This window comes from Bos grunniens, chromosome 8 (genome assembly GCF_055505025.1).
Source record: "Bos grunniens cultivar Pamir isolate PY7600 chromosome 8, Bosgru_T2T1.0, whole genome shotgun sequence".
In the NCBI taxonomy this organism is placed as follows: domain Eukaryota; kingdom Metazoa; phylum Chordata; class Mammalia; order Artiodactyla; family Bovidae; genus Bos; species Bos grunniens.
In genome coordinates this window covers 43,829,715-44,406,430 of record NC_141172.1, presented here as the reverse complement: position 1 = coordinate 44,406,430, position 576,716 = coordinate 43,829,715, and the positions used below count along the sequence as shown (strand labels likewise).

General features: G+C 42.5%; 5 protein-coding genes and 2 long non-coding RNA genes across 29 annotated transcripts in view; 3 read left to right on the top strand and 4 right to left on the bottom strand.

Moving 5' to 3' along the window:
- Positions 1-227,969, top strand: part of APBA1 (amyloid beta precursor protein binding family A member 1) — a 233,165-nt gene extending 5,196 nt beyond the window's left edge. For 2 of the 4 annotated variants that reach the window (XM_086415467.1, XM_086415468.1), the window contains exons 2-13: positions 144,443-145,705; positions 186,429-186,524; positions 190,851-190,890; positions 194,271-194,416; positions 205,665-205,697; positions 206,720-206,806; positions 207,698-207,883; positions 211,411-211,590; positions 214,071-214,283; positions 224,787-224,906; positions 226,878-227,018; positions 227,747-227,969. In XM_086415467.1, coding sequence (XP_086271593.1) covers positions 144,512-145,705; positions 186,429-186,524; positions 190,851-190,890; positions 194,271-194,416; positions 205,665-205,697; positions 206,720-206,806; positions 207,698-207,883; positions 211,411-211,590; positions 214,071-214,283; positions 224,787-224,906; positions 226,878-227,018; positions 227,747-227,818 — 2,508 coding nt within the window. In that variant the 5' untranslated portion in view covers positions 144,443-144,511 and the 3' untranslated portion in view covers positions 227,819-227,969. Of the gene's footprint in view, positions 1-144,442; positions 145,706-162,266; positions 162,705-186,428; positions 186,525-190,850; positions 190,891-194,270; positions 194,417-205,664; positions 205,698-206,719; positions 206,807-207,697; positions 207,884-211,410; positions 211,591-214,070; positions 214,284-224,786; positions 224,907-226,877; positions 227,019-227,746 lie in introns of those variants that run through there. The other 2 variants (XM_086415469.1, XM_086415470.1) reach the window with 2 other exon arrangements.
- LOC147367000 (uncharacterized) lies at positions 182,842-185,120 on the bottom strand. Its single transcript, XR_015169699.1, has 3 exons — positions 184,875-185,120; positions 184,439-184,585; positions 182,842-183,272 (listed from the first exon to the last, which is right to left on the bottom strand). It is a non-coding gene; the product is annotated as an uncharacterized LOC147367000 (long non-coding RNA).
- A 45,202-nt stretch (positions 227,970-273,171) lies between the features above and the next one.
- Positions 273,172-384,190, bottom strand: ENTREP1 (endosomal transmembrane epsin interactor 1). 4 transcript variants are annotated; one of them, XM_086415451.1, is made up of 11 exons: positions 382,736-384,190; positions 336,043-336,099; positions 305,697-305,807; positions 292,512-292,640; positions 290,934-291,041; positions 290,667-290,800; positions 282,506-282,635; positions 282,268-282,346; positions 280,181-280,333; positions 277,659-277,951; positions 273,172-274,037 (listed from the first exon to the last, which is right to left on the bottom strand). In XM_086415451.1, the coding sequence occupies exons 2-11, from the start codon at positions 336,052-336,054 to the stop codon at positions 273,834-273,836; spliced, it is 1,353 nt and encodes a 450-aa protein (XP_086271577.1). In that variant the 5' UTR covers positions 336,055-336,099; positions 382,736-384,190; the 3' UTR covers positions 273,172-273,833. The 4 variants fall into 4 exon arrangements, with proteins under 4 accessions (XP_086271577.1, XP_086271578.1, XP_086271575.1 ...); XM_086415452.1 differs by lacking the exon at positions 382,736-384,190 and adding an exon at positions 355,470-355,644; XM_086415449.1 differs by lacking the exon at positions 382,736-384,190 and adding an exon at positions 349,418-349,911.
- Positions 384,191-391,115: 6,925 nt separating this feature from the next.
- TJP2 (tight junction protein 2) lies at positions 391,116-519,070 on the bottom strand. Of its 15 annotated transcripts, XM_086415436.1 has the most exons (24): positions 518,930-519,070; positions 489,741-489,861; positions 430,351-430,404; positions 427,383-427,507; positions 426,612-426,714; positions 424,623-425,184; positions 420,872-420,975; positions 420,086-420,239; positions 418,015-418,123; positions 417,776-417,909; positions 416,179-416,245; positions 415,208-415,358; positions 411,307-411,415; positions 409,961-410,171; positions 408,943-409,130; positions 407,982-408,077; positions 407,188-407,267; positions 406,574-406,784; positions 399,309-399,409; positions 397,891-398,103; positions 396,517-396,627; positions 395,016-395,345; positions 393,455-393,540; positions 391,116-392,045 (listed from the first exon to the last, which is right to left on the bottom strand). In XM_086415436.1, exons 3-24 carry the CDS (start codon positions 430,393-430,395, stop codon positions 391,880-391,882), a joined length of 3,456 nt encoding a protein of 1,151 aa, XP_086271562.1. In that variant the 5' UTR covers positions 430,396-430,404; positions 489,741-489,861; positions 518,930-519,070; the 3' UTR covers positions 391,116-391,879. The 15 variants fall into 15 exon arrangements, with proteins under 15 accessions (XP_086271562.1, XP_086271565.1, XP_086271563.1 ...); XM_086415439.1 differs by lacking the exon at positions 396,517-396,627; XM_086415437.1 differs by lacking the exon at positions 489,741-489,861 and having other exon boundaries at positions 518,930-519,061.
- LOC147366997 (uncharacterized) lies at positions 471,051-471,866 on the top strand. The gene is made up of 2 exons (XR_015169691.1): positions 471,051-471,449; positions 471,621-471,866. It is a non-coding gene; the product is annotated as an uncharacterized LOC147366997 (long non-coding RNA).
- Positions 518,736-520,505, top strand: LOC147366995 (uncharacterized). Its single transcript, XM_086414643.1, has 2 exons — positions 518,736-520,000; positions 520,361-520,505. Exon 1 carries the CDS (start codon positions 518,736-518,738, stop codon positions 519,891-519,893), a length of 1,158 nt encoding a protein of 385 aa, XP_086270769.1. The 3' UTR covers positions 519,894-520,000; positions 520,361-520,505.
- A 39,133-nt stretch (positions 520,506-559,638) lies between these two features.
- The window catches only part of FXN (frataxin), a 22,375-nt gene continuing 5,297 nt past the window's right edge, over positions 559,639-576,716 (bottom strand). Inside the window, exons 3-6 of one of the 3 annotated variants that reach the window (XR_015169680.1) lie at positions 572,250-572,370; positions 570,265-570,342; positions 565,722-565,819; positions 559,639-560,628 (exon numbers count right to left, since the gene is read on the bottom strand). Coding sequence is in view for 2 of the 3 variants with exons in the window: in XM_086415465.1 (XP_086271591.1) it covers positions 563,421-563,646; positions 565,722-565,819; positions 572,250-572,370 (445 nt within the window). In the remaining variant the exon portion in view is untranslated. Of the gene's footprint in view, positions 560,629-560,736; positions 563,647-565,721; positions 565,820-570,264; positions 570,343-572,249; positions 572,371-576,716 lie in introns of those variants that run through there. The other 2 variants (XM_086415466.1, XM_086415465.1) reach the window with 2 other exon arrangements.

The following is a 576,716-nucleotide window of genomic DNA, read 5'->3' as shown; positions in this document are numbered from 1 at the left end:
TAGCTCCTCCTTCCCATAAACTCAATGAAAAGAGAAAAATCTTTGCCTTTAAAATTAGCTGAATAAAAGACCCCACCTGAAGTATTTCCTATAAAGATTTTCTCTCAAGGATTGCTGACTTCAGTAAATAATGGAGGAAAATATAAGTGTTTTTGAAAAGATGAGCTTTCCCTATCTGCAGTGCCAACATATGGCAAAAGAAAAATCAAATATAGCTCTTCTCCCAACACCATGCCTATTGTAAGTGCTCAGTAAAGTTTTTTTGCATGAATACATGAATAAATTAATTTTTTGGTAAAGATAGGTATAGTATCTAAGATCTAAAATTTCAGGATTTCTTTCTTATTTACATCATGGACATTGAATAAGTTGCATTCCATGGCCTGTTCAAGTTCATGACAGCATTAAAACTTTTATTTATTCATACCTGCTACATACATTGAAGCTTTACAAATTTTTTTTCACGAAATAATTCTGTATGCTTTAGACCCTCAAAAGGGGTCTACAGGGTCATGTGTGATTCCAGACAAATTTATAGAAATCTGACTGTGGTGAGTGTTGATTTTGAGGTTTTAATGTTGAAATCATTTATTCATTCCTTCAACAAATGTTCTCTGAACATCTTCTCTCCACCACTCACTATTGTTGGTGCAAAGGATAGAGCAGGGGCAAGAAGGTCCCTACTACCACCGACCTTTTAGAGGAAGGGATTAAAAAATAAATAAGCACATATATTTCAGGTGGCAGTGAGTGCTATGAAGAAGAAAGCAAGGAAGGAGTAGAGTGTGGAGTGTAGGGGTGGCTGTTACTTTATAGTGGGTGGTCAGGGAATGCCTTGAGCTCAGAGCTTAAAGAGTTGAAAGAGTGAGCCATGCAAGTATTTGGTTGGCCAAAAAGTTCATTTGAGTTTTTCTGACTGATGGGGCAGTAAGACCCGAACAAACTTTTTGACCAACCCAGTATTGGAGGGCAGGACCTTCTAGGTAGTGAATGTCAAAGGGCCTGAGACAGGAACATGCTTGGCATAATCAGGTAAACCTTGCTGGTTTCCTTGCTTCTCCTGGCCATGTAGTGTCACACAGATACATGGAGCTGTCACTTAGGGACCCTGCAATGTGATGCTTTGCCTTTCAGTATTGAATCAGTCACCTGTAAGGCTGTATCACACTACCGTGTTCGGGCTGACCTGTGGGTGAGTCGGTGCTGGGTTTTTAAAAAGAGAATATGTCCTGAATCACACATTTGAGTTAGAAAACTTGGAGAGTAGCTGTGTCTGAGTAGTGCTGAAATACTAGTCAGCTGGAAGTGGTCCCTTTCTTGAAACTGCACATTCACTCTTCTCTGGACTGAACTGTGAAGATGGCCATAGGGTTTCTTTTCTTCTTCCATATTTCATATCTCATTCTTAGGTCTAAGACCTTTGAAACTAGAGCTCTGTTTTGTTCATCTGGGCATAGAAAAACCCTACAACCCGTAGAAAAATTCCTTGCCTTAGTAAGGTATCATCAAATACTCATTGCAAAGAATGGATGAGACATTTCCAGGTATAAAGAATGGGGCTAAAGCTCTTTGACCTTGATCCCTGCAGACAGCTGTTTTTAAAAGAAGACACAAAATTTCCCCTTGGTGCTAAGTAGTTTATGCACTCATGGCCTGAGACGAAGACTTGGGTACAAATAGTCTGTTTGGGAGGTGATCCCAAGAAGCACAAATGAGGAATGGGAAAAAATGAGACAGGGAAGGAAGGAAAACAGGGAAGTAAGAAAAGAGGCAAGTTAGTGAGCAGATTACCATTGTGGGCAGTGGAGGCGCTAGTCTTTATGATTGTCTACCAACCAGTGGGGAAGGTGGGATTTTATCCCCCATTTAATCCTGGGGGCATCAAGTCCCAAGCACTTTAATGCTGCGAACTTTGTAGGCACTGCAGAAAACCCTTGTGGGTAGCTAAGCAGAGAGGCTGAGAGGGTGGAGGTAGGAAACCAGCAGTGTGTGAGGGGAGCTGTCCAGCAGAGCCACCCGTGAACTCACAGGTGGGCTAAAAGGGCATGCTGCTGTTGCTGCTAAGTCGCTTCAGTCGTGTCCGACTCTGTGCGACCCCATAGATGGCAGCCCACCAGGCTCCTCCATCCCTGGGGTTCTCCAGGCAAGAACACTGGAGTGGGTTGCCATTTCCTTCTCCAATGCATGAAAGTGAAAAGTGAAAGTGAAGTCGCTCAGTCGTGTCCAACTCTTCACGACCCCGTGGACTGCAGCCTACCAGGCTCCTCTGTCCATGGGATTTTCCAGGTGAGAGTACTGGAGTGGGGTGCCATTGCCTTCTCCAAAGGGGGATGGGGGCAGCACAACAACATCTTCTTGTGCACATTGGCACAGGGATAGCACAGGGAATTTTTAATAGTAAGAATTTGTGGGATAGCAGTTACTGTTATTTTATTTTAGGGGTTTTAATATATTGTAGCAGCTTCCTGCTCTTCAAATTTACTCATAAGCCAACTGTTGACAATCCTCAATTATCTGGGATGCACATTACCATGTATGCCCATGTATAAAGTACCCTGGATTATAAGGTAGTACCCAGTTTTCCAGCGAGGTAGTTTTTAGAAGTCTTTACATCAACTTGAATATGCACAATGTAGTGATATAGGTAAAGGATATTTTTTCTATTTAATAAATAATATTTTGTTAAATTTAATTTACTATAAATGTTTATACTATATTTAATAATCTATATTTATTAATTCACTTGCATATATTTTAAATCACCTTATTATAAAAGTAGTCATTTTAAAATATGACATTCTTCTACACTCACATTTTACAAAATCATTTATTCAAATGTTTTACATGCTGCTTTGATCAGCGTCTTTTTCATCTGTAAACACCACTTTTGGCATATTCACACCTATCTAACTTGTATGTCATAGAGTACTTTTGAATGTGCATGTGATGCTGTCCTTCCATGGGACGCCGCCCTTAATTCTAAGCCCTGTATGCCTATTCACACAGTGTAAAGACAGTTGTTTTTTTGCTGTCTTCCTATAGGTATATATTCATGCCCTCTACAACCCAGCCCTTCTGCATGATTTGTGTAAAGTCATCCAATACAGGCAATTATGAAGGAGTATTTACTTAAATTGGTGTTAAAATCTTGACTCCCTTCATTCATTCACCTATTCTGTTTCAATCCCATGACCTCTATAGGCATCCCTATCTAGTTTTGATTGCAGTTGTTTCTGGCTGTCTACTCCAAACAGTTCTCAGGTGACCTCTGAAACCTACATCTTTTCATAAAACCTTCAGTCTTACTAAGTAAATTTTTTGACATGGCTTTTCCCTTTAAAATCAGTGGTCATCACATCCATTATTAATTAATTGCTTGATTTTAATTCCTGTTATCTTTGAGATAATAAGCTTTTTGGCATTCAGAAGAGAGTAACTGAGAGAATGGCTCTTAGTAAGGGAGACTTTATATGGAGTTAAACACAAGATGACTTTCTCTTTTCTGAAATCTCACTTTTTGGGGAGATTAGGAATCTCATTTTGTGTATGCCATGTCATCATGGGAGGTTATTGAGGTGTGGTGATCCTTACCTAGTAAGTTTCCTCTCCAACCTCCTGCTCTTCTGCTCCATGGTGGATTAATTAGTGTGAAAAATACAGTAATGATTTTGTTTCACTGAGCAGTTGATTAACCGTTGTTCTGAACAATGTGACCATTTACGTTTCTGACTTTCGATAAATTTTGTATCTCACGTTCAATTCCATATTGATTGACAGATACACTTTATTTTCGAGAAGAGGTGTACTTGACAAGATGTGCATAAATCCTTTTTCTTGTAAATGGTAGCATATCTTAAATTCAGAGGAAGAGCTTATCATTGAAAGAGATTCCAATTATCAGCAATAATTACCCTCTTATGTGGCTAGTCAATGAATTAGGATTTTTATACTGGACTTACTATGTGGATCACACTCTATTTCAGTGCCTTTAAACTTGTTTAACCAAGACCTCTCGTGAGAATATAGTTTATATCATAGCCTAACAATATAGATGAGTGTGTTTAAACACACACACACACACACACAAACATATCACTGAAACAAAAATTTCACTTGACAATACTGGTCCTTTATTATGTGTGAAGCACTTGGATATTTTCTGTTCTTTTCCATTCTATTCTATATGATTGTCAACTCACTAAGCTTATTTCAATTCTAATGGTTCCTGACATGCAGTTGAAGAAACACTGTTCTATTGTATTACATCCATCAGAAGAGTGCTTGTTTCCTTATAGCATGAAATAATTTCACATCAGAGGATTTTTAAAATTTGTTTCAAATTATTAGCATATCTGTATATTTGGTAGTGTGAGTGTAGCAGGTCACAAGAATACTAAAGGGAAATTTATTTTTGAGTAGATGTTTTATTTCCAAAAGAAGAAACTATTAGTGTGAAAAGTGGAATCAGACAAGTGGATTGGTTCTTAGATCTAGTGGCTTCCTGGGCTGTACGAACCATGCTCAGCTTCTGGGTCCTGACTGCGTGGCTGGACTGGCCGGCATTCCCAGTCTGGCTCATCTCTCCTCACAGTTCTTTCCTGCCCCCTCCTTTCCTGCTTCTTTCCCAAGCCACCACCCCCAAATCTCAGGAGTGCTAGATATTCAGTTCAATTACTTCCTTCTCAATTTCAACCTAATATATTTCTTCCTAGATATGAAACTACTTTTTACACCCACTTCTCTTCCAAATAACTTGAAAGTACAGGAATCTTTTTTTCTCATACCTGGCATGTGTGTTGGGGGCAGGGTGGGGAGGGGGACCTAAAGAAGCGAGAATTTGTTCCACAGGTGGAATGTTTCCATAGTGTTAGGTGGTATTAAAGTCTAATCTAGTCTGGTGTTGAGGTGTGATTACACTCTTTATGGCTCTCCTGTTGTCTAGTAGAAGGACATGTCAGTTCCTATTTTCAAAGCCTAATAGGCAGGAATAGAGACGCAAACATAGAGAATAGACTTCTGTACATGGGAAGCAGGGAGGGAAGGGGAGTGTCGGACAAATTGAGAGAGTAGCATTGACATATATACACTACCACATGTAAAATAGAGAGCTAGTGGGGAGCTGCTGTATAGCCCAGGGAGGTCAGCTCACTGCTCTCTGAAGACCTGGAGTGGTGGATGGGAGAGTGCAGTGGGATGGAGGCTTAAGAGGGAGGGAGTGTATGTAAACTTACAGCTGATTCACATTGTTGTATGGCAGAAACTAACACAACATTATACAGCATTTTTACTGCAATAATGAAGGAAAAAACCTCAATAGGTTCCCCATCCAGTAAATGAAAGCAAGTTAACATCATAGCTACAGAGTGCCAGGCGTTGTGCTGAGCACTATACACAGTTAACTCACTTGATTCTCATACTGACCTCACCTACTCTTCATAACCGTATCAGAAGACTTAAATTACAGATGGGACTTGAGGCTCTCAGAGGTTCTATCAGTGACTAACGGACAGGGCAAGAGGGCCTCACCTTGGGTCCAGGGATGAGAGCAGGCCCTGACGGCTCCTGTCCCCTTTGTCCTGGGGCCCAGCAAAAGCCCCCCACCCCACCTGCCCAGCTGGACGCCCTTGTTTGTGATGCCTTGTCCCACCTGGGATGTCTGTGTGTGGGGAGCTGTTGCACCAGCGTCTCGCCAGTCTCTACCTGCTGTGATGGAAAGGCTCAAAATGGATGGAGCGTGGTGCTTCCATTCATTAGCTGCCAACATTGATCAAGTCTCTCTTGACTGAGCTGAGCCTCAGCTTCCTCAGCAGTAAAAGGAGGGATGATGAAACCTACCCTTCCCTTCTCTTCCCACACAGGGCCACTGGGCTGTCAAGGGCTCTAGGAAAGTAAGGGAGATGTGTCACTCCCCTCATGATGACCTTGGGCATAAGTGACATCTCCCCACTCTAAACCAGGGGTCAGCATATTCTTTCTGAATGGGCCAGATAGTAAAAAAGGTTCCACGGGGCCGTACAGTCTCTGTCACCTGTCACAACTTCTCAGCTCTGCTGTGGTGGTACAAATGCTGTGTGCAACGTGTAAGGCAGCGAGCAGGGCAGTGCTCCAATAAAACTTTATTTCTGGATGCTTAAATTTGAATTTCGTATCACTTTCACTTGTCACAAAATTTTGATTCCTCTCTTGATTTTTTTCCAGCCATCTAAAAATGTAAAACCATTCCCAACTCCCAGGCACTGGGCCAGATATGTTTCCCGGAACTGAGCTCGCTGACTCCTGGTATAAATGCTCACAGCCCTGGGTACCACTGGTTAGAGAGCAACTGCAGTTCACTTTGGACTGCAGCACTGTGCTTACTTTATTCCATCCCTCTCTTGTCCTTCTACAATATACACCCACCCACTGACCTTTTTCTCATCTTCTTTAGCACTGCGAGAGCTAACAGCGTATGGATACTCTGCACATACATATATGCACATATAGTATATGCTGAATACATATTTGTTGAATATATGGTCTACATAATAAGAAAATATGTTGCTTTTCTGTGTATCTTATTTTTCCATCTTTAAAAGGAATTCTGTCTATTCTCTAGTGAACCTTTAGGAATGGTTGAGTTAACATTTTGTAATTAAATTTAAGGGCTTTAGCAATCATGTTCCCCCCTCCCCCACTATTAACCAAAAAAGGAAAAGAATGTCAGGGAAGAAAGAAGAGAAAAGCAAACAGACAAAACAAAGCCAACATTTCAACACGAAAAGGGCTTATTAGAGAATAACTGAAGTGGCTAAACGTTTAGCTTTGGTCCCTGAGGCTTTCTGTCACTGTTGGAGCTCTGGAGGCTGATGTGCTTTGAGCCTTAGCTGCCAGCAGCCCGGCTTTTTGCTGTGCTTTACCCAAAATTTAATTCAGGGGTCAGAACTCTGCATTAGGCATAAATAAAGATAGAATGGTAAAATGTACTGTGTCTTTTCATCTGTATTTTCTCAACATGTATCAAGGAGTCACGTCTCTTTAAGAGCAAAGCCTTGAACACAACTCCCATTTTATTTCTTAGTAGGTATGTAGGACAAGGAAATGGCAGCCCACTTCAGTGTTCTTGCCTGGAGAATCCCAGGGACGGGGGAGCCTGATGGGCTGCTGTCTGTGGGGTCCCACAAAGTCGGACACGACTGAGCGACTTCAGTTTCACTTTTCACTTTCATGCATTGGAGAAGGAAATGGCAACCCACTCCAGTGTTCTTGCCTGGAGAATCCCAGGGACGGGGGAGCCTGATGGGCTGCCGTCTATGGGGTCCCACAGAGTCGGACATGACTGAAGCGACTTAGCAGCAGCAGCAGCAGGCTCAGGAGTGGAAGCATTAGGAAATACATAAATCTAAAATTTTCTTCTCAAAATGAGATGGACAAAAGCTGGATGGTGAAATTACAGTGTGCATGTGTGTTATTTTTCCAAATAGTCTGTTACTCTGTGTTCTGTCATGAAGAAACTATATATGTGTGTGTATGTGTGTGTTTAAGGGGTGAGAAGAGAGGAATGTGCTAGAAAGTTGTAACCAAAATCATTAATAGTCTATACCCCTTATTAAAATTTGTTAAGGAAAAGAACAGTTAGGTTAGCTTTCAAATAAGCCCTTATCTTTTTTAGCCTGCCAAAATGTGTTAACCTGGAGAAAAGATCCATGGCTGATGTAAAAGAAATTACTAAGTGTGCTTTCAGCTTGGTATAAATTGGCACTGCTCTGGTAGATGCTGTCTAGCCTTGAAGACAGAATGTTAAGCCAGTGTTAGAGGTGCATATTACATTTTAGTTGTGTGAGGTATTTGAAGCCTGCTTGGGGACGAATGGAGGCTGAGGGGCTTAGGATGTTGTTTGCTATTGTGTCTGAGCTGCTCCCAGTGAGACACAAAATACCACTTACTGGCAGTGCAAAGACTGATTTCAAAATTGTTCTCAGTAGATGAAGGCACAGGGGTCGGGGTAGAGGCGGGCAGGCTTACCTGAGAACTGCAAGGTGTGGAGGGGGTGTAATTAACCATCTGTCTGCAGTTTCTTGTATGGAATGAGGCTCCCCTTGACGAAGTAAAGAGACTGTACTTATGAAGGTGGATGATTAAGGTTTTGTTCATTATATTATCTGCACAGTGAGTCTTACTTTTTCTTCTTTTCCTGAGTTAAATTTTTTCCTCTCTTAGCACCCCCTCCTTCTTTTTTCCATTCGGGGAATTACAGCGGGCTTGTTTATATCTCGCTTATTTGGATGGCTCCCTTCCATGCCAGAGGTTTTCAGCTAATGTCTGGTCATCATGGATTGTCCATTCATATTAGGGCTGTGACATGGGAGATAGCAAAGCGTCTGTATTAGTTGGCAGGGTTTGTAAAGGTCTTAGGTTGGGCCCCTCAGAGCAGAAACTCAGAAGAGGGTTGGTATGTTCAGGCACTGCTTTATTAAGGAGATGCTCTGGGAAGAGAAGCAGGGTGTGGGGGCGGGGAGGGTGTCCGTCAGACAAGGGCATGATCTCAAAGGCTTGAGGGTGGGGAAGTTCTGGTATGATGTGGTCTCAGGACTGTCCCGACCAGAGTCGGTGGCTTTGGTGGTACGCATTGCATACCTGTCAGTCACTGGGTAAGGGTCTTGGGCATTGAGACGGGACTGTGGGGAGGGGAACATACATCCTCAGGTATTTCTGGTTCTCTATATGAAAAGGCAAAGCTGGCCAATGAGTCATGGATGCTGGCTATTGACCAGGTGAGGATTTGGATGTGATACCAACATTGTCCACCACCAGACCAGTAGCTGCTTTTTACAGTGGTCAACCAAGGAGCCAGTTCAGCGCTTCCCTGGGAATCCCCATATGCCACTCTCTTTCCTGAGAAGTGGCTGCTGGCTTCTGGTGATGTGTGTGTGTCACATGGAGCAGAGGTCTGGGATCCAACTGTCTGGTTACAGGAAAAAAGGCCTGTTTTCCAGAGCCTTGTGTACCTCCATCCTTTGCCAGGCCTGTATGCCTGGCCAGGGAGTCTACAGTCTAGTCGTTTCCAAAGAAATGTGTTAAAAATCTCTTGTTTGTGGCTATTCTCTCTCTGTTTCTCTTAATAAAATGTATGTGGTCAAGTTGCCACCTTTAACCAGAGCTACTCAAAATAAAAGCTAAAGCAGAATTGTGGACTGAAAAAACGTATCTGTTTTCTCAGAGGATCTGTTTTCTCTTCCCCATTGGAATATAATCCTGCACAGGTCCTTTAGATTTCCCTCTCTTGAGTGGTGTGAAGTCAAAACCAGCTTATTAATCACATAATACAGTCCAGTGTAATAATAAAAATTCCAAACCCCTGCCTCATTCTTGACTTTTAAAAATTGCAGTGAAACCTGAACACAGTACAGAAATCTCAAGTGTGCAGTTTGTTGAATCTTGTGTATCTGAAAACCATATAATTGGCACCTAGATGAGACACAGAACACATCCTGCCCCTCCTCCACTTCCCCCAAGCTCCCTCATGGCCATTTCTAGTTAATATCACCTGCAGCCCAAAGGTAACCACTGCTCTGTCTGACCTCTATCACCATGGAGTATTTTGCTTGCTTTTAACTTCATACACATGGAATCCTTGAGTATGTAACCTTTTGTGTCTGCCTTTTTTGTTCAATATTTTTTAGAGATTCATCCATGTTGTTTTATGTATCAGTAGTTCATTCCTTTCTGTTGTGGTTTGATAACCCATTGTGTGGGGTTTCCCCAGTTACTCAGCAGTAAAGAATCCTCCTGAAGTATGGGAGATGCAGTTCGATCCCTGGGTTGGGAAGATCCCTTGGAGGAGGGCATGGCAACCTACTCCTGTATCCTTGTCGGGAAAATCACATGGACCAAGGAGCCTGGTGGGCTGCAGTCCATGGGGTCACGAAGAGTCAGACACAACCGAGCATGAGCATGAATCTGTTGTGTGAATATACTTAGTTTATTCTCTGATCTTCTATTGGACACTTAGGTTGTCTCACTGAAGATTCTTAAACATTTTGGTGCACATAAGCATTCATTTCTGTAGGAGCGAAATAGCTAAGTCATGGAACAGGTAAATGTTTAGGTTTTGAGATATGGCCCAAAGGTTTTACAAAGTGGTGGACCAATTTACTCCCCCAACAGCAGCTTATGAGAGCTGTGGTTGGTCCCCATCCTCATCAGCACCTGGTCTCATATCATTCATTTAGTTCTAGCCATTCTGGTAGGTGTGTTGTTGTTGTTGAGTTTGTAAGTCATGTCTAACTCTTTGCAACCCCATGGATTGTAGCATGCCAGGCCTTCCTGTCCCTCACTGTCTCCCAGAGTTTGCCCAGGTTTCTGTCCCTTGAGTTGGTGATGCTATCCAACCATCTCATCCTCTGCCACCCTCTTCTCCTTTTGCCTTCAATCTTTCCTACATCAGGGTCTTTCCCAGTGAGTCAGCTCTTCTCATCAGGTGGTCCAAGTATAGGAGCTTCAGCTTCAGCATCTTTTCTGGAATTCCCTTGCTTTCTCTACGAACCAGCAAATGTTAGTTCCTCTGCCTTTTCTGTACATCTTGAAGTTCTCAATTCAAGTACTGCTGAAGCCTACCTTGAAGGATTTTGAGCATAACCTTACTAGGATGGGAAATGAGTGCAATTGTCTTGTAGTTAGAACATTCTTTAGCACTGCCATTCTTTGGGATTGGAATGAAAACTGACCTTTCAGGTGTGTAGTGGTGTTAAATATGTCTAGTGTTAAACTTCTCCTCCAGCTCAAGCAGGCTGCTTCCATGGAGCCCACAGGAAACACACACTGCTGTTCCAGTGGCAGTTGATGTGCCTTTTGTTTCAAAGACAGCCCTCTCTCTCTTTGCCCTGCTGGTTTTGACTACCTTCTTGATTTCTCACAGCAAGAATCAGACAACATCCTGGGTCCCACAAACTCCAGAGAGCCCACATCAAGCTCCAAGAGTTTTTCTTGAAGCCTCTTTACTTGCTGTGTTAGTCTACTAGGGCTGTCATAACAGACTACCGTAGACTGAGTGGCTTGGCCAACAGAAATTCAGTTTCTCACAATTCTAGAGGCTGAAAGTTGAGGATCAAGGTGTCAGCAGGCCTTTCTCCTCAGCTTGAAGACCGCCACCTGGTCGCCATGTCCTCACATGGGTTTTTCTCATTAGGGCACATACTTGATATCACCTCCTCTTCTTAAAAGGACCCCAGTCATGTTCTGTTATGTGTCCAGCCTTATGATGATATTTAGCTTTAATTACCTCTTTAACGGTCCTATTTCCAAATACAGTCACGCTGCGGGTTGGAGCATCAACACGTGAAGGGCGAGGGGCACACAATTCATTCTGTAACACTTAGTTTGGTGTGTACATGGAAAGAGCTGTCTGCCAACTCTGCAGCAGTGTGTGAAGAACTCAGATGGCGGTCAGTTTTCTTAAATCAGTGTACAGTTGGTCATGATTTAAACTATTAGGAAGATTTTTTTTAATAATAGGAGTTAAACACATACGGTGAGGTACATAAAGTACATATGTCTTTGTGTACAGTTTAAGGAATTTTCCATATGTATAAACCTGAGTAACCACCCCCCAGGTCAGGATGTAGAACACTGCTAACACCCCATAGATTCCCCCCAGTCTATACTGTTCCTGTCTCCCCAGACGCAAACACTGTTGTGATTTCTACCGTCATTTATCAGATTTGATGATTCTTGAACTTCATCTAAAAAGAATCACTTACGTACTTCTTTTTTGTACAGATTATTTTACTTGGCATAATATCTATGAGATACGTGCATTTTATTATGTGTAACAGTGGTCATTCTTCTCATTGCTATATGGTATTCAGTTGTATAAATACATAATGATTTGTTAATCTCTGCCTGCTGATGGACATTTGAGTTTTCAGTGTTTTGACTATATGAACAATGCTGCTATGAACATTCTTGTGTATATCTTTCTGCCTTTTTTCCTATTTTTTGAGTACGTATTTAGGAACAGAATTCCTTGATCATAAGGATAGGTGTGTGTCTAATTAGAAACATTTTAATCAATTGTTTTTGTGAATACCTTTCTGTTTGATGTAATCTTAACATATCCTCTTCACAACTCAAGGATAGATATAGGTATACTACTCTGCTTTAAGGCAGAGATATGTTTTGTTGATTCTTTTCTGATTAATTTTATTGTCTCCTTCAGTTAACAGAATGTGATTTTGTTATTTTATATATCAAAGGTAAATGAGGCATATGCTTGTGAATTCACTGGACACTAAACAGGTTATTCATGCATATTTGAAGAGTGTTTTTGTCACACTCTGTTAAGAAGTTAACAACCATCCACTAACACATTTTGTTTGCTTTATCTGAATCAACAAGGTTATAGATTTGGAATACTTTCATTGAAAATAGTTTTATGTACAACAGAACAAGCCAGTGCATATTTTAGTTTTTAGCATCTTAGCTTTAAACATTAATTGAGCCCCATTCTAATCAAAGTATATTTATTTTCACTCGAATACTGTAAAACAGCTTTAAAAAAAAACAGTAATAATAGAAAGGAAAACATTTATATATTAAGTCATATATTATGTTAAGTAACCTAAAACACTGCTCAAAGCACTTGATGTACATTAATTCATTTAATTCTCACAACAACACTTGCTATTATTATATACATTTTATAGATGAGGATACCGAGGCACAGAGAGGTCAAGTGACTTGCCCAAGATCACACAACCAATAGGTAGCCAGGATCCAGAGTATGTACATATATAACCACTATACCATGCTGCCTTTTAACTCATTTTTTTATCTTTCTGTTTATACATGGTGGAGGGGGCTGTGGGAAACAGCATTCCTGCTTTCTCAGTTCTTAGAAGTTTTCTCATTTTGGATTAAAGCTGTTGCAGTTAAAGTCTTTATTATTGAACAGATTCCATTAATCAGATGCCTAAAGGATGCCAACCTGCTCTCACTGTCTTGGAAAAAAATCACATTAAAAGAATATCAACAGAAATAGAGTTGTGCATGCATGCTCAGTCACTTCAGTCGTGTCTGACTCTTTGTGACCATATGGACTGTAGCCCTTCAGGCTCCTCAGTCCGTGGGATTCCCCAGGCAAGAATACTGGAATAGGTTGCCATAACCTCCTCTAGGGGATCTTCTGACCCAGAGATCGAACCCGCATCTCCTGCATCTCCTACACTGCAGGCAGATTCTTCACCACTGAGCAACCAGGGAAGCCCAGAAATAGAGTTGCAAGTATAGAAAGCAAACCTGTGGTTACTAGAGTGTAAGTGGGGGAGGGATAAATTGGGAGACTGGAATTGACACATCCAAACTACTACATTTAAAACATAACTAATAAGGACCTACTGTATAGCACAGGGAACTCACCTTAATACTCTGTAATGGTGTATATGAGAAAAAGAACCTAAAAAAGAGTGGGGGGGGGAATATATATACATATATATATATATACAAACACACCTGGAACTGACATGAGGCTGTAAATCAACCTTACTCCAATAAAAATTTTAAAAAAAGAATACCTCTCTCCCTCCTTCCCACACTTTAAGCCTTTGGGTTATATTGGGGAAATCTGTTAAGGGAAGAGCCTGGATGTTCCTGCAGATCCTCTACAGCCCTGAAAGACTGACCTCCGTATGGCTGGAGAATGATGCTCAGCAACAGAGGTCTTAACCCCCATGATCTGAGCACTAATCCCTTTCTCACGTTCACTCTTCATCACATTCATCCTACACATATTTGGTGGGCGTGGACAGTGAGCCAACCCTGTGCAGGTTCCAGGGGTTTATTGGAGTGAAGCCCTATTCTTTAGGGAGCTAATTTAAAGTTGAGCACAGGAAATAGGTACTTACACAAACCATAGAAATGTCATTGCTGTTCTTACACCTGATGTGTGCTGTGAAGGACAGTTAAGATTGCTTGTGTGTGACAGGGAGCCAGCCCTTCTGGGGTCTCTCAAGAAGGGCTTCTGTATGTGCAGAAGTAACTGAGGTGGGGAAGTAGTCACAGGCAGAAGGGAGAGGGTGCACCAGAGTCCTGGGAAGGGGAGGGGACAGCTGCCTGCACACTGAGAACAATAGGGAGTCGTCTAAATGTTTCAAATAAAGGAAAGCCATGGTCAGATGTGTGCTTTCTGAGATACTAGGTTGGGAAGAGGGCCCAAGGGAAAGCCCATTTGTAAACATTTTGCAAAAGGGAAGGTGATTCCCATTAGAGCCCATCACAGACTCTAAAGGGGGAGGTGGTGGTTTGGGAAATGTTGGCAGAAGAGCTGGGAGATGGACAGACAGGAAAGATATTGAGCAGGTAAAGTCATCAGGACCTGGGGATGGAGGCAAGGGCATCACAGCCTGCTCCTAGGTTCTGTTTTGTGCTTCTAGAGGGATGGGGTCTCCAGTTACTGAAATAAGAGATGGAAAAATGGAAAGTGACTCATTGGGAGAGTGGGCAGGGAGCCAAGAGGACACTGACTGTAAGGTGTCTGTGCGGTCTGCAAGAACAGGCGAAAGGTGGGTGCTTGGATATGGATGTCTAGAACCTAACGAGAGATCCAGACTAGAGATCATGCTAATCAAGCTTTAGAAATGAGATTCTTATCCATACAGATGCCTTGAGTTTGGGGAGATCAAGTGCTAGTTTAAAAAAAGTGTGGATGAGGGCTAGAGCAGAGAACCAGGAGTTAGGCTAGTTGAATTGCCCTCTCTGAAAGCTTCACTCCTCTAAACTGCATCTGGCGTCCTAAAACCATGGCACTCTATCAGAGCATGAGTGGTCCAAGCTTTTCAATTGCTCTTCAACTGAAAATTTGTTAAAGTATTTGACTGATTTGTTTTTAAAATAGATGCACAGTTTGTGTAAATGTTTATAAACATGTTTACATGCAAACTTGCTGATAGTAAAGTTTATAGCATCAATTGCTGATTAATTGGAAAGATTACTTCTATGTCCTGGGCTTTAGGTATTTTAGAGCTGCTTATTCAAGTACTCCTTGTAACTTTGTTGTGAAGTTAAACCCATCTATGTTTTCTGACACAGACTCTGGTGTAGTTTTGTTCCTAACTTTGTTTTCATCTTCAAACTGTGGTGCTGGAGAAGACTCTTGAGAGTCCCTTGGACAGCAAGGAGATCAAACAGGTCAATCCTAAAGGAGATCAACCTTGAATATTCATTGAAAGGACTGATGCTGAAACTGAAGCTCCAGTACTTTGGCCACCTGATGCAAATAACTGACTCATTGGAAAAAACCATGATACTGGGAAAGACTGAGGGCAGGAGGAGAAGGGAGTGTCAGAGGATGAGATGATTGAATGGCATCACCGACTCAATGGACATGAGTTTGTGCAAACTCCAGGAGATGGTGAAGGACAGGGAAGCCTGATGTCCTTCAGTCCATACAGTCACAAAGAGTCGGACATGGCAGTGACTGAACAACAACCCTTTAGACTTGACCCAAGGGCATCACTCTAGGTGAGAAATGGTGAGGCCGAGGGTCTTGTGGCCAGACTGTGGGAAGCCAGCACAGACAACTTTTACCTGTGGTCTGATCTTCCTGGCAGGTTACTAGCCCTTCACCCATGAACACACTGTAAATAAGGACATCTGAGCGCCTTCGAGTTCCGACCCAGACTCACAGAGGGCTAGGACAGGACTCAGGCCCAAGCAATGTGGCCCAGCCTTCAAGGCCTACCTTGGTCACCTCCATGTTCCTACTTCCAGAGAAGCCGGAACCAACATCCTGCTGAACAGTGTGCTCTTGTTATTAAAATAAACTTATTATGAGCTTCATTGGTCATTTGGAACCTTTTGCTTGATTTCCTGGAAGACAATGCTGTCAGAAACATTTTATCTAAAGATTTTAGATATTCAATAGTATCATTTCATTTCTGTGTATTTTTGTGTGCTTGGGTCTTAATATGTTAATAGTGTACATTCTGGTACATTCAGGAAGCAACTTTTAAAGCTTGAGTGTTTTGAGGTTTGTTTTTCTGTTTAATGACATGCATATCTTAAACTGTTGCTTTCATGACCTTGAGTTATAACTGAAGAATAAATTTGAGAAAAATATTGTCAGGAAACCCGAGAAAGAAGTTATTGTCTATCCTGAAAGCTGTCAGATAGAGATTACATGTAATATTTGGAATTTGGCTGGCTCCTTTACTGTGGCTTTTAAAGCACTTGCCACATCCAGCTACTTTGCAAAATACTGATAAACTCTTGGGAAGATGGATGTGTTTTATATGGCTTGATTTTAAGGGTAATGATTTATGAAACTTAGATGTTTTATCTGAAGGAGGCGAGGAACAATAAAATAGCCAGGGTAGAACAGCAGATTTGAGATTCTATAATTTGCTTCCTTTTCATATACTTTGTGAAGGAAAAGGTTAAGATCAATGGATAAGTTTTATACGCTTGCACAGTGCTTTCTGAACAAAAAGAGCTGTAGTCCCTTTAAAATGCCTGGCTGCTAATGAAACCTCAGGGCCTGGCTTCAGATATTTTGATTGCACAGGTTATGTATTGCTGTAGCTAGGCCTTGAGTCCTATTTGGGAGAGGGTGGTTTCTGAATATTAAGTAATGATATATCTCCCCAAGAAGCACAGGAGAGAGGCTGGCCAGATGGGCAGTGCATCTGGGGTGCCTGTCTTCTCCTCAGTGACGGGGGATTCAGTGGAACTGTCCACCACCTTGTGTTCCCTGTGTCCTGGGACTTACGCATGGAGGGCACCGAAAAGCCTGGAGAAATAGTGCTCATCACAGGTCCCTGGGTGCCTGGAACCACTGAATCACATCCCACAACTCCCCTCCCAACTGGAATCAGGTAAGAACAAAAGGCAGAAGACAAATGGAGCTCTGTTACTGACAACGCCAGTTGGAAGCTGTGCCTTAGGTGTGCCACCACCTAGGACTGACTGAAGCCCATCTCATTCACACCCTCCACCCTGCCACAGCAGGTAAACTCACTCAAGGCAGAGAGCAGATGGCAGTGCACCCCACTGTGGGCAGGCAGAGGTGAGACAGAGGAAGAGTTGAAGTTGGGCGTGCTCAGGACTTTCTCCCAACTCTCCCACCTCCCACGGGACACACCCTTTCTTGTGTCAGTTCAGTTCAATTCAGTCTCTCAGTCGTGTCCGACTCTTTGCAACCCCATGAACTGCAGCATGCCAGGCCTCCCTGTCCATCACCAGCTCCTGGAGTTCACCCAAACCCATGTCCATTGAGTCAGTGATGCCATCCAGCCATCTCCTCCTCTGTCATCCCCTTCTCCTCCTGCCCTCAATCTTTTCCAGCATCAGGGTCTTTTCCATCAAGTCAGCTCTTCGCATCAGGTGGCCAAAGTATTGGAGTTTCTTGTGTAGGGGAATGAATGTTGAAGTGTAGGGTGGGGCCAGGGAGGCAGAGGAGGGTTACTCCCTCAAAAATCCCTTGTGGGAATATTAGACCATGGGAAGGCAGTTGTTCTTAAAATGAAGAAAAGTCATGATTGGCATACCTGCAGAAAAAAATCAGACATGTTTGTAGGTGTTCTACAGTGACCATTTATCATATGAGAGTTACACACACAAGGTAGAAAATGTATAAACTGTTTATAAGCAAAATGCAGGAAATCAGCATCGCTCTTTATCCCACTAGCCCAAGGCAATGACCGTTCAGGTTATGGTGTAATCTCTTCCTGTGTGTGTAACAAAAATACAGCATGTATGCTATTTTGTATCCTGCCTCATTTCACTTAACAATATCATAAATTGTAATAAATCTAGAAGATGATGCCTAGGAGCTTATCAAACTAAAACGTTTCCTGTTTTCAGCTTGTTTATATGTTGGAGGAAGTGCTTTAACTGGTTGTAAGATTAGTGAATGAATATATACATGTAGGATTTAGAGCAAAATATGTGACATGTATAGTGTTAATGTTTATCAGTCAGGGTTCTTAGACACGAGAAATAGACAGTGATTGGCTGACCAAGCAGAAAAGTTACAGGATAGCTTGCAAAAATTGTTTGGTGACCCAAAGGGGTGGGATGAAAGTTGAGTTTCCTGAACAGCCCTCACTATCAAGCCTCAGAACTGGTCTGACGAGAAAATGCTACCAGTTCTGAGTTCTTCATGACACAGGACTTCTTTGCCAGGACCTTAACTTTTTCTTTTTTTCTTTTTTTTTTAACTATAATTGACCTGAAACACTACACTAGTTCCAGGTGTATCAGAAAATGATCATGCAGGACCATAACTTTCTCACAACAGCTGGGCCCACAATCGCTGAAGCTATCTGTGTGGCCGGTCCTCAGCCAAGGGGCCACGACCTCTGTTGCCACCACTGAGGAGAAAGTGAGCTCCCTTCTTCCCCTTTCATATCACGAGCTCTGAGTCTGCCTCTGTGCCTGCTTGCCTGGTTGATAGAGCCCAGGTCATATGCCTTTTCTCGAGCTACAAGAGAAACCGGGCAAGCCAGTATCTAGTTTTTTTCTCTCATGTTCTTCGCCTAACCTGGACTCATAAAATGGTGAACTCACCAAATACAGACTGAAATCCAGGCAGGGACAGCCCAATGAATGAAAAATCTTTTACATGAGTCACGTTGTTTTGAGTCCTTACTTAACTGATGCTTTCAAGTAACTGACTGAATTTCTCTCTTGAAGAGAGAGATTGACTTCAGTTCTTTTGGCTCATGTGGCTTAGACAAGTTACAGTCTTTCTTACCTGCCTATGTCAAAAATAAGGAGAAAAATGCTTTGGAAACAGTAAAGAAGTAAATTACAATTATTCATCCCTTCAACCAATTTCTTTATATCTCCTTTGCAGTCTAATCACCATCCGAAACTGTTAACTTTGATGATTATCATGCATCTCCTAATAGACAATCCAATGGCTTCTGACTTCACTCTTTGGCAGCAGTCTGACACCTCTCCCTTCCCCACACACACTTCTAGTCACTTTCCAGTCTGGATATATTCTTCCCCCAGTGTTGTTCTCTAGAGTTCCATTTCCACAACCCTATTCAGGCCTTACTCAGAATAATGTCAGCTTCCAAGGGACTTCACCATTAGGACCCAGACTCTCCAGCCAGAATTATTTCACAGTATAAACAGATATCCCCAACTTCCTCTACTCAGACTGATTACTTGTTGTCTCCCAAATATGCCCACCCCCAGGTTTTGCTCACATCATGTCCTACCCCTGGAGTGTAGTCCCTTATCTCCTTCTGTTAAGACACTCTCCACTCTTTTATTTCTAAACCTCAGCGGTGTCTATTCTCATTTATCCTTTCATATTCTGTTTTACTTGAATCTTTACTCCTTTTTTCTTGGTAGTCTTGGCAGATGTCTATCTTATCAAACCTTTTAAAATAACTATCTTTTGATCTTACTAATTTTTAAATTTTGTTTTTGTAGTTTTCTAAGTTATTGATTTCTACCTTAAATATTTCCTTCTTTTTGTTACTTTAGGTTTGCTCTCAGATTTTTTTTCTCCCAACTTTTTTTGAGTGCTTAGTTCATTTATATAAAAGCTTCCCTTGTTTCCTGATTCTTATATTTAAAACTATAAATTTTCCTCTGAGTACTGTTTTAGCCACAACTCCATATTTTTCACATGTAATGTTTATCTGCCTTTTAATTCAGTTCTAAATATTTCTCTTCTCCATTCTTGAAGGTTTTTTACATACTTCCTCCATTCTAATGCCTCCCTCATCACACATCCAGAATCTGTTTTACTCTACTCTCCTTGACTTTGAGCCTTTTTCCCCTCTCAGTAGCCCCCTTATAACCTACCTTAATAGTTATTTATATGGATGTTTTAATTCCTGCACTGAACAGTCTGTCCCTTGGCAGTGTCTAAGGACTGTGGATTGTTCATCTCTTCTGGCTCCAGCCCCCACTACAGTGCAACAATAGAATGTGCTCACTATTATTAAATTGTCTAGAACAAAGGTTTTTATTTTTAGTTCTTGTGTACTGAATGATCAATCAGTAACTCTCAGTCTACGAGCACTTGCTAAGCATATTTTGTTTACAAGTTACTGTGCAAAGTCCTATGGGTGAGTCTAAAGAAGTTTCAGTTCTTGAGGTCCCATTTAAGACATGGCCAAGTTGGAAAGAAGAATAGGGTTCCTTGATCTGTGAAAACAGAACTCCCTAGTGAGAGCATTTGAGTCTTATGGATAAAGCCAAACTGAAGCTGCCAGGATGTGATGAAATGGTAAAGAGGAGTTAATTTGCACCTCTTATTGAGAACTAACAGCAGACTTTGGGGGAATGGACAAGAACTAGATCAACATTGAAAGAGTAGAAAATATTGGCATAGACACAGTAGGAAATACCCCACCCCCCATGGGAGATTATCAGTGGGGATAAAGGGACTGTGATGGTGGTCACTGAATTAAACTGGGTATGTAAAAATGAATTAATACTTTATCAAACATAGTTATAAAGTGTTTCCTCTGTGCCTGATGCCAAGAGTTATATTGATACAGCAGGGAACATAACAGTCCTCACTCCTGTGAAGCTTACATTCTAATGGAGAAAAATAGATTAACGTATGTGTGTGTGTGTGTGTGTGTGTGTGTGTGTGTGGTTTTTACAGTGCTCTGAGGACAGATAAATCAGAGTAATGGCAAAGAATTTTGCATACAGGTTGTTGTTTTAGATATTAGAAATGGCAGCCAGGGAAAACTTGAACATTTGAACAGAGAGGCCTGATGAAGTAAGGGAGTCACCTTTGGGAATATCTGTGGGACGAGCCTTCTACACAAAGAGACAGCAAAGACACTGAAGCCAGGAGCATGACTGGAGTCCTTGGGAATAACAAGAGGCTAAAGGACAATGGTGTGAACAATGGTGGTCAGCATGAGCTCAAGCAGGACCTCACAAATCAGAAAGCTGACCCCCTTCCCCAGGAGTTGTCTCCTAGGCCAGCCCCTGCTCACCAAACATTGGAACTTGGGGTATGAGCTCTGTGTCCTTAGCTGAATAGAACTCCAGATGAATCAACTCAGTTCTTTCTCCTGAGAATTTGGATGTGAAACTATGTAAAGTGATAGGAGACCAGAAAGGATCGGGCTGGCCATGTTTGGCTCCTGTTTCTGAAACAAGATAGAAGAAGCATGAGGTAGATATGACTGGGGAGAAACAGATACGAGAGAACCCTGGGTCTTGAGGAGAGATGTGCCAGTTCTTGGTCTCAAACCTCCCTGTACTTTCTGCATCCAAATTCCATAAAATATCCATGTCCTCATTAGTAAATTCACATATACTTAAGCTCGCTTGAATCAGATACTATTTCTTTAGACCCAGTGGGCATTAAGGCAGACACCATTCTGTGGCACATATGAGGTATGGAAAGGGGGCTCTTGACAATGAGGAGGGCAAGGTCATCAGGTCTGGGCAGATGAAGAAAGACCTCATGAGCCTCAAAAACTGAAATATTATAGGCACTTTTGGAGGTACTTTCAGTGTTTGTGATGCTTACTGCACAGCTGACTTAGGCTTATTATAAAAACTGGGGTATAATATGCATACAAATAAAATCCATATTTGTAAGTATACAGTTTGACAAGTTTTAACTAGTATATGCAGTTTTGTAACCTCCACCACAATCAAGATACAGAACATTTATGCCACCTGAAAAAGTTTTCTTGTACCACCTTATAGTCAATCCCCTCCCCTCCCTCACAGCCCCTGGCAACCACAATCTGTTTTCTGTCCCTATTGTTTTGCTATTTTAAAGAAAGCATATAAATGGAATATTATATTAATAGTATATAATCTTTTATGTCTTCTTTCCCTTAACATAATACATTTGGGATTAATCAGTGTTGTTGCATAGATTAGTAGTTCCTTTTTTGTCATCTTATTTTTGTCCTATTATTTAGACATATCAATTTGTTTATCAATTTACCACTTTATGTGCATTTTGGCTTTTTCCCATTTTTTACTATTGTGAATAAAACTATTAAGAATATTAACATATGAGGTCTTTGTGTAGATATTTGGGTTTTTTAAGAAGGGTAAATCCTTAGGAATGGGATTGCTAGATCATATGTAAGTATATGTGTAATTTGATAAGAAACTTCTTATACTAGAGTTCTCCAGAGAAATGGAACCAACAGGATATGTATATATAGAGAGAGTGACAGATTTATTTTAAAGACTTCATTCATGTGACTGTGGAGTCTTAGTAAATCTAAAATTTGCAGGGTAGGCAAGCAGTCTGGAGAACTGGGGAAGAGTTTGAGTGAAAAGGCAGTCTGCTGATAAAACTTTTTCTTGCTCAGGGGAGGTCAGTTTTTGTTCTGTTAAAGGCTTTGATTGGTTGGAAAAGGCTCACCCATGTTATGGAGGGTGATCTGCTTTACTTCAAAAAAAACTGAACACTAATTTAAGTGTTAATCTCATCTGAAAAACATCTCTACAGAAACATTGAGTATAATATTTAACCAAATATCTGGGTACTAGCCAGTTTGACACACAAAATTAACCATCATACTGCCAAACTGTTTACCAAAATGGCTATACCATAGTGATTTTTTCATCAGCAACAGATGAGAGTTCCAGTTGCTTTGCATCCTTCCTTGCCAACACTTGGAATTTCAGCTTTTTTTTTTTTTTTTTTTTGCTACAAATGGCAATATTTCATTTATGGCCAAGTAATATTCCATTATACACACACACACACACACACACACACACATATATGTTGTTGTTGAGTTACTAAGTAGTGTCTAACTTTTTGTGACCCCATGGACTGCAGCATGCCAGACTTCTCTGTCCTCCACTATCTCCTGGAGTTTGCGCAGGTTCATGTCCATTGAGTCAGTGATGCTATCTAACCATCTCATCCTCTGCTGCCCCCTTCTCCTTTATATATGTATACACACACACACACACACACACACAACCACATCTTCTTAAACCAATCATCTGTTGATGGGCATTTGTAAATAGTATTCCTGTGAGCATTCTTGGTCTTGGTTATTGTAAATAGTACAGCTTTGAGCATTGGGGTACATGTATTGTTTAGAATTAAGGTTTTTTAAATCTTTTTAGTTATATGCCTAGGAGTGGTATTGCTGGATCATATGGGGGTAGCTCTATTTTTAGTTTTTTAAGGAAGCTCCCTACTGTTTTCCACAGTGGCTGTACCAATTTACACTCCTACCAACAATATAGAAAGGCTCCCTTTTTCCATTGTAGACTTATGGATGATGGCCATTTTGATCAGTGTGAGGTGATGCATCCCTGCAGTTTTGACTTGCGTTTCTCAGTAGCTACTGATGTGGAGCTCCTTTTCATTTGCCTGTTGGCTTCCCAGGTGGTGCCAGTGGTAAAGAACCTACCCGGTGGGTAGATGTAAGAGATGGAAGAGACAGGTTCAGTCCCTGGGTCAGAAAAATACCCTGGAGGAGGGCACAGTAACCCACTCCAGTATTCTTTCCTGGAGAATCCCATGGACAGAGGAGCCTGGCGGGCTGCAGTTCATAGGGTCACAGAGTTGGACGTGACTGAAGCAACTTAGCACGCATGCATCTGTATATATTCTTTAGCGAAATGTCTATTCAGGTCTTCTGCCCATTTTTTAATTGGATTGTTTGATTTTTTTCGTTGTTGAGCTGTATGAACTGTTTGTATATTTTGGAAATTAATCCCTGTTGATCACATCATTTGCAAATATTTTCTCCTAGACTGTAGGTTGTCTTTTCATTTTGTTTATGGTTTCCTTTGCTGTACAAAAGATTATAAGTTTGATTAGTTCCCATTTGCTTATTTTTGCTTTTATTTATTTTGTCTTGGGAGACTGATGAAAGAACATACTGCTGTTGTTTGTGTCAGAGAATGTTTTGCTATGTCCTCTTCTAGGAATTTTATGATGTCATGCCTTATATGTAGATCTTTAAACCATTTTGAGTTTGTTTTAGTATATAGTATGAAGGAGTGTCCTAACTTCGTTGATTTATATGAGACCATCCAGCTTTCCCAGTACCATTTGCTAAAGAGACCATCTTTTCTCCATTGTCCTCCTTTGTCAAAGATTAATTGATTGAAAAAAAAGATTAATTGACTGTAGATGTCTGAATTTATTTCTAGGCTCTCTATTATTTTCCACTGATCTATATGATGTCCATTTTTGTGCCAATATCACACTTTTTTTAATCACACGGTTTTGATTACTATAGCTTTGTAGTATTGTCTGAAGTTTGGTTTATGAGGGCTGTGCCTCCAGCTTTGTACTTTTTCCTCAGGTTTGATTTTAGCAGTTCTGACTTATAGTGATTGGTCTGCTCAAATTATCTGTTTCTTCTTGACTCAGTTTTGGCAGGCTGTATGTCTAGAAACTTGGATTTTTCTTTTAGGTTGTCCAATTTGTTGTCATATAACTGTTCATAGTATTTTTCTATGATTTTTTGTATTTCTTCTGTATCAGTTGTTATTCTATTGCTCTTTTTAAAGAACCAACGTCTGGTTTAATGGATTTTTCTGTATTCTGTTAGGCTTTAAGATACTGTTTCCTCATCTCAAATTCTGTGCTGTAATATGATCAATATAAAATCTCATGTTCACTAGGAGATTCCCAGAATGCTTCTGAAGGATTTGTTTTCATCCATCAGATACTCTACATCAAATCCTGGTTAAAAGCCGTATATGTTCCACATATATCTAGAATCCAAGATGAGCTGATCCAGCTTTTCTTGAAGCAGAATGGTGAGGTGGTAAAACAAAATCACAAAATTTCTGAAATCATGTACTGGATTCACCACATACTAGCTATATAGCATTGGAGAAATTACTCCCTTTCTTGTGAGAAATAGAGATAATAATGCTTGTTCCTATGATTGTTATATAATATACAAAAAATATTCAGCATAGAACCTGGCATTCGGTAAGAAATCAATAAATACTGACTCTTCATAATAGTATTATATACATTAAATATTTTCCAATTTTCCAAGTATAAACATATTTTAATATAATTTGCAAACTTTTGAAAATTATGTAACTCCCAACCATCCTAAACCTCCCCTACGGGGTGCTGTGCCTTATTTGAGGATAACTATCATAAGTTTTCCAAATTTTCTTTATTTCCCAAGTGTGAGGGCTCACAGTATGTTCTATGATTTCCCAGTCAAAAATATGATATTCTAAATTTGTAATAACTTTGGGTAATTTTAAAGCAATTTTTGGCTTACGTATGAATATAAGACATCTTTTTTTCTGTGTGTGTGTGTAATGGATTTAAGTTGTACATATACCTACTGGGCAACAATAGACTGTACATATACATACTGTGTATATATGCACTGTACATACACATATACATACTGTGTTGTACATCTACATACTGTGCAAAAGTTGTACATATATATACTGTGCAACAATAGGCTGGTATGAAACCTGAATAAACCTTGTTCTCGTTCACACTTTCTGTTCTCTTTCTTCCCTTTACAATTTATTTGTTGAAAAAACAAACAGGTCCAATCTCCTGTAAGTAGTCCCAGAGTTTGTATTTTGTTGACCATTCCCTATGATGTCATTTAACATGCCCTCTGGTCTCTGCATTTTATATAAATTGGTAGCTTCATCAGATTCAGTTTTGATTTTTTTGCAAGACCATTTCATAAATGGTTTTTCTAAATCTATTAATTTATTGGGCATTACAAAATGATGATATTCTAATTGTATAATTTTCTCATCAATAGATGCATGTCTTCTATAAAGAGGAATTTTCCCTGTCAGCTGTGTGGTTACTATGAAGTACAGTTCACACTGACAAGGCAGGCTAATTGCTTAATTCTTTTTCTTTGTTTATCAGTTTTCAAAGTAAGGCATTGGTTTGCTTACACCCTCCAGAGGTAGCCAGAGGAGAGATTTGTGTTGTTACTGTTGATTTTGTGTGGTGCATGTGTGCTCATGTCTTCGCAACCCCATGGACTATAGGCTGCCAGATTCCTCTGTCCATGGAATTTTCCAGGCAAGAATGCTGGAGGGGGTTGTCATTTCCTAGTCCAGAGGATCTTCCCAACCCAGGGATCAAATCCACATCTCCTGCGTCTTCTGCGTTCAGTTCAGTTCAGTCCTCAGTCGTGTCCGACTCTTTGCGACCCCGTGAATTGCAGCACGCCAGGCCTCCCTGTCCATTACCAACTCCCGGAGTTCAGTCAGACTCACGTCCATCGAGTCAGTGATGCCATCCAGCCATCTCATCCTCTGTCGTCCCCTTCTCCTCCTGCCCCCAATCCCTCCCAGCATCAGAGTCTTTTCCAATGAGTCAACTCTTCCCATGAGGTGTCCAAAGTACTGGAATTTCAGCTTCAGCATCATTCCCTCCAAAGAAATCCCAGGGCTGATCTCCTTCAGAATGGACTGGTTGGATCTCCTTGCAGTCCAAGGGACTCTCAAGAGTCTTCTCCAACACCACAGTTCAAAAGCATCAACTCTTCGGCGCTCAGCCTTCTTCACAGTCCAACTCTCACATCCATACATGACCACAGGAAAAACCATAGCCTTGACTAGACGGACCTTTGTTGGCAAAGTAATGTCTCTGCTTTTGAATATGCTATCTAGGTTGGTCATAAACTGTGCCACCTGGGAAGCACATTGTTGACTTCAGTGCCATGAATTTAAACACATTTGTTGTGTTTTCATTCACTACGGTTTGGCCTGTATTCTTTGGACATAGTCTTACTAGTCTTCGATGGCTCCCTTTCTTCTGGTGTGATAACATACCCTAGATTCATCTCTCTCACATTTCCTGCTCCATACCAAGATTCAACTATTTCTCCTAAGAACACTGGTTCCTTTTAGTGAGAAATGGTAAAGACCGCAGTGTGCTGGGGCTACTCATTGCTACTGGCTTGCTCATTATTTCCAGGCCAGTATAATTGGCAGAGTTGGAAAGTGCATATTTTTTTAAAAAAAGATAAAACACGTCATAACTTCATGTTGATCCTTCCCATTCAGATTTAACACTACAGGATTATAACTACCTTTTAAAATAGAAAAATTTGCATAGAACCATATAGCTTCTATAAGCTTTGGACCTCAGTTAAGAATAAATGAAAATAATATTATAAAAATATCTTTCAACTACAAACTGTCCCTACAAAGTAGAGGGTGGTTTTTTTTTGTTTTTTTGTGTGTGTTTTTTTTGCATTTATAAATAATAAGATGATTTAGTGCAAGTGGTGGGAGTAGAAGATTGGATTATTATAGAAATGAAAACCTTTGTAAATCTATAGTTCTAGCACAGAGCATGGACTCTCCTGTTTGAGAAGCTCTGTCCTAGGCTAAATCTCTACATTATTCTCTTGTGACTTCATTAAAGGTTAAACGTTTTATCTGTATGTGTGTGTGTGTGTGTGTGTGTGAACATTCTGAATGGGCCCGGACAGATCTGAAGTATAAAAGATTTTTCCATGTCTTTGCTTAGACTGACTCTAGCATGCATGTTCTCAGATGCTCAGTCATGTCTGACTCTGTACAATCCTATGGACTGTAGTCTTCCAGGCTCCTCTATCCATGGGATTGATTCTCCAGGCAGAAATACTGGAGTAGGTTGCCATGCCCTCCTCCAGGGGGTCTTCCCGATGCAGGGATCCAGTCTGCCTCTCTTATGTCTCCTGAATTGGCAGGTGGATTCTTTACCACTAGCACCACCTGGGAAGCCCAGACTGACTCCAAGATGGTCTTTTCTTAGTAAACATTTGATATGATTTTTAACTACTTCAGAGTCTTTTGCTGACCTGAACCAGAGATTCTTTACACTGTTTAACCCATATTCACGCATACCCACATGCATCCCCACACAAACCAACTGCTTAATCTCATACACATGAATGAAGAGAGGGCTGGGGGCAAGGGCTTTATTATTCTCTTTACGGAGTATTCACTTGAGTGTTTCATGCATGAAGCTGGATCCCCTAGTGCATTTGAAATATGATTCTCTGTACAAAAATCTGATTTGTACGCAGCTCTTCAGCAGCATCTCTCTTGAGTCAATAAAATTATAGCTCATCAGCTGTGCTGTGTTTTGGAAGAAACGACACAATTTTCAGAGGCTGCTAATGCTACTCAGTTGTGGATTTTGCAAAAAGGGATTCATGGTAACCTGATGATTTGTAAAACATGTGCCAGTCTTGGACATGTTTTAGACAATGCAGTCAGACTGATTTTCCTGAATTTTCTTTATCTCATGTGTCCTGGCTCTCTTTTCTTATGTTAAATGCTTCTTCTTTAACTCCATTTTTAGACCCGTTATCCATTTTTCCTAATCAGATGTCATTTCAGTATTATTCACTAACCATAATTTTTAATACAGTGTCAATATTGAAGATCTTAATATTTTATATCACCTTTGCTCTTAGGTCTATATTAAATGGATACAAAGTGTTATACACAACAAACAGCTTCTCTGCATGGGAAATTCTCCATGTTAGAACTGCCTCTGCTGCTCCGGGCTATTGAAATGTACTTTACCCTTTTTATTTACTTGGGCCAATGGTTTATCACTAAGCAGCCCACAAACTTTTATTGAGTCATTTTCTCCTATAGAGTATGACCTAAAGATGCAACTAATGATTAATTCATATGGTGAAGCTGGTCACTGCTGCTGGTGTCACCTTCTAAAATTAAGCTCCTGGATATAATTAAGAGCTGCAGCCTCGGGGCATTCAATATTACTGCTGCCTTGATTGTTAATAGCGAGAGCTCCAGAAAGCATTTTTCAACTCGTTTCTGAAGGCCAGCATGGAAAAGGTGAGTTAGTGTTAGAGAAACTTGCATTTGAACTTGTTCTTAAGGACATGGTAGCAAATGCCTTGGTGGATTGTATGCAGATGGAGAGGAAACTTGAATCATTTGAGAGATGGTGTATCAACAAGTCCTCTTATCCTGCAACTTGTCAGAGGGAATAACATTTACGTGATCATAACCCTGTGTTACCTCCTTCCTGGACTTCTCAGGTGGCGCTACTGGTAAAGAACCCACCTGCCAATGCAGGAGTCATAAGAGATGTGGGGTTTAATCCCTAGATCAGGAAGATCCCCTGGAGAAGGGAACAGCTACCCACTCCAACATTCTCGCCTGGAGAATCCCATGGACAGAAGAGCCTGGTGGGCTACAGTCCATAGGTTCACAAAGAGTCGGATACGACTGAAGCGACAGTGTGCACGCACCTCCCTCATAGCACATTCCCCACTCTGACTGCCCCAATTGGAATCGTGACCCACTGCCCCTCGACATACACACTTCTAATTACCTTTATCCTGTTCTTTCTCTCTCTTTAACATAGCACATATCACCTCTTAACACAGTGCCTAAATTACCTGTGTTTTTCTTTCTCTCCCCTGGTAGAGTGTGATCTACATGTGGGTAGAAATCTATGTTTTGTTCACTGATGCATCTCTAGTGGTGGAGCACTGCCTGGCAAAAAATTGGACCTCCCTAATATATGTTCACTTGAATTTACTTCCCACTGTATGAAATTTGATCAGTTTTGGCCTGCTTGTTTATTATTTGTCCCACAACTGGAATGCAAGCAGGGACCTTGTCAGTCTTACTTGTTTCTATAACCCCAGCAGTAGAACTGTGCCAGTATGTAGCAGGTGCTCAATAAATATTTGTTCAGTGATTGATGGTTACATTCCCTAAACTGAATGAACTCCCAGACTTGACTTTTGATTTGCCTTAAGTATTACTAAATCGAGATTCTCAACCTGGACTCTTATTTGCCATGCTGTGTCCCTCTGGAAGTTTCTGGAACTTCAACATCTGCAGTAACACAATATAAATTCTGGCTCCATTTAATGCAACTTGTTGTCATCATTATATGGATGATATTAAATCTGTTTTTACTTCTTAATACCTATATATGCTGAATAAATATGACTCAGAAAGTAAAATTAATCATGAACTATTAGCACTCGAGTTATTCTTAGAGGTTATCTAAATCTATATTATGTATAATGATTGATATCAGGAACTGGGCTAACATTAACATCAGCTATCTAATTAAAATGTGTAGTAAAAACTCAACTAAGAATTGAATATTCCAGATGTTATATAACTTTGTCATTAACCAAATACTTGACACTGACATAAAATAAGTGAAGGAGAAAAATCCTGCTAGAATTCTGAACATATAATGGATATATTTAAGAGTTATCATTGGTTTCAATTCAGACTTTGTCATTTTTTCATTTATGCTCCACTTATTACACAGGCTACATATTCTAAAGTTACCTTTTGTATAGTTTCATATAAGCAATCTTCTGTGATTAATTTTTAAAGTTGCCTTCCTATAAAAAAAAGATATAAAAAATTATTGAAAGTCTAAGAAATGTAATTAAGCTTTAACATAGATAGAGATTAACACATGAAGTTTTACGTCCCTGTAAAAACACCTTCAAACCAGAAGGCCACGTTAGGTGTTCTTTTTTTATATATAGAATTCATTTTTATTCCAGAACTATGATGCAAACTCACAGGTATAGAAATTTAATGGAAACTCATTTGCAAAACCTTGAGTTACATGCAGATGAAGAAAAACCGGTTGTCTCACTGTTGTGCATTTCCAGGAATTTTAAGTAAAGCTACTTAGAAGTTCCCTGTATAGTATAATAAGATTTTAGAACATGTCACTATGCCCATTATTTTTCATTGTCTGCTTAAGAAGCTCCTCTCTGGTTAATAAGCTTTCCACCGTGGGACCCAGAACATCTAAGAAGCTAATAGGCATCCTTTGGAAAGGTTGACACAGCACTCATCTGGCTCTGTCCAGCTCTGTCTGAATGTTTCTTCCTGGGATTATCTGTACAGGAGAGGGGTTAGTAAACAGCTGTGTAGCCAGACTTAGAACGACCTCAATTCCTTTTCAGGGTGGGCACAGAGAGACTTGTTTCATTTCTTCTCTCAGTGAATTAGATTTCTGTTTCTGCCAAACTGATTACCACAAACTTGACAGCTTGAAACAACATATGTTTCTTACCTCACAGTTTCCACGGGTCAAGAGTTGAGCAAAACTTTGCTCAGTCCTCTGTTCAGAGACTCACAAGACTTCACTCAAGGTGACCACCAGCCTAGGTTTGCATCTGGAGGCTTGACTGGGGAAGAATCCACGTCCATGTTCACTCAGGTCATTGATAGAATTTATGTCCTTGGGGCGGTATGACTGAGGGCCCAGCTTTTGCTAGCCTTGAACAGGAGTCCACCTACAGCTCTTTACCATGTGGACTTCTCAACATGGGAGCTGACTCTATCAGGCCAGCAAAGAAAATCTCTCACTATATCATGGTCATAGGAGTGACATCCTCTCATCCTTGCTGTGTTCTGTTGGTTAGGAGCAAGTCAACAGGTCATGCTTGCATTCATGGGGAGAGGATCACACAAAAGTATGAACAGGAGGAGGCAGCATCACTGGGCTCATGTTAGGATCTGTCTGCCATGCTCTGATATCTCATTCCCACACTGATGCTTTTGCCTCAGTGAGTCATGGCTTTTGCTAAAGTGAGTGGTCGCATAAAATGGAAGAATTTGAATCTTAATTTTCTTCTAATTGTGAGACTAATTCATGTTGTTTCTCCAGCTTCTTTCTGTGTTCTGGGGTCTCTCTTGGTTACTTTGGGGGTGAGAAAGAGTCTTTGAGGGTGAAAGTGGAAGTTGCTCAGTCATATCCAACTCTTTGCCACCCCATGGACTGTACAGTTCATGGAATTCTCCAGGCCAGAATACCGCACTGGATAGCCATTCCCTTTTCCGGGGGATCTTCCCAACCTAGGAACTGAACCCGGGTCTCCCACATTGCAGGCAGATTCTTTACCAGCTGAGCCACCAGGGAAGCCCCCTTGGGCGTAATGGAAGAAAATCAAAGACTTTGTTCCTCAGGAGGGAGAAGTTTGGCTCCAGAGTGTTGGGGTAGCTGTCGTCTGTGTTTCATGTGGCATTAGCAGTTTCCACTGGTTTCTCGTTTCGTCACTGAGGAAAGAAGTCCTCTGGGTTACAACAGTGAGTTGACACCCAGATGGCACACATACTGTCAAAAGAATTCTGCAGTCAGGGTGGGAGCCAGTCCAAATGAACTCAACGAGCATATCCCACCCACAGATATTCTGCATGTGCCGTAAAATTAGAACGTCTCCCCTCCCATGCAGGCCAGTTAAGGAAGGATATATTCCCCAGAGATCTAGTTAACGGAAGAGCTGTTTTTCAGACTGACAGAGAGAGAAGGAAAAATAAAAACCCTAGGGTGACTGTTAACTGCACTGAACTATAGTGAAGCTAAAAACAGTGTTATTTGATAACCAAAAAAACCCTAAACCAAACCAGCATAAAAAGGGACCCTTCACAGTTTAAAAACATAGTAATTTTGAGACATTTTAAAAATTCTGTCACATTGAAAACATTCATATTTGTGGTAAATATGATGAAGTATATTTGTGTTTACATTCTTACTTATGACTTGCTTTTGGAGTGCTTTAAGAAATGCCCACAGAGTGCTTTAGCGTTATTCAAAATAAAGAATAGATCAGCTGTGTGCACCATTGTATGGAGGGTTTTGAGTAGTGACTGGAAGGCACTTTTAAGCACTGACAACCAGAATTAGTGAGGTAGAAATCTGCAAAAGAAGCATTATTGAAAATAATACTTCTGAATTTATCCAAGTTTTCTTTTTTTTCCCCTTGTAAGTGCTGCTTTTCTCCCACTGGCCTCAGGATTATAAACTTTGCAGACTTAATGGCTGGCGTTGGTAGGTAAATAAATAAGAGAAGAGATGCCATTGGCTTTTATGGATATTGGTGTGCCTTAGGACATGAACAGAAAATCATAATATTTCTTTCTTTTCTTAGACTTTGAAAGCTTATGTTCCTATTGTACTCTCTCAAGGAGGTTTGGCCAAGTCTTAAAGAGAATTTATATCAACAGCCAAAGGTCCCAGAAATCGGCTGATAGACAGAGAGCAGCACATCTCATTTTTCATATTCCATGTTTGAGGAGATGTTGATTTATCCAGTGTAGCTTACAGCACTTTCTTACTTTCTTGTGCATTGTCATAAAATCTGTGACTCCTAGTCCTTAATGGGAAGCATGATAACATATTAATATAGAGAAATATGGATTTGAATTTAATTAATTGGATCACCACTGTTGGCTTTTATATTATCCTTTTAAAATACTAACAGCTCCTAATGTATGTTTGTCAAAAAATAGTTTATTCCTATGCAGTAGGAAGACCTCTGTGGCCAAGATCTGAGCCAGTACAGATGCTCTTCACGTTTTGGTAGATGCTTATGGCTGAAGCTCAGTTTGTCATCAGCATAGCTGCACACATCACTGGTATGTGTGTTGCCCTTCACTGACCTTATAAGCTTGTGAACAATATTTACAGTCTACCAACTGGTCCTGGAAAAATAGCAACTTCATTTTAAAGGCTTGAATGGAAATTTGACATAACCTGTACTTAACAAATTGCTTTCTAGACCTAGAATGATATTTAAATGGTAGTTGATGTTTGAGTTTCCCCCAGTATCCAAGTTAATCCCCTTACCAAATAACTCAGATAAAACCTTTTCAGATGATCTGGGTAGCACTGGATATACTGCCCATATAATGTGCTTAAGAATTAAGCTGCTGAATTTATTCCGAGAGTAATTTAGGCAGTGATGAAACTCAAGCCCAGCGACATACGTTACTCTCTTATATATTCAACTTTATGGCCGTGCATTGAGTCAGAACCTCTTATAATTGTTGGGATATGTTTCAGACTTTAGTAGCACTTCTCTAATAAATATGATTAATGTTAAATTTTACCAAGAACAAACAAAAAGTTTGAATTATATTTTAACTAAATTAGCCCCAGCAGAGGACAGCAGTTTAAACTGATTGGTCTATGGGTGACATATCTCTAAGCCCAGTTAATGTAGCCTCCTTGTTCCCCCCATTCCCATGTCCAGTAAATATTGGTAGGTCGACTGTGCCAAGGATTGTTCCACGTACCGGGGGTAGTGCAGTGGTCAACTGAGAAAAGATCCCTGGTCTTATGGAGATTACATTCCCTCTGAGGAAGAAGACAATAAGCAAAAATAGAAATGTTCAAGAGAAGTATCAGCCAGAGATAAGATAATTCTATGCAGAGAATTAAATAAGGCCTCATGATAAAGAGTGATCAGGCAGCTACTTCAGATAGGCTGGAATGGGAAGGTCTCAGTGAGAAATACAGGCTTTAAATGGAGAGCTCAGTGTCGCAAAGGAGCAGTCCTGGGAAAGATGAGAGGAGAAAGCATTCCAGGTGGAAGGGACAGCTAGTGCAAGCCCAGGTGTTTAAGGCCGGGGAGAAGGCCTTTGTGGGCTGTATGCACTAGGAAAGGGAAAGGTGGCCCAGAGTCAAGGCCAGGTTGTACAGAGCCCTGTGTGGTAGGGAAAGGAGCTTGCATTTATATTAAACACAGAGAGAGCCCAAAGATCCCTGGAATGGAAGCTCCATGAAGGCAGGGTGGAGGCAAGGGACCTCCATGCTCCTCCTCAGACTATGGCTGTGGTTTGGTTGTCAGCCATTATATATTTCTAACAAAGGCTGGCCATGACCTATTTTTTGCTTTGAAAGACAAAAAGAAAAACCTGGAAAAACATGTCCTGCTTTGACAATGGAGAAAGAATTTAAGACATTTTAAATTTATTGTTGACATCTACTTAAACTCAATTTCACATCTGGATTTCTCTGCATTTATGAAATCTTAAACTGTAAATCATGCTTTGTTTTAAAACCCTCGCTCATGAACAGAGTTGTGGGCACACCCTTTTAATTGTGTTGTGAAGACTGATGTAATTTCTTGGAAGTTTGATTTCGGTGGGTTGTCTTCTAGAATTAAGGACATGTTTCACCTTCCACTGAAGGAGGAAGGTCCAGCTTAGGTGAGAGTGCAAAACCAGGTCTTTAACCTGCCAGTCACCTCACCTGAGCAGGTTGGGATGGGGTGCTCTATTCAGCTTCTAAGAGGCCAGCAGCAGGAACTGAACATGGACCCTCCTACTCTCAAAGAAGAATACCATTTTGTGGGTACTTTCATTAGCAATTAATCAGGGAGGAAAATTAAAGAAATTATTAGAACTATTAAAATCATTTCAAAATTCAGTGTGTTCATTTGGGTTCTCTCTCAGTCTGAGAACATTGTTTGTACAGTAAGAATAAGCATCATTTGTCTGTAAGTGTGTAGATGCTTTCATCTGAAGTGTACCTCATCCATCTTTATGTTGATCTTATGCAGTATGATTACTCTTAAGACTCACTTCATCATAAATTCATGCTTCTCTTTATTAAATTTAGAGGCTGTTTGATTTTCACCAGAAACTGGCTCAGACTATACAGTATCCTAATTTGGGCCCCCAGAACTTTATGTTTCAGATCCACAATCCCTCAGAAGCAGTTTGCCAGCATGTTCTAAATACAGGTTACAAATGAGTAAATGAAAAAAAAAAAAGGATTATGATAATTTATGTTTTACCTTTTATGTTGCGTTACATTCCTAAAACTACATTCACACCTACCTTATTTTCTCAAGATACCCACATGAGAGAGGTATTAGACTCAGACGCATTAAGGTGATCTACTTAAGGTCACAAAGCCCAAAACAACAGAACTGCCCACAAGTTATGTTTCTCACATTGTGAAGGGGGTTGGGCTATGTTCCCCAGTGTCAGGGTCAACCACGTGCATTCAGATGGACATGGAGCCTGTCCGAATGCAGGTTTGGGGCCCCACGTCAAACCTAAATCACTTTCTCTAGTGATTGGGGTTTGGAGCTAGAATCTGTATTTTTCAAGCACCATGGCCCAGCTCACTTTTGTATGTGGTAAAATTGAGAACAGTTAACAGGTCTAGTCAGTCAGCCCTTGGCAAAATCATGAACTTGGGGATGATTTTCTGTGACCCATCCACTTCCTACTCCAAATGTTGTACTTCCCTTTGAGCCATTAATCTTACTCACCACTTTCTTTTATCAGACCCCATCTGAGAAGAGGATGTGCAAGAGCTAAAAGTACCACTCCTCCGTAGGATTTTTGCCTTGTAACACAGAGACCTTGACCTAAGTTTAAAAGAAAAGGAAAAGAAAGAAAGAAGAAGGTCTTTTGGAGAAGTGGAGAAAGCATGTAGGAATCAAGGAGAATGAGGTCCTCCCTGAACCTCTAGCATTACCTTCATATCACCTATTCTGTTGCCATCTCCAGTCAGTTCTGGGTACAGCACTCACCCACAAGATGCACATTTCCAAACAACAGCAGATTGATAATGTAGGTTTTGGGGGTAGGGTGCCTATGAGCCTATCTTGAACTTGCTGGTTCCCAGACTTTTCAAGTGGACTTCGTTGGTGGTGCAGATGATAAAGAATCTGCCCGCAATGCAGGAGACTTGAGTTTGATCCCTGAGTTGGGAAGATCCCCTGGAGAAGGGAATGGCTGCCCACTCCAGTATTCTTGCCTAGAGACTTCCATGAAATTCTAATTTGACTTTTCAAATAAAGCTTGGCTGTTTGAGCCAAAGATCATGTCAGACACTGGCGCTTTCATAACAAAGCCTGATTCTTCTCTTTCTAGTGGGACCCCCTTAGGGACCGCCTTTGGGACTCTCCAAAGACTTAAAGAGTCTTTGGAGATGACCCCTGGCTATGCCACGGGTGTGGACACTTGAGTCATGAGGTCATTGTTGCAGATTCTGTAGCTGCCTGTGTTAATCATGAAGACAACACATGCTGTTTCTGTGGGCTGTGATTGCCAAAACCACAGCTGACCATGAGCTGCTGTGCAAACATTAGAGGAGTTCATCATGAGTGGTTGGAAAATTGTATTCCCCATCGTTACTGACACCTCCAGGGAGATATCTTTAGCTTGAGCAGGAATTAAGTTCCTGAGCTCTGAATAGGCTGTTATAGGACATACAGAAGAACATGTAATTGCAAGAAGATCCCCAAAGGCTGCTTGGTATAAAGAGGTATAAAAACAGGCCTTGGTTTCATCACGCTGGTGTTAAATGCTATTGGTACTGAATGACTTCACAGGCCAGAAATATTTGTCAATAGCATTTCTCTATGCAAATGAAAGAACCCACGAAACCTAGCCAGAACCTCCCTCTTCTTGTAATGAACTTGACACAGATGTACTCATGTCTAATCACCTTTGGAGATTAAGCCCCCAGTGTATGATTCATTTCTTTGTTTCACTTTCTAGAGATGGCTTTGTTGGAGGAGACATCTGTGACATGTGTGAGCCTTGGTCTGTCTTTTACTGACTCTAAATCTTGTGGGAGGTGGGCTAATTCTGCTCAGACTTAGTTTTATCATCTTTGACAGAAAGAGAATGGAGTGAGTCAGCAGATCCCAAACATGGAAGATACCAGATTCCTGGAACCCATCCCAGACCTCCTGAAACAGAATCGCAGAGTCTGGGCCCTGGGAATCCATGCTCTCCGGGTGTTTTGGGTGTGCTTCAGGCTGGGTGGTCACTGCATCAGGTGATCTTTCAGAACCCTCTGGCTCAGATGGACTAGGCAACACCTATCCTGTTTATTGGGTTGCCATTTGGGACAGGAGAACATGGTTTGTAGCTTATCACAGCCAACATAGGGTTCCAATTAATTGCTTTGTTTCTGCCAAAATGCTGTGGTTTATTTGCTAGTAGAAATCCGGTTAAAGATCACAAAACATTTGCCTACAAAGCATGCTGAGCCTGACTCACTCCTATTTTCCTATCATATTCATAAAGCATAGTTATAGTGATGGCCAATACCCAGTGTTGGGGGCCGGGTGTTCTTCTAAGTATTTGAGATACATACAGGTACTTGAGAAACTATGAGTACTCGTTTGATCCTCATAACCACTCTATGCTGTTGTTCAGTTGCCTAATCTTATCCAATGCTTTGCAACCCCACGGACTGCAGCATGCCAGGCCTCCCTGTCTCTGACCATCTCCCGGAGTTTGATGCACTCATGTCATCAGTGCATCAGTATTTCTCATGATGTGCTCAATGTGTAAGTTAAACAAACAGGGTGACAAGGTGTTGTACCCCTTTCTCAATCCTAAACCAATCAGTTGTTCCATGGAAGGTCCTAACTGTTGTTTCTTGACTTGCATACAGGTTTCTCAGGAGGCAGGTAAGATGGTCTAGTATTCGCATCTCTTTAAGAGCTTTCCACAGTTGTTATGATCCACACAGTCAAAGGCTTTAATGTAGTCGATGAAACAAAGGTAGATATTTTTCTGGAATTCCCTTGCTTTCTCTATGATCCAGTGAGTGTTGGCAATTTGATCTCTGATTCCTCTGCCTTTTCTACATGAAGCTTAGACATCTGAAAGTTCTTGGTTCACATAATGCTGAAGCCTAGCATGTAAGATTTTGAACATAACCTTACTAGCCTGAGAGATAAGTGCAATTGTCTGATTCTTTAGTACTGCTCCTTGGGAATTGGGATGAAGATTGACCTTTTCCAGTCCTGTGGCCACTGCTGGGTCTTCCCGATTTGCTGACATATTGAGTGTCACACATCTTCTATTATTTTGAATAGCTCTACTGGAATTCCATTACATCCACTAGCTTTACTGAAAGCAGTGCTTCCTAAGGCCCACCTGACTTCACACTCCATAATGTCTGGCTCTGAGTGACTGATCACACCATCGTGGTTATCTGATTCATTAAGATCTTTTTTGTACAGTTCTTCTGTGTATTCTTTCCATCTCCTCTTGTTCTCTTCCGTTTCTACTAGGTCTCTACCATTTCTGTCCTTTTTGTGCCCATCTTTGGGGAAAATGCCCCCTTGATATTTCTGATTTTCCTGAAGAGGTCTCTAGTCTTTCCTCTTCTGTTGTTTTCCTCTATTTTTAAATTCTCCTTCTTTGTTGAAGAAGGCCCTCTTGTCTCTCCTTGCTGTTCTTTGGAACTCTGCATTTAGTTGGGTGTACCCCTCCCTTTCTCCCTTTCTTTTCACTTCTTTCTTCATCTATTTGTAAGGCCTCCTCGGATAACCACTTTGCCTTCTTGCTTTTCTTTTTCTTTGGGCTGGTTTTGTTCATTGCCTCCTGTACAGTATTATGGACCTTCATCCATAGTTCTTCAGGCACGCTGTTTACTAGATCTAATCCCTTGAATCTATTTGTCACCTCCACGGTATATTCATTTTCCAGTCTATACTGTGGGACTTATTATGGTACCTATTTTGTAGATGTGGAAACTGAGACAGAATATATAACTTCCTCTAGCTAATTAGTAGTGATGCCTGGAGTTGCACATGCCCTGGAGAAGGGAATGGCTACCCAGTCTAGTGTTCTGGCCTGGAGAATTTCATGGACTGTATAGTCCATGGGGTCGCAAAGAGTTGAACACAACTGAGTGACTTTCACTTTCACTTGAACTTGCACCCGAGCAGCCTACTCAAGAGTGGTACATTGAGCTGCTGTGCTAGTACAGTCTCTCTGTGGATAAGAGTTTGTCTCTGGCTTGTCTGCTTTTACTGCAGACTACTAGGCTGGTTGAGTAGAAGGATGCTCAAGACAAGGCAGTGGAGGAGCCATGGGTTTTCCAGGGAAAGATCCATTTGGCAAGTAGAGTTTGAGATGTATCATGGATCTTGGAAAAAGTTGACTCTGAAGTGGAACCATGGGTAGAACAGAATGAGGGCAGTACTAGAAGGAACATGGGTGATGGAGGTGAGGAGATGGATACAGAGTGCTGGGGGAAGCAGAGAGAACCACCACCATGAGGATTGCCCCCTTCTGTCTCAGATGGACAGGGAGCTGGCCAAGGGCAAAGGAACAAAGAAGAAACGGGAGAACCATGGGGCTGCAGGTTGAGAAAACCAAGAGAACACAGATTTTCTCAAATTAAGGAGAGAGAAACAGTGTCAGATGGAGCAGTGTCAAACAAATAGAAAACTAGCACTTCATTGGTAACTTTTTAGAAGGGAATTTAGGGTGTTGAAGTACCAAACAGCAAGGAACCACGTTGATGTGCTGTATTTAACTTAATTACTCTACAAAGTAATACTTTCAGAGTTAGTACTTGAAGAAAATCCCACCTGCATCAAGATGACCAGCTCACAGGGAAGTCAGCACCTTTTCTTTCAGCATCTGTAGTTAAGCTCACCTTGTTCGTGATAATAACTGTCATTTGGTGAATGCTTACCCCAAGCCAAGCACTGATCTTAGCAAAAATTCCTACCCACCCCCATTTTACAGGTCAGGAGATTTTATATAACTTGCCCTGCATCTGAGTTAGAAGACGGCAGGGCTGAGACTCCAGCCCAGCCCACACGTTCACCCCCAGCGCCACCACCTCCTTCTGCTGCTTTTGCCTTGTGCTGCTCCAGCTGCCTCCTCCTTTCGGGAGCACTGTTGTTCACCTGTGCACAACACAGGTGTGGCCAAACTGGCCTGGCCTTCCCCCTCTCACCTGGGCCTTCCCATGCAGAGATGGAGCGAGTGGGTGTAAAGCACCAGAGCAGGGTCCTGCGGCCACTCTCTGACCTGTGGGGTTTCTCCTTATGTGTCACAGAATGAAGAGGGAGTGTATCACCTCCCAGCAGTCTAGGGACAGACTCTTCATCTCACCCGTTTCCTCGGGTTAGCATGTCCCCAGCAGCCTCTCCTGTCCTTCCTGAGGACTTTGCAGGGGAAAGGGGGACTAGCATTTATGCCAGGCTTTGCCCTGGCTTATAGAATAATTTTTTTAGACGCCCTAGACTACCCTCAGGAGAAGTTGCAAAACACCATACTAACTGCCAGATCTAATTCAGGGAGAGAGAGGAAGAGGCAATGCTAGTCACTGGGACCTAGTATTCCAGAAGATAGGCAGAGCTTTGAGACCAAGACATCAAGGGAAGACTGCTTTCAGTTCGGTATTTAATTGCCTGTTTTTCAGTGTGTTGGGAAACTTTTTATTTTTCCCAGTGTTTGAGAGATTTCAGGCAACTTTTTGCAGAGAAAGCCAGAATAAGAATTTATATTTTTAACCAGAGAATTTTGTTGGCCCTGCAAACAAGGAATGGAAAATTTGCTATTTATGTCATTAAGCATATGTCATTAGGTCAGGACACATCTATTAAAACCCAGAATTTAAGGTATCAGTGTGCATCAGACTCAAACTTCCTCATAAAGCAGGTTTTAATTTGCTAGCAGGTAAAATTTCATCTCAGAGAAGGCAATGGCACCCCACTCCAGTACTCTTGCCTGGAAAATCCCATGGATGGAGGAGCCTGGTGGGCTGCAGTCCATGGGGTCGCTAAGAGTCGGGCATAACTGAACGACTTCACTTTCACTTTTCACTTTCATGCATTGGAGAAGGAAATGGCATCCCACTCCAGTATTCTTGCCTGGAGAATCTTAGGGATGGAGGAGCCTAGTGGGCTACCGTCTATGGGGTCACACAGAGTTGGACACGACTGAAGCGGCTTAGCAGCAGCAGCAGCAAAATTTCATCTTGGCTTTTCTGTTTGTCCTAATCTAAGCACAGGGAGGGGCCTGTATTTTAATAACTGAGAGATTTTGGTGTGCCCTTCGAGGTGATGGTAATAATGATGATGATGACTTGTCTTTATATGCTCTTGGCGGTTGGCAGGGCCTGTCCCCCCACATTATTTTGAGTCTCTTAACACCCATGTGAGATAGACAGAAGAGAATGCAATCTGCTTTTCATGGTTGAAGGAGGAGAGCTTCAGAGAGGTTAAGCAATTTGTGTAAGGTCACCCAGCTAGTAAACAGAGGTTTGTTTACTAGCTGTGAAATAGTGAATATGTTTGTGGTATTTATGACTCTCCTGTTATGAGTCTCATATTTCCTTCCCTGATCTATGGAGATCTTCCTTCCCTAATCTACAGAGATCTCTCCAGTTGCTTCACTGGTCCTCTCAGGCTTCACAAATGACTATTGGGCAATCACTCAGAGAGTATGTTTCTAAAGTAATATTCATATTATGGGTTGCTTTCCATGAATGTAATTTCTTTTCTGATGGCTCTTGAAGATATATATTTCTTTTTCTTCACCACTGTATGAGTTCCTTGAGAGTGAGACCTAAGACTTCAATCCCTTTTGAATTGCCTCAGAGCAACAAATCCTGTGCTTATTTCAATAAATGTGCAGTCCTCAGAAGTCCCTTGGATAAAGGGAAACTGAAGTGTTTTTTAAGTACCTACCATGTGCTGAATCCTTCAATGCTGCTGTACAGACTGCATCTCAATTAACTTTCACACAGCCCATCAAAGTAGACATTATTGTCCCTGCTTTGTAGGTGTGACATTCAGAGAAGTTGGGAGACTTAACTGAGGTCCCCCAAGTAAGTCTAATAGGTGGCAGCTTAGGATTTGAACCCAGATTTTTCTGGGTCCAACATATTTGTACCTTTCCTCTATATATCTTTAAAAAACAGCATATACATGTACACACGGCTATATTTGAAATGGATAACCAACAAAAATGTATCGTATAGCTCATGGAACTCGATTCAATGTTATATACCAGCCTGGATGAGAGGAGGGTTTGGGTCAAAATGGATTCATGTATATGTATGGGTGAGTCCCTTCACTGTTCACCTGAAACTGTCACAACATTGTTAATTGGCTATAGTCCAATACAAAATGTTTTTGGTGTTAAACTATAAATAAATAAAAATAAAATTTAAGAAAATAAAAACAAAGGCTAAAAGTATTTGCTAAGAATTTCTTGTGACACTTGAGCCTTCACCTCTGTCTGTGTTAGTGAATCTGACTTCAGCCTAAGCCCTGTGCCGTCGATCATACTTCTCTTTCTCCCTGGGTCCACCCCACCTCTCACCTTTGCCTGATCCTCCCAAGGTTACAACCCTCTGATTTTGTTTAGCCCAAATTGATCTCAGTTGAATGTAACAGGTGATACTGACTTGCTTTATACCTTCATTTTTTGTTTGTCTTTTTCCATGTAAAGTCCCGTATCTTTCCGAACATAATAATTATCCTAGTACTTGCCGTAACCTCCCTCCACGTTGCAAGCTTTAGGGGACTAGAACTTATCCTACTTTTCATTGCAGCATCTGGAGCAGTGTCTCTTGCATAGGGCAAGAATACACTAAATGTTGGGCAAATTAAATTGAATCAAAAGAAGCTGAGTGATTCCTAGAAAAGAATCGGTGCCATCCCAGCTGCTTATACCTGCAGTCATCAGGGAGGCTGAGAAGTGGTGGGGTGCTGCACAGAGCTATTGTCTGTGGCTGTGTGCTTGTCAGAGACTGAGCTCTGTTCCGTTTTTCTGAACCTGTACTAAAATGACTAGTCCAAGGATGACAAATATGGAGCATCCATGCTGCCATTCCACCTCCCACACAGCATTCCAGCAAGTATTACCAAGCAATTGAAGTTGACATTTAAGAAAATGTGGTTGCTGCTCCTGTTTTGGTCTACCTAGAGGGGTGTGTGTGTGTTTGTGTGTGTATGTGTGCACACGTGTGTGTGTCTGAATTTTATAGTAAAACATTGAGAGGCTGGAACTTTAACATGGCCTGTTTTAAGTATGTCAGTAAACACTCAGATTTGATCTTCTCATTGGCAGGAAAGCAGTATTTAAAAGGAAATATTTGTTGTTGTTGTTTAGTCACTAACCCATGTCTGACTCTTCTGTGATCCATGGATGTAGCCCGCCAGGCTCCTCTGTCCATGAGATTTCTCAGGCAAGAATACTGGCGTGGGTTGCTATTTCCTTCTCCAAAATAAAGTATAATTTCATAATACTGTGAATGTACTTAATGCTACTGAATTCTAAACCCCCAAAATGGTTAAAATGATAAATTGTATATTGTGTCTATTTTACCACAGTTAAAAAAAAAGAGGTACAAGTTCCAGATATTTGGTGTTGACAGTTGCATGTCTGAGCTCCAGGGGTGAATACAGTTTAGGGGGGTGGGGGAGGTATAATCCCTATTTCTTCTCGATCAGACTTCCAATTCTAAACAGTTTTCTAAGCCTACAGCAGATATGCATCATGATCTGGGGTACATTCATTATTAAACTGTATTTCTGGATCTTAAAGTGGGGTTGTGTGTATAGAGAATAGTTAATAAATATTTGTTGGTGATAATGACCACATGTAGGTGGAATACATACATACTCACTAGACTAGATTCTGTCACTAGTTATCCAGTATGAATACAATTGCTCAGTCAGTTTCTGCACTGTGCTATCTTGGCACTGTGTAAGTCTTCTCCATCTGGCTTTAGGTTCTCTACAGATGGGAAATAAGTCAACCACTGGAAGATGAACCCTCCAAGACCTGAATTGTCATTACTGTTATTTAATATCATTTCTCTTTCCCACTCCCGAGGATAGTACTCAGAAGGAAATAAGTGTGAGCGTTTAAAAAAATGTTGAATGAAGGAACTGAATTGGCATTTGGTTTGTTTTTATGTTCATTTCAGTGCCTAGCATAGTGTCACACATGCAGCACTTTACTTGTGTTGTAAGTTAAACTGCTATTTTAAATGGAAAGCTGATCCCTTACCACAGTGGGTATCACCTAATAGCACATAAGAAAGGCTAACTAAATATTAGTAGTTGTTGTTAGATTATGTCTAGAAAATATTAAAGCTAACAAAGTGGCACAGGATGGAAAAAAGTCATATCTTTAGAGGAGGAACAGAGGATGATGGAAGCATCACATAATTAGGAATCAAAGTTGGTATACTTGATGGGAGTATGACCAAAACCTAGGTTCTCAGCATGGTGATGGTGGTTTACTTGCTAAGTTGCATCTGACTCTTGCTACCCAATGGACTAGGTTCTCAGCATGGATACTCTTTACTTCTGTTTGCTCTAAGTAATTTCAGGAAATTACTACTGGGTCTATATCACTGCTTTTAAGGAGGAGAAAATCAAAGAGGACCTCTTGAAGATAATGGTACTTAAACTTTACTTTGTGATCTCTCTTCCCTGTGTATCTTGAAGTAGTATGTTGGAAACACTGTCTCTATGAGGGCCAGTGCCTTAAAGAAGACTTGTGCATGTAATGGTCTGTCTTCCCTTCCCACAGTGTCACTATTCTTTACCTGTGAGGGGTTTTTTTAGCCCTTTTGATATTTTGAAGTTAACTGTGTGTATTGTTTATAATTCCACTCTCTGATCCACCTACCCTCCTTCACTTCCTTTTGAGTAATTGGATGATGGTATAGAGTTTTTATAAAAATCCTTTCAGTTAAAAAATAAAAGAGGAAATAGGATGGATTAAGATGTACCTGATCTTGTGTGTGGGTGTGTTAATTCATCACTGTAGCAGTTTCTACCTTGGTAAAAACATTTCTATTTTTTACTACCAAGTTTGCAGCCAACAGTTTTCATCATTATAATTAAAAAGATTTTGTGATTTCTTTTCCAAATATGATGCTAAGTGTTCTTCAGGGACTACCACTGCATATAAAAAGGGTGAATTGTAGGGTAGTTTACAGTATGATGTACTTCCAATTAAGCGATGGTCTCCTGTGGTCAGAGGAATCTGAAAATAGACGTGGCTTCTTTCTACCCTGTGCTACCTTGTTAGCACTAATATTTTCCAGGCATAATCTAATGATAATAACTGATATTTGTTTAGCTGTTATTATGTTGGGTTTCCCTGGTGGCTCAGACAATAAAGAAACTGCCTGCAATGCAGGAGACGCAGGTTCAATCCCTGGGTTGGGAAGATCCCCTGGAGAAGGGAACGGCTACCCACTCCAGTATTCTGGCCTGGAGAATTTCATGGACTGCATTACAGTCCAGGGGGTTGCAAAGAGTCGGACATGACTGAGCGACTTTCACTTTTCTTATGTTACATGCATGGCTTTATGTTATAATGTTACATGCATGACTTCAGAAAGATCTTACAAAAGAGCCACTAGTAATATCTCCATTTTACAGATAGAGAAATTAAGGATTAATGAACTTAAAATATTTATTCAAGGTCAGTCAATAAGAGACGGCACCAAACTTCTAACCCACTCAGTCTGAATCTGGAGGCACAGGTCTCATCGCTGGTTAGTACTGCCTTCCATGCTCCGTTGGTTGGCACAACCTGACCAGTTTTGGTCCCATTAATGCTTTATTTAATAAGTCAAAAGCTAACGCAGAATACTTTGGGGAAACATAAGAAAAATATGTGCTTTTATTAGAGATGAGTACTACAGCGTATTATTCAAAGTACATATGATAAAGCTTAGCTTTGAAGGTCAGAGGAAGCTTGAAGTAAAAACTACAGATGTGCCCATTCGCTGGTTCTAGAGGTAAGTGTGGCTGCAGCTGCTGCTGCTTCTCTTTTTTCGCTCCAAGGGAGGTGATCACTGGATCAACTAAAGGCAGAACTCCTCATTTTTGAAGCAAATTAAATTCTGGTTGAGACTGTGAGGGCTTCTTTTAAAGAGCTTCAAACTGTGTTTCTTAGAAATAATTGTGGCAGTATCATTTTATTTTTAATCTATTCATTTACCGTCATCCACATTTTTTACTTCTTGCTTTCTTGCCCTATTATCGCCATGAATCATTTCTTTTTTTAAAGGTTTTTTTTTAATATGGGCTATTTTAAAAGTTTTTTCTTTAATTGGATTTGTTACAGTATTGCTTCTGTTTTAGGTTTTTGACCCCAAGGCATGTGGGACCTTAGCTTCCTGACCAGGGGTCCAACCCACACCCTCTGTGTTGGAAGGTGAAGTCTTAACCCCTGGACCACCAGGGAAGTTCCCATGTGTCACTTCTTTTAGGAAGCAACATGGCGTGAAAATAGAGAAAGGACTGTAATTGGACAGACTTGGATTCAAAACCGACTTCCCACTCACTTGCTGTGTGAACCTTATTTAACTTCTATGATAACAAAGCCTAATGGGTAGAGTTCTTATGAAGTTTATATTAAGTGAAGGATGGTGAGTGCCTATTACAGGGCCTGCTGGCCTGTAGTGGGTACTGATACAGCACACTTTAGGTCCTGCCTCTCTCCCTCTTCTCTCCCTGCTCCTTTACACCACCGTTTGCCAGTGCTGGGCTTTGTTAATCAAAAGCAATTATCTGCTAATGGATAGAGGGCAAGGAGCTCTCTTTGCTGCACTAATACTCTAGAGGAAGACCAATCCATTTGCTTGCACACCAGTGCTTTTTATCAAGGTGTGGCTATAAACTCTAGTACGTATATGTGGAATTCTATGTATATTTACAGTTGTGAAGTCTGTTGGTGGGACCCTTTGCCTGTATTCTTCTTTCAGATTCCAGGAGACTGAGGACCATGGATATTTCCTATGGTTATATGAGTTCTTTTTGAGAATTTTCCATTCATTCACTCAGTCATTCATTGAATAAGTATATATTGAGTGCTAGCTATGTACTAGGGTATTCTTCTTTTTAATTTTTTAAAAATTGAATTATAGTTGATGTACAATGTTAACTTCTGCTGTACAACCATGCGATTCACTTGTACATATCTAAACACTTTTTAAAAATATTATTTTCCGTCATGGTTTATCACAGGATACTGAATATAGTTCCCTCTGCTTTACAGTAGGACCTTATTTGTTACATCTGATAACCCCAAACTCCCACTTCATCTCTCCCTCAACACCCTCCTTTGCAATCACAATTCTGTTCTCTATGTCTGTGAGTTGGTTTCTGTTCCAAAGATAAGTTCATTTGTGTTATATTTTAGATTCCACATGTCAGTGATATCATATGGTATTTATTTTTCTCTTTCTGACTTCACTTAGTATGATAATCTCTAGTTGTATCCATGTTGCTGCAAATGGCGTTATTTCATTCCTTTTATGGCTAAGGAGTATTCCACTGTATATCGTACCACATCTTTATCCATTCGTCTGTCCGTGGGCTTTTAGGTTGTTTCCATGTCTTGGCTATTCTGAACAGTGCTGCTGTGAACATCGTGGGCATGTGTCTTTCTGAATTATTGTTTTGCCTGGATATATGCCGAGGAGTGGAGCTGCTGGGTCATATGCCAACTCTGTTCTTAGCTTTTTAAGGAACCTCCATACTGTTTTCCACAGTGGCTGTACCATGTCACAGACCCACCAACAGTGCAGGAGAGTCCTATTTTTTTCACATCCATTCTAGCATTTGTAACTTGTAGACCTTTTTAATGATGGTCACTCTGACTTGTGTGAAGGGACACCCCATTGTTGTTTTGATTTGCATTTCTCTAATAGTTTGTGCTAGGCATTCTACTAAGTGCTGGAACACCACAGTCAATAAAGCAGACCTAAATCCCTGACCTCATGGAGCTTACGAGGGTAATGAAATTCATTTTTATGATAATTTAAAAACAAATTTAATGGCAGCATGTCCCAGACTCAGTGGATAACCACCTTGAAACTAAATGCTGCTGCAAGATCTCGTGTTCACAGTGATGTATGGTCCTAATGCTCTGGCATCAAGTGGTTTTTCTTTAATAGTGGCTCAAGGGGCAGAGGTGAATATGATCACAAATGATGCCTTCCAACTAAGGCAAGGCCAGATGACAATATGAGGCAGTGTTTGTGACAATGGAAGCGGCACATGGAGCCTGAACAGGAGAAAGTGGTTAGCGCATTGAGTTATCACATCATATACAATAGAAAAAGAGGTCAGACTTGAAAGAACCAGGCCACAGTGTGGAAATCTAATTTCAACAGTATTTTACATATCAGATTAGTTAATGTGATTCATTTGGATTTTATTGGCCTTGTGGGTTTGTTTATATTATCAGTTATAAATTTGTTCTGATTTTATAGCTATACTAGAACTTAAAACATAAGGAATTTACAGCTTTATAATTTTTTTAGTTAGCCCAAGAATGGGGGTTGCTGAGATAATTTTTTGTTGTAAAGGAAGCCAGTACCATTATTTAAGTGTAGAAATGTTCCAGAGAAAGTGTCTCTACAGGTGAAAGTCTTTGGAAATATGGACAGTTTAGCAAGAACTAGTTATATCCTTGCTTTCACAGAACAATTAGAAAAAGGCTATGTGGAAAGGTTGTACCTATTGTTTGTACCCCCATATCCTGCAGGCTATTGTTTTTATGTTAGTCATGACTGAGTTGTCATGATTGTAAGTATTTCTCATTAATTCTTTTAGAAGAGAAAACATGTACACCAACTTCTTTCGTCCTTGCCGTGCCTGTCCACTTATCCACGTGTGTACACGTGTTTGTACTCGTGTGAATACATACTCACATGAATGTCGACCTATAACCTTCTGACTGAATTAAATTCATCACTTGTTTATTCTGGACCTGTCCTCATTATGAACTCATTGTGCAAGGTTACAAGACTTGTTTTCAAAGTATTGGTATTCAGGATGACTTGAGCCTGTCCAAGAAGCATTAAAGAGCAATCATGAGATTATATATTCATAGTAATTAGCATTTTCTGCTATGTAATATAGAGTATCTGATCTCTCCTTCCAGGTTCTAGGCTCCAGGGTAGGACTGGGAGGTAGTTCTGCTATGATTTGGTGTGATGCCCATACACAGGGTGACGTGTCCCCCCATTTGTCTGCCACTGTCCAGACTTATGTCTGCTATCTCAGCTTATTAAAGGTGTCCACTTTCACTCTCAGAAGTATCTTATTTGGATAATAAATTGCAAGGTATTCAAGTTACACAAGACACTTTGGCTCTATGATCTTACTAGATCCAAATAAAGAAACTGCTTCACAGACTCAGTTTAATCACTAATTCTCTTTCTTCACTTACTCCTAAATATAGATCTACGTTTGAGTTTTCACAATTGGGAAATGTTTATGAAGAAAGGTATGGTGATATACATGTACTGGTTGGTAGCAAATCTCTTAGGGATAACAGCAAGTTTTTCATAGAAATGGTGGGGATTGTTAAGTTTGGAACAGTGATTGTCTGAGCTTCAGCAAAACTTTGTGAAATGTGAACTGGTCAGGACTTTTCACATCCAGGAAGTCAAATCCTGCAAATCCTATTATAGTGAACTTCTAGGACCTAAACACACTCCTCAAAAATTAAAAGTGAAATTGTTTCATTGTGTCCTGCCTTTAAAAAAGCATCTCATTGCCTGCGTCAGGCTCAGAAATTAAGGTTGGAACCTGCTATTTTGGATGATAATCTTACCTTTGTCAGAAGGTTTTAAGGTCTTAAGCTGGTTTGGGGGTTCAATTGGTGGTTTGTGGTGTAGGGCACATGGACACAAGATGAGGAAAGACCTTTGGGCGTTCTGGAGCCAACTGTCCAATCTGACCATGGTTCAGAATGTGCTTCACCTCCTGCTTCTTGCTCTTGAGCTGTTTCCTTTGATTCTTGCAACCCTCTCAGAGGACCAGAAGGAAGAAAGAAGGGGAAGCTTCTACACATCAGTTTTCTCAAAAAGGTCATTGATAGAAAAAAAATGTTTGAATCTGTTTTGCGTATTTTCATGGTATGCATGTGTGTATATGTGTGTTTGGGTTTTCTTTTTTATCAGACTGAGAATATACTATTTTCTTGCTTGTATTTCCTTCTCACTAATATATATTGCTTTTAATTTGGTGAAATGCATGTAGTCACTATAAAAAAAGTTCCATTTAGAGGAAACTTGTGGCCTATTTTATTCACCAGTCTGTCCCCCTGTGCCTAAAACAGCACCAAGTACTGAGAAAATGCTCAAAAATAGTAACAAATGACCAACGCAATACTGTAAAGCAACTAACCTTTAACTAAAAATAAATAAAATTTCACAAATAGTAATGAATGAATGAATGAATCATAGACAGAGATTGACTTGCGTCAGGGGCTGAGGTAGAGAGAGAGAAATGAGAATGATTGCTAATGAATGTATGGTTTTTGGAGGGTGATGAAAAATTGCTGGAATTAGATAGTGGTGATGGTACCCAACCTTGTGAATGTACTAAAAACCACTGAATTGTGCATTTTTAAGAGATTTAGTTTATGGAATGTTAACTATATTTCAGGGCTTCCCTGGTGGCTCAGTGGTAAAGAATCCACCTGCCAATGCAGGAGATGCAGATTTGATCCCTGGGTTGGGAAGATCCCCTGGAGAAGGAAATGGCAACCCACTCAAGTATTCTTGTCTGGGAAAGCCCATGGACAGAGGAACCTGGTGGGCTATGGTCTATGGGGTCACAAAAGAGTTGGACATGACTTAGTGACTAAACAACAGCAATTATATCTCAGTTTTTTTAATTGCAAAGAAAAGAGTGAATGAATGTATGAATTGTATGCTTTACTCATAGTTGCTGCTGCTGCTGCTAAGTCGCTTCAGTCGTGTCCGACCCTGTGCGACCCCATAGATGGCAGCCCATCAGGCTCCCCTGTCCCTGGGATTCTCCAGGCAAGAACACTGGAGTGGGTTGCCATTTCCTTCTCCAATGCATGAAAGAGAAAAGTGAAAGTGAAGTCACTCAGTCGTGTCCAACTCTTAGCGACCTCATGGACTGCAGCCCACCAGGCTCCTCCATCCATGGGATTTTCCAGGCAAGAGTACTGGAGTGGGGTGCCATTGCCTTCTCTGTACTCATAGTTGGTGCTTAGTAAATGTATGTTTTGAATGAATGAATGGCTGCTTTTCTCTACCAACATAGGCTGTGTAAATGTTTCTCTCTAAGCATAGTGTGTGTATGTGCAAGTTTGTGTCACATGGCTTGGTAGTTATCTGGCTAAAAACATTTGGGTTTAGGGCTTACTGTGGTGCCTGAGAATCATCTGGGATTAGAGGGAGTTTGGAAAACGTAGGAGAGTCTCTATGGGAAAGTAGTTTTGTTTGTGAGTCCAAGATAAGAGAATTGCCTGTCTGCAGAGACTTTGATTCTGGCACTACCAAAGAGCACTGCAGTGTGATACTTTCTGAATATTTTTTAATACTGGAGGAGAGAGGCTTCTGTCAGATGCAGTTTCAGTTCAAATCTTTCCAGCTCTTTTAATTCTATGCTCTTGTTAAGTCAGTTTAAAGTCCCTATAAATCTGTCACTCTTCAAAGAGCAAAATCTGTCAAAACAGATTAATGTCATCACCCAAAACATTTGACTGTATGGTGACCACTAACCTGGAAGGATTGATCAGAATTCATGTAATTTAGCCACTTACTAGTTGCCAACAGGTAGTTATATAGTCAACAAGTCAGCAGATGCAGTTTGTAGAGATGAGAATGGTTTTATATATTCTTTAGCACAACGTCATGTTGAATTCTTTAAAAAAAACCAAACACTTTCCTGTACTTCAGCTAATTTTCTTATATTTTCTTTTCTCTGAGATATTAAATATGAAATTAGTTAAGAGAGTGTTTACCACTATAAGAATATTGAATAGTATGGTTTTTATTCTGTCTAAAGAACAATGTTCAGAGAAACTTACCTGTTGATCCAAACAGGAGTTTAAGACTCTTTGGGTTTGGAATATATTAACTTTTTGTGTTTGAAAATTTTTATGCAAGGTGAATATTCTGTCTCGTTCATATTAAACCAATGAGCTTAATAGCTTACATCTCTTCCACTATTAAAATATCTAACTCTGCTATACATGTTGTTATGTTACCAATTTTTCTCTTCTCTTTTTATGTTCTGAAATTATACTAAGGATACCTATACACTATAAGCTTTACTCCTACTGCTACTATTACTCTTCCTAAACATTTATCATTTTTTACCATGTCTAGGAAGTGTGCTATGCCCTTTATTTATACTGTCTCATTTAATCCTCACAACAACACACTGAGATGGAAGATGGATTGATATCCCTATTTTTTTCATTTATTAAAAAATTGTTTTCTGTTTAGGTTCTGTACTTTGTTATATTTACTTCTAGTTGTCATTTTTTATGACTGTTTTATGACTATTTATTTACTTATTTGGCTGCACTGTTTGACCCTTGGCAGTGAAAGCATGAAATTCTAACCACTGTAGTCTACTCCAAGGAATTCCTGACACCCCTGTTTTGAAGTCATGCATAGCTGATATGTGGTAGAACTGGGACTACTTTCTCATAAGAGGCTTTCACTTACATCTTCTTGAACTACTAAAGAACCCTGCCACTGCCATGTTACAGATGAGGAAGTGAAGGCTCAGGGTCAAGTGGTTAGTAAGAGAGAAGCAAACTTAAACTGAGGTCTTCCAGCCCTGAAATCTGGTGCTTTCTGTATAGAATCACCTTAAGCATGGTCAGTAGAAGCTGTATGTAACCACAGCATGCCCTCTTCATATCCTTCTGTGAGCTTCTGTGAGGCTTCAGTGGGGGGCTGACAGAGGTCCTGGTCTGTGTGATAGCCACAGTGGTGAAATATTCTCTTTCCCTGGTCCCTACCAGAAGGTCAGCAGGGGAGCACTCCATTCCTGCTGCTCCCCTGACACAAACCGGAAGGTCAGTGTGGGGAGCTTCAGTCTTGTTTCCTGGGGGACATGAGGCTATAATCTGATGAGACGTTTGCAGAAATATAGAGTGAACCTTTGACTTGTATTGGGTCAGTCTTAGGAAAAAGCTTCTGAACCCCCAGAGAAGAAGCATATTGGCCTTCTGACTGTGCTCACCCTTCTAGTGACCATGCTGGTTTTCAACACTTTGGAGGTCATAGACCCTTTAAAGCAGTGAGTCTCAAACTTTAGCATGCTTCACAATCCTCTAGAGGCTTAAGAAAATAGAGACCTAGGTGACTCTTGCTGCTAGTTCTTACAAGAATGTGGTCATCTTGAAGGTCCCAAAGCTGAGCTGAGTCTTGGGCCCCCAACCTCATCTAACCGTTTATGAATTTGGCAGACACTTATTCAGCACACACTAAGTGCCAGGCCCTGTTCAAGGTACAGGGACCTGGAGGGGAGCTGGATTCCCTATACTTCCTTAGGCCTCTCTCTACCCCCAAAGCTTGCATTGAGGCCTGAGACATTCAGAGAGTGAGAAACGCTGCATCAGGTAAATTTACTAGGTGTTGGAGCACATGACTTTAAATGTCATTCAAAACTTTTAACCATGATGGGAATCTTTCCATAGTGTATCTGTCCTCCAATGTTTTAAGAAGAATGTGGCAAACATAATTTAACCTTCCCTCTATAACCAGGTCTGTGTTTCACTGTACAGTAATTATTGGTTTGTTCCCCCACTAAATGGCTGTGAGCTGCTGCATTTAACTTAGCAGTCACTGCAGTTTCAGCTCTCACTTTTCAAGGTGTCTTCATAGCCCCTTCTAATTTGCTAGCTCTAGGGAGACCTGAAGAGAAAATCAGATATTTCAAACTTGAACCATCTAACTGAAAATAAATTGTGACAGAAGAGAGATTTTTTTTCTTCAATCTCTCTTTCTACTCTAGATGTATAGAATTCCCAATATTTAGTTGGACATGGGATTACTAAGGGCTTCCTAAGTGGCTCCGTGGGTAAAGAATCCTCGTGCAATGCATGAGACCAGGCAGTCACGAGTTCAATCCCTGGGTCGGGAACATCCCCTGGAGGAGGGTATGGCAACCCATTCCAATATTCTTGCCTGGAGAATCCCATGGACAGAGGACCTGAGACCACATTTCATAGGGTTACACAGAGATGGACACAGCCGAAGCGACTGAGCATGCATGCACGTGGCCACTAAAATAGGGCAGGCCACGTTTCCCAGCCCCACTCGTGCAGCCAACATGACAGTGCTAGCCAACGAGATGGAGACAGAATGCCTCTTCTGTAGAGTGTTCTTAACCAATGGCATGTAACCTTCTTCAAACATGCTTAGTACGTGGATGTGGTGGCTGAACTCCAGCTTAAGCCATGAGGATCAGGAAAACACATTTGGGAAGTGGCACATGGTCCCACATAACTGGTGCTGTTGTGTCAGCCATAATCTGGATTTTTATGTGAAAGAAATAAACTTATACCTTGTTCCTTCACTATTACTTTGCACCTCAGCTACTTGTAGCTAAACCTCATTGTAACTAATACATAGATAAATTTGATGAAAAAAATTATATGTCTGGAAAATAAAAAGTTCTGCATCAGTAGTTTAAAAAATGCAGCAGAACCCCAACATGGAAATAGATAAAAAGGAAGCAGTTCTGATTGAGTGGAGGTATCCAGAGTCCTCATGGCTCCGCTTTCCTTCCTTTCTGCTGGGACTCTGAGGCAGTTCCAGTGATGAACTGCTGCAGCAGGACATAGTTTAAAAATGGCATGTGTGACCTTCGGATCTCTTCCCAAGCTTAGAGGTAAATAGAGCCATCCCTCAGACCACTCTAACTGTTGAGCTCACCTTAGGATAGCTCCTTAGGTATCCAGTTTTTATCTTTTTTTAATTAGAGTTTAGTTGCTTTATAATGTTGTGTTAGTTTCTGCTGTACAGCAGATTGAATCATCCACATGTATACATATTTCCCTTCTTTGTCACTGCAGAGCATTGAGTAGAGTTACCTATGCTATATAGTAGGTTGGTGGAAATGTAAATTGATACAGACCTCTGGAGAACAATACGAAAATTTCTTTAAAAACTGAAAATAGAACTGCCATATGACCAAGCAATCCCACTCTTAGGCATAAACCCAAAGAAAACCATAATTACAAAAGATACATGCACCCCAATGTTCATTGCAGCACTATTTACAATAGCAAGGACATGGAAGCAACCTAGATGCCCATCAACAGAGGAATGGCTAAGAAGATGTGACACATACGTGCAATTGAATATTGCTCAGCCATAAAAAAGAACCAAATTGTGTCCTTTGCAGAGACGTGGATGAATCTAGAAACTATCATAAAGAAGTAAGTCAGAAAGGCATCTTGTTATTATCATCATGTAACACCAGCCCAGTGCATCTGGAGTGTCTAACTTCAGTGTGGATATGGCTAGATTTAGCCATAAACTGGTGAACTTTTACCAATTTAGCCATCTGTAAATAGTCTAGGAACCTATGAATAAACAAAACTATGCTTGATAATAAAAGGAAATTGTTATCATCCAGCCCATATCCTTTATTGCATGGGAAACATGGGGCTACCTTCAGACTGCCACCAGTGGACATAAAATGGCATGTGAGTTAGAGGTCCTCTTGCATATTTCCTGAAAGAGTGACATAGCCCCAAGTACAGGAGAACAGTTGGACTAGGTAATATCAGAGGTTTTTGCCATTCTAACAAAATATGATTCTATTAGTAAGCAGAAAGGCAGAGGTTGGGAACTAAGTGGATTTTCTTTAGTACATAAGTACACCCGCCAGTGCAGGAGACCATGGGTTCAATCCCTGGTCAGGGAGGATTCCACATGCTGAGGAGCAACTAAACCTGTGAGCTACAGCTACTGAGCCCGCGTGCTGCAACTGTTGAAGCTCATGTGCCTACAGTCCATGCTTCCTCATAAGCGCAGATTTACATGGAGATCGAACTAGGAGAGAAAAGAAAGGGGATTTGAAATATTAAATATTTAGTTAAGTATTTATTGAAAATATGTAATATGTTTTAAAAAATTAAATATTAGATAAGTATTTCTTTGACTTACTGCCTGCATGATATTTAGTATTAGAAAGGAAAGTATTAGTCTCTCAGTCGTGTCCAGCTGTTTATGACTCCACAGACTATAGCTCATCAGGCTCCTCTATCCATGGAATTCTCCAGGGAGATTTGATCCCTGGGTCAGGAAGATCCCCTGGAGAAGGTAATGGCTACCCACTCCAATATTCTTGCCTGGATAATTCCATGGACAGAGGAGCCTGATGGGCTACAGTCCATGGGGTTGCAAAGAGTTGGACAGGACTGAGCAACTAATACTTCAGTATTAGACCTCAGGCCAAAAGGCAACATTGCAGACATTACCTGGATACTCAGTGGCAGCTTTTGTACAAGGTTTATTTGAGGTTCAGTTTTTCACCTCATTGCCCAGATCATCACCTCAAGGGTGAACTCTAACAATACGTGGTTGTAGAACCTAGATTGTATCATTAAAAATGTTTACAATAGTTGTTATGAGTTGAGTACTTATTCTGTGCCAGGCTTTATGTTAAGTATATCATACCACATTTCTCATTTAATTCTTACAGTTAAATTGTAGTTGTTAATATCTCTTTTGACAGATGATAAAATTTATGTCCAGAAAGGTAACTTGTTTAACTAATAAGAACAGAGTGTAATTCTGGCCTCTTGTCAGCCTCTGAAGCAGTGTTCTCTTTCCCCACCAGAAAGTATTTTATGATTGTTTTGGATAATGTCTGTTCATTAGAAAAGAGCTAAAAAATGTTAGGTTGGAAAGCATTTCAGATCTCTTTGGGGACTTCCCTGGTGATCCAGCGGTTAAGAATCCACCTGCCAATGCAGGAGACCATGGATTCAGTCCCTGGTCGGGGAGGATTCCACATGCTGAGGGGCAACTAAACCTGTGAGCTGCAGCTACTGAGCCTGCCTGCTGCAACTGAGCCTGCGTGCTGCAGCTGAGCCTGCCTGCTGCAACTGAGCCAGCATGCTGCAACTGAGCCTCCGTGCTGCAACTGTTGAAGCTCACGTGCCTACAGTCCATGCTCCTAAACAAGGGAAGGCACCACAAAGAGAAGCCCTTTGTTGTTTAGTCGCCCAGTCCTCCCCAACTCTTTGTGACCTCATGGACTGCAGCACCCAAGGGCTCCCTGTCCCTCCCCATCTCCCAGATTTTACCCAAGTTCACATCCATTGAACTGGTGATGCCATCCAACCATCTCATTCTCTGTTGCCCTCTTCTCCTTCTGCCTTCAGTCTTTCCTGGCATCAGGGTCTTTTCCAATGAGTCAGCTCTTCGCATCAGGTGACCAAAGTGTTGAAGCTTCAGCTTCAGCATCAGTTCTTCCAATGAATCTTCATGGTTGATTTCCTTTGGATTGATGGGTTTGATCTTCTTGCAGTCTAAAGGACTCTCCAGAGACTTCTCTTGAGAAGCCCATACATCACAACGAATCAGTGTTTTAAAGAACACTCCCTTCCCACCCCCACCCCAGGTGAGTTTAGGCACCTTAAAATTTGAGAATCAATACTGTTGTCTATTGCTGCAGTCATGACACAGCACAGCTAATCCCAAAGGCTGTTTACAAGTGGAAGGGATGCGCAGAACCAACAGGAAGAAGACCCAGAGCCTGTGACCCAGCTCAGGGGAATGATAAACCAAGAAGAGGAGAGACTTCTTCTAAATAAATAAAGAACATTATGGAATCTAACAGCAAAAGAAACAGATTTTTGCACAGATACAATTAAAACAGAGTCAGCCCAACTTGGAAACTACAGAGAGTTAGATAAGAGTTGGGTAATCAAGGGCATTAAAGTCATTTAAGAGAATTCATTTAAAAGAGCTTCACTAAACAAAATTTCTTTTCCTAAGTAGTGAATTCTTCAGGGATGAAAACAGCCGATGAAACAAAAAGTTTCCCTTTTTCAACAGTAGATTTTTATTTTATTTGCTAAATATCTTAGTTTTTTTTAAAGTCCTAACCTTCTTTTCTACTTTGGCTTTCATCGGGGCCAATAGGAGTGTGAAAGAAGTGACCTCATTTGAAATTTCCTTTCAGCAAATGGTCAAACCTTTGTTTTCTGCTCCATTGTTTCCTAAACTGGTGCATAAAAATAATGCTTCTGCTTCAGGCATGTGCTTGCTATGTTAACCTCCCGTAATAACCTGAAACACATATTATGTCTATTCTTTGATTACACATGAAACTCTGCTCCTCCCTCTCTTTGGGTCTCCTCTGTGCACTTTCTCTTCTCTCTCTGATGATTGATAATCCCTTGAATTTTTTTTTTTTTTTTGATGGTAATTGGATGAGATCTGAGCAAGTGAGATACCACACACTGCATTTTTCCTACCAAAGTAACCCTATACCATGTATGCATGATAGCGTGGTTGCTGATTTAAAAACCAGCTCTAGAAGAAGAAATATCATGCTTCCCAGAGATTATAAATGACTAGACAAAGATAAGTACAGGTAAAACTATAGTTTGCTATTTGACTTCAATGGATACATTTTTAAAATGTAATAGAAATGCAGACTCTTGACTTTGTATTTTAAATGCATTATCTCCAGAAAATACTTTTTTGTGTGAGATAGACACTGCAGTGCCAACAGTTAGGGTCTTATAACAGTTATCATAAATATAGTATTTGAATGACTAGTAAATTTCTTATATGGCTTTTTATAACCCTTCTTCATTGCAGAAGCCTTTATCATTTTACTTCATTCAATATGGTAAACTGACCTACCATTCCTGTGTATGTAGAAGACTTCAGGCCCTATTAATGGACTGTAATCATATTTGCAGTTCAGTTTCAGGACAATGATAGTCTTGACAAATGAAGAAAAGCTTATATGAGAAACCATGTTCTTTAGCACAAAAATTATATATGCTTTGTGGATCCATAAGCATGAAGCTATCATGAAATATTGTGACTATAGGATGTGGAGGAACTTTAGTTTTTTGTTCAGCAGTCTAAGAGGGGTAATTTGGGTAAGTGCCTTTGTAATTATTGAAAATGATAAATGTATCTACAGAAAAGGAAACCAAGCAAAAAGATGTAACTTAGTCAGAACACAGTCTGTGAAATTTCTATCAGCAATGGAAATTAAGGTGAAGACTGGTCATTATCATTAAAAACACCTATCCCATCAAAGACAGTCAGCAAGCATGAGCATGGCCTGAGGACTAGCTTACTGAAAGCCACTGGGCTTTATGTTGCTGATGGCTTGTGTGTTAGGCATTCAAAAGTGGCATACTCACCTTTGGCTTTGAGGGGTACACTTAATTGAAGAGATTGGACATTTTATACATTAAGACATTTAAGAATATTTGTGAGCCACCTGTATTTGAAAATATAAAGTGTTATTCTGCTGGGAAGTTTTTGTATTAACTGGATTCAGGAATCCATAGGAGGAAAAAATATTTAAAAGATAGAATTAAGAGAAGGAAAGAAGTGATTGGGAATGTAGTATTGGGAAGCATCAGGACTTCAAATCTGAAGCTCTGTCTTGAAAGCATTCAGGAAAATGGAGTTGAGTCGGCAGTGCATTCTGTCTGCCCAGAGCCATCCCTGGCCTCACAGAGGAAGCATCACATGCACTTTTTCATCTCTCACAGTCTGGAAAAGGGATCCGGGGCCCTCCTGGAGTCATGGCAACTGTGGGAAAGGTTTTCTTCTTGGATCTGTTCATATTTGATCTTGGCCAAAATCTTTCTGCTGAAAGCCCCCAGTATTCCCTTAGGACTTTGGTCTTAATATTGAGCTTGGAACCAGATCTAGGGATTAAAATATGCAGAATATTCTCCATGCTGTTCAGCTGTGTGCAGTGCATGCCAGAGAGCAGGAGGCTGCTTGCGTTGGATATCCGGGCGTGTCTACTGCCCGTCATCACTCTAGAGGGGCAGCGGGTGTGGTTCTGGGATGGGAGGAAGCCAGGAGAAGTGCCTGAGAGAGACTGACACAATTAATAGACATTAGAACATGAGTCTCTGTGTGGAAATTGAGGGTGATTATTTCTCCTTCATTGTGTGCGACATCCTTTAGGGATCATTTAGGGAGGGATTTTGTCAGACTGGAGAATTGTGATTAATGGTGAGGGCCTTGTCGAGCCAGCCTGCATGAATGCATTATCCTCAGTTGCTTTCCCATCTGTGCACACAGTTCACTCAGTTCCAGAGTATTGAGGCCTTCAGGGCTGAGCTGGTCCAGCCCCATTATTTTGGCTGATGAACAAACAGGCCCAGAGAGAGTAAGGGGCTTACTCCACAGCACACAGAGAGTTGGCCCAAGGCCAGGACTTGCACCAGAGTCTCATGGGTCCCCAGATTCCCGTTCCCCTGACAACACAATGCCAGACTATGCACCGTTCAATTCAACAGCTAGTTCTTGAACCTCACTGTATCTTACTGAACTGGGGTTTATAAGATGAGTAAGACGCAGTTCATGAGGAACTTCTAGTCTGGGAGGGAGAGTGAGATTGATAGCATATCTTATCATTTTTCAGAAATTAACACAAGAATGAGTATATGCATAGCAACACAGTGGGAGAGCCATCCTAGGTGAGCTTCAGGGGATGCCATTAGAGCTGAGGCTGCATGACTGGCGAGGGTGAATCTGGTGAGGAAAGGTGAGAGGGCCATCCAGGAGAGAGGCAGCATCAGCCTCTCCATTAGGTCTTCCTGCCAGACCACGGAGAAGGCGATGGCACCCCACTCCAGTACTTTTATCTGGAAAATCCCATGGACGGAGGAGCCTGGTAGGCTGCAGTCCATGGGGTCGCTAGAGTCGGACACGACTGAGCGACTTCACTTTCACTTTTCACTTTCATGCATTGGAGAAGGAAGTGGCAACCCACTCCAGTATTCTTGCCTGGAGAATCCCAGGGACGGGGGAGCCTGGTGGGCTACAGTCTATGGGGTCGCACAGAGTCGGACACAACTGAAGCGACTTAGCAGCAGCAGCAGCCAGACCACTCCCTGTGATCCTCTACTGAGAAGCAGTATGGATTTCATTGTGGGTTCAGTAACCTCATATCTCTTAAAATTGTAGGTGCAGGGTGTACTAATTGTATTAAATTATTTGTTTCCTATTTCATCAAGTCAAAGATTGACCTAAAGTGTTTGGCCAAGCAGAAATAAAAGAGCAATCCTAGTTTGAATTACTTGAATCTGGTTCAGTCAGGATTGCAGATCTTCCTGCTTATGATTTCAGTGTTTTTGGAAGCTACATGAGTTTACAGAGCAGTACAGAGTGAGTTTTGGCTTTAATGTATTAAAGACAGCCCCAGTAACTTGAGATGCTTGCTTGAAAACTGTGGGTTGTGTGAGCTACTGAATGGAAGCTGTGTGCTAAGTGACTCCTGCCAGCCCATGTTTGTGGTGATGTCATGCTCCAAATTTCGTCATGAAGTACTGTACACACCCCTCCGTGGAGTGTTCTAAATGTTTATGAAAGAGGAAGAGGGCCCAGTGGGTCAGAAGCCTGTTACAGGGAGGTGAGGAGAAGAAAAGAGAGAACTAGAGGGAAAATTGTCTTGTTTGGGCCTTGCCTTATGCCATTTGATCTTTTCCCATGAGTGATGGAATTGAGCAACAAGTATTGATTGAGCATCTTGTAAGGGCAAAGTACTTCAGGAATGTAAAGAATGAAAAGACTGTCCTTCCCCAAGCACCTTATATTCTAGTTCAGGAGATACAGTACACTTTATGACAAGGTCTCAGGCCACCTAAGGTAGAACTCTATTCCTGATTTAGTTGGTAGCCATGTCACTATTGACAAAGTATCTTACCAAGTCTGAGCTTCAGGTCTCTAATCTGTAAGATGGAAATGTTAGCTTAGAGGGATGTGGTGAGATTAGTAGAGATAGTCTATGTATCAGTTCAGTTCAGTTCAGTTGCTCAGTCGTGTCTGACTCTTTGCAATCCCATGGACTGCAGCATGCCAGGCCTCCCTGTCCATCACCAGCTCCAGGAGTTTACTCAAACTCATGTCCATTGAGTCGGTGATGCCATCCAACTATCTCATCCTCTGTTGTCCTCTTCTCCTCCTGCCCTCACTTTCCCAGCATCAGAGTCTTTTCAAATGAGTCAGCTTTTCACATCAGGTGGCTGAAGTATTGGAGTTTCAGCTTCAACATCAGTCCTTCCAATAAACACTCAGAACTGATCTCCTTTAGGATGGACTGGTTGGATCTCCTTGCAGTCCAAGGGACTCTCAAGAGTATTCTCCAACACCACAGTTCAAAGCATCAATTCTTGAGCACTCAGCTTTCTTTATAGTCCAACTCTCGCACCCATATATGACCACTGGAGAAACCATAGCCTTGGCTAGATAGACCTTTTTTGGCAAAGTAATGTCTCTGCTTTTTAACATGCTGTCTAGGTTGGTCATAACTTTTCTTCCAAGGAGTAAGCGTCTTTTAATTTCATGGCTGCAATCACCATCTGCAGTGATTTTGGAGCCCCCAAAAAATAAAGTCTGTCACTGTTTACAGTGTTTCCCCATCTATTTGCCATGAAGTGATGGGACCGGATGCCATGATCTTCGTTTTCTGAATATTGAGCTTTAAGCTAACTTTTTCACTCTCCTCTTTCACTTTCATCAAGAGGCTCTTTAATTCTTCTTCACTTTCTGCCAGAAAGGTTATGTCATCTGCATATCTGAGGTTATTGATATTTCTCCCGGCAATCTTGATTCCATCTTGTGCTTCATCCAGCCCAGCATTTCTCATGATGCACTCTGAATATAAGTTAAATAAACAGGGTGACAATATACAGCCTTGACATACTCCTTTTCCTATTTGGAACCAGTCTGTTGTTCCATGTTCAGTTCTAACTGTTGCTTCCTGACCTGCATACAGATTTCTCAAGAGGCAGGTCAGGTGGTCTGGTATGCCCATCTCTTGAAGACTTTTCCACAGATTGTTGTGGTCCACACAGTCACAGGCTTTGGCATAGTCAATAAAGCAGAAATAGATGTTTTTCTGGGACTCTCTTGCTTTTTCTATCATCCAGCAGATGTTGGCAATTTGATCTCTGGTTCCTCTGCCTTTTCTAAAACCAGCTTGAACATCTGGTAGTTCACAGTTCACGTACTGTTGAAGCCTGGCTTGGAGAATTTTGAGCATTACTTTACTAGCGTGTGAGATGAGTGCAATTGTGTGGTAGTTTGAGCAGTCTTGGAGAAGGAAATGGCAACCCACTCCAGTATACTTGCCTGGAGAATCCCATGGACAGAGGAGCCTGGCATGGTCCATAGAGTCGCAGAGAGTCAGACATGACTGAAGTGACTTAGCACATTGAGCATTCTTTGCCATTGCCTTTCTTTGGGATTGAAATGAAAACACCTTTTCCAATCTTGTGGCCACTGCTGAGTTTTCCAAATTTGCTGGCATATTGAGTGCAGCACTTTCACAGCATCATCTATTAGGATTTGAAATAGCTCAACTGGAATGCCATCACCTCCACTAGGTTTGTTCGTAGTGATGCTTCCTAAGGCCCACTTGACTTCACATTCCAGGATGTCTGGCTCTAGGTGAGTGAGCACACCATCATGATTATCTGGATCATGAAGATCTGTTTTGTATAGTTCTTCTGTGTGTTTTAGCCACCTCTTCTTATTATCTTCTGCTTCTGTTAGGTCCATACCATTTCTGTCCTTTATTGAGCCCATCTTTGCATGAAATGTTCCCTTGGTATCTCTAATTTTCTTGAAGAGATCTCTAGACTTTCCCAGTCTATTGTTTTTCTCTATTTCTTTGCATTGATCACTAAGGAAGGCTTTCTTATCTCTTCTTGCTATTCTTTGGAACTCTGCATTCAAATGGGTATATCTTTCCTTTTCTCCTTCACTTTTCGCTTCTCTTCTTTTCACAGCTATTTATAAGGCTGCTTCAGACAGGCATTTTGCTTTTTTGCATTTCTTTTTCTTGGGGATGGTCTTGATCTCTGTATCCTGTACAATGTCATGAATCTCCATCCATAGCTCATCAGGCACTCTGTCTATCAGATCTAGTCCCTTAAATCTATTTGTTAAATCTTAAGTCTTAAGTCTATGTATAGCACCTCACATAATGTCCGCTGCTGCTGCTGCTAAGTCGCTTCAGTCGTGTCCGACTCTGTGCGACCCCACAGACGGCAGCCCACCAGCCTCCCCCGTCCCTGGGATTCTCCAGGCAAGAACACTGGAGTGGGTTACCATTTCCTTCTCCAATGCATGAAAGTGAAAAGTGAAAGTGAAGTCGCTCAGTCGTGTCTGACTCCTAGCGACCCCATGGACTTCAGCCTACCAGGCTCCTCCATCCATGGGATTTTCCAGGCAAGAGTACTGTAGTGGGGTGCCATTGCCTTCTCTGACATAATGTCTAGCATATAGTATATGCTTAGTAAATAGTAGCTGTCGCCATCATCATCATCAGAAGAGGACAACAGAGGATGAGATAGTTGGATGGCATCACCGACTCAGTGGACATGAGTTTGAGGGGAGATGGTGAAGGACAGGGAAGCCTGGCATGCTGCAGTCCATGGGATTACAAAGAGTCAGACATGACTTTTAGCGACTGAACAAGAGCATCAAAGCTCTGACATCTAAGCTCTGGTGTCTACATTAGTATCTTCGCATGACTCTTTAACAGGAAGGTTAAACTAAGCAGGTCTGAAAATGGAAATCCTAATTACTTATGCCCCAAAATAGTTCTTTTCTCATCTTACCATCTGACTAAATGACATCACCATCGAATCAGTTGTACAAACCAAAGACTTAGGAGACCTCCCTTCTTCTGGTCCTTAATTTCCAACTACCCAGCAAGTTTTGTTTATGTTGCTCTCAAAAATTATCACGAATTTGCCCACTTCTTTCGTTGTGTCCATTGCTACTGCTCTGGTCCAAGGCCCCACTATCTCTTGCCTCAATCACCAGGTCCTGCCTACCCAACATAGACTGTGGGACGCTTTCATTCTCCTGCTGTCACTAAGCTCCAGTAACACTAATCCCTTTTCTGTTCCTCCAGGATAGCAAGCCCTTTGTTACCTCGGAGCCTTGGCACTAGCTGTTTTACTTACTGGGAATGTTCTTTCTTCCTCTCCTCTCCCCAGTACTAGCTTCATCACTTGCTTATATTTGCATATCAGGTCTCTGTTCAAATATCATTCTCACAAAGAAGTCTTCCCTGGCCCTGCCTCCCCACTCATTCCCCATCCAGTTTTGTATATCACAGTGCTTTGTTTTGTACTTCCTGGAACATCTCCAAGGGTACTACAGAATGGGAAGAAATATTGAAGGATCTCAGTGCATTTGGGGGAAAGGGCTTGGAAAAAGCTTATTTCAGTTCTATACATGTTCCTTTAACCAGAAGCCAGTCTCATAGACCCTACCTTCCAGCAAGGGAGGCTCAGAAATGTAGCTTTCTTGTGTGCTCAGGAAAGGGAAACAGTATGGGAACACACATGGTTGACTGCCACAGCTCAGCAACTGAGGGTCCAAGTGTGTCGTTTTTGTCAAGATACAAGTGACACCAGGATCCTTCTGTCCTATCTTATCTCCAGACTCTCTTTCACTTTGCCTCCTTTCTCAGATAGGCTTTCCTCTCACTGAAGTGAGGTGGGTGCAGAAGCTCCACGTCTTGCCACCTACAATGATAAAGAGTAAGACCCTTTCCTAGAAACCTCAGCAGAAGTCTCACTGATTCTGAGTGAAGTACCTTCCCATCACATAACTAATTACTATGACCAAGGGAATGCGTCTTAGATCAATATTACGTTCTCCATCCCTGAATTTGGGAGATGGGAGTGCAGCTGAACCACAGTGGATCAAGATTTGGGAAGAGGTGGAACTGAAATGCTTCTTAAGGGTGTAGGATAATGAAATGCCAAAGGCACACAAAAAATCAAACATTCACTACAACCGCTCATAGCATTTATTGACCTACACAGTGCAATTCTAAATACTTCCCAAATTAACCTATCTCAGGATCAATAGGCCACATTTTTAGAAAGGTGTTTCTTCTTAAATTACCTCTGACAGCAGTGGTCTCTACCAAAAGCTATATTGTTCACGGCCACAACTATTTGTGAAAGTATGTGGAAACTCTTAGTTCTTTGATTGGTCTCATTTTAGCCTGAATTTCTTATTGACCAAGGATAAACCTCAGTGGCTTCATTTCACTTAAAAAATAAGTATTTTGAGTTGTAGGTTACCATGAGCAGTGAGGATCTGCCTTTATGACCCCACCTCTGCTGAGGTTACAGAGGATGCAGTTATAGCTCATGGTAAGGTTGAGGGTAAGACTGAGTGGCTGAAGGTGATACCAAGATCATCAGAAGAGAAAAATTGGAGTCATGGTATTAGTAGGATCATCTGCTTGTATATTGAAATCACCCAGGACTGTGATGGCAAGGGCATCACAGAATCCAAGGAATTAAGCTCAGGGACTCAGACTTGTGAATGACTGAGTTGTAGTGACTAATTTATTGTGTGATAGGGTGAGTTTCAAAGCTGAAGAAGTTTTAGGGAGTAAGGAGAGAATTATCTGGAAGCAGAAATGATTGAGTAAGATATCAGCTGTTCCTCCTAGCCCAAGAAAACAAGGGTTGTGGTAAAGAAAGCTAGCTACCATTTGAGAACCTTAGAGGGACAGCTGTGCCTTTATAAGATCACCAGGTTGTGCTTAGAAAAATAATGTTCAACAAAAAGATTGTTTTAAGATCCTTTTCCCAGAAGCCAGTTTATCAGGATTTCAGCTCAAGTATAGGCTGAATCAAGGGAGAGTGTTGTCTGTTAATCAGAGACCACTTCTCTTGGGGTGCCAAGAGAACTGTTAAGTTCAGCAGGTACAGTATGAGCAAAGCAGATGTGGCCCCTGTCCCCATGGGGTTTACAGTCAAGTAGAGAAGGTAGGCATTAGTCAGATAATTAGACAAATATTTAAATAGAAACTTTGATAATAGAGGTGTGTAGACATTCAGAGCCTAATATGGAGAGTTCTGATTCTGGGCTGATTCTACGCAGGAGAGAGCAGGAAGAGAGCAGGAAGGTGTCAATCTGGATACAACTACATGGTGCTTGGAGTTACTAGTGCAGTGGCCAAGTTCAACCACTACACCTGTCTTTGTAGTGGTTATGATGTTTATGTTGGAGGGAGAGGAGGGCCGTGTTGCAAGATGGCCCAAAATGCTTGCCCCAGCAGAAGTCCTGGTGAGCAGTCACAATAAGGGTTCAGAAGCTCCAAGGGAACAGAGCCAAATTCATGGGCCAATCAGTCACTGTGGCAGGGTTCCATTATAAAGTGACAAGGCAGGCATAGATACCAGTGAATGGTTCAGAAACAGACCCAACTTGAAAATGCTGGGAAAGCATGGCCCACCCAGGGCTTTATGAGAGATGTGTGATGAACAGAAGAAGATGCAGAGACTCCAGTCTAAGGAGTTCTGGAGTGCCCTGTAGGTGGCCAGAATGGGCTTTGGTACAAAACCGGGAATCCTGTCACTAGAAGTGAGTCACTGATTGCGAACCAAGGCTCACGAAGAGGGAGGAAGACCACTTTTCAGAGCATGAGTACAGATCAGAAATGGTCGAGGGGATCTGGATACTGGGACCCAGATGTCAGACCAGAGCTCCAGCAGTCCCACTACCAGCTGGTCAGGAATAAGATGTGGGGACTTGGTTGGGCTGAGCCTGTAGCTGGAGGTCAGATGGTATCCCTAGGACCTGGGGAGAAACGCAGAAGTTGGGAAGCACAGTCAAGGCTGGCCTAGTCCCTGCAGTACTCCCCTTATCTCCAGGGAGCTTTGACCTTGGCCAGCCTCCCACCCCTCTAGGGGTGGAGGAAGCCAGCACACACCCCTTCCCCTATGGCCCAGGTTCTTCTCTTCGTCTCTTTTTCATTCATTCAGAAGATCCCAGCAGAGGTTTGGAGTCAAATAGCTGAGCTAGTGACCTAACAGATTATTATGGTTTAGAAACTATTTTAGTCTTTAAATCTTTCCCCTCTGCTTCAAGTATTTTTAGAGAAAGATAATTTTGCAAGTGCAAATGTAATATACTAATTAGACATGGTATTATCACTCCTTACATGTTATTATGTACTTAACCTGTTTGCTGTCTACATCAACTAAAACAGTGCCAGCTCCTCGAGGGCAGGGACTTTGTTTTGTTCACTCCTGGGCCCAACAGTGCCTAGATCAATGTCTGCCACAGAGTAGATGCTCAACATGTTTGCTGAGTGAATGAATGAAGAAAGAACATTCCATTCTAATAGGTATCAGTCAGTTCAGTTCAGTTCAGTCGCTCAGTCGTGTCCAACTCTTTGCAACCCCATGAATCGCAGCACACCAGGCCTCCCTGTCCATCACCAACTCCCAGAGTTCACTCAGACTCACATCCATCGAGTCGGTGATGCCATCCAGCTATCTCATCCTCTGTCGTCCCCTTCTCCTCCTGCCCCCAATCCCTCCCAGCATCAGGGTCTTTTCCAAGGAGTCAACTCTTCGCATGAGGTGGCCAAAGTACTGGAGTTTCAGCTTTAGCATCATTCCTTCCAAAGAAATCCCAGGGCTGATCTCCTTCAGAATGGACTGGTTGGATCTCCTTGCAGTCCAAGGGACTCTCAAGAGTCTTCTCCAACACCACAGTTCAAAAGCATCAATTCTTCGGCACTCAGCTTTCTTCACAGTCCAACTCTCACATCCATACATGACCACTGGAAAAACCATAGCCTTGACTAGACTAACCTTTGTTGGCAAAGTAATGTCTCTGCTATGTCATGCTATCTAGGTTGGTCATAACTTTCCTTCCAAGGAGTAAGCGTCTTTTCATTTCATGGCTCATGGCTGCAGTCACCATCTGCAGTGATTTTGGAGCCCCCAAAAATAAAGTCTGACACTGTTTCCACTGTTTCCCCATCTATTTCCCATGGAGTGATGGGACCAGATGCCATGATCTTCATTTTCTGAATGTTGAGATTTAAGCCAACTTTTTCACTCTTCACTTTCATCAAGAGGCTTTTTAGTTCCTCTTCACTTTCTGCTAAGGGTGGTGTCATCTGCATATCTGAGGTTATTGGTATAGATAGCTCTATTCTGTCTGTAGACACATTATACCTGAAGGAGATAATTTACAGGTTCAAGCTTGTTATGAAAAGGTTCCTCTGGATGTTGTAGGCAAATGATGACTATTTCATCCTGGACAGTAAATGAACATTCCTTTGTTTTCTTTGCTACTCTGAACATAATCCCAGTCTTTATGTTAACTCTAACTTTGACCCTTTTTTCTCATTTTCCTGCAATAGAGGAAAGGTAAGCTTTTCTTGTTTGTATTCATAATCATCGAGATGGATATAGAAGGATATTATTTCCTCTTTTGGATGGACCTGTGGTAAAGTTTGCTAAAATTTACTGAATGACTACTGTGTGTCTGGCACTAATCTAAGTCCTATACTTCATTCTTTATCAGCAGATCTTTATAACAGTTACATGTGTAATTATTATTGTTATCCTTGTTTTATATTAGAGGAATTGAGGTACCAGGAGGTTAAGTAACTTGCCTAAAGTCATACTGATAATAAGTAAAGGAGCCAGAAGCATTCTTAACTAGTAGACAGTACAGCCAACAATGGTGTGTTGGTAACCATCACCTTAGTCTTCATTAACTGAGTGCATAGAGACTGAATAACACATATTGACCACTTCATAGGCTTCTTGTGAAGATGAAATAAGTAATACATGCAAAGCAATTAAAACAGTGTCTATCCTATGGTAAGCACTCAATAAATGTTATTTATTTCCATTCACCATCACCCTCCAAAAGCTTACAGTATTGTACAGGTGACAAACATGGATATCTGTGCTTTATAAATATCTATATATGGGTATATCTATATGGGTATATAGATATTTATAAGTATCTACGGATTTTATATTTTTATACCCCTATGGATATATGTACCTATATATATATTTTATTAGATTTTTATTTGGGCTTGGTCAGTACTTCAATGGCAGAAGGCGGGGGGAAAGAGCCAGTGATATTAAATGAAGTTTATTTAGCAAACACACAGGAAGGGAATGTGAAACACTACTAGGGAGATTGCAGATCTTAGCCATTCTTCAACTAACCTGATAAAAAGCATTTTACAAGCAGAAAGAAAATGGCTGACATTTATTCAGTGTTCAATGTGGGCTGGACACTGTGCTAAGTACTTTACATGGATTATACCCTTGAATCCTCACCACATGCCTTCAGATTAAATACTGTTATCCACATTTGGGAGATGAAGAGATGAACGCCTGGAGAGGCTAAGTACTGGCCTGAGGTTCCCCAGCTGGCTAGCATATATGACAGAGCCAGTGTTATCAGTGATTCTGCAAAACCACCCAATACAGCATTCACTGGGTGAGAAGAGTTTGGGCATGAAAACTGCCACTGTCTAAGACATTTTATAAAATGTGGGGTGTAGTCAGAATGGAAGCCCTGGTTATTTTTTTTAAACTGTATGATTAGAAATCTCTTTTATGATGATTTTTTCCTTTAAATCCATTCATTTGCTGGATATTTTCTTGAGTTAGCTCTAGCAACACCACTTTAGTGTAATTACTTGAGATATAGAAGCTTAAGATAGGATTCTTAAGAACAGTGTCTGATTGATGACAGGTAATTTTGTAGTAATAGATTTAAAATAAATCCCAGTTGTCAAAACCATTAACAGCCAGGATTTCTGTACAGGCTCGTTGTATATGTCTTCATTCATTTGCTTCATTCATTCATTTATCCAGCAAATCTGTATTGTGAGCCTACACAGGATCTGTTCTAAGTGAACGTGACAGATTCCAGCTTGCCTGTATCTTAACTCACTTTCATAGCTGAAGGAGCCAGGAAAGCGAGTGAAGGCAGGAAATTAGAGGAAAGGAGGCAGGGTAAGCCCCCAATTAGAAGAAGGAGCCCCTAGTGGTGGGGCTAGTGAAGTGAAGCCAAGATGAGAACAGCCTAAATGGGAAGAAAAAGCCCGTGGGGTAGAAGTCGAGAGGAATCTTAAGGAGACAGCAGGATACATCAGTAGTATTTCCCTCATTTTATCAGGGAGGAGAGGAGACTTGAGAGGTGGGATGGGAAGCAACATAAGCCAGAGAGAGTAACAGGCATTGTGCCTTAAATCTGTGAAAATACCCAGTTTACTTATTCCGTCATCTAAAAGTCTGTGGTTTAGCTTGATGGGCTGTTGTATCACCGTCTCTAATTATTGAGGGTAGGGAGCAACTGGTCCTGACGGGGAGAGCTGTTTGAGCTGTGCTCTAAGTAGTTTGGAAAATGCAAGATTTCACTTCTATAATGTACACTGAAAATTTTGTTAAGAGGGTAAACTCATGTTAAATATTCTTACCACACACACACACACACACACACACACACAATTTCACTTCTTTGTTTGGACTCCTGCAGTATCTAAAAGGGAGAGCTTAGCTATTAAAGAGCCTCGCACTATTGGTTTATCTGACTTTCTATCTGATTGTTTAAATCAGAAAACAAATTGTCCTGTGGGTTGAGTGATGGGTTGAGTGCTAGCTTAGATGCCCAGGGGCACTTAGAGTCAGCATGTCTGGTGGCTAAAAATGTAACTTCTCCTTTCTCTCCTGTGGAATTAAGGAGGTCACTAAAGAAAGGGCCTCAGACCATTTATAAGAGTCACACAGAGCAGCAGCACATTTTTTTTTTCTGCCGTGTAAAGCTGTCTCTGTCCCATGAGGACAATTAACACATTGCCTTCAAGCCAGGACTCCTTTTATCCACTCACTAGACCCTACTAAGCATGGTCCCTGTTTCACAGATGACTTTCACTTTTCCCAGCTTGCCCTCACTTTACTTCTGAGAGAGAAGCCAGCCCTGTCTTTATCCTCAAATTACCCTCAAGAAAACTCAGGCTCAGTGAGTGAGGTGACTTGACCCAGCCACGTGTCCAGGAAGTAAGACATAGGACTTCCTCAGATCTGCTGCTCCTCCAGGCAGCTGTCACCCTGCACCCTGCTCATTCCCTTGGCCATTGTCAGAAGGAGTAATCTTGCTGCAGAGGCTTTCTTCCACTCATTAAATATTTGAGTACCTACTGTGTCCTGGGACTGTTCTGGGCTGGTCACGCCTCTGCCTTCTTGTTCTAAAACCAAATTGCAAAAAGCTAAATACGAGAGTCTTTGAAATGTGAAAGTCCTGTGCAGTCAAGCCCCTTCTCTGGTCAAACACATGCACCTGCAGACTGTATATTTTCCTAACCCCTTATATCAGGGGTCCCCAACCTCATGGATCTAATGTCTGAAGATCTGAGGTAAAGCTGATGTGATAATAATAGAAATAAAATGCATAATAAATGTCATGAACTTGAGTCATCCCCAAACCAACCCCTCTCCCAGTCTGTGAGAAAAATTGTATTTTATTAAATGGGTCCCTCATGCCAAGAAGGTTAGAGACTGCTGCCTTATATCATTGAAGGAGTCAGAATTCTTCTTTTTGTTTGTTTTTTTTTTTTTCCTGACCCCAAAGAACTGTGATGAGTTAAACTTTTGGATACACTAAGGGAAATGTCAGGGATGTTTTCTCAGTGACTCTTACTGGCAGATCTTATTTTTGCTTGCAGCAAGAATAATAACTGTGGCCATGCTAACATATTATCCCAAGATGAGGAAACTGCAGACCGGGTGAGGGGAAAATGCATTTTGACACTCTTCCTTTGACTGATACTATTTATGTGGCCTGTTGCGAACCTGAATTTGATTTCAGTCAGATGGCTTAGGAAATTCCAACTCCAGGAAAGGGTACCTGGAGATGATGCCATCTTCAGGGCACTTCAGTGGTGTCTCTGATCGGGGCCTTCTTTGATCTTTGTCACCTGCTGCTAGGAAATGAGTGACTATCAATTACATAAACTATCAGAGGCTCAGAGGCTTGTCAAAGATGGATCCAGGTCAAGATACCCGTCAGGAATCTGGAAAAGCAATTCAAGTGTTCAGTTTAGGGACAACTATTCAGCTCCTAATGGGGCTTCATTTTCTTTAACTGCTTGACAACAACACCATGAAGCTGCCAAGGTGACATGAAGAGAAATCTGTGAAGTGTGTTGGTGGGGAGCCGAAGGTACTTTATATAGCCCGCAGGATTCTGTAGGCTCAGCCAGTATGTGTCATGTGGAACACCCATTCAGTGGACTAAAATGCATTTCACGCTTTTGGTTTTTCAAAGGACTCCTGTCAGCAGGTTTCCTAGGGCAAAAAATAACTGTGCCATAGTTGAACTTCACTCAGGGTCCTATCCAATCAGATAATGTCATCCCACTAGGAGGAGGAATTTACAGCTTTTCTGGGATAATAGGATTCTAATCACTGCCAATAGGATTTGTTAACACAGGCCAGGACGGTTGTCCATGAACACTGGCATCTGGATTTTTACCCTTCACACAAAGTTCATCTTCCTTTCTCAATGCCTGTTGTCTGTCCTGAAGTCAGACTGGGTGCAGAAGAGGTTGTGCTCTGGTGCTCTGGTCAATATGAAGGTTTCTAGGGCTTAATTTGAAGTAAAAGACACATTATATGTTGAGTATAGCTTCAATGTAGGCACTGTGCTAGAAGCTTCCCCACTATATGCCCTTGGTAGATATTGCTAATTGACAACAATACTCGCCCATTCAGCCTGGATTCAGGCTCATAATCCTTAGCAAATCTCGTGGCTGCCACAATCAATCAATGGGGGTTGGCAGGAAAAATAGCAGCTGGGTGCCATCCGGGTATTTAAAGTGATTTCCTCAAGGACAGAGACCACGGTTTCCTATCTCTTCACTTATGTTTGGCTACATTCACTGCCCAGTTAAAGGTCTGATGTTAAATTAGGAATTGCATTTTAATGGTACCCACGGGCAGATGTAACTGTTTTTTTAAGAAAGTGGAAGGAAAAAGCCCTCCATATGGAGCTACAGATAGCCACAACTCTGGGTCAAAGTCTGGCTGACACAGTCGAGTGTGCACACTCATAAAAACCACTCTGCAGCTAATTGGCCTTTGAAAATGGGGTAAAATGAGCAAGAATCAGATCAGATCTACTCCTAAATTGGCTTTTCTCTGTTCTCTCTCCTTTCCTTCCTCCTCTTCCACCCACTCATTTACCTCTCCCTTTCCCTCTTATTTCATTTCTATTTATGGGAATCAGGTAACATCCATTAATTGAAATCTACAACTTTTCTGTGAGCACCTCAGTAGTTTTGACAAGATGCTTATGAACTTCGGGTTAAAAGTCGAACTGTTTCTATTTGCTTCCCTCACTCTCTCCCCTTACTAGCTGTAAGACCTCAGCCAAATTAACTTCTCAAAACCTCAATATCTCCGTGGTAGCACAGAGCTGACACCCGCATCACTTTATTGTGAGGCCAGTAGATGATTTTACTGTCACAAAGATGAAGATAAAGCATCAGTTCAGTTTAGTAGTTCAGTCGTGTCTGACTCTTTGCAACCCCATGAATTGCAGCACACCAGGCCTCACTGTCCATCACCAATTCCCGGAGTTCACTCAGACTCACATCCATCGAGTTGGTGATGCCATCCAGCCATCTCATCCTCTGTTGTCCCCTTCTCCTCCTGCCCCAAATCCCTCCCAGCATTAGAGTCTTTTCCAATGAGTCAACTCTTCGCATGAGGTGGCCAAAGTACTGGAGTTTCAGCTTTAGCATCATTGCTTCCAGAGAAATCCCAGGACTGATCTCCTTCAGAATGGACTGGTTGGATCTCTTTGCAGTCCAAGGGACTCTCAAGAGTCTTCTCCAACACCACAGTTCAAAAGCATCAATTCTTCGGCATTCAGCTTTCTTCACAGTCCAACTCTCACATCCATACATGACCATTGGAAAAATGATAGCCTTGACTAGACTAACCTTTGTTGGCAAAGTAATGTCTCTGCTTTTGAATATGCTATCTAGGTTGGTCATAATTTTTCTCCCAAGGAGTAAGTGTCTTTTAATTTCATGGCTGCAGTCACCATCTGCAGTGATTTTGGAGCCCCCCAAAATAAAGTCTGACACTGTTTCCACTGTTTCCCCATCTATTTGCCATGAACTGATGGGACCAAATGCCATGATCTTTGTTTTCTGAATGTTGAGTTTTAAGCCAACTTTTTCACTCTCCTCTTTCACCTTCATCAAGAGGCTTTTTAGTTCCTCTTCATTTTCTGCCATTAGGGTGGTGTCATAGCCCCTGCTTATGTGCTAATTGAGGAATTAGATTGGCAAAATATAAATAAAACAAAAATGCAGACATTCCTCTTACGGTTGGAGTTCCCATAAAGCGCTGATACATGAGTGTCCATAATCTGGGGCTCATCATGTCCATCAAGTGGCTTTTGTCAATGATGACCTAGTCTTGATCAGGAATTAGTACCATCCCTAGGGATTAAAAAAATGCCACTCCAAGTGCAACCCAGTGGCACTCTTTGTGTGACTTTGTATATTATCACTCCAGTGTGTAGATAATGCTGTGCTGACTTTGATTCCATTATGATGGGTGGGAGATAAGAGAAACCCTTAACATTGAGCTGCATATTAACAAACACTGAGTTTTCTTAGTAACACTTTGTAATTTTTTTTTTTTGGCTTACCCTTTCATGTACAAAATGCTTATTGAAATTTCTATAGGAAAGAGAGCTCAGTTATTTCTAGAACTCTGGTCCCTGATCCCATTTTACCCATTGAAAGAATGATATTTGATAACGTAATTTTTGATAGCCCAAGGTTTCTCATTGATTCATCCATCCTCTTCCATCCATGTATCCATTTATGTATTCATCCACCTATCTGGCAGAAATTTAGTGCCTAATATGTGCTAAAATGGTGCTAGGTGCTGGGTACAATGGTATACACACAGTCCCTGTCCTCGTGGAGCAATATAATATTTGCAGAGTTATAATGAAATTGCATTTGCTAACACAGAGATTATTATCCTGTGGTAGCAGACAGACTGCCTGTGCCAAACTTGACTCTAAAGTCTAAAAGGGGAAGAGCAGAGAAGGTACCAATTGGTGGCCAGGGGAGAGGGCTGCGTGCTCCCATAAAATCCACCATATCTTCCCTCTTCTGTGTGATAATATTTCCAATTATAGACAATTGATTTATCAATCTTTAAAGTAGGAATAAGAGGATTTTTAGAAACCTTCAGTGTTTTTTTTTTTTTTAAAGCATATAAACTAAGTAAAAAACAATGTACTTACTTTCAACCTGATTGTCTCCTCAAAGCCCCTTCCATCCAGAAATTCTGGGTAGAATTTAGGGAAAGGAGAAATCAGTGAAGGTGAGAAGACAGGGAATGGTCTGTGAATTGAATCCTCAAAAGATGATTAAAATCTTGACCCTAGTCGCCCTAGGCTTCTATGCACAATCAGCACAGGATCACAAAGAAAGCCGCTGGGTGCCCAGGCATGTCCTGGCTTAGAGCAGTAGCATCTATGAGGACCTAGTGGTTGGATTCTGTGTTCCAGGCTATAGGGCTTCCTCTGCTTCTCGTGCTGTGCTGGGCCTTGCCAGGGGCTCCCTTGACTCTGCCACTGAGATGCTCTAATTTTACTTGGTTGATTTAATTCCTCATTCTAGAGGAAGAAAGTACTATTGATGTTTTCTAATTTGCCTCTAGACTCCTTTAGCAGTTACCTTCGGCACAGCAGATCTGAGGCACTTCACTTTAGATCAGCTTAGAGGCTCAGAGGAGAGTATTTACAGAGTCACTTGGGACACGAGGATTTCTCCAGCTGGGCCAGTTCTGGTGACTGCCTGGGCTGCTGCTACACCAGGGGTGTCATAGTGGAGAAGTCCAAAGACGTGGATTCCAACTGTGTGAACTGGGTCAAGTCACTGCACCTCTCTAGACAGTATTTTTCTCATCTGAAATATAAGGAGCCTAAATTAAAATTTCCTCAACTGTGCTGAGTCACATCATTTCAAGTTTGGCTAAAGGATAAGCATTTTTTTTTACTAGCCATATATTTTCATGGTCCATTCCACTTATGTTTAGTGATACTGGATTTTCATAATAATGATAATCATTTCTTTAAAATAATTTTATTTTCATCATGTGATTTCACTCACAAGCGGACCATGACTCCTTATTTGCCCTGGGCCTCCGGCCCTGAATTATAAAAACCCTCCAATGTCCTTTCCAAAGTCTTCTTCCTGCCCATTCATTTCGTGATGGTTTTGAGAGAAACTGTTTACTTTGTGTGTTGAGTGCTAGACGGGCCCTTATTAGAAAATCAGACAGCCACTTGGGTCTCACATAATGTGGGGTTGGCCATGCAGGGCTTCCCAGCCACTGTTCAGTTCCATCTGGCTTTCACAGCTGTTGCCATATCTGTGTGCCGTGTCTACTAGCAACGATTTGATATTTTCTTCAGATGGGCTGGATTTACTTCTTACTCAGAATTATTTGTGAAGTTCTTATAGATGTTTTTCACATATACCTGAAAGAAGAGTAAAACCAGCACACCAGCCCGAAGAATGATCATGACCCTTTACAGTCTTTAAACTGTAGTTCCCTAGAAATTTCCCTAGTTCCCTAGGATCTCTTTTGCCAGAGTTTCAATGAGATCAATAAATTCATTTGCTTTATGGATGGTTATCTATATAGATAGAGGCTTAAATTTTTTTTTTTAATTTTGTAACCTGGACCTATTCTCCTGTATCCAAAATTTTCAAATGAACTGAAACAAGTGAAGTTGTCAGTGAAGAAAAGATGCATAGAAGAAAATGGGTTCCTTGAAAATTGAAGTAAGGGTAAGTTTGAGGCTGGGGAGACAGTCACTGTATCATAGTTATCACAAAATAAGCTCTCATGTAATGATTTACACACTTTAGCAAGCTCAGAATTTTTCTATGACTTAGTAACATAAAAGAAATCCAGTTAAAAATGAGCAAAAGACTTGAATAGACATTTTTATAAATATATACAAAGAGACAACAAGTACATGAAATTGTATCGAACATCACCATCATAAGGAAAATGCAACTCAGAACCACAATATTGCCTCCCACCTGGCTATTATTAAAAAAAAAAGAAAAGAAAATAGGAGATGGTGGAATGTGGAGAAAAGGGAATGCTTATATACTGTTGATAAGAATATAAATTGGTGGAGCCACTATGAAAACCAGTATAGGGTCCTCAAAAAATTAAAGATAGAGCTACCATATTATCTCCCAGTCCTATATCTAGCAATATATCTGGAGGAAATGAAATCACTTTCTCAGAGATATCCGCACGACCCCCGTGTTCATTCCAGCAGTATTCACAGTAGCCAAAACATGCAAACAACATAAATGTCTATCAATAAAGGTTGTATATCTATATTTATGCTGGAATATTATTCAGCCATAAAAAAGATGGAACTCCTGCCATTTGCAACAACATGGCTGGACCTTGAAGGCATTATACTAAGTGAAATAAATCAAACAGTGAAAGACTATTACTTTATGATCTCACTTTTATTTGAGATCATTAAAAAATTGCTGAACTCACAGAAACAGAGTAGAATGTGATTTCCATGGGCTAAAGGGTAAGGGAAATGGGGAGATGTTCCTGAAAGGATACAAACTTCCAGTTACGTACGAGATGAACAAGTTCCAGGAAGCTCGTGTTCAGCATGGGGATAGTAGTTGACATGACTGAATTATGTCCTCGAAACTCGGCATGTGAATAGAGTCCTAATGTTCTCACCATAACAAAAATATTATAATTATGTGATCTGATGGAGTATAAACATTTTACAATAGATATACATATTAAGCCATCAGATTGTATGCCTTAAATTTACACATGTTATATAGGTCAGTTATATCCCAATAAAATTGGGAGGGAAAAAGAGCTTTTCTGGGAGCATTTTAAATAAAGATCCCTGTGCCCACTCAACAGGTAGGTGTGGCCCCAGGTGATCCTTACACAAGTCCAGGGACTGGACCACACTTTAAAGTTCTCTGCTGCTGCTGCTGCTAAGTCGCTTCAGTCGTGTCCGACTCTGTGCGACCCCATAGACGGCAGCCCACCAGGCTCCCCCGTCCCTGGGATTCTCCAGGCAAGAATACTGGTGGGTATAAAAGTTTACCATTTTAAAGATATTTGGTAGGGGAGATTTTTGTTTTTATCAATAAAACATGTATTTGGATATACATTAAATATGCACACACATATATACAGAACTGTTATTTGTTCAGGATAAAACTGTTTGAAGATCACCAGTTTCATATTGCCTGATAAAATAAAGTTCAAAAGAATGTGTCATCACTGGGTCAGAGGAAAGGAGATACCACTGAACCTGAAGGTGGTGAAACCAAAGTGTTGCTTTCTAAGCCTCTGAACTGAGTTGCAGGAACTCCAGCTTTAGTCACCTCTGGGGCCTCTGCAGGCAGAAAATTGAAGGAAACCCAGCAGCTCCTTCCCCTTACCCAGGCCTGGTGGCTGCGGGTGCCCCTCTGGGTGGAATGTGTGTGTGTCATCAGGGCCCCAGGTTCTGCATCTGGGGAATCAAGGAAACCCTGAGGTTCTTCAGCAGGAAGGCCACTTTACAGGGCAAGAAGTCAGTACAAGCAATTGAGTCGATTCATTGAAAGGACAACAGCCATAAATGTAGGATGGAGAAGCAAAGCACATGTGCTCAGTCATGTCCAACTCTTTGTGACCCCACAGACTGTCCACGGAAGTCTCTAGGCAAGAATACTGGAATGGATTGTCATTTCCTCCTCCAGGGTCAGGGATTGAACCCACATCTCTGGTATCTCCTGCATTGCAGGTGGATTCTTTTCTGCTGAGCCACTGGGGAGACTTTTAGGATGGACATTGGAATCTAAAGATACAAATCTCTCCATTGCAAGTCAACAATTCTTTACCTTAGATCTTCTCTTTTTTAAAGAATAGGATTTCTATATTAGGATGTTCCCTGCAAATTGTATATTTACAATATGCCCCCATCCTCCCACCTGCCTCCCTGACCAGAAGAGGATTATAATAGAGAATGGTTAAATAGATTGTAAAGCCTATAGCACAATTAAATATTATGTAACCACTAAAGTCATATTTTTAAAGATGTGTGACATGGCAAAAAGCCATTGAAGCATTCCCCATCTTGTGGATCTGCTGTGTGTCAAACCCTGTGCTAAAGGCTTGGGGTGGAATCCACAGCTCTGACCTGGAGGAGAGAGAGGAATAAACAAGCAAGCATAGTGTGCATGCTGTGCTCAACTGGAAGTGCTTGCTAGGGACTCTGGGACATCTCCCTAAAGAGGGGCAACTAACTCAGACAAGGAGTCCCAGCAGGATGACAAAAGGATGGATACTTGAACTTGGTGGGCATGAGTCAGCCCCAGTAGAGATAAAGTGGAGAAGCTTTCTGGAACAAGAGTAATACACACAACGGCAGTAGAAGCTCAAAAGGGGGTGTTATTCAGGCAAGCTGGAATGATTCATTCTATCTGGAGCTTCAGGTGACTGAGGAAGGGCTGGGCATGGGGAGAGAGAACCACAGTAGCAGGAGCCTTCTCTGAGTGCCCTCCATGTTCCAGGAACTGTGTATCCATGTAGAGTAACATATTGTTTCATCCCCTGAACAGGCTATGAAGAAGTGCCAAGGCAAAGTTTTGACCAGAACATTGAACTGCAATGCCTGTGTTCTTAGCTTTGCCCTGAGGCTGAGCAGCTGACCAAGGTCAAATTATTGAGGCCTCATTTTCCATGTAAAGCAACTTGGATGTGGAGTCAGGGAGAAATTCAAAACATGATCTATAATAGCCTGCATTTCCCCACAAAGAAGAATTCAGCAAAAAAGTTATGTGCATTCAGTGGAAAAGTGTGCAAGCATTAAAATGATAGTTGTCAACACTAGAAATATGGACAATGCTTAATCTAATGTTTAGAACTTTTTCCAGTATAAAATTGATAAATATTCATTGTAGAAAGTGAAAAATTCAGAAAAACTGTAATAAAAAAGTAAGCCTACTTTCCAAAAATAACTACTTTTCTTCTACATGTTTGTATATATATGTGTGCATACACACAAAAAATTAGGTTTGTAAGTTGTATAGTTTTATATCTTGTCCCATTGTATTAAAAGCATTTTCCCATGCTTATCATTAAGTATTCTCAGAAAAACGTACATTTTAATAAATGCATAATCCGTTTTATAGACAATTATTTAAATGGATAAAAGACAAGAATACAAAGTTGTAGGACTTTTGATTGCAGCTATGTAAAATTGGCATAAGTAACAAATGAATAATGCTGGGGTTATGAATTTCTTCTTCTATTTTCTCTAATGTGGTTATTTTCATGACTTAATTTTTAAAAAAACTTTCAGCTCTGGGCATTAACTCATTCAGCAATGAAAAATGTTTCATCATTTTACAGTTGCCAAAATCACCAATTAATAATAAAATTGTACTTCAGTTTGACATCCCATTCTGGTTTTGGGTTTGAAGGAAATGCACATTGAGAGAGAAAGGAGGGAAGGAGATAGAGAAATTCTCCACAATGCCCTTTCAATGTTGCTGCTGTTGAAAACACAGTGTGACTATGACAATGTGGCTGCAAAACACTGGGGAATTATGCTTTCCAGTAGAAATCCCAGTGTGGAGATGGAAGACTGCCTTACAGCACCCACTCCCACCTGAGAGATGGAGAATTACTTTGTCAATATAAAAAGTAATAAAAACAAGAAGAGACTTGTTTTATTAGGCTGATATTGTTCATGCCGATTTATTGTCTGATTTTTTTTTTTTCCTTCTGAACATAGTCACAAACAAACCAAAGGGAAAATTGAGGATTCTAATCAGGGGCTTTGGTGATCCATGGCTCTGAGAGTGAAATGTAATTCAGTTTATAGCCTGCTCACTTTGGCATCTACAACATTTCGTAGGGAGAGAAATATAGAATCTGGGCTATAACAGTGAGGATATAATTTGTTAGATGGGCGAGAGGTGAGGGGGAAACGTGACAGAGAACTACTCTATCAAAATATCTCCAAAAGTTCCTTGAGCTACAGAACTCTTAGGAGGTAGGTCTTTTCTATTACAAAGAATTTATTTACCCCTCTTTTAGGAAGCCAGTTCAGTTCAGTCGCTCAGTCATGTCCAACTCTTTGTGACCTTATGAACTGCAGCACACCAGGCCTCCCTTGTCCATCACCAACTCCCGGACCCTATTCAAACTCATGTCCATTGAGTCGATGATGCCATCCAACCATCTCATGCTCCATTGTCCCCTTCTCCTCCCACCTTCAATCTTTCCCAGATCAGGGCCTTTTCAAATGAGTCAGTTCTTCGCATCAGGTGGCCAAAGAATTAGTTTCAGCTTCAGCATCAGTCCTTCCAATGAATATTCAGGACTGATTTCCTTTAGGATGGACTGGTTGGATCTCCTTGCAGTCCAAGGGACTCTGAAGAGTCTTCTCCAACACCACAGTTCAAAAGCATCAATTCTTTGGCAGTCAGCTTTCTTTATAGTCCAACTCTCACATCCATACATGACCACTGGAAAAACCATAGCTTTGACTAGACAGACCTTTGTTGACAAAGTCATGTCTCTGCTTTTTAATACACTGTCTAGGTTGGTCATAGGTTTTCTTCCAAGGAGCAAGCGTCTTTTAATTTCATGGCTGCAGTCACCATCAGCAGTGATTTTGGAGCCCCCCAAAATAAAGTCTGTCACTGTTTCCACTGTTTCCCCATCTATTTGCCATGAAGTGATGGGACCAGATGCCATGATCTTAGTTTTCTGAATGTTGAGCTTTAAGCCAACTTTTTCACTCTCCTCTTTCACTTTCATCAAGAGTCTCTTGAGTTCCTCTTTGCTTTCTGCCATAAGGGTGGTGTCATCTGCATATCTGAGGTTATTGATATTTCTCCCGGCAACCTTGATTCCAGCTTGTGCTTCATCCAGCCCAGCGTTTCTCATGATGTACTCTGCATATAAGTTAAATAATCAGTATGACAATATACAGCCTTGATGTACTCCTTTCCCAATTTGGAACCAGTCTGTTATTCCATGTCCAGTTCTAACTGTTGCTTCCTGACCCTCAAACAGATTTCTCAAGGGACAGGAAAGGTGGTCTGGTATTCCATCTCTTAAAAACTTTTCCACGGTTTTTTGTGATCCACACAGTCAAAGGCTTTGACATAGTCTGTAAAGCAGAAGTAGATGTTTTTCTGGAACTCTCTTGCTCCATGATCCAGCGGATGTTGGCAATTTAATCTCTGGTTCCACTGCCTTTTCTAAATCCAGCTTGAACATCTGGAAGTTCACAGTTCACATACTATTGAAGCCTGGCATGGAGAATTTTGAGCATTATTTTACTAGTATGTGAAATGAGTGCAATTGTGAGGCAGTTTAAGCATATCTACTTATATATCTCTAAATGTAAAAAACAAAAACTAATGGGCCACAATATCTTTGGGAGGTCACTTCGAATTTAAGATGAAAGATTGTGATATTATAAACTGTATAAGTAATCCTATATGACAATGAGAAAACTTAACTTTATACCATCAAAAATGTATTTGTTTGCTGGGCCCCATCCATCTTTCCAAGGATCTCCAACTAGTCAATCTTAAACAAAATCAGTCCTGAATATTCATTTGAAGGACTGATGCTGAGCTGAAACTCCAATCCTTTGGCCACCTGATGAGAAGAACCGACTCATTGGAAAAGACCCTGATGATGGGAAAGATTGAATGCAGGAGGAGAAGGGGACGACAGAGGATAAGATGGTTGGATGGCATCACCGATGCAATGGACTTGAGTTTGAGTAGGCTCTGGGAGTTGGTGATGGACAGGGAAGCCTGGTGTGCTGCAGTCCATGGTTTTGCAAAGAGTCAGACACAACTGAGTGACTGAACTGGACTGATCCATCTTTCCAGCAGCATCCCCTGGAGTATCTCCTCCCCTCACACCAGGACACTCTTTCAGCTCCAGAAACCCAGTATTGAGCTTCCTGAATCTGCTGTGCCATTTGACACCTCAGTGCCTCTTCACAGCCATCCTCCCTCAGTCCATTGAATACATCTGAAAAATATTCTTCATCCTTTGGAACCCAAGAAAGATATGCCCTGTTCCAGCATGCCTTCCTTGAACTACCCCACACTATGACTCCTCTGCATTTTCTCTAGAATCCTGTGAACATTGAACTCTAGGTGTTGTGACACAACCCCATCGTTGTTTTGTTGTGGGCCTCTCTACCGTGAGCCACTGGAGGTTAGGGGATGGGTCTCACCTCCATTTATGTCCTCACTACCTGTCACACAGTAGGCACTTAATACATTCTATGTTGAATCAAAAGCTTCCATTTCAGAAAGCAGGTGACTCATTAAATTGTGCTAAGGAGACTTTAGGTCCTAAAATCTGGGCAAGTTCCCAGATCTGAATGACACCCATACCAGCCCCCTCTTTGCTAGAAGGAGAGGTAGTGAGTTAAGTGCTTTCTCAGGCTTCTCAGAAGCCCAATTAATATTTTCTGATTTTCTGTCTTAGAAAACACTCAAACTTCTCCTTTAGTTCTGACCTACCTGGCAGGGGAACAAGAATTTATAGCGTCACTCACTCACAGTGAAGATTGCATGCTTGGCAATTTGATTTAATTATTTCTGGAGCTTGATTCAAACTGTTCTTGTGTGCTTAGGAAGAAAAAGGACTCTAATAAGTTTCTTGTCCACTTTAGAATCAGTGCTATCCCAGAGGAAAGCAGGGATAATTGTTTTTCCTTTTTAAGCCTGGCATTCACCTCCACAGTAGAGTTTTATTTCACATGAAGAACGTTAAGTCTAGTGGACAAACTTTGTTTTTTCCTGATAATAGCAATCTGTACTGTTACCCAGGCTTCCCAGCTGGTGCTAGTGGTAAAGAACCTGCCTGCTAATACAGGAGACGTGGGTTTGATCCCTAGGTGAGACAGACTCTCTGGAGGAGGGCATGGCAACCCACTCCAGTATTCTTGCCTGGAGAATCCCCATGGACAGAGGAGTTGGTGGGCTATAGTCCTAGGGTTGCAAAGAGTTGGACACAAGTGAAGCAACTTTGCATGCACTGTTATCCAGTCACCTTCAATAATAACAGAAATGTATGTGAATATATTTTTTCAGGATTTCTCAACCTTGGCATTGTTGGCATTTAGGACTGGCTAATTTTTTGTGGGGGAGACTCTTGTGCATTGTGGGGTATTTAGTAGCCCCCCCTGGATTCTGCCGACTAGATGCCAGTACCCATCCCCCAACACACACACTTGTGACGATCAAAAATGTTATATAGATACAGACAAACATCACAAGGAGATGGGGCAGGACAAAATTGTCTCCAGTTGAGACCCATGGATACACATACACACACACTAATATATAGAAATTTGTACATAAACACATCTGGTCACAATCTCATACAGCCTTGGCACTTGGCAAATCCCATTTGGCTTTCATTTCTTATATAAAAATCACTTCTTTTAGAAATACTTGTCCAGTTTAGGGATGTGACCTAGTGTAGGGTAATGTATGTGTCTGTGTGTGTATGAAACCACACCCAAGTGAAAAACTTAGTCTCCATAGCAAGGTGACCAAATTAACTTTCCCTTTAGGGGAAAGCACCACAGGAGGTAAATGGACACACTGCAGGATGCCTGTTCCATGACTAAGTGACTCAACGAGGGGTTCCGTATTTGCTCTTTCCTGTTTCCCCTCTCTTGGCGTTGAACATTCTTTTCCATAGCTGGATTTGGGGAATTTACTGGATTGTAGAGATTGAACCTTCCGGAAATATCCAAGTCTTACACACTGGCTCACATTTACATCTGACGTACTTAGCTGGAAGTTGCAGAGCTGTTTTTGCATTGTTTACTGCGTGCCAGACTCTATCCTAAGTGCTTTACCTATATTATTTCTTTTGGTTGTTGTTCAGTCGCTCAGTCATGTCCGACTCTTTGTGACCCCATGGATTGCAACACGCCCAGCTTCCCTGTCCTTCACCATCTCCCAGGGCTTGCTCAAACTCATGTCCATTGAGTCGATGGTGCCATCCAGCCATCTCATCCTCTGTCATCCCCTTCTCCTCCTGCCTTCAGTCTTTCCCAGCATCAGGTCAGTACTTGAACCAAGAACTCCCAGATGTACAGGCTGGATTTAGAAAAGGCAGAGGAACCAGAGATCAAATTGCCAGCATCTGTTGGTTCATAGAATAAGCCAGAAAATTATTTCTTTTAGTCTTCACAATAGTTTCATAATGTAGGCGCTGTGACTTTCCCAGTTAGACATGTGAATAGACAAGCATAAAACGCTGAACACAGCTAACCCTTGACCACTGCATTGTGTTACCTTCCAAAAGATCGGTAGATTTGCTTCTCAAGAACCTCAAATGACTACATCAAAAACTACTCCAATAGATGGCTTTTACATTTTTATGTGATCTTTTCTGTTGTTGGTTGAAATAAGATAAGGCTGGAGGAGGTGAAGATTTACTTAAAATTCTGGTAGAGGAGAGCAGAAATGTGGTTGGGGAGGCAGATTCTCTTTCTGTTGGCTACATATGATATTATGCATACTTTCCAGCTGTACTTTTATATTAATTAAGCAAAAGTTGTAGATTGAAAGTGTTAGTCACTCAGTGGTGTCCTACTCTGCAACCCATGGCCTGTAGCCTGCCAGGCTCCTCTGTCCATGGAATTCTTCAGGCAAGAATACTGGAGTGGGTAGCTAGCTATTCCCTTCTCCAATGGCTCTTCCTGACCCAGGGATTGAACTTCAGTCTCCTGCATTGCAGGCAGATTCTTTACCATCTAAGTCACCAGGAAAAGATGTAAATGGTGGTTATGGTCAGTCACTAATTCGTGTCTGACTCTTGTGATCCCATGGACTGTAGCCTGCCAGGCTTCTCTGTCCATGAAATTCTCCAGGCAAGAATACTGGAGTGGTTTGCCATTTCCTTCTCCAGGCGATCTTCCCAACCCAGGGATCAAACCCTGGTATCGTGCATTGCAGGGAGATTCTTTACTGACTGAGCTATCAGGGAAGCCCAAAGATGTAAATAGTTTTCTTCTAAATGAATAACATATTAAAGCCCTAAAATGCAGAGTACAGGCAGAATATTTCTCCCCAAATTTAAATTTTCAAACGAGAGAGTGATTCACCTGAGAACTAAGAGAAAGCTCTGGTTCAACCATAAGGCTTAACCCCCACCCCCATATCCCGGTTTGTTGAAGTGTTATCACCAGCTGACCCTGGTTAGGAGCTTTTGAGAAATGAGAACTTTCGCTTAGGACATGTGAGACCTTCTCAGGAAATCCCAGTGACTTCTGTTGCTCTTCTGTAACTGGAAAACCTTAAGACAGTTTGGTTGTTCATCCAGGGCTGGCCACCCTTACCAGAATTCTCAGCACAAGTCCAAGGTCTCCATTATTTGTCCCACCTCCTTCTAGGGGCATGCAGCACTCCCCCAACCCCGGGACACAGGTCAGAGAAGCTCAGCACACAGGGCCCACCAATACAGAGGATGTCCAAGACCCTCCTTGTCTAAAGCAACTCTGCTTCCTCTAGCCCCCTCTCATTTTCAGTCAGCAACCTGGGATTCCAAGTTAATGAAAAGTGTTAAACACTCAAAGTTTAACAATTCGAGTTAAGTTGGGTAGGGGTGAGGGTGGCAGGAATTTTTTAGTGTTGAAAGAAGCTTTCATACCCCTGGACCTCCCTGTGCAAGTGCAGTTTTCTCTGTAGCTTTTCCTTCCCTGTCTGGGAGGTATCTTCTATGTGGAAATGGTTGAACCCTTCTCTATGCTTTACTGCCATGTGCAGAATCCAGAAATGTTTATCAAGTAAATGGCTACTTCCACACTAGAATCTATATCTTTAAAAATTTTATGGAAATATAATTGATTTACAATGTTGTGTTAGTTTCTGCTGTACAATGAAGTGAATCAGCTATATGAATACATATATCTCCTCCTTCTAAGGACTTCCCTCCCCTACCCACCCCACTCATCAGGTCATCACAGAGCACCAAGCTGACTTCCCTGTACCTACAGCAGCTTCTCACTAGTTATCTGTTTTTCACACAGTGGTACTATTATAATAAACGGTCTTTGTAAAAAATACTCAAGAAGTACTGATGTGTATACACCATTCAGTTTTGAGCATTCATCCATCCACTATTCATTCATCAAATAGTTCCTGCACATCTACTGGGTGACAGGCATTGTTCCAACATCTGGGAAAACAGGCGGGAGCAATATGATCAAAATTTCAGCCCCCTCAAACTTGACATTCAAGGACGATGAGGCAGGCGGTAAACAAAGCAAATATATGTTAGATAATAATGCCCCATGAAGAAATACAAAGCAGGGCAGGAGAGCCCTGAGTGATGGGGAGTGAAGTGGACCTGGTGATCTTCAAGTCAGACTGGGCAGGGAGACATCTGAGCAGAGGCCTGAATGCAGTCGTGGAGCCAGCCATAGGGATCTCTGTGAACACATGGTTCCACGTGGAGGGAGTAGCATGTGTGAAGGCCCTGATGAGGGCTTTAGAAGATGAGGTCAGATAAGTAGCCAAGGGCAAATCATGAAGAGCTTGATTGGCCATGAAACGGACATTGAATTTTATTCTAACTGAGATGCAAAGCCATTGAGCAGGAAAGTGTCAGGCATTGACTTGTGTTTGTAAGCATCACTTTCAGAGCATTTTCATGACCTTCCCTTCACCCAGCAATTACCAAGCACCACTAGTGCCAGGCCCTGCCCAAGATACTAGGCGGTGACAGATAGAAGACGCAGTGTGTGCTTTCAAGAAATGTGCAGTCTGGTGTGGAAATCACTAGGCAAATGGACAGCTCCACACTGGGTTATTGTCGTGGTCATCATGGTGGAGGGCTGTGGAGCTAGGATGAAGAAACCCAGGGCAAGGGCCGGCCAAGGACGAGCTTTTCTAGATGAGGTCATTGTCAATGATGGCCCCAATCTGTGTCGGAAAAGCAGGAGCATCTGTTGCTGTGGGGATACGTTGCTATGGGGATACGTAAGAGGATGGCCTACCTCAGTCTGTGGAAGGAAAGGGAAGAATCTTTGAGGAAAGGATTTTTAGGATTGGTTCTGAAGGATTAGCAGTAGCTGGTCAAGCCAAGAGGGAGAGTTCAGATAACTGCCCAGCACAGGGCAGGGAGACCCAGATGGCAGCAGGAGCAGGAGAGATGAAGCCGGGCTGATTGGGGTGGTCTGAGTGTGGAGGCCTTGAGACCATGGTCAGGGCTTGGGTCATTACTCAAAGAACAGTGTGTGTCGGGGGGGAGCATTTTAAAGAAAGAAGGGGTATGATTAGAGTTGCATTTAAGAAAGATCAGTCTGGCTGCATGGTAGAGAATGTTCTAGAAAAGAGCAGGGACAGGAAAGAAAACAGTGAGGGGCTAACCTGTGGCCTAGATGACAGTGGACATTGTGGGAACGGGGCAGAGTGCTGGATTTGAACAGCATGTAGGAGATGAAGCGAGAGGACTGGGCAAATTATTGGATGCGTAGGACAAGGAAGAGAGATGAACCGTCAAAAGTGCCAGGTGCTGCTCTGGAAGTGGTGGGCGTCGGAACTGTTGATGGAGATAAATGATACGATACGGAGAAGAAATGTGATGGGAGAGAAAGACAATCAGTTACTCCTTGGTCTTTTTAAGACAGCTCCAGGGATGTTCTGGTAGGAAAATCCACAGAGCATCCTTGGGAGAATTAGCATGCAGGTAGTCAGGGTCATGGGAATGGATCGCTCAGGGAGAGTGTTACCGTGTGTGTGTGTGTGTGTGTGTGTGTGTGTGTGTAATTCATGAACACCCATATTTGAGACCACCCAAGGACTCTCATCAGATGTCTATTTAAAGTCTCAGACCCATCACAGCTCTCACAGTAGCACTGGCTCTGGGCACAGCGGAGGCTGTGCAGCAGTGTGCATTCTGCGACTGCAGAGCAGGGCAGGCACCTGGCAATAGGGTCCTGGTAAAGGTTGCCTCAGGATGATAAATGAGCTCAGGTCTCCACCTGACAAGTGCCTCCCATCACCTTTTCATTTCAGCTATTTGGAGGCTTTTGCGGGAGAATAATCAGTTTTGTTTTCTGTTTCTTACTTCAGGATTAGAAAGAGTATTTTAGAATGTTTTCTTTTCTTGGCCACATCCCCATCCTGTATGAGGAACAACAAAGGAAGATGTGCATTTTTTTTCTTTCTTACAGACTTGAGCTGTGGCTTTTCACTAAATTCACATCAGCAAGATTTCGGGATGGCTGAAGGTAGTCCAAAAATACTGACTTCCAGTTATAAAATGAATAGATTCTGGGGATGTGAGGCACAGCATAGTGACTCTAGTTAACACTAGTGTATATCTGAAAGCTGCTAAAAGAGTAGTTCTTAAAAGTTCCCACCACACACACACACACTCACACACAGAGATTGTAATTTTGTGAGGTGATGGGTATGCTGACCTTATTGTGGTCTAAAATCATTTTATAGTATATGCATTTATCAAATCAGTATGTTGGTACACCTTAAACGTATATAATATTATGTATCAATTATATCCCAATAAAGCTGGAGAAAAATATTTCATACAACTTCAAAAGGGTTACTAAGTGTAACAGAGAGTTGAGATTTCAGAGGTATAGCCATGAAAAAGCAAACATCTAGTGAACCATATTTGGCCAAAGCAGAATTGATCATTCTTGGTAAATCTTGATTGTGGGGATATTTTTTATTCTGATTGCTCAGAATGAGAATTGGTTCATTCCTTATTTCCACCCATAATAAAATCAATGTGGACTTTCATGCTGCTGCTGCTGCTGCTGCTGCTAAGTCGCTTAAGTCGTGTCCGACTCTGTGCGACCCCATAGACGGCAGCCCACCAGGCTCCCCCATCCCTGGGATTCTCCAGGCAAGAACACTGGAGTGGGTTGCCATTTCCTTCTCCAATGCATGAAAGTGAAAAGTGAAAGTGAAGTCGCTCAGTAGTGTCCAACTCTTCGTAATCCCATGGACTGCAGCCTACCAGGCTCCTCTGTCCATGGGATTTTCCATGCGAGAGTACTGGAGAGGGGTGCCATTGCCTTCTCCGGGACTTTCATGCTAGTCCATTCGAATACCAGGCACATTAATATATAGTAGGTCCTCACAAATCCTTATTCATGATCATTATTGTTGTTTTGTTATTATTACATTTTTTTGTACAGCATGCTTGTCTGTTGCCCCCACACAGGGAAAGATTCTAGATGATCTTGTTATGCCCTTAGGACTAGCAGAGTCCTTGGCACAGGGTAGAAATAAAGTATTTTATATTGTATGCTGATTGTTCTTGTTAGTAATTTTTTCCCAATTTGAGGATAAGCTCCTTGAAGACAGGAATGATGTCTCCTACTACTTACTTCCAGTAATTCTAGCCTTGTTTTGAATATATGGGAGTTACTTACTTGTATCTATCTAAAAACTGACAGATTGAAATAATGAGTTGACTTTTGCCAGTTAAAGAAGAGCATGAAGATTATAGAAACACTTCGTGACCTCTCACCCTAGCAGCAAAAGCAGTGTCAAGTCCACCTTATTGAAATGCACATCCATTACCTGTAAAAATAAGGGTACAATTTTTACAATTTAAGAGATACCACAGTCAAAAGTGAGGACATACATTTTGTTTTTAAATATTCCTCTTGGATCAGGGTATTAATATTCATAAAACTCTCGAAAGAAGATTGTCATTAGGTGTTAGAGCCATTAAGGTCGTCACCAGGTTTCAGAGCATTGCCGTGGAGATGAAATTGGCCCTGTGCCTTCACTGCTCTTCAGAGTAACTGCATTTGGTTTGAGTTCCCTTGTTCATTTGCAGGCCTGTGCTTCTGGAATTGGGAGGTATGATTAGAAATGCAGAAGTCAGGAGAGAATGCTTGCAAAGAGCATCTGGAATTCATAGTTTGTGGAATTGCATTTTTGTGTGTGCACTTTATGGGGATAATGTCACTGGGATTAGAACACTACCACAAGAAGGCTCTCTTGCTGTCACATGAATGCAGCCATACACACTTGATTGGGAACCCCCTTTGAGGATAGGCTGCACTGTGTGTTTTCAAAGACTGTAGCTTGTATTTCTTGACATTTTATCCCAGTGACTTTTACATTAACAAAAGCCAGCGGGTGCTATGGAAATAATCAGTCTTTGGCGAAGCTAGAGACCTCCTGTTGTCACAGGCATCTTGGAGAAAGCTGTCCTTCTGAGGGACAGGAACCCCGGGATCCAAAGCAGGTCATCTAGAAGGATCTGGTTTCTTCAGCGTGATCTGAATCTTGACGGCTGGATGCACAGGCAGGTCTCTCTAGCAACTTTTTACAAATTAAAACCAAGTAAGCAGTAAACTTGGAATACTGTGAGCCAACATATTCACTATTGCAAAGCCGAAAAGGTTAATTTAGGGAGTTGCTTGGTGGCTTATTTGGTAGCCACACAACCATGTACTAATTGGTATATTTACTTTTGCTACTTTTGTACTTAAGAATTTTTTTTTTAATTTCAGAAAATGCAATGTAGGTCTTTAAGTTGGATCTTGATGAAAATTGTGCTAATCTTGGGACAGCTTTTCCCTTGTAAGCATTTAAGAAGAGAGATTTTGTTGGTATCTCCTTTGCTAGTGAAAGTGGAAGAGAAATTTAACATTTAAGTCTTTTTAATTTCAAATATCCACTTTTGAGTGGATAGAGAAAACAGTTTAAACCAGAACTTGAAAAGTTAGATAGATATATACTTTTTCTTAAATTTATTAAAAGTGATGTATAACCAAAAATATAAGAGTACATAATTCAGATTTTAAGAATTTTTCCAAATTTCAGTGACATTATGTTATAGATTAAGATAGACTTGAGACTTGTTGCGGGGTAGGATTCAGTTTACAGATGGACTGGCCCAGCCCAGAAAATGTCACCCAGAGCAAAGATTAGCTGAAGGCTTTTACATATCATACTGCTACTGCTAAGTCATTTCAGTCGTGTCCGACTCTGTGTGACCCCATAGACGGCAGCCCACCAGACTCCCCCATCCCTGGGATTCTCCAGGCAAGAACACTGGAGTGGGTTGCCATTTCCTTCTCCAATGCATGTAAGTGAAAAGTGAAATCGAAGTCGCTCAGTCATGTCCGACCCTCAGTGACCCCATGGATTGCAGCCTACCAGGCTCCTCCATCCATGGGATTTTCCAGGCAGGAGTACTAGAGTGGGGTGCCATTGCCTTCTCCGATAAGATGACTTTAAATTCTGTCCACGATTTAGAAAACAGTCATCTACAAAGTAACCAGGTTAATTTTGTGAACCATACTTCTTGGAATTGATAGTGATAGTGAGTTTTTAAATAATTTTCTACGCATTCAAGTCTAACAAATATTGTTTTATCAGATTGTCTCTAACTTCATTATTTTAATAAATATTTTTAAAGATCACATATTTTATTTTAAAGCCCAGAATTAAAATTTTCTATTTGGGCAGATCTAGAATATTCTCTTTACAACAAGCCAGGCAGACACAACATGTTGTAGGTTTTGTTTTTTTCTTTTTTAGTCCATAAATTTGATCTTTAAATGTTCGAGTAAGCAAAAATTCAAATAGAATCAACAAAATCTGCCATATTTTGAGAGTCAGTAATACTTCCATGATAGGCTTTAATATTCTTGTGTTCTGATTCAGTTCAGTTCAGTTCAGTCGCTCAGTCATGTCCGACTCCTTGCAACCCCATGAATCGAAGCACTCCAGGCCTCCCTGTCCATCACCAACTCCCGGAGTTCACTCAGACTCACGTCCATCGAGTCAGTGATGCCATCCAGCCATCTCATCCTCTGTCGTCCCCTTCTCCTCCTGCCCCCAACCCCTCCCAGCATCAGAGTCTTTTCCAATGAGTCAACTCTTCGCATGAGGTGGCCAAAGTACTGGAGTTTCAGCTTTAGCATCATTCCTTCCAATGAACACCCAGGACTGATCTCCTTTAGTATGGACTGGTTGGATCTCCTTGCAATCCAAGGGACTCTCAAGAGTCTTCTCCAACACCACAGTTCAAAAGCATCAATTCTTCGGCGCTCAGCTTTATTCACAGTCCAACTCTCAGATCCATACATGACCACTGAAAAAACCATAACCTTGACAAGACAGACCTTTGTTTGCAAAATGATGTCTCTGCTTTTGAATATGCTATCTAGGTTGGTCATAACTTTCCTTCAAAGGAGTAAGCGTCTTTTAATTTCATGGCTGCAATCACCATCTGCAGGGATTTTGGAGCCCAGAAAAATAAAGTCTGACACTGTTTTCACTGTTTCCCCATCTATTTGCCATGAAGTGATGGGACCAGATGCCATGATTTTAGTTTTCTGAATGTTGAGCTTGAAGCCAACTTTTTCACTCTCCACTTTCACTTTCATCAAGAGGCTTTTTAGTTCCTCTTCACTTTCTGCCATAAGGGTGGTGTCATCTGCATATCTGAAGTTATTGATATTTCTCCTGGCAATCTTGATTCCAGCTTGTGCTTCTTCCAGCCCAGCGTTTCTCATGATGTACTCTACATATAAGTTAAATAAGCAGGGTGACAGTATACAGCCTTGACGTACTCCTTTTCCTATTTGGAACCAGTCTGTTGTTCCATGTCCAACTCTAAGTGTTGCTTCCTGACCTGCATATAGGTTTCTCAAGAGGCAGGTCAGGTGATCTGGTATTCCCATGTCTTCAGAATATTCCACAGTTCTGATTATAAGACTTAAAAATATTGCTTCTGAATTGGATTTCATGTGTGATTTGACCTTACAGAAGCAATACAATACCTTCTGAATGTACATGGGAAATATTATTAGATCTGCTTTGGAAGTACAACAGGTCATTCCAGCTGCTGCTTTTTTATTGTAAATTAAAGAAAAATGAGAAAAATTATCACCTTCTACCAAAAAAAACTCAAAAACTTGTTAGACGGCAAATAGCAGAAATGAGTTCTGTGGTAATCATAGTCCCCTTAAAAGGACTGGCCCCTAGACCCACAAGTGATGAATTGTAGGATTGACAAATCCATATAGGTCCCAAAATCAATTCCAGTCAAGAATCCAGTGGACCCCTGGACTCTATAGCAGATATTGATTTGTTTATTAAACACCAATAGTGAACTTCCTTTGAATATGTAGCATAATTAATTTTGTTCTCCATCTGAGCTTATCGCTTAACTCAGATCCCAAGCATCCTTTCCTGAGAAAGGGCACCTTTATTCCTATGTAACAATAATAACACTCTTTACAGTGGTGCTAATGTGGGCTTCCCAGGTGGTACTAGTGGTAAAGGATCCACCTTCCAGTGAAGGAGCTGCAAGAAATGCAGGTTCAGTCCCTGGGTCTGGAAGATGCCCTGGAGTAGGAAATGGCAACCCACTCCAGTATTCTTGCCTGGGAAATCCCATGGGGAGAGGAGCCCAGTGGGCTACAGCCTGTGTTGTCTGAGCACACACATGTCCCTAAAGCCATGCTGTTCAGAGTGTGATCCTTATACCCAGTCAGTGAACTGCTTGTTACTGCTCTGCAGGGAGTTAAAGGAGCTCACACCCCCGTGGAAACCCACTCCATCACTAAGCACACTGTTGAGTTCATCTTGCATTATGGCGACTTCCTCAATGAAGGAAACAAATGCAGTGACTTGCATCTTGGGGAGCAAGTGCTAGTGTTCTCTCATATAGTGTCCTCTCTCTGACTTTCAAGGGTTTTCTCCAAACTTGGAAAGTTCAACTCAGAATGTATAAATTATGAGAACATGAGATTTTTACAGGGCAGTATTTACAAAGAGCAACATTCTGTATCCCACATATACAGAGTCTATATTAGCATGTTTAGTTATTATTCAGTTTATTTCTGTTTCATAAAAGATACATTTCTGTTTCTGTATAGCATCAACTTGTACATAACTTGACTCCTAAGTAGACAAATCAATTAATCAAATAATATTGTGCAATGTTTCATAATATTAATAGTTATTGACAAGTGCTTACTAAGGAACTCTGCCAAGTACTTTACATGCATTAGCATATTTTATCTCACAACAACTCTTTGCAGTAAGATTTTGATCATCTTCTTTTTTGAGATGAGAAAACTAAGGCTTAGAGAAGTTAAAGAAAGTTACCCAGTATCAAATAGCTCATCAGTCGTTACAGCAGTGATTCAAAATCAGATCTACTTGGCTTCAGGGCCCTTGCTCTTAGTTACTCAGAAGTCCATATGGGCCAGCTGGCTAAATGATAAATGAGTGAATCAGATTCAGATTCTGGCAATGTGGTGGACAAACCTCATGCAAAACAAATGGAAAAATTGCTTAAGATGTACTTTCTAAAAATGTTGTAACATCTGAGATTGAAAGAAAGTCCCCAGTTTTAAGAAAGAAAGTGAGGCTCAGGGGAGCCTGATGAGAAAGCTGCCATTAGGGCCCTAGGAGTTGAGGCCCCCTGGATCTGGAAATAGACCCTTGTGTTAACTTCCAGGCATGCAGCGACTGGCCCTCCACAAGCAGGGAGCTACAACTTAAACTCCATGTGAAGACGAACTCCTCAAGGGTCCACCTTTTTTCAAGAAGGGAACTTGAAAAATTCCATCCATCAAACTCATTCCACATACTGATGTGGAGTCCAAATCTACCCCAGTGAGGCATAAATTTGGAGAGATTGTTTATACCCAAAGAGTCATATCCTTCAGATTGAGGAAGCACACTGATTTCTGTCCATTCGTCTAGCATTACCAAAAGCGGATCCTCATTCTGACATAATGTATGGAAATCTCAGAACAACAAGGATGAAAGGGGCATTTTAAATATAAGCATAACCAAAAGAAAGAAAAGCAAATAGGAAAAAAAGATAAAGTTACTATTAAAGGAAAAACAATTCAACTGCCAGTAATACTTCTTTTTGGCAACAATAAAGTCTAAAAGACATTGAAATAACATCTAATTTTAAAAATTGCTATCACCCTGGAATTCTCTTCCTGGCAACCCATTGTTTAAGAGTGATAATGACATGGAATACACAGTGATATGAAAAACTCCTGATAAAAACAATAATCTCACAACCATTATGTTGAATGTTTGTTAGAAGCAGACACAAAAGAGTACCTACTGGATAATTCCATCTGTATGAAATTCAAAAAATTAAATAATCAGTAGGGGAAAATGTCTGAATAGTGGGGGTGAGTACTGAAAGAGAAGGGGCATGAGAGTACCCCCTGGTGTGATGAAAATATTATAAATCTTGATCTGGGTGGGACTTGGCTTGGGTGTGTACACATGTGAAAATTGAGATAAGCCCTTTACATGCATGTGTATTATGTACCTCACTGTATATATTTTGACCCTCTCCAAGAAGAATATATCTTTAAAAACAGGGAAGACATAATAAAGACTTTTAGTTTGCTTCTTATGGATGTCACTAAAGAATTGCTAAAGATGTATTTCTGTGAGAATGAGATAGAACCCAGAGGATCAGAGTGGGTTGTAATAATGAAGTAAGAAAAGAAAGTGGTAAATAAGAGGTTTCTTTTAAACAAACATTGACTCACAAAAATAATAATGACTTTGAAGAGTGGGAACTAAAAGCAAGATGGAATTAAACCCTATGTAACAACCAGTGAATGTGGTGTTTGGCAGTTGGAGTTAAAGCATTGTTAAGATTCTTGCTTTTTTCTGGAGGAGGGTAGAAATGTAATTAACTTTGAGTCAATGTTAGAAGTTTAAGGTAGTAACAAAAATAGTACAGACAGAATATTTAACTCTCATGTTAATTGATTGTAAAATAAGAATTAAGAAGTTATTCAATTGTTAATAACCACTCCTCGGATAAACCTCACTGGCTACAATATTGATATATATACACTGCTATGTATAAAACAGATAACTAATGGGAACCTACTGAATAGCATAGGGAACTGTACTCAGTCTCTGTGATAACAAAGAGGGGATATGTGTATACGTATAGCTGATTCTGGCTTCCCAGGTGGCACTAGTGGCAAAGAAAAGTGAAAGGTAAAAGTTGCTCAATCGTGTCTGACTCTTTACGACCCCGTGGGCTATCCATGAAATTCTCCAGGTCAGAATACTGGAGCCTTTCCCTGAAGGGGATCTTCCCAAGCCAGGGATCGAACCCTGGTGTCCTGCATTGCAGGCAGATTCTTTACCAGCTGAGCCACAAGGGAAGCCAAAGAATACTGGAGTGGGTACTCTATCCCTTCTCCAGCTGATCCTCCTGACCTCAGGAATCGAACCAGGGTCTCCTACATTGCAGGCAGATTCATTTACCAACTGAGCTATCCCACCTGCCAGTGCAGGAGATGTAAGAAACTGGGGTTCAGTCCCTGGGTCAGGAAGATCCCCGGGAGGAGGGCATGGCAACTCTAGTATTCTTGCCTGTAGGGCTCAAAGAGTTAGTCATGACCGAAGAGACTTAGCATGCACACATAGCCGAAACTTAGCTGTACAGCAGAAACTAATGCAACATTGTAAAGCTACTATGCTGCTGTTTAGTTACTAAGTCGTGTCCAATTCTTTGCAACCCCACGGAGTGTAGCCCACCAGGCTCCTTTATCCATGGAATTTCCCAGGCAAGAATACTGGAGTGGGTTGCCATTTTCTTCTTCAGGGGATCTTCCCTACTCAAGGGTTAAACCCACATCTCCTGTTTGGCAGGTGGATTCTTTACCACTCAGCCCCCTGGAAAGCCCCAATAAATAAAAAAAGAACTTATTCAATGTAATAGTAAGCAGGAAAAGAGAAAAATAGAGGCAAAGTAAAGGCCTAGTAATAGGAAAAAATTATAGAAGAAATATATTCAATTAAATTAGTAATTATAAATATAACTTATTAACAGATGTAATTTTTTAACATGTGAGAAGACAGAGAATCTACCATATTATTTATAAGCAAGATTCCCAAACCAGATTATGCAAAGCCACAGGGATAGAATGTGATAAATTAGGAAGATTTTTTTTAATGAAAGTTGATATAGCTACATTAATATCTTGCAAAATAAACTTTAAGGGAGAATATATTTTTAGGAATAACTCATCAGGAAGATATAAAAACCCTAATCTTGAACCCTGAAAGTAAATCAAGCATTATTTGATAGAATGACAAGAAGAAATAGACAGATTCTTAAACATAGTAAGAGATTTTAACACACATCCCACAGAAAATGGTACCTTAAGCAGAGAGAAATGAGCAAATATGTGGAAGAGTTGAACAATACTGTTAATATACTTAATCTTTTGAATATATAAAGATCCCTGCCCCAGTATTTGGGCAATACAGATTCCAAGGGACATACATCATTTATAAATCTGAGCATGTATTATTGATACAAAAGAAATATCAGTAAAGGTAAATCAGACAAAGTTTAAAACAACTGGGAGTGTTGAGGCTTGTTGCAAACGAGAGTGATTGCCTTCTTAACAATAAAAAAAAAAAAAGAATGTATTTTGGTTTCTCGGTTAGAAACTTCTAAGTGATTGCACTATTCTGGACTCATCCAAGCACAGGCCTTTGCTGCTGCCTTTCCATCTTGTTGCCTGCTCTGATCTTTTGACAGTTCAGACAGCTGTATTCATAGAAGGGAAAGGCGTTATCAGTGAATAAGACCCTGTCCCCCACAATCAGTCATCAGAAGTCAACACTTCTGATGTGGGGTGACAGGGCATGGGGGCTGAAGAGGCTATTGTCTCAAATTAGGTTTAAAGATTCTCTGATGAATTTTGGATTATTCGTTGTCCCTGGTCCTCAGAAGGTCACCTCTATAAGAGACTGTGTGAAATATTTCTCTGAAGATGTTGAAGAATTATCAAATGATTTTCTTCTTGGATTCAGATAAGACTTTATTTATGTATTGTACACATTAAGTAAGAGCCTGCACTTTGTCATGGCTGAAAGAATTTTGTGACCCTGAGAAATCCTGGACATAGATTCTCTGCGAGCTGGGTGAGTGCAGAATTTGTCAGAAACGCTATGGGACTTCACTTAGACATCTAATTGTCTCACCTCCTCTTCTGTGGTTTATGAATAATGTTCAATATTGTTCAGTATCACGGCTGTAATACTCTAGAATTGGTGTGTATCCTTTTAATTTGTTAATCTATAGCAGTCTTAACCTCTTACAAATGATTCATGATAGCTTCTCATTTTGTTAGATTTCTATGTGTCTTTTTGCTGACCTAGAAATTCTACAGGCAGCTCCATTTTTAGGCTGATGAAATGCAGTGATCCCTGAAGCGATCTGAGCAGTCTCCCACAGGTAACCTCCTTCAAGCTTGAAATGATTCCATTTATTACCATGAATCCCTGCCCTTGAGAACATATTAGCTGAATGTTTGCTAATTTCCTTCTCTGCTCTGCTTTTGCATACTAGATATCAATCTGTCTTCTAAAATCTTTCTTAATTTTTTAAGTTAAGGCTTTGATCACTAAATTATGTATCCCATGAGTGTTTTTGGTTGACAAAAGAGAAATAAAACAACCCATCATAGTTAATTTTACAGTGTAATTGAAGAGCTGAAGCAACCGTTAATGGTTAGCATCACGCCTAGCTCTAAGGAATAAAGAATGCTTGGGTTTGTATGCTTTTCTAAGAGTGCTAACCATTGATCCCTTTGCAAAGAGTAATAAACTACAACTGTACTTGATCACAAGCTCACATTAGGCATCAGAATTCTTGCCACAGAGGGAGTCATCGTTGACTGCACCTATGTAAAATCTGACAGTCTGTCAGCCCAGTTGTGTTCACAAACTTGCAGTCTTGGTATCTGCATCCAGCATCTGTCCGGTTACCCATAACTACCCCTAAGATTCTAACGAGTGCACCGAACAGAGATGTAAATACTTTGGTTTGCCCTTGCTCAACACCAGACCAAAGGAGAGCTGGTGTTGTTGCAGACCTGGATATATTTGAACTGATTCAATATTTTCCACTTGATATAAAGTAGGGGACACAGTGTGATACAGACAGATTTCTCTGGATCATGTTTGTGTAATTGCTGTGCCTTAAGGGTTCCTATGAAAGACTTCATTCACCACATGTGAGTCCCTAGTTGATGAATTACTTAAATACTTTTCTGATTTAGGTTCAAATAGCAATTCATGTTGAGCTATAAATATGAAAGTGATTTGGTTTTGATGTTTTCTTTTTTCTCTCGCTCTCTTTTTTTACCACTTAACTGCTTTCCTCATTTCAGGTTCATCAGTTTAAAGCTTAGATTAAAATAGGCACCTGAGTCATAAAATTTGACAGTTAAATGGACAATATCCTTATTACATAAATAGCTTATATAATTGTTATGAATAACACTAAGGCCACAACAGTTAAGTGAGTAGAGGACATGAACAATTCCCTAAAGTGAAAAACCAGATGGCCAGTATGCATTTGAAAAACTGTTCAGCTCACTAATAAGCATAGAAATGTCAGTTAAAACAACCACAAAGTATCCTTTCTCATCTTTAAAATTCTACTTTGGTAGGTTAGTCAAGTTTTTCTAAGACTTTTAATTATAACGAGGCATTAAATATTTTTATGTACCTTGCTGAATTAATAGATTTTAATGTATGTTGCTAAAGGGTTTGCTAAAGTATTGTTACCAAGTATACTCCCAGGTATGCCAGTACAGGGAGGACATGCCTGTCTCTCTACACTCTCGTGTACATTGAGATGATCCATTTTTAAAGTGCTGTTGATGCATTGCTGTACAGCAGAAACTAACACATTGTAAAGCAATTATACTCCGATTGAAAAATAAGTTAAAAATGCTGCCAATGAGAAAAGAAATTATTGTATAACTATATAATACTTTCATAAATAGATGAATATTTATGAAGATTTTAAGTAACACAGAGGAGAGGCTTATGAAAAGGACAAATGACACTTTGCATAGCCCCAGCCGCACATCTTACATAGTCAAGTAGGGTCTGTCGCTACTGCTGCTGTTTAACTGCTCAGGCGTGTCTGACTCTTTTGTGACCCCATGGGCTGTAGCCCGCCAGGCTCCTCTGTCCATGGGATTTCCCAGGCAAGAATACTGGAGAGAGTTTCCATTTCCTTTTCCAGGGGGTCTTCCTTACCCAGGGATCAAATCCACATCTCCTGCTTGGCAGGTGGATTCTTTAACCCTGAGCCACCTGGCTGCAAATAGGGTCTAAGGGAGGATAAAAGGTGGGTGGTATCAAGCGCCCACTAATCACCAGGGTGGTCAACCATCCCTTTTATTCCCACTTCATATAGCCTAAGGAATGTTTAACACCTGGATGAAGCAGCCTGGTGGTATAGCTCACTTCCCCCCATGCACTGGAAAATGGTTGTACGAATACTAAAACTCATTTCCTTGGTGAAATCATCAACTACTGTTTGGAAGAGACCTGGATTATTGTCAAGGAAAATGAGTTCCTGATGTTGAAACATTCTTTCCTGCAGTGCCTCGCTTAATTTTGAATACTTAAGTTATGGAGATATTTGCACATTTACAGGACGTCGGAGGGCTTCCCAGATGGTGGTGGTGGTGGTGGTGCTGCTGCTGCTAAGTCGCTTCAGTCGTGTCCGATTCTGTGCGACCCCATAGACAGCAGCCCACCAGGCTCTGCCGTCCCTGGGATTCTCCAGGCAAGAACACTGGAGTGGGTTGCCATTTCCTTCTCCAATGAGTGAAAGTGGAAAGTGAAAGTGAAGTCACTCAGTCATATCCGACTCTTGGCAACCTCATGGACTGCAGCCTACCAGGCTCCTCTATCCATGGGATTTTCCAGGCAAGAGTACTGGAGTGGGGTGCCATTGCCTTCTCCACCAGGTGGTGCTAGTGGTAAAGAACTCCCCTGCCAATGCAGGAGACATAAGAGACTCAGGTTCGATCCCTGGGTCTGGAAGATCTCTTGGAGGAGGGCATGGAAATCCATTCTAGCATTCTTGCCTGGAGAGTCCCATGGACAGAGGAGCTGGGCAGGTACATTCCATGGGGTCATAAAGAGTCGGATGCAACTGAAGTGACTTAGCACGCACGCACACAAGACATCAGAATCATCAGTCATCCTTCAGCTCCCTTAGCTTATCTCTGTCCTGTCATCTGTTTGTGTCTGTGACAAATTCTTTAGAAACCGCCCTGTGAAGACAGCCCACCTTTCTGCAGGTGTCCTTACCACTGAAACAACGTGAATAGAGACAGCTCTCAAAGAAAGGCTTACCTTCGGAATCTGAGATACTGCCGTGTGTGTTTCTTTCAACCTAAAAATATCTGCTATTCTTTGCTATTTCTAAAGGGTGTGCCTCTTTCAAGAGGCAGCAGCAAAACCTCACAATCAACATAATTTTGTTTTTAAGGTAGAAAAAAATTAGAGATGATGAACCGTTTTGACTGGCACGTCACTGAAGCTCCAATGAAAGCTGTTCTCGTAAGCACATCAGATAAGTCTTTGTTGTATATTTAAGCTCCCTGTGAGTGAGTGGTGCTGATGCAAGCTTTGAGCTCTGTTTGTGTGCTGACACTTTGGGCATGGAAATGTTAGAGGTTTGGATTCCTCTCCATCGAAAACTGTGAGTGGATCTCACATGAGCCAGTTGCATCTGTGTCTCACTCCTCAAGGATGGGATTTATGGTGCCCACAGATTTTATAAAGATGTCTTGGCCTAAAGAGGTTGGGTGGACTTTGGACTGTGTCACCCGGGGGCCAAATTCTGGCTCTGCTAGAAAATAGCTACTTAACTTTAATTTACTTAACACAACCTTGCATAAGGTGAAGTTTGATTCTTCACCTGACGTGGGGAATAACAACACTCACTTGGCAAAGTTGTGATGATAATGATTATATATCTGATATGTAAGAACCAACATGTTAATTAATTAATAGTTCCTTAGCATTTTATTAATATTGTATGAGGAAGTATGTGAATAAGCTGCTTTTTTAATGAGTTTGTGATTCACCTAAATTAACCGAGTGCATTTTGGGTTCAATTTCTAGTCTAGATGTGGGATTTTTCCAGGTGGTTCACAAGACTGTTTCCACCAGCTTTGTGCCCTATGGCATGCATTGGTGAGATGGTCAGGGGAGGGGGATGCTCCCTATTGTTTTCTGAGACCTAGGGGTGGAGCTCTTCTCACCACAAAAGCCAACAAGCCCATATAGGATACAGTCCACAATTCTGTATTCATTAGCACCATGCTGAACCAAATATATTTAATTGGATGCTTAATAATTCTGATTCAGACACTTTATAGGATGTGAGAAAGATATATTCTATTTCTGCCAGGAACTTGTAATATAAAGTATCCAGAACACTCAGTTAAAAAAAAAGAGTCTGTGCTTATAGCTTAGGTCATTTCTTATACCTGTCTAACCCATTCTTAAACTCATGAAGATCTGTCAGAAACAGTGTTCACACTAGAAACAACCCAAATACACATCACTAAGAAAATAGATGAACTAACTGTATATTCATATGATGGAATATTACTCAATGGTTAAAAGAATCTGTGCTATGAAGACATGCAACAACATAGGTGAATCTTAAATACATTATGTTGAGTCAAAGAAGCCAGACACAAAAGAGCATATACTGAAGCTTTCATTTTTGTGAAGTTTGTGAAGAGGCAAATCCAGTCTGTGAGGACAGAGGTCAGAATGGCAGTTCTCTGGGGATGAAGCAGTTATCTCTGGGATAGTGACTGCTGCTGCTGCTGCTAAGTCACTTCAGTCATGTCCGACTCTGTGCGACCCCATAGATGGCAGCCCACCAGGCTCCCCCGGCCCTGGGATTCTCCAGGCAAGAACACTGGAGTGGGTTGCCATTTCCTTCTTCAATGCATGAAAGTGAAAAGTGAAAGTGAAGTCGCTCAGTCATGTCCGACTCTTAGTGACCCCATGGACTGCAGCCTACCAGGCTCCTCCATCCATGGGATTTTCCAGGCAAGAGTACTGGAGTGGGGTGCCATTGCCTTCTCTGGGGATAGTGACTAGGAAGAGGCAAAAAGAGATTTTCTAGGGTGATGGAAATGTTCTGTAGCTTATAGATAACAAGGTGTGTATGCACACACACACACACACACATATACATGTTTGTCAAGCTGCGCACTTAAAATCTGTCCATATACAATATGTAAGTTATATCTCCATTAAAACAAATTGTCTGAATAGAGCACCATTTTGTTTGGAGAAAGTTAAGGTGAGGTAAGAAAGAAATCAACTCTTAAAATAACAAACTTTCTAGAGTTTACATTTTTATAAGCTCTGTTTCTGTAAAAATGAATCTATCATCGAATTCTGATTTTAAAACTAAAACTTATCAGGGTAGCTCCCAGTAGATGAATATATTGGATCCCTTTACTTTTCAAGTAAAGTTTCAGCTGAGACTGAATAAACAGTAGCAACAGTACTCACTTTCCCAGTAAGTTCCAGCCTGAAATGTCAGAAGTTTGACTTTAGAAGGAATATTGATTTTAAATGTCTCTGGATGAATTGACAGTTCAGTTCAAAGAGAAGAGCACGTGATGCTGTAGATGCATCTTCCCATCTTGGGTTTGTTAAATTCCATGGGAGAAGCAGGAGGATAAATTACTCAGAGTTGAATGTGAGAGTTTTTGAACTCAAATTGATTTTCATACAGGACACCTTCATTTTATGCAGAAAGAGTGAGTCATTTAACTGATTCCTCCCCTTTTGCTCTGTAGTGTGCTTTTTTTCTGAGGCTGAAGAAAGAAACACATGAATGAATGAATCAATTAAGGGGTGCGGGGGGGGGACATATCCAGGTGTCACCTACATAAATACCCAGCTTATGAAGATCATCTGAAGGCAAACGTCAGCTGTGTCACTTCACTTTTTTCCTTAAAAACATTGATTGAAAAATCTGTAAATGACTTCTTCTGTTGTACTGTTCAAAGCCTTTCATGATCTTTTCCCTCAGTCTTTCTAGACATGTCCCCTCACTTTTCTGAAGGGATCCCTACCCCTAGCTTTCTATCTGCAATGAACTATAGTGATATTTCTTTAAAACTCTCCCAACAATTATGTTCTGGCCTCTTCCACGTGCTTCCCACCTCTAAATTAATCACAAACACCATGCTTTACACAGAACAGGCATTGAGAGTTTACAGAATTAAGTGAAGAGAAAGCCTGCATCTGAACAGTGAAGATGAAAAGAAACGATGAAATGTTTCAGATTTACCATTTCATGGTACACAGGTTTTGCACTAAAAAGGATTTCACGGAACCTTTCAAAAGCCTTGTCTTTTCCTGACTTCAGAACTTCATAATACTGAGTAATTAAGATTTTTGTTCCAGGAACGTAAAAGATCACCCAGACTTCTTGTAACAAAATAGTTTAACAGTTGCAGGAAAAAAAAAAAAGAGAGAGATTGATTCTTAAACTCAGTATGCTAAAATGTAAAGAGTAAACAGATTAAATTTAAAATATTAATGTTAAGTTTTAAAGCCCCACACTCTGCTGTGAGCCACAGTGTGTGGCAGCGTTATGAGCTGCTGTGACCTTGTCCCCTGTAATCTGTCACCAAGGCCTAATAGCTGGTGAGAGAGCCAAAAGATGTCCATTGAATTATTTTCCAGACATTTTTCTTTTCACAAAAATGTGTGTTTAATTAACATTATTTGAAGGTTGAATATGGCAACACTACTTTGCCTCATAGCCAAAAATTTAACATAACTTCTGTTAAAGTTTTATTTTTCATATATGTATTAATATATATATGTATGCATGCATGCTAAGTCACTTCAGTCACGTCTGACTCTACGACCCTTTGAACTGACGCCTGCCAGGCTCCTCTGTCCATGGGATTCTCCAGGCAAGAACACTGGAATGAGTTGCTACATCCTCTTCCAGGGGATCTTCCTGACCCAGGGATCAAACTTGAGTTTCTTATATCTCCGGCATTGGCAGGTGGGTTCTTTACCGCTAGCACCACCTGAGAAGCCCATTTTACTTATGTACATATATAATATCTATATTATGTATATTATACATATTTACATATACACCTAGTGTGTACCTACACGTCTGTGAGATGACCAATAAATTACTTACACATGATCCGGGGGACAGTATAACGCTCATCTTTGCTCCTGCCTCGGGACCTCTGAACTTGCTTGTTTGTTCACTCTGTCGGGAATGCTTTCCTCCTAGTAACTGTGTGCTCAGTCTCACATCTGTATCTTCATCCTTCTTTGCTCCCTTTACAGTCCTTCTCAGAACTCACAGTATATGTATCTGGTTACTTGTAAACTTCTCAATGTGGGATCCACAAGGGCTAGGGTCTTATCTGTTCTATTCATTTTGTATCCCTTGTACTTAGCACACACATACAGGTGCTCATTAAATAGTTGCAAAATGAATGTTGAATGAATGACTTATAAATCATCAGCCAACCTTCTACCACACACGTGAATTCCCTCTGTATCATTCCCAATAAGAACCTACAATCACATATTAATCAAAATTCACTTGGAAATAATATGGAAACAGAGTCCAGAGAGGTAAAAATAAAATAAGTAACCATCCAAGTTGAGAAAGAGGAGGAGGAAAATTTCGAGAGCATTTGAAAGGGAGGAAGAAGAAATCAATCTGACCCATTATTTTATCTGTATTATATATAGAAAGATGGCTGGTGGGTATAAACTGCATCATTTGTCCCAGAGTTTATATTATTTTTTTTCCTTAATCCATGAGAAAATAATATCTGTGTATTACAAATACAGTTTATGACATTATTTATAACTGAGTGACTAAATAAAAGCAGGTCATGTGAGAAGTAATGATGAGAGTATATTACATGCTGAAGAGTATAAGGTCCAATATAGCAAACACTGCATGATCTCATAACAACCAAATCAATGATACAGGTATAATTACTATTCCCATTTTTCAGATGTGAAGACTCAGTCTCAGAGACTTTAAATGACATGTATCTTACATCTAATGCATACCAGATTTCAAATTTGATGCCAGACATTTAGAATCTAAGGGCTTCCCAGGTGACTTGGTGGTTAAGAATCTGCCTGCCAATACAGGAGACTTAGGTTCAATCCCTGAGTCGGGAAGATCCCCTGGAGAAGGAAATGGCTACCCACTCCAGCAATCTTGCCTGGAGAAGTCTGTGAACAGAGGAGCCTGGCAGGCTACAGTCAATGGAATCACAAAGAGTTGGACACTGAACGACCCACTCCAGCATTCTTGCCTGGAGAGGTCCATGAACAGAGGAGCCTGGCAGGCTCCAGTCAATGGAATCACAAAGAGTTGGACACTGAACAACTTGAACTTCACTTCACTTCCCAGAGGGGCTTCCCTGGTAGCTCAGAGGGTAAAGCATCTGCCTGCAATGCAGGAGACCTGGGTTCGATCCCTGGGTCAGGAGGATCCCCTGGAGAAGGAAAGGGCAACCCACTCCAGTACTCTTGCCTGGAAAATCCAATGGACAGAGAAGCCTGGTAGACTACAGTCCACGGGATCGCAAACAGTTGGACACGACTGAGCACTTCACTTCACTTCACTTCACTTCACTTCACTTCACTTCCCAGATGGTACTTAACTCTGCAAGTACTCCCTTTCCCCACAAGAGGGCACTTACAGGCCAGTGAGGCCAAGACCACTTGAGGGGTTTATGAGAAGTGGTAAAAGAATTGGAAAACTTAGAGACCATGTCATGACTCCTGGTGTGAAGCTGATGACTCATTGGATCAAGGTGGGAAGAACGGAAATATCTGTGGGTTTTGGACACCCTTGGATGAGAGAGTAGCAGAATACAAGAGGACAAATAGTGCAGAGGACTCAGTTGGCAACAGTTAACCTTGACATAATTGATGTCTTAGGCAAACACTACTCTGATCACTGGTCAATCTAGTCAAGGCTATGGTTTTTCCATTGATCATGTATGGATGTGAGAGTTGGACTGTGAAGAAAGCTGAGCGCCGAAGAATTGATGCTTTTGAACTGTGGTGTTGGAGAAGACTTTTGAGAGTCCCTTGGACTGCAAGGAGATCCAACCAGTACATTCTGAAGGAGATCAGTCCTGGGTGTTCATTGGAAGGAATGATGCTAAAGCTGAAACTCCAGGACTTTGGCCACCTCATGCGAAGAGTTGACTCATTGGAAAAGACTCTGATGCTGGGAGGGATTGGGGGCAGGAGGAGAAGGGGACGGCAGAGGATGAGATGGCTGGATGGCATCACCGACTCGATGCACATGAGTTTGAGTGATCTCCGGAAGTTGGTGATGGACAGGGAGGCCTGGCATGCTGCAATTCATGGGGTTGCAAAGAGTCGGACACGACTGAGCGACTGAACTGAACTGAACTGAACTCTGATCACCTACAGTGTTTCAGGCTCTGTGCTGGATGTTTGAACAATGGCAGCAAGGACACAGCCCCTTCTTCCCCCAAACTCACTGTCTAGCAGGGTGACTGACAGCCTGTGCCCACTGATCTCTGGGTTTTGCTTTAGAGATGAGATTGCAAGCAAAAAACTTGCAATGGCCTGCAGCTGGCTGTGTTTGGTGTTGGCCCACATGCTGCCCCATACCTGTTACAGTTTGCTTTATTGTAAACCTAGCTGGTTCCACTCTCTTTACATTAACTGCCTGGTTCCTGTAGACATTTGAGTTTTGTCCCTGTGATTTCCCTGTCTGTCCTCTTTCACCTTGCCCACTGTGAAAACAAGCCCTGTCTACCCCTAGGCTTTGTGTGTGTGTGTGTGAGAGAGAGAGAGAGAGAGACAGAGGTACAGAGGTTTGGTTACCACTGCCCTGGGCATTTCAGGCCTTCAGCTGCTTTGCTGCCTCAGCAGCTGCTATAACAAAGGAGGTGTCAGCTACTTCTTCTCCAGATGAGATCTGAGGTTAAATGACCTTGTTTGCCTCAAAGAGAAGAACCAAGGGCTTTGTGGGAAGGAGGGGGGCCAACCGATGAGCAGGATGATCTAACTGGAGCATCTTGAACGTGGCTAGCCCTGAGGGCACCCGTGGCCAAACGTTGGTGGCACCAGACAGCCACCAGTGGCATATGGGACCCTGTCCTTTTTCTTCCCAGGTGGTTTTTCTTTTTATCTTTTCCTTTTTCTTATTTCTTACCTTATTTCATTGTCTTTCCCATTTTACCTCTTTCATCCCATGTTATCTTCTCATTGCTTTCTGCTCCCTCCAGTGGCTCTAATAGAAACTGATGGAAATACAGGGGTGGTGGCTCAGATGCTAAAGAATCTGCCTGCAGTGCAGGAGGCCTGGGTTTGATCCCTGGGTCAGGAAGATCCCCTGGAGAAGGGAATGGCAATGCACTCCAGTATTCTTGCCTAGAGAATTCCATGGGCAGAGGAGCCTGGCAGGTTACAGTCCATGGAGTTGCTAGAGTCAGACACAAATGAGCAACTAACACTAACACAGGGGCTGAATTTGATGCTTAAGCAGATGTTGTTTGGCTGGTGGTATGTTTTAACTCAGTTGCATTTGAAGCTCTTTGGACATTGTGTGCTGTTCAGTTCATGCCACAGTCCCTACCACTCAGACAGTCACATACCTACAGCTGCATTCATTTAATTTACCTGCCTAGCCCCAGCTCTGATCCCAACTTGTGCTCCAGAGGTTACTTAAATGAAACAATGCATGTGATGCCTGTATTACTACTAAGATGGGGCTCTTCTAATGCTTGGGAATTCAGGTATCACCACCTCTTTTTACCCTTTAATGCTTTCCATCTGTTAATTTGTCAGAAGCTGTTCCTGTGCAAGTAAGGAAACATATTGCTCACAAATATGAAGATATTATAGACAAGCTTGCAGCCTCTGTCTGAAAGCTGTCAACCCACTTGTGTTATGTTCCTGTTGTGCTGTAACATTATCACAAACTTATCAACTTAAAACAACAAAAATTATCTTGCAGTTCTGTAAATCAGACACGAGCCCCACGGGGCTGAAATCAGGGTGTCTTTAGGGCTCTGTTCCTTGCTGGAGGTGCTTGGGGAGGATCTGTTTCTTTGTTCATTCAGATTGTCAGCAGATTCAGTTCTTTGAGGTTGTCAGACTGATGTCTGCATTTCCATGCTGGCCAGCAGCTAACAGCCCTTCCAGCTTCTAGAAGCCAGTTCATTCCTTGGCTCAAGCCTGCCCCGCTTCATCATCCTCAAAGTTAGCAATGGGGCTCCAGTCCCTCCAGTTTCCAATCTCTCCTCCTTATATCTCCTCTCTGTGACACAGTTGGAAAAGATTCCATGCTTTTAAGAACTCAAGTGATTAGGTTGGGCCCACCCAGATAATCTAGGATAATCTCCCCCATCTCAAGGTCCCTCCCTTTAATCACAACTACAAGTCCCTTTATCATATAAGGTAACATCTGCACACATTCCAGGGATCAAGGCATGGATGTCTTTCAGAGCCGTTATTCTACTGACCACACTGCTGATCCTGGCTCTTACATTGGTAGGAACCTCACATGGTAATTGTATTTGAAACCAGATGTGGGGTGTCCTGCTTAGTAAAGCGCTTGGCCAGGGATGGGGAAAGCTTAGATTTCATCCCAGTCCTGTGGTCATGACCCCAGCCAAGGTTCTGAAGCTTTGTTTCTTTCAGGATGCTGCCAAGATGGCCAGCTTTAAGTTGACTTAGAAATCGAAGATGAATAAAATTGACGTTCTAGTAGCCAGAATTTTCTATTATTGGTAGGACAGAGACCTACTGACTCTTCCTTTCTTAATTGCTGAGAGAAACCAGGTTTTATTTGAGGTAGCAAGGCGTACAGCCAAAAACCAAACAACAAAATCTGTGGCTTAGCGCTTTCCTCGCAGCTAGAGGTGGTCAGTGCGACACGTTTTTGGTTGAGAAATAAATGGAAATTACTGAATAGGAATTCCAGGAAAGCTCTGTAGCAGGAACTGACTTAGCTGGTACACACCCTTTCTTGCCCTGTGCCCTGCCTCATCTACCTGCCCGGATGCAGACATGACGACAAGCACTCAGGCTGCCATCTTGGAAGTTGTGGATGAGAGACAAGCCCTAAGCATGGCAGACTGGAAAGAGCCAAGTGCCCAACGAGGTTGCTGAACTCCCATACCAGCCCTGGACTGCCCACTTCTAGATTTCTTTTCTATGAGAGAAAAAGATGCCAATGACAGAGTTAGAGGAGAGAGGAAGTAAGAGGTCGTTTGTTTCTAAGCCGCTGGATCCAGTTCCTCACTGGTCTCTGTATTCTCACAATTGGTTATTACTCTAAGAATTATCACCAGATTCGGAAGTATCCCCTGCCAATAGGAAATGAGCTATGAAAAATAACCATTTCTTAATATATTTAACTCTTATCAAATGATTTCAAAACAAAAGTAGGTATACATGTATGTGTAACATACATTTAAAAAACTGCAATATCATTTTCAGACACATTATCTCATTTTATTATCAGAATAACTCCATGAGGCAAGTAGGTCAGACACTGGCATTTTCATTTGCAGTTCAAGAAACTGAAGGCTTTAGTGGCCTTCTTATGGACCCCAAGTCCTTATTTCTACTTTTAAGCCATTTGCTCTATCCTGCTTCTTGCTTCATAATATTTATTTCTTAATGTTAATATTTTTAAAGAATCGCTAACATAGGATGTGATAAAAGGACAAAAATTGTTTTCTTTGCCTGTGATGTGTATTTAACATGGAAAAACTGTAAGATTATCCTTCTTAAGGCTTCTCTCCCCCCAACATTGGGCAACTTATGCACGCTGGTTCTAATGAAGGAGGAGTTGGTCAGAGCCAGAGGGACCTTTTGGAAATGAGGGTGGCCAGGCCCTACATGTTGATCTGTGACCCCAGAAGCCACTAGCAAGTATCACCCCATGGTTCTCTGACTTCCTCCAACTCTCTCCACCTCCTCCTCTAATTAAACCATGGAATCTACGCCAAAGAGTACAGTGACAGCCCCCATCCGAAGGACTGAAGAATTCTCAGTACAGATTATGAACTTTTAAAAGGTAAATGTTATCTTGTATAATTTAAAAGATCATAATGCTTTAGAAAATGTATTAACTGAAGAGGAGAAAAAGAGTGTTTCCACCAGGCAGAGCAGAGGTCACTCTTCAAAAGCCTTTCTTTTCTTTAAAAAGGTGACAACTGTGACCTCGATTTTCTATGACGTTTAAAAGCCCCTATGTTGAAGGTCATTTGTTGGTAAATTACTTGGCTTAAATATCTTGTTTTCAAATTCTAGGGCTTTTTTTTTTTTTAAGTATTGAAAATAATTTCTCATCTGAGTCAAAATGAGAAGATTCAGGACACTGAAAAATCATCATGATGCTTGCAAATTTATGGAGAGCTTCCTGCACATGTACATTATAAAAGGCACCCTGAGAGTTCCTAATTGTAGCGGAGGCTTGGTCTCTACCATGAAAGTATTTACAGTCTAAAGCAAGAGATAGACTAAACACTTGATTAAAAAAAAAAAAGTGATGCAGTGCTTTATGACAGTTTACAAGCATTTTATCTGAATTAGCAGATGTCTCCTGCCTAACATGATCTTGTTTATATCGGTTAGGACTATTGGTTGTAATTAACAGAAACCAAGGCAAGCTAGATTAAGGAGGGAAGAAAGTAAGATTAAGGAGAAAGCTCAATTAAGGCGAGAAAGTATACTATGTATGTAGTGTCTTTTTATTATTATTAAAGTATAGTTGATTTACAATGTTATGTTAGTTTCTGGTGTACAGCAAAGTGATTCAGTTAATATATATTTTTCTCATATTCTTTTCCATTATGGTTTATTACAGGATACTGAATATAGTTCCCTGTGCTGTATAGTAGAACCTTGGTGCTTCTCTATTTTATATATAGCAGTTTGTATCTGTTATTCCCAAACTCCTAATTTATCCTTTCCCCATTCTCTTCCCCCTTCAGTAATCATAAATTTGTTTTCTATGCCTATGATTCTGTTTCTGTTTTGTAAATTAATTCATTTGTATCAATTTTTTAGATTCCACATGTAAGTGATATATGGTATTTGTCTTTCTCTGACTTCATTCAGAATGAGTCTCAAAGTCCATTCAAGTTGCTACAGATGGTATTATTTCCTTCTTTCTATGTCTGAGTATTCCACTGCGTGTATGTATATGTATGTGTGTGTGCGTGTGTGTGTGTGTATATACATACATATATGTATATATATGCCACATCTTTATACACCTGTCGATGGACATTTAGATTGCTTTCGTGTCTTGACTATTGTAAACAGTGCTTCTATGAACATTGTGGTGCATGTATTTTTTTGTATTATTTTCTCTGGATATATGGCCCAGGAGTAGGTTCTGCAGGATCATATGACAACTCCATTTTTAGGTTTTAAAGGGACCTCTGTACTGTTTTCCATAGTGGCTGCACCAATTTACATTCCCACCAACAATGTGGGAAGGTTCCATTTTCTCCACACCCTATCTGCTGCTGCTGCTGCTGCTGCTAAGTTGCTTCAGTCGTGTCCGACCCTGTGCGACCCCATAGACGGCAGCCCACCAGGCTCCCCCAGCCCTGGGATTCTCCAGGCAAGAACACTGGAGTGGGTTGCCATTTCCTTCTCCAATGCATGAAAGTGAAAAGTGAAAGTGAAGTCATTCAGTCATGTCCAATTCTTCGCGACCCCATGGACTGTAACCTACCAGGCTCCTCCGTCCATGGGATTTTCCAGGCAAGAGTACTGGAGTGGGTTGCCATTGCCTTCTCCGCCACACCCTATCTAGCATTTGTTATTTGTAGATTTGTTAATTATGGCCATTTTGACCCATATGATTCTGACCCATATGAGGTGATACCTCACTGTAGTTTTGATTTGCATTTCTGTGATAATTAGTGATGTTGAACATCTTTTCATATGCCTCTTGGCCATCTGCATGTCAAGAATATGTAGCATCTTATGGATCCCAATAACATGTAGCCTGACCACAGAAGGGGAAAACTAGCAAGAATCCAGGCAGGTGTTTGTTTTGTCTTTTTTTTTCCCTCACTCATCTACTATTTCTCAGTTTCAGTCTATGACAGTTAACACATCTTTTACCAAGCTCCTTTTGTCCACAATGACTAAGTTGGGTTTTTTTTTTTTTTTTTCCATTCATGCAACCAGCCCAGAGAACTGAAAACTCTTGGTCCCACTTCTGAGTTTCTGCTGAAAGAACTTTAACCTGTCGTGGGTAAGGGACTCACCCCTGGTCACTTGGCTAAGTTCCAGTGGAATTAACGAGACTAACAATGGGCTAACCCGTAGGAACATGTGGATGATGTAAAAGCAGTTCTAGAGAAGGTAGGGTTGTGATAAGCTGTCTTCTAGTTTGACTGAAGAACAGAACATTGGTTTCTAACCAGTGGGCCAAGACCGTGGGTGGGGAATGCAGGTGGGAGTATAGAGTCTCATATTTATTAATGGCTCGTTCCTTGAAACCTGAGCATATGGGTGTAGGTGGTTTTTAATTGTGTGTAGATGCTCTTATAATTAATACAATTTTAATTCTTTACATGTGTTAGTGAAGTCATCCTGTCTTTGGTCATCCTGTATCTTTTTCAATCAATGGACACTGGTAGTAAGGCTCTTCTTGTGTGAGAGTCCCTTTTAGGGAAAATAGTTGAGGACCCCTGTGTATAAGTTTAGGTACGGACTGAGAGACTATGTACATAATTGTAGGTGTTGGCTGTGATAATCACAGCTTATTTACAGGAAGCTTGACACATGAATTTTATTTTATTCATCCTTCCTTTATTTTCTTGTATTGTCATGAATTTGTCTATAACCACCTTACTGGACAGAAGTGCTTCATATCCACGATATAGTAAGTTGGTAGAAAGCCCATTCTGATTAATAAAGAATATTTAAATTGATTTTGTGTTACTTTCAACTCTGTTTAGTGACAGGAACTTAGCCAATAAAAGGGTTAATAAGAGAGGAACTTTGTAATGTGCCATGAGCAATATTTAAGCCCGGCATGTAATTGCACGGTGATTGTTGACACAGGAGCAGATGCTTTTAAAGTGTTTTAAAATGTCCCTTAAAGGTACCTTAAATACTGAAAGTACTATTTGAAGCATTTTATTAGAAACTCTCTTACTAGATATTGCAAAGGGAAAGTTTCCCTTTCAGCCTAAAAATAACAGTAATAATAAAATAATAGTAGAAGCTAGTATTATTGCGGCAGTTTCTTGATACAAGAATTCCACACTTTATAAGCATGTTTTCATCTTATTTTTGCAACAAATGTCAATACCATATCTACCCCTATTTTATAAGGAAGGAAGTTGAATTTGAGAAGCCTGCCATTTATGTCAAATTACTTGGATCCAGATGTGTTTTTACTGTTTGTAAAATACTCCTTTGAATGGAAGAAATGTTGACAGAGATCCAATTAACCCATTAGGTTAACTGGGGAAAATTCAGACATTGCTGGAATGTTGAAGAGACACATAGCTTCATCATTAAGACTGGATCCTGGAACAAACCAGACCGTGCACATTCAAATCCCAGCCCCACTGCTTACTTGCTTTGTGACCCTGGAAAAGTTACTTGACCTGTCTGTTCCTTGGTTTCCTCTCTCTTAAATGAAGAAGAATAGTAACTCTTTCATTGAGTTACTATGATGGTTAAATCATATTTAAGTGCATAGAAGAGTTCCTGGAACACAGGAACTACCATCTGGGTGCTTCTGATTGGCCTGGAGGTGCTGTGCACTTGGGGTGTTAGCATAGCCAAGGGATCTTCCTGGGGCTACTTCTGTCAGCTCAGTAGCCAGATTAATGGGGCCGTCTGGAAAGGTAGTGTGGTACAACAGCAGGTACTCCTTCAGCCTCGTAATTCTCCATGTACTAATGGTTTCCAGACGTCTTTGCACCAACACATTAGTGAGGAGCCCAGGCACTGGACTGTGGAGGACTGGCCAGGCGGAGCAGTCCCAGCGTGGCCCACAGTCTAGGCTCCGAGACCTGTCGGGGCCTCCCTCCAATTAGCAGCTGCTGCCCCTTTCAGGGCGGCCACACTTCCATTTTAAATCCATCGAGTGCCATCCTTAGAAACTAAGGAACCCTAACTAATTGGACAATAAAAGAAGATTTTGGTCTAGAGACGACGGCGCGCTTAATGGAGTTTGGAGAGATCCTGATTGCACTCCTGCTCTGCAAGCCAGCCGTCTGGGGCTGCAAAAGCCTCTTAACCTTGTTGTGCTGATTTTCCCTGCAAGGGAAATGAGAGCCCACTCACTTGCCCTCTCTCCTCTCCCCAGTCGTCCACAGATTAATAGCTACTTGGAATTCATTTTGACTTGGCTCAAAAAAATACAGCTATATAGAGATACTAGAGTTGGGTGAAACACTGTTTTTCTGTAATTCATGAGAGATTATCTGTCTTAAATAGAAATAACCATTCAATTTAAATTGGATAAAATTTGGACACGGGAATGAAAGGAGGCGCTAAGCATAATTAAAATTATATAGATTTTCTTGGAAGACAATTTAGCAGGTTCTGGATGAAACTAAACACACTCTTAACATATATATGATCTAACAATCATGCTCCTTGGTATTTACTCAAAGGAGTTTAAAACTTATGTCTAAAACTTATGGATGTTCATGGCAGCTTTATTCATAATTGCCCAAACTTAGAAGCAACCAAGGTGTCCTTCAATCAGTGAATAGATAAAGAAACTGTGATATATCCAGACAATGGAATATTAAGCATTAAAAAAAATGAGCTATCAAGCCATGAAAAGATATGGAAGAACCTTAAATGCATATTACTTAAGTGAAAGAAGCCAATCTGTGAAGGTTACTTACTGAATGTTTCCAATTGTATAATATTATGGAAAAAGCAAAACTATGGAGACGATGAAAAGATCAGTGGTTGCCAGGGGTTAAAGGGAAGGCAAAGATGAGAGGTGGGATACAGGGGATTTTTAGGGCAGTGAAACTATTCTATTTGATACTATAATGGTGGATGTGTTATACATTTATCGAAACATGTAGTGTGAACAACAGAAAAAATAAACCCTAATGTTAACTATGCACATTGGATAATAATAACATCTCAGTGTAGATTCATTGGTTGTAACAAATATTCCACACTAGTGGGAGATATTAGGCTGGGGCAGATGAGTAGGAGGGAGATATGTAGGAACTCTATACACTTTCTGCTCAATTTTGTTGGGAACCTAAAACTCTAAAAAAGTAAGGTCTATTATTTGTTAATTATGTAATTTTTGTATATATGTATTAATCAGTTTTATTATAGATAGCTATATTTTTAAACTATTTTCAAAAATAAAATTATTTTTACAAAAGTAAAATTCTTCTGTTAAAAAAAAAAAAGGTATCAACTGGGATTATCCCAAAGAGCAGAGATGTGTGGTCATCTTTCTTAAGCAACATTCTCTGATTTGGAACTAAAAAGAAAATAAAAGATAGCATGTTTATTGATAAATTGTTTTTCTATAGTGTATTTACCTTTCTTTTGCAAACATGCTGTTAAACTTTTCTCCTTTTTTTTCCAGATTTTCATTACTAATTTATTGAGCAACTCACATTGTGCCCATACTCTATTAAATGCTTTACATACATTACTTTAGTCGTTACTAAACAGAAGCTTCCAGAGAAGGCAGTGGCACCCCACTCCAGTACTCTTGCCTGGAAAATCCCATGGACGGAGGAGCCTGGTAGGCTGCAGTCCATGGGGTCGCTAGAATCAGACACGACTGAGAGACTTCACTTTCACTTTTCACTTTCATGCATTGGAGAAGGAAATGGCAACCCACTCCAGTGTTCTTGCCTGGAGAATCCCAGGGACGGGGGAGCCTGGTGGGCTGCCACCTATGGGGTCACACAGAGTTGGACACTACTGAAGTGACTTAGCAGCAGCAAACAGAAGCTTGTTCATTCATTCTCTCAAGAATGTACTGGGCACTTGTTAATTATCACACTGTGTTCCAGAAAATGGGAGCATAGCAGTGGAGGGAAGAAGGACAATAAACAAACAAATTTGTCCTATGTCAGGTGAAGGCAATGGCAACCCACTCCAGTACTCCTGCCTGGAAAATCCCGTGGATGGAGGAGCCTGGTAGGCTGCAGTCCATGAGGTCGTGAAAAGTCAGACACGACTGAGCGACTTCACTTTCACTTTTCACTTTCATGCATTGGAGAAGGAAATGGCAACCCACTCCAGTGTTCTTGCCTGGAGAATCCCAGGGACGGGGGAGCCTGGTGGGCTGCTGTCTACGGGGTCGCACAGAGACGGACATGACTGAAGTGACTTAGCAGCAGCAGGTGAAAAGTGCTGTGAAGAAATGAGAATACAGTAATAAAAGTAAGAAACACAATATAATATTAAATAATAATAAAGATAAGAGAAAGAAACAAGAAAGTAAGGTAAGCAGATAGTGATAGGGGAACTGCAATTTTAGATAGATAGTTGGGGAGAACTGCTCTTAACAGGTGACATTTGAGCAGGAACATGAGGAAATGACAGAAATGAGCTATGTAACTATTTGGGGGAAGATCCTGCTAGACAGAGGGAACAGAGAGTGCAAAGGAACATGTTGGCATTTCATGGAATATCATAGAAGCTAGGATGGCTGAGCAAACATCTAGCTGAGGAGAGCTTGGAAATGGAGACCAGAGTGGCAGTGGGGACCAGATTGGATAAGGGAAGTCATTGTAAAGATTTGGGGATTTTCTTGATAGAGTGCAGGAAATCACTGGAGGAGATACAAGATCTAGCTCATGTTTCAGCAGGATTCTGGAAGCCTGGACACCCATTATGAAGCTGTTGAAATGTCCGGGTAAGATTGGTGGCGGTGGCATTGGAGGGATGAAAGTGCTTGGCTGGTTCTTGATCTGTTTTGAAGGGAGGGAGGACATGAGTTGCTGACAGATTTGATACAGAATATGAGAAAAAGGATTTAAGGATGATGCCAAGGTTTTACCCGAGCAACTGCAAGAAGGGCCATCGAGGAAGATAGTAGAAGGAACAGGTTTAGAAGGAAAAATCAGAAGTTTGTTTATAGACATCATTTTGAGGTGGCTGTCAGATATCTATGGTGAGTTGTTGAGGAGGTAGACGGTGTCAAGCGGAGTCCAGGGGTGTCAGCCTGAGCTGGAAATATAAATTTGAGAACTGTCATTGTATAGATGGTTTATAGGCTATGAGCCTGCATGAGATCCCCTCAGGGGATGGTGTATGTAGATGGTGAAGAAAAGGATCCAAGGACTGACCTCTCTAGTGTAGAGAGCCCTGGGAGATGACCCAATCAATGTGATGGTGAAGAACAGTCAGGGAGGGGAACCAGGAGAAAATAGTGCCTGGAAGCCAGGAGAGAAGAGTGCTTAGAGAGGGAGAGGCTGTGATCTGCTTTATCAAGTGCTGCCCAACAGTCACGCTCAATGATGGCCAGCTTGTGCAACGTAAAACTTGTAGATGACCTGGACAAAAGCTGATTCAGTCGGGGAGTAGGGGGAGAAGCTGACTGGAGCTGGCTGACAACAGAATTGAAAAAGAGAAAGAAGAAACCAAGAGATGATCTCAAACAGATTACTAAGTAGCAGAGCCAGGATTCTAACTCACATCTTTCTTACTCCAAAGTCTGGAGACTTTACAACAGGGGAAGAGATCCTGAACCAGAAACCAGTGGGGCTTTCACACTTGCTGTGTAATCTTGAGAAACTCATTCAACAAACTTCTCTGAAGTCCTACTATGTGTTAGGCACAGTGTAAGGTATGAGGGCTACAGAGATGAACATCAGACTCCTGACCCAGACTAGGGATTAGAAAAGGAGATAGGGATGGCTCTAGAGACAGGAGGAACAGCCACTTTAGCTCTTCTTCTCGTTTCTTAAACAAAGAGGAGGTTGGCTGAGGAAAGCTCTAAGAGCCTTTATTATCCTTAAATTCCATGGATTTGGGATATAAGCAAATCCTGTCACCTACAGACTGAGGAAGGGAAAATCAGCACAAATTTCCCACCCCTTCCAGGGTGTATCACCAAGAAATTTTAAAGATGTCAACCCTTAATTAGAATTTTAAATTGGGAGAAATGTGTGTGGGCATTTTAGGTGCAATTAGTGCAGTAGATTAAAATCATTTTGAAGTGACCTCATTCACTCCCCAAACTGTTTAAATTGATTTTACAATTTTCTGCCCATGTAAGTGGCCAGATGATATACAGATAGCTGGGGAACTACTAGAATATTTTAATGAGATTACCCTTGTCAATCGAGAAAAAAAAGATAAAAACTATTATAGCTTGTCTTTTTACTGCATCAATAAAAAAGGAGAAGGGGGGCTTCATACTTTTTCAATGGGCTTTTACAGTATTTTCAATAAACCTGGAATGCCGAAATTCTGTTGTATTTCATCACAACAAAGCAGCCCTTATCTCTGCTGAGTGGCACCACTAAATAAAAATTTTGTTTCTCTATAAAAAGAGAAACTATACATCCAGTCAAAAGGCTAATAATACATTAGGAGAAGATATTTGCAACAGTATGACAGTCAAAAGGTTAATATTCTTCACTCTTTTTAAAAAATCCTCTTCCAAGTGGGTAAGAAAAGGACTTGATAGAAAAGCAGGCAGTTCACAGAAAAAGAAATGCAATGGCCAATAAGCCTGTGGAAAAGAGGCCACTCTGTTAGTTGTGAGGGAAACTCAAGGTAAAACAGGACATATCAGATTGGCAAAAGTGAAATATATTGATAACAACTATTGTTTTGTTATTCAGTCACTAAGTCGTGTCCAACTCTTTACAACCCCATGAGCTTCAGCATGCCAGTCTCCTCTGTCCTTCACCATCTCTTGGAGTTTGCTCAAACTCATGTCCATTGAGTCAGTGATGCCATCCAACCATCTCATCCTCTGTTGCCCCCTTCTCCACTAGCCCTCAATCTCTCACAGCTTCAGGATCTTTTCCAGTGAATCAGCTCTTCACATCAGGTGGCCAAACTATTGGAGCTTCAGCTTCAGCATCAGTCCTTCCAATGAATATTCAGGACTGATTTCCTTTAGGGTTGACTGGTTTGATCTCCTGGCTATCTAAGGGACTCTCAAGAGTCTTCTCCAGCACCACAACTGGAAAACATCATTTCTTCAGTGCTCAGCCTTCTTTATGGTCAACTCTCCCATCCATACATGACTATTGAAAAAACCATAGCTTTGACTATATGGACCTTTGTTGGCTGTATAAAGTGATATCTCTGCTTTTAATGTGCTGTCTAGGTTTGTCATAGCTTTTCTTCCAAGGAGCAAGTGCCTTTTAATTTCATGGCTGCAGTCACCATCTGCAGTGATTTTGGAGCCCAAGAAGAGAACATTTGTCACTGCTTCCACTTTTTCCCCATCTATTTGCTATGAAATGTTGGGACCAGATGCCATGATCTTAGTTTTCTGAATATTGAATTTTAAGCCAGCTTGTCATTCTTCTCTTTCACTTTCATCAAGAGGCTCGTTAGTTCCTCTTCGCTTTCTGCCATAAGGGTGGTGTCATCTGCGTATCTGAGGTTGTTGATATTTTCCCCAGAAATCTTGATTTCAGCTTATGTTTCATCCAGCCTGCCATTTCCCATGATGTATTCTGCATTAAGTTAAATAAGCAAGGTGACAATAGACAGCCTTGATGTACTCCTTTCCCAATTTTGAACCAGTCTGTTGTTCCATGTCTGGTTCTAACTGTTGCTACTTGTCCTGCATATAGGTTTCTCAGGAGACAGGTAAGGTGGTCTGGTATTCCCATCTCTTTAAGAATTTTCTACAGTTTGTTGTAATCCACACAATGGCTTTAGCATAGTCAATGAAGCAGAAGTAAATGGTTTTGGGGGAATCCCTTGCTTTTTCTATCATCTGGTGGATGTTGGCAATTTGATCTCTAGTCCTCTGTCTTTTCTAAATCCAGCTTGTACATCTAGAATTTCTTGGTTCAAGTACTGCTGAAGCCTAGCTTAAAAGATTTTGAACATAATCTTGCTAGCATATGAAATTAGTGCAATTATATAGTAATTTGAACATTCTTTGGCATTGCCTTTCTTTGGGATTAGAATGAAAACTGACTTTTACCAGTCCTGTGGCCACTGCTGAGTTTTCCAAATTTCCTGGCATATTGAGTACAGGACTTTAACAGCATCATCTTTTAGGATTTGAAATAGCTCAGTTGAAATTCCATCACCTCCACTAGCTTTGCTCATAGTAATGCTTCCTAAGGCCCACTTGACTTCACACTCCAGGATGTCTGGCTTTCAACATCTGTTGAGGGAACAATATTTCTCTGTCTCAAGATCCACTGTGGAATAACACTGGTGGCCCCTCTCCTTGGCCCCCATTTCCTCCTGCCTAGAAGAGGAGGACTGTGTCACGAATTTGAGAAAGGAAACTGTGTTGGATCAGTGCCATCTCTGTCTCTTTTCCAGCTCTGCCTGCCTGCAGTGTGTGTATTCTGATGTGCTCCAACCACTTGGCAAGCTTCCCCAGACAGGCACAGCACCTGTGAGGGACACCTGTGTTTGACTGATATCCCAGTGACTTGGTGGGGTACATTTATTTAATGCAGGGGTGAAGTGTAAGACAATTTGGCTAAAACTATACAGACAAATTATCCAATCCAGCTTTTCAGATGATGTTTTAAAATCTCTATTTGTGTGGCTCCTCTATCTCTTTGCTGGCTCAGAACTTGAAAAGAAAATAGAAGAATGTTTATTGATTCCTGTATGCCCCTCTTCCCAGAGGAAAAAAAAGAATACATATATCCATGACCACACATGGGAAGATTGAGATTCCTTGGAGTTGGAAGGGAATAACTAAAATTTAGGGGGGGAACACCTAGCACTGTTATCAAACCTAACTTGTATCTATTCGCCCAGTAAAGCCAATCTACTGATACTGGATTGTGGTGAAGGAAAGTTCAGCATACATTGCAGGTGCCAAGCAAGAAGCATGAGCAAGCAGCTCATGCTCAAAAGTCCTGAGCTTCTCAAAGACTTTCAGGGTAAGGTCTTTAAAGACAAGGTGAGGGAAAGAGTTGCAGGGTATGTGATCAGCTCGAGGACGTTCTTCTGACTGGTCAGTGGTGAGGTGACCAGAAGTCAGTATCATCAGCCTTCTGGTTCCAATCAGTCTGGGGTCTACATGCTCATGGTCAGGACACAGTTAGCTTCTTCCACCAGGTAGGGGTTTCAGTATCTGCAACACAGCTCAAAGGACATGACTCAGATTACTGTCTACAATCTTTGAGGAGGAACTAAAGTTACTTGACTTTGTTTAATGGCCAAACTATCATTATTTTGTCTTGCTTGACTGTTTTCCTTTGTTTCTGCATTTTCTCACTCCTCTGATCAAGTTTATTCTTTGAACTTTAGAGAAAGCCTAGGAGGCTAAGGTTTTTCTACAAACAAGAAGCAGGGCGAGGGTGAGGGGCAGGGGGTCTATCACTGGAAGGCCCCATAGGGTCCTGCTTGGTTACAGCTGTTTCTATTAATTGAACATGTATACATTTGAATGGGCTTCCCTGGTGGCTGAGAGGGTAAAGCGTCTGCCTGCAATTCAGGAGACTCCGGTTCCATCCCTGGTTCAGGAAGATCCCCTGGAGAAGGAAATGGCAACCCACTCCAGTATTCTTGCCTTGAGAATCCCATGGATGGAGGAGTCTGGTGGGCTACAGTCCACAGGGTCGCAAAGAGTCAGACACGACTGAGCGACTTCGCTTTCACTTTCACATTTGAATGATGTGATTTGGTCTCTTTTATTTTCTTCAACATAATCCAAGAGGAGGGCACAAGTGGGTAGAGGTATGGAAGCATCGAAAGTGTCCTTTTTCATGTCTGCAAGGTTTTACATCTTCTCAATCAAATTAAGAGAGTAGTTACACTATCCTCTCTAGCTTTCTATGTGTTTTACATTTTCCATAGTAAAAAATTGTTTTAGAATGTGTATTACTTTCAACTAGCATTCTCACTTTAAGGAATATTTTTCTTAGAAATAACTGCAGCAGTCCATATGGATATATATCTATGAGGATGTTTATTAAGACACTGTATAAGAAAAATATGGAAATAAGCTAATAATCATTAATAAGAAAATAATTATGTAAATGACATATATGTTGACCTAATTATTAAACAGAGTAAATTGGGGGAAACAATCTCGTATAGCATCAAGCAAAATTCACACCATCTACTTAATCCTTTTTTCTTAAGTATGAACAGACAGGAACCATCAAATACATAGGGGAAAAAAAATAGCATCATGAAAGAGAAAGGGCTAAGATAAACAGAAAAATGGACCCCTAGAGGAAGCAAAGACAATCCAGGAAACTTCAAACAGCCCCACTAGTATGTTCAGAGTGATCCAAGAATTCATAATATCCATTTTAAAATGACATGAAATCAGACAATAGAAAAAGAAAGAGCTTTTAGAGATTAAAGATAGGCTGTCCAGAAATCTGGTAGAAGACCTTGGGGAAAATAAGTGAAGCAAAAAAGAGAAAGAGATAAAGTTAGTGGAGAAAACAGAAATCTCCTGGAGACATCTCTGTACTCCCATGTTCATTGCAGCATTATTCACAATTGCCAAGATATGGAAAAAGCTACATGTCCATTGGATGATGAATGGATAAAGAAATGTGATATAGATATATAAAGAACCATCTATATATATGCATTTTATATATAATATACATCCATATTTATATATACCCATATATACATATATGTATATATAAGTGTGTTATTGTTGTTTCTCCTAAGAAACCTGGTTTGATTTCTTTGCAGTCCAAGGAACTCTCAAGAGTCTTCTCTGACACCAGTTTCAATTCTTCAACACAGCCTTTATGATCTAACTCTCACATCCATACATGACTCACATCCATACATGATACTGGAAGTGTTAGCTGATACTATAGTGGTAATCATCTTGCAATATATATAAGTGTAACAAATCAACATGCTGCACACCTTAAACTTACACAGTGTCATATGTCAATTACACCTCAGTATTAAATGCTGGAAACTCACTCTTTGAACAAGGGCCTCAGACCAGCAGCGAGATCAGCACCTGGGGGCTTACTAGAAATGCAGGTCTCAGGCCCATCCCAGACCCATCAGTCAGGATCTGCATTTTAAGAAGATGCCCAGGTGATTCATATGCTCATGGACAGGCTAGAACATACAGGATCATGACTTCATGGTAAGAAAAAAAAATTATTTTGAACTTATAATTCTATCCCCAATGATCAGTCGAGTGCAAGGGCAGAATCAAAGCACTTTAAGGCAAAATGTGTGCATGCATACATTCTCAGTCATGTCTGACTCTTTTGCAACCCCATAGACTGTAGCTTGCCAGGCTTCTCTTCCATGGAATTTTCCAGGCAAGAATACTGGAGTGGGTTTTCATTTCCTTCCCCAGGGAATCTTCTTGATTCAGGAATCAAACCCATGTATCCTGCATTGGAAGGTGGATTCTTTACCACTGAGCCACCTGGGAGGCAAAATTAAAAAAAAAAAAAAAAAAACAAGAAATTTGCCCTTCTGGTTAGTGATATAGATAATGTGGGAGGCTGTGCATGTGTGGGGGCAGGGGGTAAATGGTAAATCTCTGTAGCTCCCTCTCAGTTTTCTTACAAAGCTAACTGCTACTGATGCTGCTAAGTCACTTCAGTCGTGTCTGACTCTGTGCGACCCCATAGATGGCAGCCCACCAGGCTCCCCGCCCCTGGGATTCTCCAGGCAAGAACACTGGAGTGGGTTGCCATTTCCTTCTCCAATGCATGAAAGTGAAAAGTGAAAGTGAAGTCACTCAGTCATGCCCAACTCTTAGCGACCCCATGGACTGCAGCCCACCAGGCTCCTCTGTCCATGGGATTTTCCAGGCAAGAGTACTGGAGTGTACTCTAAAAATACTCTTCCTTTTTTTTTTTAAAAAAGATAGTATTTAAAATTATAAATGCAACCAATAAAATATAATTATTAAACATTGGGAAACTAAAGGAAAAGGAGATTAAGTGAACTGAATTCTCATTTTTCATCATCTTTCATGACAAGAAGTCAATAGTTGGTGCCTAAATTAAGTCAGTGAATTGTGATACATATTAATATTATGTAGAGCCAAGGAAGTAACCTGTGGAAGAACTAAAAATAGTAACAGGATATTTTTCCTCCTGTTACTCAATGATTCTTTTTTAAAGCTGAGAGGTAATAACTTTGTTTGAGGCCTCTCTGAAATGGACCTGTGCATGGCTTGATTAGAATAATAGAAACAAACTCCAAAATTTTACGGTTGTAACATGTTAAAAGTTAATTTACTAACAGTTGCAGTCCAGTGCAGGTTATTTTTAGTCTGTAGGCAGTTTTCCTCCATGTGGTCAATTCAGGGATCCAGGCTGCTTCCTTCTTGTGATTCTGATATCCTCCAGGCCTCAGACTCTTCTGCATGTATCCATGGATGGGGAAGGACAGCATGGAAAGGGCAAACTCACTTCCTAAATGACCTGGCCCGAAATGACATCCTCACTTCCACTTTCATTCCCTTACGGAGAACCAGTCGTGGCCCCATCTAGATGTCAGGAGGGCTTGTAAATGTAGATCTTGGTGACCGTTCTACATCATGGAGGATGAACTCCAAATTTTGGTGGGAAGCAGAAACAAACCATTTCAGCCACACTCTGTATCCTCATAGCTAAGTATAAATGGCGTGTACCCCTTGCACCTCCTCCGAAGGGCATGTGGATTCTGGACACTGCAGAATCAAGGGCCCTGCAGGTAGAAAGGCTGGTGTGTTGATCAGATTTGCTCTGAGTTGTTAGAAAATTTTTAATTCCTTTCCTTTGCTCTGATATCATATAACCAAGCACGTTTCTATAATCATTTCCCTTAACTTAGTAGATCTGTATCTTTTAACTGGAGAGTATGTCCTCTTTGTAAATTAATAAATCAGTGTTATTAACATAATGGTACAGTGCTGCAGTTCATGGGGTCATAATAACTCAGACTTGGCTGGGCGACTGAGCAGTGAAAGGAGAAACTGGGCAATATGCTGCCCCCTAGTGGCAGCTTCATTAACACGGGTGTGACTTTGAACTGGTCAAATAATCTCTCCACCCCTTGGTGTCCTTATCTGTAAAATAAGGGACTTGGGTTTTGCCAGTCCTGTCTGTTCTTACTGTTTATTCCTTTATAATTCTATCCATCAGTGAACTTATAATACTGAGTTTCTGGAGTGCAGACAGAGTGACCACAGTCTGGACTAGAAGTATGCTGCTAAGTCACTTCAGTCGTGTCCGACTCTATGCGATCCCATAGACGGCAGCCCACCAGGCTCCCCTGTCCCTGGGATTCTCCAGGCAAGAACACTGAAGTGGGTTGCCATTTCCTTCTCCAGTGCATGAAAGTGAAAAGTGAAAGTGAAGTCGCTCAGTCGTGTCTGACTCTTTGCGACCCCATGGACTGCAGCCTACCAGGCTCCTCCATCGGCAATGGCACCCCACTCCAGTACTCTTGGACTAGAAGTATAGCAACTCTTAAAGTCTTCACCATACCCATCCCTGCAACCCATCACAGAGACTTCACTCTTGAATAGTGAGGCTCAAAGAAAAACAAGGTTGAGACACAGCGTGGTAGCAAGGAAGCAGACTCATGGTGAGAAATCTCCATCAGTGCGTGCATGCGTGCTAAGTCGCTTCAGTCACGTCCGACTCTTTGCAACCGCATGGACTGTAGCCACCAGGCTCCTCTGTCCATGGAATTCTGCAGGCAAGAATTCTGGAGTGGGTTGATTCCAGAAAAAAAAGGTTTTATAGGGATTCAGCTCATTATCCCCACCACAAACCCTCTTCAACAAGACAGGGTGATCAATTTTTCCAGGCACTTTACAGTTCATAAAGCCATCACCATCCCTATAGGGTAAGCAGGGCAGGTGTTATTTTCATTACAGATTTAATAGTTTCATGGTTCAAACATTAAAAAGTATAGAAAGGCATGTCATGAAATGTCCCCCATTTGTCCAGTTCTCATTCTTCATCCTCCCACCTCCCAAAAGAAATAAGTACTTGTACTAGTTTTTTGTCATTTTAGAGACTGTCATGCATATATATTCTTTTCCCTCCTCTGCGTATAGCACAATACTCATTAGACCCTGTTCTGACCTTGCTTTAATTTAATATATCAGGGAGTTCTTTCTATTATCTGTACATAAAAACCACTCTGTGTTTTATAGCATTCTATCTAAAATTTATTTGTTTTGTTTCTAGCCTTTTGTGAACACAGATTATGCTTTAGTAATTTAAATAGAGTTGTACATAAGTCATTTCATACACTTGCATATGGATATATACATAAATGGCTCAGAGTGATAATATTGATAGATACTTTCAAATTACCCTTCATTGACCCATTTTATAGATGAGGAATAGTGGTAAGAATTTATAGGTGCAAATCATAGGCTGTATCCAGCTTGCCTGCTCACAAGTGTAATTTTCCTGAGTCAGAACTAGATGGCTGTGATGGGTCCGCTATTGTGAGCTGAGGGGGGCTGCTGTGAGGTGGGCAAGCAGAATAGCTCACCAGAGTGCAAGCTGGAAGAATGAGGCTTGGTGACAGTGGAGCACTGGGAAGCCACAAAGCAAACGTGAGCCGAGCACAGCCAATGTCAGAGCAGGCACTTTGTGAGCCAGAGCTCAGGGTTTGGACACTGGCTTGTAGAGGCTCCAGAAATAGCAGTTCCACTCATCACAGGGTAGTCTTTGAGCCAGGTGGCCAGGGGTTGATTCTCTGTGCCAGTCAGCTTCTGCCACCCACAGCAAGCTTCACTGGGCCTTAGACTGGGGATGTGGATAGCTCAGTGGCAGAGTTGTGACCAACCATATCACTTAAGCTTAGTGAGGGATAGTGGGGTAGTTTTGTTAAAATAGAGCAGCCTTGCTTGCATATTTTAAATAATAAAATATGTATATATGTGTGTGTGTGTGTGTTTATTTATATATTCCTATATAATATGATGGCACCCACTCATTATAGCTCAGATGGTAAAAAATCTGCCTACAATACAGGACACCCCAGTTTGATCCCTGGGTCGGGATAATATGATGTTTATGTTGCTGCTGCTGCTGCTAAGTCGCATCAGTCGTGTCTTTGTGCGACCCCATAGACGGAAGCCCACCAGGCTCCCCCGGCCCTGGGATTCTCCAGGCAAGAACATTGGAGTGGGTTGCCATTTCCTTCTCCAATGCATGAAAGTGAAAAGTGCAAGTGAAGTCGCTCAGTCATGTCTGACTCTTAGCGGCCCCATGGACTGTAGCCTAGCAGGCTCCTCCGTCCATGATGTTTATGTTAGGTATATTTAAATATTTTACATATTTATGTTACTTATATATGTCACATATATAATTATACATCTATATTTTTACTTATATAATATATATAATGTATAATATGAAGTATATTTTAATATATATGCACATATAATTACATATACAAATAAACATATAGAATTTTTTTTATCTGTCCAGTCACTCAGTCGTGTCTGACTCTGTGACCCCATGGACTACAGCATGCCAGTGTCCTCTGTCCTTCACTATTTCCTGGAGTTTGCTCAAATTCATGTCTGTTGAATCAGTGATGCTATCTAACCATCTCATCCTCTGCCACCCCCTTCTCCTCCTACCCTCAATCTTTCCCAGCATCAGGGTCTTTTCCAATGAGTCAGCTCTTCACATCAGGTGGCCAAAGTATTGGAGTTTCAGCTTTAGCATCAGTCCTTCCAATGAACACCCAGGACTGATCGCCTTTACAGTAGACTGGTTGGACCTCCTTGCAGTCCAAGGGACTCTCAAGAGTCTTCTCCAACACCACAGTTCGAAAGTATCGACTATTCAGTGCTCAGCCTTCTTTATAGTCCAACTCTCATATCTGTACATAACTACTGGAAAAACCATACCTTTAGCTATATGGACCTTTGTTGGCAAAGGTCTCTGCTTTTTAATATGCTGTCTAGGTTTATCATAGCTTTCCTTCCAAGGAGCAAGCATCTTTTAATTTCATAGCTGCAGTCACCATCCACAGTGATTTTGGAGCTCAAGAAAATAAAACCTGTCACTGCTTCCACTTTTCCCCTTCTATTTCCTGTGAAATGATGGGACCGGATGCCCTCCCAGGAGGTGCCGTGGTAAAGAATCCACCTGTCAGTGCAGGAGACACAAGACTCAGGTTTGATCCCTGAGTCAGGTAGATCCCCTGGAGCAGGTAACGGCAACCCACTCCAGTATTCTTGCCTAGAAAATTCCATGGACAGAGGAGCCTGGCGGGCTGCAGTCCATGGGGTCACAAAGAGTTGGACATGACTGAGCATGCACAATAGAAATTATACATACATGTAAATTATACATATTTTATATAAATTACATTTTAAATACATATTTAATAAATATTTAAGTAATGGAATTTTTCATATACTTTATTTTTTAGAGCAGTTTTAAGTTCTCAGAAAAATTAAATGGGAAGTACAGAGAGTTCCCATAAACCTTCTCTCACACATATGCATAGTCTCCCCCACTAACAACCTCCCACAGCAGAGCAGTACATTTATTACAGTTGATGAACCTACATTGACACGACATTATCACCCAAAGTCCACAGTTCACCTTAAGACTCACTTTTGGTGTTGTACATTCTGAGGGTCAACAAGTATATTTTTTATTCTTGTTCTTAGTGCTACATTAACACACTACCAGCAATCCTGCGAGGTAGGTGCTATTATTACACCCATTTAGAGAAGAGGAAGCTAAGGCACATAAAGTTAAGTGATTGGGCCAGGGTGCAGTTCACCAGCTCAGTACTTGCAGCTCCCAGGGTCTAGAGCAAAGTGGTTGTGGTGCACGGGCTTAGCTGCCCGGTGGCATGTGGGATCTTCCTGGACCAGCGATTGAACCCATGTCCACTACATTAGCAGGCAGATCTTATCTACTAGACCACCAGGGAAGTCCCAATTTTAAAATAAAATAAATTAAAAATAATTCCTTTTGGAGAAATTCATGAATTCTCTTGAGGTGACTAAAAGCCTCCAGATCCTAAAAAACTGTTTGAATTTCACTGGTCTACATTTGGGACCTAAATGAAACCAGTAAATTAGAAATTCTGAGAGTTAGATACTCTACCTCTTTACATTCTAGCCAGCATGTCCAAGGAACTCTTAAGAGTTTCCAGATTATCTGTGAATCATTTTTAAGAGAAAGTGGTTTTCTTCTTTCCCCACTTGATGGTTTTTTCCCTGTTAACTTGTGCTAATGTGACTCAATTGAGAGAGTCGATTGTCCAGGGAGGCTTTGAATCAGTATGAGATTTCTGGCTCATCAAATTCAAACTCAAATCATCACCAATGTTGCCACCTAATAGTTGCTTAATGGACTTTTGTTCTTTGGGTGTTGTGAAGCTGAATTGTCAGGGAGCGATCCTTCCTGGATACAGCTGTTTTTAATCATCTATTGTAACCCTTGCATATCAGATATGAGGCATAACGGAAAAAATGTCTGAGGACAGTGGCCAGAATGCCTGATGCTGTCTTCTTGTGAATAAAAAGAATGTCAGAGACAAGAATTTGATTTGAAGCTTCATAATTAGGACTGTGGCTGACATTCTGGCATTAATTTTTGGGAAGGAAAATGTTAGAGGAAGTTACAGAAAACTTGAGGGAATAGAGAGAAGCAAGTTAACGGACTTCCTAATGAGCCAAATAATTTATAAAAGTGATATTAGCAGTAAGTTTGAGATGATATCGTCTCAAAGGAAGGACTATATTTTAATGAATTACTGTTCAGTTCATCCTGAGCCGGTATTTCCCGTTTCCAGGATGAAGTAATGAGCCTCTGAAAACTAACATGGCTGAACTGATTTCAGAGATTTACTGTCTTTAACATGAAAGTGTGGTGTGTCCATGGCTTTCTGTATAATAACAGAAAAGAAATACCAGGAAAATGGTTCAAGTTGATTGTCACTGGCGATTAGTACCCCAGAAGTGAATGTCGTGTACCACAGAGATAGTAAATGCAGTGGAGGGCGAGGAAAGGAAGTTATGTATGGGGCATGAAAAAGAGGGATTATAATGAGGGGAAAATGCCAATTTTGTGTAACCCGCAGTAAATATGGATTATGTGGCTATGGCTGATTTTATACCAGGGTCATTTCCCAAAAATTCAGATAGACTTTAAATCAGCTTTGATTTCCAGACAATGTCCCTTGAGTTTTCTATAAAATTTACAAGATTTTCCCTCTGAGTTTGCATGATTGTCTTAAGCTTATTTCATGCATTTTATTGAAATCAAAATGATAAATGAATGATTTGATTGTTAGAGTGTTAGACAAAGAGCCAGACAATCAGGTAATCTGCATCCATTCAGAATTTTCTCTTTCATCAAAGGCTGGATTGTGATCAGAGCTTTGAGGTCGGAGTGACTAAATTCATCCAAGTGAGTGAATTAATTTTCCTGCCTGTTTGGTGTTAGCCACAATTATACAGATTTCAAGGTGGATGAAAATAATGAACCTGTTTGTAGCCATCACACAAGAATGTATTGCTTCAAATGGCCTCAGTTCCTCTGTTTACTCTGCAAGGATAAAAGCAGATGTGAAAAATGTGGCCATTGGCCAAAACAATATTTAAAGCCCTCTATTGGAGTAGATTTCAGAGCCCAAACAGAGTCTTTTTAATAATCTTGGCTGTCGCATATCTTCATTCTTTAGGGATGGATTTGTATTTGGAGATCATCAAACAGCATTCATAGCCAAATTTTGTAAATAAAGTGGAAGATAAATTTGGATGACACCCTCTGAGGTCAAACATCAGATGTGACTAGATATGATAGAATATTGAAAACAGTTTGCTGGTAGCTTCAAATACCTCAAATTAACTTTGAAATCAGTTCCAATAAAGGAGTGGCTAAAGTATTTTGAGCAAAGACAGTGCCCTTGGAACATGTAAGTATAGCGTCTGCCAAGGTGACTATTTCAAAAGGGATTACACCAATTTAGATGTTTGTTTAAAAAAAATCAATCGCATCACTTTATGAGTGCAGTGCAATGTAATAGGAAGAACAGCAAAAAGCCAGAGGGATCTACCTTCACTTCTTCTGGCTCTGAGTGGCCTTGGACAAGTTATTTAAGCTATCTTAGCTTCTGCTTCAAAATTAGCAATTGGAGATAATAATTCCCACTGAGGCTGTTGTGAGGGTTAGAAATATAGTATGTAAAACACCAGAGAAGGCAATGGCATCCCACTCCAGTCCTCTTGCCTGGGAAATACCATGGACGGAGGAGCCTGGTAGGCTACAGGCCATGGGGTTTCGAAGAGTTGGACATGACTGAGCGACTTCACTTTCACTTTTCATTTTCATGCACTGGAGAAGGAAATGGCAACCCACTCCAATGTTCTTGCCTGGAGAATCCCAGGGACGGGAGCCTGGTGGGCTGCTGTCTATGGGGTCACACAGATTCAGACACGACTAAAGTGACTTAGCAGCAGCAGCAGCAGCATGTAAAACACCACATATATTGGCCTACATGTAGTACAGCATTTGTGATTATTTGATGGATTTATTTATACCCAGCCTGCTTCAAAATTGATTAAAGGGAGCTTAACTGTATGTTTTCCACCCCTACATAGTTTTATTTAGGAAAGGGTAATATTAATAAATATAAGTAAGCCATGTGCCCTAGTCATTTATATATATATTTTTTAATTTATTTATTTTAATTAGAGGCTAATTATTTTACAATGTTGTATTGGTTTTGCCATACATCAACATGAATCTGCCACGGGTGTACACATGTTCCCCATCCTGAACCCCCCTCCCTCTAGTCATTTATATTAACTTATTTTGCTTTTTAAAAATGCTGTATTGTTTGCTCAATACTAACTATAGTGTGTAAGAAAATGCAGTAATGGATGTTAAATAACCCTTACAACATATCAGACATTGTTCTAAGTATTATATATATATATATCAATTTGTATTACCCAGTAACCATCAGTGGCTCAGATGATAAAGAATATGCCTACAATGCAGGAGACCCAGGTTTGATCCTTGGGTTGAAAAGATCCCCTGGAGAAGGGAGTGGCAACCCACTCCAATATTCTTGCCTGGAGAATTCCATGGACAGAGGAGTCTGATGGGCTATATATAGTATGTAGGGTCACAAAGAGTCAGACACAACTGAGCGACTAACACTCATTCATATACTGGACTACCTGGGTGACTCAGACGGTAAAGAATCTACCTGCATTGCAGGAGACCTGGGTTTGATCCCTGGGTTGGGAAGATCCCCTGGAAGAAGGCATGGCAACTCACTCCAGTATTCTTGCCTGGAGAATCCCCATGGACAGAGGAGCCTGGCGGGCTACAATATATAGGGTCACAAAGAGTCAGACATGACTGAGTGACTAAGCACACATACTGGTTTTAGAAATGGTAAAATGGGAGCATTTTCTGTGATTAAGTCATTCAAAGTCAAAGAACTACTAAGTTGAAAGATGAAACTAGAATGCAAATTCAGGCAGTCTTTCACCCACACCTGTCTCCTTAACCACTACCTGCCAGCCTGCCTGCTAAGTCACTTTAGTTCTGTCTGACTCTTTGTGAACCTATAGACTGTAGCCCACCAAGCTTCTCTGTCCATGGGATTCTCCAGGCAAGAGTACTGGAGTGGGTTGCCATACCCTCCTCCAGGGGATCTTCCCGACCCAGGGATCGAACTCACATCTCTTGTGTCTCCTGCATTGGCAGGCGGGTTCTTTACCGCTAGTGCCACCTAGGAAGCCCCTTAACCACTAAAATACCTCATTAAATATAGTGAGTGACAAGAAGATCTATTAGGGATAAACCTGGTATTTAAAAACTAATAAGCACCATTTATAGCCAACTCTTGTAAATAAGGTGGGGGATAATCCTTTAAACTCAAAAGTCAATATGACTACATATTAGAATAGAATATTGAGAACAATTTTCTGGTAACCTCAAACCCCATAAATTAATTTCAAAAGTTGTTCCTGTAAAGGAGTGGCCAAAGTGTTTTGAGCAATGGCAGTGGCCTTGAAACATGCAAGTATCGAGTGTACCATGGCTTGTTGAGAAGGCCCAGGACCCACTAACCTGTGCTGGGCAGGTGCTAGAAGGCAAATTCAGCTACAGTATGGTCAGACATGTAGTCCAGCAGGTAGTCCACTATCTCTAAGGGATCGAGTGGCCATCCAGATAAGTCATTGGCATTCTTAATCCAAAAAAAGAGTGTCTAAGGTGGTGAGGCAGCCAACATTGGAGCAGTCTGTCCACAGAGAAAGAACACAAGTCCCTGAATGGAAGATCAGGAAATAGGAAGATCCACCAGAGCTTTCCATTGGCCAAACCCAAAGATAAGCCAGAGGAATAGGGAACCGTTGATGCAGCCCAAGGAGGCCAGCCTTGCAGGGAACAGAGTAGGGAAGGGAAGGTGCAGAGTGAATCTGGAGAGAGAAATGGAAGATGTCCAACCCCCGTGTCTTCATCAAAGATGCACAGGGTCAAGGATACAGCCCTGAATTCCAACCACAGAGACCTCACCCTGGTTGACATCTGGTACTCAGCTCACTTTGAAACCATTACCAATACAATCTGCCAAGCCATAGTTCACAATTTCAGGCACAAGGATATCAGAGAAAACAAAATAATAATTTGTTGAGGCAAGATAACTCTATGTGAGGAGGCTTTTTCTGACCATCTGAGCTTGTTTAAACTGACAATGATTTTAGGAAGGTGAATGTGTATTCCATATCCATCTTGGCTCCCAGTATCATTAAATTTAATTTCTGGATGATTCAAAGGAGATTAAACTTTAATGAATTCTAGTATTTTATAGGGAGAAGGCAATGGCAACCCACTCCAGTACTCTTGCCTGGAAAATCCCATGGATGGAGGAGCCTGGTGGGCTGCAGTCCATGGGGTCACGATTGAGCGACTTCCCTTTCACTTTTCATTTTCACGCATTGGAGAAGGAAATGGCAACCCACTCCAGTGTTCTTGCCTGGAGAATCCCAGGGATGGCGGAGCCTGGTGGGCTGCCGTCTATGGGGTTGCACAGAGTCGGACACGACTGAAGCAACTTAGCAGTCTTTTATATTTCTGGCTTTTATCTGACTCTTATAAATAGATGTGTTTTGTTTAGAAAAGCTGATGATTTGAGTGGGGTTCTTGATGTCCTTTGGATTCCATAGTAGATGCTTCATGACTGATTTCACTCATGGAAGGGAAACCCATTTATACAGTTGGGAAGGTAGATAAGAATACCTGGGTATTCCTATTCTCTCATCTTTTTTTTTTTCCTTGAATGAAAACCATTAATCTCCCAACCTATGCCAATTGTGTGTGTATGTGTGTCTACATTACATATAGGACATAATCTTGATCAGCAAGCCATTTCTATGGAAATTATCAGTGATCGTCTCAGTGTCATTGACGGCCCTCCAATGGCTTGATGTCAGACGTCATGTTGACTGGAACAGTATGTGTGCAGGTGGATTAGGACAGGCTGCCTGGAGAATCCCATGGACAGAGGAGCCTGACAGGCTACAGTCCATAGGGTCACAAAGAATCAGATATGACTGAGCGACTGAGCACTCATGCATGCATGCAGTCCCAAGATATAGGACTTCCCTTCCAACTCCAGCAGGGGAAGACAAGCAACATTCATTAAGTCCATGAGAAGCATTGTACTCTTATACTTTAAATACATGCAAAAGTATAAAAACTTATATAAATGGAATCGTTTTGTTCATTCTAGCTTTTTCAGAGGAAAGAATGGCCAGTACAGACTTTCTTCTTCTTCTCCCACTCTTCTCCCCTCCACCTTCGTGTGTCTTCCCTACAACTGCATCACTGCTCCCCCCTCCCCCTGTACACACAGAACTCTCCAGATTAACAAGCTTGTATCATCCCTTTTGCTACTGTTTACATTTCATTTTGTCTTCAGTCTGACTACTGAACTACTAAAACTACTTCTGAATGTGTTAAAAGGGACAATCTACTGGAAAGTCTTCTTAACAACTACATAAGGACAGATCAACCAAAGTAATTTATAGCCTCCCCTTCTTTTCATCCCAAACCAGCATGAGCCTTAGCTAATGTTATGAGCTACCTGGGTTCAACTGCTGAATCATGAAATGCTTTATTTCTAAATGGTGTGCTGCAATGGATTCCCTCCCTTTATTCACTTTTTCCAACTCAGCTGTAGAACATTCTAGAACCAGGAGCCAGAAAGCCACCAGTGCTTCACTACAACTTGAATTCCCTGACTCCTGCAGCCAAGATGCCACAGCACCTCCTTTTCATGTTACCTGGTCGTGCCTGCAGAGGGGTCTGCCTTGCCTGTGTCTTCCAGGTCATCCAGCCTTTTTGTAGAAGGGGAGGGATTCTCTTCAACCAGCTGTAACTCCTCCCTTCTACTCTCCCAGCCTCCGGGGGCACATGGGTCATAATCAAGGACTCTGGCTAGGTAATGGCAGTCATCGCTTAAGCCTTAGTTCCTAGGACTTTACCAGCTGTGAAATCCAGAACCTGTAAGAACAGCAGCACTTACATGATTCACAAAGGTGATGCAGTGGTTGTTGTTTTAACTCTAGCTTCCTTCTGTAGCTTGGACCTGTTTCTGCTTTGCAGTCATCACCAGGTATTACAATTACTGAAGCTTGTCTGCCCTTGAAGGCTGGGACCATGGTTTAGAAACTTGCATCCCCCTCACCTTGTACAGTGCCTGCTACTGGATCAATGCCCTCAAATGCAGGCAAATGTTGAATCACTGGAGTTCTTTGGGCACGTAAAGCATCAAAAGAAGATAGATAAGGTTGCAGGGGTGGATGAGGGCAGCAGAGATTCAAGATGGAAAGAAGAAATGAATTCTCAAAAGGCTAGGCATGCCAATGTCCAAAAGGCCCCTGATATTGAAAAGTGGGAAGATAATTATTTTCTTTTTAATCACTAACAATTTATTGACTACCTACTATGTTTCCTCTGTACTACGCACTGGGGAATCAAAGATAAATGACCTGTGCACTTTTCTCAAGGATTTCATATTTATAAAGAATTGCTACTCAGAACAACAGGTGTTATGATATTTAGATAGAGTTCAGTGAGGATGATGGGAAGGGTTAATCAGATTGTATTATTCCACTGCTTAAACCTTCCCCAGTACCATGCCCATGGACTGTAGCCCACCAGGCTCCTCTGTCCATGGAATTCTCCAGGCAAGAATGCTAGAGTGGGTAGCAGTTCCCTTCTCTAGGGGATCTTCCTGACACAAGGATTGAACCTAGGTCAAACCCTGCATTGCAGGCAGATCCTTTACCGTCTGAGCCACCAGAGAAGCCCAGTAGCATGCCAGCGCACTTGAAATAGCTTTGCCGTGACATACCAGGCCCTGCCCTGCTGGCCCTTCCCATCTCTCCATCCTCACCTCCTACCACATCATCTGTTACTCAGTTCACAAACATTATTTCTGTCTTTGAACACTGCAAGTCCTTTCTCACCTCAAGGCCCTGCCCTTGAATCTTTACTTGGCTCTTTCTTTATCATTCAGGCCTCAGCTCCAAAATCACTTCCTCTGGCCACTATATAACCCTCTCTTCTCAGTCAGTTTCTCTGCCATTACCCTGTTTCATTTTCTTCATAAGACTTTTTGTTCTCTGATGTTATCTGATTTGTTTATTAACATAATCATTGTCTCTTCCCCTTCTCCTTCCCCTTCACCCCCATGCATTAGAATGGGGGCTTCCCAAGAACAGAGCAGCCTTTCTGGCTTGGCCACTGCTCTGCCTTTATGCCCAGAATATTGCCTGGAGGCTGGCACATAATAGACACTCATTAGGTAGAAGTGACTTCCCCTTGCTTTGGGGAAGATAAGACAGATTCACCAGCAAAAAATTATAAATGAAAAAATATGCTAGGGTAGGGAAGGCAGCCAGGGCCAGTGTCAGGACTCTGGGTATTAGACTGCAGGATACAGATGAAGCATGAAGATGAGGCTGGAGGAGAGATGTGGCTTCATTTGTTTGATGAAGCATCAGGAGTAGGACTCCAGCACCCAGAGCCTAGAGCCAGAGAGTATGGGTCAGACACCAGTTCTGCCAGGTACATGACTGGGCAATCACCTAATACCACTTGCCTCCATTTCCTCATTTTTAAAACAGCTGACAATAATCTCTATAAAGACAATAGGAGAGTACGTTCTTCATAGGCTAGTGGGAGGATGAAATAAGTCATTATGTGGAAAATGCCTAGTAGTGTCTGGTAGATAGCTAAGCACTTTCACCATGTACTACACAGAGGAGGGTCACTGAAGAGTTTAAGAAATAGGGTTATGGGATTCAGGTTTGTATTTAGAAAGATGAGCGGGTTAGCAGTGGTAAGGATGGATTAGAGGAGACTGAGAAATTAGTTAAGGAAATAATTTTGTAGACTAGAGGGACCAAGACAATGTAGCGGCACTGAGGATGATGCGAGAGTTATTAAGACAATGGACTTGGTCATCAGTTTGGGGAAGGAGGTGAGGGAAAGAGACAAGTCAATAATAATTCCTGGATTGGGAACTTGGTGGTGCCTTTCACCTGAACAGGAAACACGGGGGTGGGGTGGGGTGCCAGGTTTGGGAGCTGGAATGGGGAAGGAGGTTGTGGAGGCATGTTTTGTTCAGCTGTGGCAGGTAGAGGTTGGGTGCCATGGGAACACCAGGTGGAGCTACCCAGCCAGAAGGTCCCCCCACACCTTCCTGGATTGCAATACGCTGAAGTGCTTATTAGCTCTGTACTTATTGATACTTAATGCTAGTGCTTAATATTTAATGTTTATCTTTGCCTTTTAAGCAAATAGCATGAGAAATATCTTTGTCCATATCTGCATTTTTCCTTTGAGATTTCTGTAAGTAGAATTACTGGGGCAAATGTATATTACCTTTTGAAGATTTTAATTCATCTTGCCAATTTCTTTTCAAAAGGTGGTACCAATATATAATCCTACAATAACCTGGGATTCTTAACAAAAACAAAAAGAAAACAGCTTGAGTGAGGTTTTTTAAATAAGCAAATTTGCCAGTGTATAGGGAATAGTCCTCTCGTGTGCTACCAATGGACCTGACCACCAGTGTCAGCTCCATCTTTAAAAGTTGGTAGTTGCCTTTGTCCTAGGGAATCCCTCAAATTGATGCTTGTTATTAACATGCTGCTGCTAAGTCACTTCAGTCGTGTCCGACTCTGTGCGACCCCATAGATGGCAGCCCACCAGGCTCCCCCGTCCCTGGGATTCTCCAGGCACGAACACTGGAGTGGATTGCCATTTCCTTCTCCAATGCATGACAGTGAAAAGTGAAAGTGAAGTCGCTCAGTCATGTCCGACCCTCAGCGACCTCATGGACTGCAGCCTTCCAGGCTCCTCCATCCATGGGATTCTCCAGGCAAGAGTACTGGAGTGGGGTGCCATTAACATGCTGCCAACACTATAACCCAAACTATATTCTTGAAACCAGGATGGTTCACTCTGTGTGTGAACATTCCCCTGAAGCTGGGGAAGGGGTATAAGGACCATACACCCAGTGAAAGGAAAGCTTCAATGTATAAAAACTACCTTAGTTTAACATATTTTCCCCCAAAGAACTGTTTTTTGGTCACTTTCTTTACATGACTCAGTGTATGGACATGCACAGAAATCACATTGCCTGTGGATCAATCAGTGCTCTATAAGACAGCACTATTTCCTGGTCAGACACGATTTTAATCCAGAATAAACTAAAATCTCTTTTTGATACATATATCAATAGATTTTCATCAGGCTAGAAAAGAAAGTGCCATTTTCACTGAAAATGGAGTTTTGGTCAGTTCTGCACGTGGTTATTATGAATTGCTGGCCTGCTCATGTGTTTTGGACAGTGGTCGTTGCATCTCTAACTGACTACACACAGCTGACACACTGCAGGGCAGTTGCCCTACCCAGGGAAGTATCTGGCGTGTTTCATATCCCTCCATTATGAATGCTTGCTTTGTGCTCAGCAGACTTAGATTTGAATGTGAGTGTGGTTCTTACCTGTTGTCTTTTCCAGAGAGTCCTTATGAAGGAAACTTGGGTAGACTGTTCTTGTCCATGCCTTGTATGGAACTGAATATTTGTTTTGTATATTTCATGCACCACTGGAGGCCATCTAACCTGGGTGCTGTCAGCACCAATATTTGCCTCCTCTGTTACGTGCATTAACCATCTGGTCTGAACAGAAACACGTACTTAGAAAACTTTCTTATACCTTGTCCACAGTCACCGTTCTCAGGGGTTAAATAAGAGGAAGCCACAATTTTTCAAAGACGACTGGGTCTAATTTGTATGAAGTGGGATTCTTGTCAAGGAGGAAAGCATTACGGATTGATCATCTCTGCTAAACCATAATTGTTTTCTAGTGAGTGTTAGGGGTGGATCCATCAAAGAAGGGGGTAAAGATGGTAACTACTGCTTTAAGATGAACTTGGCAGCTCCAAAATGGCCTCCTTTACGACTGGGGCTATCACCGTGCTTGAAGGAAATTGCCATCGTTACGGTGGGAGCTGAGTAGAATATAATGCATCCTAATATTAGAGTCCATTAGATGTCCCTGGTCCTACTGGGGCTTTCTACTTTTACATTAAAGAGTTCATTTCCCAGTTTTGTCCATGTGTAAAATGAGCCCCCCAAAAGGACACTAAAGAAAGTTTACACACATTGAACCCATTTACAACTGCCTTAAAATCATGGGGATCCTGCCTGTTTTTGTTGTTCTTTACATCCCCTGCAATTATTTCCATACACTGTATGCAGATTATGCTATAAAGCTATTTTAGATAAGAAGAAACCAAAATACTGAATTTACCAAATACCAAAATACCAAATTTGATAGTGGTTGAAACCAAAGCCATCTTTGTAGTCACAAGTCCCTCTGGAAATAGGGAAAGAGACATACCCGTATTTTAAAGAAGTTAGCATGTTGTAAAGTATCAGCTATAATGCTAACTTACAGAATCAAAGAATTTTAGATCCAGGGTGTATGAGGGGAGCGAATATTAGAAATTAGCTAGTCAGTGTTTTAAGTGCAGTTGTCGGAAGGCTGGCCTCTAGGGAAAAGGTGTTTCCCAGTCAGACAAGTTGGGTAACCCCTGCATCCTGTATCTTCCTCCGCTTGCATATTCACAAGGAAAGTCAACTTAAGTCAGCATCTCCCAAACTTACTTGAGCAGGGAGCCTTTTTACTCTGCCTAATAGCTGTTAACATCCTGCTGCAGGAAATGAGTCCAGTCTCATGGTGGAGGTTCAGAAAATTAAACCACTTAAGGGTAGGTGACACAGCCAGTAATGCCAGGATGAGAACCCATTGATGGCTGAAGCCTCCCTCAGAATGGCTGCATAATTGTACTGACAGCAGTGGATTCAAAACATCCCAAGGTTTTTTTTCCTCCTTCTCCCTGGCCCCGCAGCATGTAGGATCCTAGATCCCCCACCAAGGATTGAACCCTTTCCCCCTGCAGTGAAAGCTCGGAGTCCTAACCACAGGATCACCAGGAAAGTCCTTTTTTCCCTTGAAATTTATTTTTAAAATCGTTTCTAAAGTGTCTAGGATCCTAGTTTAATTTAGAGAGATTTATCTCTTAGCAGATGGAAAATGTGTCAATTGGCTCATTCAATGTGGTAGTACTCTCTATTCATATGCATCAGAAACAGAACCTGAATAGTAAGCACGGTGGGGAACTTAAAGGCTCAGAAGGCTGTCGATCTTAGGGGTGGGGAAGAGAGAAAGCCAGTAAGCAATGAAACAAGGAGACATGTAATTACAAATTACGACACGTGCTACGAAGATGATGAACTATGTGCTGTCAGTTTGAGCTTAAATTTGCAATCACTTTTTAATTGACCGCGATTCAGACGAGATCAATAACAGCTGTTTTTATGATTATCTTGGTACTCGGCTTCTCCCTACAGTCTGAACCACGTAATAGCCCCTCCCCCTTCTTGTTTTTCCAGCCGGGTGGAGCAAAATGAGAGCGCAGTGAGCCGGCCCAGCCTCTCTCCCAGCCGTCCCCGACGCCCACCATGAACCACTTGGAGGGGGCAGCGGAGGTGGAGGTGACGGACGAGGCGGCAGGCGGGGAGTTGAACGAGTCGGTGGAGGCCGACCTGGAGCACCCCGAAGTGGAGGAGGAGCAGCAGCAGCAGCAGCACTATGCGGGTCGCCCCCGGCGCCGCCGCGCCGTCGAGGACCCTCGCGCCCAGCCTGGGCAGCAGCAGCAGCAGCAGGAAGAAGATGAGCATGGGGAGTGCCTGGCGCGCTCGGCTAGCACAGAGAGCGGCTTCCACAACCACACGGACACGGCCGAGGGCGACGTGATCGCCGCGGCCCGCGACGGCTACGACGCCGAGCGCACTCAGGACCCCGACGACGAGAGCGCGTACGCTGTGCAGTACCGGCCCGAGGCCGAGGAGTACACGGAGCAGGCAGAGGCTGAGCACGCCGAAGCCACGCACCGCCGCGCGCTGCCCAACCACCTGCACTTCCACTCGCTGGAGCACGAGGAGGCCATGAACGCGGCCTACTCGGGCTATGTCTACACGCACCGGCTTTTCCACCGCGGCGAGGACGAGCCCTACGCCGAGCCCTACGCCGACTACGGGGGCCTCCAGGAGCACGTGTACGAGGAGATTGGGGACGCGCCCGAGCTGGACGCGCGCGACGGTCTGCGGCTGTACGAGCAGGAGCGCGACGAGGCGGCCGCCTACCGCCAGGAGGCTCTGGGCGCGCGGCTGCACCACTATGACGAGCGCTCCGACGGGGAGTCCGACAGCCCGGAGAAGGAGGCCGAGTTCGCGCCCTACCCCCGCATGGACAGCTACGAGCAGGAGGAGGACATCGACCAGATCGTGGCCGAGGTCAAGCAGAGCATGAGTTCGCAAAGCCTCGACAAGGCGGCCGAGGACATGCCCGAGGCCGAGCAGGACCTGGAGCGCGCCCCCACCCCGGGCGGGGGCCGCCCCGACAGCCCCGGGCTGCAAGCGCCGGCGGGGCCGCAGCGGGCCTCCGGCGGCGAGGCGGTGCAGCGGTACAGCAAGGAGAAGAGGGATGCTATCTCCCTGGCCATCAAGGACATCAAGGAGGCCATCGAGGAGGTGAAAACCAGGACCATCCGTTCGCCTTACACCCCCGACGAGCCCAAAGAGCCCATCTGGGTCATGCGCCAGGACATTAGTCCCACCAGGGATTGTGACGACCAGAGGCCGGTGGATGGCGATGTAAGTGTGTGCGGGTTCGGGCTCGCTCAGCTCCACGAGCGGCCAGGAGGGGAGACGGGCCCTGGGTGGCGTCATTTGTCATTAGAAATGACTTGATGACAGAAATGATCTCTGGGCATGCTCAGAAACAGCTTGCGCTTAACAGCCGGTGAGCGAAAACTAGGTGGGAAGGAGTTAATTGTTGAGAGATTGCGATAAATCAGTGGTTCTCAAACTGTCACTGGAGCACGTGTTCAGAACCTGGTTTCTAGGCGCACCTCTTTCCATCCCCTAGTTTCACACTTAGACTTGGGGCAGGGCCTGCGAATTTGTATTTTTTAACGTTAAATAAAAAACAAGTCTGGATTGAGGAAGGAGAGACTTCATTGGAAAGTTACTGTTGTAACAGGAACTCTTGGAGTAGAACTGTGGGATCTGCAAGGGTCTCTAGGGTTAGGCAAAAGGGGATTCTTTCGTAGGTAGGAGTAAGCAAGGCCTGAAGGGACAAGATGTGAAGAAGTGGGATGAAGCATGGCTTGAACGTACTGCCCTTGATAGTGTTTTAATCTGAGAACAGCCTTTTCCTAGGAGGGGCTGCTGAGGAGGGGCGGTAAACTGGCGAAAGTCCAGGTACCTTGAAGAAGGTGAGAAGCTTAATCAAAGGTTGGTTAATAAGCATTCCGTTTTGACTAATCAGCTCAGCTAATCATTTCTCAGGCAAAGAATGGGAATTTGAGGGGTCTGTGTCTGGCCTTGTCATAGGTAAACAAAGGGGCACCTGTGAGTTACTCAAGTCCTATGGGAAAGAGGTTCTTTGCATAAGTCATATTCACAAACGAAATGGGAGGATTGGGGGGTCTTTAACCTTTGCTGTTTTCTGGGATCTCAGGGCTCATGTTAAGTTCAGCGTCGTCACTTATAAGTTCCTAGGTGATACTGATGGCTGCTGGTCCCAGGACCACAATTTGAAAACCACTCTCTTAAATCAACCCCTTATAGGTTTAAGATGAATAGTGGCCTTTTTAGAGGAAATCAAGGAAATTCTTCCAGGCCCTTTCTAGCCAAGGGGTGTTTACAGTTTGTTTGCCTTTTTTTTTTTTTTCCCCTTCTCTGTGACTTACAAGAAGGGCTTAATTTTCATTTCTGGTGGTACCAGAGAGGGAGCTTCTCACCTCACAAAGACATGCTTTTGAATGGAAGTAGACTTTCTTGTGAAGAGCTACAGAAAGCTGTTGCTGCCTTGTCGGCCTTTCACTTTCCATTTTTGAAATATCCAAGAAATTTGATAACTCGGCAAGCTTGGGTGTCACAGTCTACTCAGAAATAAATCAAGAAGGCTAACCTTTGCCCCCACTACCTGACTCTAAAGATTCTCTTTCTCCTCCAACTCTCACTTTTCCATTCTCTTGAATAATTTTTAAGCACTTTCATTTAAAATGGGAGCTTGGAGTAAAAGAAGGGTCAAGAGGTTAAATTTGGTTTCATTTAATTCTGCATTTTATGATTGCACCTATCTATTTCTGAGTATACCTTTTGGAGTGAGAAACCATTATTGGAAGCTGTTTGTTCATTTCACTTATAGGTAAAAGGCTGTGCAGGTCAGAGATGTCATTTGCCTCCTCTTTTAGTAACAGTCAGCATGGGCTGTTAACTGATTAAATCACAGGCACCTTTAAATCATGGGCTTCCCTGGTGGCTCAGATGGTAAAGAATGTGCCTGCCATGCATGAGACCCAGGTTTGATTCCCAGATCAGGAATATCCCCACTCTGGTGTTCTTGCTTGGAGAATTCCATGGACATAGGAGTCCATGGGGTTGCAAAGAGGCGGACTCGACTGAGCAACTAACACTAAAGTGAAATTTCAACAATGGCTGTTAGCTGATTCAATCACTTTTAAGGCAGGGTTGGAACAGGCTGGAAAAGGATCTGCATCCTCCCCAGCCAGGGGGTGGCGTTGGGTGAGTTCAGCCTCCTCGATATCTCCCCTCTGTAGTCCAGGCTTCACATTCAAACAGTTTAAAATAGGTGTGCTCCTATGCAGGATTCTGAGTGACCTCCAGTCTCTAACAGGTTTCTCCTGGCTTGGAGGGATGGAGTGCAGCTAGCATTTTTGCAAATGTAGTAGAAATGGAGCAGGCTTTTAAAAGTAGGGAGCTGGCAGGAGACCAGGTTCTAAATCCTTTTAGAAACTTGGAAAGCTGTTGGAAAAAAGCCACAGGAGCATTTGGTACAGATGCTGGCCTCTTCCTTCAGCTTTCTCACCTGTACCAGCTCCGTGAAACGACCTGCTTCACCACCTGGTCCCTGCAACCTGATGATGAACCCACCACACAGCCTCCACTAGGGCTGGGGGCTTGCTGTTATCCATTTGAACTAATAAAACAACCCTCTTACAAGTTGTTTCATTCAGAAGGTAGAATTGATTTTAGAATAGTTGGTGATGCTTTAGAATCCCATCTCGTCAGAAATTCAACTTAACACTAATAAATTGGTGAATAGGGCTTTCTGAGTTATTAATAGTTAATACAAAGCAAACCCCAAACCCTGTGCCTTAAAGTAATCCACCAGTTGTCTTTAAACCGTCTGAATTTGTGCGTTGCATTTCATCTGTCATGCCATAGGAAAGCCCTTCATTTGCTACCTCTTTGATGATATTATGGGGGAAAATACAAGTGTATACATTCTGTTAGTTTCCACCTCAGCATCAAAAAATATTTACTGAGTACTCATTTCATGTATACTGTTGTAGAAAATGGAAAAACACTATTAAAAGCACTGTGGTCTGAAGTCTTTCTGGAAGGTACTTGTTAAAAATGGCATTACTACCTTTTCTTTCCAAACCAGAATACCTTAGGTGGGGTCCAGTGACCTGTTCTTTGGGTTTGTTTTCCTTGCTTTGTTTCGTTCTGTAAATTTTCCCTATGATTCTTGAGTATGTTTAAAAAAAAAAAAAAAACAACCACTGATGTAAAAGACAAGTATCATGTGTGTAGTTTTTCCATGTAAGCCCCTATGGATTAGAGACCTAGCTAAATCTCATATTAACATGGGTGTGGTTTCCTGGAATGGTCTCTCCCACTCTGGTTATGGTCAACAGGCCTGGGGAAGGGGCGCTGGAATTCTTGTTACAGAAGCAGTGCATTTTCAAAATAGCATCATCAGAAACCATAGTGATGCAAATAGACAGAAATAAAAACCACCTGTACTACTACCTGCCAGAGATACCTGCTGATAGCTAAATTTGTTCTTCACACTACTTTTATTCTCTCGGAACTTTAGCATTTTTCTCTTACTTGGAGGAAACTGACATCTGCTTGCTACTGAATCCTACAAAATGCAAAAATAGAACTGCTCATTAGCAAGGACTTACTGAATACAGACTAGATGCTCAGCAGTGAGTGGAAATTCTGAAAAAAAGTACTTTATAAATGCTTTGCTTCTAGTAAAGTCTCTTTTCCAGGTATATGTTTGAGAACTACCTTCCAGTCCCCTTCTTGAAAATATTGTTAATGAATGACTAGTTCTGAAAGTCCCACAGTCTACCCATCTCTCTCTTTTAAAAAAAAAATTATTTTTAATTACAGTATAATTGCTTTACAATGTTATGTTAGTTTCTGCTTTACAACGAAGTGAATCAGTTATGCTACTGCTGCTAAGTCACTTCAGTCATGTCCGACTCTGTGCCACCCCAGAGATGGCAGCAGCCCACCAGGCTCCCCCATCCCTGGGATTCTCCAGGCAAGAGCACTGGAGTGGGTTGCCATTTCCTTCTCCAATGCATGAAAGTGAAAAGTGAAAGTGAAGTTGCTCAGTCGTGTCCGACTCTTCTCGACCCCATGGACTGCAGCCCACCAGGCTCCTCCATCCATGGGATTTTCCAGGCAAGAGTACTGGAGTGGGGTGCCATTGCCTTCTCCGGAATCAGCTATACGTATAGCTATATCCCTTCCTCTTAAGCCTCCCTCCCACCCCCACCCTCTCCCAACTCTTCTAGGTCATCACAGAGCACCGAGCTGAGCCCTTCTCTCTTTAGGCAGGAGATTCACTCTGAGTAAAGAACAGAGTCATGGTAGAATCAGAGACATGGATAGGAGCAAGCACACATCATAAATGGGAGCGTTTTGGCTACTTGGAATAGTGTGTTGTGTGGCTTGAATTGGTGTTTATCTCTACTTGCTCTTTAAGCTACGCTAAAGTGACAGTAAAAATAGTAAAAATATGTAAACCCATAAGTGCCAGGAGACAGGAAATGGCAGCAGGTGAGAACAAAATTTTGGAACACCAAAGTGGTGGTTGGCTGTGGTAGACATTTGTGCCCCCAACCCTGTATTGCCGGTTGTTCTCTGCGTTCTAGCCCAGGGAGGACTGTCCTGCCCCTCCTGATCCCCTCAGAGTGAGATGCGGCAGTGGCATGGGCGCACTGCAGCGTGATGCTGCTTCTACGTGGGAGCAGCTCAGAGCACCGTCTTCTGCCGAAGCGTCAGGCAGAAGTGCTGGTGTCACAGGATGATAGAGCCTCTGTCCACCTGGGTGACTGATGAGCAGGGCTCCCTGCTGCCCCCGCAAACATGTAGTGTGAGAGAGGACTCAGTGTTCGTTGCTTTAAACCTTGGGGGTTTGGGGTGGTTCATTGCCACAGCATAGCCTCATAGCCTGGTGGGTTCTCACAATACACTGATAAGGGTCCTGTGTTCCCTACTCTGCCTAGTGTCTCTGAGGATTTGTATTGTAGGCCCCTTAAAAGGCTAAGGAATGAAACACTGGATATCTCAGATGGCAGGAGTATGGCTGAAAAAGAAGAGAGGATTGTTCGGAGTTGTGTCATGGGAGAAATTAGACTCCAAATCTGTTCTCCAGCCCATGCCACCAGATTACCATTCCTCCCTCGCCTCCACAGAAGGTGGGAGGCTTACTGGAAAGAAATTGTGGACCAGAGAAAAGCTGGAACTGGGGACACTAGCCACGGCAGAAAGTGGGTGTTAGGGGTGCCTTATGGAACACAGGGCCACTAATCATTGGGCCTGAGAAGGTCTTGCAGTTCTTAGCGATCAGGCTTAGAATTTACCCTCTCCCACCCACTAGCCAGAGATTAGAATATTCCTCTCTGAGGAAACAAAAAGGCCCAAGAATAGACACCTTCAGTTACTAATGTTTGGGTGCTTTCCTGCAAAACTCTGGGTCCCCACCTGATCACCCCACAGTGCAGTTTACTGCCACTTATGGATCTTCCAGTAGGCTTTTTGGGGACCCTCTTAAATATGAGTGGATATCCAAGGATCGCTGGACATTTAAAGAACATCTCTAACATGAAAGACACACAAAAAGCAAATGGAAAGGAACTTGGAGAAATAAAGGCAGTGCTTAGAGCAGGGAAAAACTATAAAACATTCACTAACACTCTCAAAGAAGATCAGTTCAGTTCAGTCACTCAGTCGTGTCCACCTCTCTGCGACACCATGGACTGCAGCATGCCAGGCCTCCCTGTCCATCACTAACTCCCGGAGTTGACTCAAACTCATGTCCATTGAGTCGGTGATGCCATCCAACCATCTCATCCTCTGTCATCCCCTTCTCCTCCCGCCTTCAGTCTTTCCCAGCATCAGGGTCTTTTCCAATGAGTCAGTTCTTCGCATCAGGTGGCCAAAGTTTTGGATTTTCAGCTTGAACATTCAGGACTGATTTCCTTTAGGATGGACTGGTTGGATCTCCTTGCAGTCCAAGGGACTCTCAAGAGTCTTCTCCAATACCACAGTTCAAAAAATCAATTTTTAAGCGCTCAGCTTTCTTTATAATCCAACTCTCACATCCGTACATGACTATTGGAAAAACCATAGCCTTGACTGGATGGACCTTTGTCAGCAAAGTAATGTCTCTGTTTTTTAATATGCTGTCTAGGTTGGTCATAACTTTTCTTCCAAGGAGTAAGCATCTTTTTATTTCATGGCTGCAGTCACCATCTGCAGTGATTTTGGAGCCCCCAAAATAGTCTGTCACTGTTTCCACTGTTTCCCCATCTATTTGCCATGAAGTGATGGGACCAGATAAGAAGATGGGGAGCCATAAATTAAAATAGGATGCCATTTTAAAAGAGAACATTCCAAACAAAATTTAATTTAAAAAAATGGCAGAAATTTTTAAAATCCTTCAGTGGGATGATTAGAAGACAAAGTAGAAAAAAATCTTCAAAAAAGTAGAATAGTTAAGTCACTAGATGGAAAGAATTAGGAACATAGATAAAATGGAGAAATTATGAAAAGCTATGTCCTCAAGGCAAAGGACATGACAGTTTCCTGATTGGAAAATTCTACTAGGTACCTAGAACAATAAAAGACCTACAGAAATTTCAAAACAGAGGAGGAGGAGGATATCTGCCAGGCTTTCAGAGAGGGAGAAACAGGTTACAAATGATTAGGAATCACAACAATGGTATACGCTTCAAAAGCAACACTGGAAACTGGGAGGCCGACACCCAGTCTCAAGTGTGAAGGTGGAGTAAGACTTTTTCAGTTACGCAGAACCCCAGAACATTTACCTCCCTGGCACCTTTTCTCAGGAAGCTGTTCAAGAATTGCTCCCTCCAAAATGGGAGTGTAAATCAAACTCAAGAAAGAAGATGGGACTGGGAAACAGAATCTCACACAGGAAAGAGACCAGGCATTGCCTGTGATGATAGGGGAGGAGATGGTAGGTGTGTAGAAAGACAAGGTCTTTCCGCAGCAGCCAGGCCAGCTCAGGGTGGACTGGAGTTTGAAGGGCTCCACTTGGGAGGTTTCCAGAAAACACGGAAATGAGAGATTTCCTAATATTTTAAAAATATTTTAAATCTATATTTCACTAGGACTTTTTATCTTTGAAGGATATGCTACTTTAAAATTTTTTTTATTTTATATTGGAGTACAGTTGATTAACAGTGTTGCTTATTTTCAGGTGTATGGCAAAGTGGTTCAGTTATACAAATACATGTATCTATTCTTTCTGAAATTCTTTTCCCGTTTAGGTTATTGCAGAATATTGAACAGAGATCCCTGTGCTATACAGTAGATCCTTGTCAGTCCCAAACTCCCAATTTACTCTTTCCCTGAACCTTCCCCACACCCTACCTACCCTGGTAACCGTAAGTTAGTTCTCTAAGTCTATGATTCTGGTTCTGTTTTGTAAATAAGCTCAAATAACCATTTGTATCATTTTTTTAAGATTCTGCTTATAAGTGATATCAAATGATACTTGTCTTTCTCTGTCTGATTTCACCTAGTGTGACAATCTCCAGGCCCATCCATGTTGCTTCATGGCATTATTTCATTCTTTTTAATGGTTGAGTAATATTCCATTATATGTATGGAATGGTTGAGTAATATTCCATTATATGTATGAAATGGTTGAGTAATATTCCATTATATATGTATACACACACACACACCACATCCACTTTATCCATCCGTCTGTCCATGGACATTTAGGTTGCTTCCATGTCCTGGCTATTGTAAACAATGCTGCAATGAAAAATGGGGTGCATATCCGTTCAAACCATGGTTCTCTCCAGAGATATGCCTAGGAATGGAATTGCTGAGTCATATGATAGTTCTGTTTTTCGTTTTTTAAAGAATCTCCGTACTGTTCTCCATTAGAGGCTGTGCCAGTTCATACTCACATCTGTAGGAGGGTTCCTTTTTCTCCACACCCTCTCTAGCATTTATTATATATAGATTTTTGATGATGGACATTCTGACCAATCTGAGGTGATATCTCACTGCAGTTTTGATTTGCATTTCTCTAATAATTAGCAATGTTGAGCATCTTTTTATATGCCTCATGGCCATCTGTATGTCTTTGGAGAAATGTGTATTTAGATCTTCTGCTCATTTTTTGATTGGTTGTTTGGCTTTTTGATATTAAGCTTCATGAGCCCTTTGTAAATTTTGGAGATGAATTCCTGGTCAGTTAACATCCTTTGCAAATATTTTCTCCCATTCTGTGGGTTGTCTTTTCATTTTGTTTATGATTTCTTTTGCTGTGCAAAATCTTTTGAGGTTAATTAGGTCTCATTTGTTTATTTTTGTTACTATTTCTATTACTCTAGTAAATGGATCAAATAAGATATTGTTGCAATTTATCTCAGAGTGTTATGCCTATGTTTTCCTCTAAGAGTTTATACTGTCCCATCTTACATTTAGATCTTTAATCCATTTTAAGTTTATTTTTGTGTATGGTGTTAAAGAATGTCTAATTTTTCATGTAGCTGTCTGGTTTTTCCATCACCATTTATTGAAGAGACTGTCGTTTCTCCATTGTGTATTCTTGCCTCCTTTGTCATAGATTGGCCATAGGTGAGTGGGTTATTTCTGCACTTGCTGTCCTGTTCCGTTCATCTATATTTCTGTCACTATGATACTGTTTTTTGATGACTGTAGCTTTGTAGTATAGTCTGATGTCAAGGTACCTGACTCCTCCAGCTTCCATTTTTCTTTCTCAAGATTGCTTTGATTATTCTAGATCTTTTGTGTCTCCATACAAATTTAAAGTTTTTTTGTTCTAGTTCTGGAAGAATGCTGTTGGTAATTTGAAAGGACTTGCATTGAATCTGTAGATTGCCTTGGGTGGTATAGTCATTTTGATAATATTGATTCTTCTAATCTAGGAACAGGGTATATCTGTCCATCTATTTGTGTCATCTTCAATTTCTTTCATCAGCGCCTTACAGTTCTCAGAGTACATGTCTTTTGTCTCCTTAGGTAGGTTTTTATTCATAGAAATTTTATTATTATTGTTGCAATGGTAAATAGGATTGTTTGCATAATTTCTCTTTCTGATCTTTCATTGTCATATAGAAATGCAAGAGATTTCCATGAATTAATTTTTTATCTTGCAACTTTACCAAATTCATTGATGAGTTCTAGTAGTTTTCTGGTAGCATCTTTGGATTTTATATGTATAGTATCACATCATCTGCAAATAGTGACAGTTTTACTCCTTTTCCAAATTACATTCCTTTTATTTCTTTTTCTTCTCCGCTCTGGTTAAGACTTCCAAAACTATGTTGAATAAAGTGTAAGAGTGGGCATCCATGCCTTGTTCTTGATCTTAGAGGAAATGCTTTTAGCTTTTCACCATTGAGTGTGATATCAGCTGTAGGTTTCTCATATATGGCTTATGTTGAGGTGTTAGTGACTGAACAACATGTTAAGGTGCTTTCTAGAGAGTTTTTATTGTAAGTGGGTGATGAATTTTGTCAAAAGCTTTTTTCTGTGTCTATTGAAATGATCATATGGTTTTTATTTTTCAGTTTGTTAGTGTAGTGTATCACACTGATTGATTTGCAGATATTGAAATATCCTTGCATCCATGGGATAAATCCCACTTGATCATGGTGTATGATCCCTTTAATCATACACCGTGTCTGTTTATGTGTCTCTGTTCATCAGTGATATTGACCTGTAATTTTCTTTTTTTGTGGTATCTTTGTCTGGTTTTGTGGTATCTTTGTCCTGGTTTTATCAGGGTGATAGTGACCTTATAGAATGGGTTTGGAAATGTTCCTTCCTCTGCAGTTTTTTGGAATAGTTTCAGAAGATAGGTGTTACATCTTCTCTAAATGTTTAATAGAATATGCCTGTGAAGCCATCCGGTCCTGGACTTTTGTTTAAGTTTGTTTTTTTTTTTTAAATCACAGTTTCAGTTTAGTACTTGTGATTGATGTTCGTATTTTCTATTTCTTCCTGGTTCAGTCTTAGAAGATCGTACCTTTCTAAGAATTTGTCCATTTCTTCTAAGTTGTCTATATTATTGGCACATAGTTGCTTTCAGTAGTTTCTTATGGTCGTTTGCATTTCAGTGTTGTCCATTGTAACTTCTCCCTTTTTCATTTCTGATTTTACTGATTTGCACCCTCTCCCTTTTTTTCTTGGTGAGTCTGGCTAAAAGGTTTATCTATTTCATTTATCTTTTCAAATAATCAATTTTAGTTTCATTGCTTTTTTTTTCTATTGTTTTCTTTGTCTCTATTTTTGCTGTGATCTTTATGATTTCTTTCCTTCTAACTTTGGGTTTTGTTCTTTCTCTAGTTGCTTTAGGTAATAAGGTTAGTTGTTTATTTGAGAGTTTTCTTGTTTCATGAGGTAATCTTGTATTGCTATAAACTTCCCTCTTAGAACTGCTTTTGCTGTGTGTCCCATAGGTTTTGGATCATCATGCTTTTGTTTTCATTTGTCTCTAGGGATTTTTTTGTTATTTCTTCTTCAATTTCTTCAGTGATCCATTGGTTGTTTAGTAGCATATTATTTAGCCTCCTTGTGTTTGTGCTTGTGTTTTTTACAGTCTTTTTCTTGTAGTTGATTTATTTTGTAGCATTATAGTGGGAAAACATGATTGATACGATCTCAGTTTCCTTAAATTTACCAGCACTTATTTTATGGTCCAGCTTGTGGTCAGTTGTGGAACATGTTCCATGTGCGCCTGCTGCTTTGGGATGGAATGCTGTATAAATATCAATTAAGTTCATCTGGTCTAATGTATCTTTTAAGGCCTGTGTTTCCTTATTGATTTTCTGTCTGGATGATCTGTCCATTGATGAAAGTGAGGTGTTAAAGTCACCTACTACTATTGTATTACTGTTGGTGTCTCTTTATGGCTGTTAGTGTTTGCCTTACATATTGAGGTGCTGTTGCACTGGGTACATGTATATTTACAATTGTTGTATCTTCTTCTTGGCTTGATCCTTGATCATTATTTGTGTCCTTTGTCTCTCTAAACTTTCTTTAAAGTCTATTTTGTCTGAGTATTGCTCCTCCAGTTTTCTTTTGATTTCCATTTGCATTGACTACCTTTTTCCATATCCTTAGTTTCAGCCTGTATGTTTCCCTAGATTGTGAGTTTTTTTATAGACAACATATGTATGAGTCTTGTTTTTGTATCCACTCAGTCAGTCTGTGTCTTTTGGTTGGAACATTTAAAGTAATTTTCAATATATATGTTCTTTTTTTTCTTTTATGATTATTATTTTATATTCTCAAGGTATAATTGACATAAAACATAATGATGTATATATATTTGTACATATTGTGAAATGATCACCACAATAAGTCCAGATAATATCTGTCATCATACAGAGTTACAGAAATTTTTCTTGGGACGAGAACTTTTACAACCTGTTCCCTCAGCAACTTCCAAATACGCAACACAGTATTATTAATAATTATTAATTAATAATTAGGGCTCAGTGGCAAAGAATCCACCTGTTAATGCAGGAGACACAGGAGACGTGGGTTCAATCTCTGGGTTGGGAAGATTCCCTGGAGAAGGAAATGGCAATCCACACCAGTATTCTTGCCTGGAAAATTCTGTGGACGGAGGAGCCTGGTGGGCTACAGTCCATGGGGTCACAAAAGAGTTGGATACCATTGAGCAACTAACACTTCACTTCACTTCATACCATCAGTATAGAGACATTATGATGTGAAAAAAATGTGCACTTTAAAATCAAAATAGAAAATACACGCCCAGATCACTCATCTTGCCAAAAATACTCATCCTATTCATAGACCTTCAGGGCCTCTTTTAATGTTGTTTTATTCTGTTGTTGCTTCTTTCTCTTATTTCCCTCCCTGGTAGTTTTTTGGCCTGAGGTGACCCAGCCCACAGGTCTAAGGGCTTTATGGTGGGGTTATTGGCGACCTCCAAGAGAGTTTATGCCAAGGGGGGCCTTTCCAGAGTGCTGCAGCCAGTGCCCCCGTCCCTTGGTAAGCCGCTGCCAACCCACACCTCCAGAGGAGACTCTTGAACACCAGCAGGTGGTTTTGGCTCAGTCTCCTGTGGGGTCACTGCTCCTTTCCTCAGGTGCACCCAAGGTTCTGTTTGTGCCCTCCAGGACTGGAGGCTGTGTTTCCCCCAGTCCTGTGGAAGTCTTGTAATCAAATCCCACTGGCCTTCAAGGTCAGATTCCCTGGGGATTCCCAGTCTGTCTGTCAGATCCCCAGGCTGGGAGGCCTGACGTGGGTTTAGAACCTTCGCAACAGCAGGAAAGCTTCTTTGGTATTATTGTTACCCAGTTTATGGGTCACCCACTGGGTGAGTATGGAATTTTATTTTATCATGATTGTGCCCCTCCTATTGTCTTGCTATGGCTTCTTCTTTGTCTTTGGAAATGGGGTATCTTCTTTGGATAGGTTCCAGCATCCTCCTGTTGACGATTGTTCAATAGCTTATTGTGATTTTGGTGCTCTCACAGCAGGAGATGACCACACAGATTCTACTCTGCCATCTTGAACTGGAAGCTTGGTATCTATGTTCTTACTGCCATTTTGTTGATTGTTTTCGATTTACTTGTGTAGGTCTTTTTTTTCTGTTGTGATTTGATTACTAACTTTAGTGTTGTATTAGGGTTCCTTTAACTTTTGTGTGTGTGTGTATCTGTTGTAGATATTTGGCTTGCAATTACCATGAGGTTCAGTCATGTCCCACTCTTTGGGACCCCATGGACTGTAGCCTACCAGTCTCCTCTGTCCTGGGAATTCTCCTGGCAAGAATATACTGGAGTGGGTTGCCATCCCCTTCTCCAGGGGATTTTCCCAATCCAGGGATCAAACCTGACTCTCCTGCATTGCAGGCAGATTCTTTACCATCGGAGCCACCCTTTTAATATAGAAGTCTATACATAAATAAGATTGTTTTAAGTTGTAGGAGTTTTAATTTCAAATGCATTTCCGATATCCTGCATTTGTACCCTCCCTCCTCTTCTCACAATTGCTAGTTTTGATATTGTGATAGTCAGTCGCTCAGTCATGTCCAACTCTTTGTGACCCCATGGACTGCAGCAACCAGGCTTCTCTGTCCTTTATTATCTCCCAGAGACTGCTCAAACTCATGTCCATTGAGTTGATGATACCATTCAGCCATCTCATCCTCGGTCTCACCCTTATCCCCATGCCCTCAATCTTTCCCAGAATCACGGTCTTTTCCACTGAGTTGGCTCTTCGCCTGAGGTAGCCAAAGTATTGGAGCTTCAGCATCAGTCCTTGCAATGAATATTCAGGACTGATTTCCTTTAAGATTGACTGGTTTGATGTCCTTGCAGCCCGAGGTACTCTCAAGAGTCTTCTCCAGCACCACAATTTGAAAGCATCAGTTCTTCAGTGCTCAGCCTTCTTTAAATTCCAACTTTCCCATCCGTACATGACTACTGGAAAAACCATAGCTTTGCCTATATGGACCTTTGTCTGGAAAGTGATGTCTGTATGTTTTAATATGCTCTCTAGGTCTTTCATAGCTTTTCTTCCAAGGAGCAAGCGCCTTTTAATTTCATGGCTGCAGTCACCATCTGCAGTGATTTTGGAGCCCAAGAAAATAAAGTCTGTCATTGTTTCCATTTTTTTTCCACATCATTTGCCATGAAGTGATGAAACCAGATGCATGGTCTTAGTTTTTGAATGTTGAGTTTTAAGCCAACTTCTTCAGTGTCCTCTTTCACCTTCATCAAGAGGGTCCTCTTTCACCTTTTCACCTTTATCTTTAGTTCCTCTTTTCTTTCTGCCATTAGGATGGTTTCATCTGTGTATTGGAGGTTATCACTATTTCTCCCAGCAATCTTGATTCCAGCTTATGATTCATCCAGCCTGGCATTTCACTGCATAGAAGTTAAATAAGCAGGATGGCAATATACAGCCTTGACATTCTCCTTTCCCAATTTTGAACCAGTCCATTGTTCCATGTCCAGTTCTAACTGTTGCTTCTTGACCTGCATACAGGTTTCTCAGGAGGCAGATGAGGTGGTCTAGTATTCCCATCTCTTTTAAGAATTTTCCACAGTTTGTTGTGATCCACAGAGTCAAAGGCTTTAGGAATGAAGCAGTAGAAGATATTTTCCTGGAATTCTCTTGCTTTTTCTGTGATCCAGTGAATGTTGGCAGTTTGATCTCTGGTTCCTCTGCCTTTTCTAAATCCAGCTTGAACATTTCAGAAATTCTCAGTTCACATACTGTTGAAGCCTGACTTGAAGGATTTTGAGCATTACCTTGCTAGCATGTGAAATGAGCACAATTGTGCAGTAGTTTGAACATTCTTTGGCATTGCCTTTCTTTGGGATTAGAATGAAAACACTTTTTCCAGTCCTGTGGCCACTGCTGAGTTTTCCAAATTTCCTGGCGTATTGAGTGCAGGACTTTAACAGCATCATCTTTTAGGATGTGAAATAGCTCAGCTGGAACTCCGTCACCTCCACTAGCTTTGCTGTGGTAATGCTTCCTAAGGCCCACTTGACTTTACACCCTAGGATGTCTGGCTCTAGGTGGGTGACAGCACCATGGTGGTTGTCAGGGTATTTATATGTAGGTTATTTCCTACCTTTACTATATGTTTGCCTTTACCAGTGAGCTTTTCCATTCATAATATTCTTGTTTCTAGTTGTGATCTTTTCTGCTTAGAGAAGTTTCTTTAGCATTTGTTGCAAAGCTGATGTGTTAGTGCTGCAATGTCTTAGTTTTGCTTGTCTGTAAAACCTTGATTTCTCTGTCAAGACTGAGTCAGAGCTTCTGCTGATACATCAGCTGATGACATTATGGGGGTTCCCTTGTATGTTATTTGTTCCTTTTGTCTTGTTACTCTTACATTTTTCCTTTGATTTTTGTCATTTTGGTTACTGTGTGTCTTGGTGTGTTCCTCCTTGGATTTATCCTGCCTGGGACTCTGTGCTTCCTCTACTCAGGTGACTGTTTCCTTTCCCATGGGAAAATTCTCAGCTATTATCTCTTGAAATATTTTCTTAAGCCTTTCCTCTCTCTGTTCTCCTCTGGGACCCCTGCAATGTGAATGTTCTTGCATTTAATGTTCTCCCAGAGCTCTCTAAGACTGTCCTCATTTCTTTATCCTGTTACATGATTTTCACCATTCTGCCTTCAAGCTTACTTATCCATTCTTTTGCCTCCGTTATTCTGCTATTGATTCCCTCTGTTTTTACTTTCAGTTGCTGTATTGTTCACCACTGTTCTTTAGTTCTTCCAGGTCTTTGTTAAACATCGCATGTAACTTCTCAGTGTGCGCCTCCATTCTTTTTCTGAGATTTTGAATTGTCTTTACTGTCATGTCTCTGATTTATTTTTCAGGTAGATTGCCTGTTTCCATTTCATTTAGTTGTTCTTCTAGGACTTTATTTTGTTCTTTCATCCTGAAGATATTCCTCTGCTCTCTCACTTCATTTGACTTTCTGTGATTACGGTTTTCATTCTGCAGGCTCTAGGGTTGTAGTTCTTATTTCCGCTGTCTGCCCCCTGGTGGATGAGGCTGTCTAAGACACTTGTGCAGGCTTGCTGGCGGGAGGGACTGGTTTCTGCCCTCTGGCGGTTGGAACTGGGTTTGTCCCTCTGGTGGGCAAGGCTCTGTCAAAGAGTGTGTTTAGTGGGCAGCTATGCTGTCGTCTATGGGATCACACAGAGTCGGACACGACTGAAGCGACTTAGCAGCAGCAGCAGCAGCAGCAGCAGCAGCATGTGCTCAGGATGGCTTTTAGCAGCCTGTCTGCTGTGGGAAGAGCTGTATTGCCAGCCTGTTGGTTGTTTAGCCTGAGGTATCCCAGCACTGGAGCTACAGGCAGTTGGGTGGAGCCAGGTGTTGGTGAGAAAATAGCGACTTTCAGGAGAGCTCCTGCTAGTGAATATTCCACAAAACTGCTGCCACCAGTGTCTTTGTCTGCAGTGAGCTGCAGCCACCCCCTGCCTGTGCAGGAGACCCTCCAGTACTAGCAGGTAGGTCTGGCCCAGTGTCTTATGAGGTCACTGCTTTTTTTCCCTAGTTCCTGGTGTGCACAAGACCTTGTGTGCCTTCCAAGAGTGGAGTTTGTTTCCCTGAGTCCCTTGAAATTCCTGCGATCAAGCTAGATTCTCTGGGGGCTCCTCCTCCCATTGCCAGACTCCCAGACTGGGAAGCCTATTGTGGGGTTCAGAACTTTCATTCCTGTGGGAGAGCTTTTGTGGTACAATTATTTTCCAGTTTGTGGGTTGTCCACTCATCGGATATGGGATTTGATTTTATCATAACTGTGCCTCTCCTACCATCTCACTGTGGCATCCGCCTTTAGAAGTGTGGGGTATCTTTTATTGGTACCTTTGAGCATTTTCTGTTGATGGTTTTTCAGCAGTTAGTTGTGATTTTGATGTTTTCCTAAGAAGAGATGAGCTCATGTCCTTTTACTCCCCCATCTTCTCTCTGTCCTGGGTTTCCTAATACATTTGTACTGAGAGGAATCTTAGATTGCCTTTGAGTTTGGCATAAGTTATTGTTCAGAACATAGACAACTAAGCAAATGGAAAAACAATTCAGCTACTTACCTCACTAAAAGCATTCGTTATGCAAGAAATGCAATAATACATTGTGTGTGTCTCAGAGAAGAGCATGTGCATAGTCTTCAGAATGCAAACACCCAATATTGATTAACCAAAAACAGTATCATTGAGTAGATGAGGGAAGGTATAGTATAAAGGAGATAACTCCTAGTCTTTTATAGTAGAAGCCAAGAAATAATATCTGCAATTGAAAAATGAAGGTGAAAGTGTTATTCATTCAGTTGTGTCTGACTCTTTGTGACCCCTTGGACTGTAGCCCACCAGGCTCCTCTGTCCATGGAATTCTCCAGGCAAGAATACAGGAGTGGGTTGCCATTCTCTTCTGCGGGGGATCTTCCTGACTCAGGGATCAAACCCAGGCCTCCTGCATTGCAGACAGATTCTTTACCAGGAGAGCCCTGGGAAATAATGTAAGCAGTTGAAAATCAAGGTGAGGCAGTGTAAACACAATCTTTACGCCTGTGGAAGCAAATACAGGGAGAAATGCTGAAAGGAAACCATGGAGCGCGGAGGAATACGGAAAAGGACTTCGGTTTTTGCTGTAAACCTTATAGTACCATTTGACTTTCAAAACTATGTTTCTCTATTTCTTTGCTTTATGTTTTAAAAATAAGAGCTGGAATCATTATGCAGAGATCAGTCACTGTATAAAGGGGTTATTTCCACATTACTGTCCACTTTCTTGAAAAAAAAAAATAAAGGCCAACATTTCTGTATATTATGTGCACAATTTGTAGAAAATGACTGCTGTATTACCTCTGTTGTATGATGAGCTAAGTGTTCTGAGTTTTTCATTTTAATTTCCTGCTGTGTTTGTGTATGCACTGAGCACACACGCTTACATTTTGCTTATATTACACGCATAAGAGTAAAGAGGTAAAAAGTAGGTCAAGGAGTGGGCTGTACTACTTCAGGTGAAGAACCCTAATTGGGAAGTAGATTTGCATCTTGACAGTAAAAACCCTGATGAGTTCAGGATCTGTGGGTTTGATAATGGGCTTAGAGTGTGGAAACTGCTGAACACATGTGGGAAGGATGGCAGCCAGAATATGAATAGCTGCAGTGAGAATGATGTTTGCTGAGGTCAAAGTGGATGCATTGATTTCTCCTCAGGTTTATATACTTACTTAGGTTAATGGTCCATACTTTTAAAATGAAATGTTTTCAATGTGCCTACCTTTACCAGAGTACATATAACGGCCCATTCTGTAACTTAGGGTCAGCAATAAATTGCCATATCCCTGCCAATGGCAAGTAATGCTCTTAAATAACAGAACTTCGTTGTCAGTAACAACAACAACAAAAATACACTTTTCTATGAACTGTGAGGACCTGATGCGACCAACGTAATGTTTTTAAACATGTCATGATCTTGCTGTTACAACTTGGAAATGAAAAGATTTGATCTGGAAGTCCCTATCAGAGAGCAAATATATAGTTTATTTCAATCATGAAAAAGCAAAAGGAGCTAGAAGAATGTGTGCTTTTGCATTCTCCTCCTGGATCTGAAGTTTTGCTGATTAATTTATCTCACCTTTTGAGTGTTACCTGTCAGTTCAGCTCCAGGCGTGCCCTGTCCACAGGACCAAGCAGTTGTCTCCCCACTGTCATCATATCAGCATTGTATTAGAATGATCGGAGCAAACTGGTCTGATGATCTGCACAGCAGAAGGCAAGGTCTCTAGCTACCCTGTGCTCAGTGGAATGAAGATAAGTGATGGGAAAGATTGATTTTCTTAACCCCAGGCTCCAGTTTTTTCTCTTGACCTGATCCCACTCCCAAGAGGAATCTTTCTCAACTTTGTAATGAATTGTCTCACTAGTCAGTGTATCTGTGAAACTACTGTGCGGGGAAATACGGGGAAAGCAACAGGGAAGGAAATTGATGATTTCACCTGAGAGCATTTTGTTATCACTTTCCAGATAGAATCATAGCACTTGGGACCACAATTTGGGTGTCTTGACATGCTTGCTTAATAAGTTGGGACTCCAGAAACTTCCCAGGAGTCTTTAGAAAAATTGTGTCAGCTCTCCCACCTGGGCACCCTTGGTATTTTCTGTAAGTGGACTGGGGCTGTATAGGGGACAAAGAGAAGGTACAGGGAGAGGAGCAGATAGATCATAGATAATTGAATTCCATATGTAACCCAATTAAATCCTGGACCCATGTCGTCCTGGGGAATTATGAAATGCACTTTATCTATAAACGTGATCATCTTTTAAATGGGAAGTGATCCCATTACAGGTGTAACTGACGTGTTCTTAATACAGAGATGTAGCTTGTCAGTTCACTTTCTTTGAAACACGGATTTTCACTGACCACTTTGTCGAGAGCAGCTGTAGAGAGGATGTTATTTTATTTTGACAAAAGCCACCTTGCTCTCCCAGAGTCCCACTGGTCTTTGACATATTTTACAGCTTTAGAAGACAAATCATCCCGAATGTCTATGCCCTTTATCTTGGGCAAAGACAGACATTCCTCTAGGAAGTAATTTCCTGATGTAAATTTCAGGTGTGATTAAGCAGACCCCACTGGACAGAGATGACATGGCTCCTTTGGTTTGTATCCCCACCCTACCCTGCATTGGCTTACTCATGGGACTAGTAATTACAAATCCTAAATCTGCTCTTGTTTACACAGACTTACGTCTGTACTCCACTTCTTAAACTGGCTCTCACCTCTGTCCAGATTGCATTCCTATTTAGTGCAGGCAGGGCCCTACTCTTTGAATAGATAGCTTCCAGGATTCTTGATTAGAATCTCTGGAGATTTGGTCTTACCATCAGTATTTCTAAGGCCCAATCAAAATTTGTTTTTCTTATTAAGTTGCTGAGTCGTGTTTGACTCTTTTGTGACCCCATGAACCCACACGGCTCCTCTGTCCATGGGATTTCCCAGGCAAGAATACTGGAGTGGGTTGCCATTTCCTTATCCAGGAATCAAACTTGTGTGTCTCCTGCCTGGCAGGCGAATTCTTTACCTCTGAACCACCTGGGAAGCCCCAAAACTGGTAACCACCAGCTTAAACTGTAAACTGCAGTTTAACACTCGATTCTTTGCTGTCTTACTTTCTACTTGTCTCACATGCATTAGCCACTGTCAGTCTATTGAAGGTGTAGTGTTTCCTCCTCCTCTTGTCAGAGATCAGATCAGTCGCTCAGTCGTGTCCGACTCTTCGCGACCCCATGAATTGCAGCACGCCAGGCCTCCCTGTCCATCACCAACTCCCGGAGTTCACTCAGACTCACGTCCATTGAGTCAGTGATGCCATCCAGCCATCTCATCCTCTGTCGTCCCCTTCTCCTCCTGCCCCCAATCCCTCCCAGCATCAGAGTCTTTTCCAGTGAGTCAACTCTTCGCATGAGGTGGCCAAAGTACTGGAGTTCAGCTTTAGCATCATTCCTTCCAAAGAAATCCCAGGGCTGATCTCCTTCAGAATGGACTGGTTGGATCTCCTTGCAGTCCAAGGGACTCTCAAGAGTCTTCAACACCACAGTTCAAAAGCATCAATTCTTCGGCGCTCAGCCTTCTTCACAGTCCAACTCAAATTGCACAATGTTGATGATGCTCAGTAAGCACTCATTATATGTAAATCTTAGCCCTGTCATTGACCTGCTGTAGCTCAACTGAGTTGGTCACCTGCTTTCTTCCTCGACTTCAGTTTCTTCATCAGTAAAATAAGTTATCAGATTTTTTTCCCCAGAATTACAGAGCAAAATGGTTTTGCAAATCCTAAGTCATCCATGGAAATGTGAAATCAGAATTACAACTTTGGAGTATTTTGTTGCCTTGAAAGTGAAAGTCACTCAGCCATGTCCGACTCTTTGCGACCCCATGGACTATACAGTCCATGGAATTCTTCAGGCCAGAATACTGGAGTGGGTAGCCTTTCCCTTCTCCAGGGGATCTTCCCAGCCCAGGGATTGAACCCACATCTCCCACATTGCAGGCAGATTCTTTACCAGCTGAGTCACAGTGGAAGGCCTTAGTAGGTCGAAATTCATTTAACATTTAGGACTGGTCAGTGGCAGACTGTGAATTAGAGAAGTTGGCCATTAGCACACTTTCTCCACTTTCTCTGTTTTCTGCAAGCACTCACATGGTGTTGCCCATCTGCTCAGGCACTCTGAATGCCTCAGGGTCTCCACTTCCACCTTAAGCAGCACTGTATTGTCATATTGTAAGCTCTTCTCCTCGCCAACCCCCAGTCTGATTGATTAAATCAAACAAAACTGCTAATTAGTGATAATGGCACTTTGCATCACTCCCTTCAGCTAACATTTAGCTTTTATTGATGTCCCCAATTCCAGAGACCAATTGGTGAAAATCTTTTGAGGCAGGAAACGATTTTGGCACTAACATTTCTTAGTCAGAAACCAGCCACTCTCCTGCTGAGAGGGAGGTATTGCCAAAATCCTGGGAAGTGAGGGCTAGATGTTAACACCTGCCCCGATCATGTGTACTTTTGTGCCTAAAGTTTTTCTTTCTTTTTTTTTTTTTTTTTTTTGAGAAAGATGATGTGATGAGGGTGGAGAAGCATCCTGGCTTCATCTCGGCCTTGGTTTCCTTGGTGTCACCTGCTCCCTGTCCTCTCTCCTTTCCCTCTGCCCTGAATTTCAGCATCAACCTACATGGACTTGATTGTTGTTCTTGTTGCTAGGAAACTGTTGACCAAGGTCAAGTGTACATGCTAATTCTTTAAGGCTTGTTAGCAACATCTTATCCTGTTGTGATTGTGTTGTCAAGTGTACGTGAGTGAGTGAAAAGAACTGTTTTTGCTGCTGAAGGATTGTTTTCATGAAGGATTCCTGTAAAAGTATCTTTCTCTGAGAGGTCCTTTTTGCCAGTTCACATCTCCTCAGGGAGCTCTGGCCAGCCATAGATTTTCCAGGATCTGAATAGCAAAGGATGGAGCTGAAATGGGATCTGTAGTCAGGTAGGCAGACTTCAGAATGAATCATGTGTTCTGTTGAGGCCTGATTTCCCTAAGTGGATAAATTCTGAGCTGGAATGTGATGTATTCTTAGCAGGTAGGAGTCAGGAAGGAGAGTTTTCCTAAGACAGTCAGCTCGCTTTTGTGTCATTTTTTGGCTTGAAAAGAACTAGACCCTAAACATCCTTAACTCAGAGTGTTCTCCGGGCCTGCTGCAGAAGAATATGCATCCCAGTATAGGTTCTAAAACCAACTTCGTTCTGCAATATGGTTCATACTGTTTAGCAAAGGGGGGCTGGCAGACCCTCTAGGTTAACATCCCAGAAGCCTATCCAGAACCACAACTTTAGAACCAAAGGATCTGCTGTCAGGACAGCAAAAATGGGCCGCAGTGTACTTTGCCAAATAGACCTCAGAAACCAATAAGAAACCTCTTCTTAGGTGAATGATAGCAAAGGAATAAATGTGCTCTCAACCATCTGCCATGCAAACTGCCATGAAGTGATTGGGTTGAGCTGTTACTTCCCTTGCTAACACTTTTGGGTTAAATAGAGCACAAGCTACATATAAGACACTGTGAGTAAGAAATAGAGCCAGGCCACAAAGCCACACTATTCTTTGCTTTGTCAGTGAACCAGAGAGAGTGGTGACTACTGTATCTCATCAGAAATTGAAGGTCTCTCTCAACTTATCATCTGCACATTTAACAAATATTTTCAAGTTCCTCCTATATCTCAAACAGTGTACAAGACGCCAGGGATATAGCAGGCATGGAGATGCAGGTGCTGTCTAAAACACAGAACCTGCCTGTGCAGAGTTTATGATCTGTTCCAGGCTAGTTCTTTGTTGAGCCCTCAGTCCGACCTCCAGGCCTCCCCACTTTCCTCTGAAGCCACCTTTAATGTCTTAGCTACTTACAGCTGTGTAACAAATTGCTACAGAACTTAGTGGCATGAACCATGCCATGGTGATTATCTCATAGTTTCTGTGGTCAAGATTCTGGCATTACTTCGCTGGTCCTCTGCTTTGGGGCCTCTCTCAGACTGCAGTCAAGGGGTCAGTGGTCTGTAGTTATCTTAAGGCTCACCCGGGGAAAGCCCTGCTTCCAGTAAGCTTGTTGGCAGGATACAGCTCCTCACAGGCCTTTGGAGTGAGGGCCTTGGTTCCTAGCTGAGTGTTGCCCACAGGCCTCTTCGTTCTGTGCCGCATGGGTACTCTCCTCCTTGGCTGCTTGTGTTAATAAAGTATGCCAGCTGAGTCTGTTAGCAAGCTGGGCTATAAAAGACTGTGACTTCTAATTACAGAATGACAGCCTATCACCTTTGCTGTATTTAGAGTAAATCACTAGCCCACTCTTCTTCCCCAGGAAGAGAATTACACAAGGGTCTGTATACCAAGAGTTGGGGATCACAGGGCCCATTCGAGAAGTCCATCTACTCCATTTGATGTCTTGTCATCCCCTTGTGTTGGCCAAGACCTGCTGGGCCTAAAACCAGCAGCTGCTGGCCTCATCCTCCCCAGTTGACCTCTTCAGCCATTCCCAACTCACAGGCTGTATTAATTTTGTCATCTGGCCAGGAATGGGCAGATCCTGCTGGCCAGCAAAGAATGAAGCCAAAGTGGTACAGAAGAGAATAGGGGTGAGAGGCAGGTGGCTACATCAGAGACAGTTGGGATTCAGAAGAACCTATGGAAATGGGGAGGAAGAGGGATTGTCCCGAAGGAAAACGCACAACTACACGCATTCTTAAGTAGAAGCATTTTAACATTATTGTCAAGGGACTTCCGGGGCCAAAAGATTTTGCCATAAAGAGTGCTTCTTAAGCTAAGGCAGAGCTTTCAACCACTGTTCTGCTGATCCCCCCGGACTTTGGGGATGGGGGAGGCCTGGACCAATGGGTATGTTGCCTTCAACTCCGGCAGCATCAATTGGGGCTCCAGACCCTGTCTGGGTGACTCTGAATGCTATCATCTCTCCACACGTCATGACACAAAAAGAGGTGGCAAGGCGCCTGGGATGAGGGGTCTTGCTGGTGCTGAGAAAACAGCCTTGGAGGCTGGCTGGCATCCTGATGCCCTGAGTCCTCCCCCAGATGTGGGTGCGGCTCCCATTCTTTGTGTTCCCATCTCAACCGTCGTCTTGTTATGGGGGCTGTTTTCCATTGCAGGTGTTATCCATTATGGATGAGGCATGGAGAAGGCCGTGGTGAATAATTTAGCAGGTTTCGGGTGCAGATTGAACATTAAAGGGAAGGAAAGGCTGAAAAGAAGAGAGCCAGGGGAAGCATTCTGGATTCTGTTGCAACAAGAGGATGCTATGTGAAGGTGCTTTCTGTAACGTTCCAGATCTGCCTTTCTTTGTAGTCTCTCTAGTGATTTTTAAGTCTTAGGTGTGATGGTGATTCTCTGGTTAATAACTGAAAAAATTCCAACTTTTCCACAGCAACAGTGAAGATTCTGATGACTTCAGCCTGTCCTGAGTGGTTCATGAGTTCAAATCAGAGCAGTTTTTAAGAGTGATAATGGCAGATTGGTTCCACCCTTGAGCTGGGAGAGTTCAGTGGTAGGGGTTATTCAGTCTGGACACTTGAGAATCAACACCCAAAGGTTTCTGTCTTTTAAATAATCGATGGAAAGAAGACAGTATCTGGAGAAATGCCCAGTGCTATAAATTCAGAAGAAATACCTGCTGCATTGCTCACCATTTAGAAAAAGCCTCCTTGAATGGGACTGACAGCCACAAGTTTTGCAGCAGACTGACCCAGATTATAGTAGGTACAATCTGACTGTGAGCAGAGCGGTCAGAAACACAAGAACAGGCGAGCGCAGAGAAGTGCCCGAGGACCTGCTCTCTCTGGCCTGGCCTACAGAGTTGTCCACAGCACAGGAAGCTGTCCCCTAACATGGGTGGATTTTCCAGTTGTGGATCATTCAGGTCCTTTGCTTCTCTCTCTTCTACCTTTTGACTCTTACAGTTCATCAGGTGAACTAGGGAGAGAGACCTGTCATCCTGTCTCATAAAGGGATTGGTGAGAAAGAAGGCTGAAGCCATCTGTTACGGTGGGTGTCTTGCACGTTCTGTACCTTTCATCCTTTGTGCATCCACAGCCTCCCCCATTGCCATGGCTAGTTAAGAGGTAGATTGACGCTGGGAGGTCTGTCTGTCTGTCTTCAGCCTTCAGAACCACCCTGCCCAACTCTATTCCCATTAGTTCCTTCCAACTCAATTCCACCTGTATTAGTCTTGTCTTTCCTGAGAATAAGTGGACACAGTCCAGCTCTCAAAGCCAGTTTGGGTTTACCTACTGTTGTTCAGTTGCTCAGGAGTGTCTGACTCCTTGTGACCCCATGAATGGCAGCACTTCAGGCTTCCCCATCCTTCACTATCTCCCAGAAGTTTGCTCAAACTCATGTCCATTGAGTCAATGATGCCATCCAACCATCTCATCCTCTGTCACCTGCTTCTTCTCCTGCCTATAATCTTTCCCAGCATCAGGGTCTTTTCTAGTGAGTCAGCTCTTTGCATCAGGTGGCCAAGGTATTGGAGCTTCAGCATCAGTATCAGTCCTTCCAATGAATATTCAGGGTTAATATCCTTTAGGATTGACTGTTTGCTCTCCTTGCAGCCCAAGGGACTCTCAAGAGTCTTCTCCAACACCACAGTTCGAAAGTGTCCATTCTTTGGTGCTCAGCCATCTTTATGGTCCACCTGTCACATTCGTGCACGACTACTGGAAAAACCATAGCTTTGACTACCCGGGCCTTTGTTGGCAGAATCTGCTTTTTAATACATTGTCTAGGTTGGTCATAGCTTTTCTTCCAAGGAGCAACCATCTTTTAATTTCATGGCTGCAGTCATCATCTGCAGTGATTTTGGAGCCCAAGAAGATAAAGTTTGTCACTATTTTCATTTCTTCCCCATCTATTTGCCATTAAGTGTTGGGACCAGATGCATGATCTTCATTTTTTGAATATTGGGTTTTAAGCCAGCTTTTTCACTCTCTTCTTTCACCTTCATCAAGAAGCTCTTGAGTTCTTCTTTGCTTTCTGCCGTTAGGGTGGTGTCATATGCATATCTGAGGTTATTGATATTTCTCCCAGCAATCTTGATTCCAGCTTGTGCTTCATCCAGCCCAGAATTTTGCATGATACTCTGCATATGAGTTAAATATGCAGGGTGACAATATACAGCCTTGACATTCTCCTTTCCTAATTTTGAACCAGTCCATTGATCCCTGTCTGGTTCTAACTGTTATTTCTTGACCTGTATACAGGTTTCTCAGGAGACAGGTAAGGTGGTCTGGTACTCCCATCTATTTAAGAATTTTCCACAGTTTGTTGTGATCCACACAGTCAAAGGCTTTAATATAGTCAATGAAGCAGAAGTAAATATTTTTCTCGAATTCTCTTACTTTTTCTATGATCCAGTGGATGTTGGCAATTTGATTTCTGGTTTCTCCACCATTTCTAAATCCAGCTTTTACATCTGAAAGTTCTTAGTTCACATACTATTGAAGCCTAGCTTGGAGGATTTTGAGCATGACCTTACTAGCATGTGAAATGAGTGCATTTGTGCAGTAGTTTGAACATTCTTTGGCATTGCCCTTATTTGGGATTGAAATGTAAACTGACCTTTTCCAGTTTTGTGGCTGCTGCTGAGTATTCCAAATTTGCTGGCATATTGGGTGCAGAACTTTAACAGCATCATTATTTTAGGATTTGAAATAGCTCAGCTGGGATTCTATCACCTCCACCAGCTTTGTTTGTAGCAATGCTTCCTAAGGCCCACTTGACTTCACACTCCAGGATATCTGGCTGTACATGAGTGAGCACACCATCATGGTTATCCAGGTCATTAAGACCTTTTTTTGTGTGATTCTTCTGTGTATTCTTGTTGGTGTGTATCGAACCACGTTGACCATGGGGGCAGCTTCTTTTTGTGTTTGTGTATCTGACTTGCCATTTCCGCTTATTCAGATTTCAGTGCGAGGGTGTTGAGGAAATGTGAAGAGGTGGGGAGGGTCCACTCTCAGCATCCTGTGCCCCCAGCCCCTGGCTGGCCACATGCCCAGGTTTGTTCTGACACTGGCTCTGAGTGAGCCTCTTTTCCCCAACTCCCACCCCTTCCTTCCATATGAACTGGATGCTCTTTTCACAGGTTCTATAAACATAGCAGAGTTTAGAGTGTGTGAAAGTTTCTGGTAGCACCTCAGAACCGAGTTTATTTTCCCCCAGAAATAGTAGGCGTTACTGCCAGAAGAGGGAGGCCAGCCCCTCCTCAGAAACATCAGGTGATGATGCTCCAGCAGTGACGCACGACTGCCGGGACCATCGGGCACTGAGGGGTTAATGCAGCTGGGTCAGACACCTGGGAGTTGGTCACATCTCCTGTTACAAGTTACATTATTGACTTGGCCATCTAACACCACTGGAAACAATCCACCAAACACACACTGGGATCGGGAGTTAGCCTCTGCTCACAAGTGGATGCTCAAGAGCTGGCCCTGCTACCCAGAAAGCACCCATAAAGATGGAGAATTTCTGGATGTACCAATTTGAGTGTCACGAAGATGAGGTAGGTGGATCCTCAGCTTCACAGCTATGTTTGCTGCTTTGCTCTTGGTTTTCTTCTAGTCCTGTCAGATTGTATGCTTTCTGCATTTCCCTTGACAGTAGGAGTAAGTGAACAGAGCTGAAATAGGATGGGAAGAGATGTAATCAGCTTTGCCTGTTGCTGGTTAGTCCAAGACGACCTGAAAAAAAAAAAGGCTGACCACTTAGAAAGATTGCACTTAGCTTCCTCTCCATCAGCGTCACATTGTTATTTGCTATTAGCGTTCTGATAAATGAGTTCATTTAGGCACTGTAGCCTCTAATTCCAGGCTCTTTGCTGTGTCTTTTGCGTCCATAATGCTAATGAAAATGAATGGAGATTAGTGCCTTGCACGTTAGGAACTGATTTGCTAATAAATGGGCTGATGGGCAAAGTGAACCCTGTATAGTACCTGGCACATAGTAAGCTGTCAACAAACAGTAGCTATTATTGTTTTTAGTAGATAACGTGTTATTACATCAAATGGTTTGCTCTTAGCTGCATCTCTTAATACAAACTAAAAGCCACTTTGGTTTTCCTCTCACCGAGCTCACGTTCAGTATGGCCTGAGGATGCTTGTGCAGGAGGACCATCAGGAATATGGACCTAGATGGAAAATGAACATGATGGAGGCCTCCTCGTAAATGAGTCCATCACAAGTCGTAGCATTTCAAATAAATACAGTGAGGCTTTTTCAAAGGGGGAAAGATAACATTGGTTTATAGATCAGTTTTATCAGATGATAAGTTATCAAATGTTTCAGGAATGACTTTAGTTAATAATTAGTCGATTTTTTTCCTTTGAGAACATGGTTTCAGAAGCATAGAGCCCTTCAGGTAGTGATAAAATGAGTGATCTGCGTGGTCCCCTGAAGAGGAAAGCAGCCTGTACCTAGGAGATCGCTGCAGTGCAAGGCTTTCTCCAAGCTGCTAGATGGACTGGATCCTCACACTAGCAGTCTTGCCGAGGGTTTAGCAGACTTGGGACTGGGAATGTGAGCATTTTCCCTGTGGGAAAAGAAAATGGAAATGCTTAGAATATTCTGACAGTTATCTCAAAATGTTCCGTTAGTATTAATTGAATCCATTATAAATGTGTATATAAAACACTTCCTTAGGCCCAGGCTATTATCATTTTAATGACATAATTATGCCCCTACAATGCCTATGCTAACTTTCCTGCTTCACCACATTAAGGAAATACAAATATGCATTGATAATACAGTTTGAATGGAAAGTGAATAATTATGGGTTTCTTCAGCAGTTTTGATTTTCAGAAGCACAAACATATCTTGGAGCAAGGAAAAACTAATCATATATTTGGTATTTTTTTTAATAATTGTAACATAGAATAGGTTAATTTAAAACACTTTGTATCAGTGAGGAAAACAGTGTGCATTTACTTGAGGAAAAGGATAACACTGGTTGAAATGATATACATACTGAAAAAGCTATCTGAGAACACCAGAGACGCAGAAGTCACCCCCCACACCCTACCCCACCCCCAAAGTAGAAGTTTCTCAGAAAGACTAGAGTCTATACTGTGACCTGCCCTAGGTAATCCCCTGCCCTTGAAAGTCCATATGCATTCTTCGGCACTCAGCCTTCTTTATGGTCCAACTCTCACATCCATACGTGACTACTGAAAAAACCATTGTGGCTCTATTGGTAAAGGCCCCACCTGCTAATACAGGAGACGTAAGAGACACAGGTTCAATCTCTGGGTCAGGAAGATCCCCTGGAAGGGGAAATGTCAACCCACTCCAGTATTCTTACCTGGAAAATTACATGGACAGAGGAACCTGGAAGACTACAGTCCATGGGGTCACAAAGAGTTGGACATGACTGAGCAACTAACACTTCACTTCTCACATCCACATGTGACTGGAAAAACCATAGCTTTGACTATATGGAACTTTGTCAGCAAAGTGATGTTTCTTCTTTTTAATACACTAAGTTTGTCATAGCTTTCCTTCCAAGGAACAAGTGTATTTTAACTTCATGGCTGCAGTCACCATCCACAGTGATTTTGGAGACCAAGAAAATTAAAATAGAGTTGGACCATAAAGAAGCCTGTGTGCCAAAGAATCGATGCTTTGAATTGTGATGCTGAAAGAGAAGACTTCAGAGTCCCTTGGACAGCAAGGAGATCAAATCAGTCAATCCTACAGGAAATCTACCCTGAATATTCATTGGAAGGACTGATGCTGAAGCGCCAATACTTTGGCCACCTGATGTGAAGAGCCGACTCATTGGAAAAGACCCTGGTGCTGGGAAAGATTGAGGGCAGGAGGAGAAAGGGGTGACAAAGAATGAGATGGTTGGATGAAATCATTGACTCAGTGGACATAAGTTTTAGCAAACTCTGGGAAATAGTGAAGGATAGGGAAGCCTGGCATGCTGCAGTCCATGGGGGTCACAAAAAGTTGGATATGACTGCGTGACTGATCAAAAACAAAAATGAAATCTGTCACTGCTTCCACTTTTCTATTTGCAAGGAAGTGAAGGGACCAGGTGCCATGATCTTAGTTTTCTGAATATTGAGTTTTAAGCCAGGTTTTCTACTTTCCTCTTTCACCCTCTTCAGGAGGCTCTTTAGTTCCTCTTCACTTTCTGCCATTAGAGTGGTATCATCTGCATATCTGAGATTGTTGATATTTTTCCCAGCAATCATGATTCCAGCTTAGAGTCATCCAGCCTGGCATTTCCCATGATGTACTCTGCATACATGTTAAATAAGCAGCGTGACAATATACAGCCTTGACGTACTCCTTTCCCGGTTTTGAACTAGTCCGTTGTTCCATGTCCAGTTCTAACTGTTGCTTCCTGACCTGCATATAGGTTTCCCAGGAGGCAGATAAGATGGTCTGGTACTCCCATCTCTTTAAGAGCTTTCCACAGTTTGCTGTGACCCACAGTCAAAGGCTGGAGTGTAGTCAGTGAAGCAGATGTTTTCCTGGTATTCCCTTGTTTTATCTATGATCCAATGGATGTTGGCAATTTCATCTCTGGTTCCTTTACCTTTTCTAAATCCATCTAGTACACCTGGAATTTCTTAGTTCAAATACTGCTGGAGCCTAGCTTGAAGGATTTTGAGCATTAATTACCTTGCTGGCATGTGAAATGAGCACAACTGTGCGGTAGTTTGAGCATTCTTGGGCATTGCACTTCTTTGGGATTGGAATGAAAACTGACCTTTTCTGGGTCTCCTATATTGCAGGCAGATTCTTTACCATCTAAGCCACCAGGCAATCAATGTATATTCAATATTCTGTGATAAACTGTAATGAAAAAGAACATGAAAAAGAATGTATATATATGTATAACGAAATCACCACTGTACAGCAGAAATTAGCACAACACTATAAATCAATAAAATAAAAATAGTGACAAGAACTCTGAGCTACATGTGCCCACAAACTTCCATATGAGCACATGAGTGCGATGCTGCGTGTGTCCAGAACATACTTTTTATGTAAACCTTTTTCTTTTTTGTGTTTCCTTTTTCCTCTGATATTAAAGAATTGGTGCCCATGCATCCTTCCATATATTTAACATTTTTCTGGAACTCCTTTTGTATTTTTTATGGGGAATCCTGATTAAGCACTTGAAGAAGAAAATGTAAGTTAATCATAAATTCTGCCTTCAAAGTGATTATTAAATACTGTAACTAAAATATTATCTAATAGTATTATAATTTTATGAAATATAATGGAGAAAGTAATGCACCATAAGAATGTCACAGATAAAATACAAGCAATTCCCATAGGAGAGGGATTCATTTTGCCTAAGAGAACTGGAAAGACTTCATGAAAGAACTAGTATTTGAAGTGGGCCTTTGCAGGGTTCTGAACATGTGGAGTTCAGACAAGAACATAAACAAAGGTTCACAGCAGAAACTCACAGGGAACAGAAAGTTCAGTGGCTTGATCACAGACAATAAGAACTGGAAGGGTGGAAAATGGTAAAAAAAAATTAAGGCCAAACCTTGGATGCCTTAAGTGCCAAGGTAAAAGAGTCTAGGATTTATTCTTTAAGCAAAAAGGAACCTCTAAAGTTTTTGAATTGAGGAATGAATTCCTCAGTTCAGTTCAGTTCAGTCGCTCAGTCATGTCCGACTCTTTGCGACCCCATGAATTGCAGCACGCCAGGCCTCCCTGTCCATCACCAACTCCCGGAGTTCACTCAGACCTACGTCCATCGAGTCAGTGATGCCATCCAGCCATCTCATCCTCTGTCGTCCCCTTCTCCTCCTGCCCCCAATCCCTCCCAGCATCAGAGCTTTTCCAATGAGTCAACTCTTCGCATGAGGTGGCCAAAGTATTGGAGTTTCAGCTTCAGCATCAGTCCTTCCAAAGAAATCCCAGGGCTGATCTCCTTCAGAATGGGCTGGTTGGATCTCCTTGCAGTCCAAGGGACTCTCAAGAGTCTTCTCCAACACCACAGTTCAAAAGCATCAATTCTTCACAGTCCAACTCTCACATCCATATATGACCACAGGAAAAACCATAGCCTTGACTAGACAGACCTTTGTTGGCAAAGTAATGTCTCTGCTTTTGAATATGCTATCTAGGTTGATCATAACTTTCCTTCCAAGGAGTAAGCGTCTTTTAATTTCATGGCTGCAGTCACCATCTGCAGTGATTTTGGAGCCCAAAAAAATAAAGTCTGACAGTGTTTCCACTGTTTCCCCATCTATTTCCTATGAAGTGATGGGACCAGATGCCACAATCTTTATTTTCTGAATGTTGAGCTTTAAGCCAACTTTTTCACTCTCCACTTTCACTTTCATCAAGAGGCTTTTTAGTTCCTCTTCACTTTCTGCCATAAGGGTGGTGTCATCTGCATATCTGAAGTTATTGATATTTCTCCCGGCAATCTTGATTCCAGCTTGTGTTTCTTCCAGTCCAGCATTTCTCATGATGTACTCTGCACATAGCTTGTTAAAATTGTATTTAAAATAATGAGAGTAAATAGGTGCTTCATGAGAGGTCTCAATGTCTTACTCAGTTTTGCCTGATGTAACAAGAGAGCATAGACCTGGTGGCTTAAGCAACAGGAATTTATTTCTCACAGTTTTGGAGCCTAGGAGGTCTGAGATGAGGGTACAAGGATGGTCAGTTTCTGGTGAGTGTTCTCTTCCTGGCTTGTAGATGGCCATCTTCTTGCTGTGTTGGGGTGGAAGGTGAAGAGGAACCAAGTTATCTTGTGCCTCTTATAAGGGCACTAATCCTGTTCACAAGGGCTCCATCCTCATGACTAATCACCTCCCAGAGGCCCCACCTCCTCATTTCATTCTGCTGCGGGGAGGGGGACAGGTTGGGGTTTTAATATATATGTTTGAGAGGGACATTAACTATAACACTGGTGAAGAATGTTCATGAGTTCTTAGTGTTTGGGTTACATGTTATATGTGAGCTGTAACTTTAAAAAAAAAAAAAACAACCTTATTTTCAGGCTCTGTGAGTTTCTCCATATAGTTGAAGTTGCTAAATAATTCATAGGCTTGGTGAAACTGTAATTTTAAAGAATTATTTCTCCTACCCTTGGTTGCAGTGAAATTTTTGTCACTGAGTCCCCTTTGAAGAAATGGATCTTTGTGTATTGGGATTCATCAGACTTGGCTGGAGCCAGCCGGGATCTTTTACCAGGTGTCCTAAACAGTGGAGTGTGTCATGGTCATATGTGAGCTGTCATCATTTAACCCTAGAACAATGAACATGAACGTGGTTCTCTTTTGTAAATCAATCACCGTAATAGCATCATCCTCAATCTTCATATTCCAACATGCTGTCTTGAATGGGAGATAGTGAACATGCCAGAAACTTCATACAGTCATGGTGTGTACCCCCTAGCCATAGCCAATAATGAGCTATTCTTGCCATTATACCAGTGAGAGTCTTGGGGCTTATAAAGTAATTTAAAATCTTTGTCGTATGGTTTTTATAGAGCCTTCTGTGTGCTTTTTAATTTTATTCATGAATAAAATGTTAATAAGGAATGAAGCAAGATGAGATGAAGAAAATATCCCCATGGGTATGCATTGTCCTTGTGAACACTCTCCCATAAGGGCAAAGTAATTTTTGTTATTATTGTAATCTTAAAAGATTCTCAAATATTGGTTAAGTGCTTTGTGCATGCCCAGGCACTGAGCTGATTCTGTGTGCATTGTTACCGATTAATCCTCATGTCATTCCCAACCCTCATGTCATTCTCAAAAGAGTCAGAGAGGTTGGGAACCTCGCGGTGAGTGGTGAAGCCAGGATTCACATGCAGTGCAGGTCTGCCAGATGCTGTTGTTTGAGTGCTTAGCCCTTTCAGTATCCTGAAACCTGAGTTGCAATCTTACTTGTTCTGCCACAAGAGAAAATTAAAACGTCAGTATTTTCAAAGGAGAAATGTAACTTGTGTTCCCTATAATCACCTATGCTTTTGAAAATGGACTCTAATATTGGAAAGCCAGAACATGGTAGCTTTGAAAACTTGACCAGTGTCTTAGGAATTCATTGACTTTTTTTTTTTAAACTTCCCGCCAACCAGGAGCCTTTCTCAGGGCCTTCCAAGTCCTGGGCTCTGTGGCACAGAATACTTGTGTCTTCACTGGAAGCCTTCTCTGATCCAATGGTCTTTCCTCCCACCTGCTCATGTCTGCTATGGCTGCTGTCATGTCATATTTTAATCAACCGGGGAGACAGCGGGAGTGTCCCAAAGGATTCTTGTGTCAGTGTACCTTCAAAGGTCTACTTAAAATTAATTCACTTACAACAAATGCCAAGATTTCAAAGAAGTATGGGGAGAAAGGGATTTGATTAGAACTTTACCTTGAAACAACCCACTCCAGTATTCTTGCCTAGAGAATCCCTTGGACAGAGGAGCCTGGTAGGTTACAGTCCACAGGGTCGCAAAGAGTCGGACACGACTGAGTGACTTCACTTCACTTCACTTTACCTTGAAAAACAGTACTAAAAATTACAAACATAAGCTTAGTTTATTTTTTGATCAACATGTCAATTATAACTTCATCTATATATGAACTCTTAGAGAAGTATTTTTTCAATTTATCTCATTGAAGTATAGTTGATTTACAATGTTGTATTAATTTCTGCTATGCTGAAAAGTGATTGTTATACATATATATGTTATTTTTCATATTGTTCTCCATTATGGCTTATTACAGGATATTGAATGTAGTTCCCTGTCCCCGGTAGGACCTTGTTGTTTATCTATCCTATATATAATATGTAATAGTCGGCTTCTGCTAACCCCAGACTCCCAATCTGTCCCTCCCTCCTCCTTCCTCCCTCCGTCTTGGCAACCATAAGTCTGTTCTGTCTGTGAGTCTATCTCTGTTTCACAGATAAGTTCATTTATGTCATGTTTTAGATTCCAATAGTATTTGTCTTTCTCTCTCTGACTTCTCTCTGTATGGTCTCAGTCCATCCATGTTACTGCAGATGGCATTATTTCATTCTTATTTGTGGCAGAGTAGAATTCCATTGGCTATATGTACTGCGTCTTCTTTATCCATCCTTTTGCTGACGGACATTTAGGTTGTTTCCATGTCATGGCTACTGTGAATAGTGCTGCTCTGAACATACGGGTCAGTTCAGTTCAGTCACTCAGCCATGTCCAGCTCTTTGCGACCCCATGGACTGCAGCACGCCAAGCTTCCCTGTCCATCACCGACTCCTGGAGCTTGCTCAAACTCATGTCCATCAAGTCAGTGATGCCATCCAAACATCTCATCCTCTCTGAACATAGGGGTACACTTATCTTTTTAAATATAGTTTTGTTTGGATGTATGCCCAGAGTGGGATTGCTGGATCATACTCTATTTTTAGTTTTTACGGAACCTCCATACTGTTTTCCATGGTGACTGCACCGATTTACACTCCCAACAACAGTATGGGAGGGTTTCCTTTTCACCACACCCTCTCCAGCATTGCTCTTAGTGTGAAGTGATACCTCACTGTAGTTTTATTTTCATTTCTCTAATAATTCATGGTAATGAGCATCTTTTCATGTGCTTATTGGCCATTTATATGAATTTTTTTGAGAAATGTCTACTTAGTTCTGCCCACTTTTTTTTTTACTGGGTTGTTTGTTTCTGTTATTGAGTTGTATGAGCTAAGAGAAGAAGTATTGACTTAAAGAGTCATAATTTTTCTCAGAAAAAAGTCATTGAATCATACACTAGAACAACTGCCTTCAGTTCACACATGACTCTTGCAGCATGAGCAGAAACAGTCCTTTCAATCAGAGAAAGGACTATTTCAGCAAAAATATTTAAAGACTGTTTTCCCAAGGACCTCTATTATCAGATGTTCCAGTCATGCTTTTTTTTGAAGCACCTCTAACATCATTATTGGCAATGGACAGGGAGGCCTGGCATGCTACAGTCCTTGGGGTCACAAAGAGTCGGACACAACTGAGTGACTGAACTGAACTGAACATCAGTATCCTTCCTTTTTTCTCTTTTTAATTGTTAACTGGTGTAACTCTACCAACTTTTTGATGGCTCATAGTGGGTTTGAGCAGTTCTCCAGTTTTACCACCTTCAGTTTTGAGATTCTGCTTTTTCTTTATTTTTGCAGTATTTGCACTTCTGCCCTGCAGTGCAGTTGCTGTTTTGTTCTGGTTTGGTTTTGTCTGGGAACACCAGATGGTCCCAGCAGTCAACAGAGATCAGCTGACAAAGATGTGGACCAGACAGATGCTAGTGTTTGAGAGGGAAGACTGTGAAGACAGACACTAACCCTGCAAGTAGTTGGCTCCTCAGTGGTGGTTTTTATGTTAAGGCGACTTGCTTTCTCAGGGACTCGGTGACATTCCTTACAGAGGACATCTTGCATGTGTTCATGGGTCTGTCTGCCCTGCCAGACCGGGAGCTCCTTGGGCACAGGCAGGGACCTGGGCTTCTCCAGACACTTATCAGCACTTCCGCATTAGATAAGTGAGTGAATGACCCAGGTCAAGCTCACTTTTTTGTCTTTTGACTAGAATTCCTCCAGAAGTCTCTCACCATCCCCGTACACCTCTCCACATCACAGCCTTGCTCTCAGCACTGCTTCAGTCCTTAGGCTTTTCTGAAAACAGCACTGTCCATTTGGAGAGAGCCAGGGGTTCTTCACCCATAGCCTTGGGGTGTTCTCAGTGTCATTCCGTCAGCTTTTCTGGGTGAAAATGTGTTCTTTCTGCAGATATCCAAGGATGAAAGAGGATTAAGGGAAAGGGAAGACCAAAGTGGTAACTCAACCCCTCAGTCCTTTAGATCTTCCAGTTCAATTCAGGAAATAGTTAATAAAGTGCCTAGACTGTGCTTCTCCAATGAGGACAACAGGCCAGTGACTTATAAAGAAAATAGCCTCTGGGCAGAGAGTAGGCACAGTCTGTCACCAAGTGGGGCTCCAGTGACTGGTCCCAGCCCTGCTGTTCAGCCTATTTCTCCCCTCCCTGCAGAGCTGTGCTTCCCTCCCTGCCTCTGTTTCTAGTTCCCTCCCTCTTCCCAATCCCATCCTGCTGCATGGAGACCATCCAGTTTTAAGGGCTCAGCTGAAGCAGTGCCTTCCCAGTGCAGTAGCGCTGCTGGTACACACTCCTTCCCTCCTGCAGAAGTGGGCCCTCCCAACTCTGTGTCTCCGTGTATGAATGCGTGTCTCCACCACCTGCCGTGGCGCTGACTTCATACGTTTCCTCCTCCTACCTGGAAAGGGGTGGATGGAACAACCACAGCATCTCTTGCCTCTTTGTTTCTGGGTCCAGTGCTAGGAACACAAGGAGGCACTGAAATATCTACTGGAGGAATAAATAAGTAATAATTAATCATGCACTGCTTTTCACCCCTGCAAGCATAGCCTGAAAGTGCCATGAACTGTTTGTCTGTCTCACCCCCAACCATCAACAGTTTATGTGCCCCTAGGAGATGTCCAGTGAATGAAAATGACTGATTGGCTTTCCCTCCAGATGCTGTTGCATCCTCGGACCTAAGGATAGGATTATCTATCTCTTGTCCTGGCATTAAAGAGCCTAAGTCTGAAGACTGGGAGCTCTGCTTTTACCACCCCAGAGCTGTGGTGAATCAGCTAGAACATAATCTACAGAAAACAAATGGTTGAGCTTAAGGAGACCTCCTGTAATTCCAGAGCAGGGAGTTGTCAAGTCATCTTTGAACAGTGCCTTCCTAGAGACCCAGGCACTTGCCTTTGTGAATCTCCAAGCCCACCTTTGCTTCCCACCCTTGGTCTCATTTGCCTGAAATTGAATATCCATCCAGTAACCCAGAAAGCATGAGACTCCAGACAGAAATATGTAATGATAGTTTTTACTTTTGCGAAATTTTGCCTCCAATACATTCTTTGAAAGTAAAAACTATTTTCCAATTTCTGGTTTTCTCTCTGCTCTTCAGCATATGAAGAGGCAGAAGTTGGGGTGAGGGGCAAAGGGCTTTTAAAGCAGACATTTGAGATGAATTGACATTAACATCTTGGTTTGGGCTCCATGGAGTCTGTGTCTGCTCTGAAGGTGTTTTTGCATCTTGACTTTGTCAGCAGTGGTGTAGCAGGTAGTAGGCTTCCAGGTAGGGTAATCTCTTGGGGACAGTTTTGTGCTTTAAAGGGACTTTGCTGGAGCTAAGGTCAGAGTCTTCACAGGCAAAGCCATTTCTCTAGTTTTCCAGTTCAAAATGCAGATGTAGCAGAGTAGGGGTCCCATAACAGAAAGAGGCTTATCACTGACCTCTAAAAATAATACAAGAAAGTAGTTATTGACTGCTTTTGGCGCAACTTGGAAAACATGGTAAGGCTGAAAACCACATTGACATCATTTATTCAGTAAACATTTAGTGAGTGAATCCCTGCTGTTCACGAGTGCCCAAGGCGAGGCACTCGGATCACCAAGACGAAGACAAGAGCTTTGCTAAAGAGTTCTTGGGAAAGGGGAGGCACACAGAGAAACAGATAATTAGAAAACCTGGGACGTGCCATCAGGGGAGAATAGTAGCTTAAACAGAGTCTGAGAAGGCTTCAACAAGATGAGCGCTTTCGAAGGAGAGAACAAGGGAGAAGGCTCTAGGTGGAGGTCAGTAATTGCTTGTGCAGATAGAAGGAAGCTCAAGGGACCTCATGTGCATGTGGAAGGCTAGGGACGGGAAGTGGCTTCTAATCAGGCCTGGTGTGGGTCCCGTGAGAGCCTCGGCGAGACATGCGCACCAGAGTCACATGTGTACCTCTTCCCGGGGGTCCCGTGGTGGGTGACTGGCGCTGGTCACCAAGCCTTATTGTGGGGTCGGACCTGCCTCTCCTGTACCCCAGCCTGCTCTGCAGATAACCTGTCTTCTCACATCATCCAGAGATGACCCGGTGCTCACAGCACTGCAAAGCCTCCGTTTTTAGAAGCTTTGCAACAGAAGCTAATTAGAGAAATAGGCACTGTGGGATACTTTGGGAGCATTTTTTTTTTTTAATGAAAGTGATACATTGGCCCTCAAACAAAGCAATTAAAGAAAAAGCAGCTGTGCTAGCTTCCCCAGGGATTAGACCTTTAAAATCTTTGTGACAGAGAAAATTACTTGGGGAAAAATAGACATAAATATCTAAGAAGTGCTTCATATTTGAAAAACTAGGAAAATTTAAAGGCATTAAATTCTCATGAAAACTTTACTCCATTAATTTTGAGTAGGCCAGACATAGAGCTAACTCAGCAAGTCCCCACCACCTCTCTGGGGTGCCAAATGAAAAGTTCTGTGTGTTCTTTTCAGAGGCACACAGGGTACCTTTCTTGCATCCAGAGACTGAGGGGCTCAGGTACTTTGTACCTCACGTCACCCTGATGTGTATCCTCTTGGCTTAACTATGGAGCAGCTGATTTCTGCACGTGAGTGATGAAGAGGCTCGCTGGTCCTCACCTCTCTGCTCAGAATCAGGTACATCAGCTCATAGGAAACACATCCAGGCCTCGCAGCAGCAGGTCGAGACAGCACCATGTCTGTGCGCGTAACTCTATGTCTCACCACATCATCCTTCAGTTCATTGGGTATTTCCTGTAACTGAGACTTTTTGGAAAGAATGTATTGTTTTTATGATTTCACCCAGTGCTTGCTGACCCCCCTGCCATGTATGAACATGCCCCCTCCCCTCCTCTGCACCACACTCCATGGAACGTTCACCTTCCCCAAGCAGAGATACATTCCTGATGTCTCTGTACCCCCGCTTCCCCTGGGGCTTGGTCTGTAGAGATCAGGAGCAGGCTCAAGCTACTGCTCGTGTGATTTTGCTTTCATTGCCCAGCATGTACCTCTCCTCACTCATAGCCCTATACTTCCTCAGAGAATAGATCTTTACCTGGACTAGGTTTTATGCCTTCCATCAAACAAGCTGTGAAGCGGTGTGTTCTTGCTCTCAGAGGACCATGGCTACAGAATTCTTAAGCATCCCTGTGGCTCACCTGAAGATTTTCTTCATCCCCCAGATTTTGGGAGCATGCAGAAATCTTCAGGGATCAGCTGAGGAGAGTTTTAAGCACCTTCACTGGCCTGGAGCTTCAGATCCATTCAAGCAGGGCCCGCAGAGGGAGCCTGAGCCCATCACCTGGGGGCAGTAACATGCCTGATGGAACCCCTGCTTTCCAAACCTTTTCTAAGTCTTTTTCTTTTTCTTTCTCTTTTATTATTAAGTACATCAATGAGTATTTAAAAGTGTTTTTTTAAGTGGAGAAAGGAGAGGGTGGGACACATTGAGAAAGTAGCATTGAAGCATGTCCATTACCATAGGTAAAATAGATAGCTACTGGGAAGTTGCTGTGTGACACAGGGAGCTCAACCTGGTGCTCCGTGACAACCTAGAGGGGTGGGGTGGGGTGGGGTAGGGGGTGGGAGGGGGAGGTTCAAGAGGGAGGGGAACGTATGTATACTTAGGGCTGATTCATGTTGTGCTATGGAAGAAAGGAACACAACGCTGTGAAGCAATTATCCTCCAATTAAAAATAGATTTAAAAAAAGCTGTGTTTATTATAACAAATAAAACAGTGTTCTCATCACCTAATTTGACAAATGGAAAATTGCCAGTAATTTTGAAGGCTCCTTTCTTCTCTTCCTCAAGTCTATACCCTTCTTCCTTCTCCTTATTTAATAAATTATTTCATTTTCCTTGTTTTTGAAGGAATCAAACTGTGGTTTTGGTTTTCTGTGCCTTTAACCTTTTCTTAATATTCTTGAGATTTAGCCGTGTTGTATCTTTTATTGTAGTTTGTTCATTTTAAGTGATAAGCCTTATCTTTAAACATATTGCTTAACAAAGAGTTTAACTCTTCTAAGAGTCACCAAGGTAATGTTGTTTGAATGCTGAAATATCTCTGTTTTCCGTGGCTGCTGGATTAAATCAGACAAAATATTTTACAACTGGTTCAGTTTCCATTCATCAAAACCAGTCCCAGCTGCCTCTTTAAAAATTTATGCTTTAATTTTTACTTTTTCACTTAGGTCATCTTAGGCAGGTAATTTTTTAAGACATTTAGCATCCAAAGTCTTTGTATCCTTCAATAAGAAAAATGTTTTAAAAACAGAAACCACTTGAGTATCACTATTAGCTTTATTCATCTGTGCTTTAAGTTTGGTCGTCAGCTCTTGCTGTGTTTCAACACTTGGCCTGAGGTGGTGGATGAGGGAGAAGGGGAACTGTAAGGGCCTCTGAAAACAGGGCAGGAATTTAAAGAAAGCTTGACAAATCCAAGCCTTCTAGGTACCGTTGGCACTCTGTTCCAGGAAGTTTTCTCACTGCTGAAATGTTCTTCAGTCGTGTACAGCTCTCTCCTGTCTCCCCAGGTCCCTAAGGCCAGGTGGTTCACCCCGGCGTTCCCTGTGCAGTTCTCACTGTTTTGCTTTGCTGTCTGTTTTCCAGTCCCCATCTCCGGGCAGTTCCTCACCCCTGGGTGCAGAGTCTTTGAGCACACCCCTTCATCCTGGTGACCCCGCGGAAGCCTCCACAAATAAAGAGGTAGGATACCATTTTGTCTCAAAAGCCATCAGTCCATTATGTTTTATTTCAATTCTGGTTTATGCTTTACCCAGCCTCCCATAGAGCTGCTGACCCAGATTACTGTAGGGAGAACAATCCTCATCTCTCCAGCACGGAATTCAGTGATTAAAGCTGTGCCATCCCGTTCGATAGCCACTAGCCACTGGTGTCTATTTTAATTCATAAATAAGATGAAAAAGTCACTTCCTCGAGCACACTAGCCACATGTCAGGTGCTCAGTAGCCACATGTGACTAGTGGCTATTGTACTGGAAGCAGAGTTGACAGAACATTTCCTTGATTGCAGAAAATACTGTTGAATGTGAAACATCAAAAACGGTTGAGCAGTGAGGTTATGAGCCTCGATGCCATGGCATTACAGTTGCTATGTGGTTTGGGAAGTGGGCTGGTTTCTTAAATACTCATTTATTTCAGGCCCAAGTAAAATAGCTTTTTGACAACAGGGCGACTGCTTGTCCTGTTTATTTGGGGTAGTTCTTGTTCATACTTGTTGTCCAAGCAGCACACCGGGTGAGCACCCCTTCTCACTCTAAAGCAGTGCTGTTCTAGAGGACTCCCTGTGATGCCGGGAATGTTCTGCTTCTGGACTGTCGTGTTTGGTAGACACACACCAGCTGTGTGTGCCTTGCTAGCCCTGGAGATGCGGCCAGTGGCACTGAGAAACTGAATTTTTCATTTTATTGCATTTTAATTAAATAACTATGTGTGGCTAGGGGCTGCTGGGAAGTGCAACTGTAAAGTGTCTCTTTGAACAGCCAATCCTATGGTCACCCTACTGATGGAGGCCATGCTCTGCTCTGGCAGAGAATATTTAAGAGAGAAGATGCTGCTGGCTCCTACTAAGGTTTCTGAGGCTAGAAAAGGGCAGGTGTTTTTCCCTGAGGGGGAAACATTGCCTTCTTCAGCACCCATTGTCCTTTTACTCCTGGCTAACTGCTCCTCCCACCTGTGTATGAACTAGCATCAGGTCAATACTGACCTGCACGATCATCTTATGCGTGGGCTCAGCTCGCTCTAAATATAGATAATGCCTAATCAGCACTGGGGATATTCATGAAAGAGATAAACCACATAATGAATGATTATCTAATTTTCCTTCCTTTTTGCTGATAAAGAAAGTTAAATTCAGTGGAGAAAGTGATCTCCATTTTAACCTGAGTGGCGATCACTTCTAAAAAGGAGTCTTAGTTAAAATTTACCTTTGATGTATCATTGAATACACATCCGTTTGCCATTAAATATTCATGCAGGGGAGAAGTATTTTTTATTAATCTATTCATATTAAAGCAAACAAACACAGGGAGACAGTCTCAGAAATGACACCAATATTAGAATTTAGATTTGAAATATGTTTTGTCCTTCTCTGGTCTTGATCAGGCCTCGGGAACAGGAGTAATGGGGTTACGGTTTCTTCTGGCCCTGCACCCCTTATATTTTATTCATAGCACATGAATAGGTGAGCACAAATGGCAAGAAGAAAAGCCACAGTGATGATAACAGTAATGAGAGTTACCATTTCTTGAGCGTTTATGCATTCAGGCACCAGGCCAGGCAAATCACATAGTATCTCATTTAAGCATTAAATGACTTCTATGAGGTAGGAATTATTGTCTTCAATTATTAATGGAGGAAGCTGAGAGGTTAAGTAACTTACCTTACATCCCAGATGTCACAAGTAGTAGGGCCAGGTTTAAAATCCAGAGTTCTGGAGAGCCCAGGCTCTTAACATCACAATCTGTTGTCCCTGGGGTAGAGAGTACTTGCAGGACATACACTGTATGGACAGGTAGCTTGTGTGTTATTATTTCAATGTTCAGGCCTCCAGGCTCTACACACGGTTTGAGTGACCTCTTAAACATCCCAAAGATTTGGCCTTTATCTTCTTGAATGTGTCTCTGTTAATTCTTGAATGTTAAGGATCAACTAATGTTCATTTCTGTCCACATGTGAGAAAACAAAGGGCTCATCAGACATCTGAATATTCAGCATTTGATTATTCATCAGATATAATAAGCAAGGCAAATTTGTTAGTTTCCCAGTTCCTACAGGACTTGGCACATGTTTCTGCATATCTTTAGAAATAATGATGAAAATCCTCTTTGTGTGCAATAATTAGAGATTCTTTCATTTCACAAAACTCTTAAAAAAAAAAAAAAAGTTTACTACCCTAGAGACTAAAGAAAGCCAGTCATGAGCCCATGAATAGAGAATACACGAATGAACCAAATGCCCTGCATTGTGACTCTAAAGAAAATGGCAGCTTTTAGAGCTGTAGACTAATGCGATTCTTGTAGCTTCTGCTCAAATCTGAGCACTGTCCTTGAGATTAGCATTCAGAAAAGTATCCGAATAGTCCAAGAAAATATAAATTGGCTTCTTAGTTGTACCTGGAAGTTAAACCATTTTGATTAGATGAAGTAAAGCCCTTATTGCCCCTAAATGCTGAGGGCAAGGAGAGGGAAATGGTTGGGGAATAATAATCTAAAAGTCTTAGGCCCTTGTGAAGAAGCTAGCTTTCATCTGCATACCATGAAATTATAGATTTTTTTTTCTTTAAAGCAACAGAGTTTAAGCCAGCAGGCACTCAACTGGGCCTGTCTTCTCGTTTGAGTAAATAGAAAGTAAAATTAATGTAAAGCATTTTTGAACTTGGAGTTCCCTTTTTCTCCTGTCCACGTAATCTGACGTTCACTAGGTGTGCATTTTTCCGTAGATGCTCTAGCAGCCAGTGACTTTTCATTCCTGGTGAACTGTGTCCTTAGTGTCCCGAAAGGTGATTCTTTTCTGAAACCAGAAACCCGCCTTTGGTATGAGGAGCTTTTTCATCCCAGTGAGCACATCTCCAGCACGTTTACTGAGATTACCCTGCATTGTGTATTGTGTGATTAGTGTTGAATTCTTGTCCTTGTCCTGGGTTGAGTTTAAAGTCTTAAAATTGTTTCTTTTACTCCCTCCAGTTTTTCACATAACAGCTAACACTACTGTTTTTTTTTTTTTAATATTATGCAAATTTAATTTATCATCCCTTTACCATTCCCATCTTCCAAATGAAGAGCACTGTATAAACTGTATCAAGGTGTTCCCCATGATATCCCAGCCATCACACAGGCCCCTTCCCTCTGTCAGTCCACTAGGCACCCCAGAGTATTCCATCAATTCAAGTCACCCTACTGAGCAGCTATGTTTTACTAGATGGTCTTGTTCTGAAATCATCACCTGACACCTGGTAGATTCTTAGCAGTGGAAATCCTCAGGCTTTCTGAAGATAACCCTTGGCCATGCAGACTCTGATTTTGCCCATTTTAGGGACTCTTCTACACTAGCTCTCGACTCTCCTACAATGCTCACATCATCCTGCCCCAGACTGTCAGCTGCAAATTCTGTTACTGGTTGAAGTAGAAATGAATTACTGACTCTTACTCCACTGAGAGTTATCTCTGGGACATTGGCTTATGAAAGGAACCAAGGGTTAAGTGTTGGTCCTCTGAGAGCTGGCGTTTAAACTGTCATCCAGTCAGGTTCTATAAACCTTCTAACTGATTATATCCACTTCAAGGATGCTGTTGGGAGACTAACCTTTGCTATGGGGTTTTACTTAATATAAAAAATGCCATTACATAAATCATTATTGTGACAGATTTTTTAACTGCTTCTTAAACTTCTTTGTTTATTGGGCTCTTATTTTAAGAATAATATACAATACATGGTAACACATAATAATGACTTATGTAATGGAATTTTTAAACTAAAATACACCAGTAAGAGATGAAAGGAAGAGATAAAAAACCCTAGCAACCATTTTTAGCACAGTGAGAGATCAGACCTAAAGTACAAACAAAATTTGCCCTGCAAAGACCTAAAGTGGAATAAAATTCTCAAAGGGAATTCTTAATTTTAACATATAATCATATTATTGGTGCTTTTACTAATCAACAGTTTCTCACACACCTAGATTCTTACAAATATAAATGGAGCCTTTATTGTTACTGCTAATTATGAATTTTGGTCCATGGATTATTTTTTAAGATAACAAACATTTCTCTGATTATGGAATGTAGGGTTTTTAGATTATCTAAAATATGAATGGATGGTTCTGGGCTTCAGGTAACTTTTAATAATAAATGCATATATTTATTCACACTTCATTTTCTGTAGCCAAAAATGGTTGACATCTGTTAATATCTGCCATTGGTGATGTATTCATTTTTCATTTTGCATGGATGGTTGTGTTAATGAATTTTTAATGATGCTTTGTCCTTTTTGAAACTTTTTGTCTTATTTACAGTCAAGAAAAAGCTTGGCTTCATTCCCAACCTACGTTGAAGGTAAGAGCTGAAAAGGAAATACTAAACACTGAGTCATTCATGAATCTTTTAGCATTTTGGGTATTGGAAGAACTGGGCTGTAAGATACTAGTGGGAAAGAAAGGCCACAAAGTCACTTATTCAGTCTTAGAATCTTAGACTAAAACAGCAATAGCCATGAACCTCTCAAAGACCCTCCTCCCTATCCTTGCTGATTCTGTCCAGGAGACGGTGAGGCTGAGGGGTGCTGGGGGGTTTTGCCTAGCCTAGAACTGGCCATATTGGATTCAAAACCCATGTCTCCTCATCTCCAATCCAGTATACCTCTTGCATTCATCAGGAACCATTCAATTAGAAACAGTGTTTAACTAAGGGGAAAGTTTAAAAAAAAAAAAAAGTTCCCAGTAATTCCTGTCTCTTGCTTGGGTGAGCTAATAATAGTAACACTTATCAAGCTCTCTTACTCTGCCAGGTACTGATAACTAATTGAATCCTCAGATTGATCTTGTGAAGTGGATTTTATCATTATCCCCGTGTTATGCATGAGAACTAAGGCATAGAGCGAGGGTGAGCAGCCTTCCCAAGATCCTGCAGTGAGAGTCGCAGAGACAGGCTGGGAACCGGCAGTCTTAACTTCACCGTTCTCCATGGGATTGATAATCTATGCAGGACAGCCACGTGGTTGTGCAGACTAGGCACCGCAGCTTGAGGTTGGACCACACAGATGGCACGACTACTGATCCTCTACCAGGGAGGATGGCAGATGATCTGAGGGAGCAGGGGCATTATCATATCCTTGAAGGAGGGTTTTCTAGGGGCCATAGGATACCCAGACATTGTGTCTGACCTTCAGGTTCCATGTCTGTTCCACTGCCCGAGGATAAATTACCTGAATTCATAAACCTTCCTTTGAACCCTTTGGCCTGAAGCCCAGGACAAGGTCGTTTCTTTCTTGAGTAACCTGGAAATTATATGCATTGTTTTTGCAAAGACCCAGAACTCCAGAAGAGCACTTGGGGGAGTTTTCAGGAATTTAGAAAATATTCTTCGAGATTTCCAAGCTCAGCATCAACATGAATGTGAAGATATAATGTGTGTGCTTGTTCACCCATAGAGCAACACAAAGGCATCACTGAAAAGGAAAGTCTGCAATTCTTTGACTTAGGAGAAATATAACTTTAATTTTTTTAACTTTAAAAAAGTTACACTAGCACTAAGTGTAAAATGAAATTAGGATTATTTTTTGTGAGTGTAATACAGTGACATTTGATTCTAGTCAATTTCCCTAGAAAATAATTGACATAAATTGTATCTCAAATATGTATTTGTTTAGGTCCAATATTTCTCTCTCTCAGCTTCTTGACATTTATATGGTTGCTTAAATATCACCTGAATTACTCTTAAACACATCTACATATTCATACTTAACTGTGGTTGAAAAGGGACCCTTTTCAGTAAAGAGAGCTAAACCCACCGATGAATATATGATAGTGGAAATCCCATAGAGAAAAGAAATCCCAAAGAGGAAAAAGATGTTTCATTTTTTTTTCTTTTAACATTCATTATTTTCACAAAATAAATGGAAGTCTTTTAAAAGTTGCTGTTCTGGATGAGGTCTTTTTTTCTCTTGGTTGTCAAAAATGATTACATTTATGTAACATTATAAATCCATCACTGGGATTTATGATGATATTTTACTTTTTACAAGACATAGTATAGATCCAAACTTGTCCATGTATTATTTTACTTTAACAGTGCTTCCCTGCTGTATAACTGAAGTTATACATTGTAAATAACCTGAATTCTGCTCATATCTGTAAAACCTTCAGGGTAGGAACCGTGTGTCTTTCAAGAAGCACACAAATGACTGGCATGTGATAGAGGCAGGTTTGGCTGTATCCCTCAGTGTTTGTCCAGAAACCTTTCTCAGAAAGATTGAGAATCAGAAAACTTAACAGGTTTCCTGATTTAACTTCTACACAGATGCTTTGTGAAGACCTTTCCTAAAACAGTTAATTTCTTTTTTTCCACCAGCGCCCTGGTTTTAGGAAAACAAATAGATTACGTTGTCTGTACCCTGAGAAGTAGCTTATCGTGGGAACCAGCTGTTTAAACTCAAGATGAGCTTGATGTGTAAGGATAAAAATAAAAATCATTCTAGATTAGCTCTTCAAGAGGAAAAGGCAAATTGTTTCCATTTCGAGTTGTCTAAGAGCCTGAGTTTTTAACAGTGGGTTAAAAAGTATATTTTAGTCTTTCCAAATATGGCATTCAAGCCAAAGAAAATACATATGTTTTCACTGCAGAATTAAAATGCCTTTCTTTTCACATCTGTTGTAAAGTTATGTATTAGTCCCAACACGTTTTAATTTCCAGTGGGGTTTGTAGGTGATCATGATTAGAATCAAACTTCCCAGGTGACTCAGTGGTAAAGACCCTGCCTGCCAATGCAGGAGACATGGGTTCTGTCCCTGGATCAGAAAGATCCCCTGGAGAAGGATATGGCAGTCCACTCCGGTATTCTTGCCTGGGAAATCCCATAGTCAGAGGAGCCTGATGGACTACAGTCCATGGGGATCGCAAAAGAGTCAGACACAACTGAGCAACTAAACAACAGCAATGGTTAGAATCAGATGCCTCCATGTTAATTATTTAAAATTAAAGGTTTGATTTGAAAGGCTGGTGAATGAGAACAGAAAATTCCAAATTTCCTTGGAATTGGTATGCATGTGGATCCAGGCCGGGCACATTATAGCAGGTAAGTCAACAAGGTTATTAGCACGAGACCATGACTCTGGGGTCATGTTACCTCTCTTACAGACTTCAGGTTAGAGGCTCTTTGGGGAATCCAGACATTCTGCAGCAAATACTCATTTTTCTGATTTATAATATTTATTTCCCCCATTATGGATAAAATGGAGGGGGTAGGTGATATGAATCAGTGGCAAGCAAAGGAACTACTGGATGATGAGGCTGTCTAACAAGATGGCCTTCTGCTCATCTAACCATTTGTCCAGCAAACGTTTATTTGATACCCACTGTGTGAGAGAAGCTGACTAGACCCAGGAGAGCCAGACGTGATGGTATAGTGTTCCTTCTCCCAAAAAACAGCATCATTTAGCAATGAATTTTATATTTTATGTTTAAATAAATATTCACATTGTTTCTCATAGTAAATGGTCTGGGTGAAGTAGATTCCTCTAAGGAAGAATTTGCCCTTCTGTTTGAAAATGAGGGCATAGTGAAGGGAGATCAGAGAGATGCCTTAGACTCTCAGGTAGATGCACCTGCTCAGGGGTGTCGGGAGCTGACCACCTGTGTTGGAGGCGTGTAGCAGAGGGGAAGGGGCATGATGGGGGGCACACGTGGCCTCACTCATCACCATGGTCTGTGTGTTACAGTTCCTGGACCTTGTGACCCTGAGGACTTGATTGATGGAATCATTTTTGCTGCTAATTACCTTGGCTCCACCCAGCTGCTCTCAGACAAAACTCCCTCCAAAAACGTGCGAATGATGCAGGCCCAGGAAGCAGTAAGCAGGATCAAGGTGAGGGGGTGCCCTGTGCTCTGAGGGGGGGTGGTGGGCCAGTGTGGGCAGCTGAGCCGTCCATAGTGGTCACCCCGCACCACATGTCCCAAGTTTAGTGGAGTGGACTGAGGTGACATGACAGGCAGGGCTTATACCTGTACCTGCCAAAGTTCTCAACAGAAAAATGATTTGCAAAGTGTGTTGGAGTCTTGATGCATAAATGCTATATAATTTGATTGTTCTTAATGGCCAGCCTTGAGGAAGAAGTACATATGATGATAAGCTTTGGAAAAGTGGAAAGATGAGAAAGGACAGCATTTTAAATATTATCTTTCCAATATGTGAGCCCTGTATCACTGCATTTCTGCTGACAGAGATCAGTGCCTTGAACATTCATGCTACAGAGTGGTTCAAACTAGGTGTCATTGCTTTCGAACCTGTCGATCCTGTTCAAGCTAGATTGAACTGGCTTCAGTTCAGTCGTTCAGTCGTGTCCAACTCTTTGCAACCCCATGGACTGCCACACACCAGGCCTCCCTGTCCATCACCAACTCCCAGAGCTTGCTCAAACTCATGTCCATTGAGTCAGTGATGCCATCCAACGATCTCATCCTCTGTCATCCCCTTCTTCTCCTGCCTTCAGTCTTTCCAAGCATCAGGGTCTTTACCAGTGAGTCAGTTCTTCACATCAGGTGACCAAAGTATTGGAGCTTCAGCTTCAGTCCTTCTAATGAATATTTAGGACTGATTTCCTTTAGGATTGACTGGTTTGATCTCCTTGCAGTTCAAGGGACTCTCAAGAGCCTTCTCCAATACCACAGTTCAAAAGCATCAATTCTTCAGCACTCAGCTTTCTTTCTGGTCCAATTCTCACATCCATACATGACTACTGGAAAAACCATAGCTTTGACTAGATGGACCTTTGTCGGCAAAGTAATGTCTCTGCTTTTTAGTATGCTGTCTAGATCAGTCATAGCTTTTCTTCCAAGGAGCAAGTGTCTTTTAATTTCATGTCTGCAGTCACCACCTGCAGTGATTTTGGAGCTCAAGAAAATAAAGTCTATCACCCTTTCCACTGTTTCCCCATCTCTTTGCTGTGAAGTGATGGGACCAGATGCCATGATCTTCGTTTTTTGAATGTTGAGTTTTAAGCCAACTTTTTTCAATCTCCTCTTTCACTTTCACCAAGAGACTTTTTAGTTCTTCTTCGCTTTCTGCCAGAAGGGTGGTGTCATTTGCATATATGAGGTTATTGATATTCCTCCCAGCAGTTTTGATTCCAGCTTGTGTTTCATCCAGCCGAACATCTGGCTTGATGTACTCTGCATGTAAGTTAAATAAGTGGGGTGATGATATACAGCCTTGACGTACTCCTTTCCCAATTTTGAACCAGTCCATTGTTCCATTTAGTCTGGTTCTAACTGTTCCTTCTTGACGTGCATACAGATTTTTCAGGAGGCAGGTCAGGTGGTCTGGTAGTCCCATCTCTTTCAGAATTTTCTACAGTTTGTTGTGATCCACACAGTCAAAGGCTTTGATATAATCGATAAAGCAGAAAGTAGATGCTTTTCTAGAATTCTCTTGCTTTTTCTATGATCCAGTGGATGTTGACAATTTGATCTCTTGTTCTTCTACCTTTTCTAAATCCAGCTTAAAACATCTGCAAGTTCTCAGTATATGTGCTGTTAAAACCTGGCTTGGAGAATTTTGAGCATTACTTTGCTAGTGTGTGAGATGAGTGTAATTGTGCGGTAGTTTGAACATTCTTCAGCATTGCCTTTCTTTGGGATTAGAATGAAAACTGACCTTTTCCAGTCCTGTGGCCACTGCTGAGTTTTCCCAATTTGTTGGCATATTGAGTCCTGTACTTTCACAGCATCATCTTTTAGGACTTGAAATAGCTTAGCTGGAATTCCATCACCTCCACTAGCTTTCTTCATAATGATGCTTCCTAAGGCCCACTTGACTTCACACTCCAGGATGTCTGGCTCTAGGTGAATGATCACACCATCGTGATTTTCTGGGTCATGAAGATCTTTTTTGTATAGTTCTTCTGTGTATTTTTGCCACCTCTTCTTAATATCTTCTGCTTCTGTTAGGTCCATACCATTTCTGTCCTTATTGTGCCCATCTTTGCATGAAATGTTCCCTTGGTATCTCTAATTTTCTTGAAGAGATCTCTGGTCTTTCCCATTCTGTTGTTTTCCTCTATTTCTTTGCATTGATCACTGAGGAAGGCTTTCTTATCTCTCCTTTCTATTCTTTGGAACTCTGCATTCAGATGGCTATCTTTCCTTTTCTCCTTTGCCTTTCACTTCTCTTCTTCACTCAGCCATTTGTAAGACCTCCTCAGACAACCATTTTGCCTTTTGCATTTCTTTTGCTTGGGGATGATTTTGATCACCGCCTCCTGTACAGTGTTACAAACCTCTGTCCATAGTTTTTCAGGCACTCTATCAGATCTAATCCCTTGAATCTACTTGTCACTTCCACTGTATAATCGTAAGGGATTTGTTTTAGGTCATACATGAATGGTCTAGAGGTTTTCCCTACTTTCTTCAATTTAAGTCTGAATTTAGCCATAAGGAATTCATGATCTGAGCCACAGTCAGCTGAACTGGCTTGCTTCACCTAAAAGAAAGCATTTGATCAGATCTACTCTGGCTAATCTGAACCAAGTCAGTGCAAGGCTAACTCGGTTCAAACCAGTCATAACCTGTTTGCATCTGTATTGTCAAGATTTAAAAGGAGCGAGCTTCTTTGATCCCTGAAACCACTTTTGTCTAGTTTAAGTCATTCACAGCTAGTTTGAACCAGCCAAACTAGCTTGAACTGGTTTGAACTGGCCTGACCCCATGGAAATGCAGCCTCTAGAATACCCGCCATGACGCTAGTGCCCCTAGAACCGTGGACAAGCCAGTGGTGACAGGGACCCTGATGGTGCCATCGTGTCATTCAGGTGCTGCCAGCACCTAGAACCCCTGAGGCTGTTTTCAGCTAGAGCCACAGGCATTTCATCACCACTGAAATCAGAGCTGGGGACTTCGAGTGAGTTGAAATAGCTTAGGACTTGCCAGATTGGGTTCTGTCAAGTTTCCATTGGTCAGAATCAACACCCTTCTCAAGGGACTGTTCCCTTTACATGTCTTCTCTCTCACACATGCCCAGGCTTCATCCTGGGCTTTGTATGGCAGTGTGGAACAAGAAGCAAGAGTCCTTAACTTTCTTCATCAAGGGAAAGAATATTTGTTGAGCATTTATGTGTGCAAGGCTGTGCAGGGTCCTGGGAGGGAGGAAAAATAGTGATTTATAAGGTGAGATCCTTACACTCAAGTTCAGCAGCACACATGAGAAGTGAATTAAGCCAGCAAGTATACAAGGGGGTGCCGGAGGAGGAGAGAGGGGTGTCTGGATCAAAAGGCCACAGGAGTGTGGGGAGCCCTTGTGAGGTGAGACACTGCCTTGAAGCCTGAGGGAGGAGAGAGCAGCAACCACGGAGGTCATGGAGGTCACACGGAGCAGGGGTGGTACTTCACGTCCTTCTACCCCCACTCCCCCCCCTCCTCCAGGGCTGATGCTCGTCTCACGAATTTGCCCAGGCTCTGCTATGTCCTGAATAGTCGACAGGGTCAGCGCTGGCCCTGCCCTTCATTACCCATCACTGCACAGGAAGCCCATGCTGCAACTTTTGATAGCATTATTGACAATTTATTGGCTTCCCTAGTGGCTTAGATGGTAAAGAATATGCCTGCAATTGCAGGAGACCCAGGTTCGATCCCTGGGTCAGGAAGATTGCCTGGAGAAGTGAATGGCAACCCACTCCAGTATTCTTGCCTAGAGAATTCCACGGACAGAGGAGCCTTGTGGGCTGCAGTCCATGGCATTGTAGAGTCAGATACGACTGAGCGACCAATACTACTACTACTATTTCCACTACTGCTACTACTGAGGCTTTAGGATGTATGATCCAGAGAGTAATTTACAACTATATCAAGTCCCACCCCTACCTCCAGAGGTGCATCTTACCCTGTGACTCCCAACTAGACCACTTCCTGACAGTGTATCAGACCGACCCTCCTACCTCTGGGTCTCTCAGACACAATAATGCTGCTGGTAGAATCTTAGGTTTCTGTTGAGCTGTCTGTCAGAGCTTGCTTGGTCTCCTTTTACCCTCTCCCTGAGCATAAAGAGGTGACATCAATACCTGGAGATGTCCCCACAGTGTTTTCCATGTTAATTTAGGATCTCCCAGGTGCAGAGTTCAAGAATGCACAAAACTCCCTGGGAACAAGCTGCTTTTCAGGGACTGTCCTGCCTTATCTCATACAGGAGAACTTGAAAAGCACAATCTTTAGGGACAGAGTTCTGACTCCTCATGTCCCCACAGTTACCAGATATGATTATAATTTTGTTACATCAGCATTTGTTAAGTAAACCCCCAGGTGAGCAGAAGACTACAAGAGAAATTGAGATGGAGAAGTTTAAGACTCAGCAGTCCTGGAGGAAGCACCTGCACACCTAGAGAGGCCATGTGGGGAGGTCAGGCAGGACCTGGGCCCATGCCTTCACTGGAGTCCATGGGTAGAATGCTTTGAGGTTTCCAGATGAAGGCCAGATTGGTCAGTGCAAACCAAAATGGGGTCTTGGTGAGCTCAATGGAGGTATTAGCTAGGGGCGCCTTGGCGAAGGCCCTGGGCAGCTGGGGGAGACAAGGGCTGATGAGTGGGGGTGGGGTCCCTTTAGGAGCTGACATGCGCATGTGACTCTGCGGGCTGCTTTCCACAGCATTTGCGTGCATGAAGGGAATAATGTCAATTTAAGGTTCATGCAGGCTGCTTAGCCAAACAGAATGGATGCTGAGGCAGTAATACCATGGAGTAACTTAGCTGAATTCTTGACCCAGCGCTTAGTTTCCAGGGTTAATAATGGTACGGTTAGCTCTCCCTGGGTCAGTGGGAGTGCAGAGACCCTGGATGGTTCTCTGATAGACAGGGACCACCAGTAAAGGGGGTATTTGGAAAAGAGGCAGTGCTTTTGGTTGTTGTCGTGTCGCCTGGGACATTTTTATTGGCATGAGAGGCTAGAACCAGAGATCTTTGCCACCCTGTTAGGTCCAAGATAGAGCCACGTGACAAAGATTTATCTCCTCCAGATTGCTAGAGCACCCTTCCCTGTCAAGGCACACTACCCGGGTCCATTCAGGTGAATCCTCCAGAACAAAGCAATAATCCACTCCCGAAAGAGTACTGAGGAACCCTGAGACCAAGCATTGCATGTTGCTTTGAGATGAGTTTTTCCTGGTTTCTGTTTATTGACTTCCTGATGGGTCGTCCTTGACTCCCACAGCTAGAGTCTGTCTGTCTGCTGCCCTGAGACACATGTGTGTGTTCAGTGACCTTAAGGGGACAGCAGGCACAGACGCATCACCCAAATGTAGGGCAGGTCTGGGGAAAGACCCCAGACTCCAGCATCCCCATGCCAGACCCCTCCAAGCACCAAATCCTCTGCACGGTATACTTTCTGATTTCCCCAGTGGTTTCTGAGAGTGTTCTTTTCCATTTTTAAAGTCCAGCTCCCTGATGAGAAACCAGAAAGTTTACTTTTGAATCTTCAAAAAGGATTAGTATCCAGAAGTTCCACAAATCATTTGAACAAAAAATTAGAAGGCTTTGTCAATCAGAACAGGCAAGACAGGCTCTCTGATTATAAATCCATTTTAGACCTGCCTAGAGCAGAGTAAGCAGCTGGAAAATGTATATTTATTTTTACAGCAAATTGCTCTAGTGTGAGGAATTCATTATAGAGTGGTGAGATTAAACAGTCGCATTTCATGTATAAGTATCGTTTCACAATGTGCTTCTTGCATCTGAAGGGAATGTTGCCTATCATTAAATATTTTCTGCCTCGTGTTCCTTTTACATCCATTTAAATGCCTGTCAGATTGTTTGCCTTTACACCCAGCCTGCCACTTTTTCAAATTATAAGTGGAGAAGGCCGCGTTCAGAACCCGTGGTTTATTTCCTTGCCCCCAAGTTACTGTGGGAATGGTGCACAGAGACTTCACCACGTGCACAGGGAGCCAAGGGGCCGAGAGCGGGTCTCCAGATGAACTCGGGTGGTCCAGGGAAGCCTGCACTGGGGTGCCCGCATGCACTCCCTCCTCTGAGGAAGGTGCTGCACGCTTCTTCGTAAAGAGGCTGGCCTTTCAGGAATGAGTTACCCTGGGCCACCTCTAGAGAGATACAGAGCAAGCAGAATGAGGCTACCGATTTTCTAGCCACGTCCATCCAGGAAGGAAGGGGGAAGGGATGCTCTGTGGATTTATTTAGAAATCCATTTAGTGATATCCTCACCACAAACTGGAGTAATTCCTGGCTTGGTGCTCTCACCTACATACAGAAGAGCTTCCTCCTTTCTTTCTCTGATTCCTTCTGCCTGCCTCCCTCCCTCAGGGACCCCAGCTAGGCCCTCTCCTTCCTCTGCCTGCATTGTTTATTTGACCCGATGGATGCCAGGGAGGCCTTCCTCTCAGGACCCCCCTGTGGCCCGTGTTTGAGGTGCTTTTGCTCTGAGCCAGCTCTACCCCTGATGTTTGGGTTTCCATTTCAAAGCAGGCTTTAATTCCTGGTCTGTCCGTCAATTATGTGGTGTCTGTCACTCACGTAGCACCAACTGTGGGCTGACATTTAATAGTGATACTGGCTTTACACTTGGAGTCTGAAGAATTGCAGTTTTCTTAAATTACAAATAATGTGCAGGTTTATTTGCCAAAACTGGGGGGAAGATTTGGAGTTGTGGTTTTTCTAGATATGAATCTGGCTCAAAAAGCAAACTGTCCCTATGCAAGATCCCTGTGACAAGGCCTCTTAGCAGATAAAAATCAACCACGTCCTTGACCCTGAGAAACCTGTAGTCTTGTGAGGGAGCCAGGGAGAGTGTTTAGGTAACCGAAGTACAAGGCAGACTGAGGAATCTGTAATTAAGACATTTCCATCTACCAAAATGTAAGATACAAGGTACATCTGAATGCAGCAGCGGAGTTAGAGGATATCTGCCATTTTTTTTGCAGTTTTTTTTTTCATCTTTGCACCCTTCCTAATCTATTCTTTCTGCCTTAGTTCATCTGTTTTTGAGAAGTAAGAATAACCTTCCAGAAAGCTTCCCATATGATCTAGAAATGCATTAGAGCAATGGTCCTCAAAGTGGGACCAGCAACAGCATCATCAGCTAGGAAATTGTTAGAAGTACAGACTCTCAGGAGTTTGTTAGAAGTGCAGACTCCCAATCCAGTCAGAAACTCAGGGAGGTAAAGCCCAGGAACCTGTTTTCATAGGCCCTCCAGGAGGTGGTAATGTGTGCTGCAGGTCGGGAACCACCCCCTGAGAGAAGTGTGGCCCATCCGTCCAGTGTGAAGGAGCCTCTGTTCCCTAGCTGTGCTCTCACATTCTGGTCAAGTGCAGCGCTTCTCGCTGATGGAGTTCTATTGGCAGACAAACACAAGAAACGCCACCACATAGATATTTTTGGTATCTGTCACATGTATTATCCTAGTGAAGGCTCTGAGAAGTCCTGTACTAAGGAGATTTAATTCAGTTTGTTTCACCAGAAGCTTCCACAATTACTTGAAAGCAGAATACATAATCCCTATGGTGATACCTAATCGTCTTGTTGCTGGGATTCTTTTAAATATGTTTTAGGAAAAACTTCTAGAGGGAGCTTTGCCCTACACTCAGTATCTAAAGCAGGCAGAGGCATCCCCTTCCGAGCCCTCCCACAGGTGGGAACCCTGCCTTGACCCTACCTAGAGAACCAGTTGAGAAGCCTGTACAGCAAGCTCACTCACCTCTTCCTCTCACTGCATCTCCATGCTTCATTTCACCCTCATTCCCACTTCACTCTCTGCTCCTCCACCGAAGACGGGGTGAGCTGCTGAAACTGCCTGAGCTGTAGAAACTGCTTCATGTCCACGCAATGTGGTGTGTTTGTCTCCATGGCCTTTTGGTATTGTTTTGGTCCACACATTTTTGTAAGGTGTGTTCATTATCAAATATTCTTACATCTGTCTTTACTAGCCTGCCCCAAAAGATCAGATTTTTTTTTCCATTCTTTTATGGAGAGATTTTATTTAGGTGCTTCAAAATTTAATTGTAAAATGAGAATTTCTGTCAGTGTTACCTTGTCTAAGCCAGCTGATTTCCCATCTGACCTGAAGAAGTCTATGGTCGATAAAGAAGATATTGACATGGATAGCAGCCCCTTTACATACATTATCTCATTTACTCCTCCAAATGGAGAGGGTGGGAAATCTGTGAGGTAGGTATCATTAACCCCATTTTACAGACGGATTGAGACGGACTGAGAAGTTTATAGATGAGAAACATGTCCAGCTGGCACTGTAGCAATTTGGAATATATTAGGTTTCCAGTTTGATTATCTCTTCTGCCACTTAATAGCTGTGTGACCTTGGGCAAGTTAATGAGCCTCTCTGTGCCTCAGTTTTCTCTTCTGAAAGATGAGGATAATGTACTGCCTGCCTCACAGGGTTATTGTAAGGTTTTATACTGTTACATGTGAAGTGCTTAGAAGGATATGGGCATGTGCTAAGTGCTCAGTAAGTGTTAGCTGGGGAAAGAAAAGCTAGAATGGTCAGAGGATCCCAGACATAACTAGCCTTAGAGGGTCTTAGCAACAGCGGGTACTCAGTACACGTTGCGGATGGAGTGATTGGATGCACAGTGCTGCACGTGTCCTTTGGTGATCGCCAGCCTGCTGGTGGTGAGCCCCAAGTCTCGTGAAAGCCAGGGCTTTAAATGGATGTTATCAGCCCCTGCTTCAAGATGCATGTGGGCCTTAAGGCTCTAAGTCCTTTCTCTGCTGCTCCAGCTTCTCATTCTGGCCCTGACCCCCATAAGATTTCCAAACTTATGCCTAAATTTTTAATTCTAACTTGTTTCAGGGCACTTGGACATCATAAGTGATTTAAGGGTGGTGTTACTCTTAAGTGTACAACATATTTTTGACTTCATAAAAAAATACTCAAAATTCCTTTCATGAAACTTGGTTTGCCTTTTGGATCCTCTTCCTCATCACCCATCCCAGTAAAAACAGAAAGTGGGCGTTTTGTTGGTGGCAGGCTTGCTTTCCTTTGAGAGGGGCCCTTCAGATTAGATTTCTCATCCTGCAGGTGAAGAATTTTGACCAATGGCCATTAAGTTTTGGTATCAAAAATAGTGGAAATGCACATATTACTGCCGTATCATTTCAGGGGAGGTAAGACAAAGGTTAGGCTCTTACAGCAGTTGTCATCTTGAGGGTTATAACTGGTGCAGATCAGGAATCTGTGTGGCACAGCATCAGCCCGGGGCCACTCCTCAGATGCACAGATATTTCCACTGTCATTGCAGCAGTTAGGATAACGCTTGCAGTTGCTGCCTCCAGACTTCCCCAGAGTAGACTATTTCATCACTAAGTCTTGACCATCAGTGTGAGCTGTGGGGCTGGGGCTGCCCTGGTCTGCTGGGTGTACCAGATCAGCTGTTCAGTGTTTGGATGGCTGACTCATCCAGTTTCTCCGCCATGAGGTTGCACAGACAACACAAGTAGTTGCTTATGAGGTAGTGGCGTGTTGCTGAGAGCAAGAGCTTTGGTGCCAGGTGAGTACCAAGGGTGTGAGGGAGCTGCTCTTCCCACACCCCACCCCCATCATCACAGCAGTGCCCGTGGTTCGGCCACTGACTCACCATCATTCAGGTAATGTCTGCGTGTATATAGCAGGCCTTACCAAAGCCAAGAGATTGCATCCCAACCCAGGCAAATTATAATCATCTAACATCATAATCTTTTAAGAGCAAATACAAATAGAGTGCTTATAACACACCAGGCACTGTTTTGAGAGCATTGTGTATACAGCTGACCCTTGAACAACACAGGTCCACTTATACCTGGATGTTTTCCAGGAGTAAATAGTACAGTATTATGTGGTCCAAGATCAGTTGACTCTGTGATCGGTAGACTCTAAGGATGCAGAATGGTGGGTGCAGAGGAACCAAGCTATGTATTCAGAGGGCCAACTGTAAGTGATACACGGATGACCCCGTGGTGGTTGGCACCCCAACCCCACATTGTTCGAGGGTCAGCTGTACTCATTTTATCCTCAACAGTCCTATGAAGTAAATTCTGGTTTTACCTTCATTTTACATTTGAGGAAACTGAAGCACAGAGATGTTAAGTGTTTTGTCCCAAGTCACATGACTAGTACGTAGCAGAGCCAGAATTCAGTTTTGGACAGTCTGGCCTCAGAGTTTCTACTCTTATAGAACTCTGCTATCTTGAATAAATCTTATATCCATTTCTAGTTAGAAATAGGCTTTATTGAAGCCCTGGTGGCTCAAATAGTAAAGAATCTGCCTGCAGTGCAGGAGATGAGAGTTCGATCCCTGGGTCAGGAAGGTCCCTGGAGAAGAGAATGACTACCCACTCCAGTATTCCTGCCTGGAGAATTCCATGAACAGAGGACCCTGGCGGGCTACAGTCCATGGGGTTGCAAAGAATTGGACACAACTGAGCGACTAACACACACACAGGTTCTATTAATATTATACAAATTTAAGGCAAGAAGTATTACTGGAGTTAATGAAGAACAGTTGATTCAGAAGTCAATAACAAAAAGATAACTAGGGAATCTTCAGATGTGTTTAAATTAAGAACACAAGGTTCAAAGAAGAAATCACAGTGGAAATTAGAAAGTGTTTTGAATGAAACGATAATTAAATTGCAATGTATCAAAATTTGTGGGATATAGCTAAAGTGGAGATTAGAGGGAGATTCATAGCTTTAAATATTATCAGGAAAGAAAAAAGTTTGAAAATCCATGATTTAAGTTTTCATCTTAAGCTAGAAAAAAATGGATAAATTAAACCCAAAGAAAGTGGAAACAAATAAAGATATAGGCTGAAATCCATGAAACAGAATATAGGCATACAATAAAGGAAATCAACAGAACCAAAAGTTGGTTCTTTGAAAGCATCAATTGCAGTTAAGTGTAAGGCACCTCAGTACTTGTCCTTCCTCCTCCTGCCCCTGCCAACTACCAAATTCTGATTTAGGGAATCAGTAGTCTAGTGGGATTTTTTTGAAGCCAGTCCACGTCCCACAGAAATGCTGTGTACCACTGTCGGTATTAGTTTGTCAATTCCCTTTTCAACTTGAGTCTCTGCAAATTCTTTTCTAACTGTTCTCCTGTCTCTGTTTGTTCCATGCTAAGCAGATGGCCCAGAAATTAGCCAAAAGCAGGAAGAAGGTGCAGTACAAACAACTTCATCAGCTTGATGTTATGCCTGTTTTTTTTTATTTTTCATTTATTTATGTTTTGCCTTTTTTCTTACTTCGTGTTTTTGTTTTCTGCATCCAGCAAGTTTTTGTTCAGATTTCTTTTTGAACCGCCCCATAAGCCAACATTTCTCAAAACTCAGTTGCCCAAAGTGGCTGTGTTCTGTTGCTCATTAGTCATCTCACTCCAGAGGAAGGCCAGGGAGCAGACTGGGAATGCTGAAGGGATCCTGCAGTAGTGTGCAAGTGCCCACCATTCAGGAGCATTCACATGGCAGGGACCTGGGTCTGCTCAATTCTAGTCATGTTTGATTTGTGGATTTATCAGATTGCTGGATGCAAAAAAGAAAACTCGCTAATAACCACATGTGTGCAGAGTCAAGCCCTAAATGAACCAGATTGGTGCGCTTTTGTTGGTTGTGGAGCTTCCAGTGCTTAAGAGCTACCCGTGGGACATTGAGGCACTGGGGCTCGTTCTTAATGGGGTGGCTTCTGTGTTGCTGCGGTGTGTGGGAACATGAAGACCCTCTTACCAGAACTGCCTCCAGCTGCCTTGTTGCACCTGCTGTAAACATCGACACCCGCCCCCCCCCCCCCCAGCACTTGGGTAGGAGCAAACTCTGACTTCTCCAAGGTCCTGGGGGTATGAGTCAGTCACCCTGATTCCTTCCATCTGTTGGGCTCTGAAACCCTTGCAGAACGTGCCATTCACGTCATTGTTCAGAGAGTTAGATCTGCTGCAGTGAGCTACTGCTTCCATGGCGGAAGAGGCAAAGGACGTCCGCATTTCTCCCTGTAGCCTGGAGGTGCTCACTCCTGTCCCTGTGTCCATCCTCTGTGTGGTCCCTCTGGCTTTGGCAGCCTCATTCTGGAGTCTGAATCGCTGTTCTGGTGACTGTGTCTCGAAGCCTCTGTGTGTGAGTTAAGCTTGCTCCCACGCACCTGGGTCAGAGCAACATATTAAGCTTTCCCTTGGTGCGTTTTCCTTCTCAGGCTCCTGAAGGTGAATCTCAGCCAATGACCGAGGTGGATCTCTTCATTTCTACCCAGAGAATCAAAGTATTGAACGCCGACACACAGGTATTAATTCCCCGGCTCCCACCTTCCTAGGGGGTGAAGCTTAGCATGGCAACCAGGAGATTGTGCCCGTGTCTGTCAGGTAGCTGTGCCCAGATGCTGGCTGGCTTCCACACAATCTCGGAGGCTGTGTCTGCAGTGCTTGCTGCTGATGTGGGGGGTAGGGGTTAGGGAGGGACTTGGTAAGGAAGGTTGGGGCTGTTAAAGATCAAAGGGAAAAACAAGCCACAGATATTGTTTGTTAATAATTCTCACAAACCTTTGTCAGAAGATTCATGAATTTAAACAGATTAGCCTTTGAAGAAATTTTGTTTAAAACCACACGTACACACATAAACAAAACACAGTAGTTGCATGCAGATTTTTTATTTTTTTAGCTTCCCCACCAGGGGTTTCCCAGGTGGCCCTAATGGTAAAGAACCCACCTGCCAGTGAAGGAAACGCAAGAGATGCTGGTCCAGTCCCTGGGTCAGGAAGACCCCCTGGAGGAGGGCATGGCAACCCACTCCAGTATTCTTGCCTAGAAAATCCCATGGACAGAGGATCCTGGTGGGCACTATTGTCCAAAGGGTTGCGAAGAGTCAGGCATGACTGAAGCGACTTAGCACGCACCCACAGAGATTCTACTGGTTGTAAAATGATTTAAATTCCTTTTCACATACCACAGACCACTGCCTGCTCTGGGTTATCACCAGTCAAGGGAACTGCTCCCAGGCCTGGATAGGTACATGTAAATTTGCCAACACAGTGTTGGCAGTGAGCCCCAGAGCACCTCCACCCATTCCCACACCCGCAGCACGTGTGGGCTGCGCTTGGCTACACTGTGGGTGCAGACTCCCTCTTGGGTCTTAGATGATGCTCTGGACTCACCAGCCTCTCCCGTCTCCCCTCCAGGAAACGATGATGGACCACCCTCTGAGGACCATTTCCTACATCGCAGATATCGGGAACATAGTTGTGCTGATGGCCCGCAGGCGGATGCCCCGCTCCAACTCCCAGGAGAACGTGGAAGCCTCCCACCCATCCCAGGACGGAAAAAGGCAGTACAAGATGATCTGCCATGTCTTCGAGTCTGAAGATGTAAGGGTGGCCTCCTCTCATCTCCCTCCCCGTAATCTGATCTGAGCTGCCCTTGGGTAAACGGGTTCCCTCTAGTTCTCAGAGCCTTAATGATAGGTGAGACAAATACTTATTGAGCACTTACTATGTGTCAAGCCCTGTTTTAGTGCTGGGGATATGAGGCTGAGTAAAACAGACAAGGTACTTCTCGTGAAGGTTGTAGAGAGACAGAAAATGAATAGATAAATATACTTAATATAACGTTAGGCAGAGGAATGTTTAATCAGGAAAAACTAGGTCAAGGGATAGAGGGGCAGGGGCTGTTTCAGGTAGGGCAATGATCAGAGTCCTTTCAGAAGTCACATTGGAGCCGAACCTGAGTAGAGTTGAGAGTGAGGAAAGAACAGGTGCAGAGGCCCTGAGACAGGCCTGCTGACGGAGTACGGGGAAAGGCAAGGAGACAAGCCACTGGAGGGCTGTGCAGGGCTGCCCTTCCCTAACAGGAAAGGTGGCGTCCCTGCCCCTCCGCACCACATGGCATGAGCATCAGCCCCCAGCTCCTTCACAAACCCAACTGCTCTTCCAGTCACAAAGCCAGGGATTCCTGATACCCATCTCTCCACATGATAAAGTCAGCAGGGGAAGCTAATTTAAAACAAAGGTGGGGCTCCTTCTTCCCTTCAGCCTTCTTCTCCAGTTGTCCCTAGAATTGCTGGTGAGACCACCGAGCTTCAAGCTATTTCAGCACCATCCTTTTCCCAAAGCTCAACAGGCCTTGGCAGCTCCCTCCAGGCCGGGGCCATAGCCCCGCAATGGTTTCAAACTGCAGAGCCTGCCCGGAGATAGCCAGGTCAGTGCCATTGACTGAGATAAATTTTCCTCCTGCCGCAGTGAAACAAGCTGTCTTTCATATATTGAGCAGAGAGACCTTATCTACTTAAAGATAAAAATTGCTGCCCGTAGCCTTGTCTCCTTAAAAGGGGCTGTTTTTCTGCCAGAGAGTATTCATTGAGCCTCAGGAAATGGCCTACCTCTAAGAAGTTAGAAGTCAGAGGCAGTTCTCCAGGGAAGCAGAGCCCTCGTGGCTGTAGCCTCAGACAGGAGGAGATGCTTACATGTTTGTACCAACTTTTACTTGTCTGGTTCTCAGCCCCAGAGACAGGTTGCTGAGAAGACAGAGCTTGAAGCACCTGTCCTTGCCATTCTGTCCACTTTTCCTGCGAAACTGAGACCAAACTTGCAAACTGGGAGAAGGTTCTTGTAAAGCTCCCACAGAGTAACACTTAGAACATTGTTTCATGTGTCCTGCAGGCCTGCAAAAAGATGGCATTAGCTCTGCTTACCAGACATGAGGTCCCGGTTCAACCCTCAGCCACCTCTCCAGGCTTGGTGCTCCTAAAGGAGGACTTTGTCTCCCTTGGGGCTCCTTTGGGTCTGTAGGGGAGACAATGAAGGGGAAGAAGGAAGAAGCAAGAGTGGACCTGGAAATCTTTGCTTCCAAGGCCCAGGATAGGAGAGGAGAGCATGGGCTCCAGAGCCGGGAGACCTGGATGTGACTCCCACCTCCACGTACGGGCGGTGCAGCCGCTTAGTTTCTATAGAGCAGGCTGCCACATGGCTCAGGTAGACCCAGCAGAGATGGGAGTAGTCTGACCTGTCGGCCCGGCGCATCCACTCACAATGGTCGGGAAGTCCACTAACTGCGTTCTCAGACACTTTTTTCAGTTTGTCTGTTCACACGAGCCTCTGATGCCCACAGCGAGGCCTCGGCAGGAGGCAGTGTGGTGGTCCTTGGCATGACATGTGATGTCACCAGACTCTCAGAGTGAGAAATGTTAAGCAGCATTTCTTTCCCCCAGGCCAACCATGCAGAAAGTTCTGATATCACTGTTAACTGTTTTCAGCAAAAATGACTGAAGATAGGGAAAGGAGGAATGGAGATGAGAGTTGTGTGTTTGAAACGTTGCCCTAGAGCATGTTGTTGTTCTGTGGGTTTTCTACCCCCTGGAATTTGAGAGAGCAGCAGTACCAGGGGCGGGCAGGAGGTTGGCTCTGGAATTAAGCTGCCAGAATTCTCAGCCTCCAACCCCACCCCAACTTAAGCTCTCAACCTCCTTTTCCTCATCTCCCCAGTGCAAACAAGGAAACAATACGTAAAACAGATCCACAGTTTTAAAGTCTAAGAGCTCTGAGAAACAAGAGATTTTTGTACTCATTTGGCTGATAAGCTTGCTCTGAGCTGCAATGAGACACTTTATAGGATTTGTCCAGCTTACTATGAATCTCACACATTTTGTTGCAGGAATATTACTGAATGTGTTTAGGAACTTCTCCAACCTCTGGTGGGGTTTTTACACAATGTATGATGTATGCAGTCTGTTACCTTTGTAAAATTTGAACATTTCTGAATTCTGAAACCCTACCCCCAGAGCTTAGGATGAAGGCTTGTGGACCAGTCATACTTACATTATAGACTTGATGTGAATTTATGTGATGCTGTTTATATGGGATGTGATGTGGCACAGGCTTGGTTGCTGCTGGCTCTCCCAAGTTGTGATGTTTATTAATTAATGCAGGGAAAGGTTGTTCAATTCTAGTACAGGAGAAAGATCAACGGAAGCAGAGTTCCCATCCTGTGAGCTATGTGACCCTGAACAGGTTCCTTTGCATCTCTGGGCCTCTTAGCCTCCTCAACTAGAAAATGTGGGGTTGGACTCGATCAGGGTTCTCAATTCTGTTGGACCCAACAGTCCTTTGACATAGTAAATATTTTATAGAGTCCTGCTCATAGATAATATGAATGAAATTCATAGATCATATAATCTCCTTTTCTGAAAAAGTTTTCACAAAATAACCAAAGTATTGCCATAAATGTAATACAAAGGAGAAATAAAAGGAAAGTCAAAATAAAGTTGTTGATAGCTAAAATACAATAGTTGATAGACACATTCGCGCACACACACACGTGAAGAACTCCATAGCCAGTGTGCAGAATGACGGAGATAATTTATTGGCAACCCACATCTCACAAACAGCATTGATGCTGATGATTTTCTAAAGTCATGAAGCTTACTCGTGGTAAAGTGCTGGAGAACACATCTTTTCTCAATTCACATAATAGTTATATTCTTGGAACATTGACTGTGTTTTACAGCCATGCAATAAGTCTTGTGGTTTTATATAAATTAGAGTTGAGTCCTAGACCCAGGTAATTGAGCACAGGTGTTAATATGTACATGAATGTCCAGAGGGGATATCTTAAAATTGTGCAGGATGTAAAGCTCATGTACAGCTCATCCTAGGCAAGACTGTCCTTTGCACAGCAGTAAGTCTAGCATCTCTGACTCCTGTCCACTGAATGCCGGGAGTGCCCTATGATCATTGTCATAGTAAAAAATGTCCCCAGTAATTTTGGAAATGCCCTCTAGAAGGCACCGCTGTGCCATGGAGACCCACTGGGCTAGCCAGTGCCTAGGGCCCGGCAGTCTTCAGGGACCCAGGTTATCTACTGGCAGCACTGGCCTGCTGACCTTGTGTCTCCTCTCCAGGCCCAGCTGATTGCACAGTCCATTGGGCAGGCCTTCAGCGTGGCCTACCAGGAGTTCCTCAGGGCCAATGGGATTAACCCCGAAGATCTCAGCCAGAAGGAGTACAGCGACCTGCTCAATACCCAGGACATGTACAACGACGACCTCATCCACTTCTCCAAGTCGGAAAACTGCAAAGATGCAAGTACCTCCCTGAACCTGTTCCCCAGGCTGGGCCAGCTGGGCCTGCCCACCGAGGAGGGGAAGGCAGGGTGCTGGGGTGGAACATGGTGTTCACAGGACGTTGGGGAGCGCTCAGCCCCGTCTCTGGCTCCCCTCATGTGTGGCCCAGGTTCTTAAAGACTTCAGCTGAGGGCCGTGGCCAGCGTGGCAGGGTGTCCTCTGCCCGCTGTGATCCACAGCTGACTTTGGGGATGGGTTCCAGAAGCAGACAGGACCTAAACCCTGTCTTTACAAGCTCCCGGTCTAGGAAAGGGCACATTTATAACAGGGAGGATCTTAAATGATGATGCTCGGTGGGCACTATTCAGAGACAGCTGTGCCTGGCAGAGTGGAGCTGGTCCCAGCTCTCTGGGGTCAGATGAGGGGTGCTGGGCTCCGCCTGGGACCGAGCTCTGCAGGAACAGCTAGAGGAAAGCAGGGCCATCTGACCTGCTCTGGGGTCTGGGTATTCTCTGAAAAGTGTAGAGTGCAGAGGGCCGGGCCCCAGTAACAGAAGCATGAGGTTTCACACACTCAGGAATCATCTGGGGAGCCACGGATGAGGCACTGAGGCTGGACTGTGTATATGAGAGGATGCAAGGCCTGGGTCAGAACTGGCAGGCCTGAGAGTCCAGCCAAGGTGAGAGGCCTGGACTTTATTCCCTAGACGTGGGCCAGTGATCTTTTAATTCACTCATGGTTGCTAGGCGTCCTAGGTTCCCTGGAAGCAAAGCCTGAGATGGGAATTCTGGTTCAAGGGGTCTGTGGGGAGGTGGGGCCAGGGTGCACTCAGGAAACAGTGAGTGTGGGCACAAGGGTGGAGGGGTGGCCTCGCTGGGGATGAGCATCCTCTGATCCAAATGGAAGCACTGGGTCACACATCACAGGACTGTCTTGTCCCACCTGGAGCCAAAAGAGCTGGTAGGCCTGTGCCCAGCACTCATCAGTCATTGGCAGTGAGGTCAGACGGAGGTAGGTAAGTGTGCTTGTGCTCAGAGTTCCCCACACTGGGGGCTTCCACAGCAGAAATGCATTGTCTTCCAGTTCTGGAGGTTGGAGGCCTGAGATCAAGGTGTCTTCAGGCTTGGTTCCTCCTAGGGACTGTGAGGGGGAAGACCTATCCCAGGCCTCTCACTCGCTTATAGATAGATGGTCACCTTCTCCCTGCTCTGTCTTCACTCTGCACATGTCTCTGTGGCCACATTTCCCCTTTTTATAAAGATACAAATCATATTGAGCTAGGACCCACCCTAATCATTTTTATTTTAACTTGATTGCCTATTAAAAGGCCCTATCTCCAAACAAGTTCATATTTGGAGGTACTAAGAGTTAGGACTACAATGTATGAATTTGGAGGGTGGAGGGGTACACGATTCAACTCCTAGTAGGTGGTGACTGCCATGTGGCTTAGGGCAGTTCTCCAGGAAAGGGGCCAGTTGTGAGCGGCAGCAACAGCAGGGCGGAGGACAGCAGCCCATGAAGCGACGTTGTCAGGCCCCAGCAGCCCCCACTCCAGTATGAGTTTGAGCATGTGTGGATCTGTAAATGTGAAGAAATAAATACACACATACTATCTGTTGGTTGCTTCCAAGAAGCATCTTACCTGTCTATGGTGTGTCTGTCTTATCAAACTGAACATATCTGAAACCAGCTCCCGGCTTCTCTGCCCAGCTGGGGAAAGCCACAGTAATGACGCATATCTAGGGCCAGTGTTTTTGCACTTCCAACCTTTTTCTTTTTTCTTAACTTTTTTGTTGCAGAGAAGTGTTTCTATAATGCATGTTTATTTTTAACTCAAAAATCTTAAATGTTGGAGGGAATTTATGAGGCACTGTGAAATGGGGGATCTGTGGTAGAATCCGAAAGCTGTTCTGGAAACCATAAGATCCCGCCAAAGCCCCCACCTACAGTCTCTTTTGCCCTTCACTGGGGACTACAGGAAAAACAAAACAAAATATGACACCCCTCGTGGTTGTAGTACCAAGGCAGGTACAAGTGCTGAGTCTGACTTGTACAAGTCCGACTCTTTGCGACCCTGTGGACTGTATCCTGCCAGGATCCTTTGTCCATAGGATTTTCCAGGCAAGAATACTGGAGTGGGTAGCCACTCCTATTCCAGGGGATCTTCCTCACTCAGGGATTGAACCTGCATCTCTTCAATCTCCTGCATTGGCAGGTGGATTCTTTACCACTGAGCCACTGGGAAGCCCCAAGGCAGGATGGCTTTTACGGAGTAAGAATTACAAAAAAGGGGTATGTGCCTGCATGACATCATTTCTTACCAACCCCGTGGTAATGCCGTGGAATACAGAGAGGACAGCATTCGTCTGGGTTGGAGTCATCAGGGAAGTGTCTGTCATGTTTCATCAGGACAGGAACAGGGAAAATGCCTTGACTTCTCTCTCTACCCTGGATGGTTGCTGATTCAGCCTTTCTAAGTGTTATGTTTCTCCTTTCAGGTCTTCATAGAGAAGCAGAAAGGGGAAATCCTAGGTGTGGTGATTGTGGAGTCTGGCTGGGGATCCATCTTGCCGACTGTGATCATAGCCAACATGATGCACGGAGGCCCAGCAGAGAAGTCAGGAAAGCTGAATATTGGGGACCAGATCATGTCCATCAACGGCACCAGCCTGGTGGGCCTGCCTCTGTCGACCTGCCAGAGCATCATTAAGGTAACCAGAGATGGGAAAAGTCCAATGCCATTGTAGACCCAAGATGACATTAAGTCATTGAACGTATTCTGAGTACCAGACACTAAGGAGGACACAAATACAAAAGGCATGGACTTGCATTTGGGCTGTTTTTGCTCTGTACAGAATCCTCCCTGAAGCTGTTTTTTCAGTGATGATATATTTAGCTCACATAACACCACTAACACCATGCCCATTGCAGACATCACTAATCAATCACAGCACTATCTCCCACTAAGACTCAGCCTCAACAGAATTTTCCTCAGCTCAGTAATCAAGACACTCACATAGAGTCAGCTAGGTGTGCCTGAGGTGACTTGCCATCCCTATCACAAGTCAAGGAAATGCTTCAGATGCCAGAGCACTGTCCTCCACTGTGACCCAGGTAAGTGAGTGCTCCCCAGAGCCTGCATGACATGATGCTCACGTGCCAAGTGGAAGGAAGGAAACTGGTACCATCTGTGTACACCTTCTACAACCTGAACATAATTATTTCTTGTTCAACCTGAATTGATGCTCTTTCATAAGACTGAGAAGAGCTACTTAAAGGAAAATTGAATATGAGTATTTAAGGGGAAGAAATTAGATTTTCTTAGAAACAAAGCATGCAAGTATAGTCTCTTGAGCACATTGGAATTTTCTGATTGCATGGCCAATAGGAACAAGAATATTTTCCCTCCACTGCAGTATCTGGAGACCCTACTGGCTCTGTAGCGAGCACTGTGGTACAGGCACACTGGGATCCTATGACTTTCTTTGGTTCCTTGGGGTTTCCTGAAAGACTGTAAACTAAAACATAGCTCTGTGTGTGAGTATGAGAGAGAATAAATATGAATTCATGTAATAGTTATTCTAAGCAGGAGAAAATCACAAGAGACGATATCCTTGGCCAAGGGGCCTCGGGTGGAGGAAAGGTCAAGGTAAGTATATAGGACAGCTTGTTTTTTCCTTTTTTAATGTTATACAGGAATGTGTCTCTTTTTGCCTGCTTTTTAATCAATATTTTTATTGATATATAGTTGATTTACAATGTGTTAATTTCTGCTGTAAAGTGATTCAGTTATACATATATATACATTCTTTATTGTGTATTCTTTTCCATTATGGTTTATCATAGGATACTGAATTATAGTTCTCTGTGCTAGACAGTAGGACCTGCTGTTTCTCCATTCTATGTCTAAAAGCTTACATCTACTAACCCCAGCCTCCCACTTCATCCCTCTCCCCACTCCCTCCACCTTGGCAACCACCAGTCTAGTCTGTTTTCGTGTTTCTGTTTCATGGATAGGTTTATTTCTGTCATATTTTAGAGGTACATATAAGTGATGCCATATGGTATTTGTTTCTCCTTTTGACTGACTTCACTTAGTATGATAATCTCGAGTTGCTTCCATGTTGCTGCAGATGGCATTATTGTGTTCTCTTTTATGGCTGAGTGCTATGCTATTGTATATGTGAGGCACATCTCCTTCATCCATTCATCTGTGCACAGACATTTAGGATGCTTCCATGCCTTGTCTGCTGTGAATAGTGCTGCTGTGAACACAGGGCTGCATGTATCTTTTTGAATTATAGTTTTGTCTGGATATGTGCCCAGGAGTAGGATTGTTGGATCATATGGTAATTTTATTTTTAGTGTTCTGAGGAACCTCCATACTGTTTTCCATGGTGGCTGCACCAACTTATATTTTCACCAGCAGTGTAGAAGGGTTCTGTTTTCTCTAAACCTTCTCAGCATTTGTTTTTTATAGACTTCTTAATGAGGGTCATCCTGACTGGAGTGAGGTGGTACCTCATTGTAGTTTTGATTTGCATTTCTCTAATAATTAGCGATGTTGAGCATCTTTTCATGTGCCTATTGACCATCTGTATTTCTTTGGAGAAATGTCTATTTAGGTTTTCTGCCCATTTTTCAGTTGGGGTTTTTTGTTGTTGTTGAGTTGTATGAGCTGTTTGTATAGTTTGGATTTTAAGCCCTTCTTGGTTGCCTTGTCTGCAAATATCTTCTCCCAGTCTGATGGTTGTCTTTTCATTTTGTTTTGCCTGTTTGTTTTTAGTGAAACAAACTCATAATCACACCCAGAAAGAGCCATCTTTGGCCTCATTTCTTTTTGTTATATCTTACACTTAAATTTTACCTTTTGCTTAACGTACATTAAAGATAAGATTAAAGAACCTACTTTAAAACATGCATATTCATTCAGACATGTTTAACTGGGCTTCTGTTAGGCTGAGCTGAACTGTGGAGGAGCCAGAATGAAAGTATGCATCTGGGGGATAATTATCATTGAAAGGGTTTAGTGAACCCTCATGGCAACATAGAGCTGAGATGCTAAGAGCGTTTAGAGTAGATTGGTGGTGGTGGGATCTTGGTGGATATTGAAGGAGGGGTAAGACCCAGGTGGATACCAGAAGGAAACTGGCCTTTGGGAGTTTCTCCTGGAATTGACGGACAGTGGACTAGGATTGTGGTGGGGAGAGAGAGGTTTGAGCCAGCCTGGGAAGGCTGACCTGATGGTGTGATCATGTGGAAAAGCCAGGGAGGGCCAGGATTAGAAAGAGAGGACCCACCTCTGGCTTCTCACTCACACATGCCAAGGTTCACACATGCACTTTCACACCAGAAGCAAGTTAACACCTGTGCATGTGTGTGAACCGCTGAGGGGCCCCGAGAATCAGAGTTGTATTAGACACTGTCTGCATCCCAAGGAGCTTGGCCTCATTGGGGAGGAGTGAATGAAAGGACTGATACTAGCAGTGACTGAGTGCTGTGCACCGAGACCATTCTAGAATGTGTGCGTTCACTTGAAAAACCCTACAGTGGCCTCCTGGAGGGTAGGTACCATTGTGCAAGCTAGGAAACAGGCATAGAAGATGATGTAATCATTCAAGTTCATCAGCATGTCAGTAGTGAAGCCAGGTTGCTCAGCCACCCTGATATCATTCCAGCAGCATCTATGGTCAGACCCTAGGGAAGTTGTTCTCAGCTTGGAGGATCTTGACCTCTGTGGGGGACGTTGGGCAGTGTCTGAAGACAGTTTGGGTCATCACCACTAGGGAGGAGGAGATGCTGGCATCCAGTGGGTAGAGGTCAGTTGTTGTTCAGTCGCTCAGTTGTGTCCGACTCTTTGCAACCCCATGGACTGCAGCACACCAGGCCTCCCTGTCCATCACCAACTCCCGGAGCTTGCTCAAAGTCATGTCCATCGAGTCAGTGATGCCATCCAACCGTCTCATCCTCTGTCGTCCCCTTCTCCTCCTGCCCTCAGTCTTTCCCAGCATCAGGGTCTTTTCCGATGAGTCAGCTCTTTGCATCAGGTGGCCAAAGTATTGGAGCTTCAGCATCAGTCCTTGCAATGAATATTCAGGGTTGACTTCCTTTAGGACTGGTTTGAACTCCTTGCTGTCCAAGGGACTACTCTAAGGTCAGGGATGCTACCAAATGTCCTGCAATACACAGGATGAGCCACCCAACTAAGGAACACCCACACAGCCCAGTGTCTGTAGGTTGAGAAAGCCTTTGCCTTGGGAGATAGTTCAGTGTGGGAGAGAAAGAGAGGTTGGTGAGGGAAGGTGGGGGTTGATCTGTACCTGGTTTAGGGAAAGGTTTGGGGAGGAGGAGCCAGAAGAGGGGATAACTTGAGGTGGGGCTGGGGCCCGGGTGGCTTCCTAAGGACTGTGGGGCTATATACCTGAGCCTATTACACACCAGCCAGGCAGCACCCAGCCCTTGGCACTGGCCACCTTCCTTCCTCTTCATAAACAGTAGCCCACGAGGGAGGGCAGTGGCAAACATCCAGTTCATAGATAAGTCATCAGCTACTCAGAAGGTGCAGACATGTCCGGGACCCCCTCCACCCCTCGCTGCCTCTGCACGAAGGAGGCAGACAGGGTGAGGCTGTGAGACCCGTGAGGCCCGCGCTGCCTTCCCGTGATGCCACCCGGGGACTGGCCTGCCGTCTCGTGCATCACACAGCGAGGTGGAGACAGACCAGTGCAAGATTCATTGTCTGAGCAGTTTCCTAAGGGCAAAAGGTTTGTTTGCACACGTAGCTGACCTTTGATGTCTATAAATGGAGTCTCTCTGGAATTGGAAAATTAAAAGGCCATGTGGTGATGAAAAGAGATGTAACTGATGAAGATGGAAAGGAGGAAAGACGGCACCTTTGTGGCCACCCTTGGCAGAGAAGTACTTAGCAGGCAGGCCCAGCTAGGATGGCGCTGCAGGATGCACAACCTTGTCAAGTGGAAAAATGTGAGTGGCCCAACCACCTCCCCCTCTCCCCACTCCCACCCTGAGAATTTTCCCACTGATTTCAGCTAAAATTACCAGCATGGGATGAAGCTCTTTCATGGCTTATATTCTTGTTTTTATCTAAAAACATCTGTCTCTTGCCTGCACCTGAGCAGATGCTCACATTGCCCCACCTCACCCTCTAGGCCACTGCAGGGGACCATTCTGGGCTTCTTCAAGGCTTCGCGTTAGTATTACTTGTTTCAGTGCTGTGTCTGTGTTGCGATGAATTTAATCAGCAGCTCTCATCCTGGTAAATCAGTGCTTTGCAAACTCTGATTTGAATCACTCAGGGATCTTGTTAAACTATAGGTTCTGAAACAGTGGGTCTGGGATAGGATTCTGCATTTTCAGTAAACTCCTGGGTGATGACTTGGCCAGCCTTGGACTTTGAGAAACAAGAGTCTGAAGCTGAGTGTTCTGCATCTTGTCATTGTAATGCGTGTTGGCCTTTTCTCTCCCTGGTTACAGGGAGTACAGAGTACATTTCTAGAATAGATTACAGGTATTGAATTGTTTTACTTTCTTCCCTAGCTCTTATTTTTCCTGTCATAATTCCTAAAGCATAATTAGTGGTAGGCAAGTGTGTTAGCACACCACCTCTTCACACCCTCACCTCCACGGTCCTGCCCTTCAGATTTGTTTTCTTTTTGAAAGTAGAGCACCGCTTTCTTACCTTCAACAGGATCATCACAGGTCTGCTTTCCTGTTGCTATGGAGACCATTCTGACTTCACTTTTCCCGTCCCCTCTTCCCTACTCTTACCTTCCCACCATATTCCTTAATTTGCTGCACCATTCCGCTGTTGTCATGGGGATGAAATGACCATTTATTTAAATTGGCACCTCTAATAAAAGGGCAGCTGAGAAATCCACGTTAGTGAAACCCAACTTGGAGCATAGATGAGGAACAGCAGAGCACGTGCGTGTGTGGTCTGCCTGTTTCAATTGCTATCTCTCTGAGCTTCATCTTGCAGCAAGTATCCCAAGTCTAGATCAAGGGACACATCAGCATCTTAAAATCAGTTCACAGAAAAGGAAAGAGCCTACTGGACCTACGTGAACTTTTTAGGTAACATGGAGAACCCAGAGTCCTTCTCTTGCTTTTCAGGAGCTCTCCAAGGTTTTCCTGTACCGCACAGGCACACCTGAGCCACCCCAGTGATTCGCAGGGTTAAACACTTAAAGCAGGCAGCTTTGTCTGGAGGGTTGTTTCTGACAGTGTGCTCCTCGTCTTCAGCATTCTTTGCTCTGGTCTCTGGGAGGTGTGATGAGGAGACAGAGGGAGGGGACTCTGGCTGCCCTGTTTTCAGCATTCTTTGCTCTTGTTTTCCACACCCTCCTGGTCTCTGGGTGGGGGTTGGGGAGTTGTGACGAGGAGACAGAGGGAAGGGACTCTGGCTGCCCTGCCTGTGCCCACAGCCCTCCCCTGAGCTCACCACGGCCCAGCTCCATGAACTCCCAGCACCTGGTGTCTTGGCACATTGCAGGTGATCTGTAAGTACTGACTGACTGGGTGAGAAAGAAGAAGCACTCAAGGGGGAGAGAATACATGTACAAATGGTATCTGAGCAACACCCCCAGAAGAGAAGCTGATTTGTAATGTTAGAAATAGCTGTTTCTAAACACGATGGTTGAGATGTGGTGTTGTCAGCAGATGCATTTAGGAAAGAATAAAAATGCATGACAAGAGCCAAAATTGTCACAACTAGAGATGGAAGAGCCCTTAGTGGGTGTCAGCCTTTGTTTTGAAGACATGGAGACTGAGATAGGAGGAGGTAGAACAGAGGGCCTAAGACCCCCTGGGCTGTGGCGGTGGAAACACAGGTCTGCTGCCACAGCAGAGGCCTCTTCATCAGGTCCCTCTGGTCACACTGTCGGGCAGAATTCCAGCACATGTCCCCCTGGGCACAGGTGACGGGACCGGCTGTTGTGCGGGAGGAAGGCCTGGATCTGCACAGATTGCCCCTATTCCAGCAGAATCACCTCAGCTTATTCTGTTGCTCCTGATTGAAAACCTTTCTGGAACCAGAGGAGCCTCCTAGAGCTGTTCTAGAAACCACAGAGAGATGCTGGTGACAGCTCCTGCGATGCACACACACCACCGCAAGCCAAATCCCAGCCACAGGGAGCTCCAGTCCCACAGAAAACAGCAACTCAGGGCCCTGAGGATGCAGCTGGGCTTGGGGAGTTAAGCCAAACCCCTCACAATGCACATGTGAGAGGACGACCTGGAACCCCCAAAGGGAGCAGGAGCCCTGAGGAACTCTCACCCTAGGTAGGAAAGTAAAATCATAGCGCCATGCAAAGCTGGGGGCACAGGGTCATTCTTCAGTCACTCTCCCTAGCTTCTCTGTTGAGCAGGCCTTATTCATGAATAACACTCAGCATCCAGTTGTCTAAGTGGCGGATCATTGAGTAGAATATGCACTGAGTTTAAATACAAACACACATGGGATGTTGTCTTGCTGTGGGTGAACTTGGGTGAGTTGTGGAGCCTCAGTTTCCTCTTCTGATTATAGGCATAATCAGAGCTACTGGTTCGTCAAGGAGATTAAAGGAGACAGCTCCTGCGACTCTCCAGGTCAGTGCCTGGCAGGAGTCAGTGTGCAATGACAGGTGGTTCGGCTGGTTTCGTCATCAGGGTGGGTTTTGATGGTCAGTGACCTTGGGGTGCTCTCACACATGGGGGTGGCTGCTGACTGGGCACCAGGCCAACCGGTTGTCACCCTCCCTGTGGTGTGGCTAGTCCATGCTCTCGCAGAGCACACTGGCCACTGGTCTTGAGTAGAAAACTGACGGCTGAGATCATCCCTGAGCGCAGGTGAGTTTGTTGTTCTGCAGTGGCGATTTATAGCCGTTGTTCTCAAAATTGAGTGGATCCCCCAGGAAATGTGTGTCCCGTCCCTGGGAAGACTTGTTAACACATAGGTTGTTGGGCCCCACCCCTGGAGTTTCTGATTCTATAGTTCTGGCTGGAGGCCATACTCGGCAGGTTTTTTATTGAGGTAGGACTGATTTGTAATCCTGTGTTAGTTTTAGGTGTGCAGCACAGTGATGCATTTTATTTATATACATATATATTCCTTTTTGTATTCTTTTCCCTTGTAGCTCATTAAAAAATACTGGGTTTGGTTCCCTGTGCTATATAGTAAGCCCTTGTTGATTATCTGTTTTCTATATAGTAGTGTGTACATGTTGGAGAAGGCAATGGCACCCCACTCCAGTACTCTTGCCTGGAAAATCCCATGGACGGAGGAGCCTGGTAGGCTGCAGTCCATGGGGTTGCTAAGAGTCAGACACGACTGAGCAACTTCACTTTGACTTTTCACTTTCATGCACTGGAGAAGGAAATGGCAACCCACTCCAGTGTTCTTGCCTAGAGAATCCCAGGGATGGGGGAGCCTAGTGGGCTGCCGTCTATGGGGTTGCACAGGGTTGGACACAACTGAAGCGACTTAGCAGTGTGTATATGTTAATCCCATCCTCCTTATTTATCCCTCCCCGACCCTGCATTTCTAACAATAGTAGCTGATGATGCTGGGGCTGCTGTGTGGGGACCCCCCTTTGAGAACCTGTTGGCCAAGCACAAGAAAGCCAGATAACTAGAGGCCAAAAAACCCCCTATCCATCCCTTAGTCTAAAGCATATCTTCATTCCTTAGAAGCAAAAGGAGTGTGGGTTACTCCTGCCACTCAGAGGGGCAGGTCACACTCTTGCCACAAATTCTGTTGGCACTGAAATCATCGAACACCAGTTTCACCTCTCAGCTTGGCAGGATGCTTGTGAGGAAGGCAGAGACCTGAGCAGAGGCTCCGTCACCCTAATGCTGACCCCACTGAGCTTCGGACAAGGCAGGTGTAATGTCCATGTTTGTGTCCTCATCTATAAAAACCTGAAGTAGGAGTCCTGACCTCCCGCAGAGAGAGTGTCTGCAGACTGCTAGGAGAGTGACAGTGGGCAACAGCGACTGTGCAATTTACAGAGTTCTATTTATAGGTCACCCTTCAGGCTGAAACGGATTTGTCATTGTCCTCCAGGCCCTCTCTTTCTACTTGGCCTGTAAGGGGCACACACTGGACCCATCTGTGAAATGATGGGGGGGGGGGTGGGATGCGGGGAGGGGCGTCTCCAGGGGATGCTCCAAACTGGGTGGCACAGAGCCCACCTTGCCCTGTCCTTCCTCTGTTGGCTGCTCCCTCCTGGAGGACGGGATGTCTGCTCCCCCGATCTCGGGTGCCCTCGGCCTGCAGCGCCCTGAGGCAGGGTTTCGGTTCCCAGCCTGATATCGAGGGCAGGCACTAGACCCCCCGGGACCAGTGGCAAGATCCTAACCCATCAGCTGTGCAGAAACAGATTTCCACATACAGTTAGAAAGTAGTGAAACAAGTGTTGACTAGGAGGAAAAAGAATACGGTGGGTGTGGATAGACTGACAGGCAGGCTCAGAGCTGTGCCTTTCTGGTGGTTTGAATCACCTTTCTGGGGCATTTCTTCTGAGTTTCCTTTGGTCAGTCATCCTGCTTTGCTGGTCCTGTATCTCAGGGTCCTCCCATGTCTGCATGTGTGTCTCTTAGCCAAGATGGATTCTAGCGAAGAGGCGTGTGGGTAGGTTGCCATCACTTACTATGCGGGGACACCCTCTCTCTTTTGACCTCCAAGGAGACTTTCTGCACAGGTGTCATCAGGGAGGTCTTCCTAACTTCAGGAATGAGGAGTATGTGGTCTTTTGTCTTTTATCTGGACAGGGCCCAGCCTCCTACATCATCCTGCTCTTATGGAGTTTCTGTCCACAGGGGAGAAACTGTTCAACCTGGGTCCATCCATCTCCTGCCTCAACGCTGCAGTACCATCTTTTAGGAAGAGCTTCTCCCCTTTGGAGAGGAGCTGTGGCAGGCCTGAAACCTTTCCTGAACAGCTGGGAGTCCAGTGAGGCAGGCGTCTGACAGTAGTACCGACTTCTCCCTGTCTCGCCTCTCAGAACAGGGCCTCTGAACACAAGCTGAGCGGTCTGTGTACCCAGCCTTTCTTCCTGCATGCCGCGATTGAAGCGGGCTGGAAAGCACCTGCTGTAGCCATTCGGTCTGGACCAGAGGGCAGGTAGGAGGTCCCTTAGGCAGAGCACACAGCCTTGCAGACATGCAAGAGGGAAGCTCATTTCAGGACTGAATGACTTTTGTCTGGCCCCTTCCTCTCGGGTGAAACTCACAAGCTGGTGGTGGGACCAGCAGGGGCAGAATCTTCCCATTGCCTGAGTGAGGGAAAGAGGGGCTTTGTGGTGATTTTCTAGGGGTGCTCCTGCATAGATCAGGCCCTGGTCCCTGTTGAGCAAATGTTCAGGAGGCAGGAAAACAGGCCTGAGCTCAGCAGGTCAGAACCAGGTGCAGGAGGTCCAGGCTCAGAAACCAGCTGAAGTCCCTCTTTATCTTTAAAAGACCAACATGCTTCTACACTCCATTCCAATTTAGAGGGAGGGCTAAGTTACCAGGGAGCATGAAATCAGGAGATGATTTCCAAGACCTTTTTCCATCTATTTCCTGCTCTACCAGCACTGGTCCTAACACCCTCTTTGGTCTCCCAAGGAGGTCTTCCTGGGCTGCCGTCCTGCCCCTGTGCCCTGCTTCTCCCCACGTGCACCTGAAGGATCTTACACTGACCGTAAGATCCCTAACAGGCAGAGAGAATGAGGAAGTAGGACCCTCGGGGTGAGAGAGAGCGAACCCGATGAATTGGGCCATTGCTGTGAGTTAGATGTCCTTTGTTAGAAAGGGGGAAATTGCTACGACTGTGACTTTCAGAGTAAAGTTCCTTTCGAAAGCCTGTCTCTCACCTGTCCAGAAGAGAGATTGTACATCTTTCAAGCCAGAAACCACACTTGGCAGTTTTTCTCTTAACTGTACAGATAGATGACAGCTTTTTTCAGATGCCTTACACGCAGCCCATTTCCCTGCTCACAGAAACTAGTCTCTTCGCAGGCTGAGCAGGACGGAAGGGCTCCATGTAAGCCCAGCAGTTTTTTCCCCTAGGTTAACAGAGTTTCGCCTGAATTGTCCAGCTCGGGCGCCGTCCGGCTGGACGAGGGGCCCTGCAAGAGCTGACCAGGTACTGAGGGCATCTTCTGCCCTCAGTGCTGTCTGATCTTACCTTGTGTCAGCCTCGATGGTCATCAGTTTCCCTTTTATTCACACTGCAGGGCTTGAAGAATCAGGCCCGGGTGAAGCTGAATATCGTGAGGTGTCCCCCGGTGACCACCGTGCTGATCAGGAGACCAGACCTTCGCTACCAGCTGGGGTTCAGCGTCCAGAACGGAATTGTAAGTTCAGCCCCATACCTCTTCCAGAAGTCTGACCCACGAAACCAAGGCCCAGGGTTTGGGTCTTTGGAGGGTATTTTTAAAGCAGGTCTGTTCCCAGAAAGAATCTGGCAAGAGAGGGGCGGATGGGTGAAGGCAGACCCCATTCCTCCGTGGCCAGAGAATTCATTGCCTCCCCTGGGAGAATGGCCCTCCCAGCTGCCGACTTGAGATAGTTTGGAAGGTACCCACCTTCCCCACAGCCTTGGCTGAGAACCCACCCCTGTGGGGGTTATGTGTGAATGACTTCCTCCTTGCCTTCTTGACCTGAATTTGGCAGTTTGGGGATAAAGTGTATTTTCATCACTTGGATGTCTGCTTTTAAATACTGGGTTAGCCAGAAAGTTCATTTGACTTTTCCTACAAGATGTTATGGGATGAACCCTAACAAATTTTTGGTCAACTCAGTACTTCCCTTTTTTCCCCTTTATTGTGATAAAACATACACAGTAGTAAGTTTGCCATTTAAACCATTTTTAAACATACAATTTAATGCCTTTATAGGACATTCATGAAGTGGTTGTAACCATGCTTCCAAAACATCTTTATCTCAAACAGAATCCCCGTATTCAGTACTACTCCCCTTTCATCCTGGTTTGCCTTATTCTAGACTCATAGTAATTCTGGGCTTTGGTGAAAAATCTGTAACCTTCTAGATATTACAGATTTTGGATGTGCCCTCCCTCTCTTTGCATTCATCTTTTAAGATAGAAAACCCTATCCTTTTTCCTCCCTTAAATTTTAATTGACTTGTAGGTAATTAAAATTTTATTCCAAGTGTGTCTTAAGCAATACCTTTGAAGTTCGCAGTTGGAGTTGAAATACCTAACCCACTTTAACTATTTTTTGTACCCATGTAGCCTCATTTCCTTCTTAAGAGAAGAGCCAAGGTTACTCCTTATTGTTCTGGTCTGACTACCTGTTTTTATCAGTTTAAACTTCCTTGTGTGTGTTTTTCCCAAGTTGAATAATATTAGAAGTTGTTCAATTGTTAACAGAGGATTGTCCTATAAGAGATGCAGAGCCCTCAGTTTTATCTCAAGTGTGGGAAGCACCTAAGGGCCCAACTCCCAGAGTACCTGACAGGCTGAAGGGTCCACACGCTCACAGACGCAGAAAGCGTGTTGTCCTGAGGTGTTGCAGTATCGTCTTCATAGGCTTTTAGAGAAAGGTGCACAGTCAGGAGTGAAAAGCCAGCTCTGTTAACTCAAACCATGTTCCTCTGGAACAATTCCAACTGCTTTGTGGGTGAGGTGGGGGTGCCTGCCGCTGCAGGCTCAGGCCAGAGCCCTCCACCAGCCTCCAGCCTCTGCCCACCACTGTGCCTGGCTGCACTGAGACAGAAAACAGCCACGTTAGCGTTTCTGCCAGGGGCGAGTGGAACAAGGACCACTGCGCTGGGAAGGCCGACGAGCTTCTGCCCTCCAGCTGGCCAAACTGTGGCACACACAGTGGGGTTCTAGCAGGTTCTAGCCCCAGCGTAAGTCATGTAACTGACCCTAAGAAGCCAGCCGCTAGCATCACACAGTTCAGTGTTTGAGTCCTGGATAATACTAACCTGCGTTATATAGACTGACAGTTTGAAAACACTGGCAGCTCTGTGACAGGCCCAGACAGCTCTTTTTACCAAAGCTGAGCTGGGATGGAAAGTAGTCTGGATTCACAGTGCCGTGAAATCCAGTGATGTGTGCGTTCCCTATGCAGAGTGCATGAACACGAGCGGGCCGCCTGGGGGTCCAGAGTCCTCTTGCTGGTAGAAACAAAGATGTCAACGTCCAAAGCCTGCCCATGGCAGCTTCTCAGATATGAGAGCACTGGGGGCGGAAAATTCCAGAAAAGACAATCTCCTGCCCCAATGGGTTTCCTAGCAGGTGGTGCCCCCTGGGATGGGTCACTTGGCCTCTGACTAAATTTGGCCTTCGACTCTGACAGATCTGCAGCCTCATGCGAGGGGGAATAGCAGAAAGAGGAGGCGTCCGCGTGGGACACCGCATCATTGAAATCAACGGGCAGAGTGTGGTGGCCACCCCACACGAGAAGATCGTCCACATCCTCTCCAACGCCGTGGGGGAGGTAGGGGAGGAGCCTGGGGTGGGAGTCCCCTGGCGCCCCTCGTCCCAGCCAGGAAGCCCTCCTGAGAGTTCTTCCAGATCCTGAACACATCCCTGCAACCAAACTGTCTTGGACCAGAATTGAAACCCAATAACAAGTGGTTGTCTGAGAGCTGCTCCTCAAAAACATCATCACATCACCTCAGCCTTCTCCTCTGGCAGCATCTACCCACCTCCTCTTCTAGTTCTCTAATCTGGGCATATTCTGTCTGTGGCTACCCAAGTTTTCTCCATTTTTCCCAGCTAATCTCACCAAATGTGCCTGCAAGATTTAAGTCTCAGATTCAAGTCTAATCTGCAGCTCCCTGGTACGGCCAGGCTGAACAGGGGTCTGAACAGCTGTTCTGGGGGAGGGAGGGAGGCAGGAGCAGCCAAAACCCCACAGTTGTCCTCGTCCTGTTTTAAGGGGCTTTCTCCTTAAAAAAAAAAAAAAACAAGCCAAAGCCTGGTGAGAGCCAGAGCTTTGGGGAAAGTAGAGCATTCTGGTTTTCGTTCTTCACTCTCTATCACCCCTAATGCTTTAGAAAGCCCATGGATTCTGCTCTTCCTGGAGGCTGCCTGGGTCAGATCCGTGTTAGAAAGGGGGTGGGCGGGGAGAGGGCTGTACCTTGAAAGGCGCCCCAGCCGTGCGGCGGCACCCACACAGCCCTGGAGTCCCCGCCTGCAGCTGATATGTGTTTCTGCCTGCAGATCCACATGAAGACGATGCCGGCTGCCATGTACAGACTGCTGACAGCCCAGGAGCAGCCCGTCTACATCTGAGGCCGCGCCCCGCGGTGGCATGCATGGAGGCCTCTCCTCACTTGTGGTTGTGTTTCTCGTGCTGCATCTGTGTGCCCACTGAGACCTTCCCCTCTCACGCCCAGCACTTGGTTTGACACGGAGGAAGAGAATCCGCAGTGACCTCCCTCTCTCTCCGGTTTGCTTTGTTTGTTTTAAATGCCAGGGAAGTTTTGTATACACTCCTTTGAGGCTGGAGAGCAGGTCAAAGTCACCCAGAGTCTGCCGAGGACCTTCCTGAAGGGCCCTTGCAGGAGGGGGCCCTGAGGAGGGTTGTCACCACGCCGCACCCTCCCTTTCCAAGAGGTGCAGACCTCTTCGGAGGAGCCCCTGGGGACGGTGAAGAAGCCGATTCCGCAGTGCCTACGATCCAATGGCTGATCTCTGCTCTCTTCCAGTCAGTTCATGGGAATATGGTAGTAATGGGGGGGCCGGCCCACCGTGTACTTGGGGCATCATACGCCATTTCCTCCCGGAATTTCTGAGCCAACCTTATGCCTCTTCTTTAGCCAGTTTTAGTTTCAACATAATTGTTTTTTCTAATGTGAACCTTTTCACCCTGGGATAGAAGGGGAACTACGGGGACGCGGATACCTGTGCAGAGAACTGGGCGATTCCCGAGGTTACCAACCATTAGATAAACACAGGCAGGTACTTCTGCCTTCTTCTACACCACACGTACGTACACACGTCTCACTTGCATATATTCCACCCTGCCCTCCTGCCCGCCACCAGTGAGGCACCCAGAGCCCCTGGAAAACCCACATGGCCTCTCTGTGAGGCCCCTTCCCCCACAGGTGAGGGCCGCGGGGGCCGGTGAGCCCTGTCCAGAGAGAGACAGCCCTCTGAGGCTGAGGTCTGGCCCTGCCGGCATCTCCTTGGCTCAGGGGGTTCTGGTGGACTCCCATGCCCCCCCACCCCAACACACACACACCCCACACACTGGGAGTCTGGACAGGATGGACTGCTCCCCTTGAAGATGAGGAACCCGATGTGATCGTGTTAAGCTTCCTGGTCTAAGGTGAGACCGGCCTTCTCTTCTCAGGGCCACGAGGCAGGATGTGACATTTGAGAGGCCAGCGCGGTACACAGACCACCAAACTAAGGGGACAGTCGGAACCTCAAGCGATGCCTAAGAATCCCCAGATGAATTCCAAAAACATCTTGCTGCCTCGGGGGCCTGAAAAAGCTTTTACTTGGTGTGGAATGTTGCGTGTTCTCATCAGGCGCCTCCCATCCGTGGGTTTCATTCGTCTCAGTCGGTGCAGATGTTCTTGTAATACCTTGATTCTGAGCCAGTTTTCACTTACTCTTGGTCCAAAGAGCGCTTTTGTTTTCATGTGGGTGGGGTGTGGCTTCGTTTGGTTTTCGTTTTGTTCCGTTTGTGACCTCCACAGAGACAGGGTAAGAGAAACTATTTTGTGATATTATTATAGTCCCTGTTCTCAACATCTGGGCTATTTATGTTGTGTCTGTGGAAATAGCAACCTGGTGAGCACATGTTGGGTGGTATGGATTTATACCTCGAACAGAGCGATTTCAGGGAGGGAGAAAGTGAATGAGAAAAGACTGGGAACAAGAGACTTCTGCCAGAGAGGTGGTGCAGTCTGGGATCTCTGTGCTGAGTTTTCTGCTTAGGCAGGAAAGCCAGGTGCTTCAGTGGCATTAGTGGCTGGACTCCCAGTGTGACCGTGGGTCAGACCCTGCCAAAGAGAGGCTGTGCTGCCCACACATCCCCCCTGGGATGGGGCTGCCCCTTCTCCAAGGGTTCAGGGTGGGCAGTATGGGACCCCTGGACAACTTTTGAGGACAATTAGCTGAATGTTGCTAAGTTGCTGCTAAGTAGGAGACCAGCCCCAAGGCTAACCCACTGCGAACATGAGGAGCCACGAACTTCAGTACCATTTACCAAACTATAGTGTCTGATGACATACAATTAAATACTAAAGAGTCCTGAGTTCACCTTACCTTTGCCAGAAAGAGTGGATAAAACAGGAATGCAGCATTCTGGGTGGTATTTGGATATAACTGGAGAAAGGCTCGTGCCGTCTGCTCCCAGGTGAGCTCTTGAGCCGCCTGCCCCCATGCCCATTCAGAGGCGTCGGTGATCGGCCACTGGCCAGGAATCCCGCCAGCACATCTCTGTGCAGCCCTCCACGTCATTACAATGCAGCGTCTTCACCCAAAGCAGAGGAGGAGGCAGGCTACACTTTCTATTGATATTGTACAAAAATCTAGAAAGTCTGGTGGGTGTTTTTGCCAGTTTGGTAAACTGTCCTAGGAGACTAATGTTTTAGTATAAGATTATCCCACCACACACCTTTGTATCAATAAGAGTGGCTCCTCACACCCGGATAGCCAGATCTCTAGCTTGGTGGAGGTTCAGTCAGCTGTAGTGTATTCTTACCGGCCTGGCTGCCGGTAAGTCAGGGGAGTCAGCCCATCTTCAGAAGTTAACCAGGAGGCAGGATCTTAACAGTAACTCCGTTTGGGAAGTCTCACGGGAAGTAATGGCCTGTTTCCCTCTGACATCCCAGTATATATAGTTACATATGTAAATATCTGAAAACCCCATGCAATGGTGAAGACTGTGTACAGAGCAGCCTTCCCAAACGTGGCCCTAGGCAAAAAGCCACTCTTGCCACTTGGCTTGGACATGCTGGTGACTCAGCTTTGGGGATAGATTCCCAGATCCATCTACTCTTCCTGGTCCAGCCAGGATGCGCCAGAACCTGCCCTGCCTCTACCTTCTCAAATGTGACCATTTCAGGGAGCCACCCTCAGCCTTGGGTTCACGAGAAGATGAAGCCCCCAGAGACCAGTGCCTGGAGCCCATCATGGGGCACTGGACTCTGAGTCCCTGTACCCGGGTCTGCTTTCCCAACATTGCCCATCAGCCCCGGCCTCAGAGAGTCCCAGAGTAACCTACTACCTCCCCATCGCTCCCGCTATCCTGGTCACACCCGCCACCCCGTCTGCACGCAGATGAGACCTGCCCCCAAGCCCAGCAGTGAGGCTGTTACCAATGTTTACAATTAGGGGCACCTCCTCTGAGGCGTGTTTACTCCCCCACTCCCAAGGCCACTTGCTGGTCTGAGTTTCATGTCCGTCTGCCCCTTCCCTGGTTGAGGCCGACTTGAACACACAACCCTGATCTTACGTCCCGACCCTCCATCCGTCAAGGCCATGGTGAGGACTGTGTGGGAAGGATATTCCTTGTACATACTCAGCACAGCCCCTAGAGTTTGGACTTGTACTATTGTTCTGTAAAGAGGGTGAAATAGAGCTTATTGTAAAGCGTTGGGAGAAGTATAGTATTGTATTTGTAACAATATGGTTCTTTGTATACACAAAACTCAATCTCTATATATAATTATAAATATATATAAATAAGATATATATACACGTGAGCCTGGAATGTTGATGCCGCACACCCACTGAATGTATTTCCCCTGACAGTCTGGTCACTGGGCTGGCCCACCCTCCCCTCCTTCGTACTGTTTTGGGGGTTGTGATGTATTTAATGTGTTCTCTTCCTTTATTTAACTGAACGCTAATGTCTGTAAGAGTTGCCGCAACAATAAACAAGAACGTCACCTCTTGGCCCTGGCTGAGCGTCTTCATGTTTCAGGGGAGGGACAAGACTGAAAGTGGGGGAAAGATGTCATCAGCCCAAAGGCCACTTCCTCCCCACCCCGTGGGGCCTGCTCCGTGCTCAGAGCCCATTGCCTAAACGGGCAGGTTCTGTGAACCTAGGAAACACAAGCGGCTGTGTCAGCTGTTAGAAAGTCCACTGTCTCGTCGACCTCCTGGGAGCACACTGAATGAGACATAGGAACCCTCTGGGCTTCTCAGTGAGGGAAAGGAAGTAGAAGTGAATTACCTTCCCAAGAAATCTCCAGGGAGGGGAGGTAGCCCTGCTTAAGTGGACTGCAGAAGGAAAAGTTCCGTGTCCCATCCCCCACCCCATCACAGAGGACAGAGGAGCCTGGCAGGCTGCAGTCCACGGAGTGGCAAGAGTTGGACACGACTTAGTGACGGAACAATAACTGAATCATTGCTGCACAGCAAAAATTAACATTGTAAATAAACTATAACAAAATCTGACTCATACAAATATAGAATGAACATGTTATCAAATACAGAATGAACATGTATCAAATATTTATTAACTCACTAATTGATAACATCCGCTGGATCATCGAAAAAGCAAGAGAGTTCCAGAAAAACATCCATTTCTGCTTTATTGACTATGCCGAAGACTTTGACTGTGTGGATCACAATAAACTGTGGGAAATTCTGAAAGGGATGGGAATAACAGACCACCTGACCTGCCTCTTGAGAAACCTATATGCAGGTCAGGAAGCAACAGTTAGAACTGGACATGGAACAACAGACTGGTTCCAAATAGGAAAAGGAGTATGTCAAGGCTGTATATTGTCACCCTACTTATTTAACTTATATGCAGAGTAGAAGAAGCACAGGCTGGAATCAAGATTGCCGGGAGAAATATCAATAACACCAGATATGCAGATGACACCCCTGTTATGGCAGAAATTCAAGAGGAACTAAAAAGCCTCTTGATGAAAGTGAAAGAGGAGAGTGAAAAAGTTGGCTTAAAGCTCAACATTCAGAAAACGAATATCATGGCATCTGGTCGCATCACTTCATGGGAAGTAGATGGGGAAACAGTAGAAACAGTGTCAGATTTTATTTTGGGGGACTCCAAAATCATTGCAGATGGTCATCGCAGCCATGAAATTAAAAGACGCTTACTCCTTGGAAGGAAAGTTATGACCAACCTAGACAGCATATTCAAAAGTAGAGACATTACTTTGCCAGCAAAGGTCCGTCTAGTCAAGGCTATGGTTTTTCCAGTGGTCATGTATGGATGTGAGAGTTGGACTGTGAGGAAAGCTGAGCGCTGAAGAATTGATGCTTTTGAACTGTGTTGGAGAAGACTCTTGAGAGTCCCTTGGACTGCAAGGAGATCCAACCAGTCCATCCTAAAGGAGATCAGTCCTGGGTGTTCATTGGAAGGACTGATGCTAAAGCTGAAACTCCAATACTTTGGCCACCTCATGCGAAGAGTTGACTCATTGGAAAAGACTTTGATGCTGGGAGGGATTGGGGGCAGGAGGAGAAGGGGACGACAGAGGATGAGATGGCTGGATGGCATCACTGACTCGATGGACGTAGGTCTGAGTGAACTCCAGGAGTTGGTGATGGACAGGGAGGCCTGGCGTGCTGCGATTCATGGGGTCGCAAAGAGTCAGACACAACTGAGCGACTGAATTGATGAAACAGGTAAGATGGGAAGAGTATTTTGAAGAACGAAATATTAAGTTTTTTAAAAGGACTTAGAATGAAACCTCTAGGTTAGATATAACTGGTTAATGTCCTTCAAGGCCCTATAACTATCACCTTTGGAATCCTCTTTTCTAAGCAGAAATCATTTGCATCTCTAGTTGGGGGTACAGGGAAGACTGTTAGATGATAATAAAAGCCATGCAGAAGAATAAAGCACGAAAAAAGAGTCAAAAGCAGGGACTCCAACAGATATTTGTGCACCCATGTTCATAGCAACTTAATACACAGTAGTCAGACTGGAAGCAACCCAAGTATCTGTCAAGGGATGAATGAATACACAAGATGCATGCATATAAAATGGACTATTACACAGCCTTAATAAGCAAATTCTGACACATGTTGATGTTTGAAGACACATGCTAAGTAAAATAAGCTAGTCAAAAAAGGACAAATATTGTATGACTCAACTTACATGATCTATCTAGAGTGAACACATTCATAGACACAGGAAGAAGAATGGTGGTTGCTGAGGCTGAGGGAGGGCAGAATGGGGAGCTATTGTTTAATGGATATAGTTTCCATTTAGGAAGATGGAGAATGTTCTGGACATGGGTGGTGGTTATAGTTGCACAACAATGAGAACGTACTTAGTGCCTCAGAATTTTAACCTTAAAAATGCTTTAAAAGGTAAATTACGTATTATGTATATTTTACCAAATTTTTCTAAAGTGCACAAACATGGAATGAGTTTAAAGGTGCTATTTTACACGGGATCGTTAGAGAAGGCCTCACTGAGAGGAAGAGGGGCCCTGCGGATGTCTAGGGATGTGGGTTCCGAGCTGCAGGGACAGCACACAGAGGCCTGAGGGAGAGCTGGAGGCCAGTGCTGCTGGAGCAGAGAGGGAGGCAGCAAGTGGTTGGAGATGAAGGCAGGGGTGTGGAGTGTGATAGTGGTACATGTAGGTGGTGGAAGAACTCTGGTGATGCACACATGCATACACACACACACACACACACTTGAGTGGTTTTGCTTCTACTCAAACCCACACACTCCATCACACTCAGCTCACACTCCTCATCAGCTCCTCTGAGCTCTCATCACTAGCAAGAACTAGGATTTGGCGCCCTCTGGTGATATAACTTTGGAAATACCAAATCCAGACAAGCTAGAATCTCAGACAGTGATTGAGGGAATGGGGAATCTTGGCCACTCGTTACAGGCCCCTTGTTTTCCAAATAAGGAAACAAATGTCCTAAACAAGAATAGGACTCACAGAAAGCCATACAGTGAGCAGTCAGCTAGAACCGCACTCCCGCTCCTTGGTCTACTCCCAGCTGCTGACCCATGGGGTGTGGGGAGTATCTCTCCCTACTGGCCAGGCTGGGGGCAGCCTGGAGACAGACTCAGCACTGCTGTGACCTCAGCCTTGGGCCACCTCCAGAGCCTTTGTGAGAGCTAGACAGAAAAGCACAGCAAACTGGTGGTTCGCCAACCCTCCTGCTAGGCTGGGAGAAGCCACGCCTGGAGGGCTGAGGGTGCCGTCGTGAGACAGAGAGAAGGGAGAAGGCGATAAGCACAGCCTTGTCACTACTCTGCACCCCTTTCCCAGAGCCCAGTCCACGCTCTGCTCCTATTGGCCATCTCATCCGCTGTCCAACCACACGACAGCTCTCTTCCCCTCCACTACATAGTTGCTTATGGGTAGGGACCTACTTTTTCTCAACTTCCTAGTCATGACAGGTTATAATTAGAAGAGTCACAGACAGGGATGTAAACTATAGCTCAGCTATTATATTACTTATATTCTTCCTGTGTGACCCTGGGCAAGTTAATTAACTACTCTGAGCCACTATGTATCATCTATAAAATAAGCACGGCTTGGCTCAGTTCTTAAGATTAGAGATCCTGTCCATGAGGCTCAGGAAGTGCAGTACAGACAGTCATTTACAAAGTACAGAACTGGTCCTGGAGAGAAACTGTCAGGGAGCTCTTCTTGGAGGAGGTATATTTCTGCAGGGTTTTTAAGGCACAATAGGAGTTTGCCAGACACCATGGTTGGTGAGAACATTCTGTGCAGAGGCATGGAGTGCTGGAGGCCTGGAAAAACGTGGTCAGAGGATCCCAAAGCACTTGAGGGACATCCCTGGTGATTCAGTGGCTAAAACTCCACATTCCCAATGCAGGCTGCCCAGACCCAGATTCAAACCTGGGCCACCTGCACTGGGAGTGTAGAAGGAAATGTTTCCTGTAGCATCTCCCCCACATCATCTGGCTGAGTGTTCTTCAGATCTCTTTGTAATTCTGCTTTCTGAAGCTCACTGTCTGTAACCCTTCTGCTGCCAGTGGTGGGTTGGGGGCACCCAGTTCCCCAGTACAGAGTATCTAGTCCTGTTTCTAAAGCAAAATGCCCTTCAGGCTTTTTCTCTGTAGACACACTGCCCAGTCTTCCTGCACAGCCCAGTCCAGTTCTTGAGGGTCTGCGAGTCAGGGCTGCTGCAAGCCTTTTGGGATGGAACTGTGTCTTGTACCAGGGGTCCTGTGGTAACCTCCTGCAGCCTGGCCCCAGGGACCCCCTCCTCACCATTGTCCCCTCTCACCAAAAGCAGATCTCATCACACAGAGACGTCCGCTTCAAGGAAAGTGGAGAGAAAACACATCTCACTGATGTGTGTGGAAGTCACGACTTGAAGAATGAGAAATAGCCCATCTTTTAGCACCTTCTATGTGGACCAACGGAGAAGGCAATGGCACCCCACTCCAGTCCTCTTGCCTGGAAAATCCCATTGGCAGAGGAGCCTGGAAGGCTGCAGTCCATGGGGTCACTGTGGGTCGGACACGACTGAGCGACTTCACTCTGACTTTTCACTTTCGTGCATTGGAGAAGGAAATGGCAACCCACTCCAGTGTTCTTGCCTGGAGAATCCCAGGGACGGGGGAGCCTGCTGGGCTGCCGTCTATGGGGTCGCACAGAGTTGGATATGACTGAAGCGACTTAGCAGCAGCAGCAGCATGTGGACCAGGCAATGTTCCAACACTTTCCACAGATTAACACAATCCCCACAGGGCCTCCAAGAGGTAGATTCAGCTAGTGTGCCCATTATCTAGATGAGGAAACTGAGACACAGAAATCAAGGACTTACATTTATTTTTCCAGCTGCTCCCTAGCTGTGCTAGGACTTCCTGTTCTGTCACAGCTGATGAACTCAGCATTATATGTTTTCGTCTTTTGGTCCTTACAATTTTCTTTCCAGATTCCTATCTTTTGCAAACCTCAATGGTTATTTTGTCAAAGCTGTCCCACCTCTTAAACACGTAAACTTAAGACATGAGACCATAAAACTCATAGAGAACACAGGCAGAACATTCTCTGAAATCAGTTGTACCAGTATGCTCTTAGGTCAGTTTCCCAAGACAAAAGAAATAAAGCAAAAATAAACAAATGGGACCTAATCACTTACAAGCTCTTGTACATCAAAGGAAACCTTAAACAAAATGAAAAGACAACCTACGGAATGGGAGAAAATATTGGCAAATAATGCAACCAACAAGGGTTTAATTTCCAAAATATATAAACAGCTCATACAACTCAACAAAAACAAACAAACAAAAAAAGCACCTAACAACCATAACCAAAAATGGGCGGGAGACCTAAACTTCCAAGGAAGAAATATAAATAACTAATAGGCATATAAAATGATACTCCACATTACTAATTATTAGAGAAATACAAGTCAAAACTACAGTAAGGTACGACCTCACACCAAGCAGACTGGCTATCATTAAAAAGTCTATAAATAACAAAAAATGGAGAGGGTAGAGAGAAAAGGGAACCCTCCTACACTGTTGGTGGGAATACAAGTCGGTGCAGCCACTGTGGAGAAATGTATGTGTGCCTCAGAAAACTAAATAGAATTACCATTATGATCCAGCAATCCCACTCCTGGGCACATATCCAGACAAAACTATAATTCAAAAAGATACATGCACCCCTGTGTCCATACCAGCACTACTCACAATAGCCAAGAAGTGGAAACAACCTAAACGTCCTTGGACAGATGAATGAATAAAGATGTGGCTCATATACACAATGGAATACTATTCAGCCATAAAGAAGATCAAATAAAGCCATTTGCAGCAACATGAATGCAACCAGAGATTATCATACTAAGTGGACTAAGTCAGAAAGAAATACCATATGATGTTACCTATACATGGAATCCAAAATACGACACAAGTGAACCTACCTATGAAACAGAAACAGAATCACGGACATAGAGAACAGCTGCTGGTTGCCAAGGGGAGTGGGGTTGGGGGAGGGATGGAGTGTGAGGTTGGGGCTAGCAGATGTAAGGTTTTATATACAGAATGGATAAACAACAAGGCCCTACTGTATACACAGAGGACTATATTCAGCATCCTGTGATAAACCATAATGGAAACGACTAAAAAAAAGAATGTACATGTATGTACACCTGATTCACTTTGTTGTACAGCAGTAATTAACACAACATTGCAAATCAACTATGCTGCTAAGTTGCTTCAGTCGTGCCTGACTCTGTGTGACCCCATAGACGGCAGCCCACCAGGCTCCCCCGTCCCTGGGATTCTCCAGGCAAGAACACTGCAGTGGGTTGCCATTTCCTTCTCCAATGCATGAAAGTGAAAAGTGAAAGTGAAGTCGCTCAGTCGTGTCTGACTTGTAGTGATCCCATCAACTGCAGCCTACCAGGCTCCTTCGTCCATGGGATTTTCCAGGCAAGAGTACTGGAGTGGGGTGCCATTGCCTTCTCCGAAACCAACTATACTTCAATCTTAAAAAAAAAAAAAAAAAGCTTCCCCACCTGCGGGCTGGACTTGGGCTCCAGGTGCTGGGGGCAGGGCTTAGCTTCCCCCTCTCCCTCCCTTTCTGCACAGACCCTTTAAGGAAGGGCATGGGGGGGAGCTAGACAGAGATTTCCCAACTTCAGATGTTGTTGCTCTTTGCAAGGTCACCTGCCTCTCCCTGTCTGATCCAGTTCACTGTCTAGGGTCTGAATGGAGACAAATGATGAGCAGCCCCCTCCAGCCCTCAGCTCCATCCCCGCACTGGCCCCTCAAACCACGGTTTTCCAAAGTGTACCCATCTTCAACCCGAGCTTTGTCCTGAGCAAGTCTGCAGCCCCTAGTCCCAATAGCCAACAAGCTCAGTGACATCCATTCCCCTCACCCCTCAGAGGGCACAAGGCCAGGCACCTTGAACTCTCACGTGGCCATCCCATGAACCCTGTCTCCACCAACAATGCCTCCTGTCAGCCAGTCCCTCAGATAAAATGGTCACCAGTGTGGGGGGTGGGTTCAAGCACCCCAACTTCACAAGTGGTTCTTTTGGGGTCCCCTCCCTTGGCATGGGGCAGGAGAAATCATTCTTGCCTAGACCCCATGGGAAGAAGGGGGGTAAAGAGCTTCTTTCTTGCATTTGCTGTCCCCAACAAGGCGGCACGCCCACCCCCGGCAGTCCTCATGTCACCAGGATGACGAGGGATGGCAGCTGCTGAAGGCTCCTATCCTTTGGCTCTTCTCACAAGAGCTCTGGAGGCGTGCTGCCCCCTGCGGGTGGTGTGTGCCCCCATAGGTGAGGCTGCCTTGACCACAGACAGGACCTCACGCTTTTCCCTCTCAGCTCTGATCTCCACTGTAATTGTGGAACCCAGAAAAAAATCCACCCACCATTGCATCACACACAGAACTGTTCGTATGAGAACCATCACAGAACCTCCAGCTCAGTCTGTCCTTCTCATTTCCCCTCACACCACCATGACCTGTTCCTTAACCCCCAAAGCTTGTTTCCTCCTCTGCAAAATGGTGTCTGCCTTGTACAGACTGTGTGAGGGTCAGGGGGCTCATTCTCTCCTGGCCCCACAGATCCGGGTCTTCTTAAGCTCCCTGGGATTTGCATATCCTCGGACTGTACAAGCAAGGGCCACACCTCAGGAGGGCCCCGACCCTGTAAACGTACATACTGATGGTGGCTCCACTTAGTGAGGGGACCCCAGCACACCAGCAGCCCCAGCCTGGCGTGGGAAGCACTATGCACTACTAAAGCATTTAATTTCCCACAAATGCAGATTCTAGTTCCTAGTAGAAACTTCTGGAATGTGAATGCATCAATTTTTAAAAGTCAAAAATCTCACTCTCAAATGCAATCAACACTACAACGAAGCACCATTCACACCAATCTGATTAAAAAATGTGTTAGTCGCTCAGTCATGGCCGACTCTTGTGACCCCATGGACTGTACCCCACCAGACTCTTCTGCCCAAGAGATTTCCAGGTAAGAATACTGGAGTGGGTAGCCATTCCCTTCTCCAGGACAGCTTCCCAACTCAGGGATCAGATCTGGGTCTCCTGCATTGCAGGCAGATTCTTTACCATCTGAGCCACCAGGCAGAATGGCCATCATTAAAAACTGTACAAGGAACAAGCTGGAGAGGGTGTGGAGAAAAGGGAATCTTCCTACGCTGTTGGTGGTCGGTGCGTAGTTGGTGCAGCCACTATGAAGAATGCTATGGAAGTTCCTCGGAAAACTCAAAATAGAATTGCTGCATGATCCAGCAAGCCCTGTGCTGGGCATATATCCAGACAAAACTCTAATCCAAAGAGATAACATGCATTCCTCTATGTTCAGAGCAGCACTATTCACAGGAGCCAAGGCATGAAAGCAACCTAAATGTCCACGGACACATGACTGGATAAGGAAGATGTGGTTCATATATACAACGGAATATTAGCCATAAAAAGGAATGAGATTGGGTCATCTGGAGAGACAGATGGACCTAGAGACTGCCAGTGAAGTCAGAAAGAGAAAAACAAATACTGCATGTTAATGCATATACGTGGAATCGGAAAAAATTGGTATAGATGTTCTTATCTATGAAGAAATAGAGACACAGATGTAGATGGATACCAAGGGGGAAAGGCAGAGTGGGATGAATTTTGAGAATGGGATTGACATATATACACTATTAATGCTATGCATAAAATAGATAACTAATGTCCCTTGAGAAACCTATATGCAGGTCAGGAAGCAACGGTTAGAATTGGACATGAAACAACAGACTGGTTCCAAATAAGAAAAGGAGTATGTCAAGGCTGTATATTGTCACCCTGCTTATTTAACTTATATGCAGAGTACATCATGAGAAATGCTGGGCTGGAAGAAGCACAAGCTGGAATTAAGATTGGCGGGAGAAATATCAATAACCTCAGATATGCAGATGACACCACCCTTATGGCAGAAAGTGAAGAGGAACTAAAAAGCTCTTGATGAAAAAAGCTGGCTTAAAGCCCAACATTCAGAAAACTAAGATTATGGCATCTGGTCCCATCACTTCATAGCAAATAGATGGGGAAACAGTGTCAGACTTTATTTTGGGGGGCTCCAAAATCACTGCAGATGGTGACTGCAGCCATGAAATTAAAAGACGCTTACTCCTTAAAAGGAAAGTTATGACCAACTTAGATAGCATATTGAAAAGCAGATACATTACTTTGCCAACAAAGATCCATCTAGTCAAGGCTATGGTTTTTCCAGTGGTCATGTATGGATGTGAGAGTTGGACTATGAAGAAAGCTGAGCACTGAAGAATTAATCCTTTTGAACTGTGATGTTGGAGACGACTCTTGAGAGTCCCTTGGACTGCAAGGAGATCCAATCAGTCCATTCTGAAGGAGATCAGCCCTGGGATTTCTTTGGAAGGAATGGTGCTAAAGCTGAAATTCCAGTACTTTGGCCACCTCATGCGAAGAGTTGACTCACTGGAAAAGACTCTGATGCTGGGAGGGATTGGGGGCAGGAGGAGAAGGGGATGACAGAGGATGAGATGGCTGGATGGCATCACCGACTCAATGGACGTGAGTCTAAGTGAACTCCGGGAGTTGGTGATGGACAGGGAGGCCTGGCGTGCTGCGATTCATGGGGTCGCAAAGAGTTGGACACGACTGAGCAACTGAACTGAATGAGAGCCTACTGTTTAGCACAGAGAACTCTACTCAATGCTCTACGTTGACTTAAATGAGAAAGGAGTCCAAAAAAGAAGGGGATATGTGTATATGTATAGCTGATTCAGTTTTCTGTGTAGCAGAAACTAACACACTGTAAAGCAAATACATTGCAATAAAAAAAAATGTTTTTTAATGAAATAATGCCATTTTTAGAAACATGGATACAAAGTTAGATTATACTAAATGACATATTTAGTCAGAAAAAGAAACACAAATATCATCCTTGTATGTGGAATCTGAAATATGACACAATGAACCTGTGCAACAGAAGCAGAATCATGGGCTGAGAGGACACACTGGCGGTTGCCAAGGGGGAGGGGGTAGTGGAGGGATGAAGCGGGAAGTTGGGGTTAGCAGATGCAAACTATTATATGTTGAACAGATAAACAAGGTCTACCATACAGCACAGAGAACCATATTCAATATCCTGTGATAAACCAAAGTGTAAAGAATATGTATATATATATCAACTTCTCTGGTGGCTCAGATAATAAGGAAACTGCCTGCAACGCAGGAGACCTGGGTTTGATCCCTGGGTCAGGAAGATCCCCTGGAGAAGGAAATGGCAACCTACTCTAGTGTGTGTGTGTGTGTGTGTGTGTGTGTGTATGTGTGTATATATATGTATTATATATGTGTGTGTTATATAATATATATAACTGAATATTTAAAAGGAATTTATATGTGTGTGTGTATATATATACACACATTTATGAATCCCATGGTTAGGAAGATATCCTGGAGGAGGAAAATGGCAGCCCACTCCAGTATTCTTGCCTGGAAAATCCCATGGACAAAGGAGCCTGGTGGGCTACAGTTCATGAGGTTGCAAACAAATTGGACATGACTTAGCGACTAAACTACATCTGAATCTCATACAAATACAGAATGAGCATGCATCAAATATAGAACGAACATGTACCAAAGGTTTATTAACTCATTAACGATGAAACAAGATGGTAAAGCTGATTTAAAGAGTACTTTGAAGAACTAAATATTTATAGTTTTTTTAAAAAAGGAATTAGAATGAAACTGCTAGGTTAGATACAATTGGTTAATGTCCTTTAAGGCCCTATAACTATCACCTTTGGAATTATCTTTTTTTAAGCAGAAATCATTTGCATCCCTAGTTGGGGTGAGAAGGAGGACTGTTAGATGATAATAAAAGCCAGGCAGAAGAATAAAGCACGAAAAAGAAGCAAAAGCAGGGGCTCCAACAGATATTTGTGCACCCATGTTCGTAGTAGCTGTATACACAGAAATCAGAGTGAAAACCACCCAAGTATCTATCAAGGGATGAATGAATAAGCAACGTGTCATATACATATAAAATGGAATGTTATACAGCCTTAACAAGGAAGCAAATTCTGACCCCTGCTACAATATGGATAAAGCTTGAAGACAATCATGCTAAGTAAGATAAGCTAGTCAAAAGGGGGAAAATATGTATGACTCCACTTAGATAAGCTACCTACAGTAGATAAATTCATGCACAGGAAGAAGAATGGTGGTGGCTAAGAGCTGAGGGAGGGCAGAATGGGGAGTTATTGTTTAATGGATATGCAATTTCCATTTAGGAAGATAGGGAAAATTCTGGACATGGTGGGAAGTTATGGTTGCAAAACAATGGCAATGTACTTAATGCTACAGAACTTTACATGTAAAAATGGTTAAGGTAAATTTCATGTTATATATATTTTACCAAATTTTTCTAAATAAAAATACACAAACATGGACTGAGTTTGGAGGTATCATTTTATATTCTTTAGAGAAGGCTTCACTGGGGGAAAGTAAGGGGGCGCCCTGTGAATGTCTAGGGGATGTAGGTTCCGAGCTTCAGGGATAGCACCCCCAGAGGTCTGAGGGACAGCTGGAGGCCAGTGGTGCTGGAGCAGAGAGGGAGGCAGCAAGTGGCTGGAGATGAAGGCAGCGGGGTGGAGTGTGATAGTGGTAAATGTAGGTGGTGTAAGAACTCTGGTGATGCACGCGCACGTGCGCGCACACACACACACACACACACCTTGAGTGGTTTTGCTTCCACTCAAACCTACACACTCAGCTCACACGCCTCATCAGCTCCTCTGAGCTCTCATCACTAGCAAGAGCTAGGATTTGGCGCCCTCTGGTGACATAACTTTGGAAATACCAAATCCAGACAAGCTAGAATCTCAGACAGTGATTGAGGGAATGGGGAATCTTGGCCACCCATTACAGGCCCCTTGTTTTCCAAATAAGGAAACAAATGTCCTAAACAAGAATAGGACTCACAGAAAGCCATACAGTGAGCAGTCAGCTAGAACCGCACTCCCGCTCCTTGGTCTACTCCCAGCTGCTGACCCATGGGGTGTGGGGAGTATCTCTCCCTACTGGCCAGACTGGGGGCAGCCTGGAGACAGACTCAGCGCTGCTGTGACCTCAGCCTTGGGCCACCTCCAGAGCCTTTGTGAGAGCTAGACAGAAAAGCACAGCAAACTGGTGGTTCGCCAACCCTCCTGCTAGGCTGGGAGAAGCCACGCCTGGAGGGCTGAGGGTGCCGTCGTGAGAAAGAGAGAAGGGAGAAGGGGAGAAGCAGAGCCTTGTCACTACTCTGCACCCCTTTCCCAGAGCCCAGTCCACGCTCTGCTCCTATTTGCCATCTCATCCGATGTCCAACCACACGACAGCTCTCTTCCCCTCCACTACATAGTTGTTTATGGGTCAGTTCAGTTCAGTCCCTCAGTCGTGTCTGACTCTTTGTGACCCCATGAATCGCAGCGCACCAGGCCTCCCTGTCCATCACCAACTCCCGGAGTTCACTCAGACTCACATCCATCGAGTCGGTGATGCCGTCCAGCCATCTCATCCTCTGTCATCCCTTTTCCTCCTGCCCCCAATCCCTCCCAGCATCAGAGTCTTTTGAGGTGGCCAAAGTATTGGAGTTTCAGCTTTAGCATCATTCCTTTCAAAGAACACCCAGGGCTGATCTCCTTTAGAATGGACTGGTTGGATCTCCTTGCAGTCCAAGGTACTCTCAGGAGTCTTCTCCAACACCACAGTTCAAAAGCATCATTTCTTCAGCACTCAGCTTTCTTCACAGTCCAACTCTCACATCCATACATGACCATTAGAAAAACCATAGCCTTGACTAAATGGACCTTTGTTGGCAAAGTAATGTCTCTGCTTTTGAATATGCTATCTAGGTTGGTCATAACTTTCCTTCCAAGGAGTAAGTGTCTTTTAATTTCATGGCTGCAGTCACCATCTGTAGTGATTTTGGAGCCCAAAAAGATAAAGTCTGACACTGTTTCCACTGTTTCCCCATCTATTTCCCATGAAGTGATGGGACGAGATGCCATGATCTTTGTTTTCTGAATGTTGAGCTTTAAGCCAACTTTTTCACTGTCCTCTTTCACTTTCATCAAGAGGCTTTTTAGTTCCTCTTCATTTTCTGCCATAAGATTGGTTTCATCTGCATATCTGAGGTAGGGACCTAATTTTTCTCAACTTTCTAGTCATGACAGGTTATAATTAGAAGAGTCACAGACAGGATGTAAATTATAGCTCAGATGTTATATTAATTATATTCTCCCTGTGTGACCCTGGGCAAGTTAATTAACTACTCTGAGCTACTATGTCTTCATTTATAAAATAGGCACAGCATGGCACCCCACTCCAGTACTCTTGCCTGGAAAATCCCATGGATGGAGGAGCCTGGTGGGCTGCAGTCCATGGGGTCGCTAGGAGTCGGACACGACTGAGCGACTTCACTTTCACTCATTGGAGGAGGAAATGGCACCCCACTCCAGTGTTCTTGCCTGGAGAATCCCAGGGACGGAGCTGCCATCTATGGGGTCACACAGAGTCGGATACGACTGAGGTGACTTAGCAGGAGCAGCAGCAGCAGGCTCAGTTCTTAAAATTAGAGATTCTGCTTTTGGAGCTTTAGCAAGCGCAATATAGGCAGTCATCCTGTACAAAGTACAGATGGTCCTGGAGGGAAAGCATCAGGGACTTCTTCTCGGAGGAGGTAATATTTCTGGCGATAGGAGTTTGCCAGGTGCCATGGTTGGGAAGAACATTCCATGAAGAGGCATAGAGGCCTGGAAGAATGTGGTAAGAGGACCCAAAAGCACGGGATTTTTCCCTGGTGGTCCAGTGGCTAAGACTCCATGCTCCCAATCAGGGGCCCAGGGTTTGATCCTTGGTCAGGAAATTAGATATCCACATGCCCCAGTTAAGAGTTCACATGCTATAATTAAAAGATTCCACATGCCACAATTCAGACCGAGTACAGCCAAAGAAATAAACATATTTTTTAAAAAACAGAAGCACTTGGTACTACGTAAGTGTGGTGGTTGCCTTTACACTGAGTCAATTTAGCTAAGACTTAATGTAGTCTTGGTTTTTAAGACTTCCCTTCCCTGTGAGATTCCAGGAGAAGTTGACTGACCACAAGAGAAGTCAGAGTGAGATCTGGAGGGCAGATATGAAGCATTAGCCAAAATACCCTGAGAGCAGGCAGAGAGCTGAATGCTGCCGCAGTGCACACACAGGGTCACTGGGCTGCTGGGTCCACTGTCAGCTCAGGGTGGGGACCCTTCAACAGCTCCTCCAGACCCTCCTCCAGGCCGAGTCCTGAGCTAGGTCTACACAGTAAGTCCCCTACATACGAACTTTCAAAAATGCAAATGCACCTTTGCTTCCAGCAACGCCGAACCAGAACCTGTGTCATCAGGGCTGGCGCTGGTGAAACTGCAGCTTGCCCTCCAGCTCCTACCGCTGACAGTCCTTCGGCTCCACCATCTCCCACCTCCTCGCCCTCCTCCAGTCAGTAACTCTTGCCTGTTCACTCGCTGTTAGCCCCTGTACGCCAGCTGTTGTACTGCACTACTGTAATTTTCAAGGAACTATGCTGTTAGATTTTAAATGTCTATTTTTATGTTTGTTTTTTAATGTATTATTTCTGTGAAAAGTATTATAAACCTATTACGGTATAGTACTATATAGCTGATTCTGTTCGTTGGGTACCTAGGCTAACTTCATTGGACTTCTGAGCAAATTGGACTTATGAATGTGCTCTTGGAATGGAATTCATTTGTGCATAGGGGACTTACTAAATTTACAGTACACATGTGCACATGCGTGTGTATGTGTGTGGCTATGCACACATTCATATATTTCCACCAGAGAGCCGGTTGTTAAGCCCTTACCAGCACACCTGCTCCAATCCAGCTCCTCCAGTTGGCTTGGGTCATTTCCAAGCTTACTTGTGGAGAGTTAGCCTGCAAATCTTTATTTGCAAAACAAAACACTCACCATTCAGCAGGGTTTGATAAATTCCAACCAGCCCCGCTAACCCGTCACAGGGAAACTTTGCATCCTTTGACTGCCTCGAAGGTGCAGGCAGAGGAGTTACATGTATGTGAGTTACACCATTTCATCACACAGCAGTATCCCAAAGCAGCTAAAAGGAAAGATTTGAACTCAAGGAAGTTGCCCAAACTACCAGAGTGATGACTTCATGTCAGTCCTGGCTACGCATAACCGTCCACTCTTCCTGCATGAGGGTGTGCTCAGGGGCATGGCCTCCATGTACACAGGTATGTGGACTGCCAAGCAGGATGCTCAAGCTTGGCGCCAGGGGGATTTGGTTGGCGGTGAGGACAGAGGGTTGAGGAGATAGATGCGCAGCCACCCTAGAGGAAGGGGTTAGGATCAGGAAGTGTGGGGAACAGTCAAGTCACAGTGCATCTGGAAAGGTTGGCTAGACTCAAATTTTGAGGCCCGCTCACTGCAGCCGGGAGCAAGGCCATTTGCAACTTCATGTGATTTCCCTCTTCACTGTGGAAGAGCTCTAGGGGAGGGCACACAGAAATTCTACCTGTACTGATACTTGCCAGTTTCCATTCTCACCCTTGAGACTTCCTTGGTTCATTTCTTCAACTTCTGAGCATGGCTTGGTGCCACCACTGTGCTGGGAAAATGAGGGAACAGGGGAACTGGACCCAAGGGGCCATTGGTGCTGGGGGCTCAGTCGGGACCTGGCCCCAGCTGTGTGGTGGGATGTAAGTGCGTGGCGAGTTCTAGTTCCTTTACTACCTGGGCCCTTAACAGCAGGGAAGCGTTTGGTAAGTTCCTTCATCTCCTCTTAGGCTTCTACAGCGGGTGAAGACAAAGCATGGAGTAAACACTTTCTATTCTATTGCTTTGCTCATGTTACTTCCATACAAAAATAGATTAGGTGCATACAGGATGAAGTCAGAAAGAGAAAAACTAATATTGTATATTAATGTGGAATCTAGAAAAATGGTATAGATGATCTTATTTGCAAAGCAGAAATAGAGACACAGATGCAGAGAACAATAGTATGGACATCAAGTGGGGAAGAGAGGACTGAATTGGGAGAAGGGATTGACATATATGTGCTATTGATACTGTGTATAAAATAGATAAATAATGAGAAGTTACTGTATAGCACAGGAAACCCTACTCAGTGTTCTGTGGTGACCAAAATAGGAAGGAAATTCAAAGAGGGGACATATGTATACATACACACATACAGCTGATTCACTTTGCTGTACGCTAGAAATTAACACAACACTGTAAAAGCAACTACGGTGGTCGTTTAGTCGCTACGTCACGTCCAACTCTTTTGCAATCCCATGGACTGTAGCCCATCAGGCTCCTCTGTCCATGAGACTTCCCAGGCAAAAATACTGGAATGGATTGCCATTTCCTTCTGCAGGGGATCTTCCCAACCCAGGGATCAAACCCATGTCTCCTGAATTGGCAGGTGGATTCTATACCACTGAGCAAACAGGGAAGCCCAAGAACAACTATACTCCAGTAAAAATTAATTAAAAAAAAATAGGAATAGAGGAAATATCTGGCTCGAAGTGGGAGGCAGGGGTGAGGTCTCCAAGAACCCCACCCTGAGTTCCAGAACCCTCCATCCAGCACAGTGGCTCTCATTGGCCAAGGTTCCAGGGGTCCAGGCCAGTCCAGCTGGGGTGGGGGTGTTTTTCCTGGGCTGGAACTCTGCAGCTTTTGACACTAAAAGCAAGGGATACCACCTCGGATGCCACAGCACAGTGCAACCTGGGGATGTTTCAACATCGGCCTGGAGTCGCTTTCTCAGTGGAGGCTGGTATTGATGCCAGGAACCCCCGAGAGGAACACCACTGATGCCACCCTTGGACTAGCACTTCTTCAACCCAGAACCAGTCCCAAAGTTGCTACCAAAGACCAGGGTCTGGGGGAGCCTGGTGGGCTGCTGTCTATGGGGTCGCAGAGTCGGACACGGCTGAAGCGACTTAGCAGCAGCAGCAGAGCTTGTCATACTGAGTGAAGTAAGTCAGACAGAGAAGGAGAAATATTGTGTGACATCTCTTATGTATGGAACCTAAAAAGAAATGATACAAATGAATTTACTTACAAAAGAGAGACTCACAGACTTAGAGAATGAGCTCATGGTTGCCAGGGAGAAGGATGGGTAGAAGGAATAGTAAAGGAGTTTGGGGTGGACATGTACACACTGCTATACTTAGAAGAGATAACCAACAGAACTTATTGTATAGCACAGGGAACTCTGATCAATGTTATGTGGCAGACTGGATGGGAGGGGTGTTTGGGAGAGAATGGATACAGATATGGCTGAGTCCCTTTGCTGTTTACCTGGAACTCTCACAACATTGTTAATCAGCTATACTCTAATATAAAATAAAAAGCTTTAAAAAAAGAAAGAAAACATGATGCTTTAGGCATCTTATAGTCTTCCCCCTACATTGTATCAGCCAGCAAGTTTTCCCAGTTCCAGTTCTGCTTCCAGAGTATGTGGTCCTCCAAATCAGGTTCTTAAGGCCAGGCTTTTCAATGACATTAAGTCATTATTTAATTTTTATTTATTACCAGCTTTTCTGATTATAAAACTGATACATATTCATGTGAAATTTTTCAAAAATGTAGAAAAGGGGGAAAATGGCAATCACATGTAGTCTCAGTACCCAGAGAGAATCACTGGGGAATTTCCCTTTCCGACTGTGTATTGCATGTTGCACTGTATTCCTAGGTCCTACTTATTCCATTTAACACATCACAAACTCTTTCCCAGGCTGGTAAGAATTCACTGAAAATATATTTAATGGCAATATACTATTTTATCACACATATAGTTTTTTTCATTTTAATGCAAAATATTTTAACTAGTCTTCTTGCTGAACAGAAGGCCTATTTTAATTTTTTCTTGGTATTTCAAATTGTGCTGCAATTATTATCTTTGCTCTGAAATTCTAAACCTATCCTGAAGAATTAGCAATAACATTTCAAAACGAATTCGTATTTCCAATTCTTCCACGCTCATCTATATTCCCCACTGCCTGTGGGCTCTGTTTGGGGCTCCTACGTGCCTCCAGGATAAAGTCCAATGGCCGTAGGCCTTTACAAGCCTGGTTCTGCATCTGCCTCACATTCTGCAGCTCCTCACTGCTTCCGCATACTGGCTTTTCTCCACATACAGCTTTTCCCATTGCCACTTTATTCTCTGCCTGTAACACCCTTCCTGCCTGAGGATACCCTCTTCAACCATCTGTGCCTCCTCCCAAAATGACCTGCTTGCTGCAGTGTGATGCCTTGAGTATCTTTTCCACCCTTATCTCAATGTTCTGTATGGTAACTCTAATCCAGCACTCTTCTCCGCTCCTGAATGCCTCGTGGGTGGGCACTGTGTCCATCTTGCTCACTTCTTTACCCGTCACACCTAACAGAGTGCCTGGCACATGGTACAGAACACAGGTGTTTGTTCAAAGAATGGCCACCGATTGGATAGAAATTTACTCAAGTGGCTGAAACTTGACTGTCTTAGGTCAGTGGCACCACTTCCTGGACAGAAATAGCTGTGGCAGGAGCCACATCTGAGTTCAACCACGTTAGACGTGACCTCCACTGTGTCCTCCTTAGAACAAGCCACCACCATCCTTACCTCGATTAACATAGCAACCTGCTAACTGGTCCCCTGTTTTCATTCCTCTCCACTTCCCCCTGCAATCAGTAGGCAGAATAAAGCTATTAACATGGCAAAATCTTGTTAACTCCCTATTCAAATCCTTCCAACTGAGTCTTATCACATGTGGACTAAAACCCAGGGCATTCGATCCCTCCTACACTGTTGGTAAACCACGGCGGAAAGCAGGATGGAAGCTTCTCAAAAAACTAAAAAACAGAACTACCATGTGACCCAACGAGTCCCCTCCAGCATAAATATCTGAAAAAGAAAACACTAATTCAAAAAGACATGCACCCCAATGTTCATAGCAGTTTATTTACAATCGCTAAGATTTGAAGGCAATCTAAGTTTCCATTAACAGATGAATGAATAAGGAAAAATAAGGAAGATATGGAATATATACATATACACACATATGCATACAATGGACTACTACTCAGCCATAAAGAAGGAACAAAATTTTGCATTAGCAGCAATATGGATGGACTTGGAAGGTATTATACTAAGTGAAATAATTCAGACAGATAAAGAAAATATGTGATATCACTTACACGTGGAATCTAAAAAATACAAGAAAACTAGTGAACATAATAGAAAAAGAAGCTCATTCATACACAGAGAACAAATTAGTAGCTGCCAGAGGGGAAAGAAGGGGGAGGGGCAAAATAGGGGTAGAGAATTAAGAGGTACAGATTATTATGTGCGAAGTAAACTATAAAGATATGCTGTACACGAGGGAATGTAGCCAATATATTATAATAACTAATAACAATCAATGAGTCACTGAAGAAATTAAAAAAAAGAAATCAGAGATGAAAGCACACCAACCCAAAACCTATGGGATGCTGAGAATATAGTCCTAAGCAGAAGGTTAGAGCAAGACAGTATTACCTCAGGAAACAAGAAAAGTCTCAAATAGACAGCCTAACTTTACACCTAGGGCAACTCAAAAAAAAAGAACAACCAACCCAGTTAGAAGAAGAAAAGAGATCATAAAGATCAGAGAAGAAATACATGAAATACAGGTGAAGAAAACAATAGAAAAGATGAATGAAACTAAAAGCTGGTTCTTTGAAAAGAAACAAAGTTGATAAACCTTTAGCCAGACTCATCAAGAGAGAAGGGGAGAGGGCACAAATCAATAAAATTAGAAAATAAAAAGAAGTTCTAACAGATACCACAGACATACGAAGGATCATTAGAGACTACTAAAAGCAACTATATGTCAATAAAATGGACAGCTGAGAAGAAATAGACAAATTCTTATGAAAGTATAACCTTTCAAGACTGAACTAGGAAGAAATAGAAAATATGAACAGACTAATCACAAGCACTGAAATCAAAACTGTAGTTTAAAAACTTCCAATAGGGACTTCAGTGGTGGTACAGCAGATAAGAATCCACTTGCCAATGCAGGGGATGGGTTTGATCCCTGGTCCAGGAAGATTCCATGTCCCAGGGAACAGCTAAGCCCTGCACCACAACTACCGAACCTGCATTCTAGAGCCTGAGAGCCAAAGGTACTGAAGCCCGCTAGCCTAGAGCCTGCGTCCTCCAAGAGAAGCCACTGAAGTACCACAATGAAGAAGAGCCCCCGCTCACCACCAGTGTAGAAAGTCTGCCTGTAGCAATGAACCCAGCATAACCAATAAATGTTAATTTGAAAAAAAAAAAAAAATGTCTGTTTGGGAATAAGCCAGCCAATACAAGGGACACAAGTTTGATCCCTGGTCCAGGAAGATTCCACACGCCATGGAGCAACTAAGCCTGTGCATCACCACTACTGAGCTCGTGTGCTGCAACCACTGAAGCCCGGGTGCCTAGAGCCTGTGCTCTGCAGCAAGAGAAGCCACCGCAACGAGAAGCCTGTGTGCCACAACTAGAGAAAACCCACATCCAGCAACCAAGACCTAGGGCAACCAAAAAGAGAGAAAACTTCCAACAAACAAAAGTCCGGAAACAGATGGCTTCACAGGCAAGTTCTAGCAAACATTTAGAGAAGAGTTAACACCTATCCTTCTGAAACTATTCCAAAGAATTGCAAAGACAGGACACTCCCTGACTCATTCTATGAGGTTACACTGATACCAAAAATAACACACAAATAAGAAAATTATAGGCCAATATCACTGATGAACATAGATGCAAAAATCTTCAACAAAACACTGGCAAATTGAATCCAACAATACCTTAACTGATTATTGACCAGGGGATTATTGCAGAAATGTATGCCTCTGGCTGGAAATTTTTATTTTGGCCAGCCAAAAATTAATTGTTATTTCATGAACACTGTGCAGGTTATCACCTTCTATGGTTACACTTGACACACCTGTAAAGTCTTTCAATTTTCATGAAACATTGCCTTCCACTCACTGTTTTGCAGAAGCAAAGAAACATTCTCCAGCACCATGAGTTTCCCATATCAGAATCAATCACTAAGGCTTTTTGTCTTTTTGTTGGTCTAATATTCACATTGTCTGAATCAGAACTATATTCTGAACGTCTATCATCTTCAACTTTTATGTTTTAAATAAGTTTTATATGAACAACTATCATCTTTTGAGACACTAGTATATATGTTGCTTGGACAATCAGAGAAAATATCTGCATAAAATTCACCAAAAAATTTTTCTTTACTCATTATTTCATGAAGCATCATTTTTGAAAATTTTACATTTATAATATACACAAAATTGGAACAAAAACCTAATGCAACAAAATGTAAATGATAATGACAATCACAAGTTGTATAACAAACCCTTGATCAATTTTAAACTCTTAAACAACTTTGCATGGTGATGTTAATTGTCTCACTCTCTAAAAACATATTGATACATCTCCAGTCAATAATGTTCAGGTAACAAAAGATGTATTAATACATCTCCAGTCAACAATGTGTTAAAAGGAACATGCTGCTGCTGCTGCTGCTAAGTCGATTCAGTCGTGTCCGACTCTGTGCAACCCCATAGACGGCAGCCCACCAGGCTCCCCCGTCCCTGGGATTCTCCAGGCAAGAATTCTGGAGTGGGTTGCCATTTCCTCCTCCAATGCATGAAAGTGAAAAGTGAAAGTGAAGTCGCTCAGTCATGTCCGTCTTGTAGCGACCCCATGGACTGCAGCCCACCAGGCTCCTCCATCCATGGGATTTAAAGTGGGATTTATGCGAAGGATGCAAGGATTCTTCAATATCCACACATCAATCAGTGTGATTCACCACATTAGTAAACTAAAGAATAAAAACTATGATCATTTCAATGGATGCTATAAAAGCTTTTGACAAAATTTAGCACCCATTTATGATAAAAGCTCTCCAGAAAGCAGAAACAGAGGAAATGAACCTGAACATAATAATATAGGTCATGTATGACAAACCCACAACCAACATTCTCAACAGTGAAAAATGGAAAACATTCCCTCTGAGATGAGGAACGAGAGACAAAGGTGTCCACTGTTTGGGGGTTGTGAAGTACTTAATGTGGTCTCTTCCTTTATTTAACTGAACGCTAATGTCTGTAAGAGGTGCCGCAACAATAAACAAGAACGTCACCTCTTGGCTCCAGCTGAGCGTCTTCATGTTTCTGGGGAGGGACAAGACTGAAAGCGGGGGAAAGATGTCATCATTCCAAAAGTCCACCTCCTACCCACCCCGTGGGGCCTGTGCAGTACCCAGAGCCCATTGCCTAAACGGGCAGGTTCTGTGAAGCAACTCAGCTAAACACAAGGGGCTGCATCAGCTGGTAAAGCAGAAAGTCCCCTGTCTCGTCGGCCTCCTGGGAGCACACTGCATGGGACACAGGAACCCTCTGGGCTTCTCAGTGAGGGAAGGGAAGTAGAAGCAAATTACCTTCCCAAGAAATCTCCAGGGAGGGGAGGTAGCCCTGCTGAAGTGGACTGCAGAAGGAAAAGTTCCCTGTCCCATCTCCCCCACATCCACTGGCTCAAGGTTCTTCTGAGCTTTTGGCAATTCTGCTTTTTGAAGTTTGCTGGGCATGACAGGCCTTCTGCCAGTGGTGGGTTGGGGGCACCCAGTGCACTAACACAGAGTATCTAGCCCTGTTTCTAAAGTAAAAACGCCCGTGACATTTTTCCTCTGTGGACACCACTTCCTGCAGAGCCCAGTCCCAGCCCTTGATGGTCTGTTAGGCGGGGCTGCTGCAAGCCTTTGGGGATGGAACTGTGCCTTGTACCAGAGGTCCTGGGGTACCTCCTACAACCTGGCCCTGGGGCCCCTCCCAACCTTTGTCCCCTCTCACAAAGGCAGATCTCATCACACAGAGATGTCCACTGTACAGGAAAGTGGAAAGAAAACACATCTCACTGATGTGTGAAGAAGTCACAACTTGGAGAATGAGAAATAGCCCATCTTTCAGCACCTTCTATGTGCCAGGCACTGTTTCAGCACTTTACAGATTAATTCCGTTAATCCCCACAGCGCCCTCAAGAGGTAGATTCCACTAGGTGCCCATCTTCTAGGTGAGGAAACAAGCACAGAGAATTTGAGGACTTAACGTTTATTTTTCCAGCTGCTCCAACTGTGTTAGGACTCCCCATTCTGTCACAGCTGATGAACTCAGCATTATACTTTTTCACTCTTGGTTCTTACAGTTTTCTTTCCAGGTTCCTATCTTTCATAAATCTCAATGGCTATTCAGTCAAAACTTCCCCACCTCTTAAAGACTTAAACATAAGACATGACACCATAAAGTCCAGAGAACATAAGCAGAACATTCTCTTAACTCAATTGTACTAGTATGTTCTTAGGTCAGTTTCTCAAAGCAACAGAAATAAAAGCAAAAATAAACAAATGGGACCTAATACACTTACAAGCTTAAAATGAAACACAACCTACAGAATGGGAGAAAATATTTGCAAATAATGCAACAAATAAGGGCTTAATTTCCAAATATACAAACAGCTCATACAAGTCAACAAGAACAACAAGAATAAAAAAAACCCCTAAAACTATATTCAAAAATGGGCAGAAGACCTAAACCTCAAAAGAAAAAATATAGATGGCCAATAGGCATATAAAAAGATGCTCAACATCACTAATTATTAGAGAACTACAAATCAAAACTACAGTGAGGTATGACCTCACACCAGTCAGAATGGCCATCATTAAAAAGTCTACAAATAGCAAAGTCTGGAGAAGGTGTATAGAAAAGGGAACCCTCCTACACTGTTGGTGGGAATATGAGTTGATGCAGCCACTGTGGAGAACAGTATAGAAGTTACTCAGAAAACTAAAAACAGAATTACCACACGATCCAGATATCCTATTCCTGGGCACATATACAGACAAAACTATAATTCAAAAAGATCCATGCACCCCTACGTTCATAGCAGCAATAGTCACAAGAAATGGAAACAATCTAAATATCCATGAACGGATGAATGAATAAAGAAGATATGCTATATATACACTATGGAATACTACTCAGCCATAAAAAGATCAGATAATGCCATTTGCAGCAACATGGATACAACCAGAGATTATCATACTAAGTGAAGTGAGTTAGAAACAAATACCATATGATATCATTATACATGGAATCCAAAATATGCCACAAGTGAACCTACCTATGAAACAGAAACAGAATCACTGACATAGAGAACAGCTGCTGGTTGCCAAGGTGGATGGGGTTGGGGGAGGAATGGAGTGGGAGGTCTGGGTTAGCAGATATAGTTTCTATATACAGAATGGATAAACAACAAGGCCCTACTGTATACACGGAGGACTATATTCAGCATCCTGTGATAAACCATAATGGAAACGACTGGAAAAAAGAATGTACACATATGTATACCTGATTCACTTTGCTATACAGTAGTAATTAACACCACACTGCAAACAGAATACGCTTCAATTAAAAAAAAAAGCTGCCCCACCTGCAGGCTAGACCAGGTGTAAGTAAGGGGGGCCAGGTGCTGGGGGCAGGGCTTAGCTTCCCCTTCTCCCTCCCTCTCTGCACAGACCCTTTAAAAAGGAATTAGAATGAAACTGCTAGGTTAGGTATAATTGGTTAATGTCCTTTAAAGCCCCATAATTATCACCTTTGGAATTCTCTTTTCTAAGCAGAAATCATTTGCATCTCTAGTTGGGGTGAGAAGGAGGACTGTTGGATGATAATAAAAGCCAGGCAGAAAAATAAAGCACAGAAAAAAATTTAAAAAAGCAGGGACTCCAGCAGATATTTGTGCACCCAGGTTCATAGCAGCTTTATACACCGTAGGCAGAGTGGAAGCAACTCAAGTATCTATCAAGGGATGAATGAATAAACAAAATGTGGTATACACATAAAACGGAATATTATACAGCTTATTAAGGAAGCAAATTCTGAAACGTGTACAACATGGACAAAGCTTAAAGACAAGCAAGTGACAAATATTATATGAATCCTCTTTAGTGAGCTACCTAGAATAGATAAATTCATACACACAGGAAGAATGGTAGTTGCTAAGGGATGAGGGAAGGCAGATTGGGGAGTAATTGGTTAATGGATATGGAATTTCAGTTTAGAAGATGGAGAATGTTCTAGACATGGGTGGTAGTTATAGTGCACATTAAAGGGAACATACTTAACGCTAGAAGTAGCACAAGCTGGAATCAAGATTGCCGGGAGAAATATCAACAACCTCAGATATGCAGATGACACCACCCTTATGGCAGAAAGTGAAGAGGAACTAAAGAGCCTCTTGATGAAAGTGAAAGAGGAGAGTGAAAAAGTTGGCTTAAAGCTCAACATTCAGAAAACGAAGATCATGGCATCTGGTCCCATCACTTCATGGCAAATAGATGGGGAAACAGTGCAAACAGCGTCAGACTTTATATTTTGGGGGCTCCAAAATCACTGCAGATGGTGACTGCAGCCATGAAATTAAAAGACGCTTACTCCTTGGAAGGAACATTATGACCAACCTAGATAGCATTTTCAAAAGTAGAGACATTACTTTGCCAACAAAGGTCTGTCTAGTCAAGGCTATGGCTTTTCCAGTGGTCATGTATGGATGTGAGAGTTGGACTGTGAAGAAAGCTGAGCGCCAAAGAATTGATGCTTTTGAACTGTGGTGTTGGAGGAGACTCTTGAGAGTCCCTTGGACTGCAAGGAGATCCAACCAGTCCATCCTAAAGGAGATCAGTCCTGAGTGTTGATGTTGAAGTTAAAACTCCAATACTTTGCCCACCTGATGCGAAGAGTTGATTCCTTGGAAAAGACTCTGATACTGGGAGGGATTGGGGGCAGGAGGAGAAGGGGCCGACAGAGGATGAGATGGCTGGATGGCATCACCAACTCGATGGACGTGAATCTGAGTGAGTCCGGGAGTTGGTGATGGACAGGGAGGCCTGGCGTGCTGTGATTCATGAGGTCGCCAAGAGTCAGACACGACTGAGCAACTGAACTGAACTGAATGCTAGAAAACTTTACACTTAAAAAATAGTTATAGGTAAATTTCATATTATGTATATTTTACCAAATTTTTCTAAATAAAAATATATAAACATGGACTAAGTTTGGAGGTGTCATTTTATATGAGATAAAGTTAGTTAGATAATTTTAGTTAGATAAAATTCGTTAGAGAAGGCTTCACTGAGGGAAAGTAAGGGGGGCCCTGTGGATGTCTAGGGATGAGGGTTCCGAGCTGCAGGGACAGCACACAGAGGCCCGAGGGTGAGCCGGAGGCCAGTGCTGCTGGAGCAGAGAGAGGGAGGCAGCCAGTGGCTGGAGATGAAGGCAGGGGGCTGGAGTGTGATAGTAGTAAATGTAGGTGGTGGAAGAACTCTGGTGATGCACACGTGCACACACACACACACACCCCTTGAGTGGTTTTGTTTCCACTCAAACTCACACTTCCATCACACTCAGCTCACACTCCTTATCAGCTCCTCTGAGCTCTCACTAGCAAGAGCTAGAATTTGGCGCCCTCTGGTGACACCACTTTGGAAATGCCAAATCCAGACAGGTTAAAATCCCAGTGTTTGAGAAAATGAGGAACCACGGCACCCCACTCCAGTACTCTTGCCTGGAAAATCCCATGGATGGAGGAGCCTGGTAGGCTGCAGTCCATGGGGTCGCTAAGAGTCGGACACAACTGAGTGACTTCACACTCACGCATTGGAGAAGGAAATGGCAACCCACTCCAGTGTTGTTGCCTGGAGAATCCCAGGGACGGGGGAGCCTGGTAGGCTGCTGTCTATGGGGCCGCACAGAGTTGGACACAACTGAAGTGACTTAGCAGCAGCAGACACACTTCGCAGGCTCCTTGTTTTCTGCCGGGAGCCGGCATATTGCATATTGAGTGCATATTGCATATTGAGTGCAGCACTTTTCAGGATCTGGAATAGCTCAACTGGAATTCTATCACTGCCGGTAGCCAGCGTGAGGAACTCCACCCATGACAAAGGTCATGAGGAAGGAGGCTTGGCATACGCAAAGGCGGGATCAAGCCTCAGGAGTCTCCCTGGAAATTCTCGAGCAATCTACCCCCAAAACCAGAGTCTGCCTACTTTCTGCTTTGTGCTTTCACCTACACCTCTGACTTTACGGGGGGCTGTCCCCCACTACCTCTCTGAAAAAAGTTAGCTTACAGCTCCAGTTAATAATTCCTGGGTGTGACAGTGTTTAACCTACAAACTCCTTTGGAAATCCTCTAGCCTGCCTGAATAGGTTTTCCGGCCACATGTGATTGTTCAGAGCCTCCCAACTGTGAGAGGCAGGAGATGTTCTAAACTGTCTAAACACAGATTCTTTTGAGTAGTTAAAAGATTGATTAGAAATTGTATTGGTGAAGGGATTTTCACTTGTTGGGCCAATGTTTGCTGCTAAGTTTCCATATCCCTTACCTGCTGTGTCCCTGGCAGTGTATTGATTAATATAATTGGTGTAAATAGTAGCTTTAATGTTTGTAACCTGGGACCCTTGAGTTAATTCTTTTTCTTGTTATAGCCCACCACACCTTTGCGCTGTAGGAATGCAACTTTATCTAATGCTTTTGGAGGGTGGCTCCTGACCAATCACCTTTAGAGAAAAATAAGTTTTCTGAAGAAAAGGTCTTAAAATGTTAACAGGCCTCTGGGCCAGAAGATGATGCAAATCACCTAAGCTTTTGCATATGATAAGTTTGCAGGAAGAAAGCCTGGCTTGCTGCCTGACTCTACCCCTTCCCCCATTATCCTCTATGCATAACTTAAGGTATAAAAACTACTTTGGAAAATAAAGTGCGGGCCTTGTTCACCGAAACTTGGTCTCACCATGTCGTTCTTTCTCTTACCTTCTGGCTGAATTATTCAGCCTCTTTTCTACACTGAATTTCCTCACTGAGCTATCCTTATCTCAGCCTCTTTTCTCCACTGAATTTTCCTACTGAGCTATCCTCATTCTATTACTCTTTATATCCTTAATTAACGTTTAATTAAGCAATTGTTTCCTGATCTTCGCCTACGCCGTCTCTCCTTCGAATACCCTGGTTCAGCCGGGGCTGGTCCCCAGCAGTTTTCCAAGTGAAATCACTCAGTCGTGTCTGACTCTTTGCAACCCCATTGACTGTAGCCTACCAGGCTCCTCCGTCCGTGGGATTTTCTAGGTAAGAATACTGGAGTGGGTTGCCTTTTCCTTCTCCAACTAAGGAAACAAATGTCCTAAACAGGAATAGTACTCAGTGAAAGCCATACAGTGAGTAGTCAGCTAGAACCTCACTCCCTGGCTCCCAGGCTACCACTCCTTGGTCTAACCCCAGCTGCTGACCCATGGGGTAAGGGGAGTCTCGTCTCCCTACTGGCCAGGCTGGCAAAAGTAGTCCTAAGCAGGAAGGTTAGACATCAATTATTAGCTCAGGAAACAAGAAAAGTTTCATGTAGACAACCTAAGGCTACACCTCAAGCAACTAGAGAAAGAAGAACAAACAGAACCCAGTTAGTAGAAGGAAAAAAATCATAGAGATCAAACCAGAAATAAGTGAAATACAGATGAAGAAAACAGTACAACAGATCAGTGAAATAAAAGTTGATTCTTTGAAAAGATAAAATTGATCAAAGTTTAGCCAGACTCATTAAGAAAAAAAGGGACACGGCACAAATCAATAAAATTAGAACTGAAAAAAGTTACAATGGACTCCACAGAAATACAAAGGCTCCTAAGAGATTACTTCAAGCAACTACATGTCAACAAAATGGACAACCTATAAAAAATGGACAATTTCTTAGAAAGGTACACTCTCCCAAGACTGAACCAGGAAGAAATAGAAAATATGAACAGACCAACCAGAAGTACTGATATTGAAATTGTGATTTAAAACCTTCCATCAGGGACTTCCCTGGTGGTCCAGTGGGTAAGAATCCATCTGCCAATGCAGGGGACACGGGTTTGATTCCTGGCCCGGGAAGATTCCACGTGCCAAGGGACAGCTAAGCCCATGTGCCACAACTACGGCACCTGAACTCTAGAGCCCAGGTGTCTAGGGCCTGCGCTCTGCAACAAGAGAAAGCACTGAATGAAGAGAAGCCCCCACTCACCGCAACTAGAAAAAGCCCCTGCACAGCAACGAAGACCCAGTGCAACCAAAAACAAGTAAATAAAATCAAATTTTAAAAACTTCCAACAAACAGAAGTCTAAGAGCAGATGGCGTCATAGGCAAATTCTATCAAACATCCAGAGTTAACACCTATCCTTCTGAAGCTATTCCAAAGAACTGCAGAGGAAGGAACACTCCCGAATTCATGCTATGAGGCTACCCTGATACCAAAACCAGTCACAGATAACACAAAAAAAGAAAATTACAGGCCAATATCACTGATGAACATAGATGCAAAAACCTTCAATAAAATATTAGTGAATCAAATCCAGCAATACATTAACTCTTGATCGGGGGGATTTTTTGCAGAAATTAATGCCTGCGGCTGGCAACTTTTATTTTGACCAGCCAAAAATTAATTGTTATTTCACTAACATTGTGTGGGTTATTACATACAGCGGGTACACCCGACACACCTGTAAAGGTTTTTAATTTTCATGAAATATCTCAATTCAGGCATCTGCAGGAGCAGAAGAACATTCTCCAGTATCATCAGTTTCATTTTCACTTTCTGCATCGGAATCAATCACTAAGGTTTTTTGTCTTTTTGTTGGTCTAATATTCACATTGTTTGAATCAGGACTATATTCTGAAGAACTATCATGTTCTGAAGCACTAGTATATATTTTTCTCAGACAATCAGAGGCAGTATTTGCATAAAATTCACCGAAAAATTCTTCACTCATAATTTCATGATGCATATTTTGAAAATTTTACATTTATTATATATACAAGACTGGAACAAAAACCTAATGGAGCAAAATGTGAATGATAATGACAATCACAAGCTGTACAATAAACCCTTGATCAATTTTAAACTCTTAACAACTTTGCATAGTCATGTTAATCACATCACTCTCTAAAAACATATTGATACATCTCTAGTCAATAATGTTCAGGTAACAAAGGATGTATTAATACATCTCCAGTCAATAATGTGTCAAAAGGATCATATATTGTGATAACCTGGGATTTATCCCAGGAATGCAAAGATTCTTCAATATCTGCACATCAGTGTGATTCATCACATTAACAAACTGAAGAATAAAAACAAGTATGATCATGTCAATAGATGCAATAAAAGCTTTTGACAAAATTCCACACCCGTTTATGATAAAAGTTCTCCAGAAAGTGGAAATAGAGTGAACTTAGCTCAACATAATGAAGGCCACAGACAACAAACCCACAGCCAACACCATTCTCAACAGCGAAAAGCTGAAAGTGTTCAGATGTCCACTTTGGCCACTTTTATTCAACATAGTTTTGGGAAGTCCTAGTTACAGCAATCAGAAAAGAAAAATAATAATAATATAATAATAATAATAGAAGGAATCCAAACTGGAAAAGAAGTAAAACTGTCACTGTTTGCAAATGACATGACCCTATACCTAGGAAATCCTAAAGATGCTGCGAGAAATCTACCAGAGCTCATCAATGAATTCAGTAAAGTTGCAGGATGCAAAATTAATACACAGAAATCTCTTGCATTCCTATACACTGACAATGAAAGATCAGAAAAAGAAATGAACAAAACAACCTCATTTACCATTGCATCAAAAAGAGTAAAATACCTTAGGAATAAACCTACCTAATGCAAAAGACTGTACTCCCAAAACTACAAGACTCTGATGAAAGAAATCAAAGATGACCCAGATGGAAAGATATACCATGTTCTGGGACTGGAATAATCAATATTGTCAAAATGACTATAATACCCAAGGCAAAAGGCAATCCCTGTCAAATTACCAAGGGCATTTTTCACAGAACTAGAATTTATCATTTTTAATTTGTATGGAAACACAAAAGACTTCAAATAGCCAAAGTAATCTTGAGAAAGAAAAACAGAGCTGGAGGAATCAGGCTCCCTGACTTTAAACCATACTGCAAAGCTACAGTCACCAAAGCAGTATGGTACTGGCACAGAAACAGAAATATAGATCAATGGAACAGGCTAGAAAGCCCAGAAATAAACCCATGCTCCCATGGTTGATTAATCTATGACAAAGGAGGCAAGAATATATAACAGAGAAATGACAGTCTTTTCAATAAGTGGTGCTGGGAAAACTGGACAGCTACATGTAAAAAAAGTGAAATCATAACCTAAATATAAGGCCAGACACTATAAAATTTTTAGAGGAAAACACAGGCAGAACACTCTCTGACATAAATTGCAGCAATATCTTTTCCACCTCTGAGAGTAATGAAAATAAAAACAAAGATAAACAAATGGGACCTAATTACACTTAAAAGCTTCTATACAACAAAGGAAACCATAAACAAAACAGAAAGACAACCCACAGAATGGTAGAAAATATTTGCAAATGATGCAACCAATAAGGGATTAATCTGCAAAATTTATAAACAGCCCACTCAGCTCTATGACAAAAAAAAAATCAAAAAATTGGCATATCTAAACAGACATTTCTCCAAAGAAGACATACAGATGGCCAAAAAGCACATGAAAAGATGTTCAACATCACTAATTATCAAAGAAATGCAAATCAAAACTACAATGAGGTGTCACCTCATACCAGCTAGAACAGTCATCATCAAAAAGTCTACAAATAATAAATGCTGGGGATCAAATGGGGCAGGAGCCTATGTTTCTTGCCCCCCACCCCACCCCATGTCCTCTGCCTGCCTTTTGCCTGTGAACAACTTCAGTCAAATAATAAGTTTAATCTGAGAGATAAGAACACACAAAAACAAAGGAAAACAGTCAGAGGAGACCAAATAATAATAATGTAGTCATGACTCAATGGACATGAGTTTGAGTGAACTCTGGAAGTTGCTGATGGACAGGGAGGCCTGGCGTGCTGCAGTCCATGGGGTCACAGAATCAGACACGACTGGGCGACTGAACTGAACTAAGCATAGTCAAGGACTTTTAGTTCCTTCTCAAGGGCTTTAGATAATATTTTGAGCCATATCCTGTAAGCTGTCTTTTATAGATACTGAAACTCCAGGTGGAGAAGTTAACTACATGATGACCAGACTGTACCCATGACGTGAGCTGCCACAACTCCAAGAACTGGCCCCAAAGAAATGGAAACAAACCAAACCTGGAACTGAAGATTAACTGTATCTAAAACAGCCAAGATGACACCGGTCAGACCACCGAAGACACATTTGAAGATCACTGTCAGAGATGATTGTGCTGTTTCAGCATGTAGCCCCCTCTTTCTGTATATTAAAGCTCTTGCCCCTTGGTTGCCATTCGGGGGGGAGTCAGCCTTTGGACAGATGTCTGCCCTCCCCAGTGTTCTTGCCTGGAGAATCCCAGGGACGGGGGAGCCTGGTGGGCTGCCATCTATGAGGTTGCACAGAGTCGGACACGACTGAAGCGACTTAGCAGCAGCAGCGGCAGCTGCCCTCCCCGTTAGTGGCTGGCATCTGAAATAAAGCAAACTTTCTTTTCCACCAACCTGGCCTGTTAACTGGCTTTTGAGCAGCGAGCAGCTGGACCCCTCACCTTTCAGTAACAGAAAGGGCATAGAGAAAAGAGAATTCTCTTGCACTGTTGGTGGGAATGTAAACTGGTACAGCCATTATGCACAACAGTATGGAGATTCCTTCAAGAACTAAAAACAGAGCAACACATGACCCAGTAATCCCAATCCTGGGCATATATCTGGAGAAAACCATAATCTGAAAGGGCACATGCACCCCCATGTTCCTTGCAGCACAATTGGTGCTGTGCTCAGTTGCTCCAGTTGTGTCCAACTCTTTGTGACCCCACGGACTGTAGCCCTTCAGGCTCCTCCATCCATGGAATTCTCCAGGCAAGAACACTGGAGGGGGTTTCCATTTCCTCCTCCGGAGGATCATCCTGACTCAGGGACCAAACCCATGTCTCTTGCTTCTCCTGCATTAGCAGGCAGATTCTTTACCACTAGAACTACCTGGGAAGCCCTTCTTTGTCACAAGAGCCGATATATGGAAGCAACCTAAATATTCATCAACAGAGAAATGGATGAAGAGTATGTGGTACATATATACAATGGAGTATTACTCAGCCATTAAAAGAACAAAATCACGTCATCTGTGGCAACATGGACGGACCTAGAGAACATCACACTAAGTCAGGTGGAGAAAGACAAATATCACATGATATACCTCATGTGAAATTTTTTAAAAAATGATATAAATGAATTATTTATAAAACAGAAACAGACTTACAGATATCGAAAACAAGCTTATGGTTACCCAAAGGGGAAACACGGAGGGGAGGGATGAATCAGTAACTTGCAACGAACACACACACACAACTACTATGGATAAGGTAGATAACCAGCAAGGACCTATGGTACAGCACCGGGAGCGCTACTCAATATTCTGCAATGACCTATAAAAACTCTAAAAAAATGAATATATGTATAGGTATAACTGAATCACTTTGCTATACATCTGAAATGAACACATTGCAAATCAACTAACTTATCAATTTATACAGCCATTAAAAACAGATTATAAAAATATGTATAATTGAATCACTTTGCTACATACCTGAAACTAACACAACACTGCAAATCAATTTATCAATTTATATGTCAGTTAAAAAACAAAGACAAAAAACTAACTTCGTTTACTTTCAAGTTTCTGAAATCTGGAGAGATTAGACAGACATTCCCAAAACATAATTATTCTTACAGAGTTCACCTTAAAAGTTCTCCCCCTCCCCCATGCCCTCACTCTTAGAGATCACTCAGGGTTAAACTTCCTGAGAGTCCAGGTATATCATTTACATCACAGAGGCACAAGAGGATAAATACCTGCTTCTTCCAGAGAGCTAGCTTAACCAATTACAAAGCCTGGCATGCTGCAGTTTATAGGGTCGCAGAGTTGGACACGACTGAGCGACTGCAATAACAGCCCTTTGATACAATATCAGAGCCCATACAGACCACTGTTCCCCAGATCTCTTGGCAGTCCCCATTCATCAGGGACGGCCACCACAGGGCCCCACATACTAGTGGACGGCCACCCTGGGATTTCCCCAACTTGCAGGGTCACCCTCGGAACTTTCAGAACCCACGTGTTAGTGGACACGTGGTTCTAATCCTGGCTACCCCAGGATTACACCTGCAACTTTTGTAACCAAGCAGGACCCTGTGGGGCCTTCCCAGGACAGGCCTTCCCCCATATCCTCTGCTTCAGCTCCTCTCTGAAGTACCTAGATGATATTTGGTACACATTTCCTGAGTCGTTTTGCTGATGTAAAAAACCTCTCCTTGAGGACAGGAGCACAGAGCCCCAGGCCTCCTAGAGCCTAAGGACTGATAATGTTAACCCCTGTGACACCACCAGTCAGAGAATTGTGCACAAGCTGACCACAGACCCTGCAACACCCCCTCCGTCACCCGGCTTTTAAAAGTGCTTTGCAGAAAGCCTTCAGGAGGCTCAAGGCCTTTTAGGACATGAGTCACCTCTCTCCTTGAATGGGCCTTGCAACAAACTGTTCTCTGCTTCAAACTCTGACTTTTCAAACTTGTGTTAACACTTTCGGGCCCCACATGCTAGTGGACGTTCCTGCCCCTGCCCCACATTTCATCCCCTGTCCTGTACTCCCCGCCGTCTCGGCACTCGTGGGAGTCTTCTCCGTCCTCTGCTGGCTGCTTCTCCAATTGTTGCGATGCACCCAGCAAGCCTACAGTCTGTACTGGCCCAGCCTCAAGACGGTAGAAAGAGCCCAGAGTCAGTGACAGAGACATCAATGGTCTAAAATTGGGGGAGCTTACTTTTCTGAAGCAATATCCTGGAGCAACACCCCAACGTGTGGGGGCCAATGGTGGCCAGGACATGGCGGCAGGCTTCACTCCCAAGTGGGAGAAGCCTTTCAATTTATAGGAGAATTGAAATCAGGTTGGCTCATTGGTTACCAGGGAAACCAGCAGGGGGGGTCCGCTCCTCACTGCCCCCTTGATAAGAACAATCACCAGCTGGGGCCTTGGCTGCTGCTGCTACTGCTGCTAAGTCACTTCAGTCGTGTCTGACTCTGTGCGACCCCATAGACGGCAGCCCACCAGGCTTCCCCCTCCCTGGGATTCTCCAGGCAAGAACACTGGAGTGGGTTGCCATTTCCTTCTCCAATGCATGAAAGGGAAAAGTGAAAGTGAAGTCGCTCAGTCGTGTCCGACTCTAGCGACCCCATGGACTGCAGCCTACCAGGCTTCTCCATCCATGGGATTTTCCAGGCAAAAGTACTGGAGTGGGGTGCCATTGCCTTCTCCGTGGGGCCTTGGGGGAATAGGTAAAAAAAGGTCAGTCATGTGAGCAGGGTGTAGGTAAAGCAAGCACTGGTCATGCAGGGGTTGTACAGAGAGCAAAAAGACAGCCATCTTGGGTGGCTGACCATGCGCTGAATTATGAAGGTTATCTTGAAAACTACCATAGTTAGTAAGGGAAGGGCTCGCAATAAATGTTAGTTATGATTACTACTTTGAAGTCATGTACTGGTGTTAATGTTTCAATTCCTATGAGTTCCAGTGGTATACTTCCTTTACCTTTCCATAGCTCTGCAAACAAAAAAGAATGTTACTTGCAATTCAGAAAACAAAGAATACCGCCTGCTATTCCAGTAAACAAGGGATATTACCTGCTATCAGCCACTGCACTGCCGCTGTCCCTAATTTTGTGCACAGAGGCGAACTCAGGGTGGAGAAAAACAGGATATCAGGCCTAGATAGTTAAGATGCATGTCTAAAGAACAATGTCAAGGAGCCCAGATTCTTACATCCTCTTACACACTGAAAAACACCAAAACCATTACCTTGAGATATCTGGTTTTCTTGGTAATCAGTCAGTAGTAATCTTTTGATATCATTCTAGCTTTTTTTTTTCCCCAACAAATACTCCTATACATCCTGGCCCTCCCTTACCTCTTTGGAACAGTCCCTCAGAGCTCTCAGCAGCAGTCAAGAGAAATGTTAACTTTGCAGTTATTATTATTTGTGGTGTTAGTTGCTCAGTCATGTCCAACTCTTTGCGATCCCATGGACTGTAGCTCGCCAGGCTCCTCTGTCCATGGGATTTCCCAAGCAAGAATACTGGAGTGGGTTGCCACGCCCTCTCCAGGGGGTCTTCCCAACGCAGGGATGGAACCCGGGTGTCCTGCACTGCAGGCAGATTCTTTACCATCTGAGTCACCAGGGAAGGTCTGTCCTTCTCCCTCTGCTCAGCATTCTCCCCTCAGTACCTGGCTCACTCCCTGCTACTCAGGAGCTCAATTAATACCTGCTGAAAGAGTGGGAAGATGAAGTCTCCTGCAGAAAGAAATGCAAGACATGCAATGCCGTCTGGCCCCAGACTTGGAGAGTCATAGGGAGGAAATTGACTTAAACAAAGATGCCCTTGTCCAGGCCCCTAATCTCACCCTCTTCGCCCGGGGAGGTGGAGATGTGCTCCTTTGTTCTGCGTCCCCTGTTCCTTTCCTGCTGGGTGGAGGCCACAGCTGCCTTTTTCCTCTGCCAGTTCTTCCTAGTCCTAAAGGGCTCACCAGCATGTAGGACCGTGGCAGTGTGGGCTTCTCTGTGAGGGGAGCCTCAGCTGTCAGGCACCTTTGGAGACTCATGAACCCTGAGGCTGTCTGCCTGCCCTTCTTCTCCCAGTCCATCAATTCCTCCCACTCCATCAATGTCCACACGGAACCACACAGAACTGGCAAACTCAGGCTAGAGGGAGAACCCTGACCAGCACCATGCAAAGCGTGGGCTGCAGATCAGCCAAGAACTCTTTGTTCCTGATCCCTGACAAGCACAAGCTCGGAAAATGAAGGTGTTTTGAAATGTTAACTGGATAGAGTTCTATTATGACTGTTGAATCTAATAATTTAATAAGGGGGTCAAAGGAGCCATTAAGCCATGGAAAGACATGGAGGAAAGTTCCATGCATAATACTAAGTGAAAGATGCTAATCTGAAGCAGCTTTCTATTCTGTGCTCCAACTACATGACATTTTGGAAAAAGCAAAATCATGGAGGCAGTAAAGGTTGGTTGCCAGGGGTTGTAGGGAAGAGCGCTAAGGATATTTAGGGCAGACAGAGTGTTCTGTATGATATTATAATGGTAGTTGGGTTTTCCCTGGTGGCTCAGTGCTAAAGAATCTGGCTGCCAAAGCAGGAGATGTGGGTTTGATCCTTGGGTAGGGAAGAACCCCTGGAGTAGGAAATGACAACCCACTCCAGAATTCTTGCTGAGATAATCCCATGGACAGAGGAGCCTGACGGGCTACAGTCCATGGGGACACAGCTGAATGACTGAACACATTATAATGGTAGATACATGTCCTTCATTTGTTAAAACTCATAGACTATACAACACCAACAGTGAACCCCTGTATAAACTATGGACTTTGGGTGAGAATCACACCAATATCAGTTTGATTATGATGCATATACAACTCTGGTGAGGGATGTTGATTGTGGGTGAGTCTGTGCATGTGTTGGGGCAAGAAGTTTACGAGAATACTCGTTTTGCTGTGAACCCACAATTGCTCTTAAAACCTAATACAAGGGGGTGGTTACATTTCATATACCTTTTTATAAATTACTATTATTTCAGTTTCCTGGTAAACCACTGTGTGTTCAGTCTGTTGGTTGTGTCCGACACTTTGGGACCCCATGAACTGTAGCCAGCCAGGCTCCTCTGTCCAAGGAATTTTCCAGACAAGAATACTGAAGTGGGTTGCCATTTCCTATTGCAGGGGATCCTCCTGACCCAGGGGTCGAACCTGAGTCTCTTGCACTGACAGGCAGATTCTTGGCCACTGAGCCACCTGGGAAGCCCATGGTAAATCACTGTGTAGACTGAATGTTTATGTCCCCTCAAAAACCATGTGTTGAAGCCCTAATTCCCAGTGTCATGGTGATTGGATGTGGGACCTTTGGCAGAGGACTGAGTTTAGATGAGGTCATGAGGGTGAAGCTCCCATGATGAGATTAGTGCCCTCACAAGAAGATGAAGAGACCAGAGCTCACTCTCCACCATGTGAGGACACAGCAGGAGGTGGCTGTCTGTAAGACAGGAAGGGGGCTTTTCTCACCAGATGCTGAATCACCTGGCACTTTGATCTTGAACTTCCTGGCCTCTAGAACTGTGAGAAATAAATATTTCCATTGTTTAAGCCACCCAATCTGTGGTATGCTGTTATGGCAGCCTGAGCTGCCATGACAGTTTACACTCAGTTTGTTATAATTTACAAACCTTCTTGGTCTGAGACAGGTTGGAAGGGAAAAAACTGGTTCTTCACCCCAGTTTGAGAAGCTCTGACCCACACCAGCAGCCCTGGTCCAGGAGCCAGAAGTCCTGGTCTCCTGCCACTGTTCTGCATTTAGCTCTCTGCCTCAGTTTCTCCATCTGCCAACTGAAGAAGCAGTGTGACTGGATCTAGTCAATGTGGCTGTTCAGCAAACGCTGCCCCTCCCACTGAGTATGCACAACCTCAGGTAGTTAGGGGCCACAGACCACTTCCCCATCCCTAACTGCTAGTTGGAACTTTCAAGAGAAAGCAAGCCTTGGGAAAATTCTGCCAGCCAGACACAAATACTCACTAGCAAGCCTGCACGGAACAGCTCATAAGCTTGGGAAAATCTTGCTCTGTCCTCAGACACTCAGACACACAACTTGCATGAAAGGCTGAGGCAAAGACAACATTCTGAAGAAGCAGCCTGTGACCTGATCCATCTGTGACCTGATCCATGTGACAGTCTCATGAAGTGGAAACGAGTCTCTCATTCCACGCTGATGCAGAACTGACTGTCCTGTGCTGAGTCAGCCAAGATCCTGAACATCATTTATTTCACCAGTGAAAAGACCCCTCGTGCCAATTAATCAATTGCTGGTATAATTTTGATAACTACTTTTGAGATGTTTTGTTACCACGTCTGGACTGGATTCTTAAGGTACTCTAAGTGCAAAAGGGCTGCCTTCCCTGGTACATTCAATTACGCACGCACATGAATATCACATTGTTAATGCTGCTATACTTCAAAGTATATTACAGGGAACTATACTACTTTATAATAACCTATAAGAGAAAAGGATCTGAAAAAGAATATATATACATGTATGTGTGCTAAGTCATTTCAGTCGTGTCTGACTCTTTGCAACCCCATGGACTGTAGCCTGCCAGGCTCCTCTGTCCATGGGATTCTCCAGGCAAGAATACTGGAGTGGGTTGCCATTTCCTTCTCCAGGGGTTCTTTCTGACCCAGGGATTGATACCGCATCTCTTACATCTCCTGCATTGGCAAGTGGGTTCTTCATCACTAGCGCCGCCTGAGAAGTTCGTGTGTGTGTGTGTGGGTGTGTGTGTGTGTGTGTGTATAACTGAATCACTTTGCCATATACCTGAAATCAATAGTTTAAATCAACTATGAAAAAGAAAGTGAAAGTATTAGTTGCTCAGTTGTGTCTGGCTCTTTTCATCAAGTATTAAAATTTTTTAAATTAAAAATAAATAATTTTTGAAAGTATATCACACCCAGCAACCTCACAGGGAGATGAATTGCATGGCCTCTAAGTTCCCTCCCAGGGCAAATATATATTGTAATATACATTTTTTTACTTTCATATTCCTTAAAGCCTGAGAAGCAAGGCCGAAGTCAGCTATCTGAGTTCCCTAATACCTTCAGATCCTGGAAATACATGGGACAGACCTCAGGCTGCGGGTCAACTCTCCAAAGCTGAGGCAGGTCTTCACTTCCTCCTGAGGCTCATCAGATGATGCCCCTTTCCTTTTCTGGTTGTTTCTCCTTCCTTTTCTTCGGATGGCTGGGACCACCTTGTGACTGTTCCCTGAAGGCTATAGGCAGACACTGCCCACACCTGAAGCCCCCACCTACCTTCGTGGAGCCTTCGAGGTACATGGTGAGGTCCACAGTGGCAGGTGGAAGTGAGTGGGAAGGACTTCAGAAGGGAGATGGAAAGGGATGCTCTCCCGTAAGCCTAGAAAGGTGAGAAAGGCCAGCCACGGCCGAGAGGGCCAAGGCGGTCCTTCTCTCCCCAGCCATGGAGTGGGAGCAGCAAATTGGTGACTGAGAGTGACTGAGAGCATGTGGACCTCATCTGGAGCCACAGGTTGGGGAAAATAAACAGCAGTAAAGGAGAACAACCAGACAGGGCTACACAGGCAGTTTATGGTGATGGCGAGCTTGAGCGGGGGCTTGTACCACAGTGGAGACCCTCAAAGAGGGCAGGGGTTGCCCCAGAGAAGTGGACCAAGCCCCAGCTATGATGCTGACAGCGAGGGCTTCCAGGAAAGACTGCTCACTTGCATGGGGAATTCAGTGCCTGGGCACAGGCAGATGAGAAGGGAGAAACCGTCATTCTGGGAAGCCCCTATAAACCTCCTCTATAAACACAGCCCGCCCCAGGAGAGTAGGCCAGATCCCACCCTGGCTACAGCCCCCCATCTCTCCCTCTTCTCTTGCCCACTTTCCACCCCAGCTCCATGCCTCCAGTCTCTTCCCTCTTTTTAACTCAGTCCCATGACCTCATCCCAGTTTCCACTCTGGCCTGGTTTGTTGGCTTGGAACAGAGGGAGTCTGTACTTTCACAAACCAGGCTAGAAGTCTCAGCAACCACTCTCTCACAGAAACATGAAATGGCAGACTGCTCCTATTTGGGAGGTCGAGGAACGGAGTGCTTCTTAGAGATGATTGGCTTGGGTGGCATCTCTAGCACTTAACTTCTGAATTACTGAACCTCATTTTCCTCATCTGTAAAACGGGGACAATCACAGCTTCCATCTCTTAGGCTGCTGTAAGGGTGACATGAGACTGTAAAGCCCCCAGCACAGTACCCAGGGCCCAGGCGGTGCCCAGAAAGGTCAGCCAGCCTCAGTGCATAGCCTCTGTGTTTAGCTCCTCACTGCCACCTTATTCCATATCTTGCCCTAAACTAGTCTCCACGTGGCATGGTGATCATCTGAAATATAACTAAATCTGTACTCTTCTGCTGCAAACTCTTCCATCATATCTCACTGTTAGCAAAAAATCCAGCCTGAAGTTCTTCTTGCCTCTCCCCTCGCTATGGGCTGCAGTCACCATGGTCTCTAGCACTGGGGGTCCTTCCACTGGCTGTTCCCTGCACCTAACACTCTTCCGTGACCCTCAAAGTCAAGTCCAGCTCAAATGTCATTCCTCAAAGAAGCCCTCTCTAATGCCCTCCTTCCTTCTTGGCACTAATCCTCAACCTATAATCACCTTACTGATTTCTTGCTCACGGCCCCAGGGGAAGGCAGCTCCATGAAGCCCAGCACTGGCTGAATGGATGAAGGAAGCATTGTTATCCAAGGAGCTTGGGTGCTTTTGAGATTAAGCTGGTTTGGTGGCCTGCCCAGGCCTACCCACCTGACTGCTCCAAGTCCCAAACCCATCATAAAGATAAGGCCTGGCCACCTATACATAAACAAATATTACACAGTGAGCCTGGAGGTCCAAGGTAAACATTTTTATTCTCAGTTCTGCCTTAGCTATCTCTAGTTTTGCAAGCATGAATAAATGGAATCAACAAGAATTCTCTCCCAAATTTCTTTCATCAAAATTTGTCACCAAACAAGTTTCCTGTTTTCCCTAAGAGAATGGGATTTGAAAGTGATCTAACACGAGGCTTGACGATCACAGAATATCGGGGTCCATCACCCTGCTTCTGGGCCAGCTCCACTCTCACTTGGCAGCAAGTACATAGCAGCCAGCACATGTGCCCTTCCAGAGAAGGCAAGAGCTCAGTGCAGAAGAGAATCGTGAGGGGCACCGCAGGCACCAAATCCTGAGCCGCTGCTGCCCACAGCCGGGCGGACCAGGCAGAGGAGCTTTGGGCTTCATTCAGTCTCCCACTTGGTGTATCCAAAAGATAAACGGGCCAGAAGAACTCGTCATTCCTCCATCAAGGGCCTGCAGCCAGCAGAAAGGAGAACCCGGGAGCCCAGGAGCAGGAATAAATGTTCTCCGGAGTGCCCCCCTCTTTCTGAGGAGAAGCCGGAAGGGCACCCTAACTCCCAGTCAGGAAACAGACAGGGAACCCGTCCCCTGAAGAGGCTCCCTGCCTTCCAGGGCCCACCTGTCTTCCTGCTCCTCAGGAGCCCCGGCCCTGCAGCCTCACAGGACAGTCTCTCGGATGACGCCGATGAGGCTGTGCGGCCTCTCGGCCTCAGCTCGCCGGGGCCTCCTCTCAGCCAGGGGCCTCCCCGCGGGGACGAAGGTGCTCAGATCTCCGCAGCTCCGCAGGTGCAGCAGGCCGGGCTGTTTCCGCGAGGGCAGCACCAGGGCCCTGGCAGTGCTGGGCTGCATCGGGGCCATGATCTTTAGGAGAATAAACAGGGTGACAAGAGGTTAAACTTAACCTGATGTGGTCCTCAGACCTGCCTCCAATATCCACCAAGGTTATGTTCAGTTTGGGGTAGGGGCCTCAGTGGTAAAGAATCTGCCTGCCAAGCAGGAGATGCAGGTTTGATCTCTGGATTGGGAAGATCCCCTGGAGAAGAAAATGGCAACCAACCCACTCCAGTATTCTTGCCTGGAAGTCCCATAGACAGAGAAGCCTAGTGGGCTATATTAGTCCATGGTGTCCCAAAGAGTTGGACATGATTTTAGTTGCCTTGGGGAAGAGAAAAGGGTGTTTTCCCAAAGTGGAACCCACTTGAAATTCCAAAGAGTCTTTTAACATACTGCTTCTTTTCTGAAGTTCCTAAGAAATTCCCCCAATTTTCTATTATTTCCCCAGTAGGCCTGCCACACTTATTGACTTATCTACTGCATAAGTCTATATCTACTTTATATTTAACATTCTTCTTATCGCCTTTTGTTCCAATTTCCCTGTGATTCTCACTGGGTCTGCACATCACTGGAGAGGAGGGGAGCTTGTCAGAAACATAGAATCCCTGCTCCTCCCACAGCAGTTCTGACAGGGGAGTCTGGAACGGGTGTGGGCATCTGTATCATTAAAAGTGTATCACAAGGTGATGCTGCTAAACCTGCAAATTTTATAACCACTGGTCTGGTTAAGTTTATGTCAACTTAAACCAATGTGTTTCTAATTGATCTGATAACACTTCAATAAAAAACATGATAAATCTCCTAAAAACTAGAACCATTTATTAATAACTCTTAAGAGTGTTTCTACTGCTAGATCTATTTTGCAAGGTAGCACACACATCACTTCTAAATATAACATAAAAAGGCAAAAATGGGCAATCTCTGATCCAGTTGAGACTAATAAGGGGAGAACCGTCAAATTTTTAAAATTACACAGTCATGTCTATATGACATATTGCTGTAAGCACCTTGGAGAAAAATCAAGTGCTTTATTACCATCTAATATCACAAAACAATCATCAGGATGATTTGTCATTTAGTTTGCACCATTTAGAGATTCTAAGGTCATTAAAAGTTTAATTCCCCCAAAATATGGGACATTAAATTTTTCCAATACTCTATTATTATATTTGTCTCTATAGCTGTTTCCTGACTAAGAAGAAAATTCTAACATTCATAGATGTCTACTATTATTACATGGTTGTCTACTATTATTACATGCTAAGTTAGAACAAGTGGTTTGGATATTGGTAAAAATGTAAATGGATATATAAAAACACATTCCAGGGACTTTCTGGTGGTCCAGTGGTTAAGATTTCACGTTCCAATGTGGGGGGTGCAGGTTCATCTCTGGTCAGGGAGCTAAGATCTCACATACCTCCTTGCCAAAAAAAGCAGAATATAAACGACAGAAGCAATACTGTAACAAATTCAGCAAAGACTTTAAAAATGATCCACATCAAAAAAAAAAAAATCTTTAAAAAATAACATGTTTCAGTAATACTAGAGAAGGAGAAAATGTGCAAAGCTGAGCAGAGTCAGAAATAAAAGCTCCCTTCCCCTTGTCCCTGCATCCTTCTCTCCGAGGAGTGGTGTGGCCTTATGACACCTGACTACTGGGGTTCCGTTCTGGAAGCCCCGGCAGGTGGCACAAAGTCTATTACAATAACCTTGTACCTGAACTTTGACCCAGTCTATGCAGAAAGACCTAGCAAACATTCATAGTGATAGCACCTGCTGAGCTATTAGTAAAATCTATCAAAAAAGCTATCAGTGTCTGTTCTTTCTCCTCAAAGCCATCTTCCATCAAGCAAGACTTTGCAGAAGGTCCAGACCAACAGCTCCACAGACGCTCTAGCTCTCACCTCACCAGAACTTGGCAGCTCTGAACACTTGCTTCTGTTTATCAGGCAACTGGGGCTGAACACAAGGAAGGGGGCAGGGAGTGGCATCTGGAGTAGACCAGGAACATGCACACAGAAATCTCTCTTCTACACAGGCAACCAGCTGGAGAACACTTGCTTCTGTTTATCAGGCAACTGGGGCTGAACACAAGGAAGGGGGCAGGGAGTGGCATCTGGAGTAGACCAGGAACATGCACACAGAAATCTCTCTTCTACACAGGCAACCAGCTGGAACTGACCTAGGACCACTGGTTGACCATTTTTCTAGAAAGCAAACAAGAGTCCATGGTTCATGTTCCTCTTCACACAGCTGCTCTCCAACTCCCCACGTTCCCTGACAGACGGCACAGAATTTGACTTCAGTAAAAAGAGGCCAGTGGGTGGGAAAAGGAACAGAGAAGAAAGCAAGATGGGGATTTGTTCACTCTGCCTCAAAAACACACCCAGGGAAACAGTAGCTGGCAATGACCCTGAGAATCAGGCCAACTCAACTCAAGAAGTATCTGGGGGCTTCCCTGGTGGCTCAGTGGTAAAGACTCTGCCTGCCAATGCAGGAGAAACGGGCTCAATCTCAGATCCAGGAGGATCTCACATGCCCTGGAGCAACTAAGCCAGTGCACCACAACTCTTGAGCCTGTGCTCTAGAGCCCAGGAAGCACAACCACAGAAGCCCACGTGCCAACTACTAGGCCCATGAGACCTAGAATGCACACTCCCCAACAACAGAAGCCTCCGCAGTGAGATGCCCGAGCACGACAACTAGAGAACAGCCCCCTCTGATGCAACCAGAGAAAGCCCACACACAGCAAAGACCTAGCACAGCCAAAAAGAAATAAATAAAATTCTATAAAAAAGAAGTATCTGATGGGCATGTAACACCCCCAGGTACAGCCAAGTAACACCTATGAGCCACTATTCATTGAGGTCTCCAATGGCCACCCCAGACACAGAGGACAGAGCAAATGTCCAAAGGCAAACACTGCTTTTGAAAGAGACAAGTGAGGGAAGTTGTGACCATTCTGACTTCTCATCAGGGGCAAATCCCATTCACTCAAAAATGCGGGTGTATAGACCACCCACCCCAACCCTTCACCTTCCAGATGAGAAACTGGACACCCAAGTGGGATATTTACAGGTCCAGTTTTATCTTTTCACCTGCAACGTGTTTGGGGATTGCTATGTGTTTTGATCCCTGCAAAGGAAAAGGTGCTTATTCCTTTAAGTCTATCAGTTTAGGTAATCTCGCCAAACATTTCATGGGAACTGTGACCAGCCCCCATCATCTTGTCAGTATTAAAATTCACGTATTTCCATTATTGTCAAAGGGCTGAAAAAACATGCCAGATCAAAGGAAACTTTCAACTTAGGAAATGGAATGTTGATCATACTCTGCACTCCACAGAGCCCTTGCTCTCATCCTAGGCTGCTCCCTTTCTTTTTTTCCAGGCATGCTTCCATTTTCCAGGAAAATCGTTTTCTCTTCTCTTGGGCCAAGAAGGTTGTGGAAAAGTCACCACTCCAGAAAAGAAAGCAGGTCCGCTTCTTCCTCTCCCTCCCCAGACCTCCTAACCCCTTAATACAGCCCATTTTCCTTGAAATGGTGACCATGGATTTCCTGTACCTTGGGCAGGAAACCAGAGAAGCTGCTTCAGCTACTATGGAAACAAGTTGTCTGACTTATACCTGATACCAATAATAAAACTACCTGTTCTAGAAAACCGGCACTCGTGATAGCTTCCTCCATGTGCTCCTCATCAGACTTCAGAACAGATTTGATGTTTTCTACAAGTTCATGGATGTCCGGGGTCATGGTGCAGGAGGACTGCTCCAGGAACCTCGCCACCAGCAGCTTAGTGTCCATGTAAGACTTGTAATCTATCAAAGACCTTGGTCTGCATCTTGAAGCTCGGGATCTCAACCTTCTCCTTAAGGTCACTGCAGCCAAGTCCAGTCTTCCCTCAGTCTGAGTCGCAGCCTCACAGCTGAGCACAGGGACGGCTGTGGACAGAGACAAATAACATGTTCCTGTTGGCCAAGTCCTGTGAACACATCTGTACCTGAAACAGCACAGATCATGAAACTCCATGTGGAAAGCATGTGACAGGTGCCAGCAGTCATGCATGTCTTGCTTTTCCTCTTGCAGAAGGAAGAGGAAAGAAAGAAAAACCCCACGACTGTGACATGAGATTATTCCCTGAAGTGTAACTTCAACAGGACATGTCCCCCAAATATTTTATTATGCCACATAAAAAGGTAACCATCAGGGTAAACATAGCTGATAGAGAAGAGCATCCAGAATGCATATCATAATGGAACAAAGGTTTCATGGGGTGATGACCAATACATGGGGATGGTTTGCACAGGCAGAAAAAACATGGTTGACCAAAGGAAGAACATTCCACAGGGTAGGATGAAGAAGCCACTGAAAGAGAGGGACCGAGGAGAGATGAGACTTGTGGGATGAATGGAACGCTCTGCTCACACTGACTGTACCTTTGTCCTAAACATCCTGGGGAGCACTGTCCTGACTTACAGTATCAACATCACAGCATGGCTGGCGGTGGTGCGATGGCTGACTGTTACAGAAAGACAAATCTAGTGCAGAAATCCAGATCAGCACACGTCATCCTGGAAGTCCACAGCAGGCCTGGGAAATCCACCACGGGCTCTAATGTCCACAACTGCCTGCTTCGGCAAGGGTACAAGGACTGGCAGGACATTACTGCACCGGCAGGTGGGGGCAACGAAGTCAGGCCTGGTCTCCACGTGTTCATAAGCCAGCCAGCAGCCTTCAGTGTGCGCGACACTGGAGATTTTCAGTCTATGAGGGTCTGATGTGCAGCAATTTAGATACTGAAGGAAGAAAGGAGGCAGGGGCTGGGAGAACAGGTAGAGGCAGGGGCGCATTCCTTTTCCTCTGGAGAAAGGTGTGAGGAGCTCTAAGCAGGGGATGGCACCTTCCTTGGCTGCCATGCGCACAACACAGAGGGCAGGAGTCTTCTGGGACCACTTGCTAGAGACACTCATGTGTGAGCAAGACAGTCAGGCACTGCGCTGTCACTCAAAGGCAACCCGGTCCCGTCCACCGCAGAGACTCCAACAGGTAAACACGTGTCGTCCTCACCCCTGCAGTGCTGCAGAGGGGGAGCAGGTTCTAGAAAGACGTGCAGACTAAGCTGTGCAGACAGCCGAGCTCCTGTGGAAACTGCAGGTGGCCATCTCAAGTCCTCAGCTTGCCAGATGGGCAGAGGACCCCAAGGTGAAGACGGGTCTGGGGAGCTGCCGGGGTCTGCTGAGGGGCAGAGGGTGCTCAGTCCCAGGCAGGCCTCCTCCCCGCTCAGAAGCCACTGGAGAGACAAGAGGAGCATTCTCTCTGGCTCCCACATGGTCAGTTCAGAGCTGTGGCAAATAACACAGGCTGTCAGAGGGACGGAACCCAACTAGGGGTGACATGGGGCCCAGGGCAGAGCAGAGCCAGAGGGTTTCAAAGCAGTATTTGCACAGAGCTTGAAGAGAGCACAGGTCACCGAAAGAAGCCTCTGTTACTGGGATTACAGAAGATTTTCATTTTCTTCCTTTTTTTCCTTATTTTTTAAAATAATTTTCTACAATGAAGAAGTATTTAGAGATGTTCAGGTAGTCATATATTTAGAAAAGAAGATTCAAGATTAATTCAAGTTTTTAAAAATTTCTGATTATTAAAATTAAAAATTTTTCAAATACCATCTATACACAAACTGAAAACAGAAAGGGAGAGAGATGGAGTGTGACTTTCACTCTATCCAAAGTTCTTAGAGCAAGGTCAGATTTAAATAATTCAATCTATTCATACACAATAAAAAGATAATTAGTGTCAAATTATAGAAGAAGGGGGGAAAATAACACCCGTTTGACTTTTTCCTGGAGAGAGAATCTTAGTTCCCACGAGACTTTGAGCATCTAAGGAATCAGACCTACATTTCACTGCCTTCTTCATGTGGCACCAACACGGTATCACATGCAACCCAATGCTTGATACTGACTTGACAAGAAAAATTCCTACCAGCCAGGAAAGATGTGGTAGATATCTATCCCTAAGATGCATGCAGAATTTGCTATTTTGCCAAGACCTCTTAGCCCCCCTCCAAGCTTTGTCTTGAACTATAGAGCCTTGGGCAGCCAGAGCCACTCAGCACCTGTGGGCAAGTACGCACAGTGCCCTGCGGAGAGCCTGGGGGATGGCATCACCTCTCTCTGCAGAATGATGTAGCACAGGATCACTCTTGGATCTTGTCCTCAGGGGTCGGAGGGCTCTCCAGCTCCTCGCCGGACACAGCTGGTTTGTGTTGGGAGTTGGTATGGATGCACTTTCTTCTCCAGGTGTGGCAGGAATATCCCCACCTGATTTTTTTTTTTAAGAGAAGAAACAGATTATTTCACCAGCTAGAGCCTTCAAAATGTTGGGCAGGAAACACCTGTGAGCCCCAACCTGCTAGGATAAGGGTAGTCCAGTTAATGATATTTACTTAGGCGGTGGGCCCAGAACATTTTTATTTGGCAGCACTATGGGAAATGCTGCCTCCCCAAACTACCCTTCCACACCTAAAACAAACAAACAAAAAACTTTAGAACCAAGAGCAGAAAAACAAGCCATACCCAAATGACTAAAAAGGTGCTTAGAATCTTCTGCAGTGAAGCATGCTGGTGTGGCACTGGAAAGGTCCCTGCCATTTCCCCCTTCTGACTATTCAGGTTGAGCTAGATTAGGTAGAAGGGAACACCTGTACAGGTGAGGTGTACAGGTGAGATGGCTGCCCTGGGGCTGCAGGCCAAATGCAGGCAGGGGAAGAGTCTGCGGACCGGGCTGTGAAACTCCTGGGAAGCCAGGTTAAAGAGCTAGTGGCCATTAAACGAATCAGTCAAAGCGCTCTGAAATTGGATGACTGCTGCTCAGGAAAATAAAATCCCATCATTTGTGAGCCCAAATATTACTCTGGGAAATCTTTTTTTAAGAAATGGAAGGATTAAAAACATACTTAGGAAACAGAACCCTGCCTCATAATTCTACTTAAGATGGAAGGTGAACAGAGCAGAAACCTATTCCGAATGTTGCTGCTGAAAAATCACCTCTGTCTAAAATAGCTAAGAGTTAATCCATTATTTATCACCATCTGCAATTTTATCCTGTGAACAATTCTCTGGGCCATTTAAAACCTCTCCAAAGAGAGAAAGCGGTAACAATGTGCCCTTAAGCTACAAGGATAAATGTAAATTGACTCTAGTATTTAATGGAGGATTGGGAACTGGCACTCAGCACATGTGAAGGCAGCATGACCTGGGTCCTGGGTTACAAATGAGTGAATCATTCTGCAATAGACGAAACTCTCTTTGTCCCTTTAAAAGAGCTCATCCTATCTTAACAGGAGAAAAAAAATCTTATATCAGAAAATAAAAGAATGCCAAATTATGTTACCTAGAGAGTGTCATACTGAGTGAAGTAAGTCAGACAGAGAAGGAGAAATAGCATATGCCATCCCTTCTATGTGGAGTCAAAAAAGAAATGATACAAATGAACTTCCTCACAAAACAGAAATAGACTCATTGACTTAGAAAACAAACTTACGTTGTCAGCGGGGAAGGGATAGCTAAGGACTTTGGGAAGGTCATGTACATACTGCTGTATTTAAAATGGTACAGGGAGGGAGGTGGGAGGGGGGTTCAGGATGGGGAACACGTGTATACCTGTGGCAGATTCATGTTGATGTATGGCAAAACCAATACAATATTGTAAAGTAATTAACCTCCAATTAAAATAAATAAATTTATATTAAAAAAATAATAAAATGGATAACCAACAAAGACCTACTGTATAGCACATGGAACTCTGCTCAGTGTTATGTACCAGCCTGTGTGGGAGGGGGACTCGGGGGAGAAAGGATACACATATATGTACGGCTGAGTCCCTTCGCTGTTCGCCTGAAACTATCAAAACATCGTTAATTGGCTGTACCCCAATACAAAATGTTTTGAGTGTTTAAAAAAATAGATAAAAATAAAAAAAAAAGAATGCCAAATTAAACTCTGAAATCCATTTCTGAAAATAGCCTGGTTATTCATAAAAGATTCTAACGATATCTTTATTTCTGTTCATATATTACCTCCTACTTGTAAGCCCTAAGGAGTTGATAACGCTTTTACATTTGGAAGAAAGAATGTAGCTTGAACCATCTGCTCCAAGAATATCTGACCTCCAACAAAATATCATATGGATCATTATTAATATCATTCTTAATCTACTGAATCATGAGTCTGGGCAGCAATAATGTATTTATTACCTTGAATCCCTGGCATGCAGATCGGCTCCAATGGGCTGGTTGCAACTTCTGGTCCTTCTGGCATTTGGAATGAAGATCCCTGCATCACAGGGGAAAAGGGTTATTTGTTGATATCATCTGGAGTAAAGTGAACTTCTTACAAACATCTACAAGACATGGTCCCTCTCCCACCCTGTTCTCTGCAGCTGTTTTTCCTACTTGCCATCAATGTACCAAAGAGAAACTCCGTGGACAGTACCTGCTGCTGGTCTGCCTGGCTCACCACAGCTTCATAGGGAGGTGGGGGGTCCAGAGGACAGAATACTTCCACTCCTTTGATTCGTGCTCCATAGATATGTGGCAGGGGAATAACATCAGGACCAACCATCCTAGGAAGAGCATCTTGGCATCAGAAAGCTTGTTTAGGCTAGTTGATGGTGGTGGCTCTAGATAGTGGCCGTTGACTCTGCAGCATTACCCAATGACAATGGGAAAAACCCCTCGCCCCTCCATGCTACAACCTCCTGGTCCAGGAGCAGGAGAATAATCAACTAAGCTGCTCTCTGATGGGGTGCCCGGAATTCTTAGGCAAGGGACAATATAGAAAATGTAATACCATCATTCCTTTTAAATCCATTAGTCAAAAAGCAAACAGCAATCCATAAGAAGGAGAAAGCAAATTCGTGGTTGCCCAGGGGATTGGGGAAAGGAGAGAAAGTGGGTGACAGCTTAATGGACACAGGGTCTCCTTGTAGGTGATGAAAATGCTTTAGAACTAGATGGAGCTGATGGTTACACCATATTGTGAATGTACTAAATGCCATTGAATCGTGTTCTTCCAAATGGTTAATTTCAGGTTATATGAATTTCATCTCAATTAAAAAAAAAAACTAAGGATTCAGTTCAGTTCAGTCGCTCAGTCGTGTCCGACTCTTTGCAACCCCATGAACTGCAGCACGCCAGGCCTCCCTGTCCATCACCAACTCCCGGAGTTCACCCAGACTCACGTCCATCGAGTCAGTGATGCCATCCAGCCATCTCATCCTCTGTCGTCCCCTTCTCCTCCTGCCCCCAATCCCTCCCAGCATCAGGGTCTTTTCCAATGAGTCAACTCTTCACATGAGGTGGCCAAAGTACTGGAGTTTCAGCTTTAGCATCATCCCTTCCAAAGAAATCCCAGGGCTGATCTCCTTCAGAATGGACTGGTTGGATCTCCTTGCAGTCCAAGGGACTCTCAAGAGTCTTCTCCAACACCACAGTTCAAAAGCATCAATTCTTCGACGCTCAGCTTTCTTCACAGTCCAACTCTCACATCCATACATGACCACAGGAAAAACCATAGCCTTGACTAGACGAACCTCTGTTGGCAAAGTAATGTCTCTGCTTCTGAATATGCTATCTAGGTTGGTCATACCTTTCCTTTCAAGGAGTAAGCATCTTTTAATTTCATGGCTGCAGTCACCATCTGCAGTGATTTTGGAGCCCAAAAAAATAAAGTCTGACACTGTTTCCACTGTTTCCCCATCTATTTCCCATGAAGTGATGGGACCAGATGCCATGATCTTCGTTTTCTGAATGTTGAGCTTTAAGCCAACTTTTTCACTCTCCACTTTCACTTTCATCAAGAGGCTTTTTAGTTCCTCTTCACTTTCTGCCATAAGGGTGGTGTCATCTGCATATCTGAGGTTATTGATATTTCTCCCGGCAAGGATTCATTCAGGGGAACTCAATTATTTAGTTTTTTTCACATTAGGACATGACAAAAGTTTCTTGCCTGTGTTTTCCTAATGTCCGATTAATGGTAGAAACTCACTACTTGTTAAATAAATACTTGAAACAATGAACACACACACAAAAAAGCAAATAATGTCATAGCTCAGAGAAAAAGTAGCATGCCACTGAAGGAATCACGGTCTCTTCCTAAAGGTGGGCATTCAACAAACACTGATGGAGTGCTTGCTACATGCTAGGTGATATGCCTTTTGTCCTTTGAGATCAAAAAATAAAAACCAAAAATGCACAAGATTTTCTGCCAGCATTCATAGAAAATTACACAAACACACACACACATACAAATTGTCTAGATAACAAAGAACCTAAATTTGAAAATAACAGTTAAAAATACATGAAAGTTTATACATAGTGATAAAACGTCCAGTTATAAAACATGTAAATAAGTCCTGGGGATGTAATTCAAGGCGTGGTGATCAGGGTCAATAATACTGCATGGTATACTTGATAGTTGCTATAAGAGTAGGTCTTAAAAGTTTTCATTACAAGAAACAAAAACTTGTAATTATATGCAGTGATGAATGTTAACTAGACCTACTGTGGTTATCATTTCACAATATATAAAGTATTGAATCACTACTTACAGGTCCACCTAAAACTAACATTATGTTATATGCCACTTACATCACAATTTAAAAAATACAAAAAAGAGAAGACCAAAAAAACCTGTACTCAGGCCATGAAGTGTTGGAGAATGAAAAAAAGAGACAATACCAAAAGCTTAACGTATGCTCTTGAAATGCAATAATGGACATAAACTAAAGGAGACTGATGAAAAGACAAATTCTAGAGCCAGTTGGCTGCAGGGGACTGTTTTGTTTTTATAAAGGTGCTCTCTGCATTTATGATTGTTTTATTTGTGCCTATTTACAAAAATGCAATTGGTAGAAGAAAAAAAAAATTGAAAAAGATCTGATATTCTGTCTTCCTAACAATAAAACTTCAGGAAGTTTGGGATTTAGAAGGATGACACTTCTGTAGGCTGAATAAAAAAGTGAGAAAGTGCTCCCCTTTTTTCCTGCACCTTTGGGTCAGAAGCAAGACCCTCAGCCCTGTTTTACCTGAGAAGGAAGGAGACGGTCATAGGCTGACACCCCAGGCAGGGATGCATGGGCTCACTGCCTAACACGGGGCGTATCCCAGGAGCAGAACCTGCAGGAATGGCCGCTCCCTGGCCTGGCTGGGAGGGGTCCTGGTAAAGTTGCCAAGAAAGGGATATTCTTCTTCCTTAGAGCAGGACTTGCCCATGGGTTTCACACCAACTCTCTGTTCCAGCCGAAGCCACTTAAGAACTGTAAGCACCAAGTGACTCCAGGAATCCAGACTCTTCCTGGGCCTGACTGGAGACTTTCCTGACCAATGAACAAGGCGGCATGCCTTACTCACTGAGACCTCTGCACTCCTGTACTCCAGAGGTCCAATCTTCAATCCTTAATTAGCATAACCCCATGAGCATCTTTCTAGCATTTACAAACCCCGGTCAGTCCCCGCCTCAGCCAAGTGTCCACGTGTTTCTTCACTGTGGTATCCTCGCCTGGAAAGTTCATCTCCCAGGTTGGTCTGTTAGCTCTGATGCTGTTTATTTCCTATTTCAGTTCAGTGGCTGCCTGTGTGATCCTACAGAAGAGAGGGCTTGCTTAGGGCCAAGAAGTGGGAGGAACAGGCTCCACTTTAGACCTGACCTACTACAGAATCTCTTCAAGAAGGAAAACTGGGGAGGAAGAGGGGACCACAAAATGAATGGCTTCTATGGTGGTTATTGTATGACCAGAAAAGCCTCATGTAGATAGAAGATGCTGCTAGAGTTGATGCAGAAGGTAAGTTTCCTTCCTGTTAAGCAACTTTTGATTTGTACACTTCTGGGTAAATAAAGATCCACAGAAGGAAATGGGTCTGCTCTCTCCTGCACCTTTTGTTCCTGAGCCCTGTGATGCTCAGCCCAGCTATAGAGAAGAATCACCTAGGAGCATTCCTACACTGGGTATGGCCCAGGCCTTACCTCTAGAAAGTCTGCCCTAGTTGCCTATGACAGGGCTGGGTATCTGTAGGCTGTCAGTGTTCCCAGGAGTTCCAAGGCCCAGCCAGGATTGAGACTGCTGCTAAAGGAAATGGATTACGGTGGCTGAAATCTATAGTGGCTGAAATCAAAACCCTGTTATATGTGGGAAAGGTGATCAAACTTTTATTGAGAATGAGTGTCTTTAGACAACTGCTACCTGATAAGGCGGGGTAAGATTAGGGGCTGGGGCTTCCTAAGTGGCGCTAGTGGTAAAGACCCCACATGCCAATGCAGGAGACAAAAGAGACACAGGTTTGAGCCCTGAATCGGGAAGATTCCATGGAGAAGGGAAAGGCAACCCACTCCAGTATTCTTGCCTGGAGAATTCCCATGGACAGAGGAGACTGGAGGGCTACAGTCCACAGGGTTGCAAAGAGTTGGACACAACTGAAGCAACTAAATAACAACAACAAAGATTAGGGGCTAAATGTTTCTTAAGAGTAAGATACATGCCACGAACATTTTAAACCATGCAACTAACAATGGCAGAACATGGTCTCAGCTTTTGTTTTTAGAAAGATTTTTTTTTTAGCCCATTATCTCATAACAAGCTCAGGAGCCATGTGACAAGGCAAGTGAATGAAGAAACTGAGCTCCGAAATGGTTAAGAGACCCACCCAGGGGTGAACTTTTTAAGAGACTCCAAAATCCAGGTTGATGCAAATTCATCCCAAAGTCTCCAGGAAATCTTTGCTGGTTCATGCCCATGAGATCTGAAGATGAACAGGAAACCCAAAAGGATCATGTAAAATACGTTCTGCTTTGATACTACAAATAGGACCTGAGAACTTATCTGAGGCTGATGAAGCAACTACTATGACCCAGACCAAAGAATGATCCTCCTCTATGTTCTGGGAAAGCTTAGCCCTTCCACAGGGCATGTTTTGGAAGGGTGTGGGAGTAGGGAGTGAGGCAGGGGCACTCAGCCCAACAACAGCTGAGCACAGAGTCCAGCCCAGGGCAGCCCAGCTCCACTGGAGCTTGAGTTTTGAAGCTCATTTGTAAAGGAAATGGGTGGGCTGAAATGCCCAAGCCAACGTGATTCCCATGCCCTCATTTTCAATTTTCTCTAGCAGGAAACATCCTCACAGTACAGCTAGATCCATACTCATGAAATAGGTTAGAGACTCCTTTTTGACTCCTGGCTCAAGCCAATTTCTGAGACTGAGGGACTCCCTGAAGAGATGGGGACACACAGCCCTCTTCTGTACTGACAAATTGATTCACAAAGTAGAAAACCATCTTTGGATAGAAGTCTTAACTGCAATCAGGCTTCTGTTTATGACAGTAACCTAAGAAGTCCTTTCTCAAGGAGATACCAATGCATAAAATAGTTGTATTTACAGAAGTTAAATAAACCTCTTCTGAGAGGTCATAAAACCTTACAGGAAATGGGGAGCCTCTACTGCATGAAAACTCTTAGCATAACTGTTTGTAGAAACATTAATGCAAACACTCTTTCTTGTCTGCTTGTAAGAAACTGAAGTCGCTCAGTTGTGTTTGATTCTTTGGGACCCCATGGACTGTAGCCCACCAGGCTCCTCTGGCCATGGGATTTTTCCAAGCAAGAGTACTGGAGTGGGCTGCCATTTCCTTCTCCAGGTGATCTTCCCAGACCCAGGGATCGAACCTGGGTCTCCCACATTGCAGGCAGACGCTTTACTGTCTGAGCCACCAGGGAAGCCCTGCTTATAAGAAAGAAAATTTATCAATTGGGTTTATACAGCTAGTGCCTATGAAGTTGATTTATACTGAGAATCTAGCAAAGTCGGTCAAACTTAAAAATATCTCTGAGAGAATATGTATGTAAAAGTGAATACATTTAGCCATTTTAAAAAGAAAAATGGGCAAGGGGCATGGGATTAGGAGATACAAAGTACTATGTATAAAATTGATAAGCAATAGGATATATTGTGTAGTCCAGGGAAATAATAGCCATTGTTTTGTAATAACTGTAAATGGAGTATAAGCTATAAAAATACTGAATCCTGGGATGACCCTGAGAGATGGGACAGGGAAGGAGGTGGGAGGGAGGGTCAGGATGGGGAACACATCTACAGCCATGGCTGATTCATGTGAATGTATTGCAAAACCACCACAATATTGTAAAGTAATTAGCCTCCAATTAACATAAAAAGAAAAAATACTGGATCACTATGTTGAACATCTGAAAACGGGCTTCCCTGGTGGCTCGGTGGTAAAGAATCTGCCTGCCAATGCAGGAGACAAAAGACTTGGGTTCGATCCCTGGGTTGGGAAGATCCCCTGGAGGAGGAAATGGCAACCCTCTCTGGTATTCTTGCTTGGGAAATCCCATTGACGAAGGAGCCTGGCAGGCTAGTCTAGAGGGTCATAAATTTAGTGATTTATGAACATGATTTAGTGACTAAACAACAACACCACCTGAAACTAATATAATATTGTAAGCCAACTTCAATTATTAAAAAGTACATAAAAGGTTAAAAAAAAAAGTGGGCTGCACTCAGATATTAGGGGAATTTCTGAAAATGAGGGTGTTTGCCCATTGGAATTATGAGCTAGGGCTCCAGGTACATACTTTAGATCTCAAGGGTATTCTGCCGTACCCCCTCCCCCACGTTCCTCTCAGGAAGTTCTGGTTGGTAAAGCCCTTGATGAGAAGCCTGTCCATCTTCTTCCAACTCAGATTTGGCCAGGGGGTGGCTCAGGACTCAGACGGGCAAGTCCAGAGATGCATCCAGATCCTTAAAGACCCACACTGATAAGCATGCCATGGAGGTGCAGAGAAGAGAAAGGAAAGAGAGGAGAAGGGAAGGCTGGAGCGGGAGATCCCACGGGTCAGCACAACTTCTAAACCCACATGAGTCACTTTCCCTTTCTGCCACTGCAGGAAATTAAATCCGTCTGTCGCCTCCACTTAGGTCAACCGAGCGCTCACCCATAACCTCAGAGAGCCAAGGAATTCTCCACGAAGAGGGCATTTCTCTCCCCATCCCGTGAAATAACAGGCACGTCACTGTCCTTCAGTGTGCCCTCTGTAGACAGCCTGACACTGGACTAAGGTTTTAGCAGATGTGTCCTACAGTACATAAAGAATAGGTATTTTGTTGCTATGTCCCTCTGGCCTCCATAATTCTTGGCTTGTTTCCAAAAAGACTACAGAAGTCATCCTGGCCCCTGAAGTTTCGAAATCCCAGTCCACCGGGCCCTGTACAACAGGGAGGCTGAGCTGTCCCCTGGGACCATCTGGCAGCCAGCAGATGCCCCCTCCAGCTTTGCAGTCATCTCTGCTTCCACTGAGGAGGGTGAGCAGGGGAGGGTCTGCAGCAGGGTTTATTATTTTTTATTTTTTTTTTTTTAGTATTTATTTCTTTTTTTTTTTAAATTTTATGCAGCAGGGTTTAGATTTGATTCTGAGGGGAAATCAGGAAGGTAAATAAATCATGGGAAAGAATGTGAACAGCATCTGAGTGGGAGCTGCCACTAGTGACCTCTGAAAATCACACGTGGCTGTCCTGAGCACTAGCAAATGGATTTCCAAAAACCCCAAGCCTGACACCAAATTCGTCTGACAACTCTCCACATGTACCTCAGGGTTAAAAGTAGAAATTCCTGGCCCTCTCACTAGCAATGGAAAGACACTAGTCTTTCTTATAGAATTCTACGCTTTTCTTTTACAAGTTTAAATATAGGTCTGCTTTATCCTTTACATTCAGACTAAGAGCATCACTTTATACAGGAGGCCAACACTAATGAGCTGACTCTTCCTTCAATCTCGCCACAGCCCACCCATCATTCCAGGTTAGGTAGCCTCCCCTCCTGCACTCAAAACCTCCTTCTAAGGACTATTATGATCCTTCCAACACTCAGTTTTAATGACCTAGACTGTGAGCTCCTTGTTAGGGGGAGGAAGTCAGTGTAACTCATTTTGAATATCAACAACCCAGTACAGTGACTAGTAAGCAGTAGAGGATGGATCAAATGTTTGTTGAATGAATAAACGAAGTCTTTTGATTTTTTAGAAAGGTACAATTCTACCAGTGGCTAACAATCAAATGAATGCACGTGGCATTTTGTTCTACAGATGATGATCTTAGAGATTTAAGAAACAGACAATAAAATTTTGAGCTAGAATTTGAAAAGGAGCATAAACATGGTGTCTTTTTTTTTTTCCCCTAGACCAAGGAGATGTGATTAATAATTAATCTTTTTTTAATGGCTGGGAAGAATTTCATGATTTCAAGACCTGCTGATGGTGTTACAATGAATATCGATCTGGCCCAAATGAGCGTGTTTCCAGGATAACAGCAGTTCTCAATCATGTCAAATTACAGTAGTTATCTCACCGGGTGTCAGTTTTCCTGGGAAGGTAATTGAAATTGAAAAACTATATCCTTAGGTCAAGGCTTGACTTTTCTTTGGTTTCATGTAATTTGTCAGACCAAAAAGGAGAGAAGGAAAACAAAAACCAGAAGATCCTGGAAAATAACACAATGTCTAGATTCTGGAGAGAAGTCAGAGCTCATGGCGTGAGTTCTGACCCTCGAGCCTCAAAACTGGGAGGATGGGTAGGGGTACTAAGGGAGGGTACCTGCGGTTCATCCGGGGTGTGCACGAGTAAAACGTGGCAAAATAGGAAGGGGGAGGCACTGGCGGCACGAAGTCATCAGGGTCTGGGACACGTCTGTGTTCCTCCACTTCTTCCGCAGGAATCTGGGATTCATCCTAATCAAACAACATCTGTTAGTCAACAGCCTTCGCTACAAAGGCTCAGGGAGAAAGGCCACAGATGACACAAAAAGATCTGAGGGTGGGCTCAGCGGCATCACCGATAGGCTGCCACCTTGTATGGACTTACGATGCAGGATCTTCTGGCTGCAAAGATCTGGAGGTAGCGAAGGGCGGCTGCCACCAAGCAGACGGTGGTGGTCAGGGCATTCAAGGCACACAGGGTGAAAAGGACTTTCTGGAACCAGGAAACAATGATGCATCTGAGTATCTCAAAACTGATGACCAGAATGCAACTTTAAAACTTTCAAAGATTAATAACAACATTATCCTAGGAGGCTGATACTAATGTGAAAATGCATGTTAAAGGACTTACACAGTGTTTGGCTCATGCTAGGTGCCCAACAAACGCTGGCTGTTAATACGACTGTCACATAACAGTGTGTACTTCTTAATTTTAAACCCCTATCTTAGAAGCTTCTTGTCCCGGGTAGACATGATATTACCATATTTCTTTTTGCATCAGAATCCTGTCTGGAAACGTCTCTTCCCGGAAGGTACTGAATTTTCCTTCTAAAGTTGGTGTCTCCAGTGACAGAGTCCCAACCTCCATGCTCCCGCAGCCTCCCACCAGGACAACATGCTCCTTCGTTGGTGGCCACAGATTCTATTTCAGGCGCCAGTGGCAGAGCTGCCCCAGGGAACCAACTAGGATAACACAGGGAGCAGGCCAGCCCGAGGGTAAACAGGGCTTGTCTCCTCTAAACACACGCCTCAAAATAGCAGCAAAGCCAATTCTGTTGCTACAGTCCTGGCTTCTTAGTGGGGCTTTCCCCAAGCAAAGTCCTGGCTCAGAAAGTTTGGGGGTGACTCAGTTACCAAAAATCCAGAAGCCAAAGAAAGAAGGCCATTTTTACGGCCTCCATAAACTCCGAGAGCTGGCAGCTTCTCTCTCTTTGCTTAGAGATTCCTCTTCTCCATGAAAAATAAACCCAAAACTAAGATTTAAAGAAAGCCATCAGGGAGGGACCATCCAAAAACTAGTATCTCAGGGTTTACCAACTGATCTTGTCACTCACTGGACTAACAGACCTTAAGTCAGGACATTATTTTTATCCATTTCTCCAGTATTTTTTTCAGCTGGTTTCATTTGTTTTTCATATCTTTGGCTTAGTATAGTTGCAGCCTATTAAACAAGAGGTGGTGTCTTGAATTTCTCCTTCATTTTTTGGCCAATACATCTCCTTAGCCTAAGCATCTTACAACAGCAACACTCAGTAGCCCACAAGATTCATTTAGGTCAACAAAGGAGCATCAGAACAGTGACAAATGGGCATGCACTTCAGAGGTTCTGCTAAAACTATGTCATGTATGTGTAGCCACATCGTGGGATGTATGTGTATGTGTAAATTTATACACATACACATAGACATGTGTATGTATTTAGGCTCCTTTACCTTTTTTACTAACTTATAATTCTGAACACAAATAAGCCATCTATTCATAACTTAAGAGGCAACAATAAACAACCTGTGGTCCCTTTTGCTCTCAATTCTGTCTCTGGGTCACTGAAAAGGAGTCATTCATATCTGCTTTTAGCAGCATTATTTGAAGGAGGTAACAGAATAGGGATATTTCAGGAAGCTTTGCCTTCCTCGGGGTCTCCGTGGTGTGTTTACTGGCTAGGAGTGGAATCCATTCCAGATACCTTGAGGAGAAGGTGAACAGCACTACAAGGCTGAACCGGGAAGAGTTTCAAGGCATTTTCTTTGTCTGTGCATTTGGCTGGTTGAAATTCTTCACAACAGAAGCAAATCTTGCCTTCACCTAAGTCCACCTTAAGGGGAAAAGGCAGAAGAGTAATTTAAGTATTAAGTAAAAATACACGGGCCACACCAGGGAGCAGCAATATCACAGAATGAGTTATGGCTGGGTTCAGGGTCAAGCAATATCTATAGCAGTCAGGATAGGTTAGGCATGTTGTGGTTAAGAACCAGCCCCCAAATTTCAGTGGCTTCATCAACCAAGGTTATTTCTTGACTGTGCTATATGTCCATTGCAGGTCAGCAGAGGGCTCTGCGCTTCATATTGCTGTGGGGTCCAAGGATGATGGAGCGTCCACTATCTGAGGACTGAGGATCGCTATGCTAGAGACATGAAGAGCACCTGATGAATTGTACACTGGCATTTATTGAAGCAGGGTTACAAGGCAAAAGGCAAGATTCTCAGTGAAATTTGAATTCAGGTAAACAGATCATTCCTTAGAGTCAGTACGTCCCAAATATTGCACAAGTTAAGTTTACAGTAAAAAAAAAAAAAAAAACAACTATTAGCTGTTTATTTGAAATTCAAATTTAGTTGGGTGCCTTTAGATTTGCTACTTCTGGTCAGCCCACCTTAAATCTTCTTCTTAGGAAATGACACTCATTGCATGAACTCAGTTTCATTTCCAAAACAAATCACATGGTCCCACTTATCCAAGAGGGCAAGGAAGTTCAGTCTACTGTGTGCCTGGGATGAGCTCAGGGTCTGTGTGGTGAACAGTAGCCCTAAACCACGTAGGCTTAAATAGATCTCTTAGTTCACATCTTTAATATGTTCACAGATTCTTGCACAAGTTGTGTGATATCTGAAGTGATAACATCACTGATGAGTAATCTCATATATTTTTAGTGAGATGCTTTGCAAACTTTTGGTCACTTTTCCAAGTTTTTATTGAGTCAGGTTGGGAACATACATATCAGCTGAACTGGGCTAATAAGACCCATAATTTGGGAACAGAGTTTCATTTTTACCTACTCTGCAGCTTGAGCTGTTAAAGTTGGCTATATCATTTTGGCTAAAAAGAAAGGCCACACCTCTTTCATACTTGTTAAAATACAGAGGCAGTTTTGACTTCACTAGCTGCAAAATTTTTCAGGCATCTTTAAGAATGACTGAATGTCTACAATGTTTTAACTCAGTTCACTTGCTCAGTCATGTCCAGCTTTTTGCGACCCCATGGACTGCAGCACACCAGGCTTTCCTGTCTATCACCAACTCCTGGAGCTTGTTCAAACTCATTTCCATTGAGTCGGTGATGCCATCCAACCATCTCATCCTCTGTCATCCCCTTCTCCTTCCACCATCAATCTTTCCCAGCATCAGGGTCTTTTCCAATGAGTCCATTCTTGGCATCAGGTGGTCAAAGTACTGGAGCTTCAGCTTCAGCATCAGTCCTTCCAATGAATATTCAGGACTGATTTCCTTTAGGATGGACGGGTTGGATCTCCTTGTAGTTCAAAGGACTCTCAAGAGTCTTCTCCAACACCACAGTTCAAAAGCATCAATTCTTTGGCACTCAGCTTTCTTTATAGTAAAATCATCACATCCATACATGCCTACTGGAAAAATCATAGCTTTGACTAGACAGACCTTTGTTGGCAAAGTAATGTCTCTGCTTTTTAGTTACTTAACAGAAAAAAAAAGTCTTTTTTCTAATTAAGATTCTTACTGTCTAATCCTAGTGGCAAATTTCATGGTATTTTCCAAATTAGGAGGAAATTCGTGCTGTGTGCTAAGTCACATCAGCTGTGTTTGACTCTTTGCAACGCCATGGACTATAGCCTGCCAGGCTCCACTGCCCTTGGGATTCTTCAGGCAAGTATACTGGAGTGGGTTGCCATGCCCTCCTCCAGGATATATTCCCCACCCAGGGACAGAACCAGTTTCTCTTACATCTCCTGCACTGGCAGGCAGGCTCTTCACCACTAGTACCACTTGGGAAGCCCAAGGAGGAAACTTATTTCCTTCTAATGCAAGTTGACTAGGAAGCCAAGGGGAGAACTTTGTACCGCTGGATTACACATTTTTTGGTTTGGGTTTGTTCTTCTTTTGAGCTGAAATCTATGTACACACACAGAATTTACATACACAAATCATAAGCGCACCATTCAAGGAACTCTGAGTCATGCATATACCTTCGTAACCCAAATACTTAATAACATACAGAAGATCCTATCATCACAGAAAATCCTTCATGTCCCTTCCCCACTGATCCATGCCCACACCCTCCTAAAGGCAATCACTGCTTGGATATTTTTTATATATAGATTAGTTTTGTCTTGGGAACTTGCCTGGTGGTCCAGTGGTTAAGACTGCACACTTTCACGACAGGCGGTGTGGGTTCAATCCCCGGTCGGGGAACCAAATCCCCACATGCCGCAAGGTGCAGCAAAGAGAGAGAGAGAGTAGCTTTGCCTCTTCTAGAACTCCATGGGTCCTAGAACACTTTTTATTCCTTGTCCTTAAATCATATTGAAAGGGACGCCTTACTGTATTAAACACTGATGCTGATTTTGATATGACTTTTGCCTCTGATAAAAAAAATTACAACTAGAGTCACCTCCATGGACTCCAAAATGTATCAGTTCGCAGACACTTGGTCTCTGTCTTTTCCTGGTTTATCCACAGAGATCATTACCTCAGCAATGTCCCCACACCTAGATCCACAACTCCACACACAAAGGCACAAAGCTGTTTGTATTTGAATTCTTCTTTCATTGTCTCACATTTTTGAAGGTATATCCTGCTGTTAATATCTGTAAGAGTCTTCCTTCTAAAGGAAAATTACTGTGGCCATTCACACAGGATTTCCCTAGGCAGGTGGGAACTATTCTTTCCCCTCAGGGAAGGCTGACTTTCCCTTGGCCCTCTTCCACAGTTAATAATATCCTTACACCAGGCTAAATTCAGAAGGTAATGGGCTTCCTCCTTGAAAGTCTCTGGCTGAGAACTTCCTGTTTTAATACTAACAGCATTATTTAGTATAACAAAGCAGCAGCTAATAGAGATTATTCATTCTTCTCACATCTCCATTCTGTTCATGTACAAAAGACCCTCCCTCCCCAAGCAGGAACCAAACTCATGTTTTTCAATGGGTCACAATGCAATTTCCATTAATTATAGCTGTGTAAGCCTCAAGATCGCTGAGGAAGGCTTTCTTATATCTTCTTGCTATTCTTTGGAACTCTTCATTCAGATGCTTATATCTTTCCTTTTCTCCTTCGCTTCTCTCCTTTTCACAGCTATTTGTAAGGCCTCCTCAGACAGCCATTTTGCTTTTTTATATTTGTTTTCCATGGGGATGGTCTTGATCCCTGTCTCCTGTACAATGTCATGAACCTCCATTCGTAGTTCATCAGGCACTCTATCTATCAGATCTAGTCCCTCAAATCTATTTCTCACTTCCACTATATAATCATAAGGGATTTGATTTAGGTCATACCTGAATGGTCTAGTGGTTTTTCCTACTTTCTTCAATTTCAGTCTGAATTTGGCAATAAGGAGTTCATGATCTGAGCCACAGTCAGCTCCCAGTCTTGTTTTTGCTGACTGTATAGAGCTTCTCCATCTTTGGCTGCAAAGAATATAATCAATCTGATTTCGGTGTTGACCATCTGGTGATGTCCATGTGTAGAGTCTTCTCTTGTGTTGTTGGAAGAGGGTGTTTGCTATGACCAGTGCATTTTCTTGGCAAAACTCTATTAGTCTTTGCCCTGCTTCATTCCACAGAATGGGAAAGACTAGAGATCTCTTCAAGAAAATTAGAGATACCAAAGGAACATTTCATGCAAAGATGGGCTTGATAAAGGACGGAAATGCTATGGACCTAACAGAAGCAGAAGATATTAAGAAGAGGTGGCAAGAATACACAGAAGAACTGTACAAAAAAGATCTTCACAACCAAGATAGTCATGATGGTGTGATCACTCCCCTAGAGCCAGACATCCTGGAATGTGAAGTCAAGTGGGCCTTAGAAAGCATCACTACAAACAAAGCTAGTGGAAGTGATGGAATTCCAGTTGAGCTATTTCAAATCCTGAAAGATGATGCTGTGAAAGTGCTGCACTCAATATGCTAGCAAATTTGGAAAACTCAGCAGTGGCCACAAAACTGGAAAAGGTCAGTTTTCATTCCAATCCCAAAGAAAGGCAATGCCAAAGAATGCTCAAACTACCACACAATTGCACTCATCTCACACGCTAGTAAAGTAATGCTCAAAATTCTCCAAGCCAGGCTTCAGCAATATGTGAACCGTGAACTTCCAGATGTTCAAGCTGGTTTTAGAAAAGGCAGAGGAACTAGAGATCAAATTGCCAACATCCGCTGGACCATCGAAAAAGCAAGAGAGTTCCAGAAAAACATCTATTTCTGCTTTATTGACTATGCCAAAGCCTTTGACTGTGTGGATCACAATAAACTGAAAATTCTTCAAGAGATGGGAATACCAGACCACCTGATCTGCCTCTTGAGAAACCTGTATGCAGGTCAGGAAGCAACAGTTAGAACTAGACATGGAACAACAGACTGGTTCCAAATAGGAAAAGGAGTACGTCAAGGCTGTATATTGTCACCCTGCTTATTTAACTTATATGCAGAGTACATCATGAGAAACGCTGGACTGGAAGAAGCACAAGCTGGAATCAAGATTGCCAGGAGAAATATCAATAACCTCAGATACGCAGATGACACCACCCTTATGGCAGAAAGTGAAGAGGAACTCAAAAGCCTCTTGATGAAAGTGAAAGTGGAGAGTGAAAAAGTTGGCTTAAATGCTCAACATTCAGAAAACGAAGATCATGGCATCCGGTCCCATCACTTCATGGGAAATAGATGGGGAAACAGTGGAAACAGTGTCAGACTTTATTTTGGGGCACTCCAAAATCACTGTGATGGTGACTGCAGCCATGAAATTAAAAGACGCTTACTCCTTGTAAGAAAAGTTATGACCAACCTAGATAGCATATTCAAAAGCAGAGACATTACTTTGCCAACAAAGGTCCGTCTAGTCAAGGCTATGGTTTTTCCTGTGGTCATGTATGGATGTGAGAGTTGGACTGTGAAGAAAGCTGAGTGCCAAAGAATTGATGCTTTTGAACTGTGGTGTTGGAGAAGACTCTTGAGAGTCCCTTGGACTGCAAGGAGATCCAACCAGTCCATTCTGAAGGAGATCAGCCCTGGGATTTCTTTGGAAGGAATGATGCTGAAGCTGAAACTCCAGTACTTTGGCCACCTCACGCGAAGAGTTGACTCATTGGAAAAAACCCTGATGCTGGGAGGGATTGGGGGCAGGAGGAGAAGGGGACAACAGAGGATGAGATGGCTGGATGGCATCACTGACTCGATGGACGTGGATCTGAGTAAACTCTGGGAGTTGGTAATGGACAGGGAGGCCTGGCGTGCTGCAGTTCATGGGGTTGCAAAGAGTTGGACACAACTGAGCGACTGAACTTAACTGAACTGAAGCCTCAATATCTTACCTAGTTTTACCTCCCTCAGGTAACATTAGGTGTCATCTTACAAAGTACTCCCTTCCTACATGAGTCCATTCTTGACCCAAGGCTTTATAATACCAGGGAAACCAGTCCTGTGTGGGCTGTACACACACTTGTGTAATTCACACAACCGTGGACATCCAAATATATAGAAACCTCAGCTATCTGAAACTTTTGGGGTGAGCCAGTTTGGATGGCAAAATTTTTCCAGATAAGTGAGAATTAATTCCTTTAAATAAGAGATAGTATCTGAAAGTTAATCATTATGCAAACAACAATGAATATCTATCACCTTGCCCAGTGAATACAGGAAAGCCCTTAGGCTCTGTACAAAATGGTTCTAAGCAACCATGCATTTTGTGTTTCTTGTTCTTCCTGTTTCTAATCCTTCTCCTGCCTTCTTAATCCCATCTCTGCCCAATATTTCTGAAAATCTATTCGAACTTCTCTTCCATCTCTTAAGAATCTCCCCATTCTTAAATGAAAAACATCCATCTTTCAGACTTTCTGTAAGTCTGCGAATACCTTTGACAGCAACAATCATATGTGATGCCTCTTCTTAATCGGATGACATCTAACAATCCTAAAATGGACCGGTGCAACGCTTTGTACCTTAACTGTGGACATAATGTGACTTTTAACTTTGCTGATTGTTCTGTTTTTGCTGTTTGTTGCCTGCATCTGTAACTGTGTGACTGGATTTGTTTCTAGCCACATGAAGGCTTTTAAGTTACAAATGGTTGCTCAAACTCCTGCCACTGCAGCAGCTTCCTCCAGCTACTATTTGGGGCCCCTGGATCAGAGACCCTCAATATGAGGGTTAGGAGAATATGTTGCCTCAACAATTTAGGGATGATGTACCTTTCCCTAGGCAACATAGTTCTCCTAAAAGAAAAGGGGGGAATGAGAGGGTAACAAGTAGGAAGGCTTGGGGTCTCCAAACGGAGGAAAGAGGCTGCAAGTGTCAGACATCTTTTCTCTCTCTCTTAAGCGGCAGGAGGAAACAAACTCCAAGTGTCTATTTCTGGCTTCCCTGACAGCTCAGTTGGTAAAGAATCCCCCTGCCATGCAGGAGACCCCGGTTTGATTCCTGGGTTGGGAAGATCCCCTGGAGAAGGGATAGGCTATGCACCCCAGTATTCTTGGGCTTCCCTTATGGCTCAGCTGGTAAAGAATCCACCCACAAAGTGGGAGACCTGGCTTCAATCCCCAGGTTGGGAAGATCCCCTGGAGAATGGATAGGCTACCCACTCCAGTATTCTGGCCTGGAGAATTCCATGGACTTAAGTCCACGGGGCTGCAAAGAGTCGGACACGACTGAGCAACTTTAAATGTAAAAATAGAAGATCTTCTTCCTCCCATCATCCATCAGTACTACAGTTCTCTACCCTAGCCACATATTAAAATTTTCTGTAAAGTTTTCCCCAAAATGATGTACCACCTCTATCAATCTGGAAACTGCAACTTAAAGTAACAATGAGATTTAGATCCAATCCCATCAGACTGGTAAAAATTAGAGTAGCATGTTGTAGGTGGAGGGTTACTGGTGGAAAAGTAAGTTAAAGCCGTTTAATAAAGGAACTGTCCACACATTTTAAATTAAATATACTTATTCCCCATATACTTCAGAAAAACATTTAGCAGTTCTTACAAAGTTAGACATGCATCCACCACACAGCCCAACAATTCTACACCTGTGTGTTTACTCAAGAGAAATGAAAACAGGTCAACCAAGAAAAACTACACAAAAATGTTCACAACAGCTTTGTTCATAATACCCCCAAACTGGAAACAACCCAATTATCAGGAGAACTGATAAAACAAGTTATGGTATTTTTATAGCATGAAATATTGCCCTGGTTAAAAAAAATAAAGAGCACCTCCCAGAGTAATGGAAATAAAAGTAAAAATAAACAAATGGGACCTAATTACATTTAAAAGCTTTTCCATAACGAAGGAAACTATAAGCAAGGTGACAGCCTTTAGAAAGGGAGAAAATAATAGCAAACGAAGCAACTGACAAAGAATTAACCTCAAAAATATACAAGTAGCTCCTGCAGCTCAATTCCAGGAAAATAAACGACCCAATCTAAAAATGGGCCAAAGAACTAAAGAGACATTTCTCCAAAGAAGACATACAGATGGCTAACAAACACATGAAAAGATGCTCAACATCACTCATTATCAGAGAAATGCAAATCAAAACCACAGTGAGGTACCATCTCATGCCAGTCAGAATGGCTGCGATCCAAAAGTCTATAAACAATAAATGCTGGAGCGGGTGCGGAGAAAAAGGAACCCTCTTGCTCTGTTGGTGGGAATGCAAACTAGTACAGCCACTATGGAGAAAAGTGTGGAGATTCCTTAGTAAAACTGGAAATAGAACTGCCATATGACCCAGCAATCCCACTGCTGCGCATACACACTGAGGAAACCAGAAGGGAAAGAGACACGTGTACCCCAATGTTCATTGCGGCACTGTTTACAATAGCCAGGACATGGAAGCAACCTAGATGTCCATTGGCAGATGAGTGGATAAGAAAGCTGTGGTACATATACACAATGGAGTATTATTCAGCCATTAAAAAGAATACATTTGAATCAGTTCTAATGAGGTGGATGAAACTGGAGCCTATTATACAGAGTGAAGTAAATCAGAAAGAAAAACACCAATACAGTATACTAATGCATACATATGGAATTTAGAAAGATGGTAACGATGACCCTATGTTCGAAACTGCAAAAGAGACACAGATGTAAAGAACAGTCTTTTGGACTCCGGGAGAAGGCGAGGGTGGGATGATTTGAGAGAATAGGATTGAAACATGTACATTATCATATGTGAAACAGATCACCAGTCAGGTTGAATGCATGAGACAGGATGCTCAGGGCTGGTGCACTGGGATGACCCTGAGGGATGGGATGGGGAGGGAGGTGGGAGGGGGGCTCAGGATGGGGAACACATGTGCACCTGTGGCTGATTCATGTCAATGTATGGCTAAAACCACTACAGTATTATAAGGTAATTAGCCTCCAGTTAAAATAAATTAATTTTTGAAAAAAAGCAAACAACTGATATGACCCCCAAAACATGGATGAATCTCAAAAACATAATGCTGAGCTAGACAGGTCAGACACAAAAAGCTACATACCACATGACTCCACTTGTGTGAAGTTCAAGAACAGGCAAAACTAATCTATGGTGAACGAAACTGGAACAGTGGTTGCCTATGAGAAAGTTGAAATTGGCTGAAAGGAGGCAGCAAAGAACTCTCTAAAGTAATGACAATGCTCCCTTTCTTGTCTGAATAGGAGTGTATTTGTCATGATGAATATACACACTGGTCAAAACTTGATGAACTGTGCACTTGAGACCTGGTCATTTAACTGTTGGCAAATTTTATCTTAATTAAAAAAAAAAAAAAGAATAAAATCATCAAATGGCTGAATGAGCTATAAAAAGATGAGACAAACAGAAGAACAATCCCTGTCCTGGGAGACTAGCCCACTTAGGTCAACAGCTCCTGTGGGGATATGCAGAGTGGTATTCATAGCAGCATTGCTTTTATCAGCCAAAACCCAAACCACAACAGACAACAAGAAAACAGAGAACTGAGCTGCTCAAAGGGGGAAAAAAGATGTTAGAGCTGTACCTCATGTAATTTTAAGTGAGAAAAACAATATACAGATAAGTGGATACAACAGATTCCATGTTTGAAAAATAAGTCATGGCAAACCTAGACAGCATATTAAAAAGCAGAGACATTACTTTGCCAACAAAGGTCCAAATAGCCAAAGCTATGACTTTTCCAGTAGTCATGTATGGATGTGAGAGTTGGACCATAAAGAAGGATGAGCACTGAAGAATTGACACTTTTGAACTGTGGTGCTGGAGAAGACTCTTAAGAGTCCCTTGGACTGCAAGGAGATCCAACCAGTCTATCCTAAAGGAAATCAATCTTGAATATTCATTGGAAGGACCGATGCTGAAGGTGAAGCTCCAATACTTGAGCCACCTGAAGCAAAGAGCTGACTCACTGGAAAAAAACCCTGATGCTGAGAACGATTGAAGGCAGGAGAAGAAGGGGACGACAGAGGACAAGATTGGTGGATGGCATCACTGACTCAATGGACATGAGTTTGAGCAAGCTCCAGGAGATAGTGAAGGACAGGGAAGCCTGGCGTGCTAGAGTCCATGGGGTCACAAAGAGTTGGACATGACTGAACATCTGAACAACAACAAAGCCCCACCCAGACACATCTATGCAAGGTTACATAAGCGTGAAAACATGAAAGGAAACCCCCAGCTTATTACTGTGGATTTGGAATGACATGTGGGTGATGAGGCAAAGAGGGAAGGAAAACATCTCTTCCTCAGAAAGACCCCACTTGTCAAACAGGCTCTCTAATGAAAACCAACTACAATACGGTCCTGTTGATGAATTTTTATTCATAAAGACACACACACAAAAAGCGTCAAATGATTAACTATGATATCCCAGAATACTGAGGTTTCAAATGATTTTTAAGTTCCATCCCACACTTTTATGGATTGTTCAATTTTTACAATCATATAATCAGAAACAATCTCAGAGTTGGTTTTGTGGTAGTGGGAAATTTTTTTAATTAAAAATAAATTTAAAAGCTTTAAAAAAAATACTGATGTCCAGGCCTCCACTTCAGGGCAACTGAGAATATCTGAGTATAGGGCCCAAGCTTAGATATTCTTTTTAAAAAGTTCCCCAGGTGATTCTAACAGCAGTCAAGGTAAAGAACCACAGAATTTCTCAGAAAAGTCAACCGTATGGACCTTTACACCTTGCAGTTTGGCTTCTGCTTGTCCCAGAGCCCCCAGTGATCTACCACTTGGGCTAACTTCTGACCACTGCACTTGGAATCCTCTCCTCTCCTGGCTTCAACTCACTCCTTTACTTATTATCGTTCAGGGCCCATCTCAAATGCCGATGTTCCACGTATTTTCCCACCTTCCCAAGGGTCTAAGACCTTCTTCTTTTGCATCCCCAGAACACCATGTCTCACTCTGATGGCTTCATGCAGTCTCCCTGGCTTTGCATGTGGGCGTTTATTCATCCCCTCCACATACACTGATCGAGCACTTGGCGCAGTGACCCCACTCCCCGTGCTATGTGATAAACTTCTAGGTCAGAAATGATGCCTGACTTTTCTTTCTAGTCTCTGCAGTCTCTAGTATGGTGTTTTGCATAGAATAGATGCTACTCTTTTGTTGAATTACCTTTCAGTGTATTATGACTTTTCACTTCTCTGCTATGTCTGTTCTCTTTGTCCCTTCCAATTTTCTGTGTGATTAGTGACAGGGAAATCGAGCCTTGTTTAAAATTTTTTTCTGGGAACTCTGTGTATATAAAGAAGTGTGCGAGGAGGTGCTGTTGAAAACTCCCCAGAAGATGGAGAGCCAGACACTGTCCTCGGGGAGATTCCAGAACAGGACAAGAGAAAAGACAAGTGTATGAACACCTTTAGTTCAAAAAAACAAAAGGAGAAATGTTTCAGAGATGGACAGACAGGAATTCTGGAAGATTATCTTCTCTGGGGATCAGGGACTACTTCCTTTAAAAGATAATCGTTGAATGAGGCATTAAAAGGCCGATCCTATTTGGATGAACAGAGAAGTAAAGGACAGGGAGTGGTCAGGGGAGAGAGGCATTGCCAGGAACAGCAAAGTAGGGCAGGAACCTAGGTGGCTTGTGGGCTTGGGCTTGATTACAGTGGGAGAGAGGGACAAGGGCAAGTCATAGAGGGCCTTAAACATCAGGAAGCACTGTGAGCCTGTGCTTCCAAAACTTAAGGTTATTAAGCAACAAAATGACAAAAACTTTTTTAAAACTGTGAAGGATTGTTAAGAGCAACAAGTTTTTACTGAGTCCCTGAGGAATCTTCCCATCTGGGGAGATCATGAGCTTCCTGCACGGATTCCATCATAGTGTTGTAAGAGACATGGTGGCCTTCTTCACTTGCATCCTGCTGGTTTTGACTGGGTGAGAATGCCATGGAACCAAATTCCAAATAGATGAGGTTTACTATAACTCATAGAGAGTCCACTTTTGGGGAGGGGGGGACATGTCGTGAGACATGCTGAATCTTAGTTTCCTGACCGGTGCCCCCCACATTGGGAGCATGGAGTCTTAACCAGTGGATGGTCAGGGAATTCCCAGGAGTCCACTTCTTTTGCTTTTTGCCACAGGGAGATATTTGTGATGGAAAAGTCCTCTTAAAAAGTTCAGAGATGGCCAGAAATTTTACTTCTGGGCACATACTCCAGAGAATTGACCCATTTCCATGACAGCATTGTTTACAACAGCCAAAAGGTAGAAAGAATGCTAGTGTCCTCCAATGGGTGAAGGGTGAACACAACGTGACCTCTGCATACAGTGAAATATTTATCATTCAGCCTTAAAAAGAAAGGAAATATTGACACATACTACAACATGCGGATGTATTGAGGGTGTTATACTAAGTGAAATAAACACTAAAAGACAAATACTGGGTGATCCCACTTATATCAGACAACCAGAGCAGTCAAATCCGTAGCATCGTAAAGTAGAAGAGTGGTTGGCAGAGGCCAGAGGGAAGAGGGAATGGAGAGTAGCAGTTTAAAATATATAGTGTTGGATTTCCCTGGTGGTCAAGAACCTGCCCGCCATGCAAGGGACATGGGTTTGATCCCTAGTCCGGGAAGACTCTACATGCAGTGGGCAACTGCGCCCATGCACCGCAAGAGAAGCCACCGCAATGAGAAGCCCACGCACTGCAAGCGGAGAGGAGCCCCCACCCTCTGCAACTGGAGAAAGCCAGTACGCAGCAATGAGACCCAGTGCAGCCATAAATAAATAAATAATTTTTTAAATAAAATAAAATGTATAATGTCAGCTTTGCAGGATGGAAAGAGTTCTGAGGATTAGCTGCACAATGAGGTGAATGTATTCAACACCAGTGAATGGTTAAGATGGTATATTTTATGCTATGTATATTTTACCACAATTAGGAAAAAAAATGGGATAGTACAGGTTCACAACCTCTTATCTATGATTCTGAAATCCTCAAAGCTCTGGACACCAAAAATTTTGATTACAGTCTGCTGTCTCCCAACTCCACTGAGGTATTAAAGAATAAACAGTCTATGTGTCACATTTATCTTCTAAAAACTAGAAAAACTCTGAAAGCTGAAAGGCCTCCAGAAGTTTCAGATAAAGGACTGCTAACCTGAATTCTGATAATATCCATCTTTCCTCTTTAGACAAGAGCAGATAGATCCTGACCGTGGACAACTGATCCATCTATTCACTGACTAATGATGCATTATATTCTGTGGTTTGGGGGTTCTACTGGCTGGTCCCTGCTTTAGAAAAACTAATCAACAATCTGAGTAAAATAATTAGCAGTTAGTTCTTTATTTTGTTTTCGCACTTTCTTTTACCAACTTCAGGTCTCACTTTAGGACACTGCGTGGTCCTGTGTCCAGCCACACACTGGCACCCAAGAATGCTGGGCAGGCCACGGTTGGCACAGGCACAAAGTGATGTTTCAGGACAGCTTACCAGATCACACCTGGGCACACTGGACACAAACTGAGCACCCTGGCAGCCGAGAATAAATCCAGCTAAATTCAGGAGGACACACACCACAGACAGCAGCACAAAGAGATTCACCTGAAACAGCAAGAAAAGAGGCAGTTAGAGAAGAGATGACGGCTAAATTCAGAGACAGATTTTTTTCTAAGTAAAAAGACTCATTCTTTTCCTAAAGGAAAAAAAAAGTCAGAATCATGTTTTTAATGGACAAACTTTCCCCCCCACTTTTTAGAATGCTTTAAATTGTGCTAAGGAATGCCACTGACCCTCAAGTCTTCTCAATTTCAAGTCCCTATTTTTCTTCCTCTTTGCAAATAATAGAATCCTGACTTTTAGCTGTACATGACATTAAGCCATGGCTATTTCCTCCTTGAGCCACTGTTATTTCTTCCAAATTTTATAGAATCATGGTAATTGGATAAATGGAGAATTCTAGAACATACATGGAATCCAGGAAAATCAAGGAGTTCAGAGCCATTACCAGCCAGAAATCATAGTATATGTGTAAAAATAAAACAAAGGTGAGTCTTTTTTTCAGTTCCAAACACCATTGGTACTAAAGAAAAGGCATGCAATGATCTTCCAAATACTCATCTCCAAAGTTAAATATTACAAATACTATGCTAAATGATTAAGAATTGACAGAAATCAATCAAGAAGTCAGTATTTACTTAGCACAAATTAGAAACTACAAAGGATTTTTCAACCTGATTTTTCAAACATATTTGCAGAAGACTGAAAACCTGAAAGATTTTCAATCTTTTGCAAATATGAAAGATTGAAACTAATGATTATCAGTTTTAGAACCAAGCACCATTTCAGGAAGTCAATATGTCAGGACTGGCTGGTAAATGAGTTAACATGTGAAGTCTAGAGAAAGCTCTTTCCTTATTACTGGTATTTCAAGAAGCTTGAAAATATCTCCCAGACCCAACTAATGAGTCAATATTCAATATTACATGATGTCCCTTTTCTTAAGAGGAATTCTTCTTTCCTCTCCAAGAGGAGTTTAAGAACTGTAAACAACTGAGTCTAAGAATCCAGACCCTTCCTGAACCTGACTGAAGACTCTTTCTTGACCGATGAACAAGGAGACTTGTTTTTCACCAAGTCTGGCTTCTGCTTCTCTCCTTTTTTGTTAATTGGTTAAAGGATTATGCGCCCTGTCACCAAATCTTGGGGAAAATGCTGGAAGTGGCCTCTGTGTTGCCATTTCCCAGGCTAGCTTCCTCTCTGTCTGTAAACTTGACTTGCACTGTGTTCCCATGCAAGAGCCCCCTTTTTACTGTCATCCCTGATCATGCCTAAGCTTTTTGGGAAATGAGAATTCATAATTAGCAAAAGACAGGACATGGTCTTCTTACATGGGTTTCTTCCATGTCCTGGCAGTTGCTACTCAAAGAGACCTAATACATCTGGAATCTTCTCACTGAACAACACAATTATTGTTACTATGGGAAATCTTGAACTTGTCTTTGGAAATTTTCTTTTAATGAATATCAGATGACTTGAAAAGAAAAGATAGCTATAATCCTTATACCCACCAGCCCACCACTAATCTTCATAACTGAAAATTAGCAGCATCAGATTTAGAATGGGTGAGAGTCTATTACCCAACACTGGACCTCAAATCTCTTCATTAGAATCTTAAATCCAGCTCATCAAAAGACATCAGTAAGAAATCAATGGGCAAGCCACCGACTGGAAGAAAACATTTCATGCCTATATTGAATAAAGAAGCTATGTCTAGAATATACAGATAACTCCCCAACTCAATAATAAAAAGACAAATAACTCAATTTAAAAAATCAGGCAAAAGACTTGAACAGAAATGTCACAAAACAAGATATATGAATAGCTAAGAAGCAGATGAAAAAGTGCTCAACATCAACAGTCATCACTGAATGCAAATTAAAACCACAGAGGGATTACCTCACCCTAACTAGAATGGTTAAAATTAAAGACTGACAAGAGCAAGTGTTGGTGAGGATAAGGAGCATGTGGACTCTCAAACACTGCTTGGCCAAGTATAAAATAGTACCAACGCTTTAGAAAACTATATGGAAAGAGGAGGGGGAGTAACTTTCCAGTGAACCCAACAAACAGTAAATTAATGAGGTGACCAAGGTTAATATTACTGATAAGTGATATTGACACCCAACATTCTTGACATTTCTGATAAAGATGGCACTTTACTCTGTGATCTTCCTCACCCAAATTCATAAAAACTTCAGTCGATTCATGAGAAAACATCAGATAATCCCAATTGAAATACATTCTAAAAAATACCTGACCAGTATTCTGCAAAACAGTCAAGGTCCTCAAAACTTGAAAGTTTGAGAAATTGTTACAGTCAGGAGGATCCCAAGGAGATATGACACTTAAATGTAATGTGGTGTCCTGGGATGGAATCATAGACAGAAAAAGGACAGAGGGCAAAAACTAAGGAACTCTGAAGAGTATAGACTTTAGTTAACAATATATCAATGGAGCTCCCTGGTGGCTGAGACGGTAAAGAATCTACCTGCAATGCAGGAGACCAGGGTTTGATCCCTGGGTTGGAAAGATTTCCTGGAGAGGGAAATGGCAACCCACTCTAATATTCTTGCCTGGAGAATTCCATGGACAGAGGAGCCTTGAGGGCTACAGTGCACAGGGTTGCAAAGAGTTGGACACTACTAAGCACCTAGCACTTGCACTTTTCACTTTCAGTATATCAATACTGGTTCATTAATGGTGCCAAATGTACCATACCAATGTCAGATATCAATAATAGAGGAAACTGGGTATGGGGTATAAGGACCACTCTGTGCTATCTATGCAATATTTCTATAAAACTGTGCTTACACAGTCGTGTCTGACTCTCTGAGGCCCCATGGACTATAGCCTACCAGGACCCTCTTTCCATGGAATTTTCCAGGCAAGAATACTGGAATGAGCTGCCATTTCCTACTCCAGGGGATCTTCCCAACCCAAGGATTGAACACTCGTCTCCTGCATCTCATCCATTGGCAGGTGGATTCTTTACCATTAGTGCCACCTGGGAAACACTTCTGTAAAACTAAAACTATTCTAAAATAAAAAACATACAGATGGCTAATAAATATGTGAAAATATGCTCAACATCACTCATCATTAGAGAAATGCAAATCAAAACCACAATGAGGTATCATCTCACACTGGTCAGAATGGCCATCGTCAAAAAGTTTAAAAGTCTACAAACAGTAAATGCTGGAGAGGGTGTGAAGAAAAAGGAAACCTCTTACACTGCTGGTGGGAATGCAAACTGGTATAGCTGCTATGGAGAACAGTGTGGAGATTCCTTAAAAAACTGGGAATAGAAATGCAATATGACACAGCTTTAAAAAGTTGACTTAAAAATTCAACATTCAAAAAATTAAGATCATGGCATCCGGTTCCATCACTTCATGGCAAATAGATGCGGAAAGAATGGAAACAGTGACAGACTTTATTTTCTTGGGCTCCAAAATCACTGCGAATGCTGACTGCAACCATGAAATTAAAAGACACTTAGTTCTTGGAAGAAAAGCTATGATCAATCTAGACAGCATATTAAAAAGCAGAAACATGACTTTTCCAACAAAGGTCCATATAGTGAAAGCTATGGTTTTTCCAATAGTCATGTATGGATGTGAGAGCTGGACTATAAAGAAGGCTGAGCAAAATTGATGCTTTTGAACTGTAGTGTTGGAGAAAACTCTTGAGAGTCTCTTGCACTGCAAGGAGATCAAACCAGTCCACCCTAAAGGAAATCAATCCTGAATATTCATTGAAAGGACCAATGCTGAAGCTGATGCTCCAATACTTTGGCCACCTGATTCAGGAAATCAATCCTGAATATTCATTGGAAGGACTGATGCTGAAGCTGAAGCTCCAATACTGTGGCTACCTGAAGTGAATACTTTACCAACTGATTAGAAAAGACCCTGATGCTAGGAAAGACTGAAGGCAGAAGGAGAAGGGGATGACAATGGACAAAATGGTTGGATGGCATCACTGACTCAATGGACATGAGTTTGAGCAAGCTCCAGGACATGGTGAAGGACAGGAAAGTCTGGCATGCTGCAGTCCATGGCATCACAAAGAGTCGGACATGACTGAACAACTGAACAACAAAGAAGATGGTAATGACAATCCTACATGCAGGGCGACAAAGGAGACACAGATGTAAAGAACAGACTTTTGGACTCAGTGGGAGAAGGTGAGGGTGGGATGATTTGAGAGAATAGCACTGAAACATGTACATCACCATATGTAAAATGATAATCAGTGCAAATTCAATGCATGAAGCAGGACACCCAGAGTCAGTGCTCTGGGACAACCCAGAGGGAAGGGAGGTGGGAGGAGGGTTCAGGATGGGGGGACACATGTATACACACAGCTGATTCATGTTGATGTATGGCAAAAATCATCACAATATTGAAAAGTAATTATCCTCCAATTAAAATGAATAAATTTTTTATCTGCAAAAAATCCGAATATATACCTACAATTTCAATGCTAGGAATGGACCAAAGAAATAAATGCAATTGCCCACAAAAGGACTTACAAAAGGACGTTTACTTTAGCATTATTCAAACTGGGCCAAAAATGAAAAGATGAAAAGAGCTCTAATAATCAACAACAGAAGAATATATAAACAAATTGTGGTACTTTTAAATGATGGAATACCTCCAGCAGTAAAAAGGAACAAACTGGTGATACACAAAACAACATGCAGTTCAAAGACATTACATTGAGTAAAACAGGCCAGATACTATATGATTCCACTTACATGAAGTTCAAGAACAGACAAACAATCATGGTGAGAGAAATCAGAAGAGCAGTTGCCCTCCCAGAGGAGGTGTGATGTGAGGGGACTGATTAAGAATATAAGGCAACTTTCTGGAGTGATAAAAATGTTTTCTCTCTTGTTTTGGATATTGGCTACATGGTGTATCCAACTGTCAAAGCTTAGCTAATTGAATACTTATGATCTGGGGTTTATATAAATTATACTTAATATATATTTTTTTAAATAAGGAAGAAAATTCTGAGTCCAGCTGTCAAGACAGCAGGGTGAGATCATATAATGTCAGAACAATAAAGATGAGAGAAAGCCCCAGGGATGCACTGCCTAATGGGTTGGCTTCTCTTCTACAGTGGAGGGGCTGCTAGTGAGAAGTCAAAGTCACAGCACCAGAATGGCCACCTGCAAACCTCAGAATAAAGACCTGCCCCAAGGCACACAGGCTGTGTACAAAATTGCCATGCACTCTTTCCCAACTTTATTCCTGATACGGATTTTTTATTACTGTTATTATAACTCTGGCCAAACACTGGCCAAATAGTCACCTAATCACTCTAGTGTAGATCACTGTAGCATATATCAGACATGGTGGCTATTAGGATACCAAGCAATGTCTTTCAGAGATTAAATCAGGCTCAACTTTATGAAATATTGGAGTTATACGGGACTCAGGATTTAAATGGACCTTCAGAATGGACTCATCTGGCTTTTACCTAGTTATAATGGTATAACTTCCAAGACTCAAACATCCACCCCATCTATCACCAGATGCAGTCTTCTCAAACAGAAGACAGTAAAAAATCAGCTACTAGTAAAGAACATCATAGTCAAAAGCCCATTCAGCTATACCTTGAAAGCAGAATTTCTTATACTGGTATTTTCTTCTATTGTCAACAATTTTTGCCTTTAAAAAATCATTGCATGTGATCTGGATTTCTCTTTGTGGAAGGCACCTGAATTTTTCATCAGGACACTTGGTTCAAATTCAGGCTTTCCCCTTGCTTGCCATGATACCTTAGACAATCTCTATCTCTACAAGACTTGGTTTTCTCATCTATTAGAAAGGTCTATTGTCCTACTGGGAGAAAATACATGCAAATGATACAACCGACAGGTGCTTAATTTTCAAAATAAACAAGTAGCTCATACAACTCAACGACAACAAAAAACCCTATTGAAAAGTGGGCAGAAGATCTAAACTGACATTTTTCCAAATAAGACATACAGATGGCCAACATGCACATGAAAAGATGCTTAACATCACTGATTATTAGAGAAATGCAAATCAAAACTACGATGAGGTATCATCTCACACCAGTCAGAATAACCATTATCAAAGTCTACAAACCACAAATCCTGGAGAGGCTGTGGAGAAAAGGGAATCCTCCTACAGTGTTGGTAGGAATGTAAATTGGTGCAGCCACTATGGAAAACAGCAGGGAGGTTTTTCAAAAAATAGAGTTACCATAAGATCCAGCAATCGCACTTGCGGCATATTCTGAACAGAATTCTAACTTGAAAAAATACATGCATCTCTGTGCTAATAGCAGCACTATTTACAATATGCAAGACATGGAAACAACTTAAATGTCCATCTACAGATGAACGGATAAAGACAATGTGGTAGATATATACAATTGAATACTGCTCAGTCACAAAAAAGAAAGAAATAACATCATCTGCAATAACATAGATGGACCTAGAGATTATCATGCTAAGTGAAGTGTGAGAGAGACAAATATCATGATAGTACTTATACATGGAATCTAAAATATGACAAAAATGAATTTACCTATGAAACAGAAACAGACTCACAGACATAAAGAACAGACTGTGGTTGCCAAGCAGAAGAGAGGGTAAAGGAGAGATGGACTGGGAATTTGGGATTAGCAGGTGCAAACCATTATATATAGAAAAAACAAACAATAAGATTCTACTGTATAACACAGGGAACTATATTCAATATCCCATGATAAACCATAATGGAAAAGAATATGAAAAATAATGTACTTATATGTATAATTAAACCACTTTGCTCTATACCAGAAATTAACACAACACTGTAAATCAACTATACATCAATATAATACGTTTTAAAAAAAAGATCTATCATCCCAGGTACTTCCCAAGATTAATGAGGAAATAACACAAAATGATGTACATGAAAATCTTTTATATGCTGCAAAATACTAGGCAACCAATTTTACTACTGCTAACAATGGGCGTTTTGCCTTTGTGGGGAAGACTTTTTATTATAAAATGAATTTCACAAAATGTGTTTCACTGATTTCCAGTAGCAGCAACTTGTTCTTACACTTGTGATGCATAACTGCCCCCCTGCCCCGAATTCATGGCAGCTGGAAAGGATAATCAGTTACTACAGTCCACCTGTAATAATCTGTAGGTATATTATTTCCAAAACTCTTGCATAAATTCTCTCTGTAGCCTGCTTTAGGAACTCACTCCACCATGCTGACCATTGACACATGTGTGTGAGGTGTCTCCTATTGGCCCCTCCAGATCCTCTCTCTGCTCCCCATACTTCTCCCCTCTCGGGGAGACTGATCTGCAGACTGTATCAATGGGGCTCCTCTGCCCTCTGGTGTCTGGTTTGGTTCAGTCAGTGGGTGCCCTGGAAGAAGACCCAAGGGAGAGAGGAGGATGAGGTTGGAGTAATTATTCTCCTGGTTCCTTCTCTGCAGCTTCAGGTTGGCTGTGTCCCTCATGAAAAGCCACAGATCTTCTCAAGGGCTCCTCAGTACATGATCCCAAATTCTAGACTCTGACTACCTTCCCCTGTCAGGACTACACCCTGCACAGATCTTTGTGAACTGGCCCTTAATGAACTTCTTGTCAGATTATCATTATAGCATTTTACCAAGACCTTCTCTATAAAATTTTTCCATACATTTAACCTAAATTTTCCCTGCTTTTTAAGCCTATCTCTTATTGTTCTCACTTCAAACTGAATATTACTTGCTCAACGAAGTGAACCTCATGGGTTACAGTCCCTGAATTCTACTGAAGCCAATTCCTCACTGTGATTTACCAACATGTGTGTGTGCATGCATGCTAAGTCACTTCAGTTGTGTCCGACTCTGTGCGACCCTATGGACTGCAGCCCATCAGGCTCCTCTCAGGCTCCTCTGTTCATGCAAATTCTCCAGGCAGGAATACTGGAGTGGGTTGCCATGCCTTCCTCCAGGGGTTCTTCTCAACTCAGGCACCAAACTCGCATCTCTTTCAACTCCTGCATTGGCAAGTGGGTTCTTTACCACTAACGCTACCTGGGCAGTTGGGATTTACCAACAAGAAACACAAAAGCCCAGCGTTCACAGAGAAAAGTCTTTCTAGAATTTATATTTTAGCCATTAAAGACTGAGGGACCCAAGAAGTAGAGAGTTTGCCTCATTGCATCCTTGGCTTTCAAGAGAAAAATGCAAAATCCAAGATCCAAAGAGGTGGTCCTTTCACAAGGACTGGCAATATGAGTTAAGCCTTTCACGGTTTCAGTTTCACTGTTACTAACTTGAATCATATGTATCTTCTGATACTTATATACCAGGTAGCTTGCCACAAAAGGTATGTTTGTCTTTTCTTTTCTATTTTTTGGCCACCCCACACAGTATGTGGGATCTTAAATTTCCCCTCCAGGGATGGAACCTATCCCCCTGTAATATAAGTGTAGAGTCTTAACCACTGGACCTCCCAGGGAAATCCTTGGAGGTGTGTTCTTCAATTGAGTATCTGGAATTCACCATAACACTGATCTCTTGCAAATGTGTCCCCAGTCCATTCCAGGTCTCAATTAAGTGACCCAATAAAAGAATCAGTATGGGGAAGCCATCCAATAAGAAACATCACCTGTAATTTGCTTATTGCAACCTGCTGAAAGTTCTTCATAATTTCCATCACATTGTTGTTGTTCAGTCGCTGAGCCGAGTCCAACTCTTTGTGACCCATGGACTGCAGCACACCAAGCTTCCCTGTCCTTCACCATCTCCCAGAGTTTGTTCAAACTCATGTCCATTGAGTCAGTGATGCCATTCAACCATCTCATCCTCTGTTGTCCACTTCTCCTCCTGCCCTCAATCGCTCCCAGCATCAGGGTCTTTTCCAATGAGTCAGTTCTTTGCATCAGGTGGCCAAAGTATTGGAGCTTCAGCTTCAGCATCAGTCCTTCCAGTGAATATTCAGGGTAGAAATCTTTAGAATTGACTGGTTTGATTTCCTTGCTGTCCAAGGGACTCTCAAGAGTCTTCTCCAAAACCACAATTCTAAAGCATCTATTCTTCATCACTCAGCTTTCTTTACGGTCCAACTCTCACATCTTTTATGACTACTGATTATACAGACCTTTGTTGGCAAAATAATGCTTCTTCTTTTCAATACACTGTCTAGGTTTGTTATAACTTTTCTCACATAACATCATTAAATAATTATGGCTATCACAGCTTGGTATTGTTGAGTCCTTTTTGATACAATATTTCTATCTGTAAATAGACTGACCTTTCCCTGTTGCATAAGGAGTTTTATTTTGCTTCTTAGTTCCCTACTGCTCTAAACTTAAGATTCACCTGAAAATAAACTATGTATCTTTAAATGAATAGTTTCACTAATTGTGTGAAGGTAGAGTAGCTTAAATGAATAGGTTTAAAATAGTGAATTGAACATAAGCATTTAGTTCTACTAAGTCCTGAAAACCCATTAAATTGACAATAAAGGAAATATTTTCAATGCAGAAATTCATAAGGACCAAGAGGAAAAAATTTGGAAGTTAGAAAGCCAGTGTGCAAGCATGAATTGACTCAGGGCTCCTAAGAAAACTGAATCCTACAACCGCAATGACAAAAGCCCAAACAGAAGAATTTATTCCTCAGTCGCCACATGTTCAAAAATGGGTAGCAGCAGATACCTCTGGATGTAACAGTGAGGCTAAAGATTGAACTGGCTGAGAGTCTAAGAAGCAATTAGAAAATGGTACCACCACTATGGGAAACTAGTAGCAGTTTTGAATGAAGTTAAGTATCTATATCCTATGACTCAGCAATTCACCTTTAGGTTCATTAATGTATACATTAATGGGTTATTATGAACCCATTGCTATGATCTTTCTTGTGCATGTCTTTTTGTGGGCATATGCCCACAAATACTGGAAAACAACCCAAATGTCCAAGAATAGGAGAGTAGAGGAACAATTTGTAGTACCCTCTTAAATGAAATAAAACCCACTGCTATGGTTTGAATGTCTGTGTTCCCCCAAGCTCATAAATCGAAATCCTAGCCCCATAGTGATGGTATTAGGAGGTGGGGGTCTTTGGGAGGCAATTAGGTCATGATGGGCAAGCATAAATTTACTCAGTGGTCCTGAGAAAACTGAATCTTACAACAGCGATGAGGAAAGCCAAAACAACAGAATTTATTTCTCATGAATGAGAGTAGTGAATTTGTGTATGTATTTTTTGATTTAAATATCAAAGGCTCACCAAATTATTTCCATTAGAAACTTCTCAAAAAGGTTTAATTCAAAAAATACTACCACTGCCTCAGAATCCTTTTCTTTCACACTCTCTTTCATCTTTTAATTTCCCAAGAAAACATCACTGGTACCCATTTAGTCATGATGCCTTATTTTTCTCAGATGATGCTGTTGAAAATAAATGAAAATCAGAATACACTTCTCTCCAGTGGGGTACAAAAACATAGGTCATCTCAAATATGATGAATTTTTTGAATGAATGAACAAATCAACCAATGAATAAATGAAAGAAAATTGATTCTTATGATAAACACTATTTGGAGGTATCATGCATCCTTATCAATATTGTGGAACATACACAGACAGGCCCTGAAAGGCAGTCACCAGATTGACCATCACTGCTTGCATGAAAATGGCTACTGCTATTTCTCCTGGTGGGAACTCACCACTTCCTGGGGAGCAAAGATGGGAAGGGCTGGGACTCCTTTCCCATCATGTCATAGGAATGAGTCGGGGTAGTGAGTGAGTGGGTGGAAGAACTAAGTACCCAGTGCATAGAATTCAGGTTACATTTTCCCACTGAAACAAGAACATTATGTGATCTGGCTGGGAGTGTGACTGACATTCTATGTTCTCAGAGACAAGAAGTCCCAGCTCCAAACTACTGATCAGGCAGTGGTTAATGGGACAAATGTCATAGGACCTATGACAATGAACAAAAACACTTATTTGACTCTTAACATTCACAATTTTAATTCAGTTTGGAGAAGCATTTTAATACACAGATGTAGAATCAAGGGGCCCTTGTAGGGCCAAGTTATCTAAATACAACACACTAACACCAGGGGGGAAAAAAAGGAAGACACCAAACTAAAATCTTTCTGAACTAGCTTAGTAAAATGACTCTTCTGATAGACTGTTCAGCACCATGGCAACCAACAAAACATAATAAATCACAGTGACTCACAAAGCCCAGCCTCTGGCTGCTTTAACCCTGTTTCAGGAGCTAGCACACGCACTGACTTGGTTTGTAATGTGCCTTTAATCAACTCAGATCCCAAGAGAACCTGCTCCCGGGCTTCACTCCCTTGACATCTTTTAAACTTCTTCCAGAAGCCTGGCAGATATATTACCAACGTCCAGGCTGGTGCTCCCTGCCAACAAGCCAAACACAGGCCCGTTGCTGTGAACAGAAACAGCTGTCTCTCTTTCCTCTCAGAGATGTTTAAGTGTCAGATTTGTTCATGTTATGGTTGTCCCAGACTCTCTTTTCATAAAATATCTAAAATATAATTACATTTATTTTGAATTGCTTTTTTAACAGGAGTGAAAGCCTTCTTCCTCTCCCAACCAGTGAAAGACACAACTTTTCATTAGTTTGGAACAGTCTTGAGGTGAGCAAAAAATAATTACAACTGAGACATGCAAATTCCTGATAAAAATAAACAAATTTCAGGACTTCCCTGGTAGTCCAGTGGTTAAGACTCTGCACTGCCCATGCAGGGGGCTGGGGTTCAATCCCTGGTTGGGAAACTAAGATTTCTCATGTTGTGTGCCATGGCCAAAGGATAAATAAATAAATATACAGGCAATACAGTATTTTGGTCATCTGATGTGAACAGATGACTCAGTGGAAAAGTCCCTGATTCTGGGAAAGATTAAGGGCAGAAGGAGAAGGGTGTCAGAAGATAAGATGGCTGGGCGGCATTACCAATGCAACGAACATGAACTTGGGCAGACTCCAGGAAATGGTGAGGGGCAGGGAAGCCTGGCACGCTGCAGTCCATGGAGTCGCAAACTGAACAACAACACACAAATACAAATCTCAGGGTACTTTTAAGGCTCCCAGCTCGTGAGAGGAAATTCTGCCTTTCCTGGGGTCCTCCCCGCCGCCCCGTTCTCTTACAGATCCCCTGTGTCCCAGGGCTCCCTTTCAGCACAATGACCCTCATTTCTCAGGAAAGTGACTCTTCTCACGACCTAAGCAACCAGCAGAGAAGGGGGAGAACTCATCATGTGTCTGGCTCCACAGTTCCCTGATACGATGGAGGAAGCTCTGTCACTCTGAATTCACATGTTTTCATCAGCAATGCAGCAGAGGACTAAGACAAAAACATCCTGATGAGAGTCTCAAGACAAAATAATCAGAGGATGAGGTGACACCCTGAGATTTGCTCTGTGAACAAGGTGAAAGGCTCAGGATCATGTTCTGCTCTATCCCACAGGAGTAAGGTGGCAGAAGTAAATCTGGATTTGAAGATAAGAAAGGCAGCAGCAAGTTTTAAACAACATTGCAGAGCTATGACTCTTGAGACATCACTTTCCTTCTCTGTTGGGCTTTTCCTTCATCTGTTGGGCTTTTCCTTCCTTCATCCCTGCTCCTAGCCCTTTCTCCAGGTTACATTTTCCCACTGAAACAAGAATACTGTGATCTTAGCTTCTTCTTTAAAAAAAAAAAAAAAATTTTTAAGATCCAATTTTATTTTATTTTTAAAACTTTTTGGCTGCATGGCAGGTGAGATCTTAGTTGCCCAACCAGGAAATCAAACCTGCACCCCCTGCATTGGAAGTTTGGAGTCTTAACCACTGGACTATCAGGGAAATCTCTACTCTTAGCTTCGTAAGGTTCAGCAAGTTAGAATCAGACTTTATGACTCCCCAGTAAGGAAGATCATGGCTCTAGAGAAGTTACCTAGAGATAACAGTCCTCAAAGATGGCTTCCATCAAGTCCTTCCCTCTGTACTTCACTGGCTGTTCCTCATGTCAAGAGGTGAAGGCTAATATATACAATGAAATATTATCCAACCTTAAAAAGGAAGTACTGACATATACTACAGCATGAATGAACCTTGAAAACACTATGCTAAGTGAAATAAACCAGATACAAAAGGACATGTATGATTGCACTTCCATGAGGTACCTAGTCATCAGATTCATAGAGATAGAAAGCAGAACAGTAATTACCCAGGAAGAATTAGAGTTCTGATTGAACGGATACAGACTTTCCGTTGGGAATGATGAAAAAGTTCTGGAAATGGAGAGTACTGCTGATTGCACAGCATTGTACTGTACTTGTACAATGTACTTAATGCCATTGAACTGTACACTTTTAAATGGCTAAAATTGTAAAATTTTAAATATGTACATTTTACCACAGTTTCTAAGAATCATAAAATTGTTTCAAAAAGGAAAAGACGTGGAGTGCAATTCCCAATACACCTCCCCTTGATCCTAAGGTACCCATGGGAACTTGTTTGACCAAGAGAATTCAGCAGAGGTGATATTCTGGGACATCCAGCCTAGATGGTAAGACGCCTGAGCCACCTGGGCCTCCTGGAACACTGCTCACAGACATGCCCTCTCAGGACATGCTGGGTGGCTGTTACATGAGGAGGTCACATGTCCATGCTCTAGCCAGCAGCCCTTGCTGGGCTCCCAGCCCTGTCTTTTATAAACATGCACTGAAATATTTAAGGAGGAGATGCTGTGAAGGCTGGGATTTAAGTGAAAACAATACAGTGGTGAGGGAGAGGAGAAATGGTTAGGGAGCAGATGAGATGAGCTTGACCATGCGCAGCTGGGCAATGAGCATAGCATGGAGGCGGTTGTATTTCCCTCAAGTTAGGAGTATATTTGAAATTTTCCATGGCAAAGAAAGAAGAAAAAGGAGGAATAGGAGAAAATGAAAGAGGAGAAGGAGAGGGGGAAGGAAGAGAAGAGGAGGAAAGGAGATGGGGAGGGAATGGAGACTGAAGAAGCCAATTGGACTTATCTCTTCACAAATTCAATTTATGGAAAAAGAAAAAAAAATTGGCAGGAAGAGTATTCTATAATACAGAGGACTAAAGAGACAGAATAGTCCACTGAAATGACTGAAACCTGACTGAGTTCTGACTTTTGTAAAAAAGAACAGGCTTACACAGGAGTATTCACTTTTGGATGATTCATCAAGCTTTACACTCACACATATAAAAATGTGTACAAATCATAGTTCAGCTGAAAAGTTTTCTGATTAATAAAAATTGTACAACATTTTGGAAGAATTGAGAAAATTTGAATATGGGCTGAATATTAGATGGCATTAAGAAATTACAAATAATTTTCTTAGTTATGATAATGTTACTATGGAGAGGTAGAAGAATGTCTTATTTTTAGGAGATAACTCCTAAAGCACATGGGGGTAAAATACCACATGTCTGAAACTTCAAAATAGTTATATATAAAATATTTTATATAAACATAGCAAGTAAGGCAAAATGTTAAAAGCTATTGAATCCAAGTAGAAGGCATATGAGAACTCATTATGTTATTTGCTCAGCTTTTCTGTAAGTTTGAGAACTTTCATAATAAAACATTAAAAAATATATTGAAGAGGCTTTTGCAGGTGCAAAAGTAACAAGAAGCAGAAGCATGTGCCCATCACCTATTACTAAAAAACTTCTTTCTAAAAGAACTGAATCATCTACCCAGGGAAACAGGGCTCCTGATGGAACAGTCTCTCCAAGTCAAATCTTCTTTTGGGCATAAAAGGATTATCTGCTTCTCTCAAGCATACTTTAAACTAAAGTTTAAAGTTTATCCACTCAGCAGCACAGAGCTTCCAGGCAACCCTCTCACCCCTTAAGAGACAAGCCTGTTGTGAAAACAGACCCACAAAAGCAAAGGTAGTGATTAAGAGCATGGGCTCTAGAGAGATACCACCTAAAACTGTGTATCCAAACTCTGTCACGACTAGCTACGTGACTGTGGGCAAATTACATAACCTCTCTGTGTCTTGGTTTCCTCAGAATAAAGATACTAATAACATCTTATAGGATTAGTGGGTTAATATTAATACATACATCTCACTTGTGTGTTTATTATTATTATTACAAATTACTACAAACAGTAAAATACTACCAACCTAGTTCTTCAGTCATAATTAGAATAATCAAGGGTCAACAGTCATAATTAGAATAATTAAGGGTCAACAGACATTCAAAAACATAACAGCCCCCAAAAAGAAGGACCAAGATGTCAACTGGAACTACTGACGCACATGGAGAAAACATGCTCACTCACAGAACAGAAAAGAAAAAGACAAAGAAATAAAAAGTGTAAGACTTTGAAAAGTTAAGAAACAAAGTAGCTCAACTCAAGAGGTCCAACATCTGATTACTGGGTGTTCTAGAAAGACAGAGCAGAGCAAATGGAGGGAAGGAAATAATCAAATAAATAATAAAAGGAAACTGCTTCGTGTTGAAAAAGAAAAAGAAAGTGAAGTCACTCTTTCATGTCTGACTCTTTGTGACCCCATGGACTGTAAGCTACCACACTCCTTTGTCCAAGGAACATGTCTTCAAGTTTTAAAAAACTCAAGGGTAAAAACAGTCCGAAAGTATGAAGGAAAAAAGACCCACATCTAAATATACCTTGAGGTTATTTCAGAAGACTGCCAGGAAAATTATCAGTAACTTGGAAATGGGCAAAAGAAATTACTGGGTGTTCCACTTACCTATTCAGGTATTTGGCCATTTTACAACTCTGGAGAGGCAGAGCTTAAGTTGTAGATTCTTTTTCAGTAAGGATGGAAACAAAATCTGCCCAATGTAATAGAAAAACCTCGAAATTTACTGCTGGATATCTACCAGTTTTTCTATATATCCCAGCAGTCTCCTCCTAACATCACCTATGAACACTGAGCTTCTCAACTATGCTTTGAACAAATTTTCCCTTGTTACTGACACATGTTCATTTTGTACTGGCCTGAGAGTCATGGTTTTATCTTGAAAATTAAACTTTATCAATACCAAGGTAAAGAGAAGATCCTAAAAGCTTCCAGATAGAAAAAGAGGTTGCCCACTAAGGAACATGAAGAAGGAAATGGCAACCACCCCAGTATTCTTGTTTGGAGAATCCTATGGATGGAGGAGGCTGGCGGGCTACAGTGCATGGGGTCACAAAGAGCTGGACACGACTGAGCGACTAACAGAACAACAACTAAGCAACAAGAATCAGATTTACATCAGTGACAATAGTCATCAAGCAGTGCCTTCAAATTTTGGAAGGAAAATCATTTGAACCCAAAATTCTACATGCAGCCAAACCATCATTCAAATGGAAGGCAAAACAAAGATACATCAAGCATTCAAACTCTTAGAGAGCTCCTTTCTCTCATATTCTTCATGAAAATTTTGGTGGCTCAGTCGGTAAAGAATCTGCCTGCAGTGCGGGACACCTGGGTTCGATCCCTGGCTTGGGAAGATCCCCTGGAGAAGGGCATGGCAACACACTCCAGTACTCTTTCCTGGAGAATCCCAGGGACAGAGGACCCTGGCGGGCTGCAGTCATGGGGTCACAAAGAGTCAGTCATGAATGAGCGACTAAGCACAGCACATTTTCTGGCAAAATGAAAAAGGAATTCAGGAAAAAAGAATGTGTGAGGCATGAGATCTAAGAAACAATGTCTCTAATCCAATGATATAAAGAAAATATTTAGATGACATTTGCACAGGATACCTAGAAAACAATTAAATCCAAACTAGAATAGGAAGTTAATAGTCTTAAGAATGTCCAAATGGGGAAATAAAACAACTAGCAGAAAGAGTATGATTAAGAAGCTAGATGAATAAAACTGAACTTAGAGTCAATAGATTTTCAATAAAGTTCCAAGACAATTCAATGAGGAAAGAATAGGCTCTTCAACAAGTGATGCTGGAACAACTGGATATCCACTTGCAAAAGAATGAACTTGGACTACTGATACAGGATATGCAAAAGTTAATTCAAAACAGATTATGGACCTAATCATAAGCTAAAACAATATAACTCCTAGAAGAAAATACAGGAATAAATCTTCATGACCATGGGCTAGACCAGGCTTCTTATTAATAGATATGACAGTATAGCAACAAAAGAACTTCATCAAAATCAAAAACTTTTGTGCTTTAAAAGATGCCATCAAAAAAGCCAAAAGACAATTCAGAGAATGAGAGAAAATACTTGCACATCAAATATCTGATAAGGGACTTGCAAAGGGAAACTGGATAATTTTCTTAGTTGTGATGATGTTATTATGATGAGGTATAGTGAGCCAAAGACATGCAAATGGCCAATAAACACATGAAAATGCTCAACATCAAGTCAAAAACACGATGAAGTACCACTTAACACCCACAAAGACGGCCAGAATAAACAAGACAGACAGTAATCAGTGTTGACAAAGATGTAGACAAATTGAGACCTGCGTGCACTGCTGATGGAAACACAAAATAAAAGTCATTTCAGAAAACTGGTCTTCAAAATGTTAAATGTATACCATATGCCTCAGCAATTCCACCTCAAGGTTTATAGCCAAAAGAAATGAAAACATGCCCACAAATAAACTTGAATACTAATGTTCACAGTGGCATTATCCATAATAGAAAGTGGAAATGTCTATCGACTGATGAATAGATAGATAAACTGTGGTATACCCATTAATGGAATATCATTCAACAATAGAAAGGGGGAAAAGTACTGATACATACTATAACATGATGACCCTTAAAAATATTGTGCTTAAAAATTTGCTAAGTTAAAGAAACCAGTTACAAAGGATCACATATTATATGATTCTATTTGAAATACCAAAAATAGGCAATTTTATAGAGACAGATAGTGGTTGCCTAGGGCTGGGAATATTGAGGGGAAATGAGGAGTGACTTCTAATGGGTACAGGGTTCCTTTTGGGGGTGATCTGAAAATATTCTACAGTTGATGGTGGTGGTGGTTGTATATATCTGTGAACATGCTAACAATCACTGAACTGTACAGTTTAAATGGGTAAATGTTATAGTGTGCCAATTATATCTCCATAAGGTGTTTAAAAATATAAGAGGGCTTCCTTGGTGGCTCAGTGGTAAAGAATCCACCTGCTGATGCAGGAGACATGGGTTTAATCCCTGGTCCAGGAGGATCGCACATGCCTTCAGCAGCTAAACCCATGTGCCATAACTATTGAGCCTGTGCTCTAGAGCCTGGGAGCTGCAGCTACTGAAGCCCGCAAGCCCTACAGCCAGCGATCCATAACAAGAGAAGCCACGATAATGGGAAGCCCATGCACTGCAACTACAGAGTAGCCCCCGCTCTCTGCAACTGGAGAAAAGCCTGCACAGCCACGAAGACCCAACACAGCCAAAAATAAAAAAATAAATAAAAATTAAAACAAATACAAGAAGCAGCTAGATGATCTCTGAGATTAGGTAACTTTTTCTTTTTTTGTCAACAAGAAAAAAGAAAAGAATCACTTAAAAACTCTAGTAAAAACATAAATCTACATATCAGAATCACAGTCCAAAACTGAAGCAAACTAAAATATGACATGATACCAAGCAAACAATAGAGAATAAAAGAGAATAACAGATTTGACTTGGCGACCCAAAACTGTTCTTAAACACAGTTTAAAATCCTTTAAACACAGGATTAAATTTCCTTCTCTCTAGACCCCATCATTTCTTCCTGGTGCTACAGTAAGTAATACAGCTGATCCCTCGAACAAGCAGGACTCATGGGCATCAACAGAAAACCACTTTGTTTTTTTCCCCAATGTTGGTCGCTCCCACTTTGTAGAGCTAGTTCTTCCTGACTGCTTAGATGAAATTTGAGGCTGGGCGCATGATTCTTCTGGACAATATCAGTGACAAAAAGTTCTCCTCCAGGCACTTCGAGTCACAAAAAGTCCCATTTTGGTAATTAAAATATCCAGACCTGTGTCCCAGTCAAAACCTGAAACCGCATTTAAGTTTCAGTTTCTTTCCGTCTCATCTTCTCCTTGTAGGGAGCAAACAAGCCTGCAGTGGGAACAGCAGTGGAAAGAGACAATCTTCTCGATATCCCTGCTTTTTGTGTCCACTTCTCCTCCTGAAGCCTGCCAGCTACAGCTCTGCCACCCTGGAGAGGAGGGAGCCAGACCAGACCAGGCCAAGCAGGTACACAGGTGAGGGGAAAGGAGAGTTCCCATGACTGTTCACAACTGGCCTCGGCAGGTGCTTAGAGAGACTGCTGAATGGGGCTTCCACTGGCTCCTCTGAGATACCCACTTTTGAACCTGCAGTTCTCTTAACATAGGCATCCCACAGTGCAGGCACAGCCTCACTCTGCTGTGGTTCGCCCACTCCTCTAAGGGGCTCTCTGGGACAGGATATAAGCTCACCCCAGGCCTACTCTCTCTTACAGGGCCCCAACCCTCTGGTCAGTTGGAAGTATGCATCGTGGGTTTGGTCTGTGAAAGTACAATTATTTTCCAACTGCAGTCTTTAACTTTCAGCCTCAAGGCACTCCAACCCACCCTTCAAATTCAACCACTGTGAGAGCATCTCATGCTCTCCACTGCTTACCGTTAAGCATCTCTCCCCTCCCCCACACACAGGTGGAACTCAATGCCAGAGCAATTCAATAACTTTCTCCAAACATTTGTCCCTTTAACCCCTAATTTTTTTACAGTCAGGGAGATGGAGATTAGCTAAGGACTGCAAAACTGGTTTTCACCCAGAAACTTTGCAAGTCCCCTTAGATAGTCTAACACACTGGAATGTGGGAGCTATTAACATCAGTTGTATTTTGGCCTCAAGTGAATCTGGAAAGCAAGAATCTAATTATAACATCCTATTTCAACCATATTCATATAATGAAAACATTATAAACGCTATTATCGGTTTTCACTCTTTTAGAAACAGTTTACAAAGTTTGAATGGTATAATTTAGTTCTAAGAGCAAATGTTAATGCTAACTCACTGACTATATAAAGGAAATGAATGGTGTTATTATCAAAAGGAGGTAGAAGGGGGAAGAAGCAGAGCTAACTGCTAATTTCATCTTATAAAAGAGAGAATCAGGGACTTCTCTGGTGGTCCAGTGGTTAAGAATCTGCCTTCCAATGCAGGAGATGCGAGTTCAGTCCCTGGTCAGGGAACTAAGATCCCACATGTTGCGTGGCAACTTGGTCTACTACTACTACTAAGTCACTTCAGTCGTGTCCGCTGTGCGACCCCATAGATGGCAGCCCACAAGGCTCCCCCGTCCCTGGGATTCTCCAAGCAAGAACACTGGAGTGGGTTGCCATTTCCTTCTCCAATGCATGAAAGTGAAAAATGAGAGTGAAGTCGCTCAGTCGTGTCTGACCCTCAGCAACCCCATGGACTGCAGCCTTCCAGGCTCCTCCGTCCATGGGATTTTCCAGGCAAGAGTACCAGAGTGGGGTGCCATTGCCTTCTCCAGCAACTTGGTCTATGAAAGTACAATTATTTCCCAACTGCAGTAAAGTACAAATAATTGTACTTTTCACAGATCAAGCCCATGAAGCATACTTCCACAGAGCCCACGTGCCTAGAGCCCATGCTCCCCAACGAGAAAAGGCCCCACACACTGTGCCTAGAGAAAGCCCAAGAGTGGCAACAAAGACCTAAACAGCCAAGAAAGAGAGAGAGAATCAAGATACTACTCAAAGCTGATGAAGTAAGAAACAGAACTTTATATTATTTAAAATAATAAAGCCATCAATAGGAGAAATAAACATAATTTCAAAAAGAGAAGAGGAAGATAGGCAGGAGAGAATAAGCATCACCCACAACTCACTTTTAGTGAGATGTAGACAACCTCCAGGCACAGCACAACCAGAGAGAAACTAAAATGGGCAATTTCGGGGAATGTAGTCACGTTCGGGTGCTGACTGCATTCACACACATGCACAGAAGTCTAATTATCACTTTCAATAAGAGTAAGAAAGCTAATGAGCTCCTCTTTTTTTTTTTAAGGTTTATTTTCTCTTAAAAGGCACTTAGCAAATTATAAAAGTCATAATGTCACAGTGGTATGCTTGAAATATATATATGGTATCTGTATGTGTATATATATTACATATATACACGTTTGATACATACACATATATTGTCTTATGTATACATATCACATATAAATATATTTTATAGATATAGACGTAAGAGAAATAGAGAATAGTTTCAGAGAGGTGATTTGTATATTATGCCCTCAATTATACATCTAATTGGGCCTCCCTGGTGGCTCAGAGGTTAAAATGTCTGCCTGGAATGTGGGAGACTTGGGTTCGATCCCTGGGTTGGGAAGATCCCCTGGAGAAGGAAATGGCAACCTACTCCAGTACTCTTGCCTGGAGAATCCCATGGAGAGAGGAGCCTGGTAGGCTACAGTCCACAGGATTGCAAAGAGCTGGACACGACTGAGCGACTTCACTTTCACTTTATACATCTAACAATGGGACCCCTATCAGATCCAGGTCTGACTCAAATCTACCCTCTTTCCCCTTTACCAACATGCACCAATACCTGTTAATACACAATGTCCATTTATAAATTCTTCTTCTCTGTTCGTTAAAGAGCTCTACAAGGCAACCTTTGGTATCCTTATTGAGACACAATTCCACACGACCCCAGCCCTGTTCCCTATTTCTCTTATGTCTATATCTATAAAAACTATCAAGTAGTTCACAGAATCCACAGGGACAGGCTCAGAAATCCGGGAAGGAGCCAAGTGAACCTGGGTTCTGGGACCTCTACCAAGGTCATGCCACAGGAAAGCCAGGGCCCTGGCTGCCAGCCTTGGACGCCAGTGGCCTCTTCTGCTCGATGAAATCTAAGCTGTCCTGGCTATTCTGAATCAGCAGCTCCAGCTTCCAAGTCCTGGGAAGAGGCTTCATTGGAGAGAGGTCACGGGCTCCCACCCTGGCTGCCAGCATTCAGAAGGGCAGGCGTCTGGCCTCAGAGGCTTCCGGCTGAGGGCAGGGTCCTGCCTCTCATCAAGACACACAAGGGCAGATAAACCAATCCTCAAAATAGAGTTTAAATATGCAGATACCAGCAGCCAGAACCCAAACAAAATAGGGAAGCTAAAACATCCTCCACTTCATCCACATGTCCTCTGTAGATGTTAAGTGGAAAATCAGTCTCCCTCCTGCCCATTCCCACTGCACTCAATGGACATGCCTACTCTCAGTTCCTTACACATCTTTTCAGGAACTTTTCATGTAACTGAAAACACACATATGAGTTCCCAGACATTTTGAAAAATCACAAGTGGTACCATATACGTTATTCCATTATTCCATATACTATTTACATTATACCATGACTTTTCATGTAACATCTATTTTAAGATGCTCCAGAATTCAAAGTGGTTTCCTCCCTTGCCCCAGAGAGTCACAGTTCACATAGTTGTCTGAGAGTCATATTCAGAAATTGATCACTGTGGTCTATTGGGCCCAGAAAGCCTGGATGCAGGATAGTCAGAAGGCCCCTCAACAACTCAGACACATACTACAGTGTGTCTGAAATACACTTGGAAACACTTCAGCACAGACAGGGTAATACCATGTACATACTGACTGGTCAAGCTAAATCCTCAGGATGACCAAGAATTCATATTCCAGGACACTCAGCTGGCACTTATAAAAAAAGCCACACTCCAGAAGCTGCTGCTTTTATCTTTACCTCCCAGCAGCATCCAAGCAGCTTTGCTAAATGAGCAGTGACAATGGAAATGAGTTGTCCAACTGATGAAATTCTTGGCTTGCTTAATGAGCATAAAGAATGGTAAAAATGAGTTCCCATGAAATTTATGGTAAGAATTAAAACCAACATCCCTTTTAGTTCCCGTGTTAATTAATTCTGGGACTGGCCATGCTCTTCTGCCCCTATAGTAAGCAATACTGAGAACAAAAATCAGTAACTTAGCTACTTGCTCTAAGAAACACTTGTTCCTCAAAGGTAAGATTGTGAGCCAACTAAAACAATTATCAAAACAAACAGTTTACTCATCAAATCTTCTTTCCAGGCCCTCTCCTTCATCAGCCCAGCAATCCAAAGTTACTATTTCATAGGTTTTGCTCAAATACAATCAATTCCCTATCTGGTGAGACTCACCTTACAATCTCCCAGCCAGGACTCTAAAACCCTATAAATATCCTCTCTTAGACAATCTTTCTGAGAACTACTGGTAAGGTGTACTCCCTTACTTCAGCAGGTCCAATAAACTTAGCTTAGCTTGATCAATAGGATTTCAGGGAATAAACAGTGATATTCGACAAGTTGTTTAGTCACTAAGTTGTGACCGACTCTAGCGACCGCGTGGATTGTAGCCCACCAGGTCCCTCTGCCCATGGAATATTCCAGGCAAGAATACTGGAGTGATTTGCCATTTCCTTCTCCAGGGGATTTTCCTGACCCAGGGATTGAACTCACGTCTCCTGCATTGCAAGCAACTTCTTTACTACTGAGCCACCTGGGAATCCCATTAGAGACAAGGGGATACAACAAATATTACAGGTAAAAAAAAAAACTGTTCGTGCTGTTCTGTAAGCTTGATAAAAATTGCAGTTTATCGTTTAAGCTTGTAGAACAGAGTGCATGAACATTTTTTTTTTTTTTTTGGTCTGTTGGCTAATAATTGCTTGTGTAGCAAAATTTGGTCAGAGGGCAGGGGTTCACTTTCACTGTAACAATCAACTTGGCAGGAAGGTTAATTCAAAGCCTTCACAGCTACCTGTTGCTACCAAACTAAACTTGCTAATAATGAGAGCATGAGCAAATGGCTTAGGTCATTTTGTAAAGCAAAGCCTTGATTCTTCCCAGAAAGGAGTTCCACAATTTTTTCTCATTTCTGATTTCCTCCAGGGTGAGGCAATCAGAGCAGAGAAATAACAGCTCTATTGCCAATAGATAAGTCTATTGCCAAACCCAGTCTAGGTAACTTCATGATACCTAAATGCATATTTTGTTGCGACAGATCACTTAATGACACACTAAACTGAGAGATCAGATCTTGGAGACTGATTTCCTCAGTGAATGATGAAAAACATGCATAATGTGCTTGCCTCACCTTACATTTTGTAGTTTCCTTGTGCATTCGTGTCTTTTGTTCCTCACTGAGATCCTGAGGGATGGTTGATTTCCCACTGTACAGATGAGGAAACTGAGTGGATAAATTCCTTATCCGTTCACTGATTGAAAGTGACAAGACTAAGTCCCAAAACTTGACCTTCTGTCACCTTCTGTCTAATACTTTTGAGTCAAGGGCAAAATTCCTTAAGCTTTTGCCACTTGGGAACGGGGAAAAAAAGTAGACAGTCAGCACTAAGGAAATAACTTATGTAAATTATGTTACACACACACAGCACTGTTGGCCACAGAGAAATACCTACTAATTTGCCAATGGAGGAGGTGATGTACTAGCACTATGAAACAAGCAATGGACTAGGAATCAAAGCTCCTAGGTTCTTTCTAATAATAGTTCATCTGTTTGGGAAGTGGACAAGCCAGTTAACTCTTGAGCCACTGGTTCATTATCTACAAAACAAGAAAAACACCTGCCATAGAAATCACACAAGAATGGTAAATGAAAGAACCTGGTAAACTCTTATGCATTATATGCATACAAGAGAGTAGTATTAATAATTCTAAAGAGTGAGAAAAGCCCTCCATTTTTATGCCTTAAAACACCAAGTGTAGGGACTTCCCTGGTGGTCTAGTGGTTAAGAATCCATGTTCCAATGCAGGGGACATGAGTTTGATACCTGGTTGGAGAACTAAGATCCCACATGCCCTGGAGCAACTAAGCCCGCTCAGCAACGAGAGAAGCCCAGGCACCACAACTATAGAAGAGCCCACATGCCGTGGCGAAGATCCAACACAGCCAAAGATAAATATAAAATACCAAGTGTGAAACAATCATATTTCACTTTATACGCAGGAGTTTACAATAACCTGGTGGAAATGAACATCTAAAGTTAAAACACCTTCCAGGTAACTAAAGAGGATTTTGGACACCTATAATATGAGAGCCAGAAGGACTCTTAAAGAGAGTGTTCTGAGTTCTCATTTTATAGAAGGGGAAATCAAGAGATTTCCCCAAGACCATCCAATAATTAGTGGTAACATGTCAGCATTAAAATGCAGGTTTCTTGAACTTTCAAACCAGGGAGTTCATTCCAAATTATTAACAACCGTGAAATGTACTTGAAAGAACCAAACTGCACAAGCCAGAGCTTCAGAGTTCCTTTTATAAATGTACAGATTCCTGAACTGTGCCGAGGTATTCTGCCCTCCTCCTGTTCTTTATATCATCAGGAATGAAAGGGCCACTACCTATCCTGCACTATAACCCACCTATATGTATATTTCTGACTATCTAGTGATGCCAATTTGTCAATCTCTTTTGACAAAAGGGTCTGGATGTTCCATTACTCTTCCTGTGAGGCACAATAAGATGGAAAGAAACTGGATCCCCAAATGGTTTCATGAAGCAGGACCATCTTACCAGCCTAGCCTACTGGGACCATTAGCTGAGGGGGAATAAAATCTCTGTATACGTTATGCATGCCACTTTTTGAGGCTCTTTGGGGAATGAGGTTTTACCCTAAATACTATAATCTTGAAGTTAGAAGAGAAACTGATGGATCATTTTCTAAAAAGAGCCAATTCACTTACTTCTCCTATTTTTAGTCTAGAATTCAAATCAACAGGACCTGCAGTTGAGAATAAACCATATACATAACCCCAGAACATCACTGGGGAAGAATCTTCTTCATTCTTGGTACTAGAGAATAAAACTGTTTTTGATAGTCATTGAAGGTCATATTCATCCCCTCTGTTTCAAACTGACAAGAAAAATAAAAATAACTATAGCTCAAATTAGCACTTCATAAGCAACCAAAACTGTAGGCAGCATGCCTGACTGGGCTTTCACAGTGGCGACTCTTACCAAGTATACCACCAAAGAAAAACACCAGTCACTGAGGTTGCTGCCCCAGAGTGAGACCCTTCCACTCCCTCAAACAGAAACCAATGAGTCTTAATCTTTGAGTTTCAGGAGGAAGCTGCAAAGAAAAAAAGAAAAACAAAGGCTGACCTCTAGTAGAACTTCAGCCTCGTTATATGTTCATTGTAATGCATTAGCATGCTATGACACACCACCAGCACCATGACACTTGATGATGGCTATGACAACAACTGGAAAAGCCCATGCAAGGACTGAAAAGAAGAGCTGCATTAGTTCCAGGTCCCCTGGAACTTGTTACCCCATTCTTGGATAACACATGGGTATTCTATCCACTCTTTCCAATGCCCTCCCTTTTACCTCAACTCTCCATTACATTTGCTGTCTCTCACCCAAACTGGGTTGAGAAGTTGATTTGTGAACTAGGTTCCCTCTTCTCTATCCTCTGTCCATCAATTAAAGCTTGTACTATTCCAGTCTTAGCATGGTTTCATTACTGACTGTGCAAATCCAATAAGAAAATAACTTCCCTGGCTGAGACAGGGGCTCTCTACCTGGGATATCAGGTCCAGTCAACCCATTCTGCAACTATCTTACCAAGACAACTCCATTTTCCAACTGAGGTGCCTAGATAAGACAGTCTTTGAGGTCATTCCCAGCACTGAATCTATGATTTCTAAACAAATCTACAATATTTTATTAGAATGAAAAAATGAATGATAACTAGAAAAAAATAAAACCATCTTTTAAAAATGTTTAATCTTAATGGAAACTATACAAGTATTTTTGATAGAACACACACACACAAATGCACAAACATACACATACCCCCAATTCTAATTCCAGTCATAGCCAAAACAGATACAAACATTCACAAAGTATCTCCCAACATTGTATTTTGTTCTGGCATCTGAGTATTTTATCAATAAAAGGAAGGACTTTTATTTTATCAATAAAAGAGGACTCAGTAAATGGAAGTTTCCAACTCTGAGTTTCCATGAAAACTAGAGTTTGAAGGAACTAGGTCAAACCAACCCTTCTTTGTTCAAACCAGTATAAACCTGATGTAATCACTGAAACAAACAAAAAGGAGCACAAATGCAAACAGCTCTGAAAAGGAAGTGCTCAAGTGTTCTAGACCAGTGTGCCCACAGCAACTCAAAACAGAGAACAGCCTGCCACTGGAAAGCCCCTGAAAAGCCAAAATACTCCCTAACCCCCCTAAAGTTAAAAGCAGGTAAACACAAAGTTCAGAGAACAAAAACAAGTGAGAAACATTTAGGACAAAAAGAGAAACTTTGAGAACCAGCCCAGAACCTAAACAGCTTATTGGTTGCAAGAGTAACCCCACTGTTCAGAAATAAATATGTCTTGAGCCCACTGGTCCTGGGGAGAGACCCCTGTCCTCACAGAACTGACTGACCATCTACTGGGGGTCACAGGAGAGGTTCACCCAGCAAAGCACTCAGGCTGCTCTCAGACCGAGGAGCCAGTACTCAGAGGTTGGGACCCAGTGAGGGGCATGGAAGAGGGGCCACTCAATCGGGGTGGTTCAGGAAGGTATCTCTCTCCCAAAATGACTGCTGAGCTGAGACCCAGAAGAGGAGGCAGCTAAACAAACAGCTCTGGGCAGATGGTCCTAGTCTCTGAAGGACAGCCTGGCTGTGCCAGGGTCAGAAGGCGCCTCTGTAGGTTGAGTGTGGGATGTGCAGGTGGGTAGGGCTGTAACTCGGACCAGCTCAGCTGGTGAAAACACATGGGCACTTCTGGTTTCTCTAATGAACACAGCTTCCCACTTAAATCATCCAACCGCAGATTCCCTAAACTCACAAAGGGCAATGCTTGTGCGGTTAAAAAAAAAAAAAAAGTATCCACTGGGGGGGGGGGGTTGGGGAGGGTGGCAGAGCCACCCCATGGTGTCACTAGAGTATCCTCTCTGTTCAGAAAAGAAAACTAGACACTGGAAAGTCAAGTGGCTAGCTAGGACTCAAACTAGGAGTGTCTGACTGGCACATCAGTTTTTTTCATTTTGCTTTTTTACATAACAAAATCATTTGGCACAGGTTATAATGATATACAATTAAGATTCACACAGACTGTTTTTTTTCCTTTATTATACTGAGTAAGGTTCAGTGGGCTTCCCTCGTGACTCAAGACGGTAAAGAATCTACCTGCAATGAAGGAGACCAAGGTTTGATTCCTGCATTGGGAAGATCCCCTGGAGAAGGGAATGGCAACCAACTCCAGTATTCTTGCCTGGAGGATTCCATGGACAGAGGAGCCTGGTGGGCTACAGTCCGTGTCTAACTCGCCAAGAGTTAGACACAACTGATTAACACATACATAAGGCTCAAATGACCTACTGATACACTCAGAAAGTTTTCCTTTGCACAATTCCTGTCAATTAACTTATCTTCTTTATAAATTGATGTTAATTAACATTTCAAAATAATCACTAAATGGCCTTCTAAATATTCTTAACAGTCAAAACACAGAAGCTCAAATGTCCAACAGACTCAACAACCAAAGGTAATACAGAAATATGACAAAAAGCTACTTAGCAATTCTAACTGATAGGCATATGAAATCCTTGCTCAGGAAAACATAATAGCTACTGATATGAACTTAATTTAATATTAAACAGAAAAAGCAGGCACAACGTGATACGCACAAACTGGTTACAACTTTGTCACAAAGTTCATATACTTATCAACAAAGATGAGAAATACATTTTTATTGGGGTTATTTTCAGTTAAAATTGCTTGAGCTCACAGAATAAATTCACAAGGCACCTTTCCACAAGAAAACAGTGTTAAAGAAAGAAATGTTTTAAAAGGTGGACTTTCTTAATATCTATCTAGAACAAGCAGTCACTCTCCTCACCATTTGAAATTTTAAAAGTACAAATAGCATTAGATTAGATAGTTTTCTGCTTTTAATTTATTTAAATACTTGAGGGTCACTGAGCATTTCAATAATGACCCAATGGAAAAGGACAGTGCAAAGATGACGCATATAGTGAAATACTAGCATAAACACTGAACACCGTCAAACATTTTTCTGCAGAGACTGTAACCTAGAGAGTTGTTGCAAAACAAACCCCAGCACATGCCACAAGATTCATCCAAAGCTTCCTTTTCTCCTATCCTGCTGTCTAATATATTAAAATACTGCATCAGTAATTTGTTCCTTCTGGAAATATTAGCAAAGAGATGTGAAATGTTATAAAATGTTGCCTGCATTGTCTTCTGGGTCTGAAAACTCTCCAGGTTAGTTTTTCAAGACCATCAACACAGTACCATTATTCTCATTGTATTTTAAAATGAGCTTCTCCTCCTTGTATGTAAGAATTTAACTAGTTTTATATTTGTACCCATCACCTTGCAAACAGTAGTCTGAAGGATGACAGTCTGGCTATATTAAGTATATTTACAGAATGAGTTTAGAAAATCATTTAACCCTATTTTGAAATGGATGGGAGAAAAATAAGAGGAGATGCAATACAGAAAAAATAATTTTAAATTATACTTCATATCAAATTCCTAGATCCTCTACCTCATCCTTGTACGTTAGCCTCTCTGCGCATTTGTCTATTTTTTATAACATTTACTGATCAAAAGGACACAGCAAATAAAAACAAAGGATGAACTGTACACTTTAAAATGGTTCATTTTATACTATGTGAGTTTTACCTCAATACCTTAAAAGAGAACAAAGTCTACTGCCATGAAAATATATGTGATAAAATATAATAGATGTGATAAAGAGAGAATATAGGGAATCTAAGCAAGGAATTTCTGAGATTATCCAACCAAAACATTATAACAATAAAAAATAATGTATTCATGATTGAAGCTGAGATTTCCTTTAAAAGAATGAGAAAGAAAAAGAATGTGGAGAACCTCCTCAAGACTGGCTAAGAATTGATAATTGTTGAAGTTGAATGACCGGTACAGGGAGTCTATTATATCATTCCCTCCACTTCTGTGTATGTTCAAAATGTTCAGAGTAAGCCGTTTAGTTTTGCTTTGCTTTGTGTTTGTCATATCTTTACAATAGAGCTAATCCTGGAACTTGAAACACACGTATAGCAAAATTATCATCTCACTTTACTGTTATGAGAACATCTGGATAACAGTGTCCATTGTTAACTTGTTTTTTTAAGGAACAAGAAAGCTTTAGCATTTCAACAGTTTGTTTCTATAGACTTCATAAATTGCACATTTTACAAAGGGTAAAAATTTATAAGATCAGTACATACCAGGAGTATCATAGGTCGCTTCCATGTTGTTAATCCTATGATTCCAGAGAGTATCACCTACAAGGACAAACAGTATCAGAAATCTAGAAAAGTTCCAATAACTAATCCCCGATCTCTAAAGTATATATATATATTTTTTTTTTTTTTTTGAAACACATATGGTCAATTTATTTCTAACAAAAGAACCAAAGCAACTCAAGGTGGAAAGATCATTGTTTCCGTAAATGGAGCTAAAATTGATATTCATACAGGAAAAAAAAATGAACCTTGATCCCTACCCCACAACAAATATAAAAATTAACTCAAAGTTTATTGAGATCTAAATATAAATGCTAAAGCTTATGAAACTTTTAGAAGGAAACATGGAAGATTACCATCACGACCATGGGAATAAGCAAAGACATTTTAAAACTGAATTACATCAAAAATCAAAAACTTCTTAAAAAGCAACATAGGTTGGAGATAATGTTCTCAACACATATATCTGACAATGAGTTATACATAGTATCCATTAAAAATTCTCATGACTCAATATTAAAAGCAAAAGACTTGAACAGACACTTTACAAAGACATACAAATGGTCAATAATCACATGAAAAATTCAACATCATTAGTAATCAGAGAAATACAAATTAAACCGCCATGAGATAGCACTAATTAACCACTATAAATGGCTATAATTTTAAAATTCTGACAATGCCAAATATTGAGAGAATATGGGGAGAACGTGGAGCAATCAGAAATTTCATTCATAAATAGTGGAAGCGTAAAATGATGAAGCCACTTTGGAAAGGTCTCTGGCAATTTCATATAAAAACTAAACCTATATCTCTCTTACAATCCAGCATTCCATTCCTCATTATTGTACCAAGAGAAATAAAAAACAAATGTCCACCAAAAAAAGACCTGCACAGAATATATATAACAGGTTATTCATGATAGCCAAAAACTAGAAACAATCGAAATATCCATCCAAGGGTAAACAAATTATAGAATACCCGTAGGAAAGAATACAACTCAGCAATGAAAGAAATTACTAATACATCTAACAGCAACATGAATTTCAAAAACATGATCCTGAACAATAGATACCAGGCATAAAAAAGCATACTTCCTGCTCTGATTCTATTTACAAAAAGTTCTTTTTTTTTTTTAATTAATTTTATTTTATTTTTAAACTTTACATAATTGTATTAGTTTTGCCAAATATCAAACTGAATCCGCCACAGGTATGCATGTGTTCCCCATCCTGAACCCTCCTCCCTCCTCCCTCCCCATACCATCCCTCTGGGTTGTCCCAGTGCACCAGCCCCAAGCATCCAGTATCGTGCATCGAACCTGGACTGGCATCTCATTTCATACATGATATTTTACATGTTTCAATGCCATTCTCCCAAATCTTCCCACCCTCTCCCTCTCCCACAGAGTCCATAAGACTGTTCTATACATCAGTGTCTCTTTTGCCATCTTGTACACAGGGTTATCGTTACCATCTTTCTAAATTCCATATATATGCGTTAGTATACTGTATTGGTGTTTTTCCTTCTGGCTTACTTCACTCTGTATAATAGGCTCCAGTTTCATCCACCTCATTAGAATTGATTCAAATGTATTCTTTTTAATGGCTGAGTAATACTCCATTGTGTATATGTACCACCGCTTTCTTATCCATTCATCTGCTGATGGACATCTAGGTTGCTTCCATGTCCTGGCTATTATAAACAGTGCTGCAATGAACATTGGGGTACACGTGTCTCTTTCCCTTCTGGTTTCCTCAGTGTGTATGCCCAGCAGTGGGATTGCTGGATCATAAGGCAGTTCTATTTCCAGTTTTTTAAGGAATCTCCACACTGTTCTCCATAGTGGCTGTACTAGTTTGCATTCCCACCAACAGTGTAAGAGGGTTCCCTTTTCTCCACACCCTCTCCAGCATTTATTATTTGTAGACTTTTGGATTGCAGCCATTCTGACTGGTGTGAAATGGTACCTCATAGTGGTTTTGATTTGCATTTCTCTGATAATGAGTGATGTTGAGCATCTTTTCATGTGTTTGTTAGCCATCTGTATGTCTTCTTTGGAGAAATGCCTATTTAGATCTTTGGCCCATTTTTTGATTGGGTCATTTATTTTTCTGGAGTTGAGCTGTAGGAGTTGCTTGTATATTTTTGAGATTAGTTGTTTGTCGGTTGATTCATTTGCTATTATTTTCTCCCACTCTGAAGGCTGTCTTTTCACCTTTCTAATAGTTTCCTTTGATGTGCAGAAGCTTTTAATTTTAACTAGGTCCCATTTGTTTATTTTTGCTTTTATTTCCAATATTCTGGGAGGTGGGTCATAGAGGATCCTGCTGTGATGAATGTCAGAGAGTGTTTTGTCTATGTTCTCCTCTAGGAGTTTTATAGTTTCTGGTCTTACGTTGAGATCTTTAATCCATTTTGAGTTTATTTTTGTGTATGGTGTTAGAAAGTGTCCTAGTTTCATTCTTTTACAAGTGGTTGACCAGATTTCCCAGCACCACTTGTTAAAGAGATTGTCTTTAACCCACTGTATATTCTTGCCTCCTTTGTCAAAGATAAGGTGTCCATAGGTGCGTGGATTTATCTCTGGGCTTTCTATTTTGTTGCATTGATCTATATTTCTGTCTTTGTGCCAGTACCATACTGTCTTGATAACTGTGGCTTTGTAGTAGAGCCTGAAGTCAGGTAGGTTGATTCCTCCAGTTCCATTCTTCTTTCTCAAGATCGCTTTGGCTATGCGAGGTTTTTTGTATTTCCATACAAATTGTGAGATTATTTGTTCTAGCTCTGTTAAAGTATATATTTTTAAAAATACAAGAAATTCAAAGGCCTTTACCTCAAACATTTAATATTCCTATTGATTACATGGGCCCTGGTAGACCATCTTGGACTATCTTTCATGTCCATGGTCCTAAAATGTTTTCACTGACTGTATGTTTTTTCTTAAGGTCAGTTAAGAACACACAAACAGAAAGTAGCCTACCTTATAATAAATGAAGGAATCAGTATTTCCCATCCAGGCTTCTGGCCCTCAGTAGCACCTAATCTGTAGCCAAAGTCAGCCTCATAAGAAGAACATTTGGGGCTTCCCTGGTGGCTCAAGGGTAAAGAATCTGCCCATCAATGCAGGGGACAGGGGTTCAATTCCTGGTCCGGGAAGACGTGGAACAACTAAGCCCATGCAGCACAACTACTGAGCCTGTGCTCTAGAGCCAGTGAGCCACAGCTACTGAAGCCCGCTCACCTGGAACCCGTGCTCCATAAGAAAAGCCACTACAGTGGGAAGCCTGCATACCTCAACTAGAGAATGGGCCCTTTCACCACAACTAGAGAAAGTCCAAGTGCAGCAACAAGACCCCGTGCAGCCATAAGTAAAAAATAAAAGTCGTTTTTGTTTAAAAAAGAAGAAGAATGCCCGGCCACAACCCTCCCTTCATTAGGTGGGTACCCATCCTACATGCGTGCGTGCTAAGTTACTTCAGTTGTTTCTGACTCTGCAACCATAGGGACCGCAGCCCTCCAGGCTCCTCTGTCCATGGGATTCTCTAGGCAAGAATACTGGAGCAGGTTGCCATTTCCTTCTCCAAGGATCTTCCCAACTCAGGGATAGAACTCACGTCTCTTAAGTCTCCTGCATTGGCAGGTGGGTTCTTTACCACTAGTGCCAACTGGGAAGCCCCATCCTTCACGGGGCAAGTCAATTCCTCAAAATGGTAAACAAGGCCTTTCAGGATCTTCTCCTGCCTACTTCTCAAGCCTGGTTTCCACATATCCCTGGTCCACCCACCACACACCCTCCTTCCAGGCATACTTGTCTTTCCTCAGACTGGCTAGGCTCTAGACATTCTAGGACTCCGTGATTCTCTTTGCCACTGAAATCTCTCAGCTCCCCTCCACTCTCCTGCCTGAGAACGCCTATGCATTTTGCAAGGTCCCAACTCACAGTCACTTTCTCTGTTAATCCTTATTAATCTCAACACCTCACCCTCCTAGAAGCCCTCTACACATAATTTTTCTACCCCCAAAATATCGTATCATTTTTGTCTTGCCCACTGACTGTGAACTCCTGTCTTGTCTCTCTGAATCCCCAGCTCCTAGTACAGCACTTGTCACACGATTGGCAATTTGAAAATGTTCTTGAACACTTATTCCACAAAGGGGGCGGGAATACAGTGAGAAATATCTCATGTTGCAGAATGATATGTCAGTAAACAACCTAAACATCCTCAGTAAAGAAGAACCAGCATTTTGCCAAAGCGCAAGGTGGAAGCCACCATCAGCCCTTTAAATAAAACAGTTCATAAGCAGGTCAGAAAGGATGAGCAAAGTAATTATTCAGCCCAGGGACATTCTGATGCCATCGGAACACATTTATCTTTGTGTATGCAGTAAAGTGAATCTCCTGAAGGCAGTTATGAGGACTTTCTTTCAAATGCACTTTTTACCAAAATCACTCCAATGCACTATTTCACAAGAACTTCTTTAACTCTAAGGATTACAGGGCCACTTGAAATCCAAAGCTCATAGGCCTGCTTGCAACACTCTCAATTCTCCATTTATTGACTGCAGGCAATCATTTCACAACAAACCAGCAGAGGACAAGTCTACCCACTTATATCGAGGACGAGAAATACATATGGGCAGACAGGGGACTGCTTCTTTGTATATATCTATGTTTAAACATACTATCAGCAGCCTGTTTTGTGCACTATATACTTTCATCATCTTAAATTCAATAGGATATTTCCTTCCTTTAAATGATTTCTTCCAGGAAACATACTTGGTGGGGCTCGTCTAGACCAGGGGTCCCCAACCCCTGGGTGAGTACTGGTCTGTGGCCTGTTAGGAACCGGGACACACAGCAGGAGGTAAGCAGAGGACCAGTGAATGAAGCTTCATCTGTATTTACAGCCACTCCCCACTGCTTGCATTACCGCCAGAGCTCTGCCTCCTGTTAGATCAGGGGTGGCATAATAAACATAAAGAGCATCAGTCATTCTGAAATTATCCCCTCCCCATCTGTGGGAAAAACTGTCTTCCACAAAACCAGTTCCTGGTGCCCAAAATGTTGGGGACTGCTGGTCTAGAGGGCCTGGGCTGCTTCTACTTACAACCTGGAACTTGAAATCCATGAGGCCTTGCGGTTCAGGTTCCCTACCTGGATTTTAAGTATACACACACAGGCACAGGGGTGTGATTCTTACCAAAAAAATCATAAAAGACACTCCTCCTCCTCTTCTTTTTATCTCTCAACAAATACTTCATTGGAAATCACTTCATGCTTACCGGACTAGCTCTTATTCATTTCCATTTAATGGCTACATAATATTCCTTTGTATAGCCAGCACCTAATATATTCAATCATCTGCATATTCATGGGTATTCACTCTTTTTTCAATTTATTACCCTTACTAACAATGTTGCAATAAACATCAAGGACATATATCCTTACAAACAAGTGCTTTTCATTTCTGGGACATTTACAAAAAAGTCCCAGGAGTAGTATTGTTAAAGTTGAAAGGAGCATATGTGTATAAATAAATACATGAATAAATAAAATATTTTGATAGATCGTGACAGAAACAATTTCAAATGAAGGGTCTCTGGGACAAAAGAACTAAGCTTTCTTTATTTTTTTCTTTTAGGGAGAACTTAGCACATATGAGCAAGTGAAAGTGAAGTCTCTCAGTCGTGTCTGACTCTTTGTGACCCCATGGACTGTAGCCTACCAGGCTTCTCCATCCATGGGATTTTCCAAGCAAGAATACTGGAGTGGGTTGCCATTTCCTTCTCCAGGAGATCTTCCCAACCCAGGGATTGAACCCAGGTCTCCTGCATTGTAGGCAGATGCTTTATCATCTGAGCCACCAGGGAAGTCCATGTATGAGCAAACTAAATTTAAAACATAATTGTTAAAAAAGTACAAAATGTATTTGACAAATAAGAAATATCAATAATCTCAAAATACATATGACAAAAAAACGTTAAGACCTCAGTAGTAAGAAATAAAACCTTATTGAACAATATTAAATAAAGATCCAAATAAATCAAGACCTATACCACATTCATGAGTTGGAAGACAAAATACTTAAAGATATCATTTCCATTTGAATTGTTCTGCAGACTTAGCACACACCCACTTTAAATTTCAGGAGGATTTTTGCAAACAGCACTTTTTATGGATGCTTCAAGAAACTATATTCCAGTCGTAGGTGGGGAGTTGTTCAGTCCTGAACCCTGCAACAAAGTCTCACGCCAGCTTCTACTCAGTTTCTCCCTTTCTTTAAGCTTAAGTAAGCCCTAACACATGAGAGAAACTCTGTGACTGATGAGATGGAGAAGGGGAAGCAGAGGAAGTAGGACTGCATAGGTAGAAGCCCCGGAATGTTGAACAAAAGTGTTGCAGCTAGGGATGAATCCTTTAAGAGCTCAAGACTTAAGAAATGGAGGTTCACATTTTGGGGAAAGGTGTGGAATTCATGATTGGGGAGAGGGGATGGGACGTGAAAAGGAAGATACAGTGTATTCAATACCTCCACTCTCCTCAGGGGCAGCAGCAGCTGGACTTGCATCAGAAGGGACTCAAGAAGGGCCCTAACACTGGCCTTTCATTACTCCATAATGCTACTATTTGTTCAATTGTGTTTTACACTCACTCACAATCTCATGAGGACTTGGATCTCTGAGTATTTACTCAAGTATCACTAAAGGCTCATAGGGGCACTCAGTTAGTTATGGCCGGAGTCAATGAGTGAATGAGTGGATAAAGAATAAATGAATGAATGAAGGTCAAAAACAGGAAATCAACTTGCTCAAAGATGACTGTGTAAGCCTAAACACACTTTCACTCCTGTGCTTCTTAAAAGAGTAGAGCAACAGTAAAAAGCAACTCCATTAGCATTCTTTCTGCCCAGTGCAAGATACAACATGCTCTGAATAAATAGGGAAGAACCTATTTTCTAATATCAAGTTATCTCTATATTATTATAATGAGATTTATTACAAGTTTGGTTTCACTCACTTGAAACCCACTCCTTGTAGCTCATAGTGAAAAGCAGAGGCCTTTCTTTTTTTCTAACATTGTAAAGAAGGATATTTAGATACTCCAGGCAAGAATCATTGTTACCCACCATATATTGTGAATGTACCTGAACTTTTCAGCTTAAAAATCAAATCACTAAAGTCTAAAGCATATATTAATAATTCTACTACCCTATTCTTCTGTTTTAATCCATTAACACATGCGTACTCAGTCACTTCAGTCACGTCTTTACAACCCCACGGACTGTAGCTCACCAGGCTATTCTGTCCATGGAATTACCTGGCAAGAATACTGGAGTGGGTTGCCATTTCCTGCTCCAGGAATCCAATAACATGCTGCAGTGCAAAAATGTTCTGAACTCTGAATTGTTCATTAAAAGTTGTTGTATCTAAATACAGAGTTAAAAAAGGTCATATTATAGACATCCCATATTTACCTTGTAAAAAAACACAATATTCACACCTCTTAATAACCTATCTTGCCCTATAGCTTTTATATTGGGAATTTTTTTTTAATGTATATGTGCATGTATCATTCTTTATCTGCCCAGGGCAACTCAGTAAAAGATCTGACAAAGTGGACAACTGGGTATTTCTTGTGTATGCTTGTTGGTTACCACAATATCCCACAGAACAAAACACAAAAACTAATCTGTTCACCTTACCTTAATTAAATATTATCCTTATGTTTAAAAAACACTGACAGAAGTTCTAGTATGTACCAGGCCTGGTGTTAGTGCTCAGCAACAAAGCATTTTCCTAAATGTTCTCTAATTATACTTTAACAAAATCAACTCTGAGGCAAGAATCATCTCACTCATTTTTATAGATGAGTAACTGAGGCTGAGAGGCTGAACATTTGCTCAAGAACTTATGACTCTGCTGTTGTGTAAAATAAAGGACCAAAGAAAATGAAATTCATCTCAAAGTTTATACTTTAAAAAACTGCTGCAATATTAAAGTAGTACTTGATGACCACGATAGAAAAAATGTATGTACTATTGTTTGACTGGTTGAGATTTTAGAATTTTTGTGTTAGTTTCCCCTTTGAACCATTCACTTTTTACATTTTGTCATTGTAAAACTTTTTAAAGATTAACCTTAAGCTTCACCAATGTCTGTGTCTTTATAAGGAACTGGAATCTTGCCAAAGAATCACAGAATCAAGCGAGGAGTGACCATGAGCTCAGGTCAGTGACTTCAACACAGAGACATGAATGATGATAAATGCCATTAGGGTCCCCAGAGAAGAACAAAAAATAGTAACTAATTCTCTACCACTTGCCTGAAATATCTCCCAAGGATCCTACATGTCATTAGGGTCAGGAATTTTGGTTTTTGAGGGAGACAGAAAACAATGCAATTCTCTCTACTCTTTCATTAACCTAAAAGTGTGGTAGGCTGGTCTCTGTAATCTCAGTGGGATCTAAGTAATATTAACTAACTATGCCTCCAAACCGGGAGCCAAGACAGCACGGACTGAACACGGACATTCAAATCCTCCCTGTGCCACCCACCTGGATCAAACTTCAGTATGTTTTTAAAGTGTCTAATCTCTTAGCTTCATGAACTTCGGGAATAATAATAGATTGAGTCATTAGTCAAGGACATCATCAAGGAAACAGATGATCATAGAGTGCCCCCCCAAAAATAAGCACATTAAAAACACTCCCTTCAAGTTGCTGAAAGTTAAGAATGTGAAGTATGGGGAAAGAGTCTTTATAGGACTTGCTAATTCTTAAATATATATTACAACAGGTAAAATACGCCCTCACGGTTCAGACAAGTGAAGGAAGCCTCCAAATCTCAGGCTGAAGGTGAGACTAGTTACAGGAGTATACATTGGAAAATATCCTTAACTACAGTGTGTTTAACAAAATGGTCCTTTCAAAAAAAAAAAATTAAAAAAAAAAACCAAAATGGTCCTTTCAAATGAATCTGTTGCTGTTGTTGTTTAGTCCCTCAATCATGTCCAACTCTTTGCAATCCCATGGAACACAGACAGCAGGGTTCCTCTGTCCATGGGATTTTCCAGGCAATAATAGTGGAGTATGTTGCCTTTTCCTTCTCCAGGGGATCTTCCTGACCCAGGGATTGAACCCCGGTCTCCTGCATTGCAGGCAGATTCTTCACCATCTGAGCCAACAGGAAAGCCACCAGAGAAGCCTCAGATGAATATATTTGGCTCTTAATTTTGTATCAAATATATGAGCAAAACTTTTATTGAAGCCAAAAGATTTGCTGATTTAGTTGCTATAGCAGACTCAGGCATATAATGGTTATTCAAAACTTGAAATATGAGGATATCTTTCTACTGTGTTCTTACGTGGGTTTGAAGTAACCTTAGACTTAAGTTGGCACTTGGAGAAGGCAATGGCACCCCACTCCAGTACTCTTGCTTGGAAAATCCCATGGACGGAGGAGGCTGCAATCCATGGGGTCGCTAAGAGTCAGACACGACTGAGCGACTTCACTTTCACTTTTCACTTTCATGCACTGGAGAAGGAAATGGCAGCCCACTCCAGTGTTCTTGCCTGGAGAATCCCAGGGACGGGGGAGCCTGGTGGGCTGCCGTCTATGGGGTCACACAGAGTTGGACACGACTGAAGTGACTTAGCTTAGCATAGCACATAAGCTGGCACTGCCACTCAACTACCTACTTTCATAGGCCAGTCAAAATTCTGAGTGATAAATAAAACATTATAGCCATACAATGGATGCTCATTTGGTTATAAACAGAAATGAAGTACTGATACATGCCACAACATGGATGAACCTTGAAAATGTTATACCAAGTGAAAGAAGCCAGGCACAAATGACTTCATTTATATGAAAGGTCCAGAATAACAAATCCATAGAGACAGAAAGTAAGTAGTTGCTTGCTGATAAGGGAGTAAGGGAGAAAAGGGGTGTGACTGCTAATGGGTACAGGGTTTCTTTTGGGAAGTGATGAAAATTTTCTGAAATTGATCGTGGGGGTGGTTGCAAAACTGTAATTTAATAAAATTCATTGAATTGCACACTTTAAACGGGTGATTTAAGTAGATTTAAATGGAATGTGAATTATATCTCAACAAAAGTGTTCATTAAAAAAATTCTGCAAGCTTCAAGTCATAATTTTTTAAAGTTTTCATAAAAACTTTAGCTGTAATTAAATTAGTTACAATGTGCTATCAAGCCCTTCCCCTTTAACTATTAAGTCTCTTTCTTTTAGAAATACATTGTGACATAGTTAATGTTGAAATTACAATGATGGAGATTTGCCTTAAAATAATCCAGTGGGTGTTACAAAGGGAGAATGAGTCTGAGTATACAGTGATCGTGTAAGTGTTGATAACTACTAAAGTTGGGTAATGGGTCACTGGTGGAGGGTGGTCATTATACTATTCTTTCAACGTGTGTTGAAATTTAAAATTTTCACAATAAAATAGTAAAGTGGAGTGAGGTTCTTAAGACTTCCTGGTCACTTCTACGCTATCTCTCTAGTCCACTTAGATTTTCTTTTTAAAAATACAGATATACTGAAATACAGATAAAATGATGTCTGAGGTTTGTTTCACAATAACACGGGAAGTGAATCTGACAAACAGACTGGAGAGCATGCTGAAACTACTTTCTACCCTGCTTGGAAAGCCCATCCTTCTGGAGTTAACAGAACACAGAGGGAACTCCCTGGTGGTCCAGTGGTTAGGACTCCACACTTTCCCTACCAAGGACCTGGGTTCAATCTCTGGTTGGGCAACGAAGATCCCACAAGCCACCCAGTGCAGGGGGAAGAGGAGGACACACAGAGCCAGCAACAGAACCAGGAAGAGGTACAGATAAAAGAGTGTGCAACAAGTGGGTTAGGGGCATATGAAAATTCACTGTACAGTCTTTTAATAAATTTAAATTTTTCCATAAAGAAGAGTTAAAAAAAAAAAAAACCAAAAAACCACCTCTCACACACACAAATTCAAAAGGTATGCTACTGCTGAGACTCTTGTCCCGCAAAAGAGTTATGGGACTTAAGGCCATTCTCAAATCCTATTCCGTTGTTCTGGACATGCAGTATCTGTTGGTTCTGTTGTCACCGCAAATTCTGAAGACAACCTCAGAAACAGGCCACAGAAAATAACAGTTCCAAGTTTCATATAGAGCTGGGGGGCACAGGGTGGAAAAAGGACCCTATAGAAGAGACTTAGTTCCAAATCACTGATTCTTTCCCTGCTCTGGTTTGCTGGGTCCTGGGGACAAGAACATGCCCAGCCAGCAGGCCCAAACTAGTAGCCTTTGCCATCTGATGCGTGCGTGTGTGCTAAGTTGCTTCAGTTGTGTCCGACTCTTTGTAACCCTATGGACTGTAGCCCACCAGGTTCCTCTGTCCATGATATTCTCTGGGCAAGAATACTGAAGTGGTTAGTTCATCAAATCTAACCATGGCTCAAATGACATCTAAAATGCATTTACCTCTGATATAATTCACAATAGTACACTGATTTAGGGGTTTAATTTTAGGAGAGAAAAAATAGTTTTCAATAATCCTAAACTAGCTATCTTTGACAAGACAAGAGATTATGATTTTACAAAGAGCAAATCCCTAAAATATAGGCAAGAGTCACTTCTGGCCCAGGGTACTTAGAGAAATTAAATGCACCCATTATTTGGCTGAATTTAGTCTGACAAGTGGACTAAGAAGCAAGACAGATCCAACCCCTACCTACCCTGTTGAGAATATTCCTCCCCGTGAAGTTTTAAAGAACTCCCAGAAGCCTGTGGGAGAGCCCAAGGGCAGGGCTAGGAGGGGGGATTTCTTTTATATGTTGCACATATAAAAGATTGTGAATTCCACCCACCATAGCACAGGCCGTACCACAAGATCATCCAGCATCAAAATAAGGAGAACAAACTGGCATCAGTTTAAGTATAAAAACCAGGCCAGGCTCTACATACCTAATGTTCTTACAGTTCTTATTCAAGCAATTACTTTGGGTTCAATTCGTTCTCCCTATAATCTTAAAATTCTTTGGTTCCCATGTGGCTCCTTGATAAAGAATCCACCTGCTAATGCAGGAGAATGCAGGAGACCCTGATTGGATCCCTGGGTGGGGAAGATTCCCTGGAGGAGGAAATGGCAACCCACTCCAGTATTCTTGCTTAGGAAATCCCAAGGGCAGAGGAACCTGGTGGGCTATAGTCCATGGGGTTGCAAAGAGTCGGACAGGAGTGAGCAACAACCACCACCATATTCTTAAAATTGGTCTTGAAAGTGGGTTTGTGTGGACTTGCAAGGACCACCCAATGCTTTTAGGTATCCTACATTCATTACAGATCTCAGTAAGAACTATAGGCATTGCCAGGCTTTTAGATTTAATTTAGAGAAAGACTGTTTGCTTCATATTCATCTTCCACAATCACTTCACGAAGACCTGTTTCCAAGTCTCTCAATCCCCAACAAACATCAAGACACTGATTGCCTTGGAAGCTGTGAAATCTTTTGGAAGTAGGGATGCTCCAGGGCAGCACATTTTTGCCCGACATCAGCCTTCTCTGTTGGAGGCGCCAGTCCCGTAGGGCCAGTGGCAGAGCCGGGTAGACATCTCCAAGCTCATCCACATGATGGCTTCATGTTCTCAAGAATTAAATTCTGCCTAGCAGTTTGTTTGGCTCCGGTAACCCAGTGCAGGCCTAGGGCCCTCCTTTAACGACCAAGTACACGGCAAGTTAACACACACTGTTACTACCTCTTGAGCTCGTCCCCCAAACACAGTGGAGTTACTTTACACCAGACACTTCATGTTTACGTTTGCCTCAGTGCAGAATAAAAGAAGTGACGTGCCCCAACCTGTCACTTCATCCATCCCACATATACCCCTACTGTGTGCCTGGCACTGCTGATAAACTGGTGAACAAAACAGATCGAGAGCCTTGCCCTCCCGGTGCGGACGCTGTCAGCGAAGTAAACACTCAATGGCTGAAAGAAGTTTACTCATTTTCTTCCCGCTTTTTTTTTTTTTTTTTTTTTGCCACCGACCCCCATCCTTCCAATCTCCCCAAGGGCTGGAAATCAAGTTTATCCTATTAGTTTGACAGGAATAACAAAACCCGTTAGTCTACATGAAATAGACACCGTCCAGGTGCAACCCAATTCACCATGGAACTCCACTCTCTTTACGTCTTTTTTTGTTTTCAGCCTCAACGGCCCAAAACCTTCAACCAGTCTGAGAGGTTCTCCTCCCCAAGTGCAGCCCTGGGACGATCAATCACGAGGCAGTGGAGGGAACCGGCCCAAGATCCCTGCTCCCCGCGGTGAGCGGGGCGCGCGCGCGGCACTCACCGAGGAGCCGGCCCAGAACGGGCACGAGTTCTTCACCTGCGGGGAGCTGCTCAGCGACAGCGCCCCAAAGCTGAGTGCCACCATGCAGCAGCCCAGGATCAGCTGCAGCAGACCGAGCGACAACAGCAGGCGAGCGGGCAGCAGCGCGGAGCCCGGAGCTCCGGCCGCGGCGGCGGCCCGGCGAGAGGAGAGCGCAGGCGGCGCGGCCAGCACCCCGGCGGCGGTAGCCCCGCAGCGAGGCCGCGCCGGGGGCTGCAGCGCAGCCCGGGGCCAGCGCGGCCGTAGTGGGGGCAGCGGCGGCTCCTGGGCGGCGGCCGCCGCGGCGCCCGGGCCCCCGGCCTGCGGCCCGCCGGAGAGCCCGGCCACCGGGCAGCAGGAGCCCGGGAGCACCACAGGCAGGGACATGGACAAGCGGGGAAGGAGCGGTCGTTGGCAGCGGGCAGAGGGCGCGGAGAGGAGCCGCCAGCGCCGCGCTCTGAGCACGCGGGCGGGCTCAGACGCGGAGGGGGCGGGAAGAAAATGCGCACGGCCCAACCACTTGCTGCCGCAGCAGCCGCCGCCGCCGCCGCCGCCCCGGCTCCCGCCGGCCGCACCCACCTGCCAGCCGGCGGGTCGGCCTCCGGCCTCCCGAGCGCGCCCCACTCCCACACCCCGCCCCCCACACCACGCACGGCCTGAGGTCCCGCCGCGCAGCGCCTGCACCCTTTGGGGCTCCGCCAAACCAGCGCTCTCTCCCGGGGCTCCAGAAGAGGTGCCCCAATTTTAAAACAGGTTCCCTCAGGCTAGGAGGGAACTGCGGTCTGTGCGCGGAGATACCGACAGCCAACAGGCTGGGGCGCGACAGGAGCGCCGCAGGAGCGCTGGGGACCCTCGCCCCTTTCCGGTCCAGCCGCGAGCGCGACTCTGGCGACCTTTCATACGAAGGCAGCCCGGCTTTAAACTTTTCCCCCGCCTAGAGGAAGGATGGCAGGAAGAGAGCTGTGGGTAACTTGGTGGGAAAAGTCTAAGCCTCAGGGTTTCGGGAAAGGACGACGCAGAGCAAAGTCACCGTTCGCGTGGGGCTTCCCGGCGCTGACTGCTCTGCAGCCCCTCCGCCTGGGAAGTTGGGAGGTGGGGAATGAGGGGTAGGGGTGCCTTCCTGGCACCGACGTAGGAGTGGGCAGGAGGCCAAGGTTTCCTTGGAAGTATCCGGCATCCAGAAAGACAACCAACGGCCTGGAGCGTTGGCAAGGGTTACTATATACACTCTGTGGCCGTCTCACCTTGACTCCTGAGCTGTATTAGGCATCATCTGGTAGAACATAGAATCCCAGACTTTCAAAGAAATGGCCTCATAAAATTCTAATCTGTTTTTGGTAATTTATAAAATATATTTAGAACTTAAAAAGAAATGATTTGCCTTTGTAAAATTTTATTTCCTAATGGTAGGAATTCTTATGTGTTGAAAGTGTTCTTATACATAAAATGATTATAATAGAATTTTTCCAGGTTAAGAACAAGAGCACTGTCACTCTGCAGAAAGTCAGTCTCATTATTAGGTGAGTAATAAGTAAGGGGAGGGTATTTTATATCCTCCTGCCCACCAAACCAAAGGAAACGTGTATCCGTTTTTATGCTCTGCTTACAAAGGCTGTGTTCATTTTGTTCATTACTTACTGCAACTCACAATGGAATGCACTGCCAATGTGCATTTACATGTACACTTTTTGAATTATTAAAGCACCTGTGATTAATAGTCTCAAGGACTTCTTTTACAAACTCCTTTTGGTAATAAACTTCAAATCCTGGAAAGAAAAAAAGGAGTTGTCTTTTAAAATAAACGTTTGAAGTATGTGATTTCATGCACTTTAAAACATCGTACGGTAGGTATTCTTAAATTGCAAGTAATGTTAGATTGAAAGTTTCTCGTGTGCCAGATTATACATTTTAATTTATGCACAAGCTTAAAGGTATTCAGTTTTTAACATTCTACTACATTGTATAATGTAAAAACGTCTAATTGAGTCTTGAGAAACTCTGTCAGCTAATAAGTTTATTCCGCTGGTCAGTCTCTGACACCCAAAATGAAACGTACTGTCAAAAATGTATTCTTTGGGTCTGTGTAGGTTGGTGCCAGAAATCAGATACCCTCCTTTCCTTTGGATGTTTAATGGCTGAAAAGGGAGAGCTCCAGGAGAGCTGGTAACGGTCTGTTTCTTGGTGTGGATGCCAGTTCCATGGGTGAGACTCATTCTGAGCAAATTCATGGTGTTGTACTTTGTGCAGTACTCTGTTTTTATATTTAAATATTTTCAAATCTTTCTACGTACTTTACCCTTAAATTTTTGTCTGTTTCCCTATATAGAAACAGATGACAGCAAAGGTAACTAAAATCCATAGATAGTTTATCCAATAGCTTCACGTATTTTTTCAGGCCACTAAACCTTTTCCTAAGCTGCTGATTAAGAGTTGTTGCACAGAAATTTTCTTTTATGTTGTTGTTATTGGTCATATTTATAGCTGTGAGATTCTTTTCCATCAACCCAAATCCATGAAACTTTGCCCCAACTTTCAAGATTATGCCAAATAGCACTCTTGAGTATTTGAACTTTGGGTTTTATAACTCAAGATTGATTCTTTGCATCCCCCCAAACAATTGGTTACAGTAAGTCCTAAGTTATACCTGATCAGGCTGAGTTGTATGTTACTAAATTCTTATAGGATGATTCAGAGTCACTGACTTCATGTTGGCTTAAAAATAGTTAAGTGAGGATTTTGGAAAACAGGCAATTCCTCAAAAGTTAAAGAATTATCATTTGACCCAATAATTCCATTCCTCGGTATATACCCAAGAGAAGTGAAAACATGTGTCCATATAAAACCTTATACACAAATAGCATTATTCACAATAGCCCAAAAGGTAGAAGCAACCCAAGTGTGAGTGAATGGATAAATGAAATCCGGCATTGTGGATGAACAGATAAACAAAATGCAGGAGAGCCATACGATGGGATATTTTCAACAATATAAAGGGGTGAAGTACTGGTTCATGCTACAACATGAACGAACCTTGAAAACATGCTAAGTGAAAGAAGATAGTCCCACAAGACCATATATTATGTGATTCCATTCATATGAAATCTCGACAGCAGACAAATCCATAGAGACAGAAAGTAGATTAATGATTGCTTAGGAATTGGAATGGGGGGAGTAGTTAGATTGAATGGGGGTTTAAAGCTAAAAGTTCAGGTGACTTTTTGAAGTGAAAAAATCTTTTGAAGTCTGTTTTGGTGATGATTGCACAACCTTGTGAATATACTAAAAACCAATGAATCGAACACTAAATGGGGGAACTGTATCAATAAATATTACAGGTGAATCTATCATTATCTCTTAATAAAGCCCTTACTGAGACATATTAAAAATAATTAAAATAAAGACAAACATGTCGAAAATGTGACCAGGCATTTCGTTAACGTGGGCGAAAATGCAAGGAAACAGTGGTTGTAGTATATTGTTGGGTGGAACCCAGCTGCCAGCTTTCCTCAATATTAAAGCCAAATTCCAAGGAGAAATTTACATCAACTCCTCCCTTCCACATACCTCATTTTCCACTTCCCATACTCAAAGCCTTTTCTGCCCAGACATTCAAATTCTTTCACTCAGGTTACACTGGACACCTTTATACAAACTCCTCAGTGCTTCCCACCATTTCTCAGAAGCCCCAACCTGTCAGCTAATTAGAGTGCTAGGAGAAACATGTTCCCTGGCAACCTGCCTCCAGTACTTAACATTTTACGAGGAGAAAAGCTTCTCTGAAGAAGGCAGAGTGGAATCCAGAAGTCCTCCTTTAATTTGGTGTCTCTGGAGCAGCTTTGCTAAGTTTGGTTCATGGACTACGGAACCACTTGAAAGGTAGGTTGAAATGCACGTTCATGGACTTCCTTTACACTCACAGAACCTGACAATCTGGAGAGAACTGGCAAATTGCATTCTAACAAATTTTTAAAAAACATGAATTGATAACAATGATAGTAGTCAGACTCAAGAATCTTTACATGGGCATTTTTATATGGGAGGGGACTAGAAGTAGCTTAATAGTTGGAAGGGATTTGGCTTGAATACAAACTTAGATGTAAGTATGTTGGAGGAAGAGGTTTTGCTGGCCCCCAGCCAGGCATTGCTGCCCAGATGATTTTTATGCATAGGAAGGACTGAAACCACTGGGTTCTACTGGAAAGGGAACCAAATTAGGAGCCAGACATCCCAGGTTCTAGTCTCTCCTCCACTCAGTGATCTTGAGCAGTTCCAAACTTCTCTAGCCTCTATTGCTTCCAAGGCCTGCGATTTTGAAATTCAGCCATTCTAATCACCATGATTTCTCAGGTGATCAGCATGAGAGCAGAGAACAAGAAAAGCAGGCGAACTAAGGTGTGGGATAGTTAAACTTTCAGACCTAGAATAAAATGAAAAATGCTTCATTCTAAACTTTAAGACCTGAAGTACCATGGTCTCATGTTTTTCCCTGAGGTACAATTTTGAACAAGGATTGTGTCCAGGAAATTGAGTGGCAACTTGCATTATAAAATTCATTTTGCAAAGAAAGAGCTGTGGAATTTTTTTTCTAATTAAGAGAGAGAGAAAACAAAAAAAATGGAAGAAAAGAAAGCAACTTGAGCACAGCTGGGCAAACCAGGTACTCTTGTTTTTCTGAAATAATGGTGCAGGTTGGTTGTTAAGGATTTCTAATGCCAGTGGCCCCAAGACAGACTTATCTATTAAATGGAAGGGCTGCAGCCATACTTTTCTCTTTGAAATTAAATACTGAAGAACTTATTATAATGCAAATCTCACAAAATACAATTCAAGTCAATTGCTCTAAAAATTATTTATGGCTTATAATTTTCTAGGAGAAATAAGCTACACATATAAATGTAATAAACTGTGTTTTATAAGTGTCTGTTTATGAGAGAGTATGTGTATATTCGCGTGTGTGCATGTTGTGAAACCTTGTAATCTCAGAGCTTCCTGGTTCAAGTTTCTGTAGACATTAAATCTGTAATTCACCTTTGAGCACTTTTGAAGAAATCTCTTAAACAAATCTTTTACTTATGCCAAATGTGAAGCCTAGAAGATGTTTAGGGAAAACCTGGAGGATAACAAGAGAGGCTGTCCTTGCCTGGTGTGAGCAGAGTTCTCACCCTCCACTAAGGGGCTCTTGGTCTGAAGTGCTTGTCAGATCACCAAGGGAGCCTAAAAATATATACAACTTCTCCTTCATTTATTCCACTCATCCCATACCCCGCCCCCATCCCCTCTGGCAACCACCTCTGAATAGGTGAGGAGATTAAGAGGTACACATTCCCAGTTAGAAAATAAATAAGTCACAGGGATATAGTATACAGCACAGGGAATAGAGTCAATAATATTGTGATAACTTTGTATGGTGACAGATGATAACCAGACTGACCATGGTGATCATTTTATAATGTATAAAAATACTGAATCTCTGTTGTACACTTGAAACTAATATAAGTTAATTATACTTCAATAAGAAAAAAATAATTTGACATATATATGTGTATATATATAATTTCTAAGCCTCCAGTTGCGAAGATACTGATTTATAAGGTTTTGGTAAGGTCCATACCTACTATATTTAGTAGAAGTTCCCCAGAAGTTGGAGATGCCCTCAAAAGCTATGTCTCAGAGACCAATATACCTGTATGTGTGTGTGTATGGCATGTGTATGTGTACACATATTCTTCTTTTTAGCAACTATTTACAGAAGATAAAACCTTGGGCCCTCTAAGACAGTAAGAGGATGAGTGTCCCTGCCTGTCAAACTAGAAGAGAGAGCATGAGGGGGATTTGGCCCGGGCTTAGTGCAGCCCATGTGGACTGAACTGTAGATGTTCCTGTGTATACATTTGGGAAATGTACAGATTCTATGGATTTAAAATCTTAGCCACTGACCTACTGAAGACCACGTAGTCACCCAGGAAGAAAGAGGTGGGGTCTCCCCTGCAGGGAGAGGGCATGACTGCTGCCAGCCCTCCAGGAGAGGTGGTACCTGGGACAGGAACTGAGAGCAACGTGGAGCTCAAGATGCAGGAAGAAGAGCAACTCTGTTCTCTCTCTGAGCCTCCTCGTAACACTAGCTACCAGTCTTCATGTTCTGCTATGACCAGGTTTGCGTGCATTATTTCTAATACATCTCTGTGAGGTAGCTCCTTGGCTGAACTGGGCTGGAAAGGAAGAGAAAGAAGCAAAAGAAAAATCATTCACCTTTGAGCCTCTTTTGCTCATAGTCACTATCTGTCTTTCAACAGTCCAGAGCACAAAAATAAACTGCTTTCCATGAAATGGTGTGGTACTAAATCACTCTCCCACCTCTCCTGATCTGATGGGCTGCTCTTGATAACAGATGTGAGTTCTGTGCATTCAACTGTGTGCTTGCACATCTTGTTCTGATTATATAAATAAGTATCTTGACATATAGGGCTTCCCTGGTGGTTCATCAATAAAGAATCCACCTGCCAATGCAGGAGATGCAAGTTAGATCTCCAGATCAAGAAGATCCTCTGGAGAAGAAAATGGCAACCCACTCCAGTATTCTTGGCCTAGGAAATCCCATGGACAGAGGAGCCTGGCAGGCTACAGTCCAGGGAGGTTGCAAAAAGTCAGACATGACTTAGCGACTGAATAACAACAATAACATTTTGACATATATCAGTCTTTTATCCCAGGCTCATTTTTACTTTTGGGCTTTTAAATGTGCTGTTCCCCCTGCCAAAAATACTGTTCTATGCTTACCTCCGTGATGCCCAACTTACATACACACATTCTCCCAGGATACCCCTACTCATCCCTAGGTTACAGATTGGAGCTTCTTTGCTCCAAAAAGTTGTCCTTGACATCCCCACAAGGCCACCTCCCCCACAGAGGCCAGGTAGAGTGAACCTGCTTTGTGCTTCATTTTGCTCCCACTTCACACCATATTGTTGTTAGGGGAAGCACACTGATTGAAACTGCCCACGCTGGCCAGGCACCATAGTAACCATTTGCATGAGTTGTTTTATGACAGGAGATCCTGATAAAGAATAAATAATAAGCCACCACCAACAGGAGGAGTTCAGGAAAGGTCGAAAGGAGACACCGCATGTCTGTCCACTTCCCAGAATCCCTCTCGCTAGCATCCATCTTGGCTGAGCGAGGCGTGCGCCATCAGGAAAGACTCTGAATTAGAGTGATTGGCCAAAGACCACCCGGAAACTAATCCCATCACCATAAAACCGGAGACTGCGAGCCACGTGGCAGAGCAGTTCTCCTGGGTTCCCTCACCCTACTGCTCTCCACCTGGGTGCCCTTTCCCAATAAAATCTCTTGCTTTGTCAGCACATGTGTCTCCTCGGACAATTCATTTCCTAGTGTTAGATAAGAGTCCAGTTTCGGACCCTGGAAGGGGTCCCCCTTCCTGCAACATTGTGACTGCCTGATTTCTTGTCTAGATTCCTATCTAAACTCTGCATGTGGGAGGGTGGGGCTGGTGCATTAAAGGTGGAGGGGTGTGGGGGAAGGCACATAATAAAAGAAACTTCAGAGACACTGGAATGCTCTACATCTCGATATGAGTGATAGAGTCTCAGATATATACATGCATAAAAATTCATCAAGCTGTGCATTTAAGATTTATGTGTATCTCTGTATTATAACAACCACCACCACCACCACAACAAGGTCAGGATACATGAAAAAACTGCGTACTCACTCATTTTAAAACTAAACATTAAACCTTAATTAAAATTTTAAAAACAACAATCTGATCTCCCAAGAGGGCTTGCTCTAGATCACTCGCTTAACAGAAGAACCAGTCTCCTGATTCCCACCTCAGAGCTGTTTCTATTATGCTACAGGGAGGTATTGAGTCAGTATCATAGACATGGGGGACACAAGTTCTGTTTTAACCTGGCAACATGGTGACTCTGGGTTTATATAGCAATCCTTAAACCTGGACACGTTATGTGGTATGAAGACTCTTAGGACACCCCTGATGACTCAGAGGCAGTGTGGTTTGATGAAGGAGCTCTAGATGGCAAATTATTGGCCTCTTTACTAAACCAGGGCCTTTGCGCTTTTTTGTTCTATCCGGAATGCTCTTCTCCCAGGTATGTCTTGTCCCGTATTTCATTCACTTTTTCGAGAAATCACTCCTGACTTTCTTATCAAATGTGGCACTTTCCCACCTCCTTCATTCTCTATCCTCATATTCTAGATTTCTTCATGGTACTTATCACTATCTGACATTACATTTTATATTGTTTCCATGGCAATACAACAAATATAAGCTTCATGAGGCCAGGGACTTTGTGTGGAATAAGCCTATATTCTCTCTTAGAGCAGTGCCTGATAAATATGAATCAATAAAGTTTTATTGAATACACAAATGATCTTTGTTTTTTCTCTCACTTGCTGTGTGATCTTAGACAATTACGTCACCTCAGTGGGCTTCAGTCTTTTCCATTAATGGGGAGTGGGATAGTGGGTGGGAAGGGAGGTGTTTAGACTGGATTGTGTGCATGGTTCTTTCCAGTTCTGACATATAATTCTATATGCCAGCATGTAAAATGCTGTCTTCTCCAAGTGCCTTGGTCTCCTTTAAAGAAGAATATTCTGCTTATGAATCATCTCAATGTGAAAGTACAAAGAAAGGTGTGTTTGTATCTGTGTGTGTGTTTGTGTGTGTGTAAATGAAGCTGAAAGACAAGCCAGGGCCCCACAGCCCTGGTGTCAGGCTACTTGCCACCCACATATCAGGTGTCCCACTCATGGCGGCTATGTTACATGTCAGCCTCAGAGCTTAGCCCCAGCAAGCAGAAGCTGTACCCCTCTTGAACTCACAGGTTCTACAGCTTAGAATGTGACTAAGGATGAGCGTGGCTATGACAGACCTCTGAGGGGACTAATGTAACTAACAAGCAAACCGTCTTTGCTGGGATTGAGTGGGTGAGTGGAGACTTAAAGTGGGAGTGAGGTGGGGGTGGGGAGTAAAGGGCAGTGGTGCAAGGTTTTCGTGTTCTTGGAAGTGGTGGATGGATGCAGTCTGGGGAAACCTCTGGGAACCCTGGAGGCCACTGACCATGGGCCTTATAAACAGAGACCCCAAGGGCAGCATGAAGTAGAGGGATGAATGCTGCACTTAACCAGAGTGAAACCTGAAACAGATCCAGGAGGCAGTGGGCTACGGTGCAGTCTTGCAGGATACCAAGAGTCAGAGAGAGTGGGAAGACAGACAATGAATACACATATGTCTCATGTTTGTGTAAATCTTTCAAATACACCAACAGCCATGCTGGGTACTAAATTTTCACTCTCTAAGAAGAACTTGAGGTTCGGAGATATAGACTGACTTCCCAGTCTATATCTTCCCTGAAGACTTCCCTGAAGACAAACTGCAAAATCAAAACAAAAACCTAGGCCTTCCGACTTCTATTTCAGTTTCTTTCCCAGTATACCACAGCAATATTTTGGGCACAACGTTACTCATGATTCAGAAAACATGCGAGAGGACCCTCAAATAACTGAATTAAAGAAGCCATCTTCAATTCTGCCTCACCTCATTTCCAAGGACTTTTCTTTGCTTAACCATGCATTCCCAGTGAGGGCTGCCATGTTCTTGTCTGACTCCGCCCTCAACTGGAGATTGGCTCCGAGGCAGACACTTGATCTGAAGGGGCCCTCCCTGCACCTTCCCTTAGGACCACAACTGGCTGGTCCATTTCAATAGAAAGACTTCATCATTGTGATTGCAAGACAGACAAACCCATATGAAGTGTCCATATTAAAAAGTAGGATGCTAAGTCACTACAGTCGTGTCCAACTCTGTGCGACCCCATAGACTGCAGCCCACCAGGCTCCCCCGTCCCTGGGATTCTCCAGGCAAGAACACTGGAGTGGGTTGCCATTTCCTTCTCCAATGCATAAAAGTGAAAAGTGAAAGTGAAGTCGCTCAGTCGTGTCCGACCCTCAGCAACCCCATGGACTGCAGCCTACCAGGCTCTTCCATCCATGGGATTTTCCAGGCAAGAGTGCTGGAGTGGGGTGCCATTGCCTTCTCTGAAAAAGTAGGATATTCCTCTAATATTTCCTAAAAAGATGTTTGGTCAAATTCAGCATCTATTTCTCTAGTGAAAAAAGCCAGTTACAAAAAAGTCCCACATACTATATGAGTCCATTTGCATAAAATGTCCAGACAAGGGAAATTTATACAGAAAGTAGACTAGTCATTGCTTAGGGTTGGGAGGGAATGGAGACAAAGCCAAATGGTATGAGGTTTCTCTTTGAAGTGATGAAATGTTCTAAAATTGACAGGGTGATGGTTGCACGTATCTGTGAACATACTAAAAACCACTGAATGGCACATCTTAAATGGGTGACTTACACAGTATGTGAACAGTTATTTCAATCCAGTTGTTTAAAAATCCAGTCCTGATTTTTAAATGGTATAACTTCTTAACATTATATCTATCTCCAAGCATCATTAAGAGTATTCAAAACACTTTCATTAAATTTAAGGAAAAGTTAAGAATGTCCACATCCTTTACTTTCTAGCGAAGCAATGACAAATGTTTGGAAAAAAGAATAATTATGATTTCAAATATATGACCTATACCTGGACAAAGTACGATAACCCTATCTGGAACATGAAAGAAGAAAAGAATCTATCACATTCAAATACCTTTCAAGTTAAATTTTAAAAATTATTTAAATAGCATAGGTTCCCATCAGTGTTAAACTGGATGGAAAAAAAGACATTTTTGTACATAAAAATCAGGTAAGTGCAGATCCAATCAAGTGATCATCTGGGTGGGACTCCTATATTTTGTGAGCAGGCAGAGATTCAAGTATTTGGATAAACTGAATCTAGCTAGTGGTCTAAAGGAAAGTGAAAAGTGTTAGTTGCTCAGTCACGTCCAACTCTTTTTGACACCACGGACTATAGTCCTCCTCCAGGCTCCTCTGTCCACACAGTTCTCCTGGCAAGAATACTGGAGTGGGTTGCCATTCCCTTCTCCAGGGGACCTTCCCAACTCAGGGATCAAACCTGGGCCCCCTGCACTGCAGGTGAATTCTTTATCATCTGAGCCACCAGAGAAGCAGTGGTCTATATGAGCCACATTTCTTTTTTTAAGTATTGAAGTCATAGTGAAAAAAAAAAAAATCCAATTGTTCAAGAGGGAGGGGACATATGTATACCTATGGCTGATTCATGTTGATGTATGGCAGAAACCAACACAATATTGTAAAGCAACTATCCTTCAGTTCGGTTCGGTTCAGTTCAGTCGCTCAGTTGTGTCTGACTCTCTGTGACCCCATGAATCACAGTACACCAGGCCTCCCTGTCCATCACCAACTCCCGGAGTTCACTGAGACTCACGTCCATCGAGTCAGTGATGCCATCCAGCCATCTCATCCTCTGTTATCACGTTCTCCTCCTGCCCCCAATCCCTCCCAGCATCAGAGTCTTTTCCAATGAGTTAACTCTTCACATGAGGTGTCCAAAGTATTGGAGTTTCAGCTTCAGCATCAGTCCTTCCAATGAACACCCAGGACTGATCTCCTTTAGGATGGACTGGTTGGATCTCCTTGCAGTCCAAGGGACTCTCAAGAGTCTTCTCCAACACCACAGTTCAAAAGCATCAATTCTTCGGCGCTCAGCTTTCTTCACAGTCCAACTCTCACATCCATACATGACCACTGGAAAAACCATAGCCTCGACTAGATGGACCTTTGTTAGCAAAGTAATGTCTCTGCTTTTGAATATGCTATCTAGGTTGGTCATAACTTTTCTCCCAAGGGGTAAGCGTCCTTTAATTTCTGCAGGCTGCAGTCACCATCTGCAGTGATTTTGGAGCCCAGAAAAATAAAGTCTGACACTGTTTCCACTGTTTCCCCATCTATTTCCCATGAAGTGATGGGACCGGATGCCATGATCTTCATTTTCTAAATGTTGAGTTTTAAGCCAACTTTTTCACTCTCCTCTTTCACTTTCATCAAGAGGCTTTTTATTTCCTCTTCACTTTCTGCCATAAGCATGGTATCATCTGCATATCTGAGGTTATTGATATTTCTCCCAGCAATCTTGATTCCAGCTTGTGCTTCTTCCAGCCCAGCATTTCTCATGATGTACTCTGCATAGAAGTTAAATAAGCAGGATGACAATATACAGCCTTGACATACTCCTTTTCCTATTTGGAACCAGTCTGTTGTTCCATGTCCAGTTCTAACTGTTGCTTCCTGACCAGCATATAGGTTTCTCAAGAGGCAGGTCAGGTGGTCTGGTATTCCCATCTCTTTCAGAATTTTCCATAGTTTATTGTGATCCAAAATCAAAGGATTTGGCATAGTCAATAAAGTTTATTGTGATCCACAGTCAAAGGCTTTGGCATAGTCAATAAAGCAGAAATAGATGTTTTTCTGGAACTCTCTTGCCTTTTCCATGATCCAGCGGATGTTGGCAACTTGATCTCTGATTCCTCTACCTTTTCTAAAACCAGCTTGAATGTCTGGAAGTTTATGGTTCACGTATTGCTGAAGCCTGGCTTGGAGAATTTTGAGCATTACTTTACTAGCATGTGAGATGAGTGCAATTGTGCGGTAGTTTGAGCATTCTTTGGCATTGCCTTTCTTTGGGATTGGAATGAAAACTGACCTCTTCCAGTCCTGTGGCCACTGCTGAGTTTTCCAAATTTGCTGGCATATTGAATGCAGTACTTTCATAGCATCATCTTTCAGGATTTGAAATAGCTCAACTGGAATTCCATCAGTTAAAAATAAATAAATTTTAAAAACAAACAAAAAAGGCAACCTCAACATGACAGTGGTGTGAGTGAGAGGAAGTGTTCTGGACATCTGCAGTTCCAGGCCTCACACACGGCCTTCATTTCTAGTCATCAGCAATCACAGTTAGCTGAGATGCCAGCACATCTCACCTAATTTAAGACACCATCATTTTATGTTTCATTGAGAAAGACTAACTGCTGCTAATTAAGGTGCCGCTGATTGTAAGACACATCCCTATTTCAGAGGTGTTAAAATGTGGGGAAAAAAGCATACATCTTGGAATAAGATGAAGTTTCCTTAGTGAATAACCATCTTTTAACCCTGGGTGATTAAGAATTAAATATTCTGAGCTCTCTGGAATTCTATGAGTATTCCTTAGTGAGTGCATACATGCTCAGTCCCTTCAGTTGTGTCTGACTCTGCGACTATGGACTGTAGCCCACCAGGCTCCTCTGTCATGGGATTCTCTAGGCAAGAATACTAGAGTGAATTGCCATGCCCTCCTCCAGGGGATCTTCCTGACCTAGGGATTGAACCCGTGTCTCTTTTGTCTCCTGCATTGGCAGGTGGTTTCTTTACCTCTAGCGCCACCTGGGAAGCCCATTCCTCAGTGAGTACCAGGTTTTTCATTCTGGGAACATTTAAAACTAAGCATTAAAAAAAATTTAAGGGAACCAAAACCATGGTATTAATACTTGATGTTTGGAAAGAGTCTATAAAGATTTAATATCCTATATGTTTGTAATACTGAAGATACTGTAATTATTCTCTAGGAGATATTACTAACCTAGGAATCGAACTTGGGTCTCCTGCATTGCAGGCAGATCATTTACCATCTGAGCCACTGGGATACAGGCTAATACTGAAGAGAATTGGGTGTATTAGAGTAATAGCCTTGTAAAGTCAGCTTAAAATATTCACGTGAATAACTAAGTTAGATTTACGATATTATGTTGAAATCCCAACAAGTTCATGTGCAGAATTGGAATCTCAGACTTCCCTTATTTATAAGGCTAATTTACTGCATTTATAAGAGTTATCTTCTGAAAGATTGGTTTGTTTGGTCAAGCAATTATGGTTTAAAAGAAACTCACATATATTAGATTGATAAATGATGTTTGAAATGTTGAAACTGTTTCATTAACTGAGTTTTCAAACAGACCAAATAATATTTGAATCACTTAAAAAGTGACTGTTAACAATTGCAAGATTATAGATAGAACTAAAAGTTCTGTAAGAACTAGAACTATAATACATTGAGAACAACTTGTTTTAATCAAAAGTAAACTTCTGAAGAGTCTTTTCTACAAATAAAACCCATCCTCAATGTTACCAGAAAGCTTGCATTGACAGTCCAGAGGGGCACATGACTCCAAGTAGCCAATCAGAGATCTTACCTAGAATTTTGCAAAGGGTGGGATGTGGGGGAAGAGTCTCTGTGTGAGCTTGGAGTCTAGGGTCTTGCAAGCTGCCTATTGTCTTGGGCTTCGTGGAGAACCCAGCCTGCATGGGAGTGGAACTGACGGACAGAGAGAAATGTAAGTAAGACCCAGAGAAAGAGTCCGAGTGAGAAGAAGGGGAAGGGTAGAGAGGAAAGGAGAGAGCAAGAGAGGGTGGGGGTGGTGGTGGAATAAACTGGGAGATTGGGATTGACATATATACATCACTGGGTATAAAACAGATAACTAATGAGAATATATTGTTTAGCACAGGGAGCTCCATTCAGTGATCTGTGGTGATCTAAATGGGAAGGAAACCTAAAGAAGAAAGTATACATGTATACATATAACATTCACTTTACAACAGAAACTAACACCACATTGTAAAACAACTATACACCAATAAAAAAATTTAAGAAGAAGAGAGAGAGAATAGTCCTGCTCATGTTCAAGTTCTAGCCATTCTTCAGGGCCAGCTCTACCCAAATTTCCTGCATTCAGGGACTTCAACTCTTCCTTCAGTTACCTGAGGGACCTGATATCTTTCCAACAAAATCTCCTTTTCTGCCTACTTTGATTCAGATTTCTGCCTCTGGCAACACAAACATATTCAGGATTCAATATTCATATTCAATATTTCCAGGTGGTAAAGAATCCACCTGCTAATGCAGGAGACATAAGAAAAGAGGGTTTGATCCCTGGGTTGGGAAGATCCCCTGGAGTAGTAACCTGGAGTAGTAAATGGCAACCCACTCCAGTACTCTTGCCTGAAGAATCTCATGGACAGATGAGTCTGGTGAGCTACAGTCCTTGGGGTCACAAAAGAATCAGACATGACTGAAACAACTTAGCATTTTCCCAGGGACCTTGACAAATTCAGGTAAGAGCTATACAGCAGGAAAACCCAGCTCACAGCAGAAGAGTTGGATTATAGTCAATAATACCAAGCTGTCAATAGTGAAAAGCCTTGGGGAATTCTGCAATAATAAAACTTGTATTTAAGCTGCTTATCATGTATGGAATATTAAACTTCCATAGTACATGAAAATTACCTCATAAGTGTAAGTGTATGAGCTAAAACAATAAAATCCCTAAAAGGAAATATAGGAGTAAATCTTCCTGACCTTGAGTTAGGCAATGATTTCTTTTTTTTTTTTTAATTAAATTTATTTATTTTAATTAGAGGCTAATTACTTTACAATATTGTATTGGTTTTGCCATACATCAACATGAATCCGCCACGGGTGTACATGTGTTCCCAATCCTGAACCCCCCTCCCACCTCCCTCCCCGTACCATCCCTCTGGGTCATCCCAGTGCACCAGCCCCAAGCTTCCTGTATCATGCATCGAACCTGGACTGGCGATTCGTTTCTTATATGATATTATACATGTTTCAATGCCATTCTCCCAAATCATCCCCCACCTCCCTCTCCCACAGAGTCCAAAACACTGCTCTATACATCAGTGTCTCTTTCGCTAGTGCCAAACACTAAGTGCCAAAATGTCTGGTTACGTTCTGCTCCAAATTCCACTCTAACCACTAACAAAGTGTACACATAGAATTAACTGTGTCAAAGTAGTTGTTTTCCTTACAGCCTCATCTTGAATTTTACATTTCTATGGCAAACAATCAATAGAAAGTGTCTATTTTCTGAAAACAAGTTGAAGAGCAATCACCTTGCTTTTCCAAAGAACCATACCATATTTGGTTTTCCCATTCCAAAAATAACAGAAAATTTTGGAGATGGTCACATGGCAAGAAACCAAGCATTGGAATGTAAAACCTTCCTGTCTCTTGTGGAAGGCTCTTGAGTCCTTAAGTAGTTACATTCCAACATCACAAGGAAGCTGAAGAGGGCAAACGCAGTGAGGAGAGTGTCAGAGGCAGCCCTGGCATTCCTCTCCAGGGAGACACCAAGTTTGGTCATGCCCTGGAGAGGTTAGGGTGCCTTGCAAAAGGTGTTGCCACTGCTCTGGTCTGTGAGGCTGCTGCTGCTGCTACTGCTGCTGCTGCTAAGTCACTTCAGTTGTGTCCAACTCTATGTGACCCCATAGACATAGACGGCTCCCCCATCCCTGGGATTCTCCAGGCAAGAACACTGGAGTGGGTTGCCATTTCCTTCTCCAATGCATGAAAGTGAAAAGTGAAAGTGAAGTTGCTCAGTCGTGTCCGACTCTTAGGGACCCCAAGGACTGCAGCCCACCAGGCTCCTGTGTCCAAGGGATTTTCCAGGCAAGAGTACTGGAGTGGTACTCCATTGCCTTTGGAGGGAAATAGCGACTTTTCCAAGTTCTAATCAGCTGCACACAGTCCCCTCAAACACCCACCTACCTGTTTACTCCTCACCCTCCTCCTCACTCCATAGAACTGCATGACAGTCCAACTTTGCTGCTTCCCCTGCTGACAAACACCCACATGTTTTATTCCATTCTCTTTCCCACCTATCATTCTCCCCCTTAAATGCATAGGTCAAATGTCTCTCTATTTTCCTTAGTTTTTAACAGCATATATCTAAGCTAATTACTCCCTGGGCAATTATTGCCTCTTATCTAATTATCATTTTTATCCCTGTGTTCCTACACCTGCCACAGCTTAGACCCAATTATGTCATTATAATCTGTATTTATTTGTTGGTCTCTTGTTCCGTTTGTGAATGAGAAATAAATAAAAGCAAGGATCCTTTAAACAAATGGTGATGGAACTATTGGAAATCCCTGGGGGTGGAAAAAAGCAATAAAGAAAAAAAAAAGCAGTGACCTAAAACTCACACCTTGATAAAAAATTAATCCAAAATGGATCACAGGTTTAAATGCAATAGTGGAGTTAGAAATCTTTCAGAAAAAAATAGAAAATCTCTGGGATCTAGATCTAGGTAAAGAATTACTCGTTCTGATATCAATCATACAACGTACAAAAGGAAAATTTGAAAATTGGACCTTATCAAAATCAAAAATATTTGTAAAAGAGTTGTTAAGAGGATGTGACGATAAGCTACAAACTGAGAAGAAAATCTGCAATTGTATATCTGACAGAGGACAAGTATCTAAAATACAAAAGGAATTCTCAAAACTCAGCAATTGAAAAGACAAGCAATCTAATTAGAAAATGGGAGGAAGACATGAGATGACATTTTCACAGAAGAGGATGGATATATACATGACTAATAAACACGTAAGAAGGACAGACAAAATGACCACAATATAAATTATCAGGGGCTGTTCTGCAGCAGTGGAGAGGAAGGATTGGACAGAAAGTGTGAAGATACTTTAGGAAATTAGAGTCATGTATCAAAGGGGTGACATCAGCAAGATGGCAGACTCGGAGGTCCCAGACTTCATTCCTCAGAAAAAACATGATTTAGCAGATTGGACATATTATATATACATTGTATATATAAATATGTATGTATATATACATTCACAAGGGACTTTTTGATAGTATGCACTATACATACACACAATGGAATATTATTCAGCCTTAAAGAAGGAAATTCTGCTATTTCAGACAACACAAACCTGGAGGACAGGTTTAACCATGAATGAACCTAGAGGCTAAGTGAAATAAGCCAGATACAGAAAGACAAATACTGCATGATTTCATTTATATGTAGAATCTAAAATAGTCAAACTCAGAGAGGTGGAGAGTAGACTGTTGGTTTCCAGGGCTGTACAACTCATCTGCTCAACTCCCTCATGCCCACTGCCAACCCTCCCTCTTAAAGAATAAGGAGTGGGTCCCCATATTCAGAGCTTCCATGGTGGCTCAGATGGTAAAGAGTCTTCCTGCAATGCAGAAGACTTGGGTTCAGTCCCCAGATTGGGAAGATCCCCCTGGAGAAGGGAATGGCAACCCACTCCAGTATTGTTGCCTGGAGAATTCCATGGACAAAGGAGCCTGGAAGGCTACAGTCTCTGGGGTCACAAAGAGTTGGACACAATTGAGTGACTAACACTTTGACTTTCCCTGTATCCAAGAGCTTCAGGGAGGGGACTGAGCGTGGACAAACAGTGTGGTTTCCACACTCCTTGTGAGGGACTCTATAAGCCCATTGCATTTGCCAGAAGCCAGTGGTGTGTTCTTTGATTAGACCCAGTATCTGTTGTAGGGGAAGCAAAGATCCCCTTTGAGAATTTCCCTTCAACTCTTGGAGGTCCCAAAGACGAGGCAATGCCTCCTGATGAGATGCCTCTGGTCTGGGCTACTTAGGATCTAGGATTGAGGTTCTTTAGATATGTTCTTCCTGTGTTGTGCCTGGCAACAAAAGAGCCTATTGCTTTGAGTGCCTCCCAGTGATGGATGTGTCTAGTCATTTCCCACCCCCATCACTCAGATTCCCCAGGACACACAGGATCAGGCCCATAAAAATAGCAAGTGTGCAGGGCTGAACAAAATGCCCTAGCCTGGTCCTATGTTGAGCTTTTGTTAACAGCTGGTGATCTATAAAACACCAATTAAACCAAATTGAAAACAAACTATTATTTCTGTCCTAGATTTTGCATGTATTTTAGTTTAAATTGATGAAGGTGGTAAGAGGAAAGAAAATCTGTATTTTTTCACTTCCATAAACATGTCTGCTCTAGTCCCAAATCAGAACGCTTTTCTTTTATCACTTTTACTGCCAGGAAGATAACAACACAATTCAGAGCTTAGAGGAAGTAGATTTGCCCTTGGCACAAACCTTTTTGTCAAATCAAGAGATACTGAGGCTGAGCTTTCTCAGGACTGTGGACTGTGTTAGTCAGTCAGTCATGTCTGACTCTTTGAGACCCCATGAACTGTAGTCCTCCAGGCTTCTCTCTCCATGGAATTCTCCAGGCAAGAATACTGGAGTGGATTGCCATTCCCTTCTCCAGAGGAACTTCCCCACCCAGGGATCGAACCCTGGTCTCCTGCCTCGCTTTCTCAGGAAGTGCCTTTAAATATCTAGTCAACAGAAGATTAGGGCCCAGGACCACTACAGGGACAGGACTTTGGGTTCATGAGGGTTCGCCCCACAGGGTGTGGGTAGACCTGGGCCAGCACAGTGTGCAAGAAAGACAACCAGGTCACAGATGGTGAATGGAAGGCTTTCCACATCCAGAGGAAGGGTCCAGGCAGGAGCAGGTGCGAGTTCCATAAAGTCCCAGAGTCAGTCAGAAGGGTCTCTTTCTGTTGACTAGCTTTTGCTAAGAGTATTATTATGGGGAATGTTACACTACCTGCAGTCCACTTAATAGTCACAAGTTAACCTTGATTTTCCACTGCTTCTGGCCATCTGAGAACCACATGCCTGGACTGCATCCTTTTGGCTACTTCTGGAGGTTTCTACTTCTGCATCACTTCTTTCTCACACAGAATACACATACAGAAACACGTTCACATATATTTCCATTTTTCTCTATTTTTCTCTACCTAGTATCATTTTTTACAACTAGCTATATCTTTTTAAATGTCTTTTTATGTGGTAAATTACATATAATATTTTTAAGTGTACAGCTCAGTGGAACTAGGCACATTCACACTGTTGTTCAACCATGGTCACCACACACCTCCATAGTTTTTGCCATCTTCTCAAACTGAACTCTACATGCATTAAATAATATCAGTAACCCCCCATTCTCCCTCCCCCTGACCCTGGCAACCGCAACCCTACTTTCTGTCTCTGTAAACTTGAATACTCTAGGTATTTCATATAAGTAGAATCATACAATTTGTCCTCTTGTATCTGGCTTCTTTCACTGAGCATAATGTCTTCAAGGTTTATCCATGTTGTAGAATACGTCAGAATTTCTTTCCTTTGTAAGTCTGACTAATGCTGCATTATATGTATACCATTCATTTTGTTTATCCATTCATCCATCAAGGGACTTTTGGGTTGCTTCCTCCTTTTGACTACTGTGAGTACGGCTACTACGAACTTACGTACACAAATATGTATTCAAGTCTCTGCTTTTATTTCTTTGGGACTGTATACCTAGAAGTGGGGTTGCTGGATCATAGATGTTATCTTTTAAAAGTATTTTTATGATGGAAAATTTCTAGCATTCACCCAAGTGGAGAGGATATTATAAGCAGCCCATGTCCCCATCACCCAGCTTCAACCACTACTGGCTCATGGCTGATCTTGTTCCATCCATCCTTTACCACTGGAGTACTCTAAAACAAACCACACACCTATCATTACATTTATAAATACTTCAGAGTCTACTTCTAGCAGAAGTGATCTTTTTTAGGGAGTTTTTTTTTTTTTTAAAGAGTAAATGTACATTGTGAGTGCTTAACTACTAAATACCAATTTGGGTAAATACTCGTTGAGTATTTATCACGGTTTGGAGCTTTAAAGTGGCAGCCTTCTAAAGAAATGTTTTATTATAAAAAATTTGAAATACACTCTAAACTGGAAAAAATTGAACAAGGCACCCCCATGTGACCATCACTCAGCTTCAGTGACTATCAATAGCAAAATGGTACTCCTTTTTAAAATGTAGGCATAAGATTGCTCAAGTGATAATCTGAAACTTCATTCCTCTGGAGAAAAGAACAGGAATTAGAGTGGAGCTGATAGCAAGAAGAATTCTTTTAATTCTAGAAAGGTTTATTACTCATCGCTTATTTTTAAATGATTGGAGCTTTGCTATAAATGCTCATAAATATCAGCTCAAATTCTCAGGTACAGTGTGATTCCTGGTTTATCTGAGCTCACTTGTCTTTCCTCCATGGCTTAAATCTAGGTGAATTTCAGATTTTTCCAGCCTAGATGGTTATTTACAGAAAGAACAAGTTGACATTTGAATAAAGGCAATGGCTAAGAAGTTATTTCTCCTTTTATCATAAGCACAGAAAATGTGCAGTCAAAAACGGAAGCTGCACACAGGTTTAACTTTTTTAAATTAGGGATTTGTATAATTTTAGAAACAGATGCATTTCCTGATTATTCTCATAAAGACCATATCACTAAACTTTTGTTGCCTAACAAATCATCCCCCAAATTTAGTGACTTAAAACAATAATCATCTAGACGGAAGGATTTTCTTCGTTAGATATCAAAACTTAGTATATGCCATTGATTCTAAGACACATTATCTTTGAAATTAGGCCTCATAGATTTAACAATCTCTGACACTGTGGAAGATGGATTTAGAAAAGGCAGAGGGAACCAGAGATCAAATTGCCAGCATCCATTGGATCATCAAGAAAGCAAGAGAATTCCAGAGAAACATCTATTTCTGCTTTATTGACTACACCAAAGTCTTTACTGTGTGGATCATAACAAACTGTGGAAAACTCTTCAAGAGATGGGAATACCAGACCACCTGACCTGCCTCCTGAGAAATCTGTATGCAGGTCAAGAAGCAACAGTTAGAACTAGACATGGAACAACAGATTGGTTTCAAATCGGGAAAGGAGTACATCAAGGCTGTATATTGTCACCCTGCTTATTTAACTTATATGCTGAGTACAACATATGAAATGCTGGGCTGGATGAAGCACAAGCTGGAATCAAGATTGCTGGGAGAAATATAAATAACCTCAGATATGCAGATGACACCACCCTTATGGCAGAAAATGAAGAAGAACTAAAGAGCCTCTTGATGAAAGTGAAAGAGAAGAGTGAAAAAATTGGCTTAAAGCTCAACATTCAGAAAACGAAGATCATGGCATCTGGTCCCATCACTTCATGGCAAATAGATGGGAAACAATGGAAACAGTCAGAGACTTTATTTTCTTGGGTTCCAAAATCACTGTGATGGTGACTGCAGCCATGAAATTAAAAGATGCTTGCTTCTTGGAAGAAAAGCTATGACCAACCTAGATAGCATATTAAAAAATAGAGATATTACTTTGCCAACAAAGGTCTGTCTAGTCAAAGCTATGGTTTTTCCAGTAGTCATGTATGGATGTGAGTGTTGGACCATAAAGAAAGCTGAGTGCCAAAGAATTGATGCTTTTGAACTATGGTGTTGGAGAAGACTCTTGAGAGTCCCTTGGACTGCAAGGAGATCAAACCAGTCAGTCCTAAAGGAAATCAGTCCTGAATATTCATTGGAAGGACTGATGCTGAAACTCCAATACTTTGGCCACTTGATGCAAAGAACTGACTCCTTGGAAAAGACCCTGATGGCAGGAGGAGAAGGGGGTGACAGAGGATGAGATGGTTGGATGGCATCACCGACTCGGTGGACATGAGTTTGAGTAAGCTCTGGGAGCTGATGATGGACAGGGAAGCCTGGCGTGCTGCAGTCCATGGGGTCACAAACAGTCGGACACAACTGAGTGACTGAACTGAACTGAAGAAAAGATTAGATGACACTGTGTTTTATTTTGTGACTAAAACTCATTGAAATGAATTGCCCATTATATACTAAAAAACTTTTCAAAATGGGTGTCAGAAACTTGGCCCCCCAAAATCATGTAATCAATAGTTGAGCGTTCCTTTAAGAAGTGCTAGATCAGACTGCCCTGGTGGTACAGGGGATCAGAATCCATGTGCTAATGCAGGAGACAGTTTCGAATCCTGGTCCATGATGATTCCACATGCCTCAGAGCAACTAATCCTGGGCATCACAACTACTATGCCTGGGCTCTTGAGCCCTCTGGCTTCAACTACTGAGCCCATGTGCCGCAGCTACTGAAGCTCGAACACTTAGAGCCTGTGTTCCATAGCAAGAGAAGGCACCACAGCGAGAAGCCTCTGCACAGCAACAAAGAGTAACCTCCTGCTCGCTGCAACTGTAGAAAGCTCTCATGCAGCAACAAAGACCCTTTGTAACCAATAATTACTTAAAAAAAATAAGTGCCACATTTTCAGTGCTCTTAATGGCTGACAGACAAACTTAAATACCACTGACTCAAAAAGCTATTGGAGAAGGCAATGGCACCCCACTCCAGTAGTGTTGCCTGGAAAATCCCATGGATGGAGGAGCTTCGTAGGCTGCAGTCCATGGGGTCGCTACCAGTCGGACACAACTGAGCGACTTCACTTTCACTTTTCACTTTCACGCATTGGAGAAGGAAATGGCAACCCACTCCAGTGTTCTTGCCTGGACAATCCCAGGGATGGGGGAGCCTGGTGGGCTGCCATCTGTGGGGTCACACAGAGTCAGACACAACTGAAGCGACTTAGCAGCAGCAGCAATAATCTATAAGTTTGTTTCTCTGAGATATAAAAGAATTCCAGGGGCAGCCTATACAGGATGGGTATATAGCATCACAAAGCTACCAGGGATATAGGTTATGTTTGATCTTACTGTTCTGCTATTTCCGGCACATGACTCTTGATTCATGACATAATGTAGCTGCTTCTGATCCAGACATCATGTGCATATTCCAAGAATGAAGGAAAGAATGAAGAGGAAGCAAAGGGCAGGGTCCAGCTGATTTTCTAGAGGAGCATATGCTTGTTAAAGGAAGGGGAGAAAAAGTCTGTAAACCCTGGGTCTCCGGGAGAGAAGCACCCCTTGCCCCCAGCTATTCACTCTCATGTATTTTTAGGCCCTGGCTGGCATCAGCAGGTCACAATGTCAGGAACCCAGAAGGGTACTTCATGTGGACTCTTTGCTAAGGGCTACTCCAGAAGTGCTAGTAAAAGGAAGGGGCCAAAATCTTCCATCTCAGTCTCCTCTCCTCCCTCTTCTTCAGGTCACTTCTCCCCAAACCTGCTTGTCTCTCATTCTTCCTTCTTTGTTTAACATTTCCCTGTCAGATTTTAGAGCACTGTTTGGGCTACAGCGTCAGTAGAACACAATCTTACCCAAACCCAACATATGGTAGTTCATAATCACCCAGTAAACCCACTCAGAGTATGTGAATATAAGCAACAGATCTACTCCCTCAGCAGGAATTGCATATTTCATGGAATCTCTGCAACTCTCAGACCCCTCCCTGAGGAAATGGGAGTGAATGAAGAATTGTGCCCCAAGTACCTACTAGGTTTGAGGATCCTCTTCAGAGAGCACCTCAGAGGTTTGTGACTCTTGTGTGACACATGGCATGTCAATACATTGACAGCACAAGCCCTCCCATAGGACATTCAGAATGTAACCCTACTGGTCAAACTAGGGATGCAATCTTCACTCTCAGATCTCTGCCAACACCCAGCCCTCCCCAGGGCCCCTTTGTCCACACAAGTAGCTAGAGCTGTATGTGGAGGCACTTTGAACACAGCTTAGAACGAGGCTGACTTAGTCTCTGCCTCCATAGAGCTTTGTCCTGCAAGACTGACAGAAGATTCAACTGTTTAAACTTAAGGTCTCTGTTTCTGTTTTTTTTTTTTTTATTTTCATTACTCCAGGAGGTAGATTAAAAAAGATCTTGCTGTGATTTATGTCAAAGAATGTCCTGCCTATATTTTCCCTTAAGGGTTCTATAGTACCCAGCCTTACATTGAGGTTTTAAATTCAGTTTGAGTTTATTTTTGTGTATAGTGTTAGGGACTGTCCTGGTTTCATTGGTTTACATGTAGCTGTCCATCGACAGATAAATGAATAATGAAGATATGGTACATATGTACAATGGAATATGACTCAGCCATAAAAAAGAATGAAATAATGCCATTTGCAGCAACATGGATGAACCTAGAGATTGTCATACTGAGTGAAGTCAGTCAGAGAAAGACAAATATCATTTGTTATCGCTTATATGTGGAGTCTAAGAAAAGGGTACAAATGAACATATCTACAAAACAGAAATAGAATTACAGATATAGAAAGCAAACTAATGGCTACCAGGGGGTAAGGGGGGAGGGATAAATTGGGAGTGTGGGATTGACATATATATACTACTACATATAAAACAGATAACTAAAAAGAATCTGCTGTATAGCACAGGGAACTCTATGCAATACTCTGTAATGGCCTACGTGGGAAAAGAATCTAAGACTGGACGTATGTGTATGTATAACTGATTCACTTTGCTGTACACCAGAAACTAGCACAACGCTGGAAATCAACTCTACTCCAATAAAAATTACCAACTTCCCCCACCCCCACAAAACTTAAGGTCTCTGATGTGGGGCAGTGTGTTTCAACAGACCTGGTAATCACTATTTATCTAAGCTCCTTCCTCTGACCCTCCTTTTTCTTGCACTTCTTCTCAGGGATCTTGAAGGAAAAGTAGATCAAATATCTATCCTTGTTTGTTGCATGAAAGCCAGCCATTACTTCTTCCCAACATCATCACCTTTCCCTGTTTCAAAGTGCAATTCTCCAGTCTTGGAAGCACCTTGGTATAAACCCCCTTAGTGACCTGCATGTAAACGTGGCAGGCTGTTTTTCCCCAAAAGGTCACAGCGAAATTTCCAGCCCCACACTGTTTCAGAATCTTGCCTCTAAGAAGAGGCAGATTCTATTTAGTCTTCCCTTGAACCTGAATGAGACTTGTGACTACTTCAGAGAGTAGGATGTGGCAGAAATAATGATTCATGACTTATGAAGCTTGGTCAGAGAAGAAGATAAAACTTCCTCCTGGCTCCCTCTCTTGGAGGGCTTGCCCTCCGAACTTGGCCACCATGCTGTCAGGAAGTCCAAACCAACTCTCATAGAGGAGCCACATGGGACACTTGAAGTGGAGACAAACTGAGACTCCAGCCAACAGCCGGCATCAGCTGCCAGAGGCGTGTATGAATGAAATCTCAGGTGATTTCAGCCCCCAGCCTTCATGGCCCCAGATACTGTGGAGCAAAGACAGTCTGTCTCTGCTGCACTCTGTCCAAATTCCTAACCCATAGACTCCATGAACATGATCAATGGCTCTTTCCACCACTCACTTTTAGGGTAATTTATTAGACAGCCAGAGTAACTAGGACAGGAAACCAAGCATAAAACACAAAACCTGCTAAGGTCCTTATCTTAGCACCTGCAGACTCCTACTCGTCCTGTGTCACAGTAGCAATGCACAGAGACCAGAGGGGTAACCACAGGGATGGTTCTGCTCCCATGGCCAGTGCAGCCATGAGGGAAGCAAAGATGTGGAAAATGGGAAGAGAACTGCAGAAGCATAAGAATAATTGGGAATTGACTATACAGTGCATAGAATGTCACTTACCCAACCCTGACATTTCCTACAGAGAAGGCGATGGCACCCCACTCCAGTACTCTTGCCTGGAAAATCCCAGGGACGGAGGAGCCTGGTAGGCTGCAATCCATGGGATCGCTAGAGTCGGACACGACCGAGCGACTTCCCTTTCACTTTTCACTTTCATGCATTGGAGAAGGAAATGGCAACCCACTCCAGTGTTCTTGCCTGGAGAATCCCAGGGACAGAGGAGCCTGGTGAGCTGCTGTCTATGGGGTCGCACAGAGTTGGACACAACTGAAGTGACTTAGCAGCAGCAGCAGCAGCAGCAATTTTCTAACCCTGGTTTTGTGTCTGCTAGAACTCTTGTTTTTGGCATTGGCATTTTCTAGTTGCCCACTTCTTCTTTTTTTTTTTTTTAAGAAAGAAGAAAAGGTATGTGGGCAGTGGGGTTTTGAATCATTTCATTCCCCCGGGCCTTATTACCTCCAGCTTTTCTACTTCCCTAGAAGGTCTCTCCTATTTGTATACAACTACTCCTTATTGCTTGGTTTGCTAAAGACCAAGAAATTGAGAATTTAATGAGCTGAATATCCAATAAGTGGGGGCACCATCAGCAACCCCCCAGTAATCCCCAAATCATCATAATCATTATCAACATTTTTTTGGTGGTGTTTTCTGTTGATTTTTTTGCCACTCTGTGTGGCTTACAGGATCTTAGATCTATTAGGGATTGAATCTGGGCCCTTGAAGTGAAAGTGCAGTCCTAACCACTGGACCACTGGGGAAGTCCCTCATTATCAATATTATTGTCATCATAATCTTTAATATGACCAAGTGATGCTTAATCTTATGAAAAGTAAAACTCCAAACCGCTTGAGAATATTCTGCTGTTCTTATTCATTTGTAGCTATCTTACTCTAGGTCCCCTGAGTAGAACCCAAGACAAGGGCCAATGTGCAGCTAGTCTATGTGGAAGGTGACCCCAGGGAGTGAGAGTGAGTGAGAGGGGAGACCAGACCTGGAAGGCAGAAAAACATCTGGGTACATTAAAAAGGTACGTTTTTGAAGCTGCTTCTTTAGGCTGTGGACTGAGATTCCACTGGACTTCCTGAGAGGCACATGGAATTTCTCCACTGCAGGGCTTCCTAGATGGTGCAGTGGTAAAGAATCCACCTGCCAATGCAGGAGATGCAAGAGATGTGGGTTTGATCCCTGGATCAAGAAGACCCCTGGAGGGACTTCCCTGATGGTCCAGTGGTTAAGACTCCATGCTGCTAGTGGGCATGGGTTCGATCCCTGGTCGGGTAACTAAGATCCCACATGCCATGTGGTGGAGCCTAAAGATAAATAAATAAGTAATAAATCCCTTAAAAAAAAAAAAAAAGACCCCTGGAATACGAAATGCCAATCCACTCCAGTATTCTTGCCTGGGAAATCCCATGGACAGAGGAGCCTGGCAGGCTACAGTCCATGGGATCACAAAGAGTCAGACATGACTGAGTATCTGAACAGGATAATATTGGCTAGCATTTGCTGGGCACCAACTGTGCTATGTATTTCCAAACACTGTTTAATTACTAGAACAACACCATGAGGGGGGGTTTAATTATCCCCATTTTATAGATGACAAAACTGAGGCTTAAAAGCTTAGTCTAAGGCCACAGAGCTTGGCAGAGGTGGAACCCCACCCTCCAACTTCAAAATCCTTTGCCACTTTAGAACAGCTTCTCCTGTGCAAAGAGGGCAGAGAGTTTTGTTGGGTCTCTCTAAGAAGCTCTTTGAAAATGCAAAATTATCTTTTTTGCCTCAAATCAAAAGGCTCTGAAGAAAAAGTTCCCAAAAGTACAGTAGGAATTGTCTGGCAAACTTATACTCAGCTGGAAGCCCAGCTGAGAAGGAACATCCTCTGAGACCCTTGATAAGCCTCTCCAGCCCATGTTATTTTTGTGAAGATGCAGCTGACAAGACGTCACAGAAACACGCGGACTGCAAAACCACAGACAAATGAAAAATCTAGAATCCAAGCACAAAGCTGAGTTCAGGTCTCAAGGACTCCCTGGCAGGAAGCAAGTGCCGTTCCTTGTGGTCCCTTCACTGTCATCCTCCTTCATCAGTCAGAGTCCTATTCTTAGTTTGAGGGATCTCAGCTGTCACCGATGAGAACTTTCAACTGGCTGAATGATTACAGCGGCTCGGAATAGCACATCTGAAGTAGCGAGCCAAGCCGGCAGGCACGCTGCTACATTAAGAGAAACTGGGTGGGGAGGAGGGAGATTCTGTGCATGCTGGAAGCCAGGTCACAGGGCCTTCCTTTTCACACAGGGAAAAGGCCAGAATCACCGGTTTTGCTGTAAAAACAGTGCTTTAGGGGAGAAGAAGTAAATTTAGAGTAGAGAGCTAGTACACAGAGGCTAAAAAAAAGCAGCCTTTATTCACTTAATGCCTTTTCTTCATTCTGTCAGATTTAAAAAATGGAAATAGCTTTGTTCTCTTGCAGTTATAAAATGAATGTATTCTCATCGTAAAAAAAAAAAAAATCAGACATATAGAGTTGCAAAGACTCAGACACGACTGAAGACACTTAGCATGCACACACACACATATGTTTATATATATATATAAACATATATAACTGATATATGTTTTATATATATATAAACATATATAACTGAGCCACTTTGCTGTACAGAATAAATTAACATAACATTATAAATTAACTATACTTTAATAAATTTTTTTTAAAAAAGAAAAGTAAAAATTGGCACTAATTCCATTATCCAAAGCTCAGAGATACAAACACTATTCACTTTATGGTGTGGAGTTTTGTTGCTGTTGTATACAAACAACTGGTATTTGCTACCCAGAACTTTCCCCTCTTTCTCCAGGAAAAGTCTGCCCAAATTCTTTTGGCATCTGTCTTTCCCTCTAGTTCTCGGCCTGGTGGTTAGGGATTGCCTCACTGTCAGTTCCATTATCCCTTATGGCTTCAGCTTACCACTGGAGCCCATCACCCTGGCCAAGGAATTTGGTTCAGGAGTGCTCATGTGACCCAAACCAGAGCAACCCCAGTGAAGTTCATGTCTTTTTCTGGGACAGTGAAACAAAGATGCTCTCTACATTCTACGTGAGATGAGGAAACAGAGCCCCAGGGACTGTTGGCAGCTATCTGGGGATCATGAGAGAAGAAGCAACTCTACAGAATGCATGAGAGAGAAACCAAGCCCTCCAGAATGTCATTGAGCCCCTGGAATCCAGCCTTTTCAGTTACAGGAATCAACTGACTTCATTATAATATCAGCTTTGAGTTGAGTTTTCAGTTACTAGTAGCTGGGAAAAAATTCTAATCAATATCAGTTCTTTTGGACTTTGACCTTACCCCAACACTTACGGTTTTATGAAAAAAATAGGGATTGTAGTATCTTTTCAGGTCAAGAAATACAGGCATATGTAAATAGTGATTTCTAATGTCCATCTTGCCATGTAAAGCTCTACTTAAAAGTCATCTGAGTCAGGCTTCCCCTGACCCACCCCTGGTCACTCTTTATCACAACACCCTTTCCATTTTCATCCATAGTACTAACACAACCCAGCATAAAAAAAAAAGTTTTTATCTATTTATTCCAGGTCACCAATCATTAAAATGTCAGCTCCATTAAAAAAGATACCTGTATACCTAGATTTTACAAAGATATTCTCTCAACCTATGTGCTCAATGGATGCTTATTGAATGAACGAATGTCTGAATAATGTTTCATGTATACACCATAGTTTATTTAAAGCAAGCCCCTATTGTTGAATATTTAGGGTATTTCCAAGTTTTTTCTCATAAAAACAATTATCTTCAAACAGTAATTATTTTCTCAGTATAAATTCTTGAAGTAGAACTGTTGATCCAAGGCAAACATGTTGAAGGGTCTTGATGAATATTGTTATGTCATCCTGCAAAAAATGTATACCAGTTCTGCTCCAACAACAAAACATGAGACTCTAAGACTCTACTTCATACTCCACAGATGAAAAATCTTTGTTGTCTTATTTTTTCATGTGCCAGGCTTTGTGCTAAGAAATAACCTGGATTAGAGCATGTAACCCTCACAATCAACCTCTTGAGATAGATGCAAATTTTACGCTTAGTTTACAGATGAGGAAACTGAGGCTATAACAAAGATGTTATACAATTGGCCCAGGATCACTAACGAGTAGTTTTCAGAGAGGGATTCAAACACAGGTAGTCTGCTCAGGGGCTGATATCCTCAATTACTATGCTTTATGAAGTCACTGCCTTCAGAGGAATTCTACTCCCTAAGCTTTGTCAGTAAAGAAAGGAAGATGACATACACTGGTGTTAAGTTTGGGCTAATATTTTTGTAGTGCTTACACTGGGCCAGTCACTTAGGTAGTCTCTTTACTAGGTAGTCTCTTTACTTAATTCTCACCACCACATTTTGTAGAAGGACATACCGCAATCCTTACTTCGTACACGAGGAGCCTGCAGCTCAGGCAATTTACCCCAGGTCCCAGAACCAGTGAGTCATTGTAGCCAGATCAGCTGAGATGCCAGCATTTCCTCTAAATTCAGGATGGATGGACATGAGTAACTCTACCCCAGCCTTTCAGGTTCTGTCTCACAGGACCCTCTTCCTCTCTGAGCTCAGTTATCTGTGCAGCAATCCCACAGAATGTTACCCTCCTTCCAACCAGTTAGTATAACTGCATGAAAACTAAAGAGTTGGCCCTGCTCCCCTCTGTCACATGCATATCTGTTGATGGATAAGGGTTGATTAATTTATGAAATGTTAATTCATTTTGACCTGAAGAGGAATCCAGACTGAGGGATAATTCCAGCAGCTGGGCCTAAAACCATTATCTAATCCTCTGCAATGTCCTAGACTACATTCTTATTTCTATAGAGAATATTTCAGAACGCATTTCCTCAGACCAAGGCCACAAATGTGACCTCTACAATCATCTGGCTAACAAAGGTGGAAGAAATCTCATTTGGTCCTTATTCAGCAGAGTTCTGGGAGCCAATTTTCTAAGCAACAAAAATATATTTGCCACCCTCTCCCAATCTCGATTTTTTATTCCAACACATTTCAACTGTAGTAGCCATGGAATGTAGGACTTGAAGAGATATACTCATGAATGCTTTCTAGAGCCAAGTGAAATTTCTGGCCCATCTTATAGAGGAAGTTGAAAACCATGCCAGGGAGGAGCAGACTTCCTTTTGCATGTTCAGAATGCTGGCGTCCCTTGCAGTTATATGGACGCTGCACACCCAGCATCCATGAGGGGAGGGGAAGGAGGGTTGCAAACTCAATGTCCTCACCAGTCTTGAAGGTCATATTGGCCAGTGAGGGTGGGGGGGTTCCACATTGGGCTGAAAACATGCAGCTCCCGCCTGCAACTGTCCTATAATGATGTGCACCCAAAACTGCCAAATCTACCATTTTATAAAGAAAAGCCCCAAATCTTGACTTGTATATAAAATATACTGATTTTTAAATTAAACAAATTTTCCATCACCTTGGGCAGGCCAAACAAAACATGTTTGTGAACTAGATTAGTTCCATAGCTTCTGGCAATTTGCAGGCTCAGTTTAAAAGTGCTTCTTTCAAAATTGTAAGTAGAATATAATACAACATGATCAACAAACTATTTCCAGAGATCCTATAGGAATGGCCTCTGGAAGGAAACACTGGAAGACTGGACTCAGAAGCAGAAAACTTTGTTTTGAATCCAAACTATATGTATTTTTTATTAGTGAAGGATTCTAAACAATTTATTCAACTCAGTTATGGATTACTTATAAAACTAGCATAGCCACACCCGCTATTCTTAATATATATAGGCTGTTGCAAAGAACAAATCAGACTGTCAACTGAGGAATTTCTCATGCAAATAAAAGAATTTGTAATGTAAACTTCTGAAAGGCAAAGAATAGGTCAGAGGACATAGTGTTTGTGTTTATCTGCACACCCATGCACTCAATAAATATTTTTAACTGACTTAGCTTACCAGAACCCCTGCTATAATTCACATTTAGAGAATTAATCTCTTTCAGAGTCTACAAAATACTTTGTGTGACTCTTAAGCATAATAATTCACAAAGAGACTGATGAGTGCTAAAAATATTGATCAAAGTTCCCAGACATAGTGAAATCACATGCTAATGTGTAGCTCTTTGTCTGGTAGAGATGCAAATAATTTTTGTCTGGTGGAAAAAATAAAGACAAAGGTTATCAATTACTATCCTGTAGGATATTAACTAGTTTTATGTAACTCTGAATTCTTAGCCTAATTGATATTCCTTAATAATTACTTATCCATAGCTAGTTCCTCAGATGTTCTTTAAACCAATTCTAATATCTTACTGGTTGCCTCATTAAATAACAGTATTAAAAAAACTTTGACAAGGATTCATATTATATTTGCATGAGAATTAAAATTTTATCCTTTTGAAAACTATACTTTGATATTAGCCTGTCTTTTCTTAGCCAAACTAAGTTCTTTGATTTTCTCAATTTGTTTTACTAATGTTCTCCAGTTTATATCAGTGCTGTCAATGCTGAAGTTTAACTGGGTACAGTGTTAGAAAATCTTATATCACTGACATGCTTTTGGACAGATATATTTCAATTTATTTATTCATTCATTCATTCCATTTTCCAACAAACATTTCTGGAATATATGCAGGACACTGAAGAGGATACAATGATGAGTAAAAGACACACACATACAACAAACATCCCTTTTAAGCAAGTGGAGGAGGGAGTGGGGAGTAGTTCTATACACTGATAACTAGGATATCAGAGGATACAGATGAAGGGCTGTGGAAACTTACTGAAGGAGACAGTGTTAAATTTGATTGAGGGCATCAGAGAAGGGCTGACAGAGAATGTGATACATTACCTGAATCTGGAAGGATGACTAGGATTCTGAAAAATGGTGAAAAAAAGAAAGGTATTCCCAGCAGAAGAAACAGATAATTCAAGAAATGTACTGGGGACATATCCTTCTATGAGATTAGAATATACGTGGGCTTTGAAGGAGAAACTTACCTGAAAAAGGCTGCTGCTGCTGCTGCTAAGTCGCTTCAGTCGTGTCCGACTCCATGCGACCCCATAGACGGCAGCCCACCAGGCTCCCCCGTCCCTGGGATTCTCCAGGCAAGAACACTGGAGTGGGTTGCCATTTCCTTCTCCAATGCATGGAAGTGAAAAGTGAAAGGGAAGTCGTTCAGTCGTGTCCAACTCTTCTCGACCCCATGGACTGAAGCCTACCGGGCTCCTCCACCCATGGGATTTTCCAGGCAAGAGTACTGGAGTTGGGTGCCATTGCCTTCTCCGGAAAAAGGCTGTGGGGGTCTATTGTTATAAAGCAAACGACCCTAAACTCAGTGACTGCACACAACACTTGTATAATATTTTTCATATCTAAGCTGAGCTTATCTAGAATGTTTCTGCTCCACATTCCTCTCACCCTGCCCAGGAAACAATAGGTGGTCTGAGGTGTTCCCTGGAATAGAATGGCAGAGGTACAGGAAAGCAAGCCACATGATCAATCCAAAGCCAAGGGTTGGGGAGATAGATTCCGACTCTTTAGTGGAAGAAACTGTAAAGTCATATGGCAAAGAACATAGATACAGAGAGGGGTGAAGTGGAACCAGTGATGCAGTATCAAGGGAACTTGTAGGATACCTGAATGCCATAATAAAGATTAAACTTTGCTGCTAAGAAACTAGATCTTAATTGTTCTCATCACAAAAAAGAAACAATAATTATATAACATGAAAGGGGCTAACACCAAGGTGGTCATCCTACTGCAACATGTAAATGTATCAAATCAACAAGTTGCATGCCTTAAACTTAACAGTAGTACTACATGTCAGTTATATCTCAATAAAACATGAAAGAATTAAACGTTGTCCTAAGCAGTGTAAAGTCATCGCTCTTTTTTGAAGCAGCAAGGAGACATTCTTAGGTCTATGTTAGATGATTCTGCCTGCTAGCTAGGTGGAGAATTAGAGAGTTTATAACCAGCTGAACTAGGGTAGTGGCTGTGGGAAAAGGGACAGAGGGACAAAGTAAAAATAGTTCTTATGTAGAATAAAGTAGGTCATCTTTTGGAAGAAAAATAAGAAAATCAAAGACACCACTCAGATTTCTAAACTGATATGGGACTGAGAATATTACTAGCTACACTTACTGAACATTTATTTTGTGCCAGCTACTACTACTACTACTACTAATACTAAGTCACTTCAGTCGTGTCCAACTCTGTGAGACTCCAGAGACGGAAGCCCACCAGGCTCCCCCATCCCTGGGATTCTCCAGGCAAGAACACTGGAGTGGGTTGCCATTTCCTTCTCCAATGCATGAAAGTGAAAAGTGAAAGTGAAGTCGCTCAGTCGTGTCCGACCCTCAGCGACCCCATGGACTGCAGCCTTCCAGGCTCCTCCATCCATGGGATTTTCCAGGCAAGAGTACTGGAGTGGGGTGCCATTGCCTTCTCCGTGCCAGCTACTACTGCAAACATATTACACATATCATTTGATTAAAGTGTCACACAAAACCCACAACACAATGTTAAGGTTTCTACCCCTGTTTTATAAATGCAAAACCTGAGCCTTAAACATAGTTGAGCAACTTGCCTAAGGTTCTATGCTATACTTGACAAAATTGGGGTTTAAACATAAAATTATTTTGAATCCAGAATCTGAACTTGTAAGCTCTATGGGCTGCCTCAGCAGGACAGGGATAATGAATGAGGGAACCGGCTCTTGGGGGAACTAACATTTGATTTGGGGAAGGGACTGGATTAGCAGCTTTATATCCTGGCCCATCATACTATTTTTGAGTAGTAACATACGAGTGTATTTATTGGTATAAAACATCATTTTGATTATTTTTAAATGCCTTAAATTCTATTCACTTTGGCTCAAAGGGGCATTCATTTGGAAAGATTCAGAACCCATCTTCACACACACACACACACACACACACACACACACACCCATCCCCTCTCTCAAACCCTTCTGAAGTATCTTTGCTGTAATTCCCTCTTCTTAGGCTTCTAATGGGGTTTTTGCGTATTCACCAGATCATTTGGTCCATGTATACTTATGGTAGTCCCTAACAGGGTTGTTTTAGAATGGCTGAGGGGTGGAGAGAAAAGAGCATTCAGTGCAGGTTCTGGGAAGGAAGAGAAAGGAGGTTCAGAAGTTTCTAGTCCAGCTCCAGCCCTTTCCTCTTATTTTTTCCAAGTCCTCCTTCTTTCCACTCCTTTCTCTTTCCTCAGAGACAGATCTACTCTCATTAACTCAACACATCTCTCCAAGGATGATTTACATCAGTCAATGTATTTTTCCCCAATCATTCCTCCTAGAGAGAGACTCAGGCTCAGGTCAGAGGAACCTGGACTCTGGTCCTCTCTGAGGTAGAACAACATCTGAAGACAGAGCAGAAGCAATGAAACCACGTCACACTTTTTATTGTACAAAACAAATACCAAACTATTACTGCTGCCATCGCAATCACTACTAGTCTGGGAATGTGAACTGTGTCAATCTTATACCTGTATACATACAGAGGTGACTTAAAAAAGCTAGGATAGCAATGTGAAGAGCTCCCTCTCCATACATACACATATATATTTTAATTGCCATTCAGCCTTTTATTTTAAACTTCATTTATTTCACTAAATGTTATTTTAAAATGTCAACTACCTTACTGTTATGGGGATTTCTCAACACTATTATTTGAATTCCTTTTATTCATTAATTTATTTTTTAATTGAAAGATAACTGCTTTACAGAATTTTGTTGTTTTCTGTCAAACCTCAGTATGAATCAGCCATAGATATACATATATCCCCTCTTTGCTTTTCATTTTTAAGGCTTTTGTACATACTCTTATTTAAAACAAAATATATAGATAATATATGCCATGTGAAATGTGTACCATATAGAATCTATAAAGAGGTGTAAATATAATTTTCCCTCTCTTGGTTCATTCAGCTTTACCACCGGATGAGAGGTACAGCTACATGGGTAGTCTACAAGGTGAAGGGTACTGTGATGGTTAATTTTGTGTCTACTTGACTGCGCTATGGTGGCCAGATTATTTGGTCAAACGTTATTCTGATATTTCTATGAGGGTGTTCGGGAGATGAGCTTAACATCCTAATCAGTGGATTTAGAATAAAAATAGATTATCCTTTATAACGTGGGTAGGCCTCAAGTCAGGCATGAACACAGAAAAAAGCTGATCTTCCGTGAGCAAGAAGGAATTCTGCCAGTAAGCCTCCAAGTCTTCCTTGGGTCTCTAGTCTGCTGACCTAGCCTGCTGATTTGGGATTTACTAGGCCTCCAGTACTCTTGCCTGGAAAATCCCATAGACGGAAGAGCCTGGTAGGCTGAAGTCCATGGGGTCGCTGAGGGTTGGACATGACTGAGGGACTTCACTTTGACTTTTCACTTTCATGCATTGGAGAAGGAAATGGCGACCCACTCCAGTGTTCTTGCCTGGAGAATCCCAGGGATGGGAGAGCCTGGTGGACTGCCATCTATGGGGTTGCACAGAATCGGACACGACTGAAGCAACTTAGCAGCAGTAGCAGCAGCAGCATCAGGCCTCCTTGGGCTTCCCTAGTGGCTCACACAGTAAAATATCCACCTGCAATGAGGGAGACCTTGGTTCGATCCCTGGGTTGGGAAGATCCTCTGAAGGAGGGCATGGCAACCCACTCCAGTATTCCTGCCTGGAGAATCCCACGGGCAGAGGAGCCTGGCAGGCTACAGCCCATGGGGTCACAAAGAGTCAGACAGGACGGAGCAACTAAGCACAGCACAGCACAAGCCTCCACAACAGTGGGAGCAAGTCCTTAAAATAAATCTCTTTGTATATACACATCCTGCTGGTTCTGTTTCTCGGGAGAAGACTAATACAGGGAGTAGGCTTTCCTGCTCCACTCTTCCTAGGGGATAGTTCCCTAGTTCTTCTCATGTTCCCCCATGTTTCTAAGACACCAGACAGAAAAAAAACCCCTCACCTTGGAGGCCTCAGTAGATTCATAGTCCAATCATCACCATCATACGTGGCATCAGGGTTCCTCAGGACGTGCACCACTGCCTGCTCCAGCCTGCCAACTGCCAGCATCTGCATTGCTTTGCCTGAAGGAAGGGGGAGTTGAGGAGAGGGAGGGGGTCAGGACACCCTCTCCCCCATCAATGCAAGCATATTTGACCTGAGCAGCAGTCAGTCAGTCTAAAGCCAGCTGGTTTTAGGACAAACAGCCTGGCTCTCCCATCACCTGGATGGGAAAACTCTGAGGCACATGTTTCATGCCATTCAGCTGAATTTCCTGGGTGTGTGTAGGGGTGGAGGGTGGCGCGGGATTAAGTTCTGGTCTCCACTGCAGTTTACCTGCATTTCCCAAACAAACTACTTACACTCAAAACCTGGTCGTGGGTTCTGTGATCCGAGTAACAATCTCCCCCATCCTCCACTGCACAACTACTGCTGTTTCATTCATCACACAAAGTCAAGGTTGACAGAAGCAGTAAAGTGAGGGACAGGCAGGTTATGCTGTAATTTTGTAAGATGCTGCTGCTGAAGCAAGACTACCATGCAGATTTGGAGAGTTTCAGAGGGCGGAAGGTGCCCCAGAGACCTGTGAGGATACAAAATATCACTTAAGTCCCCCATGTTAGCCTGCACACTCGTGGGAGATCTGCACTCTGCCGCATGATCTACCTTGTGTTTCAAACACCCACCCCCAACTCTGAGTAAAACAGATTTTGCAGAAAGACGGATAACTTATTTTCCTTGGGGATTCATACAGGTCATATTGCTATTTGAGAGGCAATGGTCCTGAGTGCTCTAGAATTTTATTTCTGGATTAGATCAGAAGGCAGGGCAGTTTCTACATTGCAGTTTTCAGTGCTTTCTCCAGAACTTTTACTGAATGGTCCTTGGAATGATGCTACTGCCCTACAGTGAACACAGTAAGGAATAAGTGAAGTCGAAGTGAAGTCACTCAGTCGTGTCCGACTCTTTGTGACCCCATGGACTATAGCCTACCAGGCTCCTCTGTCCATGGAATTTTCCAGGCAAGAGTACTAGAGTGGGTTGCCGTTTTCTTCTCCAGGGGATCTTCCTGACCCAAGGATCAAACCCGGGTCTCCAGCATTGCATGTAGAAACTTTACCATCTGAGCCACCTGGGAAGCCCAATAATACTGGAGTGGGTTGCCATTTCCTTCTCCAGATCTTCCCAACCTTGGGATCAAACCTGGGTCTTCCACATTGCAGGCAGATTCTTTACCAACTGAGCCACGAGGGAAGACCACAGAAAGGAATGGACCTCCCAAATCCTAGCAAGAATGTGGTCACGATCGCATAATGCAAAATGAGATCCCACAGAATAAAAAGAAAAGGGGAGGGGATAGATTTCTGGAAAAATTCCCCTCCCTTCCTCCATGTAAAGTAAACACTATCCTCACTCATGTTTGTCCTTCCTATTCTGATAGTCTTTCCTCTCTCTTCATTTGCCTAGTACCCATTTTTTTAATTTAACTTCCATATATATTGTAGGCAGCCTTAAATCCTCCCCAGGACAAAGCTGACTATGAATTTAAAAGGGGTAGGGCAAAGGAGAAAAGGAAAGATATGCCCATTTGAATGAAGAATTCCAAAGAATAGCAAGGAGAGATAAGAAAGCCTTCCTCAGTGATCAATGCAAAGAAATGAGGAAAACAACAGAATGGGAAAGAGCAGAGACCTTGTCAAGAAAATTAGAGATACCAAGGGAACATTTCATGCAAAGAGGGGCACAATAAAGGACAGAAATGGTATGGACCTAACAGAAGCAGAAGGTATTAAGAAGAGGTGGCAAGAATACACAGAAGAACTATACAAAAAAGATCTTCATGACCCAGATAACCAGGATGGTGGATCACCCACCTAGAGCCAGACATCCTGGAATGTGAAGTCAAGTGGGCTTTAGGAAGCATCACTACAAACAAAGCTAGTGGAGGTGATGGAATTCCAGTCGGGCTACTTCAAATCCTAAAAGATGATGCTGTGAAAATGCTGCACTCAATATGCCAGCAAATTTGGAAAACTCAGCAGCGGCCACAAGACTGGAAAAGGTCTGTTTTCATTCCAATCCCAAAGAAAGGCAATGCCAAAGAATGTTCAAACTACCACACAATTGCACTCATCTCACACTCTAGTAAAGTAATGCTCAAAATTCTCCAAGCCAGGCTTCAGCAATACATGAACCGTGAACTTCCAGATGTTCAAGCTGGTTTTAGAAAAGGCAGAGGAACCAGAGATCAAATTGCCAACATCCACTGGATCGTTGAGAAAGCAACAGTGTTCCAGGAAAACATCTAATTCTGCTTAATTGACTACACCAAAGCCTTTGACTGTGTAGATCACAATAAACTGTGGAAAATTCTGAAAGAGATGAGAATACCAGACCACCTTACCTGCCTCCTGAGAAATCTGTATGCAGGTCAAGAAGCAACAGTTAGAACTGGACATGGAACAACAGACTGATTCCAAATTGGGAAAGGAGTACGTCAAGGCTGTATATTGTCACCCTGCTTATTTAACTTCTATGCAGAGTACATCATGAGAATTTACATCTGGGCTGGATGAAGCACAAGCTGGAATCAAGATTGCTGGGAGAAATATCAATAACCTCAGATATGCAGATGACACCACCCTTATGGCAGAAAGTGAAGAACTAAAGAATCTCTTGATGAAAGTGAAAGAGGAGAGTGAAAAAGTTGGCTTCAAACTCAACATTCAGAAAACTAAGATCATGGCATCTGGTCCCATCACTTCATGGCAAATAGATGGGGAAACAATGGAAACAGTGAGAGACTTAATTTTCTTGGGCTCCAAAATCACTGCAGATGGGTGACTGCAGCCATGAAATTAAAAGACACTTGCTCCTTGGGAAAAAAGCTATGACCAACCTAGACAGTATATTAAAATTACTTTGCCAACAAAGGTCTGTCTAGTCAAAGCTATGGTTTTTCCAGTAGTCATGTATGGATGTGAGAGTTGGACCATAAAGAAAGCTGAGCGCCGAAGAATTGATGCTTTTGAACTGTGGTGTTGGAGAAGACTCTTGAGAGTCCCTCAGACAGCAAGGAGATCAAACCAGTATGTCCTAAAGGAAATCAGTCCTGAATATTCATTGAAAGGACTGATGCTAAAGGTGAAACTCCAATACTTTGGCCACTTGATGCAAAGAACTGACTCCTTAGAAAAGACCCTGATGCTCGGAAAGACTGAAGGCAGGAGGAGAATGGAACAACAGAGGATGAGACGGTTGGATGGCATCATGGACTCGATGGACTTCAGTTTGAGCAAGGTCTGGGAGTTGGTGAAGTACAGGGAAACCTGGCATGCTGCAGAGCATGGGGTCGCAGAGAGTCAGACATGACTGAGCAACTGAACTGAACTGAGGGCAGACACTGATGAGCCACTGGGCACTGCTGGAACATTCTAGGGAACAGAGATCCTTCCTTTCTGAGCGTACAACCTAACTCTTCACAGAAAAGTGCTGCAGCCAGGGACAGCGCAGCTCCTGCTCAAAAGCTTCCTTTCCTCTTCTCCCGAAGTTTGCAAAAGGACTCATTCCTGTATTTAAAGAGCAGAAGCAAACCAAACCATCATATATTTAACCATTTTTTTCTATCCACAAAAGGTGGCTTTTATTTATGAAATATGCAGGTTTGAGTCAGTGCCTTGAAACCTGCTCAACTCACGGTGTCACACTAAATAGTTTATAAATTACAGCACCCGAACTCACACAGACACAACCAAGGATACATTTATAATATAACTAAGTTATGAGTAAGCTGAATTTCCAGCTCAACTAAAACATGTGCTGACTGTGTCAATTCATACTACAAAAAGCCCATAATGGAACCAAGACTCTTCTCCTTTCCTAAATTCAAGGTACTTCCAATTCCAATTTACACAAGCCTAAATTCCTAATTTTTTTTTATTTCAAACATATTTTAGCTTTTAAAGAGTGAATACAGGAGTATAAATTGATGCAACTTTTCTAGGAAGCAATTTGGCAGTAAACACCAAGAGCCTTAAAAATGTTCCTCTGCTTTCATTCAGTAATTCCATTTCAGAGAACCTATCTGCTGCAAAGGATTAAAATGCTGCTCATTGATATATTAATATAAAAATGTATTATATATAAAAATGTGCATTTCATATTAAAAGAAAAAAAAATGGAAATAATCCACATGGCCAACAATAGAAGAACTATCTATTTAGGCAGCAATGGTCACAGCACACACTATGATTCTGCAATTATTATGTTTTCATTTTCATGATCAGTAACTGAAATAAAAGATGCACTTTAACACAGGATGTAACATAGAAATTCACCACTAAGCACCTTATTGATTGCAATGTCCTCCTTTTTATTAAATTATAAAACTGGCTGTCAATGTACACATTTTTGGAAATGCATTTTTCTGCTTTTGTGGAGCACATGATTTTAAACAGACAAAATATTTCTATATTAACTTCCCAGTCTTCGAGCTATTTTGCACGGGTAGCCAAACTACCAAGTATAGACATTATAATATACAGTCAGAATTTATGGAAAATATTATAAAGACAAATGCCTTAAAAAGATGATAGTGCAGAGAAAACCATAGCTCTGAAACAGGTATAAAAATTTAGTCAAAATATTTTAGTCCATTATGGCTTTGCATAAAGCTTCAAAGGAAGAAAACTGAAGACACTACTCATCAAAGGCACTTAAAGAAATGTAATAAAATACTTCTTTGAGTTTAGTTTTGAGTCCGACAGTATTTTTTATTTATCTTTTTCACATTCCGTCTCTCACTGAAACAGTTCTGGAAGGCAGCTATTAATAAGGAAAAATAGTTATCATTTCTTAATATACATGTTAAAAATATGCAAACAGAATTAATACAGATTTTGGTCCGTGGAAGCAGGTAACAGTATCAGACTGTAGTATTTCTCTTAATTCTGAGCCCAAAGCCCTCAATTCCCCAGACGCAGGCCCCTGGGCTCCCCAGGAGGTGCTCCGCCATCACCACAGTGCGCTGAAACTGGAAAGAGCCATCCTCCCTGCCTGGTGGGAGCACTGCTCCGAGGGAACGCCGCGGAGCACACAGGAGTCAAAACTTGGGCCTTATAATTCTGTGTCCCGGTATCGGGAAGGCTGGCCGTAATAACCGCGCCTTGAGTGTTCTGACAGCTGCTGCCGGTATTCCTCCTCCTCAGCATCACTGCCATAGCTTCCTCTGGGATCCTGATAAAGCCTGGCAGGGCCTGTCTGTGGCTCGGGGGGCCTGGAACTAACAAAGAGAGAGGGTTACATGCAGCCCAAAGCTCAGGCCTCCGTGCCCGTCTGTGCTGCATGCAGTGGGCAACTGCCCAGGACAGATGACTTACCTGAGTCACACCCTGCTGACAAACCAGGGCACTCCTGGCCCCGTTCCAGGTTTACAGAGTGGTGGAATTGAGGATAGGAATAACAGGTCAAAGCCAATACTCACTCAAGTAGTGAGTGGGGAAGACAGACACATACTCTCTGACCTAAGAACCCTCCAGCCCGATGAGGGTGTCTTCCTGAGATCACTGGTTAAAAGTTCACAAGCAGAGTGAGTTCTTCACCAGTTTTGGTCAATTATACCAAGTCCCCCTCTGTTGCCAGGGGCCTCCTGGTCAGCTGTGCCACTATTTGATTGGTAAAGAAGAAACTTGCCTCTAGTTTTCTATTGCTGTAAAATTAGACTCTAGTTTCCAATCAGAATGGCTGCAAGAAAATGCGGTTTTGTTTCCTATTCTCGGATGCAAGAAATGATCCAGTGTAAAACCTCAACAAGAAGACTCTGTTGATAATCACTACTGCCTATGCAGCACTTTAAACAGAAGGCATCCTACCAACACCAGTCAATTGATGTTCCCTTTCCCTCAGACCACAGCTCACACACAGCCTGACTTTGCTAAGTGACACAAAAGGATTACTGAGCTTGTTGGCCAACAGCTAGAAAATATTAACAATGAAACAACTGGCATCTAAACCCCAGGAATTTTGCTCACGAACTATCTTAACACAATTTAATGCATCTGTGGCTCCAATTGGATTTCCCCGGTGGCTCAGGAGTAAAGAATCCACCTGCAATGCAGAAGCTGCAGGAGATGTTGGTTTTATCCCTGGGTGGGAAAGATCCCCTGGAGGAGGGCATGGCAACCCACTCCAGTATTCTTGCATGGAGAATCCTATGAACAGAGGAGCCTGGTGGGCTACAGTCCATAGGGTTGCAAAGAGCTGGACACAACTGAAGTGACTCAGCATGCACACACATGGCTCCAGTGGGTCTAATGGGACTGACTTGGATTGTCAGTGATTACACTGTGTTGCAGAAGGAAATGGCAACCCACTCCAGTATTCTTGTCTGGAGAACTCCATGGACAGAAAAGATTAGTCGGCTACAGTCCATGGGGTCGCAAAGGGTGGGACATGATTGAGCGACTAAACAATAACACTATGTTAGTTTTAGCATGCAATCAACACTACCATAAAACTTTGACTCTATGGTCTTCATAATTAAATTTGACTGAATAAGTAAACAGTTTACCAGGAGGAATTAAAAAACAAACTTTCTTATTACTTTGAAATGTAGGTGAAAAAAAAATTCTTAAGCATCAAAGTCCTACATAAGCCCCTTTTTTAGACCTATACCCTCAGAGCAGCCCTTACCTTGTGTACTGGGGTGGGCCAGGGTCCGGCTTGTGTGTTTTGATTGGAACTGCATAGATATCAGGATGCTTCTGAGCAATTTCAATCTGCAGAGATTACGGGGGTAAAAAAAAGAATAAGAGGGAAGGGATGAATGACTAGCCAGTCAGCTTGCTCATTTCCTGCTGCTTCCATTCTCCAATCCCATTTTAGCCAAGAAGAGGAAAAACAGAAGCAAACCTCTAGTTTCCAGAGTTGTATGTGATGCCTAGTGGTAAATGTCAAATAGGAAAAATGTTTAAAACTAATGAAAGTCTGCCACATGCTACAACATGGTTGAACTTTTAGGACACTATGCTAAGTGAAATAAATTAGCCACAAAAAAGACAAATATTGTATGATTCCACTTCTGTGAGGCTCCTGAGCTGTCAAATTCATAGAGACAGAAAACAGAACAGTGGTTAATGGGCTGGAGGAGGGGAAAATGAGGAATAATTAATATACACAGAGTTTTAGTTGGGGAGGATGACAAAATTCTAGAGACCAATGATAGAGATGGTTACACAAAAATGTGAACATACTAATGCCACCGAACACTTAAAAATGTTAAAGATGGTAAGTTCCATGTATATTTTACCACCAAAAGAAGCAAAAAAGAAAAAGAGCGTGGGTCATCTCTTGTCTTCTGAGATGGCCCACACTCTGTCCAAAGTGTTTGCTTCTCCCAGGGCCGGCCACTCTTGCCTTTTGAGACAGACTGCATTCTGTCTGTGGGATGTATCTCTCTAAATACATCCACTTTGTTACTAATTACTTTGTCTCTCACTGAATTCTTTCTGCAATGAGACATAAAGAACCTGAGTTCCAATAAGTCCTGACACCAGGAACTAAGGCCCCCTCCCAGTTGGACGATGGAATTATGTGGACCCTCCTGACTTCAATCAACTACAGCCTGGACTCGGTCAACCTCTGTTCCAATTCCATGCTGAAGTCTTATCTGCTCAAGCCCCCTTATGAACATGCACATAGCCTTAGTCTTAAACCTCCCCAAATTCGCAGTTCAGAGACTGCTTTGGGAAAAGATCCCTTGTGTTCTCCTTACTTGCTGCAGGTAATAAATCCTTCTTTTTCCCTACCCTCTAAAAAAGAAAAAGGCTCAGAAGCACTACAATTGTTGTGACAAATTTAAATGAAGAAAACTCCCATAACCACTGGGCCAAAATGCTCCAGAAACCTTTACTTAACAAATGTTACAGTGAAAAATAATGTTGAAGAGGCCACAGATTTTCTTGTCACGCTTTCCTATTCCAGAACCCAATATAAAGTTCTGAAGCACAAAGAGCAGAATCCTATTCACCTGCAATGTCAGGTTTTCTTGACTGGAAGAAAAATGGATGTGCTAATAGCTGGCAATCTGAAAATGACACACCCATAGGATGTGCCTTTGTATCACGCACGTCAACATACCCTTTCATGTTTGCAGCAGTGGCAAAAGGACTGTAAATCACTACACTGCAATGAAACTTCTTTAAAATTCTTATTGTTGACACACTAAAATGACCCAGTGATTGAAAACAATTACCCTTGCATTCTGTGCTTCTTGGAGCTCTTGCATTCTCTGTAACTTTGCCTTGTGATCCATCTTCTCAAATATTTTTACTTTGCCCAGGACAGATTTGGGAGCATTGTGCTGCTCCTCACTGCCCTCTCCCGTCTCCTCACTCTCTGGGGGAGGGACGGGAGTGGAGGGCTTCAGTACAGGCCGCCCAAAAGTGGGTTTCGCTGCAATAGGAGGAGGACAACCTTTGGTAGATGCCCCTGGAATTTCGTTACCAGCAGCGGCTGAGGGGTTTGACTTGTATTCATAAGATCTGGAGAAGTCAAAAGATTCTTCTCTGTTTTGGGTTTTGGCCTGCAGAGAGCAATGACATAGTTTTAACCTTGAGCTTTCCGTTTATTTTCAAATCTCTATTAGTGATTTAATACACTCCATTTCCTGATCAGTTTCCAAAGGTGGTCAACAAATTCCACTCCAACAAGAAATCAAATACGACAAGGTACATGGCCAAGATCTGGCATCCAAAGCCCTACCTCACTCCCTACAGAAAAGTATTAAGGGCTCGAGGAAACCAAGAGGGTGCTGCGAGGCCTGCAAGTGCTAGAGGTGGATCAGACCTAACTCTGCCCTAGAGGAGATTTGAATCTTAGAGAGGACCTCAGAACAAGTCAGGCTTCAGGATGGAAGGGTGGCTCCTGAGTTCACACCATGCTGAGGGGACGTGCCTTGGCCCAGAGGTCCACCCAGAAGTGAGGAGACTGGGGTGGGGAGCGGTAAGGGAGAATATCATGCTGATGGCCACTTTGTCTTCATACTTCCATCCTAGGCCGCTTGTAAACTTTCACTCATCTATATTATTAGGTCACCAATTACCTCTAAGAGCTCACAATGAGTTATTACTTTCTTCTCATCTAAAGCACTGAGTTAGGAAGAGAAACTTTACTGGGTTCTAAGAGAAAGCCACAGTTATATCTGTGATTCAGAGAGGATGAAAAATCATACGACGTGTGTCCTCACATTGAGTCTTTTCTGGACAATGGTTTACTTAAAAAATAAACTGTCCTCATAACGAGAGGCACTGTAAACAACAGTGGTGACTGTTTTCTTTAGCAAGTCACCAGGAAGGATTTTTTCAGGTGCATCTAAATCAGATTGTGGGCAGAAAAATTTAATTGGATAGAAGAAGAAAAACAGATTCTATGACAGGTGATTCCGGGCATGCAGTAGTCATCCAACTTTTATTCTTTCTACATAAACAAACAAACAAATAAAGAACAAAAGGAAACAAACACTAACAGTCCTAAAATTGTACCCTCTTCTAAAACTGCCTTTCCATTTTATGTTTTTGCCACTTCTTAATTTTTTGGATTCACCCAAAAGATAGGCTCCAGTGGAGAACCCAGTTGGTCAAAACCATAATCCAGTGCCATCTTACTGTGCATGCTCTGCCCTGGCTACGCTGGAGCTCCAGGTGAGCTCAATGTGTTTCTTCCTCCTTCCCATCCTGGGCTTCCCAGCCACGTACCTTGGGCGGCTCTGGCTTGAATGTCGGGGGCGGGCTATTGTCCCTAAGTTGATCTCTGCTAGCAGCCCTCCTCATCTGAGCTCGTGGCTCTGGGCTGGGTTTCCTTATGCTCTACAAGACATAAAGGTTCATTCACAACAAGAACATCCCAGCAGGAAGAAGAGAGCACTGGTCTTCTTTGCTGGAGTTCTTCGAACTTGTGGGAATTAAGATGTTAAGGTTCCTAATGTGCGTAAGTTGAGCTCCTGACCCAGTGCTTCTTTACTAAAAAGGCAGATACCTGGTATATTCTCCCATTAGCAAGTGCTTAAGGAACATTTTTTCCAAAACTAGCTGCATCTCTCCCTTTATAGTAAGAAAACAAGAGGTTTTTGTAAAGTTTTGTCACTAACAGCTGTTAATATTTTATTCTTTTTTTTCATTTTTGGCTGCACCATGTGGCATCCATCATGCTAGTTTCCCACATGCCTGAAGTGGAAGTGTGGAGTCTTAACTACCTGACCACCAGCTGTTAACATTTTAAAGCATTAGCTCAACTGTATCTGCAGACATTCATGAGTTAATTTACTTTTTATGACTTGTCCGACAGTATATACTAATTTTTTTTTTTGTCATGGTGAATTGTTCCTCCTTTCAACTTACATATTTGGTCCTTCTATATTGTAAAAAACAGAATTCACTGAAACAACCTAAACTGCTGAAGAGAAGTCCACAGAAATCCAAATATGTGGAGAATTTTGTCTGCAAAGGTCATTATCCCAGTATTCTCTGAGGTGCAACCCATAACTGCTCTGGTCCTAACTTAGTGCTAGCAATGTGATTTCTAGAATCACAGAAGCAGTCTATTCACTGGCCAGTGGATGCATAGTACGCGAGATCAGACATATAATTAATCAATAAACTCAATTAAAAAACTGAAATACAAGAGAGAAGGAAACTGATGGGGAAACACTCAGGAGTTTTGGCAAGATTAGAAAGGTTAAAGGTAGGGTGGAGAAGAAAAAGCACAGATACCTAAGAGTACAGAGAGAGACCTAATCAAAGGTTACAAGTAAATACAACAATATTGTATTTAAAAACAATGCCCCACTGGTAATTTGGACAGCTGGCCTCACATCACGACATCGTGCCCAGGGGCATCTGTGGGGTGAGTGCTGATCACTCAGCCTCTCCCAGCACTGGGTTCCTGTCCCACTCCCCTCTGGACCATATCCACAATCACACAGGCATTAGCTTGGAATGAGAGGCTCCCTAGACATCTCCACTCCAACCCTTAGGAATACCTGCCTCAGCATCCTGAACAAGCTGTTGGCCAGAGCAATTCGAGTGAAACACCAGAACCTCCTTTTCCTGCCCAGGCCTGCCTCGCCTCACCTCCTCATGCTGCACCGGCTCCGAGGAGCGGGTGATGGAAGACACCAGCGGCTCCTCAGCTGGCTCATCCAGCTCATTGTCAGTGTAGGCACCTCCTTCACCGTCGGTGTCTTCAAAGTCACTGATGAGGCGGCTGTCGCAACTCAGATAGTCCGCGCCCATGGCGGTTAAGTAGGACATGCGGTCTTCGGGATCATCATCCATCCCTTCCATCTAGAGGAATTTGTTTCGGAGGGTCAGTGGGATCTGACATGGCTCCTGGGAGTGAGGACTCAAGAAAATTCCCAAGGGCACAGCCAAGGGACTGAAACCTTGACTTGTTCGAGAAAAGGAAGTTCACCTTTATCTTCCTGAAATCACTTGGCTTTAAATGACTATGTAAATTTTTGTGTAGAGACTTAAATTAGAAACCCTCCAACCCTATCTCTCCTTGCCACCATCCATCAGGCTTCCTCACATTGTGCGTTTTTCTTCCAGAATCTGGCTCCCCTCCAGTTTTTTCTATTGAACTGGTCTCCCAGGGATAAGTGCATGCTGTCTGGAGCTGTATGCCTCTCCACTCACCCACGAGATTCTCAAATCCTTGAAGGCAGAAGCTCCATCGTGCTCAGCCTGTTCTCCCCACGGAGGCTAGCACAGAGCCGCAGTGGGCATAAGCAGTCAGTACATGCTAGATACTCTGACTGAACATGCAGTTCCCCAAGGGCAGGGCTAGGACTCAACCATTAACTGGTAATAGAGGCACTTAGGCAACAAAATCGTACCTTGAATGTCTCACAAACAACCTCAATTCAGCTGGACCACAGAATACCAGCACCAAGGGCTCCTAGTACCACAGGGAATTCTATAGTTTCTCTGCTTCCTTCCTGCAGTAGGGCTCTGTGAGAACTTCCTCCACAGATGAGAAGTGAGCCAAGGTTAGGAGCCTGTACCAGATTCTAGCGCTCTCTCATCACCTACTCAAAACCCTAGAACTCATCTTCTGCCAACCTTCTTTCGAACACAACGATTCCAATTCCATTAGCTTTTCTTCCTTCTATTAATTTTTAACTATGTTCTCCACGCCCTCAACCTAACGCCTCATCTCCACTCTGGGTTCCCCAGGTCCTTGGTAATAAGCTGTGGAGTTCAGCACAAGGTCTTGTAAGCTCTGATTAGTGTGCTTGGAACACAACACTAGTTACTACATTAAAAGCAAAAGGGAAGTGAATGTAGGGCTGCATATATCCCATTCTGCTTTTCTTGTAAAAGTCCCTTCATTTTGTTACTTTTCCAGAGAATTTACAAATTTTTGAACAATTGAAGCATATGTTGAGATTACTCGAAATGTGCATGGTTTTACTACATTCACTACCCTCTTGAGAAAAAAATTCAGACCACAGACTCTCACCTCACAGCAGAGCATCTGTGTCACCTACCTTTCCTTCAGAGACCCAGACTGCTTCTCCTTGCTGATGCTGAATCGTGTCTTTCAAGCTGCCAAACCAGCTGTCGTTGGCTGAATTGAGGTTGATTGTAGCTACAGAAATGTAAACCAAAAGGTGTGCCTCAATTTCACGTTTATTAGAAAACTTATTGGACATAACTTACCCTAACTTGTCATATTTCAGTTAAAACTTTAGCAAATGGAAGAGAAAGCTGGCACATAGTTGAACACTATTCTTTCAACTGAATATATTAAAGCTATTACCATCTATCTGTTGAAGTCTGCGTTATAGGTGGATGTCATAAAACTAAAAATGGATTTATGTTTATTTTTCAGAAAAGCTACCTTTAAAAAATATGTTTTTAAGAAATGAATTCGAGTCAGTTGTAGTAAGGTGGATCAACCTAGAGCCTGTTATACAGGGTGAAGTAAGTCAGAGAGAGAACAAATATCACATATTAACGCATGTATACGGAATCTAGAAAAATAGTACTGATGAACTTATTTGCAAGGAAGGAATGGTGATGCAGATGTAAAGAACAGACTTGTCAACACAGCAGGGGAAGGAGAGGGTAGGATGAATTGAGAAAGTAGCACAGACACATATACTATCATGTGTAAAACAGATAGCTAGGGAGAAGCTGCTCTGTGACACAGGGAACCCAGCATGGCACTCTGATGACCTAGAGCAGGTGGGATGGGAAAGGGGGAAGGAGGATCAAGAGGGACAGTGTGTGTGTGTGTGTGTGTGTGTGTGTGTGTGTATACATACATATATATATATAAAATCATAACTGATTCATGTTGTTGTATGGCAGAAACCAACTCAACACTGTAAAGCAATTTTCTTCCAATTAAAAAATAAATTAAAAAAATACATTTTTAAAGAGTGTGCTTTCAGGGGCAACAATAACACATCTAAATAAAATATAAAAGTACATATTTAAAAAATCAATATACAGACATGAACAGTAAAAGAAAAATATATACCAATGTACTGTTTATCTCCAATAAAAAACTAAATGTATGTCATTTTGATAGGCTTAAACATTTCAGAATATAGATACAGACTAACCAAACTCTACAGGTGTGTGTATTCATGGGACATACATTTTCTATTCTGAACCAAATGCTTCCTACATAATAGCACTTACTAGGACTGACCAAGCACTTTCCTAAATACGTTACATGGATTAGTTCATTTTATGCTTAAACAAACCTTGCAAGGTGGGTGTTGCTATCATCCCCATTCTATAGATAAAAAACTGAGGCACAGCAGTGAAAGTAACTAGTCTAAGGCCTCACACCAAGCAAGTGGAAAAGCCTGGATGCAAACTCAGAAGTCTGCTTTTAGAGCTTATGGCTTCAGCCACTGCGTGACTCAGCCCATCTGAAACATGAATTGGGAGCACCAGGATAAAATATCAACCAGTAAAATACATGTGATCATTCTTCAGCAATACTTTGGACCTAAAATGATCAAACTCCAGGTAAATCAGTTCTTTTTAGAGCTACATCATCATGGCCTATTATTAAGCCCATTATGTGTCACCCCAAAGAAAACTGGATCTTGTTGCTGAAAGTTGTTAGGCAGCCTGCTCCACCTATCCTGAAGTCTGCATACTTCTCTATAAATAACTCCAAAGAACCAGAAAGCAAATTTTGTAAGCAATTTTGCTTCAAGATTTTCTTCCCAGTAACATACAGCATTCTGTCATTTAAAAAGTCCCAACATTGACCTTGGAAAATCCTGAACAAGCTGACAATTTCCTGGGCTATTAATTATTTATAGTATTAGAATAAACCGATACTTTGGACAACTAAAAGAAAATCAACCTTGTTTCCTTGAACTTTTGTACCCTTACCGTGTGTGTGTTAGTCGCTTGGTCGTGTCTGACTCTTTGTAACCCCATGGACTGCAGCCGGCCAGACTCCTCTGTCCATGGAATTCTCCGGGCAAGAATACTGGAGTGGGTTCATTCCCAACCCAGGGATCAAACTTACATCGCCAGCATCTTCTACATTGGCAGGCGGGTTCTTTACCACAAGTGCCATCTGGGAAGCCTTATCACAGTACCGTGTAAAGATTACTATCCTCTTGGTAACAGAAGTGACATTGGGCACCCCAGGGACAAAATGAGTGATCTCCACTAAATGTACACAGAATGTCCAGCTACCTTTTTGAGCTTTATGCAGAAGTCTAAGATGAGTAAAGTTTCTATTTATCAGGGGGAAAACCTAAAATTAAAAGGGCCATTTGTGAAATGCAGAAAGTATGTTCATGCCCCCTGATAAAATGAAACAAGCCAGAAGCCTCTTACTGAATTCATATTGAAGTCTAGTGCATGGAAAAAAAGAAAAAACAGTAATTTCTAACTGAGTTGGTGGCATTCAGATCATGCACTTTACTTCTCTTTAAGAGGTGGGAGCACAGCCATGATGGTGCCCTCCTTTCTCTTAGAATCAAGTTCCTTTGGTTTACTGTTGACTTTTGCTCTTTAGGTTTCTCAGATTCTTTGACTACAAGCCATTAGGTTAACTCCTGTCATTTCCAACCTCTGGATTAGATTCATGCTTCCTTGGAGAGACTAAATACATCTCTCAAACTCCAGAAGGTGAGATACTGGAAGGAGCTTCCTTCAGCCTCTACCACGGCCGGGAGTCCTGGGCTTCTGAGGGCGTCCATCGCCAGCCTAGGCACGGGTGCCCTCGGCGCTACTTCTCCTTCCACAACCGAGGAGGCTGTTCAACAGCATAAGGTGACAAAGGCAACATGTGAGGCTGGAGGGGTGAAGAGAAGTCAGAAGTGACTGTAACGGTAGGAGGTTTCTCTTCAGGGCGATAGAGAAGTTCCAAAATTGGTGGTAGTGATGGCTATACATCTCGCTTCAGTCGTGTCCGACTCTGTGCGACCCCACAGACAGCAGCCCACTAGGCTCCTCTGTCCCTGGGATTCTCCAGGCAAAAATACTGGAGTGGGGTGCCATTGCCTTCTCCAATGCATGAAAGTGAAAAGTGAAAGTGAAAGTGAAGTCGACTCCTAGCGACCTCATGGACTGCTGCCCACCAGGCTCCTCCGTCCATGGGATTTTCCAGGCAAGAGTACTGGAGTGGGGTGCCATTGCCTTCTCCAGAATATACTAAAAACTACTGAACTGCATGCTTAAATCAGGTGAATTATAGGGTATATAAATTAAATTTCAAAAATGCTATCCAGGGTTACCATTTAGAGGGACTCTAAATGGACAGGCATCAACCAAGGTGCCCAGCCAGGGAGACTGGCAACTTCCACCTGCTTCCTGTGGTCCGTAGTGCCCCTACATATCCTTGGGAAATCAAAAATTGCCTATTGCAGTTCGGGTATTTTTAACTGGTACAAGATTCACTCCTCCTCACTAGGCTTTCTCAAACACTGCATTATGGAAATGAAAAATGTTTACAATATGTAACAATTAAAGACTTTGAAAAAGTATAAAATACTATCACTAATGAATAGCATTTATTCAGCATTTCCAAAGTCTTAGGACTGCATTGTACATTAATTTTAAATTAATATAATTAAAGTCATGATCTGTAAGTTACAAATTTCACATTAATGAAATCTGGGAAACTGAGAAAAGTGCTGGGCCATCCTGTGGTACTTTAAAAATCCCACAATTTGACACAAAGGATGGCTCTGCATGGATCTCTAAGTCCACAATTCCATTTCTGTGGTCTTTAAATCACAAACTAAGTGCTTCTATGTAATGTAAACTTCATGTTTTAAAAAATAATTTTTGTAACATGTGCATGCAAAATATATTATTCTACAGTAACTTTTTTAAAGTAATGGGGGAAGGTTGGGAAGCCTAACATTTTAATTTACATTGACAAATTAACTTGCTTTTGGGCAAATCTCAGAATAAAGTTTCCCTTGTCATCTTTGCATAATTGAGAAGTACCTTGAATGTGCAAGAAGAGTCATTTTGCTTTAATTTTTTTAATTTTTATTTTTTAGGTAAAAGGTATTTGACTATATTGTAAAAATAGTAATGGATATATGTTAAAAAACAAAAGACAAAATAATTTATACCTTTCAAAAATGAGCAAGACATAATATTAAGCATAACAGTACAAAAAAAGTAAATCAACAAAAACTAGCAATGCTAGTTTTTCTTGTAACCAGCTACTATTAATATCATACTAAGCCCTGATTTGTCCTACATCTGAAATACTAACAATTTATCATGACACTGTACAGATCTTCAGTTCTCCTACTCAATCACTTTTATACATAGTAACTTCAAGGAGAGTCATTTTAATACTGTCAAATTTAAATACTCATCTATGGAAAATGGGATTCTCTCATTACTGTGCAACAAGGAAAAAAGAAAGATATTCATTGAGTTAATCCACCTGCAACACAAGCCTTGATTTTGAATTACTGTTCATCACAGTTGCTCTATTTTCCCCACTTATTGATTCATTGTGTGTGTGAAGGCACTGCTTGATGACTATTGTCACTGATGTAAATCTGATTCTTGTTGCTTAGTTGTTGTTGTTCTAGTCACTCAGTCGTGTCCAACTCTTTGTGACCCCATGGACTGTAGCCTATCAGGCTTCTCTGTTGATAGGATTTCCCAGGCAAGAATACCGGAGCAGGTTGCCATTTCCTCCTCCAGGGGATCTTCTGGACCCAGGGATGAAACCTGCATCTCTTGCATTTCCTGCATTAGCAGGCAGATTCTTTACCACTAGCACCGCCTGGGAAGCCCCTATTAATTCATTTAAAGGCCATAAATGCTGTTAATTTAAAATCATTTAAAAAAACCCAACAACCTTGGATTCTGGCCTTGGCATACACCATCAAGTCACAACCTGGCCAGGCTGAGACACAGGGCATATAAAGTGCTCAGTGGGGCCATCCACGGAGTTTCAAGAGTTAAACTAGTTAGGCTGGAAAGGGCCATCCTTTTGTAAGTTACTCAGCACCCTGCTCTACCCATCCTGAAGACTGAGTCAGCAAATGAAGCTGACTCAAAGGCAGACCAATGAAGTGGCCAGCATCTAGCCTCCCTCAGCCTGGCTCTTCCTCTACAACTCATTATTTCCCTGCCTGCTATCTCAGATCCTCACATGAATCCCAAATTCAACTCTCTGAGGGACACTCCTAGCCATTCAATGGACTTACACAAAGGTAAGGAGGTGGGGGGAAATGAAGTGGGCATAGATTTAACATCAGTCACAATCACATGGACCTCAAATTCAATGAATTATCTGTTAAATGGAGGAATGGCAACATAAGACCCCATTCAGCATTAGGATAGAAGGCAATGGTACCCCACTTCAGTACTTTTGCCTGGAAAATCCCATGGACGGAGGAGCCTGGTGGGCTGCAGTCCATGGGGTTGCTAGAGTCAGACATGACTGAGTGACTTCACTTTCACTTTTCACTTTCATGCATTGGAGAGGGAAATGGCAAACCACTCCGGTGTTCTTGCCTGGAGAATCCCAGGGACGGGGAAGCCTGGTGGGCTGCCATCTATGGGGTCGCGCAGAGTCAGACATGACTGAAGCGACTTAGCAGCAGCAGCAGCTGTGAAGTATATAGAATATTGGACACACAGTCAGAGACACCACAGTGTTAGTCTTGGCTCAGCCATACACTAATGTGTGACCATGCAGAAATCACCTGGCCTTTCCTATGGCCTAATAAGACAGCACCCGTGAAAGGCTATACCACTGTTAGCTATTGCTGTAATAAAAACAGTAAAGATAATATTAATTACAGAAGTAGCGGTAAAACAAAGGAAAGATCACATATGAACGTGCCAAAAGCACAAGCTTACTCTTGACTCTACATTCACAAGAATCCAGTTTATGAAGCACCACTTCCTTCTTTGCCTTTGGTTAGATGACCTCTCAGTTAGAGCACTTCACCATAGTGGTAAGTAGTGCATCTCACTCTTTAATAAGAAAAGCCAGTAAGAATAAAACAAGGGTCTAATGTAGACATTCATTCACACTCTCCCCTTCCCTTCCCTTCCCAGTGTCAGATAAGTTAAAAGTGGCATAGGTTGATGATGACTGGTGCTGAACTCAGTTTAGTCTCTAAGTTGTGTCTGACTCTTGCGACGCCATGGACTGTAGCCCACCAGGCTCCCCTGTCCATGAGATTTTCCAGGCAAGAATACTAGAGTGGGTTGCCATTTCCTTCTCCAGGGGATCTTCCCCACCCAAGAATCAAACTCGGGTCTCCTGCATTGCAGGCAGATTCTTTCCCAACTGAGCTATAAGGGAAGCCAGAATTCACAGAGCTATCATTATCCTAAGGACATTAATTATATCCACACAATTGCTACATGTGGCTTCCATAAAACTGCATGACCAAAAACTTCATGCAACCCTTTTAAACCCTTAATTTTACCACATTCACAGAACTAGTTGTTTTTTTTAGGCAGTGCACACATTCAGTTACTAAAAAGGTCACATTCTTAAATCATTTTACTTTCATGAATAATAGCAGCAGTAGGTCATTTCAGGAATTTAAAAAATATCCTATTATGGAAAACTTTAGACATACAAAAGTGGAGAGAAGAGTATACATCATGAATGCATCACCCAGCTTCAGCAACTATCAACTCTTGGCCAGTCTGGTCTATAGCCACACTAAGTCTCCTCACTGAAGATTATTTAAGCAAATCCCAGACACGATATTAGGTCATCCATAAATACTCTTATTTACCATACATGCCTAAAAATGAGAACTTCTAAAAAAAAACCTAACATAATCACAGTATCATTTTCACCTTAAAAACAGGAGTAATAAATTCTTAATATCATCTGATATGCAGAATATTCAAGGCTATTTCAGAGACATTTTAAAATAATGAAACCAAGTTCCTATCACCTTGTAAGTCAGCGTACGCATGGATGGTAAGAAGAGAAGTACCATGCCAGATATGGGTACTCAGTGCTATGCCAGGCTTAATCACTAGCCTTGTAGTCCCACCCAAAAATCTGAACCTCATCCAAATGACCAGGTATTGTGTATTATGGATCTTTATGATCATGCTCAAACAGTCAAACTTACAAAGTTAAATATACAAACACCATGAGTCTAGTACACTCACTTTATAGGATTAGTTCCTTTTTGAGGAGTCATAAAACAGAATTTCAGATAACTATTTTCCATTCAGATTATTTTCCTATTCCTTCCATCCTACAGTTCCTCATTCCTTATTTTTGAGCAAAGAGTACATTTTACATTTCACTTACCTGTGAAAAGATGTGCACAAGTTTTTTTAAGCTTGTTGGCTTGATCAAATAACTTCCGAGAACTTTTGTTGGACGAGGGATTCAACCTCTGTCTCATAGTTTTGACACCTTGCCTAGAGTCTGGGTTGAAAAAGATCACAATCGGGAACCACTGAGTATAGTTCAACAGGTCCACAGCCTTAGGAGTTACATCCAGGAGTGCATGCTTATCCTGTTAGAAATGGGGGAAAAGGTGACGTAAATGGGTAAAAGCCAAATAGCATAAAAAAGTTTGTGTTAATAAGTAAAGGTCACATCAGATAAAATGTGCCCATGTAAATCACAAAGCTGAAAATGTTTCCCTTCACATTAGGTCCACTTTAATATTACCAATCTATGAGAACGTCTGAGAAAATCAATTAACAAGTTTTTGGTATAATGCTCAGAACTCCAAGAGAATCAATACATTGGTTCACAGAACATCAACTGATTGCCACACAATGAAACAGCTTACATTTATATTCAGCTTACTAACATTTAATAATTATTAAAATACAGACTCTATTCTTAAAAACACTGCAGCAAACCATGACCCTATTCTTTCCAACAGTGTGGCCTTCAGGTGATTTTCTTACCTGTTCAATAATTTGTCTCACGGTATTTAACCGCACCACCCCGGTGGATTTCTCAGATCCTGCGTCTCTTGGTTCTGTTTCTGCAAAGGAAAAAAAAATAGAGCAGGGAGCAGGGAGGGGGGGAATGAATAAAATTTTAGAAATCAGTGACAATCAAGTACCACCCTCCTAGCATCAACTGGGACAAGAAACCTGACATTCATTGTCTCCTAATAAGAGGCAATGGGAAGGACCAAGACTACCTGTTTCACCAAAATCTAACCAAGGGAAACAGACCAGGCCAACTGGAGCATCCTATGAGACAAATGGCTCGGACTGTTCAAAATATCATGCCACAAAATAATTTAGAAAAAGGAGAAGATCAGAAAAGATAAAAACCAAAAGTACTGCATTCTGAACTTAAAGAAACAACAGTAATTACCTTGAAAGGCATAATTGGGATAACTGATAAAATTTGAAAAAGGGACTATATACAAAATAACATTATTGTATCCATGTTAAATTTCCTGGTTGTGATAATGGTATTATGGTTGTATAGGAGGAGAATTAGGAGATTCACAGAGGTAGGAAGTGTTATAACGCCTACAACTTAAACTTTCAAATACGTCAGCGAAACTGTAAAAAGTGTGTGTGTGTATGTGTGTGTCTATGGGGGACGAATATAGATGGCAAATGTTGCCTGGTGACAAGTGATTCCAGGGGAAGGGTATGTGGGTGTTTATTATTTGTTCTGCAGGTTAGAGATTTTCCGAAATAAAAGTTGAGGGAGGAAAAAGTATCACTGACAGACTTACTAGCAGTTTGGAACAGGTCAGGCAAGTCATTTGCCAACTTCTCCAGGGCTATATCTGCTATGGGGCCAAATAAGACAACAGGTCTCTTGAAACCAGCTGAAATGAGAAAAGAAAAAGCCATGAAATTAGATGTAAAATAAGCTAGAAGGATATATTTTACAAAATGAGGAACATGGCCAATATTTTATAGTAACTACAAATGAAGTATAATCTTTAAAAACTATATACCTGTAATTTTATACATAATATTATACAACAACTATACTTCAATTAACGAAAAAGAAAAGCCATGAAGACACCTCCAGGTCTTTAGCTGTTAAGAAACAAAAGTATTTTACAGAGTACTGATAACAAAATAGTGGACTTCCCAGGTGATGCTCGTGGTAACGAGTCTACCTGCCAATGCAGGAGACACAGGAGACCCCAGTTTGATCCCTGGGTTGGGAATATCCCTGGAGAAGGAAATGGCAACCCATTCCAGTATTCTTGCCCAGAGCATACCATGGACAGAGGAGCCTGGCAGGATACAGTTCATGGGGCTGCAGAGTCAGACATGACTGAACAACTGAGCACACACATTGATAACACAACTAAATAAAAGAAACTGTGTGTTCTTCCATTTCCAATTCAGCCCAGCTCTTTTCTGAAGAATAAAAGCTCTCTCTTTTATTTTGGTTCATTCCCCTCACCATTACTAAAGATAAACTTTGCTCTATAGAATATATAAAAACTTCTGAATGGTAGTATTAAAATAGAAAATAACCAAGGTTGTAGAAATACAAGTTTGCACAGTTCAGTTTTTTCTAAGTCTTATTTCGTGCTGAAAATATGACTCCAACTGTCAGCTCACTTCGCCTAAGTGATATAGATAAATTGGAACATGACCATTAAAGTTTAAAAATGAAGAAAAACTGGCTCTGAGCCCAGTCAGATCATTTCCTGGCCCACATGGATCCCTTACCTTCTCGAAGCAAAACCCTCTCGTAGGCCGGGAACTTGGTGCTGACTGTCACGGCGGCAGTCAGGTCCTCCCGACTCTTCCGTAGGTTCTTCTTCACACCTGATCTCTGGCCGCGCATCCTCCAGAAGTCTGCCCTGTCCCCGGTGGTGTCTCTCTGGGCATTCTGAACGCTGGCCATTTGTTCCGCTCTGAGAGAAGAAGCCAGGAGAAGTAAAGTTCTGAAGTCAGGAAATGCACAAATGTGAGAGTCACTAACTAAATCCAGTCTCACTTATGGACTTGGATCAGAGAAGATGTAGCGTGACAATGAGCAATGCCAGGAGTAAGAAACACAGGTGCTTTCTCATCCAGATGGAGGCAGAGAAAAGCTGGGTGCACATGAAATCTACCAGAAGTAGCTCAGTAATAAACATGCTGACATGGCTTGTTCTGCTTAGGCTCGTGTACAGACATGCCCTGTCTTACTCTGCTTTACCATACTCTGCAGACACTACTTTTTTTTTTTTTTTTTGGCAACTCTGCATCAAGCAAGTCTACTGGTGCTGCTGGTCTATTCCCAGTAGCAGCCACTCGCTTTGTGCCTCTGTGTCACAGTTTCTCTCAAAATTTCAAACTCTCCACCAGCAAAAAACACTATGAATCATGGAAGGCTCTGATGATAGTTAGCATTTTGGGGCACTAAAGTATTTTTAATTAGGGTATGTACCTTGTTTTTTAATAGACATAATGCTACTGTACAATTAATAGACTTAATAGTATAATATAAACATAACTCCTATATGCACCGGGAAACCAAAAAAATTGTGTGCCTTGCTTCATTACAATATTTGTTTCTTTGTGGTGGTCTGGAACCAAACTCACCATCTCTCCCAGGTCTCTTCATACATGAGAAGCAGATGAGGGGAGAGGTCATGATGGCAAAGGACGAAGTCATATGGGGCTTCCTTTACGTGGGGGTGTTGTTTATGTGTAGCGGGGAGTCTTAGGGGGTCGTGTGGAATTGTGTGGTCTCAGATACCTGCTTTTGTTGGGGATTAAACCTTTCTCCAGTTCGTTCCCGATCCTCACGGCCAGCCAGTGGCCCAGTTTGCCATCGTAGAGTGTATCTACCACACGGAAGACCTCCCCTCTGGTGAAGGCCAGGCTCTGTGGAGTTTCCTTCTCACATTCAAAGTGGCTTCTTATAAAAAATGAATCCCCTCTGCCACAAGCCAGTATGTCTCTATACACTGAAAGACAAAAGCATTGTTTCATGCGGAGCTCAGCCTGGCTAGGGGTCTTTCCTGGAGCGGTTATCGGGTCCTCTGAGCTCTGATCACCCTCTTTACCTTCCATGCATTTAGTGAACTCAGCACACAGGCTCCATGGTAACCATAGCTCAAACAGGAAGAAGGACAAGTAACTAAGTTCATGACTTTTGCTGTGATTGTTAATTTTCTGTATCAACAGGTCATGCGACGCACAGATATTTGGTCAAACATTATTCTGACTGTGTCTGTTGGGGGTGTTTCTGGATAAGCTAACATTAACACATAGACTGAGTAAAGCAGACTGCCCTCCCTCATGTGAGTGGCTTCAGCTAGTCTGTTGAACATTTGAACAGAACAGCAAAGTAAATCCTTCTCTGAGTAAGAGATAATGAATTCTTTTTGCTTTCAAGGTGTGACATGAGCTTTTTCCCTGCTTGCAGACTCAGATACACTGGCTCTTCCTGGATCTTGAGCCAGTCCACCTTTGGACAACAACTACACAATCAGCTCTCTTGGTTCTCAAGCCTCTGGACTTGGACTGGAAGTAAACCATCAGCTTTCTTGGGGTCTCCACCTCACCAGCTCACCCTGCAGATTTTGGGACTTGCCAGGTACCATGAACATATGTGCCAAGTCCTCATAATAAGCAGTTCTTTCTCTGTGTGCCATTTTGTCTGGAGAACCCTGACTAACACAGGTGCCAATGAACCCTCTGAAGCAGACAAGAAGATTCTATTAACTTCCATTTTACAGATGACAAGACCTGGACAGGTAAATCAACGTGTCAGACTGATAAGGGTTAATATGCGGGCTGACCTGCAGGTGTGGCCTCTGCATCTGTCATACAGAAAACCTCAATCATAACTTCAGGCAGTAATTAAGGAACGATCCCTGTCCAGAAAAGCAGTTTTATTCCAAAATCACACAACTAGTAAAGTTCTTTCAGTGGGTGCAGAGAAAGCATTTCTGTAGGAAGTTAAATGCTACCCAAATTCTTTGCACATATCTATGACCTAGAGTTAGGTCAATTTTTTAACACTCAGATTTGCCTATTCTGGTCCCAAGCTACCTCCCTCCCCTACTGTCCACTGAACTCAAAACCAAACTTGCTCACCATCAGCTCGGCTCTGAGCTAAAATGGTCACCGTTTCACCTTTGGGGATTTCTAACAGGTAGAGAACAGCATCCTCCCGAACGAGTCCTCTGAAATCCTGTGTGTTCACCTGATAGAGGAGGGGCAAACAGAAAAAAAGCAAGAGAAAATAAGAAGGTGTTTCTTAAAAGGTGCTCCCTGAGCTCTTGATCTGTTTTCATCAGGGCCTGCCTATGTAAAGACGCATACATCAGGGCCCCACAAGAAGCCCTTGGTGCCCTGCTGAGGCCCGCCAAGCACCCCGCCTGGACTGTGGGCACCGCCACACCCTCCTGTTCCCCACACTGCCCACCACCCCTCAGGAATGTGTCATTCCACCAAAGACTCATCACTGGATCGGGTGAGGATTTCTAGGAGTGTGTCAGTCTCCCTCTCTTCTTTGAGTCTCCTGCGCAGGTGGCCAGCGAGGTAATGTACCATTATGAATCCAATAACTAGAATTCAATAGGGAGTGGTGAGGTCTATGGCGAGTGAGCATGCTGGCTCAGCTTAAGGCATTACTACTTTTTAAATTAGTTCAAATAGAAGCCTGCAAATAAGGATTCTGCCCAAATCCACCTTTTTCTTGTAGCTTCTATCTTCTGAAATTGAAGAGCATTAGTTTTACATGGTAGACCATCAACCTAATGTAGGCTTTTATATTTAAGCTTCTGCCACACAATAGGTTAAAAGCCCATGTTTATCCACCGCTGATCAAGTAGGGTACACTGTAAACAGCTTTTGGAAGACAAGTTAGAAAGAGTAAAACTCAAAAATGGTACAAAGAAAAAGACATTTTGACATCTTTGCTCTGTACCTTGAAAACCATTTTAAAACAGAAATACACATAAGTAAAATGCAAAAATGATTTTAAAGTACCTTATGTTTTAAAAGGTATTACAGAAGTGAAGATATAGAATTTCTCTGAAATATTTTCTTCAATCATTGAAGACTTGTAGAATCTTTTAATCAAAGAGTAATGCCTTACTACTGAAAAAAATAATTAATTGAGCCTAATTTAATTAAGGTTGGAATTTACAATGAAGTGAAAACATTTTTTCTTCATGGAAGTTTTCAATGTGGGGAGATGAACTGAGCTATCCCTTTTCAAAGTGTAGGTAGACGCAGGGACTTGGAGTTGTCACTAACTAGGCTCTTTCTGGGAATGTTTCTCTCAACACATTCTGCATCATGCTTATGTTATAACTATTCTGGAGACAGTCTGGCTGTGTCTAAACTGCATTACTGTTTTGTAAAATATAACTGTATAAATACAAGAACAGAATGTTGAAAAGAAAAAAAAGTGAAACCAGGCATGAGACTAAAACTATATTTGGTACATTAAAAATGGTAATTTACTAAACCAATCGTGTTAACTTTTCCTTTGATACAATATTTAGCATTTAAGATAGCTCATCTCCATCTCTTTGTCTCTGAATTAAGGATATATGACCTTTGGTATTGAATCCTTTCTCGCGTGCTATCTGCGGATCTACATTGGTGTCTATATACGGCTATGAATATGTCTTTCTATGCACTGTACACGCTTGCATTTGTTTATTTAAATAAAGCAGGGCCAAAGGGCATGGGGGAAGACCTTGGAAGTCCCTCTGTCCACCTCTACAAACTGAGAATGACTTTCCATCAAGCCAAATACTATAATGGTTGAAAGCCTACATGGTAGCTAAAATCCACACAGTTAATAAACTTAGGAGGCTCTTTTTTCTGTCTTTCCTCTTCTCTAATAGTTTCTGAAAATGAAATGACAATCATAGCAGGTAACCCAAGCACTAAAGCATGTGTTATTTCAGTTATTTACATGGCACATAATTCGCCACCCAACACACTCTTGTTTTCATTCCACATGTCAAGTTGTCACCTTTACAAAAGAAAGAGCTGCACTTAAAAACCTACAACAGAAGAAAGTGCTTGGTCTATGTGTATCGGACCCTGGTATCCTCAATCTGACAATGAAAAGAAGTGTTGAGACAAACTAAAGGAAAAAAAGGCCAAGACAGCACTTTGGTGAGGTTGTATAGCCCTCTCTAATAAGTATTCTCTTTTATTATCTATTTAATAGTCTACACGGTCCAGCTGTGTCTGTTGTGAGCCTGAAGAGGACTCTGTGTCAGCTGCACTAAGACTGTGTCACAACCTCAGTATGCGAGCTCAAGCTTTTTCACCTCTTTGCAGAATGGAGGGCTCCTTTCGTAGTCAACAGAAAGCTTATTCATGCCTAAGAATGAAGACATCTACTGTCTGACCTCCCCATGAGACTACTGCAAAAGAGGTGGGTCCCCACAGTTTCTTCCCTGTTGCCAGGGTGATAACAGGAAAAAAGATACTTTCTTAAATAGCAAACATTGCCTATCATAATTTTTACCCATGGAGGTGACTCTTTCTGTCTTTAACTTAGAGAGAGGTCTGTGAAGCCTTTAAATGAATTTACTTTTTTTTCCATGAAAATTCTGAAAGTCTATCTCCACGCCACCCTACTCCCGCCCCTGGGGTAGGTAAATATTTTATCCTTGAACCTTCAGGAGCAAAAGCTTTCAAATTCCTCCCTGACTTCCTGTGGCCCCACATCATTTAGGACACATGCTTCTTCTTTGGCATCAGCCCAAGAGTAAACTGGTATGAGCTGGCACTTGAATGGAGTTCTTATCGGTAGCACTTGGTAAGCAGTGTTTCCTAGGCTCATGTGGTACCCTGAGGTTCACTCAGGTACATTTTGTCTTCCAGGATCCTGGCTAGAGCCAAAGAGGGTCTAGAATGTCACTGCAAAGCTTCAGAGAACCCCGTGGTCAAGGTCTGCCCTTCATCTGCTCTGGAAATGAAATCTGAACTGCCACCATGAGGTCACAGGCCAGGAAGGAAAAGGACCATTTCTTTCTGGGCTCTGCTGCCTGCTGTCTTGGGAATTCTGCTCTTTTCCCCCTCTCCTTTGAGGTTAGATGCTCTTCTTACCAGATCCCCTAGGAACTCATGATAAGAAAAGCAAGTTTACAGAAGCAGAAATTCCAGTGAAGGCAATTCCTGAGCATTCTATATTTTTATAGTCACAAGGTACTCAGCATGCCTGAAGTTAATGCTCAAGTCAACAGAAAACACATGGTATGTTTCTCATAAATGTCAAAGCAGGACTTGCTTATCAGTTGTTTTTAAACCAACAAATTATACAAACACATACACAGTAGCTTTAAAAGTATCAATATTTGGTTAACCAGGTGTTCCCTTTCCTGAACAATTTTAGATGTAAGTGACACAGAGTGGCAGCAACCTGTTATCTTTCACTGGGAAAAAGAACGGACTCTGACCCTCCTCCTCTGTGCTAAGAACTCTGCTGAATTCCTTGTGAGTATCATCTAACTTTCCCAGGATCCCTGCGAGGCAGGTATGCTTATCCACATTGAACAGATACAGAAACCTGAGTCTCAGAGCTGGAGCCAGGGCCACAAACTAATATGAAGCTGGGACAGGATTCAAATCAGACGATCTGATGGCAACATTCACCTTTGTTCAGTTACAGCACACGGCCTGAAGAGTGATAACCACGCAGGAGAATTGGCTAAAAACCATTAGCAAGATCTTCCACCTAGACCTTTAGTTAAAGTCTCACTTGTTTTATGAATCAAACTAATAAAAATCTTTGTGAGGGTTCTGAATGCTATAAATTCCCACAGACATAAGGATGAGTTTTGGGTTCCAGGACTGAGGAGACAGGGTCCACTGGAACGCAACAGGGACCTGATGCTCAGCAGCAACAAACCCGCAGCTGGTCTATTTTCACCAGAGAGACCACTTCTTCATCCTTTATGTAAGACCCTCCAGGACACCCTACTCTTTCCCAGTAACACCTACAAACAGGGCTGGGATCTCATACCTTCAGAATCTGGTCCCCTTCTTGAAGACCTTCTTGCTCCGCGGAGGTACCCTCTTGAATGCCGGCCACAAATATCCCAACGTCATTGCCACCAGCCAGCCGGAGGCCCACACTGTCTCCCTTCTTGAACCTCACCATTTTGGTATTGGGGCTGCAATGGGTTCAGTTTCAGTAAAGAAAGATGGGAGGTTTTCTTATTTTTTTTTCGGTAAAGGAGAACCAACATTAGCAATGAGAGATTTAATTTCTTCTATCTATAGAGTGAGTTACCCTTTATAAACTCTCTCTTGCCTTTCTTATATAATCTATAATTTTATCTTCCTTGGGGCTGTGAGATGAATATCAGGAGGCCACTTTACCAGTGAAGAACAGAAACAGAGAGAATGTCTAAGTAAACTCATTTAAGATAAAAAGCAAATAACGAGCAGGGTTGGGGTAAAAATTCAAGGCCATCTGATTCCTACTTCAGGATTTTTGCAAAGAAAATCCTGCTGATCCCACAGGGCTCCTGTCGAATGGAGACAGCCCAAGTCCAGGGGAGCAGGTTCCTAACCCACGGAACACCACAGAACCAGAGGTTCTCTGTCAAGTGCAGAGCCCTGCAGCACTCCCCCCGCCCTCCACACCAGGGCCACCCATCACTACAGCCCCTACAGAGGCACCAGAGCTAAGCAATTCTTCACTCATCCGGGCATTCTTGATCTGGCAAACTCAACTATTCAGAATAACATCTGGAACACTAGCCAGCTAAGCAGACAAGCAGGGGAAGTTAACACTCACTTACTTCCACATTTTACTCTTCCTACGAATGATTTCTCTTTCTTAAAAACACTAGCAATAGAGATGAGTTAAAGGCAGCTGATTATATACAAAATCATCACCATTTAATGGTGTTTAAGAACACCATTTTTCCAGATTTAAGTTGACAGAGCTGTGTGGAGGAAGAAAGGGGAACAGGAAGAGATGCCTACCCATATATTGCTAAATCTTCAGGACTTGGACGAAGAACAGCTCTCGGGGCTGGTTTTGGTGGAGGAACTGTGGATTAAAAAACATCACTAGTTACAATGCTGTTTTTTCCATGGATAAATATTTATGCATTTAAATTATGATGATAATTTCATTGTGGTGGGGGGTAGGGGATGGAGTTGAGATCAGAAATGCGACATAGGGGCTTCCTTGGTGGCTCAGTGGTATAGAATCCATCTGCCAATAAAGGAGACACAGGTTCCATCCCTGATCCGGGAAGATCCCACATGCCACAGATCAACTAAGCCCGTGTGCCACAAGTACTGAGCCTGTGCTCTAGAGCCTGGGAGCCACAACCACCAAGTCAATGTGCCTTAGAGTCTGTGCTCTGCAGTAAGAGAAGCTACTTCAGTGAGAAGCCATGCACTGCAACAAGAGACAAGCCTCGCAGCAACGAAGCCATGCACCACCACAAGAGAAAAGCCCCAGCACAGCCAAAAATAAATAAATAAAATTATTTCCGAAATAAAGAAAGGGACATGAAAGGACTTTAATCAAATTTGACAAAATGCGACTGTGGGACATAATTAAGTATGTATCTGGTCTCTGCGCCACCCCCAGGTCCTGATACAGAGATCTTAAAACCCCTATAATTTCTGGAGTGAAAGGGGTACAAGGAGTATCTCTTGTTCTAATGTTTGGTCTTTAACCCTAATTTCTGACACAGAGCTCCTACATCCTTTGGAATTTGCTGGGTGATAGAAGCATCCCTTGTTCTAAAGAGATGACTCCTAGTAGCCTTCTGGACAGCCTCAAGCTGGGGCTGGTCACCAGGAGGAGGAAGTCATGCTCATGACAAAGCCTCTAAAAACTAGGGGATTAAGAATACTTCAGGATGGATGAAATCATTGAGGTGCTGGCAGGGTGTCCTGCCCAGTGAGGGCATGAAACCTCTCCACCCTCTCCTCATACCTTGCCCTAGGCATCTCTTCCATTTGGCTGTATCCTTTATTTAAAAAAAAAATGATCGGTAATAGTAAATAAAGAGCTTTCCAGAGTTCTATGAGCTATTTCAGCAAATTATCAAACTTGAGGAGGGGGTCGTGGGAACTCTCAGTTTAGAGCTGGTTGGTCAGAAGTAAAAGCCGCAACCCAAGGCTTCTGACTGGTGCCTGTGGTGGGGGATCCTGTGAGACAGAGCCCTTAACCATCAGGCTCTGCAGGAATTCGGGTAGTCAGTGTTAGAACTGAACTGAATTGCAGGACAACCAGGTTGGTGTCTGGAGAACTGATAGTTGGGCGGAAGACAAAACCCATGCAGTTGATGTCACAAGTGTTGTGAACAGAAAACAGTTCAGGCTGGGGTCAGGGATGGGAGACAAAAGGACCATGACTAATGAAATATAACAGAAAGTGACCAACCTGTTGGCACATATAAAAGGGAAATTCTTTTTTTTTTTTTTTTTAATATTAAATGAGTTAGGAGTGCCTCTTCTATACATGAGAATGATTTTAAATATTTTTTCTCTCTCCTACCGGCCACCCTCTGGAATTACCAAGCACACACACCTGAACACGACTGTGTAAAATGAGCCTCACCTGGGGCTTCCTCTTGGTGTTTGGGTTCCTTGCTGGGCTCCACGCTGCCCGCAGCCGCCATATCCCCAGTGGACTTAAAGGGGGTGGGTGTGGCGCCCATCCTGGACCATCTGCTCTGCATGTCCTCTCTTGAACTTAAGCACACAGCATGTTAATGTTTTATCACGTGACAGATTTGCCAACAGGTATGCGTATACACAGACAGCGGCATGTGCAAAGGAAAACACACATCATCTTACTTTGGTCTCTCCTTTAGCTTTTCATTTGAGGAATGGTAATCATAATCGGAATACTGCTGCCGCCTCTCCTCTGGAGAAAACGATCGGTTGGACTCTATTTCTGAGATATCTGGTTTTAAAAATAAGAAAAGTCTTTGTAATGAAACATTTAAGACCTGTGCCAGAAAGTATTCAATTCTCTGAGCAAGGAAACATGGGAAGTGGAAGAGAAGGCAGGCAGTAAATGTGCTATTAAATAGTCTGATAGTCTTCCCTCGGGGAAAAAAAAAATCTGATAGCTTGAAAGGAAAGACATTAATTAACAAAGAGGAATCCAAATTCAGAATTTTATGATCCTCATTCATTATTCTTTCCATCAAAGCTGCCACTGAAGAGTCAAAAGCCAGTGATGGGGATTTTATAGATGAAAAGATACATAAACTCATTTTTACCACAGAACAATGCTTCTCAAACTTTAATGTGCATACATGTCACCTGGCATCTTGTTAAAAGCAGTTGTTCTGGGTAGGGCCTGAGATTCTGCAATTCTATCAAGCTCCTGTATGACACAATGCTATTAGTGGATTGAGGCTGACACTTGGAAAAAAGAGGTAAACTGCAAGCCCCTAGCAAGTTGGGATTATTTCTCATGCTCTCCTTGTTCTCCTGTACTCCAAGCAGTAACCACTTGATTAAACATTTTATATAATAGAAATTAAATGAAGTTTTAAGGTTTTATGAAGTAATTCTTTCAAAAAGCAAGTCCATTTCTAAACTTGAGCACTTAATATTTTCTAAACTTTTCTGCACAAAGGCAATACTAGATGGTTACATAGGAAATGCCATGCCTAGTTATTTTTATTGGTAATTTTTACATGGTTAAAATGTTATCCTGTGTGTTGAATATCAACTATATCTCAATTTAGAAAGAAAAAGAAAAAAATCATAATAAAGACATGCCTAAGAGCCAAAAAAAAATAATAAAGAGTAGAATACCCAAGACCAATTTGAAGGACATGAAGTTGGACTTGTTTGTGGAAATAAACAAAGACTGACCAACTAAATAAACGATGTTATCCTATGTACTATTCATCTTCAAGTTAAAACTAAAAGAAATGAATATATCTTCATAGAAGAGGTGACACAAATTCCAAATCAATGAATACTGTAATATTCAGTTATTCTAACTGATTCATTATTATAGTGTCTACCAGTTTTAGCTATCCTCCATATTGTCTTCTCTTTGTTGGACATATTAATAGCCACTTCAAAAATATCACGTAAGAAAGCCCAAGAATGAGTAATTTACAAATGTATGTGGTTAGTTCTTTTTTTTGTTTGTTTTTTTTAATATTTATTTGGCTGCACAGGGTCTTAAGACGCAGCACACAGGATCCTTAATTGCTGCATGCCGGATCTTAGCTCCCTGATCAGGGATTGAACCTGGACACCCTGCATTGGGAGGGCAGAGTCTTAACCACTAGACTGCCAGAGAAGTCCTGTGGTTAGTTCTCTGAGCCACTCCGATATACATCTGTTTACTCACAAGTTTTGTATTCAGTGGCCTTAATCAGAGTCCACTGGGACTCTTATGCTATGCTATGCTATGCTAAGTCGCTTCAGTCGTGTCCGACTCTGTGCGACCCCATAGACGGCAGCCCACCAGGCTCCATTGTCCCTGGGATTCTCCAGGCAAGAATACTGGAGAGGGTTGCCATTTCCTTCTCCAGTGCATGAAAAGAGAAAAGTGAAAATGAAGTCGCTCAGTCGTGTCCCACTCTTCGCGACCCCATGGACTGCAGCCTACCAGGCTCCTCCGTCCATGGGATTTTCCAGGCAAGAGTACTGGAGTGGGGTTCCATTGCCTTCTCCACTGGGACTCTTAAGTGCATCAGAATTCCATACTGGAATCCTAATTTCAATAGACTCTTTAATAAGAAAACAACAACCTAAGTTGGAATTAAAGTTTAAAAGAGAGGTTTCTGTTAGGAATTTAACTTCCAGCTGAATGGCTATAATAAATAGAGATGAGAATGCAGAAGCAACAGCCTTTCTCACTCCCAGCTAAGTTCACACCCTCCCCTTTCTTTACCTTCTATTTCTGAGTCGCTGTCATTTAATGAGGGGATGTTGATAAGTGTCTGTTTGCTGTCCCTCAGCACCACGAGCTGGAGTTTCCCTCTTGACTTTTCTATCAGTTTTCGAGCATCCGTTAAAGACATGTTCTCAGTTACGGTTCCGTTTATCTGTGTATATGAAGAACAGTAATGTTCCATGTAATACAATTATTAAGAGTGAAATAGAAAAGTTCTCATTTTCCCCTGCTAAAAATGTAAAGGCTTTGCTCAGCTATTCAAAGAGACATGGGCTTTAAGAGGATAACAAAAATGAATTATCCTTTAAATTAAATATAACCCTGCATGTCTGAAATCCAAACAGGAGTGAGAGCTATAGTGTGCTCAAGTGACTCTGTGAAATTAATGAACTTCCAAGTTCAAGACAATGGCTTGGTTTACTACTGGAACATGTTTCTTGACTGGAGAGGTTCACAAAAACTATTAAATATTCAGCATTCATATACCACCAAGTCACCCTCTCATCTTTCCTTCATTCAGAAAACAGGAGCTTAAACTTTAAATAAACAGGGGAAGAAGGATGTCTTTGTTGAGATTTTTTTCTTTAAACTGACATTCCTCTATTACAAATCTCTAAGTCTGGTTTTCCTGATAAAAACGATCTCTCTACTGTTCTTCCTGGCTTTGTCTTACTATTGAGACTCCCATCTCAACAAAGTTTCACTGTGTTGGAACTTAAGTGTGGAAATGCAGACTATGAAGCCAAGCATGAACCCGGTTGTTCTCTGCCCTTATCCGCCCACCTTGAGAATTATGTCTCCTTCATGCAGGTTGCCATCTTTAGTTGCTAGACCGGTTCTGGTCATTTCCTTTATGAAGATCTGACTCCCAAGCCGGAGACCATATTCTAGGAGACAAACACACAAACATATACATATTTCATTAACATGTCCAGAACACTGAGCCTGGCTTCCAGGACTAACTACTTAAAAATATGTATGAAAAGTTAATTTTGCATGTGGGAGAGTCTGTAAGACCACTGGCTTGAACTTGTCGAAACTGTCAATGTCATAAAAAACAAAAGAGGCAGAGAGATTGTTCTAGATTAAAGGAGATACCAAAAAAACAAACACGCTGCATAGGTCCTCACACACACTTCACTAGGTCCTCAAATCAATGTGCGTGATACAGAGGGGGTGGTGTCGGGGGGGAGGGTGGATTACATTATTTTGGAATAACTTTGAAATGAACTGGGCTATAATATATTAAAAGGCATATTCATACTAATTTCTTAACAGTGATGATGGCATTATGGTTATGTAAGAGAATGTTCTTGTCCTTGGGAGATACCCACTGAAATATTTAAGGGTAAAGGTCATCTTGCCTACAACTTATTTTCTTTCTTTTTTTTTGTTTTTTTTATTTTCAAGTGGGTTCCAAAACACCAATTAGAGACAGAGAGGAGGCAGGGGAAGAAGAGGTGGGGGGAGAAAGGGGGAAAATAGAAATGGAACACATATGGCAAAATGTTAAAAACTGGCAAAACTAGATGAAGGCTATGTGAGTATTTGCCACAAAATTAACACTTTTCAAAATAAAATGTTGGGGGAAGAAAAAAAACACAATTCGGTACCAGCATGTTCTGTGGACAATCCAGTTGCCTATAGCAAGGTACCACCAATATTATACTCTCCATCTGTAACAATTAAAATTGTGTGGGGTTTGGCACTGAAAAAACTTCAGTGTGTGAAGAAAAGGGATAAATAAACCAGCAAAGCAACAAATACAGTATTCAGCTAAAACTGGCACAGCTCTGGGAATTCATGGGCTTAGTGTTGCTCTCAAAAGAAAAACCACTATATTTACTAAGTATATATATACTATAAAATATTTAAAATCTTGTTCTGATTTTACTAAACTTGTAAATAGACATATTTTGAGGATGAATTTCGGTTATTTTAGGAAGCTACCTAAACCTAGCAGGTTTTAAAAGAGGCACATTCAAATTTTCATTATTATTGTTATGGGCTAAAATCTTATCAATTCAAAATCTCTTTTTACTACTTAGACATAGATTTAAAGATCAGTTTTAAGTGACTTACAGTAAGTTTGCGTCAGATCTTACAATGATTAGTGTTGAGGTCCACCCCCACCTTATAAGAAGATGACTCTCAAGAAATAATAAGGGTAAGACGGATGACATTTTCTTTCAATGATGGCAATTCCTTACTGGTTAAACAGCCTCACAGTCCAGCACAGAAGACTGAGACAAACCTCAGCCATGAATTCTCATGTGTCAATAATTTCTCTATCTTCTTAAAAACTGTACTCTTACCGTAAAGTTAACAAATAAGTTGCTATTGATGTGTTTGTAGGCATCTTTCAAATGAAGAAAAAAATCAGCTGACCAGCTTCTAAGACTTTTACCAGCAAGTCTATCTAATGCCCATGAAACATGGAAATGCTGGCCGTATGAGTGGATCATATTTATCTTAATCAAATGAAGATCTTGCCAACAGCCAGATATTTTTAAAGATTAACTCTTATGGAAAACTAGCCAGTTATGCTTAATTATTACGTAATCTTACCAAAAGGTGGCTTTAAAAATCTTTTTGAAAAAGTAGAACTTGGGAGGAAAACAATAAACACTGAATTCTAACTTTAAAGAACAAAATGGCCCAGAAGGAGTAAAATGTCATATCTGCAAAGGGGCATGAGCTCCCTTTGTTCCTCGATAGTATTACTAAGACCAGGCATGACTTGGGCAGTTTCTTAGGACACGCAACATCTTTTTTAACTGTGGATCACAACTCATGAGTGAATCTTGAAATCAATTTAGTGAGCTGTGACCAGTATTTTTTAATTTAATGTAATTAAATATAATGTAATTTAATTAAATGTAATGTAATTTAATTTTAATTCAAAAACCAACACACAGTAAGGATTGTTCCACGAAACATTTGGTCAAGTTTTTCACATATTGGTGCACCCACGATTATTTGCAGGATGTGGTTCTGTGGCAGGAGTAGGAGGGGGAAGAGAAGGTGAAAGAGGAAGAAGCAGGAGAGGAGAAAGAGGAAGAGGAAAATATTGAAGAGCACTAGAGCGGGGAACTCAGGAACCTGGGTGCAAGTCCTACAGAACGTACAGTAGACCTCCGTGAAGCGTGCCTCACATCAAGCCATCTTTCGCAAAACTCCTCAACAGTCCACAATCTGGAAGCAGAATGGATTTCACTCTGTAATTCTTGGGGGTTGACGATGTCATTATCTAGGATGATAAGATTCTCTAGGATCCTTAAACCAGCTAAGATGCACATTCCTCAGAGATCATACAATCTCAACCTTCACCATTACTTTCTGGGCCTGTGTTCCAGGTATCCTGTTATTCACATCCTTGCAATTATTTCAATATCTTTTCAGTATCAGGTCTTTCAACAGGTACCCAGTTCTATAACTCAACTCTTTATGCACCTCTAGAAGAGCTAAAGAAAACAAACCCTTTCATCTGATAGGCTCTTTAAAATGCAAATTCCCAACCTAAAAAGCAAGTGATCTTACACATTACACTCTTGGACACTCATCTTTTTTCCTCTTTGAAGAAGAATTAGAGAACGAAAAGAGATAAAATGTATATTACAAGGAATTTATAATGTTGAACGCCAAGAATCAATGCAAGGAATATCACAACATGGGGCTCTAAATCCCTGCTCATTCACCTACTTTCTTCCTGTCATTTATTTTCAAGAGATGAAGTTTAGGTTCCAACACTACCACTTACTTATCAGCTTCAAGATGTGGGCAAGTCACCTCCCACCTCTGAGTTTCACCTAAACTGCAAGTAATACTGCTTTGTCTACCTATCACCCAGGGCTCTAGTGAATTTGGACACGATTAAGTGTGTGCAAATGCTCCAGGCTCATGACATGGATCACCAGTGCAGGACAGAGCACACCTCATCTGTGGACACCATAAATCTCTCCTCACATACCATAAATCTATCCCCACCTGTAAAAGAGGAGGGAAGTTTCCTACCCATCACGCAGGCTTCTAGTGAGGATTAAATAAGAAAATATTTATTCCACAGAGGCCCTGGCATTGAGCAAAAACTCAATCAAGACTGGCTGGAGTAGCATCCTCTACTGTGGTTTCATTACTTTAAGCTCCTCTGGGTTCACCAGGGGAGCTTGTTAACACAAGGGGCCACCCCAGTGCCTCTGATTCAGTAGGGGCTGGGCTGGGGCCTAAGAATCTGCCTTTCTAACAAGAGTCCAGGTGATACTTATGCAGCTTTGAGAATCACTGGCCTATTCATTTAAAGCCAAATTTCTGCCACCTGGCTCTACCATTGATGATATAACTCTGTGCAAGTCAATGGACTTTTCTGCGCCTCCTTGTCTATAAAGTAAAAATATGAGTAACACCCACAGGAGGTGGTGGTGAGGATGAAATGAGCTAATCTGTGCAAAGCACTTAGGTCAGTGTGTGGAACAAAGCAGGTACCACGGAAGAGTTAGCTCCTGTTACAGTGCTTTTCTTCATCACGCATGCCTACCTTCATTTGCTTTGCTTTTCATCAAAAGGACCCCGATAGGCTTGTCCGAGTCCGGACGCCCCCGGGGTTCCGGGCTGGGGCTGCGGGAGTGGAGGTGCTCACGGCTGCGGCTCTGGGATGCCCCATACCGGGCATCAGGCTGGGCCCTGTGGCCGTACTCCCCCTCAGGGGTGTAGGCGCGATCGTAGACCGGGTCAATGCTTCGGCCGCGGCTGCTCTCCCGGGCTCGCCTGTAATCATCTTGGTCTAGGCCCCGCTCGAGGCTGCGGCCACGGCTGCGCTCCCGGGCTCGCCCGTAGTCGTCGTCATGGTCCAGGCCCCGCTCCAGACTCCGGCCTCGATCCCGGCTGCGCACCCGGTCATGGGGACGGCCCCTCTCTGGGCTCTCCTCCCAGCTGCGGCTGCGCCCTCCGCGGCTGCTGGGCCGGCTCCTCTCGCTGTAGCCGCTGCGGGCGCTTCTGCCATCAAACTCGTCCATCACCTGGAAAGCCCGATCATCTTCGTGGACAGGAGGACTGTCCTGCAGCGGGGCCAGCTGGACCTTCCGGGGCCTCTTGACCACCTGTCACCAAACAAACAGTGGAGACACAAGACAATCACAACCAGAGAAAATACAGTGGTTAAGAGCCCGGGTTTCCTTTCCAGGAAAACTGTGTGTTCCTACCCAGGCTAAGCCTCAGGTTCCTCATCTTTAAAACAAGAAGGATAAATACCTCAGAGTGTTAAGAAGAAAGTAAGACAACGAGTATAAAACGGAGCACAGTTTCTCCAAAAATCTGCTTCTACTCAAAAGTGTGAAAAGCACCAAGAGGCTTTAAATCAATAAGTTACAAAAATGAAAATGTGGTAAGTGAGACATTCTGTATAGGAGTGCCTAAGTTCATCCATAAATCATGTCATTCAAAGTGGGGGGATGTCCTGTAGGAGGAGAGGAGGGAAAAGAGGGATCCTTCTAGACTAAAAAGGACTGATGAGATAAGGACCAAATGTGACTCATGAATTCTGACTGGCTCCTGGATGGAGAACAAAAACCGTCTATCAAAGTCACCTTAGGACATGGACTGCGTACTAAATGACACGGTGACGTTATTATCACTTTTCTTTTCTTTTTTTTTTTATTTTTCTTAAATAGGATAACAGTAGTATAGTTATGTAGATGAATGTCCTTATTTAGGAGATTTCAGAAGTAAGAAGGGTTAACTGTCATTTCTTGCCCCTTCCCCTCAAATAGTTCACTAAAAATAAGTATGTCTTTATATACACAAAGAAAAATTAAGTGAATATGGCAGAATATTAACACTATAGAAGATATGTGTTGGTTATACTCTTTGAACTTCCCTTTTTGTTTGAAAATTTTTATCATATAAAGCTGGAAAAAGAACATCAAATACCACACACCCCGTGTATCCCCCCAGCACTGTCCCTAACACACCATGTTCCAATTCTCACTCAGTGTGTCTACTTGCCCTGCTGGAGTGAACACTCCTTACAGCTCAGACTTGCTCCAGGGCCAAGCGGATTTTCAACCAGTGTTTGCTGAATAACTGAGTGAGCCCATAAATGAGTGAATGGCACAGACTGCCAGTTATCTCCAAAGAAATGCGAGTTTATGAAGAAAGAACATGATCCTGTGAGAGCTGTTACAGATGAGTTTTATGAGCTCATAATTGAGTTTCTAAATTAATGTGGTTTTACCATTGCTCGCAATCTAGCTAATTCTCTTAGAGAATAATTATCTAACCTGGCTCTTCAGGCAGATTCATTCAGGTAAGAGAAGCACTGGTCTTAAGTTAGGAGAAGGATGAGACGGCGAGAAGGGATCTTTACATCAACCTTAGCTGGCATCACCCTCCCAACATACTGAGGATACAGAGGGAGCGGTCCCTGGATTGTGCAATTCTGTCCAGTGCTAAAGAGTAAGTAGTAATTTTCCTCTGGGCAAAAAACAAAGCTCTACGGAGTCAAGCTGAAAACAAACCCAGGACGTACAATGGCAGCGATCTTCCCACTTTTCCTCAGCTGCTGAACCGCAAATGAATGGAGCACGTCTTCCATAGGGGTGCCATTAACCATGACCACCCTGTCATTCTCTCTGCAAACAAAACAGAAAAATGGGATATGAAAAACTCCCAGCTCGCCCCTCTGAATTGTTTATTTAGGAACAAATAAAAGCAAAAGATTGATCCAAAATTCTTATTAAAGGGCTCAGTGTCTAATGACTCCTGAGGTTTAATCTGTCAACTTGGTCTGAGCTCTTCAGAGGAAGGAACCCAGGAGACAGACGCTCAGAGTGCTTTGGACAGTGTCTCCTGGAAACTACCTGCAGAGAAGGACCCAAACCCATGGGGTCCCTCCAGGAGTCACTGGACAGCACTAAGGTCTGAGCACAGAAGGAACTTGTACATCAGGCCCTCCTTACCCATGGTGTATGGTGGAACACAGCACATGGTATGCTCCAGCAAATCTACAGATGCCCCCAAAGGAGGCTGACAGTCACTTGTGTTTTGGAGGGGATGAAGTCAAGAGGTTGTCTCAGCTTCTTCAAGAAATTTTGAGGTCATAGAACCCTAACTCTTTAACTTTATCTCATCCCAAAAATGATGTAAAAATTCTACCATGCTCTCTGTTTGATAGAAAACTAACTTACATATATATATTCCTTTCTTTTTTTAATTTTAAAAGTGCACACCACCAAACGCCCCCTGTCCAGGGCCAACCAGTGGACTGGCAGGGATTGGGAGCAGGAGGAAGGACACTCACTGAAGCAGCCCATCGGCGGGCCCACCCGGGAGCACATCAGAAATGACGATGGATGTCTCCCCATTTTCAAAGTGGGGGTTGTCTCTGCCTCCGGATACTGCAATTCCAAATCCTCTCTTGGAATCCTGGTCATTGAAGTTACAATAAAAATAAAAATAAAATCCTCTATAAGTGGCTTTCAGGATTTATTACCAGCAGTCAATAAAATAAAGGTCAAACCAATAACCAGAGACAGTTCAGAAACAGAGGGCTTAGAGAAACAAGTGAGAAACGGAACACAGCATCATCGTGATTAGCCGACAGGTTTATAAAGGGAAACACCTTATCTAAAAGGAACAGCCTTGTGAAAGCTGGACAAGATTAATAGCGCAGACTGGAGTTATCACTAGAAGCTGGCAGGGGATGGAAATTACATCTTCTGTCCAAATAAGTATGTGCTATTGGAATCACCAATCACACCTGTTCTCGTATCCAGGCCTGAACTGGAAAAGCTTGTCACAACTGAATCTGTGCAAAAATCGTATTTTTAAAGAATACCTTTAACTTACAAGTTAGAGGAGCTAATGGTCTCATTTTAATGTACAGTGAAGAAGAAGTATATGGATTTTAAAGACAAAATCTGAAGATGAACTTATTTTTGACATCTTATGAGAGAGCAAAGTATTAAATTCTTTTCTACATGCATTTAGGATGGAAATAGAGATGAATGAGATTCAAGATTAATCTAGAAATATATAAGGGTGAACCCAAATAATACAGAATCTTAATGCATTTCAGTGTTCAAAAAAGCTAAGCTCCTGGATTTCATCCAGGTGACTATATGAACTATACGTGGACTATATTCACACCCAGGGATATATGTGGCTATAAGGCTAAATAAGGGTTTGATTATATAAAAATCTATTCAGAGAATAAAAGAAACCTTCACCCAAAAAAAAAGTTCCCACTTTTTTGTGTGTGGGGCCCACTATGCCAATTTACAGCAAACAGAAACACAGAACAAGCTGGGCAGCTGTCCATTAACCCCATGGCTTTGATTTGGCAGGACTGTTGCCTGATACCAGTTTCCACACAGAAAAAGCTCTATCCTCTGGACCAGGCCTAAAATGTTTCTCACCTTTGCCAATTTGTGGTTCAAATTCAAGTGGTATATGGCGAACGGGCAGAGAAAACAGTCAGAATAGAAGCCCCAGAAAATGACAGGAAGTGAAAAATAAGACCTAAAGGGGGAGGCCCCTCAACTCAAGAAATCATGATTACTGCTCCAGAAGTTTCAGCACCTGAGCATCCATCTGTGTTTTTCTATCTAAATTGATTCCATACACATTTATTCAGAAACCAGTTTCCACTGAAGTCAAGGTCTGAAGTTTATGGTTGTGATGGTCAAAGGAAAACTCCCCCTTTGAGGAACTTAGACTCCATTTACATGGTGACAGAGACTGGAAGGACTCAGAGTGGGAAAGACCCATACAGGGCCCAAGAAAATCATGAGGCTGACCAAGGCAGCTTGATGAGTAAGACTTTGGAATCACGAGTGTGTGTTTAGTTCATTTAGCCACACACAAATCACTTACAAGTTCCTAATGGCTGCACTCGTCTTAAGTGGTGCTAACACCTATCATGCCTACCTCGAACTCTGCTGTCAGAATAAAAAGGAATAGAGCTAGCATTTATTAAGCAGCAGTTATTAATGTGTATTAGACTCCAAGTTCTAGAAGTTCTTTGTATTACCTAATTTAACCAAGAGGGGTAATACCTGTGACATAACTTTAAAAATGCAGTAAAATACATTGATGTATTTTATGATCTAACTTTATGATATTACTTCTACTTTCAATCCCATTGTGTGTCGGGGGAAGGCTGAGGGGGCATCATTAAAAATCTGATTAACTTAGCCCCATTAATACAATCAGGAGTGGGACAAGGAATACAACCCATGTCTCCCGAGTGCTAAACCAACGTTTTGAAGTCTAGTTTGGACTTAAAACTTACTGAGGGAACGATGTTATAAATGCTATACTTAAAATTACAGATGTTGTAGAAGCTGCCTTAACATTAAACAGAACAGATTATTTCCATTCCTCCTTTTCTTTCCTCTTTTTCCTGTAAAATATTCTATCTGAAGACATGTGAATACATTAATGAATCTCTATGATTCTTCTATATTATACAGATCTTAGCCAAAAATAGAACATACAAATCCTTGTTAATGCAGTAATTGTGTCTGTGTACAAAAAAATAAGATCCATGATCTGTTATGGTATATATAAATGGAATAACAGTCATTATATGTCCACTTGTATTGGAGAAGGCAATGGCACCCCACTCCAGTACTCTTGCCTGGAAAATCCCATGGGCCGAGGAGCCTGGTAGGCTGCAGTCCATGGGGTCGCTAAGAGTCAGACATGACTGAGCGACTTCACTTTCACTTTCCACTTTCATGCACTGGAGAAGGAAATGGCAACCCACTCCAGTGTTCTTGCCTGGAAAATCCCAGGGACGGGGGAGCCTGATGGGCTGCTGTCTATGGGGTCGCACAGAGTCGGACACGACTGAAGTGACTTAGCAGCAGCAGTCCACTTGTATGTGGAATCCAAGAAAAGATATTAATGCAAATGAACCCATAAAACAGAAACAGAGACATAGAAAACAAACTTAAGGTTACCAAAGGGGAAAAGGAAGGGGGAATAAATTAGGAATCTGAGATGAACAGATACATACAACTATATATAAAATAAACAACAGAGTCCTGCTAGAAGGCACAGGAAACTATATTCAGTATCTTTTAATAACCTATAATGGAAAAGAATCTGAAAAAGTGTGTATGTGTTTCTGTATACATATACACATGAATCACTGTGCTGTATACCTGAAACATAGTCAATCAACTATACTTCAATTAAAAAAAGATCCATGATCTGTAAATATAAGAACAGATTGTAGCAGATATGACATACGTTACACTCACCTTCTGTAGGGTCACAGTGTACTGTTCCCATATCAGTTCTTCCATGCCTGGAGCCTGTTTTAAAAGAATCAAAACCAATTTGATTAAAACCACAAGCATTTCAATGCTACAAATAAAACTGTAATTCAAAATGCCTCCATAGAAAGGCCAGCTCACACATTCCACACATCAAAAAGAGTGGGAACATTATACTACTTATTTTCAAACACACTTTCCTTCAATGAAATGACAGTCTTAACAATACAAGGAAAATTAGTGAAATACATACTGAGAGATAGACCCTAAAAAGGAAGAAATATTAAGTGTTAAGCTTTTTTCTTATCACCACTCCAAAACATGGTCATAATAAAAGCCCTTATCTAGAGTTGGAAACAGATATATTTCAATTAAAAAAAAAAATTCCCCTTCCTCCTGTCAAAAGCAACTTCCTAGGCAAGTTTATGCATTTTTAAGTCTAAGGGAATCTTTGGCCTTTATCAAGAGAGTGCCAAACTTGATACTATTTGTATCAAGGTGTGTGGGACCCCTTGGCCTTTTCCCCATCAGTATTATGGGTGTAAAAGATGATAATACCAGCATAAACAGACCCCCTAGGTATCAATTTCTGACAATATTCTAAAATAGATGTATAGACAAACCTGAAAAATAGTGGATATCATTTCATAATCATAATAATCCATTAAATGCATGCTAGCTTTGAGGGGAAATCATTAAAGACAAGAAATGCCAAGAAAGCTCAAAACCAGAGAGATAAGGCAGCACTGCAGCAGGCATTTCAACAGGAGGCTGGAAAGAGAGAAAACTGCAGATGTAAACAGGGTAGAGATCAGATCAGAGTGGATGTATAAGGGGGAAAAGCACGCGAGGCAGATGGAGACAGCAGGCACAGCTGCCTGTCTCATTCTTGGCTCTGGGCAGAGTGGAAAGAACTAAAAATATCTCTCTGGAGAATTCCTGTATTGAGAGACCTGTACTCACTCAGGCTTGAGACTGAAATTCATATTATAGATGTGACGACACCCTCCCCTACTAAAACACTCATACCCAAAGTGGTTCTACATTGGCGGCACCACCCAGGTACATGGAGTGAATGAAATATTCCATGAACACACTAAAAATACCCAGGAACACACTAAAAAACAGGCTTCAGAGAATCCTGCAGACAAGTATCTGTGGAACACAAACGAGTTCACAGTTTAAACACAAACACAAAACAGGTCATCATTAGTGAGAGTTAAGAGAAATAAACTGCAGAATCAAAGGCTATGCATTTTGGAAAAAATCAATCACAGACCAAAAGAAAAGTATATGTTTCATGTGTTTTTCATAAGAAATTAAAAAGGGGGAATTCAAAGTGTAATCAAAGAATAGTATCAAAAATGATCAGGCAAATCTAAAATTTTTAAAAAAATAAAAAAAATACGATAATAAAATTAAGTTTAAAAATGGATTGAACCACATAGCATAGAAAGTTGAAGATAATAATGAATTGGAAGAAAGATGTGAATAAATTACCTGGTGCAGCACAAATCATTAAAAAAGTGAAGCAGGTGAAAGAAATTGAAAGTGAGATAGTCTTACAATGTGTCTATTTAGATTTCCAGAAGTTAAGAAAATGAGACAGATGCAATACTCCAAAACAAGACGACCTGATGATTCCTCAGGTTCAAGACTGATACATCACAAACAGGGTAAATTAAAAAAACAAATTAAAAATATCACTTTGAAAAACATGGTAATCTTACTACAGAAAAAGATATAAGACTTGAGAGCAGCTAGGCAGAAAAGAGAAGGCAATGGCACCCTACTCCAGTACTCTTGCCTGGAAAATCCCATGGACGCAGGAGCCTGGTGGGCTGCAGTCCATGGGGTGGCTAGGAGTCGGACACAACTGAGTGACTTCACTTTCACTTTTCACTTTCATGCGTTGGAGAAGGAAATGGCAACCCACTCCAGTGTTCTTGCCTGGAGAATCCCAGGGACAGAGGAGCCTAGTGGGCTGCCGTCTATGCCGTCTATGGGGTCGCACAGAGTCAAACACGACTGAAGTGACTTAGCAGCAGGCAGAAAAGAGTACAAAAGAGCGATTAGAATAACATTTGACTTTGAAACAGCAATAATGAAAGCCTGAACTTAGTAGAACTATATCTTTAAAATAGTATCTGTTGATTTGGGGGACGGACATTTTTTAAAAAACAAAATTAAGACAGACTATTACCACAGACAAGCAGTAAAAGAACTTCCAAAGGACAAATTTAAGAAAGGAAAATAATCCCAGAAAGAAGAATAAAAGACAAGAAGGGATGTACATCTGGATGTATATTGGCTATATGCAACTGTAACAAATGTGAAATTTCTGAGAGTTAACTAAGACAGAACTAAAATTCTGTGAGCTTCCCAAGTGGCTCAGTGGTAAAGAATCCACCTGCTGAAGTAGGAGATGCAGGAGATGTGGGTTCGATCCATGGGTCAGAAGATCCCCTGGAGGAGGGCATAGCAACCCACTCCAGTATTCTCACCTAGAAAATTCCATGGACAGAGAAGCATGGCTGGCTACAGTCCATGGGGTCTCAAAAGGTAGGAAACAACTGAGCACACGCACACACACACACACACACACACCCCCAGGCAACACAGTATATAAATCTAGAAGACTGTAACATGATTTAATTATTCTAAATATTGCATTCAAGAGCAGAATTAAACTGTTGATTAATTTTGAACTTCATTGAGTAAAATCCACATATTAAATTTTCTGGTATAACCACCATAAGAATAATTAGAATATATAACTTCCAGAATAGCAAAGGGAAAAATAAAATGAAAAGTCAATCCAAAAGAAGGCAGAAGAGACAAAATGGGAAATTTAGTAAAAGGAGGGCAAATATTAGTACAAAACATAAACTATGATTGTAGAAATGAATGTAGAGTTATCACAACAAAGACAGATGGTCAAAATGGATTAAAAACAAGAAGATCTAGTTACATGTTTTTTTAACAGACAATATCTAAAACATAAGGACTTAAAGAAATTTAATTATATGAATAAAAAGCTTTACTGTTCTTATTTACAAATAATTTAAGAAAAACTCTCTAGCTATTTTACATTAAAATTTTTTTAAACTCAAATTTGCCAATTCCCGCACTGCTACTAATAAGACTGAGAGAAGAGAATCAAAACATGTCCAGATACTGTCATCCTGTTTCACCCAGTTAAACTCTTAGGCTTGGTGGGCGGGGGGAGATGCCACTTGGCAGATAATTTCTTTCTTTTGGTAGAATGGGGTTAGAAAAAGGCAATTTTGTTTGTAAAGATGAGCAAGACTACTTTTGAGTGGCTGCCACTGATTACTCAAATCGAGAGGAGTTTATAATCCTTTAGTTCCCTCCTCCCTCTATGTACTCACTGTGGGGACATTTCTCTGGTTAATACCATCTGGTTCCAAGAGATCAGAATTCTCAGAAAGAGATTTAAAAATAGAACTTAGATTGTCTCTAGGGTTAGAAAGAACTCAAAAAATGGTGCCTGGAAAAGGTGAGAATTAGTTTCTGTGCTACCAGCACACCTGGGACTGAGTGCTTTTGGGGTGGGGTGCATTAGTGTCCAAAAAGGGGTGATGCTTAGGCTAAATGAAGGCATGGCAACACAATGAAATATGTAAGCGTTCGAAAGAGGTGACTGTCTCAAATATGTAAATCTCTCCCACTGTTTAAGTTTATTCACCATGATCACTGTTATTCAATTAAAAAAAAAGAAAACGGATTTTCAAGTGACTTTTTTCTATCTCACTCACTTTTGTCTCATATCTTCTAGAACAGTGTCTGGCACACAGAGTAGGCACTCAAAAATGTTTTCTTTTCCATAAACTAATGGATATATTATTCATTCATCACCCAATTAATATGATGAAGGCACCGATTTCTATTACATACAAGTTTTCCTTTAAAGTAAATTTCTACTCCATTCAGTGGCTCTCTGCTTTTTCCATATCACGCTTGAGGTGGTTAGCTGGAAACTCAGGTGCCTATGGTCTGGTGTTCCAGAGAGAAATAGTTTATGGCCATTTCTCTCTGGATTTTTGTTTTCTATAACAGCATTTTCCAATTTGTGCCAGTATAACACAACTTTCCTATTATTTTTTTTTAAAGTGTTTTTTCTTAAAGGGAAATAATAAGCAGAAATCCAGCTGATCAGAACCGATCGTCCCTTTCCATTTTCACAGAACACTTCCTAACATCTCGACACCTGTTTTCAATGTGGCTTCAATACAACCAATCCACCATTACCTGGAAGTAATCTTACTAACACGTATGTTTTCCAAGTTTCTTCTCTGCACTTTACTTTAAAGCTGACAGAGTTCAACAGTGAATTACTCTGAAAGTTGTGGTAAAATAAATACAGTTGCCAACTCCTCTTTGAATATAGCTATACTCTCATGCATTAAGAAAAAACATCATTCAGTATCCTACCCCAAAAATGTGTTTAAAAGTCATCAGGAAAGATGACAATGACCCCGAGGACTGGACAATGCTATGGGGTGGATGGAGAGTATAATTCCCAAAAGGACAGTGATCTTTAGGTTAAATAAATCAATTCACAGTGAAACACACAGGCACTGAAATAATCATTTAACTTCTGTCCATTTCTAAAGTTTTTTTCATCATGATGACCATATTTTCAATTAGAAAGAGAATTAGTTTTATGTTTTTAGGCCAGCCTGTTCTTGGGAAGCAGTGGGGATATAAATTGGAATAAATCTTCCAGAAGGCAAATGCCTAATTTATTTCAAAATGTAAAATCTACATGCCACTTAATCAATCAGTTCCAGTTCTAGTAATTTATTCTACAGAAATACTTGTACAAGTGCACAAAGATATACATATAAATTTATATACATATACAGCTATTTATAGTTTTTAATAATCAATTAAGTGCTCAACAATAAGAGACTGGTTTTATATACATATATATACATACACACACACACACACTTAAATGTCAATTAAAGGAAAAAGAATCAAGGTACAAAACATCATTGTTTGTTCTTGTTTCTTATTTCCCTGACTTATTTATTTTTGTAAGCATACAGGGAAAGGACTGGAATTTCTCCAGAAGTTGTGAGGGTTTAGAGAATATTTTTATGAGCACATTGCTTTTAGAATATATGTCAAAAATAAAAACAGAAAACTCTCTATTAACAGTTTAAAATTTTTTATCAGTTAGCAAAATAAATATATTACTTCAAAACATTCTCCAAGTATGAACCTGGCTTTTGTAATTCGCTATTCTTTCTTAATAAGATTAAACTGCCTTTAAGTAATCCTGTGCTGCCTGCAGGAGTAATTTAAATTCGATTTGTCAGAGAAAGGATTAATCCCTTACCACTACTGTGCCAATCACAAGAATGAATCAAATTTTTAAATCAATCAGACCTTGCCAAACACCAAAGACTTCATCAACTTGTTATGAAACCACTCAGATTATAAGCAACCTTTTCTTACCTAGAGTTAATGGGCTGTGACACAAACCATTATTAACTACTTAAATTTTAAGAGACTATATTAAATGATAAATTTCAAATTTTAATTTTAAAGGTGAAGAAATTAGAGTGAAAATAAATTTTAATAGCTCTCTTGAGCATTAAAAATAAACCATGTTGCATGGAGACCCGGGTTCGATTCCTGGGTTGGGAAGATCCCCTGGAGAAGGAAATGGCAATCCACTCTAGCACTCTTTTGCCTGGAAAATCCCATGGACGGAGGAGCCTGATAAGCTACAGTCCATGGGGTCGCAAAGAGTCGGACACAACTGAGCTACTTCACTTCACTTCACTTCATGTTGCATACAACCCATAAAGCTGTGACTTTTTACAAAGGTCTCACAGAAAACCCTTCATTCTTTCATTCGTTCACTTATTCACTCACTCAAAAATACTTATTGAGCATCCATTATGTGCCAAGCATGTGGGTTTGTGGTGCCTGGACTACAGGTGAATAAAACAGCCAAAGTCCACATAGAGCTTACCAACCACAGGTGTGCCCAAAACAGCAAATCACTGAGTGTCTTCTCTGCCTCATCTGGATAACTATCTTTCCAGAAACACACAGCACCCTACACAATCACAGAAAATCAGCTCCCGATACATCCCCAGGGACAGCCTGCAGGCATGCATCGGCTTAGTTGACAGCTGAGACCATGCCTTTCAAACTGGGCCAACGGGCCCCACCTAACCTGTGCCCAGCTGTGCAGAGATCCGAGAACTGCCATCAATATTTAGACACTGCAAATGAACGCGGGCAGGGCGCTGCTTAGCCTTCGGAGAGCTTCACATGCAAGGCCATAGGAAAAGTACACACATATCAGGCAGGGTAAAGGGAGTCATATTCACGATGCAATGATTTCTCTCCTGGTCAGAGGCCCAAGAGAAATGTGCCAGTATGTGCACACGCACAGATCCACAGAGTATTCACAGCAGGAATGTTTCAAGAGCCCAAGCTGAGACAACCTGAATGATCTATAAAGGGCAGAACAGACAAATAAATTGTGATATACTATTAAAATGCAATGCTGTACTGCAATGAAAACTAGAGCCACACATCCACAACACAGAAGCATCTCAAACATAACATCCTACAAGGATTTATATAGAGAGCTATCATTTTACATAATTCAAAGAGCAAACACTATTTTGTGGAAATGTGAATATATGGGACACCGCTGCACTGTACACTTTTGTTTAGAGGTGTTTGCGTGTGTGTGTGACCCAGGATGAGGTAGATGAGTGAGGCAGGACCTGGGGTCCACCCTAGTGAGGGTCCATGGGTATCGTGACGGGCTCACGAGTGTATTTTATAATTACACTTTATGATTTAGAGACATAATTCTCTTATATACCAAACACTTTGTGAGTTAAAAAACAGGGAGGAAGGAAGGGTGGGCTCATGAGTGAACACCAAAGCGTACCCAATGATTCCTAGCCCAAGGACTTCATACCAATATTCGTTAATGCAGTACAGATGGCAAAGCCAAAGAGCAAAAGTGCGATCATTCAGACTGCCAGAGGGCAAGGAGGGGATGGGAGCAGTAATTTGAGAGGTGCCTGAAGGCAGGCAAGGTGCAGAAGCAGGCTGGCTCCAGAGGAGCAGAAGGCTGCAGAAGAAGCCAAGTCTCCTTTTCAACCCAAGAAACAACATTCCAGCAGCAGGAGGATCTCCAGTGCTCTTCCCTACATCACTTTCACTTTTTCTGTATGTAAGGTGAATAACCACCCCCACGAAATTGTAATGACTCATTCCTAGACAACGCAGAAAGATAAAAGGGGGCCATTTTTTAAAAACTGTAAATAAAAAGCTTTGTGTTGGCAGTAACGTATATACATGAAGAATGAGAAAGGGACAAATAGTTATTTGATTTGTCTCTAAAAATACTCTCTAGTTGTTAAAGTTTCTTTCCTTTGAAAAATCTTGGCCAAATAGGTAAATCCCATATTTTACATAAAGAATATCAAAATGTGATAAAAAAACAACTAGGAGGCAGTCACTAAAAGTCTTCACTGCCTTGACTCTCCCGACAGGAAATTTCTAAGCTTCTTATCTACAAACTGTTGGTTTTCAGTGATGGAAAGTCAGAGCCAGAGATGAATCAATATCTGCCCATAAGGGACATGTTTGATAAAAATCCCGTCATAGAAGTAAACGCTTATACATGCTACAGTGCATTCCATGTTCAATCTATTGGGGGAAAAAAAGAACAAGGGAAAAAACTTTTTTCTATCATTTAGAAACCAAGATAAAAAGAATACTAAAAAATAATAGTAAGAAGAAAAATATAGATTTCTGCTAGATAGGGAAGCAGAAAGCTTTTTACCCAAAATAAGAAATTACAATTACCCAAATATAAACAAACATCTTTCCCCAGAAAGCAACACCGTGCTCGCAGATTCCCAACACAGGGAAAACAGCAGCCTTTGATTCATAAATCCCATTAAGAGGCTATCAGTTTCACGTAAGTCTGCCTAATATAAGACAAGTATTTTTTAAACCCACCAATGACTACAATCTGCATCTCACAGTTCATTCCTGAGGGCTGCCCAAAGCACAAATAAATCAGAGGAGAAAGGAATCACTGTGAGAAGGCTCCCCCTCCCAATTTCCCACAAAGAAAGGTTGGGGAAGAAAAGGGGGAAAGGAGAGCTTGCGGAGGGACTCACATGGCCTTTCAATCTCCCCAACTTTTTAACAGCCTGGACCCACATCCTCTGGAGGAACTGTGCGGTCTTCATGGCCTCTGGAGGGTGACTAGCCAAGGCACTGCCTACATCCCAGGCTGCTCGCCCATTGCCACCACTCCACGTGGTTACGTAAGGCGGATACAATAGTGGCCCACATTCCCAGCAAATCCTGTTGTCATCTCACACAGTGACACATCCATACAGCGGGACACCAAACACTCTGAAAAGCACTACTTATGAGGAAAAAGAAAGCATTCTGGATTTGCACCACTCTGCTGGCTTTCTTTCCCTCCCTCTCTCCCATGCCAGAGAACTAGAGAATTAAGAGTAAATACTCCTTTTAGACATGTAAAATGATTCAGTATCTGAGTAGAAACTTTTTAAGTTAAGTAGGACATTCTAGAGCAATATTGTGGAAAGGAACACTTAGAGAAGTATTTATTTACATAGATGCTCCCCCTCGCTGCCCACCCCGCCCCACACATACACGAAAAGCATAAGCTGGCTGAACAGCAACGGGTAATGTTTCAGGTGCCTAGGATTGCTGTTATCACCTAGAAAATTAAAAGGCTTGAAGATACGAAGCTGCTCATCCTTGGAGATAACTACGTCTACACTCGGGCAGTGGGTACAATCAGGGCCATAGCGGGGGCAGAGTGCTCACTCAGCAGAGCCTCCTCCTCTCTCACCCCTTTCTGTAAACTTCACAGATAAAAGAATAACAAAGAACCCTGCTCTCCATTTCTTTGCCTTCACCACTTGCAGAGGGTGGGGGTGGAAAAGCACATTTTGGGTTTTTGAACATCTAAGAAAGCCTGTATGGGATGCTGGGGGTTTGGGAGCTAGGTTGGGATTTTGGAAGCATGGTCTTGGGGAGCGGTGGTCCTTGTCACCGTATATTGTATGTTACACCAATGGGCCAGACTAAGCTGGCTGCAAGGAGGAGTGTGCCCTCTACATTGTTTGAGGTTGTGTGCTCCGTCGTGTCTGACGCTTTGTGACCCCGTGGACTGTAACCCTAACCCTAACCCTATGTAGCCCACCAGCCGTCTCTGTCCATGGGATTTTCCAGGCAAGAATACTGGGTAAGGAGCAACTTGACGCAGAGACAAGGACAATCTGGGGGCCATCTCTGTCCTGTCACCGAGCTGTGGGGCCTGGGATAACATAACTAAATGAGGAAAATATACCTACACCTCAGAGGGCCAGTGTCAGCCTGGAACGCAGCAACCTCTCCCTACAAAGTGCAAAGCGCACATGCTGAATGGGCTCTCTAAAGTGTTCAGGGCCTTCCCTTGGACTCCGTAAGAGTAGGTGCTTCAGAAGTGCTGGGCCAGCAAAACGGGATCAGAAATGAATGAAAGTTTGTTTCAAATCTTACACTGAGAGGGCACGGAAGACAAAGGAGCCCTACTGAAGTGGGACCTTGGGAGCTGAGCGGATGCCCAGGACTCGACCCCGGGTGTGCAGGCACCCCACACCAGAAAGGCTCAGCCCAGGCCCCAGGCACAGAGGAGCATGGATGGAGGGCACAAAGCAGCTTGCTCCTTTCCTGTGACCATCCTCAGGAAAACACTCCTGCTGCTCTGATGAGGAAATAAATACTTCTTTCCCTTAAATGTATGAACATTACCTAGAAGTCACTGGCATTCTACAAGTTAACAATTCCAGATTTTTCTTCAATGATTTCCAGAACTTACGGTTTCTGCCATCACTCACTCTTTTTTTTTTTTTTTTAAATTATGCAGGAAACATAAGAGATGTGGGTTCAATCCCTGGGTTGGGAAGATCCCCACTCCAGTATTCTTGCCTGGAGAATCCCATGGACAGAGGAACCTGGAGGGCTACAGTCCATAGGGTCACAAAGAGTCAGAGATGACTGCAGCAAAACAACATGGACACAACTTAGCAAAACAACAACAAAAAAACACTGCATAACATAAAATGTACCATCTTAACCACTTCTAAGTATTCAATTCAGTAGTGTTAGGTCTGTTGATATTGTTATGCAGCCAATCTCCAATACTTTCTCATCTTGCAAAACTGAAACTCTAGACCCTTTCAATAACAACTCATTCCTCCTCCTCTCAGCCCCTCACAATCACTATTCTTTCTGTTTCCATGAACGTAACTATTTCGAATATCTCATGCAAGTGGAATCATATAGTATTTGGCTTTTTTGGTTCTGGGTTATTTCATTTAGCATAATGTCCTTAAGGTTAATCCTTGCTACATGTGTCAGATTGTCCTTCCTTTTTAAGGCTAATATTCCATTGTATGTGGTATGCCATATTTTATTTATTCATCCATCAATGGACACTTGGGTTACTATTACCTCTTGAATTGTGAATACTGCCGCTATGAACATGGGTATGTAAATACACTAATTTTTTTAAATCTATTTTTAATTGAAGGATAATTGCTTTACAATATTGTGTTGGTTTCTGCCATACCTCAGCATGAATCAGCCTTAGGCATACATATGTCCCCTCCCTCTTGTACCTCCCTCCCACCTCCCACCCCATTCTACCCCTCTAGGTTGTCACAGAGCACCAGTTTGAACTCCCTGAGTATTACAGCCATTTTCCACTGGCTATCTATTTTACATATAGTAGTGTATATACTTTCATATTAATTCTTTACTCACTCATTCAACAAACGTTTACCAAGCGCAACATGCCAGATCCTGATGTTCAAATGAGGATCAAACCATATATAGCACTGTCTTCAGGAAGTTTGACAGGAGCTAGCACCTGATCTCATTGAATGACTGGGGAATAGGGGCTATTTCCCATGAACAAGGCCACTGAGATGAGGTCTGACGAATGAATACAATTGGGGGTGGGGGTCAGTTGTGCAGGGTTTACAAAGTGGTTCAGTGGTAAAGAATCTGCCTGCCAATGCAGGAGTTGCGGGTTGGATCCATGGGTCGGGAAGATTTCCTCTAGAGAAGGAAATAGCAACCCACTCTGGTATTCTTGCCTGGGAAATCCCAGGGACAGAGGAGCCTGGCGGGCTACAGTCCATGGGGTTGCAAAGAGTCAAACACGACTGAACACATGTGCACTGGATTGTGCAGGACCCAAAGAGCAGCAGAGGGCACAGACCCTGAAAAAGAAAGGCAGAGGGTCACTGGTGAAAAGGCGATCAGAACCACTGCAGCCTGTTCTGATGAGCAGATGTTCTATCAGTGGCATCTAAAGGACATTTGGCGGTGGACAGCTGCCTCCATGAGAAGATCAAGAGTTTAGGGATTTACCTTTCCCAAGATCCATAGTCACATATTTGAAAAACATCTACTGAGCAATTAGCACCCACCCTGTGGATAAAAGAAAAATCATCCTACATCATTACCCTCAGGCAGTGACAGTACAGGGGGGAACCAGGACATGTAAACAGTAATCCCAATGCAGTCCAACTACAACCGTAGATGGATAGACAAGGCTCATAAACTCAACAAATACTCAGGAAGCTAGGACATCTCAGACACTGCTGGGGGTACACGAATCAGTTCTCCCCACACAGGAAGGATTTTAACAGAGAAAACAGACAACAGACAAGTAAACATATAATCTCCAGTAGCAGTAACTGCCATGGGATGTGACACTGGAAAGAAGGAATCCTAAGAAAACCTGGACCTCTCTCCAAGTATAGGGAGCAGTAGATGCAAAGGCCATGAGGTGAAAAACAAGCTTATAATCATGAAAAAAAAGGCCACATGGGGCTGGAGCAGGGTGATCTCCAAGGGAAGGGCAGGTGTATACGATGCGGAACTGATGGCGTGGGTGCATGTCATGAAACGGCGAGGAGAGGTCCAGGGTGGACGGCTGTGTACCCCAGAGCTGAAAGATGACTGACCTGTGGGTGGGTGGATATCCGGGGAGAGGGCCACAGGCAGAGCAGGAGGGATAACCTGTAAGATGTGTCCAAGACAATGTGGACAGGCACTCGGTGTAGCTGGGAAGTAAGCACTGGATGCTACACTCCCAGCATGGAACAGAGGTGTTAAATAACTTAATCTACAGCTTGGGAGTCTTAAAACACACACCCACCCCAGAAATAAGAGACAATATGAGTGTGAGAACTGGAACAGAAGGAAGCTATCAACACCAGCAGGTACCTTGCTCACAGCGCTCTGTGGAGTTTTTCACAGATGCCCACAACCTATAGAAACTTCTTTTTCCCAGAAAAGTTTGAAAACGAGCTTCACTCTTGCTCTTTTTAAATTATAAACCAAGATTTTGGCTTCCAGTCACCTGCCTGTGTCTCTTCAAAGCTAAACCCTTCCAGTAGCAGTAACCAAGTCAGCAGTGAGTTAAACAAACCCTTATGTTTTTTTTTTCTTCTAAAGTCTCTCATAGTTGATTCCATAAGCATTTCACGTTCTTGATGATAACAAGATCATCACCAGCTCTTTACCCTCCCTTCACAACTCACTAAGGTGCACGCTGACGGGGAACAGTGACAAATAGTGTACTCAGTGTGCTCACAGCACACAACTCACAACGGACACAGCTGAGTGTGACCAGGGTGAGCGAAAAAACCTACACACAGCAGTTTAAAGAGGGATTCTCGATAGCTCAACAATTCCCAGGATTAGATTCCAGACCTACTGCTGATGGGTACCAGAGTTATGAGGGTTTTGCTGCTGCTGTTATTTTAACCCGTCATCTTTTGTTTACCTAAGGTAAAGTTTCAGCGCATATTTAAGTAAATAATAAAGAACAGAGAGAGGACAACAATTCGCCTAGAGGTGCATTTCAAAAGCCGTTGTGCTGAAATGCAAAAAGCAATGAACCCAGGCTCCAAGACGACACTTCCAGCCAAGACTCTGCCCCTCCCAACCGACCCAGGACCTTGGGCACCCACTCAATTCCACTGCCAGTTGGTAAAAACAAGGATCTCCTCATCTGTTTGACAGGGCGAATTGAAGCAAACTCCCACAAAAACACAGTAAATACCAGGCCAGTAAACTTTCAAGGAGGAGGTGGGATGGTCATAAATGCCTCTGATAAACACGGCCACAAAACATGGTGGGAACAGCCCTCTACAGCCCTGCACATGCCAGGGCCCAAGCTCAGCTCCCGCACACCTGACAAGCTCCATGAGCTGGAGCAGCTCCTTTGCTGAGGCTCAGTTGCTTCATCTACAAAATGGGCTCAAAATCCCTACCCTTTATAATTGTTGTGAGGACTGAATGGAGAAATGCTTATAAAGAGCTTCACCCAGTGCTCATCACACAATTAACACTCTCCATTAAGGTCCCCACCATAATTCTGCAGCAGCAATATAAGGTGACCACTCCCGTTTAAGAACCTGTTCTTTTTCCCAGAAGACCACAGTATGACTAACTAAGAACACATCATGGAACCCAAGGGAAATGAAAATATATGTCCACACAAACACCTGTACACAGATGTTCACAGTGGCATTATTTATCGTAGCAAAAACGTGGAAACCACCCAAATGTCCATCAACTATAAGTGGGTAAATAAAATGCAGTATATGAATACAACGGATTATTATTCAGGCTAATAAGGAAAGACATAAAAATACATGCTATAAGGATAAACCTTAAAAACATTATTAGCAAAAGAAGCCAGATGCATTATATTTTGCAGAATCACAAAATATTATGATTCCATTTATGTAAACTGTCCAGAAGAGGCAAATCCACAGAGATCACATGTAGATTAGTGGTTGCCTAGGAACAGGGGAATATCAGTAAAAGTGGGGAGTAACTTGCTAAATGGGTATGGAGTTTCCTTTACGAGGTGATAAAAATGCTCTCAAACTGATATGGTGTTGGTTACACAACTCCGTAAATATACCAAAACCCGCTGAATTGTACTTTTTTATTTTGATATGTGAACTGTATCTCAATAAAGCTTCTTTTTTTAAGACTTAAAAAAATGCACCATGGATTCTGCAATCAAAAAGTGAGGATCCTTTTTTTTATTTTTTGGCTGTACCACACGGTTTGTAGGATCTTGGTTCCCAACCAGGGATTAAATCTCGGGCCCTCACTCATGAGCGCGCCGAGTCCTAACCACTGGACCCCCAGGGAATTCCCAGAGAGTGGGGATGCTAATCCTTGTTCTACCACTTCCATTACTTAACTTCTCCATGCTTCAGTTTCCCCCACCTGCAAAGCAAGGGCAGTTACAAGACCTACCCCGCTAGGGTTGTTGTGAGAATGTAATCAGATTACTTATACCCAGAATTCAGGGTGATGCCCCCCCAACAGCAAATGCTCTGTCATTTTCAGCTATCATCATTATCATAATTATTGGACTCATTTTACAGAAAAGACTGAAGTCAGACAAAGTAACTTGTCTGAGGTCATACAAGTTCAAGGTAGCAGAAGACAGATTCTACCCCACGTCAGCATGGCTAGCACGCCTGTATCCTTTCCACTGTAGAGCCTCTGTGACTTTCAGAACCTACCCATGAGTGACGAGTGATCTCAGGCATGCAAACAAACAACCCACCCCAAAAACACGGCTGGTGGTGCTTGGACACCGGACCTGCAATGGATCCCATCACTCTGACAACTCAGAACATCTTAACAAGCATGAGAGTCACTTTCAAGCAGTTGGCCTGGGTTCAGTCAACCTGGCTCAGTAACTCATCCACAGTGACTTGCTAAGAAGAGGGTGCACGAAGGGCACTGGGCTGGACTTTATTTTATTTCTGGTTCTTCCAATAACCAGTTACGTATAGGTTCCCTAATGACTGCGCCCTTGCATACACATGCTTAAATGAGGGGCCTGATATATATCATCATTAACTGAATGTTACAATGTGCCAGACACTGTGCTGAATGCTTTATGGCTGTTGCCCAGTAATCCTTCCAAAAACTCTACACAATTTCTCCCTTTTTTAACATATGAAAACAGAAGTCCTGATGATCCATAAAACAAAGAATTGAAAAGCTGAACTTCATTAAAATAAAAAACTTCTGCTCTGTGAAAGGCAATGTCAAGAGAAGAAGAAGACAAACCACCGAGTGGGAGAAAATATTTGCAAAAATTACATCTGATAAAGGACTGTTCTCCAAAATATACAAAGAACTCCTAAAATTCAACAATAAGAAAACTACTGGACTAAAAAAAATGGGCCAAAGACCTCAACAGAGAGAAGATATATATACAATAAGTTCTGTTCAGTTCAATCGCTCAGTCGTGTTCGACTCTTTGCAACCCCATGGACTGTAGCATGCCAGGCCTCCCTGTCCATCACTAACTCCCCAAGCTTACTCAAATTCATGTCCACTCGGTCAGTGATGCCATCCAACCATCTCATCCTCTGTCGTCCCCTACTCCTCCTGCCTTCAGTCTTTCCCAGCATCAAGGTCTTTTCCAATGAGTCAGTTCTTCGCATCAGGTGGCCAAAGTATTGGAGTTTCAGCTTCAGCATCAGTCCTTCCAAAGAATACTCAGGACTGATTTCCTTTAGGATGGACTGGTTGGATCTCCTTGCTGTCCAGGGGACTGTCAAGAGTCTTCTCCAACACTACAGTTCAAAAACGTCAATCCTTCGGTGCTCAGCTTTCTTTATAGTCAAAGTCTCACATCCATACATGACTACTGGAAAAACCATAGCTTTGACTAGACAGATCTTTGCTTTGACTAGACAGACCTTTGCTGGCAAAGTAATATCTCTGCTTTTTAACATGCTATGTTGGTCATAACTTTTCTTCCAAGGAGCAAATGTCTTTTAATTTCATGGCTGCAATCACCATCTGCAGTGACTTTGGAGCCCAGCAAAATAAAGTCTGTCACTGTTTCCATTGTTTCCCCATCTGTTTGCCATGAAGTGATGGGACCAGATGCCATGATCCTAGTTTTCTGAATGTTGAGTCTGAAGCCAACTTTTTCACTCTCCTCTTTCACTTTCATCAAGAGGCTCTTTAGTTCTTCTTCACTTTCAGTCATAAGGGTGGTGTCATCTGCATATCTGAGGTTATTGATATATATGGTAAATAAACATATGAAAAGATGCTCTATAACTTAAGTCATCAGGGAAATGCAATATATACACACACACACACACACACACACACACACACACGTACACATACATAGGAAATAGCAACCCATTCTGGTATCCTACTCCAGTATTCCTACTCCAGGGTATCTTCCCAACCCAGGAACTGAACCTGCATCTCCTGCACTGGCAGGTGGATTCTTTACCAGTGTGCCACCTGGAAAGCCACATATACACATATATATGTATATGTATATATACATCTCCTGAGGTATTAATTAACTTGCACATAACCCCACAGCTAGCAGGTGAATGGTCGCTATCTGAATCCAGATCTGTATGAGTCCAATTTTAATAAGATATGAGGCAAAAAATAACAATACCATCAGCAGATAATTACACTTAATACCTCTATGGTCATAGTTCTGGATACTAAGCTATAAATTATAATTACAATTTAACAGGCCATTCTTATTTGTAATCACAAAGAAGCCATTAATAAGCCAAAAAAGGAGGAGCTAATTTGGCAACACAGTCACAGTCCTGTCTACTCTATGATTTTAAATCTGACTAAGCCTGTATAACCTTAAAACACAGCCTCACTTTAAAAAAATAAACACACATACAAACCACCACCCATGCTGGTACCAAGATAAAGAAAATTATAAACTGCTCTGTCAAAAGGTAGGCTAGGAAACCAATTAGAGTGCTCAGCTAAATCCTGCCGGCAGGATTGGCCCTGTACTAAATACCCAAGGTCAACTGTCACTCCCTGTCTCAAGGCACCATCAGAGGGCAGCTCACACAGGGTGCTTCCACCATGTATCAGTGTGCCTGGCTAATCCCCAGCAAGTTAGGAAACCTACAGAGACCTGCACCTCAAAGACAGGCCTTTCCTATGAGAATCAGGGAATGAGCACAGGAACTTAAAGAACCTCCCATTTCGATACTGTATTGCCAACACCTGGAAGCAGAATCTCAAGCCCTACCTTGGACCTATTGATAAGAATATGCATTTTAACAAGAGCCCCCATGTGATCAGTATGCACATTAAAGACGCACACTCAAGTGTTCCCAAGAGAACTTTGTGTCATGCTAGCAGAGCTGTCATGAAAACCATTAGCTACTTGCATCTACTGAGCACCCAAAATGAAATTAAGGAACCAAATGTTTAACTTAAATTTGTAAATAGTCATGCTTACCAAATAATTAGCCATATCCCTAGTAACCAATTTTTTGCTACTATAACAAATACTATAGTTAACATTCTTGTTATGTAGCCCCTCCCCCATAATTTGTGGTATTTCTGAATTAAAGAACATGCTCATTTCTAAGTCTTTTCATGTGTAATAACTTAAATTCTAGCAATTTACAGCACTATCAAGATGAGTCAAATGCTACTTTGAGGACAAAACACTGCTTATTTACAGAAGCAGTGCTTGTTTTCATACTTTGAAGATTTTTCTGGTATTCTTTTGGTAAACTTTTCTGCAAAAACGAAGAAGAGATCGTGGAGAAAAAATATTCTGAACTCTTTCTGTAGGCACATCAGTAAAACTTTGCAAATGACCCTTCAAAAACACTAATTCAACCAGCTCTCAGAAGAGACACAATAATTTTCTATTAAGCCATTATCTATGGATGAGATTTAAAACTTTACAATTTATGGCTTCAACTGCCTAAGTACTTCTTATACATTTTTATTTTTAAAATTGAAGTAAAGTTGACTTACGATGTTGTGTTAATTACTGCTATACAGCAAAGTGGTTCAGTTATACATATGTATTTTTTAAAACATTCCTTTTCATTATGATTTATCATAGGATATTGAACATAGGTCTCTAAGTAGAACCTTGTTGTTTATCTATTCTATATATATAAGCTTACATCTGCTAACCGCAACCTCGCATCAATCCCTCCATTAACCCCCTCCCCCTTGGCAACCACCAGTCTGTTCTTTATGTCTATGTTTCTGTTTCATAGATAGGTTCATTTGTGGCATATTTTAGATTCCACATATAAGTGACATCATACGATACTCGTCTTTCTCTTTCTTCAGTTTAGCTCAGTAGCTCAGTCGGGTCCGACTCTTTGCAACCCCATGGACTGCTGCACACCAGGCCTCCCTGTCCATCACTAACTCCCCAAGCTTACTCAAACTCATGTCCATGGATTAAGTCGGTGATGCCATCCAACCATCCCATCCTCTATCATCCCCTTCTCCTCCTGCCTTCAATCTTTCCCAGAATCAGGGTCTTTTCCAATGAGTCAGTTCTTCGCATCAGGTGCCCAAAGTATTGGCGTTTCAGCTTCAACATCAGTCCTTCCAATGAATATTCAAGACTGATTTCCTTTAGAATGGACTGGTTGGGTCTCCTTGCAGTCTAAGGGACTCTAAAGAGTCTTCTCCAACACCACAGTTGAAAAAAAATCAATTCTTCAGCGCTCAGCTTTCTTTATAGTCCACCTCTCACATCCATACATGACTACTGGAAAAACCATAGCTTTGACTAGATGGACCTTTGTTGGCAAAGTAATGTCTCTGCTTTTTAATATGCTATCTATGTTGGTCATAACTTTTCTTCCAAGGAGGAAATGTTTTTTTAATTTCATGGCCACAGTCACCATCTGCAGTGACTCTGGAGTCCAACAAAATAAAGTCTGTCACTGTTTCCATTGTTTCCCTATCTATTTGCCATGAAGTGATGGGACCGGATGCCATGATCTTACTTTTCTGAATGTTGAGTCTGAAGCCAACTTTTTCACTCTCCTCTTTCACTTTCATTAAGAGACTCTAGTTCTTCTTTGCTTTCTGCCATAAGAGTGATGTCATCTGCATATCTGAGGTTATTGATATTTCTCCTGACAATCTTCATTCCAGCTTGTGCCCAACATTTCTCATGATGTACTCTGCATATAAGTTAAATAAGCAGGGTGACAATATACAGCCTTGACATACTCCTTTCCTGATTTGGAACCAGTCTGTTGTTCCATGTCCAGTTCTAACTGTTGCTTTCTGACCTGCATACAGATTTCTCAAGAGGCAAGTATGGTGGCCTGGTATTCCCATCTCTTTCGTTTTCCACAGTCTGTTGTGATCCACACAGTCAGAGGCTTTGGTGTAGTCAATAAAGCAGAAGTAGATGTTTTCCTGCAACTTTCTTGCCTTTTTGATGATCCAATGGATGTTGGCAATTTGATCTCTGCTTCCTCTGCCATTTCTAAATCCAGCTTGAACATTTTGAGCATTACTTTGCTAGTGTGTGAGATGAATGCAATTGTGTGGTAGTTTGAACATTCTTTGGCATTGCCTTTCTTTGGGCCTTTCTCTTTCTGACTTTACTTAATCTTTAATTGCATCCATGTTGCTGCAAATGGCATTATTTTGTTCTTTTTATGGCTGAGTAGTATTCTATTGTGTGTATGTACCAAATCTTCTTCATCCATTCATGGATATTTAGGTTGTTTCCATGTCTTGACTGTTGTGAATAGCGCTGCTATGAACACAGGAGTACATGTATCTTTTTTTTTTTTTTTTACATGTATCTTTTTGAACTAGAGTTTTGTCTGGATATATGCCCAGGAGTAGAATTGCTAGATCATATGGTAGTTATATTTTTGTTTTTTTAAGGAACCTCCATACTCTTCTCCATGGTGGCTGTATCACTTCACATTCCCACCAACGGTATAAGAGGATTCCCTTTTCTCCATATCCTCTCTACCATTTGTTATCTGTAGACTTTTTAATGATGGCCATTCTGACTGGTGTGAGGTGGCACCTCATTGTAGTTTTGACTTCCATTTCTCTAATAATTAGCAATGTTGAGCATCTTTTCATGTGCCTCTTGGCCATCTGTATGTCTTCTTTGGAGAAATGTATATTTAGGTCTTCTGCCCATTTTTCGATTGGTTTGTTCTCTTGTTGAGTTGTATACTTGTACATTTTAGATATAAACTTGACAATGGAATGTATACTTGCACGGTACATTCATCACAATGAATGTGCACCATCTCAGAGAATCAATGGAGGAAAACAAAGATCCATCCGATTGTTGAAGAAAACACTCCATTAACGGGAGGGGACAGCAAAGACCAGAGACAGGAAGGGGAAAGGTGAGGTTTCCTGCATCCAGCTCCCAAACCAATGAAAGGTGGGAGCTCAAGCCAAACTATTAAAAATAATCAAAGTACACATCAGCAAGCCTTAATAATGATTTTGACTTAATAATAAAACAGAAGAGATGAAACTGAAGCAAGTTTTATCAAAACAGTTAGCCTTCTTTTTCTCATGACAAAACTGAGAGAAAAAGTTCAGATGTTTAGAACAGCCTTATTGCTAAACTTAGAAGGAGACAACCTTCTTTGATCTAGTATCTTTCATGGCATTATTATATAAATTGAGTTAAATGGACAGTCCATAAGAATATGTACAATACCCCCCCTACATTCTATTTTCCTTTACTGGTGACATGGGAAATTTCAGACATAGGTCAGTATTATTTTTTAAATTCTGAATTAAACAATGTTGAGCTCCTCTCAAAAAACTTGTCTATGCCTAGTAACATAAATTATTGGCAGAAACTGTATGCAATCTTTAAGCATAAGAAGGCACCCAACATTTGCTACCCTATCATGGAATGTGTTTATCAGGAAATCGGCAAGGCTACCGCATAGTAACAGACGTAACCCACTAGGTGGCGCAATGATGCAGACATGAAAAAGGAGAGATGGAAAAAAATTACACTTTTACACGTTTAGTTGTCATACATATACTATTAAAAAAAAAAAAAAAAACACTGGAATCTATTGTATAACACATGGAACTCGGCTCAGTGTTATGTGCCAGCCCGGTTGGGAGTGGGGTTTGGGGAAGAATGGATGCATGTATATGTGTGGCTGAGTATCTCCTCACTGTTCACCTGAAACAATCATCACACTGTTAATCAGCTACACCCTAATACAAAATAAAAAGTTTAAAGTTTGGGGAAAAAACAAAACAGTAGACGGACTCCAGGGGGCATGGGTTCGATCCCAGGTCAGGGAACTAAGAACCTGCATGCCACTTGGGGCAGCCAAAAACAAAACCAAACCACTAGAGCATGTTACAGTCAGCTGACACCTTACGAGGTTTTTGACCCTGTTCTGGTTGTGGGGTAGTCAGAGCAAGTTAAACCATGTGGAAGGTAGAAGACAGCACTTTCTCACTGTTAATCACTGGACCGAATTGCTGAAATATAATTTCTAGGAATAAGAGTTATTGGAATTGAAGTTTCACACAGAAGGTGGAATCCATTTGTTGATTCACCCAATAAATGTTTATTAAACACCTTTTCCATGCCAGGCTTTGTACTGAGCACTAGAGATTAAACAGTGAGAAAAATAAACAAAATCCTGCCTTCATGGAGCTTACAGGCTGACGGGGGCTCAGCTGTAAATCAAGGAGTCTGTCAGCAACTATAGAACTAAAACTGTGACACATGCCATGAAGGGAAAGTACGGAAAGGTCTAGAACAGGAGGAGCTGGCCTCTCCAGGGAGATCAGGGAAGGCTTTCCTTTTTAGTGACCCCGTGGAAATAGGGACTTCAATCCACTGAGAGAGGACACAGCAAGAAACCATCACAGCTGGGACATAGAGGGGGAGGTCGATGGGGGAACCTGGCTCTCAGTAAGCATCCTAGTCTCGTGCATGAAAAAAGTAACTAAAAGTCTGAGGTGGGTCAAGGGCACGAGTGGATTTGTATTTTTATATATTTGAGACCAGACTCCTCATTTTCCTGAGAAGCAGGAAAGAAGTCTAAGCTGAGGTTGACAGCCACAGAGGGTTACTGAATACAAGAGGTGGGAAGGGGGAAGAAAGAGAGGGCTGCCCTGAATTCCGGGGTTTCAGTCTGGGGCAGTAGTGGCCTTCTCAGAGCAGTAAGGCTGAGGGCTTACCCTAGGGTTTAAGCCCCAGTCAAGATCCCCCTTCTACTGTGAGGAAAGTTTAAATCAAACCACCATTTCTAAGCCAAATTCCAAAGTCACCTTTGCAAGTACATAACTTAGGAGTGGGCAAGAAACTGCTATCAGGGCCTGCAACAGGAATGTTTACCGGGCATTCTGAGAAACGGATACAGATGTGGAAAAAGCCAAAGGACCACGGGAACAAAATGCACTATCAGGAGTGCTTCACTGGGGAGTCCCCTGGCGGTCCAGTGGTTAGGACTCAGTGCTTTCACTGCTGGGAGCCCAGGGTTCAATTCCTGGTGGGGGACTAAGATCTCAAAGCCACCACGCGATAAGGCCAAAATAAATAGATAAGGAAATTTAGGTAAGGACTTCTACGACATTTGCCAAGAAGACTCAGGCTTCTGCTTCCCTGGAGGCTGGGGGCCAGACAACACTCTGGAGCTCTCTCCAGCTGTTCCAGTTTGTCAACAGATGAGCCCCTGGTTTGTCACTAACCAGCTGTAAAACCTCTAAGCTCGCTGCACAGCTCAGGTAATAGAACCCACCTTACAGGGTTCTTAGAAGATCAACTGAGAATTTTACATGGAAGTTTATACAAACTGTAAAGTGTCACACAAACGAGGGGATACTTCCTCTATTAACTAAGTCTCACTCTAAAAAAGGCGATATGGTATACATTTAATAAAAGATTTTTCTTTAAGACCTCATTTAGTCATTCAGCATTTAAGTATCTACAGTGACTCAGGCTTTGAAAACAAAGGCCTATCAACATAGAACAACAGTCCCCACCCTCAGAGGATGCCTTTTTTTTTAGGATGTAGAAAGGCTTGGAACAGTCTGGAGAACAATGGCGGTGAATGCGTACTGAACTGGGGTGTCAGTCACTGATCTGGCAGCCCCAAGTTTTTCCAAACCCAAAGAACAACATTAATTCCTCTTCTGTGCAACATTTCTTCACAACTTTGACCATGGTGATGGTTTATTGTATCTTTGAAGTCCCTTCCATCCCCCAGAAAAGAATGAATTGTTTAGAAATGAAACAGCCAACCACTTAGAAATACAACAAACAGTATTGGTCCCAAAGCTGGAAATCCAGAGCATAAATAACAACATCCAAAACTCAGGCAGAAACGTTTTATCATTGAAGGACATTTCAGTGTTACAGCCTTTCCACATCTTACAATGCGCTTTGACGTGTACTTTCTCCACATTTTCTTCTACTTAAGTTACTTCTTAATGTGGAGGAAGTCTACACGCATAACTTCTCAACTGGCTCACAATCTAGTCACTGTTTGGGGATAATTTTGTTTTCTTGTTTCTTTTTAATTAATAAGGTGTTAGTTCTTAGTGAATAGGGGCTTCCCAGGAGGTGCAGTGGTAAAGAATCCACTTGCCAATGCAGGAGACACAAGGGACGTGGGTTTGATCCCTGGGTCAGGAAGATCCCCTGGGGTAGGAAATGGCAACCCACTCCAGTCTTCTTGCCTAGAAAATTCCATGGAGAGAGGAGACTGGTGGGCTATCCTTCATGGGGCCACAAAGAGTCCAACACAGCTGAGCACACATACACACATGCAAGGTCTTAGTGGATACATAATTGCAAAGTTAGGTCAATTCAAAGTGAACTACCCTTGGTTTCGGTAGCAATGGAACTTCTGGTTATATTTTACCTAAACAAAAATCTGAACTTGTTAACAATTTCCAATCACATACCACATGGGAAGTTGGCCTGAGATCAAAATCTTGCTTCAGATAATCCAAGTGGATAATTAACTACAGGTGGGAGCATTATCAACACACTTATTGGGCAAGACACTGTGAGGAAACGTGCTGAACACACAGAAGTGAAAACTTTGGTCTGCTCTCAAGCTGGGCTGCTGCCTGTGTACCCCCACAAAAAGACAATGAGCATGCGGCACCTTCAGACCACGACCAGTGCCACTGGAGAAGAAATTTTTTAAAGAGAACATGCGAACACTAGAAGTTTCCATCACCCACCACAGAATCTGGTCAGAATTATATATCCAGCTTTTGTCATGGCTGAGCTTCGAACCAAGAACCAACATTTCAATGTCAGCCTTATTAGACTGTCTATGGAAGCTCATGGAACTTCTCAATTCTGGGTCCTCAAGGAAGAATGCCATGCGGTGAGGCTGTGAGGATGACAAAAATGCCCCTAACAGGACTCCAGGGGGAAAGGAGAGAAACAAAGTTTGCATTTGGAGCCTGTCTAGCTCTTTCTACCCCTTGTGCTGTTGCTCTGGTTTTCAACGTCCTCTTACCCCAAAAGCCTCCAAAGGCGAACCCCCCAGCACTCCATCGCCAAATGTTCTGGCTACAAAATTCCTTCTCTATCTTTAACCCAATCTCTCAGTTTTATATATCAATGCTTTCAGTCTCAGCTAGATATCACAAAAAGATGACCTACCTGCCACTGAACTGTGCTTGCCTGGTGACCTACACCTCTTAGCGTTATTTAAAAGATGTACTTTGATCCTGATGAAACTAATAATGGAATTCTGATCCTTAACAGGCAAGTTCCCAAACACAGCATATCAAAGATGAACATTCTTTCAAATTCTATAACTCATATGCTTTGTAGCCACCAACAAGTTTTTCTTGACATTAACAACAACTGTTGTTTTCTGTGGGATGGGATTACACAGTTATTTCTAACTGGAGGCTGTGGACTTGAAGAAAGCGGACACTCTCACCTAAGAGTCTTAATATTTCTATAACAAAACTATGATTTTCACTAGTAGCCTACAATCGACTTCCCCATAAAACTGTCTTGCTCACCTTATCGTCTTTGGGGCTTCCTACAGTAATGGACACATATGGGTCATTGAAGAATGATAACAACTCTTAAAAACATTGCTATTTCATTGTGACTCCCTGGAGGAAAACTTTCTGTATACTTTCAGTGATAATGTGAAAAAAATCCTACAAATCAACAGAGAGGCCATTAGCTTCTCCCTCTTATTTCTCTGCTCAGCTGATTCTGGAAAGCAGAGCTGGGAGCTGAAAGCACCTGTAAGTCTCAAATTAAATGGACTTTGACTCAAATTCCCTCCCTGTCACACAAGCTATGCGACACTGGACATGTTTGTTACTTAACATTTCTGAGCCTCATTATCCTCACCTATAAAATCGAGTTTTAACACCCACCCCCAGTTGGTTGGGAGGATTCACTGAGGTCTGTACCAAGGTCTGCTGCTGCTGCTAAGTCGCTTCTGTCGTGTCCAACTCTGTGCGACCCCATAGACAGCAGCCCACCAGGCTCCCCCGTCCCTGGGATTCTCCAGGCAAGAACACTGGAGTGGGTTGCCATTTCCTTCTCCAATGCAGGAAAGTGAAAAGCGAAAGTGAAGCCGCTCAGTCATGTCCGACTCTTCTCGACCCCATGGACTGCAGCCTTCCAGGCTCCTCCGTGGGAGGAGGGATTTTCCTGGAGTGGGTTGCCATTGCCTTCTCCGGTACCAAGGTCTAACACTGTACTAACACTGCACCAGCCGTGTGGCTTCTCTCACTTCACCAGAGAAAAGTCTGCCTGCATCTTACTTTGTGTCCTGGGGTCCCCTGACCATTAGGTATTTTACAGAGACATCAGGAATTCTACGGGACACTTGGGTGGAACTTTAGTAAGCCAGCCCCCAATATACCCATGTTTGCAGAAATCAAGGACAGAGCCTCAGAGCCATTCTATAAAGTCCATTAATGCCTATTTTACATTTGTTCATCCAATAATGAAATGGAATGTTGCAGCTTCAGTCTCCAAGCCACCTGCATGGTTTTGGGGGGGAGGGAGGCCAGTGGGAAACACAGTGAGCAAGGCAAGGGAATACATACCCAGACCAATCTCATTTCAGTTTTTTAGGACTGTCTCCATTCTCCTCCTTTCACTGTCCTTCATTTACTGAGCAACTATTCTATGCCTGGAGTAGTAATGCCAAGAACCAGACCTGCCAGCAAAAACTCACAATCACTGCACCCCCACCCAGTGTTAAAAGTGACCCTCTTTCCAACACTAGGCAGAACCCAGGCCTCTCAGAAAACACACTGCTCTTCCAAAAGGATAAACACAAGCAATGAAGTTTACATCTAATTGAGGACATTTATTTTGCAGTTCACTGTTTTCCAAGCATTCATTTTGACAAAGCTCATCCCAATCAAAAAGCTTATGTTGCCTCTCACGGAGAAAATGAACTATCCATGTTGCAGACTACACAGATGGAGCCGACAATATCCAAGCTGGAAGAGACAGAAGAGACAGACAGACAGCAGACAGGCAGAATACCAGCTCAGTGTCGAGGGCACCTCACTGCATAAATCATTATCCCAAATGTAAAGCCGAAAGGACAAGTCTGGTGACTATCTGGAGTGATAGGTGAGTGACTGTCATTTTCTCAAGACAGTTCATCACTGGGACATAATCCAATCGGGCCAACATTTATATGCCGCCAACTAATCACACTGGGGTTTCCCTGGTGGCTCAGAGGTTAAAGGGTCTGCCTGCAATGTGGGAGACCTGGGTTCGATCCCTGGGTTGGGAAGATCGCCTGGAGAAGGAAATGGCAACCCACTCCAATATTCTTGCCTGGAGAATCCCATGGACGGAGGAGCCTGGTGGGCTACAGTCCACGGGGTCGCAAAGAGTCGGACACAACTGAGCGACTTCACTTCACTTCACTTCAATCACACTTAAAGACCACTTAGAACAGCAATGCCATTGTTCCTTGGAGCTTATTAATACACCAAAGCCAAATGAGCTTCCTCCCTTCCCCAACCCCCAAGTGACATGTGTATTCTCCTTGGTTCTATTAATAAGCAAGAGAGATTCTTTAAGGCAGCACATACTGCCTGCAAATATTCTAGGATAATAGATAGTAAAAACATTGCTGACATGTGATTTCTAACGTAAATCATAAACATGATACATACAAAGTAAATCATAAACATGAAATTTAAGAAATTCAGAAAATTTGGCAATGCCTGAACTAAGTTTACTTTTAACTCAGCTCTATTTCCCCACATTTTACACAGGAACGGCCCCCAGGGAACTTTATCTTTAAAAAGCTGGTGACTAACCAGTTCTCAAATGTGAGGAGGTTTCAAGGACTGAGAGGGGTGATGATGCAACGCCAGCTGCCTTTCTTAATTGCCTGCCTTTTGTGGAATTATCATTTTATGCCAGAATTTGACTTCTTGTTTTAAGTTTAAAGGACACTGTCAAATAAAAATAAGGCTGCTTTGTAAAAATACACAAAGCAGCACTGAGAGACCCTTCCTCAGGCTGTAACACTACTAGCTGAGATATAGACACCTGGATCAGAAATACATATGTGTTTAAAACCAATCATTTTTGTAGTAGGAGTGAAATTAGGTCAGTGCCCTAAAGAAGCCCCCCTTCAAGCTCTATTTTCCACTCTCCAAACAAAGCAAGCTTTTGTGCATTGTATTAGCAACTGTAAACTGTTTGGACATCCACTGTTAGCCCTTGTCGACTAAGTCAGGCGAAAAAAGAGATAAAACAGGAGATTCTGTCAGTGTATTTCTAGCACATTCAAATTTAAGTGAGCTTTTGCACAGAGCCAGCTCGCTCTGCTAAACCAGTGGCTGAAATGAAGTTACTGCTCATGCTTATCTTGGCACTTAGAACATTTGCTTTCCTTACCATGTCAAATTTCTCTGCAAGTCTTCAGAAGCAGTACTATAGATCTAAGCCTAAAATACAATATGGATCAATAAATCACTTGGCTAGTCTGTTTCTAGCTACTCACCTGAAAGCAACAGGAGTAACGTCCCTAATTAGTCAGGGTCACAGGCAAAATTCTTTAAATGAGAGAGAAGATTCACACACATTCTAAATGAAGAAAAACTCAGTTCTTTCCACATGGGGCATCATTATATAGGGAGGGTTTTGCAAAAACCAAGTCAAGATTTTTAAACGTCTCAAGAGCAACACTTTACAGCTCATATTTTGCAAATAAGAAGTGGGACAGACACTATTGCCAAATGTTTTGATAGACTAGCACATGCTGTCAGCATGAGACGTGAGGCACAAAACAGGATCAAGATTGAATCTTTTAACTTAGCTTGTCAAAAGACAGAAGTTAGACAGAGGGAGGAAAAGGGGACAGACTCTTCAGGGGATCTTCCCAACCCAGGGATCGAACCCGGGTCTCCTGCACTGCAGACGGATTCTTTATCATCTGAGCCACCAAGGAAGCCCATCAATCTATAAACCAGATTTACATATCACCTTTTACTTTATTAAAAACTAACAAGTCAGGGGGAGGGATAAGTTAGGAGTTTTGGATTAAAACATACTACTACACAGAAAATAGATATCCAATAAGGGCCTACTATATAGCACAGGGATATTAAAGTATCTTGTAATAACCTATAATGGAAGAAAATATCTTAAGATGTCTATATATATTCATCTACATGTATAACAGAGTTGCTTTGCTGTACATCTGAAACTAACACAACATTGTAAATCAACTGTATTTCAAAAAAATTCTTTAAACGTTAAAAAAAAAAACTAATAAATCAAAACGACTTCAAAAAGAAAATTCTTGGACTTCCCTGGTGGTTCAGTGGTTGGTTAAGAATCCGCCTGCCAATGTACAGGACACAGGTTTGACCCCTGGTCCAACAAGACTCCACGTGGGCAACCAAGCCCACACGCCACAACTCCTGAGCCTGCACGCCACACCAGAGGGAGCCCACGGGCAGCAGCCAAGACCCAGCGCAGCCAAAAATACATTTTCTTTTTTAAAGGAAATATTAAGTTTCACAAAGTTATACATCAAAGAGCAGCTCTTAGAACCAAGTCACTTCGCAGCCTGTATTAATTTATAGGCCTGCAAATTAAAACTCCTCAAGCTTACTCATACTGAAAAGTATCAACCATCACAGAGCAGTTGAGAAACACAGGCCCTTCAGAGACAATACTTTGGGACGACTTAACAGTGGCATCCACACTCCAGCAGGTGATTATAAAGTCTGACTAAAGTACTGATTCTGAACACAGATTACAGAAAACAGTCCTGTGACTACTGTGGCATCATGTTCTTCGGTAATAGTGATAATACAAGCAAATTATAACCACTGCAATGAAATTGCCGTTGCAACCCTAGGAGGCATCTATGCCATTTCTTGTTTGCTGAAATTTCTTGTTCAGCTTCCCCTAGTCCCAGAGACTAGAAGGCCCAATATCTTTGCCCAAAGGGTACCGATGAGGTGCGAGTATTTACTTATGATCTAAAGGATGAAGGGAAACAGATGCCGTTAGTTTTCCTTTTTCTTTTCCTGTAGCAGCAGTCATAGGCAGACACTGACTTCCCAGACCTGAGTTTTGCATCCGCCTCCAAACTCCCTATCGTTTCAGCCTCCTCTTGGCTACAGAGGCTGATAAAATCAAAGAGGTCCCTGGCTCGGGGCAGAAGTAGCTTTCTAACTTTCTAGGAGGCAAATCAGAGACCTAGTGATGGGCCCTTGGTTTTCATCCCTCCAGCCATTTGTTCTGTAGGCATCTAATTCCCTCCATTAAGTCCCTTTCCCCTTGAAAGGTCTAGAATGTCTGTCTTCTTCACTGAGCCCTGACCCAGAGGTATATGATGCCCATTTCATAGCTGAGCAAAGTAAACTGCCTAAGGCCATGCAAGTTTCAGGACAAAAAGAACTCACACCCAGGTATGCCTGATTTCAGCAGTCACAGAAGCAAAGTTAAGCATGTCTCCAGCCCATGACCCAGCAATTCTACTCCTAGGAATTTACACAAGAGAAATGGGTGCATAAGCCAACAGAACAAAGTATTAGGTGACTTTCATAGCAGCTTTACCCATAATAGAAACAAAACAAAAACCTGACAACAACCCAAATATCCATCAACAAAAGAATGAATAAACAAACTGGGAAATTCATATAAGTGAAGTATATATTATTGAGCGGAAAAAAAAAAACTACTGAATCACATAACCACACAAAGGTTACACTGAGGAAAGAAACCAGATACCAAATGCTGATTTCATTTATACAGATCTTATCAAAGTGAAGCAAAGCTATACGATGGTAAGAGATGTCAGAAGACAGGTTCCCTTGTCGGTGGGGTGGTAACAGTCAAAAAAGTGGCAAGAAAGAAGAACCTTCTAGAGTGATGGAAAGTTCTGTTTTTTGATCCAGGTGGCAATCACACAATGCATACATTCATGTAAAAGTTCAGCCAGCTGTGTAACTGGATAGTGATGGTGGCTGCACAAGCAGATGCCACTGAATTTACACTTAGAATGGTTAAAATGGTGGGTCTTACTGTGTTTTACTACAATTAAAAAAAAAAGTATCAAGCTCCCCACTTCTGTATATATTACTATATTTCTGCATATATTACTATATATGCTATACTTCAATTTTTAAAAATACATGAAAATAATAATATAGAAAAAAACTTCACTGTGAGTAAGTAAGCTTTTGAGACCACCGTTCCCACAGGAAAATTTTCCTCAATTTCAGGCAAATATTTTTCACCTCACTTCTTTGGTAAATTCAGTCTACCTTTCCTGTCTCTTCCCAACTCTTGAGTAAAGACATCTGCAAACTACACTTAAGAACTATAAGCTGATCAAGTATTGCTGCTTCTACTGCTGCTGCTAAGTTGCTCCAGTCGTGTCCAACTCTGTTCAACCCCATAGATGGCAGCCCATCAGGCTCCTCTGTCCCTGAGATTCTCCAGGCAAGAACACTGGAGTGGGTTGTCATTTCCTTCTGCAATGCACACATGCATGCTAAATCGCTTCAGTCATGTCCAACTCTGTGCGACCACCAGGCTCCTCTATCCACAAGATTCTCTAGTCAAGAATACTGGAGTGGGTTGCCATTTCCTTCTCGGCCTCTGATTAAAATCTGAAAAAACACTGATGTTCAAAGTGAACTCATTACCTCTTGATTTCAACATATTGCCAGTTGCCTGTTTTTAGACTCTTCACAGTAACAGAAGGAAAAGCACAAATGCTTCCAGTTGCATTTCTGGAAAATTTCAATGCATGTCTGAGATGCCACAAATCTCTCTCCCCTCTTAAAACTCACCCAGACACTAAACAGACCCGACCAAGGCAGGCGAAGTGCTCTCCCTGAAGTTAGGCAGAAAAAATCCCATGTGCCTGAGGCATCTATGAAATGTGGCTGCCGGAGAGCGACTTCATGTCAGTCAGTAACAGTGAAAGAGGTCTTGCAACAGTCACCAGGAGGCCATCTCCAGTACACTGGTGAAGAACAAATCAGAAAGGGCTCCTAGTGACAGGCCTGCCTTACCTTCTGTGCCCATGCTACAGGCGTCGTGGCTCCTGGGAGAGGATTCCATAGGGAAGGGAGGGGGTACTGGAGGCTCCCAGGATTCAGCTTTCACTGGGAAGGGTGGAGGGGAAAAGGAAGAGGAAGGAAAAAGAACTCTCAAGAAGTTCTGTGAGATGGTTGCAGCTGCTGACTTGGGGCTGCAGAGTGAGGAAGAGAATTCAGTACCTACTGAGCTGGTACATTATTTAAGCTGCAACTGAATAATAGATCTTTCCATCACTTCATGAGCTAAACAAGACAGCCACTCTTAAAACACTGCTTTGCAGACAGACTGCACTGAATCTCATCTTCAAAGAGAAAACAAAGAGAAAGAAAACACACACAATTTGTCTAAGGAGTATGAAAGCACTTCAAGGTGACAAGAACCAACAGAAATTTAGAATGTTCTCTAGCTTTACACTGGATACTGAGAATCTTAAGCACAGTAAGAGACCTCAGAGATGATCAAGTATAGTTATCCCCAGAAAGTAACTGACATTATTAACAGAATTACATGCCTTAGCTAAAGTCACAAAGCTAATTCTTAGTACAGCTTATACACCATCGAAGAAAGGATCTGTATATTAATAAAAATTCTACATTATTTTTTTCTTATGGACAAACTATCATCCAGTCACTCTATCAATGTCAGGAATCTAGGAATCCACTTTTCTAAGTTCTCAATGAGTCTTTCATTCTTACTACTTTATGCAATAAGGCTTCCCCAAATCAAGTCAGTAAAATGTGGTCAGTACTTCAGTGAATGTGCGTGGTGACCTGTCAGTGTCTGGGATGACGCAGACCAGGGAGGGGCTCATGGCTGACAGGAAATGACTGGCATAAGGCAGATGTGATAAGGGCTCAAATAAACACTGGTGTGTGTACACTAACCAATCACAGGCCAGGAGGTAACTGATTCAGCCTGAGGGAAGAAGGACAAGGGAGCAACTAAAAATGAGCTCACCAGGAAGTTTCTTCTGAACTATCCTTTTCGGAAGCAGAAATGGCTAGTTTGGCTAATACTTATTTCTTCAAAGAACTTCATTCTGCTTTGCTAGATATATTTGGAGACAGCCGTCTGAGGATGGAGAATGGGCTGGTAGCCCCTGATGGGTACATCATCCCTCCTCCCCATTGCTGAGCCCAGCACACGCAACCTCTCAGATGCCCGCTGCAAAAGGAGGCAGAGAAGAAACCCCACAACCTAGGATGTCTCTCAGTGAATGGAAACAAACAACCACACACGGAACATTATTTTATCAGAACAACAAAGGTTCACGAAGCTACAAGTCCTAGAAGAGAAGTTCACTAAATCCTACTGATGACTAGAATGCATTATTTCCCCAGTTGACCTTCAACCAAGTGGCAAAACCTAGAGTATCTGCGGTATTCTCTCATCTCTAACAAAGCTTTTTCTAACATATACAATGGCAAAGATACAACTGGATTCTGGGACTCTCCTGGTGGTCCACTGGTTAGGACACTGCACTTTAACTGCAAGGGACCCAGGTTCGATCCCTGGTAGGGGAACTAAGACCCTGTATGCCCCGTGGCCAACAAAACAAAACCTACAACTGGATTCTAATCGTTAACTATTAATTACAGCCTAATAACTGTTAGTGAAAGTCGCTCAGCCGTGTCCAACGCTTTAATGACCAGCAAGACTATCCCAATAATTTTCTTCCACAGTGTATTACATATGTTCCTTCTAAATGCCTCTTGACTTCTAACTATATTGTCACTAACTATAAAAACATAACTATATATTTAGTCCTGTGTTTATATAGGGTGTCAGATGAAGCATTCTACAATTAAAGTTTCCAAAGACGACATCATTTTTCTCTTGTGAACATAATGCATGTATTTCATACGGCTGAGTAAAGTCTATGACACAAATAATAATTACTGCATTGATTAACTCTGAAATCCGTGTTTACATGTGCATATGGGTAAAATTCAGTAAACAACTGTACTCAAGGATGTGACGTGAGATTTTTGCCATGATTAATAGTATAATTTGACATTCTGGGGTCAGAAGAGCTTCCTGTAATACCCAACAAATATTTTATTTTCAAAAGATCTATCAATAGTCTTTTACCACTACTATCAATACCCCCAAACTCTCCCCCATCCTCCCCACACACACACACAAGATGATGGGGGAACAGAAATATAAGTAGAAACTATAATCTATAATCTAATCAGGCAAAATATTTAGCCTGAAAGCTAAAATAAACACTCATTATCATCAAAATGTATACTGCTATGGTTTGCAACACACCATGATGTGTAAGTGACAGAGAAGCTGCATGGTTTTTAAGATTAAAGACCTGATTTAACTTTAACCATCTGGCAGAGGCACTAAACAAATATCTTCACTGACTTTAAATGACTAAAGAACAAGTTACTAATTGAAGGCCTAGGATTTCTCATGAAAACTGTGCACACCCACAGAATTAGGGATTCTGGTGACTGAAACAAAGTGTTTTCTGTCGTGGTTTTATTCACCGACCACGAAGAACCTCAATTGCTCTTTTCTCCAGGTCATAGCAGGGTGCTTTTTCCCTATCTCAAGACTTACAATTCCAATGACAATCCTTGTTAAAGTATAGTTTACAGACCATAGGCTTCCCTGGTGGCTCAGACGGTAAAGCGTCTTGCCTGCAGGGTTGGGAAGATCCCCTGAAGAAGGGAATGGCTACCCACTCCAGTACTCTTGCCTGGAAAATTCCATGGACTGAGAGGCTCCTCAGGCATGGTAGGCTACAGTCCATGGGGTAGCAAAGAGTCGGACACAACTGAGTGACTTCACTTTTATGAGCTTCATTTTTAATGAGTTAGATGCATTGCATGGGAGGCTGCTTGGGTCTCTCTACTCTGAAGCACTGATGAATGGTGACTAAGATGCATTTGCTAACAGAGGTATGTCCTCCAGGAGTGCCAAAGCTCTTCCCCTCTTTTCATGCTGCTGCTGCTGCTAAGTCGCTTCAGTCGTGTCCAACTCTATGCGACCCCAGAGACGGCAGCCCACCAGGCTCCCCTGTCCCTGGGATTCTCCAGGCAAGAACACTGGAGTACGCTATCCTATTGCAAATGTCACACCAACAGACCTTAAAACTGCAGAATGGCTCATGGGAAGCAGAGAAGGGAATGAAACTTACGGAATACGTTAAATAGCTTCACAAATACACTGTCTGGGTAGACAATGGCACAATACACACATTAAGACATAAAGCCCATCAAGTTCAACTTTCCTGTCTTTTCTGGGCCATGTTGTGGTGACTTTTCTGAAGGTGTGGTTGAGGTATACCTAGCTCTCCATACCTAAATGTCACACTCACAATTTAAGAGTATTTTCCAAATCTCAGATTTCAAGGGCTCTCTTCACAATTTTTTATCTTATTCTCACTCCACTCATCCTGATAATTTACTATTTTTCTTAAATCAAACTCACTGTTTTACTTAATACTTATTTTTGCCCCATTCTAAGCAAACTATCCATGAAATAAATGAATTTACAGACTGGCTTTTCGTTTTTTATTTACACAAGAGAAATGAACGGTAATTAAAGAATGGGCAATGTTCCTCCCTGTACAGTCTGTCTGTACAACACACTTGGGGAAAAAACAGATCAGATCAGATCAGCCGCTCAGTGGTGTCCAACTCTTTGCGACCCCATGAATCGCAGCATGCCAGGCCTCCCTGTCCAACACCAACTCCCGGAGTTCACTCAGACTCATGTCCACCCAGCCATCTCATCCTCTGTCGTCCCCTTCTCCTCTTGCCCCCAATCCCTCCCAGCATCAGAGTCTTTTCCAACGAGTCAACTCTTCGAGGTGGCCAAAGTACTGGAGTTTCAGCTTTAGCATCATTCCTTCCAAAGAAATCCCAGGGCTGATCTCCTTTAGAATGGACTGGTTAGGAGATAGCAAAAAAGACAAGAGAAAACGCATAACAAACTTAATCGATGGTTTTCCAATGACAGTCCTGCATCGCCCTTTTGAGCTCACAGGTTATTGAAGCTGATGTGGCTTTGGATAAAAGAGACTCTGCTGCTGCTGCTGCTGCTAAGTCGCTTCAGTCGTGTCCGACTCTGTGCGACCCCATAGACAGCAGCCCACCAGGCTCCGCTGTCCCCGGGATTCTCCAGGCAAGAACACTGGACTGGGTTGCCATTTCCTTCTCCAATGCAGGAAAGTGAAAAGTGAAAGTGAAGTCGCTCAGTCGTGTCCGACTCTTAGCAACCCCATGGACTGTAGCCCACCAGCCTCCTCCGTCCATGGGATTTTCCAGGCAAGAGTACTGGAGTGGGGTGCCATTGCCTTCTCCGGAAAGACTCTAGTCCCCTTAAAAAGCCAGTATGAAACAGTCACTATTAGGGGAAGGCCCACGCAGGCCTGCCTGGGTTCTAACAGTCAGAGGCCACGTTCTAGGAAGGGCATTTCCTAACGAAGCTGCGAAAGTAGACGCTGGTACTTTCCACCTCAGAACTCTCTTCCTCATACGGTGACATGGGCAGCATACAGATTTACTTGGCTCCTTTCCTAGGTAGCCTTCAAACCTGGAACTAGCTATTGCCAATAGCAGATAGTGAGACTGAGTGCCTGATAACCTTTTTCCATTGCTATTATATGACTTTTGCAAAATTTTTAATGGAGGTACCATATCAGACCCTCATAAATTTGCTAGCTAAAGGAGCTTCTACTCATAAGGGTAATCATAAAAGTTCCTGTGGGGATGAAGTAGGTTCTAAATTGCTTTAGGGAACATTTCTTTTCTTTCTGAACCTTAAAAAGAGCCCGTGTAGGACTTCCCTGGTGGTCCAGTGGTTAAGAATCCTCCTGTCACTGCAGGGGACAGGGGTTAGATCTCTAGTCTGGGAAGATTCCACATGCTGTGGAGCAACTAAACCTACGAGCCCCAACTACTGAGCCCACGTGCTGCAACTATTGAAGTCTGTGCGCCGACAGCCGGTGCTTCTCAACAAGAGAAGCCACAATGAGGAATCCCTGCACTACAATGAGAACACCGCCCCCGCTCACTAAAACCAGAGAAAGCCCATGCTCAGCAATGAAGATCCAGTGCAGCCAAAAAATAAAAAATAATTTTTTTTTAAAGGGCCATGTAAAACAAGTTTTTAACCCACAAAACAGGTGTTGAATCTGACCTCTGAGTCTGTTTCTGATCCTGACCCTTGGATTTGGGATGAAGACATGAACTCAGTAGATAATCATTAGATAATCATCTTAGATAATCATTCTACCATGCCCACTTAATTTTCAATGAAAATTCTTCTCAACCCCAAGGCTGGCTGGTCCAAGGCCATTCTGGCCCAGCACTTGCCCTGTGATTACCGCCTCAAGTCTGATCAACAAGGCATTTTATAGGGTATCAGCTCTCAACCTAGATAAGCAAATCTACAGCCACAGCTCCTCAATGGGATTTGTTTTAGGGATTAGGCAAGGAATTCCCTGATGGCTCATATTTTTGGTAGAGGTATGTGGAAAGTTTCAGCGTGATTACTAACCCTTCCTAACTCTTCACCCCACCCGCCCTTCCCACACACATCAAGCTACTCTTGCACCACATCTGCATGACTTTTTCACCTACAGAATATATGACAGCATACAAGACTCAAGCGGCCCCGCCTAGTTTCAAGGACTTATCTGTCTCCTAAGAAGAACTTCTTCAGAAAAGAAAAACTTGCTAAAGTCATTAGGGATTTTATCATCTCCCTCAAATTCCCAGGCACTTCTCCCATGGAAGAGAAATGTCTGGCTGTGACCTTTTGTCAATATACAAAGAAATAGACTAAAAGTTAAACAAATGGAGGCAGAAATCCTTGCAAATGGAACTCCCCAGCAAGTGGTGCTAAAAAATTTAGGATCTTAAGCATATAAGTGCCCCCCAAATAGTAATATTCCCTATGTAGGGGGTGTGGGGTAGAGTGTTTACTAGGAAACTGGCTCATTCCTTTGCAGGAAAAGTCAAGTCATTAATACATGAGGGATTTCTGTGGCTTTTTCTTAAAGTTCTCTTACTGGCATTCAAGGTCTTTCGAGTGTGAGCATCTCTTGTTCTTTCCCCCAGCAACTGCCCTGATACCTACCTGGCATCTCCTATTTGTGCTTCTAGGTCCCACTTTGGAGAAGGCAATGGCACCCCACGCCAGTACTCTTGCCTCCCATGGGCGGAGGAGCCTGGTAGGCTGCAGTCCATGGGGTCACTAAGAATCGGACACAACTGAAGCGACTTAGCAGCAGCAGCAGCAGCAGGTCCCACTTGCCTTAGTAACCCAGGATCCTGCACTTAAGAGTTTTCAGCACCTGTTTTGGTTCATATTATAGTCAGCCCTCCATATCCTGAGGATTCAACCCATCATGGATCAAAAATGTATGGGGGCAGGGGAGAAATCCCAGAAAGTTCCAGAAAGCAAAACTTGAATTTGCCACACCAAGAACTATTTACACATCATTTACATTGTGATTACAACTATTTACAAAATATTTACATTGCATATAGTATTGTAAGTAGCCTGTGCTTGCATGCTCAGTCACTTCAGTCTTGTGGGACTATTTGCAGCCCTGTGAACCCTATGGAACATAGCTGCTAGGCTCCTCTGTCCATGGGGTTCTCCAGGCAAAAATACTGGAGGGGGTTGCCATGCCCCTCCTCTAGGGGATCTTAACCTAGAGATGATTAAAGTGTACAGGAGGATGCCTTGAGGTTACAGGAAAATACTATGTATGCCATTTTATATTAAGGACTTTGAGCATCTTTGGATTTTGGTATCCTATGGAGGTCCCAGAACCATTCTCCCCCTTCCCATGATACTGAGGAATGACTGTACAACCTACTGTTTATTTAGCACCCACTAGCCAGGCACCCTGGCACATTTCATTCAGTCCTCACTCAACCCTGTGAGGTGTGTTATTAGCCCCATCTTCCTAACCCTTCCTAACCCTCCATTTGTTTAACTTTTAGTCTATTTCTTTGTATATTGACAAAAGGTCACAGTCAGACATTTCTCTTCCATGGGAGAAGTGCCTGGGAACTTGAGGGAGATGATAAAATCCCTAGTGACTTTAGCAAGTTTTTCTTTTCTGAAGAAGTTCTTCTTAGGAGACAGATAAGTCCTTGAAACTAGGCGGGGCTGCTTGAGTCTTGTATGCTGTCATATATTCTGTAGGTGAAAAAGTCATGCAGATTTGGTGCAAGAGTAGCTTGATGTGTGTGGGAAGGGCGGGTGGGGTGAAGAGTTAGGAAGGGTTAGGAATCTGTTCAAATGGCAAACTTTCTTCCCCAAAAGAATCCCTGAAGGGAGTGTGCAAAGGACAATCCCACACTTTGTTCCATTTCTGTACTGCAGAGTGTATATCTGTATTTCATACTCCCTCCTTCAGCCAGGGTATCCCAACAGAGAGAGTCTACACAATCTAAAAATACACCTAAAATTTTCAGCTCGCATAGCAGACTCTTGAAAGACAGAAATTGAGTCTTGCTTATCTCATGCACTCACCTCTTCACAATGGACCGGCACAAGCAGGTGCTCATTACGTTATTAGCTGCGTGGTCCTGAAAAAGTTGCAGCAGCGAATCGGGGCAGGGGAAATCTCTGACAGCAGCTCAGAAAAAGCGCAAGAAAAACCTCAAAAGCCACCACCGCCTTATTAAGGCACCCCCACTCCTCGCTTCTTTCACCTCCCCAAAGAGGGAAAACGACAGCATCCTGTTCATCTCTCTAATTGGAATACATCAGAGTTTAAAGATTTGCATTCTTCCCCAACAAGACAGGGTGACAGAGCCATCCCCACACTGAAGTGAAGCCAGTCATGAAAATTTATCGAATAACCAAATTTCATTCTCTAAGGCAGGATATCACATGGCACTCTGCTACAAATGCAATCATGACCACTAACTCCTCACTTAAAAAGAAAACAGTCTGATTCCAAGGTCTGTGTGCAGAGTGTCTCGCCCAGGAATAATCCAGACACAAGTGGACCTGTTCTCCCAGAGTGTCAGCACAACTGGCCCAGACCACCTAAAGATCTGAGGACAAGGGCCTCTTGCCTTCTCTGCTGGGATTCCCCCAACTGAGGAAGGGAGGGCAGTTTCTATGACGGGATGAGGGCAGTTTCTATGAGGGCAGTTTCCACTGGGAACTGCAGGGAAACCACAACCATTACTCAGGCTAGACAGCTGCCAAGGCGGCAGTGCTGCCTAAGAACTGAAGCTAAAACAGAGGTGGGAGGCTGTATTCCTTTCCATTACTAAGCCCTGGAGTATTCACTCCCAAGTTCATCCACATTTCAAGAATGTTAAAACCCTGTAGTCAAAACCCTGATTATTTATAATTTAAAATAAACTACTGTGTAAAGCAGAGACTTCACAAATGAAGACAGAAAAGGAACTGGTGACAGGTAAGATAATACCAGAGTACAAAGCATTCATCACTCTCTTCTCGTGGCGTCCTCCCAAACCCCATCTCCATTTCCTACAGCAAACAACTTTTACTTCTACCGCAAATGTAACTGATTAAAAGGGGAAATGGGGGTTCTGGTCCAAAGAGTTGTCAGTGTGTCTCACGCACACACGCCTGTAATTTTGCATCAACCAGAGAGTGAGGTTTGGAACAGAGAAGGAAAACACAGGCACAGGGCAGGCGACACAGCAGGCACAGCGAGACGCCCCCGAAGTAGTAGGGATCCAAGACAGAGTTCAAGACATTTTTTCCCTACTCGCGACTTAACCCGAAATCCAAGTGACTTTGGAGAACAGAGAGAAGGATCCATGAGCCTGGGAGGCCACGAGCCACCACCCCTGTCCGGTGAAACCTACCCGCTGCCCTCAACCCCACCTCCGCATGGGAGAATCCCAGTCACCCATGGCGCATCCGGGAAGCCCACCACGCGCTCCCAGGCTCTCTCCTCGGGACCCTTCTCCCAACCAAGCGGAACGCAAGAGGGAACTTACAGGGAGCCAACCTGACATTTCCCGCCGAGATGGAAACCCGCGATCTCCTCGCACCGGCATCTTCGAGCGCGGGTCCCGCGTGGGCACGCCTGTCCTGGGCCCCGCTTCTCCTCCTTGTCCAGGCTGCAGGTCAGTCCCCAGCCCCGCAGCCGGGTTTTAGCCCGGTTTTAGTCCGCGGGGACCCACCCCTTTGTCCCTCCCTCCACGGCAGCGGCGGAGGCGGCAACGGCCCGCCCCCTACCCAACGCAGCGCTTCAGCGCCCGCCGCCTGGCCGCGGAAACTCTCAAATGGGCCGCTACCACCCCTGCACGGCCGGGGGGAGGGCTTGCCTTGCCGGCGCCGTGCCCCCGGAGTCCCCGCGGAGCCCCGTGCGCGACTCTCGGCCGAGGACGTAAGAGGGGAGCGGCAGCAGGGAAACCCCGAGGACAGAGCGTCCCGCCGCTCCCACGCCCAACCCCTCTCCGGCGGACCCAATGGTTCGCTCCGCGGCGCGCATTGGGGGCAGCAGGTCCGGCTCCGGGCGCGCGCCGGGGAAGCGCTGCAAGTTCGCGTGTAGCAGTGAGTTCGGGGTGGTCTCATTGTCCGCGGGGAAAGAATCAGCATGCAAGGCGGAAGACAGGTTCGGATCCCTGGGTCGGGAAGATTCCCCTGGAGAAGGGAATGGCAACCCACCCCAGTATTCTTGCCTGGAGAACCCCCAATGGACAAAGGAGCCTGGAGGGTCCATGGGGTCGCAAAGAGCTAGACGCTACTGAGCGACTGACACTTTCACTTTCTTTCTGCCCCCAAGGTCGCGTGCGCATCTTGTACGAACACTTTTTGGAGAGGTTTGCAGAGCCTTCTTCCCAATTCTCTTCCAAAAGAAAGGACCGGGGAAGCTCCAAAGTTTCTTTTTGTCCTGCCTAGAGACCAGACCGGCCAGCCAACAGACACATAACCCAGGACTGTACCCCACCTTTCTCGGCTCAACAATTGATACCCTGAATTCGGAGAGTGTGAGATGTTCGTGATAATAAAACAAGACTTTTAAGGAAAATATACTCCAAGTTCTCTCTTTGGCACATTCCCAACAACTCCAATAGGGATTAAAACTCCTCTTCCGTCAACAGCTTCTGAGGCTTTTTTTTTTTAAGTGAAAGTCGCTAAATTGTGTCCGACTCTTTGCGACCCCATGGACTATAGCAGTCCTTGGAATTCTCCAGGCCAGAATACTGGAGTGGATAGCCTTTCCCTTCTCCAGGGGATCTTTCCAACCCAGGGATCAAACCCAGGTCTCCCGCATTGCAGGGGATTCTTTACCAGCTGAACCACAAGGGAAGGGAAGCCCCAAAGTAGATCACAAATGCTTATTAGGAAGAATTCATCAAATTCAACTCAGTACATTTATTCATTGTAGAGTCCTCTGTTGTGTGTTAGTCACTCAGTCGTGTCCAACTGTTTGCGACCCCATGGACTGTAGCCCAACAGGTTTCTCTGTCAACCGGATTTTTCAAGCAAGAATATTGGGGATCTTCCTCACCCAGGGATGGAACCCAGGTCTCCTACATTGCAGGTGGATTCTTTACTGTCTGAGCCATCAGAGAAGTCTCAGTTCAGTTCAGTTGCTCAGTCGTGTCCGACTCTTTGTGAGAAGAGAAGTCTACGTATATATAATTGTGCACAATAAATAAGTTTCCTTATTTTAAAGGCATGTAAGTTATTTGGATAATCAAAATAGGTACACTGAATAAAAATATACCTTTGGGTTTGAACTCTTAAGGAAACCGCATTGTGAGAGAGAAAAGTTCAGCCCATCCTTCTCTTAGGTAGGCCCACCAGAACTTAGATAGAGGAGAGTGTGGCAACCCACTCCAGTATTCTTGCCTGGAGAATCCCTATGGACAGAGGTGTATGGTGGGCTACAGTCCATGCGGTTGCAAAGAGTTGAACATGAGTAAGCAACTAAAGCACAGCACCTCAGAAGGTAGAAGGGTTGATGGACCCACTGAGGAGATGCAGATGGCAGGCTCTCTCCCTGAAAGTTGCTTCATTTCCTGCCTAATGAAAACAAGTTTGGCAACTTATGTGGAAAAACAAGTCGAGCAGATGCCTCTGAAAGTGTTAGCTTCTGGCCTCCTTTGGAATGGCCAAGTGCCTGCCTCTGAATAAAAAGCACTGTGAGTAACATTTCCCAGTTTTAAGTCTCCAGAATTAGATGCTTTGGTTGTATTCCTGAGGTAAGGTGTTACTCTCCTGATGAAAGCACCATTAAAAAAAAAAAGTTTCCCAAATTAGGCAGTGCTAATAATAACAGTGATACCATTTGTGAACTGGTCACACCTTAGTGATGTGAGCTTATAACACTAGCATTTAAAAAGAAAGGCACCCAGAATGTAGCAATTATATCTGCTGAATGATTTTTCTTTTTCTCTCTAGAGTTGCATTGTCCAACATGATAACCACTTGTCACATGTGAGTATTGGATACATTTAAATTTAAATTAAAACTAAAAGAAACTAAAAGTCCAGTTTGTTACTCATGTTAGTCATATCTCCAGTGCTCCGTCAGTACCCACACACTTGTGATTCCTATATTGAATAGTGTAGATATAGGATGTCCATCGCTGCATAAAGTTCTATTGCATTGTGGCTATTCATTAGTTGCTAAGGCGTGTTTAGCTGTTTTCAACTCCATGGACTGTAGCCCGCCAGGCTCCTCTGTCCCTGGGATTTCCCAGGCAAGAATACTGGAGTGGGTGGCAATTTCCCTCTCCATGGGATCTTCCGGATCCAGGGATCAAACCCAAGTCTGCTGATTGGGCAGGTAGATTCTTTATCACTGAGCCACCAGGGAAGCCCTTCTAATACATTACAGTACTCCAAATGATGACATACTTTTATAGTAGAAATACCAACATTCTGACACAATACATAGTTCTGACTCATGTTGAAGAAAGTCTTTCAATTGATACAGTACCATTGCTAGTGGCAGTATAAATCTATACAACTCTTTGGAAAAGCAAGTTATACTAGTATATATTTCTCAGAAGTGGGCTTGCACATGTGAACCCCATTCCTAGAATTTTGTTTCTCCAAAGAACTTCTATCCAACAAATAATTACTAAACACTTTTTTAAAGTCAGAACCCCCTGATACAAGACTTAGTTAGGCTCTGGCCCCAGAGTTCAGCCTACTACAGTAGACAATTAGTAAATTATAAGAAACCATTTAAGATTCCTGGCAGCTCAGAGTAGTCTAGGGTCTTTCTGGAGGGGTTCCTCACCCAGATAGGGGTATGGGGTTTAGCGAAGTCTTTCCAGAGATGAGATAGCAGCTTACACATTCTAAAGGACAGGGAGGAATGACTTTGTGAGACAAAAAGAGGAGAAAGCTTTCCAGGTGAAGACAACAAATAACAAGTGGAGAAAAAAGGAAGAGATCACAGGCTTGCTGCTGAGGTAGCAGAAGGTAAGGTTGTTCAGACAAACAAGGTTTGTGTTCTACTGTGACACTGCAGAAGTGGGATTAGACTGGCATTTTTGAAGATCACTCTGTCAGCTTCTTGGAAAATGGATGAGTTGGGTAGGGGTTGCAGGGAGGGGCATCAGTAAGAATGACAAGGCCAACAACAACCAAAAAAAGGATTTTTGTGGGAATGCAGGTGAGAGATGATGTGACTATGAAGTTAGACAAAATAAGCCAGTTCAAGGGATGAAGGAAGTGGAATCAGCAGACTGGGTGACTGCCTGATCAGATATGAGGTAAGGAAGAGGGAAGTGAGTCTAAGGTGACTCTTAGGTTTCTGGCTTAACTAAGTAGATGACAGTGTCTTTTGCCAAAAGAGGAAACAAAGGAATGGGAACAGATCTTGGGAGGGGCTTGAGGAAGGATGGTGAATTTAGTTAAGGACTGATTGAGTTTTGAGGGTCATGGGTCCTCCAGGTGGAGATGGTCAAGTGTCTACTATATGCCAGGCATTAACGAGATCTTAGGTAGAGAGGTTTGTGGTAGAGGAAGAGATTTGGAAATTGCCAGTGTATCAAGAAAGCTGATGTCATGGGAGGTAATGAGAGTATTCAGAGACATGACAAAAACTGAGGCAGGAAAAGAATAAGGGTATGCCAATACTTAGGGAAGATCCCAGGGAATGTCAATAGTTAGGGAAGATCCCAGGGAATGCCAATACTTAGGAGGCAAGCTTAAGACCCCAGGGTAGAGATAAAAGAGAAACTGCCAGAAGGGAAAGAAAAAAATCCACTGCAGGAGGGTGTCCAAAAAGTCAAGAGAAGAATGAATTTCAGAAGGGACAAACAGCCAACATGGAACTTTGAAGAGTTCAGTTAAGAACAGAAGATGTTCACCAAGAAGAGAACCACAGATCATCCTGGCCAGAGCTGTCTCAGTAACAAGATAGGCTTGGGAGGTTAGATGACAGCACGTGACTGGGAGGTGGGGCAGCGCTTCATGGTATGCCTGTTTATAATAACATAGGATGGAAACCATCGCTTTCCAAGACTGGAGAACTGTTAAATTACAGCAGTTCAAAATTATATAAGGGGGTCTGTATAGCAACAAGGATAATAACAATATAATAACCCATGAGAAAGGGTACAAATAGCATCTATCCTCGGGAGTTCCCTTCAGTCCAGCAGTTAAGACTCTACACTTTCACTGTCACGGCCCAGGCTGGCTGGGGAACTAAGATCTCACAAGCACACAGTGCGGCAAAAACATCAACCAAACAAAAATACTATCTATCCTGATGACAATAACAAAAAATTACTATATATAAAAGAATTGGAAAGTATATGAGAACATGATTTGATGAATGGTTAGGACTGTGTATACTTTTCTTTTTTAATTGTAGTTATTGTTTATGAAATGTTTTAACACTTGTCATTATGTATTACAGTGTATAAAGTCTTTAAAGCAGGGTCAGAGGACCTCAAATAACTGTAAAAACCAAACACTTTTAATCAGATTTCCTCAAGAACATTAAGATTTGGGGATAAACACACACACGCACGCACGCACACACACACACACACACTTATTTGCAACATGATTTTATACAGTATCATTAAATGGGAGCAAAGGACCCCGACATGAAAAGTTTCCAAGCTACCTAAGCCACTGAGTTGGCCTGCACACTGGTTGGTGGATTAGAATCATGAAGGCACTCCCAGGACTTCCCTGGCGGTCCAGTGGTTAGGACTTGGCTTTCCAATGCCGGGAAAGTTTCCAGTGCAGTTTACCACATGCCTTGCAGGCAAAAAAAAAAAAAAAACAACACAAAACATCAACAACAGAAGCAACATTATAACAAATGCAATAAATACTTTTTAAATGGCCCACATTATAATGATACTTTCCTTCAATAAGTGTTTCTTGAATGGCTAGCAGGTATGCTGGGGTAGGTATATAGCAGATAAAGACAGTATACAACAAGGGGCTTGCTCAGAGCATGATGAAGAGAAAGACATGTACACAAATGATGACAGGGCACAAGAACTGCTCGAGTACATGCATGATTTAGGTGCTGACAGGTAAAACTCTGCCTGAAGGAAGGGTACTTCTCAGGAGAAAAGGCCTGGCAGTCCTTTCCCTTCCCAAGCCAAACAACCACACCAGTAACTGTGCATATTCACTTCAAGGACGCCTCCTTCCATAAACAGTCACCTCACATCCCCTAAAAGAACATCCAGGAGAGAGGCATTCAAAGTTCTGCTCTGCCCCAAGCCTTCACATTTCGTTATTTAATGTTACTCTCGCTAACTTTCCAAGTTCGTTAACTCCACGTGCAGGCACCTAGGAATGGCCCTGTGAGCACACAGCGAGAAGGCGACTGTTTCGAAGCCAGGAAGGGGGCCCTCACTGAGGACTGAGTCTGCCAGCACCTTGATCTTGGACTTCGCAGCCTCCAGAACTGTGAGAAGTAAACGTCTGTTGTTTAAGCACCCTGTCCGTGGTGTCCTGCTGTGGCAGCCTGGGCTAAGGCAGCCTCCGTGTCCTCTATGCGTGGACCCTGCTGCCTTCTCCAGGCTCAGCTCAGCCTGCACTCTCCCAAGCTCACTTCCTGGAGCTGCACCGGCCTTTCTCTGCAGTTGTTGCTCTTGAGACCCTGCCAAGCTCATTCCTGCCCCACAGCCTTTGTTGGAGCTTCTCTGCCTGGACCACAAAGGCAGCTCCTGCTTAGATTTCTCTTTCCATCTAAAGTAGAGAGCATCCCTTGAGGTTACTACCAGGAAATGATGCCCTCAGGAGAAAGCCAAGTTTAAATTAAAGCAAGAAGGTGGAGTTCAGCTGAATGTTTCATTTACAGTGAAACAAGGGTTTCAGAGAGCCCAGTGCAGGGTATGAAAGGATGGGAATGGTAGATGGTCTATTTAGGGGATTGGAAGACCAGAGAGGAACAATAGCAGGAAGGGAGAGTAGCCCAAGAAAGGGCTCCCTCTTTTTAATCACCATCATCATTACCACTGATAATATGTTGGCATTGCTGCTATTATCACTGCAATGAAAAGATATTACAGTAAGTACAAAGAGGATGAAAATATCAGTAATCAGACTTACAGGGAAAGAAAGCTTTCAGTTCTAAATGGATGGTGGCTTCTACTTGCCTCTCCTCTAACTGCCAATGGTACAAACTCCAAACCCCAGCATACCCTACCCTGTTCCTACCCTCTATCCTGTGTAAGGACTGGGCAATGTTTCTGGCCATGATGGGTTCACCTGGCCACAAAGTTGATAGAAGAATTAGCTGTGCAACTCAGAATCAGCTGGATGGATTACAAGTCTGAGGAGGCCCTGGAACGGTGCTGGGGGGAGTTCTGGTTGGAAGGAGGTGGCTGTGGTCTGGGCTGACCTCAGAGTGCCATACTGTGGATGGGCAGGCTTCTAGGAAACTTATGGAGCTGACCTGGGTATATTCAGCCTGCTCAAAAGGAGTTGAGATACAGCATAATCCAAGTCCAATCCTGGAGATCATAGAAGCACTTTCTGGGATGTGGTTTCATCTGGACAGACCCTGCTACAGAGCACGCTCTGTCTGTGGAGAGCCCTCTCCTCCTGACAAGGTGCCCTGGATCCTAAAGGCACTGTGCTCTGTGTTTGACATCTGTAATTATTTTTACTACTATTTATATTGCTGAGCACCGAAGAATTGATGCTTTTGAACTGTGGTGTTGGAGAAGACTCTTGAGAGTCCCTTGGACTGCAAGGAGATCCAAGCAGTCCATTCTGAAGGAGATCAGCCCTGGGATTTCTTTGGAAGGAATGATGCTAAAGCTGAAACTCCAGTACTTTGGCCACCTCATGCAAAGAGTTGACTAATTGGAAAAGACTCTGATGCTGGGAGGGATTGGGGGCAAGAGGAGAAGGGGATGACATAGGATGAGATGGCTGGATGGCATCACTGACTTGATGGACGTGAGTATCAGTGAACTCCGGGAGTTGGTGTTGGACAGGGAGGCCTGGTGTGCTGCGATTCATGGGGTCACAAAGAGTCGGACACGACTGAGCGACTGATCTGATCTGATATTGCAGAATATATAAAATCCACACTCTTCAGAGAGAGGTGCCACTTGTTAACACCCCATCAAAAAACTCAGAAACCTGGATTAAAAAGTAATTGATTAAATGCACATTATGTGCCACAAATCTTTCAAACACTATTTTAACTCATTTAATGTAAATCCTTCCATCGCCCCTGTATATTTGGTATTATTGCCCTGTTTTAAGATGAGGAAACTGAGCTTCCCAGAGGAAAACAGCTTGTCCAAGGGCATCACCGAGTAGATGATGGGTAAGACTCCAAACCTATCAGACTCAAAATCCATTCTCATCACTGCTCTCCTGTCCCTCAGTTCATTGTCTACAGCAATAAGACAACTGCACAGAGTTGAGGTAGAGGTAGGTCTTTGGTTGTTATTATTGTTGTTCTCCTTTTGGTTCTTTTTAACAGATGTAAGAGGGCTTCTGCTGACACAACAACTGAACAAATAATGCTGGGGAATCATATTTGTGAAAATCTTCCTGTGCAATATTAAAAAGGTAAATACCACAAATGTCATTTGACTCCACCAATGAACTAATAGCTAGTACGGATATGAGAGGTGGACCATAAAGAAGGCTGAGTGCCAAAGAAATGATGCTTTTGAACTGTGGTACTGTAGATGATTCTTGAGAGTCGCTTGGACTGCAAGGAGATCAAACCAGTCAATTCTAAAGGAAATCAACCCTGAATATATATTGGAAGGATTGATGCTGAAACTGAAACTTCAATACTTCGGTCACCTGATGTGACGAGCCAACTCATTGGAAAAGACCCTGATGTTGGGAAAGATTGAGAGCAGGAGGAGAAGGGGGCAACAGAGGATGAGATGGTTGGAGGGCATCACTGACTCAAAGGACATGAGTTTGAACAAATTCTGGGAGACAGTGAAGGACAGGGAAGCCTGGCATGCTGCAGCCCATGGGGTTGCAGAGAATCAGACACGACTGAGTGACTAAACAACAACACTGAGCTAGGAATTAGAATCCTGAAATCAAATATGATTCTAGCGTCTAAGAATTCTCGACTTTCCTCTCCCCAAATAAGTTTCTTAAAAAAAAAAATAAACCTTTAATAAGGCAAAATTTTTCCTTTTTAAGGGAAAAAAGTCCTCATCTCCCATGCAAGGGAGGGAATCTAAGGTGAGAGTGGCCCAGGGGACTGTCTGTGTGATATACAAGTCCTCCAGGGAGCCCCGAGGGGCCTCTGGCAACTTGAATTGGTTAATCCTGTAGCACTAAGAATTCAGTACCCCTGACCAACACAGATGATAATTGTTGAAGTGTCTCCTTGATTGTCAAAGAATCCTCAGATCTGAAAGGGGCCTTAGAAAAAAAGCTGTTAAGTTTTCCAGGGCAGCCATGCAAAATAGTACAGGCCTCTGAAAACAAAGGAAGCCGGTCCTGGGAAAGGCAAATCCAAGAGGCATTCTATAAAAACTTGAAAACACATAACATACATTTCTATGAAGACAGCTTCTTGATGATAAGAATCACCTGAGGCATCCCAGGTCCCTCCCTGAGACCCTGATTCAGGGGGGCTGAGAAGGGCCCCGGGGAATTTTACATTTCAGCACTGTACCCAGCAGGTGAATCTTACCATCAGGGAAGTTTAAGGAATTCTGCTAAAGGGACATTGTTACAATTCTCTGACAAAAGATAACAAGGTTTCCAAGGCAGGTAAAACATTCATTTTGAAGGTCAGAAAACAATTCTCCCGTGGGAAAGGATCAGGGGAAGGGATAGTTAACTGATTTGGGGATAGACATGTACACATTGCTATATTTAAAATGGATAACCAACAAGGACTTACTGTATAGCACATGGAACTCTGCTCAATGTTATGTAGCAGCCTGGATGGGAGGGGAGTTTGGAGGAGAATGGATACATGAATGGCTGAGTCCTTCTACTGTTCACCTGAAGCCGTCACAACATTGTTAATGAGCAGTCACAACATTGTTAATAAGCTATGCCACTCGAGTTCAGCCATGTTCAACTCTTTGCGACCCCACAGACTGTAGCCTGCCAAGTTCCTCTGTCCATGGGATTTTCCAGGCAAGAATACTGGAATGGGTTGCCATTTCCTCCTCCAGGGGACCTTCCCGATCTAGGGATCCAACCCACATCTTCTGCGGCTACTGCATTGGCAGGCACATCCTTTATCAGTGAGCCACCAGGGTTATTAATACCATTGTTGTTAATCAGTTATACCCCAAAACAAAATTAAAATTTTAGAAAAAAGAAAAGAATTCTCTTCTTGCAAAATGTCTTTGGCTTACAAAAGGGTCAGATGTTATAATCCTCTTGGTATGTTGATTTGCATACATATTTGTGTATACATGTATGTTTGAGTTTCAGTTATTTTAAAATAAATGATGCTTGTTTATTTACACAAACCATACCACAGATCACACACACACACACAATAGTAAAATGTAATTAAAATGTCACAGTCCAGAGCAAACTACTGTTAAATAACTGGATGAACATCCTTCCAGGTACCTCCATGCATAGGTAAGCATGTAGATATCATATATAACATTATACATCTGGGGCTATACTAGACATGCCCTTTTTCTACCTGTTTTTTCTACAGAGGAATAGGCAATTTTTTCATGGCAATATAGTTCTATATCATCACTTTTCCGTGTGTGTGTTAGTCGCTCAGTCATGTCCGACTTTGCAACTCCATGGACTGTAGCCCACCAGTCTCCTCTGTCCATGAAATTCTTCAGGCAAGAATACTGGAGTGGGAAGCTGCATAATATTCCCATTTGTATGAATATACCATAATTTGCTGAATAAATACTTCAGAGTTCTTTTAAAAAATGGTATAGAGCAGAGATCCCTAACCTCCAGGCTGTGAATGGGTATTGGGCCACAACCTATTAGGAACCAGGCCACACAGTAGGACGTGAGTGACTGGACAGCTAGCAAAGCTTCGTTTGCTGCTCATCATCACTGGCATTACCACCTGACCCACCATCCCACCCCACCACCATGGTCCATGGAAAAATTTTCTTTCACAAAATTGGTCCCTGGCACCAAAATGTTTGGGGACCACTGGTATAGAGGACAAGGTAAAAATCAGATGGATGAAATTCCTAAGATTTATTTTCCATAGATAATGAGAAAGCAAGTAGTTTGTAAGTTGTTCTTTAGCTGCTAAGTCATGTCTGACTCTTTTGCAACCCCATGAACTCTAGACTGCCAGGTTCCTCTGTCCATGGGATTTCCCAGCCAAGAACACTGGAATGAGTTGCCATGTCCTTCTTTCTCCAGCGGATGTTCCCGACCCAGGGATCCAACCCAAGTCTCCTGCATTGAGGCAGATTCTTTACCACTGTGCCACCTGGGAAGTCCCATGGTTTGTAAGACTCAGGCACAATTCGTAAGATGTATATAGTATAGATAATATGTTAGTAAGATATGTTAAAAATAAAATAGAATAAATGAAGTGCTTTTGTGTTAAGTATAGATGAAAATAAAGAAACAAATAAGAATGTCACTTATAAATGGAAGAGTTCCAATGAAGGACAAAGTAAATCTTAAATATTAATATTTAATAAAGCCACAAGAAAAGCCCAATAAAATATTAATAAATGTACTAAATATCTAACTTACAATTTTCTTTATATTATTATTTCCTAATAAAATATTAATAATACATAATAAAGCCCAGTTCATGTTGCCTCTAGATTGACAGCTATGTCATCCCTAAATGGATCACCCATCGGTGACACCCATTATGTTCAATTCTGGCCACATGTATACTCTGCCCCCAAATGCAGGCAAATTACTATTGAGCTACAGATACTGGCCAAGTATACTTGGCCTGCATCCCTTCTATGGGGCAAGCCTATGCTGGCTTCAGACACCTCCTATCTGCTAAGCCTCCTGTTCAACCTCACATCTGGTCTCTGTGACCACACCATCATTGGGGAAAGCTAACACCGCACAGAGACAGGACATGTGAAGACTGCAAGCACAGGATTCCAGAGTGTGGACCTTTCATCTTATTTATACCCTCACCTAATTATATTAAAAGTGTTAGAATCCTTTCCCCTTGCATCTCAAAGCATGTTTCCAAGGGGAATAAATCGTGTGACTGGAACAACTGACTTTGTTCTCTGAGCCTTTCCATCTCATAATCTCTGGAAGAGTTTCCTTGGCGGTATACTTGGAGGCTAAGACTGCATCAGGTTATTTCCCACACTTCTAGAGTAATGGAGAGAAGCAAGCAGAGTGGGGGACCATCATGACTAAAATTACACACAGAGAAGGTACATCAAATTCTTTGCTAGTCTGGGCCATGAGGGTAAGGGTAACACAAAGTGCAATCTTTCGTTTAATTTCAGGAATATATCGGGTTTTCAGCTTTTCTTGCCTCCAAAGTTATTATGTAAGTTTTTAAATAATCAATCACAATTTATTTTCAAGGGATTCTGATATTTATATTTTATACACTAAATCACATAAGCAGTTTTAGCTATTCTTCCCAATGACATTTTATTTTTCACCTATCTTCTCTCTCCCTGATCTATTTCTAGCTCTCCTGGAACTATCCTCCACTTGCTAAAGTATTTCGATTCTTGTTCTAAATCTTGCCGTAAGTATCCTACTGAGCTAAAGCCAACAGAAGAGACAAATTTAACTTTAACATAGTATGAAGCCTCTATCAAAGTGTGTTGCCAGTTATTTTAGTTACCAGACTTAAGATCTGAACTAAAAATAATCATATATGTAATTATCTTGGTTTTCTGACTATCAATAATTATATCACAAATATCCATGTCAAATATGAATAATTATAATCAATCATGTATCTTTTTCAAAAATCAATGATTTTTTTCAAATATCAATATAATTAGGATTAAGTAGGGGAATTCCTATCTAGGGTGTTTTGTCTAACCTCACTGTACAATCAGATTACCTCTAAATAAATCAAAACTTTGGCTGAACTGAAACATGCTATCACCAACCACTCAACTAATGAAAATGTGAGGTATCAAAATCAGGACTCCAGTGATGACACCCTTCCCAACCAGAAACTAATTACATCATTTTTTTTTTTTTTTAAATTTTGGGCTGTGCTGAGTCTTCGTTGCAGCACACAGGCTCTAGTGTACACGGGCTCAGCTGCCCCCGCAGCATGTGGGACCTCAGTTCCTTGATCAGGGATTGAACTGAAGTCCCCTCCTTTGGAAGGCAGATTCTTAACCACTGGACCACTCAGGAAGTCCCTGCATTATTTTATTATAATAGGAATCATAAAATAAGCTGCCTCCAGTCTTCCCCACGCAGTCACAGTACCAGGGGTCCAGTACAGGTAGCACAGACACAATGTAACTGTTGATTGAAATCTCAACTGCATCTTCCAGCCAGGGAAGAGTCCTTATCCATGAAAATTTCCTGAGGCAGTGCTGTGCTTAGCCCTGTGCCTGTGTATCTAGCCCAGAGGGTACCTGAAACCAGTTACTGGATCCTGAGTGGCTGGAATATGAGGAGGAAGAAGTGCTGAAGAGAGAGGCAGGTGGAGGAGAGGAAAAAGGATGGTAAGTACAGAGATTCCTTTTAAGAAATGTGGCTGTGAAAAGCAAGAGAGGGGCAGGGCTCTAGGTTCACAGGCCCCTGGTATGTGACCTAGTATGTGTCTGACTCTTTGTGACCCCACGGACTGTAGCCCACCAGGCCCCTCTGTCCATGGGGTCTTCCAGGGAAGAATACTAGAGTAGGTTGCCATTTCCTTCTCTAAGGGATCTTCCAACACAGGGATCTAACCCACCTTTCCTACATTGACAGGCAGATTCTTTACTATTGCACCATTTGGGAATCCCTTTCACCAGCTCCTGGTGGTGGTGGTGGTGGTTTATTGGCTAAGTCATGTCTGATTCTTGCGACCTCATGGACTGTAGCCCATCAGGCCCCTCTGTCCTTGAGATCTTCCAGGCAAGAATACTAGGACTGTAGCCCACCAGGCTCCTCTGTCCATGGGATCTTCCAGGCAAGAATACTAGGACTGTAGCCCACCAGGCCCCTCTGTCCATGGCATCTTCCAGGAAAGAATACTAGAGTAGGCTGCCATTTCCTTCTTTAAGGTATCTTCCAACACAGGGATCTAACCCACATTTCCTGCATTGGCAGGCAGATTCTTTACTATTGCACCGTTTGGGAATCCCTTTCACCAGCTCCTGGTGGTGGTGGTTTACTGGCTAAGTCATGTCTGATTCTTGCAACCCCATGGACTGTAGCCCTGCCAGGCTTCTCTGTCCATGGAATTCTCCAGGCAAGAATACTGGAGTGGGTTGGCATTTCCTTCTCCATCACAAGCTCCTAGTCATGTTTTGATTCTTAGGTTTTGGGTTCTCTAAAACATTCAGGAGTATAATTAAATTTGTTTCAGAACCTAGGTTGAATATTACTCATCTCTAATATATGCTATACTTAAAATATCCAGACATCTCAGATTTCCAGAGATAGGCAAATGGCTACCATTCCATCTTGTTGACTTCATGAGTAAAGCACGCACTCTAATTTTTGTTTGGAAAACATATTGGACTATAATTATAGCATTCAAAAGTGGGAACAAACACTTCTTATTTTTATTTTTCTTCCACTTCAATGGTACACAAATTTCTCATGATGAAATTTTGCTTAAATTGCTAAAGTGACAAAAATCTTTGTACATAGGTATTTGGGGCAATGCTCTTTCATTATATATACTTAAAGAAGAAAATATGGAATTATTGTGTGAGTACTGACAAAACTACTTGTCTAAAATCTCCACAGCTAGACAATTAAGTTGCTTGAATCCCTGAATGCTGAAACAATTCCAAGTAAAGGTACTTAAAATACAAGTGCAGAAATAACACATTGCTTAAAAATATTTAGGTTGGTTTGAGAAGGAAATTAAGACTAGGACATCTATACTCTGATAACCTGTGTATTTATACGTGGTGGTTCAGTCACCAAGCTGTATCTGACTCTCTGCAACGCCATGGACTGTAGCCCACCAGGCTCCTCTGTCCATACAATTTCCCAGGCAAGAATAGTGGAGTGTGTTCCCATTTCCTTCTCCAGGCAATCTTCCTGACCCAGGGATCAAACCCACATCTTCTGCATTGTAGGCGGATTCTTGACCACTGAGCCACCAGGGAAGCCCATATGTATAGGGATTTAATGTTTTAATAGCAATGAATTTTCAATTTCATATACGCCAGTGGTCCCCAATCTTTATGGCACCAGGGACCCGTTTTGCGGAAGACCATTTTTCCACAGACTGAGGGTGGGGGTGGGATGGGAAATGGTTTCAGGATGATTCAAGAGCATTATATTCATTGTGCATTTTATTACTATCATTAATATATATCAGCTCCACCTCAGATCATCAGCATTAGATCCTGGAGGGCAGGGATCCCTGATATAATCTGGTAATTTCCCACCACTCTCCTTAAACAGGCAGGATAGGAAACTGACATATAAAAATATCTGACCCAGAAACTGAAGAATTAGAAATAAACAGGCTATCGGCTTGGTATCCTGATCTCCACACCACTGCTTTTCCCAGTGAACCATAAGCAGAAATAGCAGAAAAAAAAAGGAAAAGCCAGTAAACAAAGTGAAGCGCTGGAAGGAGCTCATGATGAACCAGATCTGGCTTCAACAAACCCGGTTCTGCTACTTCCCAGGTTTAACGTATGCCACTGCCACTATTCGGCTGTTTCTGACCCATCAAAATGGCAAGTTACACAGCTGGACCTAACGGTCGTGAGATTTAGGTAAACCCTCTAAGTTTCCATCTCTGCATCTGTAAAATGGTACAGTGAGTTGTATGGTGTCTCCCCAAATTTCACACGTTGAAGTCCTAGCTCTCCTTACCTCAGAATATGATCTTGTTTGGAATCAGGATCCTTACAGAGGCAATCAAGTTAAAGTGAGGTCTTTAGCGGGGGCCCTAATGCAGTGTGACTGCTACCTTAAAATGGGTAAATTTAGACAGAGACACACACAGCGGGAAGATGACCCCCTTCTAGCTAAGGAGAGAGACCTGGAACAGATCCTTCCCTCTTAACTCTCAGAAGGAACCAATCCTGCCAACACCTTGATTTCAGACTTCTAGCCTCCAAACTATCAGTTCAGTTCAGTCGCTCAGTCATGTAATACAAACTATGAGATGATACATTATTGTTTATACCACCCAGTCTGCGATAGGTCTTTATTTTTTTACTGCAGCCCTCGGAAACTAATACAAATTAAGATTATAGTTGGACCCATGTCTCATAGGTGGGTCTGAGAATTAAATGAAAAACAATGCAGCTAAATATTTAGTACAGTACCGAGTACACTGTAATAAGCTCCCAAATAAATATAAGGCTTTCATCTTTATTACTGTAAGTTGATACTTCATATCAGAATTACAATGGAACTCTCACCACAAACAACTTTTCTTCTCACAGTACAGCATCTCCAGGCCTCTGAGGTACAGCCTGTCCTCCCCACGTTTTTCTTCCCCTCTCTCCACACCTGGCCAACAACCTACCCTCCTCAGGAGCCTCCTCACACATAATCACTGCTCAGGCCTTCTGCTCTGCAGCCCTTTTCACACAGCAGTGTAATTACTGATCTCAAATTAGACTCCCAAGTCCCCCAGACAAGGCTTTACATTCCTCTTAGCTTTCCTCAGGCAGGGCCGTGTGAGCCTGTGAGGTGCTCATTACATGTTTGAGGAAAGAATCTCTTCACCACAGGCAGGGAAACTGGCCACACACTATCTACAAACAAGCCCAGACTCTAAGATACCTGTTAAAAGTACTGTCCAGGTTAGTGGTTCTCAAAGTGTGGTGGGGAAACCTGAAGTATCAGCCTGGATGGGAGCTTGCTAGCAATGCAAGTATCCTGGGCCTCACCCCAGGGACTGAAGCCGAAACTCTAGGGAGGGAACCCAGGAATCTGTGTTTTAACAAGCCCTCCAGGTGCCTGATGCAGCTAAAGTTTGTGAGCTACTGTTCTGTCTCCAATTCCAAGTGAAGAGGTTGGGCTGCTGGTTGTGAGCTCCCCAGAAATTCCTACAGAGGAGTCGTCCCAGGGGAGAGGGGACCACAGAGGGGTTCTCGGGGCACAGAAGCAAAAGTTTTTAATTTTCACTTTCAACTCACTTATCTATACCCATATTATGAGAAGAGCTGGTGACAACTCTAAACTGTTACTATCTAAATTACCTAGCAATGAGAATCCATGTCTAGGAAGTGAGGCTCTGTCCACACTCTGAGCATCCTTCCCGACAGCAAAGAGGCAAAGATGATTTTGCCGCATCAGAAAAGTGTACTCCAAAGCCCCTTAAAGTAGCAACAAACAAGTGCCAGGCAAATAGTGCTCTCCAAAGACTTTAAGATAGTAAAGCAGGGCAGCTGCAGGTAGAAGCTGATGATCAGAAACAGGTAAAGGGCCTTCTGGGCCCTCCTCCATCCATGCCAGACGTTGCTAATGGGTCACAAAATTCTTACTCAACAAACGTGGACAGTATCTGCATGCTAAGTTGCTTCAAGCACGTCCGACTCTTCGTGACCATATGGACATAGCCCAGCAGGCTCCTCTGTCCATGGGATTCTCCAGGCAAGAATACAGGAGTGGGTTGCTGTGCCCTCCTCCAGGGGATCTTCCCAACCCAGGGAATGAACCTGTGTCTCAAGTCTCCTGCATTAGCAGGCAGGTTCTTTACCACTAGCACCAGCTGGGACAGTATCTAGAAATCTTTAACTCCAGGCAGCCACTATCAATTGATCAGACCTGGCCCTTGCGAAAAACCCATTCCTATCCTAGTTTAGGAGTTAAATCCTCAAGTTCTGTAGCGTTAGTATGGAAAACAGCTGCTATTATAGGAATCTCACTGTACTTGGGAATCAGAGGCTGTACAATCTTGGGGAAACCATTTAAAATCTTTGAATCTCAATTTCCTTATTTGCAAAAGGGAGCTGGCAATAGCTCCTCCAGAATGGTCTGAGGATAAACAAGATGGATGAAAGCCCCTTGTCCCTGGCAAATAAAAAGCTCTTAATAAATGTCTGCTGGATTTGAAACTACAGCCATGTGGGGAAAACCACACCACCCAAGCTTGCCTGCAGCTAATTCACCCAGAAACCCAGGTTTCAGTGTTTATCTGTGAAGGAGCTATGGAGTCAGATGCTGGCTTGGGAAAACAAACTGATGTTGCAGCATATGTGGTCACTAGTATAGGCAATCAGACCACGGAGACATTTATCAGGAAGAGCTTGTTTGAGTCCTTGTCCAAAGACAAGGCCAGCGCCAGCTCCTCCTTTGCCGTATCCATACTGGACCTCTACATCATTTGACTAAAGCAACAGATCCTACCCAGAAATCTACTTTCAGAAAAACCACTTCCAGGGTTGTGGCAAGCATCTGTCTTCTTATGTTTGGAATGTTTAAAAGCTCCATAGAGAACATCTCAGTAAACAAAACCCAGTCCTACCTAGCCTTGTTAGTTCAGTGGAAACTGAGGAATTCCCCACTCGAGTGTCCCCATTTGGACAACTAGATGCCAAGAAAGGCCTTGGTGGGTGACCGATGCTTGCTATATGTTAACTCATTCAGCTTCATGTTAACAAGCCGTTTTTACAGATAAAGGATCTGGAGCTCACAGACATTAAGATGATCATGCAGTCAGAAGGCAGGAACACTAGGATTTGAAGAGCTAGCTGCCAGTCACACTCCACTAAATTCCAACACTGATATGAAGCTGGAATCCACCCCAGTAAGGTCCTCAAGTTTAAACAGACAGGAATTTTGAAAGAAACACATGAAAAAAAAAATTCTAACCCCATTCTAGCAGCCATGGACTAGCCTATAACCAGGGGTTAAAGTGTAACTAAGAACAAATACATCCTAGCATCTGTCAAAATAGAATTTAATACCTTGTAAATCCCATTTAATTCGTACTTAAAACTGAATCAGTCAATAGATAATACTCAGCCCTTTTTCTAAAAGCCTGTACGTAATTAATCTTTAGAAGCCAGTGTGACTGATGTCTTTTTTATTTTCAGCAAAGCACTTTCCACTGTTATATAATTTTGCTATGTTGAAGATAATGGAAAAAATGTGACCTACCAGAATGACTTATAAACCCTACACATCAAAATACCTTGGTATGCATTTATTCTGAATAATGAGGGTTAGACCTAGACCATAAATGCAGGTAAGATCTTTCTCAGCTTTGGGAAACAGGCCATTACAATTCAATTTTCTTGGATATTATACAATTTCATTACCAGCAACATCGAATAGGGTGGCCTTGACTTGTAGGGTGTGAAATTATTTAATCAAACTAGGCCAGTAACTAAGCTGATGAGAGACCAAAAGGCAAGTACCGGGTAAAGCAGGCTGTCTGTTGGCACGTGTCTGTGTTTCCTGGAGCCCTTGTGCCAAGAGGTGCAGCTGGGATGCCAATCCCACTCACAAGGAGATGACAGCAAGGTAGTACTTCGCACCCTGAAAAAGACACTACTGTTAAAATTCAGCACGGTCATTCCCAGTTTGGCGAGATGTTTGAAACACACTGAAATTCACATTCTGTACAGTTTACCCACCTACATTATGGCTTTCAATATATTCACAGACTTGTGCAACCATGACCACAATCCATTTTAGGACATTTTCATTACTTCAAAATAGAAACCATTTAATCCTCCAATTCCCCCCTCCTCCTCCCAGCTGTAGACAACCACCAATCTAATTTTGTCTCTACAGAGTCACCCCTTCTAGAGATTTCATATAAATGAACTCATACATGATCTTTTGTGACTGGTTTCTTTCACTTGGTATAAAATTTTCCAGTTGCAGCCAGGGTGTAGCCTGTGTCAGAACCCACTCCATTGTATGGATATATCATAGTTTACTTATCCACTTTACAGCTGATGGACATTTGGGTTGGTTGTTTCCACTTTTTAGCTATTACGCTCAAATGTGTACATGGACCTAGCTTTCATTTCTCTCAGCTATATATCTAGGACTGCAATTGCTGTCCTGTTCTTCAAAAAAGAAAAAAAAAGTAAAGAATTCACTTTTGGTGGGGGGAGGGGGTACTTTCCTGGCAGTCCAGAGGTGACACAGTGGTAAAGAATCTGCCTGCCAATGCAAGAGACACAGGAGATGTGGGTTTGATCTCTGAGTCGGGAAGATCCCCTGGAGTAGGAAATGGCACCCCACTCCAGTACTCTTGCCTGGAAAATCCCATGGACGGAGAAGCCTGGCAGGCTATAGTCCCTGGGGTCACGAAGAGTTGGACACGACTGAGCACACACACGTCATGTCATGTCTCTGGGGGCCCAGTGCTTAAGACTCTGCGCTCCCAATGCAGGAGGAGTGGGTCAACCCCTAATCAGGGAACTAACACCCCACATGCTGTAAGGTACAACCAAAATAAACAAACAAACAAAAAATTCATTTTTTAGGTTAAAAAAAAAATACCCAGCAGGTGATAAAACATCTAGGGAAAACTTTTTTTAATTTTGGTAAAATACACTTAACTTAAATTCACCATTTTAAGGTATACAATAGAAAAAACATTTTCAACTAAAAGGGAATTACAATACTGGCTTGTCTCTATATTTATACATGTGGGTTTCCCCCAATCAGAAAAGATGGCAGATACTTTTTATTTTAACCCCTCATCCCAAGACAATCCAAGAAAATGCTTTCTGGACATTTTTATGCATCCTGCCTGTGCCTTTCAAACAGCACAAGAGGCAAGCTCCTTTCTGGGCGGGGCTGGAAACGCAGCAGCCTCATATGGGGACACATTCAGTGGGAGGAGGAATGTGCTTCTCTCCAGTTTCGCACATACTCCTCTGTCTGCTAGACAAAGTGATATTGTGGCATCTGTGCAAAACACTCCCTACACAATGGAACAGAAATCAGAGAGTGTCCATTTTATTTGTGCAGGCAGGAGACCCATTTCCCTTCTCCAAGGACCAGCAGGAAATGTGGGCACAGGCTAATGCAGGGACATCTGGATATCCTACAAAGCGAGCAGCAGGATTAGAGCCCGGCCCATGTGCCGTTTCTGTTATTACTTCCCACAATTAATAAATGCCCAGCAAATCAAGACGGACTTGCTTATGCTTTGGGCCTTAGCATGAAATTTTCCTATGTGTATCGATACCAAAGAGAGTTTTGCCTCTTTCATTGAAATGGCTTGCTTTTGAATTAAGTCAGTTTTCTGCATTGTGACAACATCCTGGTTTTAACTATCTTTTATGATACTGCCTGAAGTTTCTGACATATATAGGAACCTCAAATAACAATCAGCCATTTCTGAAATACAAACTATTGACTAGTGGTAGTCGCTCAGTCACATCTGACTCTTTGCCACCTCATGGACTGTAGCCCGCCAGGCTCCTCTGTCCATGGAATTCTCCAGGCAAGAATACTGGAGTGGGGTGCCATTTCCTTCTCCAACACTGACTAGGGCTACCTTTAAATTAAGGAAAAGCTTGGAAGAAAACTAAATACACTTGGTATTCAATAGTATTGACAAATATGTAAAATTTTTGTCAGGTAACATGAGTTAGTGCTGGAAAACCTCACAAAATTTTAAAAGGAAAATCCGTAAGTGGCTCAGTAATCAGATGCCAACTCATGCCATACACCATGTGAGATCTTAGTTTCCCAACCAGGAATTGAATCAATGTCCCCTCCGTTGAGGGCATGGAGTCTTAACCACTGGACCACCAGGGCAGTCCCTGGACGTCAATTTTTTTAAGAGAAAAAAAATTTTTTCTCTACTTTGGCTATTTTTTAAATAATTTATTTTTATTGTTGGTTACACACAGTCTTGGTTGCTGCACACAGGCTTTCTCCAGTTGTGGCCAGTGGGGCTACTCTTTGTTGTGGCGCACGGGCCTCTCACTGTGCTGGCTTCTCTTTTGCAGGGTCTGGGCACATGGGCTTCAGTAGTTGCAGCTTGCGGGCTCTAGAGCGTGAGCTCAGTAGTTGTGGCACACCAGGCTTTGTTGCTCTGCGACGTGTGAATCTTTCCAGACCAGGGATTGAACCTATGTCCCTTGTATTGGCAGGCAGATTCTTCTCCACTGTACCACCAGGGAAGTCCTAGGGCTATTTTAAAACCAAGTAAGCAATGGCAAAATATTTGCCAGTGTACCTATCGTCTTGGGGACTGGGGTCAATAAACACATGTGCAAGTTATCCAATCTGTGCTTCAATAAACTTGCAACATTCAGTCAACTGGTTGGCAGCTGGTTTTGACCTATCATATGATTACAGTTAGTAGAGTAGACGCCCCAGCACAGCTCTGTTTGCAGAAGCAAGACAAAGTACTAAAAGGAGGAAGGAGCTGGTAGTGAAAGAATTCCTTGAGGTCTTGAAAACTCAATCATGACCTGACTTCCAATTATGTTCTAAACCCAAAAGGAGCTGCTCATAATTACTATGCAGTGTTACATGTATGTTGCAGCAACTGGAATAGTTCTGGAAAAGAATGAAAGGGACAGAACCCTTGGAAGAAATATTGGCCCCACTATTTAGTCAACCAGCTCAAGAGAAATCTCCAGTCAGAATGCTTGTCGGCAGATTTACCTCCGTAGAAGCACAACTTATCACCTACCTTCTAACCACTGACATGTCTAACAGCTGCAAAGAGGGTAAATTTTTAGGAAGGTCAGAGAACTGTGAGGTCAAGAGGGAACTAGTAGGATATCATGGAACGGGCGGCTCTAGATGCTTGTTCCTCCAAGTGTGGGTCATGGACCATCCACTGGGTGGGTATCACCAAAACTGACAGTATCACCTATGCTGCTAAGTCGCTTCAGTGGTGTCCGACTCTGTGCGACCCCATAGACGGCAGCCCACCAGGCTCCTCCGTCCCTGGGATTCTCCAGGCAACAACACTGGAGTGGGTTGCCATTTCCTTCTCCAGTGCATGAAAGTGAAAAGTGAAAGTGAAGTCACTCAGTCGTGTCCGACTCTTAGCGACCCCATGGACTGCAGCCTACAAGGCTCCTCTGCCATGGGATTTTCCAGGCAAGAGTACTGGAGTAGGGTGCCATTGCCTTCTCCAAGTATCACCTTTAAGCATATCCAAATGCAGACTCTCAGGCCCCACCACATCTACAGCATTAGAACCTGCATCTTAATAGAGTGGTTTATATGCACATTAAAGGGCGAGAAATAAGATATCAAGGTGCCACTGAAGGATTTAGAACTTATTTACAAAATTAAACAGTAGGAAATAAGATGCCTCCTAAGATGCCAAGAAAGGAGAGTTTACTACAAGGTTAGTGAAGGATATTAATATGTCCACAGAAAGGCTGTGTCAAGTGATAAAGTCAGCAAACAAAAAAATGAGGATCAGCAAAATACTCTTTTGTCCACGTATATTCAAAGAACTCAAAGTATTATAAGGAAGATCTTGACCTGCGATGCAGAGATATTTCATCAGGCTTAAACAAAAAAAATTTTTTAAGGGAATTAAAAAAAAAAAAAAAGAGGAACACTCAACTCTCCTTATTAAGGATCACTTTGGAATGAATGCTTTGACTTCTGTTTGGCTAGACTTGGGAAACTGAGGATAACCAGAGGTGGTTCTACCTAGGGCATTTACTCATTTTGATGGCTGGAAAAGGTTATCTCCAAAAAGAAATGAATATTGTGGCAGTCAATTTATACATCTGAGTCATGCATGTTTGTTTAGAGTGAATCCTTTAATGACTGGTCCTGAGCCAGAAACTAAGAACATCCAGTTGCTGTCTGAGGGCTAAGTCTTCGATCACGATGACTCAAATGAGGCTGTTTCACACTTGTAAAATTTGAAGACTAAATTATAACTAAGGAATGGCAAAGATATATAGCATGTGTATTGCAGTTTCCCAGTTCTCCAAATTATATGTCTAGAACAAGTATCACTCATTATTCACAATATTCCATACTTGGCCTGGGGATCCTCCCTAACTTGATCCTCTCAGATGTCTACCCATCAACAGGTTTTGGCATGATATATGAAGCTTGCCTGCCATCCTTGACAAAAGGTCCTCCCATTTCTGTCATTTTGGGACAAAGAGTTATGCCCAATCTCTAGGGGCTGCTTGAAGAATCACAACTGGGTCATTACAACATGTTTTGCCCATAGCCGTCATTGAACACTGACCCACATCACCTCTCCTAGGGTCACTCTATACCTCTTGCACCCTCTACACATATATACACTTCCTTTTACTTTCAGGTAGGTAGGTAGATTTAGTCACTAAGTTGTGTCCGACTCTTGCGACCCCATGGACTATGGGGACCCCACCAGGCTTCTCTGTCCATGGGGATTCTCCAGGGAACTGGAGTGGGTTGCCATTTCCTTCTCTAGGGGAGATTCCCGACCCAGGGATTAAACCCAGCTCGTCTGCACTGGCAAGCAGACTCTACCATCTGAGCCACCAGGGCAGCAAAATCATCATCATCATCATCTTGCTGCCTCAGGATTCCATTCTAAAGCACCTCTGAAATTTCCCAAAGAAACATCTAGTTTGTTTCCAATAAAAACTACTTTGTAGTGTCAAAGAGGATCTACCTAAATCAAGTGTCTCAACAGCAATACTATGCAATACTATGGACATTTTGCACTGGATAATTCTTTATTGCATGGGGGGTGGGGATTGGGGAGGGAGGCAGGGAGTGCTGTCCTGTCCATTGCAGGAGGCTGGGCAGCATCCCAGGTCTCTACCTGCTAGATACCAGTACCACCTCCACCCTCCCAGGGTTGGAACAACCAAAACTCTAACCAGAAATTGCCAAATATCCTTTAGGGGACAATTTCTGCCACTGCACCTCCTCCCTTGCGAACTACTGACTTAAATCATTATATAGGAACTTCTAAAAGTTCCACCTTTCAGAAGGTAGAACTATGGATCACAATTTTTCTTCTATATTTCTGAATGTATATTGTTTATATGATAAAAATAAGCTAGAGACTATTTTCTTTTTATTTATTTATTTATTTATTTTTCTATTTTCTTTTAAAAAGAAATACCATTAGCTACACAGATACCTCAAGCTGATCCCTGAGTGAATGCCAAGTGTTTGGCTTGTTCAGTTTAAAAACTGAATTCAGTCCCTGCATGTGCATCATACAGGAACTTTCAGTTAAACTTCTCAACATGTAATAGACACAAAAGAGGGACTTCAGAGAAGAAAATCAGAACTGAAGCCTCTTAACCCTTCTTCAACTGGTAGATGGAGGTGGGGGGTGGGGGGGGGTGATGGGGGGGCTCTGAAGAAAGACATGTTGAAGAAAAGACTGCTGCTTCAAGAGAAGTAATTACCTGAAAAAGTCTGCATGTACACTTCTGTCAGAAAAATACTTGCATTGTCAGAAAAAAAATGAGGCACAATTTACTTCCTTTCAAGAACTGCTACATTAATAGACCATGTAAAAATTTTTTCAAAATCATAAAATTAAAATATCTGAATGCAAAAATGGGCTCAAAACACATGCATTCCTTCATCTTCTTGACTGCTAGATGAGGAATTTCCTTAGAAAATTATACATTAATTTCATTACTAACTACTTTAATTCAGTCTGGGTAGACCATATCTGCCAGGAAGAAACGATCTGCATTTATTGAGACAACACAAATTTGGAATCCGAGCTTCAGGCTGAACTTGAAATAGAGTTTAACTTTAGCCATAAAAAAAAAAAAAAAAGGTAGTGTGCTTAGAAAATGAATATGATAAACAAGATATTTATATAAATTGCTTTGGGGAGTAGTGTTATTTAAAATTCTGATGAGAATTAAACAAATGGGAGGTTAACTACAAAAAAAGAAAAGAAAGAAACAAGTTCCCAATGAAGAACTCGACATCTATTACCCTCATGAGAGGGATGACCCTTGAGTCCACCTGGGCCCCCAAACACACACACAAAGCACCTTCTGGTCTCCTCTGCTTACCCAGGTTGCTGCCAAAGGTTCACGTGTCTTCTGCTCTCAGGTAGAAGTTCTCTTTTGTTAAGTGGAGTGATGCCCACTGCTGCTTCCAGAATAGTCATATATTTCTTGTACCTCATCTTGTCCCTCTCAGTACAAGGTCAAGGACATTTGGGGCAGTGTTCCGCTGAAGCAGATGAAGTAATCTTTGCAACACTGGAAGCCGCTCTACTTTTAGATGCTCAGTGCATCCCCAGCCAGTGCTATTAAACTCTACTGTGGGGGGTAAGGCATGGGGGCGAGGCCAAGGCCAAACCACAGATAAATAAATAAATAAAAGCCTTGTTCAGATTTCCCTGCAATGTCAGTATTATATAAGGCTAGAGAATTTTGAATAAAGCACTAATGAAAATGATTTGCAGGATGATGGTGGTTTTAAATGTAGCGATCTAATGTACACTCCCCAATTAATCCGCACATAAATCTTTTGAGGCCACTAATCCTTCAAGTACTAATGGCACAGGAGGTGATTTATCTCAAGGTCTGGTAATAATTGATCCAAAAAGCCTGCATGCCTCTGGGTGAACTAAAATCAGAAGCAGATCTGCTCCTTCTACAAATATGCTGCTGCTGCTGCTAAGTCGCTTCAGTCGCGTCCGACTCTGTGCGACCCCAGAGACGGCAGCCCACCAGGCTCCCCGTCCCTGGGATTCTCCAGGCAAGAACACTGGAGTGGGTTGCCATTTCCTTCTCCAGTGCATGAAAGTGAAAAGTGAAAGTGAAGTCACTCAGTTGTGTCCGACTCCTAGCCACCCCATGGACTGCAGCCTACCAGGCTCCTCCATCCATGGGATTTTCCAGGCAAGAGTACTGGAGTGGGGTGCCATCGCCTTCTCTGTCTACAAATATACATCTCTCTAAAAGACTGCATTTGACACTGAAGAAGGGAGTTCCAGTTGTCATTTATGGTAATGCATTTCTGCTGCTGCTGCTGCTGCTAAATCACTTCAGTCGTTTCTGACTCTGTGCGACCCCATAGACGGCAGCCCACCAGGCTACCCCATCCCTGGGATTCTCCAGGCAAGAACACTGGAGTGCGTTGCCATTTCCTTCTCCAGTGCATGAAAGTGAAAAGTGAAAGTGAAGTCACTCAGTCATGTCCGACTCTCAGCGACCCCACCGAGTGCAGCCCACCAGGTTCCTCCGTCCATGGGATTTTCCAGGCAAGAGTACTGGAGTGGGCTGCCATTGCCTTCTCCGAATGCATTTCTACATGCTATAAACTTTTTGCTTGAGTCAGTTGCAAAGCAAAGACTAATTGAGAGACAATTTTTTTTTTAATTATCTTTTTTTATAAGTTTTTTTTTTTTAATGTGGAACATCTTTAAGTCTTTATTGAATTTGTTACAATATTGCTTCTGGTTTATGTTTTGTTTTTCTAGCCAGAGGAATGTGGGATCTTAGCTTCCTGACTAGGGATTGAACCCATGCTCCTACATTGAAAGGCAACATGTTAACCACTGATGGCCAAGGAAGTCCCAAAATACCTTTACCTCTAAAACCCAGCATGGGTGAGCTCTGCTAGCATGAAAATAAGGCTGTTAGAAGATATTCAGAATCTAACCCTCTCCCTTTTTTAAATGTCTCCTCTTAGCCTTAAGGACTTTTCTTACCCTTTTTCCATGGGGTAAAGGTGGATGCTCCATCATAGGGGTCCATCTAATGGGTCATGGTACACAGGACCCAGACTGGGTGGACTAGCCTTCCCTGGGATGAAAATAAGACTTTCAGAGAGAAATGTCCTCCTTTTACCGGTTTTGACAACCAGGGCTGATAGGAAGTTAGAGCTGCTGGCAATCATGCTCCCCACCAGGTAGAGGAGGGGGTCACCACTAGCTAATAAGAAAAACAGTATGAGGAGAAATGTGATGACATCGCTTGAGTTTCTGAATCCAGCTATGCCTGACCATGCTAGGAGGTATCTGGTACATTTTTACTGAGATAATGAATTCATTTTTGTGAAACTCAGTTTTAATTGAGTTTTTGTTATTCTGAAAGAGTTCTGATTTACATGCCTCCTTGACCACTTCTTCAAGCTATTTTCTATTTAATGCAATGTAAGTTCTACTGCTACTTATCTAAACAAATGCATACACAGAAGGGAAGTAAAATCGAGGAGCATCGTCCTATAATACTTCTGACTAACCTAGACATTCACAATTAATAAGTGTCCCAAGTCCATGTCCCCTAAATTGTGAACTCTTCTTCCACAAAATCTTTCTTGATAGCAAATTTCATTTTTTTTTAAATCTAAGGGACCTAAAACAGTGGTCTCCAAAGTGGGTGCATATACCAACAATCTTTGGGGTGTGGAAAGAAAATATTAAACCATCTATTTCTTTTTTGTCTCTTGTCCATTAAAATTTTAGTTTGAGCATTTGTTATTAAATATTTGTAATGTTTGCTTTTGGAACTAATATATTTTAAATTACATAAAAGTATAATTCTGTGTGTGTGTGTGTGTGTGTGTGTGTGTATTTTGGCCACACAGCATGTGGGATCTTAGTTACCAACCAGAAGTTGAACCTGTGTTCCTTGCAGTAGAAACCTGGAATCTTAACCACCAGAGAAGTCCCCAGAGTATATAAAGTTATATACTCATACATATTATAGAATATACTTAAAAATCTGATGGGGTGTATGAGCAAAAAAGTTTCATGGTCAGTAACTTAACCCTTCAACTGCTTTCTAAACCTCAATTTCCCTCTTGATGAGAGGCCTGAACTGATAAGCGCTAAATTATTTTCCAATAACAGTAACAGACTATGAGCCTCCACTTCCCGATTATAATATTATAGTCAGCCCTCCATATCCATAGATTACTATCCACAGATAAAACCGACCTTGGACTGAAAATATTGGGAGAGAGGGATTCCAGAAAGTTCCAAAAGGCAAAACTTGAGTTTGCCTAGCTCTGGCAACTATAGGATGTAGCATTTACATTGCATTCACAACTATTTACACAGAATCTACAAACACAAGCTGGAATCAAGATTGCCGGGAGAAATATCAATAACGTCAGATATGCAGATGACATCACCCTTATGGCAGAAAGTGAAGAGGAACTCAAAAGCCTCTTGATGAAAGTGAAAGTGGAGAGTGAAAAAGTTGGCTTAAAGCTCAACATTCAGAAAATGAAGATCCATGGCATCCAGTCCTATCACTTCATGGGAAATAGATGGGGAAACAGTGTCAGACTTTATCATTTTGGGCTCCAAAATCACTGCAGATGGTGACTGCAGCCATGAAATTAAAAGACGCTTACTCCTTCGAAGGAAAGTTATGACCAACCTAGATAGCATGTTCAAAAGCAGAGACATTACTTTGCCAACAAAGGTCCGTCTAGTCAAGGCTATGGTTTTTCCTGTGGTCATGTATGGATGTGAGAGTTGGACTGTGAAGAAAGCTGAGCCCCGAAGAATTGATGCTTTTGAACTGTGGTGTTTGGAGAAGACTCCTGAGAGTCCCTTGGACTGCAAGGAGATCCAACCAGTCCATTCTGAAGGAGATCAGCCCTGGGATTTCTCTGGAAGGAATGATGCTAAAGCTGAAACTCCAGTACTTTGGCCACCTCATGCAAAGAGTTGACTCATTGGAAAAGACTCTGATGCTGGGAGGGATTGGGGGCAGGAGGAGAAGGAGACGACAGAGGATGAGATGGCTGGATGGCATCACTGACTCGATGGACATTGAGTCTGAGTGAACTCTGGGAGTTGGTGATGAACAGGGAGGCCTGGTGTGCTGCGATTCATGGGGTCGCAAAGAGTCGGACACGACTGAGCGACTGAACTGAACTGAACATTGTAGTTACAACTATTTATGCATCATTTACACTATTAGATATTATAAGTAATTTAGAAATGATTTAAAGCATACAGAAGAATGGGTTGCACATTGTTTGCAAATACTATGTCATTTTATATAAGGTATTTGAGCATCTCTGGGTGTCAATATCCTTGGGGGTCCTGGACCCAATCTCCCATGGATACTGTACTATAACTGACCACAAGTAAGAAGTGAAGACAAAGGACAAACCATTTGGTCTTGAAACATTTCATTTTCATAGTATTCATGAATATTACTCCCACTGGTTGTTCTACAAACAATTAGTACCAGTCAGTCACTGGAATTCTTTTACAGGCTGAACTTAGTTGGCTACAGCTGTCACTGCTCAAAAAAGCTCTAATACAGCCCTCATTTAATCATACAGGATGGTGTAATTATACTTACACAACAGTCTTTGTTCTAACAATTTGTATTCCTAATGACGTGCAATAAAAATTACTACACAACCCTCTCAAACAATAAATGAAGTCTGAGTTACCAACAACAAAAAAGCAAGCTAAACTTGTTAGCTGTTGGGAGCTGTTTTACTACAATGAAACTGACACAATACTTTAAAAATGGCATGTTTTAAAGTTTTATTTTCTATAGGTTTTTCTGATGCATTTAACATAACTTACAAAGTGATTATTATCTATGATGATCTCATACAAAATTAAAGTTTTGTCTTTTATTAGGAATTCTCCCTTAGCAAGTAACTAGAAAGAACTTGTTTTTCTTCCATGAATGAGTTGTTCAGTTTTCTATTCTTTTTTAAAAATTGTCATCTTTGTATGAACTCCCTCATAATACTACATGAGGACAATAACACATAAAAAATAAATAAATTTAGTCAAAATGTGTAATATGTATGTAATACATACAGATATGTGTGGATTGAAAACTCAAGTTTTGCCTTTTGGAACTTTCTGGAACCCCCGTCCCCCAATATTTTCAATTATATACAGATATGTAATTACATGGCTATTTTCTTTGTAATTCTAGAAAGTCTTTGGAATTTTCATTTACTTGGTTAACTCCAATTTCTAGAGTTCTAGAAATTCTTTATAACTACAACTATTTGATTGAAAATCACTTATTTTTTATAAATTGTTAAATATATATGATCCAAAAACCTTTTAAATCAGGATGCTCAAGTTCTCTTTCTGAATGATTAAAATTGGATATACAAATTCACAGATAAGGCTGACCTTCCCTTTGAACTGATGATGTCTACTTAATTCCTGCTGGAGGAAAAGAGTGGACATCCTTTTTCACGGGGTATTCTAACTGTTCCTGTGTTTTAGAAGTATAAAAATGGAAATGAACTAATGCCCCAAACAGGCTGTTATACAGGGTGTGGTTTGCTTTACAGGGAGCTGGAAAAAGCCTTAACTAAAAGTAGAAGAGTCAGGGAAACCATCTTTTTTTTTTTTTAACTCTACTACAAACAAAATAAACTATGACTTAAGGCATCATTTCATCCCTGCCAACTCCCAATAGCTTCATTAAAATACACTTTTACATATTTGCTACTCAGATGAGCCACTAGAACACTTAGAAAAACAGACTACACAGTGCAAAAGAATTACAGAGTTCAAAACTGTGCCTCTCCTAGATTTAACACCCACCTCCCTGTCAGCTCAAACTTGACTTCTCTCTTCACAGCCAGTCTCAAAATGCACTGTACTGGGTTTATACCATGACCAAATCTGTCCTTTCAACCCTGTCCCCTGACTCAACCCAGTATCTACCTGAGGAATCCACTGCCCAGCCCCCAGCAGCAGTTGCTTCTTGCTTTTCCTGTTTCTTGCATCCTCCTCCTGGCTCTCCCAGCATGAGACCTTGAAGTCATCCTCACCCAATTCTGGGGGGCCCAGTCATACCAACCCCGTGACACAGGAAAAGAGAACTGAGTTTAAATGAGAAGACCTAATTTGAATCCCACTTCTGCTGTTAACACCATGGGACCCTGAACAAGTTACTTGACCCTTCTGAACCTATTTCATTATCTTTAAAGCTGGAAGACCACACGCAGGGGTGGCTTTAAATAATAAATGAGATGATGTATTTGTATTTCCCTCCCTTCCGTCCATCTCCTCTGTCTTTTCCCCGTTCCTAATAGCTCTTCAATAAACCTCCATAAATCCTTATTTCTTTGCAGGCAAGCATAAGGAGTACTTACATACTTCTGTTCCTTCCCTGAAGCTACAAAAGAAAGCCCAAGGGTGAGTGGTTTTGTGGGGAAAGCAGGGAGACTGACTAAAGGGTACAGGAACCCAGGGGCTAGAGTAAATAATGAAAACTATCCAAGAAAAAAAAAAAAAAAGGAGAAAATAGTGTCCCCAGGCTTGCTGTAGGAAGCAGAGGAAAGGGGCCCAGCTTAGGTGTTACTCACCAACTGGGGAGGTTCTTCCTTACCATATTTCACAGATTTTTAGTTTCTGCTAGTAAAGTGTTGCTAGTAAAGTTTTAGTTTCTGCTAGTAAAGTGTTAGTCTCTCAGTCGTGTCCAACCCTTTGCTACCCCAAGGACTGTAGCCCACCAGGCTCCTCTGTCCACGGGATTTGCCAGGCAAGAATACTGGAGTGGTTTACCATTACCTTCTCCAGGGAACCTTCTCAACCCAGGGATCAAACCCAGGTCCCCTGCATTGCAGGTAGATTCTTTACTGTCTGAGCCTGAATAATTAAAAGCCAACAGACCATCTCTCTCAAATAACTTGAATACAAAGTAATTCTAAAAGTACCCTCTTTCCTAAAAGATAAAAAAAATTTTAAATTCCTTATATGAGGGAAATTCACTCCTTATTAATGTTGTAAAAATTATACCAAAAAAAAAAAAAGAGAGAGAGAGAGTTCCTTAGTGGCTTAGTGGTTATGATCAGCATTTTCATTGCCATGACCCTGGTTCAATCCCTAGTCAGGTAACTAAAATCCCACAAACCACATTGTGTGGCCAAAAAAAAAAAAAAAAAGAAAGAAAATGGAAAAGAAATTGTGTTCATGTTACATTTCTACTCTGAACCTAGAGTTGCAGGATTCTAGAAGATCTCTTGCTTGGGAGCAGATGAGCAATGGCACTGCACAAAGTTTAGAACACTGACAGGAGCTGGTTTAAATCAAGAAGGGCTTGGCCATTCATCGGGTTAGGAAGATATTAGTCACCTTTGCTCTGCAACTTTTGGAAAGGGACAGAAGCTCCAGAACTTGGTAGGGACTACACAAGGTGTGAAGTATGGAGATCCAGCAGTCTGTGGCCAGTGGCTGGACAGTGTATGCGCTCAGTCGCTAAGTCCTGTCTGATTTGCAACCCCATGAACTGTAGCTCTCCAGGCTCCTCTGTCCATGGAATTTTCCAGGCAAGAGTACTGGAGTAGGTTGCCACTTCCTACTCCAGGGGATCTTCCTGACCCAGGGGATCTCCTGCATCTCCTGCATTGGCAGGCGGATTTTTTACCACTGAGCCACCTGGGAAGCCCTGGCTGGAGAGCAGTTCACACAATCTCACATCTCACCTGCCAACAAGTGCCCTCAACTTCCTTAGCATCAATTGGGGTGCCTCACCACCCAGGACTGAAGTCCAGCTCCACCACTAACTAGCTGTAGTGATCATGGATAAGTCAGTCAATGTCTCTATGCCTCAGTTTCATTATTTGTAAAGTGAGGCTAATCATGGCACTGACCTCACAGGCCTGTTTTAAAAGCTAAATCAGAGGCACAAACTTTCAGTTGCAAAATAAATGAGTCATGGGTATGAAATGTACAGTATGGGAAATATAGTTAATAACTGTGTAATATCTTTTATGGTGACATTATAACTAGACATAACATGGTGATCATTTTGAAATATATAGAAATACCAAATCACCATGTTGTGTACCAGCAACGAGCACAGCACTGTAGGTAAGTTATTCTTCAAAAACAAACTTATAGAAAAGGAAACCAGATACGTGGTTACTAGAGGTGGGAGTCAGGGGAGGCCGTCAAAAGGTCAAATTTCCAGTTACAAATAAGTACTAGCAAGGTACAGTACAACATGATAAATATAATTAACACTGCTATATGTTTTCTATGAAAGTTGTTGAGAGTATACTCTAAAGTTCTTATCACAATTTTTTTCTATTTCTTTAATTTTGTATCTATATTAAATGATGAATGTTCACGAAACTTATTGTGATACTCATTTAATGATGTATATAAGTCAATTCATTACGCTGTACACCTTAAACTTACACAGTGCTATATGTCAATTATATTTCAATAAAACTAGAAGGGAAAAACAGAGAAGGCAATGGCACCCCACTCCAGTACTCTTGCCTGGAAAATCCCATGGACGGAGGAGCCTGGTAGGCTGCAGTCCATGGGGTCGCTGGGAGTCGGACATGACTGAGCGACTTCACTTTCACGCATTGGAGAAGGAAATGGCAGCCCACTCCGGTGTTCTTGCCTGGAGAATCCCAGGGATGGGGGACCCTGGTGAGCTGCCGTCTATGGGGTCATACAGAGTCGGACATGGCTGAAGTGACTTAGCAGCAGCAGCAGCAGCAGAAGGGAAAAAAAGAAATAATAGAGAATTTTTTTTTAAAAAATGCTAAATCAGTTTTTACATGTAAAGCACTTAGCATGTGTAATGTCCAGCATATGTGTTATGTAAGTGTGTTCTTTTCCTTGCTAATCAGCTATGTCTTCATTTCTTCCAGAAGGCTCTCCTTAGTTGAACCCCTTAGACAGGGCTAGGTTACTCTTTCTTCTGCCGTCTCAAATATGTTCTGTTTAAAGTAGAACCAAAATGAATTCAAATTACATGTTTAGGCATGTGCAGAGGATAGGGGTGAGTCTCCTGGGCCATCAAGAAGATTAATCAAAGGTTAAGAAGGAGTCCTGGCCAGCAACTGGGGGGTTTGAGTTCCACGTTGATCCAGGCCTGGACCCAGTCCTCTCCAGTGGTGGACTGCCTGGCCATCAGACACAGGTTTGGTTCTGAGCAGAGCCCTGTTTAGTGATCACAGTATTGTGGTCAAACTGGTTTCAGAGCCTTAATGTCGGGCCCCTGGAGGAGTGTCATCCTGCCCCACAGGGGTACTTTGGGTAAACCCAGGAGAAACTTCAGAGTTCAAGGCAGAAGTTGATGATGTGATCCCCCATCCTGCTTTCCTGGGACATCAGTGGGAGACGGTGGAGTGTATGTGACAGCTGCTGTGTTAACATCTCTCTGGGTTCCAGGCAGAATTTCTTATTCTGACTGTATTAGTTTGCGAGGGCTGACGTAACAAAGGACCACAGACTGGTGCCATAATAACAGAAATCTACATCTCACAGTCTGGAGGCTGGGAGTTCAAGTTCAAAATGTTGAGAGGATTGGTTCTTTCTGAAGGTTGCGAGGCAGAACTGTCTACTCGGCTTATAGATGGCCATCTTCTCCCTACGTCTGTATATCATCTTTGTGTTGTATGTGTCTGTGTCCAAATTTCCTCTTCCTATAAGGACACAAGTGATACTAGCTTAGGGCCCACCCAAATGACCTCAATTTTACTTGATTACTTCAATTAAGTCTTCATTTCCAAATAAGATCAATTTTGAGGTACTAGGAGTGAAGATTTCAACATATGAATGAGAGGGATACAATTCAATCCATAATGCTGCCTAAAGCGGGGTGGGGGGGGTGGGGGGGGTGGGGGGGTGGGGGGGGTGGGGGGGTGGGGGGGTGGTGAGGAAAAGCTCTCATCAAGTGAGATGAAAAAGACAAAAGCCCAGAAGAAGTGGGGTTGCCTGGACATGTCCAGCCTGTGCTTTGATCTAGCATATATGCTTTACAGCAAATCAACTGGGAAAAGAAAAATGCTCCATGTTCAAGATGAGCCAGCATCTGGTACTGTGAGAATGATCTGTTCTCTGGAAGCTGCACCCAACAAAATGCAAGAGGAAGAAGTTAAATCTCATGTAAAAGTATTATGCACAACTGGGAAAGACTTGGTATCTCCAAATGGCATCTAGGGCTTGTGTTGCAAAGTCAGATCAAGTGTCTGGTGGGACTAGGAGAAGCTCACTCAAGATCAGCTTCTATCCACAGACATAAAAAATAAAATAGGGGAAAGACGGGGAAAGAGAGGGATAAATTAGGAGTTTGGGATTAACATATATACCCTACTATACAGGACGGGAGTCTGAGTGAACTCCGGGAGTTGGTGATGGACAGGGAGGCCTGGCGTGCTGCGATTCATGGGGTTGCAAAGAGTCGGACACGATTGAGCGATTGATCTGATCTGATCTGATACAGTATATAAAATAGATAAACAACAAGGACCTACTGTATGGCACAGGGAACTATACTCAATATCTTATAATAAACTATCATGGAAAAAAATCTTTTAAAGCATATATATTGGGACTTCCCTGGTGGTGCAGAGGTTAAGAAGCCACCTGCCAATGCAGGGGACATGGGTTTGATCCCTGGTTCAGAAAGATCCCACATGCTGTGGAGCAACTAAGCCCATGCACCACAGCTACTGAAGCGCAAGCGCTTAGAGCTTGTGTTCCACAACAAGAGAAGGCACTGTAATGAGAAGCCTGTGCATCGCAACGAAGAGTAGCCCCCACTCGCCACAACTAGAGAAAGTCCGTGTGTAGCAACAAAGACCCAGCCCAGCAAAAAACAAATTAATAATTTTAAAAATTATTTTTAAAAACATATAAAGCATATATATATATAAAATGCAACATTGTAAATCAACTATATTTCAATAAAACTTTTTTTAAAAGAGATAAGCTTCTCTTGGAGAAGAGAATGAGGTAACAAATTGGAATCGGGGCATGTCAACAATGTTGATGACCAGGCACAAAGATCCAGGAGGGAACTGGCTAAAATTCCAAAACCAAGCATGCATCTCACCACCCCAGATGGAGAGAAAAATCAATTCTCACCAATGCTGCAGAAGAGAACAGAAAAGCAGAGCCGACAGGTCATCTTAGTGATGTCAGATTGAGAAAGTCTCTAGTGAAAGTGTAGTCCCAAACACTCACGAGAGGAAATGAGATGATGCAACTCCATCATGAGAAAGAAATGCAGCTTGTTGGGCTATTATCTGTCAAGACAGAGAAAGAGGAGGGAAGGTCCAAAGCAAATGACAAGCTGAGCTGTGACCATGAGGAGCAGGAGAACTTGAAGAAAAGCTGCAATGACTCCGTCTTCTTCTCAAAGCCAAATTCTATTCCTTCAGAAGGAGCTTATGGTCGTTGGTTTGATAGCGGGGGAGGCTGGATAAAACTTCTTCTCAAGACAGAACAGTGCAGACTTGAGACAAAAAACCATGAAAGCAATGAAGCTCGAACCACAGCAATTCAGGGAGAAGGCAGTATTACTGACCCCCTTTACAAAGAGAAAACTAAGGCTCAGAGTGGAGAAACCTACCCTAGATCTCACGGCTCCTAAGTGGCAGAGGCAACATTCAAGCCCAGGTCTGATTCTTTGCTACTCTGCTCTAGCTCTTTCCTACTCTGCTCTAGTGCCTTCCTGGGTAACCTACCTGCATCTGAGGACTCAGACAGCACATCTCTTCCTGATCCCTGGCAGAAGTGCTCTTCTTCTGAGATAGGAGAATATCTCAGCCCTACTCTCCAACTCCCTCTTTGCTGCAGGGTTTCCCCTTCCCTCACCTCCTCTCTCTCAAATCTGCTATTTCCACTGGATCCAAAGGTGGAGTCTGTGGCAAGAAGACATCCTCTTGGACTTCCCTGGTAGCATAGTGGATAAGAGTCCACCTGCCAGTACAGGGAATATGAGCTTGATCCCTGGTCCAGGAAGATTCCACATGCCATGGAGCAACCAAGCCCATGTGCCACAACTGCTGAGCCTGAATGCTGCACCTACGGAAGCCCTAGAGCCCAGGCTGCGGAACAAGAGAAATGACTGCAGTAAGAAACCCACCAGCACAAGGAAGAGTACTCCCACTTGCTGCAACTAGAGAAAGGCCGTGCAAAACCAACCAACAGACAACCAAAAGTAAATTAATTAATTAAGTCAAATTAAAAGGGGTGTCTCTGGTGGCACAGGGGAGTGGACAGGAATCTGCCTGCCAATGCAGGGGACATGGGTTCGATCATCCAGGAATATGCCACATGCCTCGGAGCAAGTAAGCCGGTATGCCACAATTACTGAGCACGACTTCAATGGCCTGTGAGCTGCAAATACTGAGCCCACGTGCCCTAGCAACAAGAAGCTGGAGCACTGCAACGAAGAGTTGCCCTCACTTGCCACAATTAGAGAAAGCCCGTGCACAGCAATGAAGACCCAACACAGCCAAAAGATATAAATAAATAAAAGAAGAAATCCTCTTCCTTCTCTTCCTTCCAAGAAGCACTCTCCCCCAACCCCAACCATCAGCAAGCTGGCTTCCCACCTAGGGATCTCTGTCCACCTTATCCTCCTCCTTATGGACTGGGTTTTTCCCTGAACACCCACATCCAGGCAAAAAAAAAAGAATTACCTCCTGGGTTTACTAAGCTTCTGCATGTACAGGATCTTCCCTAATAGTCAAGATTCTGAAACACCACAAGGTTTTTAATTCACTTTGTTTTAAATTTTCCTGTAAAATATATCTAAATTATCTGTATTTATTTTTAGTTAAAAAGCTTTTTTACATAAGTGGTTCTACTTTTCCTCAAATTGTATCTTGATAGTATTATAAATTTTAGGATATGCATTACCATCATTTAGTTACTGTCATTACATTAGAAACTCTAGTAAAAATAGTCAATTCTAATTTGATGACTCAGCCCCCTATTTCCCACACAATATATGTAATGTTGTGAGCACTTCAGCCACTATCAGATCAGATCAGATCAGTCGCTCAGTTGTGTCCGACTCTTTGCGACCCCATGAATCACAGCCCGCCAGGCCTCCCTGTCCATCTATATACATTCTAAAATAGTGAAACACTTTACCTTTGCTAATGGTCCTGTGTAGTAGTTACAAAAGAAAGGTGAAACAATGTTTCTGTCGGCCTCAATACATTTCCAGTGACTTCAAAAGTCAATGGCACCCAGCTCCAGTACTCTTGCCTGGAAAATCCCATGGCTGGAGGAGCCTGGAAGGCTGCAGTCCATGGGGTCGCTGAGGGTCCGACACGACTGAGTGACTTCACTTTCACTTTTCACTTTCATGCACGGCAGAAGGAAATGGCGACCCATTCCAGTGTTCTCGCCTGGAGAATCCCAGGGACCATCTATGGGGTCGCCCAGAGTCGGACACGACTGAAATGACTTAGCAGCAAAAGTCATAGCTGTTTCTCTAAGCATTCTGTGATGGCCTAGAAGGCAGATAAGATGTCATATTCATCCTTGTATCGCTAGCATCTCTCCTGAGGAATCAGCATATGACAGATACCCAATAACACCAGAGTTTACTTCCTAACTAAGAGGCAGCAGGGTATAATGGTTAAAATCCTGCTCTCTAGAACCGGACTGCCTCAGTTTGTGTCCCAGCTTCATATTTAGTTAGCTGTATAGCCTGGGCAAGCCTCTATACCTCTCCAGGGCCTCATTTTCCTCCTCTGTAAATAGGGCATAATAATGGTGCCTACCTAATAAAGTTGTGTGAAAATTAAACTTAAAAAAATATATGCAAAACACTTAGAGTCTGAACCATCTGAAGTGCTAAGTGCTAGCCATGATTATTATTTACTCAGCAAATATTTATTGGCCCAGGTTATTATGGACTAAAGGTTTGTGTCCTCTTAAAATGCATCAATCAAAGCCCTAATTCCTAGCATGTTGGTGATCATGATGGGGAACTGGAACGTAAATGAGGTTTATGTTAGGTCACAAAGGTGGGTTCTTCACGATGGGATAAGGAAGAAGAAGAGACAGAGACGGCTCCCTCTCCGTGCGCACACACTTAAGAAAGGCTGTGTGAGCGCACAGGGAGAAGGTCACCTTCTGCAAGCCAGGAAGGCGGTCCTCACCCAGAAATGGACCATGCCAGCACCCAGATCTCAGGCTTCCAGCCTCCAGAAATGTGAGTAATAAATGTCTGTGGCTTAACACCCCCAGGCTGTGGTATCTTGTTATGGAAGCCTAAGATCAGAGATCCATTCCCAGACAGGTTTTCAGGTTACTGGGTGCCACTTCCTCAATTAACCCTGTGTTCCCCAACCCCAGTTTTCCAAGTTCCCCTTGGACCACTTCAACCTTCCAAGTTTCCACTTAGATTTCCTGCCCTTTGGCAGCTGAGGTGTTGGTAACCTTTGATCCACCTCTCCCTCCCCATCTGGAGGATTCCTGGCTCTTTGGGAGTGGCTCCCTGCCTGACCAGTTCTTCCAGCCTCCAACAACCACCCAAGCTCCAGCAGATATCACACTGCCCAGGGCATCAACACTTGGACCGCCCCTTTCTCCTTGTTCCTGCTCCCCTTGCACCTGCAGCTGGGCCAGACTCTGCTTCCCTCACGTCACTTCTCTAATTATACCTGTTTACCATCTATCTCCCCCTCTAGACTGTCAGGGGCTGCTCTGAAGGCAGATACCTATTTTGCCGGCACTGTATCCATTTCCTGTTGGGTTCTAGGTCCAGCCCAACACTCCATTCATTCATTCACTCCCTGGACAACCCCTGAGCTGCTCCCTATCCAACATTCTGAGTGATGCTGCACATATAAATAATATGAAACCATCCCTTCCCTCAAGAACCACCCAGTCTAGCAGAGCAACAAGTAACTGTAACCCAGCACACTGCAGTAGGGGTCCACGGAACAGGGATGAGGCAGGACAGAGTGGATAAGCCTGTTTAAGGGGCTTGGCTTGGGAAAGTCTTCACAGAGAAAGTACTTGAGTTAGGTCTTAAAAATATGAGCAGACATTCCTTAGGCTAATAGAAGGAGCTGAGCCATCCGAGGCACAGGGAAAAGTATTCCTAGGAGACAGAAGAGCAAAACAGCAAAAAATGTTCTCAGGTCAGTAGGTAGGATGAGCTGGCAAGAAGGCAGCCTGAGGTGCACCTATGAGCCCAGGGCTAGAGATGTCTTCTGACCTTAGGCTCTGCACACAGCAGGTATGGCAGATGCCACCCACTCTGGCCCACACACCCTTCCCCTGGCCGATATGTGGCTAAACCATGTTTTGGTGACCACATTCACTGTGTCTGCCACTGAGATAAGTGCTCCCCTTAAAATGCATTACCCGGGCGCCCCTGGTGGCTCAATGGTAAAGAAGCTGCCTGCCAATGCAGAAGACATGGGTTTGATCCCTGGTCCAGGAAAATCCCACATGCCATGGAGCAGCTAAGTCCACGCACCATAACTACTGAGCCTGTGCTCTGGAGCCCGAGAGTTGCAAACATTGAAACCCATGCACCCTAGGGCCCGTGCTCTACAAGAGAAGACACTGCAATGAGAAGCCTGAGTGCTGCAACTAGAGAGAAGCCCTGCTTTGCACTACTAGAGAAAAGCCCACACAGCAACAAAGACCCAGCACAGTCAAAAACAAAAATAAATAAAAATTTTTAAAAATGCATTACCTTCGTTCATTCTCACAATGACTTTCGGAGGTAGATATAAATTCTGTTCTCAGATGAAGAAACTCAGGCACCAGATGACTAAGTAACTCTCTCGTGGCCACACTGGTAATAAGTACTGGAGGTGTGATTACAACCCAAGTTGGTCTGATTACAAAATTCGTATCTTCTGACACCCACTAAGCCTGGGCACTGAGTCGCTAATGAAGTTTCCTGGTTGGCAACATTTCATACATGTGGTCTGTTGGAATTAATCATGGCCTATGCGCCTGCTCTAGGAGAGGACACTTGGAAGTCCGTGCCTGGTTTCCTCAGATTCTGATCCAAGTGGCTTCTTCCATTTACCGGTTTTGCTTTGTTGTACTCTCACAGTAATAACCATAGAGGTGAGACTCTGAGTCCTCTTAGCAAATCATAGAAACTGGAGGTCACCTTAGGGATCCTGAAACAGCATCTTTCCCAGAAGCAAGACTGAGAAATGCTTCTAGTTCTGACCATTTACCAGCAGAATCACACACCCTCGGCCCACAGGGGCCAAGTAGGAATGTAAAATTGTGCAACCAGCTGAGTGGGGTGGAGGACGCCAAGGTGAGTGTAACGTAGGTGGCAGCTGCCCAGCTCTGACCTCAGCAGCACACCATAGGCAGAGCTGGGTGGAGATCACACCCATGGATACCAACCCCTCTCCCCCTGCTGATGGCAGGTGCTCCCAGATGGGAACACAGAGTGCTTCGGTGGCAGGCTTTGGCCTCATTCCAAAGCCCAAGATAAATGCTTTATATCCTCAGATACAATGAGGATTCCTTTCATGCAAAATATGAAATAAAATCAGATGTTAGTCTCAAGTCTGTGAAACCACGGGAAGGTGGGACACAGCTTAACTTCACAGGACCCAACAGTATTGGGCTAGCTCCCTTCTTGGATTTCTTTTCTGTAACGAACCTGACCTTCATGACATGGACTGTCAGCACCCACTCTCAGAATCCGCTTATGCCAAGTTATGCTAAGGAGACTAGACACCTGGTAGCACAGATTTTTAAGCCATTAAGCTGAGCTGGCAAAGGCGTGAGAGGAGGAAAACTAAAACTTGATGGCTACTCCTTGCACAAAGGACTCTTGCTCTGGCTTACAAAGCTCCCCAGATTCTAGGCTGACTATGATTAACAGTAATAGTCAAGATGGGGAGGGGCCAGTCATGACTCCAGGACTTTGCCTGAAGGACTACAGGGATCCCTTATCTTATGAAGGCAAGTTCACACTTGGCTCTGTCCCCACGTAGCCCATCCCACGACCTGGTAACGCTGGCCTTTCTGGAAGCAGTGAAAAGCTGTGTCCTCACTCCCCTGTTTACATGGAGTTGGGGCCCTCAGTGGCCTTGGTCTCCTCAGAACCCTCTCCCTACTCCTTCCCCATATCAGAGGCTTCTCTTCCAGATACCCCTCCCCACTAATCCCTATGTCCCAGTTCCCAGCACCTGTCCATGCCCTTCCTGAGTCACATCTAGCTCCTCAGCTCTATCCAGTTCCCGTACGCACAGAATGCAGGAGCCCACCGCTAACCTTGTCCCTTCCCTCACTCTTATTCCAGTCCATTTCCAAATGCCTCCATTCCACTGGGTCTCTAAGACCAGACCAGCAGCATCAACATCACCTGGGCACTTGTTGGAGATGCAGATTATCAGGGTCCCATTCAGACTGACTAACTCAGTAACCAAATTCGGGGTGGGGGGTGCTCAGCAATGTATATTTTATCAAGCTTCCAGGTGATTCAGATACAGCCCAGTGTGTGAGGACCACTGAACCACACACTTCCATTTGCTTATTCTAAGGAATAAGGAAATAGTAATTTGCTAAATCTGGCTGATTTTTTTATTTCCTTACTGCTCTCTACATTCACCAGTAATATAAGATCCAAACATACAACCCAAGTTCAATACAGTGGGCCTCTAAAACGCCTATAGGTATTTTAAAAATTCATGATCCATTTGTAACTGTAGACCATGATGGTAATTCTCCACATGGCTATAGAGAAAACACATTGCCATGCAGCCTTGGAAAGAAAGAACGGAAATGCACAAACTCATGCCAAAACATCCACCAGCCTACTCGGAGTATATGAAAATAAAATCAGTAGTCTGCTAATGCAGGAAAAACGGGTTTGATCCCTGGTCTGGTGAGATTCCATAGCCTGTGAACCACAACCACTGAGTCCGTGTGTTACAAGTGCTGAAGCCCGGAGCCTGGATCCTGCTCCACGAGAGAAGCCCATACACCGCAACGAAGAATACCCCTGCTCGCTGCAACTACAGAAAACATGTGCAAAGCAATGAAAACCCAACACAGCCACAAAAAAAATGAATAAAAATTTTAAAAGATTTTTAAAAAGAGAGCCTAATAAAAGCTACAATCTATGAATATGAGCTGTATATTCTTATATATTAAGTAGAATGAACAGATGTTAATCAACAGACTACCAAACAATATTTTAGTTCAAGTGTTTAAAATGTCCACCATCAGCACAAGTACATTTATTTTTTGGTGCGTTATTAACATTTGAGTGGTGCATAATTTTTTAGGGGGCATTGTATCGGCATATAGAATACTAAATCCCTGTCTACTTACTCCCCTTCACCTCCAAGAATCTATGTATTAATTCTTCACTCAAATCCTTTGGAACATCATGTACTACAGGTACTAGGCCTCAAGGCAAATAAAAAGATGAGTCAAAACCAAAATAAATTTGAAAAGAGCGAAGTACTCAATTTACATTTTCAGTATTTTCCTAGACCACTGAAACTAGGGAATCTATACAAAACTGATTTTCCTCTTCCTCTATCTATTTTTCCTTAGAAAATGATTTAAAAAAAAAAAAGAATGGCTTAATAAATAAGCTCATGAAAAGATGTTTAGCATCATTGGCCATCAGAGGAGTGTAAATCAAAACTACTTCACACCAACTAGGATGGCCAAGAAAAAAAAAAACTAGAGAAACTGAAACTCTCACACTTTGCTAATGGGATTGTAAATGGTGCAATCACTTTGGAAAACAGTCTGGCAGTTCCTGAAAATGTTAAATATAGAATTAACATATGTTTTTCACTTATAGGTATGTACCCCCTCAAAATGAAAACATGTCCACCTAAAAACATGAATGTTCAGAGCAGCATTATTTATAACAGGCAAAAAGTAGAAACAACACAAATGTCCGTCAACAGATGAATGGATAAACAAAATGTGGTATATACTTACAACAGAACATTATTTGGCAATAAAAAGAAAGCTCTGATACATGAGGCAATGTAGATAAATTTTGAAAACACTATGCTAAATGAAAGAAGTCAGAATACAAAACCACATATTGTATGATTCCATTTATATTGAATGTCCAGCATAGGCAAATCTATAGACAGAAAGTAGATTAGTGGTTATTTAGGTTGGGGGAGGCAGAAGATTAGAAGGGGTCAGCTAAGGGGTAGAAGGAGTAGTACTATTTTTAGGGCAATAAAAATGTCCTGAAATTGATTATGGTGATGGTTGCACAACTTGGTGAATATATTCAATATCAATGAATTGTACACTTTATTGGTGAATTGTATGGTATATGAATTACATCTCAATAAACTTGTTTTTTAAAAAAAATGACCTCGAGGAAGACTTCCCTGGTGATTCAATGGTTAAGATACTGTGCTTCCACTGCAGAGGGTATGGGTTCAATCCCTGGCTTGGGGAACTAAGATCCCACAAGCTTTACAGCATGGCCAAAAAAAAAAAAAAATGACCTTAAAGCTAGAAGAAAATTACAAACAAACACAGTTAACTAAAAAGTGTTAGGTACCCCAAATATGTGACTTCTTCTATCTCTTTTGCACTGTAACTTTCTCCCAAATGAAGGTAAGAAATTTTTATTATCCTTTTACAGTTTACAAGCACTTTTATAAGTAAGGTCCTTTTGAATCCTTACTACATAATCTTAGAGAGAGACAACTTCTCCCTAATTTTATACTTAGGGACATGGTGGCTCCGAGTTTCTGAGGCTTACTCCTGCTCAGTCAGTTGGTCAGGGTAAATATCAGTTCTTCTGCACCTGAATCCTGTGCCCTTCCTTCTACACTGTGTAGCATTTGGGGTACTGCATAGAGACCATCTGGTTGATATGCAGAGGTAGCACTGCTGACTGGTCTCAAAAAGGAGATTGCCCAAGACTTGATTTTCCTGGGAGCTGGACTAGTTATCCTAATGCCTAAAATCAAGCCAAGTATAATCTAACTGATTAGAGGTCTTGTAGTACCATAGAAAGAATCCTTTGCTGTTGATTTCTTTGCTCTTTTGGAATTTATTTCAGTTTGGGCTCATCTTTTTATTTGTTTCAAAGTCTAGACCGTGTAGTATTAAATCTTCCCAATATCTCTGATCACTTATGTATTCTGAACCACATTCTAGATCTATAACAGTGTCTTTGTTAGATCATGAATGAAACCATTTTTACTAGTTTGCTAATTCACATTTCTGTTCTCACTGAAAAGCATGTCCTCAAATGGCAACCTGGACAATTTTAAGCAGATACAAGAGGATGACATTCATTATTACAAAGCTTTTCTATAAATTATGAGTTTGGAATTAACAGATATACACTACTATATACAAAATAAACAAAAAGGACCTACTGTATAGCACAGTGAACTATATTCAATATCTTGCAATAACCTATAATGGAAAAAAAATCTGAAAAAGAATATATATGTGTGTGTAACTGAATCACTTTGCTATATACCTGAAACTAATACAACATTGTAAATCAACTATACTTCAATTAAAACAACAACAAGGCTTTCCCAAATTATATACAAACATTTTTAGAACCAGAAACAATGTCCTTGATCCATTAGACTCACTTAACATTAAAGCAGAATTGAAACAGTTTGAGGTCTTTTAGAAAATCATTTCAAATCTTTCTGAAGTCTTCCTGTGATCTCCTCCTATATATACCCCAAGCAACAATACTTTTGCTTAAGGTTTATTTTAACTGCTTTCAAAAATGAGTTTGATTCACTATTAAAAAACTAAGCCCAATATAAACAGGACACCCAAAATAAAGCCAATTAAATGAAGTGCTCCAGTCACACCAAAAAGGAAGGCCTCATAGGTTCAGGCTGTCTCCCTTCAAAGAAAGCACATGCATTTTAAAAACCTGGAGTTTCGTTGCCAAGTCCATCAGGCCAGCAACCCAAGAATTTCCAAATGTTTATCCATATTCTGTAAACATGATTTTACTTTTACTCTGTATTCCTATTCAACCTTCTCTGTACCCTACGGAAAATGTCATGAACAGTAGCCAGAAGCTCAGGGGCTGGGAAGAGGGGGGAAGAGGGTATTCTTTAATAAGTACAGAGTTTCTGTTTGGGACAAGGAAAAAGTTCTGGAAAAAGAGAGCAGGGATGGTTGCACAACATGGTGACAGTGCTTAATGTCACTGAATTGTCCTCTTAAAAATGGTTAGGAATTCCCTGGTGGTGGGTGAGGACTCTGTGCTTTCATCGCCTGGGGCCTGGGTTCAATCCCTGGTCAGGGAACTAAGAACCAGGAAGCCACACAGTGTGGTGAAAAAAAAAGAAAAAAAAAGAAATTATTATAATGACAAATTTTATGTTGTATTTTATCACAATAATAATAAAAGTATCTAGAAACAAAAAACACATAGCTAGTATACTAACCACATGTCCAAATCTTGTGTAAGGTGCCTAGCTCCCTGGGGCGGAGGGGCTGGACCCATAAAGCTGTTAAATGTGTTTGTCCTGGTCTGGCAGAATGAAGGTTCAAATATAGGACTGGATGGAAATGTAGGGAAATATACTGTAAATTACTTCTTTAAACCGGACAAAAAAACTTCAGCCCAACATACCCTCTGCTAGTGTTTAAACTGGACAAAAAAACTTCAGCCCAACATACCCTCTGCTAGTGTTTCTCAAGCGATAATACTCAAAGGATTCCCTGAGGACCTTGATTGAGCAGGCCAGGGTAGCTCTGAAATCCCATATTTCAAGATGCCCCAGGTGATGCCGATGTTGCTGGATCCTGGCTCACTCACAGCAGCAAGGCCCCAGAGCGCTTGAAGTAACGCAGCCACCCTATTAATCCAACCGCTCTAGAACCACGGTCCTCTCACCGAGAAACGCGGAGGGTTGTTCACAACCTTCTTAGAAACCAGGAAGGTCTCACTGCACATAGAGTACGAAGAAAACGCACCCACCCCCGGGACTAAAAAGCAGCCACAGGCGATAAGGAGAACTGACAGAGCGGTAGTTTCGCAGAAAGCCCTCAAGCCGACTTCAGAACAGTCTTGAAAACACCCTTCTCAACCTCGAAGAATGCCTGGAATTCAGTGGCCTTTCTCCAACACAAAGATGTCCAACTCAATTTTGACCAAGATCCCTATAGAAGAACCTTGCAATGTAGCCCTTGAAGACTGACAACGCGCAGCACATTGACGAACTCGGCCCCTCCCTTACAAATGCATCAGAAAGTGGGGAAAACAATTCTCTAAAATCCTGCGGAGGTGGGAGCTCGGGGCTCCCGGGCTGCGCGGGCTAACGAGCATCTCCCGGGCTCTCAGGTGTGCGGCGGTGATTGCGCAGGCAGCCCGCACCTGCTCTCAACTAGCCCTCGCCTCCCTCGGCCTGCATAAAGCCTCCTCCGGACGCTGCGAGTGTTGACCGCTCCAACACAAACTGAGAGGCCCTTTTAATCTGGTTAAAGAGAAGCTCAACAGAAAGTGAAACATTTCCCGTCCCTTGAGGAGAGAACTCCAGGCCAGGTAGAGAAAGAAAGTGGGTCGCAGGCACCTGTAGCCGCTCCTTCTAGACGACTGCGCAGGAGAACCCTGTGACTGTCATCCCTTGGAGGAATCGGGGAGGCAAAAGTCGGTTAAGCATCCCCAGAAAAGGGAGAAAAAAGTTACTGTCCAAGAAAGTATACTCCGAATCAACAGGGACGTGGGCTGACATCAGCTCGCGTTTTCTCCCGCTACCCACCCCACACCTCCTCCCTCACGATGAATCCAGAGAGCACCCCCCAGAACCCCGCAAAGCCCTCCCCAGCCGAAGTCGAGACCCGAGCAAGGTGTCCCGGCGCTGCCGGAGCGCGGCTGCGGCGCTGGGGGCGGCTCTCCTCCAGCCTCGCGGAGGGCCATGCCGGGACGCCCGCGGGCGCTCGGTGGTCGGAAGGGAGAGGGAGGAGGGTACTCGCCTGGAAGCCGGTGGCGGCCGAAGCTGGCGCGGTCGGGGTCACAGTGAAGGCGGATCTGGCCGGCGCTTGGGCGCCTTCGACACTACGCCGGCGGCTGGGCCGATGTCCCCTGCGCTCCCCGCGCTTCGCCGGCGGCGCCTGGCGGAGCCGGAGTACTGGAGGCGGCCCGGGGAATGGGCGGGTGCGAGTGGCCTCGGCCGCCGCTCCCGTGTATTATTGTGACTCAAGCTATTTCCTGTTTGGAGGTTTGGGAGAAAGGAAAAAAAAAAAAAAATCCAGGGTGGGGGCAGGGGGGTTGGGCGACCGGAGAGAGCGGCGGCCCGGAGGGGACTCGGGTGGCCAGAGGCTGTCGCCTGTCTCCTTCGAGCCCCCAAGGGTGCCAAGCGTGCGAGCCGGGGCAGAGAAACGCAGTTTCTTGCAGCTTTACTTTGGGGTATCTGGAAGGACCGAGCCGGGGGCGAGGTTCACACACGCCACCCAGCGGTGGGGTAGGGGCTACGGCCGCAGGGACTGCCTGCCTGGTCACTCCAGCCCGCGCGCTCACTGGTCTGGCTTTTTTCTTCTCTGCAGAACTACCGCTGAGCTTTCTTCCCGCCCAAGGGCGAGTGGAATTCGCTGTGCTGCTTTCTTTATTCTTGACCTGATTCGGCTTTTTGATCCTCTCCCTGGGTGTGGGCAAGGAACTGGTCAGCGTTTCTACTTTTTCAAAAACCACCGGACGATGGTTGGGGGCCATTGTGGGTGTTCAATTGGCGACTTTTGCTGGAGGCGGCGGGTTGGGGGGTGGGGGTGGATCTTTGTTTTTGTTGGGAGGGGGATGGGAAAACAGGTTAATTATTTTGATGGAAAGTTAACTTTTATGATCAGCTTCCGTTCCCCTCCTCCACCAACCTCACTCTTAGCCGGGATCACTGGGTCTGAGGCCCCAATCCGGAAATACCGGTTCCTCCCGCTGGGACAATAGGTGAGGGCGTGAGCGTTAACCGAGATCTAGCTTGGTCTCCGCTGGAATCCCTGCTCAGATGGGAAGGCAGAATCCTCCTAGTGCCCAAGCCTGCAACTGGCGAGCAGGTGCGTCTTCATTTAGTCTTGTTAAAGGTCCTGGGATGGTTTTGGGGACTTGTTTAATGGGTGAAGAGTTTCAATTTGGAACTCTGAAAAATGCTGGTTGCACAACTTAATGGTTTAAACGGTCAATTTTTTATGTGTATTTTACCACACACACAAAAAATATTCATGGGAAGATCATACCTTCATTCAGTTAAGACAGATTTGCTTACGATTGGCAAGCTCCCCTTCCCTCCTCCCTTACACAAACCTTTGCCAGAAGTAATGGAATAAGTAAAACTCAAGTTCATTTCGTTTAGACTGTGTATGTGTGTGCGCGCGCGTGCTCAGTCCTGTCTGACTTTAAGACCTCGTTTTCTCTAGCTGGCCAGGCTCCTCTGTCCATAAGGATTCTCCAGACAAGAATAAAGGAGTGGGTTGCCATGCCCTCCTCCAGAGGATCTTCCCAATCCCAGGATGGAACCCAGGTCTCCCGCTTTGCTGGCGGATTCTTTACCCTTTAGACTTTGGGGAGTACCTATCAATAAGTTATTTCAAGTGACTAGATTGCATCTACAGGACAGGACAGTTTTTAAAAGATGAACAGTAGTTTGTCAGGAACACAGTGCTGGCAAGATGAGTAAAGGTGAATATGGTGTCTTGCTGTTAATCTAAGAAAGCAGGAACACATACATTTGTGTATTTTCTAAGTGGAAAGATAAATTATTAAATTTGGGAGAGATGGAGCAAGTTGGAAAGTACAAAGATAGAAGCTAAACTTCTCTGACTATATCTTGTTTTGTAGATTTGACTGGGATGCCGTAAATTTTTATGATTATGAAAAATTAAATGTTTAAAAAGCAAAATGCAACAAATGAATACAGTTATCAAGTTGGTGGCTTAACCATATAAAGGGAAATTATGTCAGGTAACTTTAAAACACAATTGTTTGGTTCTAGATGCCTTAGGAATATACCTTAAGGATGAAGAGAATGCTAAAAAACAAAACATAAACTGCTTTTTAGTAATCATAATGTTAGCAATAATTTATGTTAATGTTCTTACAAATCTTATTTTAATATAAAAGATAAATATAAAATCAAAGCTAAGCAATATTAAATTTGAACTGAAATTGTCATTTAGAATTTATACTTTTCTTAAGTTTTTCTCAAGGTCTGTTGTTCAAAATGTTCACTGAACAGTGAGTGACCAATCTGGCAGGATTAAGCACTCTTAGATTCCACATTGTGGTCTCTAAATACCATTTTTCTTTGAAAGAAACTAGACCTATTTGGAGAAGTGAGTTATTTATATTAAAGGCAAGAAGTACCCAAAATAAGACTGGGAGTATCTTGTCAATTCAGAAAGCAAGGAAGCTATCAAAAACTAATAGATTCACATGAAATCAAATAAGAAGCCAACTTATAGAAGTACCCACTGGCCAAAGTGGGATAAATTTGAACATTAATAACAAAAATGACTGCAATGAATTGAGATATATCATATATATATGTGATATACATATCATATGATACAGGATACATATCATATGATATATATATATCATATATATATATGTATATGAGTCATTCGAATACTTAAAAAAAAACCCAAAAGCCCTAATTGGTTACCTTGCAGATTCAGTGGAACTAATTCATTATTTTGAGAGCTGGTAAATTGTAAGACAGAATTACATATTTTATCTGCCTCTTTTGGACTGTATCTAACACTTCATATGTACCATTTTAGATCTTATATCCCTCACTGTCTCTTATTCTAGCCACTGCTGTAGCAACAAATTCTAGGTGGGCTCTTTTCAGCTTCATGCAGGAACAACCCAAATGACCTCATCTCCTACTTCCCACTCCAGTGCTTCCCTGTTAATACCAGTGTGAGAATCCATGGAAACTATCTTGTTGCCTATGCATACAGCACCCTGAGTGGTGGGTGAGTTAGCATTTCATGATCTAACTGTGGACCAGTCGGGGGTAGAAGCTGATAACTAAATATTCCCTCCTTTTCTCCCAGGATAAACTATTCTGAGGCTCAGTCCATATCACTTCTCAGAAATCAAATCACAATGAATCACTTAATCAGATGTTTGAAGCCACAAGACTACTGGATGAGACTCCCTTGAACTGGCTCTCTCAGGTTCCCCCACCACTAGCTTTCCCTAAAACCTTGCTTCCAGTGGGGCTCCCCAGGTGGTTCATATGGTAAAGAATCTGCCTGCAATGCAGGAGACCTAGGTTCTTGAGACCTGGGTTCGATCCCCGGATTGGAAAGTTTGCCTGGAGAATTCTCACCTGGAAAATTCCATGGGCTGAGGAGCTTAGTGGGTTACAGTTCCTGGGGTCACAAAAAGTCAAACACACTGAACGACTAATACACAAACAGCCCATGTCTCAAGAACTCTGCTTCCTGGGAAACCCAAGCTATGAGCTGTACAAACTGTATCTCAGTTCAGTTCAGTTGCTCAGTCGTGTCCGACTCTTTGCGACCCCATGAATCGCAGCACGCCAGGCCTCCCTGTCCATCACCAACTCCCAGAGTTCACTCAGACTCAACGTCCATTGAGTCAGTGATGCCATCCAGCCATCTCATCCTCTGTCTTCCCCTTCTCTTGCCCCAAATCCCTCCCACCATCAGAGTCTTTTCCAATGAGTCAACTACATGAGGTAGCCAAAGTACTGGAGTTTCAGCTTTAGCATAATTCCTTCCAGAGAAATCCCAGGGCTGATCTCCTTCAGAATGGACTGGTTGGATCTCCTTGCAGTCCAAGGGACTCTCAAGAGTCTTCTCCAACACCACAGTTCAAAAGCATCAATTCTTCGGTGCTCAGCTTTCTTCACAGTCCAACTCTTACATCCATACATGACCACTGGAAAAACCATAGCCTTGACTAGACGAACCTTTGTTGGCAAAGTAATGTCTCTGCTTTTGAATATGCTATCCAGGTTGGTCATCACTTTTCTTCCAAGGAGTAAGGGTCTTTTAATTTCATGGCTGCAGCCACCATCTGCAGTGATTTTGGAGCCCAAAAAAAGTCTGACACTGTTTCCACTGTTTCCCCATCTATTTCCCATGAAGTGATGGGACCAGATGCCATGATCTTCGTTTTCTGAATGTTGAGTTTTAAGCCAACTTTTTCACTCTCCACTTTCACCTTCATCAAGAGGCTTTTGAGTTCCTCTTCACTTTCTGCCATAAGGGTGGTGTCAGCTGCATATCTGAGGTTATTGATATTTCTCCCAGCAATCTTGATTCCAGCTTGTGCTTTTTCCAGCCCAGCATTTCTCATGATGTACTCTGCATGTAAGTTAAATAAGCAGGGTGACAATATCTCAGGATAACCAAATAATTGATGAGGAAATTATTCTAGCAAATGAAATGACAAAATTTCAATATCAGCATTTCCCAAAACTCTAATAAAAATGTATCAAGGCAATGGTCATCAACAGCTACTAATATCATAGAAAAGATCACTAGACATTGTATGCAATTGCTAGAAATACACAACACTGCAAATGACACATTTTTGCCAAAAAAGAACAAACCTGAATCTGATCAAGCTTCTAAACTGAACTACCGGTTTAGGGGAAATATTGAAATAGAGGAATGTGTTAACACTACGAGAAACATGTGAACAAAATCCCGTATGTGAGAAACTCTAAACGACAAATGACCCAGTTTCCTCAAAAAGTAGCAGGCACTAAAAATGATGGGGGAAGAAACATAGATTAAAAGACTTAAGTGGTATCAGTGAAATACAACATGTATTTCTTGTTTGGTTTCTGATTCAAAATGAGATATTTGGGGAAACTTGATAGCCCCTAAGGTAGAAAAATTTTAGGAAATGTTTTTAAATATTTTAATCACATGCTCTAATTTAATATATGGGGTTGGTGTTGCTACTACCTGTGGTTTGAGTGGCGTATTTATTATATATATATATTTAATTTCAGAGAACATTTCAGGTAGGAAGAAAGGGACTCTGACTGGCACAGTTGGTTGTTGATGTTTTCTTGTTTTTCCCATCCGTTCTTTTCATTTTGGGCACGGGCTCTATGTGTGCCTTTGTGCTTTCCTGTAAACAGCAAACAGCATTTTCAATAACAGAATTATTTCCATTCGGAACACTAAAGGTTGCAAAATCTGCTCTTAGAAATAAAGAGACACTTCCATGGGCCATAGGGACAGTACTCTGAAAAATGGGACAAGAACTCTGGGTTCTGACTCAGCTCAGCAGAGGTTCTCTTCCTGCCACTGCCACTAAGTCAGTCCCATAGAAAGCATCTTGCCTTCCCGGGAAACAAAGCCCTATTCTGTGCATCTTGTGACAGGGAGCGTTTGTATTCTGAGGTTCTGAAATCAATACTGTGCTTCACCGGCAAGCTGGATAAACAGAATAGGGGAAGAGTCAAATCTCAGTCTAAAATGGGGCACTTGCCTTGGTGAAACAGGTGTACAGGCAATAGGTGTACCATTCAGCCCCCGAAAGAGCCTTATTTCTAGTTTTGACTTTGCTACTTGCTGCCTATGTGATTCTGAGTTTTGTAGTTTCATTGAGAAAAATTGTCATAGATCCCTGTATAAGTTTAAGGCATACAGCATGATAGTTTCGTTTACACATATTGGGAAATGATTACTACAACAGGTTCAGCTAATAGGCATCATCTCATAACAAAAGGAAAAGGGGAGAAAATGTTCTCCTTGTGATGAGAACTCTTAGGATTTACCCTTTTAACAACTTTTCTGTATATCGTACGGCAGTGGTAGCTGTGGTTAGCATGTTGTACATTACATCCCTAGTATTTATCCTGTAATGTTTATTTTATAATATCTTATAATAATATAATTGGAAGTTTACCTTTTGATCTTCTTCCTCCAATTTCTCCCTCTTCCCTCCTCCCCCACAACACAAGTTTATATTTAACTTCTCTGACTCTCAACTTCTGTCTTTTACTCTTTGACCTGGCAACTCCATTTTTAGATATCTAGGTATCTACCCATCCCCCACATATACTTGCACACATATTGAAAGAAATACATTTAAGAATGCTTATTCCTGTGTACTAGACTGGCAAAAAATTAAAATTAAATGCCACTAAAGGAATGGCTCGATGAACAGTACATTTGGATGATGTGCTAAATGTAGTTTGATGCCTTTCAAGGTAGTTTCTTGTATGAACTATTCAGAGATTTGCATGTCCAAAATGAGTATTCAATTAATTAAAGTTATAAATTTAAAACCCTAGTTCTTCTTTAGGCTTTGACTTTACGCATTTTATTATTCTGTTTTGTAAGTCTGGTTTTTGTTTTCACTTAAACATTTTTATGTTATATTTGATACATACAAAATCATTTAAGTAACATCTGTATAAATTTGGGAGCATATAATAAAATGAATACATGAATCCACCACATCATTAATCAGTAGAACATTACAAATGCTTTTGATGATGCCACAGGCTTCCAAATCCTAACCCCATCCCCCAACCATTTCAAGGTAATCACTATCCTATATTATGCACTCGTTTAAAAAGTTGCTGTTTTTTTTTTTTTTTTTTTTTTACCAGACATGTGGATCTTCCTAAACAATATATTGTTTGGATTTGCTAGTTTTTGAGCTTTATAAGAATAGAGTCACACTCTATGTAGTCTTCTGCAACCAGCTCTTTTTCACTACAAATTATATTTCTACGATTTATTCAGGTTGCTGAGTATAGCTATATTTCATCCAGTTTTATTCCTGTGTAATATTCCATTTCTTTATTTAATTTTAAGTTTTCCTTTGTATAAAAAGATACCCATGGTGGGGAGTGGGAGGAATTGGGAGATTGAGATTGACATATCTATGCTATTGATACTATGTATGAGATCGATAAATAATGATAACCTATTGTATAGCACAGAGAATTTTACTTGATGCTCTGTTGTGATATAAATGAGAAGGAAATGCAAAAAAGGAGGAGATGTATGTATATCTGTTTCATTTTGCTGTACAGTAAAAACTAATACAACATTATAAAGCACCTATACGCCAATAAAAATTTTAAAAAAAGATGCCTACCCTCTAGGCAGATGATTACTTTCTTAGTGAACTTTAAGGGAAAGATTTCAAGACCATCACAAGATCAGAATTTGTAGACAGGAAGAGTGATTCTTCTTTTTACATATCAAGAAAATGCATATATCATCCCATGTCTTTGGGGGTTTTGCCTAGTATATCAGAAGACACATAGCTCCCAGAAAAATGTGTCTGGATGGAACTCACTGAACGTTGTTTATACTTATGCTGCTGCTGCTAAGTCGCTTCAGTCGTGTCCGACTCTGTGCGACCCCAGAGACAGCAGCCCACCAGGCTCCCCCGTCCCTGGGATTCTCCAGGCAAGAACACTGGAGTGGGTTGCCATTTCCTTCTCCAGTGCGTGAAAGTGAAGTCGCTCAGTCGTGTCCGACTCTTAGCGACCTCAGGGACTGCAGCCTACCAGGCTCTTCCGTCCATGGGATTTTCCAGGCAAGAGTACTGGAGTGGGTTGCCATTGCCATCTCCGAGATACTTATGCTAATCACTCCCTAATTCCAAGAAGGGGTAGCCTTCTAGCCCACATTCCTAGATTACTAATTCTTCCTTCTACTCATGGAAATCTACACCTCACACGTACTTTTGAGAAAATTTTATATTTCTTTGGCTCTTATAATTTGTAAATGTCTTTTCTTCATAATTCTTAAGACCTTGGGACTTCATGAATCCTGCTTCTTTTCATATACCTCTCAACTTAGAGCCACATAACTCCAGCAGATATTAAAACAACAGCCAGTGAAAGTGGTAAGAGTTGTTGAATCTAGTGGAATGTTATGTGTGTGTTTCCTGTGGTTTCCACTATTTTGTATGTTTGAAATGTTTCCTGTGTAAAAATTAAGGGAGGGGGATTGAATTGAATTCTGATGTCTTTCTTGACTGTCTGATTTGAGGGTCACAGCTTTTTTTAGCTATTTCTGCTGACTGCCTCTGAGGATGTTTTCCATCAGTTAAGTTAAAAGCAGTAAGCTAATCTGTATGAACCAACATAGAAAGTTCTTCAAGATATGTTGCTAAAAAAAGGCAAGTCGAAGAACAATACATATGGTATGAAACTGTTTATGCAATACATACATGCATATCTATCTGCAAATGAGTAGAAAAAGCGCTGGAAGAATACTCGCATCTTGGGCACAGTGGTTAACTGGAAAAGTGAGTGGGAGACGCTGTGATTTAGGGGGAGAGGAGAATGGTGGTGAAGCTAGATCTGTGCTTTTGGGGTACTGTTTTGAATTTAATTAAAAGCAAAAGTAAAGTGAATGCATGGGGTGGGCTAGAAGGTCTGCCAGGTGTCTCCCAGCTGACACTTGCAGTGGTCCTAGGGGCATGGAGCACAGCTGTCTTAAAGAGGACTTGGGAGGTCATGGTAATGGGGTGCCCTCTGAACATTGAATGGGACCAGTTGCAGCTCCTAGAACAGGCCACGATTGCATGGCTCAAGGGACTGCTAAGTGCTCTTTCGACACTCTTGACTGTCCTCATCCCAGCTACACCTGAAAGCAGGATTGCTCCAGAGCCAAGTACCTCCTCCATGGGGTCACAGTAGGCCAGCAGCCCCGCCTTCTTCCTGGGCAAAGGCAGATATGGGGCAGGTAAACACCCGCCGTGTAGCTACCAGTCACAGTATTGAGAAGAAAGGCAAGAGCCATGCTCAGCAACCACTGGGCTGAAGAGTACTTTGATCTCCTTTAACACCCTTCATAGTCCACTCTACTTTAAAATGATACCTTAAGTCATTTAATTTATAATTCTGTTTAGAGCCAGGGGTTACCTCTAGATACACTGTTCCTATGGCCAGAGCTGAGGAAGTTTTTCTAAGAAAATATCAGTTCAAGTACCTGACACAGTGCCTACTTTAGAACATTTAACAATGTTAATTATTTGGACCTTGACAAATAGCTCATAAAGGTACAGTACTATGTCTTGATTACTTGTTTGTTCCAGAGATCACTGTAGTTTTAGTTAAGCCTCTGGTCTATATTGATTTTAAATATGCATGAAGAACATACTTCCCTTGGGAATGAAATTTCCAGGGAGATAGAAATATATACAGATATGGATAAATTCACTGAACAACTTAGTAGGAGAACAAGGATGTATTATAGTGTCTCGTGTAAAAATCATCTTTCTCATTATGATGCTCGAAAAAGCTACACAATAAATAATAGTTTTGTGATAATTACAACTGATATTTACATGTATAGCTCAATCATAGAAGCTAGAGGCTGAGCTACAGTTGAATTGCACCTGTGCTTATTATGCATCAGATAATAAAAAAGACATGACCAAAATTATTTTAATGAGTATTTATTTGGCATAGAATGCCTGTGACACTAAACCAACGTGATATAAGCATGTTAATTGATTGAGGGATTCTTCTGCTTAAGTCAATAGCCACCACAAAACCCAGGGCAGGTGAGGGTGTGGTGACACCGTTGCCTTGCTACTGCCTTTGTAAACTGCTCTAACTCTTTTAAAAAGTATTTTCAGAAAATGCATATAAAGACTTGTTTAAAAAAGTCATTGACCCTGTGATTTTACCCTGGGCACAGATTCTGCTATCTTAAGCCAGTAGTACAAACATAGAGAAAACTACAGGCATAACACTTTTCATCAACATATTTTTCATAAGAGCAAGAAAATGAAAAAAACATAAATAGCCAATAATTATGAGAAAGGTAAATTGAGGCATATGCACTAAAAGGAACACTATGTGGGCATATGTATATTAAATAGAAATAGTTTTTCAGCTAACAAATATTTATTGAGTCAGCTTTACTATTACCACACTAAGCACAAGTGATATAATGATGAACAAAAACATGGAGAAAGTTTTGTCCTCATGGAGCTTGTGGGTAACACAATATAATTTTCACTGTAAATGACTATAAAATTCCCATGCTATGATTACCCCAATGCAAAAATGAAAAACCAAAAAGCAAACTTTGTGGGATTTTGATAGCACATATGATTTCCCCTCTCTGCATCATTTTAGAGAATATATATATTTTTTGTTTCAAATAATATGAGATATAAAGAAAGATCAAGAAATATTGTTAGCTGAAAAAAACAGAATAATAAATAATACAGACAGAATAGCTGCAGCTCTGTGTGCAGATGGACAGGGATTGAAAACAATTGTTCAAAAAGGAAAAGTATCAGGAAGAGCAATAGGATCTGAGCTAACTCATTTTTCTTTTTAACAAGTGCAGGTTAATGCTGCTGCTTCAAGTCTTGTAACAATGTGTGCTTTAAAAAGAGACTTGGAGGAGCATTTCCCCTGTCAGTCCAAGAGCTCTAGAGAAAGGCGCGTGGTACAGGAAAAACAGCATTGGCCATTTGACTCCCACAGACCTGGGCGTACCTCCCAGGTCACTTTCCAATGGAGTGACCAAGGTAAGCTCACTTCATCTCCTTGAACCTATTTTCTCTTTTAAAAACAAGTCTAGCGACCTCCCTGGTGATCCGTGGCTAAGACTCCATGCACCCAATGCAGAGGGCTCAGATTCAGTCCCTGGTCAGGGAAGTAGATCCCCCATGCTACAACAAGAGTTTGCATGCTGCAGCTAAAGATCCCATGTGCTGCAACTAAGACCCGGCACAGTCAAATACATTTTTTTAAGCTAAAATAAGGCTAATATTCGGCGGCTATGTAGTGGAATTCCAGTTGAGCTATTTCAAATCCCAAAAGATGATGCTGTGGAAGTGCTGCACTCTATATGCCAACACATTTGGAAAACTCAGCAGTGGCCACAGGACTGGAAAAGGTCAGTTTTCATTTCAATCCCAAAGAAAGGCAATGCCAAAGAATGCTCAAACTACCACACAATTGCGCTCATCTCACATGCTAGTAGAGTAATGCTCAAAATTCTCCAAGCCAGGCTTCAACAATACGTGTTGAACCTGGATCTGTGAACTTCCAGATGTTCAAGCTGGTTTTAGAAAAGGCAGAGGAACCAGAGATCAAATTGCCAACATCCGCTGGATCATGGAAAAAGCAAGAGAGTTCCAGAAAAACATCTATTTCTGCTTTATTGACTATGTCAAAGCCTTTGACTGTGTGGATCACAATAAACTGTGGAAAATTCTGAAAGAGATGGGAATAACAGACCACCTCACCTGCCTCCTGAGAAATCTATATGGAGGTTAGGAAGCAACAGTTAGAACTGGACATGGAACAACATACTGGTTCCAAATCAGGAAAGGAGTACGTCAAGGCTGTATATTGTCACCCTGCTTATTTAACTTACATGCAGAGTACATCATGAGAAATACTGGGCTGGAAGAAGCACAAGCTGGAATCAAGATTGCTGGGAGAAATATCAATAACCTCAGATATGCAGATGACACCACCCTTATGGCAGAAAGTGAAGAGGAACTAAAAAGCCTCTTGATGAAAGTGAAAGAGGAGAGTGAAAAAGTTGGCTTAAAGCTCAACATTCAGAAAACGAAGATCATGGCATCCAGTCGCATCACTTCATGGGAAATAGGAAAACCATAGAAACAGTGTCAGACTTTTTTTTTTTGGGCTCCAAAATCACTGTAGATGATGACAGCAGCCATGAAATTAAAAGACACTTACTCCTTGGAAGGAAAGTTATGACCAACCTAGATAGCATATTAAAAAGCAGAGACATTATTTTGCCAACAAAGGTCTGTCTAGTCAAGGCTATGGTTTTTCCAGTAGTCATGTATGGGTGAGAGAGTTGGAATATAGAGAGCTGAGCACCAAAGAATTGATGCTTTTGAACTGTGACGTTGGAGAAGACTCTTGAGAGTCCCTTGGACTGCAAGGAGATCCAACCAGTCCATCCTAAAGGAAATCAGTCCTGGATGTTCATTGGAAGGAATGATATTGAAGCTGAAGCTCCAATACTTTGGCCACTTGATGTGAAGAACTGACTTATTGGAAAAGACCCTGATGCTGGGAAAGATTGAAGGCAGGAGGAGAAGGGGACGACAGAGGATGAGATAGTTGGATGGCATCACTGACCCGATGGACATGAGTTTGAGCAAACTTGGGGAGTTGGTGATAGACAGGGAGGCCTGGTGTGCTGCAGTCCATGGGGTCGCAAAGAGTTGGACATGGCTGAGCAACTGAACTGAACTGAAGGCTAATATTACCTGCTTCATATTGTTGTCAGTGTTAGAATTTATATATCTACATGAAAGTGAAAGTCACTCGGTCATGTCTGACTCTTTGCAACCCCATGGACCATACAGTCCATGGAATTTTCCAGGCCAGAATACTGGAGTGGGAAGCCATTCCCTTCTCCAGAAATCTTCTCAGCCCAGGGGTTGAACCTGGGTCTCCTGCATTGCAGGTGGATTCTTTACCAGATGAGCTACCAGGGAAGCCCATATATCTACATAGACAGAGGGAAAACCAGAATATTTTATCAGGATTACAATTGGCTATAGATGATAGAATCTCAACTACAATAGCCAAACAAGATAGACCTTTATTTTATTTCACATCACAAAATATCTGGAGGCAGATTGTTCAGTATTTTTTTTGCTTTGTATAGCATTCTAAGATTAAAGGAGGGGACAAGAGAAACCACCACCACCGATACAGGGGACAAGGTTTTCCATTCTTTCTGCTCTGCCATCTCCCTGTGGTTTTGATCCTCATGGGTCCCAGATGGCTCCCCCACTGTCAGGCATCTCGTGTATAGTGTGAGCAAGAGCCCGCTCAAGCTGAGTCTGCCCATGAGCTTCCCTGTAACCATCTCTGCTTACATTAGCCAAACTTGGGTCCTAAGGCTATTCTTGGGCTGCCCAGGTGACTCACTGGTAAAGATCCCCCGGAGAAGGAAATGGCAGCCCACTCCAGTGTTCTTGCCTGGAAAATCCTGTGGACAAAAGTGCCTGGCAGGCTCCGGTCAAGGGGTCGCAAAGAGACAGACACGACTGAGTGACTAAATAGCAACAAGGCCATTCTTAGCTCCACACTCACATATACCCACATACACACACACTCACATATACCCACACACACACTCTAGCCTCTAAACTCTGCAGATACAGCTTATACCTGATACAGTGACACATAATACATGCTCAGTAAATAATGTGTTGAAAAATTGTCTCCTCATTAAGGTATGATTTGCTATATGAATAGTAAATTAAAAGTAAAATATTAATTTCTTGACCTGATACGAGTAAGACTCCTGTCAAGAAACTTCTGTATGTTCCTTGACTAGGAAATACCCACAGTAAGGAAAAAGTGAAAAGCTACTCACCTGGCTCCCAAGCCATCCCGTGACCCACATTGTCCAGGCTGCTTTGCTTCGGGCTACTTAATCTGAAACCCAGGAGACAGAAACCAGAGGTGGTCCAGTGTGTGGCCTGTTGGGAGAGCATGGTACATGAGCCCACCTAGGGATGGAGCAGCCACAGGTGCCACGTGAACCTTCCAGGAGAAGAAATATGTCCTGAGCACAGGTCTGGCAACTGTTAGGCAGCCATGTCTGTGAGAAAGTGTATTGAGAACTGAAGAGTGACTAAAATGAGTAGCTGACTTAATTATCCTTACCTGTGGTTCCTAAGGCAACAAGGCAACAACTCCCTTAGGATCTCAGGTAATAAGAGCCTTTCAAAACACACTTGGGATGTATCAATTGTCTGTGGCCTGCACCTGCCTAGCTGGATATGATCCATTGGTTTCTGCCTTCTGGTGAGCCGAAAAAAGCACCCTGCAAGTGTCTATCAGTTCTTGTGTATTTCAGGTCCTACTGATATATATTAATTAATCCCCAACAAAGGACCTCCTGTTACAGTCACATCCACTGTGTGTAGAAGGATGTGGTGTTGAGTAATTCTTTTTTGCCCAGACCCAGATTCTTGATTCATAGCACCCTAACTACTCATGAGATTGGTTCAAGCAATTGCTTGCTTTTTGGAATTGCACAGAGAAAGGTTACGGTATTAGTAAATCCACAATCCCTTAGCCACAATTCTGAAATTTCAGAGTTTTGTCTCTGAAACCACAAGCTTGGTACTCAAACTCATTTGGCAGCAAAATCTGACCTCACCTGATGAGATAAGTCTATTCATGATCCTTATTTATTCTACGTGGTACAAATAATCATACGTTTCACTGGGAATATATTGATGGGTTTAATTAATTTTGGACTCTGATGGAAGTACCATGTAATGCTATGTAATATATGCACCATATTTCTGAAAAAATTCTGAATTCCAAAACATATGGCCCAAGAGTTTCAGATAAAGCTTTGTGAACATGTAAAATTAAACCCCAGGGAGATGTGTAGTTAGTGATGGGTTATTCAACCCATCACATTGTACTTGAATCCTCTTTATAAATGGTAGAGTCTCTGCTTTCCCTGCCCAAACACACCATGTATCTAACCCTAACTATTGCAAGCTGTATCAGTTCTGCAGAAAATTTTGCAGACTCGTTATACACACCCCCCAAATTCTCAGACTGTGATTTTGCACTGGCTCTGCCTCTGTTTTCAAGGACTGCTCCTCCTTACAGGCAAAACAACTCCATTTCCTCCCATTACTTTTCATATCGTTAAAGAAACAAGCACCCACCTTGGGCAAACATATTTAAGTTTCTCTACAAGTTTCCAAGGGGCTTCTCAGGTGGCTCCGTGGTAAAGAATCAGCCTGCCAATGCAGGAGACACAGGTTCCTCCCTGTGTTGGGAAGATCCCCTGGAGAAGGAAATGGCAACCCACTCCAGTATTCTTGTCTTGGAACTCCCATGGACAGAGGAGCCTAGTAGACTACAGTTCATGGGGTCACAAAAGAATTGGACATGACTTAGCAACTAAAACAACCACAAGTTTCCAAGGAAAGCAAATTTGAAGAGCAACTCAAAGGAGGACAACATGTTTAGTTTCTTTTGTGTATCCCTAAATTTCCTTTATGTGGCTTTGATACAAGGCATGGTGTTGTGACTCCTGTATGATATTAGCACAACAAGTTAATCTTTCAAATATCCAGCTAAGTCAGAATGCAAATCCAAATCATGATTTGGATCTTTCATTGAACATGAGGAATCAGATGCAGAATGCAGAACACATGGTGGATTCATGGATGACAAATTATTAGGTTAGCTGAACAGATTAAGGTCTAAACATATTTGTGGTGACCAAGTAGAGGAAATATAGGCATGTCCCTGTTTTCCTCTGTACCTAGAAAACTGGAAAGTATCCAATAATGTATGACTAATTGTTCCTGTCACAGAGAAACTTGTACCAACAAGCTAAAGGACATTCTGAAGGAAACTCATGACTCCTCGATCATATCTGATGGAAGAATGACTATGACTCAATAAGGAAACTCAGTAAACTTCACAGCCTCGTAAATTTGCATTCACAACCACCACATGTTCTTTGATGCAGGACCCCAGGACAAATATGAAGATCCTGTCTTTGATGAAAGAGCTTGTGCTTAGCAGTGAATTGTTTGTCATGGTTCTGGTTTGGAATCGCTGCTAAATGCATTACTTCCAAGGGAAAAGTGACTCCCATTTCCCTCCTCCTTCACGCTCTAGAACCAGGGTTTCAGCTACACCAAACCTTATTATATCAACTGTCACCTGGGCTACTGATGTCGTCTTAACTGTTTCCATGGTGTGAAACACACTACCCTAAGCTTGTTCTCATTTTGTTCAGGCATCTACTCAGTTGCTAGTGTATCTGGAGAAGTCTTCAACCACTCTATCAATGCTATGAACTTTAGCTTAAAAATGATTAACATGGTAAATTTTATGTTATGGACATTTACCACAATGAGGGGGGTAATAAAAGGAGGAAAAAAAATAGTGCCACCCAGCACACTCCATCCTTTTCACCTGCTGCTTTTTCCTTCTTAGCACATCAGTACCCAACTCTGTAGATTGATTTGTCTATTATCTGTACTCCCCCAAATGAAAGGAAGATCCAAGAGAGCTGGTGCTTCATTTGTTTTCTTCACGCCTTTATTTGCCACGCCCAGAACAGTATCTGGCACACTGTAGGTACGTCTAGAGATTTTCTGAATTAATGAATAAAAGTGAGCAAGGTAGGCCTGAAACTAGTATTCCCACCTCTAGTTTCTCTCCCTCTAATCCAATCCAGCCTAGCCACTGATCCTAGAGTTACCTGGGTGTTCTTTTTAAAACATAAATTTGATCTTAGGATTCTAGTACTCCCAAATTCTGTACATTTAGGAGAAAAACAAACATGATTTTAAAGAGAGAAGAAGAAATAGCAAGTGATAACCACAGACTGTTACCTAGATCGACTCTGAGAAATAAGATCCTAGTTTCTCTGCACGTCACAGTCTCACATAAGAGTTAACAAAGATATTAAATCATAAGCAAACCAATGGCATGAATAACAACAACAACAAAAATTCCCCAAACCACGTCTTGCTTTTTAGTAACTATTGTAGAAGATCCAAATTTAATAGATGGTATGACATCTTCAGTTCAGAACAGTTCAGGGCTTCCCTTGTGGCTCAGCTGGTAAAGAACAGTTCAATTGCTCAGTTGTGTCCAACTCTTTGTGACCCCATGGACTGTAGCACACCAGGCTTCCCTGTCTATCCCCAACTCCCCAAGCTTACTCAAACTCATGTCCATTGAGTCAGTGATGCCATCCTACCATCTCATCCTCTGTCTTCCCCTTCTCCTCCTGCATTCAATCCTTCCCACCATCTGGGTCTTTTTCAATGAATCAGTTCTTTGCGTCAGGTGGCCAAAGTATTGGAGTTTCAACTTCAGCATCAGTCTTTCCAATGAATATTTAGGACTGAGTTCCTTTAGGATGGACTGGTTGGATCTCCTTGCAGTCCAAAGGACTCTCAAGAGCCTTCTCCAGTACAACAGTTCAAAAGCACTGATTATTCAGCACTCAGCTTTCTTTATGGTACAACTCTCACATCCATACATGACTACTGGAAAAACCATAGCTTTGACTAGACCAACCTTTGTTGGCAAAGTAATGTCTCTGCTTTTTAGTATGCTGTCTAGGTTGGTCATAGCTTTTCTTCCAAGGAGCAAGTGTCTTTTAATTTCATGGCTGCTGTCACCATCTGTAGTGATTTTGGAAACCAAGAAAATAAAGTCTGTCACTGTTTTCATTGTTTCCCCATCTGTTTGCCATGAAGTCATGGGACCAGATGCCATGATCTTAGTTTTCTGAATGTTTAGTTTTAAGCCAACTTTTTCACGCTGCTCTTTCACTTTAATCAAGAGGCTCTTTCATTCTTTTTCACTTTCTGCCATAAGTCATCTGCATATCTGAGGTTATTGATATTTCTCCCAGCAATCTTGATTCCTACTTGTGCTTCATCCAGCCTAGCATTTCTCATGATGTACTCTGCATAGAAGTTAAATAAGCAGGGTGACAATATACAGCCTTGATGTACTCCTTTCCTGATTTGGAACCAGTCTGTTGTTCCATGTCCAGTTCTAACTGTTGCTTCTTGACCTGCATACAGATTTCTCAGGAGGCAAGTCAGGTGGTCTGGTATTCCCAACTCTTGAAGAATTTTCCACAGTTTGTGGTGATCCACACAGTCAAAGGCTTTGGCATAGTCAATAAAGCAGAAGTCAATGTTTTTCTGAAATTCTCTTGCTTTTTCAATGATCCAACGGATGTTGGCAATTTGATCTCTGGTTTCGCTGCCTTTTCTAAATCCAGCTTGAACATCCGGAAGTTTATGGTTTATGTACTGTTAAAGCCTGGCTTGGATAATTTTGAGCATTACTTTACTAGCGTGTGAGATGAGTGCAATTGTGCGGTAGTTTGAGCATTCTTTGGCATTGCTTTTCTTTGGGACTGGAATGAAAACTGACCCTTTCCAGTCCTGTGGCCACTGCTGTGTTTTCCAAATTTATTGGCATATTGAGTGTAGCACTTTCACAGCATCATCTTTTAGGATTTGAAATAGCTCAACTGGAATTCCATCACCTCCACTAGCTTTGTTTGTAGTGATGCTTCCTAAGGCCCACTTGACTTTGCAATCCAGTAATGTCTGGCTCTAGGTGAGTGATTACACCATCCTGGTTACCTGGGTCATAAAGATTTTTTTGTATAGTTCCTCTGTGTATTCTTGCCACCTCTTCTTAATATCTTCTGCTTCTGTTAGGTCCATGCCATTTCTGTCCTTTATTGTGCCCATGTTTGCATGAAATGTTCCCTTGGTATCTCTAATTTTCTTGAAGAGATCTCTAGTCTTTCCCATTCTATTGATTTCCTCTATTTCTTTGCACTGATCACTGAGAAAGGCTTTCTTATTTCTCCTTGCTATTTGGAACTTTGCTTTCAAATGGATGTATCTTTCCTTTCCTCCTTTGCCTTTTGCTTCTCTTCTTTTCTCAGCCATTTGTAAGGCCTCCTCAGACAACTCTCTGCCTTTTTGCATTTCTTTTTCTTGGGGGTGGTCTTGAGCAGTGCCTCCTGTACAGTGTCACGAACCTCCATCCATAGTTCTTCAGGCACTCTATCAGATGTTTTCCCTTGAATCTATTTGTCACTTCCATTGTATAATCATAAAGGATTTGATTTAGGTCATACCTGAATGGTCTAGTGATTCTCCCTGCTTTCTTCCATTTAAGTCTAAATTTGGCAATAAGAAGATCATGATCTGAGCTACAGTCAGCTGCCAGTCTTGTTTTTGGTGACTGTATAGAGCTTCTCCGTCTTTGCCTGCAAAGAATATAATTAATTTGATTTCGGTATTGATCATCTGGGGAAGTCCATGTGTAGAGTCTTCTCTTGTGTTGTTGGAGGAGAGTGTTTGCTATCAGTGTGTTTTCTTGGCAAAACTGTGTTAGACTTTGCCCTGCTTCGTTTTGTACTTCAAAGCCAAATGTGCCTGTTACTCCAGGTATCTCTTGACTTCCTACTTTTGCATTCCAGTCCTCTATAATGTAAAGGGCATCTTCTTACCTTCCGCTTAACTGCCTAAATGATTTTCCATAAAAACCCATCCCTAGAATAGAGGGATCTCCAGGGATATCTGTAGAGAATATGGGCTAGGCGTGGTGGAAGTAACTTGGCAGCGCCTAGAGATCAGGGTCCACGCCATGTCTCATTGTCGCTGCATGCTCAGCAGATACTTCTTTATCAAACTTCTGCTTTTCCATCTTCACATGCATTACCTTCCTCCTCTTTGAAGTCCCAAAACACCACCCACAACAACCTCGTTTGTTTCAGCTGAAGATGATATTTAAGGAGAGGGGTTTGGCCATTTTGGTGGTTACTCAGTTTTCCTGGGTTTCTCCCAGGTATACATGTTATTAAACTTTTGTTTGATTTTTCTCTTGTCCATCTGCCTCAAGTCAATTTAATTCTTAGACCAGCCAGAAAAACTTACAAGGGTAGAGGAAATAGTCTTCCTCCCCTAGACTGTGCTCCCTGCACTCCAGCAAGAGTAGGCTTTTCTGCTCACTTTATGCACATCCGCGTTCTTCCCTGCCTGCCTCTGCTCAAAGCTCTCCCCTATCCAGAAGGCCCCCACCTCCCCTTCCAGTTGACCCCTGAGCACCCCTTTCCCTTCTCCACCTGCCACAGTTGTGTTTATCCTTTAAGGCCTTCTCCATCATCCTTCCCTTAAATCAAAAGTAATTACCAGTTTCCCTGAGACATTTTATTTATTATTATTATTTTTTTCTTTACATGTCATTTATTCTTTATTTTCTTTGTTTTAAATCCCAAGTACAAGTTCCCTGGGGTGCTTCAGTTCATTTCAGTTCAGTTGCTCAGTCATGTCCGACTGTGACCCCATGAGCTGCAGTATGCAAGGCCTCTATGTCCAACTCCCAGAGCCCACCCAAACTCATGTTTCAGCTTCAACATCAGACCTTCCAGTGAACACCCAGGACTGATCTCCTTTAGGATGGACTGGTTGGATCTCCTTGCAGTCCAAGGGACTCTCAAGAGTCCTCTCCAACACCACAGTTCAAAAGCGTCAGTTCTTCTGTGCTCATGTCCAATTCTAACTGTTGCTTCCTGACCTGCATACAGGTTTCTCAAGAGGCAGGTCAGGTGGTCTGGTATTCCCATCTCTTTCAGAATTTTCCACAGTTTATTGTGATCCACACAGTCAAAGGCTTTGGCATAGTCAAAAAAGCAGAAATAGATGGGTTTCATTCATTATCTAATCATAGAAACTCTGTTGTTGTTGTTCATTCATTCAGTTGTGTCCAACTCTGCAACCCCATGGACTGCAGCATGCTAGGCTTCCCTTTCCTTCACTATCTCCCTGATTATGGGAAGTGGGGATCTTCCCCTACTTCCTTCATTGTAAATTGTTATTTAAAAATATTTAATTCAAAAATATTATCCCCTAAGTGTTAATACAGTTGTTCAGTCACTTAGTCTTGTTTAACTCTTTGTGAAGCGCTGTCCGTCACTGTCTCCTGGAGTTGGCTCAAACTCATGTCCATTAAGTAGATGCTACCATTCAACCATCTCATCCTCTGCCGTCCCCTTCTCCTCCTGCCCTCAATCTTCCCCAGCATTGGGGTCTTTTCAAATGAGTCAGCTCTTCACATCAGGTGGCCTAAGTATTGGAGTTTCAGTATCAGTCCTTCCAATAAATATTCAGGGTTGGTTTCTCTTAGTATTAACTGGTTTGATCTTGCTGTCCAAGGGACTCTCTCAAGAGTCTTCTCCAGCACCACAGTTCAAATGCATCAGTTCTGTGGCATTCAGCCTTCATTATGGTCCAGCTCTTACATCCATACATGACTACTGGAAAAATCATATCTTTGACTAGATGAACATTTGTCAGCAAAGTGATATCGCTGCTTTTTAATATGCTGTCTGGGTTGGTCATAACTTTCCTTCCAAGGAGTAAGCGTCTTTTAATTTCATGGCTGCAATCACCATCTGCAGTGGTTTTGGAGCCCAAGAAAATAACATCTGTCACCATTTCCACTTTTTTCCTACTTGCCATGAAGTGAGGGGACCAGATTCCATGATCTTTGTTTTTTGAATGTTGAGCTTTAAGCCAGCTTTTTCACTTTCCTTTTTCACCTTCATCAAGAAGCTCTTTAGTTTCTCTTCAATTTCTGCCATTAAAGTGGTTATTGTTGTTCAGTTGCCCAGTCGTGTTTGACTCTTTGTGACCCCATGGACTGCAGCACACCAGGCCTTCCTGTCCTTTACCATCTCCCGGAGTTTGCCGAAGTTCATGTCCATTGCATTTGGTGATGCCATCAAGCCATCTTATCCTCTGACACCCTATTCTCCTGCCTTCAATCTTCCCCAGCATCCAGGTCTTTTCCAGTGAGTCAGCTGTTCACATCTGGTGACCAAAATATTACATCTTCACCTTTATCATCAGTCTTTCCAATAAATATTCAGGGTTGATTTCCTTTAAGACTGACTGGTTTGATCTCCTTGTTCTCTAAGGAGAGCACCACAGTTCAAAGGCATCAATTTTTCTGTGCTCAGCCTTCTTTGCGGTCGAGCTATCACAACCGTACATGACTACTAGGAAGACCGTAGCCTTGACTATATGGACCTTTGTTGGCAACTTGATATCTTTGCTTTTTAACACACTGTCTATGTTTGTCATAGCTTTGCTGCCAAGAAGCAGTCTTCTAATTTCATGGCTGCAGTCACCATCTGCAGTGATTTTAGAGCCCAAGAAGAGGAACTCTGTCACTGCTTTTAACTTTTCCCTTTCTATTTACCATGAAGTGATGGGGCTGGATGTCATGGTCTTTATTTTTTTAATATTTAGTTTTAAGCCAGCTTTTTCACTCTCCTTCTTCATCCTTATCAAGAGGTTCTTTAGTTCCTCTTCATCTTCTGCCTTTAGAGTGGTATCATCCACATATCTGAGGTTGTTGATGTTTCTCCTATCAATCATCAATCTTGGTTCCAGCTTGTAGTTCATCCACCCCAGCTTTTCTCATGATGTACTCTTTATAGAAGTTAAAGACTTTATAGAAGTCTTTTGGACTCTGTGGGAGAGGGAGAGGGTGGGATGATTTGGGAGAATGGCATTGAAATACGTATAATATCACATATGGAACGAGTCGCCAGTCCAGGTTCGATGCACAATACTGGATGCTTGGGGCTGTTGCACTGGGACGGCCCAGAGGGATGGTATGGGGAGGGAAGAGGGAGGAGGGTTCAGAATGGGGAACACATGCATACCTGTGGCAGATTAATTTTGATATTTGGCAAAACCAATACAATATTGTAAAGTTTAAAATAAAATTTAAAAAAAAGTCAAATAAGCAGTGTGACAATATACAGCCTTTCCCAATTTTGAACCTGTCCATTGTTCCATGTCCAGTTCTAACTGTTGCTTCTTGTCCTGCATACAGGTTTCTCAGGAGACAGGTAAGGTGGTCTGGTATTCCCATCTCTTTTAAAATTTTGCACAGTTTGTTGTGATTCACACAGTCAAAGGCTTTAGCATAGTCAATGAAACAGAAGTAGATGTTTGTTTGGAATTCACTTGCTTTTTTCTATGATCCAGCAGATGCTGGCAATTTGATCTCTGGTTCCTCTGCCTTTTCTAAATCCACCTTGTACATATGGAAGTTCTTGGTTCATGTACTGCTGAAGCCTAGCTCATTGTAAATTGTATTTAAAAATATTATCCCCTAGGCTAATAATCAGAGAAGGCAATAGCAACACACTCCAGTACCCTTGCCTGGAAATCCCATGGATGGAGGAGCCTGGTAGGCTGCAGTCCATGCGGTCACGAAGAGTCGGACACGACTGAGCGACTTCACTTTCACTTTTAATTTTCATGCATTAGAGAAGGAAATGGCAGTGTTCTTAACTGAAGTGACTTCCTAGTAGTCAACTGAAGCGACTTAGCAGCAGGCTAATAATAATAAAACAGTATAACTTTTTAATAAGGAAAGCATTCTCTTTTTAAAAAAATTTTTAAGAAAAATTTTATCATAGTTGGTTTACAATGTTGTATTAGTTTCTGCTATACGTTGAAGTGAATTAGCTAAATGTATACATACACTCCTTCTTTTTTGGACTTCCTTCCCATTAGATCACCACAAAACATTGAGTTGAGTTCCCTGTGCTATACATCAGGTTCTCATTAATTATCTATTTTATACATTTTAGTGTATATATGTCAATCCCAGTCTCACATGGCGTGTTAAGTCTCTGCGTCAAGCACTGCTGTGGGTGTTGGATCGAAGTCCTTCACGCCTCTGCCTCTCTTCCTGACCAGACTGGAAAGGTGCAGAGGAGTGTGGCAGTGTACACAACAGGTGCTTAAAGCGTATCTGTGAGAACTGAGTTCTCCTCACGTGTGCCTCCAGGACATTGCCCTCTCCAGTCAGACACTTTTTTGTCTGTCAGCTTCAGGTGTGGGTGCTGGTGGCTGTGTCATTCCCAAATATGGGCATGCCGGGCATGACTTCACTGGCAGAGAGAAGAGCCAGTCATGTCTGTGTCCAGCTGACTGAGCCCTGATACCTGTTGGAGTTTCTGAGGGAGTCTCCAGGGCAGATGTTTACTTGTGTGTCATCACAAGAACACCAGGGCTCCTGATAAGCTGATCCTGAAACTGTGGAAAGCTAAGGCTCTGCTTCTGAGTCAGCTTGGAGGGAGAGCTCCCTGCTGACCTGCGGGAAACCCCATTGTCTGTCAGGTCACCATGAATGTTTCTCTCACGGGAGGGTCCAACCCGGGGCCAGGGGAGATTAGAGGGAAATAAAGTGGAGACTCAATCTACAAGCTGCAAATCTCATGGGCAAAACTTGGCTGATTTCTGAAGTGTGAACTAAGAGAATAAAACTTTTTTTTTTTTAAGTTTTAAGTTGAGAATTGTGATAGAGAGTAGATGGAGCAAACAAGTGAAGTAAGACCAACAGAGCAACTGTTCCAGACAAATACACTTCTACTGCTCTAGCACCAGCCTGACTCTGTCTTTCCTGAATCTGATGGAAATGTCCTACTCATCTTTCTCTTGTACAGGATTCCTAACATAGCTTCACCAACCCCGAGCAGGAAGAAATACGGGCACGGCGGTGATGGCGGTGGTTTAGTCGCTCAGTCGTCTCTGACTCTTGCAACTCCATATGGACTGTACCCAACCAGGTTCCTCAGCCATAGGATTCTCTAGGCAAGAATACTGGAGTAGGTTGCCATTTCCTTCTCCAGGGGATCTTCCTGACCCAGGAACTGAACCCACATCTCCTGTGCCTTTTGCATTGGCTGGTGGATTCTTTACTGCTAAACCACATAGGAAGCCCAATAGATGTAGTTCAGTTCAGTTCAGTCGCTCAGTTGTGTCTGACTCTTTGCGACCCCATGAATCGAAGTACACCAGGCCTCCCTGTCCATCACCAACTCCTAGAGTTCACTCAAACTCACGTCCATCGAGTCGGTGATGCCATCCAGCCATCTCATCCTCTATTGTCCCCTTCTCCTCCTGCCCCCAATCCCTCCCAACATCAGAGTCTTTTCCAATGAGTCAACTCTTCACATGAGGTGGCCAAAGTACTGGAGTTTCAGCTTTAGCATCATTCCTTCCAGAGAACACCCAGGGCTGATATCCTTTAGGATGGACTGATTGGATCTCCTTATAGTCCAAGGGACTCTCAAGAGTCTTCTCCAGCACCACAGTTCAAAAGCATCAATTCTTCAGCACTCAGCTTTCTTCATAGTACAACTCTCACATCCATACATGACCACTGGAAACACCATAGCCTTGACTAGATGAACCTTTGTTGGCAAAGAAATGTCTCTGCTTTTTAGTATGCTATCTAGGTTGGTCATAACTTTCCTTCCAAGGAATAAGTGTCTTTTAATTTCATGGCTTCAATCACCATCTGCAGTGATTTTGGAGCCCCCAAAAATAAAGTCAGCCAGTGTTTCCACTGTTTCCCCATCTATTTGCCATAAAATGATGGGACTTGATGCCATGATCTTAGTTTTCTGAATGTTGAGCTTTAAGCCAACTTTTTCACTCTCCTCTTTCACTTTCATCAAGAGGCTCTTTAGTTCCTCTACACTTTCTGCCATAAGGGTGGTGTCATCTGCATATCTGAGGTTATTGATATTTCTCCCAGCAATCTTGATTCCAGCTTGTGCTTCTTCCAGCCCAGCGTTATTCATAATGTACTCTGCATATAAGTTAAATAAGCAGGGTGACAGTATACAGCTTTGATATACTCTTTTTCCTATTTGGAACCAGTCTGTTTTTCCATGTCCAGTTCTAACTGTTGCTTCCTGACCTGCATACAGGTTTCTCAAGAGGCAGGTCAGGTGGTCTGGTATTCCCATCTCTTTCAGAATTTTCCACAGTTTATTGTGATCCACACAGTCAAAGGCTTTGACATAGTCAATAAAGCAGAAATAGATGTTTTTCTGGAACTCTCTTCTTTTTCCATGATCCAGCGGATGTTGGCAATTTGATCTCTGGTTCCTCTGCCTTTTCTTTTCTTTTTTTTTTCTCCCTTTGCCTTTTCTAAAACCAGCTTGAACATCTGGAAAAGTTCACGGTTCACGTATTGCTGAAGCCTGGCTTGGAGAATTTTGAGCATTACTTTACTAGCGTGTGCGATGAGCTCAATTGTGTGGTAGTTTGAGCATTCTTTGGCATTGCCTTTCTTTGGGACTGGAATGAAAACTGACCCTTTCCAGTCCTGTGGCCACTGCTGAGTTTTCCATATTTGCTGGCATATTGAGTGCAGCACTTTCACAGTGTCATCTTTCAGGATTTGAAATAGATCAACTGGAATTCCATCACCTCCACTAGCTTTGTTTGTAGTGATGCTTTCTAAGGCCCACTTGACTAGGCTTTCCCCAAAAGGGTTTTAAATCCAGATGTCTGGGAAGTTCTGGGCTGAACATGCATCTGTACTGCAGGACCTCTCAGATGCGTGCATTTTAACTTTTCAAGAGGAAGCATAGTGCTGGATATCCCAGATTTCCTTAGCCACTGAATTCTTTTATACCCATAGAACTCTTAAGACTCACTTGGGCAGGTGCTAAAATGGAGAATCTCTTAAGTTCCCTTTCAGAACTTAGATACCCTCCCCGTGACTGGCCTCACTGTGACATCTCTGGGCATGTTCTAGCTTGTTTTGCATGAGTCCTACTTTGTCTCATTTTGTCTCATCAGCTCGTTTCCCAGTGATCATCCTCTCAGAGTGAACAGAGTCACATGGTTTTCTTCATTTCTCTGAAAATCTAGGTCTATCATTGTCAAAATATAAAAATGATATGACTATTTGAAAAAAAATGCATTACAGGAAAGTATAAGTAAAGAAAATTAAAATTCACCCCCAATTCTAATCACCCAAAAGTAATTCTAACAAAGGATTTTTCAGTTGAGCCAGAAGATTCTACAACTGGCAGAATTTTATTAAATGCTTCAATTACAAATGTATATGGCAAAATATTTAAAACAGATTGAAGTTTTTGAACTCCTGTATATCTGAAACATTGGAGATTTAATAATTAGGGTTGTTCAGATATGGGTCGAGGGGTTGTTACAGCTTGAAGTATGTCCTCCCCACAAAATATGTTGAGGCCCTAACCCCTAGTACCTCAGAATGTAAACTTGTTTGGAAGGAAGGTCATTGCAGAAGTAATTACAATTAAGATAGATCATGGTTGGGTAGTAGCTGCTGCTGCTAAGTCGCTTCAGTCGCATCTGACTCTGTGCGACCCCAGAGACGGCAGCCCACCAGGCTCCCCGGTCCCTGGGATTCTCCAGGCAAGAACACTGGAGTGGGTTGCCATTTCCTTCTCCAATGCATGAAAGTGAAAAGTGAAAGTGAAGTCGCTCAGTCGTGTCCCACTCCTATCAACCCCATGGACTGCAGCCTACCAGGCTCCTCCGTCCATGGGATTTTCCAGGCAAGAGTACTGGAGTGGGGTGCCATTGCCTTCTCCATGGGGTAGTAGGGAGGGCACCTAATCCACTGTGACTAATGTACTTATTTAAAAAATGGCCATGTGAAGACCCAGAGACATAGAGGGAAGAATGTCATGTGACAGTAGCGGTAGAGATTGTATTCATGCGGCTGCAAGTCATGGAATGCGTTAGAAACTGAAAGGCATGGAACAGATTCTTCCCTCGAGCCTTCAAAAGAGTATAACCCTTTTGAAAAAGAATATATACATATATATATTTTGTGGTTGTTGTTGAGTCAGTAAGTCATGTTTGACTCTTTGCAACCCCATGAACTGTACCCCACCAAGCTCCTCCGTCCATGGGATTTCCCAGGCAAGAATACTGGAGTGGGTAGCCGTTTCCTTCTCCAGGGGATCTTCCTGACCCAGGGATCAAACATGTGTCTCTTGCATTGCAGGCAGATTCTTTACCACTGAGTCACCAGGGAAGCATCAGATCAGATCAGATCAGTCGCTCAGTCATGTCCTACTCTTGTGACACCATAGATTGTATATTCCATGGAATTCTCTAGGCCAGAATACTATGGTGGGTAACCTTTTCCTTCTCCAGGGGGTCTTCCCAACTCAGGGATCAAACCCAGGTCTCCTGCATTGCAGGCAGATTCTTTACCAACTGAGCTATCAGGGAAGCCTATACATATATATATATATAAAACTTTGCTATACAGTAGAAATTAACACAACATTGTAAATCAAATATTCTTCAATAAAACTTTTTAAGAAAAGAATATTGTCTTGCCCATACCTTGTCTTTGGATTTCTGGCTTCTATAACCACAAGACAATAAACGTCTGTGTTTGAGGCACCCATTTTGTGGTACTTTGTCCTGGCAATTCCAGGAAACAAATACAAGGGTGGTGGTAAATTGAGAGAGGGTTTTGAACAACAACCTGGCCAAGTTAACACCCCTCTGATGGGCAAAGATCCCCATCCACACCTTCCGCTAAGCACTGACATGCTGGAGGCTGTTCCTTACAAGGCCTGTGCCATGCACACATCTCCTTCCTATTCAGTGATGTCATATTGCTAGCTTGAAATGGGCCATTCTGGTAAGCAACCACCTTGTTTCTGGAGGAATTAAGGGTGTCCTGAGTTCAGCACATTCCATGCTAAAACTGGGAAAGTTTCAGGCAAACTGGACCAAAGTAGTTAAACTATCAGTCATGGGAGGAGTATTTATACCATGCTGCTGCTGCTGCTGCTGCTAAGTCACTTCAGTCGTGTCCAACTCTGTGCAACCCCATAGGCGGCAGCCCACCAGGCTTTGCCGTCCCTGGGCTTCTCCAGGCAAGAACACTGGAGTAGGTTGCCATTTCCTTCTCCAATGCATGAAAGTGAAAAGTGCAAGTGAAGTCACTCAGTCGTGTCTGACTCTCAGTGATCCCATGGACTGCAGCCTACCAGGCTCCTCCGTCCATGGAATTTTCCAGGCAAGAGTACTGGAGTGGCGTGCCATTGCCTTCTCCGATAGAACTTGGCAAATCTTACAAATCAGAGCATTGCCTTCTTAGAGAACTGCTCATGAAATATGCACCAGCACATTACTATGCCAGGTTTGGTTCCCCAGCATTGCTGCCTTTTATTTGCATGGTGAATATAGCATTGGTTACCTGAAGCTCTCCCTATAGCTGTTCATCAAATTTACGGGATTGTGCAGCAGTTATTGGCAGGGATGAGGATCTGAGAAGTTATCCTTTCAGTTGAAAATGCAAGCCTTTGCTAGATAAATTGTATAGTAACAACCCTAGCATTATGAATCACATTGACAAAGCACTTAAAAATTTGAAGTTAAGAGATGCCTTCTCCCCAAGTTTTATGTTCTCTTCAAAATCAATGGTTTATTTTTGTGGCATTTACTTATTTATTTATTGAACTACCAAAATCAAAGTTGTTCCCTAATGGATACATATAATTATAGAGTTGAACATAAGACATGACAATTTTTTTTCCCTAAGAACCACATGACAGAATTAGAGATGCTTAACATCCTCCTATGGACTTACGGAGATCTTAAGCCTTACAGTAAATTGTACTTACAACAATAATTATTGAGCATAGCACAGCACTTAGCCCACCATGTCTACATTGTAAATAAAATAGCTTCTCAGTCTTGTCCTAGCAGTTATACCATCTTCCTCTCCCACTAGAGAAACCATAAAGTAATACAGGAGGGTGAGTGAAATGTCCATTAGATGGAGCACCAACCCGGATGCCTTCCACTCCCAACCAGGCATCAAACCATGAAAATGCCACAACAGCTTCTGTTCCTAAACTCTTCTCCCTGGTTCACTCTCCACTGCCCCAGGTCCTCCTACCTACTACTTGTCTAGGGCCGGAAAATGTGTTTAAAATGCACTAGATCATGTTCTCTTGGAGAAAAAAAAAAGCACTGCAGAATAGCATAAGTAGAATGTATGCAGCCTGGGGAAACTGTTCTGAAGAGGTAAAGGAGAAACCAGGATATATATGATATATACGAACTTTTTTGCTGAGAAAAACGTGTAGTCAAGCAGAGAGTATTGTTACTAATCACAAGAACAGACATCTCAAGTTACTTACTTTAGTGCTTTTTTTCTATCTATTGGAGAAAAAAGTGATTATTTATTTTTGAAGTATAGTTGATTTATAGGACTTCCCTGGTGGCTCAGATGGTAAAGAATCTGCCTGCAATGCAGGAGACCCAGGTTCGATCCCTGGATAGGAAAGATCCTCTGGAGAAGGGAATGGCAACCCACTGTAGTATTCTTGCCTGGGGAATTCCATGGACAGAGGAGCCTCATGGGCTACAGTCCTTGGGGTCACAAATAGTCAGACATGATTGAGTGACTAATACACATACATACATATGTATATTCATTGTTTTTAAATATAATTTTCCATTATGGTTTGCCACAAGATATTGAATATAATTCCCTGCGCTATACAGTAGGAGCTTGGTTTTATCTGTTCATATAAAGAATAGCATAAAGAATCGGCCTGCAATGCGGGAGACCTGGGTTTGATCCCAGGGTTGGGAAGATGCCCTGGAAAAGGGAAAGGCTACCCACTCCAGTATTCTAGCCTGGAGAATTCCATGGACTGTGTAGTCCATGGGCTTGCAAAGAGTCGGACATGACTGAGGGGCTTTCACTTTCACTTATATAAAAGCTTGGGCTTCCCTGATAGCTCAGTTGGTAAAGAATCTGCCTGCAATGCAGGAGACCCTGATTCGATTCTTAGGTCAGGAAGATCTGCTGGAAAAGGGATAGGCTACCCACTCCAGTGTTCTTGGGCTTCCCTTGTGGCTCATCTGGTAAAGAATCCACCTGCAATGCGAGAGACCTGGGTTCGATTCCTGGGTTGGAAGGATCCCCTGGAGAAGGGAAAGGCACCCACTCCAATATTCTGGCCTGGAGAATTCCATGGACTGTATTGTCCATGAGGACACGAAGAGTCGGACATGACTGAGCGACTTTCACTTCACTTCACTTCGCCTTATATAATAGCTTCCATCTGCTCGCCCCAGCCTGCCACTCTTATCCTTCCCCCAGGCCCCTCCTCCTTGGCAACCACAAGTCTACTCTCTATACCCACATGTCTGTTTCTGTTTGTAGGTAGGTTCATTTGTGTCATATTTTAGCTATCCCGTATAAATGATTATCATATGGTATTTTTCTGTTTTGACTTACTTCACTTAGTAGAATACTCTCTAGTTGCATCCAGGTTGCTGCAAATGACATTATTTCATTCTTTTTTTTTTTGGTGCTTTTCTGTGTATGGAAACATGCAAGAATCTGGGTTCATTAAATAATTTCCTTAGATATCTATCTTAAATATCTAGGGGCTGGCATATCCAAAGCAGGGAATGCTTCCTTTTTTTCTCAATTATGAAATGCCCCAAGGTGCATTGCAGTGGATAATGGCTTGATCCTTATAGGACTTATTGGCAGGCAACATTTTTTTCTTTACCATAGAATGATCTCCAGGGTATATTGTACAGTAAAAAACAAAGTGTGCTTGTGCATACACACACAAAACCCTCAAATCAACTGTACTTGAGTTAAAAGAATGGATCAATCAAAAGGAGAAAAAAGCAAGGTGCTGGACAGTTGGTACAGTATGGTATCTTTCATAATTTAATTAAAAATTTTTTTTCTTTTTATAATTTTAAAAAGCAGTCTTAAATATGCTTGGATAAATACAGGGTGGTTTCTGTGCCTAAAGCACACACTCTTCACAATGCATTTTATTCATGTACTTTTCTATTTCTTCCAGGAGACCATGACTTCCTTGAGGGGAAGGAATTCCTTCATTGACTTTTGTATCCTAGCACGTGGCTTGGATCAAATAAGCAATCAATAAAAGTCAGTTGAAGAAAGGAATCATTAAATACAGGCAGAAACACTGCCTTTAACAGTTTCCTTTTCTCAGTTAAATTTACTAAGCCAGTATTGTAACATAAACACAGGTCCATCCAAGATGTAAGTCACTTCCTACCATTTTAAAGTTGTTTTTTTTTTTTTTTGGTGTGTGTGAATCAGGAAGAGTCGGAGGCATTAAAAAAAAAAGTTTTGAAATTAAACACGCACACATATACACACACACACCACAAGCATCTAATTAGACCAAAACAAAACCACCTTACAAGTCTTGGCTCATCATCTCTGCACACTGATAGCTACATGCACTGATCCTATAATTTATGTCTACTAAACACTGTTATTTTCCTTCTCTATGCATTAGGCAACTAGGAAAGGGTTCCAGAAACATTTCAACACTACTGGCACTCATGATTATTAATATCATTAATACTGTTTATTTTTTTAATGGCTAGTCTTCTAGACTTGTGTATCCGATCTGAGAGAAGAATGTATTTCTAGGGTTGCAGCCAAATGCAGTCCTGAATGCTTTCTGCTGGCAGTCTTTGCTTTCCCAATATTGACTTGCTTCCTACAACCCCTAGGAATCTCCTCTATCTTTTCAAGCTGCCCTTGGGATTCTTTTTCTTTCTTGGCTTCTTGTCACTGGCACCCCTAGAGCCAGGCAGCAAACATGTCCCCTTGCACATCCTGCCACCTCTCTGGGTTCAGGCACCAGTCTTGGAGATAGGAAGAGAGGAAGAGACGAGGGGTGAGGCAGAAGACATTAATAATCCCCACTTCCAACCTCCTCTCTCCCTCCCCAGCCCTGCCCCTTCCTACCACCAGAGTTGGCTACCGCTCCAGGAAATAACTGCCCTTTTCAGCCTCCTCTTGGAGCAGAAAGAAAGGAAAGGTTTGGATTCTTCTCCTTTTTGGAATCCCCCCATTCTTTTCATTTGTTCAGTCGCTAAGTCCTGTCCGATTCTTTGTGGCCCCATGGACTGTAGCATGCAACCCTGTTCTTCACTGTCTCCAGGAGTTAGCTTGAATTCATGTCCATTGAGTTGGTGATGATATCTAACCATCTCATCTTCTGCTGCCCTCTTCCCCCCTTCTAAGGTTTTCCAAATAACCCCTCTTAGCATCTCTAAAGCCCTTAATTTCTCCTCTTCTGTGCTCAGATTGCAGTTTACACAAGAATCCCCCTGTGGAGTTAGTCAAACATGCATATCTCTGCTCTGCCCCTGGAGTTTTTCCAGGAGTTTGCTTGGTGAACAGAACTGTCCCTGGGAATCAGATGATTTTACCTTGTAGTGTGGCTTGCACTTTTTACCTTGAGCATGCGGTGATCTGAGCAAAACTTGTGTAAATAGGGGTGGAAAATACTAAGGGAGGAAAGAACAGCCAGACCAAAACTGGAGTTCTTCTACTGAGTCACACAGCATCTCCCAGAGTTTACTCAAACTCATGTCCATTTAGTTGGTGATGCCATCCAACCATCTCATCCTCTGCTGCTCCCTTCTCCTCCTGGCCTTTCCCAGCATCAGGTCTTTTCCAATGAGTCAGCTCTTTACATCAGGTGGCCAAAGTATTGGAGCTTCAGCTTCAGCATCAGTCCTTCCAATAAATATTCAGGACTGATTTCCTTTAGGATTGACTGGTTTGATCTCTTTGCAGTCCGAGGGACTCTCAAGAGTTTTCTCTAACACAGCATCAATTCTTCAGCACTCAGCCTTCTTTACGGTCCAACTCTCACATCTGTACCTGACTACTGGAAAAACCGTAGCTTTGTCTATACAGACCTTTGTAGATAAAGTGATGCCACTGCTTTTTAAAAAGCTGTCTAGGTTTGTCATAGCTTTTCTTCCAAGGAGAAAATGTCTGTTAATTTTATGGCTGTAGTCACCATCTGCAGTGATTTTGGAGGCCAAGAAAATGAAATCTGTCACTATTCCCACTTTCCCCCATCTATTTGCCATGAAGCGATGGGATCAGATGCCATGATCTTCATTTTTGAATGCTGAGTTTTAAGCCAGCTTTTTCACTATCCTCTTTCACCCTAATCAAGAGGCTCTTTGGTTTCTCTTCACTTTCTACCATTAAAGTGGTAGAAAGTGGCATGTCTGAGGTTGTTGCTGTTTTTCCCAGCAATCTTGGTTCCAGCTTGTGCTTCATCCAGCCCAGCATTTTGCATGATGTACTCTGCATAAATAACCAGAATGACGATTTATAGCCTTGACATACTCATTTCCCAATTTTGAACCAATCTGTTGTTCCATGTCTGCTTCTAACTGTTGCTTCTTGTCCGGCATACAGTTTTCTAAGGAGGCACATAAGGTGGTCTAGGATTCCTATCTTTAAGAATTTTAAGTAGGCAGTGACTGAAGTCCTGGAAATCTTCACTCTTTCCCCAAAATAGTTAGAATAATCCTCCCACTCATTAGCGTATGAAATTGTCCAGCCCGTAAAAGCTAACTGTAGCACACTTCAAGGTCACACTCACAACCTACAATAGCCCACACTCTGTGGAGTGTGTTTGTCTTTAAATAAATCTCCTTCTTACCTATCACTTTATCTCTCACTGAATTCTTTCTGTGATGAGACGTCAAGATCCAGAGGTTCATTAGATCCTAAAACTGGGTCTGTGATCTCAGTTGGAAGACCATGGGTTTTGGCTGAGTCCCTAGCAGGGTTTTGGGAGAGTTCAAGTCCTGGCCACATGGGTTCAAGACTCAGTCTGAGGTAAAAGCTTTCATAACTGTGGTGACCTAAGGATGAAAGAGCAGATAAAACCAAGGAGGGTCTTGGAATGCAGGAACAGAAAAACCAGACCCTTATCGTCCTTCCCTCTCCCATGTCGTAACTATTAATGGAACAGTATAACCTGTCTCCCCTCCTACCCCATAGGGAGAAGGTATTTGCCCTACTCTTCCCCCACCACCCAGTACATGTGCCTCATCCAATCAGCAAATGACCCGCAAGACCCTCATCCCACTCCTTGCACCCTGGGCATAAAAGTGGAATAAGGACCCCTGTTCAACGTCAGTTCTCCCTTGAGCTGGTTCGCTGTTCTAACAGCATCTCCCACTCTAATAAACTTTATTTCTCTCTCATTCTGTCTCATGTCTGGAAATGCTTTTCCAACCTGTGCCCGGACCATGACAACAACTACCCTGTATGCAACTGATATAGGTGAGGAAAGACTTGCCTTGTGTCATTCTAGGTTCAAGGGCTGGGTCTATGAAAAACTGACGACAGACAGATTAAACAGAGAAAAGGTGTACAAGTTTATTAATTTTTAGCATCATGTGCACAGAGGCATCACAGGAAGAAATGAATACCCTCAAAGCACTGCTATTTGAGAGTTTATAAAACAACTTTATTGGGCAGGGGGGAAGGATATAGGCTCTTTAGAGAAAGTGAGGTGAAAGTCACTCAGTCATGTCCGACTCTTTGCGACCCCAGGGACTATGCAGTCAACGGAATTCTCCAGGCCAGAATACTGGAGTGGGTAGCTGTTCCCTTCACCAGGGAATCTTCCCAACCCAGGGATTGAACCCAGGTCCCCCACATTGCAGGCGGATTCTTTACCAGCTGAGCCGGTTTAGAGAAAGTGGTTTAGAGAAAGAAGCCAGTTTAGAGAAAAGTAAATGATTTTTAGAGAAGATGAATGGACACTTAGAAGAACAGATAGGAAATTTGAAGATGTAAGGGGGCAAAATTTGTCACCCCAAATGTGTCTCTTTGGCCGAAAACCTCAGGAAGAATTCCTAACTGCCTAAAATAATTTATAGAGAGCCTGTTCCAGGAATGAAACTATCACTATAAATTACTGTAGTTATAAGAACCAGGTGTGGTAGACAGGGAGGAACCTAGCAGTCCACGTTGAAATCTTGTCTTTGTCCCATTGTCTGTGTTTGGCCCTTAAAATACTGGCTTTTCTATCATTTCCACGTGAATTGCTTTCCTGCCCTTCGAAGTCCCGAAACACTACCCCCAACATCCTTTGTGTCTTAAGCTGAAGATGGTATTTAAGGTGAAGGTTTTGGCCCACTTGCTTAGTTTTACTTTTGTTACCTTTCTTTTAGTGTCAAATCCAAAAAATCATCACCAAGATTAATGTCAAGGAGTTTACTGCCTATGTTTTTCTTCTAGGAGTCTTATACTTTGAAGTCTTAGTTTCTGTTTAATCCATTTCGAGTTGTTTTTGTGTATGGTGTAAGACAGTGGTACACTTTTGTTCTTCTGCATGTCATTGTCCATTTTTTCCAATACCATTTATTGAAGAGACTCTCCTTTTCCTATTATATGTTCTTGAGTCTTTTCTTGTAAATTAGTTGACCTTGTAAGTGCTGGTTTATTTCTGGGCTCTCAATCCTTTTCCATTCATCTATGTGTCTATGTTTTATCCATACTATACTATTTTCATTGCTTTTTAATATAGTTTGAAATTAGGAAGTGTTATGCCTCTTGCTTTGTTCTTTTTACTCAAGATTGCTTTGGCTACTCAGGGTCTTTTGTGGTTCCATACAAATTTAAGACTTGTTTGTTCTATTTGTGTGAAAATGCCATTGGAATTTTGATAGGGATTGCATTGAACCTGTAGGTCACTTTGAGTATTATGGACATTTTAATTGTATTAATTCATCCAAAGAATTGATGCTTTTGAACTGTGGTGTTGGAGAAGACTCTTGAGAGTCCCTTGGACTGCAAAGAGACCCAACCATTCCATCCTAAAGGAAATCAGTCCTGAATATTCATTGGAAGGATTGATGCTGAAGCTGAAACTCCAATACTTTGTCCACCTGATGTGAAGAACTGACTCATTGGAAAGACCTGGATGCTGGGAAAGATTGAAGGCAGGAGGAGAAGGGGACAACGGAGGATGAGATGGTTGGATGGCATCGCCGACTCAATGGACATGAGTTTGAGTACTCTAGGAGGCCTGGCATGGTGCAGTCCATGGGGTTGCAAAGAGTCGGATATGACTGAGCTGAATTCATCCAATCCATGAACATAAAATAAGTTTTCATGTATGTGTATCTTCTTCAATTTGTTTCATCTGTGTCTTATAGTTTTCAGTTTCAGATTTTTCACCTTAGTTCAGTTTATTCCTAAGCATTTCATTTATTTATTTATTTGGTGCAATTATAATTGGGCTTACTTTCCTAATTTGCCTTTCTGATATTTAATTGTCTTGATTTTTTTATATTGACTTTGTACCCTGCAGCTTTAATGAAATGGTATATTAGTTCTAACAGTTTTTTGGTGGAGTCTTTAGGGTTTTGTGTATATAATATCAAGCCATCTGCAAATAGTGACAGTTTTACTTCTTCTTTTCTGATTCAGGTGCCTTTTGTTTTTTCTTGCCTGATTGTTTTGACTAGGACTTCTAATATTATGTTGAATTAAAGTGGTGAGAGTGGGCATCCTTCCCTTGATCCTTACCTTAAGGAAAAGCTCTCATGCATATGTTAGCTGTGGGCTTGTCATATATGGCCTTTATTATGTTGAGGTACATTTACCCTACCCCCAGTTTGTTGAAAGTTAAAACATTTTATCTTAATATATCCAGAGGAAATGGATCATGTGAGCTCAGATTGTTTCTGGAGCAAACATCAGGATATACGTGAGGTCAGTTTTTCAACTTCCCGAGGGGCCATTAGTTGGGATCTTTAAAATGTCATGACTAGGTAAAACCAAAAATTTGAAGCCATTTCTTACTTTAACAGTAGCTATATGCTGAAAGACAGTCATGAAGTCATAGTTTTGAATAGCAAGGAGAATTTATATGAAATTTCATACCTGTGCCTCTCCTTCCTCTTCTGGTATGTAGCTATTTTCATTTTCAAAAGATAAATCCATGCCAAGAATTCAACTGGATAAGACCTAAAATTACTTTAATCTCGGTGTGTACCGGAAGGTATGCTTTCTTTGGCAACCTTGTAGAGCCAAACCGTACAAACTTTACATTCATGAACAAGGTTCTATCATAAGAAACAGCAATGAGGCTTTTTAGAACATGGGGTCAAGTGTAGCTTGAGAAACATATTGTAAACCTATTATTTAATACAAACTATCAGACATAGGATGGCTATTGGTTTTAGAAGCTATGCAGAAGATGGAGTGAAATATAAGTCCCATAGGGGTCAAGAAAAACTGTTCCAGGCAATTCAGAATCCATCACCAACATAACCAAAATAAGTGTTTTAACTGAGGTTGAGAGGAGGACTTTGGAGAAATATCTCAAATTTATTATCTTTTAATTTTTATTTCTGGAATTTTTATTATTTTAAAAAATGAGTTAATTAATTTGGCTGAACTGGGTCTTAGTTGCCACATGTGGAATATTCAGTCTTCATAGTGGCATGTGAAATCTTTGGTTGCAACATGCAGGATTTTTTGTTGCGGCATTTAAATGCTCAGTTGCAGCATAGGAGGCCTATTTCCCTGACCGGGGATCACACCGCAGGCCCTCTGCAGTGGAAGCGCAGAGTCTTAGCCACTGGGCCACCAGGGAAGTCTGGGACAAGCTCACATTTACATATACAATTCTGTTGCGTCATATGTTTGTCATATGTTTGCTTTGCATGTGGTCCAGGTGTCACAGGTTCGAGTCCCCATTTTACAGACCAGAAAACTGAGGCTCGTGTCAACAAACTAATAAGTGACGGACTTTGGATAAAATTTTTTAAACTTTGATTAAAAAAAATTTCTTTTACATACCCCCATGCATCTCTGTATCTTCAGAAAGAGGTAAATAAATCATTCTGGATAGTTTTATTTTCCGGTGGCAAAGGGTCTCTTCACTCAGGAAGAGAGACATAAGAGAAAGCTTTCTAAAATTATGTAATATATTTTCTTCCCCCCCCCTTGAACTTATACTGAACATTTACAATGTGTTCCTGAGAATCCATCCTTAATTTTTTAAAACATTTTTATTATCTATTTATTTTTGGTTGTGCTGGGTCTTGGTTGCTGCATGTGGGCTTTCTCTAGTAGCAAAGATCAGGGGCCGCTCTAGCTACGGTGCATGGGCTTCTCATTGTGGTAGCCTCTCTTGATGCGAAGAGCTGACTCACTAGAAAAGACCCTGATGCTGGGAAAGACTGAAGGCAGGAGGAAAAGAGAACAACAGAGGATGAGATGGTTGGATGGCATCACCTACTCAGTGGACATGAGTTTGAGCAAACTCAGGGAGATGGTGAAGGACAGGGATGCCTGGCGTGCTGCAGTCCATGGGGCCGCAAAGAGTCAGACACGACTGAGCAACTGAATGACGACTCTTGTGGAGCACTTGCCCTAGGGAGCTTGAGCTTTAGGAATTCTGCCTTGTGGGTTTAGTTGCCCTGAGGCATATGGAATCTTCCATAGCCACAGATCTTCCTACATTGGCAGGAAGATTCTTAACCACTGGGCCACCAGGGAAGTCCAGAATCCGTCTTTAGTATGGGTGATGCAATAGATGAGATGGTGCTCCCAGGGTCTGAGGTATGAGGGGCACTGGCCCCATGTCCTGGTGCTTTTCCAGTTTGCTGGTCAGAGTGATTTTTATTCCTGTCCCCATTCTGTTCTTGTGCTTGCCGTCTTTTCACTGCCTTAAATGGCAATCTGCAAGAGTCTTAGGATCTAAATAATTAAACCAGGTAGAACTGTACATAAAGTAAAAGTAAATAGGCCTGAAACGATGTGCAAGGAAAAGCATTAAGAGCACAGTCCTCAATTTCTATTTTCCTGTTACCTCAGCCCAATTAAATACATCTTTAAATTTTATATTGTTTCCCAGGTAGGAGAGGGCACAACTTAACTGAGTTCCAGGTAAGTGAAGGACAATGAAACTTTCATTAGAAGCAAGAAACAGATACAAGTGTATACACAGACACACACAGACACACGATTTTATTTATTTTTTCACTGGCACTGACTTACCCGACTTAAAAATTTTCACTGGACTAAAAAATAACTGATTTTTAAAGAATGACTGTATTTTAAATACTCATTTAGCATTTGTCTGTATTGTTCTATTGTTGAGTTCTTTTTTCCCCCCACAAAGAATGTTTTTCGTTTTCCCTGTGCAAAAAGTCTTTGCTACATATTTGCATAAACCAGTCACTAATAAGTCTTTCTTTAGTAAGGGAGTAGCAGAACAAGAGCCTAACTTTGAGTGAGTTTTAATGTTCCCATGCCCTGGTTTCTGCAGGTGTAAAATGCAAGGCTGTAACATTCAGATGGTGTAGCAGGCTGTCTGAGTCCACTAAGGCTGGGCAATAATACCAGAGACTCGATGGCTTATGAACATTTATTTCATAGTTCTGGCGGCCAGGAAGTCCATGATCAAGAGCAGACTGGGTGGCAGCTGAAGGCCTGCTTCCTGGTTCACAGACAGCTGTCTTCTCCCTGTGTCTGCACATGTTGCAAGGGACAAGGCAGCTCCCTGGTCTCTTGTAAAAGAGCACTAATCTCATTCATGAGGCCTGTGATTGGGGGTCAGGATCAACACCTAAACATGCTGCCTTCAGCAAAGGCTTAGCCACTAATGGCACAATAAAAGATCATTATCTGAACATGAATTCAACTGAAATTCAAGTGGACCTAAACCCAGAACCATATACTCACTCTGCAGCTTATAAACAGTGTCCACTGTCATCTCCTCTGCTAGAGGGAATTAAAGCTAGCCTGGAAAGCTGCCTGATGGGACTACTGCGTGTCTGACTTGGAAATCAACTCTGTTCTATCCAGTTTCATCCTCTCTGTTAAGGCGGGGACACAGAGGTCCAGAGAGTTTGAGAAACTTGCCCAGAGACAGACAACCTCTTTTGGGGCTGAGCCAAGTCTCAGCAACTAAACAAGGTGTAGGACCAGGGTTCCTTTCATTAACACCAAGATATTTTTGTTTGTTTGTTTTTAAAGAAAAGAAAGGTGCTTTAATTAGAAGAGCTGGCATTTAATTAGTAGATCTGTGTCCAGAGATCAAGTCCCAAGATTCTGCTCAGCCAGGACAGTTTTAATGGGAAAAATGGAGGGGGAATCACCGAGGCAGGAGGCTCTGCATCTCCACTCAGTGCAGACTGCCTGGCTTTCTTGTCAGAGTTATCTTGTCTGAGTGATCTGCCTGCAGGATTGCTTTGGGGGAACTTTTGGGTGTAGAGAGCTAGTCTGACTTCTTTTTATCTAAGAAAAGAATCAACAGGTTAGACAAAGCATGGTGTACATTCAGGACAGCAAAACTCAGGAGTTATTTTCATTTGCTTAATGATCACATTCTTACAATTAGGTTCTTTTAAGGTAGGAGGGGAATAGAAATGGGGAAATAGGACAAGGGTGTGGAATTAAAAATTATTGACAACCTAAAAGTTGAGAGTTAAGTTTTATTTTGCTACACCAACATCTTTTCATTTGTGTGGGCTTTCACAGTTTGCCAAGCACCTCCTTAGCTCCATTGACCTCGTTTATTATACTATATCCAGGAGATTAGGGAGATGTTCCCTGCCCCCTGGTCTTTGGGAGACTTTTTGCATACTCAGACCTATGTTTCAATAGCTTATTCTATACCGATCCTTAAAAAATATGTATACACACATGTAAATGTGTATGTACATCTATATGCGCATATGGAAGACACTTCGTGTGTTGCCCCATCACACCCTGGGTCACAAAGCACAAAGAGAAAATAGTCTTCATTTGACAGTTCCCGAGTTGCCACTGATGCTTCAGTACTAAAGGGCTTAGATGTGTTTACACTTTCAAGAGGAGGAGGAACATTTTCGGCTTCCCTTTAATAAGTCTCATTTTGAGATAGTATGATGAGGTTGGCCAAATATTCTTCATGCAGTTTTTGTGGTAAGTCCTTCAAAGAATGAATGGTCAAGCCCATTTATTTCTCCTAGAATTTATCCTTCCTGTTTTTCTTAGTTGTGAGGTTATATATAAAGGTATGGGCATACAGACATTATGAAACATAAGGCTATCACGTGAGGCAGGAAATCAGACAAAACATTCAAAAAAACTCCATGGAAATTAAAAATCTAAACTCAGGGGGCAGGGTGGAAGGCAACACAGTCTTTTCACAGAGCTGTTACATACAATGCAACTGTCCTCAAATGCAGGAATGGAAAAAGCTAGCCATTCAGCTGCAGAACAAGGCTGGGGTCTTGGCTTTAGAGCTTTTCACGTCTTTAGCACTGGGCTGGGCAGCAAGTGTCTTTTCCAGAGTAGGCCAGAGCAGATAAGTCCAGCTTGGTCTTTAAGGCTTGAGTCAGCTCTGTGGCCAGCAACTCGTGGAGGGACACGCCATCGTGGGAATATACCCAGTTTCTCCCAGTCCAGTCGTAACGCTTGGGGCCGCTACAAGACGAAACACAGAGTAAGTTCATGGCAACTGCGCTTCCAAAGAAACTGTCACCAAGAAACTGACTGTAGCGAAGAACTAAAAAGTAATAAACAAGACATGTATTTGACTTCTTGTCTTAGGCTTGATTTAATATATCTGAGTCATTTTGCCGTACACCTGAAACGAACACAACATTGTGAAACCAACTCTAATTTAAAAAAAAGCAGAATTACATCATTATCCTCAAGAACAATTCATAGAACAATGCTCAAGACCTGAAAACATTTCAACCCTATTGACGAGTCTCCGTTTATCATATTCTGATCTTTTGCTTTTCCTATGATATGATATCCTATGATATCACATATGATAACCTGAAATGTCACAGACAGTTCGACAGTTCAGTCGCTCAGTTGTGTCCGACGACCCCATGAACTGCAGCATGCCAGGCCTCCCTGTCCAACACCAACTCCCGGAGTCCACCCAAACCCATGTCCATCAAGTCAATGGTGCCATCCAACCATCTCATTCTCTGTCGTCCCCTTCTCCAACACCACAGTTCAAAAGCATCAATTCTTCGGCACTCAGCTTTCTTTATAGTCCAACTCTCACATCCATACATGGCTATGGAAAACCATAGCCTTGACTAGACGGACCTTTGTTGGCAAAGTAATGTCTCTGCTTTTTAATATGCTGTCTAGGTTGGTCATAACTTTCCTTCCAAGGAGGAAGCGTCTTTTAATTTCACGGCTGCAATCACCATCTGTAGTGATTTTGGAGCCCAGAAAAATAAAGTGAGCCACTGTTTCCACATCTATCTGCCATGAAATGATGGGACCGGATCTGAGTTCTCTGAATGTTGAGCTTTAAATCAACTTTTTCACTCTCCTCTTTCACTTTCATCAAGAGGCTCTTTAGTTCCTCTTTGCTTTCTGCCATAAGGGTGGTGTCATCTGCGTATCTGAGGTTATTGATATTTCTCCCAGCAATCTTGATTCCAGCTTGTGCTTCCTGCAGCCCAGCATTTCTCATGATGTACTCTGCATATAAGTTAAATACGCAGGGTGACAATATACAGCCTTGACGTACTCCTTTTCCTGTTTGGAACCAGTCTGTTGTTCCATGTCCAGTTCTAACTGTTGCTTCCTGACCTGCATACAGGTTTCTCAGGAGGCAGGTGAGGTGGTCTGGTATTCCCATCTCTTTCAGAATTTTCCTCAGTTTACTGTGATCCACACAGTCAAAGGCTTTGACATAGTCAATAAAGCAGAAATAGATGTTTTTCTGGAACTCTTGCTTTTTTGGTGATCCATTGGATGTTGGCAATCTGATCTCTGGTTCTTTTGCCTTTTCTAAAACCAGCTTGAACATCTGGAAGTTCACGGTTCACAAATTGCTGAATCCTGGCTTGGAGAATTTTAAGCATTACTTTACTAGCATGTGAGATGAGTGCAATTGTGTGGTAGTTTGAGCATTCTTTGGCATTGCCTTTCTTTGGGACTGGACTAAAAACTGACCTTTTCCAGTCCTGTGGCCACTGCTGAGTTTTCCATATTTGCTGGCATATTGAGTGCAGCACTTTCACAGTGTCATCTTTCAGGATCTGAAATAGCTTAACTGGAATTCCATCACCTCCACTAGCTTTGTTCGTAGTGATGCTTCCTAAGGCCCACTTGACTTCACGTTCCAGGATGTCTGGCTCTAGGTGAGTGATCACACCATCGTGATTATCTGGGTCATGAAGATCTTCTTTGTACAGTTCTTCTGAGTATTCTTGTCACCTCTTCTTAATATCTTCTGCTTCTGTTAGGTCCATACCATTTCTGTCCTTTATTGAGTGCATCTTTGCATGAAATGTTCCCTTGGTATCTCTAATCTTTCCCATTCTATTGTTTTCCTCGATTTCTTTGCATTGATCGCTGAGGAAGGCTTTCTTATCTCTCCTTGCTATTCTTTGGAACTCTGCATTCAAATGAGTGTATCTTTCCTTTTCTCCTTTGCTTTTCACTTCCCAGTCTTTTCACAGCTATTTGTAAGGCCTCCTCAGGCAGCCATTTTGCTTTTTTGCATTTCTTTTTCTTGGGGATGGTCTTGATTCCTGTCTGCTATACAATGTCACGAACCTCTATCCATAGTTCATCAGGCATTCTGTCTATCAGATCTAGTCTCTTAAATCTATTTCTCACTTCCACTGTATAGTCATTAGGGATTTGATTTAGGTCATACCTGAATGGTCTAGTGGTTTTCTCCACTTTCTTCAATTTCAATCTGAATTTGGCAATAAGGAGTTCATGATCTGAGCCACAGTCAGCTTCTGGTCTTGTTTTTGCTGACTGTATAGAGCTTCTCCGTCTTTGGCTGCAGAGGATATAATCAATCTGATTTCGGTGTCGACTCCATGTGTATAGTCTGGTCATGTCCATGTGAAATATCAGGGCGGTGTCTTTTGGATGATGGCCATTCATGCACTACTGGCATGATCTGCCCCTTACCTATGTTATTATCATCATTTCAGTACATTTCATAACATTGGGCATCCACTATCTCTATCTAGTTTCAAAACATTTTCATCACCCAAAGGAAATTCCACATCCATTAAGCAGTTACTCCCTATTCACTCCTCTTCCCAGCTCCTGGTAACCGTCTCTACTGGTATTTTTAAGCAAAAACAATTTGCTTAATTCAATTTGAAATCCATGAAGGTGAGAGTCTGATGGGCTAGTTCATCCGTCTCAAGCTCATCTAGTGAACAAGAACAGCACATGCACTTCACGCTGGGAACACTGTGTCCGAGTGGCCCGTGTGACTAGGTTTCGCAGTGTCTGATTATTCCAGACCAACACAACCTGTGCCCATTAATTCCACTTCCTCCGGGTCTAGTGGAGGAGGGGACGTGCCCGCAACTGATGGCACTGCAGGGTGACGCCTTGATGGAGGAAGGAGCAGAGGACACTGCAAGCCCACAGGAAGCAAGGGGCTGCCAAGTCCAGCTGCGCTCACGGGAGCTTCTCCAAAGTGCAGGACTGGGACAGCTTTGCCAGGGAGGAGGAAAGTTCAGAAGGGAAGTATGTTTTGAAGGTTACGAAAACATCAAGGATTTCTGTATTATCAACCAAAGGCACTTTCTTAATGGAATAAAAGGGACAAACCAAAAGCACTGGGCTTTTACCATGTACAAACAGCCAAACACACAGAGGCATAATAACCTGGACCAAAGCCAGAGAACGTTTCCTTGGCTCTGGACTCTGATTTGCTGCCAGGATACCAGGCAAGCATGAGAACGCCCAGGCCCCTCCACACTGCCCAGGGCTCTGTGCTCAGCCAGGGACACCCAGCTGTCCACCCAGACCTCTCCTTTATTCCATCCTTTAACGTCTTCAAGCAAGGTACTGAGGCAAAGCCAGTGTTTCTTCTGACCTGAAACGTTGTCAGTTAAAAAGCCCCAGGACTTCCCTGGCAGTTCAGGGGTTAAGACTCTGTGCTTCTAATGCAGGGGGCATGGGTTTGATCCCTGGTCGGGGAACTAAGATCCCCCATGCCATAAAATAAAATAAAAAGCCCTATAATATCAGAAAAGCAGCCCTAGGAAAGGTTATTTTGGGCCAATGTGAAAAATTGAGTGGAAAATAACTTTTTTTTTTTGAGGAACACAGTATTTTCATGATAGTAAAAGGCTATGTGGCATATTTTCTTTCCAGATTCTCATCGTGAATTAAAAAAAAAAAATACAACAAAAAAACAACTTAGGATTTCTCAAAATTTGTTATCATCCAGAAGTATATTTTTCTAAACATGCCTGAGGTAGGATCCTGTTGCTGGTAGGTGTGTCCAAATACGATAAGGACTTTTCAGTCTCAAGATACAACAAGAGGGAATTCTTTTAGTGGAGCCAGCACAGTTGGTTCTGGTGCTCTGCCTGCTATTTTCAAAGCCACTGATCCCCAAATCTGATGGCTGGATTTGTGGTCCACCCAGTTTCTCATCCTGATTCCTCTGGAGATGAAGGATAAGGCTGCAGCCCTTATGCATGGCCACAGGAAGGGTCGAGGTGGCTGTTTGAGACCAAAGAGAACAGGCTAATTGGCCCACACAGGGTAAAATCTCCCTCAACTTCAACTAAGTTAGATCTAAAAGCAAGACAGTCTGTGAATAAGCACCTGGCTAGAAATGAGTGATTCCTTGGAATTGGTTTTTCTTGAATGATAACATTCTTCCTAGATGAGGCTGGGATGAAGGAAGCCTAATGCTTGATTTAGTTTGAACAAAGAGTCACACATTACAGCACCATAAACAGTATAATATTAACTACCTAAAAGTGATGTCAATGCTGAGGCAGGGAAAGAGTTAAACACTTTTCTTCAAAAAAATGGAAACACTGTGCGGCTTTCAAAGAATTCCAGGCTAGTTGTATCTGGGCCTTTCCCAATTCACAGTCTGAGTGTTCTCTTTGGAAGTACTAATGAAGGAAGGACCAGGAAGGTTGTTCCGAGAGCTCTTTGTGGGCGTCTCTCCCTTCACTTTCTTACAACCACTTCAACAGCAGCTAGAGGGATGAGGGACCCTCTCTCCCTGCACATTCTCAGGCCTTGAAACGCAGCACAGAAGGTCTCCAAAACAATCTTTTATTCTGCTAGATTGAAAGCACATCAATGAAAAAGGTAGGAGGCATGGAATGCCCTGGAAGTACAGTTTAAAACACTCTCCAACCTCCACAGAGCACACAGCCCAGTTCTGCAAGTGGAATTCAACTAACTTTTAATTGAGGTGCTCAAAACAGACCAGAGGTCAAACTTTAACGTGCTTTGAAGACAAATTGCAACTTGTTCACATGCTGTAATAGCAAAGGTGGCTTTTTCATGGAGAAAAAATGGCAAGGTGGGTTCCGAAAATTCTTCACTTCCAATCTTGTTAATATCCTGATACCTGCTTATAGCAGCCACATAATCATCAGAGTAAACCTTCCTACTGAGCCTGAGACATGCTGAAAAACCTCAGGAAAGGTTGCCTTACATAGGTGCTAATACACGAGGGTGACCCTTCTTAAACAGTCTACCAGGTCATGTTTCAAACAAGCTAAACCCTGAGAGACTTTGACTTCCGGACTTACCTGGATGGTGAAGATAACCAGATTTGCTTGTTTGGAGTCTGCTTGTTGATCACGTAGGTTCCTAGATCTCCACCCAGTTTAACTGTTAGAACACCACTCTGGTGCATCAGGTGGAAAAAAGCATGAGGAAGTAAAACAAGACAGGGTTATCACTGTGTCATAGTTGCCTCCTCTTTTGTTATATCTCAATTCTGCATTTATACCAGGGCACAACATACACCAAAAAGGAACTGTCTTTAATTTAGTTTTTGGAATTAGATCACGCAGAAAGAGCACTGCTCTTGGAATCAGATGATGATTAATCACAACGACACATATGTCAGAGTGTTTTCCCTCATTCCCTTTGAGGTGGACAAGGCAAAGAATATCCTTATTCCCCTCCTGAGGTAAGAAGACAGGAGTGTTCAGTGGCTCTACTGCAGCCGACAAATGAAAGGATCAGCATCCTGACTGCTGCCTTAGTTTCTCAACGACGGGCCAGAACATATTAGAGACATTAAAAGACATAGGCACCAACTCTACTGCAGTCCCAGTCAGCACAAACATCGGGCAGACCAAGTTCATGACCGAAGAAAGGAAGAAAAGGCAAGAGAGAAGGAAGCCATCCAGCCACCAGCTTTGCTGGTCTCAGAGCAGCAGCCTGAGCTCCGCTGGCAGAAGGCAGACCCTCTGCACACCAGGGCTCTTATCCACTGCCCCCACCCCCCTCACGCCCCACCAAAGCAGCTCACAAGTTTCTCAGATGCCCCTCTCCAGCTTTATATTCCTCTCTGGAGCCTTGAATTCTTCAAAAGGCCGGTTGGTCTTATCTTTGCCCAATAAATGCTCATTTAAATTTGAAAACCCTCTTTCAACAAAGGAGCCTCTTACTCCTCAGGCCTGAAATCTCTCTAGACTGCACAGGATATTCAAGAAACAGCTCCACGGCTAAGCCTTTCTGCTCCCCAACCCCTGCAAGGCCCTCAGACAGGCAGCCTTTCAGAGTCCCTGTCCACCAACGGGTCCCCAGTGGTTCTTAGAATGTTTTGTGTTTGGTTTGCAAACACAAAGCGCTATTGAAAAGGTGGAGAGAGTGCCAATAATAATATAACTGATAGGCAGGGGATGGGGAGGACACTAGTGGGTTATATTTTTAATGATCTTTTTCCAATGAAAAAGAAATAAGCAAAATTATGGAGACGTTGGAAATATAAATGTTATAAACAAAATGAAGACATCCACAAAAATAGCATCTATTATTTTTCAGTACCTGCTCTGCACCAGGCACTGCTGGGCACTCTGTGTAAAACTGTTTCCTCTACGATCACGATCATAACCATCGGGAGGTGGAAATCATTATCCCAGTTTTACAGATGAGGACAACAAAGGGAAAGGGTAACAAAGGAAACTTAGAAACTGGGAAAGCTGATCTCAAATCCAGGTCTGCTCCAGCCCAGAAGATGCTGTTCTTCCCACAACACGAAGTGCTCTCTCAGTCCTGTTAATCAGCGATATCAGCTCAGGTATCTGCTGCCAGTTCTTTTGTTTGTTTTTAATTTAGCTGTACTAGGTCTTCGTTATGGCATGCAGGGTCTAGTTCCCTGACCAGGGATCAAACCAGGCTCCTGCACTGGGAATGCAGAGTGCCGACCGGTGGGCCACCAGGGTGGTGTTCAGCTGCCGGTTTTAAAATGCAGGGCTATGATCACGCAAGTTTGCTTTAAATTTTCTTTTTTTTCCTTTGAAACCTATCTGTGTTATTTTGTTCGGACTATCTTTCACTTATATTTCAGTTTCTTACAACTGTATAATTTGGTAGTTTTTAGCATGTCACAGAGTGTTTTCATAAAGTGTGCAAACATCCTCACTATGTAATTCCAGGCTATTTCTATCACCTCAAAAAGAAGGTCTGTACCCATCACAGTCACTCATTTCCCCGTCCATATATATAGTTTATGGCTTATTTTTCCATATAATAGACTCAAGGAATCAAGACATAATTTCTCCTGATTTTACCTATTTGCGGCCCTTAAATGCCCTGTTGTGACCCTACACCCAGGCGGTACATGATACAGCAGGAAAGGCAGGGGCTGGGTCTAGGAGTGCACAGTCTCACCAGCTTCCTTAGGACAACAGCTGCTCCGCCCCCTTCAGAGACAGTTCGCGGAGCGGGGGCTGATGGGAGAACTGAGGCGATTCTGGGAAGGTTACCCTGGCACCCCTCAGCTGGGACTATGGCCTGTGTGTTTTCCTCACTGTATCTGAGCTGCCAGCTTGCTCCTCACCTGCTCCTTCCCTCCACTACTTTAAGTCCCCTGAGAGCAGATTTGTCTTTTCATCCTAGCATTTTCAATATCTGTGCAAAAAACTGATGGATTTTTAAAAACCCAATGAGAGAACCAAGTGGATGATAATCAGGCACTGTGATAACCCCTGGAACGTGAAGGGCAAGGTCACACAAGGCAACGCTCAACTACGCCCCCTCCTGTTCACTGTGCGCAATTAGAGTTTTCTACTGAGGTTGTTGAGTTGCTAAGTCGTGTCTGACTCTTTGCAACCCCATGAACTACAGCACGCCAGGCTTCCTTGTCCTTCACTATCTCCCAGAGCTTGCTCAAACTCATGTCCATCTAGTTGGTGATGCCATCCAACGATCTCATCCTCTGTCGCCTCTTTCTCCTCTTGCCCTCAATCTTTCCCATCATCAGGGTCTTTTTCCAAAGAGTTGGCTCTTTGCATCAGTTGGCCAAAGTATTGGAGCTTCAGCATCAGTTCTTTCAATAAATATTCAGGGTTGAGTTCCTTTAGGATTAACTGGTTCGATCTCCTTGCAGTCCAAGGGACTGTTAAGAGTCTTCTCCAACACCACAGTTGGAAAGCATCAATTCTTTGGCACTTAACCTTCTTTATGGTCCAACTCTCACATCCATATGTGACTACTGGAAAAACCATAGCTTTGACTAGATGGACCTTTATTAGCAAAGTGATGTCTTTGCTTTTTAATACGCTGACCAGATTTGTTATAACTTCTTCCATTTCCAAAGGAAACTAGATGCATTACTGGTTCCCCAGGAATTCTTAATGCTTTTGGAACCGTCTGCAAGTAACCCAGATAAAAGAGAGCTTTTTTTGTACATTAATGTTATTCCTCAAGGAGCAATCTGAGTGTCTACTTAGGGAGAATGGGCAGATATCAATATGGGGCAGTGGGGGAGAGAGGCAGTATTTAGCTCCTGACATCCAGACACTGACCAGTGGAAGCAGCCCCCAGTCATAGGAGGTGAGGCTTGATTCCGACTGGCAGCGTCAGTGGAAGCAAAAATAGTCCTTTCCGTTGTTATAAGCTCATTTGTAGAAACAGACACATATGGGAATGGCATGTTGCATTAGGGGATTTCATCTATATGAATAGGCTTCCGTGGTGGCTCAGGGAAGCAGTAAAGAATCTGACTGCAATGTGGGAGACCCAGGTTTGATACCTGGGAGAAGGGAACGGCAACCCCCTCCAGTAGGCTTGCCTGGAGAATCCCATGGACAGAGGAGCCTGGCAGGCTACAGCCCATGGGGTCGCAGAGAGATGGACATGACTGAACGACTAACACACACCTATATGCGTGTGACTTCCCCCACTCCTAAAATGTACACTGACTTCCCCTTAAGGAATAAGAATAATGAATATACAGCGCTTTTACCTACATTGTTTCACTTAATCCTAAAATACACCTGGAGAAGAGGAGGTTACTGTTACTCACTTTACAGCTAAAGGACCTGTCCTCATGGTTAGATAATTCACTTAAGCATTCTAGAAAAAAGTACAAATGCAGGATGGTAGGCCAGGCCCTCTGTCACCATATCCAATAAAGTGCTACCTCCGAGCAGGGGGTGCATGACCTAGGACCCAGAGGTGGTCTTCAAGGCTCTGCAAACAGCACAGCCCTGGAAGCAGAAACTCCTAGGCATACACAGAAGTTTTTCTCAGGAGAGGATCCAGAGCAGTCAGATTCTCACAGGGTGTCCTGATCCCCAAATGGTTAAGAAGCCTCTGTCTATGGCAATAATATGCAGAAAACTCAGTGAATGAAGGGCATGGCAACCGGTAAATTCTATTTAAAGTGACTAAGAAGCTAGGGCTCCACCTGGAAAGAAAACAAAGGCAGCTTGGAGGTAACTCTAAATAGCATGGTGCTTGTCACAGTTTCCAGGGTCAAGTGCAGCGACTCCATGGTTACCTAGCCATGGGTGGGGCTTTGGCTCCTGCAGGCAGTTCCCTCTGATAACCATAACCAGTAAAGGATGAGGCCTGGACCCAGATACTGACAACCACATGACCTGCCCCACCCGGACAACACAAGAGCCACGAAGCTGCCCGTGTCTCCCAGTCCACAGAAGGGAACAGAAGGGAACGGGTTTATCTAGAGTATTGCTTTCATTTGCCTATTTGGCCAATAGCAAGTTGATAAAACAGTTCTATGTGCTGAGTGCCATCACTGAAAGTATGTAAAAGTAGGTGAGTCTCATTTCATTTATACAGTGAATCGACATTTCTTAAGTCCCTGCTATGTACCTGGCAATGTTCTAGGCATTGGGAGACCAGGAGTGGACAGTGTCCCAGCTGCCAAGGAGCTCACTGTAGCCATGGGAGCTGGTGTGTAAAGAGACAGTTACAGCAGAGGGTGTCAGTATCAAACTCAAGAGTGCTGGGCAAGGAGGGCTGGTGGTGTCTGCCTGGAGCATCTACGAGGCCTGCAGAGGAGGTGACATCTGACTCAGGGCAGGGAAAGGCTGTGCTCCAACCAACTAATGGTGTTACAGGTGCTCTACCATCTATAATGTAATGTCAACTAACTTATCTTATATGTGAAATACATAAGTTAGCACCTGGAGGACTCTGATCAGAAATTCACACCTGAGGTAACCCAACAACAGAGGGAGCTACTAAATCTCTAGTATAGAGTGCATCTACACTAGAGATTTTCCTAATTAGCACATGATTTACTAAATATACTTCTTCCCTAGTGAGGAGAATGATACTCAAGACGCAGTGTATGGATTGGGTGGAAAAACTCAGGTGCCTCTTCCCTTGCACGAATGGGCAAGTGCAGCAGCTGAGCACTCTTCAGAGAGACCCTGTGAAGATAGGGAAGGCCCTGACCCCGCACTGAGCACAAGCTTTTGTTGCCTGCCTCGTGAGGGAAGCAGAATCCAGCTGCTAGAATACTGGCACCTTCGCTTCTAATGAAACTGTCAAATAAAGTATTTGAGTCAAGCAGGGACATGCTTCACTAATCCTATAGGAAAAGGTGGGGCGACTGCTTCTGTGGTGTCTCCAAGTGTGGCAGAACTTAGCCTGAGACTTGGTTTCCCTATAGTTACCGCACCTAGGAAGGAGGCTGGGGGAGATGAGACCTGTAGCTTCCCCTAGCTCTAATCATCCCACAGATGGGCAGGTTGGAGGGACCAGTCTGTAAGGGTTCCCTGGTATCTCTCCCTTCTGAGGCTGCCTGCATAAGCACGTCCACAGCCCAGCCTGAGCACTGCTGCATTTTCTGGTGCTGACAGCTTCCAACGAATCCACCTGGAAGGCATTTAATCCTTTCCTGCCCTGCCCCATTACCACCAAGTCCCTTACTGTCCTTACAACCAGGCTTGACACCTGCTCCATTTGATGGAGTCCTTTTTCTAGCCAGTACCCCCAACAGTAATATCCAATACCATTTCTATCACTTTAGCCTGACAGCTGGTTGTCCTAAATAATCCCATGATTTAATCCCAAATGCACACTTCATGACATTTCCTGGTATTAATTAATTGCTGTCAAGAGGATTAACTTCTGCAGGGGATTTGCTCCCACTGGCCAAAAAGAGCTGCTCCCTACAGCCTAGGCAATAATTCTCCATAAATCCAAAGGCTGACCCTAACTCAAGTCTGCCACCTGGTGGCCAGCTGATTCACACCAGCACTACCTGGGCTTCTAGGATCTGTTTAAGTTTCATCCAGCCCTGGATGAAGCATCTGGGGAGTTACTCTAAAAACTTCAAAAACCTCAATGCCTGGCTTGGGCCACAGCCTAGACCAATCAAATATTCCTAGAGGTGGGACCCAAAGGTGCTCTTTAGAATCTCAGGTGAGCTTTTCAAAAACAGGCTTCCTAGGACTGCAGCCTGAATTTCCAGGAAGTGAGGCACATGTCTAGTCTGAATGCATCTTAGGCAATCTCTCACCCGGCTTAAGAACTAGCAGTCTAGCTCAGTGTTCTCCGTGCCTGCATGAGGAGGGCTGTCTTGCTACACAAACACATATGCCTGGCTTCCTTCCTAATTTACCTTCATAGGTATTGAGTGAAGGTTCAAAGTCTGTATTTTCAGGAAAAATGAGGGCTCAGAGAGGCTGATTGACTTGCCTGAGGTCACAAGAGTGGTGCAGCTGAAACCAGAACTCCAGTCTTTTGGCCCCATCCATAACTGCATGCTACTGGAAAGGAATTCTCTATCTCAGTGAGCTAAAATTCTTAGGGAGGATACAGAAGAATGAAGAGAAGAAAAGAGGTACCCCAAAGGAGACATCATAGTCTTCAAACGTGTATGGTTTGTCTGCAAGATCTTCAAAAAACTCTGCTAAGGAGTCCAGTGTCTCCTCGGCCAGTCTTTCGTAGGTGGTATCGTCCAAAGTGCTGCAGGGGGAAGAGAAACAACGCCAATCATTCGATCACCAAACTGCTGCATTTTATTAGCATCAATTGATATTTATTTTTTACTTAAATTTTTTAAATAGATGGAAAATATCTAACATATACAGAGTAAAAATTTAAAGAGCATGAAAGAATTTAGAGAAGTAAGTCTTTCTTCCCAAACAGGCTAAACTATGATGAGCAATCTTCTGTATCCTTTTAGTCACCCCCTAGACTGTAGCCCACCAGGCTCCACTGTACATGGAATTCTCCAGGCAAGAGTATGGTAGTGGGTTGCCATTCTCTTCTCCAGGGGATCTCTCTGACCCAGGGATTGAACTCCTGCACTGCACACCAATTCTTTACCATCTGAGTCACCAGGGAAGCCCAACATATACTGAGTAAAAATTTAAAAAGCATGAAAAAAGTAAGCCTTTCTTCCCAGACAGGCAATCTGTGTATGAGCAAGCTCTTCTGTATCCTTCTAGAATTTTCATATATTTTTTAATATACAAATGAAGCACCTTGCAGTTTTCATTTCATATGTCTTAGACATTGTTCCATATTAGCACGTATGGGTTTTCACAGTATTTTATCTTATGTTATTCATTCAGCTTGTCCCTTTCAACTGGCCATTGAGGTTGTTTCCATTGCTTTTGTTATTAACATTTGTTGGGCAAATCACAAAGTGGGAGAAAATACTTGCATTCCATATATCTGAAAAGGGACTTATTTCCAGGACATGTAAAGAACTCTTACAAATCAATAAGAAAACCCAACAGGAAAATACGCAAAATATTTGAACAGGTTTCATTAAAAAAAAAAAAAAGATATCCAAATGGTCAATGAACACATGCAAAGGTGCTCAACCTTGCTAATCTTCAGGAAAATGAAAATTAAAAAACCACAATGAGATATCACCAGAAAGGTTAAAACGAAAGAGAGAATATGAAGAGTCAGTCAGGAAGTGCAGTAACCAGAGCGTTCAGATACTGCTGATGGGCAAATAAATTAGACAAGCATTTTGGAAAACTATTGATACTTCTACAAGAGTTGAATACATTCAGGTGCTGTGACCATCAATTCCACTCTTGGGTATATACTCAACAGAAATGCATACCCAGGTTCATCAAGAGACACGCACCACGCTAGAATGTTCACAGCAGAACTATCCATTAGCCCAAATTAGAGGCTGCCCAAGTATCCAGACATAATACAGTAGATAAATAAACTGTGATACCTTCAAACCATGAAACACTACAGTGCAAGACAGAATTGTCTACAAAAATAACAATATGGATGAATCCCACAATAAACGGTGACTGAAAGAAGCCACACACAGACATACTTATTCTTAATACCATTTATATAAATTTAAAAGGCAGGCAAAACTAATCCATGTTATTTGAAATCAGAATGGTAGCTACTCTGGGACAAAGAGGGGTTAATAATTAGAAGTGAGCAGAAGGCCTGCTCTCAAGGGGTTGGTAACATTCTATTTCTTGAGCTAGTTCTTGAGTTACATGGTATGTTCAATTTTTAAAAATTTATCAAGCTGAATACTTGAAGATATTCTATATAGATATTATTTTTTAATTAAAAAAATGCTATAAATCTATAGACACAGAAAGTGGTTGTCTGGGGCAAGGAGGAATGAGGAGTGATTACTAATGGCTATGGAGTCTCTTTTTGGAGTGATGAAATTGTTCTGGAATTAGTGGTAAAAATTGCATAATTTTGTGAGGATACTAAAAACCACTGAACGGTACATTTTACTTTATATATATATTGGTTGGCTGGGTTTTTGTTTTGTTTCTGGCTGTACCAGGTCTTAGCTGCATCACAAGGGGGATCTTCATCGCCTCGTGCGGGCTTAGTTGTGGCGTGGTGGGATTCTAGTTCCTTGACCAGGGATCAAATCTGAGCTCTCTGCATTGGGCACAGAGAGTCTTAACTACTGGACTATAAGGGAAGTCCCAGTGGTACATTTTTAAATGGTGAATTTTATGGTATGTAAATTATGACAATGAAAACTGCCAGAAACCTCCCTGTATAGAATGTATCTATAGGTTACAAGAGGTGTCTTGGAAAACCCCATCACTGGAGAGTTTCTAGGAGGCCCAAAGTAAGACATTCCATGGACTGTAGCCCATCAAGCTCCTCTGTCCATGGGATTCTCCAGGCAAGAATACTGGAGTGGGTTGTCATTCCCTTCTCCAGGGGATCTTCCCAACCCAGGAATTGGACCCGGGTCTTCCACATTGCAGTCAGATCCTTTACTGTCTGAGCCACCAGGGAAGCCTGTGCATATAGGTGAAATCCCCTAACTCAACATGTCATTCCTGTGTGTGTCTGTTTCACCCGCCTCAAGGGCACAATGTGCGGAAGGCTACGGGGCTGAGTGGTGGGCCTGGGGGGCGGGTGTTGGGCATTTCCCTCTCCCCCTCCTCAGTTAACGCTGATCAAGGGACATCTGAAGAGAAGCAGGACAGACTGATAGGTGCCCAGAGGAGCTTAGGGAACATAAAGACACATCTGACTCAGGCATAAAGCCCAAAGTCAAGAGCTTAGCAGGTGTTATCTGGCAGTGGCAGGTGGGTCATGGCAAAAGCGGGCTGCCCTACACATGGCAGGTCAAGGTACGCTTCCCAGAGGCCAGAAGTAGACCCTGAAGAAGGGAGCTAGGCATGGAGCGTTCTGCCAAGGTCCCACCCAACCTCAGAGGGCTGTCTGGAGGGATGGGGGGACAGTAGCAGAGAGTCTGTGCAAGGAGGGGCTGGAAATGGTGCCCCCGAGGCGAAAACCTAACCCATGCAGACGTAGCACTTGTTCAGAGGCTGCGGGGAGGGGCCAACGACACAGACATGGGAGCCCGGAGCCTGGAGGTCCCCTGTCAGCTGCTGCCTGTGATAACCTGGAAGGCCCATACTGTCCTGCAGAGCTGGAGCTTTGGCGACAGTTAGGACATTCCTGCGTGTGGGTGGCTCCCTGCTGCCATTAGCTGATGAACACAGAAATGGTGAGCCAGGAGAAGACCAGCCGGTCTACGCTGGGGAGCTGGAAGCAGTACCGAGATGGATGAGCCAAGGGGAGAAGCTAAAGCCTCTCATTAAGCCAAAAAAGGGGATCTAATTCTGTTGCAAAAAGCAGGTTAAGAGTAGTCTTTAGTGTTACAACCTCAAGGAAAATGCTCTTAGGTTGAGACAGGTGGCTGTGGGAGTGAGGATGCCAAAAATAAGTCAGTTGGAGGCTCCCATTCCAGGTGGGACTAGTGGAAAAGGACCCGCCTGCCAATGCAGGAGATTTAAGAGATGCAGGTTCAATCCCTGGGTCGGGAAGATCCCCTGGAGGAGGAGGGCATGGCAACCCACTCCAGTATTCTTGCCTGGAGAATCCATGGACAGAGGAGCCTGGTGGGCTACAGTCCATAGGGTCGCAGAGTTGGACATGACTGAAGTGACTTGGCACATACAGGAGGCTCCAGGTGGCTAGTATGTGAGACTGACTAGGTCTTAAGAGATCAGATGCCTACTAGGTTTCTGAGAAAATCCTGTTATCAAAGAAAAATCAGTCTGGCCGACTGGAGCCTTACAACAGCCTGCAGAAACTGTTACTATCAGCAGGGAGAGGGCTGTGAAGACTGCTCACCCCCAGGAGGGACACGTTCCACTGCCTGTGTCCCCTGAGGCCATGGGGAGGGACAGCCAGTGAGGAGCCTTCTGGGGGCAGAACTGGGGTTTCTTAGAGGAATGTCCCCCACAACCAGGGTAGAGCTTGTCCCAGGGCAGCCCAGGGGGCTCCATTGCTGCCCTCTTCAAATAAAATGTCATCTTTTACTTGAACACGAGCTACTGATGTACTGGTTATCTTGCCCCTCTCCGTGTGTGTTTGTGTGTAGGTCGGAGAAGCCATTCCTAGACCTGGAGACAGGACTGCATGTCATCTGGGCATCTCGGCCTTCGAGGCAGATGAGGGACTGTGGGCCTGTGGTTGCGGCCCCAGGATGTGTGTAGAAGGTTACAGGGGCTGGGGCAGGGGTGGTGTCATGCAGATTCATAGAGGGCTGGGCTGCAGCAGCGCCCAGCAGCTTTCCCCCAGAACCCATCACCTCTTCCCTCCAGGACACCCACTAGACTACCTTACTGGCCTCCCCTCCTCTTAGCTGGGGCCCTGGGACCAAGTCCTTCCCACTAAAATGTGAGTGAGGGACAAACACCACTGCTGGGCCTGCCATGCTCTCGTCCATTTCTGTGGAGTGTACCGTGGATGGGATGACCCAGGCTTGACCGGCAGAGGGCAGATGGTGCAGACAGGAGACAGGAAGGTGGAGGGAGTCTGGCTCTCTGAAC

Bases quoted from the DNA above. Each gene is read 5' to 3' on its own strand.
- TJP2 (XM_086415434.1), bottom strand. From the start codon at position 489,899: ATGACCGTGCTGAATTTTAACAGTAGTGTCTTTTTCAGGGTGCGAAGT. The intron at 418,124-420,085 runs GTAAAGAAAGGG...TTTTAAAACCAG, and splicing joins CAGCGACTCAGAAATAGAAG to ATATCTCAGAAATAGAGTCC. The intron at 408,078-408,942 runs GTAAGGGATCCA...TTCTCATTTCAG, and splicing joins GAGGGTTTTGCTTCGAGAAG to CTGGTTTCAAGAGACCTGTT.
- ENTREP1 (XM_086415449.1), bottom strand. From the start codon at position 349,822: ATGTCCCTGCCTGTGGTGCTCCCGGGCTCCTGCTGCCCGGTGGCCGGG. The intron at 290,801-290,933 runs GTAAGTCCATAC...TTGTTTGATTAG, and splicing joins CAGCCAGAAGATCCTGCATC to GATGAATCCCAGATTCCTGC. The intron at 280,334-282,267 runs GTAATAAATACA...AAAAAAAATCAG, and splicing joins CTGCATGCCAGGGATTCAAG to GTGGGGATATTCCTGCCACA.
- LOC147366995 (XM_086414643.1), top strand. From the start codon at position 518,736: ATGAATCCAGAGAGCACCCCCCAGAACCCCGCAAAGCCCTCCCCAGCC.